This window comes from Gambusia affinis, linkage group LG01 (assembly GCF_019740435.1).
Source record: "Gambusia affinis linkage group LG01, SWU_Gaff_1.0, whole genome shotgun sequence".
NCBI classification, from domain to species: Eukaryota; Metazoa; Chordata; class Actinopteri; order Cyprinodontiformes; family Poeciliidae; genus Gambusia; species Gambusia affinis.
This window is the reverse complement of record NC_057868.1, coordinates 33,092,464-33,621,289: the sequence shown is the minus strand read 5'-3', so window position 1 is coordinate 33,621,289 and position 528,826 is coordinate 33,092,464. Positions and strand designations below refer to the sequence as shown.

The 528,826-nt window shown below is 38.6% G+C and overlaps 15 protein-coding genes across 37 annotated transcripts; 7 read left to right on the top strand and 8 right to left on the bottom strand.

Moving 5' to 3' along the window:
- Window positions 1–493: 493 nt before the first annotated feature.
- LOC122832423 (acidic mammalian chitinase-like) lies at window positions 494–9,770 on the top strand. Of its 2 annotated transcripts, XM_044119173.1 has the most exons (13): window positions 494–642; window positions 3,405–3,452; window positions 3,578–3,627; window positions 3,702–3,731; window positions 3,826–4,030; window positions 4,427–4,483; window positions 4,596–4,761; window positions 6,712–6,836; window positions 6,994–7,117; window positions 7,208–7,390; window positions 7,501–7,617; window positions 8,728–8,860; window positions 8,945–9,770. In XM_044119173.1, the coding sequence occupies exons 3-13, from the start codon at window positions 3,603–3,605 to the stop codon at window positions 9,283–9,285; spliced, it is 1,506 nt and encodes a 501-aa protein (XP_043975108.1). In that variant the 5' UTR covers window positions 494–642; window positions 3,405–3,452; window positions 3,578–3,602; the 3' UTR covers window positions 9,286–9,770. The 2 variants fall into 2 exon arrangements, with proteins under 2 accessions (XP_043975108.1, XP_043975118.1); XM_044119183.1 differs by lacking the exon at window positions 3,405–3,452 and having other exon boundaries at window positions 622–642.
- Window positions 9,771–14,014: 4,244 nt separating this feature from the next.
- Window positions 14,015–19,106, top strand: LOC122832416 (acidic mammalian chitinase-like). The gene is made up of 12 exons (XM_044119161.1): window positions 14,015–14,074; window positions 14,178–14,240; window positions 14,315–14,344; window positions 14,434–14,638; window positions 15,050–15,106; window positions 15,219–15,384; window positions 15,946–16,070; window positions 16,258–16,381; window positions 16,472–16,654; window positions 16,786–16,902; window positions 18,401–18,533; window positions 18,620–19,106. Exons 2-12 carry the CDS (start codon window positions 14,216–14,218, stop codon window positions 18,871–18,873), a joined length of 1,419 nt encoding a protein of 472 aa, XP_043975096.1. The 5' UTR covers window positions 14,015–14,074; window positions 14,178–14,215; the 3' UTR covers window positions 18,874–19,106.
- Window positions 19,107–24,118: 5,012 nt separating this feature from the next.
- pm20d1.2 (peptidase M20 domain containing 1, tandem duplicate 2) lies at window positions 24,119–28,394 on the bottom strand. The gene is made up of 13 exons (XM_044131375.1): window positions 28,074–28,394; window positions 27,873–27,959; window positions 26,742–26,977; window positions 26,550–26,636; window positions 26,328–26,461; window positions 25,908–26,027; window positions 25,702–25,777; window positions 25,563–25,624; window positions 25,405–25,483; window positions 25,247–25,318; window positions 25,000–25,165; window positions 24,818–24,917; window positions 24,119–24,585 (listed from the first exon to the last, which is right to left on the bottom strand). The coding sequence occupies exons 1-13, from the start codon at window positions 28,387–28,389 to the stop codon at window positions 24,456–24,458; spliced, it is 1,665 nt and encodes a 554-aa protein (XP_043987310.1). The 5' UTR covers window positions 28,390–28,394; the 3' UTR covers window positions 24,119–24,455.
- A 1,112-nt stretch (window positions 28,395–29,506) lies between these two features.
- lemd1 (LEM domain containing 1) lies at window positions 29,507–35,988 on the bottom strand. 5 transcript variants are annotated; one of them, XM_044131391.1, is made up of 11 exons: window positions 35,611–35,981; window positions 33,115–33,220; window positions 32,835–32,987; window positions 32,678–32,736; window positions 32,448–32,513; window positions 32,168–32,323; window positions 31,928–32,014; window positions 31,728–31,796; window positions 31,495–31,584; window positions 30,273–30,346; window positions 29,507–30,124 (listed from the first exon to the last, which is right to left on the bottom strand). In XM_044131391.1, the coding sequence occupies exons 1-11, from the start codon at window positions 35,800–35,802 to the stop codon at window positions 29,824–29,826; spliced, it is 1,353 nt and encodes a 450-aa protein (XP_043987326.1). In that variant the 5' UTR covers window positions 35,803–35,981; the 3' UTR covers window positions 29,507–29,823. The 5 variants fall into 5 exon arrangements, with proteins under 5 accessions (XP_043987326.1, XP_043987333.1, XP_043987340.1 ...); XM_044131398.1 differs by lacking the exon at window positions 31,495–31,584 and having other exon boundaries at window positions 35,611–35,983; XM_044131405.1 differs by lacking the exons at window positions 32,168–32,323; window positions 32,448–32,513 and having other exon boundaries at window positions 35,611–35,980.
- Window positions 35,989–51,657: 15,669 nt separating this feature from the next.
- On the top strand, window positions 51,658–55,856 carry mfsd4ab (major facilitator superfamily domain containing 4Ab). Of its 2 annotated transcripts, XM_044131314.1 has the most exons (11): window positions 51,658–51,887; window positions 51,975–52,173; window positions 52,279–52,524; window positions 52,625–52,787; window positions 52,960–53,075; window positions 53,221–53,394; window positions 54,595–54,742; window positions 54,823–54,893; window positions 55,018–55,138; window positions 55,259–55,326; window positions 55,477–55,856. In XM_044131314.1, the coding sequence occupies exons 1-11, from the start codon at window positions 51,658–51,660 to the stop codon at window positions 55,531–55,533; spliced, it is 1,593 nt and encodes a 530-aa protein (XP_043987249.1). In that variant the 3' UTR covers window positions 55,534–55,856. The 2 variants fall into 2 exon arrangements, with proteins under 2 accessions (XP_043987249.1, XP_043987242.1); XM_044131307.1 differs by having other exon boundaries at window positions 55,259–55,856.
- Window positions 55,857–62,405: 6,549 nt separating this feature from the next.
- Window positions 62,406–65,001, top strand: LOC122839601 (CMRF35-like molecule 3). Its single transcript, XM_044131337.1, has 4 exons — window positions 62,406–62,450; window positions 62,537–62,902; window positions 64,209–64,260; window positions 64,434–65,001. Exons 1-4 carry the CDS (start codon window positions 62,414–62,416, stop codon window positions 64,555–64,557), a joined length of 579 nt encoding a protein of 192 aa, XP_043987272.1. The 5' UTR covers window positions 62,406–62,413; the 3' UTR covers window positions 64,558–65,001.
- Window positions 65,002–67,568: 2,567 nt separating this feature from the next.
- On the top strand, window positions 67,569–73,118 carry LOC122839609 (cell division control protein 42 homolog). Of its 2 annotated transcripts, none has more exons than XM_044131349.1 (6): window positions 67,569–67,692; window positions 68,250–68,390; window positions 68,472–68,544; window positions 69,256–69,365; window positions 70,924–71,121; window positions 71,282–73,118. In XM_044131349.1, the coding sequence occupies exons 2-6, from the start codon at window positions 68,286–68,288 to the stop codon at window positions 71,369–71,371; spliced, it is 576 nt and encodes a 191-aa protein (XP_043987284.1). In that variant the 5' UTR covers window positions 67,569–67,692; window positions 68,250–68,285; the 3' UTR covers window positions 71,372–73,118. The 2 variants fall into 2 exon arrangements, with proteins under 2 accessions (XP_043987284.1, XP_043987294.1); XM_044131359.1 differs by having other exon boundaries at window positions 67,581–67,692; window positions 71,923–73,118.
- On the bottom strand, window positions 72,573–78,061 carry LOC122839593 (F-box only protein 6-like). Its single transcript, XM_044131324.1, has 6 exons — window positions 77,734–78,061; window positions 74,504–74,753; window positions 74,286–74,400; window positions 74,083–74,178; window positions 73,730–73,859; window positions 72,573–73,662 (listed from the first exon to the last, which is right to left on the bottom strand). Exons 1-6 carry the CDS (start codon window positions 77,809–77,811, stop codon window positions 73,492–73,494), a joined length of 840 nt encoding a protein of 279 aa, XP_043987259.1. The 5' UTR covers window positions 77,812–78,061; the 3' UTR covers window positions 72,573–73,491.
- A 699-nt stretch (window positions 78,062–78,760) lies between these two features.
- Window positions 78,761–82,799, bottom strand: LOC122839573 (F-box only protein 6-like). The gene is made up of 7 exons (XM_044131294.1): window positions 82,692–82,799; window positions 82,406–82,556; window positions 80,163–80,412; window positions 79,955–80,069; window positions 79,779–79,874; window positions 79,560–79,695; window positions 78,761–79,482 (listed from the first exon to the last, which is right to left on the bottom strand). The coding sequence occupies exons 2-7, from the start codon at window positions 82,484–82,486 to the stop codon at window positions 79,336–79,338; spliced, it is 825 nt and encodes a 274-aa protein (XP_043987229.1). The 5' UTR covers window positions 82,487–82,556; window positions 82,692–82,799; the 3' UTR covers window positions 78,761–79,335.
- Window positions 82,800–83,528: 729 nt separating this feature from the next.
- On the bottom strand, window positions 83,529–87,710 carry LOC122839561 (F-box only protein 6-like). Of its 2 annotated transcripts, XM_044131280.1 has the most exons (7): window positions 87,546–87,703; window positions 87,331–87,413; window positions 85,244–85,493; window positions 85,037–85,151; window positions 84,855–84,950; window positions 84,634–84,769; window positions 83,529–84,556 (listed from the first exon to the last, which is right to left on the bottom strand). In XM_044131280.1, exons 2-7 carry the CDS (start codon window positions 87,409–87,411, stop codon window positions 84,410–84,412), a joined length of 825 nt encoding a protein of 274 aa, XP_043987215.1. In that variant the 5' UTR covers window positions 87,412–87,413; window positions 87,546–87,703; the 3' UTR covers window positions 83,529–84,409. The 2 variants fall into 2 exon arrangements, with proteins under 2 accessions (XP_043987215.1, XP_043987208.1); XM_044131273.1 differs by having other exon boundaries at window positions 87,331–87,710.
- Window positions 87,711–88,961: 1,251 nt separating this feature from the next.
- dnajc11a (DnaJ (Hsp40) homolog, subfamily C, member 11a) lies at window positions 88,962–97,946 on the bottom strand. Its single transcript, XM_044131261.1, has 16 exons — window positions 97,812–97,946; window positions 96,559–96,688; window positions 96,355–96,428; window positions 95,708–95,809; window positions 95,498–95,623; window positions 95,290–95,412; window positions 95,081–95,154; window positions 94,813–95,002; window positions 93,111–93,196; window positions 91,047–91,163; window positions 90,600–90,755; window positions 90,405–90,474; window positions 90,116–90,173; window positions 89,736–89,878; window positions 89,494–89,623; window positions 88,962–89,392 (listed from the first exon to the last, which is right to left on the bottom strand). The coding sequence occupies exons 1-16, from the start codon at window positions 97,881–97,883 to the stop codon at window positions 89,367–89,369; spliced, it is 1,677 nt and encodes a 558-aa protein (XP_043987196.1). The 5' UTR covers window positions 97,884–97,946; the 3' UTR covers window positions 88,962–89,366.
- A 1,763-nt stretch (window positions 97,947–99,709) lies between these two features.
- Window positions 99,710–483,931, top strand: camta1a (calmodulin binding transcription activator 1a). Of its 12 annotated transcripts, XM_044131172.1 has the most exons (24): window positions 99,710–99,872; window positions 104,379–104,480; window positions 115,652–115,755; window positions 264,470–264,537; window positions 307,296–307,431; window positions 399,605–399,676; window positions 433,592–433,745; window positions 440,833–440,973; window positions 444,031–446,330; window positions 447,537–447,663; window positions 448,158–448,292; window positions 467,233–467,432; window positions 467,576–467,772; window positions 467,868–467,946; window positions 468,048–468,396; window positions 469,236–469,711; window positions 471,523–471,701; window positions 473,107–473,350; window positions 474,110–474,181; window positions 474,274–474,294; window positions 474,384–474,583; window positions 474,874–474,948; window positions 475,973–476,003; window positions 478,081–483,931. In XM_044131172.1, the coding sequence occupies exons 1-24, from the start codon at window positions 99,848–99,850 to the stop codon at window positions 478,111–478,113; spliced, it is 5,520 nt and encodes a 1,839-aa protein (XP_043987107.1). In that variant the 5' UTR covers window positions 99,710–99,847; the 3' UTR covers window positions 478,114–483,931. The 12 variants fall into 12 exon arrangements, 10 of the variants coding, with proteins under 10 accessions (XP_043987107.1, XP_043987145.1, XP_043987096.1 ...); XM_044131210.1 differs by lacking the exon at window positions 474,274–474,294; XM_044131161.1 differs by lacking the exon at window positions 475,973–476,003 and having other exon boundaries at window positions 478,457–483,931.
- Window positions 483,932–484,065: 134 nt separating this feature from the next.
- On the bottom strand, window positions 484,066–497,273 carry LOC122839517 (urotensin-2-like). 2 transcript variants are annotated; one of them, XM_044131138.1, is made up of 5 exons: window positions 497,167–497,273; window positions 485,856–486,151; window positions 485,380–485,505; window positions 485,185–485,228; window positions 484,066–484,404 (listed from the first exon to the last, which is right to left on the bottom strand). In XM_044131138.1, the coding sequence occupies exons 2-5, from the start codon at window positions 485,959–485,961 to the stop codon at window positions 484,291–484,293; spliced, it is 390 nt and encodes a 129-aa protein (XP_043987073.1). In that variant the 5' UTR covers window positions 485,962–486,151; window positions 497,167–497,273; the 3' UTR covers window positions 484,066–484,290. The 2 variants fall into 2 exon arrangements, with proteins under 2 accessions (XP_043987073.1, XP_043987082.1); XM_044131147.1 differs by lacking the exon at window positions 497,167–497,273 and adding an exon at window positions 488,889–489,207.
- A 79-nt stretch (window positions 497,274–497,352) lies between these two features.
- ccdc187 (coiled-coil domain containing 187) lies at window positions 497,353–521,078 on the top strand. 3 transcript variants are annotated; one of them, XM_044131097.1, is made up of 13 exons: window positions 497,360–497,746; window positions 497,979–498,070; window positions 506,501–506,563; window positions 506,762–506,900; window positions 507,053–507,143; window positions 512,952–513,030; window positions 513,581–514,900; window positions 515,248–515,369; window positions 518,426–518,488; window positions 518,590–518,724; window positions 518,811–518,905; window positions 518,988–519,082; window positions 519,155–521,078. In XM_044131097.1, exons 2-13 carry the CDS (start codon window positions 498,022–498,024, stop codon window positions 519,304–519,306), a joined length of 2,403 nt encoding a protein of 800 aa, XP_043987032.1. In that variant the 5' UTR covers window positions 497,360–497,746; window positions 497,979–498,021; the 3' UTR covers window positions 519,307–521,078. The 3 variants fall into 3 exon arrangements, with proteins under 3 accessions (XP_043987050.1, XP_043987032.1, XP_043987042.1); XM_044131107.1 differs by having other exon boundaries at window positions 497,415–497,626; XM_044131115.1 differs by lacking the exon at window positions 513,581–514,900 and having other exon boundaries at window positions 497,353–497,746.
- Window positions 521,056–525,170, bottom strand: tnfrsf9a (tumor necrosis factor receptor superfamily, member 9a). The gene is made up of 7 exons (XM_044131125.1): window positions 524,870–525,170; window positions 524,242–524,361; window positions 524,023–524,160; window positions 523,861–523,933; window positions 523,645–523,757; window positions 523,392–523,565; window positions 521,056–523,293 (listed from the first exon to the last, which is right to left on the bottom strand). The coding sequence occupies exons 1-7, from the start codon at window positions 525,012–525,014 to the stop codon at window positions 523,181–523,183; spliced, it is 876 nt and encodes a 291-aa protein (XP_043987060.1). The 5' UTR covers window positions 525,015–525,170; the 3' UTR covers window positions 521,056–523,180.
- Window positions 525,171–528,826: the final 3,656 nt, after the last annotated feature.

Here is a 528,826-nt window from a genome sequence, read left to right as displayed (position 1 = left end):
TAGAACAATTTAAAACGCCTTCCGAAGTATTCTTCTAATTTGATGCATTCTGTGACGTAACAGTGCTTCTTTGATGTCTAACATCGGCTGTGTATGAAGCAAAAAATGAATAAAAAAGTGTTTATAAATATGTGGGCTTATTTCACTCTGAATGCTAAATTTCTGAATCCATATATTTATTATGTGCATTCTTTATGGCCGTAGTTTATTAAAAGATATAAATGTGCTTTACTAGACAGTCGGTAGGTAATATTGTCTTTCACTGTGGAAAAGTATAATCTAAATAATTCATAAGGAGAGACTCCACTATGCATAGAAGGAATATATTGTCAAACTAGTGGAAACTAGTGAATGAACTTCATAGTGTGCTTGATCTTGGTAGCTGATGGACTCGTGTAAATCAGATAAATAAGATCAGACAGGCGGATACAGATTCATTCTGGGTTACCTGGGGACATCAGCAGATCTTCAACCATTTTTATTTACTCAGATCTTTATTTACTCAAGTTAAAGCTCAGGCAGGAATCATTTTGTGGAGAACAGGTCTCTTGTTAGATTAAACACACAGAAGCAGAGAAGTATGATAGATGTTCTAAAGCAGGTATGTTTCTCACTGGCTCATAAATCTACTGACACAACAGGGTAAGTTCTTTTAAAGGAGTTTTAATGTATAATTTTCTTTGTGATTTTCTAAATATTGTATAGTAGGTTTACAGTATGACAATTCTAGATATTTATTTTAAATGAATATCCGACGAAACAGAGAGAAATACAGCATACACATTTTTACACAACACTTTTGGTGAATGTTAATGTTTCACATTTGAAGTAAATTTAAAGCCTTGTTCATGGTGTGTTGTCTATTGATCTTTCGCAATAATAATCGTCAGAAGCAGATACAAATCATATTAGCTTTCATCAAATTCATGTAGAGAATAACTAAGTATAATCTGACATTACTCACACTTACAGTGCTGTGAAAAACTATTGATTTATTCTGTTTTTGCTTTTTTTTGTCACACTTATATGATTTAGATAATTACATTTAAATATCAGACAAGGATATTTAAATGTAAATACTCAACCCCCTTGATTTCATTTATGGAAGAAAAAAACCTAAATTTTAAAGGTCTAGGACTCAAAAGTCAAATCCACTGCTGACCATGAAGAACACAAAAATCCTTTATGGATTTCTTTGCATATTGACAAGTCAAAGTGACACATTTTGGAAGGTGGGCATTACATTACATGTGAAATAAAAAACAACCAGATACCAGATTTAGGGGCAGCTATGTTTTTTAGCTGTTTAGCTTTTTTAGATCTAGACATTGTAAACAAAACCCCTTCCATTGTGAATGAGCCAGGGTTTCATCTTTCACTCTAAAATCTAATTTTGATGTTTTGAAGATGGAAAAGTAATTTAAAAAGTTTACGCTTTACCAAATACTTTGGCAATCATGTTTTTAGGGAGTTTTCAAAGATAGTCCAGAAGGCTCGGTTTGATTAAATTTGTAACATTTCTCAGTAGACGGGAAAAGGACTGCATCTTTGCAAAAACCCTTGATCCAAAATCAATCAGTCTGCCATTTGCTGAACTGTTGACTGTATTCCTGCCAACACTAACCCTTGAGGCTGGGTTATTTGAATTCCTGCACACAGAACCTAAAAGAATTGTAACTTCCCAAAGAGGAAGTGCTGTGTCTCTGATCATGTTGTCAGTGGAAAAAAAATCTTCCACTGTCCTGAGAGAAGGCGAACTAGAGCTCAACATGTCTACTTTGTGTGTGTTAGCTGGGAAAAATAAAAAAATAGAATAGAATAGACATATTATTGTGCCACAAAGGGGGAAATTCTGGTAAAACAGCAGCAAAGTCACAGGCAATCAGAGCACGTAGATTGACAAAAAGATGAAATATTTATTTTTAAAAAAACAGAATTAAGAAAAAATTAATTCTCAGAGAAATTGTTTGTGTATTTTATGGCGTATGTTCGCAGTGTCTGCTGTCCAGCAGCGTTGAGTTCACTCTAATTTTGACCTCAGAATACCACTGTATTAGGAATCTTTTCAGATTCTGACAGAGACTGGTTACGTTTGGCAAATCATTCCTGATCAACTGTTGGTTCCCTAACTTGTTAGTTAAATTAAACTCTTACTCAGAAATGAATCATAGTTCTAAATAGTTACATAAGACAGACATTGCTGCACATTGTTGTGGCCCAACGTTTTCATTTTAAAAGTTATTTATAACCAAACCTTTTGCTGCGCAACATCATGATGATAAAGTTAATTTGCTACTTTTGAAAAATGGTAGGCAAGTAAGCAAAATGAAATTCTGAATCTGTTATGAATTTTAAAAAAAGTCAAACCTGAACCCTGACAATTCTGGAGTAATAAAACATCAATGCACAGAGCTATTAAGGCAAGGCCATCTTATCTATAGATACAGGCATATCTATAAGGAGTGCTTCTGCCCATGCAAACTCTTTAATCTCTGCACCCTCCTAATCACAGAAATGACTGACAATCTCATAAAGAGATTAGGCCAATTAGGTTTTCTTCAAGTTATCTGTATTCACAGGCAAAGAAAAATTAAAAATAAACTGCTATGCAGAGTTAAGTATTTGACTGAGTAGTGTCTTTACAGAAAACTTTTGATTTGTTCCACAAATATGAAATTCAGAAACTGCTTTCAATCCATCAATTTGAACTTGTTTTACTGCTAAACTTTATGTCCTAAGGAGTTTAGTATACAGATATTACTATACTCAATAATCTGACACTTTTAAAAGTATCAGCCACATAATTACTTGTATTTGTACACTTTGAAAGAATCATGTCACATTTTATTTATGTTTGCTTCGGTTTATTGTTAAAGACGATCCGTGAAAATGTCCAAGTATCACTAGATAACTTTTGATCAAGTTGTTATGGTCAAAAACAACTTAGTCAAAAGTTGACCAAGTATGATAGGAGTTTAAAATTTCATATCTTAGTTTTGAATTACATGACATGTACCATGCTATCTGACATCAACTGCAAACAAGCAATGTGTAACTTACTTGGCAGTAAAATGTGTTGCTCATTCTGTACATTTCTAACAAAGCATATGCGTAACAAAATGAAACGATCACTTGTGGGAGTGTTATTTGTGTACCATGAAAATGTCATGGAAACCAGTCAGCTGCTATCTAATGAATTTACAGTCCTTTGTGTGACATCAGTGGATAGGTTACATAACATTCTCTACTTGGGAACATTCATCAGCTTATAAAACATAAATGAGGAACAATTATCAGCTCATCATATCATTAGCCAAAAAAACCTCAAATCATTCTAATCATTGACGTAATGAATGAATCACTACTGCATGGCCTTTGTTCCTCACATATTTTACCTATAAAAGGGAGAACAGTTGGAGCACTCAGACGTAGAGCAAGCTACCGGAGAAAAGGTACAATGATATTTTCATCTGTATTCTAGATGTGCAGTGGTTCAACTGTACAACCTTTGAAATTAACTTTACCTCCAATATAATCTTTTTATGGTTTGTTGCATTAAACTGTGCTTTGTTTTCAGAAAACTCTGAAGAAAAGGCTTCATCATGGCTCGACTGACCATCCTGGCTGGTAAGTTCATTATTTTATATTTTAATTTGTTCCAAGAGTTGTTAAAAGGAAGTATTAATTAAACTCTTTTTCAGGATTGGCTCTTCTGATGTGTCTTCAGACTGGTATGAATTTTTTTTGTTGTTGTTTCTGGTATTTGCCCTTTGGTCACAGCTTGAACAAGAGCCTACGAATAATAATTCTATTCTTTTCTGATAGTTTCTTCCACCAAACTGGTATGCTACTTTACCAACTGGTCCCAGTACAGACCGGGGGTTGGAAAATACACCCCTGACAACATAGATCCAAACCTCTGTACGCACCTCATCTACGCCTTCGCCATAATCAGCTCCTCCAATGAGTTGTCTACGTTTGAGTGGAACGATGATGTTCTGTATAAATCCTTCAATGCACTGAAGAACAGGTGAGCTTAGTGTCACTTCAACTTCCCAATAAACTACTAACAAACAAAGCTGTTTGAATGCATTCTTGTAAAGCATTGCCTGAAAAACTTACAACAATTTTAAGCATTTGATGTTCAGAAAAATCATTTTGATCTTTACATGAGTGCAACAGGCCTGGTGGAAATGGTAATGCACTTTGGAATATATTATTCTTACTTTGACACATGATAATAAAAACATTTAGAATAAAAAAAATCTCTTTTATTAATTTTAGTATTTAGGTTGGTTTAAACTGTTCTTTTTCTTTCAAGACATTATGTTTATTCTATTTGAACATATATCTTGAACAACCAGAACAGATTGCTTTCCTTTCAACATGTATAAGTGATGTATATATTCCTGCATCTTCACAACAGAAACCCTCAGCTGAAAACTCTGCTGGCTGTCGGCGGGTGGAACTTTGGAACAACACAGTGAGTCTGCAAAATATAGCAGCTTTCAAACACGTTTTTTTAATAAATTCCTTAATGGATCATTAAAAAACGTTTTAATTGAATAACCACTAACCTATGTGAATATTAACAGATTCAGCCTCATGGTCTCATCTCCGGCCAACCGTCAGGTGTTCATCCAGTCTTCCATCAGATTTCTGAGACAACATGGCTTCGATGGACTAGATCTGGACTGGGAGTACCCGGGATCACGAGGAAGCCCACCAGAGGACAAGAAACGGTTCACGTTGCTCTGCCAGGTTAGACATTTTCGCGCAACACCAATCGGCGCCATGTCTGTTCTGTGGCTCATTTCATTTCTCCAGTTTTTGTAATTAATAATAAGTACATGTATCTAAACCGGGAGCAGAGGCTTTGTTACTTCATTCTGATGAAGTATCAGTGAAAAACGGTGAAATTTAGAACCGTTTAAATACTGTTTTCACTGTTAATTTAGAACAAGGATAAAATTATGATTTAGTTTCTAAGTGTTTTCAGAATTTGATAATAATTATTAATGTGGTTAGCATTACTAAATCATTTATGTTGGTATTTCTTAGAGTTGATAATGTAGATCCACTTCAAATTAAGATTTTTAGAAGATTGCCAACATTTTTATGGAAGATGCAGTATTTTCCATAACAAAGATTGAAAACTCAAACTCATGACTTTATAACATAAAGTCCTCATGGTTATTCTATTTATCCTTCTCATTATTAGATAAATCTCCTACCTTTTTTTTTTTTTTTTTTTGCTTTCTTGTAAAGAGACATATTGGTGACCCTGTAAGGATGCAAACAATTAATCAACTAATGATTAATTGTCAATTCATGGTTTATTAGATTAAAATTAATTCAAATCTAGTAACTAATAAAGTTCCTTAGACTTTCTTTCAGTATTTTAGTGTAGCTAATATCCAGAAGAGGGAGCTGCTGGTTATCTTTAGAGCAGCAGTATGTTACTTTTACAAGAGAATGTTTTTTTACATATTTGTTAAAACTGTGACAAAATGAGACTGATAGTCTGACCAAATGGTGTATATTTTAAACAGAACCACATCTGTCTCACATTATACTGTATCAACATAGTGACAATTTTAACAAATATGTAAAGCACATATTTGATCTAAAAATTACACTCCACAGCTTTATATGAAGCAAGTTGATACAGAAATAAAGATGGCAGAGAGATTGGAAGATTAAACTGTTCTAATGGAAAGCGCTGTGGGAAGCTAAATACACTTACTGCAGTCGTGTTTTGAAATATAAACGTTGTACAAGCTCCTGAAGTTATATTGGCACTCATTCAGCCATGCTGCATCCTAAACTACTCTATTAAATATTATTGATGTGTTAAAGGCAAGGATATGATGACAGAAAAGACGAGGAGGCGTAACGCAGAATTGTAACATGATTAGGTAGCTGAAGTGAAAAAACAACGAACAACAAAGTGTTGATTTCACCACTGATTCCTTCTTTTATTTTTATTTTCAGCAATCTGTTTTTTTTTATGTCTAAATTTAGTAATGTGAGAAAACAACAATTTATTCAGACAGTATTTAATATAGCTGACACAAAACATGTCAACATATAATGATGTGCTTATTGTTTAAAATTCAACATATTGGAAAAAATAACCCTTCATGTTGTAGAAAGACACTCTTGAACAAACACTGCTTGTGAAAATGGCTGCTTGTCAATCAATCGTTCGTCGATCGATTTAGATTATCGTGTTAATCAATAATGGTATCCCTATTCTTCAGACTAGGAAGTTGATTCTCAAATCGTCTTCTCAATTTGAGAATCAAGAAGTTGTCAGTGCTTCTCGATCCTGGTCCTCAGGGACCACTGCCATGCATATTTAGATATCTATGATAGCTTTAGCTCATGTATAACATTAAGTGCTAGAGAAACCCATTTAATCACCCATTTATTCAGACCAATTGTGTGGCAGAAGGGAAGCACTTAGAACATGCAGGGCAGTGTTCACTGAGGAATAGGACTGAGAAAAACTGGTCTGTTTCTATCAGTCAGTAACAGTCTTCTAAACCCAAGAGTTATTAGAGCTACCTGCTAGCTAGTGCTTTATAATCAGAAAAAGATTGGTAATTTGAGTTTCTGGGCGACCGGTTGCAGGAGACTTAACTGATTTTTCAAAGCATTTCTAGGTTTGGATGAAACTTAGCACAGATAATGTCCTTTTCCATTTAGGAATTACTTGCAGCATTTGAGAAGGAAGCCGATGAAACCAAAAGACCGAGACTGCTGCTCACAGCTGCTGTGGCGGCTGGAAAGGGGAATATTGATAACGGCTATGAGATTGCAGATGTATCCAAGTGAGTTAATGTGATGCAAAGCTGCAGATGTCTTGATTTGAATTAAAACAGAAAAGAGGAGTTAAGATGTAATCTTCTTAAAAAGTTATCAAATAAAAAATAATGCAAATGGTCATTTGAAGTGAAAATTACCTTATGATAATGTTATGTCTAACAGATACTTAGACTTTGTAAATGTTATGACCTACGACTTCCATGGATCCTGGGATTCATTCACTGGCCACAACAGCCCTCTATACAACAGCTCTGCTCTAACTGGTCAACATGTCTACTTCAATGTTGTAAGTAAAAATATCCAACATACCCAAACTAGATACATGTAAGGCAATATTATCTCCTGTTTGGTTAAACTTTGTCATTTTCTGCTGCAGGACTTTGCCATGAACTACTGGAAAGATCAAGGAGCTCCTCTAGAAAAGCTGCTGGTTGGTTTTCCTGCATATGGTCGCACATTTCACACATCAGCAGCAGCTGGTGGTGTTGGCGCACCAGCCAGTGGACCGGGCACTGCTGGGTCCTACACCCGGGAAGCAGGAATTTTCTCTTATTATGAGGTAACAATTCAATATAGTACTAAGGAAAATTTTTAGACAAACAAAATAGAGGCTGCGAAACAAAAAAATAAAAAATTGGGATATTTAGGTTTACCATCTTGTAACTACAGGTTTGCACTTTCCTTGATGGAGCCACCACTCACTGGATTGAGGAACAAAAGGTTCCCTATGCAGTCAAAGGCAATGAATGGGTGGGATTCGACAACAAGCAGAGTTATGCACTCAAGGTAACATGTCATCCTTTAAATACAATAATATCTACAATACAAATAAGGAAAGAATGCTGCATGTCCCTGTCCATCCCAGTTTATGATGGCCCTATGAAACAGAACAAATTCTGTGCAGCTATGAGGAAATTTTAGTTACCAAAACTGGACAGAATATAGTTACAATATTTCAAATCTTATCTCTGATGTGATGTCAGGTTTTTTAAAGGAGGAACAGGCCCACAGCATCACAGGTCCTTCATTATAATCATCCATCTTTTGCTTTAAGCTAAATTCACTTTTTGCTAGAATTTGACAAGAAATTCCAGTTACAAGTTGTGAAGGTATGTTTTCCATGTAAGGAACGCCTAATGGTTAATAAATAGTGTTTTTAATGCTAATGTGCATCTTGTCCCTATAGTACTTTGGCCATAAAAGTGTTAGCTGAATGGAGAGACAACTATTTAGTAATATTTTAACAACTTGTTAGGGTTTTTTTTTTCAATACTTTCTCCCACAAGCACACCTTTGAGGACATTAATGGTCTTGATGTGGCCAAAAAGAAAATGAGTTTGCCACCTCTACCTTAGAGTCTAGCTGTGTTTATGTGTGTTGTTTCTTTGGTGTTCTCGTTCCTCTTACATTTAATCCAAATGTGTGATATTCAATATTTCTTCTGGCAGCTGCTGTTACACCTATGAAGATGATTTCTGTCTGTATTAAACTGTACCACCTTGACTGGCAGTGACTAGCTCTTCAGTAGTTTTCTGGTATGAAACACAAAAACGGACCCTGATAAAAAATTTTCATTGTGAATACAGAATTTCAGTATAAAAGATCTAGCAGTTACATTTGACTTCTGGTTAGATTTTGACTCGCATATTAAATTTTATATCTGTTTCCTTTACTTAAAAAGCATTTCCAAAATCCCAGGCACAGTCTCCCAAGCAGGTCTAGAGAACATTACCCATGTATTTGTGTTATCACCTGTAAACTATTATCCTGTTCAGGGAGTACCCAGCCTAAATCTTTTGACCTAAAATATTGAAAGCTGTTTTTGTTCTGGTCAATTTAATTTTTATTGTATTAAGAAATATTAACATTTTTAAACACAATGTTCATATTTTGCAGGCACAGTATGTGAAAGATAACAACTACGGTGGAGCATTCGTCTGGTCTCTGGATCTGGATGATTTTGCTGGACAATTCTGTGGTCAGGGAAACTATCCTCTTATTAAATATCTGCGCTCTCTTCTAGATTCAGGTAAAAACCGGAAATCTATGTCATTAATTCCCCTTTGACTTGCTTACTTTAAAAATTGCATGTGCGTGCTTTATGTGTTTCTAGATACCCCACCAAACCCTGCTGTAACCACAGTAGCACCAGTTTTTACAACAAACCAGCCTGGCCACAATTCAACCAAAACTGCCCACCCAACCACTGGGAAAGTGACCACAAACAAGCCCAACCCTGTTGCATCCACAGCGGCTGCTGGCACGACCGCTCCCAAAACAACCAAATCTTCTGTTTCTGGAAGTGATTTCTGTAATGGAAAGCCTGACGGTAACTACAGAAATGACAAAGACAGAACCACCTTCTATCAGTGTGTCAGTGGAAACACCTATTTACAGAGATGTCCTGTTAATCTGGTTTTTAATGACAGATGCAACTGTTGCGAATGGCCCTAATTAAAGGTGTCATTTATGAAATTGGGCTGCACTATACTCTCAGTTTGTGAATTAAAATAGTAAATGTTTCCTTATATAAAATGTAATATAAGTAACATATATATGAAATGATTTAGTAAAGTTTTTGTGAATATAAATGCTGGATTGGTAATGTGTATGCAATGTCCTCTCCGGGTCTATGTTCTTGTTTGTCACCTTTATTTAGAAAACCAAAAGGAGATTGCTTAGCCACGGCGTTTCAGGTGCACTGTGCCTTAAAATACTTTGTAATGTGGAGATTTGCTGTTGTTAAAGACCAACATCTTTCAATAGATGTTCTTATTTTTTGCTCCCTCAATTTCCGTTTCCATCTTTCTTCTTGTTGCTGCTCACTGTGGCATCATTATTTGACTTTCATGTTAAATATTAGTATAAGTATTTTGTGTTTTTCACAATAGATAGTCAAATATTTAGAAAAAATGACTTGTAAGTTAGTTGTTGACTAATCCTAGACGTGAAACATAGTTTGTTTGTTTGTTCGTTTGTAATCTCAAATGATATATTAGAAAACATATTAAAGAGGAAAAAATATACCAGTCAGAATGAATAGTATGATGGTATGATGCTGACATTTTTAAAATATCAGTGGTGGTGAACTGGTATCTACAATAATAGATCAGAAGTGCTTCTTTATTCAGATGTGGCTTATTGAGCAACAGGTTCCAACCAGTATAAAACGGTCTCAAAATCACATTCAGAATTGGTAAATCTCTGAAAGGCTGGTAAATAAGTAAACATCATGCAAGTGGGTCACCTAAAATGTCTCCACACCCAGAGATCTAGAAGCACAAAGAGAAGCTACTGTTTTGGGTAGTTAATTTCAAATGTTTCTTGTAAAAAAAAATTGTTGAAGTACAAATAACATTACATCAATACCTATTGTATTTGCCAGGCTTTTAGATATCGGCACTCTTAGAAAAACCCTATATTAGTTTATCTAAAACTAGCATAATATAATGAAACTAAAATAGAAATAGTCTTCTTTTTTGTTAAACAGAAGACTATTTAACAAAAGGAGATTGTTTTGTTAAAACAATGAAATTAATTGGTCTTTAGAGAGACCAATTAACCTGACAGTCAGATTGTTTAAAATTCTCTAAAAACTTTTGATGATATGTTACTTTTATAGTGTTTGTCAAGTTCAGAGGACTCAAAAACACTTCACACTACATTCAGTTATTTATCGATTCACACACACATTCACACATCGATGGTGACAAGCTACCGGGCAGTAGCCACAGCTGCCCTGGGACACACTGACAGAGCAAGGCCCTCTGACCACCACCAGCACCAAAGTGACGTGTCTTACCCAAAGACACAAGAGAGACAGAAGGAGCAAGGATCGAACTGGCAACCCACAGGACGAACTCCCACCGCCATCATCATCCCTGATCTCACAATCTTTCCTCATGATGTTGATGAGGAGATCCTGTCAAAGTACAACAATGACTATTTCCATAGATTGTCCTTATATTTCCTTTCAGTTTGTGTGTATGTGACTGTTTCTTCTACCAGAATCTTAACTCTTTCTTGGTCCTTATGAGGACATGTTCCTGTGTCATGATCAGCAATAATCTTTAATTATTATTGCTTAACTTGTTTCCCCATTTTGCCCAATCTGGAGTTCCTCTTTTGTGTGATCTTTTCCCTTGTTTGTGCATCACACTAAAACTGGTTGTCTAATCTTTGAAAGATCTCGCTGTTGCCGAGGTGCATGACCCCTAACATCAGATAAACTTCCTCTTTATGCTCATGTAATAGCTTATTATGACCTGTTTTACTGTCTGTCCCATTGCCACATACCTCTCTGTTCCAAACAGCTTCTCCTTTTCACTCACTGCACTTCTCTGTAATCTTCTGTCCCAGTTTTATCAATGTAATACTTTTAAATCCATGTTGTTTGTTTGTTTGTAATCTCAAATGATATATTTGAGATCATTTGATCTCAAATGATCTCCATCCATCCATTTTATGTTCACCCTTGTCCCTTAGTGGGTCTGGAGGGTTGCTGGTGCCAATCTCCAGCTATACGTTCCGGGCGAGAGGAGGGGTCACCCTGGACAGGTCGCCAGTCTGTTGCAGGGCAACACAGAGACATACAGGATACACAACCATTCACACACACACTCACACCTAGTGAGAATTTAGAGAAACCAATTAACCTGACAGTCATGTTTTTGGACTGTGGGAGGAAGCCGGAGAACCCGGAGAGAACCCACCATGCACAGGGAGAAAATGCAAACTCTTTGCAGAAAGACCCCAGGCCGGGACTCTAACCCGGTCCTGGGTCCAACTGCGCCACTGTGCAGCTATATTTAAATCTTTACAATCAAATCATTATTAAAATCACAAAGACTTACTTCGAACATCATCTAATTTTCCAGTTACTAGTATCACTATTCAGGATTATTCAGTATTGACATTTGCAATGATTAACATCCCGAAGGTATCAAAAATCATCTTTCTATTGGTTGCTCACAATTTTATCTTGTCAATAATGTTGCACATGCAGCTCACATCATTTTTCCATGGTTACAATTTTCTGATAATCTTATATTATTAAGATTAGGTACAAAAAGGATTAAAAAATATTTATTTAGAAGCAAATAGCTAAGAAATAGCAATCTCACTGATTGTAGTGAAGTCTTATTCAGCTGTTAATTTTGGAAATTTCTTTGTATTACTAATCTTTAAAGGTTTATTTCTAAGTCTAATCAGGGACTGGTTCTTCAATTAGTCTTTGACTTGAAGGCCTGTAGAAGGGATAACGTTCTTTTAAACTTAACATAGTTTTATGTCTTTTTGATGCTCAAATAAATGTAGAAATTAAAATATGCAAGCCCTACTTTAAACTTTTGTTCTTGCACTGTCACGATGGAATCAGCAACATTGTATAAATGAGATGATCTCACATTATACTGAAAACCTGCATGCCTCAATGCTCTGTAGCGTTGCTGCTGTTACAAATTAATTTCCCCATTGTAGCACAATAAAGGATAATCCTATTAATGTTGCATTTCTAATAGTTACATGAGCCAAACATTGCAGGAATCCTTGTTGCCAAGCATTGTCTTTGGCATTTATTATTAGTTATTCATTACAAAGTCTAACCTTTTCTTGCACAACATTATGATGATCTAAGTTAATTTGCTACTACTTAAAAATCCAGTCAAACTGGGCAAGAAATGAAAAAGACACACCCCAATTCTGAATCTATCATGTATTAACTTGTGAAACTGGATCCTGAACCCTGACAACTCTTCTTTGTGACATCATCTTGACGCTATTGGGCCAAGGACATCTTATCAATACACATTGATATATCTATGCAGCTGTTACATTTAGTTTTAATTACTGCATCCCTCTCGTCACAGACATGACAAGCAATCTGAAAAACCCATTCTAAATGGGGTTTTTTCCAAGCTATTTGCATTTCACAAGTAGGTAAAGAGAAATAAAAAATTTAAAAAAATACACACAGCTATATTTTTGACAAGTAGTTTGCTTACTTTTTTTTTTTGTTCCTCAAATATGAATTTTAAAAACATTGTGTTCAGTGCATCAGTTTTTAGCTTATTTTACTGAGATACTTCAGTTTTATTGATGTTAGGATACAGACAATATAAAATCAAATTAAAAATAATTTAAGAAAATCAACTGCATTTGCAATAATATTAAATGGTAAATGGTCTGTACTTGCACGGCACTTTATCGAGTTCAGAGGACCCCAACTGCAGTACACTATACATTCATTCATTCACCCTTTCACACACTGGTCATGGCAGGCTACTGGATTGTAGCCACAGCTATCTTGGCCCAGTCTGAAAGAAGCACTGCCCACCACATGGTGATTTAATACTTTGCAAAAACCATGAGCTAGAAAATAATTTGGTAACTCTGTAACATCATTGTGAAAATATATTTTATTTACATAATTTCTTCAGTTTATTTTTAAGGATGCAGTTATTTAAAAATACATACAATCTTTACATTGTTACTAAAACTAGGGATGCACCGACTGGAGTTTTCTGACCAATTTTTTTGTCTGAAATGTCACTAAATATAGCAGGAAAGTAGCTGTGTTGGTAACAGTGAGGTGACTATTGTTAATTGCAAACATGAAGACATGACCTGGTGGGCTGGTCTGTCAATCAAACCTCTCTCACTTGAGAGGACAGAGGTTCAAGTTTCAGACCTTTGCAAACTGAGCCCAATTTGTAAACAGAAATATCGATCAAATTCATTCAGTTATTTAATCTCATTCAATTACGTGTAGTTCAATTTTATCTTGGTTATAGCACCTAATTTTCAAGTATGGTTTATTATTCCCAGTAATGTTTCTTTTCAATGCAATTATCAACAATTTGCATGAATAGTGAAGCTAATTGTCTCTGAGTATTAAGACAAAAGGGCTTTGTGTGATGCGCACAAAACCAAAGGTCACTTTACAGAGTGACAGTCATGTACCATAAAATTGGAAAAGATTTTATCAGCTCCCATTTACAAGAACTAATTTGCAGACTCATAAAACCGCAGTTGAGAAGTTAGCTCTTTCTTCTCATGTACATTTATTAGCTAATAAAACATAAACAGGGAACAATCATCAGTTCATCACCGGCCAAACAAAACCAAAATCTGATGTTTACTCAACCAGTGACTCACTCATGTGGACTTTGTTCCTTACAAATTTCTTCTATAAAAGGGAGAACAGTTGGAGCAGCCAGACATACAGCAAGCTACCTGAGAAAAGGTACCAATAATATTTTCATCTGATCCTTCCACTTTACAAACCTTTGTGGTTGACTTCCAAAAACCTCTAATGTAATCTTTTTATGATTTGTTCTTTTAAACAGTGCTATAGTCCAGAATATTCTGAAGAAAACGCTTCATCATGGCACGACTGACCATCCTGGCTGGTAGGTGAATTGTTTTGTATCTTAATATGTTCCAAGAGTTGCTAAGAAAAAATATTAATTCAACTCTTTTTCAGGATTGGCACTTTTGATGTGTCTTCAGACTGGTACGAATTATTATTTTGATCCTGAAATTTCCACTTAAGTCACAGTTTAAACAAAAACCTACTAATGATCCTTTTTTCTTCTCTGATAGTCTATTCCACCAAACTGGTATGCTACTTTACCAACTGGTCCCAGTACAGACCAGGGGTTGGAAAATACACCCCTGACAACATAGATCCAAACCTCTGTACGCACCTCATCTACGCCTTCGCCATAATCAGCTCCTCCAATGAGTTGTCTACGTTTGAGTGGAACGATGATGTTCTGTATAAATCCTTCAATGCACTGAAGAACAGGTGAGCTTAGTGTCACTTCAACTTCCCAATAAATTATTAATAAAGATAACCATTCGTAACTCAAAATTACAAGAATTTTAAACATTTGAGGTTCAGAAAAATAATCTAAAACATCATGTGACCACATATATGGGCACAAACAGCCTGGTGAACATGGCCATGGGCTTTGGAATCTATTATTCTTTTTTGGACACATGCTAATATAAATATTCAAAATACAAAATAATCTTTTATATATTTTAGTACATTTATATTTTTTTTCCAGAGATTATGTTCATTCTATTCAAATGTTTAAGATGAGTACACATATGGTTCACTGTAGGATTGTGTCTGTTTCATTCCTTTCAGAAATAATTCACATTTTATTCAACATGTATAAGTGATGTATATATTCCTGCATTTTCACAACAGAAACCCTCAGCTGAAAACTCTGCTGGCTGTCGGCAGGTGGAACTTTGGAACAACACAGTGAGTCTGCAAAATATAGCAGCTTTCAAACACGTTTTTTTCATTAATTCCTTAATGGATCATTAAAAAATGTTTTAATTGAATAACCACTAACCTATGTGAATATTAACAGATTCAGCCTCATGGTCTCATCTCCGGCCAACCGTCAGGTGTTCGTCCAGTCTTCCATCAGATTTCTGAGACAACATGGCTTCGATGGACTAGATCTGGACTGGGAGTATCCAGGATCACGAGGAAGCCCACCAGAGGACAAGAAACGGTTCACGTTGCTCTGCCAGGTTAGGATATTTTGATGCATTGACTGATTTCACTTCTTCAGTTTTTGAAACTATTAATGATTTCATGTATCTAAACCAGGAGCAAAGCATTTCCTCACTTGTGAGTTTATGGCCCCTGTACAAGGTTTTAGAACAAGGGCAAAATTATATTGGAGTGGGTGTTAAAAACTGTTTTCAGACTTTGCTGAACTCTGTTTGTATTCCTAAATAACGGGAAAGCACACATGCTTCAATCCATTTAGCCTTCCCATTATTAGATAAATATCTTACTTTCTGACTTTCAGATAAGACATATTGCTTCCTCTAATTTAAGTTCTCTATACCTCACAGACATTTGAAATGAATCATTGGAGTCTAGCTCTTTCAGTCAGTAGCAAGCTTCTACATCCAAGAGTTTTGTCTGCATTATTTTCTTATCAATCAATGTCTATTGATCTTTTTGAGCTTCTAGCCAACAGTTTACCAGAGGCTCTGGTTACCAATTGATTTTTCAGAGCATTTCTACATTTGGATAAAATTCAGGCAGACGTCTTAACACATACAATGTTCTTTTCCATTTAGGAATTACTTGCTGCCTTTGAGAAGGAAGCCGCTGAAACCAAAAGACCGAGACTGCTGCTCACAGCTGCTGTGGCGGCTGGAAAGGGAACTATTGATAACGGCTATGAGATTGCTACCGTGTCCAAGTGAGTTGAATTAAAGCTAAAGATGTTACATCTGTCTTGTTTTGAAATAGAAACAGGAACAATGATTGACAAATCCTTAATATTTGCCATTATTAAAAAAATGACAGATAAAATCAATAAAAATTGTGATGTTAAGTGGCAAAATATATACAATCTGTTCCACTTTTGCATTTTATTCTTACAACAGCTCCCTAGACTTTATAAGCGTCATGACCTACGACTTCCATGGATCCTGGGATTCATTCACTGGCCACAACAGCCCTCTATACAACAGCTCTGTCATGCATGGTCAACATATCTACTACAGTGTTGTAAGTAAAAATATCCAACAATCCCATGCTAGAGACATGTAAGGTGATGTTATTATCTCTTTGGTTAAACTTTGTCATTTTTTGCTGCAGGACTTTGCCATGAAATACTGGAAAGATCACGGAGCTCCTCTAGAAAAGCTGCTGGTTGGTTTTCCTGCATATGGTCGCACATTTCACACATCAGCAGCAGCTGGTGGTGTTGGCGCACCAGCGGGTGGACCGGGCACTCCTGGGTCCTACACCCGGGAAGCAGGAATTTTGTCCTACTATGAGGTAACAATTCATTATAGTAAGATCATAAACTAAAGAAAATTCTTAGACACACATAAAGAGATACTCAAAGTCAAAGAAATAAATACAAAAAAATTGGGATGATATTTAGGTTTATCATCTTGTAATTACAGGTTTGCACTTTCCTTGATGGAGCCACCACTCACTGGATTGAGGAACAAAAGGTTCCCTATGCAGTCAAAGGCAATGAATGGGTGGGATTCGACAACAAGCAGAGTTATGAAATCAAGGTAACATGTCATCCTTTAAATACAATAATAGCTACAATACAAATGAGAAAAGAATGCTGCATGTCCCTGTCCATCCCACTTTATGATGGCCCTATGAAACAGAACAAATTCTGTGCAGCTGATAACGAAGCTAAAGATCAATCACACAAATGTTAGTTGCCAAAACTGGGCAGAAGATGGCAGTATAGTTACAACAGTTCAAATCTTACTTCTGATGTGACATCATTTCCCATCTATTGGATCCTTAAAGTTATTTTTGTTTGTTTGGTTTTTTTGCAATCCTATGACGAATATTCTTTAGTCCCGCTAAATCCCAGATTCCTATTTTTTTTAATTTCATTTAAAAAAAAAAAAAAGAAAAAGAAAATCATTCGTTAATGTGTGCTCATTTCAAAGTATATTTCAAGATAAAAAAAATACCAAGACAAAAATCTAACTGATATGAAAGAGAGACATATATGTCTCTATCTTGAGAGCGGGGACTAGTGATTATTGAAACCCCAACAAGCAGATTTTTATTTAAAATTTCCTGGGAATTTAATAAGTTTGTAATGCTATGCACCGTAGCTTCTCAAGATCTTTTAAGAGAAAAACAGGCTCAGAGCATCACCAGTTCTTCAACATATTGCCACTGCATGAGTGGCTTTTCTACGTATTTATGTTTTTCTTAAAGCAAAGCTCACCTAAAGTTTTTTTTTTTTTTTTTTTTGCAAAAAAACCTAGTTAAAAGTTATGAAAGTAATGCAAAGAGAATGCCAGGAAAAGGCTTTTTTCCATGCCAAAACTAAGTACCATAAGTAGCAGAGTTGGAGTCCCCCAAAATGCAACTTGCCTTTGGACCAGCTGTCTAAACAAAGCTATTTGGGGGTTTTTTTCGGGGTTTTTTCTCCTTCTGTTCTGCTCCCTCTTTGGGATGGCAAGACAAAAATTAGGGACTCAGAGATAAATACCCTGATAAAAAATGTCATTTTTTACAGAAGAGGGAAACAGAAAGTCATTAATTACTATTTAGAAACTTCTAAGTCTTCTCCAATTTAAAAAGGAAAAGTTTTAAATTCATATAAATATGCTTGAAGAGTTGATTTTAACTTTCAATGCTTTTGTACCAAAGTTTTTTTAAGTTAAAAATTGCAATAAGATAAATGTCTATACAAAACAAAAGTAATTAAAAAAAATAAAATAATTGAAGTAATACAGTACTTTGCATTGTTTTTATGTTAATGCATCATGAAAATAAATACATACTTTGACTCACACACTGCATGTATTCCTTGCTTCTATTTCCTTTATTTAAGAAACATTTCTAAAACACTAGACATTGTCTCCTGATCAGGTCTAGAGGATGTTACTCATCGCACAACTGCATGACACTGTTCTGTTCATGGCTGACCCAGCCAACCTGCTTTGACCTAAAATATTTAAAATAGTTTTTGTTCTGGTCAATTTTATTTTGATTCTTTAAAAAAAAATTATAAAACACAATGTTCGTATTTTATAGGCAGACTATGTGAAAAATAACAACTACGGCGGAGCATTTGTCTGGTCTCTGGATATGGATGACTTTTCTGGACAAATCTGTGGTCAGGGAAACTATCCTCTCATTGGATATCTGCGCTCTCGTCTGGATTCAGGTCAGACATCAGTCAGTTTCACTATTTCCTCTTCTATAAAGCATTGATTCGTTGCCTTAAAAATCGCATTCTTTTTATGTTTCTAGGGACTACTTCCAACGATACCTCAAACCAGCCTGGAGTTCATACAACCACAGCATCTCCTGGCATAAAAACTCCCAAAACAACCAAAACTCCTGTTTCTGGGCGTAATTTCTGTGTAGGCAAGCCTGATGGCAATTACGTCAATGTAAATGATAGACACACCTTCTATCAGTGTGTCGCCGGAATCACGTACACACAGAGATGTCCTGCAAATTTGGTTTACAATTACAGATGCGACTGTTGCGTATACAATTAATGATTCAGTCAAGCTTTGGTGAATTTAAATGCTGGATGGACAGCATCAATACAATGTCCTCTCTCGCTCTACAACTGTGTTCCTGCTGAAAACGTTTAACACCTTTATTTACAAACCCAAAAGGAGATTTGTTTTTTTCATATCTGCCAAGATGTTTCAAGTGTACTGAAGTAATTTGTAATGTGTAGACATGCAAACCTTTTAATAAATTTTCCTGTTTTTGCTCCCTCAAATTTCATTTCAGTCTTTCTTGTTGCAGTGCAGTATGTCATCATTATTTGACATGTATGCTGAATATAATGAATATTTGGTGAATATTACATTATTATTTGGAAAGTCAGTTGTTGACAAATCCTGGAATATTGTTTTTTATCCAGTTAAGAATGTCTGTATAGTAATTAAATTAAGTAAGTATATTTTATTCATATAGCACCTTTCTCAGACACCAGTCACAAAGTACGTCAGAGTAAAAATAGTAAAACAAAATAAAAATGGTAAGATTCATTTTCGAAGACAAAGATATTTATGTCAACATGTATATGGCTTTTGTGGTAACACTTTATTTGAAGGGGTGTGCATAAGACTGACATGACATTGTCATAAATATAACACCTGTCATGAACATGAAGGAGACATTATGAATGTCTGTTGTCATGAAGTGTCATTTGGTAAATAATGACATCTTTAATGAAAAGTTGCACTGAAAGTCCATTAAAAGTGCCAACTTTGCATTAAAAGTTGCAAAGTTGCAAAGATCAGGTACATTGTCTCTTCATCAGCCACATCTGAATAAAGATGTGGCTGACGTTCTACAGAAGCACCATAGAGAGCATTCTGACCAGCTGCCTCTCTGTGTGGTGTGGAGGCTGCAGCGCCTCCGACTGGAAGAACGTGAGGAGAGTGGTGCGAACAGCAGCAAGGATCATCGGGGCCCCCCTTCCCTCCATTGAGGACATTTTATCCCAGCGCTGCGTGTCCCGAGGCCGAAACATCGTCAGTGACCCCTCACACCCCCACCATGGACTGTTCTCCCTGCTGCCCTCTGGAAAGAGGTTCCGCAGCATCCGGTGCAGGTCCATCAGGTTCCAGAACAGCTTTTTCCCACTTGCCATCAGACTGCTGAACTCTTAACTGGACTGCACTCGAAAACTGGTCTCCACTTCATGTACATAACTAAATAACTTCTATTTTACTGTCATCCCTGCACTTTATATTTAATATTTATATTTTATATTGTATTTTATTTATTCTGGAGTAACCTCATTAGAACCTCAAAACATTGTCCTGAGCCGTATGCAACGAAATTTCGTTATGTATACACCCCTGTGCATACAAAATGACAATAAAAGTCTGTCTAATGTCTAATTATAGAGCAACAGGTTCCAATCAACAGCATGTGTAAGAATTCTTTCTTGCAAGAAGAACATTTGCCTTAATTTTAACTATTTAAATGAAGGTTGCTTCCTTTGATTAATCCTAAAATTTAAGTAATTAATGTACGTCTCATAAATATCAAGGCCAGTTGGATTCAGTAATATTCCAAGGCAGTTTTCTAATAAGTGGAGATCTAAACATCATATTTTTACACTGAAGGAAATGTATTTTGTTAAAGAAAGAAATATTAAGCTAGCTTAATTTGGAAAAAGCTTGGCTCTCTCAATTTCTTTCCTATTTCCCGGATTCTTCCAGCGAACCGCGTGTGCCAATCAGGAATGGCGATGCGTGATGACGTCACAGAGTTACAGCGTTTAATCTCATAGGAAACCACAATGAAGTAACAAACATGAGCTGCAAAGCAGCCAAGATACAGACTCATTACCTGAGACAGACAAAGAATAAAAACAAAGACAGAGAAAGAAAAGGCAAAGACATGTCTTTGGAGAAGGCTGATGCCAAAACGGCAGAAATATACCAGCAATCTGAATTATTATCACTGTGTTCGATCTCTTATAGTGGAGGTGTTTCCTAACTTTTTAATGTATTCAATTGAGGTGTAGCTCTGTATGACCAATCAGACGCTACCTTGGACGCCAATAAAACTTAGAACTTCCCCTAATTTCACGCCAGAGATCAAAGGCCATTTGCTCTCTGGAAGAACAATGGAGCAAGCAGCTGCATCCTGGTCTCCTGGGCTCTAAGGCCATTTGGGCAAATAAAAGCATAAAACAAGACTTCACAGATACCTGTGAAATTCGGAGTACCTCCCGGCCAAATCAAGTAATTTAGTTTAAGGAAAGATTATCTTCACAAACCTAGTTTTGCATTGAGCCTCTCCAAAGATTTGAATCTTTGCCTTATCACATACATCCTGAACAGTTTTCTAATACTAAACAACACATTTTCATTGAAACAATTTCCATTTGGTTCAGATATTATCATAGACAGTACAATTTTCAAATACATTCAGCATTCACCATTCTAAACTTAGATAATGCACTTTAATTATAAACTTGCTATTAATACTTAGAAAAATGTTAATGATCTCAACATTCTATGTTGCATTTTAGTTTAAACCATACCAGATGTGATTAAAAGACGTTTGATGTTCTGTGAACCCAACCGAGTTCTGTTTCACAGGCAATACTAATTTTATGGCCTCCTGACCTCTGATAACACAGCAGGAGGAACCTCACAGAGAGATCACAGATTTGACCTACTTCTAAATATTTACCGATAGAATAGTTTTAGTTTCAAATCCTTTGCACAAACCTGTTTAAAATTAAGAAATTTGTTCAAAATCAGACTGTTCATTATAACCTTTACACCTGGGGTAAGATTAGCTGTATTAAGCACTAAAAATAATAATTTTCCGTAACAATTTACATTTTTTTTTACAAAAAAAAAAGTTCCCGGAATTTTAAACTATTTGTTTATTATTTGTTATTTATTTGTTTAAATGTGACGACTGAACAGATTGTAAAGATAACAGGAAGATAACATCTTATCTATAGATAAGATGCTGCTCATCTATAAGCAGCATCTTATCTATAGATAAGATGCATGCCAGATGTACAGATCTATAGATGTATGCCATTGTACATTATATGTACAATGGCATACAATGTGGTGCCATTGTATTAGATAATGTCACCATTATACTGGATGTTCATCCATTCATCCACCGTCTTTACTGGCTTGTCTGTGCAGCATTGCAGGGAGGCTGGTGCTATTCTCTAGTGGGCATCAACGGGCAATAGTCAGGGTACTCCCTGAACAGGTCACCAGTTTATCACAGGGCAACACAGAGACACACTTAGACTTCTTAATGCCTTAACATAAACTTTGTTTATAGAAGTGCAGTGCCTATAAAAGGCATTCCCCCCTCGGCTGTTTCACCCTTTTTGTTCTTTCTATAAATAATTAATGATCATAATAAACTAAGCTAAATCCTTTAATATCAAAATGAAAACTGATTTCTATTAAACAATAATTAAATTAGAAAATAGGATACTGCATAAATATTCACCCCCTTTAAGTTGACTGACCTAATTCAACTTGGGTCCTATCAGTTGGTGATAGTGGTCTCATGGTGAGTGGAAGAGAGATCACCTGAGTGAAGTGAGTGTGTCTCAGGTGATTGTAGAATAAAGACACCTGTGTCCTGAAGGTTCATCCCCTGGTTAATCAGTATTCCTGGCTACCATTAAAACATGAAGACCAAAGAACACTCCAAGCAAAGCAGAGAAAAGGTTATTGAAAAGTATTAGTCAGGGGATGGACACAAAAAACAAGAAATCTCGAAGGCACCAAATGGAAGAAATTTGGCACAAACTTAAGATGGGTGAGATTACATACAACTGTTAGTCAAAACTTTGAGAGAGCAGAACTGTTCAAGCCAACTAATATCAAGGAGTCCTAAAGAAATTACCAAAAGACATGTAGGAACCTCCATGCTGAGGTGGAAGAAAAACAATGTCAATCTCTGTTAGTACGAAGACTTGTAGGGCTGTAAACGTTTAGTTCAAGTCATGAAGACAGTATTGTTAAATTAGTGTTGGTTTGAACTTTGACTGTTTTTACTTGATTTTCTTAGTCTGTCTGAAAGAAATTTCAAGGACCCAGTTCTGGGAGGACTGTGCAATACTTTAACCTAATTAATATTCAATGTTCTTAGTACTGACAGACATTCATTTGGGTTGATAAACTGGTCATTTACATAGGCAGAGTTTTCATTTGTTTCATTACATACTTATACAAGAAGCTAAAAGAATTAGGTCCCATTTTTTATTAAATACAAGTTTAGATATAGGTTTACATCCCACAACAACATATTCAATGCTAAAACAAACCAGGTACTTACATAAAAGATTGAATTTAATAAAAATTCTTGTTTCCAAGATGACACACCAAAAAAATTATTTTCATCGTTAGAACAGCTTCTGTTTTTTTATCCAATAGATCATGAAAATCTTCTTCTCATTATCTTCTCAAGGTTTCAGCTAGGGTGTAATTTAACTTTGTTAAAGCAACATCTATAGAAAAATCTTAAGGCAGTGGCCTTTGATGGGCTGATGTAATCACACCAAGCGCTCAATCTCAGTTAAAGTGCTGGCTTATTTAAGCAAAGGTTTCTGACAATGTTTTTTTTTTTTTTTTTCCAATTATAGATTTGACTAAATACATACAGTATGTTTTAAATCACCTTTTTGGGACAGATCTAGATCACCATCTTTCTATATTTTCATTTTAAGAGCATAACATTATAATCATAAAATAACCTTAATCACGAATAACAATAACCAAGCTCTACAAGCTTATAGATTTTAGCAGAAAACATTACACAGTGACACGTGTATGTACCATGTTCTACAAGGTTTTTTTAAATCTGCAAATAGAGCATGGAGTTTGTCCAAATGTGTAGCAACTCCAGATAGAAGTGTAAAAGTACTGCTTTTGCTCCACCATGAGGTCAAAGGTCTTCCACTAAACATTGTTATCTGGATGTTGCAACAGTATAGTGTCCTAAACTTGAAAATAAAACTTTCCTGAGTTATCTGTTATCAATATGTCTGTTTGCACAACTCTGTTGAACTTTCAAAGCACAAATTGCCTTCAGAAAACTAATTCCGACAGGTTTTTATTTTTAAGCAGCCTATAAACAACAATATAAATAAAACTAAAGACATTGATTGCTGTAACTGAACAGAGCAACTCCAACAACAAATTAATAACTTTTTCATTTTGGGGGGAACAGAAGCACTTTGTAGTAAATTAAAAGAGAAAGAATTATGCAAACTACACTAAATATTTAACTGCAATTTATTTTATTAAACATTGACAAATGTCAGTCATTACATGAAAAAAAACATGACAAAAGACAAGCACATTAAAACAGATGTGTTGATAGCTTTGTCATCTCAGTGCAAACCACAAAAATTACAATGTAAATCATGAAATAGTTTTTCCAGTGAACTAAAGAAGCATAACCTTTTTTAGATTAAGGCAGTAATCTACCAAATCATCTCTATCTTATCCTCTTGACATTCTTGATTCATAATCTTTTCACAGCAACAAGGTCATCTGTATTCTTAACATCCACCATCAAACTGCACTGCCTTTCCAACACCAATGAATATTGTTCCTTAGAGTTCCTGAATAGAGGTGTGCGGCTCAGGAAGTTTTTGAATGTCACAATTTTGAAAAAGATTAAAATAAAACACGACAAGCTCCTCATAGTTCTTTTTTGAAATCCTTTCATTTATACCATGGAACCTGAAAAATAAACACAATTTCAAAAACATGCTTGTTAATTACAGATTCTCGTTATTAGATTCATTCTGTAATCTTTCGTGTAGTTAAATTCAAAATGTGTAAAATTCTCTTTACAGTATTCACTGGGTTATAATTTAAACTATCAATACACAGTAATATAATGTTTTTAGGATAATCACAAGAAGAATTGTAACCAGGTTCCTTTTATTTTGAGTATTTTTTAGTTCCTTACCTTTGAGCATCGCCTGGTCTGAACCAGACAGGAGCAAAGCGGTAAATATCATTGGTGAGGTCTTTGAAATGTCGACTGTCTGTGTTCCCAACACAAATACCTGCACATTTTTTAAAAATTTACCAAATGTTTTCTAGAAAAACACAAGTTTTACTACTAAACTACATTTTATCTGTGTGTACCTGGAGCTACTGTAAGTGTGGGGAACATGTCCAACACTGTTTTCTTTATGATTTGAAACCCAAACGACCGTTCATCAGAAGAGCTAACGGGAAGTGGGTCAAAGCCATCAATAAGTTCTATTTTCACTCGCTGGTCACCCACAGTGTCGTGGATAAAGTCCAGGACCTGGACAAGACAGAATGCAGCTCATTCAACTTGAAAGTTTACAGTTACTCCAAGAAAGAGGAATAAAGTTTCTGTTCTTACCTCTTGCAGTGTTTGTGCAGAGTGGATTCGCAGATTTACATAAGCTTCAGCAAGGGAAGGAATGATGTTCACCTGAAGAAATGTAGAATATACTGACTTTAGATTAAAAGAAAAACAAAAAGCTGAATTATTCATGATTTAGAAACCAATTGCTATACCTTAACTCCTGCCTTGAACATGGTCACTGCTGTGGTTGTTCTGACTAAAGCATTAGTTTCTGGCTTTTTTTCTAACGCTCTGCAAAAAAAAAAGCACACCAACAGTTTATTTCAGGTGAAGATCAATGTGATCTGACTGAATCATGTGATGTGGTTACCTGCCAAGGACTGGGGAGAAGAGCCATAAGTTTGACATTATGAACTTAAGAGGAAGCCCAAACTGAAGAAAAGCAGAAATTTTGTAAGAATATGAATGACATGTAGAATATCTTTTGTTTACATTATGACTCCTCTTACCTTGTGGGCCAGATGTTCAAAGGTTTCACGTTCAGGACCATGACCAAATAACCTGGGCATGGGATTTTCTTCAAGTCTGCAGATATCGTACAATAAAAAATGTGCAAAACGCTCAACTCAATTAGAATTTGATGCAGTGGCACATCTAAAATAATCAAAGAATTTTTCACTGCAAAAGAAAAAAGCTGAAGATTTAAACCTCACACCTTTTAACCACTGCAGCTAAGATCCCAATGCTGGACTCCCTGGGAGGCATCGATGAGTGACCAGGCGCCATAGTCACACTGAGCTTCACATTGGCTGAGCCCTTTTCACTAACCCCAATTCTGTTAAAATGATACAATAATGGAGAGAAGTTTTTGGTCATTAATGTCTGTAATTTTGAGTTCCTAGAGATGCATTTAAACAATTCTTTTGTCAGGATGGAAATAAAAGCTCAAAATGCAAATATCTTGGGTGCATATGCTTCAATTTATTATGAATTGTTTTGAGTGAACACAGTGATAGATCAATCAACTATTTTCTTACAAGAACTACTTTTTTTTTTTTTTTTTACCAGAAACATTTTCCTTAAAAATGCTTCAACCATAAATATCACGCTCAAACTGATTGTGGGAAATTCTCACAGAGCTGCAGGTCCATCAAGTCCACTGATGACTCCATCAAGTATAGCAAGGCCTTCATCAAGGACAAACAACAACTTCACGCCACGTTCCTTCATCACACGGACAATGTTCTTCGCTCCATGGAAACCCCTGACCTGAAAATGACAAACTTAAGAGCTCAGTGGAAGATTTCACAAAGCAAAAAGGAGAAGGGCATTAGCGAGTAATGTGTGGTGAAAATACTTCTTCATCATGACCCAAACCGATGTAAAACCCCCTGCGTGGAGCGTAGCCTCTAATCAGCAAGTATTCCAATGCTTGAAGTATTCCCTATAGGAAACAATGGAAAATAATAAATTTAGCCTGGCCTGCGGATGTATGTTAATGATGCAGTTTCAGAATATTCTCACAGTATATCATTACACGTTCACCTACCATTACAGCACACTTATCATCAATGGTCCCTCTGCCATAGATGAAGTCATCTATCTCTTCGGCAGAAAAGGGAGGGGCCTCCCAGCCATCTGACTCTTTGGCAGGTACTACATCAATGTGGGCCAGCAGGAGGTACGGTACCAAGTCAGGCTGAGATCCCTGCACCCGAAACAGGTGGCTGTAATTAGCCACCAGCTCATGATGAACCACGCTTGAAGAGAAAACTGTGGGGAAGGCTGAAAAAAGAAAGATCAGGACACTCTCAACAGGGGAAGCTTTTAGAGTCTGAGATAATATTATTGATGTAAATGCTTTGCTAGAAACAATTAATTTAAAGGGTTTAATATTTAAATTATTTTTAAAGACTAAATTGATTACAGGCACTCACTAATTTTGTTTAAATGAAACTAAAATATCACTTTTTTTGGATCTCGGTTACAACAGAACTGCTCCAGCTCAAAAACTACAACACCTAGACTAAGATAAAAAGAAAAGTGGTGATGAAAAGTGATAAAATCAACAATCAGATAAAAGTTTCACAAATCACAAACATGCTTTTAAATATTCTGCTATTAGAGCAGAATAATCCAGTCCTGGTTTGAAGAGTCTAGGTGTTGTAGTTTTTAAACTAGAGTCGATTAAAGATGCGGAAGGTATTGAAAAGTTAGGTGGAATCGCAGGTTAGCCATTTTCTGAATCGGAAGCTAAAATTAGAAACCAACTTCAGCTTCGTCTCATGAATGATAAAATGTTGTTTTAGCAATGTGGTTTAATCAATAAATGCCTTACAGGTAGTATCTACTCTAAATATTATACTATGTGCTATATGCCTTTAGTCAAGCATGTCCACTAACTTATATAAAAATTAAACAACATTAAGGTCTCTAAGCAAAGTGGGTTTAACTAATGAGGACATTAGCAAGCACTGACAATTAGCTCCTGTTAGCAGCTAACACAACATAAACAGGTTAGCAGGATGTTGGTGTAACGGATAAACAGTTAGTTAGCAACAATTTCCCAACGTGTAAGATGCATAAACGACTGCACGTTTAAAAACAGAGGTCAAATAAATAAGGACTTAGCACCTGGTTGTTTTATAGGGAATCGAGGAACCCCATGTTATCATTGTACCTTTACGGAGAAAAGTGTCAAACTGACGCAGGGCTGTGGCGTTGATCTCCGTCTCAGAGAATGACACGGTGGGGATTCTCAGTGCCTCTGTTTGAATGAAAAAGAAACACAAAAAAAAAGCTACTAAAGAATCTAGCAACACGCTCCCCTATAGTTCTGTGGACTGGGTTAGTCTCCAAGCTAAAGCAGGACTTAAATTACCTTTGAAATTGCCTAGCAGCTCCTCTCTGTGATGCTGGTCAATCACCAGTGAAATGTTTTTCGATTTTTCCCAGTGTGCGAGTTGTAATCCCACATTTACGTCCAGAGATAGAGTCCTGATAGTCGCTGCAGTGAATAACACTAACGCTGAAATTAGCAAGCTGCTAACAATAACCTTTAAAAATGTCCATATTTTGATCTTTGTTTCCATCATTGCCATGTGTCTGTTGTGACAGGCAGCAGAAGTTGCACAACTGAAATCCAAACAAAAAACAAAAAAAAACAACATGCAGACCTGTGTTTGTAGAATTGCCATCTGCTGGCCAAAGTTGGAACTCGGTAAGCTACATTTTCACATTTTGACTGATGTGGTACAAGCAAATGATGTTATAAAACAGTCTGGAAGCAACTGATGGATGTCCAAAAGGATTTGTAATTTGTTGGAGGGAATGAGAAGCTGCTTCTATGATGACTGAAATATTCAGGTTGAAAAGCTTTGAGAATTTACATTTTAATCAGGGAAATAAAACCAAAGTCATTGAAAAAAAGTAAAATGTAAAATGCATGTATCCACAGGGATACAAATTCAATGCACATTTAAGTTTTCATTTGGAGAAAAAAAAAAATTTGCGTTTCTAAATGGCTATTGCTTTCATAATGAACAATTAGATATTACATAATCAAAAAACATACTGTGAAACTGTACTTTGAGGAAAGCTGTGATACAAGACTTGCACTGTTGACTTTAACCTTTTTAGATCTGTACTTCAGAGTACTAAAATCCTAAGAAACTCAGACAAGTATTTATGTCATACAAGAGTGGATTAGGGAATTACCCAAACTCTGTAGACTACATGTGTTTTCTTTTTAAGTGCACTTTTTCCCCCTCATGTTCTTAGTAGAGTTTAGTGTTGAGATTCTTCTAGTTAATTTTATTGAACTTAACTTTCAGAACATAAACATACAAGCAAGTAAATTTGCTATATTCAATAAGCACAACAAAAACATATGAAGCAAAAATAAAGCCTAATGACCCAAATTCAAGGAACAAAGAATCACATAGGAGTTTAGTGAAATGCATACTTTAATTTTCAAACAGGTATTAATCTCCCTTCTAACAGGTGCTTCAATGTATTTATAAACAAGTATAGAAATTAGACAAGGTATACACAGATTGTGAACAAAAGGGAAAAAAAGATGGGTGGCAGGAAAAGTTTGGCATGCACAGGTTTCCATTTCCTGTTTGTCCACTTTGTTGCCCTTTTAACCTCTTCAACTATACGTTTACAGAATGATAAATTCTTCAGAAATGTATGCAAATGGCGTCTGAAGAAAGTACCATGCAGAGGTAAAATTTTTAAATATTTAATGCTTTAGGGTTTTCATGTGATTAAAAATAATTTTCCCCTCCAAGTCAATTAAAAGTTTAAAAATAAGGCACAAAATATATTTTATTGAACAATCAAGTATAAAAACATACAATTAATACAGTACAAATTAAAGAATCTAAATTAGCAATACACATTACAATTTTAAGTCAGGAATAAATCTTCCCTACCCCTAAATAAGTGTTCTGCCAATGGCCAACACAGTGATAAGAGCATTTTAATATTAAAGTCAAGCCAAATATTCAGAAATGTTAAACTGGACTGGCAGATTCTTAACTAATAACAATGGTCAAGTCTTGGCCATTAAATCAGCAAGCTCACACCTTCATGTCAACATAAATTGGTATAAAAAAAAAAAACCGTTAAAGCTCTCCACCTGCTGCATCCTGTGTCTCATCTAGCAATGGGATTCTCTCTTCACCATCTGGCCACTGGTTTAGACTTTCCAGCAAGGCTACCACACTGTTGGTGTTCTCAACATTAACAAATATCAACAAAAGGATGCACACCACAGCGAAGAAGACCAAAACCTGGACGTAGACGGGTACAAGACGTCTCGCCACCTCTCGTCTCTCTAAGGTTGTGGGGCTGACTGGAGTGTCGGGGTATGCATACTGGATGGGCCGCAGAGCTGCACCCTTGATGGGTCTCCGAGGAGTGGCACTGAAGTATAACAGAAAGTTAATTAGTAAACCATCCAAACACACAAAAAAAAACTAATTGTCTTGCTCTGCACAAATATCTTAACAATTAACACATTGAAGACTGATTTTAAGGTTATGATGTTCATTTTTGATGTTGTGACACTTACTAAATCCCTGTAGGTGATTTCTTTGTGTCTGGAAGAAGGTCCTTTAAAATATCTTTCACTGGATCCTGAGAACACTGGAAATGAAAGCAAAAACTACTATCAGTTTAGATCAGAACTAGACAAATTCTTTCTGTGCAGAATTTTAGTAGCCAATCCACCAGAAGTGAAGGGAAAAAAAGCACAGTGGGATGAGTAAAGAGAAGGAAATCACAGCAATAAGGGTCACTGTTTGATCCTTGATTCACCTAAATAACTGAAGGGTGGGAAAATGACTGCTTGGACAGAAACCTTAAATGGCAGTAGTGGTACTCGGGTCCTCAATTTTATTACTTTTTGGAGTAAAAATCCTACAATAATAAAGCATTTAGACCAATACCGTTTTTCTTAAGTGCAAAGTTTCACTTAGAGATGTAAAGTCCTTTCAGGATACCAATTTACTTTTTTTTTTCTTTTACATATAAAATCCAAGTACAGTACTCGTTTTAGTTGGATCTCTACTTCAACACACCCAAATCAAATAAGTTATTAACAAGATTTTGAATTAGCATGCTAGGGAGCCAATTCAGGGATTTGATTCCAGAAACACACCTAATGGTTTCAGGCCTTCAAGAACTGGAGTTTGAGAACTTTGTGTTAGAGGGTCAAAAACCCTTGAGACTGAGGCATAAGGTCATCTTCAAATAAGACAACGACCCCAAGAAAAGTTTAAATTCAGTCTCTAGTTGTACAAGGCTGATAGAAAAAGGTGCTTCTACCAAAGTCTGCCTATGGAGGGAGGCTGAATAGAAATGAATAAGTGATCTTTATTTGCAAGTAGCTACATTTTGAATAAAATCCATTTTCTTCTGTCACTGGATGTTCCTATTGGGTTTAAAACACAATAGGATGAGACATAATTTTGTCTTTAGGACTTGTTTTTGTAGTTGTTTTTTTCTAAAATCAAGCAACAAAAATTGGCGTTAAGTGAATAAAGTTGTTTTCTAAATCCAAAAGCTATGTGATTTCATATTGTCCCATTTAAATGGCCTCAGCTTTAGTTCTTATAAATAAAAATAGTGAAAGTACTGAAAAGTAATCAAACTTAAAATAAAACTTGGTTTTAAAGCGGTCTGATTAGAGTGAATCATTTTAACAGCAGGTTACATTTAAGACAGAGAAATGGAAACACCAAAACATCAGTGATATAACTGATAATTGAATTAAACCAAAATGGTGTATATGCCTTGATTTTCTTTACACCAGTGGAGTCCTCGGGAGTGTAGTGCACTGCCTGTTCCACGATTATGTCCTTGTCTTCAATGTCCTTGTCCAGCTACAGAGGAGGAGACGCAGGACCATGACTCACTAGACCTTTGTATTCTCAATTTCCTTCCACCGCAAGTGCACCTCTAAAAACCCTTCAACCGGCACCAAGTTAAACTTAAAGTGTGAATGAACAATCTGAGCACTACTAACCCTGCTGGAGCGGGACCAATGTTCCGGCTTACTGTAGGAGCAAGCAGAGGGTGCGCTCCGACTCTCCATCTGGTTTTTTTGTTGTTGTCGTTTGACATTAGTTTGCGATGGGAGTATGTGTTGAGTAAATACAGAGACATAAACATTTTAATTTTTAAAGATGTAAAATATGAATTCATAAGGCTTGAAGTACAACTTTCCTTTTCAACCATCTGTGTGATGCTGAAAGCCTGTGAGGAAAATGATGAGCAACTACTGGACACCACTGACGAAGATCCAGAGGGAACCTGTAAGGCTTAATATGAGCATGCTACAAAGAACTAGTATGTATCAATATGCTACTTCAAATTCAATGCCATGAAGCAGTAAATGAAAATATCACACTTATGCAAGCCCAAGTAAGAAATTTAAAGAATGTACAAACACAGAGACCAGCCTACCCCTGATCTTAATCCTGAGTGTTGAGCTATAGAGGATACTTTGCTAATTCCTGCAGGAATCTGTGAGCGGTGTGGTCGAGTTCGCGCTGATGATTTTAATGCATTCTTTGAATTCCTCTCGGAACTACGTTCATTGTTTCTAGGAGGACAAGGACGCTAAGACGAAGCAGAAAAAATAAATAAATAAATAAATAAATAAAAATAAAAAATCTTTACCATCGCTCGACACTGGGTTTTGACAAAATATTGTACCAAAGATGTGTAAATCTGCAGGAATTACCAGTCTTGGTGATAAGAAAAAACACTGTGGATAAGAAAAGTCACCCTTCTGAGCTGGCACATTTTTCTGCAAAAAAAATACTTATTCATAACATGCACTCAAATCACAAAGTGAAACATATTTTGGGTACTTTGACATTATGAATACACTGTCGCATGTACTAGCAAAGACTGGGAAAAGTAAACATATTGAACAGCAGATGGATACAAGAACTCCAAAGAGTTTCTCACCTCGTTGCACTGTTGTTGGTTCTGCTCCAATGCTTCAGACTTTTTTTCTTGCTCTCCCTCTGAACCAGCGCAAGCCAAAAGAAACAACACAAAGGAATAATTATCGTGTGAAATGAACCATGAATGTCTGGATTAAACACCACAGTTTTAGTCCTACCCAATTCTTTCTCCTCGTCCTCGTTTTCTTCACTCACATCTTCCTCGTCACTGTCGGAGTAGAGCAAAGCATTCTCTGCTTCATTCGATTCCCCCTCTCCAGCCGACTGAAGCAGTTTCCTGAGCTTTGTCTCATACACTGCCCTGGTGGAGGCTGAGATTCAGGAACAGTCAGTAAGATACATTTATTCTTAGGAGAAACTAATTACACCAACACCACAATTTTGCCCAATTTTCTTCTATGAAAATAGGGGAAAAGATATTCTCAAAAGCAATCCTACCTAAAATGGGCCCAGCTTTAACTCCATATTTGAATAACACAGCCTTGAGATCGTCATCCGTCAATGCACTCGGGTCAAGCTCCTTTGTGCCTTCTGGATCCTCTGCCTTTGCAAGACAACAAAAATGAATAATTTTTAAGAATGAATAACTGCTGAAACACAGAAGATGGGATACAAGTACTCTTAACTATAATAGGAAGATCATTTGGTAATTGGAAATGGCCTATACTTGTATAGCGCTTTATCAAGTCCAACAAACCCCAAAGCCCTACACACAACATTCAGTCACTCGCACTGTGATGGTGGTCAGCTTCTGGACAGGAGGCAGGGCTGCCCTTGGGCACACCGACAGAGGCAATAGAGGAATTACTGCTTTAAGATTATTTGGTGCGACATTTCTTTTTGATGGTTAAAATAAAGCATTGAAATGATTCTATAAAACAGAAAACTAAAATAATGTGATAAAAGTATTTTATAGCTCTAAAATATCTCATAGCAACAAGTAATAAACATGTGACAATTTTCTCAAAGCTGCAATCATCTCTCTTTCTTCTGCACATTTTCCCTTCTTGTTATTTTCCTCATTGATTGTAGACAATCCTCTATAAATATTCAATCAGAAATTGAGTTAGAAATTACATTTTTGTGGCTTATTGTCCTCGTGGAAGGCATCAATGACAGTATCACCAGTCACTGTTTAGGCCATAACAAATGTTTCTGCATTTAAAATCATTTGTTTTTATACAATATTCCAATTTGCTAAGGAGTTAAATTTATTTGACTTTAATTTTCAAGATTAACAGATCTTCAAAAAAACAAAAAAAACAATTGTGTGTACCGAATGTACAAACAATAAAATAAAAACATCAAAGCACAAAAATGCAGATAAAACATTAACAAATATATGGAAAATAAAGTGACAATATAGAAAGAATTAAATTTAACACCAAAAAAAAAAAAAAGATGTCAAGCTACTGAGAAGACATAAATCTTAAGACGTGGCTTTGAAGTCTGTAATATTAGAGCTGTTATTGCATAACTGCAAAGTATTCCACAATATTGGAGCAACAACTGCAACAGCATAATTAGCATATAGATGAAGTTTGATTTGAAAGGTCCAGTGGATAAAAGAGCAAACATTTGTGAACCTTCAAAAATCAGCAATAAGGTTCTTTATAAAGGTCCTTCAATTTTTGGATGAGTGCAATCTTATCTGCAGTCATCTGCTGTGAAAGCAAAACCAGTGATTAAAAAAAAAAAAAAAAGTAGCTGAAAACAACATCTCTGTCTCTGTTGTGGAGCCCCCATAGCTAATTGGGCTCCATAAAAAGAAAAAAATATATATTACAGACAATACACAGCACGCGCTACATACACAGTAATCCAACAACAAAGTGTCTGGTCAGAGACCAATAGACCAGGTGCAACACAGAGCACTGAAGGAGATTCTTCCTGCCCAAAGCTGTAACCATCTACAGTTAAAGTCAAATTTATTTATACCCCTGGAAAATTTGCATGTTGAAGTATTTTCATTCTCCCAATATAACTATTTCTGTTTGGAAAGGAGACAAGAATCTCTAAACATTATGAAACAAAGTGAAAGGATTGTACATTGAAAACCCTTAAAAATATACAACCTTTATTGGCATATTAGAGCAACCACAGCCTTTCATAAATGTTGGCAAGTACTGGCACAGTTCTTTTGACTGTATATCCATCCCAGTGATGAGCTTCAAGTCTCTGAGATGCTTGCTTTCTTGTCAGGCAGGGGAACTTCTAAATGTTATTTCCTCCAGTCTAATGAAATGTAGCGAATGGATAGTTTATGGTATGGTGTCACAATAACACCAATTATCTTTTTAAAAAAAAGAAAAAAAAAAAAAAAAAAAAAAAAAAAAAAAAGTTTCTATGATTATTGCAAAATATCTCTGCATTTTGTTACTTTGGCATAACTGCCAAAATTCAGATAAAGATTTTTGTCCCAGCTCTTCATCTATTTAAAGTTGGGTATTGCAGTGAAAACAAAATTTATCCAAAAGTGCCGCTTAAAAAAAAAAAAAAAAAACACAAAATGTAAACAGATCGTCAGAAGCTTTTGGCCATAATGCTAAAGCAGTTTCTGAAGCATTCTGAAAAGTGGGGTTCCATAGCAACCTATAGAGAAGCTTTTGTGGTTGGCTAAAGTAACTGAAAGTGGCAGGTGTGAATGTCTGTAGAGGCATGGGCTAAGTACAGAAGCACATGTAAATCTATACTATAGCTTTACAGCTGGTGAACTCAGTGAGAAAGGGACTTTTAGACCGTCTGAGAGGCTTGGCCCAGAACCACTCCCTCAGTAAACTTATTTATTAGTCTAATAGTTTGTCACTTCGGGGGTAACTATGTGGCGCAAAGCTAGAAAAAAGTTACTCTTTTGTTGGTCTGTTTTCAGTTTTGTGCGTCATGCCACTTTGAAGAAAAAATTAATTAAAAAAAGCTGTAAATTGATAGACTCACTGCCACATTGTGCTCCTGATCATCGTCATCACTGGAGAAATCCGCAGCATTTTTCTGGTCGACGTGTCTCAGGTGCAGCGCCACATAAGCCTCTTTCTTGCTCCCTGCAGGTGGCAGCTCCACACTGTGAGCAACTAAATCTGACTTCAGGCGAGATTTAGAGAGATAAGCAGAGTCCTCGACAAATGCCATTTCACAGGAGCAGCAACAGGAATAAAATCTAATTCTAAAAAGTCTGAAGCTGTAGGTGCACCGGGCAGAGCTGCTCTGAGGAAACCCGCTGCCTGGTGTGACAGCCTGATTCGTGGTCTGGATTGGGAACAGCTGCGGGTGGAGATTTGATTGACAGCAAATAAGCTAGCTTTAACCACCCAGGCCTAGACAAAGGTGCTTGTGGATACTTTTGAATTTAAAGGTCCATTAATGCAGCAGAAAAAGCTATAAGGATAGATAGAACAACTCCAATTTTAAAAGGTGGGTCCGCCTTATTTATTCTAATAAAAAATAACTTAATTAAACCATTTTCCTGAAGCCAGACATCCAACTTTCCAAGTTAGAGCCATAGCAACTCTAAAATCAATATCCAATATGGCGGCTGCTCCCCCAAAACAGTCTACACGCAACATTTGGAAAGATGTTTTACCAAGAAAAGCATTTCATCTGACTACTACTGCTTATTGTGATTAGCCAAGTTACATAGTTGCACTAAAATATTATTTTATGACTTCATCAAAAACAGGAAATCTCAAGAACAATGATAAAGGTAAGTTTTAAAATTCTAAGAAAGAAATTTAATTTGGTCTAACAGACAGTATGTGGGTCCAATATTAAACATTTTCACATGTTGGAGAAGAGTCGAACTGTGGTGTAAACCTGATCTGCATTGTTTTCTGATTATACTCAAAACATTTTTGCATTGTAGTCACTAATGTAAACGGTCAATGATGGAGGACACAGTCAAGGACGCAGCAAAACTCAGAAGTCAGGGGGCTTTTATAATTGCAATTTCCAAATTACATGATTAATGTGGTTTTAAAGATGGTTAGGTTAAATATGGTTATTTCCATCTCTTCCCTTGGGCTTTTGTAAAAGTTAATCTTATTTTGATTTTTGATTCTTTTTATTCTTATCTATGTAAAGTTTTATTGCTGATGTTTAGATAGAATGATGCTCATATCATTCTATTTTTTTTAGGTATTTTACTTCTACTTTTAATCAATTTATTTTGCTTTAGTTTTCATCTTTATCCAACAATTCATCCTCGGTATTTTGTTCAGTGCTGTCTGATTTTAAAGTGTTTTATTAATGAATGTACCTTCGCTTAGAAAGAACTAATCAAAATAACAACATATCACCCCAGATTATCAGATAACAGTAAACCATATGACATTTGACTAATTTGTCCTTCTACCTTTTTGTTTTTCTCTAGTAACAACCATAAATAGTAGAGCAACAGAAAAACATTTTTGAAGCCAGTTTAGATATTTTTCCTTTATGAAGTGAGAAATTGAAGAGATCCAAAAATAAAAAAGCTGAAAGCGCCTGGTCAATCAGAACAAAAATGCTTTGTTAATTTAATTTTTTTTTATGTGTAGAGCTCTATACATCCCCTGAATGCTGTAGTTGAGTTATATTTCAGAAGATGAATTAAAACATTGACAATCTGGGTTTGGTTTATTAACTGATGGAAACTGCACTGCCATTGACATCTATTTGGTCTTGAAATATAACAAAGATCTTCAAATAGCATGGTTGAGTTTTTGATATCCCACACAGACAAAATCAGACATCCACAATTTTAAAAGACATGCTTAGTAGTGGAGCTGCAGATTGAAGTTCGTCTAACTAAGCTATAATCAATGAGATATCAGAATATCTTGAGTTTCCAGGTTTGACCAAGGTCCTGTTTCCTGTTGCCTTTGTAATATTTCTGCTATATGCTCATGTATTTTTACCAAAGTTGTGTCCTGATGTAAGTCACAAAAAAAGTGTGAGCTGTCCTATTTTACCCCATGGAAACACATGAAAAACAAACAAAGACTTTATTTCAAACTGTCTGGAAAGCAGCAAATGTATTATGTAAATCAGAAATCAAGATGCAGTGTGTTTCTTGGAGGTCGCTACCAGCCAGATGTTTATCCACATGAAATTTGCAAAACTAGTATGTAGGCAGTGATTAAAATGGAAATAAACCAAAGTGGGGCTCATGTTTCTGCTAAATCCAAATAAACAGACACAATCAAAGAAAAATCACTTCCTAGCAGCCATCTTATTCTATAAGAACTGTCCCTCTGTTATAGAAACTAGTAGCTTTTACAATAAACAAAGTGGGGGGAAAAAACATATACTGAACACATACTATACTGAAACACAGACAGACTCTTGTGTTTTCGCAATGTCAACTACACAAAAGATTGTTTGGGTCAAATTTAATACACACATCTGTTTTAAATGCTACTTTGAAATTTCTATGTGAAGATTTACACCAGGAAGTTGAAGGCTACCAATGAAATACAACTATAATTAAATATTTGAGATGTTTGTTTTAATATTTTCAATTTTATTTTAAGAAAAGTTGCATCACATTTATTTAGAGTGCTGATTTTTGAAGAGGTTGGATCACTGCTAACGATCTAGTATTGACCTACATAGCAATTGATCAATCTATTATAAATGTACACCACAATGTTAACAAAGGTAATCAGTCACTTTGCTCATCACGCCAATGGATGCCACGTCAAGATGGTGCTTTATTTTTATTTCACAGAGAAATTCCCACTGAGATTAAAAATTGCTTTTGCAAGAGAATCCTGGCATTACATTTAAAATTAGCTAAATAGTATATCTGGAAATTGTGCTGCATCATAAAGTACAGATAATTCTTGCATTACATGATGAGATGAGTTAAAATTATAGCAAAGAGATATTTTTCCACTTAAAGTGATTCAGTGTTGCATTTAATTATGGCAATCTTCATTAAGGTTGAATATATCAGTGCATTTTTCTATTGCTCTTTATGACAATGGGTATAATAATAGTATGTTTTAGTTTAATATGTGGGAGTTCAACTTAATTTAGATCCATTTTCAAACAAGCTAATCACAGGATGAAATTAAGCTTTGACAACTGGGAGATTAACAGTCTGTTTTCAGAATCAATGTTCCTTTAGGCTGATACTCTACAATGCATACAAAAAAAAATCCTTACACACCTATTTAATTTGAATGAAATGAACAGTAGTGCTGCTGCAAAACCATGAACTCTTTCTTCCCCTGAACCCTGCAGCTAGTATGAATGTGTTCATTGAATAATATATGCTTACCTGCGATTTATTTGTTTTGTCTTTTGCTGTCACAGTTTGCATGTTGTAGAGTGAAACAAATTACCCCACAATAAAACATTATTCTGGCCTGATTGGAACTAAAATTACTATCTTTACACAAAAAATCATTTCATTGACATCCTGCATTTAGTTGCAGTCGAAACATTCTCATCAGAAAACATTATTGATCAACAGTTGGCCGGTTTCATTGCTTTTGGCAAGTCTTTAAAAGAAAAACTGTTGATATGGATTTTAGGCCTCTGGGTTGTTGTGAACAAAATATACACAGCATATTGATATTTTCTAGCTTTAAGGGAACAAATCTGTCATGATCACATTTTCATATTGGTTTGAATATAAGTCAAATCAAGCTCATTTGTGTTGCATGTTTCTAAGACAAGGCAGTTCAAATGTGCTTTACATGAAAAAAGCATAACACAATTAACACTGTAATGTAATATTACATTACAGAATTGAGATCGGTAATAAACAGTTGCAATCCAGACCAGAATTAATCTATTTTCCAGTTATTATTAATCCAAGACAGCTCTAAGCAAATAGGTGTTTAGCCTTGTTTCACAGGAATTCAGTATTTCAGCTATTTTCTGGGAGTTTGTTCCAGATTAAAATGCTATGAAAACTGATTGCTGCTTCTTCATGCTTGGTTCTGGTTCTGGGGATGCCGAGTACTTGAATCTGAAGACCTGAGTGGTCTATAAGGTTGATACAACAACAACAGGTCTTTAATTTATGTTGGTGCTAAGCCGTTCAGTGTCTTCTAAAGTAACAAAGGTATTTTAAAGTCTATTTTTTGAGCTTCAGGGAGGCTGTGGAAGGACTTTAGACCTGGGGTCCTAAACCTTTTCCTAGTTTTAGTGAAAATGTGAGCAGCAGTGTTCTGGATCTGCTGCAGCTTTTTGATTAACTTTTTATGCAGATGTGTAACAACACTGCTGCTTAGTAGTAGAGATATTTGTGTTTTTGACATACTTACAGAAGTATGAGATTACCGTTAAACCTTTTTATTTGCCATTTTTTAATTGTTTCTCTTTTCAATCAACCCTGCAGCTGTGGCAGCTCATGTTCTGTTACTCCCTATTCTGTGAGTTTTGCAGAAGTTTTCACAACTCGTGAAAGTTTTCCTGGAAATTTTCTAGAAATTGCAACCAAAACATGAACGATACATTTTAAAACATTTTATTGGAGTTTTGTGTGATAGACCAACACAAGTGCAATGAAAACAATTCACAGGTTTTAGTTTCTTTTACAAATAAAAATCTACACAGTGTGGTAAAACAAAACACACCAGGCAGGTTAAGTATAAGGTTGTAGAGAAGTTTAAAGCAGTGTTTAGTTAGAACAAAAAAAATGCACTCCTAAATCAGTGTGGCACAACTGCAAACTTATCAAGATGTGGTCAATCACCTAAACTGACAGGCCTGAACTGCTGAGCATTAATCAGAGAAGGCCCATGATAACTCTGTGGAGGTCCACAGATATAAGAAATTTGGGTTTTGGCTTTGCCACCACACTGTGTGATGGAAAAATAACACTGCGCCTCCTGAATACACATCCTCACAGCCAAACATGGTGAAGGCAGCTGCTGTGAGGAGGCTTTAATTCAGCAGGGACTGCTGAGCTGTTCTGAGTTGACAAGAAGATCAACAGAAAAACTGGTTGCAAAAGGCAGAAATTCATCATCCAGCAGGAAATTACCCTAAACACGTAAAAAGAGCTGCTGCGAAATAGTTTAGATCAAATCAAATCAATATTTATATGTTAGAATCCCTCAAAGTCCAGACAAAATCTTATTGTGAATTTGTGGCAAAACCTGAAAATTGATGTTTATACAGTACAGATCAAAAGTTTGGACACAACTGTGAGTCCAAACTTTTGGTCTGTACTGTATATGATTTCCATTTACTCCGAATGAGAGTAAATGGAAATCATTTACTCTCCTGAGTAAATGATTTCCATGTCATGTTGTCATGTTGCAAAAAAAAAGTAATGTTCCGAAAAAAAAAGAAAAGACCAAACATTCAGGCTGCTGTATAAAGACATAACAAGACTAAAAGATCACACTTTTCAGATTGCTAAAACAATTTTAAACAAATTTATATTTGTCTTTTCCATGTCACACTTGTACACTATTTAGTGGTGATAGATCACACATAAACCCCAGAAAATACATTGATATTGTTGTTTGCTAAAACATTCTAGAGGTATGAATACTTTATGAAGCACTCTATATAATTTTGTCAATAGTTTTAGAGACTAGCTCTTGTATCATCAGCAGCAGCATGTGGTGTCATTATATTCTGAGCATAATGATGCAACACAAACTTTAATTAACCCTAGGTGGAACTAGATGTGTGTCATTTCCTGAGGCAGTGATGTGGAAACGGTCTAATTTGGCCACAATGGACTACAAGGTAATCAACAGGGCCGACTGAAAATGTCAAGAAACTCCATTTTAAAACGGCAAGAATGTCTCACAGTCACTACATGACATACATCTTTGAGAAGCAATTACTTTCATAGAAATCTGCCCAGTCTCTCTACGTACAGGTTCTGTACATTTTATTTTCTGGTTAAAATAAAATACCACAAAACCCAATCAGTCATAAAGGAGGCCAAATCATAGATCAGGGGTCTCAAACTCCAGTCCTCGAGGGCCGTAGTCCTGCAGTTTTTAGATGTGCCACAGGTACAAAACACTGGAATGAAATGGCTTAATTACCTCCACCTTGTGTAGACCAGTTCTCCAGAGCCTTAATTATTCTATTCAGGTGTGGTGCAGCAGAGGCACATCTAAAAGTTGCAGGACTGCGGCCCTCGAGGACTGGAGTTTGAGACCCCTGTCATAGATATACCTAAATATGTGAAGTTAGAATTTTTTTTCCCCCTCCAGGGGGTCTTTTGTGGGCTCTAGTGTCCCTTATATGACAGTAGGCTGACAGGAAAGGGGGAAGGACAAATGTCAGTTGGGTCCGGGAATTGAACCCACGACGGCCACGTCGAGGACTCAAGGCCTCCAAATGTGGGTTGCGCTATCCCCTACTCCACCACAGTACGCCCCAACTTGGAATTATTTTTAATGTACCATTTACAATTTATTGTAAATTCACATTAAAGGTAATTTTCAAGCAAATTAAATCCCAAAAGAGCTCCTCAGTTGATGGTCCACTGTGCATCCAATGGCTTTAAACCCTACATGACATTTCAAAAAGAACTCACATAGGAATAGAAAGCCATAAGACGCATGTGTGGTTCAATACTGAAGGTGATAATACAAAAAATTGTTCACTCAGATGCAGCTAGAATATTCATGCAGTTCAGACCGAACTCGCAAACGATGAGGAGAACTAGGAGAAAAATACACAGCATTCAGCATTTGGGATCACATCCGCATGAATAATTAACCAAAGAAACTGGAAGTATTCATCTGAAGCCCAGGGGAGCAAACTGAAACTGTGTTGTGAGCCTATAAACAATAAAGATTGTATTTTTCACAAAAACAGACTCACATAAATTGACCTTTTTTTCTCTTTCTTTCTGACTGAATCTCAAAGAATCTCCCTAAAGCTGTCCAGCTCTTAACGGGAGGGTGGTGGAATCGTTTTTTTGATTAAAAATGTAGTTTTTTAACTCGCCTCTGCAGGGAGGAAGTGGAGTGCAAATCAAGAGGTTTTGTTTCAAAACACATTACATAAACTCTTATTATATTCTGCACAACTTTCTCATGAACAAAGAAAAAGAGTGTGTAACCCTGAAATACAGTTTAACTGCACAGCATAAAAGGTTCATCAGTTTTTAAGAATGCCCAAAACATATTCAGACACAAAAATAACATTTTAATGCAGCTGGAAGTTATCCACTTAAGAAAGAATACTCATTCTACTGATTAAGACAGATGAATTCCCAGGAATATGACTAATTTGTACTTTTTGGATTGTGTGTTTTACAATTCAAGTCGTTTTCATTTGCATTCACTCTACTCTTTCTATGTATTTCACTTAAAAGGCATTTACACTGATTTTCAGCACTGCTGAGTGCTGTGGGTCATTTTCAGGGGCTTGTGTTAGCAGAGACTCAGTACTCAAGCTGTGCAGGCCAACTCTGCGCACCCAACTGTCTGCTCAGAAAACAGAAGCCTTTATAAAAACATGAAAAAAATCCTCCCGGACTGAGAGGAAACGGACTAGCGTGGAGGACAGAGGAGCATTTGTTGACATTGTATCAAGTGCAAAGCCGAGGTATGTGAGGCTTAGCGAGGCCAGGTATTTGTTAGTCAGTGTTTCTTGGGCTTTTGCTGTCTCCAACTCAAACAACAAAAGCTCCATTGAGAGCCTCCTTTTCCTTTCCTCCCCTCTGAACAAGCACACAAAGCTTCCTAAACTATATGCTGTAACTGTCCAGTTCTGAGAGAACCACATCTTTCTCTCTTTTTTTTGCACCTGTTTCAGTTTTCCTTTGCAAAGACACACATATTTATAACAGATACACTTTTTCTCTGAATATAATCATCAAAGTGGAGTTCATTTAAGTAGTTTGTGATGTCAACCTTTACAAACTGCTGCTGATTACTGTTCCCTCTCCAAGATGTCAAAGCATACTCAGGATATTCTTGTTCACATCCGTTCAGGGGAAAGAATTTACTCAATCAGCCCACTCTGGGTTCAAAGGAGACCACTGCCACTGAGCTACAGGGTTCCTCTGCTCATGCATGTCTCAGTATAAATTAGTAAAGCCCCCTCTGTCAGACTCTGTCCAGACGAGAAGGTGAATCTCAGCCACAGGCAGGATTAGAATTAATCCCTAAACATCGTACATGTCTCCTCTTTGCTTGGAGCCATTCAGAAATCATCAGAGACCAGATGGGGTTTTTTTATTAATATTATTTCATGTTTTTTAAAGATTATGGATGGCAGGTGTTATTTGTTATTTGTCTATTTACTAAGCAACCCCATAAAATCACTCTTTTTATTATTACTGTCAATGTAGTTGCCTAACACTCAATCATTACGAATTAAAACATGTTATCTGATATATGCTGACCTGCTAAAAGCATCTTCAACCGCCTGACAGCACAAATAAAATCCCATTATATACTACATACAACACATGTGAGTCAAACAGCATCACTGAGGCTATCAGTGATGCTCTTTTCTTCTATCAGGATAGAAAAAAAGAAACAGCTTACAGACCAGCTATAAACCCCACTTCCAAAACTAAGTGACATGCATTTGATCCTGGACAGATTCTGCTACAAATCTGATGCTTACCTCCTCTTCCTCCTCTCTCACGTCCCTCGCCGGACCTACTGTGGCATCCACTCAGCCTGATACTGTATGGAAAGACAATGGATAGGTGGGGGGGAGGAGTTACTATGTGAGCAGGAGACTGAGGAAAAACTGGGAGAGAGAGGGAGAGAGAGAAGAGAGAGAGCTAACAGACCTTCAAAACGCACATCTGACTGGACGCTACATGAATTGCAATTCTACTCTCCCCCCCCCCTCACTCCCTCCTTCAGAGGTAGGGTCAGGGAGAACGACAGCCAGAAAATCCATCCTCACGTGGGAAATGTGAGGGAAAACAACAGACTGTGAAGAAAAAAAAATGGGTTCTGGTTTTAAACAAGTCGCTTCTTTCTTTGGTTTTCCTTTGAATGAGTTCTTAAGATTCCAAGTTGGCAAAGAGCCCATGGGTCCTGGATGGAGGGAATAAAAGAGGGGCAGAGTTAGGGAGGGGAGGGAGGTTCCATTGTGCATGTTCCCTTCCTTTCAGACTTTGCACTCAAGTTGATCTTTGCAGCCAGTTACTAAATATTTCAGTCGTTGTTCAGTTTAAAGCAGAAGTTTACATTTTTGTCAGACTACTGATTTTTTTGTTCAACTATAAGCTAACTGTTATTTTGCAGCTTTAATTTAAAAAAAAACACTGAAAACATCTTTTTGGTCTTTGTTCTGCTGGGGGTTTTTTTGTCCTTCTTATAATCAGTAACTAGTTTTGCCTGATGAATCTGAGCTGAAGACAGCAGGTGCTGTTGAACTCTCTCTGAGCCAAATTCACTCACTACTCCCCCCCGTTCATTCATTCTCTCCACTAATACACCCACATATCCCTGTCTGTGTTTTGTGTAAGGCAGGGGGGTGAGTGGGGAGAGAAAGCCACTGTTTTATGAGAAACATGAGACCTACTTAGTGAAAAGAAACACTTTACTTCAGGTTTTAATGAGTGATGCCACCTTGGTCTTGTTAGAACGCCTGATGATTAAGGAAACAGTGAAAAGCATTAATGTCTGTCACTTTTTTTGCTGCTAGAACTGCAATAAAAAGCCTTTTTTTCCCCCCTTCTTTCAGTGAACCCCCCTCTTCTCCTCCATACCCACAAACCCTTCCCGTATCCACTCTGTCTTCCTCTCACTTTCCCTCAAATAGACACACAGTCGTGGTTCATTACTATTCACCAGGTTTCACTAAGACACGCATCATTGCTCCCCTCCCTACATCTGTGTCAGGAGAGGTGGAGGAGAACAAGGCAGAAGCAAAAGACATTTTTGCGGTACAAAGCGATGAATCACCGTGGTGTTTTCTGTGTTCTGGCGTCTGAACAAAACATATATTACAGCTGCATGCATGGGCTCTCGTCTTATGATTCACCAATAGAGAAATCTGCAGTTTGTAATAGTGATTCGATTCCTAATATAGAATGACCCTTTGTGCATTTTTTAATCAGTCTCGTTCCATTCATTAAGTCCATTCAGATTGTACTCGAGCCTTATTATCTGTCCTCATACAATGAGACAGCATCTCATCCATGAAAATGACGACAATCCTCTCTTGCTCGTGTGTTGGCTCCATTTAGGCTTTCTAAGTCAAGATTATTTTGTCATATCCACTCCGCAGAATCTCATACCTGTGAATATAATTCTTAGTGATCCTGCTTTTATTTCTTGCTTTGTAGGCTTTTTTTATTAGATAACAAGCCTAACTGTGACAGCTGATGCAAAGAAAGAAAAAACGTTTCTGCAAAAGTACTCTGTTAAATTATTAGATCAAAGGGGATTCATTTTAGCAGCAACTGTAAGTCTAACCAGGCCAGTTAGGATCAGCTCAGCTGAGTCTAGCAAGCATTTTATATTCTAGAGTTTGTTGTAATGTTAAACGAAATGTAGGAGTCCATTTTGAGATGCATATCTTGAGTTATTTATTCCTCAATTCAACTCAAAGCATTGAAATATTGGCACAAAGATGTGTCGGAGGATTTGAAATGGTTATGGTGCCACTTCTCCATGGTCCTTCTCACTGTGTATGGTGACTAAATCTCCTCCAGCTTTGTTTAATCACAGCTCCATGTAAGGTCAGCACATTTCTCCCACACTTGGATGGCATGTTCTCTTGTCTTTCCTGTTCTGTAGCAAATAATGGCTATTGTACTTAAAATAATACATTTTAGTACCAACTTTGTTCCTTTTTCTCACTTTGTATCTAAATAATGATAAAGATCTTGTTTTACTCATGTGCATGTTTCCACATTGGATCATTTTTCTTCCTACAAATCCTATTAAGAAAGAAAGAAAGCAGTTAAATAGCACTGTAAAACCCAGTGATTACAAGTTTTAATATTCAATGTAACAACACATTAAGCAAATAAAAGGTAAATCGCTACAGAGTTATGACAACAGATGTTGTTTTCTTGGTTGTCTTTGTTACATATAGAGATAAAATGATCGGGCAATAAAAATACTTAATCAGGGCAGAGTGAAAACTTTTTCAGCTTGTTTAAATAAGGTATCCACATAACTAGCTTTATGTTTACTGATTTAGGTAAATCCATGCACTATTATCATTACCATTAATAAAATCATATGCAACAATATACTTACATTTTTTTTATACTGTAGCATTTGAATTCACATTTGTGACAAAAATTAGATAAACAAAACATGCTGTTTTGAAATTATGAATTCATTTATTAATGGAAAAAAGTTATCCAAACAAACAAACAAAAAGGTGCCACCTGTTGCATCACCTCCAATCAAGAATTTGCAATAAGTAACAAGGAGTGTGTAAAATTCCTGTAGAGAAATTTTGACCCAGGATTATTGTTAATCGGCAATATCGGAGGGATTTTTTCCACAGCAACTTAATTGGATGTAAGTTCAAACTTTTACTGGACCTATATTCCTCCTGCATGAGGTTGTATGAACCCAGCTTTAATAAACGAAATCCCGACTCAAAACTGCCTTTTGTATTTTTTCAGGTCATCTCTATCCAATATAATGTAACAGATGAAATCTTGAAATATAGAAATAGACATACGTGTGCTTTTTGGACAGTTTTGTCTTTGTTCTTACTTTTATAAACCCAGCCTGCTATCATTTTAGACAGCTGATGTTTATTTAATATAAAATAAATAATATAAATATATATTTTTACCTCAATAGCTGCAGTCTTATAGCATCTTTTGATATATTCATGAACCACTGTTACCTCAACTTTACCTTCCTCAGTTTTAGAGTGCACCAAGCCAAAAACGAATAGAAGTGTTTTGCCCCGCAGACACGTCTGTTTGCATACCTCACATCATTGCCTCTATTTCAGGCTTGTTGAGATGTAGAGGGGGGTTCTCTGCAGGGCATTTCTATCCAAAGCTGCAAGGACTGACTGCAGAAATATGGAAGAGTGACAGGAACATCTCTCACTGCTCTGTGACACATCTCCTTTGGCTAATCTGTTTCACTTGTGTTACTGACTAATGGATGAGTTTGAGCTGAATATTATGCAAATTTTTTGATTTATAGGTTAGGGAATGTCTTAAATCAGAACACATGCTCTGCAGGCGGTTTGGATCCTAATGGAACAAGATAGATACTCTAAAACTTTGGGGGGAGGGTAGTGTGAATTAAAAAAAAATAGTAATCTTCTTATAATTCCTGTCACATTGTCCTGGCTCTGCTTCAAGTTTCTGATTGCTGATTGGATAAATGTCAGCATATGGAGATGAGACAGAGGAGAGCAAAGCAGCAATGCTTTGGACCTTGAAGTGGCTGCCAAGACCAAAAAAACAATAAGGACTGAATTAAAGATGGGATATTCACAAGTAGTTTGCTTTTTATTGGCTTCCTCGTTTACAATATTTTAGCAGTTCCTCAGAGATTTCTTTGGAAACAGTTTTTATGGAAGTCTGATAGTTTGCTGACTAAACAGGGCAGCACTTTCACACCATCTAGTGTTGGAAAAAAATAGTTGATTAGGAATTCCTCTCACATCAGAAAATGATGTGCTGGTTGGCTCACTCCATTTGATTATTTGACCATCTCTGTGCAGAATAATTTAGTGAGCATGTAATGAGTTTGACTTTAGAAGCCTGTTTACTGAGCAATTTGTCTCTGTGATCAACTTTAAATTCACAAACTTATTTAGAAGCAGCTGTGGTTCAACAAGCATCTAGTCTAGTATAATATTCACCCATCGGGACTCTGAGAAGATTTAGTCAGTCAAATCTACAAAGCATTGTGTGTTTGATGTGATACTTTCCTTTAAGATATTAGAGGCAAACGTGTTTCTCTCCAATCCCAAATGTGAGCTCTCTTTTTTTGAAATAGAAATAGAAATGAACTATGGCATTTATTGTTGCTTATTCTGAAATTACCAAACAGTTTCATTAACATTATTCTTACAACTTTAAGAATATGTGTTTTTTTACTCATACAAAAAATGTAAAGAAAAATAAAATAAAATAAATAGGTCTGTTCTAGCTTTTAGCTGTTTATTGGTCTTATCAGTTCTGTAAAACTGTAATAGAATTACTCAGCAATGAAAACAGATATCTAAGTTTCTATAGGAATGTCAACTTTATTGCTGAACAAAGACACACACTTTAATTTGTTTAACAACCTAGACATGCAAAGCTCCTCAGCAATTCTGCATTTCTGTGTTTTATACTTCCTAGGTGCTATGATTTCTTGCAGTCTTTTAAAGAAGTTTTGAACAAAACAGCAAAGATACAATGATTTAAATGGAGGAATAAAAAGAACTCCCTTTCACAACTGAACCCAACACTGTGAAGAATTCGCCCGTCATTCATAGTCAAGGAAATGTCTTGATGATAAATGTGGCATTAAACAATTTGGGGGCAAAATAAAAACCAGTATTGGGTGACTGAAAAGTTCAGGTCTCTAGGACTAAAGCAAAATCTCTATTGTATTGGAGAGAAGAGCAAATTATTGTCATGCAATCTGAGTACATGTAAACATAGTGGTCACTGGGAAACATCTGCTGTTGGTAATTTTCCTGTATATTAGTACATTTGTAATTACTCCCTTTCAAAAGCATCTAATGCATTTTGGGCAACTTCTTTCTGCCATGAAGCACATTCTCTACATAGCAACAAAATCAAAACAAAGCTGACTTATGTGTGGTCAGAGCTGTCACCCAGTACATATTTAACTTCTCTGACATTTATCCAGCATGCATTTTGAGTAGTAGGGTGTTTATGAACAGACAGATGAAGAAGAAATACTAAAATAATACATTTTCAAACCAAAAAATGAAAGAAAAACGAAATGACTAATCTCTTGTAAAGCTGAAAACGAAAATTATTTTTTCATGAAATACCATGTACTTCACTTTTAATGTTTAAATATCCCTTCTTAAAATGTTAATTGATTTTAAATGATAAATGATATATTGTTCTCATTTGAATTCAACACTGTGCTTCAGATTTTGAAAACTGACATGTTTCAGTTCAGAAAGAGATGGCCTACTTCAGTAACCAGAATTTATTTTCAGCACCTGTCTCCAAGATAGTGTTAGTTGACAATTACCTGAAGAACTCCTCTCATGTTGCAGCGTCTCAAAGAAGAGGAAGTGAATGTTAATGAATGCCTGTTCTAAAAACACTCGTATTTTTCAGGGTTTAGAACATAACCAACATGTTCAACACGTTGGCAAATCAGTTACACAGCTGGAGGCTTTGCATGGCTGACTCTGAAAGATATCACGGCAGCAGGAGATATCATCTCAAGAAAACATGACATATTTAGCAAAAAAAGGATTCTTCATTTTTAGGATGCAGCTGACAAATGCAGATAGGCATATTTTTTATATTTTGAGGCAAATTAAATCGCAGAAGACGTGCGATACAAACCAGTCTGGAAACACATATGCAAGATGATTTAGTAACAGATTTGCAGACACATAGCAGTGTAAAGATTTATGTCGTCTTGCTCTATCAGTTTGTCAAAAGTTCCTCCCATAAGATAAATAAATTCAAAATAATAATGAAAAACAGCAAGTCTTTGATTTCTGGTTCTCTCCACTGTGAGTGAGACAGATGCCCATATTTGGTCATAACCAGTTTCCTCCTTTCTCACATTAACAGGATTAGATTTTTTTTCTAAAATAGGATTGTGCATATTGTGTTTTCTCATTTATTTAGATTAACACAAATAATGACAGTAGAAGAAACTAATTAGTTGAGAGAAAAATGAACCTAATCACAACATTGAAACAAAGAAATGTGTGATGGTTTAAAATTGGAGTACATGACCAAACTTTTCCTGATTTGATTTCATTCTAGAAACACATTAGTCCCTGACACTGACACAAATTCAGATAAGTTGTAATAAATAAATAAGCATTTATTTATTACAAAGTGATATTTGTTCCATCAAACCAATTCAAGGAAATCTAAGCTTGACTGCAACCATTCAAGCTGATAAATGTAATAGCAGGATGTTACTTAATGTGCACCTCTGGGTGAAACATCTGATATATTCTGTCTCTTTGTGTCTGGTGAACTATTTCAGAGTTTATTTGGTCGTATGTTTAGGATAATTATCAGTTTGGTAATCCCAGCGCAATTTTATCTCAAAGGCCATCAGATAATAATTTAATAGTGCGGGTCTCCAGCCCTACTTGAACGGCTTGTCAATCTGTCTTAGTACCACTATTTTAAAAAATAAATCTTAGACTCTGGTCAACTTAAGGAATAAAACTGTATAAAAATGTTCATTTGCATTTATTTTACAGGAACTATAAAAGTTGCCACTTGCTGTACAAGTGATTTTGTTAGCATTTTAACATTTTCACAGGCCAAAAGAGAACTAAAATGTAGCAACACGTGTTGAGGGCATACACTCCTCCTTATATTGTATCTCTGTCCTGTATTTGAAGCCTGCATAAGCCTTGTTTTTGGGGCAATAATAAATATTCTATGGAAATCACTTTATCTGGCTGTAATTCTTTTGAGTTTTATCAAATTATATTATTCAACAACTTACCAAGATGATTATTGTTCTCAATAGTGACTTTTAAATTATCCATATATGACAAATATTACACAATCTGTACATGAGACAGATCTGTGTCGTTGCTTTCTGTATGACACATTTCCATTAACATAAATGTGACATACTGTGCAATACAGTGACACACAAATGTTAACTTTCTTGTAGCATTTCAACAAGCAGCGCTCTTTCTAAGTCAAACATTGACGCCATTCAGATTGGAATAATATTGTTGGAGGAATCAAGACTTCACCCATTAACTCAGGCGGACATCCTTTTCAGTTGAGCAATCCAAAAAAGGGAGAGAGTGGAAGGCTTTAAATAGAGATCCAGAAACCAATTTCACTGAAGCAGAAGTCAATAGAACCTCAGAGATTTGTTCGACATTCGGCTGTGAAAAAAATATACCCGGTGGTCTTCTGTGCCCAAGATGTTCATAGATGAGAGGATTGTAACTCTATTCAAACGAAACGCTCATCACACGCTGACTTACTGGAGCGTTTTCTTCAGCTTTGGACTGTGCATTGCTTTTCTTGGACCTACAATATTGGACTTGCAATGTCAAACAAACTCAACACTGAGCCAGATTACCTGGGTCTTCTTTTCTCAGCAGTTCTGCTTGTTGATCGGCAGCTCGGTTGGTGGCGTTTTCAAGAGAACGTAAGTATCACTAAACAAGTAAGCGTCAAGAGATTCGTCTTCATTTTAACTGTCTGTCTGTGTCTTTTTTATTTTTTGTCCTTAAAGGTTATTCAGTGCTCTAGCTGCCCTATTTGTCTCTGCTCTTCTCATCTCTGTGATATTTGCCATCATTCCTGTATGTAATAATGTCCTCGTACTGGCCATTGCCATGGCTGTGTCTGGTTTGGCAATGGGAGTTATTGACACCATTGCTAACATTCAACTGGTCGCCATCTATCGGAAGGACTCAGCCATTTTCTTACAGGTAAACTAAAGAGACGCTCATTTAAATAATAGGATAGAAAGATATGCTGCTGTTCTTCCAAGACTCTGGTAGTTTGACGTTCCTGCCCTTTATGTGCTTCTGCAGGCTCTGCACTTCTTCATCGGGTTTGGAGCCCTGGTGAGTCCACTGATTGCAGATCCTTTCCTCTCTGAGACAGGCTGTGGGAATCATACGGGGAACGAGACCGAGATCATGCATCATTTCAGGAGCATGCTGAGATACAGTCCAATTGCAGAGCACAACATAACTCAGAGCCACCTGCCTCATGATGGAGTGGTGAAGGAGGAGCCAATTGTGCAATATGCTTTCTGGATCATGGCGCTTATAAATGTAAGACACTCGGCAGGCATACGTTAGTCGTCATTTGATTTTTACTTATTATTTATTTGACGGAAATTTGTTGTTTTTACTTATTTTGTTGCTTTTTCAGCTGCCTGTGCCCATTGCTGTGCTGTTTCTTATGTATCGGGAGAACTTACTCCCATGCTGTCCTGGCAGCACTCCACGTCTTTTAGACAAGGATGAACTAGCAATGGAGACCCAGCAGGGGGCAGAGGGCCCAGACTTGGAGCAGAAGGAACATAAAGCTGGAGGTACGCATGTGAAAGAAATATTAGTTGTTTTTTTTTTTACTTTCATTTTAATTCATCTTACATTCCTTCATGAATAACAAATACGTTGTCAGGAAATATGAAAACAAAACAATGAATGCCATTTTGTGCAGACCGATACATCATTTCTGACATTTCTTTTGCTCTGCCACAGGTCATGGGAGTATCTTCAGCTGCTGTCAGAATGATAACCTGCGTGGACTGCCAGTATCCTTCTTTATGATTCATATCCTTGGAGGGATGGTGCTCTTTATGACCGATGGCATTGTGGTGAGTGAGAGGTGCAAATAAATCACACGGTATTCATTTCACATGCATTATTTCCCAAATAAACTTTTATTAGTCTTTACAAGATATGCATCCCATAAAGCATAGAAAATAGGGTGCATGAAACAAGATGTTTTTTTCTTCTCAGGGAGCGTATGCTGGCTTTGTGTACACCTACGCCGTGGCCCCACCGATGTCATTGCCGAACAAGACAGCAGGTTACCTGGCTAGTATTTTCTGGGCAGCGATCACAGCTGGACGCCTTTTGTCTATTCCTCTCTCATATCGTTTCCAACCTGTACGGCTCCTCATGTTCAACCTGGTAAGGTCAACTAAGAAGTTCGAGGCACATTTTCTTAGTATACCCCACAGTGCCTTGATCATACTTCTTTAAATTTGGGAGATTTTTTTTTTTCTTTTACAACCACAAACCTAAGTGTATTTGGGGGATTTTCTGTAAAAGAATAACTGGTGATTAACTGAAGAGAAAGGAAAAGGGTATATGTTTTTTTCGTTTTTTTTTCTGGGATGTATTGTGTGCATTTTCATTCCATCCTGTTGAGTTACTTTATTAAAATGCTTATTACTGCAACTAGAGCTCTGAGTTTTTTTTGAGCCTATGTAGAGCTGTTGTTAATTCATACCATTCATATCTCTGCCAGTCTCTTGTGAAACTGAAGCAGGAGCACCTAAAAACATCTGTTTTTAGAGAATTAGGTCTAAATTAACATAGCATATAGTCATATTCTATAATTTGGAAAACACATTCAAATTATTCTCTTTCAACAGATCAAAAGTGCTTTTTGAAAATAACCCTAATACAGGTATTAATCACACTTGTTATTAAGCCTACATTACCGCTTTAAAAAAAGTTTTTTTAATTGGTTTGATATAACATACTGATCCGAAATGTCGCGCTTTCATTAGCAGCAAGCAGGAAATCATCATAATTACCAGGAAAAAAAGCTTGAACAAAACTAGCTCCATCTAATTTAGTGAATTGAGTTTCTGAAATTAACTTTTCAATTGTAATTAATTTAGGAAATTTTACTAACAATATACTTTGATGGAAAACATTCAAGTTGAGCTCTGGCTGTATGTTTAGAGCTGCTGAAAGGTGATCTCTGTCCCAGTTTCAAGTCATTTGCAACCTCTAACAGGTTTTCCTTAAAGAATTGTCCCAGATTTAGCTCTATCCATCTTTACCTCATTATGCGGCTACCACTATGATTCATGTTGTCTACAGGAAGTTCCACTGCATGTAGCATTTACTAATTAGGTGATCTCTGTTGTCAATTAGTTGCACTTGATTTTATTTAGGAATATTTAATAGCTGCTAAAGACCTATTCAATCCACAATTTCAGGTGTTTGTTAAAATAACAACATGCATCCAGTTCCTTCCACTTCTTAATGATTCACTTTGTGTTGGATTCTCACAGATGTTTGTGGTTGTAGCAAGATATTTCTCCTTTTCACTAAAACTCCATGCTCTTAGACAAACCACTCTCTTTATTTTTGCAGGCAGGAGCTATTGTTACTGTGTTGATGCTGCTCATTTTCTACACCAGCAGAATCTTCCTGTTTGTCGGAACCTGTTTATGTGGACTTTTTTTGAGCAGCATTTTCCCCTGTATGCTTGCCTACACTGAGGATATCCTTGATTACCAGGGTATAACTTTTTTTTCTTTTACTTCAAAATAATAATGCACTGGTGGAATGAAATGAGAGAATATGAATTTGTTTTTGTAGGATGTGCAACCTCTGTCCTGGTGACAAGTGCAGGGATGGGAGAGATGGTAATGCAGGTCCTGGTTGGCTCAGTAAGTGCCTGTGTTGTTTAAAAAAAATTATAAATGAGGAGAATTATGTCCTTAATCACAAACATACAACAGCAGTTGATTTAGATTTATGTTTACAAGTTTAATTTTGATATTTTCTCCACAGATCATTCAGTCTGAAGGAAGCTACAGCTTCCTGTTGTGTGGAGTGATAATTGCCTGCATTGGGTTTATCCTCTTCTTTGGTCTCCTGCTTTTCCATCGAATGCACAGAAATTACCTCACAGGTACGTCATAAACCAGAATCATTAAACATTTTGTTTAAGTCTGTAGATTTAGGTGTGTTATAGGGTTTTTTTTTTAACACTCTCTCAAAACTCTATTTTGTTCTTCTAAAATTGGAACAGGAACATCAAAGAAGTCAGCAATGGTAGAAGAACCAGGAGCAGACCAGAATGGATCAGCCAAACAAGATGTTTTTTCTTCTCAGGGAGAACCAGGAGCAGACCAGAATGGATCAGCCAAACAAGATGTTTTTTCTTCTCAGGGAGAACCAGGAGCAGACCAGAATGGATCAGCCAAACAAGATGTTTTTTCTTCTCAGGGAGAAGCAGGAGCAGACCAGAATGGGTCAGCCAAAGCAGAACAAAAAGAGAATAACGACACTGTGACAATTTCATAGTTTTAAAAATTTTTTAAATGTCTTATTCTGTAAATTATAAAAATAAATTTATTAATCACAAAGGTTTCCCGCTTTTTATGGCTAGACTGTTGGAAATGAAAAAGGATAGGCCAATATTTTGAAAGTGTACATGCGCTAAAGGGTTATAAGCAGTTAATTTCTTACCAGGGTCACGTTAATGCCATTGTAAAATCCTAAATTTAAAGCATAGGTTTAGTTTGAAGGGGATCAAGACTCAACTGGACTTTAACCATTTTAAAACCGCTCCAATCTCAAACATTTTACAGTGATTTAAGCAAACCTTATTGGTCTGTCAGACTCTCAAATCAACTAATCTATATTGCTAAATGAAGACCCAATTGTCATATTGGGGTCTATATTTCTAGCCCACATGCAGAACACGACTCAGGAGAGCAATAAAAGATATGAATGAGTTTATTTGAACAGCTCTAGAGAATGAAGCGGAAATGGCGGGTCTTGTCCAGGGGGGGAAGGGCTCTCGGAGTATCAGCACGCTACGAAGGAACGGCAAGATGATGGTGAGTTCACAGGGTGTGGGAAATCGAATTGCTGGCGAAGAATTGGAACAATCTTACTTGTGAGCAGGCGTTTCTTGTATTAGGAGGGTAACTGCAGGGTTCGGGGTCCTAGTTTCTTGTGGTCCTGGGGGGAACTGCGCTTAGCCACCGAAATCCAGACGGTAGCGAAGGAAGGCGTCGGGGGGGGCAGACGGGTAGATTCAGGCCGAACGGAAACAGGGAAGCGGGTCGACTGCCAGTGGAGGGATCCAGGAGGGACTTGCGATCAACAGAGGAGGTAGCCGGGAGAGTCCAGGACTTCTCAGGGCAAACAACCTGGAAGCAGGAAACAACGAAGAGAATCACTACTAATTCGGTCAACGAGAAGAAATAGAGACTAGCTCTAGAGGCTCAGAGGTACCGTGGATGGCTAACACTCAGGCATCAGAGTGGTGGTAGTCAGCTCCTCTTGTACACCTTGCCTGACGAGTAGATTGATCTCAGGTGTGCAGGATGACGACACACCACTCCAGAGAGGGGTGAGTTTGGTGCTATCTGGTGGCGAGATGGTGAGTAGCAGAACCTAGACTCTCAAGGAAAACAAGGAACCCCGGAACACAACAGTACCCCCCCCTCAACGGTCGCCACCTGGCGGCCGAGACGAGCAAGATGGGAGCGACGAGTGATAATCTGTAATGAGGGAAGGATCTAAAATAAAAGATCCCGGGACCCAGGAGCGATCCTCCGGACCGTAGCCCTCCCAATCGACGAGGTACTGCCAACCACGACCTCGCCGACGGGAGTCCACGATCCGGCGGACGGAGTAGGCCGGATGACCATCAATTTCTCGGGGGGGAGGAGGGGGCTCGGAAGGAGGGCAGAGCGTGCTGGTCTGGACGGGCTTTATCTGAGAAACGTGGAAAGTAGGGTGAACTCGGAGGGAGGCTGGCAGACGAAGGCGAATAGCAGAGGGATTAATAATGGCTTCGACCTCGAAGGGACCAATAAAACGGGGAGACAATTTCTTGGAAATGGCTTTCAAAGGAATATCTCGGGACGATAACCACACCTTCTGGCCGGGAGTGTAGGTGGGAGCTGGAACCCTTTTGCCTGTCGTTTGTTTTGTTCGGCTGTGCTGTTAAGGTTGTGGTGTGGTTCTCCAAATGTTCTGGCAACGACGGATATGGTGGCGGACTGAGGTTACAGAGATGTCTTCCTCTTCGGACGAAAGTAACGGGGGTTGATAACCTAGGGAGGCTTCGAAAGGGGACAAACCAGTTGCTGCAGAGATGTGGCTGTTATGTGCGTATTCGACCCATGGGAGATACTGGCTCCAATCTGACGGATTGGAGGAAGTGAAGCAGCGGAGAGTAGTTTCTAAATCCTGATTACGTCTCTCAGTTTGGCCATTAGTCTGTGGATGAAAACCAGAGGTGAGAGAAACCTTAGCATGAAGTGCAGTACAGAAATTTTTCCACACCTGGGAAATGAATTGTGGTCCACGGTCCGATAAGATCTCCAGTGGTATGCCATGCAAGCGGAAAACGTGTTTAATAAGTAACTGGGCAGTTTGAAATGCTGTGGGTAGTTTACGGAGGGGAACAAAGTGGCAGGCCTTAGAAAAACGATCTACAATGGTTAAGATGGTGGTCATGCCTTTAGAAGGTGGCAATCCTGTGACAAAGTCTATGGAAATATGAGACCATGGGCGTTTGGGGATGGGTAGCGGCTGTAGGAGACCAGATGGAGGTTGGTGAGATGCCTTATTACGTGAGCAGATGGTGCAGGCTAAGACATACTCTTTTACATCTTTATGGATTGAAGACCACCAGAATTTACGGTTTACAAGTGCAATAGTACGGCTGATACCTGGGTGGCCCGAGAACTTGGAGGCACAATCGTATGGTCGATGTGGAGGTAATGAAAGAGCCTTGGACTTACTGAATACTGGAGCTAGATCATGATATTCCGGTGGGATGATCGATAGGTCGGGTGGATCTGCCTCCTGCGGTTCTGCCGATGGCGGACCTGGGGGAACGGCCGAGTGGAGACAAGACAAATGACAGGAGGTGGACCAGGATTCGACAAGTCTATCAGCCCAGTTGATGTGGGGATTATGTTCCTGGAGCCATTTAAAACCGAGGATGATGGGAGAGTTGGCCATGGGAAAAACAAAAAAAGAGGTGAGTTCACTATGATTTCCAGAAATGATTAGGTGTAATGGTCTGGTCTGATGAGTTATTTGGGGTAAAGTGTTTCCATCAATGGCAGTGACTCGAAGAGGGATTGAGAGTGGCTCGGTTTCAATAGACATTTGTTGAACTAACATACTATCTATCAGATTTTGCTCACAACCTGAGTCAACCAGAGCGGACAATGAGAATGACTGATTTTTACAGATCAAGGTGGCAGGTAGTGACAGGCGAGGAGAATCTTTTCTCTGTAGGTGGTCCGCCAGCTCCCTCACTTCTACTGGCGGACCCGGGAGTTTAACCGGACTGGACATTGGGCGAGGAAATGTCCTGGGGAGCCACAATACAGACAGAGACGAGAGGAGATAGTCTCTGACGCTCCTCAGGAGAGAGATGTGTCCGACCCACCTGCATGGGTTCAGGGTCCTGAGAAGCCTGTGGTGGAGCAATCGCTGGCATGCCTCCCTGAAACAGAACTGGTGGGTCTCTCTGTCTCCTCGCCCTATTACGGGACCGGATCCTATTATCAAGTCGGATAGTTAGGCTGATTAGTTCTTCCAAAGTCTCTGGTTCATCTAGGACAGCCAGTTCATCTTTTAAACCTTCGTTAAGAGCGTTGAAATAAACGCTCTTCAATGCAGCTGCATTCCAATTAGTTGCTGCTGCTCTTATTCTGAAGTCTATAGCAAAATCTGCTACTGTGCGTTGGCCCTGTTTAATCCCCATGAGCTGGCGCGAGTTGAAAGACTTATCAGCGTCTTGATTGAAAACCTGTCGGAACTCTTTCAAAAACTCATCAAACGAGCAGTTATAATTTGAGGGTGACGGAAATCGGGCCTGGGCCCAATCTAAGGCCCGCCCGGATAACAAGGACAAAACATAAGCGATTTTAGAACCATCTTGAAGGAAACTCTGAGGGGAGTGATTGAAAATTATAGAACATTGCATCAAAAAACCTTTACATTGACTCTGGTCTCCAGAAAATCTCTCAGGCAGTGGTGGTGAACCTCGAAAAGCGTGGGCTGGACGGGCGGAACTGGAGCTGGGTCTGGGAGCCTCCTGAAAGCGGAAGGTTTGAGATAATTAACAATTTCAGCTAACTGCTTGTTAGTCTCGGCTTGTCGGGCGCTAAGTTCTCTTAATGCTGCTTCGTGTGATTGGAGCAGGTTGTGCTGCTCGGATAACGTTCTCCTGATCGCGTCTGCTGGACTTGTCTGTTGGCCTGAGTGTTCTGTCATATTGGGGTCTATATTTCTAGCCCACATGCAGAACACGACTCAGGAGAGCAATAAAAGATATGAATGAGTTTATTTGAACAGCTCTAGAGAATGAAGCGGAAATGGCGGGTCTTGTCCAGGGGGGGAAGGGCTCTCGGAGTATCAGCACGCTACGAAGGAACGGCAAGATGATGGTGAGTTCACAGGGTGTGGGAAATCGAATTGCTGGCGAAGAATTGGAACAATCTTACTTGTGAGCAGGCGTTTCTTGTATTAGGAGGGTAACTGCAGGGTTCGGGGTCCTAGTTTCTTGTGGTCCTGGGGGGAACTGCGCTTAGCCACATAAATCCAGACGGTAGCGAAGGAAGGCGTCGGGGGTGGCAGACGGGTAGATTCAGGCCGAACGGAAACAGGGAAGCGGGTCGACTGCCAGTGGAGGGATCCAGGAGGGACTTGCGATCAACAGAGGAGGTAGCCGGGAGAGTCCAGGACTTCTCAGGGCAAACAACCTGGAAGCAGGAAACAACGAAGAGAATCACTACTAATTCGGTCAACGAGAAGAAATAGAGACTAGCTCTAGAGGCTCAGAGGTACCGTGGATGGCTAACACTCAGGCATCAGAGTGGTGGTAGTCAGCTCCTCTTGTACACCTTGCCTGACGAGTAGATTGATCTCAGGTGTGCAGGATGACGACACACCACTCCAGAGAGGGGTGAGTTTGGTGCTATCTGGTGGCGAGATGGTGAGTAGCAGAACCTAGACTCTCAAGGAAAACAAGGAACCCCGGAACACAACACCAATAGTGGCTAACTTTATGAGACATAACCCGATTATAATCTTTTAACAGAACCTCACTTCCAAAATCCTAAACTATCCATTAAAAACATTTTTGTACTTTGATGTTTTGCATATCTTCCCACATTTGTTCTTAAGAGTAATACAAAGTTATTGCAATAAAGTTTAACAAGTCAAATGTTTGTTTTCTTTGCTTTGAAAAATAACTGTTTGGAAATGCATCCTCTGTCTTTCAATTTATCCAAAATGCAAAAAAAAAAAAAAAAAAAAAAAAACTCAGCTGTTCTCCAGGAAACAAAAGTCATCCAGGCCTCATCCAACCTTTCTACAGTTAACAATTAACCTATATCATCATCCTGAGGACCAATTAGAAAAATATAAGCTTCCACTTTAGCACAAGATTATTCTTTAATACATTTATTTAGAAAAGTATATAAAATTAGATTTTCATCTTTTAAAACAACAACACATACCGGCAGTTCTAGGCCTAAGATTTGACTGTGTTGCTTGAATTTCTGTGCAGTGACAGAAAACATTAGCAGTCAAATCACAATCTGGAGACAAATTGAGTCTGAGAACCTATTTAGGCACCAAACATTTGAAGATAAACATGTTTGACATCTCTAGTTATGCAGAAAGAAGGAAGGTGATGCGTCATAAGCTGGGATTTGCAATCAGCTTTAAAGTATTCACATAAAAAATGGAGAACTTACCAAATGAAGACTTCCTTTACTGCATTTCTTCTTTGTCTTTAAAAGCTGACATGATATTTTCTGGATGCAAACGGTGGTCAGAGAAAGCTAGAAAGAAGAAGTGATCCTGTTAAGCTCCGCAGATTATTTTGGTCTGTTTTTGACGGGATGCCTTAAAAGTATAATGAAATAAAACAAATATCCAGAAATGAATTTAAGAAAGTAGGAGGAAAATCTACTTGGTCCAAAATTCAATTATAGTCTTCCTATTTTGAGAATACTCTTATGACTATTTTGTCATAGATGACACGCTCTGTACATTAGGCATCATATTTGAGTATTTCATATAAAATAATTGTCCTAGACTCCAAAAGTGATGCAAAAGCATGTCTGACAATGTATTATAATTACCAGGGTAAATTAGTTGTGGTTTCTCTGGGTTTAGTGATTTTGAAAATAAAATCCTATCATTTAAATGTCAGTATGTAATTAGTGTTTCAAAGAATAAACTTCGGTTTTCCTCAAGACTCAGTTTTTCTTTTCATTGTATCTTTTCCAACACTGCAGTCTTGGTATATGGAGTATGTTGGAGGAAAGTATGAAAGGTTGCATTACAAGCAAAACTGTGTCAATTTCTTTGTCACTCTAGGGCCTTGTGGTAATTGTGGTAGTCCAGTGACTCCTGGAAAAGTTCATCATTGTTCCAGTTCTTTTTCCATTTCTGAATAACTATGCAGAACTGAGAAAAATGATAAAGAAATTGTTCACACAAAAAAAATACTGTGTGTGGAAATTACATGGAGTGTTGATCAACTGGAAAGAACACTGTCTACTACATCAAACTTTACATGACGTGGTTTGACCAGTTGGTAAAGAAAGCTGGAGTAGCTCAGCTGGTGGAGCAGGAGCAACTGAGTTGTCCGGAGTTCAGTTTCTGTTCTAAGGTCATTTGCATGTCTTCCCCTTTCTCTCACCAAACTCTTTCCTGTCAAATTAATGTTCATTAAAAGCCAATAGAACCTAAAAAAGTAATTTTAAAAAAAGAAAGCTGTATGGAAAATGTAGACTGAACAAAGTCCAGAAATTTAATTAATCTCACAGAAGCATCAAAACAAAGTAAAGATTCCTCAGTTTACAAGGGAAGTTTTGATCATAACATATGATTCATCACAACATCAGTCCTTTGGGAAATCCCAGCACAAGATCAGAATACCATGTAAATAATGAGAAAAGCAACCAGAGCAGTTTATCACCAACATTAAACACTAATATAACAAGAATAAAGTATGATAATGTAACTTTGCATAGCTCAACATAAACAAATTCATAAACAAACATAGACTTACACAAGTAAACTTTGTCAACCAGCCTGTGAATAACTTTGTTGCATAATTATAAGGCATAAGAGGAAGCCTCGAGTTGCCCAATTTGCTGTCGTACTTTCCATTGTTCCCCGCAGCCACACCATGAGAACTTCAGCTTGTTCTGCCGGCAAAATTTGTGGTAATTTTTTCAGAACTGAAACAGATTAATAACAAGAAATACTAAAATGTTTGAGTATTTAATGGTACTGACTTTGTCTTTTGCAGTTCCTGTTCTCTATCTTTTGTTGCTAATGAAGAATAAAGTGGACTCAGCTGATCTGTTGGCGCCAGAAGAAGTAACAGCATCACCCGGTGGATTGGTGAAAATCGCATGTCAGTACAACCTTCAGTTCAAGGAAAGACCTAAATACTGGTGCAAAGGATCCATTTATGAACTGTGTAGAATACTGGTGGAAACAACCAGGAAAACACAACGTGACAGATTCTTTATTGCCGACGACAGGGAAGCAGGCGTCTTCACCATAACTATGACTTCACTCATGGAAAGTGATGAAAATAAGTACTGGTGTGTAATATCCAGATCTGGAAGAAACGTCTACAAAAGTGTCAGGCTTGTCATCACTCAAACAGGTATTTGAATCAACACAGACTTCCCATTATAACATATAGGATGGCGAGTCACTCCACTGAATTTTGATTGTTTTTGCTTTGATTTTACGTTAATGTTAACCTGTAAAATCTAATATTTAGGGGGGTTTTTTGAGAGAAAGATTTGAACTCAAATCTTTTCTAGGGGGGAATCATAGAAGATCTGTTGGTGTTGCCAGCTGTCATATTCTAGTAACAATTATAAGCAATAGCTCAACAGAAAATCCAATTTTAATCATTTTTAATGCAAGGGTTAGGTTAATGTGTTTATCTTAATATATCTTGTATTGTCTTAAAATCTGTGTGGGGGACATGTGCTTGATGACAAAATTCTAGTAATTGTTTTTCAATATACTTTTAAGTTTTGAAGAAATAATGTTAAGAATGTAATTTCATTCAAAATATGTTACTGTGTTTGTCATTTAATTACACTAATTGTTAATTTTACAACCCCCCAAAAAACACAATTTTTGCTAGTTTGGTTTGACAAAATATTTCTGAAAATATAGTGCAATAAAATTGTCTCAATGACCTTTAAATTGAACAGTCTTGAAAGGTACACTCTTAAAAGTTCTGGGGCAATCAAATTTTTGGTGTTTTCTGGTCCAGTCCCGTTCCTGATGTGGATTCTCTCAACCCTTGGTTGGTTTAAAACACCAACATTAACTTTATAGCATTTTAAGCCCCCAAGAAAGTGATTAATGTTTTGTTTAGGTTACCAAAGATTTAGTTGATATTTGGTTTAACACCCTGTGTTACAATCGCTAGGTTGGGTTTTGGTGACGCAAACTCTACATCCAAATGTTGAGGAACTGCATAGCAACAGTGAAGACAGCTGCACAATACTGGAGCCCACAACATCTTTATAATGACTAGGACTATCACTGACAATAGCAAAATTAAAATTCAACATATAACACAGTATAAGCTATTACTTGTCTGTGTTGACTTCTGAGTAATTCAGTGATCAAAATATAGCTGCTGGAAAAATTTTTAGCTTGATTTAGATTTTGGTAAAGCTTGATCAGACTGTTGCATGGGTCATAATGGTTATCTGTAAAATATGTGCTTCTTTTTGTTTTTTCCCTAACCCAACAAACTGGGTAATTTTTTTTTTTAACAAATGTTTGATTAAAACCACCCAAATTCTGTCTCAACACCACAAAATGCTGAATTTTCCGTTGAAGAAACAAGCATAACTGTTTTATATCTGGTATAATATTGTGAAGTTTGCTCATTAATCAAATATTGTAAATTTATTTTTGATGCAATATGTTGTTTTCTGCAGCTACAACACCAAGCACCACAAAAAGTAGCTTCTTGACACAGCAGGAAACAAGGTTGGTGTTAAAAATATGTAAAATTCATGATGAAAAACATATTGTTGTATACTCAGCAATTTATCATTCATTTCTAAAAAAAAAAAAAAAACATGCTTAAAAAAACAATGATTTTCTATGTACAGTGAATGTAAACTAATTGTGGTGCATGTTTTATTCTATGTTTCCTCTAGTCTGTGGGCATCTCTACGGTGGTTTCTCTTTTTAGTGACATTGGGGTGTTTGGCAATGACACATGTGGTTGTCTGGAGGATGGAGGCTTCAAGGAACCCAGAATCAGAAATGACTGATATGTAAATGAGCTGGTTTCTGGGTAAATCATAAGCACAGTCATCTGTGATATCAAGAACAGTGGAGAACAAAGGACAAAGAAGACATGGAGTGGACATTCATTTAGTGTGTGAACACAGGTTTTACATCCTGGTTCAAAGGATGTACCAATTGGGGAGACACAACACCAACAATTGTTTTAAGTCATGTCAAAGGCATTTATTACAAAAAACAAAAGTAAAGAAGGATGTTGGTGACAACTCGGGTGTACCGGCCAGCGTAAGCCCAGGAGTCGCAAATCAGGAGAGCCTCTTAATGGCAGGTGTGCTGGAAGTCCCTACTACATCATTTGGGAACACCAAGAACTCCCACGTTCCACCCAGGGGTGCCCAAAGTCAGTCCTGGAGGGCCAGCATCCTGCATGTTTTAGTTCTCTCCCTGGTTTAATGCACCTGGATCAAATGATGGCTCATTAAAGGCCTAAGAAGAACACTGACATGCTGAAAAAGTTGTTGGTACTACCATGGAGAGAACTAAAACGTGCAGGATGCTGGCCCTCAAGGACTGACTTTGGGCACCCCTGCACCAGGCCTTCTGTGGCAGCAGGGGACTGTCACAGGAGGAGTATGGGGTTCCATTTGTGTCAAAAATATGTTTGTTTGATATCAATCCAATGGGATAGGATCTATGCAGATGTTACATTTTTTAATGTAAGTATTTAAATTGATGAACTTTTTTATTTTCGAGGCCTTAAAGAAACTTTGGTTAATATTCCTCTGAGCAGAGGAGTGTTTTTGTTCCTCTTTTGACTTGTTTCAGTTTACAGAATAACAGTAAACTCTCAGAATATTCTCTATATCCTGAGAGCATTCTGTAATATCATGTAACAGCATAGTGTTACAGCCTCTCGGGACATGCAGGTAAAACCATAAGTCATAAGCCACACTGTCTACTAATCATAACTTTCTTTAAAATTCTTCAAAAAAGTAAGTTATATTCTGTAAAACAGACTGATGGTTATTAATCACGTTAGATAAATGTCATACTGTCTCAGCTGCAGCTACTGAAAGTGAAGTAATTGTGAGTCTTGGTTATTATAATCAAATTGTTTATTATTAGTTTGGATTACATAACATGTTTGCACAATTTCAATTACTTATGCAATCTAATACATCTTCTCTTGGATTTAGAAGAATTATTTAGAATCAATTGTTTTCTTTACGTGCAACACAGAAGTAGCAAAATACCATGAAAATAAAATTAAAGCAATTCAGTTCAATTCAACCTTATTTACATTAATTCCTCTGGTTTTTTTGCATTTGTGGCATGTAATATGCCTGAGAGAAGCGACTGCATCAACAAAACATGTCTAGGCCACTAGAAAAAAAAAAAGTTGAGGTTAAATGATGTCAGCTGCTGTGGATATTGTTTTCTCAGCCAAATTCAAAGAAGGTTACTGAAACAGAAAACACTCAACCACTTACACTGAAGCTTTAAGAGGTTGAGTTGTCAATGTAATCATTTTTTCTGCCTCTAGTAGCCTTGAAGAGATCAATTTTCTGATATCTCCCTGCAAGTAAAGGAAAACAATATTCTCAGTCCACTTTCACCGCCCTCTAACAGTGTAGAAAATCAATAAATTTAGAAAAAAAACAATTTTCTGTGGTTTGTTGCAGCATACATACACACTTGCTTCCTGAGGATACAAATATATTTCGCTATCAAAACTATAGTACAAAAACAGTAGAAATTTAGAAATTAACAACCAGCAGTAATTTTAAAGGCACCAGCAAGACATTTATAGTAATATCAATCATGCTCATTTTGAATACTGTTTATCACCTACAACATTTGTCATTGTCAGGTTTTTTTTCAGGTCTTTTTTGTCAATTTGTTGTAAATTGTCATTTCTTCACGATAGCATGTATCTCTCAAATGTCAACTACTAAATTTAGAAACCTCTAGTAACATCACTTGAGGCAAGTGATCCAAATTTTTATTGAGCATTTCCTTTTGTGTCAGTCCTTTTCTTTACTTTTTTAAAAATCAAATCAGTGTAGCTCAAATGCTTTAAAATCTGTCAAAAATAGTTTGCTGCCATAATATTTACAGGTGCTGACACAGCAGCTTGATTTTTTTGTGGAACCTAGTTTATTATATTGAGTCACTGACTTGCAGCATTCATGCCTTCTGGTTAAACATGTAGCAACATAGTTGTTGCTACATGCTTTGCAGCAATGTAGCAATAGAGGAAAGAAAAACACATCTGTCGTGGCTGATTGTAGAAAATACACACAAAAAAGAAAGAGAAGTACTTCCTATGCCAAAAAAACGAAAAGTTAATTGCAGGAGAAGGAGAACATTGTTAGCAGCAGTTTCTCACCTAATGCTCCCAACCAGGAAGATGTCACCGCTATACAGAACCCCAGGCCTAATGTAACTTCTGAGAAAAAAATAAATAAAAAGAAAACATAAAATTAAGAGTTGAAATAACCAAATAATGCAAATTGGATAGAAGGAAGTAAATGTAGCTGAGAGGTCTAAGGTCAGAGAAGTGGTCACCGGTCTAATGATTTGACTAATAAATAATTAGAATCAAACTGTATTATATATTTGACATCAATTGGAGATTTCCCAAGTGCTACGGCATGAGGTTTGTTATGATTTAGAGCTGTATACTATAAATAAACTAAATTCAAGAGAATGGACTTGAACTTAGTTATAAGAAGGATGCAAGGTCAGGGGGGTTTGAGGTGACATCACCATCCCTGCTGCAGGAACCACTTGGAACCACTCGCAAGACATTACACAAAGTTAGCTAACATAATGAAAGGACTGTGCTTTAAAAAATATGTGCATCCGGGGAATGATTTCTAGTTTGTGATATAAAAGGCACGTCCACCGTCAAAATATTATCGATTTATAACATTACATTTAATGTTGCAATTTAGGTGTCGCTTTCGCTGCTACTTTGTGAAATATGTAAGTTTATAGTGTGCTGACAGCGCCAGGAGATTTATTTTGAAAAAATGTTTCCGGGATTATTCAGTGCAACTTGACATAGTGGACGTGAGGGGCTCGGCTATCTGACTGAACCAAGTTTCAGGTCGCTGGTGCCAACGCCCGGCGAAAACAGCCAACTTATCAAGTACAAAAACGGAGGTACGTAGCTTTATACAAAACCAACACATATATCTAAAGTTATTTGATGAGTGGGCGTTTATTACAGTCATTGTTTTGGATATTGTAGTTTGCTAGTACCAGCAAAGTCTACGCGGAGACCCAAACTACCGTTACAGACTGGTGGCTAAGCTAACGTACTGTTAGCACTATGTGGCATTAGCCAGCACTGCAGTAGCTTAGTTTGCTAAACGATACAAACGAAGGTTTTATGTTCCATTTGCTAATAGCTCAACTAATCAACTAAACAGGATATAGTTATATTTTAGAACTACTCCTAAGTAGTCAATTCAGCTAAGTTATTTTGCGGACAAATTATTGTTCTTCAGCTAGTGTTAGCTTCAAGACAGCTTTGATAATCATGGGGTGTGACTGAACAAGTCAATGCTGTCTTTTCTTGGCATCACACCGGTTTTATCAAGTTGTTTTTCGGGATTTTGAAAGGCAGGGCACACTACAATTTTATGTCCAGAGTTTGACTTTATTCGAAAATGTATGTCGTAATCAATGTAAGCTTTCTCCTCCCCCTCTTCCTGCAGCTAACGTAATTGTCAGCAGCAACCGAAAGCACAGAGATGCAGACTATCAAATGTGTTGTTGTTGGAGATGGAGCAGTGGGAAAAACCTGCTTACTGATTTCATACACCACCAACAAGTTCCCTTCTGAATATGTACCAACAGTAAGTTTTATTGTTCAGCCTATTTGAAAGATGAATTTGAAAGCATGACCTGACTGTGACCATTTCACTCTTTGATTGCAGGTGTTTGATAACTATGCAGTAACTGTAATGATCGGGGGTGAACCATACACCCTTGGCTTATTTGATACAGCAGGTATATATATATTATTTTTCCTTAACATGCTAATTAAAATGTTTTTTTTTTCTTCATTATGCTAAATTTAACATCATATGCACTTTCTCACAAATTAACTACAAGTTGTGATAACCCTGTCTGGAACTGGCATGTGGTTGTTTTGCATTGTTTAAAGACACGCATGTAAAATGAAATAGATTTGTAGATTTAAATGTTTCTGTGTAGGGTTAGATGTTAATTATTTGCAATGAATTTCCTCAGAATGTATATGTTTATAGGATAAAGATGAATTTGACTATTTTTGTCTGGTAAAATGTTCAGATTTATTGCTATACAAATAAACTGAACAGAGTTATACAGGATCTGTGGAGATACATTATTTACAGACACTAATAAACGTAAATTATAATTAGATGTAGACATTTGCTAGAATAGGAAAAATTCCACAGTTGTGTGTTTGTGCAGCTGTGGACACAGAAACTCTTCTTGTGTCCTATTTTGATTTGGTTTTAACATTGCAGAAATGTTGGTATACCTGTATGTCCAGACAGGCTTTCTGTTGTATGCTGTAAAAACAGAACAACACAAAACTCTTAAGAACTATTTCTATGTTAGCATAGGTTTGTTGCATTGCCTGTGGTCTATGACTTTTAAAGTTTTGCCATGCTAGAAATTTAGTGTCTTTTTTCTGAGAGATGGCATGTCAGTTTCTGTCTTGTCTGTGTTTAGGTCAGGAGGATTACGACCGGTTACGACCACTAAGCTACCCTCAGACCGATGTCTTCCTAGTCTGTTTCTCTGTTGTTTCACCTTCCTCATTTGAGAATGTTAAAGAAAAGGTAAGCAAAAAAAAGTTCATTTAAAATAGGGCTTAGACACTTAAAAACCTTAGTAAAACTATTTGAACTCTTTTTTTTATTATTATTTATAAATTAATTTCATGGTTTAGATAGACTTAATGCAAACTGTTTTTCAGGAGTTTAGGTTTCGGTTACAGAGCATTTGTCCAATTTATTCATGTTAAAATATTTCTAACTTAAATTGCCATTTGTTCTAGTCCATGTGACTTTAAGAAGTTACTTTCTTAAATCCTTGCCAGAGTTCTGTAATCATGTGCTGTCATCTACAAAACTGTAATAAAAACATGTCAAATGCCTTCAGAAAACGAGCAGATCAAATAAACTTGACCTACAATGTCTTGGGCTAAGTTCAAACCCTCTCATATTATGCAGAAATTGTACATTGTAGACCAATTTGTGCTTAATTAAACTAATTAAGGCACACAATTGTGCAGCTTCGCCTGAAACTGATGAACTAATATAACTTCTGCGATATGCCAAACCTGCAAGCGCTCGCTTTGAGGAAGTCTGGCTGCGTGCATTCTGTCTGCACCATGAGCGACGCTGCATCCATCTGTCTCCCATAGTCAACCCAGACATGCTTCAAGGCTTTCAGTTGATAGCTTTTACTTGCACTGTCAGCTCCCAGACTACGATCCCCAAACCAAATCCAAGCTGGACGACGGATGCAAAACAAATCTTAAACAAACATTGTTGAATACATTGCTAACTTGCCTCTGAATTTCTGTCTCACAATGACTTGCATTTCCTTTTTCTTCGTCAAGTAACATGTTTGGTATTTAAAGCTGCTGTAAGTATCTTCTATAAACATGTTTTTTTTTTACCTATGCGTCTTAAAACTGTCACTCTGGCATGGCAGTATAATAAATATTAGACAGTCAGTGGAAAAAATAAAAACAAGATCTCAAGCACAATTATGTATGCACTTTCCTTATTTTACCCATTAAAAATAAACCAATAATTTTCCCTGTGATTGTACATTGTTAATTTAACAGATATCAACAAGAACTTTTACCCACAGGAAACTGCAGAATTTGGGTTAAAGGAGAAGAAAAGAACAAATATTAAGCAGCTAAATAGTTTTCTAGTTACCTTCTGGTAAAAAGGGAAATATTGAGAGAAAAATTCTCTAAAATAACAAAAAAGACTCCATCACTAGGGATGACTAATATGTTTGATTGTGAAGGATAAGAAAACAATCTTCTAATCCTTTAAAACAATCTTTTAAATTAAAATACAGGTTTTGAGATCAACAGTATCAGACTGTGTAGCTAAAGTTTTAAGTAATGCATGTCAGTTTTACTCGACACAGAATGTTAATGTTTTTATATCTGTTCATACAAAACAAACGGTAACATTTATTTTATTTAATGACTGAAATAAACATTTCAATAACTGGATTTTTGGAGCACTTATTTGTGACATCTTTCGCAAATTGAGCAGCGAGTACATGACTTTATTTATAGAAGCATCTGTGTGCTTCTGACACTCTTATTTAGCCAGAGTAACAATTTTATTTGTCCCTTTCCTTCTCCAGTGGGTTCCTGAAATCACCCATCATTGTCCCAAGACCCCGTTCCTGTTGGTAGGCACTCAGATTGACCTCCGTGATGAACCCTCCACAGTGGAGAAGTTGGCCAAGAACAAACAGAAGCCAATCACCCCTGAGACAGCAGAAAAGCTGGCTCGAGACCTTAAGGCAGTCAAATACGTGGAGTGTTCAGCCCTGACTCAGGTAAGACCTGTTTCTACTCTAAACCCTGCATGTTTGCCATCCTTTCAACAGCAATGCTAGAAATACTTTGACCTGTCTTTTGCTAACAGCTTTCGGCTCTAAACGCCATCTAACACTGTATGTGTCCGTGTGTTTCTCCTTTCTTTGTCTTTTTCTGTAGCGGGGACTGAAGAACGTATTTGATGAGGCTATCCTAGCCGCTTTAGAGCCCCCTGAAACTCAGAGAAAGAGAAAATGCTGCTTGTTCTGATGTCTTCTTGCATTTTGCTTTGCCTCTTGATTGTCTGCTGCTTTTTCATTGTAAAGAAACGTCTCACACTGAAGTAACCACAAACTCTTTTGAAGTTGAAAACTCTGTGCCCATCAACCTTTTTTTCTTCTGTTCCTGTGTGCTCTCTTCTCAACTTGGCCTAATCATAGTTTTTCACGCTGCCTAAGATGGTACGAGTGCCAACCCTTCAGTCTCCTTTTCGTCCATCTATAAGTGGACACGACTAAGATTTTCTTTTTAAAGCGCATTATGTTCTCTCAGTACAACTTATGTTATATTCTACAAATCCATCTAAGCTATATTCTGTCTTGGACTGAGTTTTTCTCGACTGTTGCATCAAAATTTTCCACTGACCTCTGTCATTAGACGCCTTGATCATGAGGAGAATCTTGTTTAATGTTTGAATAAAGGAAGATTTTGATTCCCTCACTCAATTTCTACTCAGCTTTCTTCTGCTCATACAGTTCAGTTGAGATCAATTTGCACTTGGAGGTAGCTTTGTTTTGAATAACAATATTTTGTTTCCACAGAAAGGATTAAAGAATGTGTTTGATGAGGCAATACTAGCCGCCCTGGAGCCTCCCGAACCTAAGAAAAGGCCTAAATGTGTTCTGCTCTAAGATTCTTCGCTGTTTTCTTCACGTTTTTCCAAAACTAGGTTAACAGTACTGATCTGGTTTTCTGCACAAGGACATTCCACCGTTTTTTGAAATGTCATGAGATTTTAGCCTTCCCACAGACGTAACCTAAAAACATTTAATGTGTTAAATGATTTTTAAACTTCTGTTATTCTGTGCTGGGTAATTTGATACCGCTGGTCAGAACCAATATGAACTCTTGACTGGTTAAACCACCAATTAACTGGAGGTGACACATTGAAATAACTACTCAGTTTGACCTCAGTGTTGCTTTTTATGGAGAAATATCAGGAGAACAGATTAAATACTTGTTTTCTCCACAAAAAGTTCTTGTTTCAAGTGTCACAAAATTGGAATTCTCACATCGTTTTGTATTTTGTTAAAAATATGACTTTAAATAAACGTGTTTCAAACTGTAACATTCTTCCATCACCAGCTTTTACATTAGCAATAATATTCCTTATTTTGTCTTTTAAGATTTAAAATGTCTTTTAATCATTCCAACATGGCCTTTAGGAAAATCTAAGGAATGCAGTGGATGATTTTTTTTTTTTTTTTTTTTTTCCTTTACTTAATTCTCCATCTTTGTCCTGGTTTTTCCAAGACATGACCTGAGAAAATAGGCAGGAAATATATTTCACTTCCAATTGTAGAAATATTGATTTGACATTTTTTTTTTGCCAGAGAAATGTTCACAGCACTTAGGTCAAGCTTAAATCTTCATTTTGATGACTCGGGTATCTCAGTTTACAGGCCAAAGTTTTACAACCAGTTCAGTTATTTGGTAACCTCAACATTGCTTGCATCTCATCAGTAACAGCTTGATGTTAAATGACAGAACCAATGACATGTCTTTTCCATGCCGAATTTTTAAGGTGAATTGTTGAAGTGACTTGTAAATATAGTAAGAATAACTTATTTACTGAATGAAATTGTGCATTACTCATGAGGTTTGAGAAGCTGAGACGGCTAACCTGAAAGATGTTTTTTCATTGTATTCAACTTGACAAAGTTGTACTGTATCTTGCTTGTGATAAAAAAAAAAGCACAACAATAAACCAGTATTATGATTAAATCTTCAAATAACACATGTTGTTCTGTATCTTGATAATTACAAAGGGGAAAATTACATTTTTACACATGTGGACAAAAGAGTGGCAGGAAGAATACAACTTGAAGTACAAGACTGCTAAATGTACATAGTGAGCAGTGTGAACGAGCATATTTAAAAACATTACTACACTGGGTTATATCATTAAAAAAAAGACAGAACATTCCAAATAAATAGATTTAAAGTACAAAAATTAAAATGGACAATCTTGTAAATATTGGGTTTTAAAGGCCTTCCTACAGTTTAAGATGATCAAAATTTGATGTCTATTTTGCAGTTCTCTATAGCATGTTTCTCAAGTTAAAGGCCTAAAGAGTAATGTTGTGGAATAGTAGTTAAAACATGTCTTCTTAACCACTGTAGGGTTCATAATTCTGTTTGTCCAGTGCTGGACATAATTCAATGGATGTTTCTGTTAAGCGAATCCCATACCATCCTGCCCAGAATACAGAATCTTTACCGCCGTGCTCAAAGTAGACATATCTGACTCCTGGTCCATAGTCCTTAAACACATGGATCATCTGGGAGAGACATAAAGGATGTCATGCAAAAGATTTCTCAGGTTTTGTATCTACACTTGGCGCATACCTGTTTCCACCTGTGATTTTCCTGTTCAGGTAGGTGAATAGTACCGGGAGTAAATTTCTCAATAACCCTTTTGTTTCTGTGCAGCAGCTTCACAGACATGTTGTATTCACAGTCGCATCGAGGCGCATACCTAACGGGACGGAAACACAATTTTAGGTTCAGTTCGGACCCAGCAAGTGTATGGAATTCTTTTTGCATAAGTTTAGATTATAAGACATTGCCATTTGGGTGTAATGAAATTGAATGCAAGTGTCTGGTGTGCAGGTAGCTGTGGATCAGTCACAAAATATATTTTGAAGTGAATTCTGCCTAAACCTTTCTAATTACTCTCTGAGCCGAGATGTTTTTCTCACCAGTCGGACACCTTGATGTGGGGCTGAACCTCATCCATAAAAGCCTGGCTGTAACCCTCCTTCACCAAGTCAATGAGCTGTGACTTTGTGCACAATCTGCAAACAACAGTGAGGATTTACATGCACTCCTGTATATTACAACTTTTAATAAAAACCATGAGAAATTATTACCACATTCACAGAATTTTTCAGTTAACAATTACCTGAAGGAAGTTACAAAGTTTGTTTGTACTTCTGCATTCGGGTGTTGTGCAATAGGTTTCTCTACTCTCCATCCATCACCACCATTCCTTACTATCTTCCAATCCTTAAACTCATCTGCATAATCAAGAGGAATTAATAATTGTTTATCAAAGTACATTTCTTATGAAGCAGAAAAAATGGCGTTTGCTCCACCTCCCGTGACTTAACATCTGTTCACCTTCCCCTCTTGGATTCTTTATGAGATTTCTCCTTTTCTTGCACATGAAGTAAAAGAACCTCCAGTCGCTTGTTACTTTGGAAGATTCGTGCAGATTATATCCTTCTCTTCTGCACCTTTGTCTCCAGAGAGACTCGTTATCTGCGACATCTTTCCAATGATGGCAAACTAATCGACACACACAAACCACCATGTGGGCAGGCAGATTTAGAAAGATTTCCTCAAGGATGTCCAAGGGAATATTAAAAGCCTAGCAGGACAGAAAACAGAATTAGTAGCTCAAATTCCTAAATATTAGGGGGAAATTACATATTTTAGATTTGCTCAAAGCAGCTTGATTGAAAATGTGCAGAGTTTTAGACAACAAAAGTTAGAGAAAAATCACAAAAAATGTTTTAAAATCAGAGTTCACTACAACACAAACTTACATACCTGTGTGCCGACAACACAGTTCCTTCCATGTCTGAAGGTTTGCCAAACTATGTTGTAAGGTAAAGTTTTTGCAAAATCTGGATTACATTTAACTAATGTCAAGATGTAAGAATGGAATAAATTATTTAGTTTAGCAAAATTACTTTCTGTGGTCAAAGGTTAAGCATTATACCATTTTTAATAATAATAGTAAATAAATGCAGAAACTTAATATGTCCATCAAGGGAAAATGCTAAAAAAAAATCTATATTTTTGTGGAGGATCCTATGTTAATGGGATATATTCTGGAACATTTTAGCTTTGACATTTCTTCTCACATGATTATGTATGCAATTATACAGGCTACGTATAAACAAAGCTTGTTTCTATACTGGCTCATACTTTAATTTTTATTCACTATGTCTGTTGTCAACAGTAAATAAATAATTAATGATTATTATCAAATCAATAATTAGAATGGATAACGATACACCAACCTGGCTTTTCATGGAGGATGGGATTTTTTTCGTTTTTCACTTTGTTATAAGAAAATGTGACAGGTTATTTGATAGAGTTGTTCAGTGTTTCAACATTTTTAAAGAAAGCTGAATGCTACCTGGATATCTGAATGCATCTGCATAGACAGAGGACGGATGACTAACAGTGACGTAGCTCAGTTATCTCTCTTTTGAGGTCTGTGATTGTTTTGTTTTAGCCACCACTAGAACATTTCTAAGCATTAAATACTTTTCTTTTAACCAAGAAACTTGTCTTTGATAGGAAATAAGATCTCAGAGGTTAACAAAATAGTGTAGAAGTTTCAGTTTTTAAAAATCTAACTTTTTAACTAAGTTTTTTTTAACCACGTCAAAATATTTACACCTTTTTCAATAAACCAATGAAAATAACTTTATGGTAACATTTAATACAGCAATCAAAGCTTTACTTATTTATCAATTTCGACATTCGAATTATTTAACCCTCTGTGTGTGTCGTTTTTTGACCTGTGTTAGAATCAATGTGTTTCTATGCTACTACTTTTAGCTAGCTTGGTGTGTTTAATGTCACCCAAGAATTATTTCATGTTTGAAATATTTAAATTTTTCACTTTTTAAACATTTTTAGAAAAATTTGTAGAACATTTTTAAAACAAAATTATTTTAAAACAGCAATGGAACAATGTCCACATCCATTATATGTGTATGTGTGTAAGCATGGAGGGAATGGGGGGGGGGTCGTGTGTGAGAACTAGCATGTTTCTTGAAACTAGCTAACCAAGCTAGCTAACATTATTCTGTATTCTATTGTGCTATGAGTATCACGCATATGTGTGTATGTATTTGTGTGCATTTATTTAGTTTTTCATCCATCCACACATTTTCTTTCGCTTATCCAGGGTCGGGTCGTGGGGTCAGCAGCCTAAGTAGGGAGGCCCAGACTTCCCTCTCTCCAGCCACTTATTCCAGCTCCTCGGGGGGAATCCCAAGGAGTTCCCAGAACTCCTTGGGATGCCAAGAAACATAGTCCCTTCAGCGTGGCCTGGGTCTTCCTCTGGGGCTCCTCCCAGTGGAATGTGCCCTGAACACTTCAGAAGGGAGGCGTCCAGGACGCATCCTAACCAGATGCCCAAGCCACCTCAACTGGCTCCTCTCGACGTGAAGGAGCAGCAGCACTACTCTGATTCCCTCCTGAATGACTGAGGTTCTCACCCTATCTCTAAGGGAGACTCCAGACACCCTACTGAGAAAACTCATTTTGGCCGTTAGTGTCTGTGACCTCATTCTTTCGGACATGACCCAAAGCTCATAACCATAGATGATGGTAGGAATGTAGATCGACTGGCAAATCAAGAGTTTTGCTTTTTGGCTCATGACAGACCGGTACAGCGCCCGCTTCACTGCAGACACTGCGCCAATCTGCCTGTTGATCTCCCGCTCCATTTTTTCCTTATTTGTGGGCAAGATCCCGAGATACTTAAATTCTCCACTTGGGCACTACATCCTCCCTGACCTGGAGAAGCACTCTTCTTTTACGGGTCATTTGCATTTATTCATTTATTTATAGTATAGCTGTAAATTTTTATTTTATTTACTGAGATGATAAAAGAAAGAACTTTGAACACATTGATCAATAGGTTCTGCAAGGCATTCAACACAATCTCTTGGTTTTCTCATCCAGGGTGTCAGACACACGCACACACAAATAATACACATGCATAATAAAGTATAAGTAGTAATGTTAGTTGGCTTGGTCAGATATCTAGTGTTGGCCAACTTAAAAGAAGGCTAATAGGCTGATTTGTGACAATAATACTGTCATAGTACTCAGGATTGACACACACACACACGCCCACACACATTTGTGAGGTAAAAATAAAGATAATTATGTAAATGTTCTTGCTGTGTAAAATATTATTATTCAGGGGTGACACTTAGGACTCAGTGTGTATGGTTCACAAAAAATGCGTTCCTGACAGTCACAGCTGGTAAGAAACAAAAATTCTCATTAAATTCCATAGGAAATGAATGTGGGTCATTTTTGAAGACGGGGGTAATAATATAAAACATGCTATTTCTTAAAATATATAAAAGGTATTTGAATTGCATGATATCAGTAACATGTTTCTTGAGGAATACCTGCAATATGAAGGGATGAAAATTTTTCATTACAAAGATATTGCAAAAAAAAGAAGAAAAAAAGACCTCGTGTCTTTATTTCACGTTGTTTTATCAAGCTTATGCCACTGATCATTACTAATTGTATTTGTCCTAAAAACATTTCCACTTCAACGTTGTGTGTGTTATGTTTGTTTTACTTACATACTTAGTTGAATCCCATCCCGAATTAGAAGATGAATTCCGTCTGACCGGTAATTTAGAGCTGAGCGCTTCACCCATAGTTACTGTCGCTTTGCTCGTCTCATCTGGAATAAATCGTCAGGACTTGAGACTTTCGTACGAAAACCGTTTTTGTGGCTATTACGTCAGTATAATACCACTCTAAACGTAAAATACAAGCCTACGTCCTACAGATGAGTTTATATATAGTTAAAGTAACTTAGCACCAAGCGAATATCTTTCCGGGCGTTTTTCCTCATGAGCTCAGCTCCTCTTTAACTCCGCCTCATAAATACGTGCGTCAGTGCGTTACAGTGCCTGTTCTAAGACTAATTTAAAGTAGACGCCGACCACCAGATTACATTTTAAATTTATACATAGGATATATTTAACCACCAAGTGATGATAAGATTATCACATCTCCTAGTTGTGACTTATGCACACTAAATACTCCGGGGTCATTAATAGGCCTACATGTAAATAAATGTATACATGTGATTCTAGTATGACGGTTTCCGGAGACACATTTCCACCACTTTATTATTCATGATGGGATTGAAAATATTCACGACACTGACGAAATGTATGTAAACTTCTGAATTTGAATATTACGAAAAATAAAACAAAAAAAAATGTTCTTGATACGATTTCTGGCATTTAGAAAATCTAAATAATTAAAAGTAATTCTAGCCAACCTAAAACAAGAGAACTTCAGTCTGATTTAACTTCCGGTGGTAAGAAAAAAAAAAGTGTGTTTATTAAGTGTATGTTAACTCTTGGTTTCAATTGTACTTAAATATTTCACAATATATTCAAAGGACTTTACTAGCAGCATAAATTAAAAATAGCTTTTAAATGGTCAGTTTTACTAAATCAAAATTTACATTGTTTTGTGATACTTAACATGTGCAAACTGAGTTTTAACCATAATACACACAATGGGGAAAATTACAACTGTCTAAAAACTTGAGAATCGGTGTGTTTGGAAACAGTACAATGACTACAACGGTTCAATATAGCAAAACCTTTTATTGAATCAGAAGCTTTATGAACACTCTGCTTGTCATATGGTGTTGCCACAAAAAATGTGATTATGAATCCTTTACACACAAGTAGGTTTCATAAGTACTTGCGTGAACTTATGAAACCTATTTACACATCATGTAAATAGGTTTAACATTGCAGAGACCTGTGTTTACAAACTTACTATGGTCCAACACCATAAAAATATTCATGACTGTCCAATGACAAATACTTCAACAATACTGTAAATAAATTATTTCCAATTAACATTATGTGTAAATAGACGTCACTTTGACAGCTGCATAAAATTAGGCTGTTATTTGCAAACCAAGAATATGCATTTACATAAAGAGCAAAGTTTGACGTTTCTCTTTATTCATAACACCACATAAAGGCATCATAACGTGAATAAATATTCAGCTAACATGTCAGAAAAAGCAGATGGTTGCATTTAAGACATAGCAGTTGGTAGAAAATTAACAATGTGGAACAGATGTGGAAATCTACAAAGAAGTAGATTTTAGATCTAAGCTGTCTTCCTAACACAGTTGCATCAAAGAGCTAGTTGTCCAATGCTGGGCAAACTTCAACACAGCTTTCTGTTACACGAATGCCAAACCATCCAGCCCACCACTTTGTGTCTTTACCACCGTGCTTAAAACGGACATATCTCACTCCTGGTCCATAGTCCTTGAAGACATGCACCATCTGAAAGAAGAAATAACATCAGTAACAAGAAGTTATTTTTGTCTGCAGTTGCATTGATCATTGTAACATGTACATACTTGATTCCACTGCTGATCATTCCTCTGAGGAAAGGAAATGGGCTCAGGACGAAATTCCTGGAGAACGTCTTGCTCATCATTTAGTAACTGCACACAAATCTTATAGATGCTTCCACAATCCCAGCGGGGTGCATACCTGACAATGGACAACCATGAACTGAAGTTTTCTTTTTCTTTGAGAAAAAAATATCCTAAATAATTTACATGCATATTTCTCACCAGTCGGATATCCGGATGTACGGCTGGAACTCATCCATAAATGATGGGCTGTAACCTTCTTCCATCAAATTGATCACCTGCTCTTTTGTGCACGATCTGCAGACAACAGATTGTATTCAATTAGTAATTACAACTTCAATTGTATAAACATGTGAAAACTGCTGGTGAATTCTCACTCATAGGAGGTGACAAAATTTTTCTGGACTGCTGGATTTGAATGTTTCACCATAGATCCCTCTATTTTCCACTTATCTCCACCGTTCTTAAGGATTCTCCAACCCCGAAATTCATCTAACAAAACAAAAGATGAGTATCTGTGGATTTTCTAAGACGTAGCAGGAAAGTAACTCTACTGTATAGTATTAAACAAATTGAAATTTTCACCTTCTGCTCTTGGATTCTTTATGAGATTTCTCCTCTTCTTGCACAAGAAGTAAAACAACCTCCAGTTGCTGGGTACTTTGGAAGGATCACGGAGATAATATCCCTCTCTTCTACTTCTCTCTCTCCAAAAAGACTCGCTGTCGGCCAGATCTTTCCACTGGCGGCACACTAATCGACACACACACACCACATCTTGGGGAGGCAAATTTAGGAAGATTTCTTCCAATATGTCCAGTGGAAGAGGGATGACCTGATGAGACAAAAATGGTTTTTTGTATTGTTTGTTCAATTTCAACCATAGACATTAGATTGTAGGATATATAGATTTTTAGCACCGATGACATAAAAGCCTTTAAGAAAAACACAAAAAGTAATTCTCATTTCTCCTTTTTTTTCTGTGAAATAACTTCATCATGGAGGTAAAGAAAATGAATGTCCACCTTTAGCAATTGCTGACTTTTTCCAGCTAAGATAGTCTTAAATGCCTAAAACGTTCTAATGCGTGATACTAGAGTAAATCTGGGAAGTTTCAGTAAGATGCATTTATTTACTTTATTTATAATATGCTTTCTCTTTTTTATATAAATTTTAAAGCCTATTTTTTGAAAGTTTGTCACTTTATCTTGACATGTCTTAAATTCAATTATGAAAGTGTAAAAAAGTACATTATTATAATTCCGATTAACGTATCTTTTGGTACAACATATACAGCGGATACAAAAGGTCCACATAACACTCTCCAAATAGTAAGTGTTTATAAACATCACAATGAAAGAAGAAAATTAGGACAAAGATAAATCATTTTGGACTTAAATGCAACATTTAACCTGTACTATTCAACTGCAAAAACAAATCTGTAAGAGGGGAAAAATGCAAAAAGTCAAAAAAGCTTTCTTCTGGTTTTTAGCAGTAATCATATACTACCGTCTCGGTACACTAAAGTTACATTTTCAGAACCATTACATTTTACATCTTGCTGCTTCTAGAGTTTAAGATTTATTTTATTGAAAACCCAGAAAAAAACAATTTTCTACAGCTGTACATAGCACAGAGTAGCACAGTAAAGCTTTTGCAGTAAACACATTTCCTTTAAACCGTCCACTAAAATGGGTATTTATTGTATAGGTTTTCTAAAGTATTTCAAAGTTAAAACAACAATACATAAATGTCATAACATTATCACTTAATAGTTAATGTCCTGTATCATTATAGCATCAGCTAGAATAATTAATATTTTCTTCTTTAAATAAATAAGTATGTATTTTTGTTGTTGTATTTCAGTGTTAGTATTGTCCTATTTTTAATTAACGTGATTATAAGCTTCCATTTTACAAGTTTTTAATCTTCCAATTTATAAGGCGACTTCATGATGCAGAACAGGACCAAAGAACAGTGAGAAAAAGAGAAACTTCAAGCATCTCTTAATGGTCAAAGCTCAGACCCCAACTTTCTAAGCATACAGCAACTTAAAATGGAGCAGCAAAATAAAATGGGGCGGATTATAATTGCTTGGCAGCATCCAGAACATGTTACTGGAATATTATCTCTGCTGTCTGGAAAAAGGAGTTGTGGACTCTTAAACAGAGGTTTCTTTAGATTCCGATTACTGGACATCGTTCCCCTCTACAGTGACACATTCACAGCGCACGCACACACGTTTGTCTCGCTATATTTGCAGGGACTTTCCATTGACTAACATTGACTCACCCTCACCAAAACTCAATTCAAACTTTAGTCCTAAACCTAACCCTTGACACAAAAACAGCATTTCTCCCTGTGGGGGCCAGGCTTTGGTCCCCACAAAGAGCAGTGAGTCCCCACAACGTAATATTTGTCAGGAAAAGGGGTCTCCACTATGCAGCAAATACATGCCCCCTTCCCCCCCGCCCCCCCACACACACATACACACACACACCACAGACAGATAAACTGGAAGGAAAAGTCCCTTGAATACCTCTATTAAAAGTAAAGTATTTCTCACTGGTCTCGGTTCACACACTGAGACATTTATGATTTTATTATTTTTAAAAATCATGACGTAAGATTTAACGTGACTTTTTCCTCGTGCGGATAAATCTGCGGATGACGTCTAGGGCCAACGAAGAAGATTCTGAACTTAATCTCAGAAATAAAAAGTGAGGGTTTTTTTTCATGCCCCTCGTACCTTTTCGCAGTTATCAGTAATTTGAATACAGAGCTGTGGTGAGTGGCTGTGTGTGTTTCAGTGACTCAAACAAACTTACAGGTTCACTAGAACTCTGATTCGGCGAAGGTGAAGAGTCGCTCCATGCAGTTCCCATCATGGTTAAATACGTCCTCTTCATGTCTGAGATAAATCCGAGCCTGACGTGTTTCTACAGAGCTGTCTGTCTATAATGAATGAGCAGCGGATCCCTTCAAAAGAGAAAGTGTCACTCAGTAACAAACAGGGAAGTGCAGTTAGGCTTGAGATAAAAGCAAACAACTCTCTAAAGTAAGGAAAAAAGAATAAACGCGAAAAGATGTACATTTTTTAAAAATGTAGCTTACATTTTACAGACAACTCCTCAGCTGTATTCCGGGATTTGATCAGTTTCGATATGAGCTTCATGCAGTAGTACGGAGCTAGGGAGCGCCACCTAGGGAAGTGGGGGTTTTATTCTTTTGAGATACAGTACGTCCCATGTTTCTGCATTCCCACCAATACGTTTTGCGTTCTCTCGTAAGCTATGAGTCGGTTCATGCGCAGCATCTTGAACACTAAAAATGTTTCGCTATAATATAAAGTTTTTGCAAGGTTTCTTCCATAACTTTTTTTACGTTAGGGGCCCTAATCTACACGGGTACAGATAGCCGCCTCTTCGGAAAAGACAGTAAAGCCAACCTGCACACGATTTTGCCGTGCGCGATGGCATAAGGCGTTACGGTGCCCTCCTTTACATTTATAGTCTCCTTTCAAAATGAAAGCGCACCTCCGGTTTATGGTGGATTCACCAGCGGTTATAGAAGTTTAAAGTTTGTGCTTATGCATTTGCAAAAGGAAATTATGTATATGAAAATAAATTAAAATATATTGTGTGCTTAAAAAATCCAGTAAGCCACATTTGCAACCTCAATCAAAATTGGTGACACTGGAGAGGCAAAAAATGTTTCTGATTGCATAAACAATACGTTACCAGTGACTTCCCTCACCTCATGGTGACATTTGTTCATCTGCTACTAAGTTGGAATATTCTAGTCCAAGTTTAAAATGTCTATACTTGTAGTTTTTAAAGTAGAGCAAATTAAAGATGCTCAAGATAGTGAGAAATTCATAATGCACATGACAGAAAAAATACAACCGTTTCGAATCCGTATGTTATGGAAAAGTACAATAACCACAACGAGTCTGTGCCAAAACATTTATTGAATCGGAAGCTTTTATCTTTTATCTCATATTTGTCAGACAGTGTTGCCATGAAAAATTTAATTATGAATAAGTTAGAAAAATAATAACGTTAACATTGTAGACATCTTACCCTACTATGGTCCACGTTTTACAAGGAGGTGGTAAAAATATTCATCACATCAGAAATATGTTAACAATAGATATATCATTTCAAATTATAGCCGAATTTTAAGTATTTAAAGTATATTTTAAAGGGATAGGCTGCATAAAATGAGGAAGTTTTTTTTTTTTTTTTACAAACCAAGAATATGCAAATATATAAAGTGCAAAGTTTGAGGTTATTATTAAGTCATTACACCACATACATAGGAGGCATCTTAACATGACTACACATTCATCTAACATGTACGTAGCAGCAGATGAACGCATTTAAGATGAAACAATCAGTAAAGAATAAATATGCAAATTAGTTTAGAAGAGGAATTAAGTTAGCGGTGTTGTCTTCCAGAACAGGTAAGATAGATACCTTAACAGAATGAAGAAATTCCAACGATTTATATTGCATTGGTTGTCTTAGTAAGTTAGGCCGGACTTTTTAATTCACTAAATTATAAAACATTAACTCAACATGAGCATAACAAAGCGTCTTTGTACAATTTAAACTTATTTTGAGGCATGTGTAGGGGCAATTTAACAGAATAATTAAACATTTGGCATCTGGAAATAATATGAGAATAAAAATCTTCCTGACTTACATGTTTTTTGTCAGAACATTACAGAATGAAGGAAAAATGTTTAGAAGGACATAAGGTAAAGATTTTTCCTAACTCAAGTACTCAAAAATATTCAGAGCTGTCTTCCAAACAGTCTCTTCAATAAGCTAACTGTCCAATGCTGGACAAACTTCAACACAGCTTTCTGTTACACGAATGCCATACCATCCAGCCCAGAACTGTGTGTCTTTGCCACCATGCCTAAAACGGACATATCTCACTCCTGGTCCATAGTCCTTGAAGACATGCACCATCTGAAAGAAGAAATAACATCAGTAACAAGAAGTTATTTTTGTCTGCAGTTGCATTGATCATTGTAACATGTACATACTTGATTCCACTGCTGATCATTCCACTGAGGAAAGGAAATGGGCTCAGGACGAAATTCCTGGAGAATGTCTTGCTCATCATTTAGTAACTGCACACAAATCTCATAGATGCTTCCACAATCCCAGCGGGGTGCATACCTGACAATGGACAACCATGAACTGAAGTTTTCTTTTTCTTTGAGAAAAAAAAATATTCTAAATAATTTACATGCATATTTCTCACCAGTCGGATATCCATATGTGCGGCTGGAACTCATCCATAAATGATGGGCTGTAACCTTCTTCCATCAAATTAATCAACTGTTGTTTTCTGCAGAGTCTGCAGACAACAAATTGTATTCACTTAATTAGTAATTACAACCTCAGTTGTATACAGACTCATAAAAACTGCTGGTGAATTCTCACCCATAGGAGGTCACATAGTTTTTCTTTACTGCTGGATTTGAATGTTGCACCATACATCCCTCTATTTTCCACTGATCCCCACCGTTATCCAGGATTCTCCAACCCCGGAATTCGTCTAACAAAACAAAAGATGAGTATCTGTGGATTTTCTAAAACATTTCAGGGAAATAATCCTCCTGTGTAATGTTAAGTAAAGGTAATTTTCACCTTCTGCTCTTGGATTCTTTATGAGATTTCTCCTCTTCTTGCACAAGAAGTAAAACAACCTCCAGTTGCTGGGTACTTTGGAAGGATCACGGAGATAATATCCCTCTCTTCTACTTCTCTCTCTCCAAAAAGACTCGCTGTCGGCCACATCTTTCCACTGGCGGCACACTAATCGACACACACACACCACATCTTGGGGAGGCAGATTTAGGAAGATTTCCTCCAATATGTCCAAAGGAAGAGGGATGACCTGGCAAGATCAAAAGATTTTTTTTAAAATAGTTTTCTAAATTTCAAACATAGACATTAGGTTAAGAATTTATAAGTTTTAGTATTGCAGACTCAAAAAGTAGTTTTTGGTGTATTGGGGCAGTAATAACTTAATCCTGGAGGTAAAACCGATTCAGTGTTCATAAAAAGTCTACATAACCCGGTGAAAATACTAAGTGTTTATAAATATCACAATTAAAGACAAATTATTTCAGACTTAAACACATTTGTGATGTACTATTCAACTGAAAAAAAAAATAAAATCTGTGTGTGGGAAAAAATTTAAAAAGTAAAAAAGCTGCAATAATTTGACAGCATAAATGTACACAGTCTTAATAAAATTCTTCATTGAGCCATTTTTTGATTCAATCTCAGGATTCAGTCTTCTTGAACTTCCATTCCTGATAGTTAATCTGGTTGTCTATAAAAGTCAATTGTCTTAGTAAGATATACTTGATTTATTTTTTCAGCACTGTAAAGCTTTTGCAATAAACACCTTTCCTTTGAACCTACTGAAATTGGTGGTTGTTGTATAGGGTTTTTAAAGTATTTCAAAGTTAAAATAATACATAAATGTAACGTAACCACTTAATAGTCAATGTTCTGTATTATTTTAGCTTCAATGGGAATAATTCACATATTCTACTTGTATGTATTTTTTTTTTGTTTTTAAATTAAGTTTATTTGTATAGCAAAGCATAGTAAGTACTTTACATAATAAAAACACAAAAATACAAAGTCTTAGAAGACACCAGAAGACACCACACAGTCAACAACTGAGAAAACAGTAAACATTACATTTTGCCAAGTGCTATTGTTACACATCAATATGCTGGTCAATGTTTCATTTATCATGGTTCAAAAACAACTTAGGTGGATTTTAAGTCTAGGTTTAAAGAAACTCTGTGTTTCGGCTGTTTTACATTTTTCTGGAATTTGTTCCATATTTGTGGTGTATAGAAGTTGAATGCTGCTTCTGCATGTTTTGTTCTGGTTCTGAGGATGCAGAGCAGGCCCGAACCAGAAGAACTGAGAGATCTGGAGGGTTGATGCAACAATAGCAGATCTTTAATGTATTTTGGTGCTAAGCCATTCAGTAATTTATAAACTGACCTCACTACTTTCTAAACAGTATTTAAAAGTCTATTCTCTGAGCTGCAGGGAGCCAGAGGTTGGAAAGACCTCTTTCCCGGAACTCTTTTCTGGTTGCGTCTTTCAAACCACAACCAGGAAGACGATGCGGTTTGTCTTTGTCTTCCTGGTTGTAGTGATAACGCCATCAGTGGGGTTCTGGATCAGCTGCAGCTGGAGGACTGATTTTTCAAGCAGACCTGTTGCAGTAATCAATGCGACTAAAGATAAACACATTGATGAGTTTCTCTAGATCTTTCTGAGACATTAGACCTTCAATCCTGGAAATGTGCTCCAGGTCTTTATTTGGCTCTGACGGGTCAGATCAGAGTCCATCACTACACCCAGATTCGGGGCCTGATCTCTAGTTTCTGGTTTAAATGTAATAACTGAAGCTGTGAACTGTTACTGAAGCTCCTTCCCGTCCACAATGATACATGTACATACATACCACTGATGGAAAAGTCCCTTTAATACCTCGGCCCGAACACTGTGACAACATTTATGCTTTTATTATTGAAGTACAATCAAGATTTAACATATTTTTTCCCCATGTATGGCGAGCCCTATGGCCACAGAAGAAGATTCTGACTTTAATCTAAAAAAGTCAGAATTTTTTATGTGATCAGCAATTCGAGAGTGGAGAATGGCTTTGTGTGTGCGTCAGTGTCTCTAATAAAACTTACAGGTTCGCCAGAACTCCGTATCGGCGAAGGTGAGTTGACGCTGTATGAAGTTCCCATTATGGCTTTAGTCCTCCTCTTCATGTCTAGAATATAAATCCAATTCTGATGTGTTTTACAGAGCTACAAACACGGAAGTGAAGTTAAACCCGAGATAAAAGCTACCAACCATCCCGACTAAAAAAATAATAAACGCGAAGATGCCTTTTTAACCTTACTTTTTTATTTCTTTACCCAAATATCATCACATTCGTCCGATTTAATTCCGGGATAAATATGTGTATGTATCCACTTAAAAATTAAACATAGTCACGGGTCTACTGTGGATATTTAGAAACGAGACGAATGCCTTTTAGGTCCTTGCTTAAACGGAAATACCGTCTTAAACGGCTCCTTAAAGAAAGGTTCCGGGCAAACTAGGTTCCTAGCTATTAATCCATGGGTCAGTGTTAAAAATGTCATGTTTTGGTCCATCTCAGGTTTGCAAAGCTTGACCATAAATTTTGTAAAATATTACCTAGATAGTATTTTTGGTATTATAGCGCTTCCAAAGCTGTTGCTTAGTCATAGTTATCACCTCAGGAAGTTAACAACCCCTTTAAAAAAATTGCATTTTTGAGACTGGTGTATTCTGGTTTAGGCTCATTGTATCAATGTTTGTCTGAGGTCTATGATAGTGTTTGGCATCTTCTTAAAAAAGACCCTCTTGACTTTTAATCAAGGCATGTTTTGAGTCTCTCTGACCAACACAGAGGTCACTAGAGCTTAAGTCAAAAAATAATACACATTTTTACACACTTTTTGCCTAAGCTAGATGCATTTCTTTTAGCTCATTGGTATATAAGACATCAGTGAACAACTGAAATACTCAATAGACTAAGGATTCAGAAAATGTCTAATAAACTGGTACTTTCGACAAGACAGCATACAACCATGCAGTAACATTGGTGGACCATGCAGTAACATTGGTGGACTAGAGAATCTCCTGAATATTGCATGTTTTAGGTACTTCCACTGCTGATGTTTTCTGTTACAGCTGATTAAAGAGCACTGATTAACATCTCAAAACAGAGAAACCGTCTGAAGCTGAGCACAGTAAAAGATTTTTATATTTAGGGAAAAAAATAAATTGTCCCTGGTGACATTTTTATAACAAAATAACACAAGCCCATTTACATCACAATGCTTTCCCATATTTGTTCCAAGGTTTTCATTTTTATCTACAGCCACTGTTACATAAAAATAGATTAAGACAATATTCAGAATGTATGTATTTGCATCACAAACATCATTCATTAATTCATTCAATTTAAAACTTCACACATCAGGTTATTATCACTCGATGTTGCAGTAGAGCAAATGAAGGACTGTGGTCCGACAGCTCAACACCTCTCATGAAACGTCACCTTTCCATCACTATGGATTACGAAAACAAAACTGCACCAAACACCAACCCCCCTCTACTGTCTTAAACTCCCATGATGCATTGTGCTGTTTTGGGAAATTGATGTCGCATTCTCAAGCTCTTACGTTGTTGACTTACAAAATCCAACTCAAATCACCCATTGTAATTGCAGTCTTTTCTCATAGAAAAATATGGAATGCCAACAAAAAAAATACAATGCAAGTTTGAGCAAAATGAGAGAGAATGATTTTAATAATATGGCAAATAAACAGAGATCCTTTCATGTCTTTGATCCAGTAGGCACTGCAGTTTTTGTTCAAGTACATAGAACTCTGTCAAAATTTGCAAGCCATTCCCAAAACCAAACTGATCCCAACGAGGGCAGAACTCTGATTTATGATGAGAGCATTTTTGTCACATTTCACAGCCCAAAACCTCATCCATGGATACTGGTTCTGATAAATCCAGTCAGTTATCTTATTCCACTCTCAATATTTAAATGAACATCAGGGCAAACAGTTAAATTCATGATCTCTGGGTAACAAAGACTGATTTCCAAGTTGCATCTAAAACATAGGTCTCTTCATCTTCTGTCCAACAGTCTAGAGGTAAGTCTTTTTTTGGTCAGAACAAGCTATGTGTCTGAATCAATCCTGTGAGCTGGAATAAAAAGAAGGAGAGAGAAATTACAATTGGAACTCACAATTTCTTCAACAACAAAACACAAATACTTTCGTGTTGTGCTATCCAGAAAAACGTACATTGCTTTGGTATCCTGAGTGGTTCTGTGTCTCCTGACAGGACTTGATGCATTACTCCACGGAACTGATACAGTACCTTCAGGCTCTTCTCTTCCCCCACACAGGGGTCATAGAAGCCAGGGAGTCCTGACTGAACAGACAACTCAAAGTAATGCACCATCGGCTGTACTAGTAAATACTAAAACATAGTAGTTGTTGAGCCTGCTTTGCTTTAGGTTCCTGCATTGAACCACAGTTCTTACCTTTGAGGCCTCAGTGAGAATGAGTTTGGAGTCTTTCACCAGACACTGAAGTGGCACGGTCACATCGATGACCTTTGCCCTCTCGTGCTTTCTGCTATTGTCCGTCACAAATTTGCCGTACCAAGCGTTGAGGATGATGAGACCTAAATAAAGAAGCAGCAATAACATTACAGTGTGGTGCTATACGATGCCACCAGAGAGCCGTTTGCAAACAAAATTAATTTATAATATTCTGACATGAAGGGTGCAAGAGCAGCAAGAATGTTTTTTTTTTGGTCCTGACTCCAGCCTTCAAAAAAAAAACCCTCTCTTTCGGGACATAAAGTGTAACTGAAAATTCAAGTCTTAGATCACTGCTCAAATATGAATGTTCTTCTTACCCATTCGAGATTCTTCTGCTTCAATAATCCTTCGGACAGACTCCTGCATGAGCAAAACCTTCAGAGGTGGAAAAAAACGAAAGCCAGAAGTCAGACATCAAGATATGCAGCCAATAAATTCCATTACTTTTTTGCATGTTATCTAACTCGATCTCATCTGCTCCTCTTACTTGTTGATAGGGAAAATATTTCTCAGCAGTCAGACACATTTATTGACATCTCTAATCTCACACCCCACCATGAAGTTGGACACAAACCACAACTACATATAAATCTATCAAATACTCACAGCAGCCTCCGCTTCCTGTTTCTTTTTTGCTATATTAGAGGCTGAGCTCTCCCTCTGCTTCTCCAACTCTCTGAATAAAACAAAATGAAGAAATAAAATGAGGCCATAAAATATGACCATCGCAATAAAGAAGAGAGTCCTCTCCAATAAGATTGCTTGCATGAAGCAGCCAAGACAAACAGGAACGTTACTTACTGTTCCTTTTGGGCCCTCACATAGGGCCGAATGACGAGCTGCTGGATGGCGAGGTAGAAAACCAGAGGTCCAACCGTGGCGTAGAACACTGCACTTGGCAGGAGTTGGTCAGTGAGGTGAATAGGGAAGAAATACGTCTGGCTGGCTCTGTTCAGCCTGAAGTTAGAACAATTATTTTATTGTTAACATCAAGGACATAGAAACATAGATAGTAAATTAAAATCAACCATTTCCATGGTAATTCTACACATCTATTGGAAAACAAAACTTGGAGAAAATCTATTACGACAGGCAGAAATAGGAAATGTCTCCATGCTTTCACTGATTGACAGTTTTGACTTTACTCTTTCAGGTGCCATGGTAACAGTACAGAGGAATAGAAGAAACCAACATTTGGAAACACAACAGGTGGGAATAAAATAAAGTGGAGCAGGGTTTTGCACTCACTTGATCTTGAGGGAGACGCCCTGTGGGACTCCCACGCTGACGGTGGCCCCCACCACACTGTGCCGACTGATCTTCCTCTCAGCGCCGTACTCCACCACCGTCCCAAAGAAACCCGATCTGTCTCATTACAACAGAGTTACCATCTCACCACATGTGGGTTGCTCAGATTTAGATTGCAGGTTATTGAGTAAAACATTTGAAACTATGTGATGATTACAACTTGTCATTCATATAACGCAAAAAGCTGCTGGCCTTCATTCTCCAAACAAAAGCTCTTGCTCTGGTTTACTGGTGCGTCTCAATAAACTACAAAATCAGTGAAAAGTTAATCTAGTTCAGTAATTTAATTCAAAAGGTGAAACTGATGCAGATTCAACACACACAAAAAGATGTATGTCAAGAATTGTTGGCAAACTGGCTCAGTACTAAATAAGGTGTCTGTTCATAGAGGGATGTATGTAATATATTATTAGTAAGTTAAGTAGAAGGATCAAATGTGGCACAAAAGCAACAAGAATAACTGCAGCCTTGAGAGGATTGAACATTACATAAATTAAAATAAGCTGACATTTCTTTAATAAATTCTCTTATTCTGATTTTATGAGAGACTGATCTGTGGGTTTTCATAACCATTGAAATTAATGGAAATAAATGATTAAAATATCTTACTAGGTGTGATAAATGAGTTTCATTTTTTTTAATTGAATTTCTAAAATAAATGTAGTTTCACACAATATTCCAATTAATAAGATGAATCTGCATGTTATATTTATAACAATAATATATTTTGCCTTCAGGGTAAAAGGATTATGGTTAAGGTCTTTTAGGGGTTTTTTCCACTTCGATTTGTACAAATGAATAACTAAAAGTTTGCATAAGCAACAAACAAATCATGAATACTGGGGAAAGATGGTATCTTTTTGGTGAGTAGGGCAAGAATAGTGAGTTTATTGCTCACCCACATGTCAATGCAATGTGTTAAGAACCCAAGCAAAAAACTAAAGGATGAAGATGGTTTTTAAATCTATACAAAAAAAAACAGTAATTAATGCTTAGTATTTGAGGACAGGCCTTTCTTAGGTTGTTTCAAATCATAAATGTGCAAAATTTTCATCATATATTCTCATGATGAAAATGAGAATATATGATATAAATTATTATTATAATTTATATGGCTGCTTTGCCACATAAATTATAATAACACAGGTAAATATGTGCATCAACAGGAACTTAATACTCCCAGTAGACCAGCGGTTTGCAGCCATATAATCCAGAAGTGGAATTTTCACACTTAGTCCAGCTAAATAAAACTCATCAAGGGCTGCAAATGTTACATGACCTGTTGAGAAAATCTGTTTATTTTATAAATATCTACAGTTGGAAAAGTGTAATTTTTAAAAAGGTACTATTCATTTGTTTGGGTTTAAAATTAAGAGAACATTTGCAAAAAGAGAATGGATAATTTTTTTTTTTTTTTTACTGGTACTGTAGGTGTACCAGTAAGTTCAGTGCAATTATGCAATAAAACATTGGAAAAACTGCACAAAACTGTATTTATATGTATTTAGAAAACACAAGTTGGCCATTTATCATTTTAAGCCAAAGTTACAAAGAGCTATTATGGAAAGTATAAAGTTAAAGGTTGCAGACCCCAGAAATAGACTAAATAGAGGAAAGAGTTTCATTAAGCGCCACCTGGTGTTGTCCTACCTAGTGAATGTTGAAAGGAAACTGTTTTTTTTTTTATTTATTTTGCTATTGTTGTACATTACTTCATTTCTGACGTAAAGTTTAGTCCCAAACAACAGCACCAAAAAGTGGATTTAGTTCAACTTGGATTACATTTTACTTTTTAAAAGTTCATCTCTGTCTGTGATAGGGTGACATTTTCTGTTGTTTGAATACTGACATCTTTTGCAGTCGTAAAATTCTGCAACATCATCTATAAAACAAAAATGACTTATCTGTTGGGACTTCCTCAAGAGGTTCTGAAAGTAATTTTCTCACCTTTCATACAAATTTACAACTGCATTACGTCACATATAGTGAGTTCTGACAACATACTTTACTGAGCCTTTAATCTTCGTCTGGTCTTCATCCTGAAACTTGTACTGGTAGCTCATCATCATAAAGGTGTGAGGAATGCCAAGCTGCAGAGACACACAAAAATCTTTTGAATGTTGGCACAACTTTAACAGGAGACTGTTGATTCTGGAGGAAATAAAGAGCTTATAATCCCTGAATAACCTGAAGAAATCAACTAAAAACAAGATGAAACTTTTTGGGAGGTATAGTCCAGAATGAGCAGGTTGCATAAATGTGTCATCCTCTTATAACAGGGGAGGTAGTTGTATTCAGAAATAACCACCACATTAAAATTCATGTTCAATAGGAGTCAGAGCACACCTGCCATGATTTAAAGTATCTCCGACGAATGCCAAATAAAGTTCAGCTGCTCCAGTAGGTTTTAATTAACATTTTCTCAAGTCGATTATTACAGCAAAACCACTGGTTCGCAGAGAATTTCCAAAGCATCAGAAAGATCTCATTGTCATCGGTCAGGAGACGGGTTTCAAAGGCGATTAACGTTTCACAAAACACAGTGAAGAAGGAGAGAAAATATTATAAAAAGGTAACATCTGCAAGAGTTGGATGGCCTCCCAAAATTAATAAAAAGACGAGACAAAAACTGGCAGCCAAGAGACCTGCAACGAAATTCAAGAAGCTGCAGGAATTTCTGGCAGGAACTTGCTGTACAGCACAAGTCACAATCTTCCATATTCTTCTTATGCAGTGGCTAATGGATAAGGTGGCAAGATGGAAACCTTTTCTAACAAAGAGAATGATCCAGGCACAGCTAAATTTAGCAAAGTCACATTTCACGTCTCCCACAAGCTTGTGAAACAAAGTGTTAGAGTCTGATGTAAGCAAGGTTGAACTTTTTGGTTCCAAAATGTTTGTTTGGTGCAAAGGCAACAATCACCACAAAGAATACAATAAAGCATGGTGGTGGCAGCATCATCCTTCTTTGAAGACATTTTTTTTTTTTTTTTTACAACTGAGCCTTAGTTAAGCCAAATGCTAGAGCACTCCATCATCTGCTCACAGCCTACTGAGCCTTTGCAGTAGGCTGTGAGATAAAACTATCATGATCTGTATGCTCAGAATGCTGGTAGGACAATCATAACCCCAGTCAGAAGACGGCACCAAACACACAGCAGATCAGAAAATAAAAATGGTCAGACCGGCAGGAGAAGACTAAAACCAACAACAAAACTTATTTCACGGAAACGATCTCTGAGAAGATTTGCTGTTTTCCCAGTGTGGACAATTTATCTGCTTAGATCTATTCTGCTTAGAAAAAAGTTTCTTTCTTTTCAGTTATTTTCTTCTTCTCTTATGAGTGGAGCGCTTCGGGCTGTCGACTGAGATCTGTAGGGGGATCTGAAAAGGGCTGGGCACAGGAGATGCCTCTCAGTCTGACAGACTGGATGAAGAGAGGGCAAATATTACAAAGTCAAGATGTGCTATGCTGATAGAGTTATATAACAACATCAAAACTGCTTCAACAAAGTTTAGTTTCAGGGTGTGTACAATTATGCAGCCACGTTATTTTAGAGTTTTAAGTTTGTTTTTTAATAAAGTTGTAATAAGTCACTATAAAAGGTGGGAAAAGCTCAGGAATGATTTATTTCCTAAAATCCAAACTGTTGCATTTCAACACACATGCATATACTCTTATAGGTAAATGAAATAGCTTGTTAACCTGGACTGCGATGGTAAAATGGCTGCTCTTTGTGTCCCTCACTACGCTGGTGTTCATGGAGGACTGGATTCCCCAGCGCCACTGCAGATAGCCCATCGTGTTCTTGTCGAGGTGGCGAGCCAGCACCGTTGTCACCCCAGGACGAACTCCCCGCGAAGAAAACTGGAGCCCACACTGAGCCGTTGCAAAGCTGAGACAAAGCAAAACAAAAGATTGTTGGAGCTGCTGTAACTCAACTTCGAACAGGATTTTACTTTGCTAAACATACCATCGAGACGTTAAGTTTCGAAATATCTTCATTCCAAGGAGAGGTCCATGAGTGTCTCCGGCGCCCAACTCTACCTGCGTAAACACAGACAACAAAAAACACTCCAGATCTTCAAACGTCAACATGTTTCCTTCAAGACAGGTAGAAAACTATTTTGTGTTTTATGTTTTCTGATAAACATAACCAGAAACAGAAAGAATGAAGCCTACCTCACCCCACCCTTTAGTTGAGGTGACTCTTCTCAAAGCCAAGTTAATAGTGCCACCTCCAGTCCCGTTGTGGGTAGACAGGGAGCCAGACAAAACCGCTGTGTCTTTTGTAGTGAGAGGAGCCTACAAAGGAACGTTGAGAGGTAAAAACAGGATCAAACACCTTCCTTACAGCCAAAGACAGACAACAAATAGGCCAGTCATGTACCTCTATAGATTGTGATATATGCATCCTGTTGATTTCTATGTGTGGCATGCCTCCCACCATATCCTCGTAGTCCTCTTCATACCGGTCAAAGAGGTCTGTGGCATCAATGCCCACACTTATCGTTCCCTGTGAAGCGATTATTGATTAGTGTTGCACACAAAGGAACATACAACAGTTAAAGAGAGGCTTTTCATCTTACTGTAAACACACCTTTGGATTGGTCCGTTGCTGAAGCCTTCTATCTTCTCGCTCCCTCTGAAGGCGTTCATACTCCTCCCGAATCTCAGCAGGACTTCTTTTCCTCTCCACCACCTGGAGGAAGAGGACAGGAACTGAGTACAAAGCGAGTGCAAGCAATAACTAAGTGCTAACTTACTTGAAGAAAAAGTGATGCAGGGTCACGTCATGCACTTTAAAGCTTCTATTCTAATAAAACCATCTTTATATTTCTTATTAATAAATATATATGTCAAAATTGACCAAAGCTGCAAAAGAGAGCTCATACTGAAAACTCGTTCGTGATTTTACTGAACGGTAGCTATCCATCTTTACAATACAAACCAACTTCTGCAGGAAATTTACTTAAAGTGAAAATAAGTTTTGTAAGGTACTTCAACGTCTATTAACTGAAGGTGAGTTAAAGGTTTGGTGCAAAGGTTTGCTCCAAGTAGAAATCTGGACAAGTATATGTGGCAAACAATGTACAAGTGGCATTTAAAATGAAATTTAATATGAAGTATTTAAAAAAAAAACAATACGAAGATATTATCATATTGTTCTCAGTAGACTTCTCTTGCCTGTAGTCTGACTATTGTTTCTAGATAAATTTTTTGCTCTTTTGGAGAGTTGTTACTTACCTCCCATCCGTCCACATCAAGCCCTCGCTTGCCATAGATATCGTAGATAGCTCGTGCCTGTGGTTCACTAAGCACTAGAACAAGATTAATAAATAATTGAAGACTTGTTAGCATTCCTAAATTAGATAAAGTATAAGTAAATCAAAACAGTCAAATTTGTTTAGGCTAAGCTGAGGAGAAAACACTACTGTAAGATTGACCTACCTTCATAAGCTTCGTGTACAAGGTTAAAAAGAGCCTCAGCCTGTCGCTTTAGCTCAGGATCACGGTGTTTGTCAGGATGATATAGCATGCACAGGCGCCGGTAAGCTGCTTTTAACTCCTCCTGGGTGGCCTAAAGCGGACCACAGAGTGTAAGAGAATAATGAGACTTTTGATCTAAGTGACATCTTAGTGACACCAATAAGTAGCGACTTTGCAACCTCAAGCTTTCAGTAGATTTTTTCCCAGATAGTATGCCCTGGCTGGTTTGTATCACATGTATGTAAATAGGAACATATTACTAATGCATAAGTCAATATTTTGATACCAATATCGTGTATTTATTTAACTTTTCAATGATAGTTTGCTTTTAAAAATAAGACTTTTGGCATAATGATGATCAAAACTGTTGTCAAGTTAGCAGTAATTCATTAGCTTTGCACATTAGATACTATTTATCTATATCAACATACTTTAATTTTTTGTTTTTGCAAAATTATTGCTTCATAAGACAAACATAATTTGCTTTGTGTGTCCTTGTACATTTAAATTCTTAGTAATGCAACAGGTTGTACTATGGAAGAAATGTCAAGACACAATTATAATAATTTACTTGAAAATGTAATGATCTGATCTAAAACCGATCTTAAGTACTGAGTCTACAGCCAACTGGTCATGCTGTCCTGCCAGAAAATAAACACACGAGGTGAGTAATTATAGTGTTATTTCTTAAAGAATCACATCTCTAACTATAAAGAACAGTGACCATATGTCAAACCGTAATCTGGATTTGTCAAAAACAGTATTCACGTGAAGCTGACCAAAGAAAGTACCATGAACGGACACTTTCTGACATCATAGATAAACTATCCACTCTGTAAGCTCATGAACTGCATGTTGGAGCTTAACAGTTTGAGTTGTAGCACTAGCCAGTTAGCACATCCATGATAACTGAAACTATCTAGTCAATTAGCCCCCAGATTATTATAGTAAGAGGAAACTCTTCTACCTTACTTCCACAAAACACGATTCACGCTGACTAAACTTTAACTCAATACCCCACAGAGAGTCTTGTTCGGCTTCTAAGTCAAGTGTCAGTGCACACTAATCAATGTCGTGGGTCACAAGCTAGCTTACCTTGTCACATACACCTCATTCAACGAGCAACTACTGGCTATCAGCTTTAGAGCAACTAAAGGGTACCCAATGTATGCATTAGTACAAAAAAATATTTGCGTCACAAGAGTACCCCGTACCTCTCTGCGAACATTTAAAAGGGAATAGTAATCATCATTGCAGATCTCATCGTCGTCCAAGGCAGACGCCATGTTTATGCCCGGTCATTTCTACTTCGTGCCGTTCCCCTCGCAGAAAAGGGTCTCTTGCGCTCTCTGTCGCCCTCAGGTGGCAGGAGCAACGAAAGAAATTAAAAAGGGAAAGGAAATTCACACATTCAAGTCAAACAACTTTTTCACACGTCAGTTCGCAATCAGGTGCGCTTGTACAGAAAACAGGACAACTCTCTACTGTTGTACCAGATGTTTTTAAAGCGATAAATAAAGAATATTTGGGGCCTTCTAATGACGTCAGTGTTCAATAAATTAATTTCTTATTTTTGTGACACTTACAACAGTGTCTGACAGGTTTCAGTCCAATAAAATCCGTGATATTGGGTGTATACACGTATTTGTATTTACCTTTTCCTTTCTTGTTAAAGTCTCTGCAATGACTTATATCTGGTCATGCAAGCAGTAAGGGAGCTGTTCTTTCAGCACCACCACCTAAAACTGAACTGCATACATCACCCTTTAATACAGAGCTCTGGCTATACACAGACAGATATTCAACTTCTTCCTCTTGGTGGTCTTGCATTATTGTAAATGTCTTGTTTCACTACATTTCATGTAGTTTCAGTCCCTCCCATATTGAGGACGCTCACTGTCTTCCGCCAGGAAACGTCAGAACTTGACCAAATGTTTCCACCACTCCATGGTTGTCCACAACTCCATCATTCTCAAGTCACCATCTGCTTCCCCAGTCTACAACACTCCCTATTCATGAACACACAATATTTTACAAACCATCTGTTCAACTCCGACTGGACTCTCCTCTAGAATCCAAGACTTCAGCAGATTCTCCATTCAGGTCCATTTCTCTTGTCAAAAGCATCCATCTTTATGTTCTACGCCTCTTAACTCCTATTTTCTTTTGTTTTACCTTTTCATTCTGTGTCCTGCTTGTCATTCTGCATGTGAAACATGAGAATATAATAATACTCTCACCAGCTTCATCCTGTCTTTTCAAGAGGTCTTTAGTTTTGTTCAGGGGTGAATAAGCACATTATGGACCTAAATATGTTCTCCTCTGGGACAGATGCAGTTTCTTTTTCTGAATTGCATAATGACTGAAAATTCCCAATTAGTTTCTTCTTGCATATAATTGTTTGAACAGACGAAAGTGGCACTTTTTAGTTATCTGTCAAATGTACTCTAGGATGAAGCAGACTAGTGGATGTCAAGAAATCATTTCCAGTGACATCCAAAGTTATGACACCATTTAACTCATATTTGGAACAAACCTATCAGAAGCTTAAAAAGCTTTGGCATCATTATCTGGGATTTCATAAATTCTGAAATGGCACAGTAATATGTTAACTTTTGAATTACACAAAAGTGATAAAACTTCTTTAAAGCAAACTCATTTATTTTAGTAGCCTGTAGAAAATAGAAGTAGGAAAAATATAGTCTAATTTAATGTCAGACTGACAAAAATGTTGAGTTTCGATATTCGTTATTGTTTTATATTGACTGTAGTTTGTTCACATGATTAAGAAACGTGAATATTTTTCTAGTGAAGGGATCCTATCCTGTTACTTATGAGACTAAAGAGTTTGGTGTCACTTTGGACTGACAACCTACAACCTCAAAATAAAACATTCAAACTAGTTTTGACTCAATAGAATATTCAAAAAGCATCGGATATACTTTTAGTTATTTTTTCTTTTACCCATAGTTTTATTAAAAGCATCTTAATTCAGAAATGCCTTCAAAATACAATCAATAAAGGGGTGGGGGGAGGAAATCCCAGCTTGAGGTGCCAAGGTGAGGAGAGATGTTGTTTTTCATCTCGGAGCCCCTCCGTCACTCACCGCCTTGCAGCCAATAGTAAGTTCGCCTTGGTCGGACCGACTAGCCGCGTGCCGCTCCGGTCCCTCCTCGTGCTGTCCTCGCCGTGCACGCGCGTGGTACCCACGGTCGTGAGGAAGGAGGAGGATGTTGCGCGTGAAGGGGAAATGGCTGCCGAAAACAAGCCGGAAGGTAAGAAGAAATATAATGGGATTAAATTTAACAGTGTGACCGCGGTGTGGTGTGGGGGTATTTTTTTACGGAGCGGCCGCAACTCCGTGCGGGGATGTCACGAGCGTGAGGACGAGTGGAGAGAAAATTTTTCGGCGGAGAACGGCGCCGCTGTTTTCCTCCGAACACACAGAGGCAGCTGAAACGTGGAGACATCACTAGCCAGCTAATATTAGCTCTCATTGGAGCCAGCCGCTGTGTTTCCAGCATAGCCCACATTATTAAAAAAAGAAAAGAAAAAAACACGCCATGAGGACAAATTGTCAGCGTGGTTAAAAGTACCGCGTGTACCGTTTATTGTGCTACGGATTCTTGTCAAAACGACGTGCAGTGCAAGTTGTTCCCAACAAGGCTAAGTTAAAGACAACATGTCATCGGGATCGACCAACTTCTTCTCTTATTTCAGAGCTCCGTTCTGTTAGTTTATCCTTTTTTCTAACCGCTTGTTTTGGCTCCCTGAAATAATAATTAAGACACGCCTGTTTTAAAATATGTAAGTTGGAGAGGGTCGTTCAGTTCTTCCTTGAAGCGCGAGCGTTTTTCCTTGGCATTCAGCGAACTGTGATCTATTTTTAAATAATGTTTTTCCAATACTTTTTTTTGCCCTACATTCGGTCTGAAACAAGAGTATGAAACCATTGTGTTGCCTTGAGATGCCCTGTCGCGCTTGAAATGCCATCACACCAGAAGATGAAGAGGGAGGATGGAGAGTAGGATTTCCTGCAGCCTGCCCATTACATTACTTTACACATAGGGCAGAATGATGACTTTCCTCCCCCTTCTCAGCTGATTTCACACGCTTCGCTCACTGAGAACCAGATGCACCAGGCTTAATTATTTCCTTTTTAGTGGAATATTTTATTACAACTCATATGCATGAGAGATCTATGCCCATTCAGAAAGGCCCATGGATTTTTTGGGTGAGTAATTAAATCACGCCTGCATGAAAATAAAGGGAACGATAGACTAAAACGCAGCTTTCGTTCGTACTTGTACTTTGGCTAGGTTGATTTATCTAATTGCTCTTGTTATCGCAACAAATTTCAATATATTAAAATGCATTTTCGTATTTACGTGACAGTATTGTCGTGTTGAATAGCTGTTTATGTCCTTTTGGCATGCAAATCTCGGTCATTAGTAACTTTTTTTTGTGAGTACAATAATGTTCCTGAAACACCATGTTCTTTTTGGATACGATAAAACTCTATTTTTATGTTTATTTATGTTAATAGCCTCAGGGTGCAGCAAAAAGAGTTTCTAGACTTTAAAACTAGCTGCATAATTTAAGATGTTGCACGTTAGGTTCAGCTGCTTCCAATCAGTTCTTAATGTTTTATTGTGTTTGACTATTTTAAAAACACAAGTCTGTCAGACTTAGCGTCAGCAACTTCGAAAATAAATTCTTTTCATGTATAATTACCAGTGTTTTAAATTGTTTTTTGTTCTGATAAAAGGTAGAGATTAAACGCTGTGGTTTTAGTTGGTTTGGATGTCAGTGTGCCAACCACCAAAAGGAGTCCCACCAGGGGGTGCTATTGAGCTAAGGAGCCTCTCATATCTTTGGACTCTGTCTGGGGCTTGGACAAAAAAAATGAAGACATCTGTTTTGTGATAGTAATGACTTGACTATGTTGTAGAGTCTTAAATCTTTTCCTAACATTAAATGAACTAAACATGCAGGTTGTATCTGAGAGTCATAGTGTAGCCTCTCCAACGCAAGGAGCTTTCCACTGAAAACTGAGGCTTGAAAGTCCCATTGCTGAGCCGGTCAAGTTATTTTCAGTGCTCCTGAGAGGCCGGTCAGTGGAAAAAGGAGGAGGAGGGTGGAGAGCATAGGGAAAGAGGGAGATTACTTCACACCTTTATGTAAATGCCATGTCGTCTCATGCAGACTTGATCTTCACAGCTTTTATATAGAGCTGTCAGAAGTCTTTGCTCCCACTTTTTCTTCGTTTTGTGCTCTTCGTTAATGCAGGACACGAGTTTTACCGCAGTTTTTGTGTACTGAGGACCTGTGCATTTTTTCTCAGCTATGAAATCAGGATTTCCCCCCCTATTTCAACCTTTTGTCCTTGTGGCTTGTGGGCAGTGCTAATGGCTCACACTTGTTTGGCAGGTCTCACAAAAGGTCCATAACAAGTGAGAGGCCATGACCTGGACTTACTCTGTGGTGTAATGTTTACATCCTGGTGTATTTCTCTCAAGTCTCAAGGCCCTCAGGGGTATTTTTACTCCCCTTCACACACCTAAAAATCTCAGTGTGTGCATTACTTTAAGCACAAGGCTAGGAGGGCACTGAAAGGACAGGCTTGATATGCCTCACAATGACACTGCTCTAGAGAAAACTACAGCCTGCAGTCTTAAAAAATCTGCCGGGTCACCGCCTTATACAAATATTTCAGTAGAAGAGTCATATGTGAAGCAAGGGGATTTGTAAAGGCAAGCCTCGAGATTTTATTTAATCGCTAAAGTTGAATCTTCAAACAGTCTGATTTAAAACAATTTTTAGACCAAAATTTGTAAGCTCATATTCATACAAATTAAGAAAAATGCAAATACATTGATGGAGGAATTGAAAAACAGTCAACAAAGGTGGGTGATTTAAAACCTTATTTTTAAGCAGTGCAGTTTAATGCGCTCCTTGATGTTATCAGAATGCAACGTGAAGCGCCAGCAAAACATCAAGCAAGCACACAGTGAGCCCTCAACTTCCAAAAAATGCTTGTGCAGCAATGATACAAACGTTTCTATGCTGTTTTGTAAAAAGTTGCATGAATTTTTGAACCTTGTGTTGTAGGAAAGACTGTTTCTTCCCTTGGCCTTGTGTTGAATCAGTGAATCAGGTGCTGGATTTTCTGCTCTGCCTTTTAATTGGATCAGTGAGGTATGGATGGACGTTAGTCGGGCAGTGTCTGTGGTTGCTGAGACGTATCGCTCCTGATTCCTGCACGTAACAGACCTTTACCTACTGCTTTGCACGGTCTCAACTGATTGATTGTATTGAATCATTCAGTTTACCACTTAAACAATAAGAAATGTTACTGACTGTATCAAAGAGGGTCACAGCTACATTGACCCTCACTACTTATTTATTTCCTTGTAGGATATAAAACATTTCTGAGGGCAGCAAAAACGTGATTTGTGTGTTTAATACAGTTCTCTGGAAATTGTTTGCCTCCATGATAAAGACGTGTTAAAAATTTAACAATAATGTTTTATTTTATTGCATTAGTATAATAGTATAATAAAAACATTTAAAAATCCAACCTTTAATTTGACTGAATTGATGTACTGGAGGTAAGACTGAAATTTTGAGAAATTATTGTTTTTAACAAAATGTGATGCTGCAATTATTGGGAATAGCACCGCACATAATCTGATGTAACCTTTGAAGAAATAAGAATTTACAATCAGAGAGATATTTTCAATTACTATTAACTTTTTTATATATATATTTTTATGAGTCCTTTTTATACAATTTAGGTCTCTGTACTGTGTTAGGTTTGTCTCAGGTGAACTATTTCTGAGTTGATTTGAGTATTATTCTTTTCAAAATCACCAAAGATAACCAGTTTTCAGCTGTGATAAAATATGACATGGCTTTTGATAAAGTTCACAATATAAAACCTTTAAAAACGTTCCCATGGTGTTGAGAAATGAAAAAGGCCCACAGCATCACAGATCGTCTACCATACTTAACATGTGGGAAACAACGAGGAGTTTTCCCACATAATGTTTTTCTGTTTTAACCACCTGCAGCATCTTCTGAGGATAAATTTAATTATAACCTAGTCTGACTGATGCAGAGGGTTTCAGTGAAATTCCCAGTAGATTGTAGGAATCTCAAATGTTTACATTTGTTATGGTAAAGCATAAGACTTTTTCCTCAAGCAATCAGTTTTTCAACCAACTGATTTGCATATAGAAAGAGTATTATGGTTTTTGTGGGGACTTGGTGACCATATGATGTCACTCGATGCTGCAGTTCTTCTTACAGTGAGATCTGGAGATTAAAAAGAAATGACCTTCCAGAACTATTCTTATTAATTACTAATTCAAAATCCCTAGAAACTCAGATTATTGTTTAAATTAGTAAAAGATACATTGTGAAAAAATGCTATAGTTACATTTATTTAATTTGTGATATTGCTGGTTTAGTTAAAAAATACAAAATAACAATTTATAACAGATAGGATTTTTCTCAAATTGAATAAATGTGCTCAAATTTGAATTTTTCAGAAACTTTTTGGAGTATTATTATACAGCTGCAATAAAGTATGCCTTTCTTTTAAGTCATTTTCCAACTTATTATTTAAGATGCAAACACACGCACTTTGTCTGTATGTATTTAAATATTCTGTGTTGTTTCTGTGTATTTTTTGCATGGGGTTTGTGCTTAGTTGTCACAGGCTGGAAGAATGCTACTTTTCCTCGATTTTTCTCTACTTTTCTCTTTGCCTCCTAAAGGACTGAAGAAAGTTCGTAATCCGGATCGAATGTACAGATCAGCAGTGTGTTATGCTGGCCATGGTCCACCTAAGAGTATCAGTGATGACACAGAGACGAACAGTAAGAGTCAGTTATTAATACTGCATTCCCCCTGCAAGTCGCCACTAGCTGGCCAATCTATTATTCATTCATCAATTCATTTATTTACTTCTTGATTTTCATCCGTCCTCATGCCCCGTCCCTTGTTTCCTTCTCCTCCAACACAACACCTCCTGCGGCTGCTCTGTTGATTGAAGTGTCTGCTTTACAGGATCATGCTGTCAATAGCTGAAGTGTTGTCGTTAACTAAGAGTGATTGTTTCAGGTTGAGGCCACGGGATCAGGACCTGAGCAGACCCTCAGAGAGAAAGCTTGAGCCCTGAGCCATCAATTATGACTCTGTCTTTGCCTTTTGTCTGCTTTTCTCAAAGCTTCCTTTGATGACGAGGAAGCAACAGAGCAAATTAAAAATGTTGGCAGGTTAAACAGCATAGAACTAAAATATTCATGCATTTCTTAAACGTTAATATTCTGTGATATTCAAATTGAATAATTATTTGTCTTCCTGTCATTACATTTTGTGCTGTGTGAAAACTGCAGACCGGGAGTAAAGAACAAAGATAAGAGAGAGAGAGAGAGAAAAAAAGAAGCATCACAGAGGATTTTTATGACTTGTAAAAACCAGCTTCTGAGGGAACTGCCTGACTGCACTCACAGTTCAGCACACAGTTGCTTTATTTCGTCACAACCAAAACACATCAGTCAGAAATATAGGCCAAAGTCTTGACTTTATTTTGGATGACTTTCTTTTCGTTCCTTTTTAGAAAATATGTCTGATCTTTTTTAGCCTTCTGTCTGTTTCCCACATTGAAACTGTCCCCCTCTGTGAAGCCGATTGTTTCTCAGCAGAAAGGAGTCCCTTTTACTCTTAATGAATACACCATCCCCTTCACTGCTGGAAGACCGTGTTGATCCAGACTAGAGACTGCGTAATTAAGTGTGCTCATGTATTGTCATTTCTAAATAGAGAGCATGAAATCACCCCAACCCCTTGTTAGGCTCTGTGCTTCACCAGTGATAACTGCCACTGGGAGAGCTCCACAGCACCACATTGTTTTGCTCTCTTTAACCGAGAACGTCTTAGAGATTTAATGGCAGGGGAGCGCTTGTGCAGATCTATGAAACAGGGCTGTAGACTGTAACAGATACATTGCTGATATACTTTTGTGTTACCCCCTCATGTGTGACAGCTCTGACTGACAATATGTTTTGCCAGTCTTTCTATTTTCTCTCATGTTATTGCGTGATATTACACTATCCTGTCCCCCATGTCACACACTCTGTTTAATGTGTTCAGCCTGGAGGTTTTTCTCTGCCTACCAAGGAGGGGGGGGACAGTCAGAATGCAGGCAGGCAAACCATTGATCTGAGTAATCGTCTGAGTAATTGTGGGAGTAGTTATGATACAGAAAGAAGGCGCTCTTTTGTGCGCGCATTTGTAAGCAAGAGGGGGAAGAGTGAAAAAAGAACAAGAGGAAGAGAGAAAGAGAGGTGGAGAAAAAGAGACCTCACCTCTGCTCTCCTTGAGATGGGATTTTTATGGATGGGTGAGCTCACTGAGGGCTGAGAACACATAAAGAGTCATTTTCAGTTTGTTGCAGGGAGTTAACCATGTGTGCATGTTTGTTGAACTTCTAGTAATAGGCCTAGGTTTTTTTAAATTTTTTTTTTAGTTCATTATTTATTTTTAGCAGTTTGACTGTTTTGACAGTCTTTCCTTATTATACTACATAAATCTACAGTGTACCCCGTGTTCCCACTGGTGAAGCATTAAAAGTGCAGCTGTAAACAACAGCCAAAAAAAGAAAAGCTGCAATACTACTGCACATGTTGCTTCTTGTCTAGTTGCAGAACAAATAAGAGATGATGTCCATTGAGATTCTCAGAAATTTCTATATTGCATGTATTCAGTAGTGGAAAAAAAAAAAAAAAACTTCCCTCACATCTTTTCCAACAGCTGTTGTGTACATTGCAGGTCAAACACTCATCCTAGATGCTATCTCCAGAGGCCATGAACTACTTTCTTTGTTTTGGTTTGCTTTGTAACATCACAGCATGAAGGTTTACTTGTCAGAGACTTTTTCTCTTTTACACTGGTGGGTGGTGAGTAATTTCACTGCATGTAAGGGTATTATCAAACAGGCCATGGGTCAAATGATAAACATAATTGGTTTCCCAGTCCTACACTAATGCATTGCTATTTTAAATCCAAGTCTGCTCACTCTTCTCCATGTTCCTATCAGCAGCCATCAGGACCTTGGACAGTTCAGTAAAGGAGTTCGGACATAGCTTCAATTCTTCTGTGTAGTTTTAAAGCCTTCACACAAAAGAAAGTCACGAGAAGTAAACAGGCAAATGTTTTTAGAGTTATTTTGTAATTCTCAATTCAATTGGAAAAAAGTAAGTTAACAGGAATGATGAAGGTCAAGCTGAGGTCTGAGGAAAACAGAACATTCTGAGAAAACTCCTTGATGGATTGCTAGAGAAGCAAACTGTAGCTCGCATTAAACTGCAAAAAGCCTTCAAGAAAAATAAGCAGAACTTGACATTGCAGTGAACTTTTCACTGAGTAGATGCGCCTGTTAACGCCTCACATGCGGAGAGAAAAACTTGCTCAGTCTCACAATTTTAGCAATACTTTTAAAGAGAAGGATTTTGTGCAAAATAGAATTGTGCCTAAAATTTAAGCAAAAAATGTAAACTATAAATTAAGTGACCCCTTTGTGAAACTATAGGCAAACAGTTTAATTATACATATTTGGAGAGAGGACACTTTTATGTTTGACATATTTAGTAAACCAACAACTCAACAAAAATTGTATTTCTGTCAAAAGTGTGTAGAAGAGAGGAAGAGGGCTTCTGCAACTGAAAAACTCCTAAAACAAATATCAAAGTCCAAAATGGAGCTCCTCAAGAAGCAGAAGCTGAGGGTTTGGCCTTGGCCCTCACAATACCCTGACCTAAACATAATTGAAAATCAATGAGCAGACTTCAAAAGAGCAGTGCAAGCAAGATGGCACCACAGTGCCACAGGACTGCATTCTGGACTTCAGTGGTGTTAGACCTAAATGAATTTCTCAGCACTTCTTACTGGTCAGTGATGAGAATCGAATGTTTATAAACAAGTAAGCCGCAGTTAGCTGTGTAAACTCAATTATCTGAGGTAACTGTGATCATGCTGGCCGAGTGCTCATATTCCTCTTTATCGGCTCCTTTAAACATGCAGGGGTAAACTGACAGAAAATCAAATTGTACATTTTTTCTATTCTATTCAAATGATTGATGGATATTTATCCTCTGCTTATAGTCTTTTTGCAACACCTTAAGTTGCCGGTAAAAAAACAAAAACCTATATTTCTTTATTTCTGCTTTTTGTCTGTAAATACAGCACCTTGTGAAGGTATTTTTCTCTTTAACTTTACCACATTCATCATATTGCAACAAAAAACTTGTTTAATTGAGATTTTGCAGGATTAACCAAAATAAGGTAGAACATGAAACAGAAGAAAAGTACAACACAATTTTCATATGTATTTACAAATAAATATTAGCTAAAAAGGAAATGTTGTTTTGTATTTAGCTGCAGCTACCGTCCCATAAAATCTGACCCGTTTCCCTGTAGGCTTGGTTTGTTCAGTGGAATGTGTGCCATTAATTTATCCTCTATATGTAAAGTTTTATAAGTAGGCCAGAAATTTCAACACACATCTAGATTTATGGTAGAAGTACATTACTCATTGATTTAACAATTAGGTGGCATCTGAAGATAATTTGTTACCCTGGAGCCCGAATACAAAATCACTGATTTTCATCTGTGAAAAAAAAAAGAAGTAATTATTTGTTTCTTTCATTAATATCTGTTGATTTGTCACATACATTCACAATAGAAATGTATTTTTTTTTGTATTTGTATTGTTACAAAAGGGACATCCATATCATTTTAAGACTGTTGCTGTTATGTGAAATTCCAAAATTACAGATTATTGCTGTATCCAAAGTTTCTATGTCTGCAACAAAACTGTGTAACTTAGCTCTGATGTGATTCAGGTTGAAGTGGTTACAGTGCTCTTCATGTCTACAAGCCGTATTAGCCTTTGTGGAAAGTGTTAGCATTCAAACAGTTGCTTTAGATATGCACCGCCACTGGCGATTTGTTGAGTGATCTATAGCCAAAACATTAGCTTGCAATTTCTCCACAATGCAGGCACAGATTAAAAAGAAAAACTGTCACTCCCAGAGCGCTCCCAGACAGAGACAGAAGAGAGAGGGTTTTGCGTTCAGGGTTTAGATATTGATTAAAGATTTGTTTTTGTCAGCCTTTCCAGTCTCATGACCCTCGCTCTCATCTCTAGGGTGGGGCTGGAGCAAGCGAGCATGACAAATACCCTTAAATTCAGCCCAAGTGTTTGCTTAGCAGCCAGGATCAGTGATAATCCAAACATCAGCAGAGAAAAATATATCTTTATCGCCAGGGTGATGTAAATTATGGAGCAGCATGTGCAGGCGACTGCTATTTGGCACAAACACAGCCTGTGATTGTAACATAAAAGCTGCAAACCTTTGTACTGAAAGGAGTTTCCGTCTCTGTTTAGATTTTTGTATGTGAGCAAAACTCACTTGCTCATCAGGACCTGGAATGTAATTGGCTGCAGTGTGCCAGCTCAGCTCAGCACAGCACATCCTCTCATGTAACAAACCTTTGTAGCAGCCTGTCTTGCACTTTAGTGTTACTACCAAATTGTATTTTTCTATGTATTTTTTCCCCAGCTACCAGCTACAGGCAGTTATTAAGCCTGCTGTTTAATCTCAGTTTCTTATTAAACCTTAAAGGGAGACTCGTATGCAAAACGCAGAGAAGCAGAGTTATTTTAGTGTGCCATTAGCTTATGGTTATGCATGTATTTGTTCTTTAAGCACTAATCAAATCATACAATTTGATTTGGGAACTCTACTCTATATTAAGTATAGTCCAAATGTGGCTTCTAAGGTATTCTCCCCGGGGTTGTTTTTGGCTGATGCACAAATCGCAGTAGTTTTCATTCCACAGTGGGCAGATCTTTAATTAATAAGCAATTCTTTGTTGGAAGTTCCTTCTTCACAAGTGGAAATGCCCAGTGGAAGAAATCGAAGCTCAGATATTATTAGTGTGAATAAATAGATGTAAAAGAATAAAAAAAAAAAAACTTTGAGAGTGCATTGCTGTGGAAAGAAAGCCCTCCTCTACGCTGAGTTTCTGCTTGCGAGCTTTGAGAGCTTTGATAGAACTGTGCTCGTGTAAAAAAAAACAACAAAAAAACTCCTTCTTTTGAAGTTAGACAAGGACTCCTGGATTAGAGAACGCCAACAGTGTTGATCTGAAGTGCCACATCTAAAACACGTGGCGTACTTAACAACAAAAAGACACAATTGCATTTAAAACGGTGCCAGAGCAGCTTGGGATACTCTGCTGTATCAGAGGCAGATACAGTGAACACCGACGTTTACATTTGATTAGATAGCATGCATTGTTAAAATGTAGATGTCACGACTAATTAGATATATGTTAAATATTTGGTTGCAGACTGTGCTGTTGTGATCGTGTAATTCATGATCCTTAGACGACAACAGATACTTGGCATGGTCTCTGGTGATGCTCTGCCAGGCCTGTGCTGCAGCCACGCTCATATCTTTCTTGTTTTGAAGGCTTTTTGCACTCAGTCTGGTCGAGAGCAAGCGAAACACATGCTCAGTTGGATTGAGGTCAGCTGACTGACTTCGCTATTCTGGAGCAATGCACAGTATCAAAATACTGAAAGTCAGCATTTTGAATCCACAGTTTGTTTTTCATACCAAATGCAGTTTACTGCCTGTATATGGAGGCAATCGTAAAAGCGTGTTTTGACAGTATATGGGAGAGGAGTCTAAAGGAATTTCCGTTATACTTTATATGCTGTAAAAGTAACACCTGGAAATAGTTTGATGTGAAGAGAGCACCTTTATGGCACAGATGGAGAGTTTTGACACTGTAATCAACATGCACATCAGTAATCTATTATTTCCCAAAGCTGAATAGTGAAAAGTAGTCTTGTGAAGTAAAATGGTCACTAATGTTAAGTTTATTTTGTTCATTAGTGATTAAAGGGTGAAATAAATTACTGAAAATGTTCTATTTTACAAAAATATAATCTTGAGAAAGCTAGATTTGTCAGAAGGGACAATGAGGAAAATATATTTCGGTATTTCTTTTCTGTTTAGTTATAATCCCCTGAAAATTTTGCAACATCCAATGTAGAAGAGAAGAAGCATTAAATGTGGTTTTTGCTTGAGACTCGGAGATTTATAACAGTAATATATTTAAAAACCAGCCACAATAACATGATGGTGCTACAGTATGTAGTTTAGGTGTCTCTTTCATTATTATTCAACCAGTTGCCTTCAGAGGTCAACTAATTAATGGAGTTCACCTGTGTGTATTTATTTCTAAGTAAATCCAGCTGTTCAGTGGAGGCCTCATAGTTACATTATCAAGCAATCAGCATCATAAAAACCAGTAAGCACAACTGACAGATCAGAGATAAAGTTGTAGAGAAGTTTAGGTCATGGTTAGGTTATAAAAACATTATGCCAATCTCTGAACCCCTCACAGAGCACTGTTCATCATCGTGACAAGGGGACGGTTTTCTTCAGGAAAGTCCAGGAATCTGGTCAGAGTTGATGGATGGAGCTAAATGCGATCCCAGAAGAACATCTGTTAGTTGCTCCAGAATTTTTAAGACGGGGATCGAGGTTTAACTTTTAGCAAGACAACAACCCTGCACATACAGTCAGAGTTACTGTAGAGTGGAATAAATAAAAGAATGCAGGCACATTCTGTAATTAGATTATTATTGAAAAGTTTAGTCATTTCACTAACTCCATCACCACACAAATCGCCTTATGTAGATTAATTACACACAGACTGATGTTTGGTAGCTTTTATTTCTGCTAAATGCGTTGATTTTCCTTTCATAGAGAATGGAAATTTAACATTGATCAATACAAAAACCTTTTTAATACACAAATGTGGGCTTAGTGAAAAGGTTGCTCAATACCTACTACCTACTTTTTGGATATGACAGTAGTCACTTGTAAAAATAGGCCAACCAGAGTGCAGACTGAAATCCAACTGAGAATCTTGGCAACTGGAAAACTGCTGTCACAGACACCCACCATTTAATCTGACTGAGCTTTAGCTAAATTACAAAGACGAATGGGCATAATCTTGAGTCTCTACATATGCAAGCTGCCAGGGACAAAACTCAAAACTCTTACTGCTATGTCTGCAGCCAAAGGTAATTCTACCAAGTATGGACTCTGGGGGCTTCTGAATAGATATGCACATATTTTTCATTTATTGAAAAAAAAAAGATTGAAGCCATCTTTAATTTTTCAGCTATTTCACAAGCATGCGCTACTTCACGTGAATCTAAAACATAAAAATCCATTAAAATTTGACACAACATGAGAAAAGTTTAATATCTATTAATATTTTACATACTGAATATGTTGGTGCCATACATTGTATTGCCTTCGTGTCCTCAGGGTGATTCAGGGAACTATTAATTTCTCTGCAGAAAGAAGTTACCATAAGTGAAAAAAAAAAATCTAGGTTTGTCACAAGTTTATCACATTTCAGATAGAATTAATGTACAACACAAAGCTGAAATTCCATCAAGTTTTAATCTAAGTGTGGGCTCGCTTTGCTTATTTTATCCCATTTTAAGCTCCTGTAAGTAGACTGCACATTAAGGCAGTTATAGTTTTCTATCTTTCCTTCACCTTGTGTCATTCAGTGAGAGCGTGTTCTCCACTTTTGACGATAAAACCACTGTGCCGGTACCTCAGAGCAGATGCTGGATGTGATTCTTAATTGGGCTAAGCCAATGATTACGTGTGCAGCTCATAAAAAACTGAGTCTACATGTAGTATTACAGGAACAGGCGGATGTAGCAGATTTTACAAATCTACTTCGCCACTCCTTTGGGTATAGTGATGTTCTACCTTACACGTTACACCCAGAGGCTTCAGGCCAGCTCTGTCTCTATGGATCAACTGGGTTGAATTTTCCATATGGATGTTCAGGGGCAGTGACACTGTACTATATTTGTGTGATAGGCAGCAGGGAAGGCACAGAGACTCTATCTCAATGATTACATTTTGAAAACTTTTTCTTTCTTTTCCTGAACTCAACCATTAATATCTACCACTGACAGCTAGTCTGTTTCCTTTGAGTCACTTTTTTTTAATCTCATTTTCTCCCATTTTACACTTATATAATCCCAAAAAAGCCCTATCAATTCCAGGTATTTGCTTGCTTTTTTTGTAGAAATTTATTTTTAAGCTTTATTGCATTACAGATGGAGTCATTTGCATTATACTGAGCAAATGTATTTATATTCAGTTTGGCATGCAGACATTACAGCTGAAAAATAGATTCATTTTCACATGGATTAAATAGTCTCACATAAAAATGCATTGTTACACTGTTTTTAATCATTATAAATCTTGTTGTGCTCCTATAAAAATGAGAAGTTGGCAGCCAGATGAATAATATAAATTCATCTGGCAGGTATACAGTTAAGATCAACCTGTATTTGTTCTTTTTTTGACGTTAAAATACTTTCTCAGTGAAACAGCCTGATGTGATCATCTGCTCAGACTTTACTGCTTTACTTTTTCAAGATAGTATTTGAATTCTTTTTAACAGTGATCATAAATTTACCTACAGCATAGATATTTTATTTCACTAAGTAGCAAATTGAATTAAGTGATCCTTGCAAAAGTATCTATATCCTTTGATATTCTATTAATCACAGAAGCGAAGAGGTAAAGACCCACAGTTAGGAGGAAATTAACACGACAGCTTCTACAGTAGTGGTGTGCTCAAGAAATCTGGCATTGATGGAAGAATAACAAGAGGAAAGCCATAAAAAGTCTCTTTCAAACAGCAAACATGTCAGACAAGCATAAAATTAAACTTTTTGGCTTGCATGAAAAATGCAATGTGTGGAAGAAAACTAATACTTTCACATCACCCTCACCACACTTGTCCATGGATAAAACAAGATGGGATTTATTTATTTCACACGGTGAAATAAATAAATGTAGGGGAATCCTAGACAAAAATCTCTTGTTGGTTTTCAGAAAAATAGACTGTTACATGCTGGGTTGTTTTGAGTTGTTTTTGAGGTTTGATTATTCTGTGTACTTTAGTCTCTTTCTTTAAATCTGTTTTGTTTCTGTTTTACTTTAGTTCAGTCTTTCTTAGTGTTTCTACTTATGTTTATTTCTTGTCTCTAGCAATTTCCTGTTAATCTAGTTTTATTGTTTTTTTGGTCTAGTTATACTTCAGTGTTATATTAATTTCCTAGTCGCTTGGGTACTCTCCCTCACCCACTGTGCCATTTTTTTCTCTCTCTCTTGTCACACCTGCGGCCCGTTAGCTCATCAGCCCCGGTCTTTTGTTCCAGCATTCACCCTCAGTATTTAAACCCTTCTCCTGCTCATACTCCTGGCTAGTTCCTCCTCTCTAATCCTGTTATACATTGTTATTTTCATTGTTTGTTCCCTGCTGCCATAAGTCCTTGGATTTATGGCTTCTGTTCTGCTCTGGCTCCCTGATTTTTGTAAGTTTTTTTTTTTTTTCATCATTTTTATTAGACATCCTTCACCTACAAGCTCTGCCTAACTGCATTTGGGTCCAAATACACACCTACATGACATAGAGCTACAGTTACTATGCTTATAAGAAACTTGGGAAAGCCCAGATGATTATACATTATAGTTTAATCAACAATCTTTAAGTTAAATAGATGCACCTCTGTGGATGTGTTTAAGGCATCAACTAACATGTGCTGCTTTGTAACAAAATGCAAAAATTTTAAATCTCTCAGGCAAGTTTGGATCCTTGGTTACAATTTCCAGATGTCTGTATAGTTCAGTTACTTGGAAGTGACTGTTAAGAAAGGAGATATGTTCTCTATAGCAAAGATAAATATGTTTTGGGTCGCATAAGCTCAAAACTAAAGCAAGCTAGTAAGATTGTCATTATTGTGAAATGAGTCTGGAGCTTAAATACTGCTACAGCTATGAATCTATGGAAAGGTTTGAGAATTGTTGGTCATTGATATTTTACATTCAGTCTGATTGAGCTAGAACTATTGTTGCAAAGTATTGACTCATTTAGATGCAGAACACTCTTTGCAGGTAATAGTTGGTAAAAAGAAATATTGAAAAACCATGCATCCTGTATCTTTCCACTTCACGATTATGCACTACAGAGGATTGATCTTGCACCTCAATAATGCAACAAAATATATAACATACAAAAAAAATCAAGGAGTTCTAAATACTTTTGCAAACTACAGCATATTATCTGGGAACCATAACATTTAAAAATACATTTTAAGTTAACTACATCACAAACAAAACATTAAAAATGTTTTTTTTTTAAATACGTAAATAAGGATTGTTTTAATCTTAAATGTTATATTTTCATTACCAATAAGCAGAAAATTATCATTTTTAACAGAAAGGTTTGGAAACATCAGTTTGTGGAATTAATTTCTGTAATAGTGAACTAAGTTCCTGAAATAAACTTAAATAATTTTCATATTTATTCAATATTACTTTAAGAAATTTAGCATATTTTGCAAAAAGAGCAATAAGAACTATACGCTCGATTTCCTTATGTCAAAGGTTTGTCTGTATGTCTTAGTTAGATCATTCTTGTAAATTGTAGCTTAAAATACATACATTACGATTTAAGCAATTGCCGTGGTAAATTAATTTATTTCCTTGAATAATGCCCCACATTCTTTAGGGCAGCACACAGCCTCCAATACTAACTCTCCATACACCATAAAATCACTCAAGGGTGTTTATTGTGTCTAAATAATGAATAGACACAGCCTTTCCAAGTTGACAGTGAAAAATTCCTGGTAAACTCCCCTGACAGATTGCATTACACAGTAAAATAATTTAGCCGACCACAAACTAAAATGTATGCATTATGCTGTTCCTAAATTAATTTCCTAATTCAGCTGGGGATAGTTATTTTATAGTCAGCGTTTTAAAGCCGAGAGACTGATAGACTGATAAAGAGGGAAGACAAGTGAGTCAATAAGATATGAAGCCCTTGCTTAATACTCTTTTCTGTTTTGTTCTTGTTGTAGATGAACATGGACATTTGAAAATATACCTGCCCAAGAAGCTGCTTGAATGTCTACCAAAATGCACGTCGCTGCCGAAGGAGAGGCACCGGTGGAACACTAATGAGGTAAGGACGCCGCTGCTTATCAGTCCTGCTTCCACTAAATCCATCTCTGCGCAGAGATATCCTTCCAGCAGACACACTGCTCTCAGAGGCCATTTTTAAACAGATTTGTTAGTCATGTGAACTCTCTTCAGAACAAAGTCGCACAATCTATTGTAGTGGCCTTAAACAGTGTAGACAAGCTGCTCACATCAGCTTCATGTGAAAATATGATGAGATGAGTGAGTTTGTGATTTTATTAAACTTTTGTTTCTGTTTATGGGTTGCTATTTTCAGTATTTTAATTTTAAAGTTGACTTTATATCATTTGCTGCTATTAAAATTGATCTTAAGAAACCAATTAATTACTTTGACAAACATCTCAAGTGATATGATGATAAAAATTTGTTTTATATCAAATCACAACTTTAAAGAAAAAAGATTTATTGCAAGAGTGTGATTGGTTTCACTTGTAAATGTGAGGTGGATTGTAACAAAATGCAAAAGATCACTCAACATTTCCTCCACACTTTGCTTATATCCAGATATTTGTCAGACACTTGTATTTTGATTTTATAATTCACTCTTCAGGATCTTCTTCTGTAAGGAAGCCCCATTTGGTATAAAATACTGATGAAAATGCTTAATTAACCCTTTGTGTTAATTTAACTTAAGACAGTTCAAACAAATTTTATTTAACATGAAAAGAGTAACAAAAAAGCAATACAGCATTTTAAACAGTGCGTCTTGTAAAAATTGCGCACCTACAAACATTGCTTGGTTAATCAAGATTGAGACAATTTAACAATCATTTACAACCTAGGAACACGTCAATTAACATCATGCATTTTTATGCTTTTTGAAGCAAGTTTAGGCACAAATGCTTTTATTCATAAATAAGGATAGTCTTCAAATACCTTTATTTCCTTTTAAATTCAAAACTATTCTGCGTAATAAAGTGGAGAATATTTGTTATAATGGAAAAAAGCCTTGAATCAGCAGCGCTGAGCTAAAAACTGACAATGAATAACTCTCTAAAATCTACATACCCCTTTTAGATTGTCATATTTGTCATTTAAAAAAGTGAGATAATTTCAGAACTTTTGGTGTGAATATGTGATCAGGAATTAAATTGGAAATATAAACTGGTGTTAATAAAAATTTTGTCCAGAACTAAATCTGCAAGATCAGCTGAAGAGGGTTTTGGAAAAAAATATCATCACAATCTGAGAGACTTTCAAGTCAAAATATGGCATGCTGATTTTACTCCTATCAAGTAAGACTGAATGATGAAATTAAATCAAAGGGAACTTTAGTAGAGTATTAGTTCAAATGTGTGCACTCTTATGCAACCTCTTTTTCATTCTAACAGATTTGTTAGTGTTTCATTTAAAAGATAAATGTCACGGGCTGCACAGTGGCGCAGTTGGTAGAGCTGTGGCCTTGCAGCAAGAAGGTCTTGGGTTTGATTCCCGGCCCGGGGTCTTTCTGCAAGGAGTTTGCATGTTCTCCCTGTGCATGCTCGGGTTCTCTCCGGGTTCTCCGGCTTCCTCCCACAGTCCAAAAAAACATGACTGTCAGGTTAATTGGTCTCTCTAAATCCTCCCTAGGTGTGAGTGTGTGTGTGTGAATGGTTGTGTGTCCTGTCTGTCTCTGTGTTGCCCTGCGACAGACTGGTCACCTGTCCAGGGTGAACCCGCCTCTCGCCCGGGACATAGCTGGAGATTGGCACCAGCAACCCTCCCAACTCCTCCAAGGGACAAGGGTGAACAGAAAATGGATGGATGGCTAAATGTCACATGTGCAAAAAGGTTTAGAAAGGATTTAGCTTAGCCTTATTTTTTGCTACATCACAAGAAACTGCAATTTTAACAGTGCTGTGTGTGCTTGGCATACAAAGTAAAATTTGTTAAGACATAGGGAATAGTTTCTAACAGTTTTTATGATGAATTATTCACTTGGAGTCTAGAAGAAAGTAGACATAAGTCTTAAACATGTTATACTGTAATTCCCAAACAGGGACTTGTGTTGCTTCATTTGCCTCAGAACTCATTTGTCAGCCTGCTCTCCTTCTCAGGGGATAGGTTGATGAATTTATTGCTTTCATTTTTACTATTGATGGATGAAAATCTTGTTCTTCTTTTCAGAGAAAAACTGGTAGTAATTAGACCTAAATACACTCGATGACAAATCTTAAGGCCGATGCGCAAAAATCAACCATCCGTGCTTTGGGGATTAACAAATTGCAGCCATATAAATACAGTCATCTGCGGTGATGAAAGTTAATTGACTGAAAAACAACCAGATAATAAGGCACCAGATAGGGTTGTGTTGTGAAACAGGATATTCAAAAAGATGGCCTGTCAGTTACAGTGAGTAAGTATTTGTTTCACATTGATTTTCTGTTGTGCTTATATTTATAAAATAATTTAAAACATGAACTTTTCTGTTGTAAAGAAAACAAAATTAAAGTCCTCATTACCACAGAAGGGAGTTTGCCTAGCTCCGTATAATTTACATCACTCGCGGTCTCCATCCTCTGTAAGTTTCCATCTGTCATGTCTGGGCTCACACTAGACCTGCCCTAGTTATGAAGAAAATGTAAAACGCTTGTGTGTTTCTAATTGGCTGATGTTGTAACTTGTTTGCCCTGTTTGACCTGCATTGTGCTGCCAGCAGTCTAAATTAATTAACATGGTTTTGAAATTGATCTCAAAATGTAAGTCTAAGCATTTGCTGTGGAAGGCTGTCGACCACAGTTGTTAGCACGGGCTGTCGTCTGTTACCAAATAAAATCATCTCTCTGTTTTGGTCGCTGGGCTGCAGATTGTTCTGTGGACATTTGGCCTGCTGACGAGGGAACGCAGTAAAAATGACCGAAATAGGCGGCTTTCTTGGTGTCACGTTATGCATGCCAATAATGTTTGCCAAGGCCGAGGAGAGCGAAGTAACCTTTCCTAAAACCAAGGACATTTCTTTTTTGTGCAGACCATGCAGATCCGAGTGTTTGTGCCTCGGTGGTGGCAGACAGGCAGGAGGGGAGGGATCAGAGAGGCTCTTGTCGGTGCAATTGTGTGACTCTTACTGAAAGTGACACCTCATCAATTTTGTGCATATTTCTGGCACTAGCTCAGCAGGCTTAATGCGCTAATTTCCCCCTTTTGATATTTGAGAAACTTGAGTCGAGTGCATTATTGTATGTTATATATCATAATTATTTCTCTTTTGTCTTACTATCATGTGTTTTTACACATAATGTGTTTTTTTTTTTTTTACTGGAACAGTCTTTATTGAGTGTGTCGGAAGCCCACAGGTTAAATAACAGTGTGAAATATTTAAATCTGCTTTGATGTATCTATTAATCCATTGATTGAGGTTAAGTATGAGCTATCTTGATGATTGATTCATTTATGTAAGCTTTCTTTATCTGTTGCTAATGTCAATCTGGGTACATGGTTTTAGAATTTACTTGTTTATAAAGATTAAGTTGAGTTTAATTCAGTTTATGTAGGTCCAAAATCTGCGTGCAGGCAGAGTGAGTGAAGACGACAACTCCAAGTGAGCGACTTTCAGAGATTTGTCTGGCTGTGTTTCACAAACAAAAAAACAGATATATTTGCACCCAAAAATGTGTCTTCTCTTGTTTTCTCATTGTTCTGCTCTGCTCTTCTCATACAGACACAGGGGGTAAAGTTGAAATTAAGGGAGAAAAAAAACTCCAAAGGCTCTAATTGTTAGTGAGGTAAAGGATGTTGCAGTTGCGGTTCTTGAGAATAAAAATCCCTAATCCGACATGTTCGAGACATAACCACGACGTTTTACATCTGCAAATCAGTGCACACCTTTGTGTACTAAACCCATTGTAGATGTTGGTTTTAGTTCTACCATGAATTTTGTTGAACATGATTTACTTTAAATAAAGTTTTACTATCCTAGTTGGATTTTTCAGACTTCTACACATTTACATCATTTAGTTAAATCCCCACTTCAGAAAACAGCCAGAAGAAGAGAATATAAAATGTTCACAGCAAATATTTCTAAATGATAGCACAGTTAGAGCTATCAGTGTCTGGAGAAAAAAAAGGAAACTATTGTAAAAGATATATTGAAATTACATGAAACTGGTCTGAGAGGACAGAAATGCTGAAAGAACTACACTGATTTCCAAAAAGGACTCATTGTGTTCTGCTTGTGGCAACAGTCCCCTGTATTCTTTTTATGTTTTGGCCAAAGAGTGAGTTTCTGTGAAGCATTTTCTTCCAAAGAAAAATCCAGTCCTGGCTTCAGTCTTATAGATCATGTGCAAGGATTTGTTAGTGTGTGAGGAGGTTCCAAACATTTTTATTTTGCGGTAAAGGTATTTTAACCCAAACCTGGATGTGTATGCTAGAAAGCCAAAGATAAAGAATGATTTGATTTTTTTAGCATCACAGTTACTCCAAGCAAACATCCAAATTCACATAAGAATAACCCCCTGAAAGGAAAATTACAGTTCTGGATTAGCATATTCAGAGTTCAACAGAAATTGACTCGTCAACAGAGAGGGGTGTTTAGCTAGCAAGTTTACACTTACACATCTTGAAAATGGCTGTGTAATGCTTACATTTCTAAGGAAAACATGCCTTATTAGATAAAGACAAATTAATCATCCATCATTTAAACTACTATTTCAGAAACTGTTCACACAAAACAAGCTATGATTTGTTGTATTTCTGCATTACATGCTGACTAATTATGGTTAGCGAGGATTAAATTACAAACAATATGGAACATAAGTTGAGTTTAGTCAGGAACTCTGATACCTATCAATTAAAAATTGTTTGGGATTGGATCAGGACATCCCTAATTTTCAGTGTTGCTGGATTATTTTTAGTTGGAGTTCATTTATAGCACTGGTCAACCTCCAATAAAGAATTCCTGACTTGAGAGAAAAACTGCTTAAAAGTTGTATGAAGGAATATTCATAAAACATTTATTGTCTCTCTGTACCGCTGTCCACTTTTCACTGCAGTCGCTTCATGTTCAATTCTGGAGTAGTTCTGTTTTTTATAACACTTGCTCGGTACTTTTTGAAGGTGACTGAGTCTGGGGTTGTGGTGTTATTGGTGACCTGAAGTAAAGCTGAAACAGAGCTATTCATTTCCACCCACCTCATGACTCCCCTGTGTGGTTTGATTTGAAGGAGGTGCTCAGGAATACATTTTCAGCATTTACTGGAAAATTAAATAAACCAATCGAATCAAAATTCAGGGAAGAGGTTGAATGGCATCTCGTCAGTGAGTCATGAGAAGCATGCAAGGTAGGGAAATGCTAGAATCCTTCGAATTATCAGAGGGACAGAATTACCTGACAGTCGTTGATACACAAAAGAGCTTCCACTGAAGGAAACAAAACAGAACTGCTTTGTTTGAAGCATCTTTTTTTTTTTTAGTCCCGTTGCAATTATCAGGGACATTTCTGTGATCTGTCATCTGTCGATGACGAGATGGTAGCACGGCTTATAGTAAGTAAGTCGCCATAGCAAACAGCAAGTGTTTCAGAGAGTCTGTATTTACCTTGTTGGTCGTAACTGCTCTTTCAGCTGTCGATGCCATCATGCCTCTCAGGTGAGACACATACAAACGAACCTTCACAGCATTCCCCTCAGGTCTGAAGCCAACTGTCTGTTTGGCGCTCCAGCACAACAACCTCTATTTTGCCAGACGCTTGGGCCGAGATTAAAATCTTTTTAAAGGAGGACATCTCACACAGGAAAGGCTTTAGGCCTATATCCCTCTCAGGATCAAACAGAGTGGGCTCGATGTTTGGTCGGGCTGGAACGCAAGACTGGAGTTGCTCTCAAGAATTACAATTTCAGCTACAACTGCTTTTAGGAGAGCCTTCTTTTATCTATATGGTTCACTTTGGATTAGCATGGCTCAAACTGTTTATAGTGTTGTTGGTGGTGTATCTAAATGTGGTCATTTTGTTTTGTGTAGATTAATTCTTTTCATCTTCAGTGCTTTAAAAAGTATTCATACTTCTTGAACCTTAGCTCACTTTGTCGTTTTACTAATTTTAATAGATGTTTTCGGCCAAAATTATCTTATACGTTCAACCAGAGCTACAAAGAAATAATTAAGATCAAAGCATATTAAGTATTAAAAGGGCTTAGTCTATACCTATCACACTCAGAATATGCAACAAAACTTGGAAACTGAAGATTCTAGACAATACCCATTTAAATTAACTGAGCTGTGTAAAAAAAAAAAAAAAAAAAAAAGAATAGGGGGGAAAAATACCCCGAAATTAGCTGTAGGTGTAATTGTAGTTTTTTCTGTGTAGTTTACAGCTAACAGTGACTAAATACAACAAATATCGGAGTTTCTAGATTTTCTTTACTACATTTTTGTTAAAACAAATATCTTTTTATATGAATTTCACAATTATGTGCAGAATATGGTTGTAAAATGGCAAACTGTAAAAAGTTTAAACAATATGAATGCTTCTCAAAAGCACTTTTAATGGGTTTTACTGTCCAGTTTCACAATCCAGCTCATTTCAGTGCAGAGTCTGAATCAAAGTATTTAAGTTTTGAATGTTGTATGCTGGATGCGATCAATTGGGTTTATGTAAACTTTTAAGCTTTTAACAAGAGACTTAAGTGGGCCAAACAGAAAACTCCTCAGTTGTGGAGAAGTGACTGCCTTGCAAAGCACTCCGTTTTAGAAGCAGAGGCAGACTAGTACAGCATGAAGACTTGGTCGAAGGAGGACACTGGGAATAAGCTGGTGTGACACCCTCAGCCTTTAATAAACGCCACAACGCTCCGAGTACTGTGAGCCTCCTCTCAGCTCAGAGGGAACTGCTTCTGAACTGGTGCTGAACCAAAACAGAAAAGAGAGCATCAGCTCAGACCTCCACCGGCCTGCTACACATTTAATGCCCTTGTCGTCAGGAATAATCCTCTGTGCCTCACATCGATGCCAGCAGCAGCACCGCGTGGCGCCTTCATGCAATATGCCACCACTCAGGACAGAGCAGGATAGCCAGTAGAAACACTCTGTGGACTCACCGGGCAGCGGGTGGAACAGGCGGGGGTGGCAGTGATCAAAAACCACAACAAATGAAATTAAGGCTGATATCAGATAGATCCACAGTTATCACTGTAAGAAGGAAGGTGCAATAATGACAAATACAACTGGATGCAGTGCAGTGCAATCATTCACTCCTTATCTCTGACTGAAACATAATTTGTGTTAACCGCCTCCACGCCACTTTGCTATCTTAGGCCCTGCTGTTTTCATTTTACACATCCATCATTTCTGTGAATACAACCAGTCAGGAGAATATCTTATCATTTTCACTTAAATGCATCTGTTCCTTGGATAAAAAAAATGTCTTCTTTTAATGTTTTTTTTTTTTTTTTTACATTTTAATTTTGAATTAAAAAGATATGACTACAAAAGCTCTTCATCTCACATATGCGTTATGGATCTCATCCCCAGCTAGCAAAGGGGCAATTCTTATCTGTAGGAAAACTCTACTTAATTAGTATCTCTAGTCTGTTGGAAAATTATACTGCGCCAACCCGGTGAGATTTTTTAATTATTTCCTAAAACTACATGCATACTTTGGATTTGTTTATATCTTTGTGGGTGGTGGGTCAGCTATAACAGCAAAAGCAAAAGATGAGCAAAAACAAAACTAAAAACAACAAGCACATTTTGGTTTTCATGTTCCAATCATTTTTTACTGTCAGATGTCTCATGCCTTTGCAGTCTTTGCAAATATACACCCTTTGTGATGCACTCTCTTCCATCTGTGCCATAGTTGTAATTGCAGGAGGAAATTAACTGGTACAGTGCCTTGTAAAACATATCCACATCCCTTGAATTTCTTCACATTTTGTCAAATTAAATCCTCAGATTTAAATTAATTATATATATAGCACTTTCTTTGAGAGAACAACACAAAGTTGCACATAAATGTGAAAGGAAAACCATACATTTTTACATAAAAATGAATCTTTTACTTTCTGAAATCACCTTACTGGTAAATAGAGTCCATTTATCCATAAATCAGGTGGGGAAACTATTCGTCATACACTTCACAAATTAGATTGTTAAAGAGGGTTAAAAGGTCATTGAACCAGTGAAAGAAGGTTCTTTCACTGTTTCAACATATTTCAATCAAATTGGTCGCTCATTAGCATGCATCATCAGAGCACGTCATGCTGATGAGTTTTACACCATTTAAATTAGCTGTGTTGAAGCAGAGACATGTGAAACATGCCCCAACAGGACAACGGTCCTGAAGGACTGGAGCTGGACATCTACTGTTTAGAGTTAGACCAAAACATAATCCCTTGTTATCAAACTCCAGTGGATAATCTTTTGCAAGACTTGGAAATGGATGTGCACTTTCCATTAAGTTAATCTATTTTGCAAAAAGCAAAGAGCATGGATTTCATTGTGAAAGCTTGCAGAGGCATTCCCAAAAACACTGGCAGCTGTCATTTCTGTAAAGTACAAGATATATTTAAGAGAAGAGAAGTGCAACACTTTTAATATTTTTATACAGAAAACAAATGTTAAAAAACATTATGTACTGTTTTGCATAAAATGTACATAAAGTTGCTGTAACATGACAAAAATATAAAAAGTTTAACATGTGAATACTAATGTCGTTGATGAAAGTGATGCTTACAGCCTAAATTCAAATATTACCTTCCTAGCTAATGGGAAATATATCAGTAGTTTAAATTAAAATGTTGAAGTGATTCCCCTACAAAATAAAATAAAAACCATTCACCCAATTATATTTTCTATTCTCTTTGAAACAATTCAATACATCATTTCTTCAGTTGTTTACAACATTGTATTGAATTCTAGCTCAGTCTTTAACAATGAAACAAACCAGATGTTGTGGTGTATTTTTGGCATTTGGTTTGACAGTTTTAGTGCAGAAGCTGGGGCATCCCCTTTAGAATATCCTGACCTCATTAAAACTCTGGATTGACGAAAGCTTTCTTTAATGGATTAGAATGGCTTTGTATTAGAAACACCCAGCTCCCCAAATAAGCTGATATTTGACATTTTATTGCCCATTCTGTTGCGTTTTGGTCATTACTCTGCAGAACCTAAACTGACAGTGTTGTTTTCATGGACATTCACCTAATCGAACGCAAGGTCATGCTTGATTAAATGTTTATCTTCATTTGAGCTCCTTGCCATACACGACTTTCTCTGAGGAGAGTAATTAAAATAACTCCCACCATTTGCAAATGTTTACAGAAGCATTCATTAACTTCTCCAGGGCAATCAGCAGAAATTAAAGGTCATTTTTGTCCATCCTTCTCTTTATTTGTTAGCTGTAATATTTTTGTTTTTTCAAGGTTATATGTTTGTCCATGAACAGGTACTGAAAAGCTGAATTGTGTCGGACTAGATCTGAATCTGCAAATAATATTTTTACGCCAAAGTTCAAGTTTTTATTTTTTTATTTTTTTCCAGCTCTTTCATATTTTCAGCCTGTTGCTAAACCACTCTGTTGGAAATTGATTGGAAAATGCCAGTATGTACTCCTTCCGCAAAAATAAAGTTATTGCATTTTGCCAACTTTTCAAAAACACCTACGCTAACTTATATCTGCATCAACTTACTCTAAACTGAGCATTAAACTGTTTCCAGCCAATTAGAGTTTACTAAATGATACATTTCCTGGTTATATTTTCATTACATTTTGCTACAGGACAGGAAAATAAGGATGTTGTAGAGTTTCTATGGATGACTGACTTCATAGTTGCGTCCTGTGAGCTTGATAGCTTTACTGATTGCTAGTGTTGTAGCGTACTGTGAAGTGTCAATTGCGAGGCTACGGTGTAGCGAGGCAGCTGTAATGGGAACCCACCAGTCAGGTTATTCGGGGGGGTTCTGCATGCTGCAAGGACCTTTTTCTTTTTCCCCTGGATGTGCACATCGAGGCAGGGGTCCTCAGTATCCTCTGAAGACCGGGGTATCCACTCAAAATTGCATGACCTCTATTGTAGCGTATACAGGTCACTCCACCTCCTGTGGGAAGCCTCTAAATTGAACCCAGCTTGTGTCTTCGATTTCTTCCCCATCTCTCACTTCCTCCAGTTTCCCTCCTTTCTCTTATCTTCCGTCTCTTTTCCTTTTCCCTCATGTGTTCACTGAGCTGCAAAGCTATTCAGGTATAGATGGAAAGATCTGTGCCTTTCTCTCTCTGAATTGCTTGGTCAGGATTTTTCTTTGCAGAACCATTTTTGTAATGGAGTTTAACTTTATTTACAAGATAAAGGAAAATGAGTTCTGCATTTGATGTGCGCATCCACGCTTCAATAAACTGTTATATCTTTCCATATACTGTAGATGTCTGTGTGAATGAATACTTGCGTGTCAGCCGCAAGAAAAGTTGAATGACAATATTATCATATCGTCTACCATGATACCTTTCTGAATTTATCTAATCATTGAACTTTGTAAATCATAGCCACTCATAGTATATAGGTTTTGTTAATATACCGAATCTGTTTGTGAAAAACAAAACAAAACATCTTCTGGTGTCTCTGGATTTCTTTCTTGTATTTCAAGTCTTCACTAGATGAAGAACCTATCTGTGTTTCTTTTGCTAGATTATTGAGTTATATCTGCAGTGACAATTACATTAATGTCAGGAAACCTCTGCTAGCACGATTAAACTATTTTAATGTTAGAAACCAGTTACTTTCATTACTTATTAAAAATGGTCTAATCTTAAAAGGAAAGTGGATTTTTTTCCCACTGGATAATTTCTTGTGTGGCAGAAGAGGTTATTTTTCTTAGCCCTAAAGGTCAATACAAAATGCTTTCGAAGTGACCTGGAGAAAAGCAGTTGAAGTAAATATGAACGGTCAAATCGCAACAGCATTCTAATAATTTTTATACAAAGGAGAAGTGACATCAAACAGGACAACATTTTAATCAAAAATAAATTCAGACGTATCCGTCTGCTCAAAGAGGAGGTACATCCAAGAAAAAAAGAAGAATTACACTTAAACAAAGAGGGAACAATCAAATAAGATACATAGAGAGTGACAGCCAACAAAATTAAAAGCAGCTTTAGCCTTTAGTCATATTTACCCTGTGGAATACAAAGAAGTGGTTTAACGTTCTATCACAAATGCATCTGGAAATTGCTGCATACAAGAGGGCTTCTGGTAAAATACTGAAGCATAAAATTACTATACTTTGAATTATGCATATGGCTTCAGATCAAAAGTATTGTTCAAGACCGGTGCTTTATTGTTCAGTGAGTGTACGTAACGTTTTGGGAATAACATCTGAACAATCTGATTTTACAAGCTTACATCTAGAAAAATGTGAGCTGGAAAGAAATCGTGTTTTCTGTGTACCAGACAGGTTTGACGCTGGTTTACTGCAGTAATGCTAAACTTTAAGGCTTGAGCAAGATTAGAAAATTACAAATATTTCATGTTACACAAATTTTTATCTCTGATATCAGGTTTGCTGTATTCTGTAATAAAACAAACTATATGTGAAAATGGTTGTTAATCATACACCTTTAAATGTGAAATGCAGATTAAATGCATGATCTTTTCTTTATGTCTCTAAAAGCACTTTCTTAATTTGAATTGAAGCAGTTGGTGTGTCCTTGTGTCCTTACTCCTGTCTTTGGACTTTTCTGCATCTTCTGCACCTTCTTCCTATGACTTTGTGATCGCCTCCAAAAGTCTTATCAGCCATAAACAGTATTAATGGTTTTAGGAATCAATTTACAGTTTATGTAAGGAGTTTACAAATGCTGATTATTAGCACCTGCATTAATTCTGAACTTCTAACGACTCATTTATGTTGCTCTATTTCGGTATGTAATGAAATTTTGATGCTTTTTGGCAGAAGTGGTAGAGTTCATTTAAACTTGCTTGTTTTTTGGCACCATCTCAACTTTTAATCATAGTCCACAGATTTTCAATAGGGTTGAGGTTGTGATAGTCCAGAAATCTTAATGCTGGCCTGCCCGTTTCAAAACCAGTTTGGATTTGTGTTTGATTTTCATTTCCATTGACTGAGAGGGTTTCAACCACAGGGTTGACCCTGCTCCAAAATGTAAAACGTAATGGCAACATGCAGCTGCCCACTTTGACTTCTTCACAAAACCTTTTAAGGTTGATTTTTTTATTTTTTTATTTTTTTTATTGAACTGTTTGGCCACAGTAGCAAGATGCATAATTGAAAGAGTCAATGTGAAACCTTAGGACCAACTAACAAGCTTGGTGGAATATGGGTAGTGTCATACTTGAATAAAATTGGTTGTTGTTGAATTAAACTAAACTGTAAATGAAGCAGGCTAACATTTAAGTATGTTGCGTTTTCACATAAAAAGAATATGAAACCATGTAAAGAAAGGAAACAGATGGTAAGACACACTGAAGACTCATGCAAGAGTTTAATAAGTTGAGAGATTAGTTTATGTTTGTGTTTAACTAGACCGTTTACAATGTTAAAAAGCTTTTTTTTTTCTCTAGCATTGGAATGAATCTGGATATCATCAAGCTTTATTGTATGGACCAATAAAGCTACAATAAATGTTTGTGTGAAACCTGACAGCGTTTGAACTCTTTCCAAAAGAATAAACGTAGCAAAAAGGTACACATTTTATGTTTATTTACATTTGGTCATTTGTTTTCATGAATTTTCTTTTGTTTGATTTTAATTATCAGTTGAGTTTGTCAGCTGTAAATAATGTATCATTATAGAAATGTTTTAGAGATGTACCACCATATAATATCTTTTGGAGGTTTGGAATCATACCTATCTACCAACCTTTTTTGTCTGCCTAACAGAAAATATATTCATGAAGGTAATAGACATTAAAATTGACTCTATTAACTTATTGAGAAGACTTTATCGAAAGCCACACATTAAAGGATAAACTTTTAAAGAAATAATGTTTGATAATTTGACTTATTATGTTCATGTGGGACTATCATAAATAAAATTTGTACTTTCTTAGCAGTAGTGAAGAGAAGAGATTGAACCTTAATTCTTATTTCCAATGTGGATAATTTAAGTGTTTCCTGAAGCTTGGACAAATGACTTTAAAAAAATATATTTAATTTCTAAACTGATTTCACAATATAATGCTAAATTGAAAAGGTTTGTGTGATATTACTGGTGTTTTATCCATCACCTGTAGTTTCTGACCACATCCATTTTAGACTCAACACTCTTTTCTGATTGAGCACATCCATCAACACTAACTCCTTGTGGGGATCTCCAATAAACTTGTGCCTTTGCTTGGCTGAGTTCGTGTTTCCAAGCCTTTTTCTTTCAGCCGTATTTTTGTTGTCCATTTTTAGATGTTCTTAGTTTTTTTCCGTAATGCTCCATGAAGCTCCATATTTGTTCAGCTCTATTGCTTGTCCCATTTTGTATCTCGCAGAGGTTAAACAACAGAAGCACACCATGTTTCTTTTTATTTTTGTTCAGAGAGTAAAAGCATAGCTTCAGCTATTCCTTAGAGGAAAGAGGATCTTTTTTAGAGTATCAAAGAAACAGATTGTTTCCACTCTACAAACTATAAGATGTTTGGATGGAGCTGAAATCGGAAGATGCTTCATCTGGCTCCGGATGGAGGGAAGCTGCCCTGACTCAAGAGTTTATGTTTCACAGACGTTCTCCAGGAAATCCCTTTGACTGTTCTTTGGACTCAGTAGGAGGCCTAATCAGTGGAGGGCCACATGGGTTCTTCTGATTCATGGCATCCTTCCTGCTTTCCTTACTCACCCTCTTTGGTCTATCTTTCTGTATCCTTATCTTCATCTTACTGTCTCTCCTGTTGTGTGTTGCTCTTTGATCTTTAAAGATCCTTGAGAATGAGGAGCCAGCAACAACAGCAGGCTGGGATTCTCTGTGGGCCCGTTTGGATCCTAGCCCATCATGCCCTTTTCTATCTGATGGACAGCTCCAGGCATGGCTGTGCCTCTACATCCCAGCTACATCAGGCGTTCATCAAAATAAACCACCTCACTGTCAGAGAACTGGAACAGAGGCTAACGTTGACCTTGTTTTTAGCAACAGGGATAAACAATAAAATTCAATCCTTTTCTTGCTTTTATCAATCATTTACAGTAACTTCCAAAGTTTTTTTACTCCTCAAGCAAGGCTGCTAAGCTGAGGTTTGCAGTTTTGACACGTTTTGCAGAAAACATGCTCTTAATCGACACATTTGTCCATGTACAATTTGTATTTTTAGCTCTTCGACTGCATATGTTAGACATCTTTAAACCTCAGAGACAAGGGACATGGGTATTTGGCAGACTCTCATGTCTGTGTGTGCTCAGCTGAGTGGGTTGTTATATTCTCCCATTCTACAAACGTTTTTTTTTTTTTTTTTTAAATCTGAAAGCAATAGGGATTTGTAACAAGAATCCACTAGCAGATCTGTTAAGAATCTGAGTCAAATGCCTTCTCTTTGGAAATCAAATATGCTTTACTTTTTAACTGATATATGTTAAAAGAAAATACCAACATTCTTGAATTATTAATATTGTTTTCCTCGAGCATATATGGGTCCATCTGCAGTCCTGCAAAACCACTTTTATGCTCATTTTCAAGGGTATATATATATCTTACTTTGTAACATAACTCCTGCATATGTCACACTGACCTTTTGGATAGTATATTTGTCTTTCAGTATCAAAGGTTATCCCCCTGTAAGTTCATAGGTTTTTATTATCAAAGCCTCCCTTTCAGTCAGCTTGTAAGATCCTGGTCCAGAAGGATTCAGAAAAGCTGAAAGTCCTTGATCCCTTTGTTCATGCGAAGTCCATGTCCTCTTTAAGATGTTTACACATCAATAAAAATAATTTGAATTTGAAAAAATAAAGCCGACAAGGACGTAATGATCCATCCCACTGGCCCCAGAAATCAGGACTGAGCAAGTTTTTAAAAACCCTTTTTAGCCCAGGAGAGGTTGAAACAAGGAGGCTCTCACTGGGCTTCTCTTCTGAAGCCCTTTGTTAGAAAATTCAACCTGTGTTGTTTCCAATTATCTTTTCTTTTAAAAGTCACACATAGGACGGGCATGACTCAATCTACTTTGTGCTTTTGCTCTGTTGTGCTTTAGGCACCTGAATGCCACAAATCAGCTTAGCTTCTTCGCAGTATTCACTCTCTCCCTCTCAAATTCTATCCAAATAGAATAAATGAGATGTTTTGTTTTTTTTCGCTCTGTTCTCTGTTTTGCTTTTGTTTTGTATTTATGCATAATTCTGCCTTCCACAACAGATCTGTGCAACTTATTTGAAAACTATTTCTACCAGGCAAAGTTGATGGAGTCACGCAGGGGAGGTGCTTGTGAGCAATATTCAGAAGTAACTTTGTCATACTTCACTACAAAATAAGGATTTTGTTGCTTTGAAAAATATCTGAGAGAAAAAAAAAACATTACAAGGACGACACAAAACCTATGAATGATGTGAACGAGTTTTTAATTAAACCAAGTACACAGATAGGATTTTTACTTTCAACATTTCCAGTGCTGTATTTTCAGATACCCAGCTTGTTTAATCCCTTGTATGTCAGAGCTTGTAAAGCACTGAACCTGAAACGCATTGGAATGAATGTACATTACAGATAGCTAAAATGTCTACCACAGCACTCTGACTCTCTCACACTTAGCAGAGGTTGTTAGCACTTTCTTCAAACAGTAACAAAAGTCTGAGTTTTTCTCTTTTATCTGTTAAGTATTTGGCTTGTTTTTTTATTATTGTTATGTTTTGTTGATCAGAACTGTTGGAGCTTCATGTAGCTATGTCATAGTTTGAGGTTAGCATTTGCAGTCCAGGTTCAACTTAAAACATTGATGTGTTGAGTATTGCTAGAGTCTTTAATAACCTGTCCTGTCCTCCTCCACTCCCTTTTTCCCCACTCCCTTAGCCTGTCCTTTAGCAGAACCTTGAAGCACCATTGAAATTCTGCACTGCCTTTTGAAATCTCTGTTGATGAGGCAACATGGACCCTCAGTGGCTCGGCTGTTCTCCCACTGCAGGGTATTTTTCAAAGTCATGTTTATATACTATAAGTAGAAAGGAGTAAATGTGCTTTGATGGTATCTAACAATGAAAATGCTTAGAAATCTCCCCTGGACCTGAGGCATGAATGCTTGTTTCCCTTTTGCACTTTCTCAATAGGACACGCTCTCAACTATGTGCATTTCATGCATTAACTCTTAGGTTGTGCTATTTGTTGGCAACGATGTGTGATGCACAGCAAAATAGCATACAAAATAATTTTTTTATTAGTAATGTGGAAAATCAGCTGAGCCTTCTACAACACTTGTGACAAGAAAAATCACATTTTCAAAGACTTCAAAGTATTTTACTGGGATTTAATGTGATGAGCCATAGCAAATTAATTCATAATTATGAGGCTCATTGAGCATTTGTATTCAGCTACCTTTACTTTGCTACCCCTAAAAAAAATCAATTGAGAGTCTGTGCCACAACGTAAGAATGGCTGTTCAGAGAAACTCTTTCAGCTCTGACTAAAGTTGAGCTACAAATCATAGAAAATGAGAATTATAAAAAGTATCTACTTGGAAAAGCTAAATACAGGTACACTCCAAATTTGTACTCATAAAAACAATACAAAATACTTTTTGGTTGTAGATAGAGGAGAGAGAAAATGCAGCAAATGGCCATAGACCGGGAAAAGAACCGAGAACAGCACCATCAAGGAATATAGCCTCTGCTCATGGTGCGCGAGTTTGACGCTCTGAGCCACCCAATGCCCCATAAAATACTTTTTAAAATAAAGATTTACCCTTAAGATAAGTTTCCTGTCGATTGACTTTCTAGTTATCATCCATATTTTGAGAATTGATTATAACTGGAAGAGAGATGTTCCAGTAAGATTTTCTGCCGATGCGTGTGTGTGTTGTAAGGCGTGCCTCTATTGCCATTCATGTAGTGTTGGGGTTAGGTCAATATTATATTAGCACTGCCATTGCATTTTCCACAGCTCTATGAATAATGTAAAAGTGAGATATCCCTTCATACAAATACAGCCCATTATCGCTCTGAATGCCTGGTAGACGTGAGACAGTTTATAGTTTCTTCCCACAAATTTGGTTAAACTTATTGCACAGAATCACCAAATGATTCTAAAGTTGTTTTGTTTTTTTTGCAACAGGAGATAGACCTTTTCATTTGGAAAAGAGACGTTATTGTGACCTTGTTGGAGACAATCGATGGCCTTTATCTCTACCGATGCATAATAAATCCTACAGAAGGGCTGGTCCACACATGCCTGTAATGTATTGAGCTACAGCACAACATTTATCAACTGGACTTGGTGGCTTAATAATTTAGCTTTTAATCTGCGATGGTACTCAGTCAGTGGCATCCAAACAAGTTCGGTCCACCAAGTTAGATTGATGTGTTCCACACAGAGTAAAGAAAATGCAGGAATAGACCTTTACGCACTGTATTAAACCGAGAAAGTGGAGTGGAACTTTTCATTTCTCCTTGCTACACTACAAAATACTGAAAAGGTCAAACTGGGAGGTCAGGAACAGCGTTTCGTTGTGGTTTGACTCTGTCTCACAGAGTGTACAGCTAATAAAACACCTGCACATTTGTAGGTTGGAAAACAGAATCAATCTTCCAGCTTTCAGAAAACACACACAAACAACTTTGCTTGAAGGCAAGGACACAATCATATTTAGTGGAATGTCTTATACTTCACTGATTTTCTAAACTGTACAATAATTTATGTCATGCACAGTTGTTAACTGTTCTATCAGTGCCTCAGGACACAGCTTTCTGAACCGACACAACAGCACAAACTACTATTATTGGCAGAAGAAAACTGCTGTAATTTACAAGAGCAGACTATAGATTTTCACCCAGATCAAGGCAGGAAGAGGATGTTAGATTCATAGTTCTGAAATAATTTGAATAACATAAAAGCAACCTTATTTTCTCTTCTTGTGTCTCAGTTTTCAGGAGTCTTGAACTTGTTTTGATGATATGGGTAATAGTGAAAGGTAGACTTGCAGTCATTCATTTGATATACCTCCTAAGATAAACTGCTGAAATAGCAGTAGACATGCCTTTCTGTAAGACAAAAAGAACTTCAATTTCTCAAAAAAATCCCACATCAAAACTCTGACGGCTGACTTTTAAATTAAATGGAAACAGCTTTTCAGCTGCCTTTCCTGTGCTTTTTGTTTTTTTAACTTCTCATATTGCTGTTTTCTTCTTCTTCCTATTTCTTTCCTCTTCTGTTGGATTTTCATACTATGTATTAATGAGAATTGTATGTTACTGATAACTTTCATTAAAGCAACACTAGATTACCATACTTATGATGAATACTAAAGAAAAGAACGGGGCGTGCTGAACCTTGATTCTAACTCTCCCTTTAACCAAATTACATTATCCAAGATGAAAGAGCGAATTGTTGTGATAGGCTGATCAAAGCTCCTTTTCTGAGGAACACCTGGAAAGCCAATGGATAATACTGTTGGAGCAGTGAGGGCAGTTGGTGATATACAATGCATTTGCACATGATTATGTAAACTTTTCCTTGATGGTCTTTGACTTATTTATCTAATTTACATCTCTCTTTACACCTGTTTGGCACATCTATTTTTTTTAGCACATCTATGCATGCAAAAGCTGTTTGTCCTTTTTCAACTGTTTCAACTATGTTTTCCTCTCACATCATCTTAACCTTTAGTTACTTTTTGTAACAGTATAAATTTGATATAAATTGCAAGTGAGATTTGAGAATTTTTAGAAGCATTTTTTGATGATCATTCAAACTAAACTGAAATCCTACAGCTGAGGTACATACATAGGGAGTGATGAAATAGCAATGTACAAAATGCGCGTACGAACCTACAAGAGGGTAAACTGAACCCCCACCTGCATGGTCAGGAGATGCAGGCTGGGATTTAAAGCCAGAATGTTCTTTCTATCAGGGCAATATTACAACTCTAACATGAATGCTGTCTTACAGATGAGTCATACTCTACATGTAGAGGTCATCGATCTCCCACTTGATAACTAGTTGATGAGCACAAGCCTCTTATTTATTAACACCCTCACAGACACATTTGAAATTGTTTTGATTTAATGTTAACTGAGAGAGAGGCCCATTGCACAGGCTCAGAAGTGTTTTTCAAGATTACATCATTTTGTGCGAGCCAATAGCCGCGTCTCTACACTGATGGAAGCAAAGGGTTTGTTTCTATCTGGTGTGAAAAAAAACATAAAATATAATGACATTTTCAGACACCGTCTTGCTGATGTGCAATAACACATTAAAGAAAAAAAACAAAAGTGTATTGTCACTGATATAATGAAGTGCACTCGCTTCCTTGATGCAGCCCCCAAACCTGTTAGCACAACATGCTATCCTCTGCCAGTTTGCTGACATGATGGCTTTTCCAGTGAGTGAGCAGGTCTGCCAATAGTGTCTGGGCCGAGCTCAGGGTGGTGAAAGGATGTGGGAACGAAGCTTGGTGCTACTCTATAAATACTCCTTTCACACTAATATCAAATCAACCTCTGAACACTAAAGAGTAGGCGTAGGTGTTCGGTGTGTTTTTCACACACGTCTCTGGAGGTCCGAGGGGGTCCCGAAAGGTCACGGCTACACTCAATAGCACATCCGCATGAGTGGGTTTGTGCATTGATGTTTATCGTAATGGCTGTCACAGATAAAAAGTATCATTAGAATTAATTATCCATGGGTGAATGGGATAAGGCAATGAAACTGCTGCATTAAGCTGCAGATGCATTTATGCCACTCCAGATAAGTGAATGGGAGTTAGGTGAATGAGTAATTTATACATTAACAAAATATAATTACCTTAATTTTGTTGCCATATACTCCCACTGATGTCTCAGCTTGTTTTTTCTAAAGACATTTAAAAGTTAGAGCCTACATAGAAGGTTTATGTCTTTTATTATCTTTGTATAATAGCTAAAGTCATGTTGTTTTATATATATATTTACAGTATGTGCTGCTACCTCTTTCAGTTAGGCTTTTATGTGAGATTGAAAATTCCAAATGCAAATGTAAATTTTTTATTAACCCCGACCACATTCTTCTAAATGTTTGCTGGATTTAAAAATAAAATCAACTTTGTTTGCTTTAGAAAACAAAACAAATCAGGCAGACTTTTGTTCACAGTTGGATATCCATGACCTCTTTGATTAGGGGACATAAAATGAAAACAGACTGGTGTTGATGATTTTTTTGCCCCACATCCAGGCTGAGGTCAGTTTGCCCCCTTGTCAATTTGTTCCCGCCGTCTATACTGACATGTTGGTATGATATCCTTAGGTATTTTCCTGCCATTCCTGAAAACAAACCATTTTGTACCCAGGCACTGAAATCTATGCATCAGTTGATCTTTTTATGTAGTCAAGTATTTCAATGTACAATGCAGATAAATAGTGATAAAATGCTATTTTCTCCCTGTGTTTTTTCTTATGTGTTTTATACATATTTCAAATTTGTCTTTATGCACAATTTTGAATTATTTTGGTTCCCATCCTCATTTCGGCCAGTTGACACTTTAGGGTTATGACCTCTGAGCAAACCAGAATAACTTGAAGCAACTTCCTTCTGAAAGACATAATTTATTTGAGTCATAAAATCACATCTATTAACACTTAACTCTGAAAAGAAGATAGAAAATTACTTTCAGTCGGTTGTCAAAGTAGGTACGGAATGTTCCCCATGAGGCTATGAATTGCCCAATAATCGGTGTGAAATATCCTCTGGTGGACAGGTATATAATGGCCAAAACTAAAGGTAGAAAATAATGACGGAGCAAAAAGACAAGCATCCTCATCTTCATAATCATATAGGGTTTAATTGGTGAAGCGTTGTTACTTTGTGTTCATTTCAAGTCCCTCTTCCCTACAGCTGTCCCTTGAGCTGCCACATTTGGGGAACCCCTGATTTAAAAGGCAAACTCGCCAGCCTGATCCGCTGACAGGGCTTCTGGTGCCGATGATGATGAAGTTTCCAGGGAATGGATGATAATCCTGACATGACATCCTCCTGAGTCAGTGAGCCATGCAGTATAGATATGGATGTGTCACTGGCAGATTGGGAGGTAGATTTCCCATCTACACCTCCTGTGGTGGTTGGTGCCTCAGGGGAGCAGCTATGTAAATAATGAATGCTGCGGGTGTGAAACATGCACAGATAACCTTCAAGACAGCTGCGGATCAGTGCCTTCACATTAGCTGATAGGATTAAGGTTAAAATCTACAGAAACCTCTCCATAAGAAAACAAATCTTGCCCTAGCGAAGGTGCGGGTTACATTGGTACATTGTGTTCCATGATAAGGACAGGTAGAGGAAATCATGGGGGACTAGAAATGGTTCAGCAATCTGGTGATGGAAATCATAGAGCTACACATTTCTGCTTTTGCAAGTAGATTTAAATGATCTCACTCACCAAAAGTCAGAATTAAATTTGGTGAAATGTTAAAGTCATAAGATGATGACTGATAATTTCAAAAATATAATTCACTGCTAGAGATCTTTTAAGAGGTGGTGATATGTATTTTTCAGGCACATAATGCCATTTTATAGCACAATCAAGTAACTGTTATATCAAGCATAATTTAAAAGGAACATGGCGACTTGAAATTGTCCTCTGTCTCTTTAAGAAGTTCTTACTCTTTCTGACATTCCACTTTCATCACAGCAATTTGGCTGTGATGTAACAAAATTAAACATGTTTAATGCTTATGAACACCTTTGTAAGGCTCTGTTCCAGTCTACTGGGTTTTTTAAAGGAAAGATAATACTTTCAGTATAACTCAATATGGTGAAGAAATTCTTGGAGGGATAATTTAATCTTTACTTTCTGAGGCAACATATGTAAGCATCAAAAATAGAGGAAAAGAGTAAAAGCAAAACTAGTTCCCTCTGTTATACCATCTGTCTAGAGAGGACTTTGTGAACACAATAGCCTCCTGTTTCTGCAGTTTCTCTTGCTCTCAAGTTAGGTCTTACTGTGCAGCCAAAGATATCCCACAATTATCTCATCTCCATCGTGATGGATGCTCTGCTTCACAATCGCTTCAGGTATAGTGACATCATGGAGTTAGAGGCTTGTGGGAAAGCTAATAGGAAACAAGATGAATGCACCAGAGAATAAAACCCACCACGAATGACCCTCCAATCACGCTCTGGTTTAGGTGTGATGAACACTTATAAGTTGCAAGCTGGAAATTATGGATCTGGAAATGAGTGTCCTTGCTTCTTATTATTTGTCTGTGAGAAAATTCTTCCTGGTGTAATAACTCATTAAAATTGAGTATTGAGTATGAACAGCTGTAACACAATGACCCCTATTCATCAAAGATATTGGCCCTTGCATGTTTTATAAGGTATTTCTTTCCGCCTGTCTATACTGTCTGTCTCTGTTTCCCTGGTTCCACTATGGGAACAATGCATTTAAAAAAGCAACATATTGCTTTGCATATTCAGCTCACATTGCCTGAAGGTCAGGGACTGATGATGCCCATCTGTCTTTGATTCTTTCTCCCTCCATTTCAGTGTTTACGGTCTGAGCTGGAACGGTGAAAATAGAGGGTGAGTGGAAGAGAGGCCGCTGAGGCGATGAAGGCTTTGGGTGTCTTTCTTAAGCTGAGCTCCAGGCTGGTCCTGAAGGACGACTAAACCCAAAGTCCAAACTAAGCTTAGGGAGCCGGATGGAAGTTAATCCCTCATCCTCAGGCAGGTGTAGCACAAAGGCTAAACATATACATAGGAAGACCAACCAGGGAAGAGAGTTTGGATAATTGAAGTCTGCTAAGAAATGAGCATTTGCACCCTTAGGGTGACCAAGCTCTGCTTTGTGGTATTACTTCTTAATGTTATCAATGTATAAGAAATGGGGATTTTATTCCCAACCTTTTTAACATTGTTTATTGCTACCCAGTTTGGGAATTTAGGCGAGCACTGAGGTGGGAATACATGGAGCAATAGTGGATTTACCAACTTTCCTCCATATCTACAGTTTTATAAAGCAGCTTTCTCCATAAATATTAAGTGTTGGGAGTGTAGTGCAGTAATAAAAAAAACTTTTTACATTCAAGAGTCAATGAAGAGAAAGGTGTATATTTGTTACGTTTTTACTATATGTTACAAGGAATAAATGATAAATTACTTAATCAACGGTTTAATTTTCCATTAAAACATGAACAATATCTTGTCTGTTCTTGTATCACATTACCATGGTCATTATGAAAAGCATAATAGTGAATGCGTTGAATAAGTTGTAGACACTGTAACTTGAACTTGCTTGTTTTATGATGATCTAATTTACTGTCTCAAATGCTCATGACAGGGAACTTTGTAATGTGCCTCTTTTACTCTAAACATGTTTTAAAACCCGTGACTTTTGTCAGTAGAGTATCATTACAAATGGCAACACAAGGGTACAAAATGTGGGTATGAATTGACAAAGAGGCAAATTGGTCCACAGACATTGCACTGCTGCTACAAAAAAACTCAAATGTGATGCGTTATGTGTTTGAATTGTTAGTAAGGACAGCTGGGCTTGCAATTGTACTTTAGTTTCTTTTAATATTTACAAAAGATACAAAAAGGACAAAACTAAAAAAGTACAAAATGGTGAAGGGGATGAAATGAACCAGCATGTACATGGAGCAAGCTACTTACGGGATCCTTGTTGATCAGTGTCAACATAAAGCTTTCTTTTGATCAGTGTAGTTCACTGGGAAGCTTTGATGTTCCTAAAAACAGCTGACTTCAGTGATGGTGGGAGTCCTCAGGCTCTGGATTGTCTGCAATGATCACCATGTTGTTTTGTTATGGTGTCGCTTCATGTTCCACTGTTGCTGAACATAAAGTTTTTCATGTTTAGGCATTGGTTACCTTTACCAAACTAAAGGAGATGGCTTACGACTAGAATGTGGAACAATTTTCCTTTTACATCATGTTGACATGTTTGTAAAAGCAGTTGAGGATATTCTTAAAAGATAAGATTTATCTCATAGTTATTTAAATAATCTGAATAAAATTTGAAACAATTATTTTGTCTTGTAATTGCACTTAAACCTTTATGCCATCCTTGTGAAGCACTTAGATTATCTGTGAAATATGTTATTTAAATGTACTTGCATACATACATTTTATTTCCACAGGCAAAAATTCTGCATGTGTGCAAGTTTAAAGCTTCATTAAGAAAAGTTTCTGTTTTTTAAAAGTTGAACTCGCAAAATATCTATCTAAATAAAGATGTGCTACATTGATAAATTATGTGTGAAAAAAATTACAATTAACTTAAATTTCAAATTCTAATGAAAATAATCAGAAAATATCTTGTGGATTTGTTTTTTTTCCCATTTTTTTCTCCGAAGAGTTTTTTTGCGGTGCTAGTGGCTCGTATTGTTTGCGACAGTAGGGAGACAGGAAAGAGAGTGAGGAGGGGGGGAAGACATGTGGCAAAGGTCACCGGGACCGGAACCTGTGACGTCCGCGTCGAGAACTAAGGCCTCCAAACGTGGGGCATGCTAACCCCCTGCGCCACCACTTCACGCCCTGGGATTGTGGTTTTTTAAGTTAAATTGGCCACCTGCAGTACTTAGATCATCCACCAGAGGGAACGAGGAAAGTGCAGGACACTATACAATAGATTAGTGAAGAAAGTATAAAGTTTCTGCATATAGGTCTAAGAAATAAGTGTAACTGAGGCAAAATAAGTTTATGAAATGTTTGTAGTAATAGGGTTAAAATAGCACTACATGCCGATCTGAAATGTCAATGCCAAACAGTTTGGCACATTTAGGTTGCAGGTGTAGCGAAATAAGGCAAGAAAAAGGTTACAATATCAGCCCTCAATGACCTATCGGGAGAAAAAAGGTGGATGATCATTTTCTGTTCTACTAGCCTTAATCATTTATGACACCGTTCGTTGTCTCTACAAGGTGTCTTTGTCTTTGACTGTCCTGACTCCCCTCAGTAGCAAAACAGCCAAAGTCAAATTGAATCCAGAAAGGAGGATTTTAAACGGAAAGATAAGGGGGCAGATATGCCTTAATCATCATTTGCTCTTGATTAGAAAATCAATGGCCTTTGATGCCAGAGTGCATGTCTGCCTTTGGAGTTAAGAGTGTGACAATGACAATGTAGACTGGAAAATTGGCCTTTTAAACAGCTGCTATCTCTTTGTTGTTTGGAGCCCCATTCTTTAATGCAGTGAAAAGTCTCCTCTATCACATAATGTCTGCCTGTCAAAGAAATTACTTTTTTTCCCCTCTCACTCCTGTGTGAAACTTTGTTAAAGAAATCCTTCGAAGCTTAGAAAGCACTGGGAATTTCTTAGTTTGAAGAACTGACTTTCACAGTATTTTCCTTGATTTATGTAACAGATGAGAAATAAAGTTGTCACTCCGTTCTCAGTGGCAGTTTTGGGGAAATGACAAGGAGAGAAAATCTTTGATGCTTTTCCAGGTTTACCTGTCAGAAAGGTTTAAAGGTACTGTGTCCCAAGTTATATTGCAGCTCGACTTTTGCAGTCAAAATAATTTTTGCACTTATGAACTGTTTTCACTCGGTGTGGATATGAAAAGATTTACACAGTACCTGAAGAGTTAACCTTCAATTGTTGGGTTTTTCAATGTAATGCACATAGGGATTTTTCATATGCACATATTGAAGTTTACCAAACATGCTTTAAAATGAATATAAAATTATCTGAACCACTATAGCCTAAGGAGTGACGTATGAATATTTTATGTTGTCTTAACCTATTGCATAGAATCTGTAGCCCAGCATTTTCTCGTCTTAACATGCTGCACCTGAAGTTTTTTAACTCCTTCCCAGTCAAAAGACTATCATCTCTAGTCTTTTGCCTTTGTGCCATGCTGTTGTACTCGTTGTGTTTTTACTAGCTTTGCATATCGATCCTGCTTTATCACCAGCCGCTCCCCCTGCAATAAGCCAGAAGGAATATGGATGAGGTGTGGTTGGCAGGGGAATGGACTGCTGATTAATCTGCTTGGCGTGAGGATATGATGAAAATGCACATTTATATATATCTACACGAACACTGGTCTCTGTGTGGAGATCATCCGTGGCGGTAAAAGGCGGATGGTTTGTAATATGGTAATAAAAGGTGTGGGGGCCAGGGGGGTTGGGTTATCTGTGGACATCCAGAAATACTAGACACACATTGCTTATGAGCATCTTGTGCACCGTGCACAAATGTACAGAATTTATTGATTGCTATTCAAATAGAGAAATTACAGCTTCTAATCAGAGCAAAGGTATTAGCTGTTGCTATCTGTAAATGGAAATGTCAGCACAAAGCCACTGATCCGTTTCTTTTTAGATTCTTCAAGTCATCTCACTGAAGAATGTGTTGGTTGACTCTGCTATGGGAAAACAATGTGCTCCAGAGCAGAAAACGATCTTATATTTGTTTTTAGTTTGATTTGCTAGATAATGTAAGGGTACGACTTTAAAATAATAATCAAGTTGATATGAATATGAAAGAATATGTATTACCTCAGACGAGGAACTCAAATTTGAGACAGAGCTCAGTCATACTTATAGTAAAAACCAAAGTTACCAATAATTTTGTATCTAATTGGAAAAGTCACAAGTGTCTTCCAAAATGTAATGAGACAAAGAATTATTCCCCTTTGAATGACATGAAAATGTTATTCAAATTTATAATTTACAGCACTTCAGATTTTGTGGCAGATTAAATCTCTCGTACTTTATGTTAATTTCCGGCATTAGAGTTTTGAAAACACCTCTGTTTTAAAAAGAAGCAATACATTTGCATCAAAACTAGATTAAATCATTTCAGTTCTATATTTTTCTTGTTATTTGAGGTAAATTGAATTTTGAGAGATTGTAAAATATATTCTTTGTCATAAAATACCACACAAAGACACCAATTTGAAACAGCCTTAGAGGAATATAAGGCTTTATAAAATAACTTTTTTTTAGATATTGTTCTTTAGCCTTTATTTATTTTAGGTTTCTTTTTCTTATTCCATTCTATTTGTTTCCTAAGATCAGAAAGTTAAAAAAAGAAAGAAATTTAGCTAGAAAAACAGATTCTGGAGAAAGAATGACATGCATTTCTTAGTGCTTTAGAAATAATAGCATATTTTAGAATGGAATAACAAAAGCAATGGCTTACCACAGCAGAATTTTGGATCACTGTCCCAAAATTAGCCGTGTTTGCAGGTTCACACATTCATTTGATGCAGCACTACTGACTCCTGCTCATGTTACTGGTGTAGGCTGCCGGTGCAGGAATAGGATAGAAAGAGTGTCGCTGGCATCGCTTCATGACTATTGACAGAGACGAGTTGCAGTCTACATCTCCCCCAAGGCCATAAGTGGGTGGAAGCAGTGATAGTGACAGCAATGCAAGGAGCTGTGACTGTCCACTAAGTGCTGAACAAAAGGAGAATAACCTGTCTTTCTGTGTGCTACTTTTTAACTTTGATATAAAAATATCACATTAATTATTTAGATTAAAATTAATCTGCTGAGTTTTATAGCATTGTTTATTCTTGGGTTTTTATCAACTATTTTGCCATTTCCTTTGTGAATAAAACTGAACTGGGGTATCTAGCAATGATAATAACAGGAATTAGACTTTGCACATGTACAAAACCTGTTCCAACTGTATTTATGTGAGAGATTTTGTCTTACAAAAAGATTCTCCAATCAAACACAAACACACCCACATCACGACCGCATTTCAAAGATCACAGAAAAAAAAAAGAAGCTGATCTTAGCTTTGAACTGAGGGGAAAATGCTTTAGTCGTTATGCCCTTGACTTCCCTCAGTCAGTTTTGCACTGTATAAAAGCACCATTTAAAAAGAATTACGTAGTCATAACAACCATCTTAGGTACAGTGTTTTGTGTCGTCCTCTGTAGTTGAGATTGAAGTAGAGGCTTTATCTCTGTGGGGAATAGCTGCATCAATCAAACAGCAGTGATATGTCTCACATTTTTACCAATAATGGGGTTGTTTCCTGTTGTGCTTTCCTGATAAGGTTACTGATTTAATATTAAAGAATAGTAGATTACCTGAGTCAAAAGAACACATTCTTGTACTGTGTGTAGCAGACTTGCACAAGTTGGAATACACAAAATATATGTTTTTACTTGCCTTTCAATTACTTTACTCTCATAATTGCCTTTCTTCAGTGTAATTTGCTGTCTAAGGTCAAAACTGTAATTCTGTTGGTAAAAACAAAACAAAACAAAAAACCTAATTTTATCGCTTATGGTTTTGCCCGCCATGGTCATTCAGTCTGTTTCTCTGGAGAATACGATGCGGTTTCTACTCTAATCCATACAGCACACGGAGCTCACAGCATGGCTGCTGGCTTCATTGAAGAAACCCCGTGGTGGAACCATATCGTGATTGCAGGTGTGCATAGAAACCACTTGTTGGCTTGGCAAGACGCAAGTTGCAGACAAACAAACATTATGTTCTTTACTCTGAATGATGAATCTGTCACAACCTCAGAGTATGCTTCTTTTAAACCACCTGCAACGTTTTCAGCTCACTGGTGAATTCCTGTGATTATGTTCAGACATTGCTTTTGTGCTGTTTCAATATTTATTTGCAGTTACTTTTCGTGTTATGATCAAAAACTTTAATTCGTATTATTCTATCTGGTTTGTTAATGTTGGTTGCTAACATAAAATGCAAGTATCTAGTTCAAAGTTGTACATAGCGGGAACCTGGAAGAAACATTATTAATAAAATTTGATTCTGCAAAAGACCAGGGACTGAGGCTGAAGGACCCTAAATATGTAGTCAGCGTTGTATTAGAATGGTTTAGTTCAAATTAATGTGTCAGAATGAACCTATTAAAGTCCAGACCTAAATCTAATTGATTTGAAATTTGACGTTCACAGAAATATTCCATCCAGTTAAGCTAAGCTTGGGCAAAAATATCAGTTTATGGATGTGCAAAACTGTCAACTGGAAGATAAAACTCCAAAAGGCGTTTGGGTGTAATAGTAGGAAAGTCTGGTTCTAAAATATATCTACTTTTAGTGGCTGAATTTAATAAATGCTTGCCAAACTTACCAGATTTTTATTTGTACCAAAGTAAAAGCTCAAGTATGTTTTTTCTTCTACTTGGAAAGTACAGTGTGCTTTATGCTAGTGTATCACATAATTAGGACATTTAATGTTTTAACATAATGAAATATGAAAAGAGTAAAGAGGGATACATATTTGCAAGGCTATACTGCTTATTTTATTTTTATTTTTACAATTGTGGTGGTTCATTGTATTCCTGCAACCTGATTCTTGGTCAGCCTGCAACCTGGTTTTATTTTACAACGAAATGTGTTTCATTATTAGACATCTCTGGTCCCTGAAATTTACTGAAAATTACTAAAGGGGAAGTGCATTTGCTACACAGCTGGTGACAGATATACTTTAAATGGACCTAGTTAAAATGATACACTTGTGTTAAGATCATGATTCTTAATCCTCCTGCTAAATTTAAACAGTGGATGCATTATGCACTCTGTGTGTTCCCGAGCCTTCGCTTGGCTCTGCTGTTTAGTATGAGTACCTCTGTGGTCAGAGATAAGGCTGTTATAGCCGTGACAAGGCCTTGTCTTGCTTTGCCATGATGCTTCTATTGCTGCTAGTGCCTGTTTGCTCCCAGGGCCAAAAACAATATGCTGTAAATTGCGCTATGGGCTCTTCAGGTTGATGTGCTGCCTGTGAACGTGATGTGATTGGGTATCGATTCACACCACAATGCTGAAATTGCCTGCCTCATGGACCCAGACACCGGCAGTGACAGCTTCAGTACGGGACAGGAGAAGTGCCATTGCACTGGTCTGTGTCCAGAAGAGGATACCTTCTCTCTGCTCTCTGATCCCCACACTCTCCTCCTCCCGAGAAGGGGAAGGATTAGAGATTAAAAGGACAGAGCCCACCTACTGCGTTGCTTGAATATATCACAGCAATGCATACAGCAATGCAACTTGCTTCACAAGCAAAGCGGTCCATTTTGATAGGAGTTTTCAATCCCTTTTATAGAAAAAAAGAGAAAAAAAAACATGTAAACATCTTCTTTTCATTAAAGTTTCAGTGATATTTGCACACAGACAGTTTTTTAATCTGTTGAAGCTTTAACATTTGCAGCAGCGAACAAAGATGGACTAGCTTTCTGCTGGCTTTTCATTAGAAAAGAGTGGTGACACAGCACTGTCAATCTGCATTCAGTATGATTAAAACATGCCCCGGATCCTGTTCGAAGATGAATAATGCAACAGAAATAGCTTGTGTAATGAATAAATGGCAAATAATCCCACTACAATTAACTTTCTCATACATACAATATGCAAACTAGCCATCCTACATCTACCAGTAAAAGATGTCCAGCTGAGTTAAAAAAAGAAACCCTGTACTGATTATTAAATATCCTTGCAGACTCAAAAGATGTGTTCAGGGATTTTATCTATTGTGGTGTCCCAGCGGGATACATCATTATCTAGATTTTAAAGGGTAACTATTTGATGTCAATGAAAGTTGTAAAACAAGAAAAAGAAATTGTTAATTAGTAGCTAATGTAGAACATCTGTAAAAATACCCCATTTGCATACGCATTTCCTTTTGTCTGATGCAAAGTTTGGTAGATGTAATTGCTGAAGCTTACATAACATTTAAATTCGTTTAAATGGAAAATCTGAGAAGTAGTTGTTTTTAAATCCCAGCCACACACAGAGTAAAAGCCAACATTTTAACCAAACACTGTGACTACAAATCAAAGGAACAATAGCCTGAAATTATGCATGGAAAAAGAAGTAATGCAGCAAAAATTTAAGAAGAGTCTCTTGCTCAAAAGTTTATTATTGAGTCAGTTCCACCTCTGTGTTTCTCTGCATGCATTTATTTTTCTAACTTGAGTTGGGGGGAAAATATTTTAGGACAGGAAAGTTAGGGGATCCACAATAAATGTTTCTTTTGGTATTATTTTGGCGTTCTCACTAAAGCCAGGAAGATGGAGCACATAACATCAGATAAAACATAACACCAGTTTTAAAGTCCCTCCACTGGCTCCCTGTAGCTCAAAGAATAGACTTTAAAATACTGTTGTTAGTTTATAAATCACTGAACGGCTCAGCACCACAATAAATTAAAGATCTGCTTTTGTTGTATCAAAAGCAGATCTTTAATGCTTTTGATACAAAAGCATTAAAGATGCATTAAAGAGCATTCTGCTCTGCATCCATAGAACCAGAACCAAACGAGGAGAAGCAGCATTCAGCTTCTATGCAACACAAATTTGGAACAAGTTTCCAGAAAACTGTAAAGCAGCTGAAACAATGACTTCTTTTAAATCCACACTAAAACCCCACTTGTTTAGGATTGTATTTGAAACGTGATCAATTACAAATTTATTAATGGAACTTGACTTAATGTCTTGTTTTGATTCTTGATTCTATGTTGCATTGTGTTTCTGTGTTTGATATGATGTAAAACACTTTGAAATGACTTGATTGATTGATTGATTGATTTTAACACATTGTGTGTTTACACCATTTATTATTTTGTTATAGAGCAGGGATGTCAAACTCATTTTTGTTTTGGGCCATGTCAAAATTCTGAATGTTCTTAAAGGGTCAGTTGTACCAGAATATATTGATTAAAATTATTAAACTGTTAATATATCAATAAATGGCCGTACCTCCAGGATTTTGTGATTGGTTTAGTGTTTTTATGCAATCAAAATTGCAGATTTTGTGGTGTAAACTTAGAAATGTTTGATACATGATATTAAATGTGTCTGTAATTGATACTTACTGTATCAATTACAGACTATAGCTTGACATCGAGTAAGGCTGAAGCAGCAGTCACCTGAACTCAATATCTTTGATCAATTTTGCAAAATATTTGCAGTAAAATCAGAAAAATGTGGAGATTTGTTGATTTTGTGTGAATTTTGCAGATTTGCAAAAAAAAACTGAATAGACTTATTGATGTAATTTGGAATCTAGAGGGCCACATAAAAAGCTACGGTGGGCCAGATTTGGCCCTCGGGCCTCCAGTTTGACACGTGTTATAGAGCATTGTGGTTATTTAAACAATCTAGAGTTTATTTTGTGACACCCACCCAATCTGCTTAGTACCATCAGTTGTTGGCAGGTTTATAGCAAAGTTCTGTGTTTGCGTGATTGCTTTGTCAAATACACATTTGAAAAATCTTTGGCAATCTTACCATTGATGATTTTCATCATTTTCTGACTACCTGGATTACCTTCTATTCAACAATTTCAATCTGTGAAGGAGCACACATTAGTTAAACAGTCAGTTGTTCTTATAAAAATGTTTATGGACAAGGGATTAAACCAAATGCACACCTGAGTATGATTATAAACCCTTTCTTTAAAAAAATTAATGAAAGAAGCTTGTGACAAAGAATAACTGAGCACATTGTTAAAGTTAATGTGGTCAATTCACCACAAATGTTTTTCTTAAGCAGGTCTCATTTATATCTAAATATAAAATTCAATCCATTCATCTACAGCCTGGTTATTTTCTAAGATTAAGTTACAATCTAATGCAGTTAAATTCAAATCTAATTAACATACAACACAGCAAAAATGATTGATCATTTAATCCCAGGGAGTAAAAAAACATCAGTGATTCCATCCAAGAAAGAGACACAGCCAAACAAAGAATCACTGTGCTAAGAGTACTTTGTAATGGAAAAATTAAAACTAAGAGAACAGAAAACGAATAGCAGGATTAACTGCTAACAAGCCTTTCAGTCAAAGACATGCATAAGCAGTTAGCCCAGAGCACATTCAGTGAGAACAAGACAAAGAAAAAAAACTCAGCATTAATGACAGCACCAGCTGTCAGAGGCTCTGTCCAGGTAAAAGACGTGTGCAAATACAGAATCATTGTGCCAGATACAATTGCTAAAGAAAGCAAAAGGAGTACACAAAGTTACCAAACAGCTGTGCTGACAATCTATTGACACTATCTAGGAATGAGAAATAGCAAAACAGATTTACTGGACCTGGCGTACTTTCCATTTAAAAAAAAGTACATTAAATTAATGCTGGTAATAGTGACAATCAATGGTCAATTAGGATGTGTTTTTATTTTAAAACCTGAAAGGGCTTTGTAATAAAGCTATCTTAGCAACAAGAGAAAAATGTGTCGTCACTATTTCTCTCCAAGAAAGACATCTAAACACAGAGGCACTTAGCCAGGTGTAGTTTCTAAGGGTCTAATGAAGAGAGAACACAAAGTTAATGGAAGCAATACTGTAGTTGCAAATAACGCCGTAAGCGAGAGTATCAAGGCAAGAAAAAGTGTCAGTATATCCTCCGACAGGCTAGGTTAATAGCAGTAAAACTACTGAGATGTACTATATTGCTGAAAGTAATGGGTCACCAGTCCAAACTATTGAGCTCAGTTCCTCCAATCACTTCCATGGCAATAGGTTTATAAAAATCAAGCATTTAAGCATCTGCTAATACAAATATTTCTGAAAGAATAGGTCAGTTTCAGTCGCTCAATAAATTGGTACAGTGAGAGAATGCCACCTTTCCAATAAATCCAGAAGTAGAATATTTTACTGCTAAATATTCAGCAGCTGTTAGGAACACAGGCATCATTTTGTGACCTACAACACTGCTTGTAGGTCACAAAATCACTGCTTCTGTGGAACGTCACTGGGAAGTGGTCTCTAACTTTCTGCAGACTAAATAGCTACTGACCTGCAAACGTAATGTGCTCATCAGAATAGCACAAGATAGGTGTGTAGAGAGTTTTATGGGATGGTTTTCCATGGCCAAGCACCCAAGCCATGCATCATTATGTGCAATCGAAAGCAATGGATGTGGTGGTATAAAACATGCCACCACTAGACTCTAGAACAGAGGAGAAATATTCTCTGGTGTGAAGAATCATGCTGCTCTTTCTAATGGACAAGTCAGGGTTAGTCAGTTCCCAGGAGAACAACTCTTGCCTGACTGCTTTGTGTCAAGAATAAAGTTTGGTTTGATGAGGGTTTTGGTGTGGGTTGATTTTCAGGAGTTCAACTCAATTTTTCAGTTTCAGTGGATCTCAGCGCAACAGCAAAAGAAGACATTTTCAGCATGCTTTTTTTCCCTCCTGACACTGTAGGAACAGTTGGGAGATGGCCCCTTCATTTCCAGCATAACTGTGCACCAGTGCACATAACATGGTCCATAAAAACATGAATGAGTGATAGTGCTGTGGACAAACACGACTGGTCTGCATAGGGACCAGTCTTGACTGAGCCTTTGGGATGAATTAGAGGATAGACTGTAAGCCAGACCTTCTCCAATATTTGTGCCTGGCCTACTGAATTCTCTACTGGAAGAATGGATTAAATTTCCTGTAAACACACTAATAAAGCTTGTTGAAGCTTTTCCAGAAGAGTTGAAATTATTGAAGCAGCAAAGGATGGACCAGTACCATAAAGTTTTCCTATTAGGAATGGGATGCCATAAAAGTTCATGTCTGTGTAAAGACAAGTGACCCAATTCTTTAGGCAGTAAAGTGTAGATCAGGACAACCTAAACTTCTCTAGCTATAAGCTTTACAAAATAAGAAAGTTTTAAGTCTAGTCAGTCTTTAAAGTATATAGGCTGTCTGGCTCTTGGACAAAGACTGGGATTTGGTTAGAAAAGAAATGTGCTCGGTAACAGAAATATCCGCATCCCATCCTACTTTGAAAACCTCCAGTAATCTTGCAGTGTGAAAGCAAAGTGATATTTTGGGAATCATCAATCCTAAGTATACGATGGAGCTTGACAGCCTTACCAGACTTATTATCGCTGGCAAACAGACTATTTTCATTGCATGTTAAATGCAAACAATAGGCATTTCAGAACATTTTCTAGTGTAATTTTCAGAGCATAATGGTTCTTATTTTTGTCATATTTTTAGAAAATTGCTTGTTTTCTTTAGCTTGTGATCTTCGCTCTAATATTCTGTGATTATTATAATGAAACCTGATATCACCTGCAAACTTTCAAATCATAAGAATGCTTAAGGCTAAACCCTGCAAAAAAGATGCAGAGGACAAAACATCTCCAGCCAGCTGCAGGCTAAGATAGACTCCTATGATAATATCTGCTCCAAACAACCATTAAACCTGTGGATTGAACTGAAATTGCTCCCTTCCCAAATGAGACACTTAAAAACTCTGAAAAGTGTTTTCTGTCATTCCTAATACAAATATTAAATACAGAAATATTACCTTCCCTCACAATACCAAAATTACTTTTTGTTAACTTTCCGAGATCGTAATAATGTTTGCAGTTCAGAAAAAACTGAAGGTCTCCATTCTTATTTGGCTCAGCTGGTGTTGATGTCCAAAGCCAAGGCAGTTTTCTTTACACACAGCAGAACAAAGCATGATTTAGGGAAGTGGGAGGGAAGCTATGGTTGATATATGTGTGTTTTGCTTCATAGGTGAGAAGAATGATGAATGGATGAGGTCCACAGCAACCATAATGGCACTCTTGTGCACCATGGAGAAGGGAATAGAGGAAGGGTGTACTTGAGAGCACAAATGCAGCCTCTTTCAATCAGGGCTACCTAAAAGTAAAATTCCTGACAATATATCCTTGTTGTGCTTTCATGATAAGCCTTTTGCTCTGGGAGGGTAGAGAGGGAGTATAAAAAGGGAGAGGGAAAGGTGTCAGGGGGTGCATTAAATGAGTTGTGGGCTCTATTGAAGACATGAAAAAATAAAAATCTGTTTACCTGACCACAACTGCCTGAAACAAAAAAAAAAAGCCTGTCATGGGTGAAAATCACAGAGGAGTGACAGCACAATGTTGTTGATGGAGGAGCCTTGAAATCACAGCAGCACTTGCAAATATTTTTCTATTTCACACATAGTGACATGCTGGCAGTCCTCTGTGGATTTACTGTATCTGTATGCTGGCTGCTCTATTTTTTTAAGGAATAAATACACAGTGGTTTTGTATGTGACAGTACTTGCTTGTGTGTGTGTTTGTTTTTATGCTGTTTTGTCTGTCTGTGTGTTTGCAGTTGTCCTGTCAGGTCATTTGTTGCTGGAGCTATTAATTCCAGTCCTCTACCCCTGTTGTGCACTCATTTGGTGATATACCGGGTCTGTCATTAGTCTGCATGCCTACTCTGCATGTTGGAGAGAAATATTGACTTTGTCAAAGCACCACTCATTGCTTCTGAATATAAGCCGGGCTTTTACATATCAGGTGTCAAAAGTAAAGGGTGAATTCATCAACGTATTCACACCTCAGTGATGTGGCAATTGTTCTCACCCTTGGACAGAGATTGGGCGAAGATGCACTTAGAGAGCAAGAGGAGAATGAGCTGACCCAGCCTTTTTGATGCATATGTTGCACAGAAACATTGACCAGCTCTTTAGTCTGTGACTCCCTATGGGCTGGGTAATTGTCTGTCTGTGTTTCTATTGTTTAAACTAACTGCATTTTGGCTGTCTTCCTTTTCAAATACACAATGGAAACCCCAGCAGGGGAATGATGGAAGGTTGTGCTACTTACTGATGAGACATAGTAGTTTCACAAATCATTTTAAGTTTATACAGTTTTTTTTTTTATGTTGTGGAAAAATAGACTTTGTGCTGACAATTACAAAAAAAATGTATAAAATATAATTAAACAATTTATAATTGACTGAGTTATTTTATATTCTCACATATAAAATGTGAGCATATAAAACATGCTCACATTTTTATATGCTTATTTTGCCACCTATTTTAAGAAGAGGTGGCAAAATAAGATGCTTTCTATCTTATTTTTCCACAAACTGCAAGTATCTTTATTTTTATTACACATTTACATTTTATTACATGTCAACAATTGATGTCCTCAGGAAGCAATTACTGTTGACTATTGACTGCAGTGCTCTATAAATTACCAAACATCAATAAAATCCTCACTAACTGAAACACATAACAGGTATTTGTATGAAACAATGTGGACAGACCTTCATTTTGGGGTTTAAATTAAATAAAATTAAGCTGAATTGAATTAGTGTGTAGTAGTTGTTTATTGTTCACAATGCGAGTTAAATTTTTTTAAACATTATACTGGATATTTGCACTCTTTTCTTTCTGTAAGTGGCTAATTTCTATTACCCAGCTTTGAATGGAAGCAGCTGAAAGTCTTAATTTTATTCAAATAGTCTGTGTCCTTCATCCTGTGGGGTTTCCACCACTTTGGGTTAAGGCGATCTGAATTGTTACCACCTTAACAGTTGTTATATATATCTAACAGGGTCCCCCCCAGTGTATTATAAGCCTGGTGGGCCACCAGGCTTTACTAGTGCCCCACCAGGCTAGGCATTGCTTATTTATTGAAGTCTTTTTAAAAGACTTAAGAATACTTTTTAAAGACTTTATAGTTGGTGTTCAGGTATTAATCTTTCTATAACACATAATTATCAAGTGATATTTTCAAATTTCCTGTCAACGTTTTTATGCATTTTTAACTCAAAAACGCGACGGGCTGCTGGATGAATGACTGCCCTAGCGCCCAACCACCGGGCTTAGCAAGTTTTCTGGGGAAACCACTTAGAGAATTTAGTTCCTTGACAAATCCTTGTGTGTTTTATTAAATGAAAAGCAAAAAGGCAAGAAATAAAAGTCAGTTATGCCTTTTATCTTCCAAAAACCTCAGAATGTCCGAACGTACAGTTCTGCATTGTCTCAGTGGGGCACACTTTGTTCTGCCCCACAGTGTGTGTTGGGGGGGTAAGGTATATAGGATAAATTTCTTCATGTGTCTGTCTGGGTGACGGACGCTTGACTGTTCCTCATCTGACAGCTCAGCTGAATGACACATGTCCATCTGCAGTGTCTGCATCAGCTGCTCAGTAATGGCTCCAGGCAGCAAGCTTGCATAGCAGAGTCTCTGGAAAAAAAATAATAATTGCCCTCATGCATTTTAAGAAGAGGTGAAGCCTGAAGTGGACCAACGGAGAATTATGCTGAGGACTGCTGGAGTGGACTTCAGTAGGTGGAGAGTAAAAGTGCATGGCTTTTGGTTGATGAAAGCATGATTCATTACTGTCAGATACAGGAAGAACCAGGCATGTTTTGCTTCAGGACAAAGTTGTATTAAACCAGAAGGTGTAGGTGTCACAGTATCACTGCTGCTTCATATCTTTATGAGCATATTTGATAAATCTTATGTTTAGCTATATTTAATATCTTTAAGATGTAACCTTATTTTGGCTTTATAAGGAAAATTGAGTTTCTACTGTTCATACATCTCCCAAAATTTATATTTAAAGCTAAAGTGTTTGTCATTTCTGCTTGGTAAATGCCTTCTTTGTACGGTGTATGCTGTCATTTTAAAGGAAAGCAACTTTGCTATCAGGAAGGTTCAAGATTGGAAAAGCACAATATAAATAGACGCACAGTTGCTGTGTTAGAGGATTTGCATAAAGAATTCATAGAGCAGTCAGTTTGTTGTGTTGGACATTTTTAAAAGCAAAAGCAGCAGGTAGTTGGATGAGAAACGTAAATTCAAATGACTTTTTCTAACTTATTCTAAAAGCACACAAAAGGTCGGGGTTGTAATATAGAAATACACTTATCACAAACGTCTTTCAGTATGTTGAATTAATTCAGCAACACGTTGCAAAAGGGGAGACATATATTTTAAAAACAAGACACTGAATTATAATCTATGGCTTTTTTGCTGTTGGAGATGGACAGAAATACAGATGTTGTCACCAACAAAACAGCTTAAAGAAATAGGTCATTTTGAATTAAATTTAAATTTAAAAAGAGTTAAATTATGCCATCAGTGAGGCATTTCCAGTGGTCAATGATCAAGCACACTTCCTATACAAAAACACATACATCTTTTTACGCTGAGCTCAGTTTTAACGTAAATTAATTTTATAGTCACGCATGAAATTTATGTTTTTATTTCTTATCCTATTACAGTATTAAACACGGATGTGAAAGCAGACATTTTCAATTTGTACGAACAAAATATTGCCACGCTGATCTTCTGATGACTTGCATCTAATTTGGAATTTGCACATCCCAGTCAAGTGTACTGTAATTTGTCTTTGATGATTGGTTCGTCTTTAATAGATGGGGGATTGCCGGAGCTCCCTGCTGCCCTGTCTTTTTTTCCCTCTTCCCTGCTTGAGAGGCACACAGAATCTTTGAAATGTGATTTGACCATCAGAGCAGGGAGGAAGCACTAATATTGTACTGACCTGGAATGAAAGGGATTAGTCGCAAAATACCTTCTGCAAAAGGCTATCTCGATTTACAGATGATGTTTTGTTTGTTTCCTTTTTTCATCTTCTGGAAGAAGGAGCCATGGGTATAATCAGGAGATGTGTTCCAAAGCGTAAAGCATGGGGCTTTGAAGCTTTTCTGATGTTTTGTTAGGAGAGACGAGATGCTTGCAACAGCGTGTCTACATTCAGAGCATCCTTGAATCCCTGTCACCACTCCTCCCCATCCCCCGTCTCTCTTCCCCTCCGTGCAAAGTCTGGCTTTTTACCACAGAGCAGATACAAATGCTAGATAATGAATGACTGGAAGGCAGACCGGAGAAATTGGACTGTTTCAATTTCACAGCCAACAGCCACAAAGATTGCCTTTGTTTTACTGTGGGTTTAGGTGGCACAAGAAATTTGCAATTATTTGCACAATTAGTAGTAATTATGGTATAAACATTTATCTTGCACTCCCAAGAAATTCCAATGTGAATTGTGCAGAGCAGAATAGGAGGAATAGATTGTTTTCTCCAGAAAGGACTCCTTGAACGGTCGACGGCAATTAGCAGCTAATACCTGTGGGAACTGCCGTCTGCTCAAACTCGTGCTATTTCCTTTTCCACAAAGATCAGACAATTAATGATGGGTGGAAAACATGTGCGGGGCTAGGCGTTTAGGCATTTGTACAGCACTTGGCTTTGCCATGTAGCAATTTTGTCTCCTGAGCGAGGATCCCCCTCCCCTCCACCCTCGCTGTGACATGCAAATTAAGATGAGGTTACATTTGCTGCGCATGTTTTATCTTAGGTAGTGAAACTAATCATTCACAGATGCAGAATCATGTGAAGTGTTTCCCCAGCCCTTGAGTTTTTTCCCCCTACTGTTTCATTGCTTTTCACTGCACTACAGAGGAATCTCAAAATACACTTATTTGAGAGTTGATCGTGAAGTGTTCGACACCTATTAAAGCTAGGGCTGTTTTGAAAGGTATTTTCCTTTCCTGTTTCAGTGCTGATATGCTGCCTCAGGGCTTAATGTGTACAGAGCTGCTGTTTTACATCTGATGTTGTTTGGATTTCATTTTTCAGGCAGTGTCAAGGACCTTGCAGCACATTTCTCCTGACAAAACAGACGCATATTCTGTCTTCTTTTCCTGACAAGTAAACCATCAGTCCTGTTGAATGCCTTTGCATGAATTTTTATGTTTTACTTAAAAAGGAACAGTTCAATGGGTCTTAATTAGAATATGCATGTTTTTGTGGACACATTATGCTTTCCTGTGATATTTGCATTTTTTTTTCATTTTATTTTAATTGTGTATCCACAAAGTACCCAATTAAAAACATCAGGACTTGTACTCGTTATCCCTCAATTAATCCATCAGCAATTGGTAAAGAACGTCACTGAATGTGAGCACCATTTGCAACTTGCTGCTACTGTGGTTCATAAGAAAATAGCTGAGGTAAATTTTGAAACAAAAAAAACAAAACATGCAATGTAGAGTATTTGAATAATATTTCAGAGAATATGTGTAATTTGGGGCATTTCTCTTCCTTTCCATTCAACCATCTCCAACAAAAGTGAAGCATTTTATGCATAACAAATTGTGCCGACTTAAACAGATGAACACTTTCTGCTTGGACTGCACAGCCATTTGTGTAGTTTTTCCTCATTTGGCAAAGAGTAATGCCTTTGTTGTCTTCAGTGTGCTGGAGCTTTGCAGACTGTTTTCTGCACCTACTATAGGATTCTTATTTATTTATTTATTTATTTTAGTGGAATAAATACATTTCCCCAAAAAAGCACCAGACACACACTTTGTTTTACTGTTCTCTTTAGTGTATAAGCTCTTATGACATCTACTGTGTGTAGCAGGAGCTGAAGATATGGGCTTGAAATCATGACACAAAGAGCACCAGTGATGTGTTAGCATTGCATTGGAGGCTTTCTTAGTCTGCCTAATTTTGCTGAGAGGTTTCGGAATGAGCAAACATAAATTTATTGCCTAGACATGGTTATGGGATGATAAAAAAAAGATGCCCTCTATTGCTTTAAAGGGCTGGAATAAGTGTGTCTGCGAATCACTAAACTCTGAAATAGCCCTGCACCACTTAAGGAAACTGAGCACCACCAGTTGTGTACTGCTGTGAATCAGTGCTTACTACAGCATTGTGTCACATTAATATTTGAGTGCTACATATTGTCAAGTAGCTGTAGGACTTAAACAGCACTTACCCTGAAGTGTACTTACTTCACCTCCTTGTTTATTTCTTCCAGAGACATCCATGCAGACGCCATAATGGCTTCCGTGTTTATATTGAACTTGACCTCTGACCCCTGATCTCCTGCATAAGTTTGGTAATCATTTCATTTTTTATTTGGTGCTTTATGTTGGTTTGAACCTTTTTGCCATGATGAAACCACATTCATTGTTATTATTTCACACATTTGTTTTGTTTCCACAGCATCTTGCAAAAATATCAATACCACTTGAAATTTCCCACATTTTGACGTGAAAAACTACAAACTTTAAGATGCTTTATTTAGAATTTTAGTAACAAAAAAAACAAAAAAAAGAAACTATAAAAAACAAGGCATTTTTGTGAAGTAGAAGTTCCATGGCTTTGTTGTGCATAAGTAATCAGCTCTGTCTGATGCTCATAAAGAAAATCATTGTAACAAACAGCATTAAGAATACCAATGAACCACATCAAACAGGGAGAATTTATAAAGCAACTCTTGAAGCTTTGAAAATCTCAGGAACACTGTTTCAGTCATTGTTTGAGAATGAAAAGTGTTTTGAACAACTGAACCCAAACTTTCTGTAAGCATGGAAAGCCATGAGCTAAGAGGGTGTAATACTTCTGCAAGGTGCTGTTTTCCTCTGTCCTCTTGCCATATGATTTTCCTCCATATTCAGTTTGATCAATCAGAATTTAAGTATTCTATTAATTTATGTTCCTGTTTTATTTTATTTTTCTTGTTTATTTTTTCTCCGTTGCCCTTCAGCCATTAGTGTTCCACAAATAAGCCATCAGCTGCGCTTGCAAACATTTTTCACTTCTTTCTCATTCTGTCATTTATTTTCATCATCACTGTATGATAAAACGTCTAACCATATTTCCATTGATTTCTTAAATCTATTACCAAGGATTACAACTCCCTATTTCACACATTGTGTAATGCAGTAAGTCTCTGTCACCATCAGTCTCTCCCTTCCTCTATGCTTTTTCTTTTTTTTCTTTTTTGTGAGTGTGTGGGCGGAGGTAATGTTTGAAAGTGACAACACAAGGAAACTAAAGACAAAAGGAGGCAATGTGACACAGCAGTGCACTGCAGACTCAACCCTTGTGTGTATTATGCTATTATTTTCTGAAATAACACCCAAACACCCACCACACAGACAGTATACAAAAAAAGTCTCTCTTTTTTTCTTTTATTTTACTAAATTTTTTATTTTAAAAAAATCATTCTCTGTAATCGGTTGGCATTCAGAAGCAGCAATAGGCCAGCAGGCTGATGGTGTGGCAGGACCGGGGCTCGACGTTCGGAGAGCTGGCAGCAGGAGGGAGAAGCAAGTCACAAGGTTGCAACCCAGAGCAGTAGACTTGCTTGTCTCAGCAGAGTAAACATCACCCCTCGTCTGCACACAGTAATGACTAACAGCGGAGGACGTGAACAGAAATACTATAAGGATTACTGCCTTGTCCTGCCAGACCCCACGCATGCCTTTCCTATAATCTTCAAGCTTTTTGCATTCCTAAAACCAAGCAGAATCCTGCCAGGATTGTTTCAGGCACTCTGAAGTCTTCTTACCTCTGCTCCTGTTTGTTTACGGTAACATAACCACGCTCAGAAGGCCGCTGAACTTAATCAGAGGAAAGACAGATAAGTGTTGTGTTTTAGTGGTGCAGGAATCTTCACTTGTTTGTTTTTGATGAGGCGCGGTTGGAGCTCCAGCGCGCTGACCATCGTGTGCGCCAACTTATCAGACTAATCAGGAGCAGTCGAAAGGCAGCATAACAACAGGAAATTATGAGTGATTGGGAGCATCTTGAGATCTGACCCCGAGTTGTTTGACTGATTTTCTTTTAATTGGTTGTCGTCTCCCACTTGACACCATCAAAGCTTCACTCTGGAGGTGAGGCCGTTGAAATGGTTCTGTAATAATGCGGCGAATAAGATAAGACGTGCCGCTTTAGAGGCATTATAGGAAGTGATTTAAATCATAAAATAGTCACCAGATTACCGCCTTAACGTTAATGAAGAAACCCTAAGATAGCGTAGTTGCACACTGGAGTCATATATTTACACTTTTTCACTTTGTACTATTTTTTTTCTTCACAGTTGCCACAAATATACCTTAATGTTGTAAATCTTTCAAACTCGCGAGACTGCAAAATGAGAGGAAGCTGTTAAAACATCAGCAAACAATTTATTGAGTTGAGCTTATGGCTATATCTTTATTTGTCTTCAGTGGTACTCATAACATATTCAGCACCTCTTTTAGTGGTATGCTGCAAATTGACTATATCAGAACCATCTGTTGTTCTAATCTTTACTGTTTACCTCAGCTCTCAGGCTTCAGCTTTACTGTGCCTAAAGGGAAATTTGTCTTAGAATGCTCTCACACTCAATTGTGAGGGATACATAAAACAGAAAACAAATTTCATCAATAAATGAAGCAGATGCTAATAACTCCTTGATGCCATTGTTAAAGATATATGTCTCACGGACTGACAAACAGGAAGGGTTGTAGGCAGACACATAATTAAAAGTTTTTAAATAGGAGTCTATTCAGAGTAGTGCAGAAGAAAATTTGTTGCAACATTGGCAAGAAATATGGCAAGAACACATATTCTGTGTTCTTGCCATATTTCTGGTGTTCATTTTCAGCCATTCATCACAATATTTGCACATTTAGTGGTGAGTGGTACCTGTCCTTTCAATGCCTGAGCCAGGGACATCTGCAGCTCCTTCAGAGTAACCATGGGCCTCTTGGCAGCTACTTCTCTCATTTTTCATCAAAGTGGAAGCCTATGTCTTTAATAGTTGCCATATTCTTTCCATTATTTTCTATGTTAAACGGTGCTTCGTTAGAGGTTTAGTGCATGAGATATTCTCTTGAGTTTATTGCTAACCTGTCAGCAATAAACTACTTGCACTTCATTGAGCTGTTTGTTTTCTAGCATTCTCTAAAACCCCCCTGAGGTGTATTTAAAGTGAGATTAAATTACCCCAAGGTAGTCCCCATTTACTAATCATACTACTCTGAAAGGCAATTCTTTTTAGATATTCATTTAAAAGACACATGTCGAAAATAATGCATTGTTATCCTTCTGTTTTACTCTTGCGCCCCTTTTTTCTGTTTGCCACATAAAATAAAAGACATTACCGTAGAACTTGTGGTTATAGGTTGGAAAAACTTGAAAAACCTCCGTTTCTACAAAGACTTTTGCATGACCCTGTAATGCCTGTAGCTCCACCTTTTGTATAATCCATTAACAATGTTTAATTTAGGAGTTCTTTTTGCAGTTTTGCACATAGTGGAATGTACAAATGTAGCCCCGGTTTGCTTGCATTTAAATTAGCCAGCAAACTTTACTGCAGAAACATTTATAATATCCTGCTTAGCATATTAAAGAAAGAATCCTGTACCCTTTTGTAGTGGGGATGTAGTTACTTCAGGGATGGCACATTTGTTTAGTGGAGACATTTAGAGCCTGCTAATGTGTGTCTTATTGCGATCTGCAAACAGAAAAAGCCCATTTAGCTGCTGTTTACAGCTTAAAGGTTTATCAAAGTAAAATCCTCTGTGAGTGAGAGCATCTGTATCAAGCCACTCTGGAGCAGCAGTTTTGTCATCTTGCTGCACGGAAGCTAGTGATTGGCAAAGGTTGAGGACATTGTTGTAATACAAAGGGAGGCACAGCCCTGGAATTTGCATGGCGAGGGGGAGCTGCCTGGGACTCGGCGAAGACAAGTGTTTGCCATGCCTAGTGATGTGCGAGACAGAGTTAGCTGAAGATTATTGTTAGCATACTGAGAAAAGATCATGAATTCCAATGATTCCCCAAAGCGCAGAGAGACAGTTTGCTGGGTTTGTGCCTTTACCCCCTCTGTCTGTGTGTGTCACTGCAGACTGCTGTCCTCACTGATAATTCCAGGTTGAGGGGAGCTGATGGTGTCCCACAGTGTAGTGTTTCAACATATGATAATAAGCAGGGAATGCTGTTTTTGGTTACAAGTAGATGTAATATTTGAGGGAGAAACTACACAATAAACACGCCTGGTACCGCATATAACATCCTACAGAAATGGGGATGAAAAAAACCCAGATGATGTTAAAAAATTCATCCTTTTGAGCCTTTTTAGTATGTGTTAAGGCGTAGCATGTGAGACGTCTCAGCTCCATTAATTTCAGCACATCAAAGACATGCCTCCTCCCAAAGCTGGTGTAGTCTTCAGAAGGGCTCATCATCCCCAATCACACATTCACCCAAGGATCTGGTGAAGAATACACGCAACCCTATAATTTAGTTCATTAAAACCTGACTAATATGGGTTGGTCAACACCCCGGCTAAGCGCTGTGCTGTGATGGGGTTTGCAGCTGGTAGTCCTTGTCGCTCGTTGACCTGTTTTGTTAACTCAACTGCTGTATTTTACTGCCTGATTAGATGTCACTCAATTAAAAGCACATTTCTGCCGGTAGAGGAGCCTCTCCAGTTGCCATGGATGCTGTGTGAAAGGTAGCCGAGCTGTGTAATGTTTCCCAGAGCGCCATAATGAAATACCCACACTTGTGTAAAGGAAGCACACATACAACCCAAACTTTCACACCCAATCAATAAAAGTTGTGTGTCTGACTTTTTATTTTTTATTTTTTTTAGTTACAATGAAAAATTAAAACGGATGTGCATAGTAAGTCACAGAGGACTCAGCCGTTTTACAGTCAGCTATGAGGAGGCACAAGGATTAATAGACCTCTCCTAATATGCATCGCATTGGTGGTCCCTGAACAGCCTGATCAGGTAAGGCCCAGGGAAGCAAAGATCATTTATAAGTGGTTCATTATTTTACCTTCAGATTTCTCTGTCTGGCATTGATTTAATAAACACTGATGTATCTCCTTGTAGAGGAGAAGTGCCATTTTTCATTTCCCAGATTTGCTATCTTTGTTATCGTGGTTATCTGTTGAGCTCTGCCATTTCAGCGGTAATACGCTCCCAACCTTAACAGCATGCAGGAGGATGGAAAATAGAGCAATTCTTCTTTGGCAGATATTCCTTTTAATGCTTTCAGAATGCCTCTTGAAAAGCGAAGAAAATGTATATCGCCTCTTGTGTCTTTGACTCTGTGCGCGCTCGTCCAGACTTGGCTTTGTAAATGAACTGGATGTTTAATGAAGTTCCTCCAAAGTGATGTGATTAGCCATGATAGGATTCAACAATGTGTGACATCAACAGTGAGGTACAATAATTAATGATCTATCAGTGTGTTCTGATGATTAATGTATTTGTTTTTGCAGTTTGATGGACCCACAAACTGTGTGAAATAGACAATGAGCTCTGGCGCTGCGTATTCCCTATGGTGAAGACAGGCAAAAGAACTGAGGCGCACCATAAAAGCAAAGAAAAAGGCAATGAAAGGAGAAAAGGAAAAGAAAAAACAGGCTCTTTATTATTTAGGCTAACTGTCAGTAAAGGATTGTGCCCCTTCCCTGCTGGTTTTGTAACCGAGAAGCTTGTTGAGATTGTTGTATTTTTTTATTTATTTTTTGGCTTCAAAGTATGCTTCCCTGAAGTGTTAAAAGCAGTTTGTGGTCAGATTAGGTGTGTATGGCTGGCACATCAAATCGAGATGAAAATGAAATGGAATGATCAATTTGCCCTGCTTTAATCCCTCCTCTCTAGCTGCATCCCATTGATTTTCTTGTTCAGTGTCCCTGATAACAAGAATCATTTAAAGGTCACATTTTGATGTGTTGTCAAAAAGAAAACATTCTTAATGCATTGTGAGTGGCCTTTAAAGCTTATGTTTGTCAGAAAGCGCATGCTGAATCCTGGCACCTCTGACGGATTTTATAGAAAACAGGCACAAAATCGCCTCAGATGCAGTGTCTCTCAGTTCCCAAAGCAGATAACACTTTTAATGAACTTTTTTTTTTCTTTGAATCCTAAGATCATTCCAATTAAAAAAACATCTCTTAAAATGGCGAGTTTCCATTTTAAATGATGTGTACCAAAATTATTTCCACCCAAGCATGCGTTTTTAATTCATTCGAGGATTGCTGACTTTTCAGTACTCATTTGTGACGCAGTTTCTTAAATTAGCTCGGTGCATGTTATCCTGATGAGGTAATCAGGAGACAACATCATGGTCAGTTTTCTGTTCATAACCTGAAGCCTTACATTTATGTCAGATGGCGGGCTTTACTAGAAGCGCCATAAAAAAAATAGATTGCAGTGTGCAAGTGCACTAAGGCACAAAAACCTTAATTCTTGGAGATGTATTCTTTAATCTGATTAAGCTAAAATATAAGTGTTGTTTTTTTATGTAACCAATATTACATTTTAAGAAGAAAAGCACAATTACAACTGTAAAGTTTGGTGATATATTGTTATTGATATATTATATTGTTTTTCTTTTTTTCCCCTTGAATACAGACTTTCTCCAAAAACATTTTTTGCAATTAAATATGAATTGATTTTACTTGATCAAGACGATTACTTAAATGTTCTGTGTGCCCTGGGAACATCCAAAAAAACACAAACCATGTGTTTTTAGTGTAGAAACACATGCTTTTTATATACTTAGGGTGTGTTTTTTTATGGAACAACAAGGAGAGAACATTATGTGGACCAAAACTTTGACCCAAGTTATACACTTCAAAGACACAATACCAACAAATAAGTTAGTGTTGCTAACGACGTATATTTAAACTTACAGAAGCAAACTTGACTTATAAAAGTTACTCTAATTGTTAGGAAGAAGGAGCAAAAATATTTGTAGAAGCAATCACATTCAGAAATATGAGCAGTATGTAAATATATTAACCACTGAATTTGAAGAAAGTAAAAAAAAAAGATCCAAAAAATATTCTCTCTCCTATCTTACCTGATATAAAACCGGTCATTTTTGGTCTCATTAAATGTGAGACAATATTCTCCTTATATTGTGTATCTGGTTTCAGGTATACATGTTATTATATGATGCAGTAGCTAAAGGTAGCAGAACCCTGGTTTTAACAAACATCCAGTGCTGACCTTTACTCGCTCCAGCTGTAGGATATAAGACTGTGCATCATGGACCACTGCCTCAGGCCCTTAGGATACTTGGGAGGGGGAATTTCTTCAGGGAGACTCTGATCAAACTGAAAGCATGCACAGTTATCAAAGCTGTTGCACTTTGGTTTATAGAGTTTTGTCTACAAGCCAACCATTACACTTCTTTCATATATTATAGATTAGCTTAAAGTATATTTCACTCTTTGAAAAACAAATCAAACATATGAGATCAGAGGAAAGCATTGTGTGGATTGCAGTGAATTCAGCTCATAAAATGTAAAACTAGAAAATATCCTCCTAATTCCTTAAGTGTGTATACAAAAATGATTTTTTCAGGTTTAATTATCAAAGACAAACGTCCAACGTCGATAGCTGAAAACCCACCTTAACACGAAACGTATTAGCAGGTTCCAGAGGAATATTTTCTTCAAGTGCCGTGAGTCCAGGCTTTAGTATTGGCCAATCACATCAACTTCTCTGACCGTCATTAAAATCAGTAGACAGTTTAATGGGTGGGGGAGGAACATGGAAGCTTGCTTCTCAGAGAGAAACAGAAAGATTTCTCTGGAGGTGTGCAATTTCCAAAGCAATGTACAAAATGTAACAGATTCCCAAACATACATTAACATCCTAGAGCAATTTACTGGAAAATTACAGCAGTGGCACACAAGTTAATGTGATTGTGGCTGATAACAATGAGCACAAACATTGTGCACAAAAGCACATTAAACATGAAACAGATTAAATCATGGTATATATATATATGTATGTATAAATTCTATTGCACAGCCTTAATCAGAACATGGGATTTTGCCTCTGTTAATTTTTATTTGGCTATTCATTAAAAACCCAAACAATTTTAATTTGGCATAGCTCACAAAAACAATAATTGGACATATTTAGCAGAAAAACAACCAAAAAAACCAACACAGATTTACCTTTAGTCATTTAATAATTTCATTATCCTCTTATTAGTTTTGATATTTTCTTAAAAAAAGATAAACTGCGTACCTATTTTATCTGTCATCAATTTACATTCACAAAAAATATGCCATGATAATGCACTACAAGTGGCAGCCTAATTTATAAAATAACATCTTTAGTGAAATAAAGAGCTTTAAGAAAGCTAAACCCCAACAAAGTTAAGTGATTCAATTTAATTTGTTAAGAATGTTTTACTTTCTACCAGCTTGAGATATTAAAATAGCTATCAGTGGGCATTTGCTATTAACTGGAATAAAGCAGCCTGTTTTCTGCCAATGCACAAATTAGATAGAAGAAAATATATTTTTTGTTGATACAGAAAATAATTCCATCACAGTTTAAAAAGAGGCACAAATTATTTTCAACTTGAATTCACACCCAGTTTTTTCTTCTGAGCCCATACTTGTTTTTTGTTTTGTGTTTTTTTTTTTTTTTTGGTCTCATGGAGCTAAACAGAGGGTGAGAAGAGCTGGCTGAGTTCAGGATAAGAGGGGCACAGAGCTCTTCCACTCAATGCCTGGGTCAATATAAAACCTCATTACTGGGGTGTCATAGAAAATTTGTGCACTTTCTGCTCCATCTAGCAGCAATTTTGCTGAATAAGCACTGCACTCGTTTGGCTCGTTTTAAGCATTTTCACTAAAGAAAAGCTTGAAACAGGAAGCCGTTGCCACCCTTCGAAGGCTCAGGCAGCAGACATTTCCCCCGTCGTAGACTCTGCTCACAGATTTAACTGTTGACTTTGTGTGCATCTGTGCATGCATATATGCATGCATATTACAGACACTCGTACCTTGAGCCTTTGTAGTGTCTATAGGGTAAGGCTGCATCTGTGGTATAATGGCTGGGTGTGTGACAGGCATTTGTTGTCTGGGTGTGGCTTTATGTGTTGTGGCTTCGTGTTTTGACAAATCATAGTGGATGCATTGAAAACTGACATCAAAAGGCTATCTGTGTAATTGTAGTTGACAAAGTTTATATCTGGGAAATAATTGCATTTCTTAGGAATATTTCTGTCTTATCAGTGATTTAAGGAAAAGCCATTGCTTCTCCCAAAATGGCTTCATATTTCTGTCTTTCTCCAGCTAACATGCATATCTAAATCATTCTGCCTCTCATCTCCTCCCTCATGTACAAAGAAGATGTCAAAGAGGGGAAAACACATACATTTGCTATATTAATTTCTGACAGCCAGCTGCTGGATGCGTACATCAGGAAGATATTCACGTATTCTGAGAGTGTTGAGCATCTGCCAAAATCAAATTTTATGAAAGCAAAAATGACGGCATGTTTAGAAACATGGATTCTTCCCTTCTCAGTGGGCGTCCTAGACATCGATCCCAATCACTCCACATTGAAAAACTTGCAATTTCAAATGCAAATAATAATTGGGAAAAAAAGGACAATAGATGCAAATATTGTAAAAGTGTTTTTGTTTTTGTGCAACTTTGATGGCTGTTCTAAAACACAATGCACTAAAACAAAAGCTTGAATCAAACATGATCAAACAAAAGCCTAGCATGCAAGAAGCAACATGGAAAGGTCAGAAAGAACACTGGCCATAATTATGGCGGGAGAATTTGCCAGGAATGCACTAATTAAACCACAAACAAATCCCCAGTCCAACTTCCCTTTCTCTCCCTGCAGTTCCACCACAAGCCCACATATTAATCACTGGGGAAAGGGAAACAAATACTTGGCTGCCAGGCGCGGCTGTACTAACTTAGTGTACTGTATTTTAAAACAAGCACAAAGGCACACAAAGATGCCCTTATAATAGCCAGATTTTTAAGTAAGACCAAAGGAGAAGCAGAGCAGGAGGTGGATCCAGATTGGATTAAAAGCTGGACTGAGCTGAAAGTTGAGTAGCCTCCTGCTGGAACAAGGACGGCCACCAATCAGTGTCTCTAATTGAAGTGGAGCGTAAGGTCTTTATTTAAAAAAAAAAAAAAAGGCAATCAAGGTGGGCTGTGTTTCCGAAACATGGACAGCGATGCACAGTTTAAAGCTCGGTTGGGTTCCTGCCGTGAGTTTGTGTTTGTGAGTTTGTCTACAAATGTGTGTGTAGGATTGGTTGTATCAAGCTGTTCACCTCCAGCGGTGTGTCTGCAGGTGTCTTTCTTGTGTGAAGATCTGACTGCTTCCTTGTGTACGTGTGAGCTTCCAGATTTGCAGCTTCTACTACCTAAGAGGCACAAGCCATTTTCTCTAGATCCAAGTCAAGTCTCAAGTCTTTAATGACTGAAAATAACATTGTCTTATTGGATCCATACCATTTAGTTCCCTTTTGTTATCACTCGGTGGTGTGGGTTATGAGTTCCAAACATTTACTATTCTATCCTGAGGCTTAATTTAATGCATGAGAGAGATGTTGACTCTAGTTTCAGACTTGAACTTGATTTGGACTTTAGTCCTAAAAGCAGATGCATTAGGTTTGAGTTTAACACCCACTGTAAAGACCTGAGACATAAGTTAAACCTGTGGAGGTGGATTTGAAACTCATTAAAAATCTCTTTACCACATGTAATAAGGATTAAAAGCAAGCCAGCACATAAATTACAGACTTCAGCTCAGATAGGTGTTGCTTTGCATGTGCATAATTTTTCCTTATGAAAAGGATGCACTTCATTTATTAGTCAGCAACGTTTGCAAACTATGGTTTGTTAATAGATCAAAGCAATCTGTTCATGTGTTAGCTGTAGGTTCATAATGATCATATTGAAATGAAACGAGGAAATCTTTCCTCATATCTTATTTTCTCACAGATAAACTAAAGTAGCTGCATCATTATTTTGACACTTCCTGATTATCAAGATACACATTTTGTCACCTCACTCCTTATGTTGCACTTTATCTCATAATATGCGACATGTAACCATTTGTTTAACAGCAGATTTCAAGCATAATTTCCCCCCAAAAAATGTTCTGACCCAGATTGAGGAGAAGAGGAGCCTCAAAAGCCCGTATTTCATACTATATATCCAATGAGGGGACAATGTGAACACCTATGCTATAAGTGTGACAGATATTAAATGTGACAATAAAAGATGTATTTTGACTTATTTGCAAATTCAGCATAGCAGATCTCAAATTCTTAAAATTAGTTCAGCAATGACTGGTGCATATTTATACACCTAATTGGATAACTGCTGCCCTTTATTAATTCATTATTAATTCAATGCTTTTTTGAAGCAGCTCAAAACAGTGTTTTGCATGCTGGATTGAATACTAAAAGATTAAAATGTATCTTAAGTGTTTGGGTGTCAAGTTAGGCTCAAGAGGAATTACCACAAAATTTAAATGTTTAATCTCACCTGAAATCCCATCCAACCAAAAAGTTGTAGGTTCCCTGAGCAGTCCCAAATTTACTATCTGGTAAGGCTGTGTCATATATCAAATGTTATGAAAGTTGCAAATATTAACTATTTATGTTCACTTATGCTGAGTTGTTTCATGAATGTATTTGCACACACAGATTGATGAAACCTTTCTTTGTTAACTCTATAAAAGGAAAACAATTTTGTTATCATCTTTTATTGGTAATTTTAGCACCAAAACAATCAGCAAATCCCTCTGGTTTCTAATTTAGAACTAGAAAATGCTAAACTTGGCTGAATGTTCCCTGATCCAACCTCTGAATTCTGAGGCAAATGTAATGCATCATAACTTAAAAGATTATTTTCAACCTTAATTACCGTACATGAGATAAAGATTGTTGACCACAGGTCTGAGTATTAAGAGTCTGAAGGCTTAGCTTTTGTAAATCAGGGCTCAGATCTGAGATTTATGTCACCTTCATTGCTTTGGAGACAGAATTAAGAATAGTCGTCTTAATATCTTCTGGTTAAAATTATGCAAAATAATATTCTGATGTTAACAAATCATTATTGTCAGTTCTATGACACTGTTATATATTTACAGCATACAACCATTTCCTTCCTTCCTTTATTCCTTCCTTCCTGTCTCTCTCTCTCTGTGTCGTTCAGCTGCTCCTTGCAGTTTGGTGTGAGGGAAAATGTTTTACAGTTCCCTGTGATCCAGATGGCTAACTGTACACAACCTCCAGCGCTGAATGATAAATGGCAAAAAAAGCACATTTCATCCATCGCCCAGCTTACCTCTCGGCTGCACACTGATATTCCTGCTGAATGTGTTGTGAAAAGCACAGTTGGATGTATTGAAAGCTGTGTACTCTGGAGAGGGTTTTTACAGCCACTGTGCTGACAGAGGCTACCTTTGCTTTCGGTGTTCGTGTCTTAAAGCCGACCAGCTGTGATCAAAATGTTGATCACTTTCCATCAGCTCACACATGGGATTCTGACCTGATGGGAGGCTTCTGCTGTATTTTGTCCCTGTCCTGTAATACAAAAACACTCAATTATTAAACTGTGCTATGCTATGACTTGCCTCTGGTACAGGTGTGTTCTGCTAAGAGATCAGTGGCATGAGCATTGTTCAAGAAGTTTTAAGTGTTAATTGTTGATAGTACCGTCCTTTGGGGTGCTATAAAAGCCATCCATCCAGTGAATTAGCTTGAACCTATTACATTTAGTATCTGCAGCTCAGACTGTGCTTTTTTTCTGTCGCCTGTTGTGTTGGGCCATCCACTAGTCTGCTGTAGGAGTCAAGCCCTTGGGCTCACCCATAACCATAACCACCCTTGTCATGTAAGGCTTGCTGCCTGGCTGGGTGGCTGGCTTGCTGGCTGGTAAAACAGCCACACAGAGTGTATGGCTTTCCTAGTTAATCATCTCGCCAACTCATTCTTGCCTGATTGTATTGGCGGCTCCAGGGATCTGCCATAATTGGATCCTTGTAAGTGGGATGGAGGAGCTAAACAACCAGATTGCTGTTTGTTTATACCTTTTCATATATTAGTAACGTGCAGAGACTTCTCAAGCAGCCTGGGACTTCACTCACCGCTTGCCGCTCTAATTAGTAATTCATTCTTAACATATGCCTCAATTGTGGACCTATCCAGCTATTTGTGATTAACTCCACTTTAATTAGAGTCACTCATGCAGACTTTTGGGTCCACATGGACATGTAATGGGCACTTGAAAACCACCAGTACTTTGCATGGTTATATGTAGAGGATGGAGAACTTTCTGTGCTTGGACTGGAAATTCAACAGCACGTGTTTGGAAATACAAGGAGACATTTGCAAGAAATAACCTACGGACATTGAAATATTTTTTTGTTGAAGCCTACAGAAGTATTCATTTTATGTTGCAACCACAAGTTTCAGTGTAATTTGTTGAGCATTTATGTGATACACCCACAAACAGCAGTTCATGATGTGAAGTGGAATTAAAATGATCTTTACTTTTCAAACATATTTAAAAATTAAAAATCTGAATAGCACAGTGCATATTTATATTTGCACTGTTTTACAACTTTATGTTGCAAATACCGCTGCAAATCTGCTCAGGGATGTTTCTATTAGCTATGGACATAAAGAGACTGAAGTTTTGCACTTAGCATTTTCCTTGTAGACCAGAGTCCAGTTTTGGTCCAAACTGGCCAGAGCTTCATTCTCTATACAATTTTTGCTGACACTAGATGAATTAGGGCAAACACAAATTGGAAATCTTTTACCATTCATTCAACAATGGCTTTCTTTTTGCCATTGTTTGATCAAGTCTAAATTTGTGTAGCGGATTGTAATTCATGTCAACATCTTCTCCCACCTGAGTTGTGGATCACTGCAGCTTCTCTGGATTTAATAATGTGGGTATCTTGGTTATCTTCTCTCCTCAGCAGTTCAGGATCATGACCAAGTGGTGGTGAGCTAGTAGTGGCTTTTTTTTATGTTTACATAATGGATTGAATTGTATTCTATGAGGTGGTAAAAACGTTCTTTTAATATCCTTGATCTTCTTTTGGTCTTCATGTTGCTATTTGTTCATTATTTGTGTTTAACAAACCTTCGAGGCCTGCAGACATAGATTATGTGCTTATTAGGTTACTTATTATGAATCCAAGTGGTTGTACTGGATCAAGGCTGTGCAGAGACCTTTGGAAGAGAGGGTGCTCAAAGTCAAAAAAATGAAAACAATGGGCGTAAAGAAGAAAATATATTAAAACATCTTACAACAACATAACTTATCAGGCAGAATAATAGCAACCTATAGTCATCAAGAATCTAACACAAAGTGGCATCATTGTCACTAGGTGGGGACTCGGTTGCAGAATGAGATATTCATGTGTTATTTTGGGACATTTTGATTTATCAAATTGTGGCAGATTTGTCTTTCCATATCTACTGCAGTCCAAATTATTAGTACAGTATTTTAAGCTACTGTTTATGTGGCATTTTCGGATTTGAGCTGCAAATATTATAGAACCAAACCTTTTTTTTTTAGCAGCTGAAGTTCAGTATTACGTTCGCGGTCGCTCACCTCCTGCCCAGATCCTGTGTGCAGTGGTGAGGACACGCCTGGTAATAAGATTAGTTGAAAGGAGATCGAAAAGCCTACTGAAGGTAGGCTGTATCTGCACTTTGAGGCATGTTCCTCAGGTGGAAATCAAGGTTTTAATTAGCTAAATTGTTATTAGTAGTTAAATGTTATTGTTGTGGGGCACAGGCAGATCCCCACACTCTTAAAGAAAAAAAAGCCACAGATAGGGCACTAGGAGGAACAAGGAGGAAAGAGGCAGGTGCTAACACACCCATCTGTACGTACCTGCACTGGATTGCATTTAGGGGTTAAATAAAATGTCAAATTCCAACTTTTCAGATTTGTTGTTCTAAATTGTTGAAATCCCTGTGTTGTGTTCCTAACAGTTCTCAATTATGATCCGGTTTTAACTGATTTCAGATATAAGAGCTTACCGTATTTCAAATTTGTGGTGCATTGAATTGTGTGCCTTGAGTCCTTGACAGCACAGAGAAGCTCACACTGAGTTTAATCTAACAGTTTCTCACCTTTCAACAACTTGTCACCGCCCACTGGTTCAACAACGTAACTTAATCAACTAGGATTACATATTTCTTTTATCAGCTCCTTTGCAGTAATTAAGTTGCACCTTTGTCAGACAGCCCCCATGTCACCTTGGAGAACGTGTGTGAAATGAGAATGTTTGGACATTTTCATGATAAGGAATTTAAACATATCTCTCACTGCCAACTGTCCTTGCAATGTATCGCTATAGTGGAGGCTTTGAAAAATAAATTAAAAATACTTGACACATTGGAGGACTCTAATACCAAATGCCAGTAATTAAATGGCCCCAGCTTTGAAGATTAACTGCAGAACGGGGTTTGTGGGGAAACTCATGCAGGGACGGGGGCATTTTGGTCACATGGTCCTGAGTTCCCCCACAGATAAAGCTCATTTTCTCTAGCAGTGGGGTAGAAAGTGTGGTGAGCATAGCCCATTTGGTTTTAGCCTCACATGGGGCCCACAGGGGTAGCCAGCATTTTATTTAAGGTCACAAAGAATAAATGGGATTCAGGCGGTGTCTGGCAGGTTACAGTGGACAGGGCCTCGGCTGGGGCCTTCCAACCCCGCTGCCCCCGGGCACCCTCTCCATCTTTTCTTGCAGGAGAGTGCAGGTCTTTCCCTGCTTTCCATTTTGCTCTCTGATATCCCAAATAAATATCTCACAACTCTCCTGCTCCTAATGCCAACACTGTGTCAAAGGGTAATAGCATGTTAAAATCCTCCTCAGGTTGTTTAAAAGGGTAACTGCCAAAAAAGAAAATTAGGGGGGGAAAACAGGAATCCCAGTTGAAATTCTCCTAATTGTGTTTAATGAGAAACAAAGAAACGATAACATGGGGAGCCCTGACATTGTTTAGTCGTCTTTGTTTAACAAGGGAAACACTCACCCCCCACCCATGGTATGCCAGATCAGACGATCCACTGAGGGGCGACCCTGTGCTTGAGCCATTCTGTAATAAAAGCCATAATAGGGTTTCAGAGGGAATGAGTGGCCATAACAGTTTAAGGGCTTTTCTCTCAGGTGGAGGCAACAAAAAGCTACAGAGATGGATATTGGCTGCCAGTCAAGCTTTGTATCAGTGACTGTGCTTTTGAGGAAATATGAGTGGCTGGACTGCTGTCTCATCTCAGCATGCATGATTCAGAGTGAGAGGGACTGGAGCTCACGCTGAAGCCAAGCTGCTCTGAAGAGCTGTTGGTTTGTCAGTGGGCCATGTTTTTTACCCAGGAAAGAGGAGGGCGACTGGGGGGCTGCAGAGGGAGACGGGGGTACCCATCGTGCTCTACCTTCAGTCTGATGCCTTCTGTGCAAGTGTTAAACAAGGAGTAACAGTGTTTCCCATATCTGTCAAGTGCTTTGCCTAATCACTTCTCACCATTTCTAAACTTGTTATCTCCTGATGCTGTATAAATGTCTGACATGTGTGGAAAGAAAAAGCTTAGTAAGCGTTTAGGAAGCATGGTGACTTCTGTTGTAATTGATATACTAAGGTCTCTCAGTGCAGCACATATTAGGCAAGCTGCAAAAATGTTCAAACTGTGTGACTCTGAGATAAACATTGATAAAACCATCTTATGAACAGTTGTGTATTCTAGCAATAATACAGTATATTTCTACGCCTACTTGAAAACTGAATAGCAACAGCTCTTAATGTGCAGTAAAATGTCTGACATAATGTGATGCTGCTGACTTTACCTTTTCCTTTTTTCTGTCAATGTATTGTCAATAAAGCCCAGCACAGAAACATACACTCGTGGATATATATATATATATATATATATATATATATATATATATATATAGATATGTGTGTGTGCGTGTATGTGTGTGTGTAATGCAACAATTAATTGTTGCACAGTGGTTATTTAATTAATTACAAAATGTCCCATTTGACTAATAATGTCCATTTCAACTGATCTTTCAGTGTTGTAGTGTAGCCGCCATCCAGAAGAGGGCACCACTGGTCATCCTTAAGTAGAGCCAATTGATAGTTGTACGACAAATAATCATGGCATCCAAGAACAGGAAAGTGAAATGTGCAAAAAGTTCATGACAAAATGCTAAATGCTGTTGTACGTTAACATTCCTTCAAGAAAAACCTCAATCACCTCTTAGAGGCGCTACAACAAGAAGCGCCTCTAAGAGGCGTTAGTTGTGCATTCAATTCAACTGAATTGAATGCACAACTAACAGTACAAAGTTTCAAACTCACTACTAAATGTTAAAATGTGTTGACACCAGAGCTTAATTCTTAACTTAATTGTTCATGGGGAATTAAGTGTTTCACATATTTTATTCTTTTTACTTTGTTTTTGCTGTTATGCAACCTCAGAGGTTTCTATTTTGTTATATTTTGTAAATATGTCTAGGTTCAATAATGTGTGGGAAAACAAATTTATCTTGTATTTTCATTATTTAATACAGCTGCAACAAAAACATTGAGATATAATGAGGTGAATCCTTTTTTCCAAATGTAGCATTTTCACATAAATGTGTCCTTCATGTTCTTGTATGAATGCCCTCTTTACAAGAGAAGCCCATCATTTATATTAATTACATGTTCCCAAGGATTATATTTATTATTGCCAATGATAATCAAGTGTTTGCTGTCATTCAGTTGTGCTATTTCAATGGTGCGTTTCTGTGGGATGTTGGAAGGGCAGGAGAAGGAGCCATCATGAGCCTGATTAGCCAATCAAAAAGAAATATTCAAACATATACACAAATGTTGCCCTATTCAGCCAATTAGAAACATCTGAATTTACTATTTATTCTATAGTTATTATAGATTAAATACTATATCATGTACGGAGCTGCAGTCACAAGTTTACGATGTAAAGTTGCAGTTTTTTCTATTTTAAATAAATTTATTATAATTAAAGATTGTTAAACATGTATAAAAACAACAAATCTTTTCAGCTGAACACAGTGATTACAATACTTGCATTTTTACAGTTCTGTGACGCTGCGCCTGTAGGAAGATAGATTGTGTGAGAAGATGCTGACAGAGAAGTTAAAGTGGGTGAAAGGTCAGAATACCTTTCACCCACTTTCATTTACTAATCTAGAGTCCGACATGACAATAACACTGTTTTAGATTATTTTAAGGCAAAATAATATATCTAAAACAAATATTGAACTACATATTAAGCGCTTGTTGTCATTTTTTAATATCTCTGAGAGAATTGAAAACAAAAAATAGATAAATGTCTTAATATAACAAATATAATATGAAAATAATTAGAAAAATGACTGAAGCTATTAATACGTTTATATTGATTGATCTTCTAACATCCTCAAGTCTATCGTTGATGCATTATATTCCGTTCTCATGAAGCCTATGTCTCAATGCTGAACATTCACAATGTTATTTCTTTTTTTTCAAACATATGCATGTAAATTAGGTATGAATATGATTATGCAGATTGGGGAAGGGAGAAAGGAGCCATGGGTGCCAAATGTCAGATGTCAGGTATGCATTTTCAGACCCTTGTGGGATAGAGATGATTATCATGGTAATTATTCAGCATTTGAACAATCCGTTTTCTGTGCAGAACACTGGGAAGCACATCTGCCCAGGGACCTGATGTTGGTGTTTGTCTGCCTGTCTGCCACCACAAACATTAAGTGTGTTAGTCGGGGAAATAGTGGGTAACAAGAAGAGGGTGAGGAAGAGAGTGTGAAGTCTGCAACTCAACTGAGACAAACTTTAGGAAGGGAAGAAGTAGTTTCAGTTTCCTTCCTCTGCCTTTTCTTAGCTCCTATCTTTGGCTCATTTTAGCATAAAGAGATTGGATTGGAAGAGGAGCAGATATCAGTCATCTTTATATCCCAGCTGGGGGAGAGCTGGCTCAGGCCCCAGCTCTTCTCTCTTTATGGTTTCCTTCCCCTTCTTTTGTTTTCATGCCACGTTCTGTTCATCCTTTTATACAATATACTCTAAGGCCAGTCTTATGATTTAATATGCATGATAAATCTTTATCCTGTGTTCATACCCATTATTTGTGGCACTGAACACCCCCATCTCAGACACAGCTGTGCTGACAGGGAAATGCCGTGCTGCGAATGGCCAACAGGAGAATTAGATGGCCTCCTCCATACTGCTAGTCATTAACCCTGTAACTGGAGGCTGACCCCAACACCTACACAGAAGCACGCTTCGTGCTCGTCATAAGGCTTTGTCGCCACTCCTTGATGTCACTGTCGGTCCTGATATACTCTGCTGAGCACATGGCCATGGCTCAGTTCCCTGATGGCTGCCTACTCACACACAACTCACTCCACACAATGCTCCTGTACTCCACACAGACACCCATTAACTTCTAAACGCAGTGCTTAATGTAATAGATGATAGATTCTAACACTTTCTGCACGGCGTTTTATCAACATGCAAGTAATGTTTAAGCACATAAAGTTTTCAGCTTAAAAGTGTTGTAAAGTAATGAGCTGAGTAGAAGTGTTAACATTTTTCCTCTGCTGCTTCCAAACAAAGGATTTAGATTGCATATATTTATTTTTACTTTGCTCTGACTATCAGGGGAAAGTTTGCCTGAAATTTTGTGACACTTTGACCTTGAACCTCGGTTTTACCCTGGAAGTCAGAAACTGACAGAGATGATGAGGGTAGCGTGAACAGACAGCTTAAAAGGCGGGCTGAGTTTGTGCTCCGAGACAGCCTGAGAAAGCAGCCACGTATTTGCTCTAGAGGGATTTTATTTCCAGTTATGACTGAAAGATAGAGAAACTTCCTCCATAAATTTTTAACTAGGGTCAACCCAGGACAAGTTATGCATGTAAACAAGTTTCTAATAGTAAACTGGCCTTATAAGAAGCTTGTCTCTTAATTTAAATTCTCCCCAGTTTCCCCAGGCTCTCTTGCATGTGGAAAAAACTCAAAAATGCATAAATGTATAAAGGTAAAGCTTAAAGATTAGTCACAAACAGATTATTTTTGCATGTTATCTTTACAGATTCTTGGATTTCATTATGTATGGGCACAAGATTGGTTACTGGTGTTTATCAAGGTTTTGTCGAGATTTTAAGCTGCCACAGGGCAAACATTTTAGTTCATACCACTCCTTAGATTTGAAGAAAATCCCACAAAAAATGCCACAGTGTGCAAGTTTTTTTTCTTCAGCTGTAAGGAACATAGAGTAGCAGTCACCTCCATCATTGTGTGGAAGCTAAACGAGAATCTCCCATCACTCTTAATAAACATTTCACTTTCAAGCTGAATGTCAGTTAAATATCCGACTTCAGGCTGGCTTCCTGAGCAGATAGCCTAAATAACTAAATAACTCCTGACTATAATAAATATCACTTTATTTTACTTGTGTCACTACAGACCATAGTGGTCAAAATGGATAATGGAAGCACTTCAAAACAAATAATAAATTTAGCTGGGTTTTATTCTATATTTTTGCATACCTCTACATATCAATTTATTAATAGTCTCTGTAATATTTTAGCAGCAGAAGGAGTAATTGTTGCTTTTAGATAGAGATACAGATTTATGTTGTACTTTTTTGTGAAATACCATAATTATATGATTTTGTGGTACTTCTCAAGGTCAACTACTGTGAAAGTGTTATGCCTAATTGTGCTAATTGCATGTTTGAACTCTTTTTTAATTTTACTCATGACATTCAATAGTGTTGCAGTTTTAGTGTTAAGATTGGATTTTATCATTTTCCTAATGGTTCCTTCAAAAGCACATCTGAAGGATACAATTTTTCACATTGAGAAATCAGCCATCCAACAAGTAAGTGTGTAGCTTCATTGTATTTACAAATTAGTGCTAGAGAGTAGTTTTTACTTTAATTCTTAAGCACTGAAGTGTCAAAATGGATGGAATTTCTCTAATTATTATGAAATCCCTACATTAAAACAAAGTGCCACGTTTAACATTAGCATGTTTACCTTTGTAATTTCAAAGCCAAATGCACAAACACTTTTCATATTTTGCTTAGCCGAGAACATGATTCTGAGGGTTGAAGTCTTCCATGTTTCATTTCCACTCTTTTGCTCTTTTTTCCCACAGGCCAAAAAACCCCACCAATATTCATGAACATCTGGCTTTTGTCTTCAGTGGAAAGCATACAGTTGGCAAATGTCTCTGCAGTAGTTGTGGGTGTTTGTCTACTCCTGCCCCCATAGGCAGTGATGCAAATTTAAGAGACAATTCTGTGGCTTTGTTCACTCTTGCATCCGGAAAACATTGCAAACTTGAAAAAGAAACATTCGGACTACAAAGCTGACAGGAACACTAGTCAGTTGATACTAGGTAATATCCACAATGGTCAGTAGTCATAAGTTCACTCTCCGTCCTACTTGATCAGGCTGGATTGCAATATTGTAGTCAATATCAGATATATTTCTTGTAAAGCTTAGATGAGTGGAATCTGTCTCATGAAGCTCTATCAGAGTTTCTTTCAAAGTTTCTTTCAGGATGTGACTTGGCTTAAATAGTTGGTAACAGATTAGTAACAAATACATGTGAAACTGGCCAACAGCAAATAAATAAATAAATTAATTAAAATAATAAGGTGACAGAGATGCAGACAAAATGCAAACCTTTTTAACAAACAATTGGAGGTACATGGCTTAAAACAATAAGACTGACATCAGATTTGTTATTTCCTTTTTACTCTAAAGGGCTATTTCATGCAAATACTTGACCAATCAATTCTGCATAACAATGAAGATTCAATAAAAGCTGTTGGAAATGCATATTTTATTTTATTTTTTCAAAGCACTTTAGTACATTTTTTTAACAACATGATCACTGTTCCCTTTATGAGCACATCTAACCCAAACTGTGGTACTCTAGTCTACTGTGATTATGTATTCTTTAAAATAGTTAGATTTAAAAAATATATTTTCTAAAAATTAAATGGGTGATTGCTACATTTTCTAATCTTAATTCAAGATCCAATATTGTTGATCTTCTGTCTAGAGTTGAGTATATCATGACCCTAGAACAGGGGCGGGCAACTCCAGGCCTGCAACTTTTAGATGTACCTCTACTTCAACACACCTGAGTCAAATAATGAGGTCATTAGCAGAACTGTGGAGAACCTGACTGCACTTGGGAGGTGATTCAGCTATTGGATTCAAGTGTGTTGGACCAGGGAGACATTTAAGAGTCGTTGGACACCGGCCCTCGAGGACCAGGATTGCCCACACCTCCCCTAGAAGTTAGATGACTTTATATTTTTTAAAGTCAAGGTCAACATGAAAAAAGTCAAGTCAACTTTGACTAGTCATTGAAACATCACAGAAACGCAGTAGAGAACACTTCACAGAAGCTTCCAAGCTTTATAAGGTATTTTCACAGCGAATACTGACAAAAGACAACTTGGACAGCAGTAAGTTATGCAGAATAAAAAGACTGTTATTCCATAATTCTTCAGCACCAGCTCTGGTGAACTTCTATTTCTGTGACCTGAAAAGTTGCACAAAGTCGAGTTTTAGTATTTTTCCCAAACAACAGCTAGTACTAGTGATTTGGTATATGTAGATCTTAGACAGCTGTACACATTGGAACATTATATATTAAACTTATGATAAGCTATTACAGTTGATTTAGGGCACAGATAAACTAAATGTACCTACCTGCTGCTCCAGGCGGTTCTCCCTCGATGCGCAGCAGGCTGCTCCAGAGACTCCAGGCAGCGGCTCTCTGACTTTGCGAGATGAACCGACCTGCCAACAACAACTGGAATAGAGATTTTTCTGCTGTCACAGAGAGTTTTTAATAAACACTAGTGCTGTTATGATAGGACCTTCAACACGATGACTCTTATCATGTTGAAAATCAGTTAAAGGGATGAGAAAGAGCCAAACGTAACAAGTTGAATGATATTCCAGTAGTCTTTGTCAGGGCTTGCAGTATCCCTTTGATAATTTACTTACCTATTGTTTATACAGTTCAAACTATCTGATATTTCCCACCCAGTTCCTGTCATGTGGTTGCGACGAATAGATGTGAAACAAAAAGTCATCGGCTTGTCTAAAAGTCGACCAGTTGGTAAAACTCCTCCATTACACACTTAAGTAATGTGAGGTCTGTGTTGGATGAAATCTTTGGGGGATTTAAAATGAAATTGCACAAAATAGTGCAGTGTTACTCATTAACTTCACACCAGAATTAAATATTGAAAATCGTTCTTTTAAGTAATTTCCATGTTGCTAACAGAGCATTCAAAATGTGAAAATGTATTTAAACTGTCTCTATTTGAAGTTATTCTTTTCACGTATTTTCTTATTTCAGCATCTTTTCTCTGTTCTATCTAAATCCCTTTGGTCTGGCACAGACAAAGACTTTTTGTGAAAATTAACTTACTTTCATCACTGTAAACACAGATGTCTTGAGCATGGCCTTTTCTATGCGCCTCCCCCCTGACTGTGCCCTGGGCTCTTTAATCTACTCAAACAAAACATTGTAGCCTTTGTTAATCACGCAGATAGGGCTAAAAGGATCTGACCAGGCCAGACTTGCACAATCTGAAATATGTAGATCTTATTTACCCTGATTTGTTGTTGTTGTTTTCTGTACATTTCAGAGTTGTGTAATGTATCCAAATCAGGGTTCAACAAGCTAAAGTCACAGCAAGTTGCTGAGGGAATGAGTCAAGCATTGTAGCAGTGTTTTTATTCCTGTCTCCTTGCCTCTTCGCTGCTCACTCTGCCATCAATAGGTCTCATTCAGCTGAGGCTTTTCTTTCAGTCTGTGTTGGATTGTGGCAACAATTGCCTCTTGACGGAGCAGAGAGGATGGCTTGTCAAGGTCAGAACTGTGTGCTAATTAGCGTTCACCACCGAACTGCCGAGTTGACTCCTGTGCCCTTCACCCCCGAGGCCTCCTGGCATTACGTGTGGGTGTGTGTTGTGTTCTCTATCAAGTTTTTCCCTGCCCTTTCTCTTTCACTGCAAAGGCCAGACATCTGAGACTGTCTGTACAATAACGTGCAAACTCTGTCACGCATCTCTCTGCCTCATATGGGACGGTCATTCACTTTCTGGCAAGGAGACAGAGGGGGAAGGAAGAGGGAAATCAGGAGTTTGGAGAGGAAGTCGTTCCTAACATGAGTATCCCATTAGGGTTTATGTGTTTGCTATAGCATGTGATCAGAGTGACAGGAAAGGGCATAAGGGAGAATGCAAAAGAGAAAACAATTCCACAATGGCTATAGGAACCAATGTACATCAGCTGATGCCCATGCAGAGAAAAATAAGTAAATAACAACCAAAAAAGTTTACAGAATAATGACGACAACCACAAATACAATGGCAAAAGTTCAGCCATATCTTCGGGGGTAATTTTAAGCCCTTCACATGGGAACAGCAATTTCCTGCAGCTCCGTGTCCGAGCAATATTACTGTGAAATCATTAGACTAATTCATCATCCTTGACTTCCCTGTGTTTTCTGCTGGACTATTGGGAGAAAATGGCGGTTTAATTGCATGCCATAGAATTCAGATGTAAGCTCAGAGTCATTCTCTTTGCTTCTCCAGCACTCCAGCCACTTACAGAATTAGCTTTAAACTGCTGTTACTGAACAATACACGTGTCTTTGCAGACACTGGATTGTCAAAGAACTGGAATGCCTCTGCTGCATTTCCTTCTTCATCACTGTTCTAATGTGAGACACTGTATTCTGTATCTAGCCTGTAGCCTGTACATTACAGTAATTGCTTTGCACTACATAGTAACAGTGGTTCAGAGATATTGATCCAATTTGGCTTAAACATCATGTCTGGCAGAAACATTTTTCCTTGTATCATTTCTTGTTATTTATTAATTCCTCCTAAATAAAGTTTAATAGTTTTTTTTAATTTTTTTTATTAAATGTGGGTGAAATGTATTCTGTCCGTGTACGTCTTTGAGAGATATGTTAACAAGTCTGTACTCTAAGCAACATCCACGCGGATGCTTCTGCTCCAGTCACTGTTGTGGCAACTTACAGGCTGATGAAACACTTGCATGGAGCTTGCCTCTATTAATTTTTGTTTATTATGTATTTATGCTCTGAGCCTGAGATTTTCTGTGATCAAATGCATCTGTTTCGGCATGGATCAGCGCTTAACTTTGGCACAACACCGTTTCCATCACTTCCTGCTTTCCATCTACACCTCTCTGTTGTTTCCCTGCAAGCTGCGTCTTTTTCTCTCTTCAGGCTTTCATACATTTAAGCCTACAATCTCTTTGAGCCTCCAGTCTTAAAAAAAAAGCTTAGTTCATTTAATGGTCAGACAGCATTCTACAGACTTATCAAAAGAGTTTTAAATAACCAGGTCAAGTTAAGGACAGGATATGCTATTCTTTAACAATTTCAGTCTTGAATTATAAATGCTTTAAGATCTTCTATTTTCTGTTTTGAAAAATTGGAACTCATGTCTGTTAGTTAAGCAGACACAATAAAGTGATTACAATCATACATTAACAAAAAAAACAACAAAATATGCTGAACTTTGGCAAACTCCTCTAGACTTGAAAGCAAATTAGATTCAGAAAAGAAACTGAGTGGACAGTCACGCGCTGTGCTTTCTGTAATTTGTTTATCATTCTTTAAACAAATACTTGAATATTTTTTTCCCCCTCAAGATAATGTATCCCTCTGCTAGAAAAAAAAAGAATCTTGTCAAAATTCATTACGTTTTCTCTATTTTAAAGCACGGTAGCATCTATTAGCTATCCGCTACATTAGTAACAAACAAATATGTTCTGAGCAGTTGTTGCTTGCAGAATGCATCAGAGATTCAGTCTAGCATAAAAATCCCATCAGCTCCTTGGCCCAATATAAGAGAGACATTTTTTTTATTCATCATGTCCTATGCCATCTCTTTAATACTCTCAGTGCTTTCTAGTAAAAGAAAGGTTTGCTCTCTCAGCATTTCCTCTGTGACATACCAGCCCAGTGTGGAAAATTGCAGGTGCTTTTAGTGAGACTCAGTAATGAGTAAGCTGTAGACATGGAATCCAAGCTGAATAACCAATGAGTACTAAAAAGACGTGTAGTGTCATAGCAGTGGAGACATGTGGAAACACTGTTTCTAAGAGCAAAGGCTTTATAGAGCGAAGAATTACTACTGTCAAAAACTAGGCCATAGAGTAGGTTGGGTCCATATGCTTACTTTAGTGGGTCAGTAATGCATGCAGTATTCAAAAACTAAAATAATTAAATAATGATGTTGCATACGTTTTTCAACTGTGAGAGAAGCTATTTTTGGTTTCAAATCTGTTTCAAACACGGCCAGAAGACATTTTACTGGACAAATTTACTTTATATCAAGTCCATTTAAATCTAAAAGAAAGGCACATTTATTTATATGGAACTGATCATACGAGGCAATCCTTTACAAGACATCTAAATATTAGCAATGAGATAAAAAGAGAGCTCGGTATGTTAAACACCCAAAAGCATTGTTTAAAAAGAAACATGTTAAAATAAACATTTTGGTATAAATCCAATTCTAATCTTTATGCCCACGCTTCAGTGATCAAGCAAACAGTTCATTAGACTCTTTGACAAAAAGGTGCAACAAATTAAAATATTTTTAGTTCAGATTTAAAGGAGCCAACAGAAAATAAACACTGTTATTAATGTATCTCAGATTTTCAGGGAGTTTGTTGTCACGTTGAGGAGGATAAAAGTTAAATGTTATCTCTCATTATTTATTTCTGATCACGAGAACACAGTAAGCAAGTCTCTAATTACGTAAGAGTCTATTTGATTCATAATTGACAAAAAACTTAAAACATATTTTGGCCTAAGAGTAAGTATCATTTAACAAACAGGAAGCCAGGGCGGTCATTTAAGAACCGGTGTGATATAATCCATTTTCCTGGTGTTGGTCAGGACTCTGGCAGCAGCTTCTTGAATTAACAATGCGTTGATCTAGCCTGGATGAGAACTTGCTCGATTCTCATCTGACTTCAGTGCCCTGTTTGGATTATCTCCAAAAGCTAGCACCACACAGATCACTACTATTTTTGTTAAGTTATACTGGTAAAGCATTTTTGAACAGTTTTTATTTTCTGAATGAGCCTAGCTGAAGAACAAGTGTGTTGGTCGAGAGCACAGTTCATGCAAGAACCCCCACTAAGTACAGTCGAAGTCAGCTGTAGAAGATTTATTTAAGGAATGCCAAATGCATTGAGTTGACTTTCCAGCACTCCTTCCTCTCGAGGTAGCATGTGGTGTTGGTGAAAGGAAATATGCAAAAATAACCTTTCCCATTGTTGCTGTATTACTTTGAATTTGATCTTAATTGTGGCTTATGATACATGCAAAATGAACCTTTTCTTCTATTGTTTCTTGAGGAGAATAATGACAGGTTCAGGATGCCAGTCAGAAAAATACTGGCCATAAATGCGCTTACAGTTTCAGATTAATCTGGCATCAATAAACGCATGCCAGTTAACAGGTACTGTGGAAATCATGGTTTAGAAGGTGAAGCTTCAGATAAAACATTATTCTGCTGTGTTGCTTCTACACAAAGGCACCACATGGGAGAATCAACACCTCATCACAAATGTGTCAAGTATGCAAAGCAACATCTGGATAAGCCAGAGTCATTTTGGAAACAACTGCTCCGGTTATATAAAGTCACTGCCAACTGAGCTCTTGGCTCATAAAAAAACACAGAGAATCAACCTCCGGGCAGGAGTTATGGGAGTTACTACACTCAGAGTGCAATCATTCAGCTTCTTTACTTGTGGAAAAAAATTACAAATCTTACACGTGAAGCAAAATGACTATTTTACAGTTTCATAGTCTGGAATCGGACCTCAAGAAGTTGGACAAAGCTGTTGTGATTTATGTTGAAGGTGTGCAAAAAATTAGAAGAAAGAAGAGACAATTTTCCGTACTTAAAGCTTGCCGACACTAACAAGCTTTTGCACCAACCTGATTGACAAAAAACAAGCATCAACAAGAAAGCTGTCAGTTAAAACACTGGAAAGGATTATTAGATTCCTTTGAGAACTTACTTAACAAGAAGTGTGGCGGTTCCCAGTCAGCTGAGTGTTAAATTTAGAGAGAGTACAAACAAAATGGGAACTTGTTAAAAGAAAACATACAGGTAGACCAAGGAAGATGTCAAATTGACAGGACAGAAAACTAAAGGCGGTATGCCAAGAAAGAAAACACACAACAAAGGAAATATACAACAAAAGGGCAGAAAGAGGAGCCAATGTTTGTGTAAGAAGTATTAGAAATCTGTCAAAGGAAATGTGCTTTGAACCTAAAACAGCCAAACATAAACCATATTTCTAACTCAACAGAAGAAAACAAGCTTACAATGGAGCGAAGAACAGCAGCCATGGACTGTGGATAATTGGATGAGGCTGATATTCAATCATAAATACCAAATCTACATTTGAAAAGGAGAGGATCCATTACTTTGTCTTGTACAGGTCGAGTACAAGACAGAAATGAATGGCTCAGAAAGACAACCTTATTATATGACAGGAAATGTCTGGTAAAGTGCAAAGTTAATGGCCATGATTGCATCTACAGCAAATATAAAGATGGAAATTTAACTTTTCTTATTCAAGTATTTTAGAAGGAGTTATGTGTCAGCTAAATTATGTTTTTTTTTTTTGTTTTTTTTTAAGTTAAAGCAATCTAGAAGTTAGAGAGGTAATTCTATTTTTGGCTGCTGTGGAAACTTTATTTTTGAGTATGAAAAGGTTACATAAAACAATTTAGTCTTTCAAGAAACCTAAAGTTTAAATAGTGACTAAATATTTCATTTATCTCGTTATTGTCACTAAGTTTATTGTCACAACATGAGCTAATTCACATTCATTTATTATATTTTATAGAGATAACTTGTTTTTAAACATCAATGAAATAACTTGTTTTCAAATATACACATGTACATATGCATGAATATGTGGACCTTTGGACCTGAACATGTTTAGTTATCCCCTGTTGTATTTTCAAATGGCTGAATTTTCAATATAACTGCTCTCATTAACATAATTTTCAATTTTATGTGACCGGTTTGTCATGTAAAAACAGGTTCAAGTATTATTTCTCCAGAAAATGAATGCCTTTCATGGATTTATTTGAATGTTTTCTGAACAACTGTGCATTTGATGCAATTTGAAAGCTTTAAAACGGAAACATTGATTAATATATCTTATGATTGCAATGTCCTGTGTTTGTGTTAACTAGAATAAATCTGAGGCATTCCCTCAGACCCATAAAGCATCTTAGTGGATTTGGTTTAGGAGGAATACACAAAGTTTGTCGCTGCTTACGGAAGCAACAACTTAACTAAACTCTGGCTGCACAGTCAGCAAATGCAGGGCACTTGAGCTCCACATTTCTTTCTAATCTCTTTGTTAGGTGAGGATGAAGCTCAGATTACTTTAGGCCTGCTCATTATTTTAAACAGCTGCTTTGTGGTCTTTTTGGGTTCAGCTCTGTTTCTGTAAAGCATATTGTGCTCTAAAGTAATCTCATCTCATTGTTAGCAAGGAATAAATTTGTCACAACGAGCTAAAACAGTCAAACTTCTTAGGAAACAGTGTGGTAATTTTTGCCAAGACTTTTAAAAGGAAATTTACGTAAGTGGAATTTGTTTTTAATCCAAAAGACTTCCAACTGTACATCAATTTTCCTAAGCTCTTCTGCTTTCCATAATTATCTGTCTCTCAAGGTTCCAGTACATGCCATGCATTTGTTTTATACCGCTAGCATATGACATCATTAATTGACTGTGGATAGTGAAAAGAATAGCTAAAAAATTGAACTCCGGGAGAAGACATTTGCTTAAAATGGATGATGACTGCCTGGCCGGCTGTTTAAACAGCCTTGCAGGCTTTGAGCAGGTGGAGGAAGAAAGCTCTTATCAGTCTTCATCGTAATATCAAGGTCATGGATGGGTAGCTGAGCTAATCTCCTTCTTCTCATATCTCTTACAGAGCGATAGAGCTGGCAGGCCTGCGATGTATTAAGCCTTCTCCAGCCAAAGACAGAATACAATGTCTGTTCCACACAAGGAAATATGGAAAACTACACTGAAACAAAATTCTTGAAGCATAGATCCTGGTCTACGTCAGGGATGTGCTGCACAGCTTCATACTGAGACAACAGCTGCTTAATCAAATAGGAGTTAATCTATGCATGTGCAGCTACTGTGCCAAACTATAAAATGTTCTGCATCTGCTTTATTTTACATAAAAAGCACAATTATGAAAACGGATCAAAAAGAAAAAAAGAACACCCTGTTTTAGATTTTCACTATTGTATGTAACAAAATTAAATGAGATGTAATGTATATCTGCAAAAATGCTAATAGATTGCCCACTCTAATATTTAATAAACAACACAAATCAAACGTCAAACAGCTTTTTGTGATATAACAATTATAATTTCTTATAATACTATAAGAAATTATATTTATAATTATAATTATATTTATAAATTATAATTTCTGCTTCTATAGGATTTAACAGGAAAAGCAGTAGCCATCAAATACTACGGTATACCTCAAATTCACTTGATTCCTTCATCAGCAAGTGTTCCCATCTTTGTAAAAGTAGCAGTTTGGCTGATTGCTGCTCTGAGGAGTTCAGGGTTTCTCTTAATGCATTCCCAAGGCGGAACAATATCAAAGATTGCTTCAGAGAGGGAACTGCTGCTGCCTGTAATTCTGAAAAGGATTATAAGATGATTTCTAAAACAGTTTGAACAAAAATGCAATGAAAAGACGTATTCACCATTGGGAATTATTCAACAGCAAAGGATAAACTGTTCAACGTTCAGAGAAGTTACAAAAACCCAAGGACTCCATCTCAGAATCTGCAGGCCTTATTTAGCATTGTGAAAGTTAAAGTCCATGTTGGTAAGGTGAAAAAGGAAATACTGGATAAGTATGATTTGACTTAAAATGGATACATTCCCTTCTCAAAAAATAATACCCAGCACTCTGTACGTTTTGGGAAGTTTCATTTGAACAAGGTGGCTCAGTCATAGTCCTGATATTAACACATTTGGAACACTGTGGTAGGACCTCAAGATAGCGGTGCAAAAAATAGTAAATAGTCTTTAATAAATTACAAAATTCAAGAGTGAGAGAGACTGATGAAGTTACCCATCAACCATCTTCTTCAGGTTATTACTGCTAAATGTGGCTCTACAAGCTGCTCAATAACTAGATGTACATAATTTCTCACACAGCTTCTTCATTTTGCTTCGTCTTTATTTAGAGATGACAGTTCTGTATAAGTTTTCTTTCGCCTCGGGTGAGACTTAAATATTTTTACAAATTGACAACGACCAGATTATTTTTATTATCTTCCAAAAGTTTAAAACCTCAGAGCTTAAGCAGAGGCTATTTTGTTTTTTAAATGGCTTGATCTTTATCTGAACTTCTTATCCGAGAGAGTGTCCAACTAATGATCAAACCTGTCAGCTATGTTTCAGAGATCAAAGCAGGGAGCCCGTATGTACACATTTAATAATGATACTGATGTTGACAGAGGTAAGGGGCTAAAACCTCTGACTGCATCAGAAATCAAGCAGGCTCCCCCTCTTACACAAGTAGATTTGCCTCACACAAGATTTTATCCCCATTGTTCATTATACTTCTGAAAGAATAATTAACAAGGCTTTAAAACACAGCTTTTATGGATCACCTGCTGTCCCCCCAATATCATTTTTGTGATTGCGCAGCAGAATACAGCAAGAAGCATTGATGCTAACGTCTGGCACCTAAATGCCTTGCAGGATCAGTAACTCTCCAATTAAAGCAATATCTCTTAGTCTTTTGCCTGGCGCAAGAGCCCTGAGCTCTCCACAGGATTCGCCGATACGCTCAGACCCAACTTCTTCATTATAAGACTGCGGCCCCAAGATGAGAATAAACTGCCCAAATGCACTAGTGCAATGTGCACATGCATTGTGTTTTATGGAGCTGAACTGCACTGAATAGTGGTAAGCCCTGAGCATGATAGAATAATAGCAGACCAGCACCCTGCTCATTTAAAAGTGTGTAAAGAGAAACAAGAGCATTCTTTTATTATAAAGTTGCAGATTAGGCAAAGAACATTACCTTTTATCAAAGACCGGAGCTGCAGAGAGCACTGCCTCCCTTCACCTCCGTTTTACCTGAGTCACATTGCCTCCTCAAAATGCACAAATATATTTGTCATGTCTGCAGCTGCCAAATCACGAGGTAAATATTATCATCAGACAAGCAAACAAACAGTCTTTTGTGTGGTAGATAAAGGTGAAGCGTGTGGTGAGGTTAATGGGACCTGGCTATTAGCATTGTCACTCAGTCTGCCAGGTCTGACAGTGCTGCTCAGTCTGAGGGCCTCCCCCCCTTCTTGTCCACCTGCTTATCACCCAGATAAATTAACTTCGGCAGACTGGAGAGGCAGGTGGAGCGAAGTGGTGGGGTACAGATCCTTGCCCAACGCAAGACAGGAACACCAGCAACAGATCATTGCTCTGTTGACTCTTGTTAATAGCATGCTTTCCCACTGTGTCAGGTTGTTGGGGGTCTGTGCGATTGACGTGTGGGGCAGCAAAGTAAACACTTGATAATTAAACACAACTGCATGTTTGTCAGAGGTGATGACATTGCCCACACACCCCTCCCTCTGCTTCTCCTCACTAACTTCTCCTAAGTTTTTTTGATTCATCAAGTCACTTATCAAAAGTTCGTTCACCCAACCTTAATGAAAAGCAATGCATTAACGTTATGATTTTGCTGAACTTATCAGTTTTAAGAAATCAATTGCATGATGTAATTAGAATTATGACATTTGATAAAAATGACTTGAAGGGCATTAATCAGCCAATGAGACAATTAAACTGATTAACACCTAAACCAATATATCGTATCTGTTTTGCGTGTCTATTGGTTACGAAGACACATAGTTTTGAGTTAATACTCTGTAATCATTGCATATTTATATAATATATAACCAAGGTATCAGACACCTACTGTGATTGGTCATCTGATCTAAAGAAAATGAGAAAATGATACTGCAAAAACTGCACAGAAATGGTCATTTTTACACTCTTCATCCCAAAACAAACACAATATTTGTGACCATTAGAAACAATAAAAATGCTTCATGTACTGGGACTAACCATATAAGTAGTGGAGTATTTTACTCCAATATGTAGCCCCACGTTTGCCATTTTATTCCAAGACCAACCAGTAGTATTTCTTTATAGTTTAGTATTCCATTATTAATGAAGAAAATGTGTCATGAAAATGTTAAGCTAACCCATATATGTCAGTTCACACATGTGTTGTTTTCCTGAAACCTTGTCCTTTTCCTTTCACTTTCGAGCTAATCCGTATTGGGATCAGACAAACCACATATGACAGATTACGTCTCCTGATTAGAACCAAAATAACCCTAAAGAAACTTTCTGCTTTTGGAAATTATTTATTGGCGTCATTGGAGTCATATAGCAAAATTCTTTTACAGTGTGGAATACAGAGAGCCACTTTAAGTCTAAAGTTGTCAAAGTATGAGACATCAAATGAGGTACAATTACATGTTTGTTACAAAATGTGGCAGACTGCTCCCTTTTGTACAACAAAACCACAAAAGGTAGGAATACCGAATGAAATGACCAGCACCCGCAGTGTTTTAGTTGCCCTGCAGTTTTATTTTTGGTTGTTACTACAGGTTTGAGATTTCTTAAGGATGGTTTTATTTCCCCCTATGATGTCGTCTCATTCAAGACATGAATTGTCAGTTAATTACTTCTTGCTGGTCTTCATGAAGAGACTGTAAATTTAAAATATTGCAGCTTACCTTTTTTGGGCCCTCTATGCCTCGTGGTGTTCTCTGTTTAATTGAACAGTCATTAGAGAGTACACTGTTATACCTCCACAGTTTATGGAGGCATTCCCCCTAATGTAATGTAATTAGGTTTAGGCAAATGGCAGGCTGAATGGATCCAGATCTGTTCTATAACTGGGAACGGTTTTTCTCTCAGTGGCTGGTAATAAAAGAAATCCTTTTGGGAAAAGTGTGTGACATTGGCTGGCACCCAAAGCATATGACCGGAACAGGAAGATTACAGGCACGGCTAAAAAGGATCAATAATTGAATTCCAGGGATCTTGACGCACATTACACAAGACCATGAGACAAGAGAAAGCTTTTTTGCTCGATGAGCGAAACTGGAGGGTAGAGAGAGGTGAGTCCTCTCTCTACGCGGCCCCTCCCTGCGTTTGTGCCACTCAGCAATGCCGAAGCCATTGCTGTGTTAACAGTTTCTGCTCTCATGGGAAGGGAGAGCCCTATCTGTCGCCCACCTCCAGTTGGCTGAGAACGGTGAAACCACTCCACTGTGTCCACTTTATAGTGGTTGTTAGACGAAACAGTGCTGCCAAGGATTGTCTTTTCTGCTGCTGAACATTTAATAGAACCAAACTATCCATGAAAGGCAAGCCAAAAGCCTTCATCGAACTACTAGCAAATCTGTTAGAAGGAAAATCCATCACAATGTCCAAGGGTAGCAATTTGTCACACAAACTATAACAGCAGCAAAATACAATAACATTGGCATTCACAAAACAAACTATTTTGCCATAAAAAAAAATCCTGTAAACATGCCACTGAGCGCTAAAGTAATCACATGAAATGGTGACAAAAGAGACAATGAATCTGCTCGTACTGGAACAAAGGCAAAATGTGAGACATTTTGCTGTAAATAAAAAGAGCATCCCTCCTTAGTCCCCCAAAAAACATTCATATAACAAGCATTTCCCAAAAAGTCTCAAAGCTTTTTGTTAGTTTGTTCTTTTTGACTGTTTCCATTTTTATTGAAATGACTCCCACACTTCTTAAAAAATGTATCTCACAGCCACAGGAAGGGAGTTTGAAGTGAAGAGTGACTAAATAATTATATCCAAATAAACAGAAGAGTTGAAACATGTCATGTGTGGAAAATCTGCATTCTTACTCCTCAAAACGTTTTCTGAACTTTCTGGCAGCAGAATATAATCAACTCCTCTGAAACTAAACTTTTACACTGCACATTTTCCAAATCAATTATATTTAAGCTATTCCAAACAAACATCAGCACTGCTACAATTAACCACCTTAGCATAAACATCCATCCATCCTTCAGTTTGCTTCTTCCATTTAAGATAGATAAGGTTGCAGTTCAAATGCAAGCTCAAAAACAAACAAATGTCTATATACTGTATATAATTAAATATTTTTTTCTCACTTCACTGTCTGATTTTAAATGTTTTACCAAAAGTATTGATATTTGCTAATATAAGTGAGCGTCTCTGGGTCTGATGGCTGGACATCCCATGGTGTTTGGAAAGATGAACCAAACATATAGAGGCACGCACTTCTCTTTCTGATTTTATTTTGTAATTATTTCTCCATCATGTCACACATGGAATTAATATATCTGAAATGTGGTCGCTTAATATAAAGTCTTGATTTATTAAGACGTTGTAAATCAACTTAGCAGAATCCTTAAGAGGCTAAGAAGTCATCATCAATACCTTCCCAAATTATTTTAATAGAGATTTTGGTGTATGCATTGAAGAAAGAAAAGATGCTCACTTTATTGTGATATTTTGCAAGTGCCTAAACTTAAAACAGGATTAACAAGGCTTACGTCTGATTTTATATCATCTTTACACACACTTATGTAAACATCTGTTTTTTGGATTTGTTTTTTTTGCACATTTCAAAGCTTAATGGGTATATTATCCATCAGGACAAAGTGAGATTGGTAGGGGGAAAAATTTCAATTTCACTCTTCTTAAGATTTGTTACCCAGAAAACTGTATTGATAACACACAAATTGGGCATTTCTGTCAGTTTGTAATGATCTTTGGGTTATCCAATCTGCATGGAAGCTTTTTTGTGTCAGCTTTAGCCAGTAAAAACGTAGCTTACATGTGGATGGGGAAGAGAGAGCAAACACAGCAGAAGATTAGTGAGGACAGGGTGGATGATATAAAATATCTCTTTAGGAGTAAAAATCGTATTAAACCAGCTCTGAGTGACTATCATAACAAATGTGCTGGAAAACTTTAAAACACCCCAAAAACACGTTGGCTGAGCGAAGGTACATACAAGTCTGTATGCTTAGGTTCTTGTTTATCAAGCAAACTTAAACAAAATAAAAAGTAAAGATTAAGGATATGACAATGAATAATTTGTTTTAAAGCCTAAGAGAGACTGAATTTGTTAGTAGGGCTATGTACTGGGTCACACTGGTATCTTGAGTCACTGCTGCACCTCTGTTAATTGGCAAAAGCCAAAGGAATTACGTTAAAAGCAAGCCATTGCCACCTCTTCACCCTACAAACCAGTACAGAAACTTAAAATCAATACAAAGGAATGAAAGTAGATAAAGGATAGAAAAGCGGTAATTTTGTCAGTAAATGGTACCATTAAGTCACCAACATACTTATTTGCTAACTCACATTATTCCAGACATCTTACAGCCCAACACCTTGTTTAAAATGGCTGCTACCCAGGAAAAGTTGTTCTGCCCTTTTCCAAAGTTTACCTAGAGTGGAGAAGCAGACATTGCAGAAACTAAGCTGGATGAAAATGGTGGAGGTTGTGGGGTGCTTGAACTCTCAGTGGTGCAGGCAGTAACAATCTCTACATTGAAGAGGGAGAGGATCAAAGAGTGCAAGTTTAAAGGGAGGAGAGGCGGTTTTAGAGTCTCTCCTCTGTTTGGGAGGCATCCAGGTACCTGTGGTGTGTATTGATGTGGAGCACCTTAGCAAGACTCACTTTCCCATCCTTATTTCCTCTTGTCCTGTTGAAGTTAAGCAGGCTGAGCTTCAAAAACACTGCTTTATCAAAGACACCACTTAAATTGGTTCTCCCTTTTTCTGTGCAGCCCCTCTGTTCTTCTGATAAATATTATTGTCTTTCTGTCTGAAGCACTGTAGAGGAACCTACAGGGAGTGACTGGTTAGAAGTAATCCCAGAGAGAGGTCGGAGAAGGAACGATGCTGGTTAGCATCTCTTGGAGATGCAGCTCAGATCCAAGAGTCAGATGCTACATCAAGAGTCAGATGCTATTTCAGCTTTTCCCACAGTATTTCTTTGTCTGACCCACAAAGTTCATTATGAGATGAAGTTCCTTCTATGTGCTATACAAACAGTTTTCTATGTAGTTCCTCTTGTGTTGTTATCCCTCCTCCCCCCCTAAAATATAGAACTTACTGAATGGGAAAAATAAGTAAATACACCTGAAATCCAAAGTGCCTTGCAAAAGTATTTATATTGCTTGAACTTCTTCACATTTTGTTGCAATAGAATTACTGATGTCAATGTTTTTAATGGGATTCCATGTGGTGTATTCTGCCCCCACACTCAATACTTTGTAGAACCAACATTTACTGACATTTTAGTTGCAGATTTTTTGGCTTATGTAACTACCATATTTGCACACTTAGAAATGGAAATATTTGTCCATTATATTTTGCAGTATTGCCCAAACTTAGTCAGAATAAATGGATAGTATATTTGTACATCCATTTCTTGCCACACAATATAATTGAATTTATGGCTTGGATTTAATTTATTTTAAAATTTGAATATACTTTGACATAAACCAGTTCATTGTAGCTCTGGTTGTATGATTAAGAACATTTTCCTGGTTTTCTTCTGTGATTGCACCATGTTTAGTTCCATTGATATTACCATATACTCTGACAAGTATCCCAGCCCCAACTAAAAAATAATCACCCCCACAGCATAATACTGCCACTGCAATGTTACAAAAGACTAATTATTCTATACTTGCTGTGTCTCCTACTTGTTAAACTACTTACACAACTTCTCTTGTCTGTTTATCGATAATAGATTTCTAGTTGTAATAATTTTGGATATCTACAGCTCCTTCAGAATTATCATCGTCCCTACAATTCAATCTATTCCAATTCATCTGCATTGTTCTCTAAAGCAACACAGCTGAACTAAGTGCTACAATTTGTCTGACACTGATGGGCATGGGTATATGCCAAAAGGCATGACACTATTTGGGTCTTTGTTAAAAACCTACAAGGATTTGTGTCTCTGTGCTGTGCAGACTGGCACAGTGTCAAAAGAAAAGAGACCAAACTAGAACAGGGATAAATAGGGTCTGGAAGAGATTATAATAGAGGATATAATAATACTGGGTTCCACTCTAATTGTGGCACCAAGAAAAAGCTTTGCAATTACGGTGCAACGAGCAGCACTCTGAAGTCTATGCACCAGTGGGGGTATCACAAATCCTCAACAACTTTAAGCTATAGTATCAGATTATGTCACGATTAATTAGACACTGTTGGAGAACAACCCTGTACTGTGTCCTCCTCTCCCCATATGTAGCCAAGCAGGCAAGTAAACTTAGATCAATAATTACACAAGGACTGTCCCATCTCCTCCACAGTTCTGTCACTAAATTTCACACTAATTGGCCACACCAGCTGAGAAACCAAGAAACAGATTTTTATTGAGTCAGGTTATGAGTGTGCATAGTCTGGAGGGATGCTTGCATTACCTAAAGTAGCAACACCTTTAAGAACCAAAGGCAAGCATGTAGCTATGCAGATACAACAGTGTGCAAACTGCAGTACACTGTCCATTTAAAAGAAAAAGGCTTGACTGTGGAAGCATAGAGCGCATCGATCTGCTTATGCATGTGCGCTGGCTAGCATAATTATTTGATATACTTCTAACTAACCATATATATTTGCAGCCAACCGTAGCTACTTGGAGGTACCTTTGTAATAATGCTTGCAACTTTTGTTTATTGCTTCGTTCCCATTTGCCTCTTGATGTTGGCTGGTCTTGTCCTGCATATTGATTGGAGTAAGAAGCCCAAGAGTCTTTCATTTTCGTCAGTGTAACAGCCTTTGCCTAATTCCCATCTGTGAGTGTGATTCTGAAAACACCGGCCTCTTTTGACAAAGGCCTGTTCAAGTGAGATGTTGGGCTATCGAAAGGTAAGAGATGACAAACAACACCACCTGTAAACAAAGGAGCGCTGAGACAGAGAATGAAAGGCTCTTGGCTTCCAGCTGTCATGGATTGACTGGCGATTGCCATCCCAGCACTTACTGATCCTTGTATTAAACGACATGATGAGACAGAGCTACAAGTGCGTTGTGTTTGCAATTGCTTATGTTTGTGGACGTGTATTCCATATACCCTTGTGCTGCGTTTGTGACCATAGAAACTGTAGGAGTCTTACCAGAACAGCCTGTCTTTGTACCACCAATTGGCAGAAAGTGTCCTGTTTAGACAGTTCAGGGATTCAGGACCAACACCCCCCAGATTTTTGCTTTTTGGTGATGAAAGGTTTGTGCTTCTTACTCCAGTAAACGAAGAGATTGGAATCAGAGTCTGGAGGTAGCAGTACATCCATCTGTGATTTAAGACCTCCCATTTTTAGATCCAGGGCATTTTTTTCTCTCTCTCTCTCTCTCTCTCATCCTATTTGACATATCTCTGAAACTGAATTGTTATCTTGCACCCCCAAAACACATATACGCTTTTGCCTTACCATAAATTCCCCCCCCTTGAAAAGTTTCCCATTTGGAAAACTATCTCTTGTGACATATTCTGTGAGGCGCTGCATTTCTGTTTGCAGGCCTGTTTTTGATTAGCGGCAAGCAGCACTGACACCTTTAATAGTGGGAAAAAGTCGACTCCGGATCTATGGTGCTAAGTGTTTTTTTAAGGTTGGGTGAAGCGCTGTTAAAACCACCATCTTCTCCCTGAGGGGACACACCCAATCAGTGAGGGTGTGAGAAAGACTGCGAGTGTGATGGTCAGAGAGGCAGACAGCTCCGGTGATGAAATTGAATGTGTTCCCAAGTTTGTAGTGGAAAGGCCAAAATGACAGAAAAGTAGATAATAGGTTTGCTGTAACGTCATGCCTCAGTGTGTGTCCACACTTGGGCATTATTGGAATAGTCCAGCTTTTTGATACCCTTATGACAGGCACTGTTTCTTCTCTGGCTACACATTTACTTCTACACTTCCAGCAGGCTCTGTGGATTGCTCCACTGCCTATTACTTTGAATGCTGAGCTATCAAAAAATGTCTTATTTGTTATTGATAAAGTAATGTTAAAGTAATCATAAAAGTGAAACATGGCCCATTTATTTATTTGCAGTAGCTAGTCCCCGCCGGTTTTATTCTTGCTGTGTTATTTTATAGCTATAGAGTCCATGTTATCCTCGGCACTTAAAAAGATAACTGAACTGTAAAAATATTAGGGAATTATTTAGACTTCTGCAGCACTTGTCAGACCAAATTACTACAGAACCTTTCAAATGTGTGCATACTCGTAGAATATACATTTTTTTCTGTTACAGCCACAAATGTTGATGTACCTGATAGAGCAAAAAAAAAAAAATAAAATAAAATAAGGTATGTAAAATGTTACTTGTTTTTAAAAAAATCTAAAGTGCACTCGTGCATATACACTCAAAACCAGAAGTTTATTCAGTGCATAAAAAGATACATACTCTTTTTCTCTCTCTGTCAGACCAAACTGCTCATATTTGTTGGTCACCATATAAATTCTTGATAGCAAACATTCAGTTTTGTTACAATAGAAAAAAAGTGTCAAAAAGTTTTGGTGGATAAAGACTTTTTGAGAGGTACTGTATATACAGCAAAAAAGTTTCCTATTTTTTCTCTTTGGCTGCAATTTTCTTGTCTCATCGTCACTTCACTCATCTCGTCTCTCAACATCTAACTCACCCCTCCTCTTTTTTTCTTTGGAAATGACCTTGAAGGTATCCCGACTGTGCTTGTTCAGACAGAGCTCTCCATCTCTTTTTCTCTCCCTTCCTTTCCTCTGTTTTCATTAGCGGGCTCAGTCAGCCTGCCTAGGGACAGCCCGGTGCTGTGCTCACGTTACAGGCCTATTGACTACGGAAGGGAGAGAAAATACTGTGGACATGATTCATCATCCATGAACCTCATGATACCGGTTTTATCTGTAACTTCTTTTCAACAGAGAGCACGGCAGATAAGCCGCACACCATTTTTATCACCCTCACTTTAGGCGGGCCGGTAATCAGATGCACAGACTAGACTAATTAATATTTTGAGATACAGCATGTTATCACACACTGAGCGCTGTTAAAAAAAACAACCTGCATTTGCCACCAATTGAGCACATTGAAGATATGACGCCAAAGACGGGCTACGGTTCTAGGTTTTGTTTTTGTAACTGATGTTCTACAAGCTTTAACTCTGCAGAAAAAAATGTTTTCAAGGTGATATTCATTATTTCTTCTCAAAGCTGAAAAATTGCCATAACTGATGAGGCGACTCAGTAATGAAACATATTTTGGCTGCAAATTAATTTCAGCTTGATTCATAATGCATTCTGACTTGTCATAATAATGACAAAGCTTTTTGACTAAAACAACTGAAGATGGACTAATCTCCCACTGTACTGTGGATTAGCCTTCAGCAACCCTTAAATATGAATGGTAAACACAAATTGTTTCCTCAGGGAGTAATGTATGTTCATATTTGGCGACTGGAAAACAAAGGTGGAAGTATTGGCAGAAAGTAATAGTCCTCAGATGTGGATGAGTGTTTTATCATACTGTTACCCCAGTAATTAACAGGGACTGCCCTGGAATTCACTGTCTGTTCTCCTCTCTCTCTCTCTCTCCTACTCCCTTTATTCCTCTCCTATAATAGAAGGGTGGGAGTTGTCTCTGTTCATATCTGCAGCTGTACAATCCATGCTTTGAACTCTGCCATTGTGGCATTATGATAATCAAAACCGGAATACATTTGGAGAAACTGTTTAATGCAGCAGCATACTGTGCTCCGTACACACTCAGCTTTTTGACCCCCGTGTTTCTGGAAGGAGCCGGGGATAAATTTTGTGGCGTGCTTTCGCAGGCCCACATCTCAGTGATGATGCACCTGATAGGTTGGCAGTCATGCTCATGCAGCAATCAGTTAAATGACAGACAGACAGGCTTGGAGCACAGCTGCACAGTGCAGTCTAAGCCAATTGTGTGACAATCAGAGGGTGCTATTTTAGGTTTCCCTCTCCCCACAGAGAGCAGATTTCAGTGAATCGGTTGGCCCTCAGGCATCATCATTATGCAAAAGGCTCAGCAGCAAAAAGTTGTTTGTTCCACTATTGTTTTGAATTCCTTTCTTATCACTTAATCATCTGAGGAAAGTGGTTGTGGTAATACAAAGGAGGAGGTGGGGGCTTTTTGTCGACTATAAACATCAGTCATGAATGCAAACTAAAAGTTAATTTAAAAATGCATTTTTTTTATTTAGTAAATACAGAGGCATGCCAATACAATCCAATTCTGTTCTTCTGGGTCTCTACTTTGAGGCTTATAGTAAGTATTTTAACACAATCAAATATTGTCTTATACACATATCATACATGTAGCATTTCAGATACACATCAAGGTAAGAGATGACTGCTGACTGTAGCAACAGCAATGTCAAGAAATATTTCATGAGGTGTTGCATAAAGCTGGCGCAATTTTTCTCACATATTTCTCCTACTCGAGCATGAGTTTGAAGGGCAGTTTAGCTTAAGGTTTGCCCACTTGTAAGAGACCTCTGAGAGAAAAGGGTACAAGCTGCCAGTCCTTTTACCAGCTCTCCCCTGTGGTGGAAATTGTGAAACAATTACAGGCCGCCGCGAGGTCTTTCACGTAGCTATGTCTGAAAATGTTAGAGTCGCATAAATACCCAGGCTTATGCAGCAAAACCTAAGTTATTAAAACTAATTAACTTGAATTACCATCTCAAAAACTTCTGTGTGCCCTTTGGAGATTTAGGTTGACTGCTGTTAGTAACATAAATCCATCTCGACCTCCAGGATGTGTGAGTTAAGCCTCTGGTCAGTCTATCAATGCAAAGTGAGAAAAGCTGTTTCACTCCCTGGGCTGCTCTCTGCCTCCAGCTGCATGGAGCACTACATGTGCTCTTCGCACCCATGAAGGTGGAAGACTTATGTGTTAATCCTGAAGCCCCCACCTAAGCCTCTGTAATAAAGCACACTCTCAATCAGGACTTGTCCCCGCCCTCAAGGCAAGGCAGCTTAGGCCTCTGCAATCACTAGCTGGTGAGCCACAGGAAAGCTAATGAGGGCCTCGTCTGGATGGCCGGCACCTGCATTCATATGGCTTCTGTGTTGGGAGCTCTCTGGGGTGTAGGTAGACTGCAGGTGGATATGATGGGGGTCTGCAAAAGGCCAGCAGTGAGCCTGTCCAGGGGGATCACGTGGTGACCAGCAGTTTGCTGGTCTGAATACATAGTAGTTAAACATACTGTTTTCACATCCCCAGTGGACAGCTTGAACCTTTGGCTTACTTCAAGCTGAGCACTCACTCAAAGCTTCTGGTCTTCAGTATAAATTAGTGATGTCTTATTCCATGTGAAAGTCCAGTTGCCCAGCTTGTGCACTCCATACAAAGTGTGCAGACGTTATGCCGAGTGTTTCGTCAGCCCTGTGGCCGGTTACAGAAAAAAACAAATATGATTTATTTAAAGTTAAAAGTACAAAATATAGATATTTTCCTTAGGGTTTGTACTTTTTCATGTATCAATGAAGAGTGAAGTTAAAAAAATCTACTCTCATTTAACTGGAAGGTCTCAGAGATGCACTGATCTTTTACTTTATGATGCAAATTGCTAATTGTCCTTTGTTCCTAAGTATAACCCTTAGGTGTGTACACTTTGTTGTTTTTTTTTTTCTTCAAAAATCATTGTAACAAAAGTGAAAGCATGCCTCAGGTTCCTTGGAAGAAGAATACAATGATTTCATCATATTCTTCTGTTATGGTCGATCAGGTTTTTCTTGACTTACACTGATTTCTTTTTCTTTGAGGTGTGACTTTCTGATTTTGAAAATAGTTTTTTTTTTTTTTTTTTTTTTTTATTACAATGGCTTTTAAGCATTAGAGAAAATGTTAAAAGATTGATGCTGGTTTTTGGTGGGCAGTGGTTTCAAACCAAAACATAATATTATCCCCATTTATACGTCAAAGCAAATGTCCCTAACTTCTCTCTGATTTTTCTAAACTTTACTAAACTCATCATAAAATCCAAAGGTCATTTGTAGAATTAATGTGCAGCTCCATGGAGGAGTTTTGTGGAAATGGGCGGTGTGTTGTATTAGCAAGCGTTTAGACATGACTGCCATAGAAGATTCAAGGATTTCTCAAACATGCACGAAAGAATCAAAGCAACACTGTGTACATGTTTGATGAGAGAATAACATTATTACATGATAAAAAAAGCTCATAAAGTCAATTTTGCATAATTGCCCCCTTGAAGAAAAAATACTGAATCTGAAATGATTCAGTTCAACATCTTCTCTGAAGATTAGCAGCGATCCCAATTTTATCCATGGACTTATTTTTTAAGCTCCACAAACTGCCATTCTGAATTACTGACCGACTAAAATACCTCTGAGTTGGTGTCTTGAATGTTTTCAGGATCTTGTTCTGGAGAGCAGAACACTTGTCTAAGTGTTTTGTTATTCAGGTTTAATTATGTCCAGGGGGCCTGGGAGTATAGGCCAATCTACACAGCGCCTCTTTAGCCCAAGCCACTGTGGACTAGCTTGATGTCTTCCTCTTCTCTCTACTGCACTGGATGAGCAATTAAAGGTCATATCAATTAGGGCATGTTGTGGTCTCCAAACTCATTTTTGAAACAGCTTGCTTGTGTAATGCTGTCAAAAAAGCATAAGTATACAAATGTGTATCTTAGTTTTCTACTTTAAATGCTTTTTTTTTTTTTTTTAGTATTCAGTGTTAATAAATTCCTTGGCTTTGGATAAGTAAACAGCAGTGTAACTTTTTTCTTCTAAAATTAACCTTAATTAATTTAAACAACACTGTGTTGTGGAACAGCTAAACCTGCAGCTATTGGGTGATCAGACGAATTCAGACATTTCTACAACAGAAGAAAAATCTAGATTATTTAGCCTAGAGGAAAAAAAAGGATTTATATTTTTATCTTGTGTTGGTGTAAAAAAACAATTATTCATATGGTGCCAAATGAGAGACAAAGAATTGTTTTCTTTGCCGATCTATGAATCCTAATGAAGAAGCATGCACAAAGAGACAGATTGGAGGAAGGTGTTACGTGCTGTTACCATAGTGAACCCAGCTCCATTTGTTCAGCAAGATTAAATTTGTTTGTGGAGCTACGTACTGACGGAGCTTCCTCTGAAGTCTAACAGTGTGGGGGTGTTTGCTAAGGGGATTCCTGAGGTATGATTCCTGAGGTATGATTAGATGAATTTCAATTCATTCATTTATTCATGAAATTCAATGGATCTCCTGTCTTCCAAGACACAACCCCCCCCACACAAATGCTCATCCCAGTTTCATCATCGTTCATTTTATTATGTGTAAAAGAGAGGTAAATTGGTTCTATTTGTTAGAAACAAGGGAAAGAGAAACTAACAGAAACATTACAGTACAAAAATGGTTGTGGCAAGACAAGCACTTTTGCATCAGTAGTCTACGTTAATGGTGGGGCACAGTTTTTGGTTTGTGTTTGTTGATGGCATGCTGTTTGTGTTGATGACAGGTGGTGTTCAGTCTGCAGACCCATTTCACACAGCATATAAAAATCTTGGCTGCTGGAACGTTGTAATAGGTCGTAAGCAAGTACTAAACGTCTCAGGGATAAGAGGCAGATTGGCGGGAGCATCAATATGATCTAGAAAAATTGCATTTCCTGTGAAAACACAGCGTGAGTGCTTTAAACTGAAGAGATAAACTTAAATTAACTGGAATATCTGTGAAGCAGAAATCCCTACAGAGGTAAATTGTAAAAACAAACATTACAAAAACAATGAAGTGCTTAAAGTTTTATGTTTAACTTGTTTAAATCTAAACAGAAGAAACATTTCCAGATGCTGCGTTACATGGTCAGCAGGCCAAGTTGAGAGTGATGATGGAAGAGTTTTCAGCCAAATGTATCTATGGAGAGGGGTATGAGGTTTTCTTGCTTCTGAGGAATGCAGCCCTTGATTGTCACAAATTTTGAGGAGAGATTTTCATACAGTTTGATCTTATTATTAAGAGATTTTGCAGCACGAAAAAAATTGCTTTCAAAGGTATGCAATTCATTGAGCACAGTAGTTGATCTGATCAACTTTGAGTGAGGAACAATAGACAGAAATTTTAAGTGCTTTCATGAAAATGGTAAAACATTTAGTAATATTGTTTATGTCTGTGGATAGTTTATCTCAGAGAAAATTGGGAGGAAGTAGGTCATCCTTAGAAAACAGAGAGAGATTGAATGGTTTGAAAGTGTGGTAATTAATTATCTATGGGGGAAAAAACCCATTTGTAAGACACTGTTTTTTTTAGAAGGTATAAAAGTTAAAAACATTAACTAAGTGAGCTGAATATTGTAAAAATTTCAGATTTGAAAGTAGAAATGCACTATAGCTTTATCTCGAAACGATAACTGAGAAATTTCTCATTCCAAAGGCCGATAACCGATAATAACTGGTAGCCGATAACATAACTGGAAGTAAGTTTGCTAGGGAGAAAAAATGTAAGGTCGACAGCATTACTCCAAGAAAGACCAAACAGAGTTGACTCTTTAAAAGAAGATTAGCTATTTTGAAATGAAAAACTAGTATTAAGCCAACATTTGCCAAAATATATCAACATCGATCATATATTAAATGAACATCGATTTAAATAAGGTTTATTATTTATACGTGTAAATTCTGGCCTTTAATGTTTATCTTGTAGTTTGTGTGTAACACGCTGGAGTAATTGATATATTGTTTGTTTAAATCTCAGTAAAATCTAATTTCTAACATGAGCAAAATCTAAGGTAATTTTCCAGTCAGAAAGTGGTTTTCTCCAATTAGACTGATGCCACTTGAACCCTGTGCAGGTCTCATGCAGGAGTGGAAGCGCTTGATTAAAAAAATAATAATAATATAACAACACACCCACACCACTGAAGGTGCAATTTTTATGATAGAAAATGACATAATTTCTTGTTACAGCACAAAACATGCAGAAAAACTTACAGCAACAGAATCAAAATAGCGTGAATACTTTATATTATTTCACACTTAAGAAAATCCATAACTGTAAAAACGGAATTAACCTTTTTAAGGGCATTTGGGACACCCAGCTCATCAGTGACTCTTGCTGTGATTATCATAATCAGAATTGACCAGCAGGAGTGGAGTTAGCCAGAGACAACAACCTTCCACTTACAATCACACACAGGCCATTTAACTCAGGCCCATTTTCTACTTTTACACATTGATAGATAATAATAAAGCACCCAGAAGTTTTTAAATTAACATTATAGTTTTTTTTATTCCATATAGTTAAAGTTTGTGTGTGTCTTTTACTCCCTACCTTAAGCTTGAGAAAGTAGCTGCTCTGACTTTCTGATTTATAGAGTGACTAAAAGTGCAGCTATGGGAAGTGCATGCATATATCATTACGTGTCAGCAGTCTCATACAGTAAATTGAATGCTTTTCTTACTGTGCTTTGCATTGTCAGTGGCCAGTTCAAACCAAGGTCACTGCTTTTAACTCTAAAATACATAACTGTATATTTTTTACATGTGAAAATATCTAGTCCAAACATGTACAACTTCATTCAAACTCAAATACTAGACTTTATACCAATCTTGTTTTCTTCAACATTTAGCTTTATTCAGAAAAAGTGACACATTTCAACAGTCTGGAGTGCAAGGAAACTGTTTCTCGCTCATCTCCACATCAAACACCTTGGTACGCAGGGACTTAAAAAGAAAACAAAAACTCACAGAGCTGCTTCAAAGAATGAAGCTTCACAGCTTTTCTTTCATCAAAATGTCTCTTAATCCAACAGAAAATATTCACTTTAAGTCTTTTGTGTTATTACAGTCAAGCATGGCATGTATTTCTTCAAAAATACACAAAGCAAACAAAGTAATGGTCTCCTTTCTTCTTTTTTTCCCCTATGTCTGGATCCTCCGGGCCTCTTCTGGTCATCAACAGGTAAAACATTTTTATTCCCCTCTCAGTTATGTCGTGTGTTATACACAAGGGATATTATTCTCTAGGGGCCTGGATCAGTCAGATTAGTTTTCCGTCAAGCTCTTCTTCGCCTCTCTTGACCAATCATAGCTGATGTTTGCCACTGTGTGCCGCCGGGGTCCCCTGCTGTCTAAACAAGCCCCAGTCCTCTGACAGTGCAGCCCTTTCCCGCACGCTGTAGTGGAGAGAAAAGGGCAAGAGAGCAGCACTCAGGCGAAACAATAGCACCGTGAGGAGGTGTCAGGCCCTAAGAGTTCTGAGGCGGATGATGATATGAGCCCACTGGTGTTGTTTTCTTCCCTCTGTTGAATGCTAACACATGGACCCCTGTGGCTGGGCGTCGACCCACTGTGCGGTCAGGACCCTAGTGGAAGTATTTGGAAGGGTGGGTCGGATGTAATGAGCCCAGTCTGGACTGCTGGGCTGGGTTCTTTTGGGGCAGCTTTTATCTCTGACGGAGCATAAACTAGCATTCTCATGCCACTTTCAAAGCAGAGCGCTGCTTTTCTGTCTTCTGTGTTCAAGGAGTTAAAAGGTTGACATAATTTAACTTTCTGATTATAAAACTGATTATGCCGCCAAAATTTTACTCATCAATTCTACAGTGATTTAGTATATTTTAGTAGGACAACGTAGAAAAGGAATTACTTTCTTCATCACATATTTTGGTTGACTGTCTGGTTAGATATTGTGAAAATGTTAAGAATGTCACAGTCATAAATAATCTGTCCTGGCAAAATTCATTGATCTGCTGTTTGAGATTGTATCTGTTTTTTTTCTCCACATTTCCAATGCTTTCCAAAAGTGCTAATACCCCATAAAATTCACTGAGAAATATTCATGCATACCACAGATCTAACCTTATTATCAGGGGCACACCAATTGCAGTTTTCTGACCCATTGCCGATTACCAATCTTTAAAAAGCCTTACCTTCTGATTTTGGTTTTGGCCCATACCAATTATTTTGTCTGAAATATTGATAAATATAGCAAGAAGGTAGCTGAGTTGGCAACAGTGAGGTAACTTTTGTTAATTGCAAATGAGTAGACATGACCCGGTGGGCCAGTTTCTCAGTTTCATGGGAGAGCATGGTGGTTGATAGATCTTTGCTGAGGAGGATAAGATTGGTTTCACATGTATTGGCTGATCACCGATCTCCCAGAATTAAGGAAATCGGAACCGATAAATTGGCCGGCGTATAAATTGGTGCACCCCTACTTACTGAAGATTGGCAAGGAGAAAGATATTGAATAAAGAAAGTGTTAATTGTTCTTGTTTACAGTTTGTCACTAGATATGCAGAGGATGCAGTAAAGATGGAAAAAACAATTCACTTTAATAAGACCAAAATCAAACTTTAATACATATATTGCACTCTGTGTATGTTTTATAAAGCCTATGCAATATGGCAGAGTACGTGCATAAAAGTACCGGACAGATATTGTACATTTCGTAATCCACTTGGTATAAGTTTCAACAAGGTTTTACAAGGCTACTGAAAGTTTGTTTTACAGAGATGAATATCAGTTGTGGCATTGACATGAGTGGATCTTCATGCTGTCTTTACATTATACTTTGAGCACGCTTTTCCACTTTTTTTTAGTCTTTTTCATTCTTTTTAAAATGAGCCTGGAGGACAGGCTGCTGCCAGGCTAGGGTTGCGGAGAGGTTTTGTCTAGCAGTACATGAGTGAGGGAGACAGATGGAGCATGCTAGACAGTGGTTTGTGGATTTATCCAGATTTATGATGAGAGGAAGTAAGGCTGGATGTGAACAGCGAGAGCAAGGAAACAGGGGGAGGGGGGGACAGTTTTCAGGGCGGAGTTCTGAAAGACCAGACGGCCCTGGATGGATTGAGGTTGAGAGGTAGGGGGGGTTCCCAGTGCCGCGCTGATGTTGTTCGAATTGATTTTGTTTTATTTGAGCACACTGATCTGTGTATTACAGTTTTGACGTCTACTGTGGAAAGCGTCCTTGTCTTCACATTGAACTCCATTACACCCCTCCCAGGACTCAGAGCTGCCTCTCAGAGTGTTTGATTGACATCTGCTCAGGCTTCTTCCATCACAAAGGCATCTTGTTTTATTCCCGGCCAATTTAGCTTCCCTCATCTCCCCGCTTACATTACCAGTGGAATATTTTTAATGCCTGCTGCTATTGTCATGTAACTTAAAGGGTTGAAAATCATGAAGAACCTCATGCAATATGCAAAAGCAACAACGCTCTTTTCGAAGCTAACAGCATGATGACTGTTGTCAGAAAGTAAAAAAAAAAATAAAACCCTTTGTATCAATTTATTGAGAGATGTGAATGCGATAAGCTAAACATAATTTTTTTTGTCATAGAAAATATCCCTTTGATAAAATACTTTTTCTTTCGTGTTGAACTGATGTTTACAAAGCTTCAAGGTCGATAAAACAGAGAGAAACATAACAGCCACCCTGGGAAACAAGATGAAAGAAAACAGAGCTGTTCATATCTTTTCCTTTGAGGTTGAACATTTTCCTTTTTAACATCTTAACTCTTAGGCATATAACGCTGCGTATTGATTGTGATTCATAGCACACCCCAATATTTTGAGTTTGATGCAGGTGAGGAACAGCAAAAAAGACACAAATGCTAGGCTTCATTTCACTTACTTTGAATGGGAAATACAACATAAAAATATTGAGCTGATTGTGCTTTCTAGTAATATAAGAACAATTAGATTGTCTTAATATATTTGGTCATATTCTCATGCAAAAAAGACAATACAGAGCTGAATAACTTGTGCCTTCTGTGACATTGACCACTCCTACCAACTCAGTTGTATATTTATTCACTCATTTATAGCAAACATTGACAAAAAAGGCACAATTATTTCACTTGGAGTTTCTTTGAATGAGTAGTGTGTATGATTTACGCAATGCAGAACAGAGAGGCAGAATCAAGGGATTTGACGAATAAAATGGAATTCAAAACAGGAGATTTTGTAGAGTTCTTGAATTTGATCTGGGTTTTTTCTAGGAATATAAGTGTTTTTGCCCCTTGTGCTTAAATTAAAATACAGGTGTTGATGTGCAGGTTTTTGCCTGTTTCATGTAACCCATTCTGCCAGAGCTCATCTCTTGCTCAAGCTCACAGCCGAGTGGTAGAGGCCTGAGTTCTTACACAAGACATTAATATTTATGGTATTTGCTCAAAGCAAAGAGCTTAGTTTAGTTTATTGAGCTTCTGTTTGTCTAAGTTGCTTCTGCACATGATTAACTGAAACTGTAGAGAGAATATGTTGCGAGCCAAATTGTCAACAAGTCATATCAAAACATTAGATGGCAGTTAGCAGTAGCATATCATTTTCACTGTTCCACTCAGCAAAGTGTCTTACTAAATGCAAAATGTCCATTTATGTTGTGTGATATGTTGGATCAAATAGTCCTTTACAAATAAATAGTCATAAATAACTGATCAACTTCTCTGTATTTTAGGTCAAGTGATGTCAGAGGATTATATAATCCTTTTCAAGTATTTGTTGAAACAGTTTGGGCTCTTCGGCAAAAGCTCATGTGGGGATAAGCTGTCAAATATTTTCCTCTCATGAGGTGTGTAACTTTTTCTTTTTCCAAAAAATTATTTAAAAAATTTAACAGGTGAAGTTTAATGTATTTAATGTTTATAAACTCTTATGTTTTTTACATTTAATTTAATCAGCAGAAAATGTAGATGGTGTCTTTATTAAACTATGATAGTACTTTTTCTGTATAGTTGAGTGTTTACTTTGTAAAACATAGTTAAGAAAGATATTAAAAAAAAAAACAATTAAAACTAAACCTTACAAAAAACAAATAGAATTTCAAAATGTAGGAAAACAAAAAAAGAAAAAAAAAGTTTCATTGGTCCCTAGCTGAGATGTCTTTGTGCAAACATCTGCAAAATTGGTTTTCTTTTCCCCTTGATGCATCATGTTTAAATCTGCATGCTTAGAGCCTACAAACATTTTCTTTTTGTTGGTTACTGTAGGAGGTTTTTCTAACTTTGAGATCCTGCTTACACTTAATGCACGACTCAGGACTCTCAAAGTTATTGTTGATCTCATAAAGAGAGATTGTGTTCAAAAGAAAAGCTGATTTAATCAAAAATGCTTCTGAGGTTCATAAAATGTAGTTACATTAATTAGATTTTTTTCAGAACTTCATAATACTTCTCTAAACAAGCCAACCAGCAATATTCTTCCCCCAAATTGTTCAAAAACATAAACTTTTAAGGGTTGAGAACTTCATTAATTTTTATTACTTGAGATTTTATGGCTTGAAGTGTATTTTAAATGTCTAAAATGAGATGTTGGGAATTTACAGAATTGTAATAGGTCTACAGGAGCAGTTTGAAGTGTTTTCAAAATCCTTTTGGCATAGCATCGTTCACATAGACAACTTTGTATTTAAGGAGAAAACCTCTGAAACGCATTACATGCACAATTAAAATGTACTGCAAATTTTATTGTTTTGAGGAAATGTAATAAATCTTAGTCTTCAACATCTGTGTGCCTCTGATTAATTTTAAGTGCAAAAATAAGATAAAAAACATTTTTTACAATATAAAATACATAAAACTTTAACAAAAACGGTAGGTGTGTGTCAGTGTCTAGTGAAAATTTGCATGTTGTTCTTCGTATATTCTTTATTTAGTGAAGTTGCTCACTGAATAAAGTGATTAACTTCACCAAATATAGTGAAGTTACTCACATTGGGTGGAGTATCGAGAAGCGATACTTCATAATAATCTTACTCAAGTAAAAGTAAAAGGTATAACTATTTCTAAAAGTATTTTTTTCCAAAAAGTTACTCAAACAACTAATTTCTATTTAATAAAAATATAGACGCAAGTAGAGTGACTGCCTTTGACTGATATAGTTGACTTCTGTCTGTGTAAAAGACTACTGTTTGTTGAATTTCTGAACATACAAGATAAGTTTGCTTTTATGGCAGTATTATCCATCTTATATCATACATTACTTGTTATGCTATACAGACAATGTTAAAACTGTAATATTCTGTTCACAGTCACATTAAAATCTAAATTTCAAGGGGGTTTTTATGTCTAGAATTTTATTGTCCTCTTTATTTTTAATTTTAGTGGTATGTTATATTATTTAAAATGTGTAAATACTGTCATACAGTGAGGTACAGAAGTATTTATACCTTGAGAATCTCATACTGGCCCATGCCTAGTACAGTTTGATTTAAAGACTATTGAAAGGGACATAGAAGCACAATCATATATCTTGCCCCCAAAAAACTTTACCCAATTTGTCAATGTAAGAGTTGGAGAGTTGAAGTAAAAAAGCAACTGAGATGACACATAACTGTGCGCGTATACACAGGATTTTTATCCATGTTCACAAACAATTCCTGCTCTCCTGAGTGGACCAGTGGGTTTCTGACAAATGATACCTTTCATCCTTCATCCATTGCTTGAGAATACATGGGGTCTGTTGGATCGGTAAGAATAAATCAATTTTCAAAGGGCTAAAAAACATTGGGTAAGGCTCTCTCTCTAAGCCCACCATTATTCCACTTCCTTGAATCTTCTGCTATCTTTGGTAACAGTTTTCAGTGCTGTATCCTGGCTTTTAGCCAATCACGAGAAGCTTCTTTTTGAGTAAACCAAGGTATAATGGAGCGTCTCTCTGTAGAGGAGTCACGTACCAATGGTTTTCATTCATTTCATTTGTAAACGTCAGGAGGGAATGGTCCTCACAAAAAGCCTTGAACAAGAGAGCGGTTGGGAGAGAGTAAGAAAAAGAAAAATGCAGCATAGCAAACAACAAAAAAGGGTCACAGTCAGAGAGAGGAAGTGGGAAGGAGAAAGAGGGAGAGCAGGAAGAAATGATAAAGGAAGACAGTTTCAGCGGAACTTGTCAGCTGCAAAGAAAAATTGAGAACAAAGAGTTTTGAGAACAGTTAAGAAGGAATAGTTTGATTCATTTTTGCTTAGTATTTACACCTGAGTTTTGCTTGACTTTTGAAACATACTCTAGCTGTCTGTAGACCAGAATGAGTTCAGCTGAAGTCCTAAACTGCCCATAAGGCATGTTTAAGGACAGTGTTTCCAAATCATTCTGTGTGCAGCACATTTAAGTTACACCCAGAGCTTTATCTGCACTTGCAAATGTTGTTGCTGGGTGAGAGTGAAAGTCAAGGACATGATTTGGGAAGTGAATGTTTGTGACAGTGTCTGTCCTTTGGAAGCAGCATAAGTTGTCATGTATGATACGGCTAAAAAATGAACCAGTACTTTACATTTGCGTAGAAAAGGGTGACCTCGGTGGCGTTGTGAATTTTGAGATGAGAAGTGATGCAGACCATTGGGATTTGGCAGAATGTTGGTTGCTTTATTTTGTCAACATCTTGATTAATATACTGACTTCCATCTTACAGGCTCCGTATGGCCCAGACCTTTGGGGACAGCAGAAGCAGCACACCAGTGAAAGAGAGAAAGAAACAAATCACCTCATTTGTTATTACAACACAGACGCCCCAGAGAGTGCTAGCTAAAGAAATTAGCCTGCAAGTAAAGAAGTGGCACCCATCATAGCCTGAATTAGGGAGAAATTTCCAAATGTGCATGTATACTCAGTCACCACACCACGTGGTTTAGTACACCTATTTAACTGCTGGTTAACACAAGTAATAAATCAATCAATCACACGACAGGAACTCAATGCATTTAGACATCTAGATGTGATGAAGACAACCTGCTTAAGTTCAAGGAGAGCCTTATCATTGATGAAAGGAGATTAAAGCAATTTTGAACACTGCATGTTTGGTTTGTAGCCAGGCTGGCTCGTCTGAGTAATTCAGAAATTCCTGAGCTGCTGGGATTTTTCAAGTATGCATGACCTTGTATGTATGCGTGTGTGTGCGTGTGTGTCTTGGAATACTGTCCAAAAAAGCAAAAGCATCCCATTGACAGAAATGTTTTGAGATGAGACAGGGCAGCAGTTTCAACAACCAAGGCATGTTGTTGATGCTTCCTTGGTTGTTGACAATAAAGGCAGAAGTGGTTGTCAACCAAGTAGTCCAATGCACTACTTCCAATGCACAGAGGTAGATGGGCTACAGTAGCAGAATGCCACGCCATCTGCCATTCCTGTCAGCTAAGAACATGAAAAAGCCCACAGTTTTTTTCCTATGCTAGATAATGACAAATTGAAAAAAAAATTACTGTGGTGTGATAAATCACAAATTGAGCATCAGCTTTCAAATGGAAGGGTGACAAAAAAAGCATGAATTCATCCCACATTGTGGCAATGAGTCAGACAATTGATGGTGGTCTGAACCTTTGGTGTAATAGCAGATGACGTTTTATTGACACACGTTGGGTCCCCTACCAACTGAACATTGCTTAAATGTCATATCCTGTTGATGATCATGTATAGCCTGTCATAAACCCAGCTTACAATTTTTCTGATTGTTACTTTACCACCATGTCAGAAAAGCACAAATCACTTCAAACTGGTCTCTTAAAAATTACAATGAGATTAAAGCACTTCAGTGGCCTCAACAGTTACCTATTAATCCAGCTGGGTATCTATCTCAGTGATATAATGAAACTGGAGATTTGCATCATGGATGTACAGATCCCAATTTACAGTAACTGTGCGGCAGTATCTTATCAATATGAATTGCAATCTGTGGCAATCTCTGCCATGAATAATTTGGCTGTCCTGAAGAAAAAAGAGGCACTAACTGGCACAAGCAAGCTGTACCTTATATAGCAGTCAGTATGTGTAGTTTCCTATTTAGTTTACCTCATAATATGTGTGCATACTATTGACTGTTTTCTTCTCATTTCTTTCGTGCATTACAATTATAACAATTACAGCCTAGAAGATTGGCAAACAAGAGAGTATTGTGAAACCGTAAATGAAAAAACAAAGGAGCTTGATGAGAGACAGGACATCTTAATTACAAATCTGCTTCTGGATGGTTAGATCCTTGCTGCCTTTAGGTAAGAAATATCAAGAAGCTGCGATAAAACAAGGACTGTTTGAAATTTCGACTGCTATCCATTCTTGTTAGGTGAGCAAAAAGTTTTTATAGGACCTGCATGCATAGTTACAGTTCTATCTCAGTGGAAAAACAGCTTGTCCTCTAGAGCGGCACATTGCTTGATGAGCAGAACTGCTGGTGAGAGGGGCTTCCTTGTCAAAGCACCCTCTGCTACAGCACCTCCTTGTGGCCCTCGTGTGCACTGCACACGCCTTTGGTCTTAAACTGACAGAGATGGATAAGGAAAAGGATTTTTCTAACAAATTTGAAAATATATCTTGTCACTTACTCTTAATTTCCTTCCCTTATAAACAAACATGTTCCAAAAGACTTTCCCTTTCCCTCTAAAATTACTTTTATCCCTCTTCTTTCTAACTTGTTCTCCCACTTCTTTGCCCTCATAGGCAGATTGGCTTTCTTCATCTCGCCTCCCTCATAACACCGGCCATTTTCAATTCTCCTCGACCTTCTTCAAAGGAGCCCCCCCTCCGTCTCCTGCCTACGCGTCCGCCTCCCCAAGTCCCCCACTTCACGCTTGTCTCTCTGGGGAGTTTGGATTGGGAGAAAGGGGCAGTCATAAAAGATAAAGATGAAAGCGAACAGGGAGAAACAAGCAGGCAAACAAATAAGACCTCTAAGTGAAGTAGCTTTTTCCATCTCGGTCGCGGTGGGAAAGACGCTGACAAGGAAACTTTGCTGGCATGGGAGGGAATCAAAGCTTGTTATGGGAGGGGGATAGTGCTGGAGTGTGTTTCTGTGTGCTTAGTATACCCATTAGGGGACTAATCACCTGGATGCAGTATGCATGAATCACTACTATAACACCTGCTGGTGAGGAGTAATTTTATGACTAATATGCCTTGGATGAGATGTGTATTCGTAAGATGTTTCCTTATGTCTGGCTGAACCTTCCTGCTTATGCAATAGTTTTCAATGGTGCTGAGTGATGTTTGCATGTTGCCTCAGTTAGAGGGGCTTTAATGAGACTAGGAGCACCCTGGCCTTACTTACTAGAGTGTGCTGGATGGACACTGTGCCAGGGCAGGAAGGTAATTAAGCAGGAAGTGGTGGTCAATGATAGGCTGCTGTGCACCCTAAGCATCCAACCTCCAGCTGCTCTGTGTGTTGTGTGGCCCTCACAAAAAGGCTGATGAGGAGGCAGGCTGACCTTCAGTCTCTAGCAATTGTGTGTAAAAAGAAAAGAAAAAACAAACTGCTGAGGCATTGGAGGTGTTGCCTCGCTTGACTCTTCCCATGGATTCTTTTGCAGTTATATGTAATGTGTAACTTTGCCTCATAAAGTTTCAAAATTTGCCAACCACAAAGCTGCTCCGAGGGATTTTTTGGACTGAGGGTTGAATATAAATTAGGCATCACCCTTTTTTTTTCAGCTACTTCTGCTACTTTTTCTCTTGCCGGTTTAAACCTTCATCTACCCACTATATATCCCAAGCAACCTCTCCAGAGCAAGCTGTGTTAGTAAATGGCTGTCATCTTTTTGTCCTCGTGTCTTACCTCCAGGACTGTGCAGGCTGAGAGTAATCTCATAGCAGAGGGGCAAAGGATTTATTATGCTGCTATTTCTATTGTTGTTACTTAAAAGTAAATTTTCATGCACAATTGCAGAATGAATCATTTGATCTTTAGCATCAAATAAGTCGTTATTGGCTCTGGCTGTGACATTGGAAAAATTTATTCTCTCAAAGGCCATAAAGCTGGCCATGGGCGGACAAGCATCTCTCTTAGATGGGCCACATAAAGGCACAAGACCCTATAAAAGGAATGTCACAGGAAGTGCACTGAATGTCATTAATAATAAATCACAATTGTCTGAAACTGACCTGGCAGTTTAGTATGGATGTAGAGGAAAACCTCGACATGGAGGGAAAGAACCTCTATCTGTGTCAATCACAGCCAGGAATCTGGCCTTTTATTACTACAAGAAGCAATTAACCTTTCAGAAAACAGTGTCACTCAAGCTGAGACAAAAGAGCATTCTGGAGATGTTCAACAAATCCTGAGACAAATGACTTAGATAAGATTGATTTTAATGGTCAACCTTAAAACGATAAAACTAACGGGTTTTTTTTTTCCTGTTCCTAAAAATATGATCGGCAGAAATTACTTACAATTACTTACAAGTTTACCTTAAAATGGAACAAATTTAACCTTCAAAATTGAATTTCTATTCACATCAAATTACTTTTTTTTACAATCTATTTATCTTGGCTACATTTGAACTCTTTCTTTATGTACTTCTATTGAACTTTGCATTGAGTTTAATCTTGTATATAACAATATATTTAGCAATAGACATGTTATATATATCAATAGCTAGTACATCTGATAAAATACTGAATATAAAGAATATTCGTTGAACTGTGATCCAGAACCACACAGCATTCTGGGAGACGTAGGGAGTGGAAAGGCTTTAGCTGCTCAATCTCTCATGATGAGCTAAGCAAGCTTGGTGGCATCAACTAACTCAGCCTTTTTAGTTACTTAGCAACAACCTGTTGAGTAGCTTATGCAACAGAAGTATACGGTTTTGTCACCGTGCCACATGACTGTGGCTTCAATACAACAGGAAAAATCATGCCACCAGTCTGGAAGTATTTCAGATATTTAAAACAAACATCTAATCAATTATTATCTCTATCAACAATTATTGATAGTTTTTCAGTGAGATTTTCAGCTAAATTGTTCAGCCCTGTTTTTACTATTTGGAGTAGTAAAAAACTCATTAATGACAGTAATAGCCAACAAGTTTTGGCTTATTCTGGCTTCTGGCCAGATATCAGTCATTCAGCTTAACAAGCACTTAGCATTCCCCCTTTTAGTCATAAGCATGAAGCGAGATGATGACAGCCAGTACAATCTTGGAGAGTGATTGTAACAATTGCATTTGATGAACATGTGCAAATGCAAATGCCACACACAGAGACGGCAAAAGTAGCACGATGTAAACATTACAATCATACTGGAACTTTTAATCAAAAACAATAAACAGCGTACATTGTGCCTCCAAACAGCTGGATGCATATTAAATTGGGTTTATTATACAAGTCGGGTAAATAGATCTGCTAGGTGGAGCAGTAGGAGGGATGGCTCAGAGAGACAGGTGGTCAGTGTGTGTCTGAAGTGAATGAAATTCATGTATGCAGGCGAGGTCAGTGTGGACGAGTGTTTTTGCCTCTATGTGTCTTAATTGGAAGGCATCCGGACCCCCGGGTTAGCACACCTGCTCATCTATCTGTGGCTGCTGTGGTAGTCTCCTTCATAAAAATCCAAAACGAGCCTAAAGGGTACGAATGCGTTTTAAGTGTGTGTTTGTGCAAGTACACCGTATTATTCAAAATAGCACCTGCAATTTAGAGGTGACAGTTGGGTTTTGCTGATTGCACATTTTCTGTTGGCAAACTAAATGAAATATAATAATTATGAGCAAAAGCAAAACACTAGCTAACCAAATTATTCCCTTGCAATCAGGAGCAGATAAAACTTAAAATAAATTATTGAAAACCTTTATTGCATATGTGCAATTGGAGGGAAAAAAAACAAATTAACAAAAAAGTGCTTTGGTGATTTGATAAAGCATTAGAAATTACTTTAGGGGCTATAAGAATTAACAAAACAAACAGTTTAGCATATACCTACTTGGTTTGTAGCTGCCTATAATATGTACTTAATGTTCTAATTTTATAGATAGCTATATTAGTGACAAATTTATTTGATTAAAAACAATATATATATATATATATATATTTTTTTTTTGAGAGTTTCGCTATTTTTTAAATGAATTGGCTCATCTCCTGTCAATGATTTGTTCTGTTGCTTTACAGATATTTCTCATGTCACTTCTGTTTCAGTATCCCTCAGTTTATACTTTATATTGACCCATTCAAACTATTTTTTGCATCACAGATCAAACCATTTCATTACACTTGTGTACTCTCTTGCACTTTCTATGACAGTGTTTGTGACATGAGAGTTTACACTGCTTTAAATAATTGGCAGCCCTGACAGTGTTATTTTTATGTTTTATAACTCGCTGTGTGTTTGTGGGCCACACTGGGTTATATTGCAGAAGCCAAAGCAAACCAAATGAGCCTTGTCATCATTTATTTTATTTTTTTTAGCTTTACCACATCACTTTTTTTCCTGGTATTTGGAGAATGTGTTGACATTCAATTGATGGATTTATAATAATGTTCTTTTGCTGGCTCGTCTCTGCCATGTTTGTAAATATGAAGCGACACAACCTATCAAAGGCTCATCTATAATAGTGGCAGCAAACAGCTAAAGTTTATGACATTGATCCTCTACTCGGTTTCTTGGGACTAACTCCAGGTGTTAACTTACCATCTCAGCTGCCATTTTATAGCACATTCATGTAACATTATGTTACCTTCATTTGCTATAATAATTATGTAAATATAAAACACAGCTGAAAAGAAATTTGACGCCTTGAAATTGATCTCTGTCTCTTTAAGAATATTTTGCTCTCCGCCTACAGTATATCATTTCAACAATTTATTAATTTAAATTTATTAATGATTTATTTCCATTGTGTCGTTTACAGCTGTTCTTAGGAATGTTAGACTGTAAATTACTTTATATTATGAGCTCAATAGATGTGCATTTTGGCTGCCGCTAGTCTGGAGGAACTGAGTGAACACATTAGGAATACATTTTCATTAAGTTGGGTTTGTCTAAAACCCAAAATTGTAATATTTTACTAGACTTTCAGTATGTTGTCCAACAGTGCTGACAGTGTTGCTAAAGCAAGCAATAATGTGGCATTCTTTTGGCATTAAAGTTGTATTCTCCAACTATAACCAAGTAGAAATAATGCTGAAAATAGCTGTGAATTATACCCATATGTTGTATATAATGGTATCAACCATCAAGCCACAGGGATCTGAGAACTGCATGAGCTGCTGCACCAATTATGCTGTTCCAGTTATTATTTCTGACTGGCAAAAGCAGCTGCAGTAATAATAATAAAAGAAAATAAGTTGAAAACCTTTGTTGCGTCTGCCCTTACTTAATTGTATGAATATCTTAATGTGATGCTACAAGCCATAAATGGGTGATTTTGTTTTGTCCATAACTTTATGAACATCCATATATTTTCTTGTTGTCTTTTGGCTATCAGCTTAAACCACAGATTGTTTCAGGATGACTGTTTCCTGTCCTCACTAAGTTCTTAGACTTTACCACATTAGAGAAAGAATGCATGTAAAAAAAAATCTAAACAAAAACCGTTTTTAAAAACAATTTTAAAACTTCACTATTTTCTCTGGTTAGTATTGATGATTCCTGTACACTGCTAATTTTACAGTTCTGGTTTTGTCATAACCTGCCGGTGATTTTTGGTGCTCCACTCAAACGCCATTCTCCAGAAATTTGTTTTTGGGTCTTATTAACTTCATTTTGGAAACCTTTTTGAATAGATTTGGCTACTCTTACTATGTTTAATTCAATAAGATTGAGTTATTTTGCTCCTTTAAGGAATCTGAGTTAGATAAACTGTCAGAGTTAATCATTTGTATGACAGTCATTAAACAATGGCTGAGTGATGATTCTCATCAAATAATCTCTAATTAGACAAAGCGTCTCATCATTGCCCCTGACATCATATTTCCTCAAATTTGACAACATATTGGCCATTTTAAAGTTAGAAGTTATGTTTGACTAATCATTTTTGAATATATGTTATTCTTCTAGTAGAAATTAGTTATTTTTTCTATTAACAAAGTATTATGAAGTTAACAAGATTAGCATCACATCATAAACTGAAGGTGATTATTCATATTGTTCTCACAGTTTAAGTAACTATGTATTGTAATTACATTGTTTAAATGCTCCATCTGATTTTTAAACCCAATAATTTATTTCAACTAGCTGCACTTCCACTGTGGAATTTTATGGACAATGATTCCTTTAAAAAGTGTCTGAATAAATCCTTCATTAAGCTCAGAACTTATGTTTTGTTTTATTTGTTTAATTTTCACTAGTTTAGCTGTGACGTTTTAATCTGTAAAATTGGCTGCATAAAGCTTACTTACTTGCTTTTTGATCAACTCCTAATAGATGTATGTCTGGAAAGGGCTTCAAAGTGATATATATTTTTAATATATTTGGAAATACTTTGAGTATTTTTAGGAGCTGGGTGTCATGTTAAGTCTTGGACCAAAATGGTCTGATGTGCTTGTAGTTTCCTGAAGGTTTATGGATGTTTTTCGCCTTACAGCCACTACTCTCTTAAAGAGGCTCTACTCTGAGAGATTAAGAATGCCAAACCTTCACCTCTCCCTCTCCTTTTAGTGTAATTACGCAATTCTGCCTTCGTGAGCGACGAGAGGAAAGAAGCACTCAGATTCATTGAATGTTAATTCAAGCAGGAAATTCATATTTTCACATTATGTGTACAAGGACAGGATGAAGTGAAATATTAGCTAAACATTGTCAAGCAAGGAACTGTTCGGCACTCAGAGAGATTTGTCCGCTGTAGAACAGGTAGTGCAAACACAGCGGGTCTTTGAGGTTAGCGGGGGACATCGTGTCACAATGCCTACTTTTATTCTGCCGTATTTATAATGAATGAGATGGAGGGAGGGAAAAAAGTGTTCCACTGTCTGTCAGCATCCCAGCAACTATCGTTGTGTCTGGATGCTTAATATTTTAGAAGAAAAGATGATGAAAGCTGGACAGGTGCAGCATGCCAGTGCGTAATATCTAAGGCGCCATAAATATATAGAATCTATTTTATCACTTTCTTAATTTTAAATCAAACTAAAACATGACTTATGTCAGTTTGGATTAACAAAACTATTTTTATCTATGGTATCAGAATGAAGAGACTGTTTTTAGTTTATTGTTCTGAAGTTTACAACCCTTATAAAACTTTTTGTGCTGTCATCTTTTGGGAAAACCCAGAGATGAGGTCATGGATTTTATAACCTTCCACATTAATTCAAAACATTCAAGTTTAATGTAGGCACATCTGGAGATGGATTATAAGGCAACGACATTAACTGCTTCCTTCTATGACATCACTGAGAGATATAATGAAGTCAGGATTAGTCCAAGTTATGGGCCGGTATAATCTCTGGTACAATTTTCCAGATATTCATCTGTTCAAAAAATTATTTGCAAGTATAAATATGACGAGAACATCCAAGAATCCTACTGTGCAGGAAGAAAACGGTTTTGTGTCCTAGGGATGAACATATTTTGGTGCTAAGTCTGTGTACTAACACCAGTACAAAGCGAAAGGCCTTGAGAAGATGCTGGCTGAAGCTGATTGAAGACTCTCATTTTCCACAGTGAAAGAAACTATGGGCAAAAGGCCAATAAGCAAGGAAGAAGCCATTACTCAAGAAAAGCAAAATAAAAAGCCACATTACAGTTCGACAATGCAGTCAAGGATGAAATCCTATTTTTGTGGCATGATGAAACTAACATTGAAGTGTTTGGCCATGATAACAATCTTTACATCTGGAGGAAAATGCAAGCCTGGGAAGAACAAACGGACTGTGAATTAAAGGGGCGATAGCATCGAGTTTCTTGGGTATTGGGTACCGCACAAGGGACAGATGTACTTCATAAAAATGATGGTATCATGGAGGAAGAATATTTTATGAATTTAAGTGAAAGCTTGGGTATAAATGGGCCTTATGCAGAAATGATATTCAGCATCCCACTAAATCAGTTACAAAGTCTTTCAGGAAACCAAAGTCAGTGTTTTAGAGAGATCATCATGAAGGCCACAAATTATTTGTGGTCAAAATTAAAATGTTGTGTACTTAGTCTCTTCTGGTCAGTCTGGAGGGATGAGACAAAATATCAGCAAATTATTGTAAAAAGCTTAAGGAGGAATATTAAGAATATCTATGCAAACTTCTGAATATGAAGAATGTCTTCTTTTGTTCTCATATTTAACAAATCTTTTTCTAATCTTAACTGGAACTGTTTTATCTGATTCAATTTCAGAAAAAAGTTGTGTCTCTTTGCACAGTGTATTTTAATATCTGGTTTCAGGTAAACATGCTAACATGCTGCTGGTTCTGTAGCAGGAGCTTGTGATGAGACGGTCCCCTTCTCCTTTTTGAGATGCATAGAGAGGAAGAGAAAGCTAGTGGGCTGACTGAGGCAATTAGGTCTATTATTAGTACGACAGGAGAAGGATTGATGCTCACAATAGTCAGTGTGTAAGCAGAAAGCCTGGCTACGTGAAGGAAATTCTAATAGCGAGAATTTCCTAGATTATATGGGCCTTCATTAACATTTTCACACATGGCTGCCTAACAAATGAGAAAAGAGCTCTGGCATACCAGCAGATTTATCACGTGCACACAACAGTCAAGCTACTTCCTTCTCCCTCTCTACAGTGCAGAATGAGCTCTTCTGCTCTCACACTAACTTTAGCTTTGTGCACTTTTGCTTCCTTTGGCTTTTGAATAATTGGGACCATAAAGCTACACAGTGTATACATGGCTATTAGGTCTGTATTGGAGCCCCAGATAAACAAGGTCTGTTCATCTTACAGCTTGGTGCTCTGACTAAGGTTTACATTAGATGTTTCCCAAATGAAGCAAACAGACCCTTCAACACTTGTTTCTAAATATTCTGCTTCCCTCCCTTATTTGGCATGAGTTGTCCCCTTTTAAGAACGGATAGAGCAGCAGCGGCCTCTTCCCTGCAGGGCAGGCCCACTTGAATTAACTGTGTTGCACACTTTACATTCTCTGCTCCCTGACATCTTGAGAAATGTTCCCTGGGAACTTTTTTTCCCACAGAGAGGTTCATTAGAATGACAAATAGCATCCTGCCATAAAGTAGAAAACATCAACACGCACAACAGAAACTGCGATCTTGCGATCTGAGAGAAGTGACATGCAGGGAGGGAAATGAATTAGACTCCATTAGATTGTATGTGATATCAGTAGCCACGGCTTTACCATCACATCATTTTAAAGATTCTGCTGACTCACTTCTCTCTCTTTCTTTTTTTTTTTATTGTATTTTTAGTCACTGAGCTTTTCATGGATTGGAATCGGGGTGCCTTGTGTTCTTTCAAGTTGGAAAGCCAAGGGGGCTTTTTCTTTTAGCTTAGAACTAACGTGTTTGATTTAAGTTGATCTTCTGGATGATAGCGAGAGGTTTTATTTGAAGGGTTGAGCCCAGCTCACTCAGAGTGGTCTAATCTTCTCAATCTTCCAGTAGGTGCTGTCTCAGCAGAAGCTCAGGATGATCGTTGAGTGGAAAGGTCAAAGCTTTTGTCTTCATGAAACTTGTTTTGAGGATTCTTCCATGAATGACCTGTTGCTGCAGAAAAAAGAGTCAGCACTCCTTAAGGGTTCATTCTCTCCGCGTCCGCCCTGGCAGTCTGCCACCCCAGACGCCGTATCAATAATGAACGTTTTAAAGAACAGCTTAGGCAAGTGCAAACCAACCTAATGTCCTTAAGACAAAAAAGATATTGCCGTGGACAGGGAGGGGGGCTAGAAATCAATTTCCCATTTGCCGCTTTAATTTCAGCAAGATGGGCGGTTAGATTAGGGCTGAAGGCACCTGTAAGCCCCCTCACTGATGAGCTTTACCTAGGCCTGCTGCAGTGGTTGCCCTGACCCTTTGGCTAATTAAAGTTCTCAATTGATCCACAAACACAATGATACAGATCTGTCCTCTGCCACCCTCCACATCGCATCTTGCTGTGAAAATTGGCCTTTGATGGTCTCATAAAACAACAGATGTCCTTGTTTCCTGATATGTCGTATGTTGCCATCAATTAGATTAACATTTTATTTTCTATCACAGTGCCTGTCACTTATTTGACTTGTTTCTAATATCTTTTTTTAAAGACATAAAAAAATAGAATTTGGGTTTTTTTGTATGAGTTTCAGTTTTAATTGGTTTATCTGAGACAAGGCATAATATGAAATACCCAGGAATGAGCCAAGAAGAGGTTGTAATATTTTTAAGAAAGCTGAACAAATAAAGATTCCACAAATAACAAAGTGTATTATGCGCATCAAAAAATACACCCCCATTCTGTTTAACAAGCTCACAGCAGCAGCTTTTATTTCGTAGGTGATGGCACACAGCCCAAAGATCCCTTCTGATCAGAAGCATCAACACTTCTGATAATACAATACAAGGCTGAATCTTCGATGTGTCAACATTCTTCAGTGAGATAAGTCTAATGTGTGTTAAATTGACATGCGCTGCAGGTGCTACTGATCTGCATTCCCCTTCCAGTTCCTATCTGCAAGTTTTCTGTTGTTATGAGCCCTTGACTTGAAGGTTATTTTTAAGCTTGATTTCATGTTGTATCTACTGTATGTTTTTCTTTTGAAGTAAAAAATGAAATACATGGGGTGCCTTCTTATGTTGACTGAAACAACTAATCCACCTAATTGTAAACAGGATGACTGTATAACCATCAGGCGCTAAAAGCGTGATTGGTGCTAATATAAAGTTCTAGACTAATTAACCTTGTTGTTCTGGACTGGAGTAATCTACACTGCAGATGTCAAAATCGAGGCTCGAGGGGCAAATCTGGCCCACCATAAATTTTTTATGTAGCTCTCTAGATTTTATAACAGATAACAGTTGTGTGCTAATATTGTTTTATCAATCAAATCAGTTTCATCTGCTTACTGCCAAATTCGATCTATATGAAAAGATATTCAGTATTATTTAATTTCAAGAAGTAGTCAACGAATGCAGAGACGATGTTTTATTAATAGTTTAACCGTTTATCGGGTTTTATCAATACATTCTGGCATAACCAAGCCTTTGAGGACACAAAATAGGATGGGCTTCTTGCCAATTGCAATAATGTGCAAATATATGTTTGCTTCTTTTGATTCAGCTAAATGTTTCTCAAAAGGTAAAAGAAAAAAAGATTGTATACAAACCACAAATGAGGTCTAATTAGATCCAACATCTTCTCCTTCCCTATACATGTGGCTTTTGCAAACAGCCTCTGCTCTGAGTCCTCTCCACAGGATGTTAGCCTAGTCCTGAAGTAACTAGGACTAGGCTTCATGTCACCCTGACTTAGCATGCTCCAGTCTGCATCTACTTTTTATTCTAAAGAAATTCTCTTAGATGTAGAGGAGCCTTGTAACTCTTTTGCCTTACATGCAGTCAAACACAAGGAATATTTTATGTTGTTTTAATAATAGTAGCCTATAAATGGAGGTAATGTTCACGTTGACACAAATTTAACATGGCCCTGAAATTACATAATGGCCTATCTCTCCAGTCATGTGCTGGGCTTTGAGGAGTTATTTTTAGCAAGCTGCATGTTGCCCCTTTCCTCTCGTACAATGGTTGTCAGCTCCATTGTGGTGAATTTTTTAACAAGGGCCTTTTTCTGAGCCCCTCGGAGGAGTTAATTAAAGTGATAGAGGCTAGAACTGATGAGCCACACCACCCTGACCTTGAGACTCCACTTTCCCCACCTCCACGCAATTATACCTGCATAATCAGGACACACAACTGCACATACTTACATATGTACGCATACATGCATGCAATCAAGAGCAACCCTGAGGCCCATCGGACACAATCCTGCGAGTCCTGGAGATGCTGAATCAAGGGGCGGTTACGTTGTTCGGATAGTTTCTGTCATCCAACATGATCACGACCATAATCGTAGGGGTTTGTTTGGAATAGAGGGACTTTTTTTCTGAGTTTTGACTCTGATTCTCCTCCCTTTGTTTTATTTTTCCCTAATCGCATTTTTTCCCCTTTTCCACCCTTCTTATGTGTCTCTGGGTCTCGCTGTCTCCACTCTGATGGCATGGCCTCTGTGGAAAACACGAGACAGTTTGGTATTTGGTGATGGGGTGCATGCAAATGATCTCTCTGTCAAGGCTGCTTATTTTAATATGACAGCGTAGTGAGTTATCTGGTCTGCTCTATATTGGCAAACAGATCTGCAGCTGCCAGCTAGAGGGTAGAGGACATGTTTCAGTGTGTGTGTGTGTGTGTGTGATTCTGCGTCTGTGTGTGCGCGTGTGGCATCAAGCTAGACAGTCTGAGACAGAGAATAGATGAAGACATGCAAGAGAGAGAAGCCAGCCAAGACAGGCATCATATAAGCAAAAGATGAGAAGATGAGCGAGAGACAGAGTGTCTCTGCAGCCCTGTCTTCCTCCCACCCATCCTACCCCTCAGTGTTAGAGCTGTTTAGTAGAGCTGTCTCTTTCAGGAACGCCATTGAGACATGAATAAAGAGAAAATGAGGGAAAAAAATGTTTTGGCGAGAATGGGATGTCACAGCAGATGAGCATCATGAGCTGCTCCATATTTATTATGTGCAACAATTTGACTAACCAGAGAATTTAGATTAATAACACTGGGCCCCGGGAAGTAATTTCCTTTTTGTGAAAGTGATTTACATGGCGCATCGCTAAGAGAACAGCTCTTGCAGGCCTTTTTGTTGTGTCAGCTCAAAATAATGACATTTAAAGTACCAACCAAGGTTAATAGGCTTCCTCTATGGTTATGAACTTTTTGTGCAAGCCCCTCCCTTTATTCTGCCTGTGAATCGACCCACTGCTTTTATAGTTTTAACATTCACTTTTACACCGAGGTACCTTTATTCTCTTCCCCAAAGCTATACCTGGACACTCTCCTATCCAACGAGGCTATCCCCGTCTAGTATTGATGTTTCTATTGACTTTTAAGGAGCAGCTAATACTATACAGTTATTTTCAGTCTTTGCCATGGAAATCTGAAGGATTCTTCAACTATTACCTGATTTATCACTATAACCGTAATGTTATGGTACAGTAAAGCAAATAATTCTGCATCACTTTAAGTAAAACCTTCAAATCAAAGAGAGGGAGTTAACAGTCTCTTGCAAACTTATAATTACCAATTCAACTGTTTTTCACCTTTTGTTATATTACTACCGCAATTTCTTTTTTGTTTGCAACAGCATCAAAGTGACCGGCAGTAACAGAAAATAGACCTACACAAAGATAGAATATATAAAAACAGAAGGATAAAAATACTGTACAGTAAGGGTAAAATTTCAACATAAATACTGTGGAGTTACAAACAAAAATACTCCAGTTCAGAGGAATGTGCAAACGATCTGTAAAATGGTCAAACGATCTGTAAAATGTGCACAATGTAAAGTTATGGGGAAGTTTAAAGCAAGGAAAAGTTAACAATATTCCAAGCTGTTTATATTTAGAAAACTAACAAACCTGTGAATCCTCGTGGTGACGGCTTCATACTGTGGCGACAGTTTACTTTGGTAGGGTCAGAGCAGATGTTCATAGTTGATGGGAAGCTGGGAAATGCTTGCTATTTTTTGCAAAAGATGAGAGAAGAACTTCTCCTTCCAGCAGAACAACAACACTAAACCAGAGCAAATATAACATGATTTAGGTCATATCACTGTTAAAAAGGCCAAGTTAATGTCCAGACAAAAGTATGAATCTGAAACAGTGGGAAAACTAGAATCAGTTTACCGACACTCTTCTTCCAAACCTGACTGAGTTTGAGCTACTTTGCAAAAACAAAAATAATTTCAGTCTGTGCTGGTAGAGACGTACGCCAATATACGGACAGTGAAGTGACAGTGAAAGGAGTAAATTGGTCCAACAAAACCAAAACATGTTAAATAAATACTACCGACATCTAATTGTAAAACCCAGTTTTACAGAGTAATGGAGATTTTCGGTGTTGGGATGTAAAAACTGTTCTTTACCTCACCAAGGCTCAACAACTCTCTGTGCATTTCTGACTCAAAGCCCCAAAGAAGTGCATGAAGTGTACTTTACAGGTGAAAATACGCAATGTGCTCAGTGGCTGCAACTCCTACATCACTGTGGGCTATGTTTTGCAGTTGGAATGGGGTAGTGGGTGGTTAGGGGCAGAGGGGGCTGCTAAATCTCTCTATCTCCGCCTGTACAGCTTCTGTTCTGGCCGGACCTGCCCACTCGCAGCCGCTCTTATATTTAGTATAGATCTATTTTTGATGTGGAGTCCCTCCCCATTTCGGGCAGGTGTTTTTAATGAGGTACACCCAAAGAAATCGCAAGCAAGTCTGCGGGAGGGTAGAGTTATTGATAAATCATTAACGCTGGTGAAGGAAGTGTGGAGGAGTTGTAGCTCAGGCTCCTCTCGAGAGCTGTCTTACTCCTGAATATTTCATCGGCACACAGATGTGCTGCTGTCTGTGTAACTGCTCACGAGTCCATAGCTCTTTTCCATTACATAGCAGCGTGAAGCAGTTATCATTCCTCGCACAATGGACGAATCAGATGAAAGTTTGATAAAGGAAATGCTGCAACCACCTCATCCTAAGACCAACCTCTGTCAGGCTGAGGACCCCTCCCTTGCTGATCTGTAAAGAAGGGCAGCAGCCTCCAACACAGGCCCCTTGGTAGGCAGAAAGGCAAACAAATCTGTGTCATAACAGAAAGAGGCGTATTGTGAGTTTTACCAAACCTGGCTATGCAGCACTTCTAATGCTGCGATTCCATTAGACTTATCTCCTGTGGGGGAGACAGAGAAATGACTGCTGAGTCAGACCAGAAATGGCTGGGGATTACTTATTCCTCATGTCATCTGTACAAGAAATGTGTTGTTCATGTTCTGTCCCAATTCCCGTGCCTCCCTCTCCGATGTACACTCTCCACCCCTCCGTACACCCATTTGTCTCGACTATGTTACACTGCCACCTCCTGTCTGGGAGCTCCGGGGTGCCAGTGGGCATAGCCAAAGAAATGGTGGAAAAAAAGGAGAGCAAGATGAGGGAAGAAGGAAGGCACAATGAGGAATGAGAAAAGAGAGAGCAAAAAAAAAAAAAAAATATATATATATATATATATATATATAAAAATAAGGAAAAAACGTCTCAGAGCTCACCCAGCTCTGATCAAAGAGTCGTCTCCCTAATCCTCCAGATTCAGCAGTCAGCCTGTTTTTGAACATTTGCAGTTGCCGACAAGAAGTGGAGGGAAAACACTTGCGGCTAAATTGCCCTGAAGTGGTGCTATTTTTAAGTTTCTCCAAAAGTGAAAGTGAGACCCCCTGCTGAGAGTGCACACAGCACCACTAGAGCAGATGAGAATGATATTCTTATAGGCACAAAACAGCTTCTGTGAGCAGCTGCATGTTTAGGCTGCAACACTATGTTGATAAGTAATATCAGTTCCCAGTGAAGCCAACAATTTTCACTGTGCATGAAACATATAGATTCTACAGTGGTGTGACGTTTTTCACCATAATAAAGTGACACTCTGCAATAAATCCCCACCTCACAAAGGTTATGTTGTTTAAACGGTTTTGGAAAAGTGTTGATTCAATTGTGGGATATTTTTTGCAGTTTCTGGTTGGGAACTGCATGGATTTAAATGAGGAGGAGAAAATATTACAATCTGTTTTGTGGAAGAATTTGTCATATTGCAACCACAGCAAAAACAGCAGTTTCTCCTCCCAAAGAAAAAACTTCACCTGACTTTAACAAAATCCATGTATTGATATCAACTCGTCTCTGAAGTAAAAACAAAACACAGAGTTATAAGCTTTTGAGATAGTACAATTTATTTACTAATTTTTGCAGCAAACGGGATGTCACAACAGAGAACACCTTTAACTTTTTCGATGGAACCTCAAATCTAAAAGGATTTCTTGGGATATGATACCTTAAGCAAGAATACACAACATGGGCAGCATTCACATAAATCTTAAAGATTACGAGGGATTATCTTTGATAATAGGTCTAAGAATACAGTTGAAACACCACATTTTTTATCACTGACACTAAATCAGATTAAACCTTTCCTGCTTTATATATTTAAGGTTAACAAGATTAATTGTACTTGACAAATGTCACATTAACAAAAGATGTATGTATTTTTTAGATTTTGAAGTAAACATGAAGAATGATACTGTACACAGTGGGAATTTTTCTTTCAATTTGGGCTTACGGAAATCTGTGAAGCTGGTCCAAACTTTAGCATTGGTAGTCTTCTAAGTATCTTTTCCAAATAAAAGAATTAAACATGATAGAGATGACATTATTTTTTTATATGTTTTGGTTATTACTTAACATATATTTTATTTATTAAGAATTACTTCCTTTTATACTTCAAATTAAGACCCTCAAAAATAGATACATGAAGCACTCACCGTTACATCAATGTCCTACAATATTACCATCCATTTACCTGATGGAGATTTGAAAACCAGATTTCAGTTGGAGCAACTTACGTTTTCATATTGCAACATCTCATGCCATGAGATCTAACTGCACCCTGATCTTCAAATGTCTCATAATGGCGTTTGAACAGCAGGTGGCCCAATATGTAATACTTAGATTGTAATGATGTTAATGGAAGTAAGACAAGATGCATTCTCGTATGGGGAAGAAGAAAGCAAGAACTCGGTGACGGAGGGGAAAAAAAATGAATGAACTGACGAAGAGATGCAAGGAAAAGTGAGCAATGAGGTGAACAGGAGGCTGTAAATCAAAACTGGGACTGAGAGGGAGAGAGGTGAGGTCAGTCAGATGGAGACGGAGAGGGAGCAAAGCTGGCCAGCAGCACCGGAGGAGGAAGGGATGAAAATGTGTGGTGAGGTAATAGCGGTGATGAATAGCCTGTGGCTGATCAGTGGAAGCCAGGTTGGTGTTTGAAGATTAGATTTTAATGCAACGCTTTGACTCCACACGCAAAACAATCACAGGGAAGAAGCAAATTAGAAATTAGTTCACACAACAAAAACAGATGATTTCACACCAGCCTGTGCGCCAGTTTGCCCTTGATAAGCCTTCACAGCCAGGCATGTTCAGCTTCCTGAGTTCTCTTGTGTAGCAGGAGATAAGTCAATATTTCAAAGTAATTTGAACTCCTGTAGGTTTATTCCTGGAATCATGGCAGTATTTGTGTATGATTTGCATCAAATATGAGTCAAAGTAATACAATGTAACGTATGGCATCAAACACTTGTCATTCCCAGCATGAGGTCATGGTTTACTGAGCACTTTTTTGTGATTCATGCGATTCCATTGGCGTTAGAAGTCGGAAAGTTGCTTTTGTTCAAAAAGACACATTTTATTTTGAAATTTATGACTGACATCTGTTCAGTGAATTTCAACAACAGGTGAGATTTGTGGAGTTCATTTTGGTTGATTCTTCTCTTTTAATGCGATTGCTGACAGCTCTTTGACTCATTGCATAAAAGAACAGTGAGCCGCCATTGTGCCTATTGTCACATGTGTTTTAAAGGTTTCTCATGGGGCACTCAAAACATACAATTGTATTAAGAAAAGTGTGCATCCTCATTACTTGTAATAATCTCATTCTAATGTTTCTCATTGTGATTTAGTTTTAATAATTTTTTTTCTAGCTGGGTGCAGGAGTCTTCTTTTTCCCCTTCCTGAATCCACTCAGCATCATACATGGGCTCAAATATTTGAATACCTACTCAGTGACAATTTGGTTGAATGTTCCTTAGTAAGTTGGAGAGAAAACGCTCTTTTAGTAATTATTCCACCCGCACTGTGTATTGTACCAGTACCAGAAAACTAGTGTTGTGATACTCGAGGCTTGTCTTGAGGCCACATTTTGAAAAACGTGGTCTTATCTTACAAGAAGTCCCCTTTTATTTTGGAACTTTGTGTGTCGAAACGCAACAAACAGTCCTTCAGCTTTTTCAGTGTTGCTGCTTGTGCCCCTATGTGCTGCGAGTGAAAAGATGAGAGGGATTAGAAAGGAAGAGGGAAACATTTTTTCAGCTAAAATATGAGGGTGTTTTTTTGTCTGAACAACACAGAGACGGAACGCTAAGTGAGTCAAGTCCTCCACCTCCACTTGTTGCCTCCACTCACTCTGCCTGCAGCTGATGCTAAATAGGTTAACATTTGACTGGATGTGTGTGATCTTTGGAGTCGTCTGGTTTTCTTTTTAACTTGTTACCAGCTTGTTGCATCAGTGACACAAGTTAGTATAGAGCCCTGTTACATGTTAACTTCCTATTGAGCTGTTGCAGGGAGATTTTCTCTGTTTGTAGCAACAACTACATAATGATGATTACATGATTACAATAATAGTCTTTAAAATGTTCTCTCACTGGTCTTATCTTGATCTGGTCTTTACTTGTGGTTGAAATGAACTTGCTAAGTGAGTTTCAATTATATATTGGTGAACATGTAATTTTCCTGATTTGATCTTTTTTGGATTTGAGAAAATAAATAATCCACAATAAATTCAAACTCTTACAACTAATTGATCTTTTTAAAATCTTCTTAGTGTTTTATTTCTGATCCTTCCAATCTAGGAAAAATTCAAATAATATTTAATATTTAGAACAACAATGTTCTTGGAGGAAACAAAATTGGTAAATATCTTCCATTTATAACTCTATTCTCAGTACCTTCCACCCTGGGCAGCACTTTATTATTTCCTCATCAAAATATCCCATTACTTTCTGTGAGCTTTACCATTTTGGGCACTAAAACTAGCCAAATACATTATTGGCCTTATTATTGGAGTGAACACATGGGACTTGAAACATGTCAATCCACCAAATATTGCATCAAAACCCATCATTTGTAGTTAGGATTTTGCACACAATCGTACTGCATTGTCAAATACGAGACAATATATTGTGCAGTTCTATTTCTAAACAGGTAAAGTTTTTTTATTTTATTTTACTGCTTCATTTAAATGAATGTAAAATAGGCATACTTCTAGTGAAAATATCATCAATAGTCTTCCTCACAAAAGTGCCTATGAGCAATCGTGACAATACCCAGAGATGATTCGGTATCTCTTGCCCAACCGTCCTGGTGGCCAATGATGGTGACGAAAATAGTACTCCCGTCTGTTGCCAAGGTTACAACATTGACAACATGATGTGGCCATTCATTCTTAATACTGTATCTCCCTGGCCTTCTGTGAGAAAGTGGCTGCTAATCTTAGCCCTCAATCTCACCGCCTGTCAGTGTGAAGAGAGAAGCAGCAGAGGTTTGGGATGAAGGGAATTGGGTCCGAGCCGTCCCCTCACACAGCGTTCAACTCGTCTGCCGTCCTCCCTTCCCTATCTGCCGCCACCCCACAGCGTCTTTTCCGGTGGTGCCTTTTCTCTCGGCTTGCAGATAAAACAGCTACTGGTACCCTTTTTCCTTCTAGTGCATGTGTGATGGGTGAAAATGAGAGCCGTTTCTATGCAGACCCATCGCTTTTCCCCTTTAGCGGCTATACTGTTGCTTGAGGTCGGTAACAGGAGTTGAATGACAACCAGGTGGTAGTCACAATAAAACTGTAATTGAAAGATATGTTATCATAACTATTTCAAAGTGCTGAAAAAAAAAATGGTATCAAAGAGACATTCCTGTAAGAAAGAGAAGGTGTGAAGAAAGTGAGAAGGGGGCGGGGGGTTCTTTTAATTAAAAACAGTGCTCAAGGGGGCAACCAAAAGTTGAACTGGAGGCATGTTTAGCATGAAAAAGTTTCCCCTTTCCTTTGTGCGGTGACACTGACAAATAGAGCTCTGTGTGTGAAAAGGAGACTTATCTTTGATGGGTAATGAATTCAAAGTCATGAAGATGAACGTGCTCTTTGAGGTTCAGAAGGCTTTAGCTGAAGTCATATTATCTCACTCCAACAAATGGAAGCGGTTCTGTCACATGGTGCCATGCCCACGGCTTGATTCGTCAAAAGGAGAGAGTGCGATGTCTCTCTGGGCGCAGCTGTTCTGCGGGTGGTTCTGAGGTATTGTTGTTGTGATAGCAGTACATTTGTACATGCTGGTCACCCTAGCTTGCTGTCTGAATGGGCAGACCGTGGTAATAGAATGTGTAGCACAAATAGCAGTCCCAGACAGACAAGGAATTGATTTTTGCAGTATACACATTGCTAAAGCAAAGCTACAGTACAATGGGTGGGCTGCTCTGATGTCGTTCCAAGTCAACAGTTTCCCTAGCTGGGGACACCTAAGGGGGTACCAGCGGCCAGACACGTGGATATTTAACCACTTCTTTGTGCCGAACCTTTGTATTTTTATGACAGACGTTGTTTTCAAAATGTGCACAAACCCATTTCTGGTCAATTGCTCCCAGCGGCAGCTCCAAATAGATTTAGTGATGATACTGAGAGAAGGGAGACGGGGAGATGAAGCGGGAGTGGGGAGAGACGTGTGGAGAACCATTGGAAAGTAGGCGGGGAGAGGTGGGTCAAAAAATGAGAGAGAATGTGATTTCTGCAGTTCACTTAAGAAAGGCTTTGAATGCATTTGAATCACAGACTTGATCTGCCACCAGCCTTTTTTTATTAGCTGCTTGACAGTGCAGCACAGCGTAGTGTTGGGATTACAACCAGCCCCTGTGTTATTCAGAGTTGCTCACAGATAAATTTGTATCTGAGCATTCCTAGCACGCCTCCACCTCCTACTGGAGCACACTTTAATGCTTTTTCAGCTGTTTCTTTTTGTTTGTTTGCTATTGAACCTAATTTTACTGTCATGGGTCACATAAAGGGAAACAAACATGCCAGCAATTAAAAGAGGCTTGCTTCTTACTGTGCTCCTTCTCTGTTTTTTTAACGGGTTATTTCTCATCCTAATATCTTGAGAGAATGGAGCAAATATTCAAATGAGTTCTTTTATTACAGCCCATTTTAAAGCCAAGCTTTGACATTGTTCAAACTCTTAATTGAAAAGACATGTATCATATCCTCTTGAGTGGTGTACATCATATCCCTTCTCCATCCCCTTTGCGCTAGTTTATGTTATCTATGGCTAATTTATGCCACACTTAATTTGGCCTTGATTGTAAAAGTCCTGGGTGAGATGAGTCCTGTCGCCATTGTGCCTTTGTCTTAGTCCTATACGGTCTCGCAGGATTACACGATTTGGATTTTTCAACAGTGCTTCTAAAATGAGCATCTCTCTCATCTCCTATGAAGACCTCTTTATTGTTGTGACAGTCTGTTCCCATCGGTCTCTTCTCCGTCTCAGTAATATCTGACGCTAGAAATTTGCAGGTTATACCCAAGTATAACTTAGAGTATTACTCTGGAGGAAATGGATGGGTCCGTAACTAAAACTAAATGGTAATTCTGTCTACGTGGTTTGAAGCAAACTTTGGATTTTTTATTTTTTTTTTGCCTGCAAAACAAGGTACTCTTGTCCTTTCAGGCTACATAGCCGGGTGGTGTTGTGGGAAAACTAATGCTACACATCATCCTGAACACATCATTCATATGGTGAAGCATAGTGGTAGCTGTATGATGCTATGGAGATACTTTTTCTGCAAGGACAATAAAATTAGTTGCAAGTGGCTTGACATTTTTTCTTTTGAGGTATTATTCCTTCTGTCAAATTTAGGTATCAATTTATTCTAATTTTACGAACAGTTCTTAGGGTTTCCCCCAGAAAGCTTGCTTAGCCCAGTGCTCTGGGAGCTGAGGCAGTCATTCATCCAGCCGGCCGCCATGCTGTCAACTTTAAAACATTTTTTAAAGTTGACGGCAAATGTGAAAATATTACCTCACAGTTATGCATTATTGGAGGACTGGAAGATTAATACCTAAACACCAAAACAACAAACAATAAACCATGCTTAGCCTGGAGTGGCCCAGCCAGAGCAACTTGAATCTGATAGAGAATATGTGGAATGTGCTAAAGATTAGGGTGATGGCTAGGACGTCTTCCAACTTCAAAAATTTGGAACTCATCACTGAAGATAAATAGTAAGGGTAAATAACTGACGATAGTGCATTGTGTGGTTAGCAGTTATAAAAGGTAGGTACCAAAAAAAGAGTAGGCAGATGAATATTCTTGCTGTATCTGTGTGTAGTACTTTATGCATACTAATTAAATCACAGTAGAAACAAACATTGCAGTTTGTGGTTGTACCTTTTTGCAAGGTGCAGTAAGAAATTCTGCCACCATTGTGACTGACATGATTTTGAGCGGTAGTTTCACAAGCATTCCTCGTCACTGGTGAACACACGCCGTGGATTTGTTGCAATTAAACAGTGGCCCATCTTGGACCCGCTGAAAGATGCATCACAGACGTCCGCTTATGTAAGATAAACTCCTTAGCTCATAAGAACTTCACAGAAGGAACCTCCACACTTTAAATCCAGTTGCACGAACATACGAGGGGATAAAGTGGCTCTATTAAATTTGTTGACTCCCCAGATCGCCTCTGAAGCTGCAGCGTATTGCATTTGTTGGCTCTCTCATCCCTGCTAGCCTTCTCCACGGCTTCTGGGATTGAATCAGACAGACCCCAGATCCTCACCATTGCATGAGATGAGCACTATTGAATTGCTTGGCTTGTAGATCCACAATTCTAACTTCTTTAGACTATATTGAATTTACCATCCGGGGCAATCAATAATACTAAGTTTTGCAGGCAGTATTGAACTTTATCCTCACACATCTATTTGGTGGTTGGTTTCTCTCTAGTAGCTTTTTAAATTTGCAGGCTGCTGCGACAAACGCGCTGATTCTTGACTGGCTTTTTTTTTTTTTTTTTTTTAAACAAGGTTCATAAAAGCAATGAACTGTTTACAATAATTCCCAGTAAAAAGAAGGGGATATGCCAGACAGTGACTAGTGTTTTTGTTTTGCTTTGTTGTTCTTTTTTTTTAACATAATATAATACTCTGAAGGTTTGTTTTATTACAGATGAGTAAAAATCTGCATAATTGAACTTTTGTGGCAATGTTTTAGGCTCCGAGTTACTCATGTAAGTCAGTATTATGAATAATTTCCGGTGTCTAATGAGTCACAGTGCTGAAGATTAGTCCGTCCTCTGAAAGCCTGTCCGGGGTAGCTGAAGACCTAGAGGGCAGCTGCATAGCTGTGCAAAGCTGCGGCATTTAGTGCATTGCGATTCACCATTGGCCCTCTGGGTAATGAAAGGCCTAATAAATGAATCCATCAGAGTGTCTGTGTTTTGCTCTCTGTGTGTATCTGGGAACCAGTCAGGCCCAGACGTGCCCACTCTCCGGGCACAGAGAGGAAAGGGATGCCATTGCTGGCAGGCCTGATGAATGGGTGGCATGCTGCACTGTGACAAAGACGAATGTGACAGCCCCCATCTCCCAAAAGGGGGTGGTGCTCAACTACCAAGGGGGAATCATGTGACGCTGACCACCTCCCCTTCCTAGCTCCAGCCTCTACCGGCTGTGCACCTGATAGCAGAAGAATCGAGAAGGGAAAATATAAGGAAAAGAATATATGAATGACTGCTTCTCCATCTTTCCTCACATTTTTTCAATACAGTCTGCTCATCAGAGCAAGGCAAGATTTTAGAAATCTTTTGTGAAGGCAGAATTTCTTGTTTTTCACAAAAACATGCTTTTGCAGAGGTGCTAATAATTCAGTTCAGATTTAAATAGGCAATACATGGCTTTTCACATTTGTTTTTCCAATTATTTGGATAGTCCCAGTGCCACATACACATTGAAAATGCACCTTTTTGTATTTTTACAAAGAAAATGCAGATTTCCTTAGCCTCAAACTGCTTTTTTACCCCGAGAAGAGATTAAGAAAACCTATTGCACAAAAATTATTGTTGGATTTTTTATTGTTTTTTTCCCCTCTCCAGGGGGTCTTTTGTGGGCTCTAGTGTCCCTTATTTGAAAGTAGGCTGACAGGAAACGGGGAAGAAGAGAGGGAAAATGTCGACAGGTCCGGGAATCGAACCCGCGACTGCTGCGTCGAGGACTCAAGGCCTCCAAACTTGGGTCACTCTATCCCCTACAGCACCACAGCACGCTCATTCTTGAATTTTGAACTAGATTGGCACAGCTACTGTTCCAAAATCTTAAAAATTGTGAAATTACTCTTTAGTAGTGATGTTACGTGATGTGCCGAGGCTTCGAGGCGTGTGTCGAGTAATGGAGGGGGCGTTTCCGCAAAGCGCGTATCGAAGCTTGCTTCATTTAGGGGAGGAGCCGAAAACAATGACGTCCGAAGACTCGCTGCCCGGCTGTACCACGTGACTGCTTCGGGAAGTGGCTCAGATTTTGGCGCAGGGTTTGACAGCTTTAGAAACTAATAATCTCACTATTACAAATAGGATTGGTTAGTTAGTTTTAAAGTTCTTAATTTTTATTTTAGGATTTTTAAGATAGCTGTGGGACAGGATAGGATTTTCTCTTTTTTCCCTTATCTGTGTCTCCCTCTCTCTCTTTCTCTCTGTATATATATATATATATATATATATATATATATATATATATATATGTCTTTCTCTCTCTCTTTGTCTATTTTTTCTTCACCTTTTGTGAAGTCATTCCCAAGAGCCATAATAGACAAAAATTCAATGCATCACACGTGTTAAGATACAGCTGGCTGTGATTATACACCTGGCCAGTAGGTGGTTTTGTGTGCACATGAAGCTTCAAGAAATGAACCCTTTCTCAAACCAGTTGGCCCACGTGGTTCAATGCCTCATGAGGCTTCATCTCACCATCACTACTCTTTAGTTTCTCATCAATAGGAAGGTCGAATGCAGGTACTCACTTCAGCTTTGTTGGTCGCTAATGGTTAGCAAGTGGCGGTATTCTCTTAAAAAATTTTTCATATTCTGTCTGTCACTCAGTGTGCAAACTTATGTTTTTTGCATTGAGGCGATGCCGAAGGTTTGAAATGTTGCAGTACATCCTGTACATCTTCACAGCAGCCAGAAGAACTTTACTTGCAAAACTGCCAGCAACCAGGTCAGATTCTGTACATCATTGTCAGTTGTGTAATTATATTTGCCTTCCTTACTTTATTACCCCAAAATAAAACCTCACAGAGATCAAGTCATCATCCAAAGAGGAGAAGAGTGTAGGATAACTGCAAATGTAACATAATATGGCTGTCTACCCAAAATGACAGCTTTGGCGAGGCAAATATTAGTCGATCCATGGCTCCGTTAGGCGGGATCTGCTGATAGGAGAACATCACGATCCCATTACACGTCCATTTCTTACCAAAAACAGCACATAAAGACTTAAATATGATTTGCAATTTGTAGGCTGCCAGAGGAATTTGACACCATATTTATTTTAGGTCAAGTCAATGAGTAAAAATAATTGATTTCAAATGAACGCTCTCAAAAAAAAAAACACCAGTCATAAGCAAACAGACAATTTAATCAATAAAAAACTTCAATTTGTTGCTGTAATCTCTTCAAGTAGGTAAACCGTTAAAGTCCCAAAGCTCTGTTTGTTGTTTTCTACATTATCAGAGGTGGGAGGAAATTAAACGCGGTGGATCAATATCAATATTTGTTTTATATTGCTCAGGTGTCCTTTGATTGCCTGCACGACTGAGCGACTAGAGTGCTATTTTGGTGTCTCTGTCACATAACTTCAACGGTCTATTAGGCGTATCACTTATACTTAGAGTGAAGATGTACTTGCTCTTGTCCAAGTGCCCATGAGCTGCCTGTTATAGCTTATTATCATTATAACTGAATGAGGGTGGTGGTCAGTGTGTAATAAATGTTTTATTCCTTGTTTTTGTAATCATTGAGATGCCGTATGATACTAACACAAGAATACTTGCATATTTTTTTTTAGCAATTACACAAATGTATCAGTCTAAAATGGAATTATGTGACAGTGGAACTTAGGAAAACCTCATTGACCTCTCCTCCAAGCTTCTCAATAGGCAGAGTCATTTCTTTGTGCCGAGGAGGGGATAAAGGAGGGTCGGTTAAGTATCCCTCTAAGACGGGCCTTCAACGAGACGGAGAGAAGCGGTAAGTCAATGGGAAACTGAGATGATTAAGAGGCTTTCGCTGCTAACAGAGGAGCGAGGATTGGTTTCTATTGCACCGTCTTCTTTTCACGGCCCGCTCTAGTGGACAGGCTGGTGCTACAGTCTGAACAGAGCCAGGACTTGCCTATTAATAGACTATTGAGTGCTATTGATCCTTGGCTCGTGTGACACATAAGATACAATGAGCCATAGATCCCAGTAAAGAGGGATGTCTTCTTTTTTTTTTTTTTTTTTTTTTTTTTTGCTTTACCACAATTGCATATGATTATAGGAGTTTGAAGAAGTCGGAGAGGTTTATCTCTCTACGATGGCCAGAAGTACAGAAGTGAAAACCCTCACTAAAAGACCACTGCAATTCGAAAACTTTTGTGAACACATTCAAAAGCTCCAGACTAAGATCTGGAATTTTCTGCAACAATACTTCTATAAAATGATTTTTTTTTTCTTTTTCCCCCCCCCCAAAGTTTCAGAAAGTGATGAAACGTTCTCTTTGCATCCAAGGTGAGAATAACTCCAAAAAGCTGCTATACAATTACGGATAAATTAGAGGGATAATGACGAGAGGGAATGGTGGTTATATCAATAACCCCACTAATGGTCAATTCCAGAATGCTGTCTGCTCTGCGCTAGATTTAGTGTAATGGATAAGGTGCCTGTTTAGCAGAGGCTTACTTGTCGCCAAACGAGGGAACAAACCTCAAATAGCCAAATTAAAAACTGAATAATAGATGAGCGATGCCAGGATGAGAGAAAGGAGAGGAGACAGAGGTAATTTCTACTCTTGGAAAAAAGAAAACCTTGACATGTAATTGTTGAAAATTTATAAGAACTCAGGGGAGTAGTAGAGATAAGAGAAGATACACAACCCACTGTAAAAATCACCTTTACCGAAGGGCACTTAATGATGCTTATAACAGGTGAAAGTCTACAAAATCTCACAAACATTGTAAATGCTGTTGTGATTAGCATTGATTGCCTGAGTGTGCGAGTGCTTCTCTATTTCATGGGTTTTATCCCTTTTTTGCAGAGAACAGAGGCAGTAATCCTCAAATGATACAAAGTTTTGATGGAATTACAAGCAGGCAGATTATTCTGGGAGGAAATTGTGCCAAAATGTTATTGAACTATTATAAAAATGCATCCACTGTGTGCAGTTCGTGAGGCATCATTTTCAGTCTGCATAAGAACAGGATCTCTGAGGAGCCTCTGAGTGCTTTCCAGACAGCCATGCCTGAATGATATTCTGACCTCTGTTCAACAGCACTCCCATTACCTATTGAGGGGGCTGAAATCTATATGAAATTATTTCAAGCGTGTAAGAGGGATAAATTTGCCTCAAACAGCATTAACTTCTAGTAATAAAAGCATTATTTTCATAAACACAGGATTGCCTATACCTTTTTTTTTTACTGCAGAATTGCTTGTTAAAGAGGTGCATATTGGTTTCTTCGATAGTAAAAAGAAAAGAACGACCTTTGTGAATTGAAGTTTTGGCATTTACTAGCTTCTAAATGACAATGCTTTAAATCTTACCTCAAGTGTAAAATAATATATATATATATATTTATCAAAAAGCATATATCCTTAAAAGACCATAGCCATAAAACAAATACCTAAAATCATTTGTCAAAATTTTGAAGTGTATCTTCACAAGACTCTCCCCTTTTCTTTATATTAAACTGTTTTGGGTTGTAAAATTAATTTTAAAATATCTGCTTGTGCTTCATTGTTTACAGCCCAGGCAAGTTTATACATAGTAAAACTACTTGTATTTAAACCTTTATTGTTTTCTCTTTTTTATTAAATATCACTTTGTTAAAGCACTTTAGTGATATTTAGTAATATGCTTTCAGAGCTATAAGTTTGTTATTTTGGTACTAAGCTGTAAAAATGTAAAGGTTTTTCGAGAGTTGCAGCGTAATCTGAGGTACAGCCAGTGACTTTGACATTGGCCTTTTAAAGATCTTGGAAAGTACTACCTTCTCAGTTTTTAAGTTACTTGTGCTACAGTACCGTCCACATGGCATTGTAAAGTTATACAGAAAGTCTTAAAATATACTTTTAGCTATTTGTGTGCTACTTTATTGTCGTAACACATTCTCCTATAGGAAATTACATTAAAAAAAAATTTGATTTAATGAGACATTATTTGGGCTTTAATTGGAACCATTAGTTTTGACTTGATGGGGTTGAAATTAAACTGAAGGTATTCAAACAAACAAAGAATAGGCATCTGAAATAGACATAATATGCTAAGTATGTTAATTGTTAAGTATGGTGGAGGATCCATACTGATGTGGGCCTTTTTCCCTGACAAGGGCCAAAGAACTTTTTTAAAAATGTTATTAAGCATTGTGATATGAAGTCTGGTCTCCAGTAAAAGTTAACATAATAATTGTTCAACATTCTGTAAATCATCCTTATACATTGACCTAAATGGTTCAGAAAACATTTCAGAATAAATTTGATTTATTTACCTATATTTGGTTATACTTTTTAAAAGTAAAGCAGTTAAAGTAGAACCGTTATTTTATTCTCTCTGTATTTACATTTAAGTTGTGGTCTGAGATGTCAGAAAATAGGAAAATAAATTGCATCTTTGATGAGTTTGGCAGAATAAATGTTAAAATTGTTAGTAGCTTGCTTTTGTATAGCACTTCATCAAGTCCAAGGACTCAAAGTTTTTTTAGCCCAGGCTTTTGACGCGTTCTTGTTGAGAATCATAATTTTCTTCAGGGCCGTCTGGTTTTCTATCTTTAAAAATTAACTATCCTGTTCTATATAACTCTTCTCTACCACAACCTTTGCCTGAGTATATTCTGCAAACCACAGTGGGGCAAAGAAATGTGGAAATATGAGCTTCGGTCTTGACCATGTTTACATCAGTCCCAACAAAATTTATATTATTGGGTTAGTATAGCCCAAACATCTCAGCTTTACCCTGCGTAGCATCATGTGATTCTAAATAAGACACATCTTATCAAAGTTTTAGTTCTAATCTGAGAGGCTGAGAGGAAAGGTTTTGTAATGGAGAGGCATTGAGATGGCATCTCAGCAGAATGTTGGTGAAGAAGGCATGCTGGCTTGCCATCTCATATTCACAGATGGACGGTGTGTCAAGGGAATCTCACACACACTGATCAGAGGCTCCCCTCCCTTCTCACAGTGGGAGGAAATGGGACTGAACGAGAGGAGGAAGAGCAAGGAAAGGAGTTAATCACCGCACTAATGCTGCACTTCATCATCGTTTCCTGAGCCCGCCTGCTCACCCTCACTACCAGTACTTAGCCATCTACACAGCGCCCCCTGCTTTTAGTTTTATCTCTTGCCACACTTAACCTGCAAATTTGCGTATGTCTTTCTTATCGCCAGTTGCATGTCTTTAGAAGCGACATGTCACTAAATAGTAGCCATAATCTGTGAAGGTGACTTTATTGGCTGTTGGTGGAGGAAGATTTGAGGACACTTTGGCTCTCCTGCATCAGATATGTATTCAGGGGCAAAGTGCTTTTTCTGCTTTTCCATGCATGCCTATTTGACACAGGTCCTTTGAGGAAAACTGTTCATTTCTGCAAAGGCCTCTATGTGATGTGCTGACCCTGTGCTGTGTTTGCACACAGCCCATGTGACAAGTTTGCGTACGCTAGAATATATATATTTCTTTAAAACATGCACACTTGTCTTGTGTGCTTGAGTGCGTGTTGGAAGCCTGCTGTGCACAGAAATGCATCCGATGCCAGCGGTGAAGGTGAGTGAGTTTAAGCAGGCTCCTCCCTCGGGCTCTTGTTCCAGAGACAGTTACAAACAGGATCTTAGGAAGTGCTGGGCTGTGCGGCCATGCATGGCCAGCCATCAAGTTGGCCTCAAAAATATGTGAGTAAGTCATGTCTGTACTGTTACACGAGTCCTGGAAGGTACTTCTTCAGGCTATATCTGTCACTACAAGCTCATCAAGCCCATTTTAGAGTGTTGGAATGAAAACAGTAAACAAAGTAGTAATTCATTAGAGCTTGTCAACTAAACATGCTTGGATAGACAAAAACTCATTTATTTCCTCTCTGGTAAATATTTTCATGTAGCATCATAATATCACACTGGAAATTAAAAAATAAATCAGACCTTTAGGCTTAGGTACATTTGTTATTGCCTCCTGATGATACTTTATACATTTTCCCTTTGCCAACAGAACAGTTATTTTTGCAATCATTGAGCATACAGGGTCTTTGAGCAATCTGTTGTCTAGATTGTTCAGAATCCTGGTTTCTCTCTTCTTCTGTATTTTTTTTCAGCTCAACCCACATGTTTTCTATTTGACTTGGAGACTCCAGAGAATGAGATGGTCATGGGAAAATCTGCAAAAAGTTTCTGTTTCTCTGTTTATTTGTCTCAGTAGGGTTTGGGTAATTATTCCACAGTGACCAGGTGTACGCAACTCCAGTCCTCAAGGGCCGATGTCCTGCAACTTTTAGATGTGTCCCTGGTTCAACGAACCTGAATCAAAGGGCTGAATCACTTCGCCAGTTGGGAGCCAACTTCTCCGGAATCCCGTTAATGAGCTGATTATTTGACTCTGCTGTGTTGAAGCAAAGGCACATCTAAAAGTTGCAGCCCTTGAGACCTGGAGTTGAAAACCCCAGACAAAGACACTAAGTGATGATCTATTTTTGGCTTACTAACAGAATTTACTTAATTTGTACAGAAAATATTGGGTATTTTAGAAGGTTTTTGATGTTGTGCACTCTGAGAAGGTTCTGTGGCACATTTGGAGGACAAACAACCTCTCACCAACACAGATCCTCCTCCATGCATAACCCTAACATGTATTTGTGTCCCATCAAGCAAACGCTAAATTGAGCAGAAATTGTTACTTTGCTACTTAAACTGTAAATGAGCTAAATTAAGCATAATTTGGCTAAACTCTGACCACAAACTGCAAAGAACCTTGATATGTTTTTAAAATGTCTTAACTGATATTAGTGCTATACATGCACCACTATGTATAGTGGTGCATGTATAGCACTGTGGTGGTTTAAGCAAAAATGTAATGGTGTACAAGGGGTTAACAGTGGGCACAAGATGCAGCTTTTCATAGTCATTTTTTTCTTCCCTCTCCAGACCCTATTGGAGTAATTATTACCAAAATGCTCAGTCTCATCTGATCAAATCCCCTGTTTACAGTTACATGTTGCAATCACATTTATAAAACTCCACATACTTGGATTTGTGATTACAGGAAGGAAAAATCTTTTCTACTGCATCCCTCCCAAGCCACCAGTTGAATACAGATGGTGCATAATGATTATTTTGGAGACTCTGTGAACCCAGGGATCCACTCCTTGCTTTGAATTTCCAACTGGGAATTATGCAGGATATTATAAATCTCCTTACCGCCTGTGCTTAGTGGGTTGTCATTCAGCCCTGTGACCAGTGACTTAAAGATTTGGACTTTTGTTTCACGTGAAATTTATACCACATTAAATTAGAAAGTTATTGAAATAGTTTGACAACTGAAAGAATATATATAATTATTTTTCTGTTGTGCAGCAATGCTATTGTAATAAAATAAGGGTTTTTACACATTGCTACCGGGAACTCCAGCGAAGTTGCACTCATATGTATAATATGTATGTGTACCATGGTACTTTTTTGATCCAACATTTATTAATTTCAGTTGCTTGTCTGATACACTACTCTTAAAATTATTTTTCTTTTGTTTTATGTGAACATCAGACAACTGGGTTTATGACTCCTGGGACAAACTAGGGAAGTCAACATGTAAGGAAGGGCACAGTTACCGCTTGTTTTTCAAGTTTCCATCTCAAATGCACCGCAAGCGACTGTTCTATAAAGAACAAAGGGGGACTTTCAAGATGGGGCCATGGTAGGTGTTTGCACTGCTGCAGAGTGGTGAGGTGTGATTGTATGGTGTTTGTATGACTGTGAATGATAGAGTGACAGCCACATGACAGGACTGAGCTGCGATCACAGCTCTGTTGAGGAGACAGCGATGGCAGAGTTTGGCCTGATGCCTGTCACTTTGTCTACACGTCTGCCTTTCTGGTCATAGAGTAGGTACACATACACACAGACACACTCAAACGTACCTGGATCACTTCTTAATGGGATCCTGTCTTTCAAGAGCACACATATACACACACACACGCATGCGGACAACAAATTGGTGGTGGAGATACCACGGTGCAGTGATTTCAGCTTTGGTTCCACATCACCTCCTGCTAATGGTGGTAATTAATTGATGAATGAGGTCAAATCGGAGATATCCAGGCACGTCTCAATTCGGTTACAACCCCATCTCATCCCAGCGCTCACCTCACTGCCACCCCCCGAGTTGTTTTCTTAATGCGCAGTGCACCACATTCCCTCTGTGCTCATCTGCATAAGACCTTGGGATGAATGTTAACGATGTTTAATTAGACAAGACGTGGGATGGATGAGTGCATGGAGCCACTGAGGCCAGGGCAGTGCTGCCCCCAACTGGAGGAGACAACTCATAAAACACACGTAGGCCCCTGCAAGCTCTCACCCACACGCACACTTGATGAACAATAAATGACCATTAAAAGGCCAAACGTTACAACTGAGCATGCCCTTACATGTGATTGGTACTATCTGAGCTCCCTTCTCCATATTTCACCAGCATCAAGAACATGGAGCCCTCATTGGTAATGCAGTATAAATGAAGCGTTTGTTAAAGCAATACATTTGTTGGATATTATGTAGTGTGGTGTGACTGCCCTTGATAGGAAATCTAATTAGCCAAACTTTTATTTCTCTCAGGCTTTCTGTCTGGAGTCAACTACATCGTGTAAAATTAATTGGCCCAAACTGTGACCATTGAACATTTATTGAAATTAAATTCATCTTCCTTACTTAGACCCCTGTCTGTATTTAAAGAGTATTGTGCTTCCACCTTAATACTGGCTCAATGCTTTAATTGTAGCAATACCATTCGACATTATATGTCTCAAAATTACTCTCTTGGACTAATTAAACCCTGGCTTGTTAAAATTTCTCAAGCTCGACTGGCTCACTGAAAATTGTAGCTGGAATCAATGCTAGGTAAGTGCAGTTGAAGCCATGCCTAGGGCCACCATGCCGGTCCCTTGTTCTTATCTAAGACGAGACAACTTTTTTTTCTGCCCCAGTTCGCTCGGTGTAAACATTTCCACCACACTAATCTGTGAGTGAACATTAGACAGCAGCTTACTGCGGAGTAATCCAGTAAGTGATCGGCTTGTCTCTTTGATTGTGAAGCCATTGTGGAGATAAGGGGATGCAGATGTTTCTCGCTGGGTGCTCCCAGATGAGGTGTCATTATTCGGGCCCAGTCTCAGACCTGCTGTTTTCAGCCCGTCTCCTCTGGTGGGTGACTGACTGTGGATTGGTGCGAAGGCACAATGGTCTGTGCACTTTGTGTCTATTGGCCGTCGCTGTCTCCTTCAGGCTTGCTTGTGCTTATCTTGTGTTCATGGCCAGACAGAGACACCTGCGAATGCAGCGGATTAGCAGGCTGCCTGGGGTAAGACATTCAATGCATTGCCCCAAGGATTCTGGGCAGAAAGCAGGTGGACTTATGCAGCTGAAGCAAACTCGACGGAGGTGTCTCAGAGCCTAGACAGAGATCAATGACTTCTCAAAGCTACCACATAAAACATTCAATGAAGCAGTCATTTAGGAGACATGGGTAAACATGCTGTGATTACCACAGTGAAAAGAGGAGCGTTGTGCTTTTAGAAGTCCTGCTTTAACAATAACACGGCTGCTTGTTCTCCTTTGTGAGAGAGATGCTACGTTAAATCTCCGGTCTTAATTAATTTGGGGAGCGCATAGAGGGAGCGTTTGTCACCCCTGCTCCTGCCTGTTAGTGCTATTTGTCTCTGGGTGACCTTTGATTTCACACCGCATTGGTTTTTGCCTCTTATGGACAAGAAGTGTTTCTTTTCTTTCTTTTTTTTTTTTTGTTTTTTTTTGCTGACAACAGAGGAAACCTTATCTTTTAAATAAGTAATTCCTCAAATGCTCTGTGAATTTCACCAGCAGCAAAAATATTGGGATTGCTGAAGAGGCAAGCACAGAAGCCCACTAGGGAAAACATCTCCTCTCTCCGTATGCTACAGCACCTTCGTCAAACTCTCATTAAAAATTCTACAACATAGTGTTTGAACAAGGCTTGCCACACAATGGAATGTAGGTCTCAGTGTGAGTTTATATGAGCTTTTGATTTGGGTTTTGTTCAGTGTGTGACTCAGAGGGCTCAGAACGGGTTGGTTTATGCCTTTATGTGACACGATAACCCAAGCCGAACCTTTTTGGCACCATCCAGGGGCCCTTTAGCTTTTGGACTTTGGAAAGGGAGCATTGATTGGGGTGATGGCTGGGGTGACTGAGAGGTGGGACAGCTGATGGAATTGCAAAGGGGATGGATATTTTGGCTCTGTGGGCTCTGACTCAATGCTGGAGCAGTCTCCAGTAAAGTTGATGCATGGCTATAAATTATATTGTTCCTTGGCTGCTGCTTGCTCCTCTCAGCAACTGCAGAGTTATTTATTTGTTGTATTACAAATAGATTTGGGCTGGTATAAGATTCTCTTGCTATGATAACCTTGAGTAAAAATATCACAGTATTGACACATAAATTAAAAACTAAAGGGTATGATATGATTTATCTGTTTCCGTTCAAACTGAACAGCGACAATTAACCATACTGCTGCTAAAACAACATAACATAGTAATAATTATAGTACAATAATAATATTGCCATTCCACGTAATGGCTATTTTGATTTTAAAACATTTATTCTGTCCAAAAAAAATTATCTAATCAAGTTCACCAGAAAAAAAACTTGTTCAATTTGGGAGTTCTTTCAAATGCTCATTGAGCCAGAAATTGTGCCCTTTTGCCATTGTCCTATTAAGAGGAACACAATAATTGGAGGCTGATAATTGTTGGCTACCTTTAACTTCATGGTAGAAATGCTCCTGGTGGCTGCAGACTTTAGTTCTAAAATACGTTTTAAAATCGGGGCACACACCTTTGCAAAAATATGTTGTCCCCCTGTATCCTTCAAAGCTGCCTCAAGTTTTATGGCATAAATTTGTCAAACTGTAGCAACCATCCCTCTGAGATTTTGCCCCACATTTACATTACAGCATCACAAAGTTTTGTTCGCTGACAGAGATGTTTCGTTCTAGTACATCAGGAGCTCTATTGTACTGAAATCTACTGACTGTGGACCCCATTGTAGTACTGTGAATTCATTACCATGTTATTGAAGACAGCTTGAAATGATTTGACCTTTAATAAAATGCTGCTGGAAATAACCACCTGATGAGGGGTACAGTGCGGCCATTAAGGGATGGACATGAGCAGCAGCAACAGTTAGGTAGACTGAATTGGTGCTAAAGGCAAAGCAAGTTTATTTGTGCAGCACATTTCCGCAGTGAGATTCTTTTAATTTGCTACATGATGAGTACATAAAAATGAGAACATCACAATGTGCGATAAAAGGAAGTTTAGCCATTTTAGTTTTCTTTTATATAGCACTTAGTGATCAAAGCTTTTTATAAAGCAGCTTTTATATAAAAAATAAAGTTAACTTACTAAAGAGTTCAATGTGTGCCACGAAAATACTCTTGCACACATACACCACCACCTACACCCTGAATCGCTGCTAGCTGAAGTTGAAACTGCAGTGTGAGTTTTTCCATACTTAACAGGAGTGGTATCAGGTTTGGGCCTGTGCTTTTTCAGACCATCTGCTTCAAAGTTGTGCTTTCAAGAACGGCTATAATGACTGGTTACTTTTCTGTCATCTTGAATTCAGTCTGTCCACATTCTCATCACCTTTGACACCGACAAAGCAGGTTTGTCCACTCAACGGTCAGTCACTGGATGTATTCTCTTTTTTTGGTGCCATTCTTTGTAAACCCCATAAACAGTTGTAGGTGAAAATCCCAGTTGATCAGCAGTTCTTGGAAAACTCAGACCAGCAAGTCTGACACCAACAATCACGGCATGTTTAATGATCACTTTAAAGCCCTTTCTTTCCTAGTCTGATGCTCTGTTTGTGCTTCAGCAAAATGTTTTCACCAAATCTAGTTGTCTAAATGCATTGAGTTGTTGCTATGTGATCGGCTGACTCGCCATTTGTGTTAACAAGCAGTTCAACCTGTGTTCAATAGAAAGTGACTATTTTGTACCTTTACACTGGTAACCAGCCCATGCCAACTTCCAAGATATCTCTGAAGGGTTTGATTGTAAAAGGAAAAAAAAATATCTATAAATGAATTAAGCATATTTGAAAAGGTAAATCGGCTAAACTGTGATAAAATTCCTCCCTTTTTGTCTAAATGTCACTGAGCACCTTTTCTTGGAAACCTGTGTGGATAGCACCTCGTTCAATGGCTGCCTGCTGCTTAGTAGCAGCTCCGCTTGTTTGAGATAGAAGTGATGCCGTGGGCCTTTTGTCCAACTCTGACACGGTTGTTCGGACACCTTTGTTCTGGGAGGAGAGGCCCATTCATGGCGTGCCCGGGGAACAAATTGAATCTGGTTGACAATTAATAGCCATGCGGCATGTTTAATTAAGAGCATGCAGACAGCGAGAGACGTGTGGGAGATAAACAGAGAAGAGGTGCTGAGAGCCAGATTGGGCTCACAAAGGGAGCAGGACATCGGAGTGTCTGGTTGATCGATCTCTGACCGTCTGCGAGTGCAGCCTTCACAAAGAGCGGCCTCTCTCAACGGGCCGAACTTTCAGAGGGGAGAGATGTGAGAGAGACTGAAAGTGTGTAAGAGGCAGATGGCAGTATGCAGATAGAAGCAGAAAAGTTAAGGGAAGTTTGCTTTGTGTGGGGGGGAAAAAAGAGCAAATGAGAAATCTATGGAGCTGCGCTCAAGAGATCCATTTCAGCTTTTTCTAATGTCAGTTTAGTAAAAATGTCATTGAATGTGATTATTGCTCACGTTGAGTGCCCATTGACGGCATCCTAGGTGGATTGTTAGCGTAATGTATGTGTCTGGCATGAGGAAATATGAACGCTGGCTTTTGCCGGTCGGTTCGGCTTCAGGCATCCGTGACCTTCACAGTCCCATATTTCCGTTATTGTAACGTCAACACAAAGCGGCAGAGAGTTGAGAGAGAGGGAGGGAGGCAGAGTACTTGACAGCTTGTCTGATAGGCCAAACAATACAGCCATGGCCAGGCGATGCTTTGAACAGATCGCTACACACACACACACACACGCACACACACACAACATGCTCATGCACTCACGCTCACTTCAATTAAAGAACAGTCCTCTCTCTGAACTAACAATCACATAAATCAGAGCGATGGCAGCAGCTAAAGGGAGATAAAATGAGAGCTGTTCATGCAAGGATTTGACTGGTATTCTTTTGTATGAGCGTCTGCGCTTGCGGTTACTGGTCATACGTGAATATGTTTGCTCTGCTGAGGCGTGTGCGCTGTCAGGCAAACCGAGAGATGACAGGAACAGAGCAGGGAGCCGCAGGAATGTAAGTTGTCCATTGGCTGAATTAAAGGGTTACACGTCTGTGCGCGTGTTTTCCTGCTGGACTAACTGTGTGCAGGACGTAGCAGAAAAGGATAAAAGCACGAGTCTGTCAGACAAAGGGTGATCCTTTCATGCTGACAAGTTGTTCGGGAAATGAAAGAGTTTCTGCTGGCTAATTGGCCTGAGCGGGGATGTGGTCATCTCTCCGGTGAAAATTTCAGGCTTCTCCTGTATTCATGTCTTTTTTCCCTTCTTACAAGAACTCAGCGTGTCACTCTTTGTGGATGGACAGGACAGAGTTATAATTATACTGTGCCTGGTGGAAATAAATTTATGTAACAGACTAGCTCAAATATATATTTAGGTGTTTATGCAAAAGATCAACACAAAGTAGTACATTGTTGGGAAGTGAAGGAAAAATTAAACAAGGTTTCATTTGATCTTTTCCTACACACTCTTGTACTTAACCTTCCTGATGCAGTATTTTGTAGAACCTCATTTTGCTGCAATTGTCTCAATTTACTCAATTTGTCTCATTCGATTTAACACAGGTAAAAGCTAAAAGTCTCAGTTTCAGTTCTCTTGCAGTGTCTAACAGATTTTCCTTCCCTGCATTTGGCATCTTTCATCTTCCCAAAACATCTGGTCAGTTTCTCTGTCCCTGTTGAAGGAAAGCATCAGCATTTACCGTCATCGCCTTGTGTTATGGTGGGAGTGGTTTGCTCAGTACAATATAGCGTTGGTTTGCCACTATGCATAGTAGGCATGGGCAATTATAATACCAGTTTTTTAATTATTATTTTTATCATCATAACAACTCTGATTTATTTTGATGATGATACATTTAACATGATGATGTTTAGAAGCTCAAAAACTGGAAATACTCTCAGTATTGCGACTTTTTTTGTATTTATACTCCACAACTTCCCCACTGTGGGACAATAAAGGATATTTACATTTTCCATTGTTGCTGAAGTCAGCAATAAATATCAATAAAATAAAAAAATATGGTTGAATGCAGTTATTGTTTGGTATTTAGCAATAAAATATACTTACTTAATTTTACTGGTGTCCTGATGTAAACTATTCAGTAAGTTGTTCTTGATTTATCTTATTGTTTTTTTTGTTTTTTGTATGTTTATAAGGAAAGTATTTGTGATTATGTGGTTTTGACTGCATTGGGATGCCATCACAGCCACATAATCTGTTGCCAGAAAATAACTCAGTTTATCATTATTGCCATAAATATTTCTAAATGTTGTGAGAAACTTTCTGGTTCATACATAATAAAAAGGAGGCCAGAGTGACTTTTTTCCCAGGTTTTCTGTTTTACCCCTCAAGATATGTGACAAACAAGTCTCAGCAAGGCCCAATTTGTCAAGTACATGACTCATAGTCGTCCTGTCAAAATACATCTACTTCTGAATTTCCTCAGCAAAGTCCTCTTAGTGGTTTCTCTGTCTACTGCTTACCTTGCTTGACCTGTCGGGTGGACGTCCATAATTTACAAGGCTTGCCGTTTCAACATATTCTCTTTGTTTTTGAATGGCTTTTGTGTGAGATTCTCAAAGTTGGATAGAATTTTTTGGCTTTTCCTTGCTTTAAGATGCTCCACAGTTCTATCCTTGACCTGTGTGTTGTATTTAGCAGGAGACATCTAAAGGTATCTGGTAACTCTATGTTTTATTTAAGGGCATTGGAGCAAAAGAGGAGGCAAATGAAATTTGAGTACTGTGGTGGAGGGGGCATGCACCAGAAAAAAGGCAATTATCTAACACTTTCCATATATTTATTTGTTCAGCTAAAAGGAAAAGAGAGGAAAAAAACCATGTGTGGTTTTCTCTTGTTTTCTCAAATAACCTGCTGATTAAAATACATTGAAGTTTGTGGTTTTAATGTAACAAAATAACAAGCAGTTCAACAGGTATGAATACTTTTGCAAATCAGTGTATTATTTCCTATAGCAACAATATTAATGGTGATTAGGCAAATCTTATTTAGCACTTTTATGCATAAAATACCTCAGTGGGATTTTATTTATTGTATTTCCTCTTATCTACCTTTTTTGTCTTCCCCGGCTCTCTATTCTCGCTACCTATCACCATTTTTCCAAGACCTACTTCATCATTTTTGCATTTATCTGTGATTTCTTTATGTGATGCCAGCGAGAGACCGGCTAGAATTGAGGATTTTTGTCTGCACATCACCCGAACACTACGCAGCACGCTTCAAACTCATAAACACATTCCTGTCACAGAAGCCAGCTTGCACATGTGCATGACTCCAGCGCCACAGATATCTGCAGTTCTGGAGATTGACCTGTAGGTGGTTCCGGTTGGGGAGGATTCTTGGATTAAAAGTCAAAATTACTTTCATGCAAGGGTGCCCTGCTCATTTGGCTGCAGTGAATAGTGCAATTCAAAGGATAATGCCAGCATTAATTGATTTTAGAGCCTGAGATAAATAGGGTTTCAGAATCACACAAGGCTGAATCCTGTGCAGTTGTGTTGAATGTGGGAGTATCTGAGCTCCACTCTTCTTCCTTTGCATCAGTCTAGAAGGAATATTAAAATGAAAGCTGACATCAGGTGATTGATAAGCGATGTGTTGACCTTCTGAATTCCACTACCACTTGACTCATGCATAAATGTGCCTCTTCTTGACTTTTGGGAACATTTTGGTTATATTTGAGTTTACATTCCCACAATGTCTCTTCTCTAAAAAGAATAATACATTAATCATATTTTGGCGACATTTCATGCTTCTCTTTGGATCTTAGCTGCAAGACAGTTTTCAAAGGGAGAATAAGAAAGGCAAAAATGTACCGTTTATAGCCACACTCCTTCAAACACTGAAATTGTAATAGGAATCAAACAGACCATCTAGCTGTTGGCTGTTCAATCAGACATGGCACTTCCAATATCTGCTGTCTACCAAAATAAAAGCACACGTCAGATAAAAAGACATATAGGAAAGAATTGGAAATCGAGCAGACACATGTTGTAATTTTTACTCCTCCCGCGACGCTTCTGTCCTCTGGCGAACAGTTTAGACGGAAGAAAAGTTGGGAAACGAAGGCGGTGAAACAGCCCGGAGTCTTGGTAGCGAGGTTGTGGGGAGTTCATGATCACACAGACTTGGCCACCCTCTGTTCTCCTTGGTTTGGCTGTCAACAGAGCGAAACACACATCCACCTGCATTGCTGATGAAAAGGACGTGCTGTGCAGACGCAAGAGGTCAGGCAGCCCTGGGCCATCAGGAGCAAGCCTGGACACTGTGTGCTGTACAATATAGTAAAGCCCTTTATGGAATTTTTCTCCTTTTTAAGGAACGCCATACTTTATATTCCTGTCAGTGCTACAGCACGTCTCAGAGACATGTTAGAGGTTAGAGACCTTTGAAAATAGAGGGAGAGAAAGAAGAGTAAAAAAAAAAATTATAGTGCAATCATCACTCTACATACGGCTCTCACGGATACAACAATGGGTGGTCCCATATGGGTCTTGTGCATAGTAACAAACATTGAGTTACAACACGCCTTAATCATGGCTGACAAGAAGATGGATGTATTTCATCTTAGTCAACTTTATGATGACTCCTCACTCAGTGTACGTGGCTGCTGATTTATTCCTATGCACACTTATGAGTTTTCAAAGTTTATGTTGTACTCAAAGTTTTTGAAAAAAAAAAAAAAGAAAACATCTTAGATAGAAGCCACGGCACTAAAGTCAGCTCTTTTGGCTGATCTGTGTCTTATTCTCCAATCTTTCCAAACGCATGACGTGGCAACTTTCTCATTCAGTAAAATAAAAGAAACATCCATTAAATCCAAGTAACAGAAGCACTAAAGTGCATTGATTCATTATTTTTTATTTGTTTGCATCTCTAAGACACTTAATAATAACGATGTTCACCCTAGAATATTGTCTATGTATGAAAACAGTTAGTGAATCCTGAATCATCTCATCCTGGTACATATCCCTGCACCTCAACTAATAGGTTGGGGAATAAGAGCATTGTTCAAAAAACAGTGAACAGGTCCGTGGTAACTCTATAAGAGCTGCAAAGGTCCAGAGCTCAGGTGGGAGAATCTCTCAGTATTACAAGCTTTGTAATACTGACAGATTCTAAGTATTTATGAAATGAATAAATTATAAATTAACTGAACTTATATAGAGTTCTTCTCGTCATTTTTGTACACTTAATTCACTCGGCCACACTCACAGATTGGTTGGGACTCTAGGTTAAGTGACCAACACATTCCTGTAGGATGGAAGGAAAATCTGGGATCAAACCCACAGTTTCCCCGTCGTAAGACTCCTCCCACTCAGTCCCTGCAGCCTCACATTAACAAGAAGAAGACCAATGTTGACAGGAAGCCACGAGAAATCCCAAACATGTGAAAGAAAGTGTTCTGGTCAGATAAAACCATGTTTGATTGAAATTTGTGGCCTAATGCAGAACTTCAGCTGTGGTTGAGTGGGTCATCTTGCAATTCAAATGAATTGCTATTTTTCTTGTTCTTTCTTTTTGACTTTTCTCACAAATGACAGAAAATGCCTGCAGTCAATATAACAGGCTAACATTGATCTATCTCCCGCGAACAAAACACATTTATTTCTAACAACCACCTTCCAAAATTAAACTGCTCCCCTGCTATTGTTGTCACTACTGCAAATACTTGTTCTAGCATATACAGCATAAAGAAGCAGTACAGTAAACACAACAGAATGCTGGCAGAGCAGCTGCTGTAGGTATCATTGATTGTGGGAGGAGAGAGGTGAAGTGAGATGAGTCCTCCACCCATGAGAATGCCTTTGTTTTTGTTTTTTTGTTTTTTTTTTTTGTTTTTTTTTTCAGAACAGTCTTATGACCAGCATGCCAAGCAGAAAGGTGAAGATAAGCATTGACCAGCTACTGGAAGGCATCACTATCCAGAATCGATGCCAGATTGATCCCACAACTATGTATAATGTAGGCCAGTGGACGCTTTGTCTTGCTCCTTCCATGTTTTATAGTGTTATGGAAAGCAGGACTGCAGGAGATCAAAGGGCACACAGTGAGTCGGATAAACAGAGCCATGTTGCTTCAGACTGCTTCCACCATATGGCCAAGACTTCATGATAAAGATGTGGATGTATACTGGAGAACTGCAGTGCTGGCCATATTTATTAGCACAACATTAAAGATCTGTAAAACATCTCACAAGTAATTCATCTTTTATTGCAGTGGCATAATCTTCCACTAAATCTGTTTGTTTTTTTTTTTAGTCCAGCTTTTATATTCAATAAATTTATTCTAATCCAGTGTTATAAATTAATAAATTAATATTGTCTTGAAAAAAATTAAGATTGTCTGACATCTTGACCGACATGCTTCTCCTCTAACTTTGCAAATGTGTCGCCTTAAAGAAAAATTGAAAACCACAGGGATGTATGGTGTGACGAATGTAGCATTTGAGATCAACGCGAGTTTGAACTAGCAACCCTCTGAGCCACTGCCACCCGAGTGTTTGACCAGACTTCTATTGAACGTTTTATCAATAAAAACAACCCCCGTCCACTGTTCAGTAAAGCAAAGGAACCGTATTACTGAGAGACATCCGTTGTCATAAATCATACTATGTCCTATTAGGACGATCTCGGGGCAGGCATTTGTCATATTGTTTATTAATTATTATGATAAGAATTGAATTTATAATCGTCATGATAAATTCTGATTTAGAGATGTTTAAAAAAAACATCAAACTCGTCTGAAATGTTAGTTTTATTATTTCCTCCGCTGTTTGTTCAATGACGGTATCATTACATCGCAATATTTCTGAAAGTATTAAGTGCAGTTTCTGTGAGCAATTTATTGATACAAATCATGTTTCTTTAAGTGAACATACGTTATAGTTTTTATCATCACTTTAACAATGCCACGCATTGTGACACAACTTTAAGTCCATATCATCCACTGTTTGGATGCTCTAGGAAAATTGTGCAAAGAAAGGTCAAAGCTCCTTCTGTCCCAATGCTCCAATATTATGTTATTATTGGAGAAAACTAAATGCTATCATTTTTATGTTACATAAACTATTTGAAATAGGGGTTCAAATAATTGTAAAGATGGTGATTTTGTTAAAAAAAAAATTTTTTTTTACTATTTTTTCCCCACTAATGTTCTTATACTATCACATAATTTACCGAGAAATTATGTCAAAACCTTTTCGCGCCTCTATGCTTAGGCTTCAGATAAATGTGAATGGCGTCCAATGAATGTAAATGTCATTTTTATCTTGATATCATTCTCCTTATAGATTTATCCATGCATAATATTTTTTTTTTCAACTCATCAGCTGTCAAAATGCAGGATGGCTACTGGTTATATGGAAGAAGGTGCACAACAACTCTTTTTCTCTTCACAGTGGAGTAACAGAGTGGACACAGTGTGACTTCCACTCCTCCCTGTCAGGAGGGAGACCCCATGCAGATCCTTATGAGCAGCATGGTGTAGAGGGCATATTTTTAACCCAGCACAGGGACTCGTAGAATAGCCTCATTCCTCTCCACCAGATGCCAAGTGCATCTGTCAACAGGAAACTCTATTGTAGCTTACTTTCACTTTCCAAACTTTCTCACTTTGACTCTCTCTCTCTTCTGCCTCATCTCCATTAAGTTGCCTCTTTTTGCCTACCCGGACCATTTGTCTTCATACTCAATCCTCTGCATCCCCTATAACACATATTGAGACTGCCTTTAAGGCTAGCTGCAGGTTACAGGTGGCTGGAATTTTCCGCGTCTACCTGAATACTTCCTCGATCATAAAAAAAAAAGGGAATATGACCATATGAGATTGCAAAGATATAGTGTGTGATACATCATTGCTTGTGCATTAAGAATTCATGAAGTATAAACAACAAAAAAGAGCGATAATATTCAACCTAGGTGCTTTTGCTTGCAGAATCGAACAGAAGCACACTTTCTTTAATTACCATGTCGTCACACTTCTACTGTTTTAAATCCGTTTTCATTGTCATGGGGGGAAAAAAACTTCAAACTTTCTTCCTCTTCTCTCCTTTTTGATTATCTTCTCCATTTTCAGTAACTCCCCAACCCTCCTCCTTCATCCTCTTCTCCTCTGCTCATCTCCATCTGTGTCTAATTGCATTAGTTTTTTTAGAGCGCGCGCGTGTGTGTGTGTGTGTGGGACTGTAATCTCGTGATTGCCCGGTGCTTCAGCAAACCCCTCTGCCCTCCCCAAACACATCACAAGTCCATTTATGCCTGGCCCTGGTAAGGTTGGTTTCCTGGGCTGCCCTGGAGGAAATATCAGATGACCTGGCACTCGACAGTAAAAACCCAGGTCATAAGGGAGGGCTCCTTTCACTGTATCCCTCCTTTTCCCCCCTCCCCACAACTCCTTTCCTTTTTTCACCCACTTCCTGCTTTCAAGTGCAGGGCAAGGTCAAAGCTTTGAGGATGCATTCCCCAGACTTCACCACAAGGCAGGCTGGAGGCGCTGTGCTCTGCTCAGACTTTCCCTCCATCTATTCTTTCACATTACTCTGCTCTCTCATATTCATTTCATTAGCTCAAGCTTTTACTGCAATCAATACTGTTTCTAAACTTAGTTCTTCTAATATGGCTATTTATTAAGTGCGTTTTCATTAGTGTCACTGGAGGACCAATATAACTGTAACAACACTGTAATGGGCAAACATATGTTTTTAGAGTTAAATTATTTTTTTTTTCCCCTCTATTTTGTGGTGGAGTGATGAAGACTGATTGCAGCCGACTTTGTAAGGAATGATTCATTGTGCTTTTCTTAAAATTAATTATTATTATTTTTATCAATTGTTCCCTTAAATCCTTGGTTCCCAAAGTGTGGGGCACGCCCCCTACAGGGGGTGCAGTGCCATTGCACGGATTGCTGGGGAAGTGGTATGAACAAGAAAAAAAAAACAGTTACACAAAAGTGTTTTACTGTAAAGATGGTTTGTAGTTTGTTTTGTTGCAACCTGAAGTGTGAAATAAACTTCAATGGCATTTGAAATGGCGTTCTTTTTTCTTTTTTTTTGGGCTTTATTGTAGTCCATAAGGGAGCCCATAAAATCTTTGCTAGGAAACACGTACATCTCAATAAATTGGAATACAAAAGTTTATTCCAATTGACACTTTTGTAGAGTGTGAAACACTGAAGTTTTACACAAAACTTAAGTGTTGTGTAAATACTTTAAACCCAGAGTATTTTATTTAAATTGTTTTTTTTTTTTTTTATATTCTAACTTTTTTCTTCTTGTAAAAGTAGAATATAACAAGGACCATTACATTTTTAACACAGAAATGCCAACCTACTGAAAAGTATGTTCTGTACTTTACAGTATGTGTTCAATAACGGGTTGGGGTTCCTATACCCTAAATTACAGAGGCCTTGTGCCCTGGCATGGAGGCGATCAGCCTGCTGAGGCGTTATGTAACCTGGGTTCCTTTAATAGCTGCTTTTACCTCGTCTCCATTGTCCGTTCTGGTGTCTCTCATCTTCCTCATGGCAATACTGCAATACTGTATTGATTCTCTGTGGGGTTTAGGTGAGGAAAGTTCACTGGCCAATCAAGCAGAATGATACCATTGTCATTGAAAACAGTGTTGGTACTTTTGCCAGTGTAGAAAGGGGCAGAGTCCTGCTGGAAACTCTGCTGTCAGCAGAGAGAAGCAAGTGGTGCCCTACAATTTCCAGATAGACTACTGCGTTGACTCCCCAAGTCATCCCAGACTGGAAACTTCAGACTGGACTTCAACCAAACTCTGGAACCTTGGTTTGCAAATGCAAAACTTAAAAGAAACTTTGAAGCACTGAGGAAAATCCATTGCTTTTTCTTCTTAGTCCAGGTGAGACACTTCTGATGTCTTTGCCAAAATCTTGAATGGATTTTGCCTCATTACCTTCTCCCATGTTTTCCTCTCAGTTAATTTTCCATTAGAGCACTTTATGAACAGCCACCTTTCTTTAGCAATGACCTTTTGTGACTTACCTTCCTAGATGGATGATTTCAGCGACTTCCTGCTGGACAATGGCCAAGTCATCATAGTTTTTGGTTAAATATGCTGTTTTTTTTATATAAAAATTTCTAAGAAAATAAATGTTATGCTTTTATTATTACCCTTAAGACCAAATAATCAAAATTAACAGGAACAAACTTTTATATATTTATGACTGTGCATTTAAATGGAATTACTATTCAGTGGTATTCTAAATTGCTAACAGACAACTGTAAGTGTGTGACCTTTAAAACAAGGTTGAAAATGTCTTTCTTTCAAATTCCGAGTTGCTCTCACGTTGTTATTTTGCTCAACTCAAAGGCCCAAATTGCAGAAGGAGAGCAGAAACATTATGGATTGTGTTTAGAGACAGGTGTCTGATCTGTCCTCAGATAATGCCAAAAGACTCATTTATCCCTTCTAATGGCACAGTGACAGTTGTTTCTAGGGATCAGGCTTGTCATCCAAATGCTGAGGCGTTGCTCCGCTCAGCACCTCTCTTTGTTGTTACATAAATCAAAGTTGGTGCTGATAGAACGAGAGAACACTCTGGTCATCCAGGGACTGTAAATCTACATCGGAATGTGTCCATCAAACAAGAATCACATTCTTTTTTTACTGACATTTTTTGAGGTCTGAAGCGCACAGACTTTGGAAAATTCATCGGCTCAGTAGCAGTTTCTGCTGAAGTCATCTTAAAACTCAATAATATTAGGATATGGGATGAACCCAAACATGTATGTTTTCCTGAAAATGTATTGCCCTCCTCTCCTAGCGTCCTGACTTGATGCAAAGACATAAAATTGGGATGAATATTTCAGTGTCATTTCTGATTTCAAATAGGTAGACGCTTCAAAGATGATTTTCTCTGGAGGAAATGTTGTACCTTCAGAGTGGAAATATCATTTGAAAAGCGAGACAGTAAAAGCCAGTCATCTCAGAACGGAAATTTTCTCACAGTGGCTTTCCTTTTCACCTCTGCGTTTATGGGAAAGAGACACTTCCTCGAGTGGAGTTGTGGTGTATGTGTGGAGGATATGAGAACAGAGAACATGTTGATGAGCGCAGGAGTGACAGCTCCTGAAAGCATGTTAATGAAGTGCCATGCACAGACAGGTAACCAGTAATCAGACCTTGTGGTTCTGGCATGGCAGACAGAAGAACAAACACTTGTGCCTTCCCGTCTCCATCAGCTCTGGAACTGCTCCGTCATGTTCAGATGCGGCTGCCGCTGCTAACAGAGTGTCGTAGCTTTTGCCGAGACAAAAGAAACAAATGAGACGGCTCACTTACAACAAACAGTTTCAGGTTGTCGTCTCCTCGGGAAAATGAAAGGCCCCCTTTCTTGCAAACCACCTTGTCAATTGGACTAGCTATTGTCTCTGCTTCTGTTTTGCCGCAAGCTTATGTTGATTTCGTCTTCATATACATCTGCTTTGCCTTAATTTGTGATGTGGAGAACAACACCTGGAGATAAAGCTTTAGTTAGGATCATGTCAGAGGGGAGGGCTGAGGCGTAACGAAGTGAAGTTCAAACAATCTTACATGAGGTGGATTTTAACTTTAAGGGCCAAGTGAGGTAGGAGGTGTGTGTTCAGAGAGCCTTCGCTGAATATTTCCCCAGCGATGGAGAGCAGTCTAGAGGCAGCGAGGTCAGCAGATAGAGTTCAGAGCCCACTGACAGCAGCTGCTTTGACTTTGATGCACCATCAGTGTTCAGCGTGCTGCTTACGCATTTCCCTCCGCCTCCCCACCTTCTGCGCTAACCCTCAAGCGTGTTTGCTCAACCTGAACGCGCGCTAGCCTCTCATAACGCCGCCCCATGCAAACTTTGTCTCCTTGCAGCTGTTTAATGGCTTCACGTCTGTTTTTGTTTGTTTCCTCGCCATAAGATTATTGCACCTTTATGGCTGGTCGGGGGCTTGGAATAATCCCTGGCATCTGTTCAGATAGGGAGGGGGGGAGCAAAAAGCCAGAGGTAGAGGTGTACTTTTTTGTAGTTTGTAGTTGTTTTGTTTGGATTCCTCCTAATACGAGGCCATGTGGCCCTGTATATTATCGTCGTCCACTGAGACAGAAGCTCTGGCTCAATTTTAAAGACAGGAGTGATGAAAAGGCTGGGTGCTCAGAGGCACAGAGGTCACTGAACGAGTTTCTTGTTGCCATTTATCCTTCCCAAAATGAGCGCAGGGGAAGAAAAGGAATTAATTTAATTGCAGATGTAATTTAGTTAAAAACACAAGGAGGAAAGTAGTGTTACTCGTAGTTAATTAACAGTACCGGGTTATCTTTACCAAATTCACATATTCCCCATACATTTTTTATACTTTCTCTGTCAATAAAGTAGTCGTTTTTATTGTTTGTTTTTTAATTTCCAGTGTCTTATTGCTTTTTTCCCTGCTAAATTACAGAAGTTACAAAGCGGAAGAGCAGCCCCATTTCCTTCCTATCTTTTTTCTTAAGTCACTTTATTCTTGTCATGGCCTAGGTGCCTCTGGTCGTTAGGGCAGGAGAACAGGAAGTTAATCAGAGCTGCATTATCTCACAGCCTGCTCCTGGAGGCAACAGTACCAGTCATGCTACCACCCCCTCTTCATCTGGGATGTCTGCCAGCCTGGGAACCCCTCACACCGCAACACCCTGCAGCATCCCTACAGGCCATCACAAGCCGGCTGAGTCTGTGCCAGGTCACACTTGTGGCACGCCATCGATGAGCCAATGAGAACTCTTTACAGTGGTGCATTCCAAGGTGTTTTGGAAAATTGAGGTCTTAGAAAGTCTCAGGAATTCTAAAAAGCAATTTTGATTTTCTTTTGTTGTTGTGTGCTTCACTGAAGTAGATTTTTCTGCTTTTTTCCAAATAGTACTTCATTTTTATTAACTAATTTGCTAATAAAGATGGACTTATGTTTTGTGACATAAGTCAATTACCTTGAAGATTTAGATACATCATTTGTCAGTCATCATCTGCTACCATTACACATATACAATAGATATATACAATTAATTTAATTTTGTGGCACACTCCCTACAATAGAGTACTTTAAGAAAATATTCCTTTACACTGAAAGTGACTTATAATGCTGATGTTGGTGAATATTATTTGGTCCAAAAAAATATTTTTTTTAAGAATTGTGGATTGCATTTAATCATCTTTTGGGCAAAATCTATAATATTTATTCAGCTTTAACCAGCTGCATTTTCTACACTGCAAAATACAGTGCAACGTTTATGAAACATTTTTTCTGTTCATCAAAGCGCCAAAATATTTATTTCCAATATAGTTTTTTTTTTTATACGAGGCTCAACTTAGATTGAGACAAGCATAAAAATTGTCAGCCAGTTCTGCTCTAAATTATTCTCAGTTTTGATTTTTGAAAGTAAAAACTATATCTTGTCATCACAGCATTTTTCTATCACTCAGTTCTAAATAGGATGCCTTTTTCATCATAAATTGCATAACAAAGGATTTTATTGTTATGAAGTTGGAGAAAACGTGATGACATGGCAAACTATTTAAAGACTAATACGGTCAAAAAAGGAAAAGTTTTGGTTTTGTCAGTCAACCATAAATTCATGCATTTCTGAACCTTCTTAGTTCTGCTCAGGCCTTCAACCAGCAATTTATGATACATCAATTTAAAAAAATGAATGCTTTCAATCATGCATTCATAAATTCACATTCCAATTACTGCTGTATTGAGAGAACAGGGTTAGATGCAAAGTTGACACATTAAGGCCCTAACTTAAATTTGAAACAGTTACTGTCTAGTTGTGAGGTCTGATTAATAAACACTTAGGATCCTATTATTCAATGAAGTGTAGATGTTGTTTTTTTGTTTCTGTGGAAAACCTTGCCTCAGATGTGGAGCTCATTCAAGCAAAAATATACATTCTTAATAAATTAGAAAGCAATGTTTTTGTGCAAGAGGCCATGGAGTCTGCTGTTGTATCTTACTTCCTGTAAGAGTCTGTCAAACATTCCAGTGCAGTTTGAATTGCTGGCTGTTACTAGTAATCATTAGGTTGTCAACCATTATTTAAAGTTCCCTTATTTCTGCCTGTTAGTTTTGGTGGGAAAATGGCTGGGTATGGCCTTGTGTGTTCTCTCCTTGCACTCAGATGGATGCAGTGGGCAGGATGAGGTTGGGAAACATGAAAGAGTTTGAAGTATCTCTATTTATGCCAGTGGCAGTTAAGGCTTCTTTATATATTTTTATATATATATATATATATTACTATTTCAGTGTCTATAGCATCTCCTTGTACACAAAAAACTCCAAAGGGTCTATAGCCTTTTCTGAAGCACGCATGTCAATATTGTGAGACTTGCATGTAATTATTATTCAAAGGTTAAAGAGTGGATTGATCCATAGAGGAGTGTCAAGGGCAGATCAAAGGGATTTGGGGGAGGATCGGACCTAAAATGTTAAAAGCTCTTCGCTCTTAAACACAGAGATGTCAATCTCTCTGAGAGCACCTTGATGTCCTCAGAGGAGAACTTGATCAAAGCTTTCATAACAAAGATGGTCTCAAAAGATGATCTGACCTCAGCTGCATCCCACTTCTGTCTTTCATTTTGCCTCTATCCGGGTGCGCTTACCTGCCTGAACTCCCCGACGCTGCTCCTGTTTCCCTCTTTTCCCATGTTTGTTCTGCTGGTTAGACTGTCTGAATATCAATGAAGCAGTCTCACAAATGTATTACAAACACAAGAGAACAGTGATTAAAGATGACATATTCAAGCCTTACTACTTTTCTCTCCTCTCTGTTTCACAGGAGATTGCAGCTTACTTGATAACATTTGAAAAGCATGAAGAGTGGCTAACGACATCCCCTAAAACAAGGTAAGACAATTACCCTGCTGTTCTCTTTTAAACATACATTTCTTAAAAAAAAAAAAAAAATTCACAGCCACAAAATGATTACATTCAAGGAACAAAAATTACCATAATTCATTTTAATTCATTTTGCACGAGCCCTCAAGTTCAGGGTGGGGATGTTTAATTTTACATGCTGCTGATTGCTGTTTTGAAAAGTTCACAGTTTCCAAATACATCATAGAATATTAATACTGACTAATAACTGCCTTTTAGCATGCCAATTAACATAACAGGCATTAGCACAACATCTGCTTTTGAGTGGTATGTTAATACATTTCGGTCTGTCGGCACGTTCAGCACTCAGCAGTCGAGGTCACAAGTTACACCCACATGTGGAATAAAATGCCAAGAGTAACTATGATATTTGGAAATGTGTAGGGGTTTCTGAAATTGCACTTCACGCGGCTCGTTAATGTATTCATATAGATGAAAAAAATAACCCCCTTGGCTTTTCAGTTAACTTTAGCCCATAAAACTTAATGTTAGGCAGTGTGTTTGTGGCAGGAAAGTGTGTAATATATTTATTTATAATATTCAGGATGAATATTAATAATGCATATGACTTTGACACTTGACAGCACTAGATTGCTTTTTGTTTGAGTTGCTTTGACTAATCTACTAAGATCAGACAGCGGGAGGGTTCACATCCTTGGCCTATTGTGGTCTGTCATGACTACTGTCAAGCTGTCAGACAAACCAATCATTTCATTGCCATAGCCAACGTGCCCTGCTTCACACAGTTCTCTGAAAACTTACACCTTCATGCATTTGGAATAAGAATCTTTGCTTGCATTTATTAAAGAGCCGGGATTGCTTTTTTGGCATTTCAGACAATTCTCACCAGTGTGTAAATGTTCATGGGCCCATTGGCATAAGACCCATTGCTCACCCTGTCCTTCCTCCTTCTGCGTTTGAGAGCCATTGATAAGAGTTCTGCATAAAGAACTGGCAATTAGAAAATGTTCGCTTGTGTAATTACCGACTGAAAGAGCTGTGTACCGTCTTACTTTTTTTTTGTTTTGTTTTTTTCTAATCAAGGAGAACCGCCAGCTTTCTGAATCAATTAATTGGAGTTCAGCGTAAAGCCTATAAATCTTCAGATGTGGGCCTGCATACAGTGCTTTGCAAAAGTAATCATATTTCTTGAGCTGTTTTCACATTATGTGGCATTACAACCACAAACCACAGTGTATTTTATTGGATTTTATGTGATAGACCAAAACAAAGTCAGCCATAATTGTGAGGAGGAAGGAAAAGGATACATGGTTTTTGACATTCAATAATTGGTAAATGGCTTGTACTTGTGTAGCGCTTTATCAAGTCCAGAGGAACCCGAAATGCTTTACACTACATTCAGTCATTCACCCAATCACACACACATTCACACCGGGCGCACCAGACCACCACCAGCCTTAACATCTGGTGGTGGTCATTATGAATACCAAATATTCATAAAAATCATAAAAATTATAAATGCAGCATTTTAAAACAGGGTTAGGCCTTAAAACAACATTTCAAACTTTAAGCATCTTTAAGACCGACAAACTGGTCAGCACTGACAACAAAATTAATTTTTAAAAATCCTGCAAAAGCCAATTACTACAGGACCTGATAACCTGAGCTGCAATAAAAAATTTAGATCAAATCATCTTTATGTAGTAAAATTGCCTAGTTAGTTTTCTTTGTTATTTTTTTATGATCTATCAATTTATTTTTTATTAAAATGGGTTGAAGTTTGTGGTTGTGACATGACGAAATGTTGAAAAACGCTTCATGGGTGTGTATATTCAAAGGCTTCGCAGTGGGTAACATTTTATCTTTGTTACTCTCTTTGCATTGAAAAAAGCTGAAATGCAGCTCATAATGCCAGAGCATCAAAAATGTCAGAAATTCTGGCACTTAGAAGAACAGGATGAGACAGGCTGAAAACGGGCAAGGTTTGATGCTGTAACTTTTTAGACAAACTCTTCACAAGTTGCTCCTGGCTACAATCTGTCACCATGAGGGTCTGCTGGTCAATTCCCAGGTGGCTCATGCTGGCCATGTCTTGGTCCAGGTGTTGTGGTAGCTCAGATGTGTCACCAGGGAATATGTCCAAGAGTGCACTTACAGAGATAACAAAACACCTGACAACACATCCCCTGCCTTATCACAGCCATCAATCCATGACATTGGTATGTACGTGTATGCGTGTGTGTATGTGGGCGTGTATGTTGGCACGCGTTTCCAAGTGTGGAAGACGGGAAGAAATGTTTTGGGATGTTTTTATTTTGTTGATGTCAGTGAGAGGGTTGGTGTAGTGATGGATGGTAGAGCGTGAAAAAAACGTTACCTTGCGTGTGATTGATTGGTTCTGATTGATTGCCAGACTTTTACATGAAAAGCTTTATGTTCAAGGTTGTGTGTGAGAGGTCACAGCCAGGACACCTGCGGTTAAGTCCTCCTGCATTATTTTGTCATTGCAAATTGTACGGCGCATGCATGCATCTCGATGCGGCTGTGAAGTCTGCGTGTCTGTTTGTTGGTTGACCCCTGTGAGGAATAGGCTAAGAAGGCTAATTCTTCCCCAGCTTGCATCTCTAGACTGGGTCAGCGGGGTATGATGGAAAGCAGAGATAAGCAGCGGGGTCATACACAGAGCGGCACAGCGCTGCACCGCTAGTGCTGCACGCATGCTACTGCTCTGACACATGCAGGTCATAAACAGAAGAGTGAACCGCAGCCTGAGCTCAAGGAGCTGACGCCAGCTGTTTGACCAAGGTGACACACAATGCAGGACATGCCCTGAATAGAGATGGCATCCTGTCAACACAAGGAAGATTAAATCAAGTGGACCAACGGCATGCACGCACAGATGTCTGTTGTGAGATTTATTCCGATGCATACGTCAGGACCGATGCAGCCAGCTCCACTCTTTTGTTTTGGTCTGTTTCTGTTTGTTTATCATTTCAAATCCAAAGCATGCCAGGGGACAGTGGTCGAATGCTGAGTGATTGATGTCCTTAGCTCTAGTAATACACATTCCCTTTTAGATAGGAAGTGCAACAGTGCTTAAAATCAATACCAGTGTTCTCCCACTGACTGCTCGAACAGCACTACAGCTAATTCAGGCTGCACCTGTCAGAGCCGGGGAAATCTTTCCCTACTCGGGCCTTACACTTTAATTTACACCAACAGCCTCTCTGCCTTCCATTTCCATTAAAGGGAGAGCCTGGCATTATGGCTTTAATGAAGGCCACAGCCAGGCTGTGATTTAAGATGGCCGTTACCTTGCACCTTCGCTCCACAGGAGGGAACACACTTATAGGCACAATTAGGATTTTCCTCTACTGCTGGTTTCTGGATAGCCTTACTCATTCTTTCCTTTTGCCTCTTTAAAGATGTGACCGTGTTGCTTCTGCTGATGGCATCTGACGGTGCCTGTGGGAGCAGAGGCAAACCGGGAGGATTGCGAAGAATTGTGGTTCCAAATTCAGACATTAACATTTGATTTGACCTCATCATGGGCGAAACATTGCACTCCTGTTGAGAGCAGGCTGTTATTGTCCATCATGGATGACACAAATGTCCCCTTGAGGGTCTTGTTCCAAGGTGTTTGAATGCTGACAGATGGAGTAACTGTTGACTGAATGGTGTCACAGACTGGTCAGCCCAAATACCTAATGGACACCTGTGTGTCGTAGAGAGATAACTCATTATACTGAGTGTCCTGTTACCACTGCGCAGTTTCATAGTAGAACAGTGGAGCACTAATGGTTCTTGTTGGTTTTATGGGTATGGTTAAATGCAACTGTCTGCAAAGCAAAAGAGTTTGCTTTGTATCACTTCTTTGTGTGTGGGTGTGTGTGTGTGCATGGGTGTACACAAAGCACAGCGTGTGTTTTATTGATATGACTTCTTGTTGCAATATAAAAAATGTTGTGGATCTATTAGAAAGCTGATGCAGTGGTTTGTGTCAGCTCTGTGCTTTGAGTTTTACACAAGTTTAGATTGGCCAAATTTATACATCGTATGAACAGAGGAAGTATGCACACTTTCTCTCTCTTTTTTTCGCTCTCTCTCTCTCACACACACCAACAGATTGTATATTGAAACTATCAAACAATAAGATTCAGTCCTTCGAGGGTCCCACAATGACACTGAACTTCATAGCCCCCGCGTCCCAGCGCAATAGCCCTCTCTCCTCTTGCATCTACAGCAAGTGCAGCAGCGGCAGCAGCCCTCCAAAATGAAACCAAGTCCCTTCAGACAACTTCCAAAGACAATGCTTTTATTAAAACCTACAGCTGCGGCGCCACCCCAGAGGAGCGGGGCGGCGAGAAGCAGACCTAAAAGGGAGCCTGAAATCTACTAATGACTGTTTTGTTTGCTATTGTGTATAGAGGCTGTGACTTTATTCAGAATCTGATGTGTGTGTAAGAGAAGGAAGGGGATTGTATTTTATTCTTGCGTACGTTTACAAAGCCTTGCAAAAGTATTTATGTCCCTTAAATTTTTTCACAGTTTGTTATTACAAACCTCAATCTAAATCAGTGGATTTTATGTGATAAACCAACACAAAGTCATACATAAGTGTTAATTGAAATAGGGATGATGTATAGTTTTTAAAGCTATTGATACATAAAAAATCTCCTCATCCTTATAGTTAACCTGTGTGGTGTTTTTACTGATAATTATAATGTTTGTTCACTGATGTTCTCGGTGGGGCCTTTACTAAACATGTTGATTTACGATGAGATCCAACTACACACTGATAAAGTAGGGATCTTCTCGAGGCAGTCGGTTGCCCTGGATTTAATTAGATGTATCAGAATAAATGGGGAGTGAATACAAAAAAATACAACTTTGATTCTTCTGCTTTCAAATTATGCACTGCTTTGTGTTGGTCTATCACATAAAATCCCTAAAATTACATTGATGTCTTGTGGCAAAATGTGAAAAGTTTAGGTGGTATGACCACTTTTTAATGATTGTCCTTTTTTATTGTCATATCTTTGGGGAAACCATGAATTTCACCAGAAGTGAAAATTTGTGTAGTCTGACCAAAAAAAAGTTCTTTGTTTGAGCTGTGTAATTTTGTTTTGATAGGAGAGGTAGTGCTGGGGTGAGTCTGCCACTGTGAATAAGACCTCCCTCAAGCCTTATGTGTAAACTGCATCTCTGTCACCCGGTCTGGCAGATGGTGTGAAGAAGTGCTGGACTTTCTGATGGTGTATGCAAGTGTATTCATAGGAGGGTGGAGAGACTGATGTGTAAGATGTGCCTGAGAAGCACGTCGGAAAGTGTTCGGTCCTAATGCATTGTGGCACTGGCTGGCTCACTGGCAGACTTTCAGAGGAGAGGGGAGAAAGGACAGGAGCAGCAGGGCTGAGATGCAGTGATGGAATGGCACAAAGGAGGAGCAATGCAAAGAGGAACAAAGGCACGATAGATGAAGAGGTATTTCATAAAATTACAGTGGATTCAGGACAGGAGGGCTAGTGGCACTGACCCAAGCCGCAGTTATGAAATAAATCCATCATGTCAAGTTAACGTGAAGAGACAGTTCGGTAACGTGACCTGGTGTCAATGCCTTCATCTCTCCCCTCTGCTTGTCCTTCACATGTTCTCCTGTTTCCACTCTAAACTCTTTCAGTCAAACTTTAGCTAGCGGAGTGCTGACACTTTGCTGCTCCAAAGTGCCGAGCCCTGAAGGACGCTGTACCCCGCTGCTTCCGTCCAGTCAACAGCCGTGACAAGGACAGCAAAGCCCACCTGGTGTCTTTGTGGGCTGTGTGGAATAAAGCCCACCGGGGAGAGCAGAGTGGACAGGAGTGAGGCAAACCTGGGCAGCATGAAGCTAAGAGTGAATGAAAGAGAAAATGAAAAATGGTCTACGGAGGAAGAGTGAATTTGATTGAGCGAGAGCAGTTTAGAAAATGGAAACATGTCGATAAGAGAAGCGAACAGGCGAGATGAAGATGGGAGGGATGGTGATGGATGGGGTGGAGGAGTAAAGGAGTGAGGGAACAACGGTTTTTACGCAAATAGGCGAAAGAACAGAGAAGAGATGGAATGGAGAAGGATTGAGGTGACATACAGGGGGGAAGAAAAAGGAGCAAACCAGAGTGAGTAAACAGCAGATAGAGGTGGTTGGAGGTGAGCAATGGATTTAGGTGACTGATAGAGAAAAGCCCTGTGGTTTGGGGGCACTGGAGAAGAGAATACAAGCGGTCAATAGATTACAGCTAGTGTTGTGCCAAGTTCATGAGCCTCAGACCTCAGACTGCTAGCCAACGTGATAGAGCCTCATGTTTGTCTGTCCTCTAAAGTAATGCCCACTCTGAGCCCTGGGAAGCAGCCTAAGCCTAAGGCTAGTGGAAATGGACAGGGGACTAGATATATGTTAGTTCACATCCCAGCTGCTGTATTCTACACTGGCTAGCTTGCCAACTGGAGGCCATTCAACAGAACAAAGAAAATCATCCAGTTTTATTGTTTTTGTTCCCTTCGTGCTCAAAACAGCTTCCAATAAATCCCAGGATCAGGAATTGCTGCTTTTAAGTGTGGGCCGTTTTTGGGTAGGAACTAATACAGAACTGTGGAGCTGTGACAAAGTTATCTAAGACAGGTCCTCTAAGTTGAGTAGCCTTGTGAAGTACAGATAACAAATGTAGCATACAAAATAATGATAGCCCTGTTTTTGTTTAGCATGCCAACTTGGAGAAAAGCATGGATGGGAGTGAGGAATGTAGCCAGTAACTGGCCACAGGAGAGAGGGGATAAATAAATAGAAGAGGAAGTTGATGTCAAGCAGGTGTTCAAGGAGAAAGTGTCAGCCAAGCGGGCAGAGATAGGGAGAAGTGCTGCCTCTGCAGCCTGATAATAAAGACTTAATTCAATTAGCGCTTCTGCACCGGTGAGCAGCGTGCAACCTGGCTGTCGCGGAGCCGGTCATAGGCACAGCTGATCTGCCTCCTAGAGACGTACATACCAACCACCCGTGCTCTATATGCCGTCCAAAGTCTCTTCTCCTGGCTCCCTTTTACTCATACAAGGTAGACCCAGCGTATTATTCACACCTGAGTCACTGCGCTGTCCAGACTTTAAACCCTGCCTACACCTCTCCTACACACAGCCTGACACAACACTCGCACACAATCCCTTTCCCGGATTCTTTTTCATCAACTTTATATGTTTCACTAAAGTTTTCTGCTGTCCCTCTTTCTTTTCCCCTTGATTTTCTATTTCCACCACCCTCTGTTCTCCACCCTGTTATGTACTATTCTTTACCACGTCATCACGGTACTCTCTTGGGGCCGAATGGCAGTATGTTGGCCAGCTCAGTAAGGATTTTGCCTTTGAATCCCTATTTTCAGCCCATCATGCCCTGGTGCCCAGCTGGTTACTGTCCTGTAGGCATATGGTGTAACGGATAGTGCGTTCTAGGCCTTTAGGAAGTCCCCAGGGGGCATTTCAGTTAAACAAACAAGTTCACATCCTACGCACTTTTCTGTGCCATTCTATTGAATCTGCTGTACCATGCCACTCTCTTTGGGTGTGGTCAGATAGCACCTGTTCCTCACCCATCACATAAGAATCCCATGGGTGTTACTGTGGTGCTGCTGCAGAGAGCAAAAATATAGTGAGGTCTTATAAGGTCCCACACAGACAGGATGGTGGGGTAAGGAAGACCGGGAAGCATCAGGGGAACAAAAACAGAAGGTGGAGGAGGGAGAGAAAGGAAAGGACACACAGTTTCAATGATATTGTTTGCTGTTATGTAAAGACGAGAAAATAGGTCCTGGCTTCCTGCCAGAGAGCTGGGTGAATCACCAGTGAAGAACAGGCACGACATGAGTGTACAAACACAAACACAAGCGCATGCACGCACTGGCACACATTCTGTCCCATTTCTTCGCCCTAACTGAGCTTCTCAGTACAGGAAGTACATTGGATGATAAGTTGCCATGTGGCATCATTAATAGTGCAAAAATGTGAAATGGCAGGACAGAACCTTTGCACTCATCATCAGTAAACAGTGAAGGCAAGTGCAGAAACCTGGCTCGGGTTCATCTTCTTCATCAAGGCCTTATGCAGTGAGAAGCATTACTTTTCTGCAGCTGCAACAATCCAGCTCACTTTTATCATTTGTTGTCATTTTAATGCTAAGCTTGGCCTTTATTTATTATGCACTGGAAATAGATCAAATTGTCTATCAATTGGTGGAGCTCTTATTTAGAAATCTAGGATTGCTTTTTACTTGGTAATACATCTGAGGATGACATGTGGGGTTTCCCAAGGCTCATTTCTCGATCTGTTTTCATTCAATATCTCTTGCTTCCCCTAGAACGGTTTATGGAGCACTAGAACCTTTTTTATATTTTTCCATATAATTAGCGAGTACATGGGCCAGATTCTCCATCAGCACAATGGAGGAAAAAGCAACAGTTATTGTTTTTGATAATTTTGAACATTTGACCTCATCACGGGCAAACACAGTTAAAATATAATCAACATTCGGCAACAATGAGGATAAATCAGCAAACCTTCATCTGTTCACTTAGTGTTCCGACAACAAGAACTACACGAGACTTGGGTTATTTTATCAGTGTCTTTTTATAAAATATTTGCTATTTATTGCTTTTACAGTTGTATTGAATGTTTCTTTTATTGTGATTACATTTGACCATCATTCTTGCAGTGTAGTCTTTGTTATGAACTATTTAGTAAATATGTTCATTTTTTCCCTATAAAGCACTGTGAATTTCTTGATGTATGAATGGTGGTGTATAAATAAAATAAGCTTGCCCTAGTTACTTTACTTTTTTTTTTCTTTTTTAAAATTTCTTTGTGATTAAGTTCCTAGAAACAGCTTAGAGCTGTTTCAGGGGAACTTCTTACCTTAATCTCTTAAGATAGAAAGTTGTTTCTGATGAAATATCATCATTATAAATGTATCAGATTGATACTCTGGGCTAGCACACCTCCACCCTCTTCCTCACTGAGGTCTTTACTCAAAGCAAGGCCCATACTACTTTAACTGCTTCATTAAAGATGGGAGAGGATGGTGCTGGCGAGATATGCAAGATAGCCGTGTATTAATTTTGCATAAGTGAATTAATCAATTCAAATATAAGACAATTGATGAATTATTCAAATCTTTTTGTCATGCACATTTGAGAGGAGTGCACAGTTGGAAAGGTGAGAACCATTGCTGATTGGATTAATTAATATTTATGTCTTTTTCAGAAAGAGGTAGAAATAGGAAAAATATATATCTCAATTCAATATCTTTTACAAAGAAATGCTGTAATAAAGATTGACAGAGTTCTACAAACGGAGATTAAGTTTTTGTTTTTTGTTTTTTTAACTTTAAACTATGAAAGACATACTCCATACTCTGCGTTCAATATTTTATTTCAATCTGAATATTTTCTTGATGTTTACCGTGTGGTCATAGTTGTTATTCTTGACGCAAAATAATAAGTGAAATGTAAAATAATTTAATATCTTATTGAATAAGTGAAAATAATTTAAACATAACAGTACCTTAACAGCACCTCCATATAAATATGTCTAATTATTTCTATACCTGACTCTAGCCAGACTTTAAACTAGTCAGGAATATTCCTTTAAATTAGCCCTCTCAAAGTGGAATGAGCTCTCTCTGTGGGGTTTCTGTTTTATGTACTTTCAGAGTAGGTTGGAAGTGTCTTCAAATAAGAGGCCAATGACACAGTCCTGTTCACACTCTCTAATGGGTAAAATAATAGTGTTCCAGTGAGCAGAATCCATTGGTCTGGGCTTTGCTGCTTTTAATGTCATCAGGGTATAAAGGTTTGACATCCGAGTATTTAAAAAAAAACTAAATAATCTCCTATAACATGCACCTTATTTTTTAATACTGAAAAAAAGAAAACAGGAATGAGACATACCAAGTGAAAAAGAGACGGATTTAGGAAAACAGAGGGATGCTGTGACGGTTTGCATCCCTCAGTTTCCAACAGAGTCTCTCAACAGAGGCTGCAATGTTCAGACAAAACACAGACTCCAGTCAAAGGCGGCTTTCTAGGAATTCCTTCTGATGTCTTAAATGAGCTCCGGCACAAAAAAATGGCAGTATTGAAACTCTTCTTTCTGTGAATCGATGAGTTTAAGGTGATTGCGAATCTGGGGATTTCAGAAAGTTAAAAATGAGCAGTAATAGTAAAATTATCCCAGCAGCAAGTAAGCTGACCACATCCTCTGTTTTCATTACATCACCACATTGATCGGAGCGCAGTTTTGTTGAACCCTCCAAATTAATGCTAATAGTGTACCACGGGTTCTCGGTACTTGGTGATAGTATATTAAACCTACTTTAAAGAAACAAAGAACGGGGTTAGCCTTTTCCACCCACCGCCATCACAATCCATAATCACCTAAGGTGATTTACAGTTGGAGAATAGGAGGGGGAAAAAGAGTGCTTGAAATGACAAGAAGATGGAGAGGCAAAGGGGAAGTGAGATAAAAGTGAAATGAAATGGAGAGAGAGTACCACCTACTGTTCTGGTGTCCTCTGGCAAGGAATCATATTGAAAGAGAAACGGGGAGGTCTGTTTTCGGCTGGAGCTTTAACTCTTTTTCTTTTTCCCTCCCCGAAGAAGTGAATCAGGGGTGACTGCACCCACAATTAGGGCATGAGAGGATTAGTGGCGAGTGGGAAGGTGGTTGGGGGCTGTTTTTTGTTTGTGCACTTCATATTGTGGCAGCAGATCTGCTGTTTTTTTTTTTCTTCCAGATTCCATGTTCTCAAAAAATAAAAAAACATCATGAACAACATAAGCAGCAAATGTGCAAGACGATGGGAGGGCAAAAAAGTAAGCCCAGTGTGTGCTGTACTCTACTATGTGACTGCAGCCTTACATTTCCCCCCTTTATTTATTTATTTGTTTTTTTTTTTTTTTTGCTTTTCTATGTCATCATGTAACACATCCTTGGAGCTTCTTTGCTCTCGGTTGCCTTGTTAATGCCTTTATAGATGTCAAATCCCCAGCAACCAAAATGTCGGAAAGTCCCCCATCTTTGCTTTTATTTCTGTGGATTTCATTTTTTTATGACAAACACAGGGCTCACAGGAGCAAGACCAAGCATTTGGGTTATCAGGGGTTTAAAGCACTTAAAAGCTTTTGGCCATCCTGACATTAGGCAATGCGTGGGTCCAGGGGAGCAGGGAAGCATTATGTTCCAGTTTTTAGAAACAACAAAGTCTCAGATGTATTTGCCTTAATGTAAAAAAAAAAAAAAAAAAAAAAAAAAAGAAAATTGCTCTCTGCAGTGATTTTGTACATTGTGTCTTAAGAATTTTTTTAGATTTTTGTAATGCCCTTTTTATATGTGTCAAGTGTTTTGAATGGATGATGAGGGGACACCTGTTGATATTTAAAACGGGAAACTCTACCAACCAGGCAGTTGTTTATGAGGTTAAGCTGACTAAGTTTAGGTTTATGCTGTTTGATGTTAGAGATGCACACAGCTTCTCTGTCCCTCCTCGACTAGGAAAAGACAGCAAGACCGCAAAGTCATTCTTCCACCTCATCTTACACTCCTGGCCTTCAAAGGCAACCCGGGCCCAAAAGAAGCCTGAGGGGGGAGGTCACAGTAAGCTGAGAAAACTGAAGGTGCGCTTTGAAGGAATGGAGGGGGTTGCACTCTGTGTGCCACACAGAGTTTGCATCAGTGCAGCATCTGCATGTGTGACAGACAAGGATGTCTTCTGAGTGGGGAACAGCAACTTCACCAGGACAGTGTGTTGCTTCCTCAGAAGCAAGTCCTACATAATAAAAAAGACGGTCCTCTGAGAAGGAGACAGGATCTTACTGGAGAGAGTGAACGGATGCAGCTTTAAAGTGAAGCAAGGAGGTACACAAACAGAGAAAACTCGAGAAAGTAAGCTTCTGCAGAGAAAGTTGTGGTGTTCAGTGGCTTGCAAAAGTATTTATACCCCTTACTTACATTTTTGCATATTTTATTAGGTTTCAATCACAAACTTGAATGTCTTTTGTTTTTTTTATGAAATAGGCACAATTGAGTCTGAAAAATGGAAGGAAACTAATACAGGATTTTACATTCTTTTGTAAAAATCTAAAAGGTATGGACTTGTATTCAGTTTCCCTGTGTTAATACTTTGCTGGAACACCTTTTCCAGAAATTACAGTCGAAATAGTACATTGTACATCTGGAGAATTAGATTTGTGCACATTTCTTCTAATAACAACATTAAGGTAATCTGGATTGACTCTTTCTAGAATTATCATTTCCACTTTAGTCTGAACTTTGACTGGGTCATTGATCCATTCACTCTACTGTAGCTGTATGTCTAGGTCTCAAATCTTTCCCAGCCTTTTTTTCCCATCATTATCATCATCTTACTATCAACTGAGTGATTTTTCTATCCATCCTGAGGAACAGCATCCCCACAGCATGATGCTGCTACCACCATGTTTCACTGTGGATATGTCTAGGGAGTCAATTTTCTGACACATATAGCATTTTACATGTGGACTAAAAGTTTAATTTCGGCCTCACCTGACCATAGTGCGCTCTTGTCATGTTCCCTGCATGGCTGGTCCCAAACCATAGACATGACTTTGCTTTTTGCAGTGCAACATTAATAATATCTTCTGATCAACTTTTACCTGATCAACATTGTGTTTTCATGGAAATGGTGTCACCTTCCTCTGTCTGAAGAAGCCCCTAGAACTGATTTAGCAGATATGAAAGAAATATCATTACCATGGATGCTCCTTCAAGATTCAGTGCAGTTACGAGTGTTTTATGTGTTAATATCTGTTTTGCATGCACACAAGATGCATGCATATTCTGGGTTTTTCCTTCACCCTTGGATATTTGTGCCACACCTTTAGCAGTACTTTTAGTGAGGCTTATGGAGACTGTATTAGCTCACAGCAACAGTCAGATTCTGTATCACAGCGTCTTAGGCTGTCTCTTTAGAGCTCTCTCCCCCAGGTCACACATGGAATTTAAGAGCTTTTCTGAGGCAAAGAGGTGTGACTCGCTTTGAGACTCCCCTCTCGCTCTTTCTCTGCATTTGCGTCTCTCCCCTTTCTCTCTTACTTATTTTTCCTCACTTTATTTCCCCCTGCTTTGCAGCTCCACTCAAGAGTCATGGGGCGCAGGCTCAGCGGTAAACCAATTTCATTTAGTATGTTTTCACATTTTTATCCAATCACGGCATGCTCAGAGGTTTCAAAAGCCACATGACACTTTTATTGGGGCCTAATTAAGGATCACTGATTCAATCCGTGTAATTTAATAGAGATCAGTCATAATTGTGAAGCTCTGCCTTTGTGTGTAGGGTAGGTAATTCATTGCAACCCCTGCTTTCTACTGCAGCGAGGTTAAAGGATATTCCATTAGCTTTGATATTAATCTGTAGAATCCACCCTTTGGTCTTTGGGGAATGGGGTTAATGTACAGAATATTTCTGCAACTTTCAACCTTAGCCATAGAACCTGTGTATTAAGTAGGAATCTGTTTGATAGTCTGCTAATTTAAAATATTCTGGTATACAGTAATTTATGCTAAAATAAATGCTTTCTGAGATTTCCACTTGGTTTTATTTCTTAGAAAGTGCATGCCACACACTTTCAGTAAAGGCTTGAAACTGCGTGTTAGTTTTTCATAAGACTTGCACTGAGATAATAGAGCTGCTGTTAGAGAAGGACCGAAACAAATGCTGAGTAGCCTTTTCTACATCTTCCAGGGAAAGTCTGGAATGAAAGAGAGAGACACAACTCCCTGGCATTGTTCTGTACATTTCCAATGGCTTTTGTGATGCTGTGTTGAGTAGAAAGAGGCCAGAAAAGCTGAGAGAGAGACCCCATTTGGCTGGGTTAGAGCAGTGCATGCTGGGAGGTGTCTAGACATTGTGGGATAACGGAGCAGATAGAGGAGGGGAATGAAACTGGCAGTGGAATCTGGGCCAGAGGGAGTCCATGTCGAGGGCATGGCTCAATGGGGGCCTTATCTAAAATCACGTCTAGTCACTGTAGACCTCAGTTTCTAGAGGCTAACGGCTCTGACACTTGACAGGAAGAACAGCCACTTTCTGACCAAACAAACTGTCTCTCATTCCCCTTTGGACCATAATTTCTCTGTGACTGTTTTTAACCTGACTGTCTATCACTTGACTTTATTCTGGCGTTGTAGGTGATTGGATTGGCCAACAGCCACTTGTTTCATGTTATTAACTGTATCCAAAAAATACCTGGGAGGGTTGTATGACAGTTTGCCAAATGAAGTGAATACCATCTACATTAAATTACCTTATCTATAAATGCCTCCATCTCATGGGTTATCAAAAACTAAACTTATTAACACTTTATTACTTTTATCCAAGGCACTTCTTACACCTTTCCATTGACTTATGAAGATGAAAAAGATACTTCTAAATATGTTATGCATTTGCAAATTGCCATTTTTTTGTTCCAGTAAGGGTTTTGTGCGCCACAGGCTACTTTGAGACGACACGCTGTTCTGGTCTCTTTTGGTATTTGGACAGTTAGATATCCTGGAGGTTCATCACTTTGGATTTTGAATCAAGCTGTCAGTGCAAAAAGGGCATGCTTGAAAAGTGATTAAAGGCTTAAACACATGTTTGAAATGTGTCAAGTGAAATGGAATCATAAGAGCTTCAAAAACAGTCAAAATTAATAGAAATGTAGTTAACAAGGGCTGTTCAGTTAATCAGAAGAGGACTTTAAGCAATACAAGAGCTGCTTGTCATTATCCAGCTATTGATGTAAAAGGACAAAAAATCTTTTTAACTTTTTAACTCCATATTTTCTGTAAGTTTAGATTAAATGCATTTATTCCATTGAAAATCAAACAGGTTATTGCTGATATTGCCCTGGCAAGTTGTGTCAACATCATAGTGTGATGTTCACTCAAGTTGTTCTACTAAACACAAGACATTTCTGTTGAGAAGATAACATTACTTATACAACAGACAAGAGAAAGTACACTTGTAATCTATTTAGCCTTGTTTTTCTAGCGTGACTTGCATCAAATTTGCATCAGTTAGGAATAACGCAGTACCTCTTCTATGGGACACTACAGTAAATCCTGTTACCACCCAGTCCATATAGGCAAGCTCACCAACTAAATTGGTTGAACATTAGATTCTATTTTGCTTAAATTTAAAATGTATCTGAAAAACTCATGTTGCTCAATCAACTCTTTGTAAATAGAAAGTACACTTTCTGGGAGACTTGTTTTTTGTGTATGAAGTCGCAAACTTATGCCATCTCTCCACTTTTACACGAGGTAAGGGTTATTTTCTTTTTTCTCACTGATTTGTGGCATGTGTGGAAAAATGAGATGACTAATGTCGTCCATGCGTAGGACCTGGTCCCATCTTTCTAGCTCTCATTATGCTTGAGCCCTACGACAGTTTGGAGGACGTAGGGGGGCATCGTCACGTTGGCCATATGCTTTCCACGGCTTCTATCTGTCAGAATGTCAGGGCATGGCGGGGGTGTGCTTTTCTGCACCAACAGAGGAGCGGAGCGCAACACTACAGGAGGGCCTCATTACTGACACACCCCGCTAAAACAGACTCAAAGATGGGTGTGAAGACACACTGAGCACTTTGTTTAGAAGCAGAGGGTGAGCCATTTAAAAAGCACTCAGCCCAAGCAAGCGCCCCTCCCTGCCTGCACGGCTCCATTATCACAGCTGAAACTATGACGCAGGAATTTTTGAAGTCGATGCTTCAACAAATTAACAAAGTAATTAAGGCAAACAAATTGATTCCCATTACGGTTTAATTGAAGTTTTGCCTTTGTGCCTTTGTCTGGCTATTCCCTTCTCACCTAAAAGCCAACATCTCACGTTTGTCTGGGCAGGCTTTGAGAGTTTGTCTTGCGATTCAAACTTCACAGTGGGACATTTATATAAAGCCATTTAATTTTCTTGATGCGTTTGATCGTACTACATTATTCCAAGAAGCACAAAAGGTTTAAAGCGCTAAAATGTTGTTCTGAGTCAAGTATAGATCTTTCTTCTCTTGTATGACTGCACACAGCTCTCTAATCCCAGTTGTTCATGGTAATTCACTATTGAAAGTCTTACGGTCCCCCAGAATCCTTCATTGCCATTGATCCATTAAATTTATATTGGGAATTAGCTCTTAGGTGGTCAGGGTAAAAATCAAACTTTTCCCTCCAGACAATTTGTAATCCATACTGTTCTGAATTAGGGTGCGATAATGATTTCTTTTCTCTCTCTCTCAGGTAGTTGTAATGCTCAGTGGAGGGAGACTCCATTAGACATCAGGCAAACCTTAAAAGAGACTGTGTTTTTCCTGACTTTTTAAGAGAAAGCCCATTGTTCAACGTTTACTCTGCAGACTAATCACAATTCACTCATAAGTCAAACTGTACTTTTGATCTCCACAGATATTTCTTAAAAATTGCACCTTGTCATTAAGGTTCAATTAAATTTTAATGTTCAGTGCAGGCTAGACAGCTGGATCTAAGATTTTGTAGTATTTTGCATGTAGTGATAAAATACATATTCATGTCTTTGGAAATCAAGGCTGTACAGAATTTTCTTGAAGCTTGCATATTGTTCAGGACTTTTGAACAGCATCAGCAAAATAATTCTCGTCCTTCATTGTATTTGGTAGGCCAACACATTACTAACTATAATTTGAAAAGGGTGTAGTGTACATGCATTTAGCCCTTTAAGTCCAATAACTCATCACTACCCAATCCATCATCTAAAAAGAGTATGGCTCAACTGGCAGACCATTCAATAATTAATAAAATAAACAGCCAAGAGGCCCTACTCTGGAGGAATTGCTGAGATCCACAGCTTAAGTAGGAAATTCTGTCACAATGACAGCTACCAGTTGTGCAGTTCTTCACAAATCTTGGTTTTATGGAGGAGTGGCAAGAACAAAGTCATTCTTGACAGACTTAATGAAGAATTCCATAAAGTTACATGAGGTAGCATCTCTAAAATAGCTGACAAAGCTACAGTGGAAAAGTTTAAAACAGACCTATCAAGTGACCAAGTCCAGACCTATATTCAGTTGAGAATTTGCCCCGAGACTTGAAAATTGTTCACTTTCCATCCAATCTGCCTGAACCTTAACTACTGTAATTTAAGAGAAATGGGTAGAACATTCAGTCACTAGATGTGCAGAACTGGTAAAGACATACCTCAATAGATTTGCAGTTGTAAATTGCAGCAAAATGGTTCTAAAAAGGGTGCTCAACACATTCTACACTTTTTTACATTTAAAAGTGCAGGATGTAAATATTCACTGAAAGGGAGCACAAATAATTGTGCAAAGCACTTTACATCTACCCAAGAACTGTGTGGTTATGATCTGCAACAGTTTAAGTTATACATATTATACAAACATTGTCACTGTTTTCACTTGATAAAATAATTCAGTGTTCACTGCAGAAATGATCTCAAGTTCCTGAGAGTTCGTGTCCAAATAGAGAGGGTGGGCCTTTGCCTAATCCCACTTAATGCTATCCCATGTCCCCTAATTAAATTGCCCAGTCCCATGTAGTGTGAAAGCTAGTGGTTCGGCAGATGTAGCGCCATGTTAAACTTTATGTTGCTTGAAAATGGCTTCCGCTCCAAGTGCATTGGAGACTGAGATGGTTTGACTGTAAAATGATGTGTTTTATGGCACCGTTATCTGGGCGATATTTCTTAAAGATGCAGCACTGCATGCTGCATTCTCTGTCTTCAGGAGGAAGCAAATTGATATGAACAGATCAACAGAGGTTTGTCCTTCTGCACGACCTTGGTACCATACTTGGCCCTGAAATTGATTTCACTCCCTATCTCTTATGCCAAAAAAACTCTTATTTACTGAATTTTTTGTCCTGGTGCTGACGCATTTCGTATAGGTGTGGAGAATATTTTGGAATGTCATTCATTTCCACCATTATTTTTCCACACTTTAAGCTTCACCATGTTTGCCACTTATCTGTATAGACATGTATGCACGTATCTATTTCTATATTTGCCGACTTTTTTTTTCTTTCTCCAGCCTACACTGCAGCAGCCCAACATGGCAGCATTAAATAGCACATACATGCACTTACACACAAGTTTAAAAAACAGACGCCATGCCTTGGCTGTGCTCCATTAAGTGCCTTGTGTCTTAAACAGGAGTCTGACGTAAATGCGGGGCTCGGAAATTTAGGACAGGTTGGGTATATGTGTTGCGTGTGCCGGCTGTTTGTGTGTTTCTGGTCTCAGCTTTATTCCGTGTCCTTATTGTCCGTCCCAGGAGATGCCCTCCAAACACACCATCTTCTCTGTTTTTGTGGCCAGCTGAATATTATTGATCATGTGGTGAAAAGCTTTAATGTATGTAGAAGAGAACAGAAAGGAAGAAGCAAAGTGGCATCTGCGTTGTTCAGTCTGTGTGTTTCTGATTGTGATCGCAAACGTAAATGGGAGTCAAATAAAGCAATGGTGGAGATTCATTAAGCAGCTTTTGATGTATCTTACATATTCCTATTATCAGCTTAAGTAATATTTGTCAATAAGCATTCATAATGGTTTAATTGCATGCAGAAACCTATATACTAAACTTTCCAGTTAACTAATTCTGTCTCAAAACCTAAGATTATCTAATCTTAGGTTTTGAGACAGAATTAGTTAACTGGAAAGTTAACACAATAAACAGGAATATTAAAAATGTCATCTCAGTCGGTACCGACGCAGGTGGAAACCCATTTTCTTAAAGTTTCAGTAGATACATTGTTTTTTTTTTTAAGGTTGAAACAATGGTGAAAATGTAAATTTGAGATTTTATGTGTTGAATCGAGGGATGTCGTGTCGGTGAAGGCTGCCTCCCATGGAGACGGGCTGCCAGCGTTCAGGCGCTCCCACGGGGCTACACCACTGTCATTTCCAAAACTAAACAAACACAATGAATGTTTGAATACAAAAACAGGAATTATCAAAATAGTTGGAATGGTTTATCAGGTGCTGTGAGAATTTGGAATTCATAGATTAAAAATTTGCTTGGATTTTACCCCAATCCTTGAGGATGTTTCTTGTTTTGGAAAAAATATGAAAAAAAAAAAAAAAAATATATATATATATATATATATATATATATATATATATAAATGGATTCCAACAATAAACAAGCACATTGTCATGAATTATTTCAATGTGTAGTGGTGTTTTGTTTTAATAATTCACTTTGAAGAGAGCTCTTATGTGAAATGTGCTTATCATCCAGATATTTCCTTAAAGACATTTTTTTAAAAACTTGAAGTGCTATATAGGTAAAATTGACCTCATGTTAAAAAGTCAATAATATTCCACTTAATATTTTAAAACTGAATTCACTTCTAAACATCCACTTGCACACTTCCTGACTTACCTACAGCCATTTTAAGAACAAACAATTTCTCATGCCTTTTGTACTTTTCCTCATTTTGCCACATTACAACCACAAACCTGATTGTATTTTATTTGGATGTAACAAACTCTGTCCAACAAACAGAAAATGAAAGGAAAGTTTTCAGTGCTTTTTATGAATAAATGTGAAAAGGTTGTGTCTATTTGTAAATAGTCCTGTTTAAGTACAAGCTAATAGCAACCGAGTCTTTTTGGACATCAGATAATCAACACAGTTCATTGTATTTATTTTAATTATTGCAGTTGTTTGTTGGAGGCGTTCAAGGTAAATCAGAAAATATTGCTATCCAAAGAGCATCGTTAGGACCAAGGAACATGTTGTGGAAAAGTCTGAAGCAAACTAATGTCTAATTGATCATCTGAAAAGACTAGAAAGACTACAATCATAAATCTGCAAAACATAAACTGCCGTGTCTGATTCAGAGAAGCGGACTTAGGAGCTGGAAAAATCCACAGTTCTTGTGTGAGATTTTATCAACAATAATTGTGCACTTACTCTGGAAATTAAACCTTTTAGTTTCTATGCTATCACAATTTTTTTTTTTTCCTGCATTAAAACCAGGAAAACATCCATCTGCCTCTATCTCTGGTGAACAATGTTTTGGACTTGGTTGCCTGTTCCCTATAGTCTTATGACAAATCCCATATGTTCATGAAAGTATGGACGCATCTTACTGTTACCCCTAATATTCTCAAGCTTTTGCGTGATACACAAATCTAAATGCACACTACATACGGTACTGGGGATTTATTGTCATTATTTCAAACTATTCACCTCCTAGAGGGCAAGGTCAGTGCTAATCAGTGCTTACATAATGAATTTGCATGATCATATGGACATTCTATGTTAATGACACCAATGGAAAATGCCATCTCAAAGTAGCTACAGAATATCCCATCAATGCACAAATGGCATCCATTATAGTGATTAAGAAATGCTTGACACATGGCTAATGTTGTTATCACACTGTTCAAACCACTAGGTGACCATTTGAGTTTTGATGATGGGGACATTACCATCCTGGAAGCCATTTTTCCCAGCAAGGAAGGGATAGGGCACTTACAGGAAATGCATCTGTTATCAGCACAGAAAACGCCTGGCTAAAAAAAGAAATCTGGAACCTTAAATGTGTCTATTAAGTTGTTTTGAACATGCTTAAATTTAGTCATGTTTTTCACAGATAACACTCCAGCAAAGAAAAAAAAATCAATCCTGTTTTCTTTAAGGCTTTACAGTTTGATAACGAGGCACCAAACAAAGCAATCTTTGAAGCATAAAGTAAGCCTGAAACCAGTATGAGCCGCTTGCGACAGTCCAGTTGCCTAGGTTGCATCCTTTCAAGACAAGGGACAAAAAAAACATCCCTAACAACAAAATGATATAAATTACCACTGTTATGGTCTATACGGTTCAATTTAATGTGCTTGTAATGATAAATTATTTTGGTTATGAATCTAAAGTGGACCTGAGTGCAGTCGGAGCAGCAGGACTGTTAGAACAATTGCAGCTGTCTCCCAGGGCTGTGGCCATTAGTCAATAAATTAGAAAGTAATTAGTTTCTGCTTCTGTGGCTCTATTTGAAGCGCTTCACACAGGTGTAATGAAAATTTATTGGAGCTGTTGATCCAGAGGAAAAAAGAAAAGTTGAGGGTTTCTTTGCTTTTTATGTGAACGACTGTAACGAATGATTTTTGTCTGACTCTACCTTTTTTAAGGTTTCACCTGACAACAAGAAACTTTTGGTAGTTTTTGCAATAAAAAAATATTTTGAGTTAAGATTTAAAAGTAAAGCTTGTAGTAAGTCTTGTACTAAAATCTACATCTTAAAGATTTTAGTATTAGGCTAAAATGCAAACATTTGGGCAGGTAACATGCATACAATTTTAAAATTTACCATTTACAACCTAGTCTGCTTGATTTGGATTTAGATAATTTTACTGGGTTATATTTATGCCCTCCAAAAATAATTTTTATACTGTAGTAGCAACAGTTTTTTAGTATAAAAGTATGTTCTCTAGTCACAGAAAAAATTTTTTAAATAGAACCCAGGTCTCGATTCTTTGTACCTATTTGCCAACAGGCATCTCATCTCCTCGTACTTTGTTGTTCATGGTACTCGCTCATTTATTTTCTACCATCATCTGTCGTGTCTGTTCGCTCCCTCATAAAAGGAAAGTAGGACTTCTGCTCTCAGCTTTACCTAATTGAACAGCTTCACTTTTCTTTCATGCCATTGTGTGCGGATCAAGGCAGTCACACTAAGCTTTTTGTTGGCAGACAACATCAAGGCTATTTGTTTTGTCTGGCGGAATGTAAGGTCAATGGCAGAGAAAGAGAGAGAGGAAGAATAGAAATTGGAAAACGGCTGCACAACTGCGATGTCAGTAAGCGACATTAAAGACAGATGTGGGGGTGTAGCGGCAGCATATGGCTAAGAAGAAAAATTAGAGGTGAAATGAAAGAAGAGGCAGAGAGGAGATGGAGAAACAAGCACAGGTGTGAAGATGTGATGGCAGCAGGAGAGAAGAGGACAGACAGGAAGAACAGAGAAGACAGTCGGAGGAACATGATGTATGGATGGACGAGTGGATGGATGGAGACAGTCAGCACAGTAGACCTGTTCCCGGCTACACAGCCAATTAGAATAAAATTAGCTGGACCTTGGCAAAGGGTAGGGCGCAGAGTAGGACATGGAGGGAAGAAGGGGAAAAAAGGGTAGGGACAAAGGGGGACAATATCCTGGTGATTAAAACCTAATGATTAGTGGTGTGAAAAGGCAGAAGGGTAAAGAACTGGGGTCACCAAAGCCTAGAGGGAGAGAAAAGGTCTTCTAGTAATGAGACCAACCTTCCCATTTTCCTCTTCATCCCCGTCTTTCTTTCTCTACCTCATTCTCTCTCAGCATTATGCCTTCCTTCTATTTAGACTCCATTTTTCTCCCAGTTTTCTCCATCTTCTTCTGCTCTTTATTTACACATTATTTTATTTTCAGTTTGTCAGTGTCCCTTTTCTCGCCCATGCTCCCCTGCCTTCCTATTGCAAACCCTGTTACTATCTATTGCTGTCTCTTGCCTTTGGCCAAAACACGCACTAATGCAATTTCTGCGGGAGACAATTTAGCTTTTGTGATAAGCAAAGATTAATGAGAAGTGTATTTTTAAATCACCAGTGAAGATCAGCAAATGATTATAGGAGAATTGAGCTGCAGCATAGACGCATCACGGGAGTGGCAACTGTTTCAGATTCCCCATGAGGTCCTGCATAAGTTTGAAGCAACATTTTGATCAAAGTGCACTGCAGTAATCATTTGTTGCACTATACAGAAGTCTTTTGGGTCTCTAACAGCGCTTGGATTTGAAATACATTTCTCCATGTGTTATCCTAGGAATCCCCAGAAATGTCTCCCTGTTCTCTTGGATTTGTGATAGTTCACAGAAATGGGCCTGCAGTGAGACACAGATCTATTCTAATAGCTATCATCTATACAGGGTTATATGCATTTTGATGTTTTGTTCCAGTAAGTGCTTGTGCATCTGCAAGAATGTAAATGTGTGTACTTGTATATCAGTATAGAAGTCTATCTCTTGGCAGGTTTAATGGCAGAGACATGCTAATTACCTGAAGCATAATGCAGAAAGATGATGGGTTTTTTGCATGATTATCTGTTTTTCTGCTTTCTGTTGATGCCTCATGCACCCATTCAAGCAACTTAATTGTCACCACAAGCAATGGAAAAGTTGGAGTGCCATATATACAGTTCTGCTTCTTCTATCAGTTTCAGGCTACTAATATTGGCTGTAATGACAACACATAAACCCACAGAGACTTGGTCATTGGTGTACTGCAAAAAAAGAAGAAAAGTATGATCATACTCTTTCCTCTTATCTCATTTAAATTTAACAATATCTTTGACCTATTGTTAAGTAGGACTAGATACTTGATCCTTTTGCACACCAGTATATTTGGGGATAAGATCAACATCACATTTGAATCAAATAAAAATCATGTTTAGTCTCTAAATAAATCATTACATCAGGTTTAAACATTTTGTGGTTGATTTTCCATCTAGGTTATGACATACAGACACAAATTTTGGCAAATTCAGTTTCAGTTGTAAGACTTATAAAATAAAATTACATGACAACAGCAGTCAATATACTTTTTCTATTTTTTCTGTGTGGCTTTTAACTATATCAAATTAAGGGAATTGAGGAAGAGCAAAGAGAAAGAAGACCAGTCACATAAAAATGGATTTTACTTCAAGTCAAAACATTAAGTTAAATATTCAGGTGTTTACTAACAAATGTTCACACTTGTCTATTACCTTAAGCTTGTATTACCAAAAGTAATTCTCCTGTTTGGCGAATGAGCAAATTTTCAAATCCTACTGGTTTTCCAAATTACAAGTATAACAAAGTTGAGTTGGAATTGATGTTATTTTCTGATCTAAGTTCTGGCTTCAGAGGTAAACAGAACGCCTCTGTGTTAATTATTGTCTATCTCAGTTTGTACCTTGAAATATTCTTAAATACATTTTCCGTTTGAGTAGCAACTGTGTGAAGCTGAGATCCAACTGTTTCAACTACACATCTGCTGTTTTGGCTTGTTGTTTTACATTATAGCCTTTTTGTTTGCCATTCATTTTGGATGTAGTTAATTTATTTTGCGTAATGCAGGGGGTATTCCAAGTACCACCTGAGGTCCCTGCATCAAGTGAGTTTAAAACTCATTGATTTATAAAGAATTTAGATTCTTAAATAGCAAACTAGTTTTCTTTGCTCAGCAGCAAAGGTTCATACCAGATTTCCAACCCAGTCATCACTGGTCACAGCTAATCAAGCTGAAAATCAACAGATTGTTTCCAACAACTGATTTGTTTGCATATCTCTACATCTGTTGAGTGAAAAAGTAGATTCTGTAACCCAACACCTTGCTGCCAAAAGAGTTTCTGTTTCAACTTCTGACATCCACCAAGAATATGTGTTATAAAGAATTATTTTCTGACGAAGCGGCCAAGATGATCTAAGATTGTTGACACATAAATCATTACCCGCCCAAGCAGAACATACAAAAAAATCTAACAGCTTGAGATGAGAGAGAAAGAGATAGCAGAATTATAAACTTTTGCAATCTTCTCAAAATTACATCTTCCTAGCAATGGCTGTCTTATTTTGCACCATAGCATTCATTTTGTATTTAATATTTTTCTTGGCTGACTTGAATTTTTCCATCTGCATTTAATATATGCTCTAAATTCTTTTTCTCTTCATCTGTCAAGTCCCTCCTTTTCTCTATTCTGTCATTGAGAGTTAGTTTTCATGAACAGATTTTTCTCAGCCCAGAGAACAAAAAGTATAGCAGGACTTTTTTTAGCCCTTAGGGACTGGGAGAGATCATAAGACATGTCAGAAGTCTGCTGGGTCTTTTCCACGTAGACCCTATGCGGTTATGTGGTTGAAACCTATTGAGAAAGTGCAAACACAGCCCCAGGTCCAGACCATGAGTCAGAAGCCCTGGGAGTCGCACAATGGCTCCTGACTTCAGTCAGACAGTCATCCTCGAAGAAAGCGATTCATCCGCTGGGTGGATTAGCCCCTGAAGGAATCTGATTGTGTGTTTTTCCACACTCCAATGTAAGACACATAGGCACCTGCATGGACAGAGGGAGTGAGAGCAGAAAGAAAAAAGAAAAATAGACAGTGGTCTATATGTGGCCATTGTTTGACTTGCCAAATTGCTCTGCTGTTAGCCAACTATTATCTGTGCTACAGAACACAATGATGCGTTTTCAGTTTGGAGAACATCAGGGAGGAAGGGAAAAGAGAACAAATAAAAGCCTTCCCTGTTGGCCATGTCTGATGACTTAGTCAAGCCAGACGACTTATTGCCCATTCTTACAAGTAAGGTCTGCGGGCTATGTCACTTTGAAAGAAGAAGAGGAGAAGCAAAATAAAACTAGTCAAAGCCACCTTTGTGCAATGCCGTGTTACAGCAAACCGGGCCAGCTTCTGATCGGGTGAGCAGTTGCCGTTTTCTTCAAGTTCAGGGGCAGAGAACAGGAGGCCGAATGAGTGGAAACACAGCGAGGGTCATGAGTACCCCTTGGGAGGAGGTATCCCATAGGGGGGTGGGCAGATGGGGTCTGAAATGAGAGTATTCTTAGACAGGTGGATGGCTGTCACCCTCATTTTGCTATCGCTAGCAAGCAGGTGGCCTCTCCTTCTTCCTTTTTCACTCGACGGTCACCTTGACGTGGCACCGCTTCCCCCCTGGGTCCCATCCCATCATATACACAATGTCTATACACACACACTTGTTCTCACTCACAGACCCACTGACGGTTTTTCCACGACTCTCAGTCACTTCCAGCACCTGGGGACTGGGAGTGTAAACAGTCGCTCTCAAGGTTGAACCCAGGTGTTTCATTTCCATTCAGGCCCTCATCACACACGCCGCCTTCTCCCTCTGTCTCTGCTTATAACACAGATGGAATAGTCATTAATTTTTAGATTACCTTTTCTTTGTCTTTGTAGTTGTTGAGATGCATAAAGTCTACTTTATATGTCTATGAAATAATTATCTCTCAACTCTGTGCACCCGACATCTTCGAAACAGGATGTTCCATTGATGATTTTTGCCCTACATCATAGCTTTGTTCTTGCCATGACTCTAAAACCCAATATAGCCTAATTAAACTAACAAAGTGACATCAATAAAGACAGAAGTGCTCTGTAATTATAGTCTGTGCTAGGACATCATAAGCAGGCAGTGTCATCAACCTAACGAAGGAAATAAATCAATGGCAGACAGACAAAGCCCCGCTTTACGATCCCCTTCTCCTCTGACACACAAAGCCAACCATAAACATGACTAAGGCAAGAGTTTAATGACAATCTTAAAGTTGCAGAGGCCACTAGCTTGTCTTTACTGCTCCTGGCCTGTGATACAATGGGTGTCTTGACACTTTCACCACTTCCTTCCTCTCCTTCATTAGCTGTGCTTCTCTGTGCTTCTCCCGTTAGTCTGCCTTTTCCCTTATCGTTTATATATGGTGTCTGGTCTCCTCACCCTCTGGAGACACATGAGTGGCAGGCCTCCCCCTTAATAACTGTGCATTCCAATTCTGACACAGATGCACAAACACACACATACACGTACACTCACACATAAAAAAAATGTGATATGTTGCAGGATTCAAGATTGTCATTCCCAGGTTGCCTCTTCCTGCCGAGAGCCATGTGGACGGAAAGGGTAAATGTCAGGAATAGATATTTAATTACGCATACTCTGACTCTCACACACACTCTTATACTGGCATGCTCAAAATCCCGGCATCGAAAGAGCACCCCGCGCTGATGGTGTGTGGAGTGTGTAGCTAAATGTCAGAAGATGATGTAAATTCTCATGATTTCTTCCAGATGTAGTTCATCACAACATCAGCGTTAGCCAGATTGCTTTCTATTTGCCCCCCATAAACTTGACAGAGAAGGAGAAACATCTGGGCTTATGTGTAGGCAATTGAATCCTACAACTTTATATATCCTATTATTCTTTTTTAAAGAACATGAGTGGCTGATTGGTTATAAATGACTGTTATACTTCAGATAGGTGTTTTATTTACACCACAAACACAGCCCTAATTCAAGATTGTATGCTATCTTTGCTAGATAGTGAAAGGTGGAAAAGTCAGAAGCTAACTTTTGCTTTGCTGTTTCCCTGACTCCCAGCACAAGCTCCTAGGATCCGCCTGCTAGGGTGACAGATAAATATCTCAAATATGTGGGAAATAGTTAATCAGCCAGGTTGGTGCAACAAGCCTGGATACAGGTGTGGGTTGAAAATGCCTCTACAGTATGGGTGTCAAAGTCATTCACTGGGCCACACTATAGATAAACTTTTTTACGGTTTTAGAAATAGATGATTACAAATCTACTTTTCCCTAAGGTAGAAACAAATGTTTATTAGTTCTGTGTTTAGGCCACTCCTAACTGTGAGGAGTTGTTTGAGTCCAACCAGAATAAGATATAAAGGTCAATGTGAATTATTGACCTCCTGGGTTTGATTCCCAACCCAGGTTCTTTCTGCATTGAGTTTGCATGTTCTCCCTGTGCATGCACGGGTTCTCTTCGGGTTCTCCGGCTTCCTCCCACAGTCCAAAACATGACTGTTAGGTTAATTGGTCTCTCTAAATTCTCCTGAGATATGGATGTGTGTGTTCATGGTTGTTTGTCGTGTCTGTCTCTGTGTTGCCCTGGCGACCTGTCTAGGGTGTATCCCGCCTCTCGCCCGAAATGTCTCGCTGGAGACTAGCGACAAGGGTTTAAAGAAAATGGATTGATGAATGGATATTAACATTGTAGAAAGATTCAAGTAATATAAAGCCTTAAGATGGAAGAAAACACATTTTAATTTTGCACACGGAATACCATATTAGGTCCATATAACTACACAATTGCTATGCAGTCATTTGTAGGAGGCTTCCTCTATTTAAACCTGAGACATCTAATCTGGATTGCTTCTGACTGTTGAGGGCAAGGCGAGAACCATGAAGGGATCCAATGCGCTATCTGAGGACTTCAGGAAGAAAAATGTAGCAGCTTTAAAGTCTGGTAAGGAATTTAAAAATAATTTTAGGACAGCTTTGAAAAACCAATATGCCCAATCCAAGTCAGTTCACCCATAGAGCAGAATTCAAAGTGCCAACAGAAATTTCCAGGAACCCTAAAATACAATCAAATGATGTACTAGAGGCTCTTGCTGCAGCTGATATGAAAAAGCATGTTTAATGAGAGAGTAACTGTACAAGTTTAACTGTCATAGGATATTGAAAGGAAACACTTCCCATCAAAACCAAACCTTGAAGGCCAGATAGGTTTTTTGGACAGATGAGCCCAACACTAATATTTCAACAACAAAACAGAAGACATGCTTCACATAAACCAAATACAGTAAATCTTGGAGGTGGTACATATGTCTTTTCCATCTTTTTAGTGTAGCTAAAATCTTGTGTGTAATTTATGGAGATGGCAGATCCCTACCTTGTCTCCAAGATGTCCTCAATGTGGCCAGCATTTCAGTGTCTATGTTTTCCATGACATATTGAGGTTGAAATCTCAAATGGATAAAACTGATGTACCTGGATGTATGTTGGCCCTGCCTGGTTTCTATTGAAGTTTTGCTTTCTCTCACTTTCTCGCAGCCTACACGAACTACAGCTGTGTCTCAACATGTCCTAGAACCGTGGTCCGCAACCAACGGACCTCGGTCCGGATACGGACCCATATGCCATCCCATCCGGACCCGGAATAAATTGTTAAAATATTTGTTAATTTTGACGGGAAAATTAATTTTAAACCGGAGCATTTATTTTTTTTCCCTATCTGACACAAGTGCTTTTACCAGCAAGGATTGGAAGCTACAAACCAATCGCGTGCGAGTCATACTAACCACGTGGTTCAACTAGCGAATCAAATCGCCAGCTTGAACTCAGCGCGAGTTGTATGAGCAAACCGAAGCAGAGGTTTGTAGCCAGGCACAGACATCCACGCAGTGTGATATAAGGAAGAGGTGAAAGGCGAGCGAAAAGCGATTGAAGCGAGAAATGCAGGGTGATACAGGAAGACAGGGCGTGAATTACAGTCAGAAGAGGTACAAACACTATGGCGCTTTCTAAAAAGAGAAAAGTAGATGCCGAAAATCGAGCGTTCAACACGGAATGGACTGATGCATAAATGGTCATTCTTCCACCCGCCACGAAACCAGTGTGCCTCATATGCTCCGAAACCGTGGCGCTTATTAAAAGTGCCAATGTCAAGCGTCACTATGAGACTAAGCACAAAGCATTTGACCAATCATACCCCCCTAAGTCCGAACTCCTGACGCAGAAAATTCGAAGTCTCACTGCCCAATATGATCAGTCCACCAGGGTATTAAGCCGTGCTTTCAGCGCAGAACAGCGTGCTAATGAATGTTTCCTCCGTGTTGCTTGGGTTTTAGGGAAACGCAAAATGAGCACCAATGAGCATCTGCACATGTGCATGAGAACGGCCCTGACCTCCTTCAAGCCCAGATTTAAAATGTTGGCAGGGCAAGTCAAAGCTCAATTCTCACACTGAGCAAGGGAAATTGGGGGAAGACAGATGTAAGAGAAATCTGTAAGAGAAATAGTTCAGGTGTTTTGAGAGTTGTTTTGTTGAGCAGAAATATTGAGATTGTTCAATCAAAAGGAAACTGAAGCTGCTATTTTTTCTTAGGCACTTTCTTTATTTTTGAATACATAATTTAGTTATTTTTAATTTAAACTGCAGCCACACAATGTTATCCTGTGTTTCAGTGCTAATAAACTTCTTTGAAATTATTTTAACCTGTATTATAATTTTTTTTAACACCATGTATTCCGATATTGTCATACTACAAATAGACGATATTGCGGACCTCTGCTTGAGGAAATTTCTTTGAACTGGACCTCCTCACAGGTTTCTTGAATACCCCTGTCCCAGAAAATCATTTCCTTTTAAACAGCTTTCTTCCTCTCTCTTTGTTTCCAAATCTGAAATCCCTTAGTTGCTTTTTAGCTTAGCTTTGCCACATTTGCTGATCAGAAGAATATCAGAATTTTGTGTTTCCGACCACTGGTAAGAATTGATCATTTTATGGATTTAAAGTTGTGTGTGTATATATATATATGTATATATATATATATATATATATATATATATATATATCTATATATATATATATATATATATATAAGAAGTTCCATTTCTCTGTAATGGGATTGATAAACCCAATAATTTAAAAAAAATTGTCTGTTATGACCTATTACCTTTACTTTTATGTATTTTATTTACAAGTAAAAATCTGAAATATGTGGTATTAATTTGCATACACCTGCCTTCACCATGAAATCCCCAAATAAAATCCAGTGCAGCCAATTTCCTTCATAAAACAAATGAGTACCGGTAGTCTGCATGTGTACAATTTAATTTAGGTAAATTTCTGCTTGGTGAAGGCCGCTGAGGATTGCTGGGAAGAAACACACAAGAGAAGTGTGAAAATTGATGACAATAAAAAAGTTGTTGAAAGAAATTCATAAAAAGTCATATTTGCGTTTTGGAGACCGAAATCTGCATTTAGCAGTCCTCCACAACAAAGTTATGGAAGAAGGTACCAGAAGTTGAATATCACTAAGGTTTCAAAAGACGCAGCGTTTCCAGAAGTATTTACTACTTTGTTTTTGTTTAGCCCATAAAATCTCAATAAGACAACAGACGTTGTATTTTCTTCCACCTCTCCGTTCATGTTGCTCCAGACTCCTGAGGTGTTGGGATGCATCAGAAAGGAAGCTGCAGTGGGTGTGGTTGAGATGCCGCCAGGGAAAGACTCTACTGCTTTTGTCTATGTACCGATGAACTTTTTTGTTACCTTAGAATATGTTTTTTTTATTGTTGTTGTTTTTTTTGGGGGGTTAGGGGGTTTAACTTGTGTGTATGTCAAAATGTGAGAGAGTTCAAAATCTCTCACAGTAGTGTTGAAAGGCACTACTTATGCCTTTCAACACATCTTTTATGTTCTGATTTGTCTCATACCTTAATTTTTGGCACCTTTTGTGTTTACAAAGGTGAATCACAGTGTGATGATGCTTATGCATACTCTGTGTTTGGTATCAGGATTTTACTGACAGAGAAAAAAGCAGCTTCGCTCCAAGCTGGAATCCAAAGCAAGCATTTTAGCAAGGTAACTTCAATATATTTAGTACTACCTTAAGACTGTGTCAGCTTTGCAATGCAAGCAAAGCCTGAAATTCGATTTGATCTGCATGGCCACCATCATTTAGCTACGGTTAATGTCTGTCCTTCTTCCTGCCTTGTATTTGCGCCTGAGCTGCCGCGAGCCCTTGGCTCCAATTAAAGCCATGATGCCTGGCTTTGGTTGGTATGGTGACCAGACAGGGCACAGACAGAGCTGTGATTCCCAGGTGAAAGGTGGGATAGACTTTCTGATTCGCTCCAGCACCCAGATAGAGTTACAGCTCAATTTTAGCCTTTCATCGTCATCGGTCTATCCTCCAGACTAATATGGGACCTAGGAGAAGAAGAGAGAGGAAAAATAGCTTCATCTTTTGCTCCTCTGTTTTCCTATCCATCTCTCTATTTTTATTCCCTCCATTTTTATTACTCTCTATTTTGAAATACTCAACACCAACCTTGGTAGAGTTATATTGAGGTTGTTTTGTTACAGAGGGGACTTTGAGATGAGCTTTATAACTCGGTAGGCTGAAAAGCATCACTTCTACCCCAGCGGCTCTGTCATTTGGAGAAAGTTGAGTTTTTTGACCTTTATCCTGCTTTCTTTCAGCTTGTTCTTACAGTGTGTGCTTTGTTCTCTCACATTTTTGTGGACAAGGCAGGATTTGTGAATTAATAATAAGTGGTTCAATAGCTGGCCTTAGCTGTGCTCCGTCACTGGAATCAATAGTGGAAGTTCAGTGGCACTGAGTGCTCTGGAGGAGCGATAAGGAGGGGCTTTATCCAGGTGATCCATATGCTTGGTTTGGCATGTGCCACGATGCGTGGGAAGGAGTGTGTCCTCGACCCATCCTGTTGCTGTACTGATCTCTGGGGACACACAGTTTACCTCTTCACACGTTGGCTTTATCATCTCCTGCTATCATAATAATATTATTTAAAAATTTAGCTATTTGTTTAAACAAATGATGCAAAATGTGTACACATCACTCAGAATGAGCCATTTCTGTTTAAAGTTTTATTTATATATATGATTCTTTTGACTTTAGCTCTGTAGTTTAGTGTATTGCTTTCTGCCCTTTCCACTTAATAACCTATAATTTCTATTTAGGCATTAGAGCTTATGTTTCTAAACATCTTGACTGATGTTTATCTTAGGTATTAAACCATATAAAACCCATGACCTTATTTTGAACTTTGCGATTAAATTCCCCTGCTTCACATTTTAGTAGAAGGCAACACCGTTTTTGCTAATAATGAACAGCTGACCTTTTGTTACTGCAGGCTAGTTCATCTTCCATTTAATTGCATTAGTATTTTTGTACTGTAGAGGAGCACAGGCTGCTAAAGCAGCAACTCTGCGGCATGACGCAAATTAAGGTTGAACGTGATTCCCTGCTGGCCATGCATTATTGAAAATACAAAAACATCGTCTTTACAAAGTGTCATAATAAGGCAGTTGTGCAGAGGTTTGGTTTGCAGTTGTACAGGAGAGGCCATGCTGTAGAAAAGCTACAATCTGATGACACCTTTATTTACAATGTGCTGAGAGCCACCATGGATGATTTGTGGAGATTAGCAAAGAGGATGTGAAGCATAAATCCACATCTCTGCAGTCTCTTTTTTTCCCTTTTAATACATGAAAAGTAAAGAAAATGAAAAAGCATTCACAACACACGCAATAGAAAATCCTATTTAGGTACAAAGCTACAAATCCTCAACAATTCAGTACAGCGTTTTGTGATCAAAGTGTGCTGTGCAATTGCTTTAAGAAGACACCTTATTCGATTATAGATTGAACATAATTTAATTTCAGTATAAATTCTGCTTTTCTATGAAGGCTTCAAAGGTTTGTTGAAACGTCAGAGAATAAGCAAAATCCTTTATCCTACGGAAAACTCCAGAACAGGAATAAAGTTGTGGAAAAGTTTAAAACAAAGTTAGCTTATAAAATACTTTGAACATCTCCACTTTCAATCCGTCGATAATCAGAGCAGCAGCCAAACAGAACTATGCAAACTCCAGAGGAGCTGAAACTTTTCAAAGCTCAGATGAAAGAATCTGCAAACAGGACAACTAAAAGTTGTGAGATCCACAAATCCGACTTGAACAAAGTCACAAGAAGAAAGCAAATACAAAAAAAGTCCAGGATGGTTTTTAAGGTACGCAGCTGTTTTGTAGACACATCAAACATGTGGGAGCAGGTGACAATCAGGTGATAATAAAACAAACAGATAAATAATTTGGGAATGACATCCTGCTGTGCAGATGATTCTTCAGTAGGAATTAGAAAAAGTGTTGGAAAAAAGTATGTCTGGGGCTTAATACAGGACAATTCTTAATAAAAGCCTGTCAAAGTATGCAAAAGATTTGAGACTGCAGATAGAAGATCACTATCCTGAGATGGTTTGGTCCGAACATTATTCATGCATTACACTGGCCCAGTCAGATTCCCCATCCACTGACATTTCTGACTCATTGCATTGGTCATGAAATCCTATTAAAATACAGTAAAATATGTAGTTGACAAAATGTGAAAAAATTCAAGGCCTTTATTTTGTGTTTCTTAGGCACCGTATGATGAACAGTATCGGCATTTCAACCCAGCACATTGTATGTCCTCGTCCCACACAATCCCACCTGCAAACAGACATTGACAGCATACATTTCAAGTGAATAACAAATGACCTGCAGTCCACAACTTTTACAAACTGTGAAATTCAAATTTGCTGTCACAGAAGTTGTACATCATGACTGCACATAGTCCTTACTGCTCTGCGTGTGATAGTATGCATTGACACAGAGAATGGAGAGCTGTAACCAGTGTATGACATGGGCTATTTATAAATAGCATCCCAGCCTCATCCACTGGCAGCAGCTGAGAGCTTCAAGTCTGAGTAGTGATGGCAGCCTCCCTGAAATGTGCATGAAACCAGCTTAGTGCTATCAGCGCGGCATCACCGCCAGTCACCAGCCGCCCTCTCGTTCTGCCTGGCTGCTGGGGACCAGATAAGAGCCCCCGCCTGCCTCCCCCCTACCGCTTCCATTCGCTTTATGTTGCCCCCCCAACAATTCACCCGCCCTACACACACCAATTCACCCTTATCCTCTTTACAAGGTCTTCTAGGGACAGAGACACTGATGTGCAGCTACAACCGTAATTTATATTCTTTGTAAATTGTCTGTGATTTTTTCATTGAGATAAGTGTGGAGGGAACATCTGTTTCCTGCTGGAAGGCAGGGGGCTGGGGCTAGAGTTCTGTGGCAATTGTAGGCAGTATAGATAGAGAGAAAAGGGAGGAGTGTGATCTGTCTTCCTACTCTGATTTACAACTCCAATGGCTCCGCTACCCTCTCATCATTACTATGGTATTTACTTCAACACGCTGGGTAAACAAACATTGAGCTCCATCTGCACAGCCTTGGAAATCAGTATGTTTCAACATGTTTGGCAAACTTAACTTGATGATTCACTGGACTAATTTTTTGTCAGTTGTTGTTTTCTTTCCGAATTCTTTCAAATACTATGTACATAATAAAAGTGTTTCTGTTAAACTAAACAGTTCACACCGGGCAACCTAACTTTTTTATTTTTTAGGTGAAAGAGTGTACGTGATGGCGAAAACCTATTCCAGCTGAGCCCACCTTACGCACCACATTTCCCCTTACACCCTTAATTATCATATACCATTAGGCATTCACAACTGAGAGTTGAGGCCACTCTAGACCAAAGTACTAGGAACTGTGGGCATTGCAGTGACCAGGTGCTGAGGCCTCATTTGCAGTCTAAAAGGAAGCCGACCGGCAGCGTCTCGACGTACGAGCTCTGGCAGGGAGGGAGTTGGCGAGCTCCGGAGCAGTGCAGACGATGAATCTCAATCTCGAGGCCGTGGCAGATTTACATTTAAAGTAGTTTTAGCGAACGCCCCACTTCCTGATGCATGCTTTGGCAGGGCTGAAAGGAGCAGCTTATCTGCGAGTCATCAATTGCACGTGATACGTTCGGATAGGCGCTCCCAATGTGAAGCCGGCACCTCTCTACTTGCACGTCTGCAACTCACAGATGATGTGCCATCTAATAGAGCACCATTGCTTGCGATGTAATTACATTAGGTGTGAAATATCGCTGGTCGGTTTTGACAGCCGGAGATGCGCACATTTATTTTCACTTGGGTGATCTATATTTCACCCGTGATTGACAGAAACAGAAATGATCAACATCACTGCTTTATTTATGTTTTCTCATTTTACTTGTTACTACGTTGAGCAGGGCGACTGGAAACTTTGTGCATATCTCTACAGATAAAGGACAAAAAAAAAGCATGAATAAAGGCTATGTATCCTCTTATATCATAAACTTGCTCCTTTTGACTTAAAAAAGGGAGTAACCAAGAAGGAACACTAAATGCTCTGCTTAGAAAAAAGTTTATTCTGGATTTTGCTGATGGCTTCCAATGCTACTGGCATGACGAGGAGATCCCTCTGGAGACCATTTCCTTGCATCATAGTCAAGGAGGCTCCATTATTATCTGTGAGCTTTTTGCATCAGTGGAACAATGCAGCTTCAAGTTGCATCACACCGCAGCTGGGTATGTGGAGATGACATTTCTCTGGACTGAGGGTCCTCATCTGTGGCACCATCCTACACCACAATGCTATAGTTCTGACAAATGACTTGTTCCAGGAAAATAACACCTCTCTAATATTAAATCATTAGAGATCGACATGTTATGTCTTTCATAAAGCCGTCTTCACCATATGGATCAGTGTCGCAATGAGGCAGGAAATTCACATGCTTGAATGGGTGTTAGAAAAATTCAGCAATAATGGTGGGTGAACCTACTTCTCGAACATTTTTGGACACTTAGTTTGGATTTTTCTTGGTTATTCTTTAAGACTTTTGATCAGATGATTAACAGCTTGTTACCACTGAAACGTATTTTCAATAAATCACTTTGTTTGTTTGTTGTCTCTTACATTTTGTCTTTTACCATTTTGATGCCCATCTTAAAATTTGGTTCAAATGCAGCAGGTTAGAAGGGAAATTATAATCTTTTAAGTAGGGGTTTATGCACTGATAAAATTATGACCATTCAGGTAAAGTGAAAAATACTTTTTATCTCTTCATCGCATTCATTTAGGTATTGGAATTCATCTGGCAGGGAGTAAAGTTTGTTTCCAAAGAGGTTGATGTGCTAGAAACTGCAAAATTGTGCAAATATAAAGTTTTGAGCAAGTGTAGGTGGGATGATGTTGCCTTTTACGAAGCAAAAATGGTCCATGAATGATTTGCAGAGCCCAACAGGTTTAATTGTTGACTTGGCCTTTAAATTTCACAGACCTTTATCCAATCTGAGCAACTGTGCAATGTGCCTCAATGGGTTAGGGCTGTCTTGGCAGAAAAATGGGACGCAGCTTACTGCCATGTGGTTGATCATAATTTTATATTATTTATTTGTTCCCACAATTTCCTCCCATTTTATAATATGCTTAGTTGGTTTTTACAGGGGAAAAGCATACCATTAAAAAAGACTGACTTTTGGACATGCTTCATTAAACCAATCTGGATAGTCATTTTGTCTTTAGCCAGGAGAATGTGCCATCCACCTCTTCCAGAGAGATAGATCTGACAACAGAGCTTGTTTTATACTGTCTGATTATCCATCACAGATGTATCTGTGTGCTGACTGCTTATGAAGCATGATTGTATAGAAGAAGCTTTACAGTTAAGTCTTACAAGCCTTTTATGAATGTGGAGCTTAAAAACGTTTTTGAAAGTAATCCACCACTTTTTTATCTCACAATTGTTCATACACTGTATGTAAGTTTAGAGCTTTTATCCTTCACAAACTAATCCTTCTAGGTCTATTTCATATTGCCAATGATTTTACAACATGCCAAAAACATCTGCATTCCCACACATACTATATAATGTATGACCAAAAGTGTTGTGAAAAGCGCCTTGAGACTTTTTTTACATGCAGCCCAGTCTTGACACAAAGCTTCTTAAATGGTGTTTGCTCAGCCTTTGCAGCCAGAACAGCTTAATCCTTCTGAGAAGGCTGTCTTCAATGAGTGTCTTGTGAATAAATTTTGACCATTCTTCCAATGGAGCACCTTAGAGGTCAGACACTGATGTTGGATGAGAAAGCCTGGCTAGCAGTCTCCACATTTATTTATCTCAAAGGTTTTTGCTGAAACTTAACCCAATTTCAGAAAACAACAACAAACAGTAATGCCATCTGCACCAAACTTTACAATAATAATATTATATCTATGTATAGTTTATGCCACTTAATCTGAAGCAGGTACTTGGCCAAAAAAAACAAAAAAAACAATAATTGAAGTTATGCTGTTTTTGAGGTAATTTGAAGACTGTATCAAGATCAGAGTCTATAGCTGTTGACTGCAGGAAGTTGTTAAAGTGTGTGGTTCAGCATCTGCTGACCCTCCACTCTGTGATTTTACATGATCTGCACCCACACTGGAATTCAGTGAGTTATTTTTCACAAATGTTTGTAGAGAAAGTCTGCATGGCTTAGAACTTGATTTTATGCTCTTGTTTCAATGGAAGTTGCGGAACACCCGTATTCAATTATTTGGAGAGTTAAACCAACACTTTTTGCTAGACAATCCATACTGCTGCTATGGAACTGACTGCAGTGGTGCTCAGATGTCAAAATGACCTAAAGATAATGTTGCTTAAACTCATGCTACACCATGCAGATGCTTCATTTACGCTTATAAAAATTCATCTACCTTCTCATATTGGATCTTAGAAAAACTGCAATGGACAACCAGCTGACCTACAAGTTGATTAAATTCATTTATTTGATTTTTCAGTCAATTAATTCAAATATGTACCTACATCAGGGAATTCCTTAGCTCCACATAAAGTTTTTAGGTTTTCATTTTGTGATTGTTAAACATGGAGAGAGAAACAACACTGTGATGTCTTTGCAACATACACACCACACAAAAGAGAGAAGCATCAAAAACAAGGCATACTTCATAGTCGTAACAGGATTTGATGTCTCACAAAATATGCTTTATTTCTTCACATTTAGACCCACATAAAATGCATTTTTAGATACGCCAACCACATGGCAAAATAGGAACCAGCATGACAGCAGCTGTAAATGAATACATCCACATTGAATTTTCTTTTTTTTTTTTCTTCCATAATTCTGGCATGAATCACCAGTGTTTTTCCACCAACCTTTTTCTTTAACAGATTTGTTTTCCTGTCTCTGTTTATGATTTTCTTCATCTTATATTCTCTCTCTGTGCCTTAAAACTGTAAAGCCGAGATTTTATACAGTTTTTTTTTTTTTTTTTTGCAATCGCTCCCTTGGTCTTACTGTGCTACCCATTCTAAGCACGTCAACTGCCTCATAAAAAATCCTGTACCCTCCTCTGACTTTTTTTTATTTTTTCAAATGAACAAATCTGATTGAGTGAATGTCATTACCTGAGTAAATGAATGTTTCCTAAAGGAGTGGACAAGGCCTAACACCGTCCTGAGGGTAAATCTTATTATCACAGAAAAGTTCAAAGGAGGAAAAGGAAAGGCGGATGTGGAACTCTTTGACAGAAGCCTGCATTTCCATATTAATCTGCTACATTTCAGTATCTGAGACAAAAGGGCCACCTGTCAAGCTTTTTACTAGAACACAGCCTTTAGCTTTCCTTTCATGTATAAATATGTGTAATTCTGATAAAATTAATTGAAACGCCTAAGTAAACAGTAGTGGGAAAGAATTGCAAGAGAAACAGAGGGAGATCGCAAGAAGGAGAAGAGATGCATTATGTTGACAAAGCAAGACTTTTTAACTGGTCTACCATCCTGTCCAGAGTGGATGCCTAGGCTCTCTTTAAGTTCAAAGTGCCTTGAATTGTAAATAGGGTCTACCAAATACTCCCTCCAAAATAGCTGAGCGAATAAGTTTTTGTACCGAGCCGATAAATGCGGCATTGAGCCTTTGACACCGAAGCCTCACCCCAATTTCCAGTGCTCTGGAGGAGATCAGATAGCCCTCTGTCATTTGATTTTCTACCTTATCTCATCTGCGCCCATCTTTTTGTCTCATGCTGGGCTACATTTTAAGAAGCTCACACTTCTCATATCTTTTTGAAGGACAAAAACGTAGGATGATAATGTAATAAATAATACCATCAAACTTTTTAGATGGGTCACTTTCAGGTTCGATTGATCCCAAGCAGAGCAGTGGGAGTCTGAACTCGGTAGCTTTTATGGTAACTCGAGCAATCTGGTATGCAAATCCTTAGGAGAGCATGTGCTGATTGTAACAGTCTGCAAAAATCCCTGCTGCTCTTTATGATCACTGCCCCACTATGGATGACATTAGGGATCCTGCAAAATAGAACATGATTTATATTTTGTGTACATTCCAGCCTTTGAGTGGTAGAGTACAACTTCTCAAGCATGACCAATAAAAATGTCTTCCTAATAGCTGTTTTCTGCAAAGTATTCAAAGCTCAAAGCAAGAGGCGAGGGAAAGATGGCAGGAAAGAGGGGAGGTGTGGGTGAGTTGAGGTGAGGGATCCTGAGACAGATGAAACAAGAGGGAGGGGTGAGAGAACAGAAAAGAAGTCAGCGCGAGGGAAAAGACGGAGACGTTCCCTGGTGCACAGCCTGAGCTGACTGACGAGAAGAAGAGCGGGGCTGTGAGGAGGGGAGAGAGAGGCATGGAGATCAGCACAGAGTGAGCACATCAGTGTATGAGTGGCGTCTCTCATTAGAAGGTGCTGTCAGGGGCCACAGAGCGGGGGCCGCGGGAACCCCCCTTCCTCTTTCTCCTCCTCTTCCCACCGGCCCACAAGATCCGGCAAGAAAAAAAAAAGATTGATGAGTGATTCTAAGATAAACACACGCCACGGCCCCCAAAGGCAGCCCTGCAAAATGATGCATGCAGGGTTATAAATAAACGTTGTGAAAAAGAAAATGTTACAGTAAACAACAAAACAATGCAAAACAATGCCTCGTATTTATTTTTTATTTTTTTGTTTATTGCTACAGAAAGCACAAATCAACCCGTTTTTTTTTCTCTACTTTGATGTGTTTTTCTAGTTGTTTGAGTTTGTGGGTATGTGTGTTTCTGAAGGAGAGGAGGGGTTGCTGTGTACACGCACATTGTCTGTACGTGGGAGAACTGAGCGGATGGCTAACACGGCTTACCAGCTGCCTGAACACTTAAGCCTCCCTCAGTTACCCAGGTGTCTTTCCCTCACTCACTTCGCAGGAGCAACAATCACATAAATCTTTCTTTCTGAGTAGGATCCAAACTGTAATAGTTGTGGTGAGTCTACATTTGCCATAGTTGTTTTTGCACAAACTTTTGCAGTTGCTTTTGGAGACAAAAAATAAAAAGGTTTTGCCACAATCAAGCTTTTTTTCAGTAGATGTACTTTAGAGTGATAGTTCACAACCATTTTATGGCATTCAGCCCTTCAGTAGATGAGGTTTTTTTTTTCTCTCTCTCTTCTAATCATATGTAGCAACAATTGATTAATTAAACCAGTCTTTACAAAGGTACCTGTATTGATTTTCCTGAAATAAAGGTCAACCCAACACCAAACATTGAAGACCACCATGTCACTCTTTGGGTACTTTATTTTTTTTTTTTTATTTAAAAATGTATCCAACAATGTACATGAATAAATCATTTTGTAAGATTTCAAGATCTATCATATCAATAATTTCTCTATGATGTGCTCTCGTTTTGTATGGTGCTTTTATTAGGGCAAACAGGTAAGCATTTAGTACGATGAAAGGGTCCATTTTTATGCCCACTGTGAGCATCCCAAGTAGTCTGATAATTACTGAATTATTCAGACAGTTGATGGACTATATTGCATATATTGCATATATTGCTGTTGGAGCTACAGGAGGCATTCAATGTGCTGATATGTGGGTCAGTGGGTGGTGGATAAATAAATAAATAAATTTTTAGTCAGATCATTGCTGTGACTTTTGATTGGCCCTTGCAAAACTTCTGCATCAGCACTGGTTGATGTTAGATATATATAACATCATGTAACACTTATTCCACAGAGCTTTTCAACATATCTAAAAAATCCAGCAGTTCTGATTAGCTGCAAATCAAATTATGAGTACTGCAGAAAAACATCTGACATTGATGGTAGGTAAAGTGATATTTAGGTAAAGCTGTAGTAGCACCAAGGGTTATGGAATACAATAACCATTTGTAATCATTCACATGTGAGGATCTTTTAGAAAATTCACTCAACTTTTAAACTGAGAACGTAATGTAAAAATTCAGCAACAGAATGTAAAAATTCTCTGTTGCTGAAGTTTTGAAACCATGAATTTTGTACTTTTCTGTGGTAGCACTGCTGTTCTGCTATGCCAACCAAATCATCCCAATGTCTGTACTGGTGACTATCTCCAGGGGTTATTGGAAAATAGGCATTCTACTTTTGCAATGATAGGTCACCAGTCCATCTAAAGATCCACCCAAATGATCATTTTTGTTAACTTTCTTTTCCATTTCCAAATCCTGGATGTATTTCTCACCAGCAATACTTTTATATGTGCTAATGAAAAAAAAAAAAAAAAAAAAAAACAAGTCTTAATGCAGATTAGACGTACCAAAAAAAAGAACATTAAAGGTTTCTGTTCTGTAGCACACACTTCTAAATTATTTGCAGAACATGTTTCTGTGTATTTGTCCTTCTGACAGTGTACGTCTCATGCACATCCAATTGTTGATGCTGAAAGGATGTTGTATAAGTCTGTCCCCGCAGAAAGATTATATGTCTTCTCTCAAGTCAATGCATGCATTTGTGTTGAATGATGGGGGAGCCTGAAAATATGCAATATGAATTGATTAGAAGTGATGGCACAAAGCATTTCTGCAAAACAGGCAAATACCAATACACACAACTGTATCCACCGTGACTGCATGCTACTTGTTGAAAAAGGACATACATATTTTATGTTACACTTTCTGTTAATGTTGAGTACAGAATGCCAAATGTTTCTATTACAAATCTAAGTGGAAAGGCAAATAATCATCAAACAGTTACATTATATCATGGTGAAGCAACAGGCTGTGGTGTGGTGGAGGGAGAATGAATTATGAATGGACTGTGGGAGAGAGTCTTCTCTTTTCCCTGTGGATTTCCAGCACCACAACTCATTCAGGTTAGGTGAATGAGAGATAATGATGGAACCTCACTCCTCCACACTTTTCTGCCACTAGCCTTTACATAACTTACCCTGCAAGGAATCACACTGTAACTTCTGGCAGGGCACACACTCTAAAAATGCAGAGGAATGCTTTGTTCGTTGTCAGACCGTGAATACCAATGCCGAGAATCTCCATGAAGAATTCTTGTCATCTAGGTTACTGGTACACTTTCTGCAGGGTGGAAACTTGTGTCAGATCTCGGTGCTCATCTTTGAAGTGAGTTCCTTGGTTGTGCTGTACTTTGCCTATCCTCTTATCTCATTTAATCTCCCTCTTTTGTGGTTCCAGGCCGCAGAATGGGTCGATGATACTGTACAACAGGAAGAAGGTGAAGTACAGAAAGGACGGATACTGCTGGAAGAAGAGGAAAGATGGGAAGACCACGCGAGAAGATCACATGAAGCTGAAAGTGCAGGGAGTTGAGGTGAGTGGGGGAAACTAAATGTGAAAGGAGAGGATGGGGGAAAGAGTTGGGGTGAGAGCCAGCGTTCATTGTGACACAGACAAACGAAGGCCTACACTGACTTCTCCCCTGGCTGTATTGGAGACAGTTGCATGGTGCAGTAGACACATGTCTCCAAGGAACCACACCAAGAAACAATGCGGCACAACAATAGTTTTCCCTGGGAAGCCAGTGGAGTGGAACCGATTGTTTGCACCTTATTAAAGCTGTGGTTGTTGCCTTTGCTCCAGAGAGCCTCCATTAATCTTGCTGGCTCAAAGCAGCACTGTAGAGCAAGTGTTCCCTCACCTCAGACCAAGTCACTGCCCCTACCAGCTCCTGACATAAAATGGCCATTTGTATCATTCTCCGCTCACCTGTAGAACCTGCAGTGGTGTTTATGCAGCGTTTAAACACAGGTTGATATAGGAGCTGTTAATCAGACACAAAGACTCACTGTTGTACTTTTAAAGCATTCGGCAGAACAAAAGTCTGGATTCAGGTTTGTTTTTACTGACAGATTAAGTAACAAGCAATGAAACCAGAAGAACAAGAGTTGAGATAAGAGAGGTTTGGGATTTTTGATTTCCATTCAGAAAAAATCCAAACACAAAGTATACAGCCATGGTGCACACATTGGGGAGTCATGTTGTGTGTCTTTGTCACACTGTGTGACAAAGACAAAGCTTGGCCTTTCTACCTTCAGGGGCTTTGCTCTCCGTTTTGTCTCTGACTCCTCTGCATATTTGTCACTTTGAGAAAATGGCCTCTTTATTCGTGTAGCCAGTTCAGTGTCATCTGCGGTGTTCTGATAACCTGCTGAGACTGCACACATCTATCCTGTTGGACTATAACAAATAATTTTAGCTAGTGAAGATTCTAGTTAGATGGGTCATTTTATTATACCATCATTAATATACAATGGTTGATGGTTCGGATATTTCTTAGGCTGTCGGTATCGATGGATTACAAAAGTGTATTTATGTAGTGATTGTTGTTCTTGAGTGGACCTCCAGATCTTTGAATGCATTGAGCTGCCCAACTTTCATGTTTGCTCTTGAGCAGCTAAATGCGTAGCTCGTGATGTTCAAAGGCAATACTTTCTGTCACTTTTTGTTAATATCCACAAGTTTTGATTTCAAACAAAAGTACACTTATTTAGCAAGTTTCATTTCCACCGTGTTACTCTAAATATTAATTTCTGGTTAACTGATGCATTGGAAAGTTTTTCATGGTGGCTCTTTTCAGATTTATTTTTTATTTATTTTTTGCTTTACTCAACTTGTTCATTACTAATCGTACAGTGAGTTTCAGTGTCATCCAAGCACAAGTTTGTGCCTTGTGCGATAGCTATTTTTTATTTTTGGCAACTGTAATTACTGTTAAAATTATTGGGTAACATTCCTTAAGGAAAGATCTTTTCGCATTATTCACCTTTAGTAAAAAGGTACTTCAGTTTGTCACTGTTAAATTGTTCAAATACTGGTAATTTTTTCTGCCTCATCTTATAGTTATTTTATTTTATTTTTTGTTCTCAAAATGTGTCTGTCCAAGAAAAGCTTAGGACATGTCCTGTGTTGCATCCAAATTAGTTGAATTAGGCAGGTTAATTATCTTTTTTAGAAACTTTGTCCATAAAGATGCTATTATTTTACATTTGAAAGGCAACCTTTAAATGCCTTTAGGATTCTTTGTCTGGATATCTAATGACTACAGCAACAAGTTGAGGCCCTTTAACAACTTATATTAATAAAAGCTAAACAGACAATGGTGCACAACTCTTCCAGGAGATACTAGATGCTGCTGCGTAGAGGGTTGAAAAAAAACTGTAAACTGAGAAACTTTTAGGGCAAATTCTGAGATTTTCCTTCAATGGGAAGGTAAATGTGACTGCTATGGGGCCCTTTTAGGATATTAGATGCACTTTTACCTTTGTTTGTGGGAAATGGTTATTGATAATAAATGCCTCTCCCCTCACATTAAACTTAGCGGTAAAAACAGTTTTGTCACCGATCCCTTAGTACTTTTACCCCCTATCCTGGTGTTGCAATCAATTAGAGTTTATATTAGCAGATAAGAAAAAGGACCTGCTACATTCTGTCAGTCCTAACTTTTAACTCAAACTGTTATATAGCTAAGTATAGCTGAAATAGCAGCATAAATGTTCTCTTTAATTACTGTGAGTGACAATTTTGTCAGCTGATGTGCTTAAACAGGATCAGGATTTTATCAAAGAGGAACACCAGCCTTGTAGCGCTGTAATTAAAACTGCAGTCTTATCCGGGCTCTTTTCACTCCAAATTTCAGTCTCATTTTTCTTTTTGACAACTAGAGCAGGGTATATTTTGATTGAGAGCAGCTTCACTAAGAATCCAACTAAATTGAAATGCAGTTTATGTGAAAACACAACAAGACAAGATTCGACAGATGTAAATAGGATGACAAAGGCCAACTTACAAAATAAATATTTGATATGTAGTTTACACACTACTTATGTAATTTCCTAAATTAAATATGTTGGTAATGACAATTTCAAGAGGTCTCCTGTAAGGATAATTTGAGCCATCCTTCTGTGCTCCAGTGTTCTGGAGTTCCTTTCCATGTTTTCTGATCTTCATTTCTTTCCATAAATTTTCAGTCTTGCTTTATTTTCGTGAAACATAACCCTAGACATTGAAATCTGATGGTATTCAAGTAATTTCTTATTTGGATGAATCCTAACATTTCGATATGTAACATTAGGTAATGTCGTTTAAATTTTAAAATGATTGAGTTCTTCCTTTTAGTTCTTGCAAAGATGTTTTTCTGTCTAGTCATGGCTTTGCATTCTTCACACTTCTTATTTGTTCCAGCAAATAATCAGCTTAGCAGTGCTCACAAACTGTGCCATGTCTGGCAGTCGTATTTGCAGTGACCCAAATAATTCCTAACAGGCAACATGGTAAATTTGTCAAACAAATATACACTTGACGGTTTGCCAGCATTGTGTGAGTTTTGATGTAGTCTTACCAAATGTGGGAAAGGCAGATGGGAAACATGTTCAATATATAAAAAAAAAAAAAAAAAAAAACTGTAGCTCATCACATTGTCCCTTTGATGAATCTTTTCTAATGAGAGTGCTCCTAGAAAACCTATTGCTTATCTACGAGAATGTGAGACGGATAAAAGAATATCCAGATCTTTGTGTTTTTATTATTGGATAGTTGGGATTTATTTATTATTTTGCTGACCAGTATTGAGGCGATTTACAAGGCTGTCAGGACTTGTAAATCGTCCTGACGATTTCTATTTCATGATGCAGTTCTGCACACTGGTGGCAGTCTGCTCTTAATTTACAACGGATCTGAAAGAAAACAAACAAAAACAAACAAAAACAAACAAACAAAATGGTGGTAAAAACGTCGGAGATGAAAATTGTTTTAAAAGCTGGCTAATTTGTATACTTCCAATTATGCTGAAGTAAGAAATGTTGTGGCTCTATATGACAAAAATTACTTATTTAAAAATATTTTTGTTATATTAAACATTTAACAGCCTATGTTAAATATTTCTTTTGACTTTTAGCTTTTTCAGAGGCTCATGTTTGTTACTGTAAAGTATGATATTCTGAGATGTATAATACTGTCTTCAAATATGTTATTCTTACATTTAAAAGCCTTACAGTTTAATTCTGAAATTAAGATTAATATTGTTTTTAACAATATTAAAAACAATATTATGGAAACTACAGCATTCTCAGTTTAATTAGACATGCTCTCTTTTCAAATCAGCTGATAATTGAATTATTGGTATCATTATTATTATTATTACTATTATTATTAATAGTATTGGCTTTGTTGGACAAAAAACCTCAATAATAACCAGGGGCTCTGGCACTCACCAGAACTAATAAAACAAAACAAAAAAAGGAGAGAAATTAATAATATCTTGGCCCTTTATGTTGTCAGTATGAACTCTCCAACCTCTAAATTATAGCAGCAAATTAAAAAATAGTTTTTGAGGTTTTGCCTGTAGCATAATCATCGTATTGGAGTGAAAACAGGAGTTGCTGATTCTCTTATTGATCCAGAATTCACTTATAATATGAGTTTTGTCTGTTGCCGTGGAAACCCTGCATTCTTCTGACAGTGATTCTGATAAAAGCAACTCTGAAGGTTCAATGACTGTGCAGTTAGTCATGTGGTCGGTTTGAAGAAGGTGACAGGCTTGTTGTGATGGTGTGTTTCCCAATAACCACTTTTCCATACGGTTAGCAGATTGGAATAGCTTTAGGGGTGAAATAACTAATTGGTAAGGATCAGTTTGTCAATTAATTTAGCAATCGATTAATCATTAATCATTCATTTGATGAAAGAACAAAACAGTCAGAGCAGTAATTGAGCCAAAATATTGCAAATAATGTAAAATTTTGCATTAAGATAAAAAAAAAAAAAAAAGTCTGTAAATATGTTTACCCAGCCACCCTGGCATAGTTTTAGCTTCACCTGGAATAAATTTTGTTGGAAAAAAATTTTTTGTGAGTGATCAGTTAATCCTGAAAACAATCAACGGATTAGCCCTGCATTGTATTGATGTTAGAAAGGCCTGAGCTTGTTATGTGTTGATAGAAGTATTTGTTTAGTTATCATGTATACTAAAGGAATGTTGCTAGTGCATTTTGGGCAATAAAATGTTTTTTTTTTTCTGATTTTAGAAAAGGAATTGAACTGTATTTACATATTTAAATGTATTTCTAATATTGCATTAAAAAAATCTTAGGTGGTTAAATGAAAAATCTGCAGCCTGTGGCACTTTTTTATCTGATTAATCCCCGGTTAATCAGATTAATAGCTTAATAATAGCTTGTCCCACATACTCATTCTTCAAGACAAACTATCTCTGTCTCATATAATAGCCACATCTGGAGAAACAAGCTTTAAAGAAGAAAACAAACATACATCACTAATTAACTGAGTTTAGTTTTTTGGCCTCTGTGTTTCTCTGTTTGTGTGTGTGGGTGTGAACATTCACCTTTTGGATACTGTGAAGATCTGACTCATGTCCTTAAACATCTCAGGCCTCAGACTGACAGAGCAGGGCGATAAGAGAGGTGATCCATCTCTGCTGAAAACTGGCCTCTGATAGAATCTGTGACGCATCATGCTTAGTCATGTTCACTGTCAACAAATACAAATGACTGGACCTTTACCCTCTGCTTTGTGAATATGATGGTGGATGATTTAGAGCTGTCAATTTCCACACTAGACTTCATTTTGCAAACCGGCCTTTTGTTTTTGTGTTTCTGCACAAAATGAATGTCACGTATTCTGAAAGCAGAGAAAAAATGAATTGTTATACCTTACTCTGCCTTCCTGTTCAGGGTGTTCATTCATGCTCTGCTGTTGCTGCTCTGATTCCCCAGCCACCTAGTGCTTAATAGAGGCTCTGTGGTTATTACATGGGCCAGATTTAGTGCACATTGGGGACAAGTGTTGTGGATGGGTCAGGCTCGTGATGTTCAGTAGCTCTGGCGGGAGAGAGGCTGTGAGTATAGGGGCATGAGCCTTCTGGGGTCCACCAGATGCATTCTTGCATAGCAGGAGTAGATGTCAGTATGTGCTGCTGTCCTCTCTGCTATGCAGTGCTGGCTCAGCAGTCCGTGTACACCGAAGCCCCACTCTTTTTCTCCACACTCTCCAAGGTGTCCACCTTTCACTGTTCTGTGTGTTCTTCATCCCCCTTTCACTGTTTCGTTTAATTCAACTGCTGGACTTTTCACTGCCTTTATTACCCCCACGTACATGTCCCTCTTTGATATCCCCTGCGCCCTGCTTCTGAGTTTGTCCGAGTCCACTGTCCACACAGACAGAACCTTGAGTTGGGCGGTAATGCTCCCTGTTCCCTAAAATTGGAGCACGGGGCATGTTGCGGCATTAGCGCTTAACAGGCCGTGAAATAGCAGCCTGCCTTCCCGACGTCTCCCCCATCACTCCAGGTGAGTTGGCCAGACGGCTGGATAAATGAGCAAGCAGAACCCACATCAACCAGCATGCATTTGGGGAACCAGAGAAGAAACATCCATCAGTGGTTATCTCACCACCCTGCTTCTGATGTTCAAGTTGTTCACCAGCTCCTGGCAAAGGTCCAACTTACAGAGTTGTCACTCCAGTGTAGGTCCTGTTATCACTTTGTGTTATTAATTGACTGTTGTCCCGCAGAGTGACATCACACCTACAGTGCCTTTGAAAAGTATTTGTACTTTTTACCACTTTTTTTCACAGACATCCCGTCAGTATATTTTATTTGGATTTTAAGGTAATTTAAAATCTTTTATATGTAGAAATCTGCTTGTTAAACTGTATTAAGTGGTGTAGACTATACCCTGTTGAACTAACTTTCACATGACATTCAGAGACTAAAATCTTTGAATTTTCTTCCGCAAATATCTCCTAATCAGTTAGATTGAACAAAATGTGAGCTGTATTTTTAAAACTTGTAAAGCATTCTCATTTTAATTGACAGGGTGATTCTAATACATAAATATATTTAATCTAAACCACTCCAGTGTAACTGAGTCATTTTAAGCTGCTGTGTTTGTGAACGGTAAATCTTCATCCCAGCCTTAAGTCTTTTGTAAACTCCTCCTACAGGTTTGATTGTATTGTAATTGGTTTAATTCTGAGTGTTGGTTTTAAAGCAAACTGCATTTTCTTCCATGCGTTTGCTTTGTCTCAAATATGGTTGGTGGAAACTTCAAATAGGACTTTTTGTATCTTTTGTGTGTCATACTCTTTTCTTTTTGGATGATTAATTGAACTGTTCTCCGTGAGATATTAAAAGCTTGAGATAATATTTTAGAAAATTTCCCCACTTTATATCTGTCTGCTGTCTTCATAGGTCTTGATTATTTCTCTTTGTTCACTAATGTTTTGTAACAAACGTCTGAGTCCTTCATGGAATAACTATTTTTACCGACTCTAGCAACACTCAGGACTCTAATTAGGCAACTTGTGAAGGCAATTGGTTGACTAGAATATTATTATTTATATTTAGGGGCATCAGGGTAAAGCAGAAGAAAAACATGAGTATACTTTTCACTTTTTTATTTATGCAAATTTAGTAAAACCTAATTTAATTTTCTTCCACTTCACAATTATCTCAATTTTTCTGTTGGTTTCTCACAAAATCCAAATTAAATTCTTCATTTAGACATTTGTTCTTGATGTATGAAAAACACTGAGGTCCAGGAATTCATCTTCTAGACACTGTAAATTCAAGTTGTACAGTGTTGTGCAGAGTGTGACCCCCATTTCATTTACAGGCAGTCGTAAATGAAATCTTTTAAATCTTTTAAAGTGGTCATGATTATGGGAGTTTCAAAGCTTTCAAAGTTTTCATTTTGACTTCCAGTTTTCTTTCCATTCCTTTTTAATTGAGCTCTTTTACTTGACCATGACCACGTATTTTGCAGGGGTAATTAAAAAGAGTGAATAAGTAAAGAATAAAACAAGAATGATTAGTTTGAAAAAAGAAAATCCACTGAATTTGGAGAGTATCAGAAAGTCTTTAAAAAATGATATTCAAAGTCCTAGGAGATGCATCATTCTTTAGTGGATCATGTTGTGTAACATTTCTGATAACGCAGTCTTTAGGAACCCCCTTGTTGGATGAAAACAAAAAGGTTTTCGTTTGTCTGTGTCAGACTATCTTTGGTATTTATTTACAAATTCCAAAAATAAAGAACGTTTGTCTCTTTTTCCAGGATTCTAGTAACAAAGCGCCTAAAGGCCTAATCTGAAATTTCTTTTTTCTTATTTTATTGTCTACAAAGCACTTGTTCATCTCTTGAATTAAGGAGATTTTTTTATGCATTCCTGGAGGATTTAAGTCTTTATTAAATGTCTGTGAAAGCATTTAAGACTCCCCCAAATACTCTGAAGTTCATAAAGCCTTTTTCTCAAAATCACTTTAAATGATTGCCAAAAGTTTGGCTCAAAGGAGATAGATACAAAAAAAGTAAGAAGACTCATAATGACAGAATATTTTAGCATATTACCATAATACTCCCTGTATTTATACAGTAGTTCAAAATACCTAAGATTAGGAAGACTGTATGCATTTACCCTCTCCTACAGATCTATACTCTGCCTCTTGTTAAGCTTCCACCCATACTTAGCTGATTATCTGTTAATGTACATCAACTACCATCTCCTCCAATCCCCCACCCCTTTTATCCTTTCTCCCCATTATTCCGAAGGTTTAATAAACTTCCTCAAACATGGATCGATTTCCTCTTAAGTGAAGGTGGCAGTGCCTCTGACTTATTTCATTACCACGGGCTAATTATACCGATAGAAATGAGCTTCTCTTAAGGTGTGCTGTGTTGCTTTGTGCCTCCATGCTCCTCGGATCTTAATGCCAGTACAGTGCTTTGCCAATTCCCTAACTCCCTTTCCTGCCTCTGCATTACCCCGCTATCCTTTCACCCAACTCCTCGCTCCCCCTCCACCACGTAAATAATCAGCTGGTGCATCCTTAGGCCTGATAACTTGTCATTTTATGTTGGATCCACCCTAATGTGTGATTTCAACTGTGCAACTGTGCAATGAAGGAAGCTAATGGAGCATGCTGGTGGCTCAATCGGCTCTGTTCATTGATAATAATGAAGACAAATGTCAAAACATTAGTTGCTAATGTTATAATGGAGTGGATGCTATTGGATGCTCCACCGCATTGGCTTTCAATATCACATGACCTTCAACTCTTTGTTCCTTTGTGTTTTAGCTGTCCGGCCTTTTGTTTTGCAGCAAATCAAACACTTACAGATCTTTCCTATTTAGGAAAACATGTTGGTCTAAATTCAAAGGAATGACTTGATCATTTCACACCATTTTTGTCTGCTAGCTTAAAGTTTTGGTGCGGAAATATAACATTTTGCTATTTCAGACCTGCATGGGTGAGTGGTGTCTGTAACTTATAATTAAGCTGGACGTGCATGTGTGAAATAGATTTGCCCTGGGTGTATGTATGTGCTTTCAGTTAGTAGCTCTGTTATAGAGATGCAGTGGCTGATAAAACCAGATTGTGAGTATATGTGAGAGTTATGCCACTACACATACCCGAGTTTCTGTAAGTGCGGTGACACCTTCTGCCCCTGATCCAAGTGAGCTGTGAAATTAAGATCAAATCACTAATACAGGCAATGATCAAAGCAACAAAACTTCAGATTCTACATTTTTATTCAGCCTTACATGCTGTCTGCTGGAGCGCAGGCAGCTGAATGCCTGTAAAGACGGCAAATTGATTCCTGTTCCATCATTTCATCTCCTCTCTAAGAGCCTTTTTTCATTCTCTTTTCTAGAAATGTGCAACTAGCTCCTCACTTTTGAATAACCTGATTGTGGAAGAAGTAAAGCCAACCTGGAGGTGGTTTTATAAGCACAGATACCATGGTTATAATCCTAACCTTAAGCTCTCAAAACCCAGGGGTTGCTGATCCGTGATTTTTTTTTTTTTTCAGTTAATATGAAGCAAACACAATTTTGCCTAAATAAACTATACCATAAAAATACCTGATGAAGTACTCAAATACAAGCCTAAAGCTCTTCTTTATGTCCTATTCAGGTTTTTGGAAGGTAAATCCACAGCAACTGTTAGAAATCTGCTGTTACTTGCAATCGTTACAGTTTGGTTTTACATAACATAAAAATTCAACAGAATCAATAATGTCTCTGATTTTAAACAACTGATAAATATTTGCTTATTAGAGAGATTCAGTTTAGCTTACAGAAACCTAAAAAATAATTTTAAAAAAAACAGTATTTCCCACTTTTTTTCAGGCATACTTATTCAATTCACACATGAAGGCAATCCTAAAGTGGTGAAGATAACTTGCTGAATTTCAATCAGTCTCATTCCCGACTCGTCATATATTGACACAGACATGTTATAGATATTTCAGAAACTGTTCAACTACTGGGATTTTCACCAACAACTGCCTCTCAGATTTGCAGAGTGGTAAAAACAAATACAAAATGTCCAGTCAGGCTGAGTTATGTGGACAAATCTTTTCTGTTGATGAGAATGGACACAATTCAGCTTAAATAACATGGAAACATCAATTAATCTATAATTGTTTTGACGGCCTTGGTTGCTGGTGGTATAATGTGTATGTGAGGGATATTTTTGCCCCCTTGGTACTATCTAAGCTATGTTTAGATGCCACAAACTAACAAATCCCTCTTGGGATGTAGCAGAGGGAGGGATTTACATCAGGGATGTTCAGCTTACAAATCTGCAGCAACTTTGTGAAGCTATCATGTCAACATTGACCAAAATCTAAGAAACATTTCAGACACCTTGTTGAATGCTACCAAGAATGAAGGCAGTTTTGAAGGTAAAAATGGGGTTCTACCTGGTACCAGCATGGTGTACCTAATGAAGTGGCTGCTTAATGTAAATGAGAAGATTAGCAGGTGCATTTCTGTTATTTTGAGATATTTATTAGGAGCATTTTTTTTTTTTTTTTATTAAGTTTCTGCACATTCTTCTTATTGTGTTTCTTTTTCCTGGAAAGTTGATGAAAGCAGTGATCTTGCCCTGCCTGCTCTTAATGAGGGCTGTTATGTAGTTATTAGCAACTGAACTAAAGCCGTCCCACATGAATAGCTTTCTTTCATCCTCAGGAGCGTCCACTTTATTTGTGCTTTTTCTTTAAGCCCATAGTAATTAGTTTTGTCTCTTACATCTTACAATTGCCAATTCACTCAGCAGCAGTTAAACCCTTGGTTTGCCTTTTACACTGACCTGACTATCACCCTTTCAAGCCAGCAGCCAACTTTGAGAGGCTAATTTTAGAATGGTTGCTGTAGAGACAGAGTATAAGGCATATAGAGCCTGTCAAGAAACTGTGCATTAAAGTCAACTGAGGTAATTTAATTTACCACTTGTTGCCTCATGGAGTGTTGTGATGCTGAGGCATTTCTCCAGGGGTCCGTGTGTACTGTGAAGGGGAGGGATAAGAAGTCCTCTAGGAAACGGACAGGAAGATATTTTAATTTGTTCCAGAACTTGAGGACTTTGCCTCTCATTTATAAGCTGTGCTTAATTGAGGCATACTATAGCAGCGTCTATGCATGCATCCCTTCTGGGTGTATAGAAATATTGAAGTTTAAAAGAATAATGGGTCACAGGATGACATACAAAGACTTGAAGAAACAGAGATTCTGCTCTTCATCTTCAGTGTTTTGCGCACCGAATCAACAAAGTTTAATATATGAAACCCCTCTGGGAATATCAAACCAGAGCTGCAGCCCGATACGCAAAAGTCAGGGCAAGGGGTTTGTAGAAAGAGTGAACAAAACAAAACTGTTGTGGGCTGCAAGCAGACTTTTTGTGACTCGATGGTTTGCTCCTGAGTGCGAATTCTGCTTTTGTTTGGTCTCATTAGCTAAACACAAACCCATGGGCAAAACAGGGCTTTAGTTTTATGTTAATGAGCACCTTTCACCAAGTCTTTTGCCCTTTGCTATTTCACAGAGCGAGGCCAGAGTACTCCTCAGATATTCATATTACTATCACTAGAAATAGCCTTGCCAAATCTGACAGCATTCAGTGTTATGCACCGAAAGCCCACTCTGGTGTAGTCTTCAGCTCATTCCTGGGCGCTGTTGATCCACATGAATTTGGAGGTAGGAGTTCAAAGAAAGTCAGGTCGGTTCAGCATCGCTCAAGCTCTCACCCCTCTTACAGTTCTTTGTAAAATGTGTGTTTAATGATCTAAAGCCAGCTTTTGGCTGCTGCATACATTTCTGGGGTTTCCCGCCTAGAGGCCAGTTCCATGGGGTCAGCTGATATCTGACTCCCGGCTGAAATCAAAGCAAGGCTTACAAAATTGCATAAAATGGCTCATGCTTACATCTCCTGGGCACATCTTCACTAAAACTTTGTCTGCCTTCTTTATCTTTATTTTTTCTTAATGCATTTCTTACCTCTGTCTGATTTTTTTTTTTTCTTCCATATTTCCTTTGAAGCAGCAGTGCCTCCTGAAAGTTTTGTAAGGGGTCACCAGATAGGAGACACGTATAATTTTCAACCAAAAGCCATAACAGAATTTCATAAATATTAACTAGGTAACATGGTTTTATTTATGTATATCACCATTTATACTCAAACCAATCCAGAGTGAACATCAACGTAAAGACAGACAGAAAGTAACCAAGAATTGAATGAAATAAGCAGACAATAAAGGCATAAAAGAAACAGTTAATTGGTTAGATTCTTTGACCAAAAGCTGTTTTTACTCGAATGTTTTCTGTCTTGATTTAAAGGAGCTGACAGTTTGTGACATCTGAGGCATTCAGGGAGTTTGTTCCAGAGCACAGGAGCATAAAAACTAAATGCTGTCTCACCTTGTTCAGTTCGTACCTTGGTAACCATGAGCAAGAGGTCTGTATGGCTCATACTTGACGAGCTAAATTTATTTCGGACCAAGGTCATTTAGTGTTTTATAGACTTCTAGCAGAATTTTTATATCAATTCTTTGGCAAACAGGAAGCTAGTTCAGTGATTTAGTAACTTCAGGATGTTGCTATGGCAAGAAGTACAATTTAGATCAATAATAACAATTTTGCTCAAGATTTTTTTTTATTAGTGTTTTAGTTCTGTATCCTGTATATTTATGTACAAGATTTGGTTTCCTTCTGAAAATGTATAGGACCTTTCACCTGCCTGACACCAGCAGGCTAAAATTGTGTGAAAGTTCTATATTTATAGGGTATCTTTTGCATAATTTGAGACCTTTTTATTTCAAAAACCTAACCTTTATTTTGAGAGTGCTTTTTATTCAGGGTGTAGAAAGTCTCAGAAAGAATAAAAAAAGTTGATTTTGTGTCTGCTGCCTAATTTCTCAAGACCAAAACCTTAGGTCATGGTCTTGTTGAAAGATAAAGTGCTGGCCAGATCTCCATGTTCTGCCAGTTCCACAAGATTTATATTCGCAATATCCTGTTATTTCACAGAGTTCATTCTTCCACCCAATTCAACAAAATTCTCAAGGCTTTTGAGAGAGAGAAAAAAAGTCTACAGCATCACAGATCTTCCAGTGTACTTAACAGTAGATATGTGTTGCTTTTAGGGTTAGGCTTTGACCTTTAACCTCCTTTATCACCATCCTAACTGTGCATGGTTCCAGGATAAAGACCCTTCTATAGACCCTTCTATCATGGTTCTAATTGCTTTAAACTTTTTTTTAGTGCTCTGATGTCAAAAACACTTTTTTTTTTGTTGCCATTTCAAAATGTACATCAGTTTATTTCTAAAGGACTTTTAAAGACAATAGGGGCTGTACCAAAGTGCTTTACAACAATAACAACAAAACAAGAAGTTCTAATAATGTTTGAAGATGAATACATAAATTTCATGTTGATGTCTTTTCAGCTTTGAAGTGGCTAAGCAAATGGATCTCTGTGTAACCTCATATTTTAATTCAATATAATCATATAATACTAACCAGAAACTAAGAAAATAAACTGTAAATTAAAAATCTTCTTTATTGCAAAACCAGTATTTTTACATGGCTTCTCTTATCTACTTAATAAGGTTTGTCTTTGCTCTTTTGTCTAATATTAGATTCATGCATGATCAAGACATCTTAAGGCTTTCTGCATAGCTTTACCAGGAGTTCTAATAAATTTGTAGTGAGTAATATTTATAATGAGCTGCATTTACAGCACAGCCTTGGAAAAAACTTTTTTCTCTTCTTTTCATAGTTGATTCTTTATACATATTTCTGATTTGGAGTGGAAGGTGGGAGCTGCAGGGGAGCAAAGGAGGCATGGATTTTTAAGTGTAGAGTCAAGAGATAATATTGCCCTTTTATTCTAAATGCTTGTGCAGTCTTGCTTTTCCAAAACAGCTTTTCTGCTTCATCGGCAAAAAGAAAAAAAAAATTATATTTATATATATATATATTTCTCTGTTGACGTTTGCAGTGAGATCAATTTGCTACACAGAAGTATCTCTCACATCGGCTACATGTATATTTCTTTATTATAAGCTGGGGTTTTTTCTGCTGGCTATTGCATTTCAGCCCATGCAATATTAACCAGAAAAACAGTAGTTTAGATGTAATTTGCTGCCGTGTTGCATTTAATAACGACAAAATCAAAATGTACCAAAAGCTCAAACATCCACTCTTCAAAGTAGGTATAATGAGTTGAACTGCAAAGTTCAAAGAGAATGGGGAAGTGTTTGTATAGATTTATGCAGTCTGAGCAACTCTGCTTTCCTCATAGTGATATTGCAAGGTTTGATATTTACAAAAAAGGGTGGCGAAGACGGGTTTAACACAGGAAACAGGTTTAAACTCCTTTGCTTCAGGCTACAGCGAAAATACTTAAACAGATAGTAAACAAAGACAGCACTTTATTAGTGTGCTCCAGTTGCATTGATCATACTGCAGGGTCCTTTGGCTTCTTTAACGCTGTTTTTACAGTGAAGAGCAGGATATATTTGTGTTTTTGTAATGATGTCCCCTTTTTGTCTTGCATTTAACATGTTCTGTTGATGTTAATCAATGGATGTGTTTAACCTTTGTTGTTTTTGTTGTTGAAATGGAAGGCACCAAGAGACTTTCTGTTGCACATGTAAATGTGAAGAGAAAACAAGTCATTCGTCTAAGCCCAAGGGGTTTGCTAAGATAGCTCAGCGTTACGTGTTGACACTGGTCCCCTGTTACTCCATAACGATGTAGCCATGTAGAAATGTAACAAACGCATGTGCTTTCTCTTCCTCTCTGACACACTTTTATGACTAAAATGGTAAGTGCCATTATATGAAATCATGCAACACCTGTGAATGAATTGTCACACTAAATATACATATAAATAGATTTAGCCAAAACCCATTTTTGAAATACAAGCAGTTATTGCTGGAAAATTACTTTAGAGGACACCAAAATCATCTGCTATGTAATAGATGAAAATGAGAAGATAAAATAAATAAATAAAAAGACTGGAGAAGGGAGAAAATAGAGGACTGATGAAAAAAAAAGAAGAGAGCAAGAGAGGCTTAGAAGGTGGATGGATGGTGAGAGAGGCGGGAGGGCGGAGAGGAGAGTGCTGAGCGGAGAGAAGAGAGAAAGCCGGAATGAACGATATATAGCCACTGGCAAACAGAAAACAATTGTTACACTGCCTCCCATAACCCACTTCAACCTTAAACAGCAGATTTTTTTCACTCAATTAATTTCTACACATTGGAGCAGGGGCCTTGGCTGAAGCCAGGCTTTTATGTGTTTCTGCTGCTGCAAGGCCTAAGCATATCTCTGTTTCTCCCTCACTTGCTCTCTTTTTCTCTGTTTTGTTTTTGCTTTTTTTAATATTTATTTTAAAAAGAAGGATCCATGTATCCATGTAAAACAATGTATATTTTTAAAATACTACATCACCGACATAAAAATTCAAATCTTTTGTAACACAATTTTGATTTAACTTGGCAATGGTAAAAGCAGCCACATGGGAAATGCATTCATGTATTTAACTGAAGTCGTGACTTTACACAATTTTTAAGAGACTTTTATAATGCAGGGTGTAGATATCTTATTGTTTATAAGTTACAAAATAGTAAACTGTACTTTCATTTGTAGTTTTGAAATTAAGAAATATGTTAGAAAACACATAGAAGATGCAAAACAAACACATAAATCAATCAAATTTATTTCAGCAACAAGGCATGTCAAAGTGCTTTCCATCATGAAAACATAAAAATACAAAGTTGTATAATGCACAGTAAACAATTGAAGCATTAAATTTTTTCAAGTGCCATCGTTACACATCAGATTGTTGAGTAATTTTTCTATTATAATGTTTCAAAAGCAGCTCTGAACCTCTTGGTTTTTAGTCTAGATTTATAGGTACTTTGTTTCAGCTGTTTTACAGTTTCTGGAAGTCTATTCCAGATTTGTGGTGCTTCTCCACGTTTGGTTCTGGTGCGCCTGACTAGTGAAACACCAAATTCAGCTATCAATTCATAATACAATGTCCACCAAGACACCAGAGGGGATTTCAAAGCCTTCAGCTTGCATTTTAGTTAATAAAGTGAAAGTTTGAATGTGGACTTATACATTGAGGAGGAGAAAGAAAATGTTGTCTGAGAGCAGCTGTTCGAGAGAAGCTAATTAACTAGCACCCCACGAACTGATTTAAACTTGGCTTGTTTAGCTTGTAATTTGTATTAAAAATAATACATTTTTGTGCATCATAAAATTTTTAAAATATTATAAATATTGTACTTTGTTTATTGTAACTAACTGTTCAACTGGATTACTGTCAGGACACTCTTGTAAAAGATGTGAGTTTCTTTCTGATTAATTAAAGGTTGAAAGGTTAAAAAATAACTGACTAGAATTGCCTACTTAATATCAGGAAGCTATAAGGTAGTATAGCTTCCTACCTATAAGGTAGCATAGCTTATAGGTAGTAGTATGTAAGTCTCAATACAAAATCAGTCTGAATTTCACTGAAAAACATCGCACTGAGGCCAGTGAATCACGCCAATGTCAAACTCTACAGTCCTTCTGCAGCTAGTGTGCCCTTCCCAATGTGTTGTTAGGCCATAAAAGTCACTGCAAGTTAATGTTTAACATGGTGGACCGAAGGGTAGTGGAAATACGGATGTAAAATCAGAAGCTCTCATTCATTTCACTGAAAAATTCTGAAAAATATTAGCTTTAGCTTGAGCTAATTATTGTTGCTAAACATGCAGGAGAGGCATTTATAGAGAATTATTATTGATTTCGTGAGATCTGTGGACATTGTCAGAAAGAACATGACCAGTAAGAAAGCAATTTCTTACCTGAGACACTTCTTGATCACAAAGAGCAGCTGCGGTTGCCTCTATGGTCTCACTGTTTAATCATCGCTCGAGCTATCAGTTGTAGCTCTGGGATGAACTGCCTTGTGTCCTCCTCTGTCAAGTTTGAGTTGTCCCTTCCCTTAAATCAAAGAGTCTAAATGTCTCAAACTCTTGGGGGGGGGGGTAGGAGAGAGACTGAGAAGACAAATGTCTTCAGTTGTTTCCTACACAGACAATCTTTGCAGAAAACTCCTTTTTACTCTTTTTTTTTTTGTTTTGTTTTGTTTTGTTTTGGATCTGTGGTTCTGGGAACTGAACAGGATAACCCGCCTGTAGAATCTGCGATGTTTCTCATGAGCATTATGTCAAGACCATGGGAGGGTTAAAGAAGGGTAGTTAATAAATTTTTGCCACCAAAAGTGTTTTCAAATATATTAATGTGGTATGTAGTTTGAGACACAATAGAAAGCCAAATTAAGATTTATTTACGCGTTTTACACTTTTGAACTTTACAGGTTCTTTGGTGAAGAAAGCATAATATTTACCCTTTAAGATAAAAACAGAAAATGTAAGCATATTCAGAGAGTTAATAAAAGCAAAATAAAAACAAAAGAGAACAGAACTTTCAAGAGCAAACCAGGCCACGGTGGCCTTATATATGGACAGCAGGTTGACTTGCCTGAGGGCAGAAAGTGGGAGAGCAGGCAGAGACAGATGGACACATAGATACGAAAGAGCATGACTGAGCTGTGTCTGTGTGTGGTGAGTGAAGACCAGTCGGAACAACATGAATCATGGCTCCAGTTGTGAGAGGAGCAGATCCGATCGATAACTGCCCAGAGGAGAGAGAGGAGTGAGAGAGAGAGGAAGAGGATGAAGGGGGGACACTGAGGGTGTTCATCACTGGACCACCCTGACTCCCAGCATGCTCACCTCATTCTGGCTCTAGTTACAGGGAGGCTGTAGGTCATTTCTCGGAGTGAAAACGAAGGTAGACACAGATAAAGTCCTCTAAGTGTGAGAAGTCTTTGCTCCTCGATGCATTACTACTGCCTTAAATATAATCTTTTTAATTAAAGATATCAATATACATAATAATAGAGAAAAAGCTAGAGGGTTTTTCTTTCAGAGAAAGAGGTAAAGATAATCAACAGTGGTCATTACTTTTAAAATGGCCAGTGTGCCAAGGGAATATAAACAGGTGTGTGTGCTAGACATAGCTATGGAGGTAGTGACCAGCATTAAGCGTCCCTGCCTGGATTTTAAACATTTTGGTATTTTATTCACGGGTGCTACGCACCATTGTACTGTTGACCAGGCAAGCAATTTTTCCTCATGCCTTCTTTTTTATATAATTTGGTCGATAAAGGTGAAGGACATTTCATTGCTATTTCTCGCTCCCAGTCCCCCTCCCCCTTGCACTCTCTCCTTTGTCTCAGAGTGAAAATCCAGAGATAAAGCTTTGGCAGTGCTCCATGTTTAATGGAGCCTAATCCCACAGATTTAAGATACAGAGCTGTGAAGTTATTCCCTCATGCCCGTCTTCACTAACACATGACGGTCATGTGACCACCTACTTCTGTCACATAAGACATAAACTATTCATAGTCAGTTGAACCAAAAACAAGGGAAGAAAAAGAACCACATTTTATTTTGCTTCCATCTTTGACATATACTTTTGAATAATACAGTGCTCCCTACCTGCAGAAGTCCCAGGGATTTCGAATTTGATCAGAAACATGAAGACAAATATTTCACAGAATTCTCAATTTGAAGAGTCATAACTAAAGGCTTGCAAAATTTCAGCCTCAGCAACACATTGAGATGCCTGGAGAGAGTTAAGATGGCTTTACTGGCTTGAGGCTATTTGGAGAAATCATGTGTGGGCAAGCCATATACCCACCAACAATACTCCTTAAGGGATGAGCTGACACAGAGCAATTTAGTATTCACCCTGCCAGTGAAAAATATCTTCAGTCCAAGTGTACAAAATACTCGTGGCAGGAAATATGCTAGACCCTCTTCTCCCATCTGACTCATTTTGTTTCAGAGTAGCCACTGTATGCTTCAATTTACCCCAAGATATGCTTGCCAGGCCCACTTGACAAGAGCTTCACTGTCAATGTGTAAAACAGTCCACACGGATGATTGCAGAGCAGCACTGGTTGTTAGCAGCAGTGAGTATTCTTAGAGAGAAAGAGAATGTGCATGTTACCAACTCTGACTGCTCTTTATGTGCGCTAACAAGGATCTTTAAAGCAAAACAACAGAGTAAGCCGCTCTACTTATTCAATCGGATTCTGCTCTAAAGACGACACACGCTACGTGCAACTCTCTACTGATTTTCTTGCCAACTTTTATTCAACCTTTATTGTTTTTTTCAGATTGTTTTCCTCCTCTGTCCTTTCAAATCTTTGTGTACTTCTACAGCCATTACTTGACACCTGGACCTGCTTCTTGCCTCTTGAGTTAAAAACTCCTGGGAAATTTGTTGATCTGGAACATACAGGTGTGCGTGCCAAGGTAAAAGATTTCAATGTTTTTAAAGAAACAAATATTTATGTCCATCAATCAGGAAAAGGTTTTATGTCCATTAACAAACAAAAAAAGGTTGTCATTATGCTACATAGCTATTTTTTTTACAGAGATTAATCAAAATTCCTTTATAAGAAGGTGTTTATGCAAATTAAACTACAAAATTAGAACAAAAATATATTCTATCTTTTGCTTCTAAATGTGGTTCTACAAGATGCAAAATTATGGTGTGTGCTTTGTTTTTCTAACACCCTTATTCATAATAGTTGAAACCCATCTTTTTCTATGGTCTGAGACACATGAAAAGCTGACTTACAAATGTACTTTGAAATTCTGCTTAAACACAAACATCAGAATGTCAGTGTCCTGAGTCAGAAACTGACTCTTCAAACCTGTGTTCTTGGATGTTAATTTGGCACAAATATATGTTGTCGGCATGGAAAACCATGCGTCGTCCTTTATAGGTGCATTGCTTCTGGCACTGTCATTTCAAGGTCTCAATCTCTTTCTATTCTGGGCCCCGAACCACAGCTAGCCTAGCCAATACACCTCTGCCAAAGTTCTCTTCATCTCTTTGACGCCACTCTTCTCTCTCCTCCTTTGCATAATTACCCAGGTAATTGTGGAGTAATTGACTGCATCACCTGCTCCTAGAAGGCTCTGGCATTGTTTAATAAACAGCTGGAATATAAGCCACATGTTGTTGGAGAGCGGGACGGGAAACATGTTGGGGCAGAAGAGTAAAACCAAATCAAGGTGGAACTTAGAAAGTCAGGAAGTTTTGTAATGAAACAGAGACGTGAAACACATTCACATTCTAACGACCCAAACACAGAAAGACAGATGTATATTTTTCTAAGCAGGTCTCAAAATTATTATGCAGGGTAAACATATCGCATATAATAGGAGGTAGGGGAAAAACTAATGTGACCAAGTGATGAATAGATGTAGCAACAAGAAGAGGAGGCGAGTCAGAGAAACTTTGATGCATGAATGAATAAGATTGAGGGTTGGGAGGGTGATGGTGGTAGGTGGGGATGTGGTGCAGTGGGGAAAAGCGAGCCTCTCAGGGCTAATGACATTAAGCAGGTTTGATGAATCGACACCCGCTGAGTGATATTGACGTCCTCTGAGCCTGCCCAGGCAGAGCCAGCCTCTCAGGTCTGGTATTGGCTACCCCTGCTCTGCAATTAGACTGCCTGATTAGATTCCCTCAGTTGTGCCCTCTCGTGGGGTGACCAGGGTGGCATGATGGATGTGATGGGCAGGATTATCAGAGGGGGGATGTCACCCATGCCCCGCCTGGGGGGCACCAGACAATGGGTTTGACCACTTGTCACAGGGGCATGTAGGCGGAGGGCAGGGGGTGCAGTGCAAGTCTCTTATTGAGGCTGTCAATCATTGCTGCTTACAAGATAGAAGCTGTGTCTGTGCACAGAGATGCACAGGAGTAATTACCATTCCATCTCACTTGGCATCTAGATATATGAGGCTGTTACCAACCACTGACCTCATGAGGCAGCCCCTTACCATCTTTGAAATTGTTTGAAAATACTCAATTTACATACCCTGTCCTTCATTTGCCACGCAATGGGATTGAAATGTTTGGATGATATAAATTAATAACTTGTTAAATGAAGTAAATGTGGAAAGTAAACAGAATATATGCAGCACCCTTCATTGTTTACATCTTTTTCAGAGTTTAGCTGCAATACATCCTTAACCCTATTCTCCCCAGTTTCTGCCAGTGACAGTTCCATGCATTCATTCATCAACATCTTAGCTCTTATGGTGCAAAAAATGGGGCAAGTCAGGTAAGTGTCCCAATTCAGCAGTTTTGAAAGGCAGTAACTAATGATGTCTCAGGAACGAGGGGCACTGCTGTTTCCCCAAGAACTTTCCTTCCTGTTCCATTGTGTGTTTGTGTGCCTGGATAGTTAGCTAATGGCCTGTCCCTGATGAATTAGGGGGTCTGACATATCGCAAACACATTCTCCCAAGGTCAGAGCAGCCCACGGATTATCATATCCAGGAGCTTTAGCTATCTACCACAGCCTCATGTTAGCCAGATGACAATGAGTCAAGAATCAGGCAAAATAAGGGTGCTAATGTATGAGGTAGAGTGAGAAAAACATGTAGTGAGCTGCATGTGTCCAAAAACTTTGCTGTGAAGTTAAATACTCTACTCGTACTTTTCTTTTGGAAAATTAGAATTTTTTTACTGAAAGAGCTCAGAATTGATTTAGAAGCCGTTTTGTGAAAGAGTGAAATAAAAATTATTGGCATTATCGCCAACTATGTTATTGTCATGTTTGTGTTGTGTTATGGAACAGAAGTTTCTGTTACCTAAAAGAAAAATTCTTCTCTTTCCACATGATGGGGAAGTCTGCGGTAAGCTCATCTGTTATGTGTATGAGAGGCTTTGTTACGGCTTGGGTATGTTTGGCTGCAAATGCATTGATACTGGAAAACTGGCAGTTATTGATGAGTTTTCTTCAAATGGAGAGTGAATGTAGGACTGTATGGACTGTGTTTACATATTCAGCCAAATGCAATAAAATGAATGGAATGCATTTCATCATTCAATATTACAGCGATCCAAAATGGTAAGCCAAAGTTAAAAAAAGAAGAAGAAAAGACTTTCTTAAAGGAAAAAGTTTCTTGGCCAACCAAGTCAGCTATTTCAATCACATTGAGCTGAAATTCACTTTAGGCTGCAGTTCATGAGCAGGAAATGATTGCCAGAGATTGATGTCTGGTTTAAGAATTTACAACAACTTACAGAATTTTTACCTACTGATAAGAAAAGTGGGCCATTAATTTGTATTAAACCCCTTTCTACAATACACCTGCATTGACACTAGTACAAAGTTTTGCCGTTATATGTCTCTTGTTAAGAGACAGAGCCCAGCTGTATACCAGGTACATACCAGACATTTCAGGGGTAAGGTTTTGAAGTTTAAACCAGGATTAGGTTGTACATCTTAAAGTTTCTGTCACGACAATGTGTGGAAATTTAAAGTATAAATGTACTGTAAACTTATCATTGCTGATCACTTAACCTGACAGATTTGGCAAATAGACCACTAGTAATAATGGAAGCATTCAAGATTAATAAGCAGATGGTGCAGAGAAGACAACCAACTAAGGAAGAAGGATACTAGAAGTCCCGTTTGAAAATTTGTGACGAGTCATCCTAAACATATAGCCAGGTAGAATGATACCTATTAGAGTCCAGTTCGCAATAATACCACCACCACCTGGATCAAATAGCTTACTACTAGTCCTCTGCAGACCTGACAAGACTGCTGATGAGGGATTCCAAACATTTCATTCAGGTTTGTTGGGGAAGGTAATACTAAGTAAGTTTCATATTCTGAAAACTCAGTAGTTTCTTCCTTCAGCTTCACACTTGTGCCACTTTCTGTTGGTCTGCCACATACAATCCCAATCAATGATTTTGAAGTTTGTGGTTGCAACATATTAACTGTAAACCAAGGGTAGGGTTAGGGCAGGGTTTGAAGTTATGTATATTTACCTCTCCCTTTCAATTTAAGGGAGAAATTATACTTATTAGGATTGTGGTATATGTTTTCCTATTTATCTGAAGGACAGCCAAATGGAACTTTCAGCATATTTTCATATTGAATGTGGAACAATCAAAGGTAGAAATACAGTAGAAATTGTGAGCAAACATGGACTTGATATTAAACTTGAAATACAGGCCTGCACATATTCCCATGTGGATGCTCACAGAACAAATTGTTATACATCTGGGAATATGCACATCCACCCACACAATAGCCTTATGTCTCTGCAGGGAGATGGCTAAAATGTCAAGCTATGTGCATGGCTGCCTCCTGTCGACACCTCTCTCCTTATTTCACAGCAACACCTGGTGGTGACAAAGAGCACAAAGGAGAGAGACACCCCAAGAACACAGAGGAAACAAAAAGTCCACACACCCCCCATCACAACATGGCCCATCATGCTTGCCTGTCAATCCAATTCTAGGCTGCTTAATTTCACTTTGAATCGATGACGTCGGAGGCCCATGCCAAAGTTTGAGGGATTTTAGATGTAGTGCCAAAGCAAAGGTGCATAATGAATGAAAAACCCCTTCCCAAACTGATTTCAAACTGAATCAAACCCCGGTATTCAATTATCTGCCAGACTTCCCACTGAGAAACTTTAGAACTTGTACAGAGAGAAAAGGAGAGAAAGAGAGAAAGTGATGAGGGCAAAAGAAGGCGGTCAGAGCAGAATGCAAATGACTCCAACCCTGCATGGTGTCAGAACAGGTGGCCCAGTGGTAGCGCCGGCCCTGATGAATGAGCTGTTGAAGCGGAGCCCATTGCTACCTCTAGCTAGTGGCAGCTCCAATTCTGCCTAGTTAAGCATTTGGCCTCCTCTGCCAGGAAGGCTTAATTGAAGAAATCATCACAGGGACAGGGACGAATATGGTGTTACTGGGACCCAGTTGTCTGTCTGCCTAACTGGAGAGTAACATCATAATGGTGTGATCCACTAATCACATGAAAAGTATCTCATTACAGTTTAGCAAATTGGAACAAATTTCCTTTTAATTGTGTGACTCTCAGTGTGAAAGTGATTTTGTAGAGCAACTTTTTAAGCGTTGAAACTTACAGATATTTTACTTCCACATTCCAGTACAACAAATAGGTCTGGACCATGTGAAGCTTCTTGTAGAGTTAAACCCGTGTACTATAGAACTGTCTTTTGATTTTCAGTGGTACTTGTGCATACAAAAATGTAACAGCTGAGCTGTCTGCTTTAATATTTGTGTTGCTTTCTTCGTTTCTAACATTAGCTTCAGTCCTAAGTTAACTGCTGGACATTTTTCACGCTAGAAAACAGACCATGAGGCAAGGGACAAAAGGAGTGCAGCCAATTGGTTTATCTTCGCTGAGACCAGTGACTTTTTTATTGTATCAGGGAGTGAGGGTAATTATTGGTGAATTAAAAAAACCTGTACTGTCAGCGGTATCAAGCAGGAACCAATCAAGACATTGACACAGCAATTGCGTTCCAAAAAAAAACAAGCAGCCTTTGGCCCCCTGCCACACTTGCGCACAGTGTATCAAATGTTTAGCCAAACTAATGAACGACCGAATGCAATTATAATGTACTTTCTCTGAAATCTGGCCTGCCATGGTGTTAATTACATAATTACTGGAGATGTCAGTGCTATATGGGAGGGTGGGCCATCAGTAGGAAGAGTGGAGCTCACAGGGAGGCAAGTTGCTTTGCTTTCAGGGATGAACTATAGACGCTTCTTTGATTCATGATGCCGCCTTTGTGGAAAATATCGCCATTGCCAAGTTAATTTTGAAAAGGCCAGCATATTTGGGCAGAGACAATCAGCCTGACCTTTCTAGGAGCAACCTCTGTTTTCACTCTTTTACCTATTTTCTCTCCTTCCTTCCTTACTTACTTTTTTTTTCCCTTCCTTCTTTCCACTACCTCCAAATAGATACAACCACTGTTGATGAGGCAGCCTTTCTGTTCCTGCTGGAATATTTGCACAAATTTTCTCCTGGCCACCTCTATTAGACAGAGGCCTCTTGCAGGAAAATGAGTGTTTCTAGTTGACACAGACAATGGCGTTCTTCTGCCTGCGCTCTTCACTAATCAAGGCAATACAGATGACTGTTTCCTTTTCTTTGTGCTGTGATATCATGCAGATGATTAGAATATCAAGTCATTTTGCATTTGCAGCCTTTTGGCTAATTTGCAGCGGCTGCATATCAAGTGTGTCTGGAGACCAAAGGGACCGTATTTCCCTTTATGGGGACGAGACTAGAAGAAAACTTGTTTGCTATTCTGTGTGCACCTCACTGCCGTTTGGAATGTAAGCTGAAGCTGCATGTGAGAGAAAGAAAAGTAAATGTAAGTGATAATGTAATTGCAATAAGAGTGTTTCTATTTGTTGGCGTCTTAGATTAAGAAATGCAGAGATGACATACAATGGAGCCATGGCACCCCAATAAATATGCAAATGAGCCCCTTATGGAAAAGTGATATTAAAAGAATCATATACCATTATCAGAACTCCTAAATCAAGAACCTGTTTTACCATAATGTATCCCCAGCAAATTTTCTCTAGCAAGCCTGTCAGAAGTGACTAGATTTGTCTCTGAACTGAAAATAGTTTTACCTCTTCACTGTTCTGTGTTACCTCCTCCTTCTGCCTCCTGCCTCGCTAGTCTGCTGTTTTCATTGGAAATTAGCCAGACGTCCCCCGAGGTGAATCTCGTGCATAGCAAGATATCTGCCTGTCAAGGTGTTCTACAGCTTTTGCATTCATTTGCAGCTCCTCGTCTCTCTCTCTCTCTCGTCTTCTGCGTCTTCATCTGACCCCTGCAGCTACACTCTTATCTAAGATATTATCCAGACGGTCATCTTATAGCGTCTGGCCTGTCCATCAGGGGGACATCTAAGAGAAAAAAATGCAGCACTTTTATCAAGACTTGACCAGACCACTTCATCCGAAACTCAGAAGTGAGTTTAAAGTCCTGTCAGTTGCACAGTAGGTCAAGGTGTTTTTTTATATATGTTTTTCCAAGCAGGTATTTTTTATTGCATTTTAATCAACTGGTATGACAGTAAGCTACTTTAACTAGTTCAATAAGGAACTAGTTGATTCAGTTGTTCCACATAGGTTGATGTTGTCCTCCGTGACTGTGTACAATTACACATCAATAGTTATGATGCTGCCTTGAACTGCCATCCCACCTGTGTTATGAGCATCCGAAGTATTGCAACTCTGCCCATGTTGACCATGAAATTACTCTGGAGAGAAATACGATATTCTGCTGAGAGATGCTCAGGCTCAGTTCCTGGTCACACCAGGACCATTGGAAGTTAAACCCTCTCTGGCCTGTGGCAATGTATTTTTCACACTTTGTTTTACGACCCCCCCATAAAATAGTCCCTTGATGAATTTGATACGCTTATGAAAACATTTCCATCCAGACGGGCTGTAAAAGTTTCAGTGGGACGGACTTGTATTGTAACCTTCTCCATCACCATGTTCCGCCCGAGGCCAGCTTGTAAACCATTCGCAGTACCTCATTCTGTTCTTGTTCTGCAAATTTTTGTGCGCCCCCAGTTGAAGAACGCTCTGTCCAAATAACCGGGAAACTGGGTATTGGCTGAGTGACTGATAGAACATTCACGACAAGCCTGAGTGTGTTTGTGAGTTTGGAAAAGACTTACCATAGTTGGGAGAGATTCATGAGTACAGCGTACAAGGCCGGCTGCTGCAGGTCAATGTGTTGGCATAACTTCACTGGCCACTTTATTAGTTACACTTCCTAACAGTAACAGAGCTGCTTTAATTCTTCATTGCATAGATCAAGATGCTGGAACAATTCCTCAGAGATTTTGGTACATTTTGATATGATACCATATCATTCTATTAAGTGAATATAGAAAAAGGTGGGTCTGGTATCTGAACAATTAATTCTTGTTTTATTTTGATATGTTGTCCTGAGCCGTTGTGATGAATAAACAAAGGTATGTGTTCCTGAAAAGACAAGAAAATCAATTCACAATTCACCATTTGGCCTGCAGTTGCACAGTTATCTACTGACAGAATTGACAGCTATAGGTACCAGTAGACAGATTTGAGTCATAAGAATAGAACAAACAATCTTAAAAAGACATGCTGGAAAACTTTTTACTGTAGGAGCTCAGTGAATTTAGAGACAACCAAAGTTGCTTATTTGCATTGTAAGATTTAGGGAATTGTTTGATGATGCTTTTCATATGTTTGTTTGAGATCTCATGTCAGACACAGGAAACTTTGGGAAATTATGAATTAGTGCTTTTTGTATCAATATTAAGGAATTATTGACACCTATTTCTCTCTGAAAAGTTCCAGTGGCAGGGCAGATTATTATAACAAGACATTTCCCCATGTTGTAAATGAAATAATCTGCCCATAGAACTTGTACTTTGTCATCAATGTAAAGAAATTATTGACTTAAAACAAGAACATATGTCTTGCTGAAAAGTTGCTTGTCAGTTACTTTTGTCTTGTTTAAAGTAAACTAAGGTCTTTGCACTAGGAACTAAGCAAAAAAATGTACTGTAAGATTTTGTGATTTTTCAGAGCACACTTCTGAGTTGAAAATTCGAAAAAGTCTTCCTCTATGCGACAAGTTGCATTAGATTAAACGTCTAGATGTGTATTCCTGATGAACAACCCTGACTAGAAAGTTTCCCTTGTAAATGTTATTTGTAGGTAGTCTTTGAAGTTTATTTATCCTTTTGTAACAGATTTTCTTTCTATAGTTAATTAGAATATGCTGATGAAGGCTAGTATGGATTAGGAGAGTATAATGCTTTTCTTCATAAAATAAATATGCTTGTGATGTCCCAGATCATGTTACAAAAATGACATTTGCATAACAGTTCTAAACAGAGAGTAGTACTGTTTGTAACACAAGCAACAGAGTGTTTCGTATTGTCATTTGGTCAATGGAAGAAATGGGAAGGTGAGAGAGACTTACTTTGCTTGATAAATTAGAGAAACTTGCTCATAGGAAGTTCTTCTTCTTCATAGACAATTTAAAAGCAGACTTAACAATTCATAGAGCACATCTTATAGCCCACAGTCATGTTCTGCAATAAACAGCTTGAGGCAAAATCATTGTGTAAGACAAGAAAGGACATGTCAAATGCTTAAAAGTAGTGTAAAAATGTGATAGCATTAAACTAACAAGAAAAAATCTTTACAACACAAAAAACATAAAGGACAAAACTATCCTTTTAAGTAGAGTCAGAGTGCAGAGATGTGCCATAATTTCTCACAAAAGTCATTTTCTGTCGATGAGCGACTTACCTTCTGAGAGTCTTTCTCAGACCATCTAGTGTTGATAATAGTGTGCCTGCTTTCGAAGTGGTTATAGATGACCTCTCCTATCATCACTTTAGGCTTTTAAGGACAGTTGGGTTCACACAGTGGAGGGAGTCATTGAAATGGGTCAGATTGTGGTCCATTTTTACCCCTCTGGATGTGAACAGAAGGTGGACGTCATTCACAGTGGGGGTGCCCAGGGAGAATCAGCACCTCTGGGGATCTGTCCCCAGTAAAGAAGTGCTGACACGGGAAATTCAATGGCCCAAGACTTCTGCAACACAAAGGACTGTCGTCCTGCTCTGGCACACAGGGGACACAGTCAGCAAAGTGGCTCTTACAGCCAAGACCAGAGCACAGAATTCATTGTGTATCTTTTGCACTACTTGAGGCACTGTTCAGCTTGTCCTTTTATTTTATTTTCTTCCACTTCCACTAGCACTTGAAGTGTGCCAGGAAGGCTTTGCAGAATTTGAAAATGCCATTTATTGTTGTCTGACACATCTTAAGTTGCCTGTTGAATCTTCAAATTGTCTCAGGATGTAAAATTGAATCTAATTGTAGTCTTTAAAAAAAAAATAAAGACTAAATTAAGTTTGTGATTTCAAAGCTTCTAAAAGGCATATACTGCCATTTTTGGAACTTTGTGGGCTGTTGAAGGACCTGGTGGCACCGCTGCTGCCTCACCTCTGTCAGACTGAAGCAGAGTATCTGTGGCTACTATCCAGTAGCTTGCTGGATAGTTGCACAGCTACTGTGAATGTCTGTGTGAAAGACTGAATGTAGTGTGAAGCACTTTGGTGTCCTGTGGACTTGATATATCATTGTACATAACATTTGTCATTTGTAGTGCTAAACCAACATAAATGTAACCATGATGGTTACACAGGACAAATGTAGGGATAGCAAAGTCTCCAGCTCTAATTTGAATTCTTAAACTGAACAATTATGTGGTAATATAAACAGTAAAGACGAGGAAGTGCAACAACTGTAATCTGAGTTTAAAAGCTTGTAGACTCAACAAAATGGTGACCTATGAATGAATTTAAAATTCATATCTGTGGGAATAACTATTTGTGACAAAAGCTGTTAGCCAAGCTTCTGCTAGCATTCAGATAGATGTCGCAAATTCTTCTCTGGTTCTGTTGTCGCTCTGATGCTACTAGAGATTACCGTTTCCATTTCGCCAAAATGTTTTATATTAGAACAACATACAGTGTCTATGCGTGTCTCACTTTTCTCCACAGAATCACTCAGTTTGTCTTTTAACTGTACAATTGTAATGTAGCTGTTGTGAGGTTGGAGTAATGTATTTCAAGGACAAATGTTGTCCTTGAAATACATTATTCCAAGGACGTGTGTGTGTTATACCACTCAAACTCCATAGCACTCTGTCTAATAGAGGCGACCCACAGAAATGTCATGTGGCCTCACCTTAAGTCACTTCGTGCTAATAATATACATGTGAGATGTTCAGTATGTATGCTTCCATACAACATGGCACCATCCATATGTAGTAATGCCTTCCCGTTTTGATAGGAAGATAAAAAAACTCTCTTTGTTTTGGAAAAGTGCATTTTAAAATGACTTAAACTCTTTGAAATCCCGTAGCAGCACAGTCTGATACCTATTTAAGTGAGTACTTTCAATATTTTTTAGGATTCTGTTTTGAAAATGTGACACAGCATAATATTCTTTGTAATCTGGGTTTTAATAATGTATTTCTATTTGCTGTATATCTCAGTTTTTCTCAGTGCTGTCTACTCAGGACAATGAAATGCTGTAAACAAGGCAGTTATGTTTTTTTAAAGTTTTGAACAATAATCCATTTGAATGGGTGCACTGACATAGTCAGACCTAGCTTCATATTGCTTTATACTGTGTATTGTGAGGAAAAAAGGTTTGGAAATGACAGCGACAGCACATATGCTAATGTATGAAGAACACAAACTCACAATATTTCCAATAGAATTCCTATAACGTCTGAATGCCAAAGTAGGAGGAAGTGAGAGGGACTTAGAGGGTTCATTTTAAACTTGTATTTATTTTTCTGTGGGTTGTACAATTAAATATTAAGAATGATTACACCTCTGTTGAATAAGCCTTTGAGAAAAAAGATCAGTTCTGCCTTACAGTGTTTTATGGATGTCCCGTAAGACAACAGTTTGGCCAGAAGCTGATTTTCTTCATAATAAATGTCTTATATTTTAGTTTCTTTGTTGTGATTTGTTGTAGTTTTTTATGTTTAAACATTTACTCAATTGTGTTATTGTGTCATTAGTTTTGCCCAGGCTGCCATTATTGCTCACTTGTTCAGGTAAAACGTTGTGAGCTTAATTTCATCAAATGCTGTGTATAGATTATTAGCAATGGTGTGTCGCTTCTCCTCCTCACATTGTCTTTCTGTATTTTTCTCCATGCTGAATGAAAATGTTTGTTACACAGCAATCTGTTTTAGAAGCCATGCAACCTTTATCATCTGTTGCTCTTCACCAAATGCCAACTTTTCAAAGGTGACTGTGGCAAAAACTGTAAAGAGCTTCAATAAATTGAACAAATGCTTTAATATCCTGTTTCACACATGGAGTTTCAAGCTGATTTTTTAGATTTTTTTTCCCCTATTGAATGGGGGGTAACCTGTGCTGCGGTAGATGAGTCCTGTCAATGATTTATTGCAGTGAACTGACAGTGACAATAGTACAGCCAAAGTGTTTCCATTCATTCCTCATGACATTGCACAGGAGTTATTTACTAATCCACAGCCATCTGGCTTTGGTTGACTGAGAGTTTTTCCAGAGCATCTTGCAATACATTTACTTGGCACCGCAAAGGTAAATAAATATTAAAATTGATTAAATTTAATTAAACTCAAAGAATGTCACAAGGGATTTTAACGATGATTCATATCTGCGTAATAAGAAAGAAATATGAAGTATTAGAGTATCATCGTCCTACTGGGATGTGACATTATTCTTTTGGTTGAGCTGCAGAACTTTGTTGTAACAGACAGCAGCCCCTATTACTCATATCATTGGCTGCTGGGTTAGAGATTCAGACAGATTGGGAATCCATTTTACCTCTTCGCTGGATTCTCTCCACTTTGTAAGCCATAGAACTTCAGGCCATTCACTCAGCCCCCAAAGCCAATGCCAAGAAATTCTTTTTAGTTTTTTTCCTGTTGACTTATTTTCCTACTTTCCTCACCCAGTGTTAAAACAAATGACAACCACAGGAAGCAGAGAAGGAGGGAAAAAGGGATGAAAAGTTGACATTTAGCTTAAATGGAGGTGGAATGGGCTACAGGGATGTGCCTGCAACTACACAGGGGAGAAGAGCGCTTCTTTTCTCTTCCCATCCCACTAAAACAAGATTTACGACCTTACGAATACCATCATATTTTAGCAGCTGATGTACACCGTGGGTGGTTTATCAGGGATTGAGGGCTTTGCTGTTGAGCCCATCACTCTGGGGCTTCTGTGACTTACAATGGCAACATGAAAGAGGAGGAAACAAAAAGGACATTGTGTCATTGATCTGCGTGATTTGTCATACCCTCTATGTCCATTGTATGATACCTTTCCTGCATAAAATAGAAGCATGCCTATATTCATTATGATTTATTGAAAAAGGTTACACTTTTGCTTGATTAGGGTTGATGTGTTGTAGGTGCAGCCTTTTTCGTTTTAAATAAAGCTTTTGGGACTGTAAAATTATGAACTGTCTTCTAAAATGTACTGTCATGTGTCTCCATGCTTGGATCAATCTTGTTATTACCGTACTTAAGGATTTGCCAGTTATCTGCACAAACATTAATAGCTAAATGTATGCAGGCTTCACAATAACTTCTACCCATGTCAAAAAAAGCCTCTCTGGCTCTCAGATCTGCTGTGAATTAAGTACTGAATTGATTTTAGTTTTAGTTTTCTAATATATTTTGAAAAGCATGCATTTGCGATGTTTTTAACTTAACATTTCAGTTTTGCTTTCCAGTGGCTTTCTTATTGGTGATCAGTATAGTAGTTGAGTTTCAATGTTTCAGTGGGTTTTTTAATTCAAATACGTATTTAAAAACTCATTTTAAAAAGTTGTAAAAATTGTTTTATTTCCTAATATTTAAACAGACTGGGCCATATTTAACAGTGGGATGTATTTTGATTGCCATGTTTTCTAAAATGAATTATAAGTTTTATTTATTTAAAATATTTTTTATATATATGTACAAATTTGCATGGACTTGGTTCACCTCTTTTCTCTGTTTTTTTAAGACTAAAAAAGGCAATAAAACTTTCAAGGGCCACATTGAAGCACAACAATTAGACAAACTACTGCTGATAAGAGGTTGTTATTATGTATTTGTAGGCATATAGTGACTTCAGTTGTTATAAAATACTGTAGATATCAAAAATGACTTAAAATAAACTTGAGTTAATTTAACGCCTTGAAATTATTATATATCCATATTTGTGGAGGTGCTTGGAAAGTCAGAGACACTGAAAGGTCTCATGACACTGCCACCCCCTTTCTGCTCTTCCATCACTGCTTTCCTCTGGCAGTGTAATTGACAGGCTTCGGCAGTCAAGACCTCCAACAGCTCTTTCTTCATTTGGAGACACTTTGTCGGTTTTAATCAGGCTTTTAATTGGCAGCTTGGCCGTGGGTGAGCATGGAGGGGACACCGACTTTCCTGAGATAGTTATTTGTTCTTTCTCTTTCTGTCATTTTTTCCTTTAAGTTATTTTTCCTTTCATTATGACTTTACTCTCAGTTCCATCAATATAAAGTCCTAAATCTATGTTTACTTTTTGCTCTGTGTTTTCTTTGTATATTGCTGTGCTATCAGTTATCCCACACGAACACACTGGTACACATAGATAAAATAGTGTGCTGATGGCATTACTGATATAACAAACATGGAATAATCCTAAAATAAAAAACATGTTTCCCTTTTATCATCATCTGCTTGTGCATGTGAGCAGAGTGTAAACGTCCTGTGTTCTCGTTTATGGTGTTCTTAATCTGCACTGGTATCTATGGATTTCTTTTCAGTCCTGTACGGCAGGACAGGCCAGTATGAACCGTGTTCCTGCCAGTGTTGCTGAATCTAGGACACCAGGACTCTTGTCTGTGATTCTCCCTCCTGCCGAGGTGTTACTACTGCCATGGGACAAACGAGAGCGGATTGAAAAAGAGTAAAAAATAGACTGTGAGAGGTGGAGGGGGAAGTCGAGAGCAATATAGATAGGCTGAAGAAAGGGAATATGTCCCAGAAACTTTTCTCAGAATCCTTTATTAGATGTCATAGTCTTGCTTTTGAATCTGACAAATCAAAGTCACGTGTTGTCTGTCATTCTGATAAAATGAAGGTCAGCACTGCCTGTGCTAAAAGCAGCCCTATGTACTTCTTTAGGTGCACATTTCTGTTTATATACTGTATTTGGTCACTAGAGAAAAGACGCCTCTTTTATGTGATAATGACCTTCAGAGATGAGAAGACTCTTGCCTTGATTGAAAAATTATTTAGTCAAGCGATCAGGTTGAACAGGGGACAGCATGTGTTGTCACAAAATTTCAACAACTCCAAGCTCACAAAAAATTGTTGTAAAACAGCATGAGGTCTTGCAATACCAAAACATCCGGGGAATTTCTCGTTAAATTTGTCCAGGCACCCAAGCTGTCCGTAGGGACGGCCGGGACTGACCGGTGCCCTGAGCAAACAACAGTACTTCCCCATCTTTGTCAACCAAACATGACACACCCTTTAAATTTCCACTGAAAATGAACTTTTATACAGTGTATACGATACTGGTAAATATAGGTTACTGATGGTTACTGCTAATATTGGTGTCTTTATTTAATAGGCTATAAAATTATTGTACAGAAGCATTCTAATGCAATGCAGTGTTTAGAGCAGACTAAAATAAATAATGTGACATAATTAAGGGACCGTTATACTGACACAGCAAACAGCTAAGATAAAAATTAAAAAAAACAAATGGGCCTACATGTATTTTCAATTTGTGAAATATTCAGAGTGGGAGAACCAGTGGCACATCTTCCAGTCAATGGCTGTTTAATCTGGTCCAAGCTGCATCCCAAAATAATTGCTATTAATAATTATAGTATTACTTTCCCATGTTGTAGCTTTAGCATAATTTAAATCTTCATAGGGTAAGAGTTTCTGCTGCAAACCAAATGTGTAATAGAAAGCAGCTAAACGCCTTATATTGCTTATTAATAGGGAGCTAATATTATTGGCATTTTTTGGACAGAGTAAAAGGAGCAGATATACTGACTGGCATTCTTTGGTTACTTAGGATTTAGACTCTTCAGCCACATTAATCTGGGTTTGTTATTTGTTGATTATGGATGGAAACAGTATCACTGATCATAGGAAATATCCTGTTTCACTTTGAGGAGTGGCTGTGAACAGAGATGCTCAGATATTAAGGTGAGTTCTTGACATTCTTGTATGTATTTTTGAGTATTAGGATCAAAGTTGCATGCTCAGATTTTTTTTTTGTTTAAATCTTTCCAAGAACATGGATTGCATTTAATCTAAAATACATTAACTGGTCAAAATCAAAACACATTGTGCATCCCCTCATCTTATGGGCTGGATGCATCGCTGCACCATTACTAGTTCCCTCTGCATCCTGTAGTTTCAGTCGTTAGGCAGCCACAAAGCCAGCACCCAAAGCAAATAAGACCTGCTCCAGTTAAACAAATAAAAAAGGAAATATGTAAAATCACAATTTTTATTCTAACAATTTGTGTCAAAGTGCCTTAAAAAGAATTTTAAAAAAATCTCTATAATCAACAACAAGCATCCTGTGTATTTGTAGGCCAATTAAGAGTCATTCATTTGCTAATGAAGGCCCTGTCGAGGTCTAAACTGCTCCTAAGGGCATGAAGACATGCAGTCAGCACACACGCAGCCCTCAGCAAAGCTCAGCTCCACCAACACAGTCATCAGCCTGTGCCCGCTGCCTCATGTTGCCCACTCAGCACCTCTCACCAGCAGCCGCTAAACACTAAAAAGTATAATTGAATTCATTATTTCCTGTTTTATGACTTGTTCCGCTGTGGTTTTAATTTGTCCTGTAAAAGATGAGGCAGGCAGCTCCTCTACCTCGAATTCCCTCTAGTTCCCCTCTCCGAGACTCTCTTGTTCTGCTGCCGAGCCCAGGATTTTATGAGGTGGGGCTCTCCTGTGTCGTGGGAGCTGTCTCTATCACTAATCAACTCCTCAAGGTTGTTACCTCCATGCAATGCAGGAGGAGGTGGAGATTTGCTGCCAAATTGTGCACCTAGCTACCTCTTTAATGGGCTAACTGTTTGACCTTCACAATGACTCCTTTGCTAACTCGAGTCTGAGGAGACAGTTCATATGTGTATTGATTTAGTCATGAGAATATAATCTGAAAACATTTCTGTCAATATTGCCTCGCTGCCTTCAGCCTTCTGCAGAGAGATAAGGTTCAGCAAGGTTATCAACAGGATCTTTGTGTTCATTGGAAATTAACTATAGTGCTAGCAATAAGAAGTCTGTTTTAGACTCTTTGTGGTGCACACCTGGTGGACCAGTGTTAGACTCAATGCCTCCAGGCTCTTCCCTTCTTCACCCTGATGACAGAGGATGACTGCTCTGCTGCCAGCAACGCCTGACCTAGCTGTACCTTATTCCAGATATATGTTTTTCCACCTTTCTTCTTCCTGATATTCTTTTCTTGCCTCTTTTCACCTGTCTGTAGTTCGGTCCATTTCTCTGCAGGCTATCTGACCTAATAAACTCTGACCCAGTTGAATTCGGAATGTAACGCTACCAGAAACGCTTTGTGCTGAAACCTCTTGACAAAGGCAGTTTGACAGCCGTTGACTGTCAGCCAACAAAATTGATTTCATAGGAAGAGTGAATAAAATATAATTTTAATTTATTGTAGATAAAGACAGGATCAGCAAAGGCAGAAGGAAAACCTGTTGATTCTTTGTTTAAATAAATGACAATGTGTTATACATTGTTTTGTAAACACGATATGATTGCATTTGATAGATCATTCGTTTTGCTTGTGAGGTGTCTGTAATAGACACCTGTTGTTAATATGCACTAAAATTGTTTAAACATGTCTATGGGATGTTCATGTGTGGACCATGTCTTCACTAAAATGTATATCTCATCATTGAACCCTAAATTTGGTAATCAAGTGTGCAAATGAACAAGAAGACATTAAACATCATAACATATATGCACTGATGAGACAAGAAAAAGACTAAATGGTGCAGATTTTTTATTTCTGACTTACCATTTATGACAGGGGTGACAAACTCCAATATTTGAGGAACTCCTGCAATTTTTGCATGTTATATAGTGTATTTTACAAGTTCACCTGGCAATAGCAAGTCAGAGTTGATCAGACTAAATCTGGTCAATTTTAATCACTAGGTGGTGATTTTATTTATTTAAAATTACACCCAAACCAGAGCTAAACTGTATCAAAAGTCCACCCTGTTCATATAATTGGAATAAAAAGGATAAGTAGCAGCCAGACCTCTTAAATAATAAAATGTGGTTGATTAGCTTATCATCTGTAAGTGCAAGCACCTCAGCTTTTGATAGTTTGCTAATCTGAAGTATCCACATGTGTACTGGATTGTAATTATGCATGTCAACACCATCCTGGTGATGAAGGACAATGAGCTTCGAAATTTTCTGCCCATTATTCTGGGACAAGTTACAAGGACTGTCAAAACCATTTCAGGTTCATCGATCATTTACAAGCAGTTAAGGGCAATTACCAGTTTTCCAGGAAAATGGTGTCCCAGAAAAGTTCAATTTGGAGTGATACAGCTCTCCAAGAAACTGCCAAACACACATGAGCTATATTTTGACTTTTCCTGACAATTTCAATTTAAAAAGAGAAAATTATTGGTTTAGAACAATTTCCAAAAAATACGTCATCTTAGGCCACCTATATAGCAGTTGACACTTGTCCCATTTATGGATCATCCAGTGGGACAACAACGTTAAACACAGCAGTAATTTACAAAGGCGTTTCTGAAAAAGACAAAAGCTAAGATGTTGTTAAGACACAACACAGGTCCTATTTAAAATGCTGTGAATATATATTAAGATAGTGATGCTAAAATTAATGCTATAAAAACTATTCGCTTAGTTTCTGATCCAGTAAGAAATGTATGGATTGCTATGGTTTGTTTCACATTTATTGTTGTATATAAGAGCAGATTCTGTTTTTACTATGGCTTGTGATGTGAATCTAGGAGGTTGTAATTACTTTTAACCATGCATTTTCTGTTCTCACAGTTGTAGGCACACTGAAGCAGTGTAAACAAACCGTTCATGTTTTGCCCATGGTGGGATGTAAGAGTTTAATTTTATTACCTCAGAATGAAATAAGATCACAAAGCTTTCTGGCACAAATACAAAGAGGAAGCGCAGTAAATCTGCAAAGTGCTGCTCTGACTCAGATTGAGTCAGCTCTATGGTGAATCTTTAGTGCATATACACACAGCGTCAGTGATGACGGTAATGATAAAAACAGATCATGTACCACATATGTAAATGGGATTTTTTGCTTTTTGCTATCCTGGAGTAGCTCAGTGTGATCTGATATGATTTATAATGCAATAAAAAGAATGGGATATGACAACAACCAAGCACAGGTCTTCTGCACACCAAATGTAGGCCAGCGCTTGGTGTATCTCTGACAGTTTTGAAGATGTTACATGCTGTTGTTCTTGCAGACAGGATTCACTGTGGGCAGCGAGGCTTGACGGAGAGGTAATGCAAGGAGAGAAGAAAGATTTTACCAAGATTCACCAAGAAAAAAGTTTAAACGTTTCAGAATCTAAAAGTGTCAACAAATACAGGACATGTATAATGAGCATACAGCCTCTTGCAAAAGCATGCTAACCTTCTGAATATTTTCACATTTTGTTACCATCACAAACTTCAAAATAATTTAAAGTTACGTCCAAAATAATCATAACTACGGCCTTAAAGTCTTTTTAAAAATCTGAAAAGTATGCCGTGCATTTGTATTTAGCCCTATTTTCTTTGAGACCCCCAAATAAAAGCCAGGGTACTAACTTTGTGCTCTAATGAGTACAATTGAATTTTATTTTGGGTTATCAGAGTGCAGTTAGCTGAGTACATAATGACACTTTTAAAACTGTATCTGTAAAAAGCTCTGAAAACCATGCATAACTCCATATTCATATCCTACTTTGAGTTGGTCTATATATACAAAAAAAAGCCCAACTAAACACACCTTGACGTTTGTAGTTTTAATGTGACAGAATATAGAAAGAGTCTAAAAGGTATGAATGCTTAAATAGCACAATAATAAAACGCCTTTTACTTTTGCCAGGACAAAAAATCCCCTCAATGTATCACCCGTTATTTTAGGTTAGTCTCAGCTTCCTCACAGTACCTTAGCTTTCGAGTGTAGGGTTAATATTTTGTGTGATATGTAAGTACTGTCAGCACCTGCATGCATTTAGTGGTTTGGTACTTTTGTGCAACACGTATATAACATGATAGTGAAAATAAAAAAGGAGTATTATGCAAGAAGCATTTGAGTAGCTCAGGGACAAGGCAGTGGTTTTAAACACATGCCTGGCACGTACAACTCAGACGAGCAAAGTAGCTTTGTATCTCCTCACCAGGGGAAATAAAGCGAAGGTGAGACAAAAAAAAACTTTTCCATTGCTTTAGGCTACTGTTACATAGCAGGCGCCAAGGAATTTCACATATCATTCTGTACTTGCATACATGCTGAAAGTATTTAAGAGATATACAGTCTTCTATTTAGAAGTTCTTTCTGTTGTACATGTATATACAGCATGGCAAATCTTCAAGAAAATACTACCAGTGGAAAAGAGGGAGACTCTTGGGCCTCAAGCAGCAAGAGGTTGTGGCTCTTTTGGTTTTGCATGTTGTTTCTGTGGATGTCAAAAAAAATTATGATGTTAGTTTCTCACTGTCACTGATGCTGCTTGTTTGACTCTCGGCCATTTGCATAGGCAGCATTATTCCTCCAGGAAATATGGGGCAGTTTCAAGAAAACTCCACTTTGGGAAGGCGGGCGGAGTAAAGGCTTGTGGAGGGGAGTAAAGTGATAGTGATGGACGGTGTGATATAAATAGAAGTGGTGATGGCAGGATAATGCATGGCTCTTTCTGCTGGGCCCAGGGTTCAGGCCTGTCACTGAGACAAAGAAGAAAGGAAGAAGGGAGGGAGGAAGAAGAGAAGGAGGGGACCATGGGAAAGGAGGTCTAGGTGTCTTTTTCAGGTCATGGTTGGCTCCTAGAGGTGTAGGAAGAACCCTTGATTAATTATGACCATTATTATCATCATCCGGGCTTGGGGGCATTAATCACAGCCATGTAAGAGCGAGAGCTGGACAGGGGGCAGAGGTAGATGGGAGGGGCAAGAGTGCACAGAGGCTTTTTGGCATGTTAGACACACCTCTATCCTGGCAAACACCGCGTGTGTCAGACCTCAGCATCCGTATGTCCGCTGTCAGTCCTACATCCATCATGGAAGGCCTTCTGTCAATCCGGCGTGCTCCCACGGCTCCGCGGAAAACGGACTTAACTCACAGTGATCAATGACGGCACTTTGCTCAAACTACATGCCCCAAAGGCAGCCAAGTATGAACTGACTGCTAACAGGAAAGCCAGTTGGCTATCCAGCTGGAAAGATTGTTTGTCAGAATATCAATCGTTAAACCGTAATGAGCGGTTATGACAAGATGCGTTAGAGTCAGCATATTGGGTTTTGCAATAAATTGGTTCGTCTTGAATGAGTGGAAGGCTGAGGTATTGTCTTTTCTTCCAAGTTTTTTATAAATATTTATGCACTTTCACAGACCATCATTCTTATCGACATATCTTTGACATACTTTTTGCCTTGCAAAAGTACTCGCACTTCTTGATGGTTTCTTCTTGCTGGCTTACAACCACAGACTTTTGTATTTAATTAGGATTTCAAATTAGGTTAAAACTGAGTCATGCTTTATTGTCAAATAGAATGAAAAGCATTTGTTTTGTTTTTTTTTAAGAAAGGTCAGCATTTGTAATTGGTTCAATTTAGTTTGACCCCCCAAATTTTACACGGGTAGGGGTAGGGTTGCATGGAGGCTACATGGAGCTATGTACAGCATAGTTCTAGAGGAAAACCTGTAGGAGGATCCAAGAAACTGTAGATTTCTGTCTATCTAGACTCCCAAATCAGTATAAAATTGCATCAGCTTGGAATGTTTAGCTAAAAATATGAACTTTTTTGTTTTGGGTAGGGAAAGCCGGTCAACTGAAAGCCAAGGCCCTGCCATCTGTGAATATAGTAAATTACCTTTGGAAAACTGTTTATCATTTCCCTTCCACTTCACAATCCTCTACTTTATGTTGGACAATCACATAAAATCATAGTTAATATAAAAAGTTCAGTTGGTATGAATATCGGATATAGTGGAAGATAGATTTGAACTCTAAAAAAAACAGAACAAAGCTGTTTACATGTCAAGTCATGTTCTTACTGAGTTGTCTTTTCATCTCTGATACCACCACAGTGAGTTAGACAGCTTAATGCAGCCGTAACAGCTTGAGCTTGGTGTTTGTCACCAAGAGCAGAGTATTGGGCACTCTGCTCTGTCGAGACGTCTCTCTGACTTTTATGAATACGTGTACACAGCTCAAAGCGGTGGTGGATTTGTCTTTATAAGTCTGGGTGACACGTCCGCAGCGGACCCACTTCATTTATTCCACTTGCGTAGATTAAGGCTGGCATTACAAGTAAGGTCACACCATGCATCAATGTTACCTCGACACCACATTGCCGCTGAGCATGCTCAGGCGTTGCTGTTTCTCTATCCCAGTTTAACTTATAATTTCCATCAATTCCGTGCTTTGTTTTGTTTTTCCTTTTTCTTTGCATTTTGTGTCGACCATTATCTTCCTGATGCCTGGCTGTCTCACTCCGCCATGGCAGTGTGTTTCCCTGAGGCTGGGACAGGTGTAAACATAGCTCCAGGAATGGCTCTAAGCCCTATCCTGTGTCAGAACAGGTGCGCTTTTGGGCAGGAGGTGTGAGGCAGGTGTTAGATTTAGTCTCGGCTCACAAGTTGTAACTGTCAAAATGTCTGTGTTGCTCGTTCTGTGATGACATGTTAATCTTTAACACTTGGTCTCCACAGGGAGCTTCTAAAGCACTTAGCCACATAGAGGAACATACTTTTATGACAGTGGAAAATGAATTAGTTTGGATTAATTCCTAAAGTAATAATTTCCTCCTCTAAAACCAGATTTTTTATTTGGTCTGTAGCGTATTGCCTTGGATTGTTAACCCTTTGAGACCGAACGTATCGGCGATGATCCAACCAAATTTGCAGTACTGTATTTTTGCCACACTTTTCTCTACCTGAAAAATTCCAACAGTTTCTGAAAGGGGAGACGTTGCGTTTCCAGACAATATCGAGTTATTACGGTAATTTCACCCCTGCCACAGTAGGGCGTGAAATTAATCTGAGGGGCGCTCTTTCAATAGACGGTAAATTGTGAAAATCACTTGCTAGATATTGAAAGTTCCAGTTGTTATGGATAAATGGGCAAATATATATTTACTCGCAGGACATTTAAAGAACTGCATACAATTAAAATAAGCAGAAGTATCCAAGCAAAGATTTGAAACTTTGGTCTTATAGGGTTAATATTTGTAATACTGGTATGATCTTGTGGTTTTCAAAGTAGGTTATCTCAGGCTAAAAACATGTCCCTGGTCGGAGATCCTGGGAGATGAGACTTTGTAAATCAGCTCATTGGTGGTTGGTCGTTTTGAGGTCCTCTTAACCTTAACCTGGCCTCTTTCAGCACAGGGACTCAGGGACAGCATTAGGGACACTTATTTGTCCTTGCAGGTCTGGGACCTTGAGAGGCAAAGAAGAGGTCTTTGCTGTGTTGGTATTTATATCAGTTTGCTCCTTGTCTATTCGGGACTTCACGCTGGCTCCCTCCGCCTCATCAGTGGAGAAAATCTCCTTGAAACATTTACTTGACAGAGGACAGCGTGACAACCTGCAGTACTGCTCTTATGTGTTTTCAGTGATATCCTGGCTCTGAGTAAAATGTAAAATTTAGTTGAGAGGGGAAAAAAAAACGGAAGTTGAAATGGCTTGGCAGTTTGATGCGCAACAGTACCTGGTGCCAATTTCTCCTTAGATTTTTCCCTCAAACTGTATGTGTGTCAGCCCTCAGTGTCTCGGTCTGTTGTCTTGTATGAGTCTCCATCACAAGCATAAGGTTGTATTTTTTTTTTCACAAGCTGTTGGGAGGATTTATTCGTCTTTTACTACATCACTGAAACAGACTCGTAACTCATGAATGAACTCCATTCCACTCCAACGCCCAGCCTCGCTGCGCTCTGAGCTCCATCCTTAGCATCTTATAGCCGTCAATCAGGATAATCTGCTCCCTCGCACAGAGACCATAAGACTTTGACATCAGGAATGGCAGGCCTGCCTTCTAACCATACTCCTCAGCATCTGTTCAGTAACACTACACAGCTTAAGGTCCAAAACAACCTTTTACTGAAAAACTCTAATGTAGTTGTGTACGAATTCTTCAAATAAATTCACCTTTTATTCGAGGAGCAAAATTTCACTTCGAAAAATATTGAAAACTCAACATTTAATCTGTTGAGAAAGGAAATTGATGCACCCATTGTCTATACCTGCTTCTCTTTGCAGGGTCACAGGGTGCCTGTCTCCATTGGTCGCTGGTCGAGAGCCAGTTTACACCCTAGACCAAGGGTGTCAAACTCATTTTCATTTTGGGCCACATCCAAATCAAGAATATCTTTAAAGGGCAGAACACATTGATACAACTACCCAATAGCAAACTGTTAAAATATTAACAAAAATTAAAAATGTCTCTGAATTTTCTGAAAACTTCTTGAAATTGGATATTATTAAGCATCTTTTCAGTTGTATATAATTTGACAGAATACAGATAAAACAGCTGTGATTTGACTGATAAAAATAATATCACAGAGCAACACTGAAAAACAGGACTAACAGCTAGACTCACTCACACCTCAGAGCCATCTAGAGATCCCAATTAACCTAGCAGTCATGTGGGAGGAAACAAGAGTACCCAGGGAGCCCCCATATTAATGCCTGAGGGGAACACACAATCTCAGACTGGGATTTGAACCCAGGACCTGCTTGAAAAGGGAACGAAAGGGAATTTTGACCCCCAATATAGTCCCTACAGATTCTGTTAGAGACTCCTACAAGACTTAGGTTTTGTTTTGGAACAGATATCGCCATTGAAGACTGTTTTTACGTCAATTGAACTATTTCTGTGTTAATTTAGTCATATGTTTGGATCATGTTCAAATACTTAATGATGAACCGTGTTCAGCTTTCTGATGGAGCTTGCCACATTTTTATTTAAAGTGATGATTTCAATAGTGCCCTGCGACAGACTGGCGACCTGTCCGGGGTATACCCCGCCTTTTGCTTGAAACGTTCGCCTTCCCCATCCCACAAGGGACAAGGGTGTTAGAAAATGGATGGATGGATAATAGTGTCCACACTAACATGTCAGTAAACAACATCACTCCGACGCCATTTTGCTTATGTTACGTTTGACTCAGTTAAAACACAGAGTTCTTCTTCTGTTTGAGATCTGACTCTGTTGCTGTTTGGTGAATTGGAGACCCATTGTTAAAATGCTTGGTGCAGCATCAAAACTTTGAATTGCTAATGACATGTACATTACATAGGCTGCAGCAGACTGGGTAATATGAATTGATGCTAACAGCATTCCCAGGCCCACAGCTTTACAAACTGCCCATCATCCTTTAAAACATGGATGGAACGCATTTCCACATATTCATCCTTTTTTTTCACCTACTTGGATTGTTTTTGTGCTGAAAACTGTTATCTTACTCTCATCTCACCAAAGTGCACAGTTAATATCCTTGTAGTCTAATTACCTACATATATTTATGTTTGTGAGAGAGAGCAGAAAAACGTTTTTCTGGCTTCTGTCCCAAACAACTGTTTGGCACGTAGTTGGTGTTTAGAATGGTTCCAGTTGAGGCCCGACAGCCTCTACATGACACTTTATTGCAGTTCAGTAAGCTTTAGAAATTTGGGCTAGTGACCAAGAGAATTTAGACTCTGTTTCCAATTAGTGGTCCCTAAACATAAAAAAGTAAAGTTTACATTCTACAAAGTGCTTCAGTTCCATTTATTTTAAAGTAATTGAAAGTATTGGAATAGTAATATTATTGCCACTGGAGATTTTGTTAGAAACAATTATTTGATTTGTTTTCACTGTATAAATATACTATTTTAGATTTACACACCTTTTCCAGACAATAAATGTGGTCAGCATTGGGTCAGATGCACTTTGCTTTTAGCATGCTTTAAAAGCCTTACTTGTCATTACTGTGGTTGACTTGGCTTTAAATATTTGCAAAAAATGTGTACTTTATGTTTTATATTGTTTATTGATTGGCTTGTCACAATGCATTTTCTTGTGATAGTCACTCAGGTGATGAGATTTCTCCATCACCAGCCCTTTGTGTCTCAACAATCTAGGTTTATAGGAAGTAAAGGCTATCACTGTCACACCAGTGTACCTAAAAATGACACATTAATGGCTGCATCATGCAAGGGTAGCATCTGAAGTGACACAAACATGTTACCAAGCAATGTTTACCATATGGGGATGACCTCCGCTTCTCTCATCAGAGCTCTTATCCCGCCTGCTTCACCTTTGCCAAACACTAGAGCTGTTTGTCATGGATGATTTGGTAATAAAATGAGAAAAGTGCTGAGACAGCGACAGTTTCTCTTCCCCCTGGCCCTGTGTCATCGTTTTCCCCTTTCTCCCACACAAGCACAAACACAAATGCACATGCACAAGATCTTCAGAAACCTTACCGGATGTCCAATAATACATACAAATATACAGGAAACACAAAGGCATATAGACTGATAGTATCAATACCACAGAAGCAGAACAGAGAGACCCTTGGTAACTCTGGAGGAGATACATAGATTCAGGACTCCAGTATGACAGGACTGGAGTTCTGTGAACTTCACAAATCTGACATCTATTGACTTGTGGTGAAACCAAAGCCATTGTTTAAGGAAAGCCATAAGAAACCAAAGTAAACATATGGGACAAGTTGCTTTGGTCAAATGAGACAAAAACCTTTGCCTTGCTTAAATTCTAGAATTTAAAATTCTAGAATGACGCAGCTGAGAGTGGCAGCACGTTGGAGTAGCTCTGTACTTTCCTTCATATTTTTCTCTTTCTCAAACATTCATTCCTTCCTTTTTGGAAGAAATTTTTTTTTGGATAACTGCTCCTTCTTTTATTGGATTTTGTGTGTTTGGGCTGATTTTTATTTTTTATTTTGTAATATTTTTTTAATTTTGCCCTTTTGTTATGATGCATAACCATAGCAACAGGGTGGTTTACAACAGGGAGCAAAACAGATCGCTGCAGAAGATCTTTCCTGCCAACAGCCATCAGTATCTTCAATAACTCTTTGAAGAATCTAAATTAACAATATCTAATTTCCCCTTTGGGATTAATAAAGTATTTTTTAATTGGAATTTGAATTTTGAATAAAGCAGTAGCATCATCACCCTGAATAAAATATCCCGAAGGTGAAGCACGGTGGCAGTAGCATCATGCAGTGGTGTTTCTTTACTTGTATGTAAAATGTATGTAACAAAATTTCCTCTGGGTATGAATACTTTTGCAACTTGCAATGCAAATACTAGAGGCACCACTATTTACAATTCCTCTTTCCTCTCTCTTGTTCCATTCCCTAATCTAACTGATACCAGATGTTACCTTTCCTCCTCCCTGGGGTAAAATTGGCCCCAAAGACATTTTATGCTGCTGATTACAGCATACCTAAATTTGCTGTTTAACAATTTTATAGTGGGGAAGTTATGATGTTCAACATGGTCTGGAATGTACCAGCTTTTATACAAAATGCTGGAATATGCGCTGATGCTAAACTTTTCACAGGGCTGTAGACCCTCTTTGCATTTATCATAGCTCACATGGCTGGGCTGGGTCAAAAGACTCAGCAAGCCAAATAATTGGTCTAATGAAGTGCAAAAAGAGAGTCTTTCAGTCTCCTGGTTTTTTTGGGGTTTTTTTTTTTTTTTTTGGAGCCTGATGCACTTTACTTTGCCCTGTTCGCATCTGCCATTACTTTCTCACAGAGAGGAGAGCAGAAGCACAGAGAATGCAAGCCTGATGGGCTCTTGGGATCTTCAGCAGACACAAAAGAGCTTCTCAGCAGGGTTCTGCAAAGTTAAATATTTAAAAATTTCTTGAGCATGAATGGCTAGAGTAAGACTGTTTCTAAGCGTGACCTTTGTTTAGAGTGCAGACTTTATGTGGCTGGATAACCAGCTTTTGTTGATTTAATACTCAATGAAAAGAACCTCTGAGTGGGATGAAGTTAATTTTCATCTTGTGGCAGTCAAAGCCATCTCTTTGGTATGTGGCTTACAGAAAGTGGTGACCTAATGGTATTTTGGCTTCAGCTGTGCTGCAGAATATTGAGTGCCGTATTGTAATCTGCACCATTCGAGGATCATACATTATGCAGGTTCTGTCGTAAAAAGCACTGTGGCAGGACACATTGTGTAACCCCCTCCTGTTCCTCACACACTGTTGAGTGGACTCACATGCATACAAAATCACACTTATTGATATAACTCATATTGCGCTTACTCTACTAGGCAGCTGTCCCACCCAAGCCGTGCTGACTTTTTTTCCAGCCTCACTAAGCATGTGAACTAGAGTTACCAAGCAGCACATCCTTCTCCTGAATATTGTATACACCTAGTCTAGCTAAGTGTTGTTGTTTATGTCGACGATGGTGTTTATGGTGCTTGGTTGGCCTCTTAGTGCAGTTAAGTTTCCACAACATCCCACTCTGGCCATCAATTCCAGTACAAGATGATCCAGATTAGCTTTTTTTTCCTTGCCTACTCTCTTCTTCCGTGTTCGGCTGGTGTTGCCTGCTTCCCCACCCCCTCGTCTTCGCTTGCCCATCTCACCTTCCTTCCTTCCAGATGGTGCATTTCACAACCTGCTAGGCACGATCAATCAAGCCCAGATGCAGACTGGGCTATTAAGGTCAGTAATGATCGGCCTTTGAGCGTTATGGGCCCGGCTCCTGTTGTAAAGCTATGCATCAAACTCTGTTCCAGTGCTCAGCTCGCCTGCCCTTAACAAGCCAGCTTAAAATATCGGCCGGAGGATACAAAATGAAAAGGGTACAACCTTATCTCTCCAAAGACAGGCCGCTGTAGCCCCAAGGTGTAATAAAACTACAGAACTTGGCCGTCGCCTAGAGTCATCTCTTTTATAAGCAATATCTTTCAAAGATCAGCTAAGCGGTGGGCTATGGGTGCTGGGTAGTGAAATGTAATGCATCACACAATGTTCTCCCACACAGGAAAACCCTCTGCTCGCTATTCAAGCCTCTTCAGGAGAGCTAAAGTCTTCCATCCTTGTCTCATAGGCCACATGAGATTTATATTTAATAGTGTGTGAATCCCTAGGTTTGAGGAGGATTTGACAAGGTCCTAAACCCTGCCCCCCTCTGACCACTTTTAACAGGTGCAAATGCATGACAAGGAGGTAAAAGAAGTCATACTTCTGAAAGGGAGACACTTTGAGAGCTTGTAGCAGCGCTTTTCTTTTTTTTATTTATTTTTCCTTTTTCAGTTTGAGGCTTGGACAGTAGACCATCACTTACCCTTAAAGGCTTTATTTCTTCCTCATTGAATTACCTCCATCAGACTTCTATTTACACCTGACAGAAAACTGTGTCCAAAGTGTTTCAGTGCATGCAATGATTTGATTTGGATCCCTGGACTGCCAGAAGGCAATAACTAAGATTCAAGCCAGAAGACACGAGTTCTTTTAATGACTGATACTAACATTAGGTACTATGTTTTATTTGGTCCTCCTACTTGAAAATGAAAGTTATAGTCAGTAGTTTACATACATTATATGATTGCCATAAGTAAATTAACAAAGCAAAGCGTAGAAGCACAAGTTTCAATGTATTGTGTTTTTTTCTCCAATCCAACCAGCAATAAACAGAATTACTGTTGTCTAACCCTCTGAAGAGATGTGATTATTTGGATTCCATGTGCTTTTTACTCTGTGGTCTAGTTGGGTTGCATGGTGCTTTTACAAGATTTTGTGTGTGTGTGTGTGTGTGGTTTCAGGAATTTGTGGTTGGACCATGACATTTGCCATGCTCCTCCTGATCATCATGCTAAGACTACAGGGGGGCTAATATACAGTGCATAAATTATAATAAAGTAGAAGCTTACCGTTAGCTTGCTTTTCCACTTCAAAAGCAAGTTTTAATGTGCAGTTTGGATGCTTGTCCTATTTATTCACCCACTTATGTCAACAAATCAATTTGAAGTCAAGTTGAACAAACTTTCTCCATTATTCTATCCACTTGGGTGCACCAGTTCATAATGACATTAAAACAGACCCTCAGCATTATAAAGCCACTGCTATTATTGACCGTAAAACTTTTCTCCATTGGACATTTAGCTTATTCATGTGGAAAATTGCAGATTTCTACCATGGCTTAAGATGATGATGTTTAAGTTAGTTGTTTATTTTATCTGCAAACCCTCAGTCCACATTAATGTCAAAATTTTCCACTGTGTACAGTGATATTGGTGTTCTAGCATCGTCCAAGTAAAACTAATTAGAGGCTTTGTTGTTCCTAAGTTGTTCTGGAGCATCCCGATCAATTTCCTTCATTCGAGGTGACAATTTAAGCTTCATACAATTTTAAGCTTGATATTAAAATTGTATGGGTCTGGTACTAAATCCAGACCCAAAGTACGAGGCTTTGGGTCTGGATTTAGTACCGGTACATCCAAGACAGAATAGTAATCCTTACCCCCAAGTAAAAGCTAAACAAGATGTTCCAACCAAACAAGGACCTTAACTGCACAATAAAGCGGTTTTTCCTATTGATAAAGCAGGTTATCATTGTGCTTCTTAAAAAGCCCTGAACACAACCCTATTGAGAATGTGTATACTGTGATTAAAAACCAACCAGTTTCTCAAACTCCACCAACTTTTTAAAGGCTTGCAGACAGCTATAAAATGTTTGTATTTTCTCTTAGAGTTGCTAAGAGTCCTTTATCCAAATATTAGTCAGTTTATTTTTGAGCCTTTATGTAAACGTTGCACCCTGTTTGGATTAGAGAAAATCCAAAACATATTTACATGTGTGCATCCAGTTCTTGTTTATCAAAGTAGTTGAAGTTGTTTGTTGTAATATCAGTCATTCAAGAAAAACAGAAAAATGCATCATTAAAAGTCTCCATTTATTGTAACAGATGATGATATTTGTATTGTTAAATTTCTCATCATCACACATTGTTATTGTATATATGCAGAGATTTCGTAAAACAGTTTCTGTTTTATTATTATTTGTGATGATTTACTGTATATCCGTTTACCGGATTTTTATTAAATAAATTGCACAAAAAAATTCACGTACCTCTATTCAATAAGTTGCTGATGCGACAAATAGCCAGCTTGAACTAATGCTAAGATCGCTTGGTGCACAAATTGAAGCAGACAGAAGATGCGTTTTATCTCATCTTTGTCAGTGGATGTTTAAAATAAAATTAGACACGGGTACTTGTCTTTGTTTACATCCTCTGACTATATGGAAGGTTTATTCATGCATCCATCTGCTTAGGTAACCGTGGGATTTCTATTTTATTTCTGTCAGTTTTACATAACCCATTTTTTACAGGAACTGGAACAAAAACAAATATCTGCTTAGACTATTTTGCTGCACTGGTGAAAATCTAGGGTTTGTTTTTTGTTCAGAGCACAGAATGAGCCTTATGAAAAGCTATAATATTTTGGACAAAAGCAACTGTCACCTCGGCCCGATACTGCGCGTTACAGATACTCTTTGTGTATAAGAGGAGAAGTGAGAAAAGAGAGCAGCACAGCCAGCATGTGTGGAGCCTAATGCCTTCATATTTATCTGTGGATGGGGTGTCCGGGTGTTCTGTGGTTGGCTGATGACGCCTCGGGGCCCTTTGCTGGTTGGCCGGTGGCCTTGATGTCACCCTAGCCAGTGCGCACGCATCGACATGCAGGGAGTCCAGGTCAGCCCAGGCAGTCAGTCTGGAACCTTTGCACAGGCTCATAAAACACAGAAGCACAGAGCAGAAAATTGAAAGCATCATGGAGGTGCCATGCCTGTGTTGGGGAGGAAGATAAAAGTCTCAGGCCAGAGTTGGAAGCATCGTAGCTGGAGATGCATGCTGGGGGCTATAGGATTTAATAACCTAAGACTGGGGGTTGTGGGGCTGCAAGCACACACAGGCAATGCACAGTAATAGTTTACAGTTGTATGACAGTAAACAGCAGACCCTTATGATTAATAATATAGCTGAAAGGCACGACAGGGTGCTGTCCTCTGTTTCTGCTACATTTCTCTTATATTCAACATAAACGCACTTGACAAACTGTGCCTTGTCATTCACTGTCTCAGACATAAGAGTAACTGTTTTGTTCCACCTTGTCGTAAGCCTGTCTCCCAGGATCAAATAACGTTTGCCCAGAGAGATGCCAGGTATTTGTAGTGTCGTACGTGTCAGATCTGGATGAAGTCATCAATGCTCCTATTTGATCACCTCAGCTACTGCGCGAACATCTCTGTGATAAAGCTGCCACTGGATCAGAGGCAGCATGATTTATCCCCAGAGCCACTCCTTCCTGCCACCGTTGGCATTTTGTTAAAACATCACAAGGTAATAAGCTGATAGATTTTCGCCAATTTGAACCAAACATAGGTCTTCCTCAGGCGTGCCGCGCTTGTCCAGCACTCTCACTCCGCCGCACATGCCAATGCCTGTTATTCTCTGTTTTTTAACTGCTTGTCGTCGTAAAGCCAATGTGGATTTTATCAGCGGAATAAAAGCTGAATGTTAGCCTTAGTGCACCGAGCCGTTCCTTCAACTCGCAGCCTGACAAATGAGATGTGACCTTGAGTAATATTTGCCCATTATTCAGAAAGCAGTCGAGCAGATATTAAAAATAGCTCTCATTTCACAAGCTGAGATGAAAGAAATGTGTGTGTTTGGGGGTTCTTGGATAATAGATGTCTTTGTAGATACATATAAAGCACCCGCTAAGTATATACTTAACGACTGTATAAACATGCAGCTAACAATGACGACCTCTCCATTTTGCCACCAAAGTTGTTTTCACTAGTCTGAGTGTTGATAAAGATTATCTGGGAAAGTCCCAGAGTGTTTAATACCACACCAGCAACTGATGCAGCTTCTTTTTACCCGTTTGAGTTGTGGGGCTCCTTTAGATTGACCTTTTTCTTGTAGACGCTGCCAGGCTTCAACATATTGCAGTCTTAAGAGTTTTAAGGCCCTTTTGCTACTCTTTCTTTGAGCCTTAGGGGACTTTTGCCATTTTGGTTGCGCAGATGGGCTGAAGTAATCTTCAGCTTAGTCTCTCATGTCAGTGCCACATTTGAAAAACAGGATGTTGCTTCTTTTTTTTTTTTCTTTTAGCAAATCATTACAGTGTGCTCTAATAAAATAACTTGTTCATATATTTTTTTGGAATGATTTACTTTTAGTTACACAACAATTCATTTTAAAGCCACATGTAATTCTAGAGCTCTTACAGTTAAGCCCAAAGAATATTCGTACCTGGAGCAGATTTAATTTTACCAACATGTTTTAAGCTAACTATGAGTCACATCAGCATTTTGAAAAGCTTTCCCAGAGTTTCAACATAAATCTGATGGAGAGGGAGGGAGCCACAGATTTGGGTAGAAATGATGATATGGAGCTGATCGCACAAAAATGCCATTGGAAAAATGCAAAAAGCTTGTTATAAGCAGGTGGATGTTTTGATTGCAATAAGCCCAAAAAGAGTTGTCCATTGAATTATGACGGATAGAAATAATCTTTGACATTTTTCCTTTCTGAGATTACAAGCATAAGAAAATCAAATTCTTTTGCATGTTTTTATAATCTTTTAAGAGATGTGTGCCATTTTCTTTCAGAAACAAACTTCCTGCTGTAGGAAAATCGTTTAAAATCGAAATCTGCCAGGGGTATAAATAATTTTGGGCTTAACATTAAACGTTGAATCTTCTCACTTTACTCCTCCTTCACCTCTATTAATTCCTTTTTCAAAGAGGTTCCAGACTGATATGGAAAGCTGCCCAGAACTGCAGCCAAACATCATCAGAATCCCTCCCTTTTCTTCTCCAGCACTCTTTTTACTACAAGGTGTGATCTGCACAAGCAAACAAGCACATAAATAAACTAATTTACCTAAATTAGTTTAACTTTGGCTATTGCGAGATCATTTTGGTCTAATTGAGTAATTAAAAGCCTGGTTCATGACTATTCAGTTTTATTTTGATGTAGACATTAGACACATGTAATATTTGCCAATTTACATTTCATTATTCAAATGAAAGTACAAAACATCAATAAAATCAATGCACAGCTTACAACCCAAAGCATCTGTTTAAAATTTCTTTATCCAGAATCTTCCTCCTTAATATGCATTTAAAACCCACAAGCATAGGTCGATCAATAACATATAAAATTAATGATACAGTTTCACAGCTGCAGTCATTAGTGAACACAAACAAGTTTTATAGATGCAGAGAATCCCCTCTGTCACAGCAGATACCTCTACTGGGTCCTCTTTGGCAGTGGAAACATGACACCTTGAAGGTGTGAAAAACCACCTTCCTGGTTTTTCACAGTCAAGTGGTTTATCTTCCATATATAAAAAAAAAACACAGTAATAATAATTAACTGTGATTAAGTCATTAAATTATCAAGAAATAGGAAAACTGTGAAACTTGGATAAAACTTTTTTCTTTAATCTATTCTAATAAGCTGGCATGTAAACCGTTTCCCTGACAACACCAGGTAAGGCGTGCCATTCTTTGGCAGCGACTGCCTCAGGGTTAAGTCTGTCTCCAAGCTAGTCAGAGCTGGAAACAAACTTAGATTCTTGTTCCAACACTGAAACATTTTCAACCACAAGTACTCTAACTTTAAGTATTTAACTTTTACAGTGTTTGTGTTTAGACAGAATAGAGAAGAATAGAAATAGTCTTTATTGTCCCACAGTGTGAAAATTCAGGTGTAACAGCTGCATCAAGATATATAGGTTCACTCAAAAAGTGTTATTTGTGCAACTCTGGAAATAAAATTAAGAGCCCACTGCATTGAACCCCACTAAACCTCCTGGTTATTCCACCAACTATTGATTTCCCATCTCCCCCTGAGTTAAAACATTAGTATTTGGTTTCTAAATGAATGCAAACTTGTTTCTTCGCATTATTTGAGGTTTGAAAACACGGCATCTTTTTTGTTATTTTGACCATTTCTCATTTTCTGCAAATAAATACAAAATTTTTGCTTGGAGGCATGTTGTCAGTAGTTTATAGAACACAAGAATAATGTTCATTTCACTCACACATATACCTATATATCTAGGTATATGTTTTGTTTTCTAAAAACAAAACTACTTTTTGTCCAGTGTGTTTTAAATGCAGAATTTGACCAGTGTAAATAAATGAGGACAGTGGTCCTTATCTATTTTAATTTGCCTACATGTCCAGAGCTCACACAGAACATTTTGCATTTTGGTTGTGCTGCTAAGGAAGTAGGTCCTAAGATAAAGTTATCACGAAATTAAGTAAGGCATTTACCAAAGTCAAACATCAAACATGTTCTGCTTTTTAAATAACATTCAAATCAAAATGAATCTTGTTTTAAGTAAAGATTCATACAGAATACACAAATTAGAGTTTTATTGTAAACTTGGCCATCACACAAACAGATGGCTAAGAACAGATTACAGATGCTACGCAAGGACTTATTTGATACATCAGCCACTATTATCATACAACTTTTTGTCTCAGGCTTTATCTCATTAAAGTTGAGAAATGAACCTGAAGTGGCCAGAAATTTTTAAGTGGTGAACTATTACCTTAATTAACAAGGATTTAATCATCGCAAGCCAAACTCTGAACTGGTTCTTGTGAAGGATTAACTTCTAGCCTTCCTGTACATTTTCTGTACGACAGCCTCCGAACCAGCAGGACTGAATAATCTGCTTTGTCAATGTATCTAACAACTATCATAAATGAACAAAGAGCTTTTCTGTGTGGAATCACGTTCTTCTCTGCCATTTAACAAAATATGAAATTCATTTAGAAACCTCTTATTGCATAATTTCATTTAGTTTAATTTGCAATCAGAGCAATATTTGTTTCAGCCATTAGATTTTGCAAGTTTTAATAGATTGATTTATTTGATTAAAAACCACTGTGTAATTACAGGCATCCACATAATTTATAACATTCAGACACAATTTTAATCTATCATTTGATTATTATTTTTTTTTTCAGAGTTAATAAAGCTCTCCCCAGATCCACAGAATAGATTTTACAACTCTGAGGCAGAGAAGGATTCCTTGTGAACTAAACAAACTAATATTCATGTGTGCAATCATTGCAATACTAGTTTAATTAATTTATGTCAATTTGTTTTGTGATGCAACGTCTCTTGTCACTGTTTAATAACCTTCAGTTTATCATAGATGAAGGGAATTATCCCAGTATTTTTTGTTATTGTTTACACGTTATAAAAATCATTTTAACGCACATATTGAAGTTCAAAAGAGTAAAGCCACAGATTGATGAATTTTTTTAATTTATATATTTATTCTCAAGTTTGTTTATTTTTGTTATTATCAGTAGTGGATGGATTGTTCTAACTTGCATCCTTGTTTACTTGTTGGCATTATTTGGGTATTATTCAAATATCTTTATTATATTGGATACACATTGGAAAATGTGAGAAGATTTAAACAAATTGTATATTTATTCAATATCTTTAGACAGTTGTTGAGTTTGGTAGCATCACTATTAATTTGTTGGTTATTAATGTGTTTAGATGTCAATATTTCCTTTTTCTTTTTAACAAACAGCAGTTCTGCGATTAAAAAAAAAAGCTAGTTGGAAAGGTTGGAAAATATAAAAGGATGAAAATAAATAGTATTTTGAGTTTGTTTTTTATAAAATATTCCATCTGTAAATTGTTTTTTATTTCTTGTTTGTGTAGCAATTACTGCAGTTCGGTGTAAAAAACATAGTAGTGAATCAGAAAGTATTTTGTTTTCTGAGGTCATTTTAGTTTAGATTTTCTTTCAACTTTTATTGCATACTACTTTTAAATTTTTTGACTGCCTGTCCTGAATTTGTAAAACATTAGTTTGACACCGTTTCAATTACACACAAAACAAATTCTCAATCTTCAGCTTCTCCTATCCACTCATAATCACATCATGTCCCCTCCAACCTACAGCCCCACAGAGGACTGTTACGTTTTCGGAGGGCCAGAGCATGACCGCATGGCCGCTCTCCTGAAAGGCATGATGGGTAATAAGTGTAAATGCCAGCGATTCGGCTCACGGATCTCGCTATTCCTGCTCACCAGCTCATACCAACGGATGAAGATGGATGTATCCCATGTTTTGACCCCAGTCAGGGCTCTGCTAACACACCCTGTCTGTCTCCACCCTTTATTACCCCCCACACCCCCAACCCACAAAAAAAGACCTCATTCTCACTCGCACTTTTGCCCTGTAACTTTACTTATCTCCCTTTTATCACGTATTCCCGCTTGTCCGCTTCTTTCACTTCACCTGTACAATTCCATCTACAACTGTCAGTCTTCTCAGTCAGTGTAATTTCCATCTCTATTGAATTTTTTTTGGCCATTCCTTCACTTATTCGCCCCAGCTGATTACCTTCCATGTCCTTTTGTGGTTTTTCTGCCTCCATCTCCTGTTTTCTTTAACCGATGCAAGAAGTTTTCTCTCCCTCACCCTTCGTGGAGCTTTTCCTTTTCTCTTTTCTGTTACTTTTCTATTACTTTTATTCTATACCCAGTCTCACCCTTCCCGCTCTATGACCCTCCCTCAAATCCGTCTCCCCCGCTCCACCCTCCGCTCTCTGAGCTGGGTGTGCAGGCAGCTTCTGAGTGGCAAGGTGACATTGTGTGTCATATCAGCATTCCATGGCAGTCCCCTTTCTCTCCAGAGAGTAATTATTTCTTTCAGAGTGAAAGGTTCAATTTGCTATAAAAGAACAAGAGCCTCAGGTACAGAGGGAGAAAGGGTGGGAGAGAGGAAGGAGGCAGGACGGAAGTGATAGGGTGGCAGGCGGCGAGGGAGAGAAGTGTGTGTGTAGGGGGGCGTTGGATGGAGCGGTGAGTGGAACAGAATTAAAGGGTGGGGCAGGAAAAACGGTAAAAGAAGAGAAGAATGAAAATACCAAGTACAGGGGACAAGCCAAAATCTTTGCGTAATGGACGCTGTTCTCAGAAGGGAGCTGGAGTGTGTGTGCGCACAGGCGTGTGTGTGTGTGTAAACATGAAAACAAGGTCTGGCTAAGGTGATGGGTGACGTCATCGCCTCCTCACCTCCTGTCTGGCCCAGCATTATGTCATCCAGCTGGAACGGAGCATGAGCTGGCACAAACTCAAGGAAAGCACAAGCAGAATCTAAAGAGTGGAGATGGTGAACTTTGAACCCTGATGCTTCCTTCTTGGCTTCCTTTTACACTGCCTGTGTTTTTCTATTTGATTATCCTTGAAAAAGTATTGATAACATGTTAAGTTTTTTCACAGGTTTAAACAGCAAACTTCTACATATTTGATGATGATCATATGTGATTGGCCAAGACACAGTAGAGCAGTGAGTGGAAGAAAACGGTTGGAAGGTTATGAATTTTGTTTCCAAATTAAATATTTTAAAAGTGTTTCATGTTTTTGTCTGTAAACCTGTCTACTCTGACACCTGTCTATAAAATCCAGTGCAACAAATAGCTTTAAGAAATGACCCTAATAAAATAGTTTCCAGCTCTCATATCCCTCCAGTTGTTCTGTGAATGTAGAAACATTTTAGACATCCAGCAACGCACCGTTCATTCCCCAACTAGAAATGAAAAGAACAAAAAAACTGCATTGCTACACTGTAACAAATTGCTGTATAAAAACGGCCAAAACTGAACAGTATCATACTGTTTCTATTGAAAACGGTACTGCACCGTGAAAAACAATGCATTCTGGGCAATTATTACTGTTTTTAATAAAATACTGTAATATACTGTGAGTAGCATTGCATTTTGGGAATGATGTTAGATTCAACGGCAAGGAGACTCTCTTTAAACAGAACGCTACTGTATTTCACAAGAAGACACGTCGTTGTGACATGTGGAAGCAACCTCTAGAATTTTCTTTACAAGGACTATCCATTTGAATCCTGCATTTTATGAGCCAATCCGGTAAGTTGGAGCATAATTTATTTGTTAGATGATGTTGTCATACAGTTGTCATTTTTAAGCAGACTGTACTGCTTAAAGTTACTAAGCTAACTTAGTTAACTTAGTAGCTAACTAAGTTAGCTTAGTTAATCTGTCATGCTGTAATAAGGAAGCTAGCATAACATTATTTGATATATCTTGTAGATAAGAAGGTAATTAATTAAAGTAACCCGTTTTCATTGTTACTTAGTTATTTGCCTGTAGAAACTTCTTTTTTTTTTTTTAGATTTAGCTCATACGTTCTTAGGTTGTCAGTAGAAATGTTAAGAAAGATGACCTAACTGGAGAATGAATAAAGATGGCCATAACTTTGCAAAGAAAAACAAAACTCATTGTGGTTTAAGATTTTCACGACAATACGATACAATAACATGCAGATGACACAAGGTTTTGATTTATTTGTATTGCATGAAACACAATATCTTTAAATGAATGTTGTTTTAGAAATAATGGTAAAGGTAATTTGTAGAAGTCACAATACTTGGTATAATTTTTTTTATTTTATTTTTCAGGTGGAAAAGACCATGTGACTGCTGGGCACTGGATGATCAGTCTTGAGAGCTATATTGTATGTGAGGGCATTCAACCAACCTTTGTGACAGGGCTTGCTGCAGTGTTTTCAATGTACTACACCTACAATATCAAGAAGAGGCTGCATGTACACTTGAATTCATCCAGAGGTAAGGTTTGTATCCGCCTGTCCATCCCCCCCTTTTCCCACCTAACACTCCTTAAGCATCATATGCTAATCTGAAATTACTGCATTTTCAGGCCCTTTCTTGATATCAACCCTGAAAGAGGGACCAAGGCCAGCTGTGGCAAGATCGTCTCCAAGAGGACAGGAAATACTGTTCAAAAGAAGTTGGTCACTGTCAACCCCCATGTTTCAACTCTGCTAAAAAAACCTCATGGACTTCGAGTGGAATTTCATATAGGTTAGTGAGAACTTTCTAACCAGGCTATAAATATGGTTGCCCCTCCACGCAAAAACAAACAAACAAACAAAAAACTATACAGGCATGAAGGCAACTTATCCCTGAACAGGCGTGTTCTTGAGAGATTTTTTTTGGTTTAAAGGTCAGCATAATCTTAGACATCTCTTTTAATTTATAGCATAAATTTTGTTATGGGTCCCACATTCTGTTCTTCAGATATAATTTGTAATTTTGACTGTACAGGCACAATGTTTAACTTATCTTGGCAGTGTGTTGTCAAATATTGTTTCATTGTCTTATCATTTGAAGTTGGAGCTCTGATTTTGCCCTAAAGGAAATTCAAGTCTAAATGTTTCATTTAAATTTTTATCAAACTAAAATTTGCAATTTTTTTCTATGCTTTAGATTGAAAGTTAAATGTTTCATTTGTTTTATGTTGCATCATATTGTTCCTCACTTCCTCTAAAAGTAGTATTTTGTATTGAAAAAGTAGTGTGCTGAGTTGTACAATGCATTATTTCATAATTTCTTTCATACTTATTTTATTTCAGATTAATCAAAAGGCCACAATTCATGCTTTATTCAAAAACTCTTTAAATCAGTTATTAAAAAATTTATTTTACAAAATAGATGGGGATTTTCTTACTGTTTTTCCAGAATACGACTTACTTTGGACAGTTTACCCTCAACATACTTGTAGAAAAGGTTTAGGTTTAAGGCACACATACGTTGTCGTTTCAAAACCTTCTTCTTTATTATGTGGCCCACTAAAGACTGTGTATGAGTCAATGTTTGAGTTGGTGCTTTTTTTTCCCAAATAAATGTTGGTTGACATGATGGAACTTACATTTTCTAAGTGTTTTTTTTATGTTTCTATTTTGTATTGGAAATTTACAGTAGTAAGCTGTATGTGAATTCAACAGTAAAGATACCATAGAAAAACTGTAAAATACTGGCAACACAGCTGCCAGTAATCTACTGTAAATCTGATAAAAACAGCAATGCACTGTAATCAAAAGATTTCTTTTGTGACAGTAATATACTGTAAAGTTGATTACAGTAAGGGTACTGTGTTTTTACAGTATAATGCTGGCAACCCTGCTGCCAGCATTATACTGTAAAAATACAGGGCAATTTGTTACAGTGTAACAAAGACATTTCCATCTACCTGAACAGAGAGTTTGTGCAAGCCAAGCATTACACAGTTTTAACTCTGGATCAGCTGCAAAGATGTACAGCTCAGGTGAAAGAGACTGTTGAAAGATAGTAGTTAGCTGTACACTTTATATCTGCATTTTTATTAAAAAGTGGCAATATTAAAACCTTTGTTCATAGGATATCTGGTCAAAGTTTTCCTCAAGCCACTGGGACTCTGCAAGGATGTTAATGAAAGTGCTATGAAAAGATGAGACTAAAATTTCACACACATCACCCTCAACACGTCATCCACGATATTCACAGATTCTCCCCATCCAACCTGATGAAGCTTCATCTATTTTCCAAACAAGAATAGGCAAGAATTTAAGTCCTTACATGTTCAAATATTGTAGAGAGATATCCTAAAATCATTGAAGCTGTAACTGTGGTTACAGCTGCTGTGGTCCTTCTGCTTCATAATTATGCACCACTTTGTCAGTCTTTCACATGAAATCCAAATAAAATGAATTGAAGGTCGAGGCTGACAAAATATGAAAAAGTTCAAGACGTACAAATATTTTTTCAAGGCTCGGTGTTTCCCCTTGCAAGTATTTGTTTTCAATTATTTTGACCAGCTTCAATTTACATTTTTAAATTCATGCTCTGGTGTCCCAGAGAGGCGTATTTTAGCAGTGTGTGCATGCAGGTTTGAGGGTATTTGTAGGTAAGCCATCTCATTTCCATAAATTCCCTTCCAAACCCCCACATGCTCTGTGACGCACCCTCTATCTCGCCCTGTCGGTGAATCCTGCATCCCACAGTTACCTGCTGTAAACTGTTCCAGTCTCTCTTGTGCGGGAGTGTTTTTTCACCCCAGTGTCTTCCTGTTGGAGTGTCTCTCACCACTGGGATTAAGGATGCTCTCCAGACAGGCTCAGCCGCTTATTTAAAGTAGCAGGCTTGCCACCACAACTATTTTAAGAGCGAAGCTTGAAAGCAATTGCTTCCACATTCCATCACGATGTTGGCTGAGTTATTATGCACTGCTTCGGCGGCGTAGAGCAGTGTAACCAAAAAGGCTTACCCTGTTGCTCTAACTGGGGCCCACAGAGGAGCAGAAGAATGATTGAATCGAGGAGGGGTGAGGACTTTAACACAAATGTTGCCATTTGTCATTACTTGTAATATGGCCTTTAGCAGATTTTGTGTTATAATTTAATCACTGTTCCCCTAAGTCACTATCTTTTAAGTCAGATGCCTTGGGGATGGCAAAAGTCATTTTAAATTGGTTCACTGATCATTTAATTTTATAAATTCTTAAAAGGAAATGAAAATGATTGGTCATAAGTACCAAGCCTGAAGTCAGTAACCACTATATCACACCCAAAAAGCGTAAGATTCTGGTAATTCTCTTCTTGAAACACCAGAGCCTCTTTGAGGTGAGCACCCGTCTTTGTCCACTAAATATTTAGAGCCATTCCTATCAGTTGAAGCAGCAGAGAATCTTTCTCTGCAAAAGAGCTGCTGGATGCAGCCGGCTCTTGCTCTGTTGACTGAAGCGATTTTAATGTTTTATTGATTTTTGATTTATTTTTTTCTACTCCAGCCTCTATACACACACTCTTACTCTATCTTTGTCAGGAGGAACAGCAAAACAAGCAAAAAGCCCCATCAGACTTTCGTCTCGGTCCCCACGTAACACGCATCCGGAATTGCCTGAACAAGCCGACGACAATTGTCGGACATGTTTGAATTTGACTCGCCTCCTGCTCTGTTGAATGATCAGTAGTTTTAATATGTTTAAAACTTGTTTAAAAGGAATCCAACCTGACCACCTATGCAGGATCTCACAATAGTATTTCTATCCTTTAAATGGTTCCACATTTTGTCTCCACAAATTTCATCGTACGTCTTTACGATTTCATGTGATAGATCAACATAAAGTAGCACATAATAGTGAAGTGGAAGAATTGTTGTTGTTAAACTGTGCTTTGAAAACAAAAAATCCAAAAACTGCTTAATATATTTGAATTTGGTTCAGTTTACTTTGACAACTAAATTAAACGCAGTACAACCACTTTCCTTCAGAAAACTTCTCCTTTATTTTCAGTGTAAGTCCAGCTGTTGTGTGAAGGCCTCTGAGCCTGTGTTCACACTGGAGGTTTTGATGGGAAATTACAACTTTTTATCTGAAATTTTAGCTTTTTGTGTGTTTTCACATTATTTAGAGTTTGTTGGAGTAAGGATAAAGCTAAGTACAGGCCAATCCTGCAAATTACATGAGACTGGCATGAAGGGATACCTTCTAACAGGAGAAAAATGCCCAATATACAACCAGTGCTACAGTGTAAAGGTTAGAGCGAACCACTGAGAATCTCTGACAAGATGAAAAAAAATGTTTCTCTTCTTAAATGCTCCGCATCTAAACTGACTCAGGTTGAGCTACTTTTGCAAAGAATAAGCAAAAGCTTAAATCTATGCATGCGTAACTTTGTATAGACATACTCTCAAAAGATTTGTGGCTGCAATTGTGGCATAATTTCCATTCCACCTCACACATTTGCACTGCTTTGAACTACATTGTGCTGCACTTTGAAGTTTGCCTTTGAAACATAGCAAAATGTAAAAAAAAAAACAAAAAAACAAAAAAAAAGTTCTAGGGGTTGGAATACTTTTGCAAGGCTGTCTACTCTTCTACATATATTCAAAATGTGGGAAATGAAACAATAAACAACAGAGAGACAATGACAGAGAGGGGACATAAAACAGATTTGCATATCTCCTCCCAGAGATGTCTATTAAACTAGGAGTGGGGGTTGAGGAAGGAATAGAAGGGAAGGCAGAAGAGGGCAAGAACAGAAAGTGTTTATGAGGGAACTAAAGCAGCATCTGAAGCCATTGAAAGCAGGCTGTTCTTCTCTCAGAGGCATTAGAGCGAACCACACTACTTCGTCTCATACATGCACGCAACAACATCTCCAAGGTTGCATAAATCACAGTGCTCTTGCTACTGAACCAGCATATCCTACCCACCGCAAACAATTACCACCCCACCCCTAGCTCAGATAACAAAGCATCCTATCTTAATAAGCATCCACCATGGGGAGCTAATGGTCTCCCTGCTCCTTTTAATTTTATTCATACCTAACTAAGAGATATTAATAATGAATGCAGAGTAAACAACAGTTTAAGATGCCGGCCACGCCATTGTGGACTAATTGGCTCATTAAATGTAACATTAGGTGGGAGAGGGGCCCTTGATTGGGAGTTGTAGGCCCAAGTCAATGTTAACACTCAAAGATCATTGATCTTTACCCAGCCTGCACTCCTCTGATTAAAGAGCAATAAAGATGGTGCCGGTTCCCCTCGGCTCCATAACACAGCAACAATTCCCTAAAAGTGTATCAGATGCAGCCCAAATGCCGACTGATATTTTGTCTTTCATGATCCTCCTGTTATTCACAGCGGGGTGAGGCCACACAGACACAGCTGTGGCCACGGAGCCCAGAGTAGCAGAGGTGCTAAATGGTCTGAGGAAAAGATCGATGAGGAAGGGACCGGCTGCGTCCATCAGGTCCTAAGCACCGAGCATTTCACCACTCTCCCCAGGTCTTTGACGTGATGTGTGTGCATGATTCTGAGCATTTCAGTGAGGCTTCTCACTCATGCTGCCACAGGGGTCTCTGAAGTGCTTCTGGTCAGTGATCGGTTTTCCCTTTAAAGAACAAAGGACTCTAAAATAAATCCAGGAAGGGCCACCAGAGTTCAGCGTGCACTACCTGCTCTGCCACTCATGGCAGCTGTCCAAATTGGGGCGCTGCTGATTTCTGTTATATAGGAAATAAAAAACAAAAGCAGACATACTTGGTGAGACTGCACTGATGTTTATGTTGTAAACTGGATTACAGTGGAACTATTTTGAATTTTCATTACATACCGGTTGCGGTTGCAGCTCACAGTAAACAAAGCAGACAACCCGTGTGTGTGCATGACTCCTAGACCTTTCCAGGACAACTTGGTGGTAATGGGCATTAGGGGGCAGGAGTGCTCCTAGCAGCTCAGTGGCATCTGGACTGAGCAGACTCGCGACCCAGTTGACAGCCTCCACTGGCCAGCGATGGCGGGCAGTTTTATAGCTGCTCTCCTGCCTGGGCATTGACTCGAGGTCTAATAAACATCCAGTATGTTATCCCACCCCCACACTAAAAGTAGAGATGATGCTCTGTAAAAACACAACAAGCTCTGAGATTGGCTGGCAGTAAAAACCTTTTTACAAACTTTGTACTACTATATAAAGACCCCACAATCACAACCGTGGACTGAAGGTGTTGCTGGAAAAACAGGCTATAGTTAATGTAGCAATTAATAATGGCTGTTAAATTAGATTTATGTAAAAATCATATCTGTCTCATTATTAAAATTTATTAACATCATATTTATTATAAATTATCTTGAAGAGTAAATAGTGCTTCATCTGGGAGCCTCCCTGCTGCACATGAATAAATGAAATTTGTGCATCATAGAACTTATTTTAAATTTTTTTTAATCACAAGTCTGAAATAGAATGACTATATTCCTGCTTGTGAATAGAATGGGAAAAATTTTAAATAAACACAATAATCTATTTCAATAAGTAAACAAAAACATATTAATTTGTTAGAAAAGCTAATAAAAGATATAAATTCATCAAAAATTCTGTCAGTATCTCTTTTTGAAATCAAAGGAGGAAGATTTTGTTTCAGGGAAAACTTTAGGAGACAGAAGGATGAGGAACAAACCCGATTTAAGAGTATTCTTACTTTGGTCCAAAATCTTTTATCAGCTCTCTCTGATAATCAGATTTTAACCTCATTGGTTTTCATTTCCAACACCTCCCATGGTGCTGCTATTATGGAATATATCAACTCATCGTGGTAGTTTTGGCGGGAAGGTCACATTTAGACCGGCAAGCAAACAAAACGTACAGTGAAAAAACATCATAGCCAATTACAAAACAAGTTGATCAGGCCTTTTGGTTCTACCTTGGCTTTTTCTAGGCTCTGTGTTTCTTATTCACCCCTCAATGGTGTGACCATGTCATCACGATCCATTACTTTTTCAAATAGTAGAAGAGGTAACAACATCTTCTGACTGGAGATGCTTACACCTTGTAGATGTAGATGTATCCTTTAATATTCTAAGCAGAAAATGTCAGAGTTCATTTGAAGTCTATAATACCTACTATAATACCAAGAGGAATTGCTACTCCTGTATTTATTAGGGATTATCTTAAAAGCATTGTGAACTGGTAGAATCAGATCAATCATTGAGAAATATTTTGACATTCACTTCATAAACATACCATGTTTTCAACGTCTCCAGATATTTCATGACGTCTTTGTCATAGTAAAAAACAACTCCAAACAGATTTCTGAGGATTAATATAGCTACACATGAGCACATCTCAGATAATGTAGTGACTGTGTTACATTTCAGCAACTTTGAGTAAGCATTGCCACAGTTGTGCTAAATTATGTCATTACCCTGTATATAATATAGGGCAACGGGGCAACATAATCTTTTGTGCAGAGTAAAATAAAGAGAAAACAGCCTTCTCATATTGCTCTCTGAAATGAAGTGTATTTTATCTCCTACAACACAAGGTCAATATGCTATTATGTAAACATAATGATTCATATGGGTCTTTCATCTTCTAGTGGTGATGAAAAATGGTCTTGTTTCTGTAAGTGCTGAAAGCCGACCATATGTTAAGAAAAAAAAATGTTGTAGTTTTCGGTTGTTAGGCGTGTTCAAAATGTGATTTACTGATCATAGCTTTTCCCATTGGGGAGGTTGTGACTTTACCTGTACTTTAACAATGTTTATTCCCATTTGTTTACACTGTGGGTACCTTTTTTTTTTTTTTTTTAAATATAGAAAGCAGATTTTTTCCGCAGGGAATATAATTTCCCTGTTGCCTTGGAAGCTTATTTTTGATAAATGTGCTAAAAGCCTGCTTCTCTGAAAATAAACATCTTTTCCTCTTTAAGTGGCTAATCCTTTTGACTTGCAGCTGCCACGTCCATGTTCACACCCAAGAGCCATTACAATGAGCCGAGCATGTGGAGCAGCGTAGCAAGAAATCAAGCCACGATAACGGGCGCCTCGAGCCTGGTTTAAGGGTTGGGCTGATATCTTCCATGCACAGCCCTCTTCCTTCCCATCTCCTCTCTGCACCCTCATCTGCCTCTCTTCCTGCTTCGAGCGTGCTTGTGCTGCACCCTTCTTTTGCCCTCCACTGCCCCACCTTCCTGATCTCATCTGGAGAGGGAGCAGGTGCTGTGGGGAGATAGAGGAAGGCTGAGAAAAGGCATCTCCACCCGGGCTAATGACGCCCGCTTCTTTCTTTGCTCACCATGCTTTAACAATTTCTTGGCTGAAGCCATGTTGAAGCCAAAAGAAAGCTGGAAACATCGTGAAAGTTCAGGTAGATTTCAGAACTGACGAATAAGTCTAAGTATAATAAGAAGGGGAAACAATGCAATCGATTGTTTTGGGTGTTTAGGGACATGATGCTTGTCCTCAACATTTATATGGCATACCATATAAACTTTGGCTCTTAATTATAAATTTATGACATTATTTTGGGTTGGATTGATTATGTCAGACAAATATATATATATATATATATATATATATATATATATATATATATATATATATATATATATATATATATATATATATATATATATATATATATATATATATATGCCATTTGATATTATTGGTGACTTTTTGTAGTAATTTCATGTGACACATCTGGCTGGATAGTTGACCCTTTGTTATAGATATTAAAAATCTATAACAAAGATTTGTAACATCTTATAGATTTGTAGGTATAATCCCAGGAATAATGTAAATTCCTAAAATTAGTAACTTCCTGGGATTATAAATAGAATCAGAATCAGCTTTATTTGCTCAGTTTGTGTATACATTCAAAGAATTTGACTTTGGTTTCACTTTGCTCACACGTTTTCTACATGGTTGAGGTTCGGACCACTCCAGAAGTAGGATAAAAGACGATATAACTGAATCTGCCTGATTCACATGCTAGCAGTACCACTGATTGGAAAGACCCTCAGCATGAAGCTACCACTACCATGCCTGATAGTTGGGACAGGGATCTCTAATGGTTAAAAACCTTAACAGATATTTTTTTTGTTTAATTATAAACAGATACCTTACTCGTTCCCTTTTCCCTTAATTTGAGAATAATGGTTGAGAAACTGGCCATAAGTAGGTGGACAATGGAACTGATCCCACACACACACCTCAAAATCAATTTTACAATGGAAAAAATTCAATGGCATTAATCATTTAGGACATCTCCAAACTTTAACCATATGGAATATTTCTATACTGTGATCTGAAGCCAAGTTCTCACCAGAAACCAACCAAGTTAAGTGAACTCTGCTAATTCTGCTCAGAAAAGTGGTCACATAATGCAGTTGTTTCTTGTATAATCATCCCCATTTAAGAATGGAGCTTCAAATGCATAATTAAAAAGTATTAACGTTGAAAACATCCATGCCCTGCATGACTGTCACATAAATCTAATCTATGAAATGATGCTTTGTTAGCAACATAAAGCCTAAACAGACACATTTCCTGAAAACAATTTTCAAATTTTGCACAAACATGTTTACGCAACACCCCATTATGTCCAAGTGTGAACCATCTTTTCAACCATCAGGCTCGTTGTCTGTGCTGGCAGGCTGAGACTCTCTGCTAAGGTCAGTAGGCATCAGCAGGAGGCCTGAAGGTGGAGAGACGGTTGAAAAGTTCAGCCATTGTGCATGTGAACAAACATATTACGGCATTTGAACTTGCATGCGCACACAATGACACAAACCATGAGAAACCACTGACTTGTAGTCGAATGCTCTGTTATCAGGGACACTCAGGTCACAGTGAGCGACTCTCAAAGAGCACACCATGAGTCATGCACCCTAACACTCACCAATAATAAAGTAAAATCCAATATAAAATCTAATGCAATTTGCGGATACGCTGTCGAATTTCAGAGCTCTCTATGCTCTGCAGCTATGAATGTTAAATACTTTAAACTCATGTGCTTGCTGTGCGAAATTTAACTCTGCATACTTTTTCATCTTGTAGAGACAGACACATATAGATAGACATATTTTCACCGAATTACAGACAAATGGACGGTGGGATTAACGGATCAGTTCCCAATTTCTCTCTGCCGTCCTGCGGTAATCATATCATCTTGCACCTGACGTGAGACCTGAATTCCATTAAGCTTTATTAGTAGTAATTATTCTGCTTCCTTGCCATACTGGTTTCTCACTACTTTTCCCTCACACGCTGCTGTGTTTTCCACCTCTACCAGTCCCATTGACTCCACATGCTTTGAGTCACTCCTGTCATTGGTGTTGTGTGCACTTTTGTGCTCCTTTTTGACCGGAACATACAGACTGAATGTAAAACCACATATTCCAGCTGAAGGTCAGAAGCATTCACACTTGGATTCATAGACACCCAGCTACATTCTGCTTTTACTCTAAGTGGAGTTAACAATAAAATAGCCATTTCACTTGCTCTCAAATAGAGCCGAGGGATGCATCAGCCCACCAGCCCCACTCCGTCCCCCCTCACACTTGTTTCTTCTTTCAGCTAGTCTAGAGATGAGACGGACAATTGCAGGCCCTTTCAGATAGTGTTTCTCACTCAAGCAGGAAGGAGCATGAGGACTACAGAAAAGGCAAAATCCTCCTGAGAGCAGCTTTTTACTCCCAGTTTGTGTTCATTTGTCCCCCCGCTCCCCTCGACTGCCTTTGGGAGCGAGTCAGCACTTGTTTTATTGGCCGTTACTGTGTGTCACGGAGCAAATCGGTTTTTACTCACAGGTGTGAGTGGAGGACAAGTGTGAGTGTTCCATTACTTTTTGTATCAGGTTGGAATTATCTGGGTGTGAATGGGTTTGTCCGTCCCTCTCTGTTGGTGCAGAAATGTGCATGAGTTTGCGTGTATAGTTGCAATTAGATATTTACATACACTATATAAAAAGGTAAACCACCTTTCTCTCACTTTCTGACATTAAATCAGAATAAACCTTTTTCATTTTTGGACATCTAAGACTATAAGGTGCATATGATATATACAGCTCTGGGAAAAATTAAGAGTTTATCTGATTTAACTTTTTATAGGTATATGTTTGAAAAAATTAACATTGTTCTTTTATTCCATGAACTACTGACATGTTTCAGAAATTGCAAGCAAAAAGTTTGTATTTATTTGCAGAAAATGAAAAATGTTCAGAATAATGTCAAGGATACAGTGCTTTCAGACCTCAAATACTGCAAAGAAAACAAGTTGATATTCATTTAGAAACAACATTACTAATGTTTTGACTCAGGACAAGTTCAGAAATCAATATTTGGTGGAATAACCAGGAGGTTTTCAATGGGGTTCAGTGCAGTGGGCTCTTATTTTTTCCATAGTTGTATATATAAGTTATATTTCTTCAATAAAGGAATAAAAAAAAAAGTTTATTTTTCTTTATTCTGATGTATTATATTTTCTTACTATTTGGTGATATTTCCTCTAGACTGTTGTTTTTTGCAACCGTCTGCGATATCTTAAGGTACAGTTTGTGGAATGCGTTTGATTTGCTCCCATTGCGTAACTTTTGGAGTTCAGATCAATGGGATAAAATTTATGGTGTCAAGATAAGGTGCTTAAATTTTCTATGATGTCACAATTTCGCTACATGTAGTTATTTCATAATAACAACCAACTACTCAAGTAGGAATGGAATACGAATGCTCGATCTGTTGCCTTGACATGTACCCACATTACCTAAGACTAATTCAGATTTAATCATAAGAAGCTTTCAAAGCCATGAGATTATCATCTGGGCTTTCCCACTTTATTTGGAGACAAAATAATGATTATGAATGTGAATTTCAGAATTTTAAGAGAGCAACAAGAAAATATTTTGAAAAATGTCTTCTTCATTGTTCTGGAAATAAGCAAATTAAAAGATGTGGAGAATCGTAACTTGACAGGAAAAGTTTAGTGTGATTTGCTGTTAAACAATGAGGATAAAAGCTACAATGTGTGACTGTCTTTTTTTGTAGATTAGTGATTTAGTTTATGTATTTGTTTGCACATAAGAAAATGAGTCTTTGAATATATACATATAAGATGTAGCAAAGTAGATGGAGCCGATTCCCTCTGTGCTGTTTATTATCACATTTTGTGTAATTATATAATTACTTCTAATCACCCACCTCAGGTGGCAGTGCTCTGCGGCAACGCACTATTACAGAACAAACACAGCGACCTCAGCACATCTCACACTCATTAACACACTCCTCCCTCCCTCTCTCCCATTCCCTTTCTCTCTGCTCATTATCGCTTGTCTTTATTTACATGCATGAAAACACACATGCACACACATGCTGGTGCGTGCACCCTCTAATGTAATGAGGATCCCAATCAACCGTAATGAGATGAATAGCGTTTCAGCTGCAGATAGGAGAAATTTATAGTGGGGAAATCTTCCCAGCAGGTACGTTTCTGATGTGAAACAGAAACAAGAAGAAAGCATCCCCAAATCACATCTGATGTTCCACTCCTTCGACAGGCGATTGAGAGAATGGGGTAATAGTGTAGCATTGCCGTATCCCCTGCGTTAGTTAACTGAATGTGCCAGTCTCCAAATGAGAGCGAATAACGCGTATGTGAAGGGGGGTGGGGGGAGCTGAGCAGTGGTTTGGTGGAAACTATTCAGAGGCAAAAGACAAATCTCACATTTCAGACTCCATTTCAAAGAACATGAAATTCAATATACCACTCCAATCTAGTGCGCGCTGTCATTGCTTATGCCAGTAATAGCAATCACAGATATTGTATTCACTCCTCCCAGCCTCCCAGTGTCAATTTATGTTTATGTTTGCCAGTAAATATATTAAATGTCATTTAAGCCTTTTCAAGAAGCTGATTGTTTCGCTGTTGTTTTGTGCTGTTAGTTCTCGCTGTTTGTCATCCTTTGGATCTTTGCGCAAGCTTTTATTAATCTGCAGGCTGGAAGGCAAGTCTCACCAGCACTCCCCAATGCCCCATTGTCATCTGGTTGTGTAAATATCCCTACTAAATTAAATTTTACCCACAGCATTGGGAACAAATTGAAAACACACATGGACAAATCCAGGTATTGTATTTACATCCGTCAGTTGTAAATTGAGTGACATTTGAGTCGTGCATTAGTGTGGACACCCTCTAGACTTTAATAGCCACTCTTTGTGCCTTCTCTCTCTCTCTCTCTTTCTTTTTTTTTTTTTGGAGCATTGTGACAAGAATCCAGTGGTGGAGGAAATGAATTTTTTGGATTAAAAGACCATTCTGACAGGCTCGCTGACAGACACACAAACAGAACCAAGCTGTGTGTGGGGCGGTGGGGTGGGGTGGTGGAGGGAGCTGGGCGCCAACTGGGAAGCATTATGCTAGCTGACAGAGCGACAGAATGACACAGAGAGACCCACAAACATCTCACCCACATAATGAGACAGGGCAGGAGCTCTGGGACTTCTCAAGAAAAGGCCTAAAGGGGAGGGAGGCCTGACAGTGGGAGGAGCTTTTGCGGGATGTCAGGTCGCTGATGACATCCAGGGCCCCTCTGTCACCAAGTACGTCTAAAGGATGGCAGCTGCAGACAGAGGCTGACATGCATTCTGGAGCTCAAGTGGCTCTTATCTGGCAGGACGAATGAAATCATCACAAGGCAGAGTCAGATGAAGCATGTACATCTGATGGAAATGGAAATTTAATTAAGTCGGCGTGTGTCAAAGACACGTTTCTGTGTCTGGAGATGCAAGTGCGTGTGAGCTCTCCTTTTCAGAAGACAAGCTGTTATACACTTGAGGCTCAGATTTCTTCCCCCTCTCTACACAGTGCCTCTTTTTACGATTTCAGTAACAGAGTAATTCCACCCACTTTAAAAGTGCAGTCGCAGCACTTTGTTGGCCTCACCGAAGCCTATTAGTGTATAGGACAACTAGTGCTGGAGGCCTGTTTGTAGGCGTGCTATACACAGATGTGGCCATCTTCATTCTCATCAAGTATCTCTCAGGGATATAGTGTGTTTTCGTGGAGCTAATGGGCTGTAGCTTCTGTGTCCTCTTTAGAGAAACTTCCAGGACTGAGAGAAGACGGTTTCAGTCTCCGTCCTCTTCCACCAGAGGAGGAACTCTGGCTTTAGTGTTAACTCTAGTTGATTAAATAATCTGCAGGTGAACAGATTACCTTACCAAAGTATTCATACCCCCCAAACTCATTCACATTTTGTCCTATTACAACTCTATTTTTTTTAGATATGTGATCACCACAAAGTAGAATGTTTACATGTAAAATTGCTGTGTGTATCAATTGTTTCATTAACAACTACTGCCTGATAACACCATGTCTCATTCATTGGTGGTGTGTTCAAGGTGATGCACAGTGTTTGATTTGTATCACACATTACTCGATTTTTGGTACCACCTGTCTAGCCCAGTGGATTCCTGTTAGAGGTATTGGTGTAAAAAAAATCACACATTTCATATTTTTATTTGAAAATCTTTAAAAACCATTCATCATTTATACCCTTTTGAGAACTTTGTACTATTCCAGATAAATAGCATAGACAAATGTGGCACAGTTGTGCTAAATATAAGTCCCAGAGATATGAATCCTTTTCAAAATTACTTTAACATTCCACATTTCTTGACCATCTATTACCTTCTCCCTCTTTTGGTAAATTTTTCATTCCCCGTTTTTCTGACCTCCATGCTCTCCATCTTTACTCCTTTTGGAAAAACCATGAGATGTATGCACACAGACGACGGGGATTCAAACCAATCGCATCTAGCCAGGAGAGTGCAAAGAGCCACTCTTTGCGCACTCCGTGACCTCAACTCGGTTACACCTGACGGGCCTCTGCGATGGGAGTGGGTTATGCAGCTTAGCATGCAAATAGCTGCCAGAGGCCATCCAGCTGCCACCTTACACAGGGTCGCAGAAACACTGACGCCTGATGAACATCACCAGCACCACTTCTGCTCTGCAGACATGTGTTAAAGACTGCGATTTTATCTCTGACCCTTGTATCCATCACGTGTGCTCTGGCGTTTGCAAACACATAGATGACATTCCATGACATTTCATGTGATCCATGTGTCATAAAGCTGCCACAAAGGTTGACATACAGCTTACTTGGGGATGGATTGACTGTCATAAACATTGATAGCTCAACATAACAAATGATCCTAAATTTTCATGGCACTGTTGTGACATTGAACAATGTCGTCTCTGCAATCGAATCCGGAGCTCATTTTCTGAGCACTGACCTAAATCTTACTAATGTCACTTCGACCAACATGTTATGATTGAATGAGTTCATGATTGTACACCATTTGTCATAAGAAGTCATAATATAGTGTAAATATCATAATCAGAATGTTATTTTTGAAGCCTGTATCTGTGCTTCAAGCTCTGGGGAAATCAACATTTTCAGCATATTTAGGAACAGTTACCCTGCATAACTGCACATCACATTTCAAGACAAGGGCAAAATGTTTTTCCGTCCTCTCCTGTCTGAATTGCGGCACAAAAGATTATATTTATTCTCCTTTAATAACTGTTTGACATATGAATGTCCGTGCACATATATTAATGGTAGGTTTTACTTCAAAGGCTTTGCCAAGCAAGCCCCCATGATGCCTTTTTCTAACTGCGAAGGCTATTTGTAGAGATCATAAAACTAATTAAAAATCTTAGACCTCCCCTTCTGTTTTTTTAAGGTTTATATAGTACCCTTCTCACTTTTTGGAACCCCTTGTGAAGATGCATAAAAACCTTTAAATTCTTTTGAGTACACTTTTTTAACAGAATTATGGGGGCTACAGTTATTGGCAACCTGCTGTTATACTGTACAATCCCCTCTGGCCAATACGACAGAACTTTTTCTAGAACATTTCACCAGTATTTTGCATACAAAGGAAGTAATCACTGTTTTTTCCACTTTAGAAACTCTCTTTAAATCGTCCAGAGCTTTTGGTCTTCTCTTAGGTTCTCTTTTGTCAGGTGACCTCACAGGTTAGCTATCTGTTCTCGATCTGACACTGACTGGAAAAGGTTTATTTGAGGCTGGTTAGCCCTTTCTGTGTCAATTTGGATAAATGTTTTACAGCATTGTCCTATTGACTTCCTACATAAGAAAACCTAATTTTTATTTCAAATGTCCTGGCTTTCAAAGAGTTCATTCCAGGTTTTTACGTATTTGCGGGGGGACCACTTGGTAAGATTTGGTATTTTTGCAGCGTTATCGTTCTGGTTAGGACCAACCGTGTTTGGTAACGTCCTCATTCTTACATTTGTTAGAGCGAGATGGAAAAGACTTTCTTTTTAAGTAGCAGGTTGGTGTGTAACACTAATTGTTTTATCAGATTCAGTGATCTCCGGAGGCGATCGCTGCTTTAGAAATCTCTTATTCTCAATTACCAACCTTCTACAATGTGTGCTTTCAACATAAACTTCATCATCCAGGGTTGTTTGTAACCGTTTTATTAATTGTAAAGTATTTTACAATTACTTTTAAAGATGTACACATATCTGTTTGACTTGACTTGGATGTTCTCTTGTCTTCCCCTTTTTGAAGAGTGCCTAGGAGAAAAAGCCCTGACATATTTATACCACAGGCACACAGGAAGTGATGGGTTTCTTATTAGAAGTTCCTAAATATTTTGATCAAGTCAAAGAGAATTAAAGTGTTTTTGCAAAATGTTTTAGCTGTATTTATTTAATGAGGATTGTTAATAACTGTTGGACTGGTGTTTTTTTTTATTTTATTTATTTCTTAATGTGATTTATTACTCTCGCTGAATTAATGAACTAATAAACTCATTGTGAGACTATGCTACAACACAAAATCTATTAATTTTAAGGTTACTTATAACTCTTTTTCCATTGATTCTTGTAAGTGCAATGGGTGTTGTATAACATGTACCATATCTGTGTGAACCTCCACTGAACCTCAGGGCAGACCAAGGAGATTGGTAGATTGGTCTAACGCTCATCCTCATGCATGGCTAGGCGTCCTCAAGAACTCTTTTCTTTTTAATGATAAGTCGCCGCATGCGTTGTTTACTAAGATGACAGGTCTATTTTCCCCTGATTTATAGCACTGTGGCATCCAAGGAGATACTGTACTTATTACTTTAAATGCAGTATGCAAAAACAAGTCAAAGAGATAGGCAGAAGGAGGAAGGGAGTGTGGGCATAAATTAAGGGTTATTGTTCCCCTTCTGCTCTAGGCAGCTGTTTGTTGAGAACTAAACACAGAACTCGGAGCTGACCGTCTCAAGAGGTCACTGCTGCTTGAATCCCTGACGGTACTGGCACTTTAAAACTACCCTGTCAACTACATCATCTTAATATTGTGTGTGTTATTGCAATCGGTCTGGCCTCCTTTCAGAATATAAACTTGAAACTCCCTCTGGTGGCGGAACCGTTCTCACACTCACCCATAATGACACACCACCTCTTTGGCGAACTCTAACCCTTTTCCTCCACAGCTCCGCTGACCACGAAAGGTGTGAAATTAGTAACTAGATTTTCTTGTTGGAGCAGCTTGAGTTTTATGTTGGAACGCAGTGGTTTCCAGAGAACCAAAGAGGAAGTAAAGGCATCGAGGAGGGAGATGGGATGTCACTCTTTTGACGGATTTAGTTACAGTAGCATAGAGATCAATTATTCGACAGAGGCATGCATGGTCGCTGGATTAATGGCGCATGCAGTAGATAAATCAAGCATTGGACTCGAGCGTCTCGGGGAGATCTCAGGGAGAGCGGAGACATTACAAGACAAACATAGAAACGTGTCTGACAAGTGCATTCATATCTATTCTTTACCATTGGTAACCTTGAGATCTCAAAAGAGAATGGGGATGGCGCTCTCATCCAGTTACAAATAACCATCCAGATTTGGGATATAATGTCAAAAATGTGCACATTATATCATCCTGAATGCCGATTTGGCTCCGAAGGACAGACGTATCTCTCCGTCCTCAGTCTGTTGAAGGATATGAAAAAGGAGGGCTGGAGTTGCTGTTGAGAGATTGAAACGCTGCTATATATTACAACCTCCGGAGACCTGTCGGCACTCCAGCTGACTACCACCCCCCTCCACCACCTTCTCCGTCTGTCTCAGTCTCTTCCTCTCTCTAGTTCACAGTGACTTTGCTTTAGGTTCTTTTTCCATTCCTGCTCTTCTGTTGCATTTCTCATCATGCTCTTTCCCCATATTCCTAAATGGATCTATCTCTGTTCTAGTGTTTCTTGCTCTACATGTATTTGTATTGAACGTGTAAGGAGGGTGTGATTAAATTTGCCTCATTAAGAGCTGCTTTTTTTCCCCACTCCCCCCATCTTCGTCTATTTTGGCTGCCAGGTTGTACCTGTCTGCCACGTCTTGGCTGTGTGCAACTCCAGCTCTTCCTCTATTCGTCTGTCTCCTTTATCTGCCTGTCTCCTTTATCTGTCTGCTTTGTAGCTGCCTCCTGAACTGAGGAAAAGCCCATATGGGTCTTTTTTTTTTTTTGTCTCCCTCTTGTCGTCTCGTACCCTGGTCAGGTTCTCGCATTCAGACTCCTAAATTTTCCCAGTTGGAAAGCCAAATAATTTCCGTTCCAAAACCATTTTTCTCTCTGTGTGTTTATGTCTGTCTCACCCTGTCTTCCTGTTACTCCTCCTTTATTTCCATGTGCATTTGCTCTCATGCTCACAGATTCACTCTTTTTGGTGTAGTTCGCTTCTCTCTCTTCTCGGTCGTTATCTTCATGTGAAGCGCTGGTACTGTGCTGTGTTCAGAAGTGTGTCTGTGAAACCAAAGCTAACCTTTGCCTCCCAGATTAGAGAAATGGCAATTAATTAAGAGTGAAGTGAGACACTGACCATATCAAAAGGAGCATTGCTACAGAGACATTTTACTTATGGGTGACGGTGGAGGAGAGAGTGAAGGAGGGAGGCAGAGAGGGAAGCCATGGTGAAAGTGGGAGGATCAAAGCTGAGGATGGTGGCAGAGTGCTGTCCCCTGCTGTGCAGCTCAGATAAACACAGGTTAGCGCCACAGGTCTCCTCAGCGAGCGTGAGTCAGGCACAAGGCCAGGAGATGCATGAACAAGTCAGCTTACAAACATCTCATAATAACTCAGCCAGAAGAAGCCCCCTGAATTAAAGTGTCACTTTTCATTTGCTTTCCTTTCCCTCATTTTGGCTCACTGGCTGATTTTTTTCCTTCTCCCTCATTCTGTCTTTCTCCTTCTCTCTTGTCTACTCGCCTCACCCCCTTAACCAGCCTCCTCCCCCGTTCACAATCTGCACATAATACGGTCTCCTTCAGTCGCGTTCCCCACAGTCTTCAACACAGGCCTGCCTGGGGGCTCACAGGCTCTCCCATCTGCCTGCTGCGTGTTCTCCCTGTCTTTCTTTGCTCATTTCTGTCTGTTTGTGGCAATCCCTGTCTCTCCAAATCTGTCTCTTGGCTGCGTCTCTGTCTGCAGGGCTCTCGACACACACACACGCCCGCGCACACACACGCAGCCACAAGTAGGAGCACTGGGGAAGTTAGAGATTTTTGCCTGCATTACTCATCTACAGTGGGATGCAGACGGATAAATATTACACAAAAGAGGAAAGTTGTCTTGCATCCACACTTGTTGAAAGTGCTGCCACAGCAAACAAGCAACCAAGTTAACAAGTTTGCCTCAATACTGTCTGCACTTGATCGTGACAGTTCAGTTAGCTGACAGCTTGAAGTAAGGACTCATTTCAATCCCTACAATCTCAAACATAAAGATAGGTGCATGACTATCTTCATGAATAACTTCATGAACCCCTTATTATTTTAGGTTTTGAGTAGAAGAGAGGTAGATAATACACTAATTTAGCTCTACTAAATAAAATATTGTGTAAAAGCACAATGAAACAGTCATTTTATAGAGATTTATTACACACAAAGTAAAATTATTTCAAGCTCTTAGTTTTTACGGTTTTGATGATTGTGGCTTAAAGGTAAATTCAGTGTCTCAGAGAATTTAAATATCACATTAGACCATTTAAAAAAGATATGTTTTAAGAACAAATGTCAGGATTCTTGAAAGTGTGTACATTTCTTGGCACTCATTACCTGGTTGGGGCTCCTCTTGCATAAATTACTGCACTGTGGCATGGAGACGGTCAGCTTTGATAGCAGCGTTCGGGTCGTCTGCCTTGTTGCGTTCGGTGTCTTTCATCTTCCTCTTGACAACAGCCCACAGCTGGATTTACAGAATACTGAGGTAAAATTGCTCAGTGATTGAATCTATTAATTAGATGACTTCTGGAAGAAATTGGTTGAAATTTATTTTTCAAGTATATATTTTTGAAGTTGACTGCTTAGAATGGATTTTTTGCACGTGCACAATTTTTTTTTTCTGTCGCATAAAATTCCAATGAAATACATAAAGTTTGTGGACACAATGTAACGGGATGGGAAGCGTTCAAAGGACCGTGAGTAGCTTTGCAAAGCCTTGTGCAGATTCCGTTTGAATAAGACTTCCGCTGTCTATCCGGTGCCTCCATGATTGACGTCACGATGGTAACTAATCTCACTTGTGCTAATCCAGCTGCCTTGGCGTGCAACTCCAGCTGGGTTTGTAGAGTGTGAATAGGAAAAGAATTGCACAGAAGCCGATGAAGGTTGTTGCCACGCTCTGAAGTGTAGCACCATCTCGCCCACGATGCGGTATTGGAAGTGAATGGAGTGGCTATCAGTCTTTAATTGGGCGCTGTGGGCCATAATGAAGAGATCTGAAAATAGGGTGGAGCAGAATGAGGGGGAATGAGAGAGTACGCGGCATGATTCGAGAGGCCGAAGAGCGAGGTGAACCTAGCAGGCTTTAATGCAATGCGTATTGGCAGGTGTCGCTCTGCCTAATTTCACGCCTCTGTGAGCGAATGTGCACCCAGACGATCACCACTTCCAAGTCGCCTCTCTTTCTCCCTCTCCCTATCTGTGTGTGGGTCCCTCTCTCTCTGTCTCTGCTCGGGTGTATAGTCAGTCAGTTGCATTGATGTGATTGTCCTTCCACATGACTCTGTTATTTAGCCTGTATAGAATGTGCACTTTGGTTCCCCTGAAAGCTTGGAAGTCCAGGCCTGGAACGTTAGATGTCAGGGTGAATGTGCAGCCTAAGCACTTAATTTAAGCATGGTGACAGTTAGAGAAGCACAAGCGCCAACCTCTTCCATCTGTCACATCCAGGCTATACTATGAAGATGGGTTTTATGGGTTTTCTTCTTCTGGCTCTCTCAGTGATCCAGCCTGTTGAACTTTACTCCAGTGGGTAGAATAATGAGTGAGTGCGAGTTTGGGTCCTTCACAGTTGACATGAGGACATCATAAGGCACCACAGACAGTAACAAGTCTTATTCCCGTTTTCTCTCATGACCCCTCACTTGCCTCCCAAACGTCCCCTTACCTTCGTTCTTCACCCCTTTTACCCCTTTCACCCTTTCACTTTCTCTCTCTTTTTTCCTCCTCATCCTCAAACCCTATCCCCCCTCTCATCGCCGCTCTTCCCCACTCACCCTTCCTCGCCCCTCCTTCCTGTAGTCTGTGTTTGTGTTGGGAAGATTAAGCTGCTCTGACAAAGCTGTGTTTACAAATATGCAGGCAGAGAAACAGGCCAAGCGACGCTGAATAGGAATAGAATACAAATTGCTTTTTTATCTCTCTTAGGGCCAGGGCGAGAGAAAATGTGTTTGCGATTGTTGCTCCTCCGCCTGTGAAGGATAAAGCCTCAGCATTGGGTTTGGGCTCCCTGTTAGCATTCATTCTATCCTCTCCTTTCTCCGTCTCCCTCTGTCTCTGTGTCTCTCAGTCCTCCTACTCCCTTTTTTCCTCCTATTCTCTTTCTCCTCTTTGTCTACTCCACACACTCCGTCTCTTCCTCCCCGACTGGATTTTTTTTCTTGCTGTTTCCTTGGTAATCATATCTCCCCTCCTTTTCTTTCTTCTCTCCTCCCTAACTCTTTCATGTCTCCTTGATGTGTGCTCCTCTCCACCTATATGTGCTCTGCCTCCTCTCCCCCTCACCCCGTTCCTCTCCCTCCTTCATGTTTCCATACAGGCTGAATATTTTTCTCAATAACTCACTCTCAGTCTTTCTCTCCATCCGTCTCCTTTTTTCACTCCTGCACTCAGTAGGACCTGTCATGATTTACAGTTCCTCTCAGCTCCTCCTTGCTTACACTGGAGATATTAGAAATTTTGAGTGCCTATAGATCACCGCAGGGGGAGAGGGCATGAGCGTCTGCTAATCAGCCCTAACAAAGCGGTGCAGCATTACAAATCTGGGCTCTCTCCCACAATTAAGCAGCACATCCGCCCGGTATAATACGCGGCAGGGAAGCCGGGTCCCTGACGTCATCTTCACCGGGTCTCCGCTGTGCGTGTGTGTGTGTTTAGGGGAGAAACTATAAGTTTGATGTTTGCTCTCATTAATGCAAAGGACGCACTCCCCTTCTCTGCACACTTCCATCCTTACCTTTTTCAAACACAAGTGAAGGTTAATCAGCGGTCTGACAGACTCACGCACTGCCATTGGGATTTAATAAGCAGGATCAGTCTCACAAAGCTACGCTGTGACTAATTTGTTATTACGATAAGAAACTTGTTTGCCTTTTGTTGGGTTTTTGTTGTACCATGAACATTTCTGTCCCTGCAGTCATCTCTCCTGTTGTTCTTAGCGGTAGATGCGTACAGATTCTGTGTTGACACCTCTTTGGCCATTCTCCAGCACATGCATTTGTGTTTCACTAAGAGATCAGGCCCAGGAAATTCTCCCCATACTCAGCTGTTTTCCGCGCCCACTGAAAAATGACAGCTAAAGTGTAACCTCTGACCCCTTGTCTCTACAACCTCTGTGCTGTGTCCATTACTCAACTTTTTAATGGAATGAAGAGCCTGTCGTATTTGACCTAGCTTGTAATGCTAAGAGATGCACATTACTCTTTGCTGCAAGACATTTTTCGCGTGTCTCTCCCAGACAGGTGATCTGTAGGTCAGCTCAAAGGTGAGGCGATAAGGAAGTGTTGTCTTAAGATAGAGATCTGGAATCCTTTGCAGTTTCATCTTTTGCATACAGTGCCAGTGAAAGTCTGTATATGATTACTGAGGGCAGGAACGCTTTTATTTTGGTTGTGTTGGAACTGTTCTGCTTTTCGGGTGGAATTTCACACATTTTCATTGATCTTCAAAGATCAAGAAGTGAGTTCACAAGTTTGAATGGGTTGTGAATTTTCTGTAATCCACACATGGCCAAATTTGTAGATAAATACTGCTTTGAATGATCAGGTCTGACACTCTGGTGCTTCTCACCTCACTTAAAAGTGTCTAGAGTTGAGCGCCATTCACCAACTTGCTCTGCAGGACACTGCTCACAGAATTGACTGCTAGTGACTCTAGTACATTGCACAAAGTGGATGAAATAACAAAAAAAAAACTCAAATAATCTTAGTTTTCATCTCAAATCAACATATGATTGAAACTTTATTAAGTCATCAAGAACAGCTGAACCAAACAACAAAACTGGTTTAAAACAGGTCAATAATTAAACAACAGAAATGGACTTCCTATTTAAGGATGGTGGTAAAGTGGTTTGTCTGCAACTGGCAGGTGGACTTTTCACCAAATATTAGTAAAGTTTTATTTAGAATTACATGAAATCATGTGGATAAGAACAAATCCACAATGACTCCAAACTTGTGCATCCAATAGATTTTCTAAGTTCATCAGCATTGTCGTTATGTGGTTTGAATGCATTTCGGAAGATCCACAATTAATATTCATGCCCATGGTCAGTGGATGCAAATTTGTTTTTACCTGCACTGTATAAACTTAGCATCAGATTATAAAGTCTCATCTGTCACATTCACAGGTTTTTCAGACCTATTATGCATATTGTTCTTTGTGTTCTTAGAAAGAACAATCCTTAACAATGCTGATGCTGACCGTGGCAGCATGGCTGCAGATTTAGTTAGTAATTCATCAAGTCCATGTTCTTCCATGTGAAGCAAAGTCAATAAGGAGAGAAGAAAGATAAGAAAAAGGGAAAAAGTGGAAAAGAAATGTTTCTTACCATTGCATGTGTAGGACTCTGTGAACAGTGTGGGTACTATAAAAGAACACAGATTGACTTTTGAGAAGCTGACAGAAGAGCTACAAGGTTTCCCGAGCTTTCTTTTGTTGACAGGCATCAATGCCTTGACTGCTGTTGTATGCTGAGGTCAAGGCAGACCTTACTGGACTCGTTGTGAAGTGTAAAAAAGAAATCAGCCTGACATATTTGCTCGTCTGCAAAAGCTTTTTAAACTCTCTTTTTGTGTTACTTTCTCAACATTTTTTTTTTTTGCCTTACTTAAAGGCCCTGACCTCACTTCTCTGGAGATATTTGTTAAACACGTTAGTTTTTTTCCATTGAAAAAAATTTCCCCCCAAATCTTTTGCAATTTTATTGACACATCTGCCAATGCACTTTTCTTCCCTCCTATAGATCTATCTATGCCTACCTTTAGGACAATTTATTCCCACAACTACTGGTGATTCCAAGTAGTTTTCATAATACAGTCACAGTCTACAGAAAAAGAAGTGATTATGTGACTCCAATAAAGGTCATCCACCAATAAAAGATCACTGGCAATTATTATGTATTTATAATCTCCTTTTCATAAAAGTATTCTGAAAATTTAGAGCTGCAATGAATAGGAACAAGGTTTAAAATGAAGAATATATAGTTAGATTAAATTATGCTTTAGATTTTAAATGTTTCTCAGCCTCAGTTTGCTCAAATAGGAAGAAATTATTTGAGCAAACTCAAAAATTTAAAAGCATGGTTTTGAGTGGTTTGTGAACACACACATTCACATTCTTCATAACTAAAGACAGTAATCTTTTATTTGTCATGTTGTGTGCTGGATGCTCCTCCCACCACCACATTGTGTTAGTATTTTTTCTTTATATTATATTACAGTTTATATGTTTAAGTTAGTTATTTCATCCGTCCATCCATCCATTTTCTGTACACCCTTCTTCCCTAATGGGGTCAGGAGGGTTGCTGGTGTCTACCTCCAGCTACGTTCCGGGCGAGAGGCGGGGTTCACCCTGGACAGGTCGCCAGTCTGTCGCAGGGCAACACAGAGACATACAGGACACACAACCATTCACACACACACTCACACCTAGTGAGAATTTAGAGACCAATTACCTTGACAGTCATGTTTTTGGACTGTGGGAGGAAGCCGGAGAACCCAGAGAGAACCCACGTATGCACAGGGAGAACATGCAAACTCCATGCAGAAAGACCCCGGGCCGGGAATCGAACCCAGGACCATCTTGCCGCAAGGCAACAGCTCTACCAACTGAGCCACTGCGCAGCCCGTTAGTTATTTCATTTAGACATATATTTTCTAATGGGTGCACACTTTAGTTAATGTCTGTCTGAATGGTTTATTTAAACTTGTTTTTTGTTTGAGGTGCTGCTGATTCAAACCAGCTGGAGGAGGAAACCTGGAGCGTACCATTTGTTTTGAAAGACTGAAGGGGGAGACTTGTTTCAAGTTGTTTTTAATTAGTTAATTTTGTCACTTAAATAGTCACTTATTATTGTTTCTGCTAAGTAAAAGTTAGTTTTGCTTTATTTGTTTCATAGAATGCTTAAGTTAATTTTGTATTTATTTATTCTTTTGTTATGTGGTGCCTCCCTCAAGTGGTAGATTTAGGTTACTCCACCCCTATTTAAGCAGCCTTTTGTTCTTTGTTTGAAAGGTCAGTTTTGTTTGTATTCAGTTAGTGTTCAGTTGACCTCAGTTAAATTGGGCCCAAAATTGTTTTTTTTTTTCTTTTTGGATTTATTTTTGCATTAAATCTTTGTTTTGTTTGCTATTTGGAAGAATTAAATTGAATTTTTTCTACTTTGAACACTTTTTGTCCTCGTTTGAGTCTGGTCCCTCACATGTTGGTAGCAGTATAGTTGAATAAAATGTGTGATTTCTGAAGGAGCCAGTTGTTTTCGCTATTTTTTTTCGTTCTTTTTAACTTATTTGTTTTCTGACATTGCTGTCAATACACCTTTTTGTGTGTATGTCCTCGCATGTTGGCAAATGGTGGCACACGACATAGAGCCATTAACTGAGCCTGCCCAGCCCCCGTCTGTGTCTGCTTTAACCTTGGCCAGCAGGCTGGTGGAGAGGGAAAGTAATTCTAACCTTAAAACCTGCTGATTAAAGCTAGTTTGGTGGAATTCGATTCCACTTAATGCCTTTGGCGGAGAGCCCAGCTGGCTAGCATTAGCATCAACAGACACTGTGTCTTCAGTCAGGGAGACAGACGTTCATGGGCTTGTGCGCAAGCCTCCTCTTGCATGTACAGAAGCATGACCGTAAGCTCCTTACCCCCTTGTCCATCATTTGTATCTCTCTGTTCCCCTTCTCTGTCTGTCATACTCCTCATGTTTTCTTCCTGCAGCAAAATAAAAATCTCCCAGCAACTTTATTGTTACAGTTTCCCTTTGCCTGAAATGCATTCTCTTTCTTTTGTTCTTAATTAGTTGGATTTTTTTTTTTTCTGCTCTTCAGAAATGAAGTGAAACAGAATTATGTTTTTAGCGCTACAAGTGGTCAGGGGTTTCTCTCAATCCGCCTCGGTCCTGTTATTGTTTTTCTTTTGAACTTGATGTATGGCGGTGTTTACATGTCCAGTGTGGCTAATTAATTCTCCTCCTCTGAGCCTGTTTATCAAACGTTTCTGTTTATTTTACAATGAGCTTTCTATTTTTAGGGCCAGTCATTTCCATAACACATGCCTTTTCTTCCTGAGCACCAATTGTTTGGCGTCGTTGAAGAATTTAGATTTGTTCTCCATTTTCTGCCCCCCTTTCAGCTCGGGAGCAGCCTGCCGATTCATTTTGTAGTTTGCTCAGTTTTGACTGATTTAGAGGCTGCAGCTGGTCTGATGCAGAAGACTGGGGAGAAAAATCTAATCCTCCTTTGATTTATTATGTATAATGTCTAATCAACAGTTTCTTAAGGCTGAAGATGCATTGAAAAATTATACTGCTACAATTCCACAAGTTGTAGCCTATTTAAAGGCATGTAAAGGAAGAATTTCTTTTAAAAAGGGAGGCAGTAGCTGGTGTAAGATCCACTGGGCCGTTCCAGAACGACCCATTTCTCTCTAAATCAAAATGTAAGTGATATCCTGCATATTATAGGCATTCTGGGCATAGTGCCACCCTACCAGACACTATGGATAATTTGATTCCCGCCGAACGATCGGAGAGAGTACAGCAGAGTGTATTGACAGTAAAGACAGCAGGTGAGATACAGAGCATTATGGTATCAGTCGAAAATGAGCTCATCCTCCAAACTGGAAGTGGCACTTTTCTGCGGTAAGTCATCCAATCACATCTGTTTAGAGCCAGAAATCGTGGTCTGATCAATAGTCATCATGGATGCTGTCGATGGTCGGGCTGGTTTGAATTTTGCATGGTTCATGAATCTCTATTGTGTATGGATTTTGCGTTGCCTTCACGGATAGAGTTTGATAGTGCCGTCTGATTGGCTGCAGTGTGAGCTCTATTTATGCTGCTGCGCCCCAGGCTGTATCACCTGCCCCAGGCATCCATGTGAACAGACATATGCAAACACACACACACACACGCACGCAGGATCCCACCCGCACACACAAAATGATACATTACCTCTAACGAAGCAGTGAGCCAGAAGTGACTTTACCAGGTGGGTGTCCATCTCAACAAATATATAATGGTTCAAATCAAGTCATTCAATCCAGTGAATTCTGACAAATTTACAGAATACCCAGTAGAGAATATTTATATCCTGAGTGGTAATATGTTGGAACAAATGCTGACTAAGGACACAAGTCAAATATGTGTCAAAGTGGAGAACTATCCTTGGAAGAAGCGAATTGGTAAAGAGTGTGTCTTTTTTTTGGATGGTAAAAGTTAAACTAGCTATTCTTTTTATTTGTATACTAATAATAGCAAAGCATGTCTGCTTTTCCTGCTGGGACTGACAATCAACCCAAAAGACAGATGTGCTGCAGCCTCTGACAGTGGAATTTTTGCATCACGGCAGGAAAACAGCAAATTGCCAGCATAAATAAGGTGCCACGCTCTGATTAGGACTGTTTTCACACATCATTATGGTCTAATGAGAGAGTTTCCCTTCCCTCAGTCTCACTCTAACTGACTTGCCAGCTTTGCCTTCACCGACGTTTCATTTTACAAACCGATCTCTGGCTGTGTCTGACACCTGCCAGCTGTGATAGATAAATGTAAGCGCAACATCGTCGGGGCACCGAGCTTTCCAGGCTCGATGTGGCGGTAGCCGCCACAGGCCTTACAAGTAGCAAGCAGCTCTTTAAATAAACTGTTTGCCCTGGGTGAACTGCATTCCAGCTCCACTGAAGATGACTCCCCAAGAGGAGGGAAGTAATACCCTTTCACCGGGCTTCATCACCATTTCATCGCCTTGACCACTTGCTTAAGTGACAATGCATAATGAATTCGCTCCATGATGACACGCGGTGCTTTTTCATGCTGTCTGGACTGACAGCAAATAAATACATTATGGTCATACTTCTTGTGAATTATTCTGTTAACTGTTCTAAATCATTTTTCTGTGTCTCATTTGCACACATGACAGCACACTAACAAAACATTCAGATTAGTGACACCGTGTCTGTGTGTGTTCTTGCCTTTGCATTTGCAAATGAATGAGTCTGAGACCACATGTATTTTTTTCAATGTCTTCATACCACTGTACTGAAGATTTTCTAAATTACATGCTGGGAAAGTGCAGTTTTTATGAGAGAATTTGTGTGTGTATAATTATTGTTTAATTGCTTGCCCTGCAATGTGCTGTCATCTGTCACAGCCCATAGACAGCAAATAATGGTTCTTCTGCCGTCACTTTGTCACCCAGAAGCTCAGCATGCAGAAAGCAGCAGAAACACCAGCAACTGATATGCACTTTGAATTACTGATAAGTGCTTGGGGTTGATGAGCGGTGCATATACGGGGGTGTGGGTCTATATACAGCGCCGTGCGAAAAGATTTGTAGCTCTTAAACTTTTCCCCATTTTGTCACATTACGTACTTGATTGTGTTCTATGTGAATTTTTTGTGACACACCAGCATGAAGTGGAGTGTAGCTGTGGAGTGAAGGGAAAATGATTCAGGCCTATCACTACTTTCTGAACCATCCCAAGGCAATGCTTTAGGAAGCCACTTTTCGCTGCAGTTGTAGCAGTTATATTGCTACCAGCACATCTGAAGACTGTTTTTTTTTTTTTTTTTTTCAATTCTTATTTCCAAAAAACATCAACAAAACATCAGCCAGATTGGATGGTGAATATTTCTGAACAACAGTTTACAAGTTTTCCCAGATATTCTCAATGTAATTTAGGTCTGGACCTTCATGTTGTTGACTCTCTCCATCAACATGATGTCACTAGTGTAATACAAATACTTAAGTATTTACGTTAATGTATTTTTGTCCTTTTCCTATCAGATTATCGTGTTTGGTGTGTTCCCTTTGAAAGCTTTTAACAAACTACAAACAGACAGGTTTCTTTTTGACTGTTAGCAAAAAGCTGCAAAACTAATATATTGTGTCAGCTACAATATAAGCAAAAAAGTACACATATGTGGAATCTAGTTAGACTTGTGAAGGTTATAGCATTGGATTTTAACAGATAGGCATAGTAAAGGGGATTGTATTTAAATACTAAATTAAAAAAAAACTAAAATAATTTCCCTTCCACACTTACAATCATACTCTACTTCGGGTTTCTTCAATCATATTTTATAAATATGCATGATGCTGTCACCAACAGCACAACAATGTGGGTATAGGATTTATTTATTTATTTGTTGCTCCTCCGATTGTTTTTGTACTTAAGACCTTAGAAATAGTGAACTAGTAAAAGGTTCCCAGGTTGGCGTTGTGTTTAATGTCTACTGTATATTGGCACTGACAGCTTCAACTGTTGTGTTACGCTTTAAGCTGCTTGTTTGTCTGCCATGCCGCTTTGTGTCATTGAGTAATGGGGGCAAATAGAGGGGAAGAAGAGCAGCCCCGGGGCTAATTTATTCACTCCCCCATTCACCCCAGTCACTTAGGCTTGTTGCGCCAGGAAACCTGTCAGTCGTGTCGAGCATGTCAAACCGGCGTAATACTGTCCAGCTGCAGGTCACTCTCAGGGGGCCAAGCGCTCAAGGCTAGAACAATATTGACCCTGATCTGTGAGTAACTGCTCAGGAGCCGGAATTAGGGATACAAAACATTCAAGTGCCTTTTTTCTTTACTTTTTTTTAAAAAGAAGAGTCAGCTTTCTTTATCATTTAGTGTTTTATTCATGCAAAAACTCTGCAGGGCTGCAAAGCCAAAGGCACACTCATGAGGATATCTGAAGTGACGGAAGTAGTCCTGAACTTTCGCTTAGACATTTTTTCCTAGTTTACTTGGTGACACCATGCATCCATCCATTTGACCATCCACGTGCTCAAACTTAGCAAAGGTTCTTATCTGTGTTTAAAATGACTAAAAAGACTGAGATCCATGGAAACAGAAAATCTTTGTCGATAAATGTACAGACTTTGCTATAAAAATATGAAGGAACCCACAATTTATTCTGTTGGTCAGTAATATCATCAATCAAGCAAATAAAAGCACATAAAATAAGTTAAGTAGGCCACCAAAATTAAATTCACTTGCCTTAAATGTGCAATTGATCCTAATCTACTCCGTAAAAGTTTGCTATTCCATATTTGCTGTCAGAATAAATGCAAAATTGCCATTGTATCAGCATTTGTGTTGGCACATAATGCTAAGTGTCGAAGAGAAAAGGTTGGCATTTCTACTTGTAAGCACCTTTCCCAAAACTGTTGCAGAACATGACAGTAGTGAAACTGTTTTAGGCATCATAGATCAGTGCACAGCCTTGCATCGGTAATCCCTTGAAAGCTGACAAAGCCCAGTTTATGACATAAATAGTCACAGAGCTGCAAAGTACAAATGTGTGTAGCTGTGGTGGTTGTAACGTGATGTTCACTCCACTGTGGTTGTGGGAGGAAGCCTCTGTCCAACGCCAGCGTAGAGTAATGGATGGTAGAGTTATAGGAGTGGGAGGAGGCATACATCCTATACCAGACAGTTGTAATAGATGAGGGTTCAGCAAAAACATAAGAAAATGAGGCAGTCTGCAGGAGCGTAGCTTCTCAAACTCTCACAAACACACTTGGGGTGGTATTGAAATCAGCAAACAAATAGGTGTGAACAGAACAATGGAACACCTGGAGAACCAGAAAAGCTGATGGCGTCTGTGAATTGTTTTCTCTTTCTTGTGAATGAGCTGGACGCACACATAAACATGCGTATCTCTAAGATCTGTAAGCACTTTCTTAGCGTCATTATGCGTCCTTCCATCTGTTTGCCTTCCCTTTGTAGCCGTACATTCATCAGAGGGTTTGATGTTGGCAAATCAATGTTTATCCACCTCAGCGAGCCCTTCTCATTTTAACTAGGTTTTAATTAAACAAGACAAGCACAAAGAACACTTCAAGGCATCTATTTATCATTCCGTCCTCCGAGCAATGCAGCCCACCATCCCAATATTAAAACACTCTCCCTCATCCCTCCCACAGTGCCTGTCCCCTTGCCTCTGCTGCCTACTCATTCCCAGCGCCCCAGGAAACCCACCTCAACTTATTGAACATGTACAGTACAGCTGCTGAATATTGAAGCTCAGGTTAATGTCTCCATGTGCATGTCCGTGTGTGGAAGACAAGACTACACCTCTGTGCATATGTGTACATGCTCTGATATGGAGAAGGCAGTAATTTCTTATCAATAATTTAAACCAGAGAGGATTTAAGTGAAACTCAACCCTCTCAACCTGCGTGCTTGATCTGTTGCTCAAAAAGACTGGACAAACCCTGCTTTTAAATCAACCCAATTCGTCTAGCATACAATTAAAAACAAATCATTTGCAAAGATTGCATGCTACCACCCATATTACACCTTTTCCTGGTGTAGCTAAGGCTGGTTTGTCCCCCCACAAATTTTCAAGGGACTGAAATCAGAAATTTGGAATGGCAAATCATTGTCTTTGTTGTCCTTTGTAACTTCTTGGCTGCTTTTTAAATAATTTCTCAGTATAATAAATTTATTGCCTATAATTAACCAGGTGATAGCTGATCAGTGGTAAAATATTATAGATTGCTATAAATTAGAAAAAGTATAGCCTTCCCATTAGGTGATCCAGGGTCAGTACTGTGAATCTAACAAAGGACTGAAGAATGCAGCTCTGCTCCATCTCTTGGTGTGTGATGCTTTACTGCACTCACCTCTCTTGGCTGCTGAAGAATGTCTCCTGGCCTCTTCGCCAGATACCAGGGGGCGTTATCAACCCTGCCTTGCTCTTTCCACAGTAATGAGCCCCGAGACGAAGTATTATCTGTTTACGATAAGGATATTAATAACACTGTGCTTTAGTTATGCTCTGGGTTTCTCGGCAGGGTGAATTTGTTAAGAGTTCTTTCCAAGCATAATAAAACTCAGGCAGCATTGGTCCAATGTAAAAAGTGTTTTTAATTATAATTAAAAAAACAAGCAAACTTGAGATCTTGTTTCATGCTGTTCTAATCAGAAGTATACGTACACTCATAATCTTTGTCTTTTAATTCTAATTTTATTTCTTTCTCCAGTGTGTGATAATTATCTTAAAAAAAAGAAATTGATACACAAGTTTCACAGAAATTATTTCTACTGAGCTCATGATCAAAATGTTTATATGCAGGCTTCAATATTTACGTTAAACTTTTTTGATATGAATCTGGCGAGAAAACTTACTTGCGGGTTAAATGAATTTGGTGCATTCATTTAACCTCCGATGTCTAATCTCAAACAGGATTCAAATCCGGGTTTTGAGGAGAATTTTTAATGCCTTATTAATTGCTTTTATGATCCCAACCTCATGTATACTCAACCTGAAGAAACAGTTTGTAAAAGACAGATTTATGCTAAGAAAGAAACCATTGCACATCACCTCCACCATTTCATATGAGAAGTGTGGTCAAATGTCCAGATAGAAATATGTCAGAAACTTGTTGACGTGAAGGAACAGAAATCAGTAGCGTGTATGTATATATATGACCTTGCATGCATACATTTGACCCTGTGTGGATGAGAGAAAATCCATAATTTAAGCTTGTGACAACTTTGAAATGTTGTACGCCGCGTATCCATTCCTCTCTTGAAAGAAAGAATGGTTCAAGTGCATCATTAAAAGGCAAAACCTCACATGGTATGCATGCTGATGAGTGCAATCATCTAACAAGTCCAACTTTAACTTGACTTTACTTTATTTGAACAATAAGTAACTTTACTAGGGCATCCATAACAAGTCATACTACATCACTGCAAATGTTGCACATCCTCAAACCCGATGAGGCACAGGCGGGGACAAGCTTCTTTAGATCTTGTATGTTTAATGCCCCTCCACGACATTGCTGCTGTGCTGCCATGTTAGACGCTTCCATAAATTAGATGTTGTATTTTTCCGTGGTTGAAAGCATTCTGCTGCTGGTGCAAAGTTTACAAAGGACAATAATGATTTTTGTAGCTTTGACAGAGACAACCGAAAAATAATGACACGATCCAGCTTTTGGGTGGAAGCTGACAGTACCTGCCAACACCTTCTGCTCGTAAACATCATCGTATCCTTGTGCAAATAGAACAAAAAAAAGAAACACCTTTTGTAAGGGTGTCATGCATCTTTGCCTACAAGATATGTGATCTTGTAATTACTATTTTGGAAATAAAGTTCTCTATAACAAGTTATTGTAACACAAAGCTCATTAAAGGGGAAGTGCTGGTTATAAGTGGATGAAGAAAAAGAAAATATTGGAGTCAGGAGCAGGTACTGAGGAGTTCACTGGTGAATATCACCCTCTGTCTGCCTCGAGGTCATTGTCTTTGTTTTCGAGAACAATGGTTCTAGTGGGAGTTATGAGGTAGAAGGAAAAGGTCACGGGTTCAAAAATCACAGGTGTCACGGTCGGCTGAGAGGTCAAACCTTTGCCTTCTTCTACCTGTAATGTAATGCACTTTTTTCTGTCCCCCTTTCTCCTTTTCTCTGCCCTCCTTTCAGTGTCTGTATGGCTGCTATGTCCACTCCTCTATCATCCCCACCTTCCACCGCAGGTGCTACTGGCTGCTCCAGGTAAGGACTCCTCCTCTTCTCCTGCTTTATTTAACTCCCAGACTCTCCCCTCTCTCCCCCATTCACAAAAACCTGAACGAGTCACCAGATATCAGTTTCTATTAAGCCGAAGCGTTTACCTTTGACAGCCAGCAGGCAGGCATCAACTTATTCCTTCCCCACCTCCCTCTCTTCCTTCCCTTTTCCATCCCAGGCCTCCATTTCCCTTATCTTTCCCAGTCATTCTCTTTTCTGATGGCATTGCCCATACAAGCCGTCCAGCAGGACGGTATCTCAGTCCGCTAAAAGCTTTGCCATCTCCCCTGCCTAACAGCTTCGGTGATGGGCAGTAAAAGCCTGATGGAAGAGCTTCCCTTTACAGTACAGTGTGCTTACCATTGGTCGTCAAGTCTGCAGCCCGAGAGTGGTTGTAAATAGCAGCCCTTTGATCACCTTCCCCAATACATCTCATCGTTCTCCCCTTTGCATGGCTGCCATTACAGTGGGAGGATGCATGATACAGCCATTGACACACACAGCTTTAAGAGTGTGTAAACGCATTCACCAAGAATAGGAGTTTATGGAGCCAATGGGTCTCCCAGACTTTCGATGTCTACAGAGCATTTCAAAAGTGTTCAGACCCCTTCAAGTTTTTCACATTACAAACAGCAAATTCTGCATATTTTTTGGGACTTTATGTGATCGACCAGCGCAGCACAAAGAGCGGCACAATGCATTGAAAAGTGATCATCACTCCAACAGCAATATGTACAAAATCACAGCCGAAGACTATTATATTTTAAAGGGTATTAATTCACTTGCTACAAGTTATCAATATATTTGGCAAGCTGCTCCTGATGTAACGTGTTAATAAAAGTTATAACAAAAAAGAAGAGCAAGTGAAATGTTTCAATCACAATATTTAGCAATGGCATAACATTTTTGTGTAGCTTTAATACATGGTGTTATTTTATTTATTTATTTACTTACAAAAGAAAATATGAGTCTGTATTTGGCAGAGCACTGTTCAATCCATTATCTAAAAATGGAAAGTGTTTTTTTTGCAACAGCAAACCTGTCGAGCCACAGCCGTCCACATAATCTGACAGGTCAGGCAAGGAGAGCACTAAACAGTGAAGCTGCCTGGAGAGCCGTGGTAACTCTGGATTAACTCACATTTCTGGTGTTTAAATCTGTTGACAGTGTGGCAAAATGAAGGTCATTGTTGAAAGAAACACACAAAAAGTTCTGCTTGCGAAGGGGACACAGCAGAGCTCTGGTCAAAGATAAAAATGTAGCTTTAAAGGTCAGATGCCTGATGTATATGGTGGAAATTTAACACTCAAAGTCCAGATCTAAATCTATTTATCTATTGAAGTTTTAGTCCTTGATGTTCTCAATTCAATCTGATTGAGTTTGAGTTATTTTCAAGTGAAACATGGGCAAAATAGAAATGCATTTCTATCACAAAAACTACTGTTTTTATTTGTAATGTGATAAAATGTGAAACAGATCAAACATATATCTATGGGTCCTAGATGGAGAAACAACATGCTGAATAAATGAGGACTTCCACAAAATTTAAGATAAATGTTCCCAATGTGAAATTGCAAAGAAATGAGGAATTTCAATATCTATGTTTCAGCAATTCATAAAAAATTCAGAGTACTGAGGGAAATCTCAATACACAAGGGAAAAGATAAAAAAAAAAAAAAAAAAAAAAAAAAAAAAAAAAAGAAAGCCCCACAACAATGCTGCATGGTTGTGATTTTCTCGCCTTCAGGCAGCACTGCATTTAAAAGGGGCCTGATTTTTTTTTCTGTAAATTACAGCACTGGCTCAGGAACACAGGTTTTCACAGAAAAACAATTTGTCATTGCTTTTACAAATGCAGGGCAAAACTACCATTCAGACTAAACTGAGGATATATAATCAAAATCTTATAATAGTGTTTGTGTGAATTGGAAACAAAACAGTTTTTCTTATGCCTCTCAATAGGTTTCTTGATGGGGAAAAAAAATAGGTGTTATTTTGAATGGTGGGTGTTTTCTTGTGATGCACAAAATTCATTCAAAAGTAAATGAAATTTGTGTTTAAACTAACTATATTTATTTTGTTTATTCAAAATCAGATTATACATAGCATGACTTTAAAAGGAAAATGATCAAAGAAGAAAATCCACATTATCATAAAAACAATGATCAGAGTAACAACAGCATTCTCACAGCAGACTAAACTTCACAAGCCCCTCTACCGTGCTGTGTGGTCCCCTTCCAAGCTTTTCTTATTTCAGTGTGCAAAACTAATTATGCGATTTCTTTCTTTATTATACACGTACCCACTTGGTTATACTTTCAGCATATTATTAAAAAGTAATCTAGCTTTATTTATTGGAAAGGTTGTTAAGTGATCTTCTAAAGAAAACATTCAGTTCTTGTAACTCTCCACCTATATAATTAGCTGTGAAGATTGTGAATTATAATCTAGAGTCCGGGTATTTAAATTTGCTTCACAAATTTACAGTCATTGAAGTGTTTCATATTTTGTCTCATTACAACCTTCAACATTAAAGCTTTTGAATAGGATTTTATAGAACAGATTCACCTTCTTTGCAGTTTCACCAGTCTGTTTTTTTATATCTTTTTCATCTGACTTTTGCCCATTCTGTGTATAACAGTTAAGACAACCAGATTTGGGCATTGCATCCAACACCTGTTCTATCAACAGATTCTCCCACTTGGGCTTTGTGCACCCACTCCTCCAGAGTTATCATGGGGCTCTTGGTTGTTCCTCTTCTGTCTGTTTTAGGTGGACAGTCACATCCTCGAAGGTTTGGAGCCATCTCATAGCATTTCTTTTCTTTTCTGTTCAGTTAATGATGAGTACAGTGCTCTGTTTGATAGTGAAATGTTAAGATATTGCCCTATAATCTTCTCCACATCCCTGATACATCGTCTTCTGTTCCCTAATCTTCATCTTTAGCAAACTAATAGGCCATTCATAGAACTGCTGTGTTTATTATAGAATTAAATTACATACTAATGATTTAGGCAATTAGTTGCGTTGGATTTTATTTTGGAGTTTCAGAGTAAATAGGACAGGAGCAAATAAACACATATTTTTGCTTGTAAACTGGAAATGTTCTTTCTACTTTACACATATTTGTTGTGATATATCTCATTAAATTCCATTGAAATACATGGAAGGTTGAGGTTACAATTTGATCAAATGTGAGAAAAGTTCAAGGTGTGTTAACAAAACACTGCAAACATCAAATCACCTTCAGATTTCTCGCACTTCATTTTCCCATTAAAAACATGTGATAGTAGTGTGAAAAAATATATATATATATATATATATATATATTCAGGGTAACATGTAGTTGTCAGCTCAAATCTGAGAATGAAAATATTATTTTGGGCATGCTGCGGTGGCGTAGGGGATAGTGCGACCCACGTTTGGAGGCCTTGAGTCCTCGACGCGGCCGTCTTGGGCTCGATTCCCGTACCCGACGACATTTGCCGCATGTCTTCCCCCCTCTCCTGTCAGCCTACTGTCATATAAGGGACACCAGAGCCCACAAAAGACCCCCTGGAGGGGAGAAAAAGAAAAAGAAAATATTATTTTACCATTTGAAAACACGTGAACCTACCGTTTAGTTCCTTCTGAATGGGCGTGACAGGAGCCGTTTTACAGGGAGCCAAGCCAAAGTTTTTGTTTTACACAAACTGCACAGGGACATTCAGACACTCAAAAAAACAAAACAAAAAAAAAACAAAACACTTTTACACCCTGTACAACAAATGTTGGGGTCACTCTGGGTCACTCACTACATCCTTCATTTTCAACCTTTTACTGTTAGACATAAAGATGCAGTCATTAAAGTTTGAGAAGTCCGCTTAGATTGTTTTCCTCCTACTCCCATGCAGGATCTGATAGAAACTGCTTCGTGAATCCTTGGCTCTCGCCTCTCTCACTGCTTAGTGTATCTCCCAAATCCCGGAGTTGCTGCATATATGCACAGCTATTTATTTAAAGACAAAAGCAACCTCTGCTGCCAAATAAAATCTCCCAAACAAGCATTTTCTTCGGTGTGTTGCTTTCTAGGAAAGCCTGACTTACATCTCCATTCAGGCGATGTGTGCCAGGAACAAGGAGCCCAGTGGTTTTTATACTGGAGGTGCAGATTCCTGCAGCTGGACACCTCTGCCACTCTCCTCAGCTACAGTCTCTTTTTTTCCCCTCACTCTCTCTCTCTCTCTCTTTTTCCATATTCCTCGGAGCTCTGAACCCGCAGTGTTCCTAAGTCCCTGTGTACCATTTGCTGTGTCCATATGAGATTTGCAGGCAGTAGTCTGTCAACATCAGAGCGGCAAGGAGACTGGAGCTCCCAGAGCGGCAACAGGGAAAGGTCAGCAGTGAGTGAAAAATGTAAATATTCAGCCATCCGGCAGTCACAGAGAGAAAGGGATGAAAATAACTCCTATTACACAGCACCGACAGAGAGGGAACGCAGAGGACAGAGAGGGTAGAGGCAGGCTGTGAATGGGAGAGTCACATGGACTCAACTTTCAAAAAGTTAGGCTGGGAAAAAAATGCAACGGAAGGAGAGTTAGAGAGGTAGATTTTAAAGATTGAAGAAAAAAAGTATGTAAAAAAGGGAGAAACAGAACGGACAGAGGGAAGTTGGGAAAAAGTATTCTATGGAACAAGGGAGGGGTGGCTAACCAGGGGTGTGTGTGCCTCTTTATCCACTCCTTATCCACTCTTTATTGAGTCAAAGCCTGGGTAATGAGACAGGGGACAGGAATAAAGACCTGCAAGGGGGGTCTCCTCTCAGCCTGTTCATTTTCTTATGTTCTTTTCACCTCTCACTCTCAATCTGCTCATCCCTCCATCCCCCCGCACCACTACCACCTCCCGATGGCATTAGACCCCTTCAGAATGTCTGGCCCATTCCAGCAAATGACTAAGACTGGGGGAAAAAACAGTCACTGCAGTTACCCGGGGTTACAAAGAATGAATCCAAATGGCTGCTAAGAAGCGGAGCTGTGCAGATCGCTCTTAAATAAAGTCAGCATCGTAAAAAACCATCAAACAATCCTGTCATATTTTTTATCTTTAAATGTACAAATTTAAAAAGCTACTTTAATGCATAACATTTAAACGGGAATGTATTAAATACACAGGACATCCGAAAAGAGTTACTTTACCTCAGAAATTCAATTCTTAAAGACAAACTGTCTATATGAGTAGATTTATTACACACAGAGTGATGTAGTTTAAGTTCTTATTTATTTTCATTTTTGATTAAGGTCTACAACTTGTAAAAAATATTTCTGTAAAATAAATAACATTACATAGAACCACAGAAGGTAATTTTTAATACAGACATTATATGTCCAAGTTGTGACACACGGTCAGTGACACCGTATACAAGGAGCATAAATTATGAGGTCCATTTCCAAACGAGCCGGCTGTTCAGAGCGTTTGATCTACGTACTTGAATAGTTGTGTGGAAGGAGAAAACCTTGTAGAAAAAAGTGCTGAAGCAACAGAGCTAACACTCACCTTTAAAGGAGCCTGAAACAAGGCTGGAATTTGACATTGAAACTAATTTTTTTACTGGTTTTATGTAACACACATTTTTTGAGAAACAGATATTTGAGTTTCCTTAAATTCTTGAAATGTATCAGTTTGTGTGTAATCAGTCTATTAGAGTTTACGTTTTTAATTGATAACATAATATGAAATTTTTGATGATGCTGTGATTTATCAAGATTGCACATAAAAAAAAAGAAACCCTGATTGATTCGATTGTCCCTTTCTCTTGTTTAGTGCTAATCGAATGTAATTCCCCGCTTGTGGCTCTCCATCAAATCAGACAGTGGAGTTTTGTGCTGGCCCGCGGAGCCACGGAGGTGGGGGATAATTATGATATGATTTCGGAGGGGGTCTGAGGGAAAACTTCATTTGTCCCGCAGCCTGACTCAAACACAGAGAGGGGTCAATAGCCTCTCCCCGCTTTCCCCACTTTTAAAGAGGAGGAGAGAGGAGTGAGATAATGAAATGACTCGTAAGGCAGGAGGGAATGCTGACGACCTTGTTTCTTCAGAGCTATCACTTTCTCCCTCTTACCCCTCGCAGCTTAGGCCACTTTGCTCTGGTCTCTGTCTCACATGAATACATTATTAATACCATCATTCACCGCAGTTACATTTTTCCTATTACATTAGTCCTTCGGACTATAATGACTTTGGAACTACTTGAATTAGTATTATGCTGGAAAATGACTTGTCACTGTTGTCCCCCTGATCATTTCGGCACTATTAGACAATATTTCAGCAATTTTAATTTATAGACTAATTCAAAGGTTACCTAATTGGACAGGCAGAAGGATAACTTTGCGATTAAGGAGAGCCCTTAGTGCTTTAAGCTGAGCTGAGCTGTCCATGGTGCTGAAGCACTGTGCACTTTTTCCTCTCTTCTTCTTTTTTTTTTTTTTTACTTTTAGGCTGTATTACTTTATCAAACTACCTGAAGCCAGTGCAGCCAGCAGATCATGTACAGGGACCAACACGTGTACTCATCATGCTTCACACCTCGGCTCTAGTAAAGACAGAGGCCTCTCTCGTCTGCCTAATTGAATGAGAAATGTTGAGAAGCTGCTCTGCTGTGCGGGTCCATCGTTAAGGTGCGCGGGCAGGATATCCACAGCGGCCCGTGCCTGCAGGCTAAAGGCAGACAGATGGATATTTTATATCTATCAGAGTCCTCTATTCTTTCAGCTCAGTTGAGTTGCTTCTGTGCTGAGCGCTGGAAGACAGGTGCCTGACTCAGAACGGTTCAGGTGATGTGTGATGACGGAGCAGAGCTGTCAGGTCCAGATGCACATCAGATGCGTCCAGACTATGCAAGGCAACATAATGAATATTTCACCGAGATAAATCATGGATGAGCCCGGGCACCATTCTGTTGATTTCACTGAGCGGGTGGAGAGCCGGTAAAGTCTGCTGAGGTTCTGACTGGCTGTCTGCAACCTCAGGGCAAACGGAGGCTGTAGCTATATAATTGCCGTTAGCTATGCAGGCTGCTGTTTGTATCAAATGGAAATGCACCTCGACGGAGTCGGAGTTCAGATTCATAGTGTATGAATTTGACTTTAGCCAACGTTACTGCTAAATTCAGAACCTCAATGCTGGACTGAGCAAGAACAGGTGGCATCACATGCATTGGAAGAGTGTGTATGTGTAGGCGTGCGTGTGCGTGTGTGTGTGTGTGTGTGTTTGCCTACCTGTCAGCGTGTGCACATCCTTGTCTTTGTGTATCAGACTTTAGAGCTCACTACGGTGGGAGACCATGGAGGCTCTCTGCACCACGCTGCTCTTGGCATCCCCTTCTCTCTCCACCATGAGGAGAACAGCTGTTTCAGGAGCACGTTGGGGTGTGAGCCACGTCCCCGTGGCTCTACTGCCTCCCTCTTCCTCTCCTTTTGTGCCATCATGCAAACGTTACCCCCATTTCCACCCATTGTAGCTACATGTAGTTTTTTAAAAATTCCTCTCTGAGCACTTTTAAATAATTATACAAGTTTTAAAAGCAGTGACTTTGAGGCTTCTGTCTTCCAAACAAACAGAAGGTCACTCTCCTGCTTAATTGCGAGCCCCCCAGCTGATGCACCCTCTTTCAATACAATGAACGAGAGAGAAGTTGAGCAAACCTCTGGAGGCACGCTGAGCCTTCTCTCTTTGTGGCAGCCTGATCTGTTCCTTAGTGCCCGCGACCTTTTCCGTAGGCTTGTTGCCTGGCCCACCAGCACGGCCAATTATCACAAATCCCCCGCCGCATTTGTCTTGCCATTTTCCCTCTGCAGCCAAGGAGGCTAGCGTGGCCAAAGGCTCGTGCAGCCTCCTAACCGGCCTCGGTCCAGATGGAGAAACGGAGTCCCACAACAGGTATGTGGTGCTTAAATAATTCAGTTCTCCTGAAAGGTTAAGGCTCTGCCAGCAAGGCGAATTGACATTCATCCTGCTCTAGAGTCCTGCTCCCGCTCTCAGAAAGAGGAGACATCGACATGTTTACATTTTGTGACTTCAATATTGTTATTGACCCCAATATTTTACATGGTGTTCGTCTCTGCTTTGGGTTTATGGGCAAGATCAAATGGATGCAGAGCTGGAATCACGTGTCTGAGATCATATCGACTGTAAATGTAAAAAATATATATATATTTTGTCCATATTTAAGACATATATATACAGTGCCTTGCAAAAACATTAATTCTCCACAAAATTTCTACATTTTGTGAGTTTATTTTGTGAAGTACAAAGAAACTGAAATATGGCTTTCAAAATTTCTTGCTCTGAAAATGATGCATGTTTGACTTAAGTCACCCTAAAGAGCCAGTACTTTTTAGTTTTCAGTTACAGCTTCAACTATATTTCGGCACATTTTACTGCAGGCTTAGCATTTCTGGACTCTTACATTTTTGTACATTCTTTGCAACCAAAGCTTAAGAACATTCAGATTGTATGAGCTGATACTTCCAACTGATATTTATTTCCATCTTGTTGCCGTTTGTTTCTGGAGGGAAGTGGAGTAGGTTGTCATGTTTTATTGGTGCAATCATGTGACAATGATAGTGATGCAGCAGAGGATTGTGGGAAGTATAACTGAAGCAGTGGGAAAGTCAGAGGTTTGGTCATTTTTTCAAGATATGGTAGTGAAATATATATTATTTCAATGAATATTGGTTTTCGGCCAAAACAGCAAGATTAATGCCGGATATAAATATTCATCGAAACCATTCCATTGTAGCTCCGGCTGTGTATTTACAGCTTTCTGCTCCTGGAAGGTGAACTCAGTCTGAAGTCTTTTTTTTTTGCCTTTATTTACCTCCGTCCACCTTCCCATCAGCTCTGAACAGCTTCTCTGTTCTTACTAAACACAAGCATGCCCACAGCATCATCCTACCGTCCCTGTGTTTCACTGTGGGAATGGTGTGATGATTGTAATGTGCAGTCACTTGACTGGCAAACATATCGGAATACCAATATGTGTGACTGGAATGCCAAACAGTCAATGGGACTTAACGTTTGATTTGTCTTGGGAGTTGAAGAAAAGACATATGATGTGAGTTGAACGTTAGTTGCACATCAGAAACCAGTGATATATATTTTTAATCTTTCACCATTAAATTAAAATATTAACGTATTTTTCTCTATTTAATGACTTCAAACACTACAGGAACATGGTTTTTGATGGGTTTTATTACACTGGTGATGTGTGCCAGTGTTTTAGTCAGATTCAGACAATCAAAAATGTGAGTAAATAGTTTATATTTGCTGTATTCAGCTGTATTTTATGTGCTTATGAGATGTTAAACGCTGAACTTGGGGCTGGATGGTGAATTTGATTTCCTTGTTGTTTTCCCAACTAGAAATTCAAATAATATGACTTCTGAAACTGAGTAAACTGAGTACACTATTACTCTGAGAAAATCTACACAGAGTTATAATCTATTAAGTCATTAGCAAACTTTGGATAACAGTTGTTTTCATTTACTCTATATTTATATACTCAAAGTAAAGTGGCAACCCACACTTCTGGGGTTTTTTATATAAAACAATTTTAAAGTCTTTCTTGCTACAATCATGCTTTGATTAATGTTGATTCAACACTTAAAATCTTATGTGTTGAATATTTTGTGAGAAAATATCACAATTTTTTCCCTCTCACTCTCTACCAGGCCTTTACTTTTGTTTGATTTATCTCAGTGCGTGTCAAAAAGCAATGAAAAATCAGCGTCACAAACTTGCGCTGTTTCATACTCACGTCCAGCCTTTAGTCTGCCTGTGTCATTTCTGCAAGCTCAGGCGTGATGGCAGAGCCTTGCACGTGTCTCCCAGCTTCCCAGAGAACACTGGTCACAGCTAATGACCAGAACTGTCTGATTTGTCCTGCCCTGATTACTCCTCTGAGCCCCAATTAGTCGTGGATGAGGCCCGACATACCGACACAATCACTTGGATGTGAGGGACGGATGAGGCAGGGAAAGACGGGATGGAGGTGAGGGTGGGAGACGGGGAAGTGTTGGGCAACAATTACGATGAGCAGAAAGGAGTTGGTATGAAAGCTCCCTTTGATGCGAGACAGGAGTCGTTGAAGCCACTCTGCATTCAGTCAGTTATCGATCTCAATTCCCCTTTAACCAGCCACCACTTTAACCAGCTCTGATTGAAATTTCTATAATTGGCAATTTTCATTGTGAAAATCTGTGTCTCTTGGGGAGGTTTGCTTCGTTTTGCTTTGAAAGAGGCTGATTTCTCTCTGGATTACAGATAAAGAGATATAGGAATGATATAAGATAAGAAAAAAAGAATCCAGCAAATGTGGTTCAATCAATTTAGTAGCTGAAGTGAGAGTGAAGTCCAGCAGGGCTCCGCAGTTTTTCATTATGATTCCAAAACACTGTCTTCGATTTAAAACTGCAATATTTGCTGCTTTTGCTGCTGGTTGACGCTTTCTCTTTACCCTTTCTCCTGGTCAACCCACCCCCATCCCACCTCTCCATCTGTCTCTATTTTGCAAAACCAGACTATCTCCTCAACATTACCGAGCTATCCGCTCTCTGAAAGTTTCAAAAAGAAAAAGAAAGAAACATTCTCTCCCTTTTGACCCACACTCCTTCTCTCTCGGCAGGGGGTGGTGGAAAAAGTAACTGTGAGCACATGTTCAGCCTTCAGAGTCACACTACACTTCTTTTAGTCTTTTATTTTATTTTTTTGAAGGGAGTACATGCCATACCGAACGCAAACACGCGCGCAAGATTCAATGGAACGGCTCTGCTCCCATCTCCGTCTGCTCTCCCCATCTCAAAATACGCCCACGCAAGCCAGTGAGGAGGAGGAGGGGAGAGAGAGAGGAAGGTAGAGGCTAGGAGAAGTGATATGGCGGGAGGGGAGGAAAACAAGAGGTGGCGGGGGCGCTTGGAGAATGGCGATTAGAATTAGAAGATTAGAAGTAGGAGATGATATCATTTGGTCGAGATGAGCGGGAGCAAATGAGCAGCGCAAATCACCCGGTGTTAACGAGCTGCCTCATAAATTACTGCGGCCACTTGAAGCCAAATCAGGGAACGTCTCTGAACCGCAGTGCTTTAACAATATTCAGGACTCTCCTCACACTTTATGAATTTATATAGTTTTTGTTTTCTTTTCATTGCCCCAGAGCTGAATATTGGCCTGGTGCAGCAGAATCATGGTGCATTTCTTTATAAATTGTGGGCTGTTTTAGACAGCCTCAGCGCCCCTCGTGTGGAATCCTAACCCTCATGCATTGTGCAGATGATAAATCCGCCTCCTGCCGCACTTCAACGGGGCACAGCAGAGCAACAGTGAAAATCATTTTGGGTTCTCAACAGACTTTGTCGAAAATTCAGCTAATGCTGTATTATTTTTCTGTTTACCAAATATACAGCCTAATACAAAGATTCTAGCAGAGCAGACAGCTTTAAAACATGCACGGGAAAAGGTTTCCAAATTTCTTTACAGATAAAAAACCAGGATCAGTGAGGATTCCCATTTGCAGTTGCGAATACACAACAAATATAAAGAAGGTAGCGTTTAGCCTCCCTCTGTGAAACATGGTAGTGGGCGCATCACTCTGTTCTAAATGATCCACATAGTGGTTTTATGGAGACTTCACCTACTATATGTGAAACCTTTTTACACTTTTTTGGTGAGAAAGTTGCTTCTCTTAGGGCCCAGATCATCCCCTCTGCTTATGACGCTTCAGTCATTGTGCCTTGTTCTGCTGTTCTACACAGCTTTGAATGTGTGACCTTGCAGTCATTGCAGGAGGTGGTTGGTCACTTAAGGCCAACTGGTTCTCCAGATGATGCTATTCCACACCAATTATTTAAAGAAGTTTTCCTTACTATAGGTCCCTCAGTCCTTGCTCTTGTAAATAGCAGCTTGTCCCCAGGTGTTGTTCCTAAAAACTCTGAAACATGCAGTTCTGCAGCCTTTACTTAAGAAACTGATTTTGGATCCTACTGTTTTGGCAAATTATAGACCTATTTCTAAACTGCCTTTTATTTCAAAAATTCTTGAGAAGGTAGTCTATATCAGCTAATGGCTTATCTTAATTAACTTAACATTTTATAGGTTTTTCAGTCCAGTTTTAAACCATTTCATAGCACAGAATCAGCTCTTTTAAAAGGTTTTAATGATATACTTTTAGCTACTGATTCTGGTGACTGTGTTGTTTTGGTGCTGTTGGATTTACCAGCTGCCTTTGATACAGTTGATCATGGCATTTTACTTTCTCGTTTGGAACAGTGGGTGGGCATCGGTCACATAGCTCTGGATTGGTTTAAATCTTATTTGGACAAGCGTACTTTTTGTGTCTGTCTTGATGCCCATAGGTCCCCCTCTGCTCCACTGTCGTGTGGTGTCCCACAGGGCTCAGTTCTAGGCCCTCTTCTTTTCTTGTTGTACCTCCTTCCTCTTGGCTCTATTTTTAGAAAATATGGGATTGCTTTTCATTGTTATACAGATATATTTACCACTAAAGAACGCAGACCCCACCTCTTTTCGGTCTCTGTTTTTATGTCTGGAAGATTTGAAGGCCTGGGTGGCCCTAAATTTCTTGAAACTTAATGAGGATAAGACAGAGGTAGTGATTTTTGGCAGATCCACTTTAGATTCCCTGACCAATCTTGGGTCTTTGGCCCAGCATGTAAAGCCGGTTATTACAAATTTAGGGGTCAAGATGGATGCTGGTCTTACGCTGGAAGCACAAATTAAAGCCGTTGTAAAATCCAGCTGTCTCCACTGAAGGCAGCTAGCCAAAGTAAAACCTATTCTGTCCAGACAGGACTTTGAAACAGTGATCCATGGATTTGTGACCACACGGTTAGATTACTGTAATGCACTTTATATAGGAGTCAATGATTTATATATTTCCCAGCTTCAGAGGGTACAAAATGCTGCTGCACGTCTTTTAACAGGTACACGAAAATGTGACCATATTTCCCCTATTTTAGCTTCCTTACACTGGTTGCCAGTACATTTTAGGATTCATTTTAAAATCCTTTAATTTGTTTTTAAAGCTCTTAATGGCCTCGCCTGTCCCTATCTGAGCTGTTACATTCTTACACACCCTCCCGTTCCCTCAGGTCAGCTGATCTGCTGCTTCTGAAGGTACCAACAACAAAGTCCAAGCTCAGAGGTGACCGTGCTTTTTCTGTGGCAGCTCCCAAGCTATGGAATGATCTACCTTTGGGCATAAGACAGGCCTCTTCACTTGTTGTTTTTAAGTCCCTTCTTAAGACCCATCTTTTTTCTTTGACGTTTGGCACAATCTGAGAGGTTACACTATGTTTTATTGTGTCTGTATGTATTTTACATTCCAATCTTTTCTATTTTATAATCACATTGTATTTTATGATTGTGTATAGCACTTTGGTCCTGTCGGTGTATAAAGTGCTTCATAAATAAAGTTGATATGGCATGTGGTTTTATATTTCTTTAATAAGAGTTAAATGAAGCATTTTTCTGGTAGGTATTTTGAGGCTACAAAAAGACTGAGAAGGAGATTCACCTTCCCACAAGACGACATCCCAGAGCTGCAACAAAATGACTTAGATCAAACTGTATTTATGTTTAAGATTTTTACATAACTGAGAATCTGAGACAGAGTCAATGTTTACAAATGCTCTAAATCCAATCTGACTCAGATTGAGCTGTTCTGCGTAGATTTTGTTAAATTGTGAGTTGTGGAAAGCTGAAAAAGACACACAAAGCTGTACAAAGTGCTGAATTTCAAAATGTTATATCTAAAAATTGCCAAACCATGTCTATTTTGTGATTTTTTTTTTTTATTTGTCTTACACATAAAATCTCCCTAAAATATGCTGAAGTTTGTGATTGTCTCATGGCTAGATATGAAAGGTTCAAAGGGCATTAAGACTTTTGCGAGGCATTGCAAAAATGTTGATTTTCTTCAAAATATAAATCCTAATTTTTTCAGCTTTCAGTTTTGTTTTGTTTTTTTTTTCCTAAAAATATTCAACTGAGATTTTAGCAGCTCAGTAAGAAAAAGTTCATGCTTTTTCTGTTCAGGAGGCCAAAAAAGTTGGATGTAGACACAGTATAATTTACAGTTATATGGGAGAACTTTCTCTGTGTTTGTGCTGTTAACATTCGAGAGTAGTCAGAAAAATATATATTTCTGTTTTAGCCAGGAGCCGAGCAGCAGGAGAGTGACTTGTACTGGCTGTGTTTTAAATATTACATGACTTCCTGATGGCAGTGTGCTGTCTGAGGTTCTGACTGGCCTGTATTGACCTGCCCAAATAAATCAGCCTTTCACCCCCACACTGTCCACCTCTTAGGAAACCCGTCTCCTCCATCCTTGCTTCATCCCCCTCTCCTTTTCCTGCCTGTTTTCATTTAACTCTCAAGCTTTACCTGTTTCAGAAGACGTCCGTTTATCCCTCTACCTCACGTCATGGTGCAACCCAATTTAGCATGCGTGTGTGTGTTTCCTCTATGTGGCGTTGCTCTTCTGCCAAAGCTCCTAACGTCATATGCGGCCTGGCAGGTGACAAATAGTTTTTTAATTGCTTGCACCAGGAAAATCATTAGTCTCTTCCCCTTCCTTGGTGGGACCAGGCAGGACGTGTGTGCAATAATAATAGCCCCACTTCTGTTTCCCATCTGCTATTTTTAGAACAGGTATTTTCGGGGGCCGTCTCTGTGTTTGTATGTGTACGTGTGAGTTGTCGGCAAAAGTGTGTGTGCGTGCGTGCGTGGGTGTGTGTGTGTATGTGTGGGCGTGCACATGTGGCCATACACAGGCGCAGTCAGGGTGGGCTAAATGGTCCAGAGGTATTTTTCCTTGGATGTGACGGAAGGAGAGTGTATTTGTCAACTCTGCTCCTGCCTCTCGAGAGTTTTTCTCATTGCTGTTGCAATTCCCAAGCCCCTGGGAGTATGCTGTTTGTCTCTGTGTATGTGTGAGTATTTTTTTCTTCTGCGTGTGTGTGTGTTTGTGTGTGTACCTCTGTGTCTGGCAGGTTCTGGCCCAGGCCATTGTGCTGTAGTGCATTACTGTAGCAATCCAGCGACACAGTGGCCAGGCAGATGAAGCCGTCCAGTTTATGGAGCAACCTGCAAACTCCAGCTGCTTTTGGTTGGGATTGTGCTTAGTGGTGAGATATAGTATTGATTTTCTCTCCTTGGTGCCCTTGCCATCCCTGTGTAGATATGCACCAGTGCTCAGCATCCATTCACAGAGGAAAGGGGGAGGAGAGAGGGAGGGAAGCGAGAGCAGCGGATGATGTTTATGTGACGATACTGACCCCATTCGTTCACATGGAAAAGGCGTGGAGCACACGGTGCCCAGGCAGCCGAGCGGAATTGAGTTTGCGAGGCTCAGATTGCAAGATGAACCCTGAATTTGATTTTTGTGTTATACAAGCATTTGTTATCATATATCTCGGCGTCTGAGGGTGTTTGTGTGTGTCTGCATTCTTGTGTGAGTTTACAGTATGAGTGGGCTCGCAAGGAATCTGAACACAAATCGGTGTTTGTGCGTGCCAGTTGGTGTGTCTGTGTGTGTCAACGGCCAAATTGAATGTGATTTGGTTTGCTTTCTCACTTTATCCCCTTGATTTAAATCCCAGTATGGAGCTGTGTCGAGCTTTGTTTGGAGGCCATCCAGAGGGAACATTTCATCGGATCCCTTGCAGCCACAAAGCAGCAGTTCATTATTAGTTAGTTAGTTATTATTTTACAGATATATTACGCAACCTGAAAGTCAGATTAATTTGAGTTAAATGCCACTGTGCAACCATTTAGTCAGTTAATTATAAAATATATGACAAATTATTAACATCCTGTAATTTCATGAGTCTTAAGGGGTCATCCAAAAGTATTTACACCAATTAAACTTCTTGCTTTGTCACAGTGATCTACCACACAACATTTTTCATATAGTTTCCAGGTAAATTTTAGCTTCATATGACCAGAGCAGTCTTTCACATTGTTCACAAGTGATCGCTGAGATTAACACTGTCTGAGCTTTGGATCTTTGCTACTCCTCCAGAGTCATTTTATATAACGCTGTGTTTTAGCAACAACTTTTTTTTTACTTTTTTTACAGCTGTTAAAACTACATCGAAGGTTGTTTTTCGTAGCCTTCACAAAACAGATTCATTAACTTTTTATAGAGATAGAGATTAAATTATGACGGTCTATCACATAAAATCCTAATAAAGTAACAGAGTGATTTTTCTGTAAAATGTGAAGAAGTTCAAGGCATTAGGATACTTTTTCAAGGCCCACTGTGCGTATACTCAATGTCATTCCAACCTATATGTATACATATATTCATAATATCACTTTTTCATCACAAACAGTGGCTGAAGTAAGAATCTAAACTTCTCATGTGTTGGATATTTTAACAACAGGATGACTCACAGTCTGGAAATGTAAGACCCCGAGACACCAGAAAGTAATGATTTCACTGTATTTCAAGTTCATAGTAGGCAAAAAAAAAAGCACACAAAATGTATTTTTCATTTCCCACTGTATTGCTCAGTTCTAAAGTCTGGCATGAACAAATTAATATTTTGCAGCCTGCACCAATAATTCATCAAAGTGAAAGAAGCCAGCATATTAGGAGCCTATAAAAGTTTCTCAGTTCATATCACAGTTTTTCCGGCAGTGTGTGTGTGTGTGTTGACCAACATCACAGTCGTCATAAATTTCTGGGATTGCAAGCCACCGCTCGCGCTTTCTTTCTGTTCATCCGTGTGTGTGTGGGTGTATGTGTGTGTTTGATCAGACTGTGTTCTGCCACCCTGTCCTGGCAGTGCTGAGACTGGGGAGACCCTGTCTCTTTCCAGAGTCATCTCTCCAGCTTTGTTTGACTAAGTAGTGCCATGGTGTATGTGTTGGAGAGGGCCTGAGTGCTAACAGCAGCAGCAGTGCAGCGTATGTGTGGGTTGCCTGAGCCAGCGAGGCTTGGCACCGAGAGGCAGCATATGTTCGTGGCCAGCTTCCTTCCTCCTCTCCAATCTCTTGTCTCTCTGGTCTTTTTCTCTCTTGCTCGCTCGTTTCTGCTATGACCTGCTCCTCACCCTTCCAACCCGGCCCAACGACAGCCGAGAGATCAAAGGGTCCACCCTCAGGGGATCCAAACGTGCCCCGAAGACAACCCACCATGTCTAACTAATGTCCCCACCATTTCTTCTAAGAGAGACATGGACCTGCGCTCGTCTTTGTCATTGCATCATTTTGGCGTTTGATCAGAGAGCATTTGGTGCACCAGGTAATGCGTTGTGACTGCAGTGGGACTCCGGTTCATTTCTAATGTCGTTCCAAGTGTTGGCCACTCACACCTGGCCCCGTCCCTGCCCTACATAAACTGTGGCTGTTCCCGCTGAGTGTCAGAAGCAAACACATTTAAATATAACCAAACAGCTAAATATGGACCACCATTCTGTAGTCCCATAAAGAGTTAACTGCGTCCCAGATAGCCCCAACCAGCTGCTTCAGCTGTTCACACCTACTCTCCTGCTGCCTACCCTCCTCCTTGCCTCTTGAACCAGTAAACGAACGCTCATTTGCAAGTTAGATAAATCCTTTGAATGTATTATTGATGCAAACAAATTAGCCTGCAGGCCCCAGACAATACCTAATGGAGCCTTGGCTTATGGGTGAGGTAGTTTCCAGCGAGGGCACCGTCGGTGTTCCAGGATTGATGCCTGCTCTTCTGCCCCGTAATTATTTCTTCTACAAATTATTCAGCTGTTCTGATGCAGTGTGGGGGATTTAAAGCAGCTCGTCTTATTGCTGCCTATAGACCTCCACACGACAACATTCATTAGTTTATTAAAGGGAGAGAAAAACACATAGGCAATTAGATAGCTAGGATAAAGCCACCAAAATGAGAGGACGTGTTATTATTCAAGTTTATGCATGCTGCACATTATTCACTGGGGTTTATGTTTGTGTTGCTTTTCTAAGGGAAATTCTCTTATCTTGTTGCACACAGACACATGCAAACACTTTAGCAGCCTTGTATAAGCCTGCTCGTGCATTTACAGAGACTTTAACTGATTCCCTTTCACAAATATGCAGAAAAACACCGGCAGAGCAGCGCCTGGCTGAAAAGGGGACACGTATAGGCACGGACGCATGTAGAGGGAAAGAAAGCCAGTGCGTCTTAATTTATTCTAGCTGGCAATAGTGTGGTAGAGACAGAGGTTGTAAAAGTGAGAAGAAAAACTGAGAGGAGATGAGAGAACGAGGGGACTACCATGCTGTCCTCAGTGATTAGAAACTAGTATTGATCAGAGGAGGTAAAGGGAAGGCTGACTGGGAGAGGGAGGGAGAGAACAAGCCCTACAGCTTGGACCCTAACTCTCTGGTGGCCTCTTCTCTGTTCCGCTCCTGCAAGCTGGCCAGGGCCACTGGGAGATTCATCAAAGGGTCTTATCCCTCTATCTGGCCCAGCTGCAGACACACAAATACACAAATGAATGCATGCATACACATACTTCTGGCCTTTGAAAAACGCTCCATTTGATGACATCCCTTCTCATTCTGCTAGGGTGTTAGAGGCCTTAAATTAAAGCTGATGTGCCGGCACCTGGGTTCTGAAAACAGTCAAGTCCTCCTTTTTCTCAATTGAAGTGCAATTATCTCCTTCATATAAGTCACTATGGAAATGTGCCTCTTCTATCTGACATGTTTGCTTTTTTTCTTCTCAAGCAGAAACAGAGCTGTGCAGAAGTGTTCGTGCCCCTTAAACTTTGTCGCATTAAAATTCAAAAATTTTGTGTATTTTATTGGATTTTATAAGCTGGAGAAAAGTGCCTCCTCGGCATAATGCTGCCACCAGTATGTTCCAATGTGGAGACGGTGTGTTCAGGCTGCTGTGCTCTGCAAAAGGTAACAAATAACAGAAAGACTGAAGCACTTATGGAGTTTTCTTGTTTTCCTCCCATGCATGTGGGTTTTATCACCAATTTGTACTGCATGTGTCTTAATACATTAGAAATAAGTCAAAACTAACATATAAGTAACATTTCAGTAAGATATGCCAGTTTGGCTTAAGTCCAATAATTACTAAATATTGATGAAAAACTACTAGATCAACTGGCAGATTGTTTCACTTCAAACTGGGGAAAAATTTATTGTTATAAGTGAAATTATCTGCCAGTGGCTCTAGTACATTTAATTAATATTAAGGAATTATTGATTTAAAACAAGCCTCTATATATTGATGAAACATTTTTTAAGTTTTTTTTATTATTTCAAAAATATTTGCAATAGAAACTAGATGAAAATACTTGGCAATATTTGGTGGGTTTTTTTTGTTTTGTTTTGTTTTTGTTTTTTTTTTGCAGTGCTCTACCAGAGCAAAAACATGCATGTTGGTCTCTCTAAATCACTTCACTCTCTACTGGGGGCAATTTAGAGAGGTCAACATGCATGCTTTGAACTGTGAGAGGATGCCAGAGCGCCATGATAGAACCTGCATGCCCAGGAAGAGAACACAAAACTCCACAAAAAGAGATTGGAGCGAAACCTTTAACTTCCTTGGGCAGAGAATTTCACCTGCTGTTTGTGAAAACAGCATTGTCGACCTGCTGCTTTCTAAACACGTCGCAGAAGAATAAAACTTCCAGTAGTCACAAACTGCATGTGTCAAGTATGACAGCAATCAAAGTAAGAAAAAGCTCAAACATGCTCTCTGACAAACGGCACCAAGCAGCTCATCGAGATGATCTGTCAACGTTTGTTCTGTAAGTCCAGTACAGAGCGAGTTGAGAGGAAGTATTTATTACTTTGCACTCTCTCAGGGCTAGACCCCCGAGTTAATGCATTTTTTCTCTAAGTCTCCTCTCCTCCTCCTACGCTCCGTTCTTCCTGCCTGCTTTTCAGCTGACTCCGAGTTTTGGCAGTCTTATTTGCCTTTCGATCCAGATCAATCTCCATCTTATCTACAGTTCCTGAATCATAAACATTTCATAAGCTCAGCCTTGACACTGACAGACGTGGAGAGGTGCTTTGGGAGGCCGGCTGATGCTGGACTTTACTCCGCCTGAAGAAAGCGTTGAACTCTGCCACTCTGCGATTCGCCATCCTGCTCAGCTGTCAAGCTGTATCAATGAGACGGACGCGAGGTTTCGTGTGTGCTTCCATTCATACGTGCTCACATACACAACATAGGTGTACCCAGTTTTATCTGTGAATATGTGTGTGATGTATTATTCATGAGAAGAAACATTCATCTCAGTAAGGCACCTTCAACAATTTGGAGACGTGGTGTGCTTAACAGCTTAATGTAGTTGCTGCAATTTGGCTCTCCTCTGACTGATTAACGCCGGCACTCCAGTCCTCCATGTGTTTTGCCTCACGAAGGATTAGATGTTGTTAGAAACATGGCTTGCAGGGAAGTTTACCTGACATTTTCTGATATGAATGTCTTTGAGAGTAACTTTTACATTGCTGACTGAGTGTTTAAGGAACTGTTGTGGGAAGTTGAAATCGGGTGAAGAATTTGTGTTTCTCTGTGTAAACCCTCACCTGAGGGCCTTTGAAAACACCATCCATTGGTGTATTTTTTTTTTATTAACAAATCTACAATGCTGAAATAACAGCAGCTGGGCAACAAAAGGATAGATTTCACAAAATTAAAAGTTTTCTCAAAAGCTCCCCAAGGAAAATATCTGGTAATTCTGCTTTGTTTGTGTTGTTGTCTCAAAAACTTTTTCCACTAAAAGGGGAACTCAGACTTATTTAGCTTACCCAGATAACATTCCTCTTTTTGAATAAATTTCAGACTTTATCCATAATACACACAGATAAAACTGGGCACACTTATGTTGTGTATGCAATCGCATATGACTGGAAAAAGACAAACTTTTGACATAAATCTACTGGAGAATCAGTTGAGGGGGCTAAGGATTAGGGTGATGGCAAGGAGGCATTCCAACCTGAAAGATTTGGAGTTTACTGCAGGTGAATTGTCAAATTCAGCAGTGGAGACATTCGATAAGCTTGTCAGTAATTATAAGAAGGATTTGATTAATGTAATACCAAGAAAGGTTTTCCATTGATTGTTAAGAACGGTATGAATAATTACCATTTAAATTAAAAAATGCCTCACGTTTACTTCCAGAAATAAACTTCTTGGCTGAATGAAAACAATCTTTCATTCTACATTTTTGAGGGTAATGAATATTTTAATCTTTCTTAAAGATTATGTAGTTTCCATGATGCCAGAAAAGGGTTGTTTTTTTGTTTTTTGTTGTTTTTTTTTACCAGGGTAGCTGTTTGAATTGTAAATATTGCTGAATCCATGTATAAGTCATACTGCAGGTGCCAACATGGTGAGGTTAGAAGAACAATTCAGATGTAACAGCAGCATTAGTTCACAAAGAGTTCCATAAGTGTAAAATAATATATAAAAAGACAAGATTAACAAAAACATCGTTAATAGTAATACGAATTTACTGTGCATAAAACACTGATGTACAACTGAGTGGGATGACTTTAAATATATACATCGTGTGCATGTGTATTGAACTTTAAAATAATACCGCAGGATACTTGCAGTATATCAGTGAAGAAAAACGGAAACAGTCTAGCAGTAAGATGTGGCTCGTTGTGAGACAGTCTAAAGAACGATCATTTTTGGTGGAAGTACAGATGAAGCAGCAGTTCTGCAAGAAAAATCACTGGGACTTGAAGTTCATCTTAATGGGACGTATTAACTGAAGTAAATGGTTATTGGAACAACTTGGTTCAAAATGATTGCTAGAAATCTTTGCTAATAAAATCCGATCGTTCCAACCAAGCCTGGTTCTGCTTCTATGCATTGTTCCTAAAATCCTCCCCGTGCTCTCACATTGTACTGCAGCTGTACAGAATATGAGTAGAATTGTAATGAAGAGTGGGTAAAAACAAATGCATGTACTCCTGAGGAGCGCTGATCAGTCACCTCACAATAATGTCATCAGAGCCATGTGCGTGTGAAAGTGTTTTTTGGGAGGACGGGTGGGCCTAACTGTATTAAATAATGACAAAATAGCAAAGTAACCAATCATGACATTTTGTTCTATAGGTGACAGAAAAGTCTGGCTCTTAGCTTAAAGTGAGAGATCACTCCTTGTCTCTACTTTTCTCAATTTGCCCCCTACTGCATTTTCTTTGCGAAACAGCAGGTTAAACTTTCACTCTTTGTGTATATAAGTGCTGCCAACAGTAGAGCAATCAGCAAAGTGCCACCTCAGCACCTGTGCTTTAATGATTAATACCATATTGATGGTCTCAATTAATTTCCTATTACACCACCAGAAGGCTGCGGTTGCTCTGTCTCTGTCACGGCCCGGTGCTTGTTTTGGGAAGCCTTTCCATGGCAGCTGCTGACTTGAGATAGCACTCTTCTTACTAGCTCTCACACAACATACTTTTTTTTTTGACAGATGTACAAAAACATGCACACATGTGATCACAATTTTGTATCTTGGAGAAACACGCACACACTGAGACGTTATTACACGGTGTTTGGCTTCTCGCATTTCACACGCTCGCTCACAGATAAACAAACAAAATGCAACTCTTTCTGTTTGTTGAATCATGTTTAAAGCAGGCTTGTTTTTGTTTTAGCTACCCAACACGAAAATGTTCAGAAAACTTCTTCGCCTCTTTGAACGCCACTCTTTTAACATATTTACTTATCTCAGTTTTTACCTTTCGCTGTGTTAAAGGGCAGACCCTTGTATTGCATTTGAACCTGTGGTGATGAACAGGATTGCGTTTTAGGCTGTTTCCTGCAGCCTGTGCCTTTATTCTTACATAATCTCTTCCCCTGCAGTGTTACACATTTGCAACAGGGTGTAAGCTACTTATTTATTCCCCTGATGATCTCTGTCTGAGCTGTGATTTGATCATGCGTTCCCATGTACCCTAACTATCTGTGGATTTCAACTCAACCCGCAGTCAACACTGCCCCTGTGGAGGAGCTAGGAAGGTGCAGTTTGTCGATCAGATTGGTAGAGCCTTTTTTTCTCTGTCTCTTTTCATATCCAAATAAAACAGCCTCTTATCTTTGACCACTCTGTACTTCATCCCATAAATGCTTCTATCTCTCTCTAATATGCACTGTTTATCTCAACCTCATTCTTTTATTCTGTCACGCTCACAACCACACATGCTGTCTTTATTTTTCATTTTTCATCTGGAACCAATATACACTATCGGTTGCTTAGAAACTATTTGAGCTTTTTTTCCCCCACAAGGGCAGACGTTTGACTACCCATTTATATGCGTGCGTGTGCGTGTGTGTGTGTGTGTGTGTGTGTCTCCAGAGAGGTCTTGCCAAAGCTGAGCTCAGGGTTTGCTCCAATATTCAGTCCAGTAATGATAATGAGCCCTTCAACACATTTGACAGTGTACACAGCCTCAGCAGAGGAGTTTTGACCAAACACATGTAGATAAATTTGTTGGTGCCCTCAATGAAGATGTGTGAAATCAGTAAAATTAATATTTTATTGGAGTAGCATGATTTCACACAGCATTTCTTAAAACTGTGTCTGAGAAAGACCAATGGCCACACAGACCCAAGATCACTGTTAGCTACCAAAAGCTAGAATAGGCAGCTTAGGTTCACCATGTTTCAGAGTTTGTTTAACTCTTCCGGGACTTTAACGGCAAGTCCTGCTAAAGGACTTGCCGTCCTTTGCTCAGACAAGACGGTAGAGGACGGCAAGATTAAGACTTGAACTCATTTTATTTCATCTCTTTGATTTTTAACCTACCACCCAACCCATAGGGTAAATTAAGCCCATTGTTTTGGTAAAGTGGGGGACGGTTAAGATAAATAGGCGTATACCACAATTGCCACAATTGGGAGAAAAAAAATCACCTAGAAGTCTTGCAATCTCAATTCAGTCAACATATTTCTATAGGCACAATAACCACTCTAACCTCTAACGTGAAGTTTTCCAGTGCACTATTAACTTATACAGTACAGACCAAAAGTTTGGACCCACCTTCTAAGTGTGTCCAAACTTTTGGTCTGTACTGTATATAGTTTCAAAATAGATTTAAATAAACTAAGATGCATCTTGTTTTACACATCTTGTGACCTTGAATAGTAAACTGAAGATGTGTTGCCATTGGATCTTTCAGGAATAAATACCCGAAACATTTGGCAAAATCAACTCAGAACTGGTTCATCGGATGTCATATCCATCCACAGACCAAAAGGCTCTAGAAAGCTTTAGCTGACGAGAACAAATCAGATCATACAAAAGGACCCAGGAGTCTCGGTAATCTAGAGAGATTGTGCAGAGAGGATTTGGCAGAGATACTGTTTTCTGTATTCCCCAAGCATGTGAATTGTTATTGGAGAAGATTAAGTGAGTCCCATGGGCAGAGGAAATGTACAACGTATTGTCAGCAGGGGTACCAGCAATAGTGCTGGTGATTTTGTTAAAAATTATTTCTAAACGTTGATTTGTTCCCCTCAAAATAAATGTACTCCAATTAAAGGTTGGATTCTTAGTATCATTTTCTGTGAGATTATGGTGCTGCATTACAACATGAATTTATTCTAATCCTTTTTGCACATCTTTGAAAATGTGTCCATAATTGTATCGCTACACAACCATTGTGTTCCAGTTCCCTCAAGCGTTTCCTGTGAGTACAGATATCTGCATATTCTTGTATTTATGTTCTTGGTGACCAGGTGAGCTTTCAGTTACAGTCGCAGTCTTTGCCGTTGATGCCAACAAGCTCCCTTATCTATTAATGTTCAGTGAGGTAATGCAGAAGCAGATAGTGGCCAAGTTGGCCTATCTCATAACTGGACACACTTCAGTCCTCCCTGCGACTCCCTGTTTAGAAATGCACCAGCACATCTCGCTCCCTGGGCTGTTCCTGTGAAGTCCTGATTCGCTCACAGACATGGGCAGAGGCACATAAATAGCATGCCTTGTCAACTGGCACAGGGGAAACCGACAACGCACACAAACAAATCAAACTCAGCACTGATATGAAAGGGAGTGAGAGCAGAAGAGGGAGAGCTTATGGAGGGAGAGAGAGAGAGAGAGACAAAAAGAGAGAGAGAGAGGCATGGCATTTGCTGTGTTTCCTCCACTAAATGAATTGCACTTTGCCCTAAGAGGAAGAGATGAAAATGAGGGGGCAAGCAACTGAAAGTGGTTACGAGGTTATTTTGAGACAAAACAAAGGGGATATGAAGGGAGGCTGTGCAGCTGATTTAGAGACTTGCTTTACCTCCTTTCACTCCTGCGCGAGTCAGTATCACCTGTTCAGTCACTGAATATTAAGATGAGTGCCATGGGCTGTGTTAAGGCCATTATGGCAGCTGGATGGGCTTGTGATGGCCCTTTCTTAGTTTGCCCCTGGACTGCCTGGCCTCTCACTTGGGACCACCACAACTAATGGAGAAGCCAGTGAGGTCTGTAAGGGCCTTAGGATGAATAAGTAGGTTGTAAACTGTGAGTTGAGTTGTAGCAGCTAAAGGGCCTCCAATGCCTCACTGCCCACCTCACCGCCTGACTTACTGCCTGGCCGTTTGGCATCCGAAAAGCTCCTCCATATTCAGCTCTGCGAGTACTGGCCCTTTGCACTTTTATTCTCATCTGCTGAGACACTTGACACAGCAACAAACACACACCTTTTGCTGTGGTCTGTTACCTGAATAACATATTTCAACTCTAAGAAAGACCACGCACAAAAATAGTGGAGCCCTCTGACTTGTGCTCTCACTAACACGCAAGAATTGCAAAAGGCACTCATAAAAACACAATTACACATTTGCAATTGCACACACACACACCCATGCACACGCCGCCTTGCATTATCCCACACAGAGTGAAACAGTTCTGCCCCTCTAAGCTGAGTTATTTAAAGCCCCACTCTCAGCTCCATCGGAGTGATTATGTGCTGCTGAATTAAACATCACAGGCCTCAGCCCCTGGCTTCCAATGAAACACATTCAAACATGTTGGCCTCTTCCTGTTCCTCAAAAGTTCCAAGCAATGCCTTTCGTATCTCCCACCCAGTACATGAGGTAGTGAAAGAAAAGAGGTGGGGTATAAATACTCTATGAATCACAGCCTCTGCTCTGTTTCCTGTCCTGCCACATCATTCACAGACATTGAGGTATTATATCTTATAAAACTTCTGTACCGTAAGTGCAATCACTTACCACTGGACTGATAGTAAGACCATTCATTGTTATGCTTTCACCATGCACTTTATTAGGTACAGCTGTTTAATTGCTTGTAAACAAAAAAAGTAAATCACCCAATGGCATGGCAGCAACTCAGTGTGCTTCGCCATCTCCTTATGGTGAAGACCAATTTTGAAGAAAAGAGGTTTAAATCACTTTGAATGGGGCATGGTTGCTGACATCAGACGGACTGGTCTGAGAAACATTTTATTTTGGTCAAAATCATCTCTAGATTTTCATATAAGGGTCCAAAAGTGAGAATATTTACAGTCAGAGGCAGCTGTGTGGACGTATATGAAATGATAAAAAGGCAACAGCAAGTCAAATTACCACTTGTTGCAACCAAGGTTTGCAAAATACCTGCTCAACAATATGTTAAATCCTTGGCCGATTATTACAAACTGAGAATTGTTTAAACACTAACTGAGGAATGTTTCTGAAAAATTGATGAGGATATTCCACAAAAACCTAGTTCAGGATTAGTTCTGAAGGCATAAGAAGAGTCCAACCTGGTACTAGCAAGATATACCTAATAAGCTGGCTATCCTAAAAATATGTCAGTGACTAATCTCTTACCACTGGCCTGATAGTAACCCCAGGCACTTAGTAGCTTAGCTGAGTTGTTGTTGGCGCAGAGCTGAGTGGAGCAGAGAGAAACTGTTGCAATAAGCTTTAACGTATAGGGCTCCACACTCCAATTAGGGCGTCTATATTTTAAACTGGGAACATTTAAACAAAGAGATTGTCACAGGCGACCCTGAAAGAAATGGGTTCAAACAGGGGTTTGCTCTGCCTCCTCAACTGGAGCTTCAGGCTGTTTGTTGCTTTTTTTGGAAGGTTTGACATGCAGTTTTGTTTACCACAGTTCTCGTGCGAGCCTCTGTGCATGTGTGCTGATGCTCCGCATGTGGATGACTCTGTTACTGTGTGTTGGCACGAGGCACTGCACCAGCCAGCCACCCCCACACTCCAAAACACTCCCTTGGGCACTGAGCAATAAACGTTCCCTACAAAAATGAAGAAGTCTTGTGACTTGTGGCTGTGAACCTACAACACCACAGATGCAGTTGACCTTGAAATGAGCAGGGGTGTTTGGGGACAGGTGGGGGAGGGCAGTGTTTAAGAGTGCAACCTCGGTGCCAGAGGCCAGGAGGCAGCCTAATGACTGGCACACCAGGCTATCCATCACTGTGCCACTGCCAGGGTAACTGCCCCCGCACAGCAAAGTGCACAAGAATTTAATCGCATTTTGAATCTGCAGAATTCGGCAGAACAAGAATGAAACGCACAGATCTGACTCCCAGGTGTTTCATACACACTTAAAGCCGCACAGACATATGTGAGGATACGCTCAACAAATTCTAATATGCATTACGCACATAAACAGCATGAATATGCAGTCAATGCCCTCAGACTCACAGCTCATTTCACTCATTCTGCATGCATACTGATGAACTTACACCAGCTTACATACAGATATCTCTCTCTTGACACTCATTCATCTGCTATTTATATTTTTTACGTAGGCAGGCAGAAATACAAAAGCGCATATACCTTTATAAACAATACATAAGCCAAGATATATTCCTCCTCTTCAGGTTTTGTAGAATGTTTGCAATGAAACAATAGACTTCTCTTGCTTTGTTTTTTATTGAAATTAATGTCATCCCATCTCTTCTTTCTTATTTTTCTTTCTTGCTTTTGATTTCCCTTCCTCTGGATTGAGATGGAAAAATCCAGGCATTCCCCTAACCCAGGCTGTAGGCTGATGGGCCTTTTGAAGCCCCCACTCTTTGGTGTGGGTTGTTTTATCGCAGTGGAACAAGGTTTCCCCCTGCACTCCCTGGCTCATCCAAGTTCCATGAAGCATCCCCTCTCAATTAAGATCCTTTCATGTTAATGGTGTTCTTATCTCTCCTGTGCACGAGTTGTGAAAGCGAGGCCTTCTCCAGTAGAGTACAATCATAGAGCAGAGCCGCCCGAATGACAATATTAGAGCTGTTACCCTCATTCTTCTTTCTGTCTCTGCCTCTGTGTCTTTCTACAGATTTCTATCTCAAATTCTGTCTTTCTTCTTTCCCTTTTTTCTTGTTAATGAGCTATTGTGAGCTTTTGAGGTAGCAGCTATATGGAGTAGTTTTAAGAGAGTAGCAGGGTCACAGAGTCTTAATGAGCCAGTGGAGACAAGACTTGACCACTTGTTGCCATTTCTACCAATATATGTACAGCACTTTAAACAATTCTTAGTTAGGTACATTTCCCCTCAGCCCTATGACATAGAGCACACAAAGGAGAAGGTCACAGTATATGTCAACATTGACATTGAGCCTGTCCTTGTCTTTTGCTCCATTAATGATTATGTTCCTCTTCTCTCTTTGCGGTTTTGGGGAGTGGAACAGGGTGTTTGACTCCAGGACGAGGTAGGCAGTCACTGAGAGATCATTGGAGCTCTGGCTGCCTTCAAGTGCGTGGGTGCCAGAAAAACCTGTTGCCAGGCTACAACAGCACCTTTATCCTTCGGTTGCGATGGCGATGTCTTGCATATCTTCATGCATGCGTGTGTTTTTGAATGTGTGTGCAAGTGTTGACACATCAACCTTTTTTTTTTTATATGTGTGTATGGTGCATTTTGTCTTTGACTCCAAAATATCTCAGCATACTCAGTATGTGAGTTTTCTTAAATGTGCGTCCTTGACTTTGTTTCCTGGTGTTTATGAGCAAGATTTGGTGAAAAGGAGGGGCAAGAAGGCATACCACCACCCACTCAGCAGGCCTTCCGCCCCCGTGGCTGACTCCCCAAGACTCTGCTAGTAATTAGCTCAACATCTTTCCATCTGTTCAAGCGAGGTGCTGTAAACATAAACACAACTCAAGCCACATTGAAATTTTGGCCACGCACAAGCATACATGATATATTCAGACTTTAATTTGTATGAATGGCTGGCGAGTAAGTTATTGTGCCCTGTAATGCTAATTGCTTTGAGAAAATACTGGGATCCTTTCAAGTAAGTGTGTGAGTGTAAAATTTTCACACATGAATGAATAAATGCAAAATACTGCTGTGTGTAGCTAGATATGATCTTGCCTTTCCTGACAAGATCATGGTTCCTGTGCATGAGTTGTGCACAGGAACCATACTGGAACATGGTTGTCATAGGTTTACAGGCAAATACATCATCGTTCTTATTTACTTACTCTTTTTTTTTTTTTTTGCTTTTCAGTTGCAAAAGAGTGATGTCGTTACACCAAACTCAGACATCAATGCATTACCCAGCCTCTACCTTGAATGGGAGTTCATTTCATGATTTATATGGCAATTTATCTAGTGAGGAGGAGGACGTTAGGAGAAACGTCTGAGAGACAGCAGCTTAGAGACCTAGGAGACAGGCACACTATCTATGAATTTCAAAGCATGAATATCCACTTGTGACAAAAACTGTAAAAACTATAAAAAACACAATTCTGTAGACATTTAAGCAGATGTAAGTTCTGTTCCAAATCTCTTGCGATTTGCCCAACATCTGCATTGCTGGAATAGCAGACACTGAGAGAAAAAAGCTATTTGCTGCTCAATTGAATTACCTTGAGAGTTTTGGGAGTGTTGTTATTCATATTAATAACTTAATATTAATAACATAATCTATAGACATTCACAGATCCAGAGAATACATTAAGCATTCTCTGGGTGTATAGTATAAAGCAGCACATTTTGTTACGTTAAAAACTTCATGCTCACAAATAACACCAATCGGTGTATTGAGGCTCTGGCTATCAGCTCTAATAGAGATAGTGTGAACTGTGAAAATTTGTAAATCCTTAAGACTCTCTCTGAAATGCATATAATAGCCTATATTAATTGTTCAAAAACCAGATATAACGTACTGTGCACAGTGGAAATCAGCTTGGCGTTACCATAGAAGCTAACATCCACAGTCTTCCTCATCTCCACTCTTGGTGGCTCAACCAATCAACATCAAGTAAAATGAATGGTTCTTCTTGATTGGCTGCTTTGCAAATGGACGTCTCCCTAGTGCGGTGTTCCAGACGTCGACAGGAGACTCAGAAGGACCCTGGACACTCTGGAGGGACAAAGTTTCTCAACTGACCCGGAAACACCTTGGGTTTCCCCCAGAGAAGCCGGCCAAGGTGGCTGGGAAGAGGGAGGTCTGGGCCTTCTGCCTAGATCGCTGCCCCCGGGACACGACCCTGGATAAGCGGATGATGATGAATGAAATTTAGAGTTCAGTTCCACAAAAAAAATCAATGAATAGGCGAATCTGCCAAAACTTAACTTCAAATAGATGGGGTTCCTCCCTGTCTGTCATTGCTGTGGCATAAGACATTTTCATTTTGATTTCAGAGAAATATGGCTAAAAGGGCTAATTTGCATGGTCATTTCTTCTGGCTCTGTAATGGGATGACATTTGGTCTTTAAGGTCATTGGTAGTGAGTGAACTTTTGCCTTTAATAGCTTCGCATGTTAGTTGAGAATCAGAAAGGTTTTAGGTGCATAAACAGATGCTGAAAAATGTTCTTATAATCTTTGCACATTGCAAATTCCTGCAACTGTTGCCCGCTTCTCCACAGCAATGCAGAAGCATGGCTGGAAAGCTGCCCTAAAATCCTCATGGGAAATGAGAGGGAAAAAAACAACCAAAAGACTACATTACACAATTAATCAATAAGTTAATGAGATCTCTTTTTCTCTGAAAAAAGACTATCCAGGCAAAAAGTTCCCTCTCAGCCTTTTCCCTCTGCTCTTGGAGAACCAACTCCTGGTATTACACTGTGGAAAAAGAAAGCAGCCAGCAGGAAATTAAATTAAATTACCATCCTGATAGATTTATGTGGTGCTTTACATTTTCATTGTGTTGTTTTCGTCTCCGCGTGGAAGTGCACCTGAGTTGGGAAAGAACTGTTAAATATGCTGTAAAGTAAATGGAGAGAGAGAAGTAACTGTGAAAGAGAGTGAAAAGTTGCAGACGTCATGCACCTCTTGCTCCCTCATTGGCTTCCAAACAAGAGCAGACTCTTAAGAGTAAAACACAGACATGCAAAATGGAAATGTTTCTTTGTGTCGAGTTCTGCAAGTGTGGATGCATACCTGTGTTGTTCCTGGTGAAAAGGTAGAAACAGTTGGGAGAGTGGGTGTTGAAGGGAGGAAACTGTGTGTAACCATGTGAATGATTGTTTCCAACTAGCCTTTGTGTGTGTCCTGTAATTGTCTCTTCTACGCTATGCTAATGAGTTTTATCCTTTTCCGTCTGTTTTTGTGCTTCCCCACTTCTTTTTTTACACATGCTGAAACATGTGCCATGTGTCTGTGTGTGCATTCTAACCCCCACCTGCATCTACACGTTCACAACCGCTCATAATTAAACATAGCTGTCTCCATTCCCAGTCCAAGTAAAGATTGAGGGCATCTCTTGGCTATTGACACAGCTGGCGCTGCCATCTGGGGACACCGCACACCGTCTGTGATATCACCAGCCAATCAGGCCATCAGTCATCACCTAGTGTCCGAACTGATGACAGGGGACACGGAAAGCAGGGAAATAAAGCATTGATATGCCCAGCTCCAACTTGTGGTGGGAAATTGTGGGAAAGGTCAGCTGTCTACCTCAGCCTGCTTTCCAAGCCACTGAGCTACAGCAGCCCAGACACAGAGAGGCGGGACTTGTTTGTGTTTTTTAAGATGTTTTTTATTGAGTATTTCTGCACGTCACAGCCACACCCCTGTCTGATATAACAGAGAAGCGGAAGGTGGGGGCTGTTTCTCAGATTAATGGTTCACACAGAGAGGGAGCACAGCCCTACAGTAGCAACACTGTGATTTATTTGCCACTTAGTACTGATGAAGCCTCAAACTGCACTCACACACACACACCCCAGGGCACACACACACATTGTCACAACATTTTTCTCGATCAAAGTCAAAGTTAGTTCATCTATTCCTGCATCTTGTTTAGATCTAAGTGTGTGCACACATGAGTGTTTCTTTTTTATCTTTTTGCTGACTCGCGTAAACAGGAGAATCTGCTTTAGTTTATTCCCCCAAAATAATATCAACCATGTGTTTATGATATCTTTTAAAAATTACTGATCAAAACACGATAGTTTATAATAGAGGCGTACAAGAAAAAGGAGAAGTATTTTTCTTTTTCGACTGATAACACGACTGGAAACTATGAACACCACAGAACATTCCTGCAGTTAAGGGTAGGTTTAAAGCAACGTTAGGTTAAAAAACAATATTTCAAGCTTTGTAAATGTCATTAAGCACAGTTCAATCCATCATCTGAAAACTGAAAAGTATGACACAACAGCAAATCTGCCAAGATTTGACAGCCAAGGACGCCATTAATCGAAGAACCAGCAACAAGGTCCATTGTAACGCTTAACAGGACTGCAAGGATCCTAATATCCTATAGGAAAATCTGTTGACAAAACAGAGTAATAAGGTACAAAGAAAATGTGTGGGAGAAGGCACTATTTAAAATTTTTACTTTGTAAGCAGAAAGGCTGTATGTGGCCGAAAACTAATACTGCAGATCACCATAAACACACTAGCGTGACGCTGGGGGGATGCTCTGTTTAGCTGCAGCTGGAGGATAGAACCAAATCCAGAGCAGCTCTGGATGAAGATCTGTTACAAAGTCCAAAAGAGTTTAGACTCAGGTGGCAGTTCCTCTTTTAGAAGGAGCATAAACCTAAACTTATAGCCAGATCTACAAGGAGATGGTTTAAATGAAATCAGACTCATATGCTAGACCTAAATATTGAGAAATTGTTGGAAAGGCTGGAAAACTTTGGTTGTAAGGAAGAATGTACTAAGATGTGGGGTGTCAAACTCATTTTACTTTTTCAAAGGCCCAGTTGTGTCAGAATCTCTTGATAAAACCACTTAAACTATTAAAATATTGATGAATATTTTTATCAATGTTTGAGGGACATTGTGTAAGTGTTCGGCAATCAAAGGGAATTTTATGGTATTTATACCAGCCTAACATTATGCTATTATTCATATTCTGTCAATTTAGAAAAATTTGCCGATGTAACCCAGTGATCGTTTGCATGCAGTAAATTGTTGAGTTTTGACTTGGTAAATACCGCCAGAATTAATTGAGGGCATCATCACACTATGTGGGAGGATTTGTCAAAATGCCATAAGTGTGTTACGCTGACACACATTGTAATTAACACACATGCAAATGTGTGTACACACCCGCATTAGCTCACCCGCTGGTGTGCACTGTTGTGTTTTGAGATGCAGAAATACAGGCAGACACATAATGAGTGAGATTACAGTCAATTTCTGATCCCTGATTTGTACTGCTGCTTGGCTTTAGGGCTTGAGCATTTCTTCTTCTTGTTCTTGGGTTCTTTTGTCGGTGTGAGGTTTACCGCAGAAGTGTTTTAAGCTCAGCCACATTTACCTCACATAACCCAGTTTTCTTTTCCCCCATAAAGGCTCTCACATCTGTTCTGAATTAACTATGCACTGCTACTACAGGGTTAGGGTTACCCTTAACCCCCAGCATGGGAGAGTTCTACACTGTCTTTAATCTTTAATTTGTTAAACAATACAACAGACTGCCTGTTTAATCACACTGTCTAACATGCTCTGCTTGTTTTGTGTTTTCTCTACAGAACCCAGACATTGTGCTTGTCCACTATTTGAATGTTCCAGCTATAGAGGATTGTGGGAAACCATGCGGACCAATCCTGTGCTCCATCAATACAGACAAGAAGGAATGGGCCAAATGGACCAAAGAGGAGCTGATTGGACAGCTAAAGCCCATGTGTTAGTATTTGAAAAATTGCATTGAAAACCTTTTTTTCTTTTTGTCATTTTAACTTTAATCTTCCACTGTTAAGCTTTAGTAAAATAGACTACAACAGTCTTCTTCATGGATGCATGTTATTCAGCTTTACAAAGTCTCTTTTTTTTTTTTTTTTTTTTTTTTTTAGAGGAGCTCATAATTTGAAGTTTACAGTAAGTTTTCTTAGCACCTAACTCTAGCAATCATCTTCTGCCAGTATTCCTAGACTGCTATAATACAGTATCCGCTTCCCGGAGCTGTCTGCTGCTTCTGGGTCATAGTTCAGCTTTTTCCCTTGACCTCTGGCAACCGTCTGGCCAGGCTGAGACAGCAGCTCCCCTCTGTCTGGACCATAGAGGCAGTCAAGGCAGAGTAGGGGCAACAAGCTGGTTATTGATTCATGTTAGTGCATGTGAGCAAGAATATTAGACTCACCAGAAATCCCCTGGCACCCCTTCCCAGCCTCTTTCTGTCTCCTTCCTTCCTGAATGGATTGTTTCCCTTTCTTATTAGCCGTACCAAAGATCAGCAAGTTGCAATGTGTGTTTTTACGACCATACATCTGGGCAAAGACTGAGGTAATGTTTTGGAAAAAGCAAGGGTTTTGTCTGATGATGGTAATATCCAAAAGGGGAATTTGTGAAGGCAGTAAAAAACTTTCAGAGCTCCCGTAAGATACCTTTTAACAACCAGACTGTGATTCTAGGGTGTCTGTCAGGGGCCAGCGGAGCTGTGACTGATATTCCGATGGCCAATTATTGGTGATGTGGCCAGGTGAAGAGGAAGGTGTCAGCAGCTTTATAAGCGCACTCACATGCCGGCTGCATACTGAGTAGGCAGTCCAAGCCATCATCAGTGAAATCTGGGCTATATTGTCCCCCTCAACACTGCATTAGTTTTAAGACATTTCAACATAAAGTCTTACCTCAGGACAGCGTCAGAGCAACAAAGATCCACTATATTCATTACATCTGTGGCTTAATGTACAAATCAAGCTCCATTTGCAATAATGCGTGAAGTCATTAACTTTAGCAGTTGTTGGGACAAAGTGTCTGAGAGTGAGATGCCTTCTAGCTGCCAGGCAACATAAGGGGGGAAACATAAAGAGCAAGAATTCCCTCTCCTGCTTTCTTTCTGTTTTTGCTGCCTGTCTTTCTTCTTCTTCTCTCTCTCTCTCTTTCTTTTTCCCCTTCCTCCTGAAGCACAGAGCATGCCGACATGACCTCATTCATGGAGAAACATTGCCATCTAATGGTTATGTGAGATAGCAACCCTCACCTCAAAAGAGAATAAAGTTTGAATAAGGACACTGTGAATAAACCATGCGTTACATTGTCTCAAATTGAAGCTGAGCTCTAACTTTACCTTAAAGTACCTTTTACCAGAGCGACAGTTAGTTGTCTAGACTTCAAGTTTTGCCTTGAATTATTTAGATTTGGAATAGTTTTCTGCTACACGAAAAGCAATATTCTTCATGAAACTTCTAGTAGTAACCTCGTTTTTATTTTACTGATACATATTTTACTGTAGAAGAACTTCTTAAATGCGAAGTGAAAGGAAAATCATAGATTCTAATTTTCAAATTGAAACCTTAAAAAGTGGGTCCTGTGCATTTGTACAGTCCTTCCTCCCCCTTTAGTCAAACCCGTAAATAAAATATTGATTGCAAAAAAGTACTAGATCCACTAGCAGATTATTTATTTATTTATTTATTTATTTATTTATTTATTTATTTATTTATTTATTTATTTATTTATTTATTTATTTATTTATTTATTTATTTATTTATTTATTTATTTGAATAGCCTAGTCAAAGTTGAAGTATAAATCTATCTGAGAATCTATTTCAGGACTTAAAAACGGGATTCTCATAAATGCTTCCCTCCTAATGTGAGAAAGCTTGAGCTTTTTTTCAAAAATGAATAATCAAATATTTCAGTTTCTAAATGCACTAAACTGGTAGGTGCAAACCCCAAGATATTTACAGCTGTAATTGCAAAAAGTATTGACATTTTGAAAGTTGTGTATTATCTTTTTTCCATTTAACTCTTCTGGCCTACTTTGTGTTGGTTTATCAAACACATTGATTAATATTTTTGGATGTGATTTTTTTAATGTCAAAATATAAAAAAAGTTTAGGAAGCATTGATAGATTTATGTTTACTTGTTTAATTTTTTGTGAGCACAATGTTGCAGTTATGGCACTTGTTCTTGTCAAAACTTCTTTTTTTTATTTCAGGCATGAATGATTACTCCACAAAATAATTGACAGAAAAAATGAAAACCAGTTGATTATATCCGTCTCTTTGTGACCTAAATGAAAAACATTGAGTAGTTTTTAAAATGCTCAAGTTCTGTTAAAAAGAGACATCGTCATCCATAACATGCTGTAGTGTTTGGTAAGAAGCACGGAGCGAGAAAATGGGCGGAGTGTAAGAGCGTGACATTACTACTCAATCAGGCCACAGTTCCAACACAGCCAGCTGGATTTACTTTCTGCGTCTAATGAAACAAACACCGTACACTGCATATCTACGCCCCCCAGCCTTACTGACTGCAGCTCTAACAAACTCTGACAGGCAGAAGGCTGATCCTCAGGGTGGATGATTTGGACCAAAGAGGCAAAATGGACAAATACGCCTTCCTGTGGGAATTCTTCTATTTTGTTCCCAAAGTTCCTCACGATGTAGCGCTGCTGTTTTAATGACAGCAGGCAGTCATCAGAGTGATCATCTAACTCGGTTGTTGCTTTGTTTTTCCGCCGGATCTACCCAGGATTAAACCTAGTGCCGCTGCTCCTGTCATGTCCGCTTTGGAATTAAACAGTCAGTGAGAAGAGCAGACAGCCAGACACAGGGGTAACTGTACATCAGCCACCCAGAGCCTTCAGGGATGACACTCGTCTAGATGAGGAGGACTGTGGCAATCTGGCATGAGCGATTAGGAAGGAGAGGAGACGAGATTGTTAAGACAAAGGCATGGCCCCGCTTGGTGGATGGAGTTTTGTGTTATGCTCTCGCTCTTGCTGTCACACTGTCAGAGTCAGATTAGCAGAAAGGACGCTCTTCTGTCCTGCAGCATTCTCACTAGCTTCCCAGTGAACGTGCAGAAGCATTCCAGTTGTGCTGCTATCCTCATTATGTCTTTATTAGAGATTTTAGCATCAACTCATTTGTACAATTTGCATTGCATCTGTCAGAAGGTTAATGGCGAGTGAAGCCTCGTCATTTTGTCAAATCTCCAGACACAAACAATTATTTGTGCAGCAATTAAATTAATATTAGATGAATCTTTTATGTTTACTCTGTATCCTTTTTTCACATCAGTCTCTCTGGAATAAAGTATAGATGAATTTCATTTCATAATGTTTTCATAACATGCAACTATGAGTTGTTAGGGGATTATGTAATCTTTGCTTGATCACAGTGGCTCTACAGACATCTGCTGGTGACAGTTAATAATCTAGCAGAAGATCTAAAAGCTTTCAAGTTCGATCCCCAGCTCAGTCTTCAGTCTTTCCCAATGTTTTTCCACTTTAATTTAGCAATTTTTATCTTTAATCCAAAGTACCTCCATCCTCTTACCAGAATCTCTTGTCCTTTTTATCTCAAACGCAAACAGCAAATTCTCAGCGTTTTTCTTTCCTTATATGTTTTTCTCTTTCATATTTAACTGTAAGAGCTGCTGAAGTCTAGAGGACTTAAATTAAAGCTGGCTTGATGTTGTCTGATAGGCTAAATATGCTTCTGCTCTGAAATATTACCTTTTTCTTCGGTTGAGAGCCTGAGCACTGTAGCACTCAGTGGTGTCTCCTACCAGGCTTTTATGACCACTAAAAAGCACTATCTGTCCCATCAGAAATCATGTCTGCTTGACAAGTGGAGCAATAGAAAGTATTAGCAGGTACCACTGAGGTGTGACTGAGGGAGGGAGGGGAACTTTCCTGGAGAAAGGCTACCTTTCTCCCTCAGTGCAGCAGCAGCTGCTTGGTGATTTTTCTCTTCACAGGTTTTAAGAAAAAAGTCACAGATCGTGGTGGAGTTTGAGTTTAGGTCAAGTTTCTTTGTCAGTTTCATCAGCACTGGCATGCGGGATCCTGTAGTAGGAAGTCCAACACTGAGACAAGGGGAAGTAAAGAGCAGAATTTCAATTAAGCAGTGTGACATTTATATATCCTCATCCTCATGATGGCCATGAATGCCACAAAAAGGTTTGTCTTTATGTGATGTAGATGAACAAGTTTTTTTGTTTTGTTTTGTTTTGTTTTGTTTTTTCAAATTGAAATGGTAATTCAGCAAACTAATTTGATGAATTAAATATGAGAATTTTGCTGCATAACCAGTTTATTGTAGATTATTTGAGTCTAATCCAAACACAGTCAAAATTATTTTTACAATCATAAATATATACATTCCCTCCAACTAGCATTGGCTTAAATGGGACCTATTACATTTTACACTTCCATTTGGGTCTCAGCTGTTTCTGGAAACATCTCAAATGTATTGTTGTTAACTTACCACCCAGAAACTATTTACTGCATTCTTGCTTGTGCACGAGGCTTTACTAATGCTTTTCTAAGACATATACAGTTATATAATTAGGCATATGTTTCCTGCCATATTCACATGCGAGTGTAATCATTGAGTTAGGGGTCGTGGCTAGCAGCAGTTTATTTGGTTTTAAAGTGACAAGAGTCTCTAAAACGACTCATTCTGAAAGGAGTTCAAAATAGGCAGAACTGAGCAGATTAAATCTCACTATAATCATCTTTTTGTGCAAAAACTATAATGAACATGTTTTGTATTGCCCATAGTATGTATGGCCTATCCTAACTTATTCAAGGAAGGACATTTTTAAAATCTCCTTTAGAATGTTATGCTTACACTGTTCATGTTTTGTAACCATTCAGCGACCTTTACTGGCATAATTATAAGAGTTCAGCTCAGTGTTTAAGCAAAGTCCATACATTTTTGGTACATGGTTGAGGCCAACACCTTGGGAAGGAAGTACAGACTGCTGAATGGCATCCTTCTGTGTCCATTTTGAGTCGAGTTTCTGATCTTTTTCCCAATGGAACACCCAACTATGTCCATGTGTAAATTATCTAACATTTCACTTGACGTCATATAGACGAATTTGAACGTAGTTCTCCTCCCCTGATTTGGGTAATCTAGTACCACTGTGACCAGTCTATGCCATCCCATCTCTGAACACAAGACATATAAGCAGATGGGCAGCACCAAAGGACCACACTAGTCCCATTCTCTTAGCACAGGAAATGCTGCCCAGGCTCACCAATGTTTCATAATAACAGATAATGTTATGGGAAATATTTTCATTGTGACCCATTAATACTAATGAAGCACTATTTAAATGCCACATCCTACTATGTTACTATTGCTGACTGTATCCACTTTTTACGAGCACAGTGTGTCCATCTTCTGATGACTGCTTCCAGCAGGATAATGTATCGTGTCACACATCATCTCAAAGTGGTTTCTTGAAAATGATAATGATAATTGACTGGACTCCAGTGACCTCCACAGTAACCAGATCTCCGTTGTCTAGGTCTAGGATGTGGTGAAATGGGAGATTCTCAGCGTGGCTGTGCAGCCAACTTTATTGCATCAAAAGTATGATGCCATCATATCATCATGGAGCAAAATCTCAGAAATGTTTCTTCTGCCTTGCCGAATCAAAGACGTTCAGAAGGGAATCCAACCTAGTACTAGCAAAGTGTTTCAAATAAAATGGTTACCATGTACCTTCTGGTTAATTTATTACATTTGACCGGATTGCACAAAAGTAAATTTTATACATTTAATGTACCACATCCTGATGCCAAACAACAATGGAACTAATCATTCTATTACATGTTAACTGTAAAGCAGGGGTGAATCAAAGCACCATGCATAATTCACAGATGTGAGCCAAATAATCCGGTCATTATTGGTTTGAGGTGAAGTAAGAGGATCAGAAGATAATCCTTCACTTTTTTAATTCCACTTATTGTCTGACACCTTATTGTTCCTCCAGCAGCAAAACTACCTCCCTTAATGAAGATATCACAGCCTTTCTTAAAAGTTGGTGAATTGCTCTAATGTTTAAAAGTCTCAATTTATTTCTCAAATAATATCACTTTAGTGACATCACTCAATAATCTTCTAATTTTTTTGCAAAAGATTTTCTTCATCAGACCTCTGGCTTGTCTGTTTGCAAACTTAAAATTCAGTCAAGTTTGTTGTCAGTTTTTGAGCAGCAGTTTCTTAATCTTTATTTACACTAAATCAAGGTGCAAAGCAAGCTGCTTCAACAAGACAAAGATCCAATTTACTTATTAAAACTTATTTTTAATGCACAAGGTTGTTATTAACCTCCTAGAATATCCTACATTGTGCCCTACTGAAATTTGCAGAATGTGTTTACATGCAGGAATGTGCCAGAAAACCAGCTGTATTCTGCCAAGAATAGGAGTTAAATATCCAGTTATTTATTATAAAATCTTGTTGAGAACTACAGTAAGCATGTGGTTGAGGTGCAACTATCCAACATACATTAATTGGAAATATTTTAACCTTTTTGGATTAGAGAAAATTCCCTATGAATCTGTGGACCAAATTCTTGTTTCTGAAATGTAATGTTCGTTTATCAAATTGTTGTGTGACGGCACACCCTGAAAAATGATTTTAAAAAAACATTCAAATACAAAGGAGCATTGATCCCTGTGACTATATTTGAACTTCCCACCAGATCTGTGAGGCTTTTTAAGATTATAAAGGAAAGTTGAAAAAATAAACCTGCTCAAAACATTATCACAACATTTTAAAAGAACACGCAAGATATCTCTAACCTAAACATCATATGTGGATAAATAGATTTATGTGGAAAATTAGACATTTGAATTTCTCTGCTTTACTATTGCAGTTGCGTGCTTTTAAAGTGGTGTCCTCACTGGAGGATGGGGACTACCGGCAGACAGACAGGGGCAGTGGGTGGGGGTGGAAGGCTGGCGTGGCTGGTGGTCTGTTGGGCTGGCTGACGTCTCTGTCTCCTCCTCTCTCCCGGCAGTTCATGGCATCAAGTGGACTTGCAGCAATGGGAACAGCAGCTCTGGTTTCTCAGTGGAGCAGCTAGTGCAACAGATTCTGGACAGCCACCAAACTAAGCCACCTCCCCGGACTCACAACTGCCTCTGCACGGGTACCCTGGGTAAGGGCTAGCGGGTGGGGCAGTAACATTTTATGAAGAAAATAACTTGCAGAAACTTCTAAACACAATGGTTTGTGTGATAAATTTGACAAAGTGACTGAGGTCTTTCACAACTCCGAGTTGGGTCAGCTGAATATTTTTACATGCGGTTAACCATGTTAAGGTCATTTCCGTAATAGCCCAGCTGGTTTCAATTTTACGGCACTTATTTGAACATTTGATCTTTTATCTCCCTAAGCTCCCTGTGCCTCGAAGAGAGAAATTAAATTAACATATTTATTCATGGGCAATTTCAGGTCAGTTTACAAAATTTCTCTGGGCTTTCCTGACTCTTTTTTTATTAGTTCATAAAATTGGTAAAAATAGCTCAGGAAGATATCAATGTGATATTTTAAAATTATTTATTAAGGTACTACAGCATTTGCAAAGGAGAATTAGATGGCATGTCAAATTCTTCAGAATGTTTAAAGGCTTAAATAACCAGGCGTGTCATGTAGCCCGTTGCACCACCGGGTCTGAAAGATACCGACCCATTTCCTTACAATTCAGTTTGGGTTTTTTTTATTATTGTCCAATTTACAACCAAAGTCTTTTGAAAGCAAAAAATGTCCAAATAATAAAAATATTTTTGCCAATCCAATTAGCTAAAAGTTGTTTTAAAAAGTTTGAAAACTAAACATGTGAAATAAGTTGAATTTTATCATTTCTTTTTCACGTTTCAAATGTATTGTCATATTCATTTACTTCATGGTACATGACAAAAATGCTTTAAAAATATTTTGTCTTGCCTGTCTTTTATTGTGCTACAATAAATTGATTGTTAACTTTTCAAAAGTAGCACAAGTGTTCAGCTTAGAAAATAATTAAAACATCCAATCAACAGTATCTTTATCCAATTAAAATCTAAGCTAGATACTTGGATATACAGGCATCGATAAAGGATGTGTGTGTTCCTGCAGTCATGTCATGGGAAAACATTTTATTGCCAGTATTTCCGGTTTTCTCAATAGCACTGTAAGCTTATCTATTTAATATGCTCCCAGTCTCAGGTTCCCCATAAAGATCAATGGACATTAATGGGATTAAACTTCCTTCACCTTGTCCTCCATGTAGTTTCTGCTCCACATTCACAAAGCATTCTGATCAGCGTTTCAGCTATCAGTTGTGTTTTTTGAAGCTCAGACTGCTGCTCCTGCTTTTGCTGTTGTAACTTATGCTAAAAATACCCCGAAATCCCTTCAGAAATGTAGAGAGCACAGCATCACACCCAAAATTATTTGAATAATCACATTAAGATTAGTCTTTGAAGTGAAACTTTAAAAAAATACAGAATAATCCCAAAGTTTGCAGGTTATCTTCTATTTTTATAAAAACGTGCCCATTTTGATTACGGAGAATAAAAAACATGAAATGTGTCATTTCATGTTTATTTACCATGAGAGGACAAAAATATGTGTACTATTTTACTTTTTAATTTAGCTATTACAGGTCTGCTGTGTTTAAATGTTGCTTCCGCAAAATAAAAAAAAGTTCATCATGTACAATATAGGATTTAATTTTTTTATGTTTCACCCTAAGTTGCCATATTCTTTAAATGTAGAAATAGCTATATATAAAAAAAGCTCTGAAAAAAGCTCATCTATATATATAAAAAAAGCTTTTTGATACCTGTACACATAAAAACTCAACTCACATTATTTTATTAATGATGGCACATCATGTAGTTATATTGTTGTTGTTTTTACCTATTTACGATGAACATGAGCATTTCAGCAAATTAGAACATCAAAAAGATAATTTATTCAATAGTTTAATTAAAGCATTAAAGCAGATATTGATACTTTTGGCAGCACAGGGTGGTGTCAGGTCCTGTCAGATAATGAAATTAGCATCTCTACAAAGCTTTTCAGCACAGGGAAGCAGGAAGTGCTCAGAATGTTATTGCTAAATGGCTGCGCTAAACTTGGAGTCAGGAAAACACAGTGGACCAACAACAGCAGATGGCATGGCTCCCCAAATCATCATCATTTGACCTGAATCTCAAGCAACTTGGAGTCAGTGCCTCTCCACTCTTTGCCAGACTGATTTCCAAATGCAAACTTTGCTTTCCTCTGAAGAGATGACTATGGACCTCTGAGCAATTGACCAGCCATGTTTTTTCTTTAGCCCAACACAGATTCTTCTGTCCTCTCTGGTTCAGAGTTGATTTAACACAAGTAATGCAACAGGTCCAGTCCATCACCACATCTATGTGTGGTGACTTTTGGAAACGTTGGCTCCAGTTGCAACAGATGTTTTGGGAATCTCCCTCAAACTTCTTAATTCTCTACTTTACAATCCCCTAAGGCTGATGTCATCCTTGTTTCTTTTGCACCTTTTTCTTTTTGCGACTATATCGCCATTTGAAAACTGTCATTGGTTGATGTACACCAATCTTTCAGTAGCTGTAATTCATAATCAAAATTAACAGAAAAAAAAACAACAAAGTATGTACAGTGTCAATAAACTTTTTGATTACTTTGAATTTAACACATCTATTTAACATAACCCTTGTCAATTCAATATTATCTCATGTCAATTAAGCCTAACATTTTCTATTTAATTTGTTAATTTTAAAGACAAAGTATTTAAACGCACATATATTTTTCTCAATATTATTGAAGCTGTAACCCTGCTTTTCAAATGTTTTAATGTTTTGGTCATGTATTGTGGTTGTGAGGGACCCAAACACAGACAAACATGGAAGTTTCATTTTAACTTTTCGAAGTACTGAAGGTATTTCCTCTATTCTAAACTTTGTGATATAAATTGGCTTTGTCTAAATGAATTGGACTTAAATATCTTTTTTTTTCATTTTCAAGAAGGCAGATTGTGCAAGGCTTCTTCTAAACTTCAATACTGATATACTTACAAAAAACGTAGCTGTGTCATATTCACACTTATTACTAATTCATGAATACTAAAACACTCCCATTTTTTGTTCATATGACTGTCTTATTAAATTGTGTTGTTTAATCGACATTTAAAAGAATATATTTGTTGTCATCCTTTGTATAGGTGCAGGGAGCAGTGTACACCACAAATGCAACAGTGGCAAACACCGCATCATTTCCCCTAAAGTGGACCCCCGTTCTGGTGGATACAGCAGTACACACTCTGAGGTCCAAAACAATGATGTGTCTGAAGGGAAGACCGAACACAGTGCCCACGGTGGAGGAAAAAGCTCTGGGGGAGGAGGAGGAGGAGGTGGCGGCAGTGCCAGGGAGAAACGCAACGGCAAAGTCCACAAGCCTGTCCTCCTGCACCAAAATAGCACAGAAGTGTCATCCACCAACCAAGTGGAGGTCCCTGACACCACGCAGAACTCCCCAGTGTCCATCAGCAGCGGCCTCAACAGTGATCCAGACATGGCAGACAGCCCCGTGGTGACAGGAATGACCCATGTTCCGTCTGTCATGTCTGGCCTGTCCCAGAGTGTCTTCATGTCTGAGGTCACTGGAGAACCTGTCTATAGCATGTCTCCAACTGGGGGTCCCAATGCTCACCTGATGGGTGCAGATGCCACTTCACAGGGCTTGGTGCTGTCAATGACCGCTGATCGACACAAATTTGCCTTCCCCGGAGGAGGAGGAGTAGGGGAACCTGGGACTACCACGGCAGGAGACAGTCTGTCCATGTTGTCTACGGCGAGTGTGTCGGAAGAACTGGTGCTGACCAGCAGTCTCGATTCTGGAACCATCAAGATTCCAGAGACCAATATGAACTTTGATCCTGACTGCTTCTTGAACAACCCCAAACAGGGCCAGACCTACGGCGGCAGCGCAATGAAGACGGAGGGCAACTCCTCCTCAACATCTTCTTCCTCCAGCGGCAGCAGTAGTACCAATGGGAGTCTCCAGCGCTCTCCCAACTTGTCAGACAATAGCTACCCCTTCAGCTCAGCTCTCGTAAAGAACATCAAGACAGAAGACACATCATTTGAGCAGCAGATGAAAGAAAGTGGTTACCAGGTCGGAGGAGTTGTGAACTGTGGTGGTGGGGTGTCATCTGGTGCTGGATCAGGTCAGGGCAGTCTTAGTCTGACCCCAACAGGCTCACTGCTTCCTTCAGGAGGGGGGCTTAGTCCCAGCACCACTTTGGAGCAGATGGATTTTAGTGCCATTGATGCCAAGCAAGAATATACTTCTAGTGCTACCACAGTGAGCTATGGTCAGGCCATTCCTAGTCCACATATGCAACACCAGAATCGCTCGCCCAGCTTCTTCCTTCAGGATGCTTCTCAAACCAGCCAGACGCAGCAGGCCAGGTCAAGCATGGGCCAGAAATCACATCTTATGGAGCACAGCTCTCATGACTCTGGAGCTTATATGGGATTGCAAGTGGTAAAAACTGACTCCCCTTCCAGCAATGGCCACCTTCATCATCACCACCAGAGCCAGACGCAACACAGGGCCAATTGTAATGGAAGTTCTCCCACAGAGGGGTCCGCCCAAGCGGCTTCTCTCCAGCTGCTGCAGTACCAGGGGCCCTTTCCTGGGCTGGGAACAGAACATGAAGAAGTTGTTGGTCTAGAACAACCAGGTAATGTCAACTCAGCTCAGACTGGAGCCACAGAGAATGGTGGTGAGAACCTCCTCAAGTCAGGGGATCACATTCAGGCCTGTGGAGCAGCAAACAGAGAGGGAGGGAGACCAGAGCACTACATGCAACAGGCTTCAGATGGTAGCAATGGAGGGGCAGGAGGTACAGGTGAAGGAGTAACAATGCATAATGGAAACAGTGACGGTAGCAACCGCACCCAGCAGCTACAGCCTCTCCTCCAAGGCACAAATATGGTGCAAGGACTCTACAATGCAGTGGGAGCCCATCAAGGTCTGACCGGAGCAGCTAACAATGGAGGAGCTGGTGGAGCTGGCATGGAGATCAGTCTGGACCACTTTGACATATCCTTTGGAAACCAGTTCTCTGACCTCATCAATGACTTCATCTCAGTGGACGGCAGTGGAACCACCATGTCTGCTGGAGGTGCCCTGTATGCTCACCAGCTAGTCACTTCTCACAACGCTGAAAATCAGAACCCAGCCGGTGGGCCCCCCCATCAGGGCCAGGAGGACGGAGGAGCCAGAGGCTCAGGCTACAGCCCCTCAGAGCTCTGCCTTCAGCCTTGCTGCAGCCCTCAGTCGCTAAGCGGAGGCGCAGGAGCAGGAGGCAACACCGGAGAAGCCGGATCGCTGACCTACATGAATGTTGCAGAGGTTGTCTCTGCAGCTGTTGCCCAAGGGGCTTTGGGGATGTTACAGGCCACAGGTCGCCTCTTCATGGTCACTGACTACTCCCCTGAGTGGTCCTATCCTGAGGTGAGTGATTCGACTCTTCTCTGCTTCTCGCATGTATGGAAAAACACAAAAAACTGAAATCAAGGGCATGAGAGAAACTTTAACGTCAAATTTAAGGCCAAAGCTTTTGTCTACTTTAAAATGTTTCAATGAAATCTCGTAGCCGTCCAGCAGCCACAGTCAGAAAAATTTAATGATGTGTTCTATTAACCTTTGGTTGTCAAGGTGTATTTACAGCTCCAAGTTTCACAGCCTTCAACAATAACTTCACAAACTTTCACTTTTAACTTTGCTTGTCAGGCTGCAAACTAGAGGTGGGTAATGTACCAGAAATTAGTAATCAAGTAAAAGCAGCAACTTTAATATATTTTCACTCAAGTAAAACTAAAAAGTAGCCGCCCAAAAAAATCACTCATTTAGAGTTAAAAAGTATTTGGTAAATAACTGATCATAACATCTCCTGTAATTTGAGATGATTTTATTACACAGATTTTAAAAAAAAAATAGGAAGTTGTGTGCAAAAATAGTGGAAATAAATAACACAACAATAAAAACTCTAGTTAATATTTAAAATTTAACAAACGAAAATTGCTGCTATGACAGAGTGTAGTGATCGCGACATATGGAATCCAGACCAATGTGATGTTTTACTGGATATGTACTGCATTTGTAAAATTGTACAACTAATTTAACAATCACTGAAAGGTGAGTAAGTTCTAATATATGGAGAATAACATCATATTGTGTTCTTTGATGAAGAGTGTTTTTGTTGTTGTTTTTGTTTAATACAAGATATGTTCTCTGGTAGCTTTTAAAGAGCTCCATCCATCCATCCATCCATCCATTTTCTGTACACCCTTGTCACTTAGAGGGGTCGGGAGGGTTGCTGGTGCCTATCTCCAGCTACGTTCCGGGCGAGAGGCGGGGTTTTAAAGAGCTCCATTTATCCAAATTATTTTTGAAGTTTTGTGTTGCCGTTGTAATGCCAACATTTAGCCACTGGATGGCACCAAAGCACCTCCTAAAACACCTGGTGGTGTTTTAGGAGAAAAAATCATTGAATGTCCGCATGGTGGCAGCAGAGATTAATTTAATTAAGTGGTTAGCCACCTACATGAGTTTCAACATCTTTACGCTGTAGTTGGGAGATTAACTTTAAGTGCGAGTATATCTACTTAATTCTACTAATGTATTGTGAGCCCTCTTTAATCACCGTGTATGTTTCAGGGTGGAGTGAAGGTGCTGATCACTGGTCCCTGGCAGGAGGCCAGTTCAAATTACAGCTGCTTATTTGACCAGATCTCGGTTCCGGCCTCGCTCATCCAACCAGGGGTGCTGCGCTGCTACTGCCCAGGTAGCAAAGAGGAAACATTTCTTAACATTGCAAAGAAAGTTTCTGCTTTATTTTGTTTTTATGTTATTAATAAACACACTTTTGCATCAGTGTTAAAGAAAAATATATTAGGATAATTTTTTATTTGTATTTTGTGGTATAAGTGAAGGAGCCCTTTCTTGATGCAATATTGTAACTTAATTTGTTGTTGATGAAAAAGTCTTGATTGAAACATTACTGCAAATCTCTCCACTTCATTAAAGATTGTACACAATTTTTAGTTTGTTTATTGGATGACAACTTTTTTTTTTTTTTATTTGTGTTTTAAAGTTTAGTTTTTTATTATTCTATGACTTCATACTTCCTGATTCCATTATTAAATCTGCTAGTTGTGCAACATGGACTTAACTATCCATGCTGGTTAATGTTTATTTGCACTTTCAGATAAAGATTTTAAGAATTTGTGACACTTTGAATATGCTCTCCCACAGTCTCATCATGTCTTCTCTGTTCAGCTCACGATACAGGTCTGGTGACGCTACAGGTGGCCATCAGTAATCAGATTATCTCCAGTTCTGTGGTGTTCGAGTACAAGGCTCGGGCTCTCCCATCACTGCCATCGTCTCAGCATGACTGGCTTTCACTGGACGGTAGGTCCTCTTATCAGTTTTCTGTTTGCATCATTTCAGCAACAGGAGATTTTTTTATGTTGTTTTAGATTTCTCTATTTTGCTTTTTTTAAACACCCTCAGTTCAAACCTTCCAATTTCAGTTTTTCCATGTGGCTTTACCGGTTTTGAGTAGTTATGGTGCATCCTCTTCATTAGGTACACCTGTTCTTTTGACTCCTAACACAAATAGCTGATCAGCCAATCACATCATTGGCTGACTGAAATCCAATTAATGCACTCAGGCCTTAGGGGTCTCAAACTCCAGGCCTCGAGGGCCGCAGTCCTGCAACTTTTAGATGTGCCTCTGCTGCAGCACACCTGAATAGAATAATTAAGGCTCTGGAGAACTGATCTACACAAGGTGGAGGTAATTAAGCCATTTCATTCCAGTGTTTTGTACCTGTGGCACATCTAAAACCTGCAGGACTGCGGCCCTCGAGGCCTGGAGTTTGAGACCCTTGCTTTAGATGAAGCTTCTAGGTGAAGAAATCATGCTCAAGTTCAAGCTAATCATCAGTAAGTTTTGCTTTTGAAGTCACATTTCAGGCACAACAGTTTAGTTGTTGATGCCAGACAGGCTTGTCTGAGTGTTTCTGAAACTGCCTGCCTTCTGGGATTTTATGGACAACCATTTCTTAGGAGAGGAGATATCTAGTCAACAACATTTGTGTAGATGAAAATGCCTGGTTGATGTTAGAGAAGAGAGAACAGGCTGGTTTGAGATTAATGGAAAGCAACTGTAGCTTGTGTAATCTCTCTCTACAGCAATTGTGTGCTGAAAACCATCTCTAAGTGAAAAATATGTCGAACTTTGAAGCGGCTGAAGACTAGACTGGTTGCTGCTCTGTTGGCTAAGAACCAAGTTGACATAGACAATATAAATGTATAGATCCGTCCTTCATTTGGCTATAAGCTGGCAGCACTGTTGCCTTGCACCAAGAAGGTTCTAGTTTCAGAACAATCAATTGCAGTCTGAGGTGTTTCTGCAGGGAGTCTGCATGTTCTCCATGTGCTTGAGTGAAGTCTGTCATCTACTCTAGCTTCTTCCCACAGTCTAGATAGAACCATGACTGCTTGGTTAACTGACTAACTCCTGCTGAGGGCTTTCTAATTGATTTTTACTTGTTAGCTAAGTGAACTGTCACTGTGTATACAAATATGTTTGGCATACAGCCTGTGTTTACAAATGCCTTATTGGTTCATGTCATATTTAAAAGTAAATATAGTAAGAATAAAATCACTGATTTGGCTCTTTATTTGGCATGATAAATAGAGATGATATTTAAGGTTTTAGTTCACATGATCTTTTAAAATTCTACTGTTTTCAAAAAGGTGATGATGGAATTGGGGCAAAAAGAACAGCTACTGTATGAGACAACAACAAAAAAAATTGACTTTTTGACTGTACACATTTTATTTTATTACTGGGACATTTTCTGGCTGGTTTGACCTGAAGTTTTATCTGTTGTCTGTGGTATGTTTATCATGTGAATTTGCAGTTATTTAGAATTTATTTTATTTTGCAACCATTATTTGCTCTTGCTTTCGTTTTATTCTGCCTTGCATCTGAGTTTTAAAAAATGCTCATCGTTTTATCATTTGTTTTTTTTCCATTTATCTATTTTTATCCATTATTTTAGATGATTTATTTAGCTTTATCATCTGATTATTATATTAGTTATTGTAATTATTTATGTACTTTTTAGCATTAGCTTTCACTCACTTTTTATTATTACATTTTTTTTTATTTACTAAAAATATCCTCCCCTGTTTGGCACCTTTGGTTTTGATATTTGGTGTTTGGTTGTGATGCTTTTTTGTGCTTTATTGTGTGTTGCTATGTAATAATCTATGTGGGGTTATTGGGTTTGCTACCATATGTGAAGCTAGTGCATCTTTCTGCTGGAAATGTGTGGGATTCTTTTGCTGTTTTTGTTTAATTAAAGGAAATTGTTTGGATGCTTCTTTTCTGGAAAACACTTCACATTGCTGGACTGTATAAAAAAAGAGCTTTGGAAATATAGATACAATTTGACTGGTTGATTGATTGCTTTCAGATGGGCGTGAATCATAATTATGTGGTTAGTTTTGCAAAGAAATACTTTTCTTTCCTCTTTTGTGGATTAGTCATAGTTGTAGTTTCACATTCAAACAATTCATGTCTGTGTATCAGTGAGCCTGCTGTAGGCCTTCGTGATGCATATAAAAACCAGTAAGTGTTTGCGTGCACGCGCGTGTGTGTGTGTGTGTGTGTGTAGCTGCTGGCAGAGGCACTGCTGCAGTGGTTGAGCATTGACAGAATAAAGTAGGGCACGATGAACTACAGGCTCACAGGACAGCTGCATTGCAGACAGCCCTTCAAGGAGCGCTAGTGAGAAATAGAGACCTGCATGGCGGCTCACATACATGGCAGTACGATTAGATCCCTCCGCCATTCATACCCTGCTGCCTTACTGGCCCATTCACACAAGCAGCTAAGGAGGAGCCGACTGTCTCAGGGAAAACACAACCCACCCTATTACTTTAGCTATGTTAACTCCTTGCACACCATATCTTACAGTTTGTTGTGTAACGTCATGTTAGTGTCTATTTTTAGAACAGTGGTGTGTTGTAATAAGTGGTTATATATGTAATGTTTTGGGGGGGTTTTTTGTTTTTTTTATTTAAGCCTGGATCATATGGGATGGAGGAAAAATCATTTGTGACATTTTTAATAACTGGAAAATTTCCATATCGATCAGTTTATGTTTTGTCTACAATGTAGCAAAATAGGTTCTGTGCTTTCTGTTCATAGTTACATTTATTTGTAGAAAACTGGTCAGATATTGACAAGGTATGGTTATGCTCATAATGGTAATTTTTGGAATGTTTATAATGGTTATATTTATAACCATACCTGCCATTTGTGAGAGAAGACATATTGTGATTGTGTGGCAGACGTCACACCCACATATCTGAATAGATAGTGAATAAAACTAAATCACATTTGTGATATTATTCTTTATTACATTATTCTCATGGCACTCACATTAAGCAGTGGTTAAAACACAGTAGGGATGGTGTGATGCTGAATGCATATATCATAATGTTTCACAGATTCCATGCTACTTAAACGTTCCTGCAAGTAATGCCCATATGTTTTATCTAAACAGTTATCAATCTTGCAGTATATGTCAGCAAGCCTTTGTTCCCCTTTATTAAATAATAATTGAAATACCCACACTGAATTAAAATTAAGTCTGCTTCAATATAACCTAAATTTATGTCAATTTTTGATCATATATTCCAAATATATATAATGTTGGCATTGGTATTGATCTGGGGTTCAGAAGAGCAGACTTTGTAAGTATAATAATCTTTAAACCATTTAAGGTACACTGAGAATTATTCTAACAAGAACTTTTATTAAGTGTCTCAAAATTCAATATAGCATCTAGATTTTTACACTGGAGCAAAATACATCAACATAGACAATACTGCTTTTCTTTTCTTTTTTTTTGCTTTTGTCAAAAATATGACACTATTTTATACAGATTTCTTGCTTTTCATAAAGAAATTAATATAATATCCAAGGAAATACATAAAACTTTGCATTCTTATGGCTGTTGTAATTCAATATTTTGAATTAAGAAATGTTTTACCTTTGCATGTTTTTTAGACTCATTAGCAATAATTACGAATTTTGTCTTGTTATGGAATACAACATTTCACATTAGAGATTACCGTGAGTGTTTCACCATTAAAAATGGATAGTTGAAAAAATATTTCAGATCAGTAATTATATATATAAAAATATAAAAATAAAGTTTAAACCCCTTTGTTACCAAGCATCTTATATATTTGCCTTCATGAGCTACAAACCCTTCCACTGATCTCCGATAACAGTCAGGATGCCTCTAACACAGATAATGCTCAAATTCCTTAGTAGCTTAATTGTTAGCTATACTCATCTGCCAGTATGCTAAAGTGGCACAGGTATAAGAAGCTGCTATAAAAGGTGAATTAGCTCCAACTAATTACCGTCTCCAGGTGTAGTCAGCCTGCAGTCGGCTGCTTTACAGACACAAAGATAAAAGCTGCCTACTGTAGTTTATCTTAATAAGACCAATTGGCCACGCTTCTCTTTTTTTGCGACAGAAAAGTACAGGAGCTTTCTATCAGCCAGCTGACTGGAAGTATGCAGCAATAAGTTGGAAAGCAGCAGCACCACTGTGCTCTGTGCAACTCGAGTTACTCTGCAGCTCTCTCTGATATCTCATTAATAAAAATTAGAACCAATCCAAAAGATATGATGGAAAATCTCAGCTTTTTTTATTTCTTAAAACTTGAGAAATTGTTTAGTAGAATTTTATTGTTCTTTTTTTCCATACCTTTATTGAAATAGCATCACAATTAATGTGATCGCAAAAATATAATACTGGAAGGTAATTTGTCTCTAGTTTTTTGGCTAGCCAGGCTGCAGTCAGCTGCTTAAAAATTCTGCTTGTATCTTCCCAGCTGTATATCTGTGTTACCTTAAAAAGAGTGATGGATGCCACTGCAGTTTCCTCCCCATCAGTCACAAAGTGTTTTGCTAAATTAAATATTTCCAGAAAGCCGAGCTAGTCTTTCTTCTGTCTGTTTGCAAAGTGTAATAGTCTGCTTTAAGCCAACTGACTGGCAGTGTGCAGTAACAGTTTGGGCTGGAGCAGTGCAGGAGACACTGCATTACACCATACCCCATACAGTTTTAGAAGCCTGTGACACTTTCTGGCATCTTAAACCACATGACTCAGGATTTAAGTAGTTGAAACCATAACTTTTTAACCCCATCTGTATCTTGCTCATTCCTAAATAAGAGCTAAGAATCTCTAAGTGAATGGATGGATTCGGACTTGGAACTTCCTGCAGGCAGCGTGTGTGAGACAGTGCTTCAGCACCACACTGAGTGGAAAGCAACTGTTGCTGAGCGCGCTTTAAAAATCCACGTGGGTTGACAGTAAGTTTGTTAAAGCTTGAATCCTTGTGGATCTTGTCCGCTCTGGTAACCATTAAATCCAAGTTTGTCAGGGTAGGGTGTCGCTATTTGCACTCCTAACAACTATTATGCCCTGTTTGGAGGCACAACAGACACCGTTACGTCCAGAGACACTAATGTGGCAGCCTCTGTTTCCTTTGCCAAGCTTCTATAGTCAGTCTACTGATTAACAGGCTGTGGGTCTGGCGAAGCGGCATTCGTGTCAATATTTAGTGCGGGTCCGCAGCGCTGTGCCGTTCGCCTCTGTGAGTTTCCTCTCTCATGGAAGACTAACTGTGCTATGATGTGCTAATGGCACCGCTGCCTGCCTGCCTTGATTTGTCATAATGCAGAGTGGGGGAAGGGGCGCTTTTTCTCTGCAGCACTGCAGGTACGGAGCCATAGGCAGGACAGAAAAGCTCTCGGAGCCGCAGAGCCGCTGCCACATAAAGTCCCCGATCCCAGATCCTGCGAGCCGAGCGGCGGCAGAATTAGAGCCCCGCTCGGAGACTAGCTGACCGTCAGTGATTAAGAGAGCCTTATTGACTGTACCGAGGCATGACAAATGGCAAAGCGTGTACACACAATGCAGGCGCCGAGGAGGAGTGGGCGTGTTTGGGTAAACATGGCAAACTCCCGCGGATAGAAGTGGCTCTGGTTTAAAACATCAGATCGCGCTGCGGGAAGAAACGCTTTTCACGCGTTTCCTTCAGTTTGGGAGAGACTTTGTGTGAGAGCGCACAAAAAAAAAAAAATTATGTTCGATTTTAGTTGAACAAATCTGCTGGAACTGCGATTTCTTTCAAAAACATATATTAGCTTCTATATAACATTTAAAAAAGCGAGTAGTTGCGGAGCGCGACTCTTGAAGGAAACGCCACAAAGCGGGAATTAGGGCGTCTGTTTACCGGCTGCACGTGCGCACAACGTTTTCCTCGCGGCGGTATTTGTCATTTTACTGCAGGCTGGGGGTCGCAGCGACTACTAGAAACACGGGGAGAGCGTGCATGTGCGCGAGGTGAAACAAAGTGAAGAGGAGAGCAGCAGGAGGAGGAGGAGGAGTGGGCTATTAGAGGAGGAAGAGCATGAGCGGTCTTCCTCTCCTTTCTGCACGCCGCTCTTTTCCTTCACTTTGTTCTATTGTTGACGAGTGATCTGTTGAGAGTCAGACTACACCAAGGATATATATGCTGTTTTTTTCTGTTGTTTTTCCTCTACGTGTAGCAGCATGCTTTAGAGTGGCAGGTTTGAAAGAAACGCAGCCCTGCTTGGACTTCTCTGGGTCAGGATGCCAGTGAATGACACCTGCATTTCCAAACAGACAAAGGGGCTGTGTTTTTGGCATTAAGGTGGACTCTTCCAATGGAAAATAAAATAGAAGGTTAGAAGTGTTGAGCTCAACCTTATAACTGTAGTGCTGTGCTGTCTTGTGATTGTGTTGTCTTTGGGTTGCCTATTGTGTAAGCCACAAGTTCCACTGTTTTTTTCTTCTTCATTGAGCGCCGCATGCAGAGTTATTCTGTTTTACTGTATTCCTGTAGTGGCAGTGCTGTAGCGGAGTTGTTTCGGCCACATGCTTACCAACTGTTTCATGCGTCAAAGCGCTCAGACTAAGCAACTCCTGACTCACGACTTGCGCTTCGTGCTTATTAGGGCGACCTCCGAAACTTAAAAAAAAACAAAAAAAATAATTCTTGGTCTTCTTTTAAAGTTATGCTTCAGGGTGCATATTTTCCAAATACTTATTTCTCCGGGTGTTTGTTTCTGGATGGTGATAACCAAAGGGTCAGCGTGACCCAGGTGCAGTTTCACGTGTTGTTGTGCCCTATAGCGCAATGGAGGCTTGTCGCATCCATAAGCTCGGCTGAGTTTATCTGGGCCATGTGTGTGGCTGCTGAGATTTCAGCAGACCGCTTTCAGCAGCACACAGCCGTGAACAGAGACTTTTACAGCGTTATCTCCGTAGTTTCTGCTTGCCAGACTTTTCCAAACTATTCATATGAAGATTCTTCTTGTGCATTTCCTACCTGTTGCTCATGTGTAATGTTTACCAGTAATGGTGCAGTAAACTAAATGCATTTACTGCACTGTTGCCTGAAAGCCAGCAACAAAAAGGCTCCACAGTTTTGTTTATTTCTTATGCATGATAATAGTATTAGGAGTCGACCATGCTTTGCCTCTGCTTTGAGGAAAATCAGTTTCTGGTTAAAAAGGAAACAATTGAGGACAGAAAACTTTGGAGGTGGCAGGAATGTTGTCTTTTAAAGCACAGCTCTGGAAAATGTTTAAAGACTACAACAAAATATTTAGCTTAATTTATATTTTTGTTTTATTCAGTAAACTGACATCATCCCTACCAAATAGAAATCCAGTTTCTGGCATTTATTTACACAAAAAGTAGTGTTTTCAGACCTCAAATGTTGCTGAGAAAACTATTAGATTCACTTTTAAAACACAACACTAATGTTTAAGCTAAGAGTTCAAAAATAAACATTAGATGGCGTAACATGAGTCTTGGCAGACTTTCACAATGCTCTTGGGTTCAGATGATCAGTGTTGCAATTGAACAAAAACCCTAGAATATCATGTCATTCGTGTCGAGATGCTGATGGCAAAAAATTGCATTGGTCTTATTTTTTCCAGAGTTGCATGGTTCACCAGTTCTGTTGAGTTTTTTTTATGGATTGTAACTTGGAGCTTTTATGAAGTGTGACTACCAAACCTAACCCCTGTAGTAGTAGTTCATGTAACAGCTCTTATGGTTTTACTTGTACTGACAGAAGGAGTAATCGCAGTTGTAGATCTGCCAACAGCAGCAATGTCAGGGGAATTTTTTCATCTGCAGGTGATAGAGCACAGCAGAGTAGCAGGAGTACAATGATTCGAATTGAACTGTGCATTAAAGTGCTATAGAAATAAAGTGCCTTGTGCCACTTCATATGTACCCAGTAACCCTGAATCATCTAAGTACAGATAGTCTTCTTACAATAACTGACTTCTCTCATGCATATAAGTTGCCTGCTGGGTTTTCTTTCCTAAAAATAGAGAAAAAGATTTTTTTCCGTAGATATTCTATTATTTATTGTGGAAGTACAGTAGTGTAGCATCACTACGATAAATTGTAGTTGTTTACCTTTTCGGTGTAGTGTCCTCAGATGACTTTTGCTTTAAGCTAGCGCTGTATAGATGAATGGAAGTGAGTTTAAATTATGCGTAAGGCTTGTGTGAAGATTACTACTCTGGATTTTGTTGCCTTAATTCTATGTGCTTTTGAGGATATGCATGTGTAATCTAAAATATGATTTACTTACTCCATGTCCATGCCATGTTCCAGTTGTCTCTCCTTTCTAGCTATAAGTTTTGTTTTGAAGTTTGTCATTTGTACTTTTATTTCAAAATGAGATTCTAATTCTAAGTCAGATTTCCCAAAGTTAAATGTACGGTGGCCCTGAGGTGCAAACCACTTCAACAAATTCAAAAACATAACAACATTACCATAACACAATTACAAAAACACAATACCATTAAGTAAGCACAATTACAAATTAAAAAAACGCACCATTAACAAAGCACTACAACATTAACAAAACAAAAAGGGTATGTCCCAGTTGGAGACCTGATCGCTGATTGGACGACAGTGCTTTTAAAGTTATCGCTTGAGCGTGTCGGCCTGTTGTTGCGATACGTTATAGCGTCCTCCATATTGAAAGTGGCATATCTACCAGCAAGCTAATACAAGTGAATGGGCCAAACTTCGTAAAGTGCCGTTCTGCAAAGTATTTTAAGTTAATGAATGTCACTGACACAATCTCTCACACACTATTATATTTAAAATAAAATAAAATAATGACAGCGTTTCAAACTTTTTGATATGATTATTTAATTATTTTGGGGCACAATAATTACATTTGATACAGATGATTCTGATAAATTGTTTTTATTGATGAACACACACACACACACACACACCTTTACAGTGGTCTATTGGTAATTTGTAGTTGTACTATGTTAATGTTGTGTTTTTGAATTTGTTGCACCTCAGTCCCACTGTATAAATTGTATAGTTTCAAAATTACGTTGACACCTACACGATTTCTTATTTGTTTGTTGTTCTAACATAAGAATGAAAATTTAATTTGAATTTACAATGATTTGTTGAAAAACGTTTAAGATTATAAGGATTAAACATATGTGGCTTCATTTAGCCAGCACTGTGTCGCCCCTTGAGCTCTCTCTCTCTATTTATTGAGGCCTTTCATTTTTAAAACAATTTCTGCTCTCATCTTAAGTTGTTCTGTCTGCGGCTGTATAATTCAAGCTCATGCCATTTGTTTGCATTAACAGGAAGCTAAATGAAATGCACTTGTTACTGAACATCTGGAAAATACAGCTTGTCCTGTTCCTAAGACAAAAAGCCAATACAATTACTCCATTAGTATAAAAGCAGATGACAGTAAATCCCCTGGGTCTCCTCTCTTGGCATTTTGCTTTCAGTGTGACACACTGAATCTATTGTGTCCAGACTGCACTCATATTGACTTATATAACTGGATAAATGTCAGAAGGAGAGGATGAGATGTGTTGAACACCTTTGACCTTTGTTAGAAATTATTATAATATCTGGCTAAACTGGTGAAAAATATAATTCAGCATATAAAATATAATAATTCGCAGGGGGCTTTTTTCTGTTTTTATGCACAACAAGTGAGGTGAGGCTAAATGCCTGTTTCTCCCTTAAAATGCTGTATTCATCACAAACGTCCGTATTGTATTTACAGGTTTTCTGTTAGGTAAACCTCATTATGGTTTATATGTGATAACTCTACACAAATATTGCAAAATTGTGAAGGAGAAAGAAAAGGGACCATTGTTTTACTTTTTCTTTCTTTTTTTTTTTTTAAATAAACATCTTAAAATTATGGCTTACAACTGTATTCCACCCCCCTGAAGAAAAACTTTGCAGACTCAACTTTTGCTGTAGTTAAAGATGTTTGGGGCTGTGTCTCTAAAGTCAAAAGTTTGCCCATTTTCCTTTAGCCAAGCTCAATCTGATTGGATACACAACACATGTGTACATCAGTCCTCAACTTTTGCTTCAGATTTTCCATTTGATCTGGACTTTGACTGGGCCATTCAAACACATGAATGTGATTTAAATTAGTCTAGTGTTGTCAGTGCTTGGGGTTGTGGTTTTAAGTGAATCTCGTCAGTTTTAAGTCAGTGGCGACTTATGACAGGTTTTCATCCAGGAATGCTCGGTGGTTATCATTTATCTTCCTACTAATTCTGACCAGCTCCACAGCAAAATACTGCCACCACTTTTAATGGTGAGTTCAGTGTGAAATGATTATTTCTTGTGCCATATATGCAGACTCATTCAATAAACTAGAATATTATTGAAAAAAAATATTTATGCTAGTAACTCCTGTTAATAAGAAAGATTTTCCACCTGTGTTTAATGAAAACACAATGTTCAAATTACAATATCTCATCAAACTAAGAAAATTAAGTTTTAATACAGAAATTTGAGCTTATTGAAATAGAAGTTTACTAATGTTTGCTTCTTTTAATCTGACAAATGAGCCTCTCTACAACACATACTGTATTTCATTGCATATGATTGCTTTATGTGTGACAAAAAACTATTTTAAATGTTTACTTTAGGTCTCAGTTGACCAGAGAACCTTCTTCCACATGTTTCCTGTGTTCACCACATTGTGGAAAACAGGAAACAGGACTTTTTATGGGGGGTTTTTAATATGGACTTTCTTCCTGCAAGATTTTCATAAACACCACATTTGTAAACTAGAAAAAGTAAGGCCAAAAAATTTGGGAGCACTGAATCTCCTCCAGATTTACTACAGATCTCTCTGCTGCCTCTCTAATTTATCAGTGTGGAGGTTCTTTGGTTTGTAGTTCAGCCATATTCTTTCCACTTTTGGATCGCAGATTTAATATCGCTCATTGAGTTGTATGAAGTTTATCTCTCTATCTCTGACCTCCCTGATATCTGGTGCTAATTTATTTTGATATGATCCATTTTTAACTTAATATGTCACATCTAAATGCAAGTTTTCACTGGCTTTTATTTAGGAATGTTAAAGTACCATACTAAGGACTAGACTACAATCCAAGATTTGTATTTGTTGAAAAACAAAGTATTTAAAACCATGTGTTACTGTACTCTGTTGGTGCATCTTAGGGAGAAGTTTGTGTCCTGCATGTTTTAGATGTTTTCATCGTAGAAGTCACTTGACTGAAATGAAAATTGAATGAGAATTAAATTATTTTTAGTCAGGTGTTAGAGCAGGGGCACTTGATAAAACTTGCAAGAACCAAGTTTCCGATTTTTGGGTAATAAAATTACAAATATATCAAAGTTTCAGGGATGTGACTCCATTTACAAGGCACACATCTCTCTGTAGCTGCAGAGAGATCTAAAACTACACCTTTAAAAATATTATTGCATTTGTAATACAAACCTTGTAATACATCAGATGAACCATCCACTCAGGGTGTGCCCTGCGTCCTGTCCCACCACTGGCCACAAGTTAAAGAAACCGAATAGCAGATGATTGGACAAATAGATTCTAAACAAATTATGGACTTCTCAGTTACACGACATGCGGTCTTGATCTTTGGGCAATTAAAATCTTACTCAATCACTGCTCTTAGAAGAACTTAAAGCAAGGATAGTGTGTCTTTGATGCACACACTGCCATGTCTTCCAGCTGCGAGGGCGGCTGACAGATGGTGTGGCCTCTTCCTCTCCATGGTCACAAATACTAGCCCCTGTCAATCAGCCCACACAAAGACCCAGAGGGAGGCCGGCCTCTGGTCCCTCCATAGGGTTTACATCTGAGGATGTGAGTAGCTGCAGGATGATAATGAGGTTCAGTTCTGAGCTTGATTGGCATGAACAGGACCATATTAAAGATGTTCCGTCATAGTCAATCAGAAGTGAGCTCTTTCAGGATGAAAGATTACAGCCTTTCTTCAATAACTAACCCAAAGTATGGCGAGCTGAAATGCAATTTATTCCAAAGTCAGACTGATGTGGTTGTTTGTCGAGGATTTTGTTCTGTGCTGTGTATTGACATTATGTGGTAAAGACTTGTTAATTTCAGTGATTTACTGTTGAAATGGTACAAAAGTAAGGGGCCATAAATCTGTGCTTGGACTCTCCAGCTCCACTCCAGCAGTTGTAGTTCACTCCAGTAATAGTTCTCCTGCTCTCATCCTTGACATTTCTAAGTAGGGTCAACTAAATTCTCCATCCTGCTTCACTAGCAGACCCTGTCTTGCCATGCACTGTAATTCCTTCCCTTTTCTATTTTCCCCTATTTCTCTTTATGAACCTCTTCTTGTCTCTTGTCCTGTTCTCTTTTCCTTTCACTCTGGTGTTGGGTTTATTCTCGCTCTTCCCCTGCTGTCTTCTTTCTTCCTGTGGCCCCTTTGCTCTGACATCAGGCTGTGCTGGGTCTTAATAAGCAGTGCTGTCCTTTATTCCCTTATCCCAGAGTATATCAACCTGTCTCATGAGAAGCTGCTGCCATGTCCTAGAGCTGTCATTGATCAGATACTGTAGACCACTGTGGATAATACCATAGAAAGTCTTCTGATCCTTGCTTCTCTCTCAGGGCTCTGGTGCCCTTTGACAGAACCTGGAGTTAAGAAAACAGCAGTCATGCCTTGTCACAAATATTACAAAAACCCATAAAGAACACCTTAAGCTACAATACTTAGAAACTGATTGGAGAGATTTCCCTCGAACAAACTGTGACTTTCTCAGTTTCTCCTCTTTTGCTAAATTTGGTTGCAGCGCAGGGTCATTCATACTGAGTTTCTGCTGAATGTTTCCTCCTCTCAAAATGGAGCCATTAGGTATGAATTGGATCTGTTTGTCTTGTAAAGCGACTTCGGCTGAAATGTGCTGTGACTTGGTGCTGTGTAAACAAACAGAACTTAACCGAAAATTTTAATAGAATATAATTTAGAAACATATCTACATTTGTTGCTCAATGATAGTTTTACTATTCTAATCAGGGTGAATTTAAAGTATCCCGATAAAGTTACCAAATAACTCCGTCTCAAATCCTACCTCAATTTACAATCTCTTAATTGTTTTTACCGCATAACAAGACATTTTGGATCAGTTTATTTCTATTAAGTACTTTTAAATAATTATGTAGAGGTGAAAAATCATTAAAATGCAAATTTTATGTAATATTTTTTGTAAATATTAAACCAGTTCCAGCAGCTCTCTGTTTAGACCTTGTGACTTATGATCCTGTGATCATATCAAAATAAGTGAGTTAACTCCTGCTGAGAGATTTATCAGAGTCACGTCAGTTCGTTCCCTTCCTCTAGACTTTGAGTAAACATCACTTTCTATAGCTCACTTTTGATGTTTTGCTCGACAATCACTTCACATTGTTTACAGATTATGTAGTCCTTGGGTAAAAAGCTCATTTGAAATGTATTTATTTAGGGATATTTATCTCCCTTGAGCAAAAATAAGCAGGTCATTTACAGACACGTTGCATGCTTTTATCCCAGTGCAAATTATTTTCCCTTACTGCTCTGTAAAGCTAAGGGTAGTTTGAGTTATATTATAATTTATGGGGTTTCCTCATTTAACTTGCTTAGTTTTGTTTAATGAAGCTGCTCCTATACACTCTGAGCTGCAAAAACACAAAGTCTTACCAAATATTTTTGATCTAGTTTCTAGAGCAAAGATCTTACTACATTTGAAATAGGACAAACCTAGCTTACAAGTAACTTTTCAGAGAGATATAGAAGCTTGATTTAAATCAATAAATCCTTAATATTGATTTTTAAAAAGTACTAGTTCCACTGGCAAATTATTTCACTTCAAATGAAATAAATTGGCACCAATGCTGAGTGATTTTTGTATCAATAATTTACTTACTCAAAACAAGCTTCTATATCTTGCTGAAAAGTTACTTTTGTCGTATTTCAAGTCCACTAAAATATTTACACTAAATACTAAACCAAACATCTAGGGTGATTTGCAATACTGCAATTTAAATCTGACAATTAGAACATGAACTCACTGTAGCTCAGACTTAGGAAGTAGAAATTGTTAAATTAGCAGTGTTTAAGTTCTTAGATCTTATTACCATAAAAATCAAACAAAAGATTTTAAGTGTTTTTTATCTTGTAGATTTCTGAATTGATGCTGTGTGATTTCCAGAGCCCTGGGGGCCTGCAGCCCTGCAGTCGCCCCAGTCAGCCTAATATTTCAGTTGTGCCTCTTGCTGGATTTAATGTTTTTGATCTTTGAGATCAATCCAGATTGCCTCAAGGAAATAAATTTACATTCAACTTGACTGAAAAAGCACACTTTAAATTTCTTACAGAGAGTTTTTTTGTTAATTTTTTGCAGGCAGGGCTGTTTTAAAATACCTTGTGAAAATCTGGTCGTAATGTGTGACAATGACCACGTCTGCAACCGTGCACTGTCACAAGGGAGTAAACCAGAGAGGGGGAGGGCCCTCGTGGCGTCACAGTGTTGTTACAGTACCGTTTGGCTGTTCACCTTCCCTGTCTCCTCCCACTCGTCTCTACCCCCATCCTCCCTCTGCAGTGGACGTGCATCGCATTTGGAGCAGCAGGCAGCAGGTGGAGATGACATCATCTGCACTGCAGCACACTGCAGCACTGGGTCTGAACAAAGACATGTCAGCCTACTGCTAACTATCCCCGACTCTTTCCCTCCATCTCTGCGTTTGTATCTCTTCCCACCCATTAGGCGAAAGCAAAACGAGAGCACAACCTTATATGAAGGCATGTGCCTCAACCTTTTGACTCCCCTCTCAACTCCTGCACTCAGACCAGAGTAGGCTGGCAACTCCTCACCTCCCTACCGTCCACAAGCCAATATGTTGATGGGCAAAGATAAATACGGCCTAATGGGAAGCTGTACAAACACTCTGAGCAGTTTGCTGTTTATTATGAAGATGACATGCTGATCTGACAGGATGCTCACCTAGGTAGTGTACAGCACACAGAGGAATTAAAGGCAGGGGCCTCATTGTTGTTCTTTCAGCCCATTTTTCACAGTGCAGCATACTGTCACAGAGAGCAGCAATTTATCAGCCAGTGGCATTATGCTTTTTTTTCCCAATGATAGAAGCTACTTGACCTCCTTTACTGTGTCTCACTGTGACATTAGCTCTCTATGGAGCCTTTAGCTGAGGGTGCCAAGATACCATAAAGCGCAAATGTCACCGGGTCATGCTGTGAAGGCTCCCCACCTCGAGTCATCAGGTCCCTAATGCATCAGCGCTGGAAAAAAATGGCATGCAGGAAAAGACTTATAAATTAAATTTTTATTGTTTGTCTATCTACATTTTGTCTTGTATACTGGGTCCTTCTCCTCCCCTTCATCAATAAGCCAATAGCACACAGGCAGGGCATACACACACAGCCATGCTCTTGTCGCCTAGTTACCACTCGGCAGCAGGTTGCCACAGAAACGGCCTCATAGTAGCTAAATGGAGAATGCTAATGCAGTCTTCTATACTCCCTGCTGCAGTGGGCTCTCTGTCCACTGTCTGTACATGGCATACCTTAAGAGTGTGTACATGCACTCTGATGCTCATAAAGTGCCCATTTTTTGTTTTGTTTAACCAGACCATCTATGAGCTGCAATTTGTCTTATTTATAAAATATTTATAAATATTTTTACCTATTCCCAACCGGCTTAAAGAGTAGTGAATTGCTAAATAGTAAACTGCTTAGCAATTGCTGAAATTTACTAGAAATTTGCCCACTTTTGAAGTGGCAACATGTCCTGCAGCTGCTCAAAACTTCTGTATTGATAATGAGAATCCAAACTTTAGTTTTTATAAAGCATATTCCAGTTAAAATCTTTACTAGTGGGATAGTTTGATAACTTTGCTGGTGAAAGACCTGAGCTACCAAAAAAGTCCGGTCTACTAAGACAAATTAAGTCTCAAACTCTTTAGCAAAGATCATAAAGTTTGCTACACAATGTTGTTTAGAAATAAAAGGAGAAATGTCATTTTGTCATTTTAAACTGCTGATATACCATGTTTGATGTTAATAAAAATAAAAAGTGCTTTACAGTGCTTTACGTACGCTATGACATCACTATCTCATTCTGGGATTTATCTGTGGGAATCAACTGAACATCATCTGTGACCAAGGGGTCAGGTAGTGCAGTTAATTATTAGCTGAAAAAATAAAAAAGTAGGTCACGCTAGCATCTCTTCAAGCATTTAGCATGCAGAGGTGAGTGAATTTGTATTTGTACAGATTAGCCTGAAATGTTGTATATTAATGTGTTAGTTGCTGCAACATTGCAGTATAATTTATTTAAATCTTAAAGGGGTGATGTGTATATGTGGTGAATATATTTTTGTTTCATTCAGATGGGGGAAGAGTAAAAATTATAAGATTACAATAATAAATAAAAGTAATTTAAGATTGACTTATGGAATTGTTTTTGGGGTTTTTTAAGTCTTGACTAAAAAGGTTTTAGTTCATTGGACCCAAATGATTTTTAATCTTAGTCACCAATCAAAGGCACAATTATGTGAAGTATCCTTTTAATGGGATGCTGCGTAAGGAAGCTACACAGAGCATGAAAGGTATCCCTGAGGAGAATATACTATACAGCCAAGGAGGCATAAAAGGTTTTGTAAAGGCTGATGAAAAATGACAATGCAGTCAATGACAGGGGAATCTAGGTAGAACGTTAGTTCTTAAAATCAATCACTTAATAGAATCAATATATGATCAGATTTCTTGACATGTTTTTTGTAAATTTTGTTGTACTTTAAAATATAGTTATTTTTGTTGTGCAGATGTCAGGTCTGTGGCAGTATAACCACTCTCGTTGCCACAGACCTCTAGTAAAATTCAATTCCTGTCATCAAATGCGCCTCCATCCATCTTGATGTGGGAAAAGGTTGTTTTTTTCAAGGACCTGAGATAGCTGTATAGGTTTTGATTTATGTTGTCCTGTCAGCTTCTTAATCTCTTTTCCAAACAGGTGCAGGGAACAGGGCCATAATGGGTTGTATCTAATCAGCTGGAAAAGACCTTCAGTAGAATGGTATCTCTAGAGTCTTGTCTGAAGTGGGCTGTCTTTCAAATTTTGTGCATGCCCTGGAGCTTAACAGCTCTGTGAAAGAGGTGTAATGTAGAAAGTAATTTACTGTTGACTGATGGGATGTCTAGTGTGACTAACTTTGGTATAAAAAAAAAATTTAACGTTCAAAAATTAATCGGTTGTGTAATCTATCAAAAATATTTTTTTCAACTGATTTTTCCCATTTATGCAAAAACCAAGGAGATTTCTTAGTACTTCTCTGTATTTCAATATTATTTAGAGTCAACGCTAATATATTCTGTATTTTCTTTATAATTAACAGAGCCAGTAATCAATTAGATTAAACTTTAAAAGTAATTGTTAATCAAAGGTCTACTGTCATCTGACTTAATCAAGCAAATGTAACAGCATAATAAATAACAATGACTAACAATGTTATTCCACTCTGCAATTATAGACTAAATGGGGAAGTTTTAAAACTAGGAACTATATGTTCAAAATATTTTTATCTGATTAAAAAAATCTTTATAAAATTTAGAATTTAACACAATAACTGGTGTATGTTAGGGCTGGGCTATATGACTGAAAAATGTTTCACAATATAAACATTTTATTTTAGCCAATATTGATAATTATTTATTAGATTTTGGTTTAAAGACACTTTAAACACTTTCTTCTCAAGCTGCTGTACTCATTTTCTTATGTCACTCAATGCTTGTTTTTTAAATTTTTTAAGCTGCTATGAGGCACAGTGGCAAAACCTGAACCTGATGCTGCTCAAGTTACTCAACAGGTTGTTGCTAGGTAACCAGAGAGTGAGTGAGTTGCTAGGTAACCAAAGAGTAAGTGAGTTAGCTGAACATTCCATAAGACGTACTTTCTGTTTATATTGATATGTCATTATGATACTATTGTCATTGATTTATTATCCATACCTATTGTATGGAATAGTAAATATTCTGACGTTTCACCCATCCATCCATCCATTTTCTTTACACCCTTCTTCCCTAAATGGGGTCGGGAGGGTTGCTGGTGCCTATCTCCAGCTGCGTTCCGGGCGAGAGGCGGGGTACACCCTGGACAGGTCGCCAGTCTGTCGCAGGGCAACACAAAGACTTACAAGACAAACAACCATGCGCACACACACTCACACCTAGGGAGAATTTAGAGAAACCAATTAACCTGACAGTCATGTTTTTGGACTGTGGGAGGAAGCCGGAGAACCCGGAGAGAACCCACGCATGCACAGGGAGAACATGCAAACTCCATGCAGAAAGATCCCCGGCCGGGAATTGAACCCAGGACCTTCTTGCTGCAAGGCAACAGCTCTACCAACTGCGCCACTGTGCAGCCCCTGACGTTTCACATTTAGAAAAATTTGGAAATTCATCTGTTTTTATAATTTTTTTTATAAAGCCGTTGTACATGAATGATCAAATCGGAGGTGTCCGTAGGCACTCTATCGTTTTACTAATGCAATTTTTTATTTATTTTTTCTCATCAATAGCATTTTCATTTTTGCTGGACAGGTTATTTATAAAATGATTATTGTTTTATAGTAGGATAATCAACTTTGCTTCCTCTGCAAAATGGAGTTGGACATTTGCTCCTAAATGGATGATTGTAAGCCTCCTGTTGCCACAGTGACATCCCTGAAACTCCTCAAAGCACCATATTGGTGCAGCTTGTGGTGCATACTGTGTGATAATTTGCATTGTCAGGATTAAGGCCTTTTTGTGCTGGAATGAACATACTGACATTTTTGTTTCCTCACAGCTGATGCTGACGCATTCTTCTTCTGTCTCCCACTTTCTGCCCAGATAACCAGTTCAGAATGTCAATCCTGGAGCGCTTGGAGCAGATGGAGAGGAGGATGGCAGAGATGGCCAGCCACCAGCAGACAAGCAGTTCGGGGAGTGGTGGTGCTGGAGGAGGAGCAGGAGGAGGAGGTGGAGGTGGGGGAGGAGTAGGAGGAGGTAGTGGAGGAGGGGCCGGAGGAGGGAACAACAGTCAGTTACAGGTAAAAAGCCTCATCATGCTGGACGATTATTGTTGCACGCGGCAGAAGCCAAGCACATTCGTTAAACTTTTCTGTCACTTATTGATTCAAATACTGCATGAAACAACATATTTTTTAATAGCAGTTTGTGTTTTGTTTTTGAGTGTGCATCTGGCCAGACGCAGGCCAGCAGCTCCTTTGAGAGCCGTGTTGTAGTAGTCTGTGAGAAGATGATGAGCAGAGCTTGCTGGGCCAAGTCCAAACATTTAATCCACTCCAAGACCTTCAGAGGGATGACACTCCTTCACCTGGCTGCTGGCCAGGGCTACGCCACCCTCATTCAGACACTCATCAAATGGCGGTGAGAATGAAATTATCCAGCATGCTCTGTAACCGCCACAGTAATTCATCAGAATAGTGCACCAAAACAAATATCATTTTCTCTCTCTTATGCAGCAATAAGCATGCTGATAGTATTGACTTGGAGCTGGAAGTGGACCCTCTAAATGTTGATCACTTTTCCTGCACCCCTCTGGTGAGTACAAAAGCTCTCCCTTTGAGGAAACAGTTTATAGATTACAACTTTTCACTTTTCTGACTTATTTGCTGCTGTTCGTTTGTCTGTTTCCAATCCAGATGTGGGCATGTGCGCTTGGTCATCTGGAGGCAGCAGTCGTCCTGTATAAATGGGACAGGCGAGCCCTTGCCATCCCAGACTCCTTGGGTCGCCTGCCCCTGTCAATTGCTCGCTCTCGTGGCCACACCAAGCTGGCTGAGTGTCTGGAGCAACTGCAGAGGGAAGAGCAGCAGCCACCCGCCTCTCTACCGCCAACAACTCGGATGTCTTTCTCCCCAGCCCACGATGCACCCACCTCCGACAGCTGGATGGTCAGCTGGGCAAACGACAGCATAGTGGCACCTGGCAGCAAGAAAGGAGGTTCTGCTAACACAATAACCACACCCAGCACCACCAGTCCCAACCCAGGTTAGTCTGATTACAGAAAGATTGTTGATAAGTGCGCTACCTGAAGTGCTAACTTTTTTCATTTTTACCATGTTATAGTGACAAACTCCAATGTGTTTCATTGAAATTTTATTTAATAGACCAAAACATGATTGTGGACTGAAAACAAAATGATTTATGGTTCATGTAATTTGTTATAAATAAAAATGTAAAAAGTGTGTAGTTTACTCTGGCACCCAATTCAAAAATCAGTGCAACCGCCTAGCTGTGAAGGTTACATACACTGCAAAAACACATTTTACAAACTTTTTGTCTAGTTTCTCTTGCCGATATCTCAGTATACTAAGATAATTAATAAGACATAGCAAAATTACTAGTAAACTTTTAAAAAGATATAGGAACTTTCTTTAATTCTTGAATGTTGACAAAAAGTACTAGTTCCTCTGGCAGATTTATTTTTCATTTCTATCATTTTTCCTTTTTTTTCATTTAATATTTTTAAGTGAAAAGAGCTGCCGGTGGAGCTAGTACTTTTTATCAATATTTAATAATGGACTTCAAACAGATTCTTTTATCTTGCTGAAAAGCTGCTTATAAATTAATTTTGTCTTCATTCAAGTGTACTAAGATGCTTAAAAAGGCGAAGAGAGTTAAATACAGAGGAAATCCTTGTAGAAAATCTGAAATCTGAGCCTGAAACACGCAGCCAGAGCTACAGTCAACTGGTTTTGATCTGAGCACAATGAAGTCAGACAAAATCCAGTATACATTGACCTTTTGCAAGTGTGTGGTCTTGACTTAAAAGTGATAATGGAGTCTTCAGCTAATGGTGTCACTTTATTTTTGTTTTCATTTTGCAGATTTAAGAAGGCCAAGATCAGAACCTTCTAACTGCTACAGCAGCGAGGGCCAGAGAGATCTCCCGTTGGCTAAAAAACATAAACCTAACCCGGAATTATTTCATAATCGACCCGACAAGCCCATGTCTGTTCCTCTGAGCCTGGAGCAGCAACAGCTCCACAAACTGTCCTCCAGCACCAAGAGCATGTCCGCGGAGGGCCTGAGCGTTGACAAAAGTCTACCAACAGGAGGCAGCACTGGGACAACCAGGTGGAACTCCAGAGAGAGTTTCTCCCACAGCGGCATGGGGAAGAAAGCGCTGGGCATCAGTGGAGGCAGCAGTTTAGGAAAGGAGAAGCTGGTCAACCGACTGCGGCAGCGGGAGCAGCTGGGCATGCTGGTTATGGCGGACAGAGAAATGGCAGAATCAGAACTGCTGTCGTATCGAGAGGACCTGGAGAACCAGGACTGTCTCACGCAGATGGATGACCTACAGGTGAGCAGAAAAGAGTAAAATAGCCATCTTGGTGTGTAAACTCCAACCATAGTGCAGCAGAAGGCTAAATTGAACAGATGAACCTACATCTGGACTACTTTATTTCAGATATGATGTGCAGTCTTGTATAGTAACTAAGACAACGCTTAGAGTAGACTGCAAAGACAAAATAAAAAAATCAGATATATTAAGATATTTACACTAGAAACCAGATCCAAAATACTTGGTGAGATTTTGTGTTTTTGTCGCGTCTGGACTGTATTTATTGGCAACCCTGATAAAGAAAAGAAGAACGAAATGAAACCTTAATCTATCACTAAAATCTATATTCTAATTTTACACCTCAAAAAAGAATGTTAAGAAATAGTTATTGACCAAAGCATTGGTCGCACACTGACAATTATTTGGCAGTATTTTTGCACAACCCATCTGGGCCAGACAAACAGGAATAAATCTCCATTTTTATCCTTTCTTCTTAGCACAATCTCTCTAAATAGTCCAGAGTCACTGCTTATCTCTTCAGATCTCCATTCTTTGTCCTTTGGAAGGACATACTGTTGACCTATTTTCAATTTTCCGTCCACCAGACTTTTGTTTAAACTCTGTGGTTATTTTTAAGGACTTTATGATACAATGCCCTCTAACATCCTGCCTCATACACTATGAGGCAGGATTTTATTCCACATTTTCATCCCTTGTTCCACCCCAAATCCAGCTGGTGCAAACTCTGAATATAGGATAAAAAGTTTTTTTCCTGACATGCCTCCCAAAAGGGGTTGACAAGTAAATGCTGTCTGATCTTTATTATGGAAACCTTTGACCTCAAGATGCAACATTATTTGCTTCAGGTCTCTAATTGTGAGCTTGGAAAAATTTTAATTTTGATCACTCTGCATGGTGGCTAGATATATTTGAGTCTTTGTCCAACTTTGTTGACCCCAACTTTAGCTTTATTAATTTTTCAGTTCTACAATAACCCACAGTTTCCGGGTTGAATAGTTTTCTGTTGCTTAGTCTAGAACAAGAACATAATTTGGACACTCTTTACGACATAGCCAAGTATCGTGAACTAATATGCTCAAGTATCCTTTTGAGTTAAAGTCACTGGGTGTTTGTGGTGTTATTTGCTATAAAATTTGAATAAAAGCAAAAGGCAAGATTGATAAAAACGAAATATGTTGTCTTGTACCTAACACTGTCCATATTAAAAAGACTTTGTTAGCAAAAGGCTCCAATTTAAAATAAAATAAGTCCATCTACATATTCTGTCTCTGCTGGTGAGCAAAAATGTGTATTGTTCAAACTAAATTCTTTCTATTTTTTTCAAGTGGTTCCAACATATTTGTCAATATTTATTAAAATTTAGTAAAAATGTGCAGACATGAATGGATTTCCTGCAAAGCTTGTGTACTATCAGAGGTAGGGTGCTGTATGGATGCACAATTTTAGCACTTCCTGCATTTGGTAGGTAATATACAACAAAGCAGCTTGGCACCCTGTCAGTGACCATCACTGCATAATAAACTCCACTTATTGATTGTCTTCAACAGCCAAGAAATCCTTACAGACATCCATATCAGTCTAATTACTCCTCCAACAGATGAAGTGCTGGATTAAGTATTTCTAGCCTCTAGCAATTTCACTTTTATTGTTATTATCATCTGTCCTGTCATTAAAATCCCAAATTATTGTCTCAGGTCCAAGAGCATTAAACAAGTATGCATAAGTAGTCTGCATGCAGATATTATTGTGATGAAAATTTACTAGATAGGTGCTGACATTAGTCATCTTTGTTTTTCTCAAAACAACAGGTAAACATGATGACTCTGGCTGAACAAATCATTGAAGCAACACCAGAAAGAATCAAAAGGGAGAACTTCAGCGCTGCAGACTCTGGGCCTTTAGACACATCTGCAGTCAGCACCACTATGAACTGGCTAGCCAGCTACCTGGGAGACGTAGAACAGCTGTCAAGCATCATTCACCTACGGTAAGGAGGACTGTGGAAAAGGGGAGACACAGCGGATCTTAACGGACACCGCTGTGATATATGCATAAACCAAGTTTTTTTTGTTAAAACATGAAATTTTGATGAAATATATATATATATATATATATATATATATATATATATATATATATATATATATATATATATATATATATATATATATATATATATATATATATATATATATATATATATATATATACATTGCAAAAACTCGCCATGGGTTTACACTCTTTTAAATACAACCTTTGATTTGTAGATGTCAAAAGCAAACCAAAATAAAGTTAAATAAATAAATAAAGTTTACATATGGGTAAAAACTGAGATTTTGTTTCATTTGCTCAAATGCAAAGAAATTGAATGTAAGGGAAAAAAAGAATTTGACATTTTTAGAGGCTTGCATTTCAAAACGTTTTTGAATATCATCAAAAAATGTGCTTCCTTTACAATTTAAAGAAAAAAGACACAATGTTGAAGTGAGAAGCAAAAAGAAACAAGTTTTTGCCAAATTCATACAAGCATGGCTACTGTGAAAAAGAGATTTATTCTGTTTATTTATCAAACTTAAATATTTCAGATCATCCAACTTATTTTAATTCCCGACAAAGACTAAATCTGTCAATTCAAAATTTATTTCCAAACTGATCTGTGATGAAGTAAACCTAAATTGTTACATTTAATCCAACCCCAGTGCAGGCTTTTCAAAGTCGTTTTTTTAGGTTAAAATCTGGAACATTAATATATTTCAGATGATCAGAAGCAAAAGAAAGAAGAGATCTCGGTAACACTTCATTTGAAGGGTTGTGCATGACATTGACATGACACTGTCATGGACATAACTCCTCTTATGACGATGAAGGAGTCTTTATGAATGTTTACAATCTTTGTCATGAAGTGTCATCCAGTAAATAATGACACAGTTAATGCAAATTCTGCATTATTTGCAGAATGGCATTTCATGACAACAGTTATAAACATTCACTGGTTTTATGTCAATCTTATGCACACCCCTTCAAATAAAGTGTTTTTGAAATCTATATGGATGTAAAAGGTTTTTTCACAAGATTGTAAGTTAATCCAACAAATATGAAGGAAGCCATTAAAAGTATAAACTTTGCATTATTAGCAGAAGCCAATAAATTTATTCTGAAAATGTATTTATTGAATTATCAATTTTTGAGACTGCCTAAATATATTCAGTTGGCTGGCAAAATCAAGCTTAAAGAATACAGTGTTAAATTCAAACATTTGAGGAGCTAAAGTTAGTTTTTTTTCCTGATTCCATCTCACAATGTCAATGCAGGTTTATAGAAAATAATACACAGAGAAAACTAAAATAGTTTGAAAGGTAAATTAAAAAAGATAAATTGTGTTTCTTTGATAGATCTCTGTACAATGAGCCACTGACACCATCATCTAACCCTAACCTGAGTCCTCGGGGGTCTCCGCTCAGAGAGGGCCCGTTGGAGAGGACTGCGGTTGCTTCCCCGTCCGACTGGAGTGAGTTCATCAACGCCTCCAACAGCAAAGTGGAGCGAGACTTGGCCCAGCTGACTCTGTCAGATCCAGAGCAGAGAGAGCTGTACGAGGCTGCCCGATTGGTCCAAACTGCCTTCCGCAAGTACAAGGTACAGTCCCGGTGTTCAGGCTCTGAAAGCTGTCTATGCTGTAGCCCAGACTCATAGAGCTACAGGCTGAGGATTGGTGTAACTGGGTGGATCTGTTTTTGGATTTTAGGGATGAAGGATTCCCTTTAATCTGGCTATGGATTGAAGTTCAGCATATGTAACGTGGCTTATTACCTATTTTCTCTTGTGTTGTACTGTTTCTAACCATGGTTTCAACTGATTGATTTCAGTCTCTATATTTGTCTAATTCTCTGTATGTCTATTTTTAACTGTATCAGAATATTAAGAGGAAACACAAATCTGTCCCTGTGGTTCCAGCATGGAAAAGGTGGCTTGAGCAGAGCATGGCCTTGCTTAGGGGAGCTGCACTGACCCCGTATCCCTGCATTACTTAGACACATTTATTAAGCAATGAGCTCCCACTTTGTCTTTGTCTTCTTTTTCCTCGTTGCCCAGTCCTATCCCTGAACTTCCCACCTACCCATGAGATACTTTCAACAAGTTTTATTATCACAAACTGTTCACTGTCGTTCACAGTTGTCTTTAGCCCATCTGCCAGCTGATTCTGAGGTGACTCTCTGTTGGGCAGCAGCTCACTTCCTCCACTGTTTGACAGGTGGTTTGTCCACAAAGTGTGCTCTTTATCTGAGGCGGTCATGCACTAGCCATGACAACACCTCGGCAAGCTACACATATCCTTTGTGGCAGAAAGGAGCTCCTATTGTAACTTCTTACCTGTTGCACTCTACTTTCCGACAGGGCCGGCCACTCCGGGAGCAACAGGAAGTAGCTGCCGCTGTTATACAACGTTGCTACAAGAAATATAAGCAGGTAGGCAACGAACGCCCAGAAATTGTTTCCATGTCTGAATACGTTTAAAGAGCAAACATTCGAAACGCGTCTTTTTTTTCCTCATTTACAAGCTAACATGGATAGCCCTAAAGGTAACTTGTTGGTCATATTCTAGCATGAAGCCACAAGGACTTGCTTTCATCGAGCGAGTCCTGACGTGTCGATGTGTTCTTGCCCTCAGTATGCACTTTATAAGAAGATGACGCAGGCCGCCATCCTTATCCAGAGTAAATTTCGCAGCTACCACGAACAAAAGAAGTTCCAGCAGAGCAGGAGGGCGGCTGTACTCATTCAGCAATACTACCGCAGCTACAAGGAGTTTGGGAAGCTGAAGCCCCATCACCGCGGGGCTGCTGCTGCCCTGGTGCAGCACAAACTGAGGTAAACACCAAGTAACAGGGTGCATTTGCTGTAGACTGCAGGATGCGGCAAGAAGCACTTCATCTTGCTACATAATGATAAAGTGACAGTTAAATTAGGAGGCTTGTCTGCAGGGCTGAAAAATGCCTAATGTCTTGAGTCATTTATCCACAAAATCATTAGCAAAAATAAGTTTGAGAGATGATGTGTAATCCCTTTTTGCTTACTAAATACATTGTGATTTGGATTTTTTTAGTTTGTTTCTTCGCTGAGTGATGAAGTTAACTCAAACTGTTTCTGCTGCTGCATAGAGGGAGTCTGCTCACGAAGAGGCAGGATCAGGCTGCCAGGAAGATCATGAGGTTCCTACGACGCTGCCGCCACAGGTAGGTCCAGACAGCGACCCGAGCCAGCACTCTCAATAAAAGGGCTTTTCAAAAGTATTCACACCCCATCAACCGTTTCATACCTTTTCAAGTTCCAACCATAAACTTCAATGTGTTTTATTGGGATTTTATGTGTTACACCAACACTAAGTGTAGTAGTCTATAGTGGACGTTTGTAGTCAACCCCCTTTTTCTCTGGTAACTCTAAATAAAGTCCACTTCAAATAAACTCGACCTGTATGACTGAATCTTAGGGGGAATGCAAATGTTCTGAGAAGACCTAAGAAGTGGGTTAAAGTTGACCATTTAATTGGACAATTTGAAATTTTGAAAATATATTTGCTTAAAGAAAGACGCCAATATCGAAAAAACTCTCGTTTAAAAGCTTTGGTGCAAGGATGAGTGTATCAAAATTGATTTATTTTGCAAAACTACAGAGGGGTCACCTTCCAACAGGACAACGATACTGGACAAGAGTTAAAAACATTTCTTTTAACGTCCATCCAGTTTGCTACTTTGTGTTAGTCTATCGCATCAAGTCCCGATAAATATATTGATGTTTGTGGTTTTAACGGGTCAAACTGTGGAAAAGTTTGAAGGGATGTCAATCCTTTTGCAGGACTCTCCAATAAACTTCTCCGTTTCTGCTGGCTCATCACACAGACGTGTAGTTTCCATTTAAATGATCAATAAGCCACGATAAAAGTTACAGCAGCAAGTACACCCCTGTCTAATACCACTTAACTTTCAATCATTTCCCACCGTGGTGATATTGCACAGTGGTGTTCTTTCTTCCACTGTATGCTACTGTAACCAGATAATTTTGTCCATCTCTCCTTTTTTTTTTCTTTGCTTGGTGTGTTAGATTTAATTATTTATTTTTCATCTTCTTGAAAATAATCATTAGTTAGAGATATCCCCACCCCTAAGCTCCACCTTCCGCCCCCAGCCGCTCCCGCCCCTCCTTCACAGTACCTACTGTGTGCTAATAGCTGTCTGGTATTGTTTTGCTGTTTATGCCAAGCCCCTTGATGGACCATAGACTGTTCAAGCGGGTGAGTGCAGCCTCAGCAACTCAGTTTGTGACTCCCTTCCTCTCTTCCTTTCTCTCTCTCTTTATCTCTCTTCTTCATCTGTTTCTCTTCCCAAACCTCTCTTATATTTTACTGTTGCTCTTTAATAAAGCACTTATCTTCTTCTGAAGTTTTATCCATGGCGGTCTATCCCTTTTTCTCCTTCCTCATGTTCTCTTCTCTTCCCTCCGAGTCCTTCTCATTTTCCATCACTGTTGCTTGATGCCTGCTTGCATGAAGGCTGCTGACTGGAGCCACAGGTGGACTGAGACGCTCAGATGTAGATCAGAGCCTTCCTTAACTAACAAAATGCTTATGAATGACAATGTCACTGCAACACTTACCAGAGACTTTTCTGATTCTCCTTATTTCTCTTTCTCTCCTTGAAAATTGCACCTTTTTTTTTTTCTTTTCATTTAGCTTTCTGTGGTTTTGCAAATTCCCAGTTATACAGTGCGGGAAGCTTTTTCTTAACTTTTTTATCCTGCTGCATGTCAAGTGGTGACGACTCTGGGTCTTGCTCTTCTACTTTTAGGCATGCTATGAACCTGCTGTTTCTCTAGTTGTCTCTCTGGCTGGCTGGCTGACTGTATGCTCTATTTCAAGCCACTCGATAGACTGGAGGGGAAACGTCCTCCCTTCAATTTCTGCTTACTAATCTCTGTGAAGCATTTTCTGTGGGATTCATAACTTTAAAAACAGCTAGCTGTATTTTAAGGTTTCCTTTAATAAGAAAAAAGCTAACGTGATCTCAGAGCAATGGGTTCATCTGCTAAATATAATGTTGTGACAGCAGTCCTCTTGTTGGGATCAGAGAATAAACAACATTTTGTGTTTCAATAATTTCACACACAAGATCCCAGTTTCTGTGTGACCTCTTCTGTATGTTGCAGCGCTTGCTTTCTGTACAGTAATCAAGCAGGATGAACTCCATCAAATTATACTGGGGGATGTCTTTATACTCCACAAACATTCCTTGAATCAAAAACTACATATGTATATATGTATGTGTATGTAGTTTTGTACACGCTCTGTCATGTTACAGTCTTGACTCTGAAGGTCAACATTGCTCACTGTTCTCTCAGAACAATGTCGTGTATAGCTGTGAAGTTGAAGTGGAAACAATGCAATGTTTACTGACAGTTCACAAGCAAAAACAAAATTGTATTCAGATTTGTTGTCAGTCCCCTCATTACTGTGATACACCTGATTAAAATCCAGTGCAATTAATTGCCCTCACACACCACATAGCTCTTTAATAATAGATATGTGTGTGATTTTTATCTCTGTGGGGATGCAGTTTTCCGTGAAGGCCTCATAGGTTTGTTAGAGAACAGCATCATAAAGACCTAGTATCTCAACACGCAGGTCAGAGATAAAGTTAGAAGCAGGTTTAGGTTGTAAGACAATCTTTAAACAGCAACAGCAGCATTAATAAGAGAGATTGCTAAAGGCTTTTTGCAACTGCAAAGAGCTTCAGCTCAGGTGGGAAACTCTAAGCTTTATCGTTGACAAAGCTGTGAAAGCCTTTCCCTTCCAGCTTTAAACATAAAGCTGGAGATACAGAGTAATGTTTTGGATAAAAGCATTGCAGTGTGACTGAATGGATCAGTCACGGATCTAAATTGAATTTAGATGCTGTTCACAGACACTCTGTGTGTTTTTCTGTCAAATAAAATCCCCCAAAAATACACCATGTCTGTTTGTAACGCAGAAAAACGTGAAAAGACAAAAATTGAAGACTGAGGAAGATTGGTCAACTGATAAAGTTAGATAATCTATTACTTGTTGAGTGTTTCAAGTTGATATTTTTTATTCACTGTAAACTCATAATCTATGTAATTCTTAGTAATGATTTTTAAGCTGTTGTAAATGACTAATTGTGTGTATTTCTGTGCAAAACTGTAAGGATTTCTTTATCTTTTTTCAGAAAAGACGTAGCTCCTGATGACCTGAGCTTTATGTTTTAGTCCTGTTACGATTATGTTTGTGTGTGTCATTTTCTGTGCAGCTAACTTCCTCTTCCATTAACGAATCGTCGTCTGTCTCTGTGTTTCAGGGTGAAAGAATTGAAAAGGGCCAGGGAACATGAGACCCTTCAGAAGAGCCCCATTGCGATGTGACATCACTCTCCTGACTCCTCTTTTCTTTTTTGTTTGTACCTGAGACATTTTACAAGAGAACAGAACAAAAAGAAAAAAACATCGGTTCAAGCACTGCTGTTATCACTACCACTAGAGCAGTGTTACTGATTCAACTACTATTACGTTGTATGACAGCTTTTTTTTTTTTACATGTTTATTCTTTCCACTGACTTGGTGACTTCAACAGCATTGTGAACTCAAAGAACTGGGGCAACGGGTGCAGAACATTGGCTTCATGGCATCTTTTGCACTTTTTCATGGACTGCTTTTTATTTTTATTTCTTTTTTTAGCTACGAAGAGGTTTTGGACGGTGATGAGAGACGACGGAGGACAGGCGGTCGGTCAAACGTGAAGATCTCAAGAGATGAAAGTTAGGGCTGTTGCAGAAAATCTCAAAGGACAAGGAGACCATGCAGAAACACTCTGGGCTCTCGTTGTATTTTATGGTTATTTTTTAAGACCAATAAATTCACTCAAAGACAGATTTTTCTTCATTAACACCCACACATACACCACCTGAAACCCAATACTGGTGATTTAACAGTATCCATTTAAAATTAGTATTCTTTCCAGTCCTTCTTTGCTCGACCCCACCAGTCCGCCCGCCTGGGTGGAGCTACAAATGAATGTAGTGGGGTTCAAACATTCATGCTGAAGCAGATTGGGGATAAAACATTTTCTTTTAAAAAGATACTATGCTTTATTGTATATATATATAGTCCCTTTATTACTTGAATTTGTTTCATATCGTCCAATGTACTCCTTCCATCATGTCCAATGTATTGGTGAGCTGCATCAGGCTATATGTTGTTAAATCCTACCAAGAAAAAAAATGCATGACTTCTAGACAGAAAAAGTCTTTGCTTGTGTGTTTATGGTCTAGCCCTTCAGTCTTTCTTCTGATTTTTATTTTATTTCCACATTTCTCTTCATAAGAGCCGCTTTATTTCTGTAATTAAGCTAATATCCCTTTTCTCCCAGTTATTTTGTTTCCTTCTTGGTTCCCCTCCCAGAGGGGAACAAAATGTACATTTTTTTTATTATTTTTTTTGTGTTGTAACTCTTGTAGTCATGCAGGTTGTTATTGTTCTTTTGAGTTAAACTCCAGAGCCTCTGCAGGCTTTTGAGGAGAAAATCACATACATTGCCTTGACGTCTTAGAGATTCTTTGTGGGGTCCCTAAGCTTGTCCCAAAATAGGGGTTTGACAAATCCATATTTTTTGACAATTGAGTGATTTCTGTATATAAAAGAAGGCTGCAAGTATGTAGGGGAAAATGAACATGTTCCCTTACATGGATTGTATTTTAGAAATATATTATTTTATTCATTAAAAATGGGTCGAAAACAGGTACAAGACAAAAACAGAATATTTGTATAGTTTTGTTTGAATGCTTAAGAAGTATGGTTCTATTGTTTGTACATAGTGTAAATATCTGGGATAAAGATGAGCTAAGTGCATGAAAAGTATGAACAGAGTTAAAAGGGGGGAAAAAAACTAAAGCAGTAGTGGCTATGCTCTGTAAAATTAAAAATATTTCACTATTAGAGTATTTTACTTTATTTTGATTGTTCCGGAAACAAACATTTTGCTAAAGCATGATATTATTGCATATGAAAAAGTAAAAAAAAAAATATGTATTTAGTGTTAGGAGAGGTCTTTAAAAATTATCTTAAATCCACTATAGTTACTTTCATTTTTTTGTCATTTTCTGTTTGGTTTGGGCTCCCAAGAAACTTTTGCCAATGGTGCCAAGGTATACGATTGCTATAAAGCTTAAGAATTTATTTAAGTCCATTTTTGCAGAACAGATAATCATACAGTGAAATACACTCAAAGGAACGAAAACCATAACATCCTGACTGACTGAGGATTGAAGAAAACATAACTTGTAAAGGGACTCATTTTCAAACGAAGGGCATTTTAGTGCAAGTTCATCATATTTCCACCATCCAGATATATCGTAGACCATTGTTCATCTCCTAATATGCCACATCAGATATGTGCTTGATTTTTGTTATCAGTAAAAATGGAATGTGACGATCATAGAGGTATCTTGTCTGAACTCAAAGATTGTAAACGGATGCCTTTCCCATTTGGATCCCAACAAAGCAAACACAGGTGTTGATGTTCTTATCACTGAAACAGACTGAATTCATCACCTCAGCTGTCCAACCTGACGCACCGAGCTTTGATTTACGATTCATAGATTGCGTTTATAAAATGAAAATGACGGTGGTTTGACCTTTTTGCACAGCATGTTTTTTTTTTTGTTTTTTTAGAAATGTTTCCAGTAGCGATTGCCAAAGGCAGATGTATCCTGCAGTGTTGTCTTGGTCTTTTATGTTGTGAAATAAAAAAAATAGAGCCATGATAAATAATTTTTAAACTTCCCATCAGAATTATAAGCTAAGTAAAATTCAACTGAAAAATAAAAACTTTTTTTTTTCCTCCAGGGGGTCTTTTGTGGGCTCTAGTGTCCCTTATATGACAGTAGGCTGACAGAAAACGGGGAGAGAAAGAGGGGAAGACATGCGGCAAATTTTGCCAGGTTCGGGAATCGAACCCGTGACAGCCGCGTCAAGGGTTCAAGGCCTCCAAATGTGGGTTGCGCTATCCCCTACGCCACCACAGCACGCCCCAAAACTTTTTTTTTTTTTTTTTTAAGTGATGAAACTGAATCAAAATTTGGTTCAACATCTTGATTTAATATTTTCCCACTGCAATTTGCAAAATGTTTTCAAATCTCTGAATATGTGGACTTATCTTTTCCACAGTCCTCGTCAGATGAACCCACAAATTTTCTGCTGGCTTTGGTTCAGGACTCTGGCTAAGCCGTTTCAAAACTATCTGAAGAAAAGAAACCCCACATCATGATGCTGCCAGCCCCATATTTTACCGTGAGATACTTTTGTTCTTTTTATACCATGCAAACCTTTTGGAATTGTGGCACAAAGTTATATTTTTGTTCTTTGCGCAAATAAATAATCCCACAGAGGATTTTTAGGAAGTTTTTAACCAGGACTGGATATTTTATTTGACAGAAACCCATACTGTTTACAAACTCTACCACCTTTGTGATGTTACTACCTATATTTTCTTCAGTTACTTATCACTGCCCTCATAGCAAACTAGTTTTTACACAGTTATTCTGAAAATTTGGCAAGTTAAGGTTTAACAATATTTTATTTTTTCACATTCTAATACATTTCTTCTGGCAGAAAGTTTTGAAGCAAAATCAAAAGGTGGTTGGAGAAAGTCTTAGTTTAAGGTTGTGGAAACACTCGAAACCTGGTTATGATGGGATTTTTTAACAATTTCCTAACCAAATTGTTTTTTAGTTGAATTTTACAAGAGATGGATTACATTAGAGGATGGGAAAGTTTAGAAATATGCAGCATGGCCTAAGTTTTTTACATCACACAAACGTTAAACGAGGTCGAGTGAAATTTTATGAAAAGGCTGTATTAAACAAAAGCTGGAGTTGAAAAACTGCAAAATAATCTGTCAAAGATGCTCATGTGATTCTAGGAAACACTGGATGATCTCAGACGTGTCCATGAAAAGTCAATAAGCTAAACATTGCTGTAATATATTTATGTGTAAATTATAGCACTAGCCTCTCTTGTGACACATTGGACAATATCAAAACAACATAGGATGCTTAGAAAAATAATTAGAGCCTTTTAGGTGCCTATTGGCTGCTGTCTAATTCTTATTCTGCCAGAAAGTGTACTCTGTATCCAAACATGTGAAAATTCAGCCAAGTGCCACTGAAAAACTTGATTTTCATTTATTTATTTTTAACCTCATTAGGATCTATAGGTATTTCTCTGATGTTCTGGAACAACTGGTTGTTGTCGTGCTGTTTTCCAAATCACCTGATGTGTAAACTTTATTTGCAATGTTTATGTAGAAAGTGCCTATTCATGTCCTCATAACACCTGTTGCAGAATGCATTCAGTGTACCTGATCTTGAGGGAGTACATCACACAATCGCACCATTACACTCACTCCTCTGCACAGTAGAAGTAGAGCGCTCCAGCTTGTCCGCGTTACAGTTTTATTTTCATTTTTCTGCTTCTTCCATTTTCTACTGGAACAGCTTGACTTTTTTAGAAATGCCACAATCGGGGTTTGCTGCCTTGCGCTCATCCTCCGGTTTGTGGTCTGAATGCATAGCCAATGCAATGTTTTGGGGGGAAAAAAGTGGGAGAAGGATTTATAATGCTTGCATGGTAAATAGTTAACTGGGTGACTGAGCTGCACCTAAAGCATGCTTATTTTCTTTGGACTGGTAGTCAGATAGACTTGATTAAGACATAATGTTTGCAAAACAGTAAGCAGCTGGTTTGGTGTATCATAGAATGGAGAAATGTAATTGTAGGGGAGACAAAACCTGCAAACGAAGCCAATGATCAGTAATTGGTAGCTACGGATGTTTTCATGGCAGAGCATGAGGACAGACTTATATTTCGCAACAGGTTTCTTAGATGTTTCTTTTGCCTTTTATTGTTCATTTAGACTCAGTCAGTGTACCACCAAACTCACTTCTGGACAGATGGACACATAAGCGTTTAATGTTGGTTAACCTCCCTTTTGTATTTTACTCAGGGTGCCAAAATGGGGAGGAGGAAACAGAGCAGGACATGCATTTCACGTCAGAGGAAGCTAAAACCCGAAAACACAAATGGTTAAAACACATGGAACTGAAGGTTTCAGTGTACAATGTTTAAAGTAAATTAATACAATAAATTTTGTCTTACTAACCTTGAACAGGTGGAACCCTGAAATGGACTCCAACCATATGTAGCTCTTGGAGATGAATAACTTTTATGAAGACCTGCGTTACTCTTTAGGCCTTTAATTTATTTAGGTGTCAAACTGTAGAGGGTATTTAAGATTAGGTGTAGTTCTATGAAAACTGCAACTACCAATCTTGTTTTTTACTGCCATTTCTCGAGGGTGGAGTGACAGGCACACTTGTTTAGCACACAGCATTTATCAGTTCCAAGATGTTCTGCAAATTGACCTGAGAATCTGCCTTTCCTCCTCTTCCTTTTTCCGAAGCACCCAAACCGCAGAAAGGTAGGCGCATCAGGGCAACAGAACAGAAACCAGTTCAGCAGTATGATCCACGTGTTGACACAGAGCAATAAAGAAATTATTTTGTGGAGCCCTACCAGGCCTAGCAAAGTTTAAAAATGACTGGACACGTGTAGTCGACTTACTCTTTATGCAAATGCCAGTATTGCAAGACAAGCATTCAGTAGTTTATTGACAGCAATTATATGGCACCCTTTACCCAATTGCACGTTTTCATCAATTCCAAACTGAAGAGAAGAAAAAATGGCCCTGCTTTGATAGAAAGTCATGGGTTCTTGACACTTTGCATGTGAACTAGTGTTAGATCTCTTTTCCTCTCCTCTATAGCTGTCTTTCTCTCTGTCTTTCCCTGTTATGTGACCCGAGTTTTTTCCTCTCCCCACCCTTAGAAAAAATGTCCATCTCCTCTCGGTTCTCCTAATGTGTTATGCTTTCCTCCTTTTTCTTCCCTTTTCTTGTTTGTAAGTTTTATTTTTGTAATTGTGCATGTACAAGCGTCACTGACTCAATGGATATGTTTAAAAAAAAAAGAGATTTCTGCTGCTGAAGCCATGCAAAACATTTTGAATTGCCCTTAAAATATGGAAGATGTTTTCTGAATGCTTTATATTCTTTCTGCTGTAAAATAATAAAAAAAGGAGAAAATGATAAAAACTTGAGAATCTATTGTGCCATGTCTTTTTGCTTCGTCCTTTACTTTTATTGTTATTCTCCCACATTTCAGTTAAAAACAACTACAGAGAAATAACATATTTGACACTTTTATTTTTATTCTTTGTAGCATTTGATTTTTACAACTCAAATCCTTTTAAATACATACAAAGATCTTAACATGACTTTCCACAGTTTAAAAGTAAATCTGACAGTAAATCAACTGAAAGTAAAGGTTTGAGCCTTGGAAACATGCAATGTATGCATGCATGGAGTGTGGTGTTTGCTTTGTCTGCCGTTTTAAAGTGTATCTAGCATACTGTATGTTTTCCTCTGTATTAAGGCAGATATCCAACTACCACGATTTTTAGACGCAGTACTTCCAGAAACACTCTGAATTTCCATTTCTCTTCCTTAACTGCTTACGGATCCCCAGCAAGCGGCTGTAAGGTTTCAGAAGACTTTGTTTCTCTAATAAGACCTGAAAGAAAGGATATAATAGTTAGATATCTATAGTACCATGTTTAATATGAGTGTACAGTTTCAATTAAAGATACAGATCAGTTCCTTTTTAAAGTATTCAAAAGTGTTAATTAATCAGAAACTTCAATTAATTTTAATTTCATGTGACAGACCAATACAAGCTAATTGTTCATGGGAAAAAGTATATGCTTTACAAAAGTTGTTTTTTACAAAGAAAAATCTGAAAATGTATGGATTGCATTTGTATTCATGCCCCTCTGATACCCTTAAATGAAATTCAATAGCTTTCAAGAATCATAGGTTTAGGTTTTAAAACAATGTCTAACACTTTGAACATCTCATTAAAACTAACATTTCTGATCACCTCTAACACATGATCCCTTTGGTGAAAGATGGTGGTGGAGGCATGATGATGAGGGAATGCATCTGTTTAGGATCAAAGAATTTTCCCGCACCACATCAAAGTCTTTACACCATCAATTCAATGTTATTTTGCAAGGGAGAAAGACAGAGTTGCCCTATTTGTGTGACGCTGGCAGACCCTCGCCTCCAGAAATGAAAAGTAATGAATGCATTCCACACTTTTCGTCTATTCGTAATGATTTTCATTTTCCTTCAGCTGCATAAATATGCACTTTGCCTTGGTCTGTCAAAATCTGTGCAAAATGCAGTTTAGTTGGTAATTTTTCAATAGACATATTGCTTAAAGATTCTGCGGCAAAGATTTCTTGCATTTCTCTTTCCCATATTTAGGATGTAAATGTTTGAAGTCACACACCTCTCTCCTGACTCCTCTTGGCACCAGATTTATCGTCCTGACGCCTGAGGGATAAGAACAATAGGGATTCCAAATAATTTGAGATATCCGTTGTCTAGCACCTTGTCTTTGCAATGTTTCCCTTCAGGCCATACTTCAAGTAGATGAACATTGTAGAAAAACGGTTTCAAATGTGTTCTTAAAAGTGTCTCTTACCATCTCTGTTAACTTCCCCAGATACTAAAGTGGAATATCGGAGAGCTGCACCGTCCTGAGGAATAAACGTTTGCTCAGGAAGAGACTCGTCATCCAGCGTTCCGATAACACGAACCTCCACTGACGCTGAGGTCAAACATAAATAAATACGTTTCAGGTAGTTGATCAAATAAAAAAAACACATCACACCAAATGATTTCTAATCCAAAGCAGCACTTATAGTCACTTCTAATCAACAGAAAATTGACCGCATTAATAGAACCACACACATTTTTCCGCCTGCTAGTTGAACTTTGGCAGAAAAATCACTGCTGAGCATTGCAGCACTCAGGTAATTATTTTATGGCCCCAGGTTAAGTCTGTGCTGTCATTAATCTCTTAAAATTAAATTGTACGACTGAAAATGCTAATTACCCATCTTAATTGATGGATTATTTTTCATAAAAGTTATAATAGAGGCATGATCCTTTGCTCACCTGGTCCTGGATAGGGCATCTCAGCCGATTCTGTGATAGGGTGGGCCAGCAGGGTGCCAGAGGCCACAAGCACAAAGGCCCAGGAGAAGAGATGGCTGCACTTCATTACTGTCTGAAGCTGTTGTGGGAAGTGGTTCTGATTTGCACACAGGTCCCTGGTGAAGACTTCTGAATGCGCAGTGGCCCCAGCTGTTTTATATACTTCCAGCTGGGTCCATCTGACTGGCACAGCACACGCACACACGCTTTTGTTTGCTGACAGCCGTCAGCTACATGCAGAGTCACATCCGCTCTCGCTGGCATAAATCAACAGGGGCACACAGGTGAATTATGGACTCAATAAGAAGACACCGCTCTGTCCCGTCTTCCAGAGCCACCGGTCTTTTTTTTTTTTTTACCAGCTCTTTGGCTTGATTAACCAATTTTACTGAGTTTATAAATATTATTAAAGCAGGTGCGTAGATTGTCATGTCAACACCCACACTGGGGAGCAGGTGGCACACAAACGGTGCAGACGAATCACTTCCACCTTTATGTTACCGCTTTGTTAAAGTCTTAGGTCATCTGACTCCTAAAACCTTGTTGCATACGAAGTAGAGATAGATCCCAATAAACCAAAGTAATTACTTCATCAGAAGTTCAGGGCAGGCTTAAGTGTTCATAACCCTCCTTTCTATGAGCTGTCTGACATTTTAAATCAATTCAAGGCAGCAGATTTTCCACGGGTCACTTAATTCAGCCTGACTAATGTACAATATTTAGAAGCTTGGTAAGGCTCTACAACGCTAGGTCTCTGCTTTCTCCTCTTCTTAGTCATGCAATAAACCAAACCTTTATGAGCGTATCCAGTGTGGTTTGAAAGTGTAATTAACTTTACTGCTCAAAAAGATGACAGACAGCTACTAAAAAAGTTACATTTTCCATCTACGGTTGCAATTTCCATATTTACCAGAGACATGAATTTAGTATTCAAACACTCATCTGATTTTGTGGGCAGCTGAAGAGGCAATGTTAAATTTTCTACGTGTGAAGTGAAATACCAGTTTTGGTCAAATTCGTACCAAAACTGTCATAATAACAACAGCTAGTTATTATTGTGACATTAGAACTCCCATAGCAAACATCTCAACAATCTAGATTTTTCTAAATTGCAGATAATTGAACATTTAAATCTATGTTTGATATTATTTTCATGTGTGTCTGTAGATTTTGAAATATCAATTATTTTAATTCTGACAAACTGATAAAGATTATGCTAATAATGGAGAATGGATCTAATTTAATTTCTTTTTTTCCTTAAACTGCTGTTGCCTCTGATAATGAGCTTCATAATCCACCAACTTTGTGTTCCATAGACCATTAATTATGATCTTTTGTTTGGCTTTGAGACGTACTTCGTACTGTTTTTTTTTCTTCCTCCCCTCCAGGGTTTTTTTTTTTTTGTAGGCTCTAGTGTCCCTTATATGAAACTAGGCTGACAGGAAAGGGGGAAGAAGAGGGCGGAAGAGCAGTAAATGTCGCCGGGTCCGGGAATCGAGCCCGGGACGGCCGGGTCGGGGACTCAAGGCCTCCAAATGTGGGTCGCGCTATCCCCTACACCACCACAGCATGCACCAACCAGACACAGACTTTATCATTTATAAAATTATTTATACAACAGAAGGAGTGACTCCAAATCCCATTTTTGTGGAGCAAAACTGTCCAGACACAAGTAGGTAAACAACTTCACTTGTAACCAACTTTAGGTCAAAACATTTTAGGCATTCTTTGACCTTAAATGGCAAGTCAAAAATTTTATATTTTACAGTTGTTTTCAACAAATTCCAGTAGATTAAATATGAAGCTGTAGTTTTGCAAACATACACAGAATATGTGTAGCAAAATGAGCAGCTATTGTTTAATTCATTCCCTAAAGATATTGATAAATGCATAAATAACCATATCCATTTTTTTGTTGTTTGCTTTGACTGCTAGTTATTATTATGTACATCTACTTTAACATGATTGCTTAAAGTGGCGATGCCAGTTGTTTTTACCTTTTAATAAATGGTTTGTTGTGTCCTTACAACACCTCTCAAATACTTTGAATTATAGTGTTGCAGCTATATCCTATAACATTTGAAAAAAGGTGTTATGTATTTTGTTAAAAAAAATAATAATAACAACATTCCTTTTCAAAATTAAAATGCTGTTGTTTAGTGTTGGATAATTAAATGTTTTTACCAAAACATTTGATTCATAAGGAGCACTTTGCCTTTATCTCTTTCTTTGTTGTTACACTGGAATAGGAACTAAATTCAGTCAGAAATTATTACATCTGAAATCCTATATACTATTGTGAGTCATTGCAGCACAATAGCATCTTAGTTAAATCGTTTGTTGGTTAAATGGTTCATTTATTCATTTGTTTAAGAGACAAATGACTCTTATTTTCTCGACAGAAAACTTCTACATTAGATTATTTATTTTTTATGTGACCATTCGTTTCCACGGTTGTTGATTTTACAACAACCACTAGAGGGCAACGTTTTATTTAAGAAGCTAAACAAGACATTTGTTCTTGGGGGTAAAGCTGACATTTCTACTGAAGCTCTTTTTTTATCCTTTAATATCCTAGTCTGAAACCACAGACATGGCCTGAAACCTTACAGGCTTTAAATAATCAGTGGTGTAGAACCGAATAGCACGGATGAAATGAAGTGTAAGCCAGTGTAACCCTCTTGTTGTTTGTCACCTAATGTGTTATGAACAGAAATAATGTGACTCCACACAACTGGTCCACAGCTCCACCAGCGCTCCTCAGAACTCTGGTTTTTTTTTTTTTTTTTATTTTCAGATGTGATCGTATAGATTTTTTTTTTTTTTTAAATAACACAGTCAAACAGTAAAATAACTGACAATAACCGACCATAGCAATAAAGCAACTGCCATAGCAGCCGACAGTCGCCAGCCACATTCACAAAATGATCCACCTACTTATTTATTCATTTATTCTCCTATATATACATATATATATATACATATTGAACTCACCTAATGTGTTATGAACAGAAATAATGTGACTCCACACAACTGGTCCACAGCTGAAAAAAAACAAAAGACGCAGTTAGCGTTATGACCGGTTGTCAGCCACAAACACCAACTGGCGCTGCTCTCACTCATAGGGTCATATTTTTCCAGTCCAACCACAAGAAAATTTTATAAATTATATTTCTAAATATTAAATGATCTCTCAGTATTTTATTAATTGTTGAACTAGAAAAATATTACCCTAAGTAAAAAAAATTAGCAAAGAGCTGCCTCTCTCGCACCTACCTCCACCAGCGCTCCTCAGAACTCTGATGGGGGAAGCCGAGAGCGCCTGAAGGACCGTGTAGTCACTCATCACACCACTAGGTGGCTCAAACACATAAATTGAAAATCCCAAACACATACACACTATTATTATTATTATTTTGAGCAAAATTCAAATACACACTCATACACAATTTTCTCTCTGTTACACCCACCCCTGCTGAATTTTGACCAAAATGGTTAAAGTGCAGAATTATCACCATAACGGGAAATAAATAAATGAATAAATAAATTACATGAATTGGCTGTCATGGATATACAAAGTCCAACTGAAATAGTATCCTTTACAAAGGATGAAGTGGCAAGAAAATGGTGCCTTATTCCTTGCCAGCTCCCAGAAGCAGGATGCAGCCTACATCCCACATAATCCATGCCCAAAAAGTAAAAGGGGTCCCTAAACCTGGACCTGTACCAACAGTGGTGATATACATTACAAAAATAAATACATAAACTCAGAACAAGGAAAAAGTCAGATTACAAAAGAATCTATTACTACTAATGTCTCTGCTGGAACATTTGAAACACTGAATTAGAAACCCGGTCAAAAAGCTGACTAGCATCATCATTAGTAACTATGTTGGTCATCACCTGGATCAGTCTATTGACAGGCTTGACTATCCTACCAACACGAGTTCTGACTGTGTAAGTAGTGGTATGCTCAGTGTCAGTAACAGACTGAGCAACTAGTGAAGTGTGTGGACAAACACTCTGTGTGTCAACTGAAGCATTGTCACAGTCCATCTCACTAGGAGGCAACAGAGATTCCTCGTCTGCCTGTGCTGCAGAGACAACATCCCCCTCAGAGTCATTCACAGGAGCAACATCAAGGGGCTCATCAGATAGGGAGCTGACCCAGTCTTGTGTTCTGATTCTTGATTCACTTTTCTGAATGACTGATTCCAGAACATCTGAAATAGAGTTAATGTCAGAGCTTCCAGGTGTGACGGCAGTGGAGTCAATAAGTTGACTGGATGTATCAACAGGCAAGAAGTTCACTAGCATCAAAAGGTTACGATGCACAACTCGAATTTGACCAGTGGTGGGGTGTTTTATTTGATATGTGTAGGGTTCATGCCCACAACTGTGTACACTGTAGACTCCCAGCGGTCAGCAGTTTTGCGTTTGCCTCGTTCACGCTTGTTTGACACTAAAACACGGTCGCCGACCCCAATAGATTTCCCTTTTATTTGGCGATTGTAGAGACCAGCCTGTCGATCTTGTTCCTTGTTTGCATGATTTTGAGCTATGACCATAGCATCTTGAAGATCTTTAGTTAGGGACAGTACATATTTGTCATATCCACCAATTTCAGGATCTTGAAGAATGTTCTTAAAAAGCACATCAACAGGGAGGCGTGGCACTCTCCCATACATCAAATAAAAAGGGGCATAACCTGTGGTTTCATTGACTGTGCAGTTGTACATGAAAGTCAATGTCTGAAGTTGTTTTGGCCAATTCTGTTTTGCATCTGGTGCAAGTGCTCTTATCATGTTTCCCAGTGTTCTGTTGAAGCGTTCCACACTGCCGTTACCCATTGGATGGTAAGGAGTCGTATGAGATTTTCTCACACCAGCAACTTTCAACAGTTCGCTTATGAGTTGACTTTCAAAGGATGGGCCTTGGTCAGAATGGATTCTCTCAGGAAAACCATAAATGCAAAAGTACTTGTCCCAAAGCTGCCTCGCCACTTGTTTTGCAGATTGGTCACGGCAAGGAAAGGCCTGAGCGAGCCGTGTGAAATGGTCAGTTACAACCAGCACATCAATGGACCTGTTGTTAGAATCCTCTGCTGTCCAAAAGTCTATACACACAATCTCCAGTGGTGCAGATGTTTTTATACTCTCAAGAGGTGCTCGACCATCTGGATCAGGGGACTTTGCGATGACACATCTGGGACACTGGCGAACGTACTCTTTGACATCACGGTCAATATGGGGCCAGAAGAACCTCTGACGAGCAATAGCCAAACTTCTGAACTGCCCTTGATGACCAGCATTGTCATGTATCCCTTTGAGAACATCAGACTTGAGAGAATCAGGGACCACAAATTGGTGGCGTCTCTTACGGGTAATTTGGTCTTTAGACAGTCTATAGAGGATGTCATTGGACACTGCAAACTTCTCCCAGTGTTTGAGGTATTTGATGACCATTGTTTGTTCATTCGATCTTTCTCTTCTTGACGGACGACGGCCACGATTAACATAGTATAACACTCTTGATAACACAGGATCGTTATGCTGTTTTTCTCTCAATACAGTTTCTGAAAACACAGGTTGATCGTCTTGAGATGGAAGGATCAGTTGAGGCAGATGTTCAAGGGTGTCAATAGCTCGTACTCTAGCAGCAGACTCCCATTCACTGTGTGTCTCAAGAAGAGCATGAACATCATCTTTTGTGACAGACTGAAACTTTGTGCTGTCAGGTAAGTTCAACACATTGGAGTCCTCGTCTTTGGTATTTGACTGTCTGAAGGCCTCTTGTACTGAACCAGGTGAAACAGGGAGGGCCTCATTAAGTAGCTGGCTGTATGGGCTCTGCAACAGCCTTTTTCCCACGGCAGATTTGACGAAGGGATGGCGACTTAAGGCATCTGCCACCACATTTTTAGAGCCAGGGATATATTTAATATCAAAACGAAGAAGCCAGCTTTGCCACCCATCGCTGTTCACAGGCATCTAGGCGTGGCTTTGTGAGAATGTGGGTGAGTGGGTTGTTATCTGTCCACACTGTAAATGCATGTCCTTTCAGCCAGTGGCTAAATTTGTCACACACTGACCATTTCAGTGCTAAAAACTCGAGACGGTGGGCTGGATATTTCTTTTGAGCACGTGAGAGACTTGCTAGCAAATGCTATTGGACGAGCCACACTTTCGCCCTCCTGAACTTGTGAGAGGACTGCACCCAAACCGTCTAGTGATGCATCGGTAGACAGGACAAATGGACGGTTAAAGTCTGGGTGGGCCAGAATTACTGAATTAACCAAGGCTGCCTTAAGCTCCATGAATGCAGAGAGCTGCTCGTCTGTCCAATCAGCTGGAGTCAGTTTGCGGAACTGGAGTTTTCGCCGGTGGGTGTCTTTGGTTTGCGTTTCTGTTTTGCACCAGCCAGTAGGTCAAACAGTGGTCTGGCTATCGCAGAATAGTTTGGGATGAAATGTTGGTAGTAGTTAACCATGCCGAGAAATGATCGAATGCGTGAATGTGATGGAGTGATACCATCTGGCTCCATGAGATCTGTAGTGAGCATATTGCTGATGGACTCAACTTTAGAAGGATCTGTAGAAACACCAGATTTGTCAATTATGTGACCAAGAAACTTCACAGATCTTCTCAGCAGCCAACATTTCTTAGGAGCCAGTTTGAGATTGTGGTAACGGAGACGACTGAACACCATCTCTAACCTCTCGAGAGCGACTTCCTCAGATGGTCCAAACACCAGCAAATCATCGAGGTAACATAGTAGGCTGAGAAAGTTCTGGTCACCAAATATTGAGGCCATCATCCTCATAAAGCTGGCTGGGCTGTTGCACAGGCCTTGGGGAAGTCTGTTGTATTCATACAACCCCATGGGTGTTGTAAAGGCGGAGTATTTGCGGTCATCTTCATGGAGTGGCATGTTGTAAAAACCAGATGTGAGGTCCATTGTACTAAAGAACATGTTTCCTCCCAAGGCAGCCAAGCAGTCAGCCTGATGTGGTAGGGGATGAGCATCCTTCAGGGTCCGTCTGTTGAGCCATCTAAAGTCTGTGCAGATCCTTAAGTCACCGTTCTTTTTCCAAACTAGGACAAGAGGTGAGGCAAATTCACTCGTTGATTTTCGTATAATTTCTTTCTCCTCCATCTCATTCAGAACTTGACGGAGTTTCTGGTACTCAGCAGGAGGCACGCGGCGATAGGGCAGCCGAAAGGGTCTCTCATCAGTGAGCCGGATCCTGTGAACAAATTCTTTCGCCTCGCCACAGTCTAAGTGGTGGCGGGAGAAGACATCCTTGTAATTGATCACTAGATCTGCTAGCTTCCTCCGCCAATCATCTGATACATCACAAGACTGTAGGTCCAGATCCCCCAGACCAGCACTTCTCAGTCTTTCCTGTATATTGTCATTGTTTTCTACTGCAGAATCAACATCAGTGGATTTGACAGAGGTGGCCTGATATGAGCATGTTACATCTTGTATATCTAGGTCCTCCATAGCAAGACAGGTGTATATATCAGCCAGTCTAGCATTCTTACGTATGGTGACAGGACCACTGGAAGCATTTAAAATCTTGAGAGGGACTAACCTGTCTCCCCAGAGTGATATCACAGCTCTCGCCACCAAAATGCCACGGGGAGCGGAATGTGACGATGTGGGCTCAGACATCACAGTTAGACCAGGTGATAATTTTGTGCCCTTGGGAAGTTTGCCCCATACAAGATATTCAGTGCCAGCCTCCAGAGTAACAGCTGTGTTACATCTCACTGTGCCAACTTTGTCTAGGACATTCTCACCAGACCAACGGTCCAGGCCAGCAAGAAGGGAGAGGAACTCCTCGAGTTCTGGGAGACCTTTGTGAGGTGTAGAAACTGCTGCCCAGTAGGAGGAGTCTTTCTTTAACAAGTGCAATAGTTGCCTGATGACATTGGAGCCCAGAAGCAGATCAGTCTGTTGGTTTTTCACTACAAAGGTGGGGACCGACAACTGGCATCCATAGATCTCCATATTCAGATCCACTATCGAGGTCGGTCTTACTCTGGAACCACCACATCCCACAAATACAATGTCGGTAGCCTTCTGGTGAGAGATTACAACACCAGAATTAATCAGTGACTGTAGGGCTACGTCGCTCAACGAACATGCCATCGAGCCGCTGTCTAGCATGGCACCAAGAATTAATTTGTCATTAACTTTGACATTTGTGTAAAATAAACTGTCACTTCTTTTTACTTTTTGTGTTTCTTGCATAATAATATTCTCAGACTCATTTAGTCTTTGAATATTTTGGTACAGTTCAGCAGCGTCAAGTATGTGGGAGGAATCACTTTGACCCATGCGGTCTCCCTCCAGGCACAGGTCGCTTAGTTTCCCTGCACATTTTCTGTTGGGACAGCTCTATTTGGACAAGAGCGCCTTGTGTGGTCAGGGCTGAAGCATGTGAAACAAAGGCGGTCTGAACGGCAGTGGGCTTCTGTGGTGTGTTTGTCATCATTGCATATACGACAGTTTATAACAGGTCTGGCTCGACCCCATGCGCGCTTGTTGCGAGCAGATGATACCTGGCCACCAACCTGAATTTTATCAAGGACCTGCCTGAGCATAGACATCATCTCTCCAAGCATGGCACCTTCTTGGGGGAGCCTGAGCTGCTGACTTTGTGGGACTGAAGCAAAAGGTTGGTACTGCACTTGTGAGAACTGGCTGTGCTGCTTTGCAGATTGTAGAGCAGGAGGGAAAGACTGTGGAGAAGGGGAATCTAATGTAGTGGCCAACTGCTGGTTCTGTACCATCACAGGGGAACACAAATTTGGTGGGGCCTCAGAACCAGGCTGTACATTATAAGAGGACAAAACATTATTTGATCTTTGTGCACCACCATGGACTTGGGATTCAATGTGTGTTTCACAGCAGAACAGTGGGGCTGCAGATGGTTTGTGGATTGGTATTTTGATCCTGGACACACGCTCTCTCTGGTGCTCATCTAGCCTCACCTGAATGTCTTTTGAGGTCCATTCATGTATTTGCTTGTACTTGAATACTGAAGCCAGTTCTGCATCAGGGCAGTGTTTTACAAACATTTTAGAAATTTCACTGCTCATATCATCAGTTTGTTTCCCTTGACGCTTTAAACCTTCTTCAGCCATTTCTGCAGCTTTGTTGAGGCGAATCCAGTAGTCAAAGGCGTCCTCTTTTTGAAATGGCAGTGTGGAGTAGAAGTCTTGCAGCGGCAGACAGGAGGATGTGTGACTGAAGTATTGAATCAGCATGTTATAAATTACATCTGGGGAGCATGTAGCGTTTAAAACAGGGTCACTTTTAAGACCAATCTTAACCACATCTCTGGCTCTGCCCATTAGCCTCCCATAATCTCCTCTGTTTGTATGGAACTATTGTAGTTCTGCCTTCTAAGGTATCCTCTCATCATTTCAACCCACTCAGTAACAGAATGTTTGTCAGTATTCTCACCTCTAAAAATTGGAGGTGCTGTTTCTGATTTTACAATGACATTGAATTTTTGACTATCAAAGACAGAAGTGTTTTCAATATGTGCACCGTCTTGTTTCAAACAGGTGGCATTTTGGGTTTCTTTTTTCTCATCAACACCAGAAGACAACAATTTATTTGCAATGGACTCTCCAATCTGTGAACCTAACTGATAAATCATGTCACTTAATAGGTGTAAGTCATGGCCAGCATTAAATGTAGAATGACTCGGGCCCCCCAACGACATCTGCTCCATAGGTGTCTCAGCTGGATAGAAAGCTAATCCCTGAGGTCTATTACTTGTAGGTAACATGGGTGAGGCACAAAAATCCGACCCAACTGCCACTCCTGACTGAAAAGTGAGACCCATTACACCTCTACCTCTCCCAAAGGAGGGTTGATTGTAAACATTTTCAACATTTGATTGGAATCTCTCTGCCATTTCAAAATGGAATAATGAAAATAAAACACACTCAAATAAAAATCAGTCACTTATTGACAATAAATTTTCTCCCCTCAGTCCTTTAACCTTGTAACACAGGTGTGTTGACGCGTCTTGAGGTGAAGAGGCAGCTTGTAGGTGGACGACGCAGCAACCCGGCGAACAGCATCAAGCCGATCAGGGATCACGGAGTCACGGCACCAGTGTAACCCTCTTGTTGTTTGTCACCTAATGTGTTATGAACAGAAATAATGTGACTCCACACAACTGGTCCACAGCTCCACCAGCGCTCCTCAGAACTCTGGGTTTTTTTTATTTATTTTCAGATGTGATCGTATAGATTTTTTTTTTTTTTTAAATAACACAGTCAAACAGTAAAATAACTGACAATAACCGACCATAGCAATAAAGCAACTGCCATAGCAGCCGACAGTCGCCAGCCACATTCACAAAATGATCCACCTACTTATTTATTCATTTATTCTCCTATATATACATATATATATACATATTGAACTCACCTAATGTGTTATGAACAGAAATAATGTGACTCCACACAACTGGTCCACAGCTGAAAAAAACAAAAGACGCAGTTAGCGTTATGACCGGTTGTCAGCCACAAACACCAACTGGCGCTGCTCTCACTCATAGGGTCATATTTTTCCAGTCCAACCACAAGAAAATTTTATAAATTATATTTCTAAATATTAAATGATCTCTCAGTATTTTATTAATTGTTGAACTAGAAAAATATTACCCTAAGTAAAAAAAATTAGCAAAGAGCTGCCTCTCTCGCACCTACCTCCACCAGCGCTCCTCAGAACTCTGATGGGGGAAGCCGAGAGAGCGCCTGAAGGACCCGTTGCGTGCAGTCACTCATCACACCACTAGGTGGCTCAAACACATAAATTGAAAATCCCAAACACATACACACTATTATTATTATTATTTTGAGCAAAATTCAAATACACACTCATACACAATTTTCTCTCTGTTACACCAGTTTTTGTACATTTCTAAAATTTCTGCATCAAATGTGAGGTTAGTTTATGCTTAACCAGCTCTCACATTACGCATATTTCTAAAATGGGACTTTTGGGGTTTAGATGAGTTTTGTTTGATGATGATACGGTTCACAATAACATAAAAAGCTTAAACAAAAAGTGAAAAAAGTTTTTAACGTCTCAACTTTTAGACTTCTTCAAAGAAAATTTAAGTGACTGGATCATTTGGATTAATTAAATGCGTGAGAACCATCTGTAAGGTGATGACGGCTGGGAGAAAGCTATCTATAAACTAACAAAGCAAAACAATGAAAACCAAACAAACCCTTACCTACGTTGATTGATTCAATTGTTTCTGTCTACTAAGCTTGTTTAGTCAACATTTTTCACCTTTTTTCAAATCTAATATTCACTGGTGTTTATTAAAACAGGATTGAAAGCGTCAAGCTAATGTTAGCAAACACTGGTCCAGCTGATTAAATTTGGATAATGAAGATTCGGAGGCTGAAGGTGTACGTGAAGGCAGCATTGAATGACCGCCCACGCTGCCGCCGCCGAACAGGAGCTGTGAAGGAACAGCCCCACAGACTGCTGGCTAAACTTTGTCCCCTCTGGTTTCTCTCACCGAGCCGACACCTCTTTGTTTCTGTCGGGGTCAAGTACCGCATCTTTCACGAAGGCTTCACACCGAAACCACAGGCGTTAGAGACGACCAGGCGCGCTGGTGACAGCTCCGATATTTTGCTGAGATCCACAAAAGAGGAAGGAGGAAGGGAGGGAGAAGAAGGAAGGTGGGACTGAACAGAGCTTGGAGAAGTTGACACTTCGGTGTTATGTTGGTTACTTGTTGAATAAGCTGCGTGTACACACATACGACACTGCAGCCTTTGTGGGCAGCGAGCTGGAAGCTGGTAGGTTTATTATAAATTTACCTGTATCGATTATTGGTTTGTTACGTTGCCGACATATTTGTTTACACTGTTGCAAACACTGTACCCTTCTGTCTCCACACCTTTCACGTTGACCAAGTTACATATTTGAGTACTCAAGTGTTTATAGAATGTTTCATTTTTCACCCCTTTGTTTTGCTACAAGTCTCATTTAACTATTTCACATAATACATCCCCTTTTGTGATGTGTCAGGGTCTTCTAAAACACCATGAAGGAGTGAGAAGTGGGGGCAGAGATGGCAGAGCTGGAGATCGACCAGTCCAACCTTCCACGTGTCCAAGAAGGTAAACACGCGCTCACACACACTGAAATATATAATTGCAGCCTTGATAGAGCCACAAGTGCATGGAAAGTATGTGCTGGAAAGAAGTCAGTGTGGTAAGAAACCAGCCTCTGTTACTAAACTGCAGACTGCGCTACAAGGACTATTTCATTCGTTATACCTCGCAAGGAGAGCTATGGAGAGCTGTATAGTGATGCGGATAGTATTAATGCTCAGATAGAGTTTAAAGGATGTTCATTTGGCATCAAGGGGCTGAAAACGTGCAAAGAAAACATCCCCCAAACTATTACAACCCAAGCAGCCTGAAAATTGATTCAAAGCAGGATGCGTCCGATTCAGACTCAGACATAAAGACTCATTGGACCGTTCCATGTTTTCCAATTGTTGCCTCAGTTTCCTGTTCGTCGCTGACAGAAGTAGCACTTGATACCGTGCTGCTGTAGCCCATCTGTTTCAAAGTTCAACACGTTGTGTTTTCAGAGATGGTACCTTGGTTGTAATGAGTCACTATTTGAGCCACAGCAAACTTTTTCTATTATCTTGAACCAGTCCACCTGATTTCCTTTCAACTCCTCAGTTGTGTCATATTACCATCCACCACTGCCACTCAGAATATTTGTATATTTTAGGATGATTCTCTTTAAAGCTGAGAGACAGTTGTGTGTGAAGCTTCCAGTAGACCATCAGTTTTTAAAATATTCAAACCAAAACAACCATGCCACGTTCAAAGTCACTAAAATCATTTTCTTGATTATTATGATGCTCAAGAAGCATTAAGTTGTTGTCATGTGACTGGGTGACTTGCTATTTGTATTAACAAAACAATTTCTTAGGTGTGCCTAATAAATTGGCAGACATGTCAGCAGAATTTGTTTGTATCACAAAACAGCTGCTTACCTGAAAAGTTATTGAAAGAACTTTTGAATGACATCAATATCATGGAATTAAAACTTTCAGCATTTTGAAAGATGAAAGTTTTGTTTCTAAATTGTGACCTAAAATCACAAAAAAACAAATTTCTTTTTTCTACAAATCCTTGTAAGAAACATTCAACAACTATCTTTTGTAAACAAGCTAACCGCTGCAGCTGTTAAATGTCAGTTAATTGACCTGTAATAGTCTTTTTACTCTGCCCAAAGATCAAGTCCATTAGAAAAGTCTCAGTGTTCTTGATAACGCCGTGTTTTGACTCATTTCAGGGAGCAGTGTAGTCTTCCTGTGGGTCGAGTCTTTGGCTCCATCTATACAGGAAGAAGATGACACCAGTGGGTTAGAGTAGGAGGGAATTTTCCACACAAAGGTTCCCTGATTCTGCTGTACACAACTGGATTTGTCGTTGACATCGCTGGTATGCTGAGGGCAGATAAACATTAGGGAATGACTGAAAAACTTGATGCTTTGAATGCAAAATAGATAAGGATCCTTATGTGTCCTAGTTATTTAAGTTATCTTTACTGACATATGATGGCTTTGTAAAGTAGCTTTTCGATCTGACCTTTTTTCTCATTTTGCTATGTCACCACCACACAATTCAATGTATTTTATTGGGATTTTGTTCAGTAGACTAACAAAAGGTTGTGCATAATGATGAAATGAAAAGTGTCAAAATACTTTACAGATTTCAGGAGAAACATGCAAAGACTGTCATGTAGGCCTGTGATATGCCTTGAAATAAGAGCTCAGATTTTTTTCATACCAATTTTCATCCAATTTCCTATTTTAATCAATTCTTTTCTCCCCCTGTCTTTTTTGAAAAAAGAAATTAGAAATGGCAACATATGTTCAAAGCACCATTCTGGGGTGTTATCCTGAATTCAAAGACCAGATAAATACAAGTGGTAAAACAAGATGGTGGGTGCTGGGTGGGCTGACTTCACTCTGAACTAGGAGAGCCACAAGAAGTGGGGGTGGGGCGGTACAGATTTTCCCAAATTTAAAAGTTCATGAACAAAAAATGAATCGATTTATCACCCATAAATAAAACCCAGAGTTGTGGAGAAATTTAGGAAAGGGGTTTGTTACAGAACAATATGACACGTTTAGAACACCTTGCATCATCTATAAATGGAAGAAGTATGGCACTGATGCACACTTATTAAGTCATCTACGTCTATCTGAACTGAACCGAACCGCTTACTCTTGAATTGGTGAAGAGCTGCAGAGATCCACAGCTCAGGTAAAAATGTCTGTTGACCATTGTAGAGTTGCAAACTAAAGCCGTGTTGAAAGAAAGCAACAAAAAGTTCAGTTTGCAGTTTGTCACAAGCAGTCGAGCACCTGGTGAGATCAAACAAAATAAGCTTTCTGGCCTGCCTGCAAAATGTGATGTGCTTTGAGGATGCTTTTCTTCAGTGGTGGCAAAGAAGCTGGTCAAATTTGATTTATTCAAAATATCCATATTTTGTAATGAAGTCCCCAATCAGACAAATTCAATTAAAAATCTGTGGCAAGACTTGATAAATAACTAATTTATTTAGGAATGAGCAAACATTTTGGTCTGCGGATGTGAAAAAACTTCTCTAATTGCACTGATATGTAGTTTTATAAAGTATTCAGTAGAGGAGGGGGGCAGAATAGAAATGTGCGCCAAGCGTTTCAGATTTTATTTGTAAAATATGTCTATTGTCATGCATCAGATTCCATCCACTTCACAATTACAAACCACAAATCACAAGAGGAATTAAAATTGTTTTTTTTTTTGTGTGTGTGTGTGTGGTTGTTTTTTTAATTCAAGTCACTTACAGTAATACTGCTGCAAAAGCATTTAAAAATACATTGCAGACCAAAAAATGCGGCTCTTGCTTGTTTATGAATAGGAAAACACTCAGTGGTTAGGAATTTCTGAGCTGTGGCTTGGATATAGATGGTTGGCTCTGTCTTTGGCATGTCCACACTAATGAATGGGTTAGGAGTAGGTCTGCATGTCTTTTATCAGGGGAGATAATTCAGCACTCCACTCTTGTTTCCACACACAAAGGCCACTCTGTGCAGCTCTGCAGTTTTCATGCTTAATCGAGCCGAGGGAAACGCACAAACAAAGCATGTAATAGCATCTATAAACTTGTCAGCGGAACAATAGCAGTATGTAAATCAGTATGTCTGTTCAGGATAATTGTCCCCCCCCCCACTCCCTGCACATTATTATCCACTTTGACCAGGCAGATCTCCTGAACTTGCTGGCACCGGGCTTATTTGGTTAACATTTCGATGTTGCTGGAATTCCCAAGAGCCTTGTCCCTTTTCACCTACATTGTGTTGGGTTTTTTTTAACTAGAAGTGTCTTGGCTAAGCCAGCTCTCTTTGTTTTTGTTGCCCCCTTCCCCTTATCTATTCCTGTTTTGGCTCTCCTCTGGCTCCTCTTGACACAACCCTGATGTGCTTTGGGAACGCAGCTCCCACTGGAATTTCCCCCACCTCCCACTCATTCCTAATTCCAGTCTCTCCAGCTGACCCCTCCGGTCCCATTACCCCCCTCACCTCCCTTTGTTCTCAACGACAGCGAGGTCTACTTCTGGAGCTGCTCGGGAGCAGTTCTCCACAAGATGCTTGGATCTGTGCCACAGGCAAGCTGTCTGTGGGTAAAACTTTTGCAGAAAAAGCGAGGAGAAACAGAGCTGTCCAGAGGGTGGAGAGAGAGAGTGTGTGTGGGCGGTCAGTGGGACATTTTGGTTGAAAATAGAACCCTTGTCATTTTCTCCTTTTGCTGCTTTCTTTGTTGGCGGGCTCTCACTACTGCAGCTATCCAAGCAGCAATGGAGATGGAAGAAGACTGTCTCTGTGCGTGTGAAGTGTTGCTCCCTGGAGCTGCATGCCTATCATAATCTGCATAATTTTGTCCTGAATGATTTTCTGTCAGCTCTCCTCAGTCGGTTGAAACTGTTCATCAAAAATCATGCAGGTCATAGTTTCCTGTTCAGTAATTATCTAACAGTAGAGTGCCAAACATTTACCCTCTTGTGTATAAACATTGCAACCTAATGTGTGCTTTTTGATTTACTATCCTCTTAGAAAACAGACAGGCTTGTTAGAAGCTTTATTAAGAAGCTTACGGTAGTCGCCTGGATTTGCGCTGAACATATGTTTGTTTGTTTTTTTTCTTTTACCATCAGGCCTGAATGCCTCACTTTCTTTCTCTAAACTTGTTCAGCGATCATTGTTACACACAAGGCGTAACAATTAAAGGAGTTAGGAAAAACAAGTTAAACTACATTTCAGACACAGCCACACCCGCCTTTAGGCTCATGCCAGACAAGACGTGCCATTTTTTCCCCCATCTCTCCATCTGCCAGCTCTTCTGTCTGTGCTGGAATTAAAAGGGAACTGTTCTGAGCTGTCACTTTGCCCTGCCGGATGAGGCTAAGACTTAAATTCAGCCCCTCCCTCGCCGACATGCAGGTTGGAGATCCATTTAGCGGCTATTCCCCTAAGCTTCACAACAGGTGTAAGTAGCAATAAATGTCTTTGTTGGGTTAGTTTTACGCTTCCAGGGGCAAATGGTTTCATTTTTGGTGTAAACTGACCCCTTCGGGGCTTAGTGGTGTCTGGGCAAGAACTTCCTTCTTGTCTACAGTAAAAAAAAAGAAAAAAAAAATCACTTTTGCTTTGTGTATTCAGTAGCACTTGATCGTACATCGTACAGCCTCCTTTCTGAGGTAAATGTCAAAATTAGCTTCGTACACAGGCTAATAAATTTGAAAATAAAGTAACATAACAATTATGAATAATTTCTTCTGCCACAATATAACTTGCCTTTACAGCAGCTTCACTTTGTGTTGTGGCTTTTGTGAACATTTTCTGTTGTGAAACCAAACCTCTTTTCATCTCCTTTACTTTCTGGCTCCTTTGAGAGGGGTCCAAGTCCTTATATTTGTCCTGGTGTTTCGTTTCATAGTGTCGTCTAATATTGTACTCCTTAGTTACTGACACGTTTGCTCCACAAACAAGACAAACAGGTCTGTTGTTTACATATGTGAACAGATATTCTGTCTCCCACCTGTCCAGAAAAGTTCTATTTTCTGCCTTTCTTTTCGCCGTTTTTTGGTAGGATAACACAGTGACAGCTGTAGTTTGAGGTCGCAGTGTGGTTTGGAGGAGAGGGGATGCGGGGTGCGCCGGGGCTGTCAGCCGAAGGAGTGCGCAAGTAGACGGATCACCACCTTCCTAATACATCTGTGTCCGTTACCATAAAGGCTAGTTGCACAGAGGAGTCCTGATTGACACGCCAAAAAACAGCAGAGCATTATGGGATTTGTAGTCTAAGCGGTGAATGCGGCGTCACAGCGTTGCCACCGTATAATACCGCCGGGCCGGCTCTAATATTAATTTTAAATTGCCCCGCGGGCCAAATATAATTACACTGCGGGCCAAATTTGGCCCGCGGGCCAGAGTTTGACACCTATGTTCTAATCTCTTCTTCCAGTGCTCTCTGAACATCTTTGCCAGGTTTGAAACATCTATTATTGCAATGCTCCATTTAATAGGGGGAATAATTTACATCCTCCTGCCTTTGGGGGGCGTTGGAGGATATTTACTTGAAGTAAATAACGCTCTGTTGTGACCTTTTATCCATCCGATAACCTCAAAGGATGCAACAGCTAAAACAGGCTTCCACAGACTTTTGGAAATGACACAAAAGTTTGTGCTAACAAAGTCATAACCTAACGATGTCTGGTATAACAAGCGTCAATGCTCTCACACAGGTCAAATGTCACAGCAATGAATAGAAAAAATGTTATTCAAATTGTTTGAAGTGGCTCCGATAGAAGGAAACTCTCATCCATTTTCTGATTGAGTCTGCTAATAATTTTTTGTCTAATAGGAAATAGTATGTTTAAAGCATTTAACCACTTTCTGTAGATGGTCAGGAGATTATTAGGCAAGGAATTATGCAGTGAAAACAACATAACACCTGGTAAAAAGTATGGCATTCCTAACAGCCATATGTGATGTACCATTAGAACGATGACAAAATGATTTGTTAGGCAGCTGCGCTAGTTATTAACTCCAGAGCAGTTCTTTGTTGTTTGATGAATAATGAAAACCTGATTTGATCTGGTTCACAGAGTTCTTCTGCGGTATTTAAAAGTCAGAAGAAGTAAATCTTCTGAGGTTTTCTAAATCTGAAAAAGTTTGGAAGAAAAGAAATGGTGTGATAAAACTTTCACATTTTATTTCCTGTCTCATTCCCTTATTCATATAAAAAAGGCATATAAAATCTCAAACAAGCAATGACATGCATGCAAGCTTGATCACTAAACTTATCTGCTGTTATTTGAACAAACGTCTGACTGTAGGTGTCAAACATTGAGCATTAAACCTGGAGATATTTAAAATATGGCATGTTGATCTTGAACAGATGTAGAAACATTGTGTTTGCTAAAGTGGGCAAAAGTGTTACTGGTAATTTAAGTCTGAATCTGAAAGCAATTAAAACGCCCTAATGTACCAAAACACAAAACAACAAAGACAAACAAAAACTGAACCAGTGAATTTCTAAAAGCTTCACCTTAAAAGTATGAGAAGACTGAAACTCAGAAAAACTGCCAGAAAATGCACAGTTTCGAATAACTTTTTTTTTTTTTTTTTTTTTTAGAAATTCTAGTTGTTTTTTCCCCCATTATGTTTTGTAACTAGTGTTTGTATGGTTTGTAATTTTGGGGTTTTATGTGTCTGGTTTTCTGAATTATAGTTATATTTTTGGGCCACTGTAGTTGTCAATAAGTGTTGAGTTTAAAAACACAGCAGGCAGTTTGAGAGGGCGCAGAAATATAAACGCAGAAAAGCAGGAAGGAGTCAAATTCTGAATGTTTCAGTGGTGAGCGAGCTGCACAGATGGCTCCTGCTGTCTGCACATAATAACCTCAGTATTTTATCCTCACATTCAGTCGTGTCATTCGCTACTCACTTTGTATTTCAAAGCCTTTACTTTTTTAAAACCTGGTAGCTTGTTTGGCATTTTTATCTGATCACTGAGAGATATTGAGAGCTTTAGAAATTGAGAGGAAGGAAACACAACAATGGTGCTGTCTGTTTATTTGAGTTACTCTTCAGTTTGTTTGACAGATGTGTAAACACTCAGGCTGTGTTTTAGTTTCCGTCGTGTCTTTCTATGGAAAAACAGATATAATGGCTGATAAATTATGATTTACATCATAGGCAGCAGATATTAGTTTCATAAAATAAGATTTAAACTCTGTTTGCCTCAGTATCTTAATATGTTGAACCAGAACACTTTCTGTTTTCAGAGGCAGCAGGTTATAGCTCACAAACTTTGCATGCTCATTTGTTTGTTAAATCCACGGCTGCTACCAGTCACTTGGATCTTAAGAGTTTTTCAGCAAACATTTTTGTTTTAAATTGAGAAACAGTGGTGCACACACATTTTTGTGAAAAAATTGATGAGTGCTAATTTTAGCCACATGCATGCTTTGATTAAAAGTCTGTGTCTTGTTAAAATCCAGATTTCATAGACATTGAAATCTACTTAGGCTGTAATTTATGCAAAAATTATAGTTGCACTGTTTAGCCTTTGTGTCAAAAGCGGTTATTAAAATAAAAAGCTATTCTCAAGTCATCCTGAAGCGACCAAGAGTCTTGGAGAGTTTATTTTTCCCTTTCAATTGCTCCTGCAACACAATGCTAAAAATGTCAACAAGGTACTAGCAAATTAAAACATAGACTATATATGTGCTATAATCAGTATCTGAAGCAGAATAGACTAACGTGCTCCGATTGTTGAAAACCTCATGAGCTGGATTGTGTTTACAAAGTAGGCAAAATCATTAAAACGTGGTGATCATATGTTGATTTGTAAATGTCTAAAGTGTTGGAAAAACCTGTTGTGAATCAGATGTTAGATCGTCTTAACTCTGTTCTTGCTAAACCCAATGCACTTTAGTCTCAGGCCTGAGATTATAAGGATATGCTGATGTGAAAATTTGGGCCAATATTGATATCCAGTATTATTAATATTTACTGATCTATTTCTGACCATTTCAACACCATGAAGAAACAACCACATAGTGCTGACACAAACGGTAAAATGGGAATAAATATCGGTTATTAAAATCTGCACATTTGTAATTGTCGGTACTGAAGTGTTAATTGACTAACATCGGCCGACGTCACTGTTGATGCCGATATATCACGCTTACCTAATTTACGTGGGATCATTGTGTTATGTTCCTTTAAATGTGAAAACAATGTAAAGTTACCGTGGCATTGCATAAATTACGTCACTTTAAATTTCTGTAGTTTGTTGATTGAGTCAAATAGGAAGTTGTAAATCCAAATATGCTTTTCAGCTGGTGTCCCATGTAGTTGTGCATTTGGTTTAGTTAAATTCTATATTAATAATTAATCTTTTATTTTTGCTAAATATTTAACAATTATTGTTTGGACACTGAAGTGCTTCTGGTATCTGTTGTTTCAGTTTGCCAGACCTTTGCTGTGCTCGAGGATGGAGTATTGGCACACAGCCTGCAAGAGCAGGAGAGTAAGTATAAAATGAATCATGTATAAATAGCTAAACCTCACAATGCAAAGTAACTGAGCTGCTTGACTGCATTGAACTATAATTCAGTAGTTGTGTACTGTTACTTAACAGTCTCTTGTAGAATATATTTAAAGTCCAAATCAAATCAGATCCAATTAATATTGGTATATGTTACCTTTTTGTTCTCTTTGCCTTTAGTTGAGCAATACTACACCACCAATATCCAGAAGAACCAACTGGTGCAAAATGACATCCGGGTAGCCCGGAGGCTGCAGCATGAGGAGGAGCAGCAGCGGGCTCAGCAGAGCGCCCTCCTCAGGCAGGTTTCCAGACAAAGGTAAGCCACTCCAGCTTCTCTCTCAACTCACTCTGATGCTCCAATAATATGCTATTGGGAATTTCCCACATGCAGTGTGTTTGCTCTGAGATCAGATTATTTGTTTTAGTAAATCATGAGCATAAGAAGCCGTTTCCTTTCCTGTTGCACAGGGAAGAGCAGGATTTCGAATACGCCCGGGTGATTCAAGAAGAGCTCCAGCGAGGCGCTGAGGAGGCACACAGGAGGGAGCAGGACGATGAGGTGAGTGTTGTGCAAGAATACAATAAATTTTATACTTAAAAAAATTAAAACATTTTAAAGTAACAGTGTTCCTTTATATGTTAAGAAAATTTCCATTATATGCAAATTGGAGATGTTTTAGTGTTGTTTGTTCCTGTTTTTAATATAGCAATAAAAATTTAATTTCCCAAAAGTCAAGAATGCACATAGAGTACCAGAAAAACACAGCAATTAAATCCTTACCAACTCATAGTTTAATAGCACCATTAATAGCTTGCACAACTTATCTCTAATATGTTTTTCTTGATAAAAACAGTCCATATATAAGAGCGTCAGTCTTCACATATGGTGTGAACACGACATGGAGGTGCTAATAGGATTCAGGTTCAGTCTCAGGTTAAGGATGCTAGCTTTTTTTTGTTTACATGTAAACAACACTTGTAAGGTAGAATAATACTTAATCGGTTTTGCTCAGCTGCTGGTTACATTGAAATGAGTTAGCCGTTTGCTCTGGAACATTTTATTGAACTGGATTGTTTGGGAGTTTAGTAATAACAAAAATACTGATTTCTGTGTCCAGGCGACCACAAAGGCAATCTTATTCTTTAAATGTTACCATTAATCCCCAAGAACATCAACTTTGGAGCAATTTGAGTCACACATAAAACATTTGTTTATGAGGCAAAGGGTGTAGTTGCCAGCTGGCAGCCTACCGTTGGAACAGTAAGGGGCTAACAAATAAATTGTGAAAAGGTGCCAATTATGTTAACGATATCTTAAACCTCTGCCACGTTGTACTGAACCAAAACTGGAAAAAAACTTGGTAAAATCAATTTACATTATTAAAAAAAACTTTTGATTATTGCTGCACAATAAGCACATATGTAAAAATGTCAAGACTTTCTCATGTCATTGCTGGTCACTTACTCCTAAAAGATACAATTCCTTCTTTGTGGGGACCAAACAAGTATTTGGAAGAATCTATCCCAAAAACAAGAAAGTTGCACATTCAGCTCCTTTTTGAGCTACAGTTTTTAGAGCACAGTGGATTGAAAGAAGAAAATTATACTTTAATCAGACAACGGTGATTGAGTGGTCTATTATTAAAATTAATAAAAACAAATGCTAATTAATCATAACTTGGCCCTTTGAGTCTTGATTTCAAATGTCCGCCTAGTTATTTTAATTGTACGGAGTTCTTTAAATGTCCTGTGAGTAAATATATTTGCCAATTTATCCATAACAACGAGAACTTTCAATACCTAACAGTACTTTTTGTAATTTACCAAAAGAGCACCCCTCAGATTAATTTCACTTCCTTCTACTGTGGGGGAGAAATTACCGTAATAACCCGATATTGGCTGGAAAGTGCAACATCTCCCCTTTCAGAAACTGTTGGAATTTCTCAGATTGCGCAAAGTGTGGTGGAATTGTGGAACTGCAGATTTGGCTGGATCGTCACCGTTACGTTCGGTCTAAAACGGGTGAACGAAATCACTTACTCGTTTCAAATCACTTTCAGACATTAGACTAGAAGTAGAACATGTTTGGTGAATTACTTAGAAAATCACATTTCTACAAGAAAATATGACACTCTGGACATTTACCTGTCAAGAGCAGAGCAGGGAGTGAAATATGCTCAACTTTGCTTTCACTCTCATAATTGCCTGAGTCAGTAATGGCCAGCAACTGCAGAAAAGTGGGTCTGGGATGAACTCGCTGTCCCTGTAGAGGAGGGGTCACCAACACGGTGCCCGCGGGCATCCGGTCGCCCGAGGGGACCTTGTCAGTCGCCCGTGGAGCAAGTTCTAAAAATAGCCATTGTCATTAGGGAGCACTGCCAAAAAAATTATTAAATTAAATGTTTTTACCTTGAAATAACATTTGTTTATTTCTAGAATAAAAAAAAAAGAATTATAATCAGGTTTAAAACAAATTGCTTTATGTATAAAACTCTTTTCTAGGGTTAAAGTTCAGAATTATGCTCAGACGCCTGCAGGATATTATCGGAGGGCAGCAGCGCCTGCAGCTGTACCCACTCTGCGTACCTTGAGATTTTCATGAGCGGAGTTTCATCCAGCTAGTAGTTCGAACAGCGGCCGTTTGGATCCCGGCTGAGTTTTTTTTACCATGTGCTCAGTTCTGTTGGGTCAGCGGATGGCAGACATGTGCCGCTACTGAGCGTCTCAGACTGCGGGTTAAACTATTTAATCTAGTTAAATGTACCCCAAAAGAGTAGAAATTTTGCAAACATTGTTGCTTCACCTTCTCCTCTGGACATCTGACGCCACCTGAACCTGAGAATCGATATTCTCCTCTTTCCAAGGATCACACGGGTAGGCTTCGCTTCCATGTCTTTATTATTTAACATCGTTTGTTAAAAAAATTAAATAAAAATAGTCCACTGCTTTTGTGGCCTAGGTTTGTGGTGGTTTTGCGTTGGAGAAGTAGTTCTGCTCTGGCAGGTCATCTTTGGCTGCATCTGGATTTTCTTATGTATTTTCTAATCTTGACAGAGTTTTACCTAACTAAATAGTGACCTAAGGTTATTCTTAATGCTTGTTTTTGCAACTGAACAGTTTGTTTTATTGCTTAAAAAAAAATTAAAGCTGTTATACGAACAGAATGTTGTCTGGACATGATGGTGGGGCCAGATGGCAAGCATCAATCACTTCTGGCTTGTTTTCATCTTCCCCCTAATGGCCAATCCTAAAACTTCACCCTGGGTTACGTTAGATCATTAGAAACAAACAGCAACGCTGCATACGGAAAAGAAAAAAAAATCACTCTGCAGTAAAACTCCCCATCTGGTCCGGCACTCTGTGCTTCAAGGCCACTCCACCATAATATTTTTCTTTACGCGGTAGTTTCTTTTTCTAGACAAGCCTGCATATAAAAGCACATTCGTGAAAGACAGTGAGTGCCATTCATCTTTGCTGAAAGGGTCGGGTTTAAATTCATGTTTATACTCTTAGTTGGATGTTGAAAGAGACAAAGCCACTTTAATAAAGCTGACTCAATTTCCTGAGGAAAGAGTGACAGTGATTGTGTCATAGTTTGGGGGTTTTGAGCGCTGTGGCTCTTTTGTATAGTTGAGTCTTTTGCAATAGTTATCATGATTTGGAGGAGAAATGTGGAAGCCTGACAACACCATCCCAACTGTGAGGTGCTTTAGAGGCAACATCATGTTGCAGCTGTGTTTTGCTTGCACTAAATAGAAATATGATTACATATAAATATTGAAGAAACATCTGAGAAGAACATAGGCAAAAATGAGTCTCCCAAATGAGCAGTAACCCCAATCGTACAGGAAAATTTCTTACAAAGTGAAAACAAAGTCAATGTTTTGAAGTGGTCATGAGAAAGCCTTTATTTCAGGCCTATGGAATTTTTTTAGGCAGAGCTGAAAAGGTGTGTGTGTGTGTGAGCAACACACTGTTTGATAAGCTTGTGGAAAGATACCCGAAACACTTTACTAAAGCAGTTCTACCAAATACAAAGGACATTTATGTAAACTTGAGAATAACAAGAAAGCATTTAGCATATAGAAATCATTTTGGTAATTATAACTGATAGTCATATCAGTTATAATTATCAGACTAAATATTAAGAAGAAACAAAGTTGTTGGTTTTTTTAAAGCAATATATTCTAATTTATAGAGAAACAGCTTGCTGTATTTGTTGTTGTTTTTTTCACATTTTCTTCAGGTCTTTTACCTCTTGCATGTGCATCGATGTAAATGTTTATTTTAAAACCAAACAAACCAGCAGGCCTTGTGCTGAGGTCTGTTAATACCTTATTTAATAACTGGCCAATCCAAAGCGGTTGATAAACATTTGCCTCCCATTAGGTTGTCTTTAATTAAGAAACAGAAGGCGTTGGTGTGTGCAGTTTTAAATGCCAGATCCCTGTGGCTCTAAATACCTAACCTGTCATGGCAAGCTGCTAATTATGTGCTGATGTTGGCAAAGTGGCCCCTGCTGCAGACAAAAAGGAGCTGTGCTTGCTGTTTGTTTTGATTTATATTGCAAAAGAAGCCTGTAGAGAGAGATTTCATGAAATACACAAGGAGAATTTGCTGATCTTTGGAGAACATAATTAGTTGCTTTTCTTAGAAAGCAGCACCCAGGTGTGACACGACCTCCATCTCAGAGAGGACAGAGACCAAGCGGTGGGTTTTTTAACCACTGATCACAGAATATCACTAACTCTATATTGCAGTGTGTAATCACTGTGTGTCCTGTTGACTTGTACCAGTCAGGAATGAAAGATCATCTCCTCCTGAATGTAGTCTGTATGGTTAGATTTTTTTTATTTTTGTCACTTGGTTAGTTGAAACAGCTTCCTGAGAATAAATAAATTAAGAAGCAAAATATTGAATTGCTTCTTCTTTTGTTTTAAGTAAAATTATAATCCAAAACAAAGAAACAAATAGGCTGTATAAGATGATTTTTTGAATGTTTTGTTCTTATGTAATGAAGTTACTGTCGTTTTTTTTGTCTTGTTTCAATCAATGCAACACTGCCATCTGCTGGCTGAAAGTAACAGTGACTCAAGAATCAAAGTTGCTTTGAATTGTCTTTCCCGTCACGAGTTTCGGTAGAAACGATAAAACAGTCTGTAGCAAACCCAACAGACAATGTTACATGCCAGCCATTTTATATCTGCACTTATTTTTATTGGTGTTCATGTCAGACCTGGTTGCTTGTTTAAAACCACTAGAGGGAAAGAGTTTTGCTGATTAATTCAGATGGAAAACACCCATAGAAGAGAGTTGATTCATAACACTTTATAAAAACAGTAAGATTTTAGTATTTAGTTTGAGAACTAATCAGTAAATTGATTACATTAATAATTAACAGCAGCTGTTTAGCAGCAGTTTAGCTGTTGAAAGCTGCTTGTTTTTCAGCACTGTTTAGATCGTCTATATGTATAAAGAGTTAAAGATAGAACAGTGGACTGAGAAGATCCTCATTGTTGCTCTCTTCACTTTGTATCGTTTTTAGTGTCTCGGTTGACATTTATATTTTTCAGATAATTCTCTTCCTGCCCCTCGTATCTGAGAAGCTTTTCAGTGCCTGATGGATAGTATTGAGAAACTATTTTAAAATGTAATCCAATGCAAGATGTCGATGATACACTAAAAAAAACTATTATTCACTACTGAAAATTTTACACCGAATTAAGCGTGATCATACAGTTGCAACCAGATACTTTCAAAACTTTGTATGGAAAAATGTGCAACCTTTTTTTTTTTTTCACTCTATGGCATTAAATTAGATTTTTTTTAGCTAAATTTCTCAATAATAATGTTGCCAAACTATAACTTCTCTGTCTTCAATAGGTGGTTTAATACTCCTACATAATGTTAATACCTTATTATTTCATCTAATCTGTTTAGAGACCCACTTCCTCCTGCTTCAAAACTCCCCCACACCACGAAGCTTGAAGCTTGTTCCTTTTTCCTCTGAATTTAACAATGGTCTTTATGGCCTCACGCTTCAGTTTTAGTTTCAGTTATATACACATGGTGTATCCAAAAAGTTATTTGTCCCTACATTGATTTTCAAACTGTTACCTGACTCTTTATGTTGACTTCTTCCTCCCTGCGTGGCTTTTCAGCCCATGTTGGTACTAAGCTTGTTCTATGGGGGTAATGAATTTCTCCGTTGCTCTTCCAAAGGATGATGGTACAAAGTCATCAGGAGAAAACTCTCTCCTTGATTAATTATTCTGCCATTTAACAAATGGAAATATTACAGCAATCCTGATTTAAAATACATTCAACCTGATTCAATACAGCAATATGTATGAATGTGTTTTCACAGGAAATAGCTAAACAGCTGCAGGAAGAGGAGGAGCAGCAGGTCAGGAGGGGGAGTCAAGACCAGGCAGATTTTCATGAAGGTACAATTTTTCATTTTGACAAATTGACAGCCATTTTGATTGATTGTTTGTTTGTTTTTTGTATAGCTAGGTTTTGTTTTTGTTGCCTCTTTAGGCGTTTTTCTGGTCTTAGATCGTAGCCTCAGTGACATGGAGCCTCATTTCTGGGTTAGAGATGAAGCCAGTTAGGCATATATTGTCTTAATTACAACTGAAATACAATATTTTGCGTTTGTCTGTTCATGGAAAATGTGAATCAAAGTGTAATGGCACAAAAATATCACTTTGATATTTTTCAAAGCATGTCCTTTGTCCCAAAACAGATTTGAAGCAGTAGTTTTGCTCTGAATCTGTTATTTGCGTCACATGTTGTGTTTTTAAGCATGCCTCACATTGCTATCTGTAAATAGAAAAGATTTCTGTTAATGTGTAAAGCTACTTGTATAACTCTTGCACTTGCAGCTTTTTTAAGGCTGTTTAGGTTTGTTATTAACTGCACTTTTCTTTCACCATCCACTAACAGACTCTCCCATCCCTACTGCTTTTGTTTGCATGTTTATCAATGGTAAAGACAGCACCAGTGATCCTGCGCTGCCGTCCTCTCACCACCACACATTCAGCAGCCCTCACCGAGGACAGTATTCGCCTGTCACCAGCAGGTGGCAGCATTCTACCACTCATCGTGGTTCAGTGTTAACTGGGCCTCAGACTAGTTCTCCCAGGAGAGCAGCATCTCAGAGCAGCACAACTTCATGGTCAAATCAAGGACATGTAGATACCAGCAGGCAAAGAAGGCCTGAGCTCAGAGAGCCTGTGAATGAGGATTCAGAAGACTCGGATACTGTTTTTACTGAACAGCTCTCTCTTTGGGCCCGGCGACTGTATGACAGAGCAAATACTGCGCCTCATCAACAACAGACTTCTTTAAGACCCTCACAAGAGAGGAATTACAGAAGTCTTTGCACTCGCAGCAGCTTCGCAAAGGACTTACCAGGCAGAAAGGAGGAGAGCGAAAACTTTGAGGATGATTATTACGAAAATGATAACGTGCAACGGAGAATATCTAGGAATGTGGATTATAACAGCGATGAACATGAAGGCAGGCCTCAGGAAGCAGATAGTAGGCCAGCCGAGGCCTGCGAAAGGCGATGTCGCCGCAGCGAATCGGTGAGCGTACACAGCCGAAGCGCACACAGAAACAGAGAACTGGCAAGAACCTGGAGCTGCAAGGAGAACCCCGATAAACACGTTCGCTTTCAGGATGATCCGAGAGAACCGGTTAGGCAGCAGAACGACAGCCTGAAGGTGTGGGAGATGCTCGGCCACATCCTGCAGGAGAGGGGTGTGCCTGTGAAGGTCGGTGGCAGTGGGGCGCCGCTGCAGATAAGGCCTCAAAGCAGAGACAGCCAGGTGCTTTATGGGAGTGAGGTCTCCTATGGTGACTCCCAACCACATCAGAGAGCCTTCCAACGAGCCGCCGCCACTAGGCACAGTTTCCATGGAGATATCAGGCAGAGGAGGAGATTGTCACGCGGAGAAAGCTTTGGGGGAGATCACAGAGCAGACCAAGACAGGCGTAATTATAACAGAGAGGTTTGTGACCGCAGTAGTGGAGAGCCTCATATCATTGACAGAGGCACAAGTTGGAGCGAACACCAATATGTAAACATTGACAATAACAGAGAGAGAAAAACAAATCATACCAGAGTAAAGAGGGTGACAAGCGAACGCAGGCATTGGCACAAGATCACAGAAGAAACGTTGAGCTCAGATGAGGAGCAGGAGGCGGAGAGAAGAGCAGAGCGTCCAAGGCGACGAGCGCTACATCGTAGCCAAAGCTTCAGCAGCAGCAGGGGTTCGACCAGACACAGGTCAAGGCCCATAGCAGCAGGTAACACCCCGACCTGCAGCCAACTCTAAATCTGCACAGGGGAGCACTTCCAATGTGTTCTTTCCATCTGATCTCTTAATCTTTACTCAATCATTGCTGTGGGAGTGGGCTTCACCTGTGGCTCTGGTGTCTGAAGTGGGATTTTTTTTCTGTTTTCAGTCTAGAAACTCTTCAGTGTCTGCATTTTTACCAGTCAAGTCTTAATCTGCAAAGTGACTTCTCCAACTTCATCCTCTCATTTCTTGGTGTGATTCCAAATAACCTTGGGCTTTGAGTCATTTATTATTTTTTTTTTTATCAGCCTTGCGATACATTTTACTGTAATCACAGTGAGTTTTCCCCCTCAGGGGCTTCTCTGCAACCAGAGCCAAGTGAGGCAGGTCTGGATCTGGGAGACTTGCATCAGGTCCTACAAGATGAAGAACTGGCCCGCAAGCTTCAGGAGGAGGAAGATAAGCAGCTCAGGAGAGTAAGTGATCGAAGACGTTATACAGATTAGGATTTTGGAAGATAGACAAACAAACAAAAACAAGCATTTTTATAGCACAAAAGGAAAAGATATGTGGTTTTGAGAAAATTAAAACTTATTATTTTAAATTTTTTCTATTTTTTTTTATTGTTTTTCACAAATAAAAGGTATTTCTTTCACTCCTAAATATAATTATTTAGTCTTCCAGTCAGTAAACAAAAGCCATCCTCGTTAAATTTAATTTAATCTCAGTATTAGGGATGTTGTAAGCGACTATTTTGGTAATCGAAACAAATAATCTATGAATTATTCTGATGATTAATTGAGTAATCAAATAAAAATTTGATCAAATAAAATATTGGTAAATTCTACCATAACAACAGTATTACTATCGGATGTCAACATTGACTCAAATTTTTGTATGTGCGACGCTACAATTGCTTTTCTGTAGTTTAGAAAATTAACATGTAACAATAATAGCTCACTTTTTAAGTTGACCTGGACAAAAAATATGTAAAAATCTGAAATATTCAATTTAAGATGCAGGCTCACAAAGACACTACTAAAACTATCTATATTCCAGTCTTTAGTTTATGTATTCATCTTCAGTCCATTTAATAGGTGATCTCTCACGTTTCCCAGCCATTTGCAGCTTTTTATGTCCACATGAGCGACTGAAACACATCTACCAGCTATTTACTGCCACTATGCGCTCTGCTGCCCATTTTTTGCAACTGGGATGATATGAAATTTATTTTCTGGTTTGTCCTTAAAGCTACATTTACATTAAGTATCAACTACAGCACAGCTGCCCTCTGTGCTCAGTCTGTCCCAGGGATGGGCACTCGAGGGCCGATGTCCTGCAACTTTTAGATGTATCTCTACTTCAACACACCTGAGCCAAATAATGAGGTCATTAGCAGGACTCTGGAGAACCTGACTGCACTTGAGAGGTGATTCAGGTGTGTTGGACCAGGGAGACGTCTTAGATTTACAGGACACCGGCCCTTGAGGACCAGGAGTGCCCACCCCTGGCCTACCCGCTCACCGCCGTTCGCTCTTCATCACCAGCAGGCAGCAGCTCTGGGAGGAGAAGGGCTGCTGTACTCCAGGATTCTTATAGATCCCTCCAATACAGATAAAAACTCAGACATTATCATAACTCAATGAAACACCCCAGAACTTTATACTTCTTGCACTTAGCTTTCGTCAACAACTAATTTGCGAAGATGAGAGCGTTGCGCAACAGAAATAATCACCCGGCCGGTACGGTGCGCTACATAACAAAATATCATTTAACGAAGCTTTGAGGCAGGTAATTTTCCTCGAGGAATTTTTAGAATCGAGGAACTCTAATCATTCGAGGAATCGTTGCAGCCCTACTTTTTATAAAGCCAGCAGTTATGTGAAGCTCAAACATTTTCTACAGAACATTAGCGAACAATTAGCATCATGAAGACCAAAGAACAAAGCAGATATAACTGGAATAAAGTTGTGGAGAAGTTTGATTATGAAAAAATGTTCAATCTAAAAATGGAAAGAATCGATATGCACAAATCTAAGGAGGCTTTATTGTCACAAATTAATAGGCAGGATAAAGACGGGTAGCCATGGTAACGCCAGAGAGTTTCAGGTTGTGGGGCTGTTTCCAGTTGTTGTGAAAACAATTAATTGCCAAACACTTCCAGGTCAAAATCTGTAGTAGAAAATTATTATAAGGCGATATCTGCTAGTTATATTGCTCTGGGTTTATTTTAAATTCTTGTACATTTCCACCGGATAAAGCTATTTGGGTTACATGCACAAGGTTGGAAGTTGTTTTCTGCAGCTGCATCAGAACCAGACTGTCTCGCCCCTTGTTTTGGATTCCTTATCCTTGGTATAAAACTCGTGTGTTGTCTCTGCCTGGGAGAGGTTTTCACCCAGAACAGCTTCATTATTAATTGTCTTACAAGCTCTCTGTATTGTGCACAATATATGAATATGCCTGATTGAGTGATTTCACCTGACAGTGCTTGGTAATAGTTTGTTTTTCCACAACAAAATCACTGCCAGATTTATTTGACACCATGCGCATGATGAGAGCCTCGAGATCAGACAGTCATGAACAAGTCAGAGCAAGTCCTGAGAAGGATAGAGTTCACACCTGAGTAGGTAGTCTGGTTCCCAAGCTGCAGCTGCTAAATAACATCTGATATTTGGTGTGGAGCCCAGACAAGTTCGCTAGGTTCAGAGTCTATATATTACCTTACAATAAAATGTTCTAGCACACACTGCATAAATTTGATCTTTAAAGATGAGTGGAAAACGCTGAAAGAAATCCATGCAAAATTATGCTTAAAGTTTAGCACAAGCCCTCTAGAAGGCACAGAATCTTGCGGATGGATGTTTATGTTTGGATGGTTTTAAAATTAAGCATTTTGACCTACAAACGGTAAATTGGCAGATTAGCAGTGAACAGATAATCACCTCTGAGAAAAATGTTGCTGACAGCATCCTGCTGTGGGGAAGGACAGGGAAGGTGGTCGGAGTTTATTTGACAGTAAATGGACTTTAAACAAGTCGAGATTCAACCTCTAGCAGGACAACGATCTGAAACGTACAGCCAGAACTACAACCTACAGATCAAAGCCTATTTGAGTGTTTGAATGGCCTAATTAAAGTCCAGATCTTAATTGAACATTGGTGCTTTGTTTTCAGACAAATCCCATCAAATCTGACTAAGCTTGACTTATTTTGTGAAGGAAAAAACAGCAAACATTTGTCTCAAGATGTGGAAAGCTGTTAGAGACGTTCCTCAAAGTACTACCAGCTGTAACTGCATTGACCCAGGATGGGGAAAATACCAATGCAGGCCACACTTTTCAGATTACTTTATAGGGAAAACAAGTACCAAAATCCTTCCATTAGAATCCTGCACCTACTTTGTGTTGGTCTACTTCTTAAAACCCCAATAAGACAGTGACGTTTGTTAATACTTTTACAAGGTGCTGAAGGTGAGGATTTTGTCACAGGAGGAAAATGAAAAGAAATAATGTTCTTTACTTTCTTAACAGACATCTTTACGCAATTCCTATCCAGAGGGGGACTTCAGGGTTGCTCAGGTTGCACAAGATGAGGTACAATGGTGAATTCCTGTGTTTTGTTCATAACAATATTCTTTCAATTCTTGTATAACATCCTACCTTGATTTTTTGTTATTGCTTTGTTTTGGTTGTAGGAAATTGCACGTTTTATGCAGAAGCAGGAAATTAAAGCAAAGCGAAGATCTCGTGAACTGGAAGGGCCAGGATCATGGCAAGAACACAGAGCGATGATGAACCACTATGACAGGCGAGCTGCAAGAGAAAGACAGGTACACGTGCTCTGTGCACCAGGAAATAAAAGTTTAATTAGTTTTATAAATAAAAGGATCAATAGAGACTTTGTCTTCTTCTTTAGGTGTATCGAGAAAGACTCGACTCGGAGGGTCTCCCCTCCCCGACTGAAGACTGCTCACCTGAGAACCAGCCACCCAGCCCCGTTCACGCCATACCGTAAGAAAATAATGCATCTGTAGTATTAAAGCATCGATTCTGTGTTATGCATTTAACAAACTGACAGACGCTGCCGTTGCAGAAAAGCCCAGCAGATGAGGAACATAGCAGAGGAACTGGATCCAACCTTCCAGGGGCGAGTGCAAGTTCCAGAGAGCTTCCAAGCAGGACAAACTGGTAACGAACAGGATACATGAGTCTCAGCATTAAACAACAGCTTTGTATTCACATTGTTTGCTTCAATTACAGGTCAAACCAGTGGGGCTCTTCCTACAGCCCAATCCGGCTCACAGGACCTAACCCTCGATGAGCCGACGTTCATACCACCGACAAAACGACAGGCGGATAAATCTGGACGGAGTAAACCCAAAGAGAAACGGGAAGGATGCAAGCAACAATAAATTTAAAAAACAGATTGTGCCGATGGGAAATGGGTTTTTTATAACTTTAATCTAAAAAAGGGTTCTCATTGTTTATTGCTTTATCATCAAAAACTGAAAGAAAAACAAAGACAAGCACTTTAGATTAGTAAAGCAAGGACGCATTATCATCACATTTTGGACACTAGAACCAAAAGGGAAATGTTTAATTTGTTGAAGTACTTTTTAAAATGTGTATATTTAGTGTTTAATTTAACAATAATAGCATTAATGTTTGCTTTTTTATAAGTATCCAAAAGTTGTGACCACTCAACCCTTTCGGTTTTTATATGAGCTGAAGTCAGAGCGCCCGACATTAATTAGCTCAGATACAATTCGTTTGAAGTTTCCTGGCTGGGAGTTGGATAAATGCTCCAAACACCTTTCAGTTTGGTTTAACCACAACTGAAACTGTTTCGGTCCGACTGCCAAAAGATAAGAGAGATCACGTTGATGACACGTGACCTTGTTTTTAATCACTTGCACTTGCATGTGTGCTCCCTTTGTGTTTGTTTTAGATGTTATTGTTTACAGCTGTACAGTGACAATCAAATGAACTAACCTGAGGATGAAAACTGATCAACATTAGAAGTTTTTTTTGTTTTTTTTATTCAATGCTGAAGGAAGTATTCATACCTCTTTAAGTTTTTTTTTCTATATTTTGTCACGTTTAAACCACAAAGCAGTGTATTTTATTGGCATTTCATGACAGAGACACAGAGTTGTCTGTTTTTTTAAAAAGTTTTTACAAGTAAAAACCGACGTCGTGTAATGTCCAGGCACAGTTGGTAGAGCTGTTGCCTTGCAGCAAGAAGGTCCTGGGTTTGATTCCCAGTCCGGGGTCTTTCTGCATGGAGTTTGCATGTTCTCCCTGTGCATGCGTGGGTTCTCTCCGGGTTCTCTGGCTTCCTCCCACAGTCCAAAAACATGACTGTCAGATTAATTGGTCTCTCTAAATTCTCCCTAGGTGTGAGTGTGTGTGTGTGAGTGGTTGTATGTCTCTGTGTTGCCCTGGGACAGACTGGCGACCTGTCCAGGGTGTACCCCGCCTCTCGCCCGGGATGTAGCTGGAGAGAGGCACCAGCAACCCTCCTGACCCCATTAGGGACAAAGGTGTATAGAAAATGGATGGATGGATGTAATGTCTATGCTTACAAATGAACAACCGCTTGTTGCAGTTGCACAAATGTCACAGTTTTCAGATTTGTACACAAAATTAACCCTTTACTTCACATTGCCAGATACAAAGGAGCAGATGACAGTCAGAGTTGCTACTTTGTGTTGGGCTTTCACCTGAAATCCCCCAACATCTTCTGATGTTTGTGGTCGTAACATGAGGAATATGGAAAACCTAAGGACTACAGATGCTTTCACAAAACAAAACAGTCTTTTAACAGGATGAGCTACACTCCCAGGTCCAACACTAAAACCTCCTACAATCCTGTTGACCTTTCTGCTACATTTTTATATTCGGTTTAATGTGACACCAAAGACTCTGTCAGAACTTGCTCTGTTTGTTTTATGTGGGAAATTACCTCATAATAAGCACTAATATTCATTCTATTGATTAAAATCTTTGGGGTTTTTGTTTTGTTTTGTTGTTCCTGTTTGATCTGAAAAGAATTCTTTATGCTTTACTTCCTCCTGTTTATTCCTTATTAATGTGGCCACTTCTTTCCTGGAGAATAGTCTGTTTTAATTTCCAGCTGTTCTGTATAAAAGCACAACAAATAAAAAAATACATATATCATTTATTTGGTGTTTGAAAAATGTGATAAAAGTACAATGTAAAACTTTAAATGCAACACAGAATGAATCCATTTTCTGACTTCAACCGAACGGTAAAAAGGTTCTTTAGGAGTGTGTCATTCGCCTTAGGTAGCAGATGACAGAACAAATAAAGTGCTACAGTCAGCGTATGTTTTTGCTCACCTCAGGACGACGCTTGTGATTTTTGCCTGTTGCCCGCCTGAGAATAGTGACTCATAGTCTACACACTTGTGTGATAAATTACAATAGATGTGGGCTTACTTCGTTTCCACCAGAAGCCCACACACGATATTTCTTTGTTCCATTTGGTTAAGAAATAACGCCTGCTACAGTTCAAGCCAGAAATACGTCTTTAAAAAAAAAAAAAAAAAAAAAAACCACATAACCCTTCCTGTTGGTCTTATCTCCCTGGCCACCCTCTTTGTTCAAGTGCCAGAGTTTCACAGGAAACAAAACGACAGTGGGGGTTTCCACTTGACCCTGAAGCCTTGAGTTGATCTATATTTAAAGTTAAAGCTGCCAAGTTTTTATCTCTTTGATATGACACTGAAATGAACTCACGTCATGACTAATGAAAGACCCAAAAGGTTACTTGTGATTCCCGTTGTGCAAGAGGCATGAGTCAAGATACTTGTGCTTATCCTAAAATTTTCTTCTTGTTCCTCCAGTCTGAAGACTCATTGCTGGTTGAACCTTAAGGACAACATGGGAAAACCCCTTCTTGTGGACTTTTTCTGATTAGCAATTAAGCAACAGCTGGAAAGCCCATGAAGTTTTTGCTAATATCAAGTTTTATGCTAAGTTGTTGTGCAGCTTTTACAGCCAGCTGGCTACATTAGTGCATTCACAATTAACCAAGTTAAATCTTTCAGAGCTACCTGGAAGTGAAATATAGCTACAAGTTTTACAGTTGAAACCAGATATTGGCACACAATCCTTAAAAAAAGGCATAACATTTTGTAACAAGTTGTACATTTACTCATATTTAGTAGAATTGCAATAAGATGCATCACTTCAGTCAAAAGATCTGCTTCCATAAGCTTCAGGTGTAACCGGGTCTGTCGAAATTAATTTAGAAGTATACTTAGGGTCATTGACCTCCTCGAAAACCTGTTTTTGTAAGTACAGTTGTCTGTTTGAGGTTTACACTCACTAGCACACACATCCATTCAAGTCAAATATTCTGAATCAACCTATCAGAAGTTGACAAAGCTACTTCTTCATCAACTGGGTTTACCCAAGTTGTTTAAAAGCACTAGAGTCTTGGCGTATGCATTAATACTTTTCTCAATTTAGTAAATATAACTACTGCTGGTAACTAACTGAACTAAAGTAAGAGATGTTTGATTCATTGGCAATCAGTGGGGGCGGAAATAGTTTTGTCTTTTTTATATCATTCATGTAAAGCTGTGGTTTCAGCTGATGAAACACAACGCTGTTGTTGCTTGGCCTCGTTTACATACTCGCACTATTAATAACCAGACACACACAGCAGAAAAGACAACTAAAAAACACAGTACGTAACGAGGTTGATCAATGGAACGAAGGTAAAGGCTAACATTTGCACCAGGAAGGCGTACGTGGGCTCGGTATGACAAATGACTAAAAGCTGAACACCCACTTGCACTGTACTTTCAAATTGAACAACACTGTAGCATGCACTATACAACACTCTTTTCCACAGAAATAATAGCTTAAACAGTTACCAGCGTCACCATACCTACACATTACGAAGAATCTTCTTTAAGACTTAAATGTCAGGAACAGTACAGTGTTTTACAACACTTAATAAAGCTGCTTTGTCCTCCAGTAGGGGAAGAACAGAGTGGCTGCTGTCATTTGCATAAAAAAAAAAGTCACAGTTAAAGTCCACTTGGTTTCCCCCCATCTCAGAATTCCCCTTCCTCTTGTGCTTGTATTTACAGTCAAAGGATAAATAGTAAACAACCAGTAGAGGGACGTCATCGTCGTTCTGCTCCTTCTTTAGGTCAAAATCCTTCAAACTTATGGCTCAGTTTGGCAAAGAATCCCATCTTGTTTAGGATAAAAACGTTTTCCTCAGCTGTAGATGCCACTTTGCTTGCATTCACACAAATTCCTGCTCCGAGTCCTTAGATATGAGTGACTCTGTGCTGTTTCCCTGCTCCTGCTGGGCTTCATGAAAACTGCATTCAATAGCAATCAACGTCCTTGGCTCATCTATGTAACAAGGGAAAAGAATATGACAAAAGTAAATACTCCTACACCGTATTTGGATACTACTTCCTTAAAGTGTTTTAAACATAAAGGATAATTACCTGAAGGGTTACTAATAACAATGGGTGTTTTTGAGGGAGTTCTTTGTGCCTTTTCCTTTTTGCCTTTGCAATGGATCAGCGCCGACACAAGGACGATAAAGACGATAAGACACATCATCAGGGCCCCAATGATCGCAAATGACTCTATTGGCCACGGATGTTCTTTGTTCCCGTCTTCAAAGCAAGAAGATACATTTTACTGTCACTGAAAATAAGCATAAAGTTCAACAGCATCTACTGGATCCTCTCTTACCTGGTTTCTCTGGATTGGTCACGGGTAGAGTTGTCGGAGGTTGAGGAAATTCACATATGATGTCAGAAGACGCATTTCCTTTGAATACAATAATATGAGTTGGATCTGGACACCTTTGAGGAAAAAATCCCAGTTAGTTTAATTTGTCTCTGTTAAATTGGCATTTGAGCAGCCAAAAAAAAAACAAAAAACATTTAAGGGAGAAAGATAACTCACGTGGTTCTGAAGGGCTTACACTTCTGGTGAATTTGGTCATTAAAGGTTCCTTTAGGACAAGGCGTACAGTCACCTGTAAAAGATAGTTTGTTTTTTTAAGCTGATTTCCAAAACATAAAGTTTGCTCAATGGCCACAACCCAATATTTACAGATATACATACGCTTTTTCGTAGGTTCCTGTCCTTTTCCACACTCGTCCACGCAGAAGGTACATTTTGCGTTTCCACAGCGAAGACCTTTTTTACATCCGCACTGTGTGTCACTTTTGGGGGTACAATCTTTCAAATGGACAAGAGCACCTGCAAAAGATGGAAATGAGAAATTAGAATGAGATAGAGCTACAATAAAAATGTATATTTCTGCTTAATGCCATAACATACCAATACACTGGGTGCATGATAGGCATTCATCAGCCAAAGACTGAAGTGTATAAGTTCCACGTTCACACGGAGTGCAAAGCTCTTGAGGATGTGAGCCAGACATTTTGGCCACCCGATTCCCTGCAAAGAAATCCATGCATGCAAAATCACAAATCAGACTCCAACAGCTCTGAATATTTACACTGTATCATGCATGTCCCCCAGCAAATCAAAACTCTGACAACTGTGAATCATAGCCGTAAAACATCTGAGTGAATCCTGTTAGTCAGAGGAATCCCAGACTGGATTAATCAGTCGTATCAGCCAAGCGTTTGTTGTGGGATTAGGTGAAAAACCACTGAAACTACATTTGGTCACATGCAGCCACCACAGAGGAACTCCCCAAAGCCAGGAATACTACGTTTTTTTTTTCTTTGCATTTGCATTTGTCTGTTTAAAGATTACAGAACAATTCAAGAATATTTGTGAACCTGTGCCTTTTTATTTTCATCAAAAATGTCAAACACTGTAAATGTTAACTGCATTTTGTAAGGTGCTATTCTTGTTACGTTCCTTCTAATTACACAATCATTTATAATATGCATCAAACTAACAAATTATTGTTTCATTCTTTGATTTTTCCACTCACCAGGATGACATTCATCACACTTAATGTTGCCTTTGACCTGTGGGTCTACAACCCATTTCTTGCAGCCAACTTCAACGTCTCCGAGGATACACAGGAAGCCCAGAGCGAGAAGAGTGAGACGCAGCATCCAGACGAACCCGGCCATCCTGAAGTGTCAGCTCACAAACCTCAGAGATAATCCAAGAAATAAATGCTTGCTTTTTCTGATTTGTTAATCTGAGATTAGAATCTATCAGCTTCACTGAGATGAAGTTGTATCCAGCTGACGCTCTGTCTGGTAAGCCTCTCTGTGCTCAGACTCAGCGCCCCACCAGCTGGGCTTGCCTTTTATGATAACGGGGTGGGGCTTTAGCAACGAAAGTTCTTTCTATTTCTTTTCTATTTATTTCCCAAATTTGAGCACAAATTAAATTAATATCACATTTTTTCATTTCTTCATCACTTTAAAAAGAGGGGAAAAAACAAACATTTATTTTAGTGAAAGTCAGGCACAATAAATGATGTAAAGATGTGGAACTGTGTTGCAGCTGGAAAAGCAGAACAAACAACAACATTTACCCCGATGATATAAGATATATTATTTATGTCTGGCTGTTTTACTCCCAATATTTTTCTGACCATTTGGATCAATTAAAGTTTCTTCTGTTTCCATCTATTTGAGACAAATATTATTTCACTCCATTCTTTGTTACAGCTGGAAAATGAGGTGAAACATTTCTCTGGTTTTTAAATCTCCCATCCTGGCTTTTTCAGCAGGAAGAGGAACCGCAAACATGGCCGACTTTAACCTGGAAGTCCCATGCGTGACTGTTTTTGATCCTCCTGCATGGGAAAAACTTTCCCCTAAATACAGTCAGTCATAATTCATAACAAACCTGTCTTCAGTAGTTTGCACAACCAACATAAAATCGATTTTATGTGCATTACACTTTTCTATGTGATGAATTTATAGAACGGGAAAATCATCATTTGCGTTATATTTGCTTTCTGTGCCTGGAAACTGGTTTTATCTCTGGGTCTTTTTGCTCCAGGAGACAGATCAGACAGATTAGCCTTCATTATTCTCCCTTCAACACGAACAGCCATGCGGGGAAATTGTGTCAAGAAAGACGCGACAAACCTGACCTGATCAAAAATGCTGATTCCATGGTACTTGGTAGATACCAATCACGGTGTGCACGGTGTGGCTTTTTTCACAACAGTTTCCAGAGTTCATCAACTTTTCACTTGTTGAGTCCATAACAAACAAAATAGAAAAAAAAAACTAAACTGTGTCACGCAATAGGTTCAGTGGATTTAAAAACTGTTGTTTTCTTTTTATGGTATAGATGATATCATTATTTTCATATTTTCATTGTAGAGTCAAGCAAGCATCCTGATGAAATACAACTTATGATCGCTTAACACCATGTGACAATGATTAAGCCTGAAGTTTAAAAAATTCCAGACTTCTTTTCTAAATAACAGACATTGTTTTGAGACAGCAAAACTGAAAATAAAAGCCCGATGTCAGTCCCTTTTATTTTAAAATGAAAATAAATCTAACTAATGTAATTTATTCTCTATTTCCTTTTAAAGATTGTTTCCTTCCAGTAAGTCTTAAATTTGGGGAAATTTTGGAAGCTGACATGCCATCGGCTCATCCCAGCACTCATAATCAGGTGATAAGCTACAAACAATGCAAACATAATTGCCAAATCACCTCTGTGTTATTTTCTCATCATAGTTCTCTGACATATAAAAGATGATCTTTGACATTATAAAGAAACACGCAAGTTTTGATTCACCTCCTTCGATTACACAAATATAATGTCAAAAGTGAACACCTCTTCTGACACTCGTCTCAGAAACACTTCCCACTCTTACCCCTAAACGCCCCCTTGCCCCCTGCCCGCTGTGAGACAATGTAAACTCCCCCCCTCCTATTAACATACTGAGTTGGGAAATACTCCTAAATCGTTCGGTAAGTAGCAGTAACATTCATCCTGCTGGTAAATGACTGCATGTAGTTGAATGTAGGCTGACATGTAGATTCGGTGACAGATGCGTCGGCTCTGATAGAAAAAGACAACAAATTTTTATTTTATTTTACTTTTAATTTTAAAGACGCGAGCGTTTAAATTAGGTCGCTTCTGATATTTTTTGAGGCGCTGTTTAATCTGCCTCTGCAGCTGAGTGATAAAAAAAATATATCGAAAACCCAACGTCACTTCCTTCCGGACCACTGACGCCCCTCTCGTGAGTGGGAGCGTTTCTTTCACGCGCTCTCTCTCTATCTCTCTGTACGTGTATGTGCGCGCGTGTGGTTGGTGGGCCAAGTCAACCGGTGGTCTCGAGCTGCATTTTGGTGTCTGAACATTGTGAAAGTAACGTCTACCCACTGGGAAAGTACACGCAAGTCGGAGTTTCCACGCAGGGGGGTGTTGGCGTGAACTGTCATCGCAGATGAGATCTTGACACGTTTGGTGTGGCGCGTTTTTATTGTTATTTTATTTTATTTTTACCACCATTTTCTTCCCAATGGAGCATCGCTGCATCCACCTATTTGATACCGCTGCCAAATGTATATATATGGCATCTCAAAGTTCAAAATACATTTTCTTGTGAGAAATTAAACCTTTGTTTCACTATTAGTGCAGAGTGTCTCCATCTTGTGGCGTTAATGCACCTCAATCTTAATGCAGGAGTCTTCAATTAATTTTAGTAGGCAAAGCTCCTTATTTTCAAGATAAGATTTTGGGTTTTATGTGAAAGTAAAATCCGATAGATGGTGGGCAGGGGTCAGTGGAGGCCGGACCACGGAACTCGGTAAAACTGCGTTATTTTCTGATCGTTTTCTATCAAAACCAGAATTTGCATCTCTAGCAACCTGAGCTACAGTCAGTCATCTTTTGGATCAGACCACATGTGCCCATGACCTTAAGACTGCACCTTCCTTGAACCAGTTTTTGTTTGTTTGTTTGTTTGTTTGTTTGTTTGTTTAAATACATAAATAGAGCTGCAGTCCTGGACATGTTCTGACTTGGTTGTGTAGAAGTCCTTACACCTGTCAACTTCCCAAACCCTAACCCAGGGTAAAATATTGTTTAACTGCACATTCAGGTCACAACAGATTGGTGCCTCACCTGCAGTTTTGTGGTAAAGAAAGAGCTAATCTCTCCTTTTTGGTTCTGTTTTTAACCTCACTAATACTCAGTTGATATCAATCTAGATCTTGAATACTAAACTGCTAGCATTGGGTTCCACTAAAGTGTGGCTAAGCTAATAGTCTTAGTATTTAGGAGCTCTGTTATGGGAGGAGTTTGGAATAGAGGTTTTCTTTGCTCTTCCCTTTTCTCGTTCCAGAATGAAAATCTTTAAAAGTTATTAAACAAAACGTTCTGATGATTTCGAAAAACATTGAACTATCAATCAGGGTTTTGAATTTGCCCTAAACTCATTCAAATATTGAATAAAAATAATTTCATAATTTATGCTAATTTTATAAATTTGTTTCTTTCTTCATCTGTGACCAAATAATTGGGCAACCATGGCTAAGAACAGTGTGTGTTTGTATGATTCCAGTGATTTATCATGTGCACGATCAGAAAAGGACGTTTCCGTTCAATGTCCGACAATAATGACAAAAAGTTGAACAGATATATTTTTAATTCTTATATATAATAAATTTCTATGTACATTTTATTCTTCTTTTGTAACAAAACAAAAAGAAAGAGAAAGCTTCGATTGCAAACAGTGTTTCATACTTAAAGGGAGAGACAAAATGAAAAAGTGCTCATAAAACTAGAGTGTTATTTCCCTGTTGTAGATATTGTTTAAGTAGATGCGACAGGGGTTTGCCATTGTTTTGCAAAGGGGATTGGTTATTCTGTTGGCCAGGATTCCCCTTGAAGTCACTTTAAACTCATGTGAAATGAGAAGAAACTGATGGTAATCACAAACAAACATAAGAATTGG

Excerpts from the sequence above, each read along its gene's own strand:
- LOC122832423 (XM_044119173.1), top strand. The coding sequence starts at position 3,603 with ATGGCTCGACTGACCATCCTGGCTG. Across the intron at positions 4,762-6,711 it reads GGTTCACGTTGCTCTGCCAG|GAATTACTTGCAGCATTTGA; the intron begins GTTAGACATTTT and ends TTTTCCATTTAG. Across the intron at positions 6,837-6,993 it reads GAGATTGCAGATGTATCCAA|ATACTTAGACTTTGTAAATG; the intron begins GTGAGTTAATGT and ends TATGTCTAACAG.
- LOC122832416 (XM_044119161.1), top strand. The coding sequence starts at position 14,216 with ATGGCACGACTGACCATCCTGGCTG. Across the intron at positions 14,639-15,049 it reads TTCAATGCACTGAAGAACAG|AAACCCTCAGCTGAAAACTC; the intron begins GTGAGCTTAGTG and ends TTTTCACAACAG. Across the intron at positions 16,655-16,785 it reads GAATTTTGTCCTACTATGAG|GTTTGCACTTTCCTTGATGG; the intron begins GTAACAATTCAT and ends TTGTAATTACAG.
- pm20d1.2 (XM_044131375.1), bottom strand. The coding sequence starts at position 28,389 with ATGGCAATTCTACAAACACAGGTCTGCATGTTGTTTTTTTTTGTTTTT. Across the intron at positions 27,960-28,073 it reads GCTGCTAGGCAATTTCAAAG|AGGCACTGAGAATCCCCACC; the intron begins GTAATTTAAGTC and ends TCATTCAAACAG. Across the intron at positions 26,028-26,327 it reads CTTGATGGACCTGCAGCTCT|AATTGGGGTTAGTGAAAAGG; the intron begins GTGAGAATTTCC and ends TCATTTTAACAG.
- lemd1 (XM_044131391.1), bottom strand. The coding sequence starts at position 35,802 with ATGGCATTTGTCGAGGACTCTGCTTATCTCTCTAAATCTCGCCTGAAG. Across the intron at positions 32,737-32,834 it reads GGACGAGGAGAAAGAATTGG|AGGGAGAGCAAGAAAAAAAG; the intron begins GTAGGACTAAAA and ends GCGCTGGTTCAG. Across the intron at positions 32,015-32,167 it reads ACTCAGGATTAAGATCAGGG|GTTCCCTCTGGATCTTCGTC; the intron begins GTAGGCTGGTCT and ends TAAGCCTTACAG.
- mfsd4ab (XM_044131307.1), top strand. The coding sequence starts at position 51,658 with ATGTTCATAGATGAGAGGATTGTAACTCTATTCAAACGAAACGCTCAT. Across the intron at positions 54,894-55,017 it reads TGCAGGTCCTGGTTGGCTCA|ATCATTCAGTCTGAAGGAAG; the intron begins GTAAGTGCCTGT and ends TTTTCTCCACAG. Across the intron at positions 55,139-55,258 it reads GCACAGAAATTACCTCACAG|GAACATCAAAGAAGTCAGCA; the intron begins GTACGTCATAAA and ends AAATTGGAACAG.
- LOC122839601 (XM_044131337.1), top strand. The coding sequence starts at position 62,414 with ATGAGAACTTCAGCTTGTTCTGCCGGCAAAATTTGTG. Across the intron at positions 62,451-62,536 it reads TTCTGCCGGCAAAATTTGTG|TTCCTGTTCTCTATCTTTTG; the intron begins GTAATTTTTTCA and ends TGTCTTTTGCAG. Across the intron at positions 62,903-64,208 it reads GCTTGTCATCACTCAAACAG|CTACAACACCAAGCACCACA; the intron begins GTATTTGAATCA and ends TGTTTTCTGCAG.
- LOC122839609 (XM_044131349.1), top strand. The coding sequence starts at position 68,286 with ATGCAGACTATCAAATGTGTTGTTGTTGGAGATGGAGCAGTGGGAAAA. Across the intron at positions 68,545-69,255 it reads TGGCTTATTTGATACAGCAG|GTCAGGAGGATTACGACCGG; the intron begins GTATATATATAT and ends GTCTGTGTTTAG. Across the intron at positions 71,122-71,281 it reads AGTGTTCAGCCCTGACTCAG|CGGGGACTGAAGAACGTATT; the intron begins GTAAGACCTGTT and ends CTTTTTCTGTAG.
- LOC122839593 (XM_044131324.1), bottom strand. The coding sequence starts at position 77,811 with ATGGGTGAAGCGCTCAGCTCTAAATTACCGGTCAGACGGAATTCATCT. Across the intron at positions 74,754-77,733 it reads GATGGGATTCAACTAAGTAT|GCTTTTAATATTCCCTTGGA; the intron begins GTAAGTAAAACA and ends CTGTCCTGCTAG. Across the intron at positions 74,401-74,503 it reads AAAGAATCCAAGAGGGGAAG|ATGAGTTTAAGGATTGGAAG; the intron begins GTGAACAGATGT and ends TTGATTATGCAG.
- LOC122839573 (XM_044131294.1), bottom strand. The coding sequence starts at position 82,486 with ATGAAGAGGACGTATTTAACCATGATGGGAACTGCATGGAGCGACTCT. Across the intron at positions 80,413-82,405 it reads ATCAGAGTTCTAGTGAACCT|GTCATCCCTCTTCCACTGGA; the intron begins GTAAGTTTGTTT and ends TTGTCTCATCAG. Across the intron at positions 79,696-79,778 it reads TACATCCGGATATCCGACTG|GTATGCACCCCGCTGGGATT; the intron begins GTGAGAAATATG and ends GTCCATTGTCAG.
- LOC122839561 (XM_044131273.1), bottom strand. The coding sequence starts at position 87,411 with ATGAAGAGGAGGACTAAAGCCATAATGGGAACTTCATACAGCGTCAAC. Across the intron at positions 85,152-85,243 it reads AAAGAATCCAAGAGCAGAAG|ACGAATTCCGGGGTTGGAGA; the intron begins GTGAAAATTACC and ends TTGTTTTGTTAG. Across the intron at positions 84,557-84,633 it reads ATGATCAGCAGTGGAATCAA|ATGGTGCATGTCTTCAAGGA; the intron begins GTATGTACATGT and ends TTCTTCTTTCAG.
- dnajc11a (XM_044131261.1), bottom strand. The coding sequence starts at position 97,883 with ATGGCGTCTGCCTTGGACGACGATGAGATCTGCAATGATGATTACTAT. Across the intron at positions 95,413-95,497 it reads ATATATCACAATCTATAGAG|GCTCCTCTCACTACAAAAGA; the intron begins GTACATGACTGG and ends GTTCCTTTGTAG. Across the intron at positions 91,164-93,110 it reads AAGATTAAAGGCTCAGTAAA|ATCGGGTTTCTTTGGGACGG; the intron begins GTATGTTGTCAG and ends GTAATGAGACAG.
- camta1a (XM_044131161.1), top strand. The coding sequence starts at position 99,848 with ATGGCTGCCGAAAACAAGCCGGAAG. Across the intron at positions 104,481-115,651 it reads TGATGACACAGAGACGAACA|ATGAACATGGACATTTGAAA; the intron begins GTAAGAGTCAGT and ends TTCTTGTTGTAG. Across the intron at positions 440,974-444,030 it reads CCTCTGCACGGGTACCCTGG|GTGCAGGGAGCAGTGTACAC; the intron begins GTAAGGGCTAGC and ends TCCTTTGTATAG.
- LOC122839517 (XM_044131138.1), bottom strand. The coding sequence starts at position 485,961 with ATGAAGTGCAGCCATCTCTTCTCCTGGGCCTTTGTGCTTGTGGCCTCT. Across the intron at positions 485,229-485,379 it reads TGGGGAAGTTAACAGAGATG|GCGTCAGGACGATAAATCTG; the intron begins GTAAGAGACACT and ends CTTATCCCTCAG. Across the intron at positions 484,405-485,184 it reads CAAGAGGAGTCAGGAGAGAG|GTCTTATTAGAGAAACAAAG; the intron begins GTGTGTGACTTC and ends CCTTTCTTTCAG.
- ccdc187 (XM_044131097.1), top strand. The coding sequence starts at position 498,022 with ATGGCAGAGCTGGAGATCGACCAGTCCAACCTTCCACGTGTCCAAGAA. Across the intron at positions 506,901-507,052 it reads AGGCAGGTTTCCAGACAAAG|GGAAGAGCAGGATTTCGAAT; the intron begins GTAAGCCACTCC and ends CCTGTTGCACAG. Across the intron at positions 513,031-513,580 it reads CCAGGCAGATTTTCATGAAG|ACAGCACCAGTGATCCTGCG; the intron begins GTACAATTTTTC and ends TCAATGGTAAAG.
- tnfrsf9a (XM_044131125.1), bottom strand. The coding sequence starts at position 525,014 with ATGGCCGGGTTCGTCTGGATGCTGCGTCTCACTCTTCTCGCTCTGGGC. Across the intron at positions 524,362-524,869 it reads GTGTGATGAATGTCATCCTG|GGAATCGGGTGGCCAAAATG; the intron begins GTGAGTGGAAAA and ends ATTTCTTTGCAG. Across the intron at positions 523,934-524,022 it reads ACAGGAACCTACGAAAAAGC|GTGACTGTACGCCTTGTCCT; the intron begins GTATGTATATCT and ends TATCTTTTACAG.